Consider the following 542,976-nt stretch of genomic DNA (forward strand, 5'->3'; position numbering starts at 1 on the left):
CAGTTCCCAAATCCCCAGACTACTTGAAATAGTGGGGCATTTGCTGAAAGTGAGATATTATCAAGCTCTAATGCAGAGAGCAAGATTTTTTCCCCCAAAAAATACTTTCAAGGAGATACTTTTCAGCTTTTGGGGATGCCCATCTCCTTCTGAAGACTCTAGAAACAGGTTAGAGAGCCAATAAATGCTTTATAGCTGAAAGAGAGTCTCAGGAAGCCAAGAGAAACCTCTTTCTCCCAGGAAAGAAGCATTGCAAAATCCCATTTCATGTTACCCACATGGTGCTGCATCTTTTGGCAAGTTGTTTCTAATCAGTTCATGCCTGAAATCTTCCTTTAGATCTCAATTCTATGGCCTGCTGGAGAGAGGGCTTTAGAGCTGGAGGATATCTGCTTGCAGCAGAAAGAACTGCAAGAATATCTCTGTCCTGCTTCATGTAGAAAGCATGCACCAAGCCAGTGGCAGAAAGCAATTGCACCCAGGTGACTGTATTTGGTGACTGCAGGGCTCACAGGTGGCCTCATGAGTCAGGTTCCCCTTTTCTTTCTGTTTCTGCTCACCTATATTGTCACTGTTCTGGGGAACCTGGTGATGATCATGTACCAGCCCTCAACTCTACATCTCCATGTATTATTCCCTGGGCAATCTGGCTTTTGTAGACCTCTGCTCTTCCACCATCATCATCCCCTAGGTGTTGGTTGACTCTGTGTCAGAGAAGAAGGGCACTGCCTACGCTGGATGTGCAGGCGTTCATTTTTGACTTTTTGGGCTTCCTGCTGGCTATGATAGCTTAAGACCATTGTGCAGCCATTTGCCATCCCCTGCTGTACTCATTCATTGTATTCCCAAAATGCTGCTCCACTTGTGCCTCCCATCTGACTGTTGTGAGATTCCTCCATGGTACATCACTATTTACTTAAAGCTCCAGGGATAATAAATGGACAGCAGTGCTCTACACCATGGTGAACCCCATGCAGAACCTCTTGATCTACAGCCTGAGGAACCAGGAGGTGAAGGAGGCTTTGGGGAGACTCACAGAAATGGTAAAGATGTGGGTGATGTGCTTAGTTTTTTCATTAAATACGGGTGGTCTTCCTGGGGACTTCTGCCTGTTGCCTTACCTGAAGTCTGATTCATTGTCTTCTGTTGGCTCAGGGTACTGATAATTTCACTCGGTGCTCCAAATGTAATTGTGTTTAGCAGTTAACTCACCCCCATGAAAAGCACAAGTAGAGATCTACAGCCTCACTCTTCTCACTTAAATCCCTGCCACATTCTGCTACCTATCAAAATATTCACATAATGGGCTGGCCCTTCTGCTTAGCAAGTAGGGACAAAAGAGATATTGTCATTCCAGGGAACCAAGGAAATGTTATAAAATCATTAAATGTCATCACATGTGACCTCAGGACACGGACGCCTTTAAGCAAGAAAAGGGAAGATGACAGTAAGTAACTGATATGCTACGTGGGAACTGTTCTTCCTTGTTTATCATGAAACATCATTCAATGATTAACAGATGAAAAGTTATGGATGGCAGTTGGGCTACCTCTGTTGTAAATGAAGGCATTGCAAAGCAGTCTGAGATACAGGCAAATGCTAGATGATGTTTCCCAGCCTTATTGATTCTATGACCCATGAGGATGGTGATGAACCTAGAACCCTAGTGGTACCCCAGAGCCATGCAATAATTTGGGCTGGTGGTGAGGCAAGGAAAAAACTGGATCAAACCAAATCAGGATGACAGCGATCTGCTGATGTACTGACACATAATCAACAGGCTAGCCCTGACCTATGCATTCCAGGTCAAACTACAAAGCAGCAGAGCTGAGCACTTTTTTGTGTCCCAAGTTTCTTGCCATATCTCTGGTTACTATTTAATCCATTTTGTGGTTGTCCTTCTCATCCGATTGAAGCAAACCCTCTCAGACTGCACTGGGTGTTTCCCTCCCACACTGTTTGCTCTCCCATTCCTGCCTTATCAGCACAGCTGTCACTCTATCAAGGGAGACATCAACGGAGTTTCCTATGTGGCAAATTCATTGTGGGAAATCTCATTCATATCCAGCTACAACATGGAGCCCACAGCACCACATGGGTGGTATCAATTCCAAAAGAACAAGTGGTTATTCATCTTTTCCCATATTTCCTGTCCCTGAAATGGGTCCCAAACCTACGTGCAGCCATGGTTATTATGTATACCACCTACTGCATGAGCATAAGCTGCCTGCTCCTTCGTCTCTTCCACATGCTTGGCGATGACATCTAGAATAAGCTATTCCATCCCGTTTCCAGGGATGGATGTGAGACTGGCTGGCCTGCAGTTCCCCGCATTCTCCTTCTTGCCCTTTTTGAATACTGGTGATCCTGACTTTCTTCTGGTCTTCAGACTCATCTCCTGATTGCCACAGCCTTTCAGAGATGATCAAGAGTGGCCTAGCAGTCATGTCCACCAGCTCCCTCAGCACTCATGAGTGCATCCCATCAGGACCTATGGACTGGGTGTCAAGTTTTCCTAAATGTTCTACACTTTAATGATCTCCCCAATCAAGGGAAAGTCTTCCTTTTCCAGACTTTCTCTCTGATCCTCTGGGCCAGGGATCTCTTGAAGGCTGGCCTTGGCAATGAAGACTGAAGCATATCAATGTGAATCGCAAGGGACCTTTAAAGGCCATCTAATCCAATATGGTGAAGTTTGCTGTTAGATGGGGCTACCTTCATTTTGGTTAACTTTGATTTAAACATAGGCATGAGCAGCGCTGCTTTCTCCAGGGTAAGATTCACCTCTCCTTCATGCAGATACCTACTGATTATAGCTGAAAATCACCTCAAATGTCTTTATGAATCATAGAATGGCCTGGGTTGACAAGGATCACAGTGATCATCTAGTTTCAACTCCCTGCTGTGTGCAGGTTGCCAACCACCAGACCAGGCTGCCCAGAGCCACATCCAGCCTGGCTTTCAATATAAGGAGTATGAATATATGGAGTATGAATATATGGAAAGGACTTATCTCCTTAGCTTTAAACAATACCATGTCATCTCTTCTACGTAAGCTGCCTTTGTGGCCAAGGGAGACTTGTCCAAGTGTGTTGGTGGAACCTGAGTTACACATCAGCCAAGATCTCATTCAACTCTGTGGATCGTGTTGGTGAGAGAACTAACTCTCTCATAAGAACTTGGCTTACAAAGAAGTAACAGGAGACGTGAGCTATGGGTCTTAATGTGATCTGAATCTAAAACAGAGAGAAATGAGTCCCATTCTGGAGGACCTGACTAATGCTGGTGAGTAAACAAAGGCACAGAAAAATGCACTTGTTCTCCTTTGAATAAAAGGGAGTGGACAACTCCTGGAGAGCTGAAGAACCTGGAGACCAACCCTTTTCTTTCAGAGCTAGCTGGAAACGAAGCCAACTTCAATTTACTTTAGCATAGTAGTGTTTTAGTATTGCAACTCACAGCAAAGTCTTTATTTGAACAAGTTATTTGGGCCTGGGACTGCCCACCTTTTGAGCCTTTGTCCAAGTCCCTCTGGATGATGTCTCTCCATTCCGTTGTATCAACTATGCCACTCAGCTTGGTGCCACCTGCAAACTTTCTGAGGGTACATTCAATCCCACTGTCCATGTCACTGATCAAGATATTGAAGAGCATTGGTCCGAGGATGGAGCCCTGGGGGACCCCTTGGGGCCTCCACCTGAGCCACAACCCTCTGGCTGTGACCATCCAAACAATTCCTTATCCACCCAATATTCCAGCCTTCAACTCCATATCTCTCCAACTTAGAGATAAGGATGTGGTGTGGGACCACGTCAAAAGTCTTGCACAAGTACAAGATAGATGACACCAGTTGTCCTTCCTTTGTCCATCAATGCCATCACTTCATCATAGAAAGCCACCAGATTGGTCAGACACAATCTGCCCTTGGTGAAGCCATGCTTACTGTCTCAGATCACCTCATCTCTCCTGTGCCTTAACATCTCTTTCAGGAAGATATGTTCCTTGACCTTTCCGATATATCCTATATTGATAAAGCCATTTTAAAACTTCCTATTTAGGGTGTTCTGTTCTCTGACTGCTATCATTTAGAAACGTGAAAGTGTCACATCTCTGAAATTTGTGAAATTTAATTCCCCCCTTCTCTAAGAGCCTGACAGTGCTCATTTCCCATCATTGCATCTCTCCTGGCTTCTCTAGGGATTCCCAAAGCCCCAAGGTCCATGCTTTCTTTGTGATGGATGTCCATCTCTTTTATGCTTTATTAATTAAATCTCATTGCTGATGAGTGGGTGCTGAAGCTCTTCACTGATGGGTGTTGAAGCTCTGCACTGATTCTGTCCTCCAGGTAGAGCCCCCTGAGGAGCTGCCAGAGGAACAGAACAAAGGGAAACCCCAAAGAAATACAAAAGGGTGTAAAAGAGATGCAACATGGGATTTCAGTGGCAGAAAGTTCCAGTTAGCAAATGTTTGCCCTAAAATCTTTGTGCAGTGACTTCAGGTTGTGCTGCTCCAAAGAATCCCTGGTGGTTGTGTTCAAACCTTTCTGAGTCCATCCTTGGTGACCTGCTGATGTCCATGAGCTGTGAAAAGAGATCATTTAGAATCACAGAGTCATTTAGTTTGAAAGAGTCATCTGCGATCAAGTCCAGCCATTAATCTGGCACTTCCATATCTATCGCTAATTCATACCCACATATGCATGCCATTTTACATCACTGCACCACATCTACACATCTTTTAAGTACCTCTAGGGATGGCGATTCAACTACTTCACTGGGCAGCCAGTTCTAATGCTTCATGATCATTTTATTGAAGATCTTTTTCCTAACATACAGCCTAAACCTTCCCTGGCACTGATGTTTCAAAAGCTGATTATTTGACATTTTTGTCCGGCTATTTTTCTACTTCACCTCTACTTTAATTTCCAGATGTCCTAATAAACAACCTTCTCAAGACAGGATGTTTCTCTTCAATGATCTGAGATTGCTGTAAGTCAGGCTCCAATGTGCACCAGAGAACTTCACAAGGACTCCCTTTGCAATCCTCCAGCTGGTGAGCAGCTGTTTGGTATTCAATAGAGAGACACTGAAATTTTATGTGAAGGAATTGGTGCCTCGGTGTTGGTATTTTGGCACTTCCCTGCACACTGTTACAGCAACGACCAGAATTCAGGGAATTTGGTTAAGGTTAATTTTGATTAAGAGTGTTTTATTTCTGGTCAGTAATGTGGTTAATGTACAATCCACAGAACACAAAGCTCCCCAAACTACTGTATTCTGGGACACTGGAGCAAGTTTGGGGGACACCGCCTAAGTTGAAGAAAATTGATAATGTATTGTAATTAGTGGTGGCCAAGAAAAGTGGCCAGTAAATGGCATTCTGAATTATAATACAATTTTGCAATTAATGCTATTTTGTAGGAGGGAAAGAAAATGAGATGAAGGGCCATGTGTGGATTTGCTCTTCTGAATGAAGAAATTACTGAAAAATCCATCAGACAAGGTTAGTGTCTGAGGATGCAAATGCTCTGGCTTTGGAGAAACAGGGAAAAGTCTATGACACAACAGTGCTAATCGGTGAAGTAAGGGTGAAAGATGTGAGGAGATTGAGGAGACGTAGGAAGATAAAGATAGTAGAGTTGGGAAGGAAAGGGTGAAACTTTGGATAGACACTCGAGCAACTTATACAGTATTAAATGCTCCTGAGGGAAAACTTAGTGAACATGTAATGTCTGTAGCTGGAGCCATGGGGAGAAGGAGATAGGGCCTTCTTCTGGCCAGTCCAATGTGGAATTGGAAACTGGGTGTTTACTCATGAATTCTTGTATTTTCCTGGATGTCTGAGACCTTTATTAGGAAGAGATTTGCTGAACACACAGATAACTTTTGATAAAGGAATAATAAGGTTACAGATAATGGAAAATAAATTCTTAGAAGCTCGAGGGATGTACTTTTTTTGCTACAGGAAGAGGAACAGAAATCGAAGACCCCTATTGAAGTACCGGATACCATGAATCTGTTGGTGTGGGCTGCTGAAATCCCAAGGTGATCCAATCTAAACTAGTTTTACCATCACTCAAGGATACCAAAGTCTGGAGGTTGAATGAAAGGAGGTGGTATGCCAAATATCGGAGCTGAAGTTAAAATGGGAGCTGCAAGCTCTCTTAGGTAAGTCAAGATGGCCCAGATTGTGGATACCAATTTATGGACTGATTGCCTTCAATGGTAGCCATCACGCTGGCTGTGCAATAGTGACACCTGGTGGAGAGATAGAAGCCCAGCCACTCCCAGGAAGTAATTCTACACAAAAAAACAGAGCTGAAAGCTCTCATTAGAGCTTTGGAAGTGGCTGAAGGAAAAACAGCCAACACAAGTCCAGATTTAGCATGGTACGTACAAGAGGAGCAATTTGGAAGGAGGGCTAAGCTCCCAAGAGAATCCAATTAAATATGGGGAATTAATACTTGTAAATTGTTACAAACTATAAATTTACTAAAGTGGAATGCTGTAATAAAGTTCATTAGTATGGGGAAACTTTTGAAGTTTTAGGTAACTGCCAAGTGGACCAAGGTGCAAAAAGAACCACAGGCAGACAAATGATGGGGGTATGACCTGAAAAACATAACAGATGCAGTAAGAAAGAGGGGCACTTGGCAGAGGTATTGCAGCCAAGTAAGAGTGAGAGTGGGTGGTGAATTACTGAAAGTCATCAAGTAGTAATACCAAAAGGTGTGATGAAAAAACATAATGAATGCAAAGCATCAGGGCAATCACTGGGGAGGAGAAGTGCATGCACTTAAACCCCACATGCTAGGAAAAAGAATGGGAAAAATAAGTAAGAGCAATATATAAAAGTGTGAAATCTGTCAAAAGAATAATCCCTGTATACAGCCAAGACCCTACTATGGCAAATTAAAAGGGAAGATACTTGTAGTGATTATATGCCTTTCTAAACATCTGAAACAAAATGAGTATCAATATTTATTGGTCTTGGTCGATGCTTTTTCTGGATGGCTGGAAGCATTTCCCTTGTGAACTAAACAAACAGAAGAAGTAAGTGAAGTTTTAACCGAAGGATCCTATTGGGAATGTTGTCAGATAGAGGACCACATTTTGTGGCTGAGGTGATACTAGAGCTTTAGGAATTATGTGGAACGAGCATACTCCTTGGTGTCCATAGTCCAGTGGTAAGGTGGAAGGAATGAATCAGTCACTGAATCGGATGTTTCAGTACATTATTTTAAACCAGGAGATTGGATTTATCCGTAAACCTAGAAGGATGAATGTTTAAGGAATGGTGGAAATGATCTAATCAGATTCTTCTTATCACAAATACTGCAGTGAAATTGGAAGGAATTGGACTCTGGATCCATTATACCCAAATTAAGAAAGGACCTCCAAAGAATAAGTGGAAAATAAAAGGACTTGGGAGGTGTTCTTTGAAGTTTAAACTAACACAAGAGATATAATGAATTGTACCTAAGACCACACATTGGGCTATGCTGAATTGGAGTGTTCCTGAGGTTTATTGATTATTTTTCTCTTTAATGTGGTTTTAATTTTTCTATTGATAAAAATACAGAGGCTAGAGTTTTAATTATATTGTTTTATATGTTAAAGATTGGTGGGTTGGAAAACAACCTGGTCTTACACTGAATGCAAGGATTTGGGAAGTTACAGAATATTACCAGTATCACCACTTGCCTATAAATACCAAAGTCAAGTAAAGATACATTTCAGTGGGGGGATTTTAAGCCCCAAGAAGACCACTGAATTGAGAGCTCTTGGTGTAATAGGACGTTAACAAGAAGGCACTTCACCTCATAGAATGGGCCTTTAAGAAATGGATGGACACATTTTGGGAAAGTCCCATGGTGTTTTCATTGGGAATGAAGTTCAGAATCAGGTCCAAATCCAACATACGAAGGAACAATTACTAGTCCAGAGGAAGAGACTGTTATATATGAAGAGACTGTATAATGAAATATAATTGTACTAGCTTTGGACAAGAATGGGTCTGGAATCTTACTGAAATATGGCAAACTATAGGAGTCCACAACAGTAAATGGAACCGGAACATTAACTCGTTAACTCCATGTGATGTTCTGATGTGGAATACTGACAACAAAAAATCACGAAACCACGACACATACTGAATGTGTTTTGGGAGATTTAAGATCAACGGCAGCACAATTTGAGGAGAGATCCTGTTGTCCTATTTCCTGTTGCTTGTGAGGAGCGACCAACCTCAACCTCACCACTTTGAAATAGCTGTAGGAGCGATAAGGTCTCCCTTGAGCCTGCTTTTCACCCACTGAAGAAACCGGGCCCACTGCCTCTGTGAGCAACACATGGAGAGCTGCTTCAGCTGGAAACTGTACCATCTCATGAAGTGCTTTGCTGTTTGCCTTTCTGATCATAAAAGAATACCAAGAAGTGTTCCCATCAGCGAGGCATCTACAGCCCACCTCCTGCCTTGCGATGCAGGAGGAACTTGGATTCTGTTGATGAGTTAGGCAATGCGATTCCAAAAACATTCTCCAAATCCCCATTTCTTCCCTTCTGTCAGCCTTGCCAGGGAAATAAACACTAGGCTTTGTAACAACAATTTCGTGCAAGAATTAATTTTACCTGGACTGTTACCTGTGTGCCTTCTTCCCACCCAAGTACTTGGAGCTTGTTTTTGTTGTATGAATACAAACTGCTTTATCTCAGTGTTGTAGAATCATGTGGTTTTTCCTCTAAAAGAAGTCATATGATATGTGTCATGTGACCAACAAGCTTTGGAAGTTCTAATTCAGCTGACTCAAGCAGTAGGACAGAAAGTGTCTTGAATAGGATGAAACGTTGAGTGGGAAAACAAAGAAGTGACCCAAGCAGACCCAAGAGCAGAGTGGGAGCAAAACACCTTGACCTGGAGTTTGAGATCCAACCAGAGGGGTGGGGTGTCAGTGCTTTAATCAGGAGAACCTGAAATAGCATCCAACTCCTGTCAGCCATGCCCAAGTGATTGCCCTGAGCATTTCACGTAGCAATACAGTGACCCTCTTTGTCTTTGGACCAACTCTGACTAAGAAAGAGGCTGTAGAGGAGCTCCTTGCTGCTAACAAGGAAGAAAGTTTCTTGTTAGTCCCCACTAATGAGTCTCTCAGGGCTTGTTAGGAAAGATCAGTTCAGTTGACTCCAAGCCTGCTGAGAAGCTCTCAGGATGAGGACACTTTCTTGGTAAGCCCCAGAAGGGCTTGTTAAGCCAATGACTCCTTGAAGGGTGGTTGGTCTCCAAAGAACACTTTCTGCCCTGAGAAGGGGAGCGTCATCACTTGTGATGGAAATAGCCTTAACCAGCTGGATGACAAGAGCCTGGAGCCCAGGCCTGCTGGAAGAGCTTTCTGTCAGTCAAGCTAACACGCTTTGGTTGGATTCCACTAATCAGACAACTTGTTCCTGTCTCTTTTTGATCCATGGAACAAAATAAAACACCTGAACAAAGTACTTATTTCCAAACCCTCTTCAATATGTTGAAAAACTGGAGTTGGTTCTGATCAGAAAAGCATAGGCCAAGCTGTCACTGCAACCTTGCTCTCCAAACTCTGCTGGGCATGGCAGTGGAGTTGCAGAACCACTCTCGGAGGGAGGGAGCTGGGAGTGCTCCTCATACTTCTTCTCACCTTTGGACCTTTTCAAGGATACTTCAGGCCTCAAATTTATTGGTGTTCATTGCCTTAGCACAGATGTTCCTGTGTATTTTGTAGACTGTGAGGCAAACTGAAGCACACTGCACGCACCCTCCACACTTGGCTGGGATTCATAACTGTGTATTCTCCCATTTGGAATATGGGATTGGAGAATGTGTGCGGGATTGGGCTCACCTACTTCTTGAAATTGAAAACTTGTTGTCCAAATAAGAGCAAATCAATACACCTCTAACATATGAAGCATTTCAGGATCTGAAGAGCTTATGCTCCTTTGTTGTATCCTCCTGTAGAGGCTGTGAAAAGCAACAAGTACAAACATTAACAGAAAAGATAGGTGCTCTTCTTGTAGACATATCTTTGGGGATGTGCAATCACCCATTTTCCTCTTTTAAGAAGTATGTTGTCTATTTCCCAGCCTCCTCAGTTCATCCCCTCATCCTTCACTTCCCAGTTCCTCAGGCTGCAGTTGAAGGGGTTCAGCAGGGACATTAACACCGTGCAAAGCACACAGACACCAGAACGCCTCTCATATGACTCACGTTTATTGAAAAATATAGAGTGTCTAATCACACCCCATGGCCAATACATTCTATATGGAGTAAAGGGTGCTAAAATTCTTTTCCTGGAGTCGTCTTTCTCTGGCTGTTCTCAGTTTAGTTATGTGAAAGATCCAAATCTCTGAAACTGGTGAGTATTGCATTCTGCCCCATCTCTGAGTGCCTGCCTGTGCTCATCTCCCAGCATTGCATCTTACTTGGCTTCTCTGGGTTGTCATTCAAGGAGGGTAATCCCAAAGTCCCCAAAGCCCACACTTCCTTTGTGATGGACGTCCTCCTCTTTTAATAATTAAATCCCCACTTGGAGCAGTGCTGCTAAGTGGGTTCCAGAGTTCTGCATTGGGCTGTCCTCCATGCTGACCTCTCAGAGGTACACTCAGAGAAACATGACAAAGAGATACCCCAACAGAACTAACAAGCGTGCATGAGATGTAACATATGAGTTAGGTGACAATGAGCTCTTGTTATCAAATAATGACAACTTCCGACTGAACTTCTCTTAAGCATTCCACATGGCAGTGCTCAGGCTTCCCTGATGGTGGTCTGCTTCTGTCTACCAGAAGACAAAAACAATCCTTTCTAAAGAGTAGTCATATCCCTTTACGTTGGCTGGAATTTGTCAATAAGAGATGAGGGAATAAAGAGATGCTTTTCTTCTTTGATTCCAACCTGCAGCTAGTCACTTCAGCTTTGCCCTGTAACCCTGAAAACGACCAGGACAACTCTGTTGTGAGTCTCTCCCACCATTGGCTGCATCCCACCTTCTCTAGGACAGACCCCTCGATGCTCCAGCATCTTCCCTTTCCTCCAGGCCCTTTCCATGGAAAGCTGGCCATGCCCAGCTAAAAGCTGCCCCAATGTCTGTGGCACATGAGCAGTGCCTTCCTCCTCACCCTGCTCAGGGCAGCCCTCACCTCTTTGTTCCTTAGGCTGTAGACAAAGGGGTTGAGCATGGGAGTGACGGCAGTGTAGAAGATGGAAACCACTTTGTCCAGCTTGACTGACCTCTTGGCTCTGGGCCGCATGAACATGATGGCGATGGCCCCGTAGAAGAGGAGAGTGACCGAGGTGGGAGGTGCAGGTGGAGAAGGCCTTATGCCTGGTCCTGGGGGAGTGGGTCTGCAGCACGACAGCCAGAATGCAGCCATAGGACAGCAGGGTAGCCATGCTGGTGTTGCCCACCATGCAGCTGACAAAGATGAGCATTAAGATACCGTTGATGCTGGTGTCAGAGCACGAGAGGGCAAAGAGCAGTGGCCCTTCACAGTAGAAATGGTCCAGGCGGTGGGAGGCACAGAAGGAGAGGTGAAGCATGGCTACTGTGTGCACAGAGCAGTTGAAGGCCCCTGCAGCATAGCAGCTAGCCACCAGACGCAGGCACAATCCCTGGGACATCACCAATGTGTACTGGAGTGGGTTGCAGATGGCCATGTAGCAGTCATATGTCATGACAGTCAGGAGGAAGGCTTCTGCTGTGCCAAACATGACATAGAAGTAAAACTGAGTGAGACAACCCCTGTAGGAGATGGTTCTGCTCCCTGTCAGAACGCTGAGGGGGAATTTGGGGTAATGCTGGAGGAGAAGCTGATGTCCAGGAGGAACAGGTGGCTTAGGAAGAAGTACATGGGGGTGTGCAGCCTGGGATCACAGTTGATTAAGAGGATCATTCCCACATTTCCCATTAGATTGATGAGGTACATGATGAGGAACACCACAAGGAGCACCTCCTGCAGCTCAGGGTGATCACCGAACCCCACAAGAATAAATTCTGTCGCCATGGAGTGATTTGTCCATACCGTGGTCAGTGGAAGTAACAAGTGATGGAAATACTGCAAACTGGCGTGGCTGTGGTGGAGGTCCCTCTTGCACACAGGAAACCTGCATTGGCTCATGTCTTTCCTGAGTCACAAATAAGGACATTTGCATTATTCTTAGGAGAATGGTTGTAGAGTTGCCCCTACACATAGTAGATATCACATGCAAATAGAAAGGAAGTCTTTTCTGCTCTTCCCTGCTGCCCCTTCCAGCCAAGCAACTCTCAATCCTGCCAAAATTTGATCCTAAGCTTTCAGCATTTCCAAAGAATGTATCTGTACAAAGTCATCACCACTGGAAATGAATACTATAATAAATGTTCCACTTCTGCCATTTCTGTGCTTTCATGGAAGATATTTATTATGAAATTGAAAGGTTTCCTAGAAGCTAGCTGGAAAGCCTGCAGGATGCACAAACAAAAGGGAAATCCCTATCTACTAACAATATGCCTTCACCCACCTCTTGTCATGCTGTTCAGGACTCCTCCACCCATCCTGAGACACACAGCCACTCCTGTGTCTATATCTGGGCTCCAGCAACGGAACATCTCTCTGCTTGTTCTCAGGGCACCCAAAGCGATGCCTTGCTGGTGGAGCTCCAGGTTTTATTGTCCTCCAGTGGATATGTGCAATTGCCCATACACCTCTTACTGGGGCTGACATCACCTTTCTCAGCTCCTCAGAGATGGTACTTCTCCTGGGCATTAGAGATCTTTCCATCTTTCTCCTTGCAGTTTCAAGGCACTTGGAAGTGCCTGACTTTGCAGCTTCCACTGCTTTAGGCACAGCTTTGAGTGGGAAGCAGCTCACTGATAAGTCAGACATATATGCTTTGGGTTCTCCACAGGTTTCAGAAGCCATGTTGAATGATGAGAAGTGAAGTGCAATGAAACAAAAACAGGAGGAAACAAGCAGCATGTTGAGGTGTCACCTTTCCTCCTAGCTCCTCTGCCTTTCCCTTTGGTTTTGCTCTTTGCTGTCCAAGATGACATCCCAAGTGGGCAGATGGGAATCACCTGAACCTCCACAAGGGGCAATGCCAGGCCCTGGCCACTACGGGGGACTTCCCAGACTTCAGGGCTGGCTGTAGAGCAGCCAGCTTGTCAGAGAAGGACATGAGGGCTGTGGTGAGCACCCATCTGAAGATGAGCCATCGCCATGTCCTTGTGACCAAGATGGCCACCAGGGCTGTAAAGCCGGCGGGCTGAAGGACTCTCCACACCACTCTGCAGCCTTGGCCATAGGAAAGCTGCTTCAAGAGGACTGATGGGGAGAGCTGGAATCTTCCTGAAGAAACAACTGATCAGTGTAGAGAACTGATGGTGTGGTGGAGGATTGTAGAATGGAGGATGAGAGAAAGGTAGAAAAAATGACATTCATTTCTCAGCCAGAAGAATTTAATTTGAATACATGTAGATTTCCCTAGAATAGAATAGAGAGGGACAGAACTGACTGGAATGAAATTGAATGAAATGGAATGGGATGGAGTGAGGCGGAATGGAATGGAATGGAATGGAATGGAATGGAATGGAATGGAATGGAATGGAATGGTGTGGAGTGGAGTGGAAAGAAATGGAATTGAATAGAATGGAGTAGAAAGAAATGGAATGGAGTGGAATGGAATGGAGTGGAATGGAATGGAATGGTATGGAATGCAGCAGAGTGGAATTGAGTGGAATGGAGTGGATTCAAGTGGAGTGGAGTGGAGTGGAGTGGAGTGGTATGGAAAGAAATGGAATTGTATAGAATGGAGTAGTATGGAAATGGAATGGAATGGAATGGAATGGAATGGAATGGAATGGAATGGAATGGAGTGGAATGCAGCAGAGTGGAGCTGAGTGGAATGGAGTGGAGTCGAGTGGAATGGAATGAAGTGGAACGGAATGGAACAGAATTGAGTGGAGTGGAATGGTGTGGAGTGGAGTGGAGTGGAGTGGAGTGGAGTGGAAAGAAATGGAATTGAATAGAATAGAGTAGAAAGAAATGGAATGGAATGGAGTGGAATGCAGCAGAGTGGAGCTGAGTGGAATGGAGTGGAGTCAAATGGAATGGAATGGAGTGGAATGGAATGAAATGGAATGGTGTGGATGGAGTGGAGTGGAGTGGAGTGGAGTGGAGTGGAGTGGAGTGGAGTAGAGTAGTATGGAAAGAAATGGAATTGAATAGAATGGAGTAGAAAGAAATGGAACGGAATGGAATGGAATGGAATGGAATGGAATGGAATGGAATGGAATGGAGTGGAATGGAGTGGAATGCAGCAGAGTGGAACTGAGTGGAATGGAGTGGATTCAAGTGGAGTGGAGTGGAGTGGAGTGGAGTAGTATGGAAAGAAATGGAATTGTATAGAATGGAGTAGTATGGAAATGGAATGGAATGGAATGGAATGGAATGGAATGGAATGGAATGGAATGGAGTGGAATGGAATGGAATGGAATGGAATGGAGTGGAATGCAGCAGAGTGGAGCTGAGTGGAATGGAGTGGAGTGGAGTAGAGTAGTATGGAAAGAAATGGAACGGAATAGAACGGAATGGAATGGAATGGAATGGAATGGAATGGAATGGAATGGAGTGGAATGGAGTGGAGTGGAATGGAATGGAGTGGAACGGAACGGAACGCAATGCAATGGGATGGTGTGGAATGGAGGGTATGGAAAGGAATGGAATGGAGTGGAATGGAATGGAGTGGAATGCAGCAGAGTGGAACTGAGTGGAATGGAGTGGAATGCAGCAGAGTGGAACTGAGTGGAATGGAGTGGAGTGGAACGGAATGTAATGTAATGTAATGGAATGGAATGGAATGTAACGGAATGGAATTTAATAGAATGGAGTGGAATGGAATGGTGTGGAGTGGAGTGGAGTGGAAAGAAATGGAATTGAATAAAATGGAGTAGAAAGAAATGGAATGGAATGGAGTGGAATAGAATGGAATGGAGTGGAATGGAATGGAATGAAGTGGAATGGTGTGGAGTGGAGTGGAGTAGTATAGAAAGAAATGGAATTGAATAGAATGGAGTAGGAAGAAATGGAATGGAATGGAATGGAATGGAATGGAATGGAATGGAATGGAATGGAATGCAGCGGAGTGGAACTGAGTGGAGTGGAGTGGAACGGAATGGAATTGAGTGGAATGCAGCAGAGTGGAATTGAGTGGAATGGAGTGGAATAAAATGGAATGGAGTAAAAAGAAATGGAATGGGATGGGATGGAATGGGATGGAATGGAATGGAATGAACTAAAATAGAGTGGAGTTTAGTGTTTGAAGATAATCTCCAATGGATGACACATGAGGCTTTCTTCTTTTCTGTTCTTTGTTGTAAAAAATATTTTCTTTTTCTTTTTCTTTTTTTTTTTTTTTATCAGAAGAGCAGAAATAAGGTTTATGTAGTAAAATTACAGGGACACTGAATGGTAAGGTATGTGGCCATTGCCAAAAATAAATAATAAATGAATAACTTATATGCTGCCTAGACTTATTGCATCTGGTTTCACATGTTCACAAGAGAGCTAATTGAGTCCATGCCCACTACTCAACACTGTTTATATTGTGCTGTGTGAAATAAGAGCCCACCATGCGGCGTAGTGATGGTGCATACTGCCCTTGGATGAGCCTGCAAAGTTGTGAGTCTGTGACCACAGGAGTGCTGCTGGAAGGAGCAGCTCAGGGACTCTTCCTCTGGAAAGCAATGGTGAAAGAATGTATTAAAGAAGAAATGGAAAATTTAACTAAGCAGAGTCTTTGGGGAAAGCTGACTGCTTTTGAGGTGCTCCAGCGCACCTTTGGTAATTTGTGATGTGGGTGTGGGATAAAGCTTAAATCTGCCTGCCACACCAGGGGACGCAACAGGATTATGTTCTGGTGGCAGACAGAGCGATGGAGCCCTTACAGCAACTTCAGCCCAAGGAGCAGGGAGTGTATTTCTGAGGAGGGAGAATGCAACAGACCTGAAAGGGTGATTTTCTGAGAATGTTTGGGGCAGATGTGTGCTGGATGATGTGAAGCTGAGTGTCTTTGCCAGCAGCAGGAAAACTGTGCATATCCCTTTCCAGGATCCTCTGTCAACACCCAGCTGATGAGTTTTTGTCTATGCCTGGGTTCATGGCAATAGGAAGGAGAAGTGCAGAAGCTCCACCACATTGAGGCAAAGTATGGATATTAAACAACAGCTCTAAGCCTGGTACTGGTGTAACCTTAGGTGACTGCCATCTGGCTGAGCTCAGAAGGAGCAGAGCAGAGACAGAATTTAGATCACAGCAAACACTGATTCCTCATGCAGACCAGGGAAACCCAGATGTGAGCTCTGAAGGGCGTGGATAGAAGGCACAGGAACCATAGAATCATGGATTCATTTCGATTGGAAAAAGAGGACATGCAAGAATGCAAACAGCCAAGCAAGTGAAAGGAAGGGTTCTCCACCCTTTGTGAAAAGCTATGGATCATTTTATGAATATATGTGTTTATATATGCAATAGAGGATCTTTTTCCCTGCTGGCTACATAGTGCATTGAGGAATCTGATGCTGGGATCAGGGGAAGACAGTGATTTATGTCTATTCACTGAGATTTTGAGAGACACACCTTATCACAGATAGCCATCTTTATGAAAGTGATTAATAATTAAGATTAGAAGGGGAAGTTTTCTTTTGAAACTGTAAGTTCATGGAATGGCAACGAAGGATGCTGGCCTCACCTTAATGGATCCATTCGTGTCACCAGAGAGTTGGAAAACCACTTTAGTGTGGCGTCTTATCTATTGAATGCTACAATAAAGTGGCAAACGAAGGTGCAATACTATCATATTGACTTCTCCCCATGGAGAGGAGCTGTAATTTTTTCTCCCAGTAAGAACTGGCACCAGGAGCATGGCAGGGGGAAACCACTCTGGCGTGATAGAGTTTGTCCTCTTGGGCTTCACCACCATGCAGGAGTTGCTCTTTGTGGTTTTCTTCCTCATCTACATCACCACTCTGGTGGGGAATCTCGGAATGATAGTCCTCATCAGGACTGACCCTCATCTTCACGCACCCATGTACTTCTTCCTCAGCCACCTCTCCTTCCTGGACGTCTGCTATTCCACATCCATAACACCAAAGCTGCTGCTGGGACTCCTCACTGAACAGAAAGTCATTTCTTTTCACGGCTGCCTCACACAGCTCTTCTTCTATTTAGTATTCATCACCACAGAAGCCTTCTTTCTGGCCATCATGGCATATGACCGCTGCATGGCCATCCGCTGGCCTCTACACTACTTGGTTGTCATGTCCCGCAGGGTCTGTATGCAGCTGGTGGTTGGCTCCTACGTGGCCGGCAGCCTGAACGCCTTGGTGCACACCACAGCTCTCCTCCAACTGTCCTTCTGTGGCCCAAATGTGTTGAAACATTTCTACTGTGAAATCCCACCACTCCTACAGCTCTCGTGCTCTGACACCTGGCTCAACCAGGTCTTGATGCTCTCATGTGCTGGCTTCATCATTGCCTCCTTGGTCTTGGCCATCCTTGTCTCCTACACGTTCCTCCTGCTCACCGTCTGCACCATCCACTCTGTGGAGGGCCGGCACAAAGCCTTCTTCACCTGTACCTCCCATCTCACTGCCGTCAGCCTCTTCTGCGGCTCTGCAGCTTTCTTGTACCTCCACCCCCTTTCCAGTCGCGCGGAAGAGGAAAGGAAAACAGCCTCCATCTTCTACACGGTGGTGACTCCCATGCTCAACCCCTTCATCTACAGCCTGAGGAACACGGAGGTGAGGAGTGCTCTAAGCAGAGCCGTGAGGAAGGTCCCCTCCTGTAGCCATTGTCAGCAGTCTCCCTTCAACCAAATTCTAACAGGTGTCACACATCACAGCAGATCGCTGGACACCTGATGTAACAGGGGCATTGCACATTCCTGCATGTCCCTTGAGAGGAATGTATTTTGCCTTGGGCTGGACATTTGTGTGTGGATGATGCTTTTCCAAGGACTGAGTCCATTGAAGAATGAATAACTTGTAATTTTGTTTTTTGGTAGGATGAAGGAAAGGAATAGCAGTAGTAGAAACTCTTCCATTGTTGGTGAATCTCTCAAAGGAAGAGATATTATGAGTTCTACACATACCTGCACAGGGAACTTATAATAAATACCAACACCATGCAATAATGATAGATTCTCTATATTAATTAAAATATATATCTCAGGATAAAATGGTGATTTTCACAATTTGATTGAAAATGTTCTAAGTTGTTGACTAAGGCTATGCTTTCTTCAATAAACCTGATGTGTTGTTTTGCTTGTCTTGTCCAACAACAGCCCAAGCAGAGTGTCTTTTCCATCCCAGCTGCAGCTAAATAATAATTTGTGCTTGCAGGTTCATGAAATGAGGCTTGAGTCATCTCAGAGCAGAAGTCACCAATTCTAATTGTAGGCCTTCTTATCTGGGTTAGTCACCACTAGTTCCCCTTCTGGAGACAACCATGTGTGTGGAGGATGTGATTCATCTGACCTATGTCAAACGTCCTTACCATGGAGAAAATATTTTTTCTGGAAAAAATTTACAGCGTTCTCCACTTGCTGCTTGGCAGCCAGGGCCAATGGGCAGACGTGGAGCTGTGGCAAATGTGGAGTTTGTCCAGAGCCATCACCCGCAGGGGCAGTTCTGAAGGGCATCAAGCACAGCTGTGGCTTCCTGTGCTGATGTTCAGGTGCCCTTCACAAATGCATGCCTCGTTTTTTTTTATTTTCCCCATGTGTTTATGACACAAATCACACCTGAAAAGAAGAAGGAGGAACACTCAGCCCTTCAGTTAACATGCTGAATTAGATCATGTTTACTTCTTAGTGCAAGTCTCCTCCTAAAGGAGCTGTCTCCAAAGTTATCTGCTCCCCAGAGAAATCTCCTTCATGATCAAACCAGGGGGAGGAATCGGCCCCACTTTTGAAGGAAAGCATCATATAAACAACACCATCTCTCGGTCTGGAGTTGATGCCCTTTATGGCTCACAAATTGTTCTTGCCCTTCACATTAACAAGGGGAGACACGGGCTTATTTCTCACTTCACCTGTAGGTGTAGGTGAGAACAAGTCTCAGCTTTATGCCTCCATAAACTGGGAAGGGTCCTGAGCCAACAGGTGAGTTGGGAAGCATCGCCCAGTGTCAGCCAGAGGGCCCCATGGAGAGCTGAGCTGCCAGGAAGGGAGGATTTTGGCAGGAGCCCCTTTGCATGGCAATCGCTCGCCCAAGGTCAGGGTCTCTTGAACACAGCCCAGGAATCCAGAAGCAGCTTTTCTAACCTGAAGGCAGCTGCTAGAACTAAGGAAAAGCCCACAGTCTCAGCTAATTACAATGCCTGTCTTTGTTGTAATTGCATAATGAGCAAAAGGTAGGAGGCTTGGAGAAGCTAAAGCATTGACTATCCAAAGCCGTGCTCATCAGAGATGTTAGAGAGCCAGCAGCAGGCATCAGATGGTCAGAGCTTCACTTGGCAGGCTCCAGGGCAGCAAGCATCTGCAGCACTCCTGGACACATGGCCACATGGCCAATGGTTCTGCTGCATGTGAGGAAAACTGACTGGGAACTGCAGTTTCAAATCCTGGAAAGGAATACAAAGGTCTGTGAAGCCCCATTTTCTCTAAATCCAGACTGAAGAGACTCATGTACCAGTCAGAGAAGGGCTTATGCACTGAATTTTCCAAGAGCAGAACACTCCTTTCCTAGGGTAGAGTTTGACATTGTGTGCAATGGATTCCTCAGTGAGCAATTCCTTCCACCATCTAAATAACTTCTCTTTTGGGAAGACATAGGCTTGGTACTGTGATCATTTTTTTGAACTGCATTCTAAGTAGCTTGCTCTGTGAGTTCACCTTCCATTGCTGGGGCTTCCAGTGGTACTGATCTTTATAACCCTTTCCTTTGCCTTTCTCAATTCAGTATTTTCACAGGAATGTTATCAACACTAGACAGAAAAGGGGAGATGGTGTTAATTTTTACACTACACCTCCCATTTCAAAGACCTTTAGAGTTGTTCCCAACTTCTCCATGGGAAGGAAGGGCAGAAAGGAGAGTTTTCCTCTGACATTCCTAAATGAAAGCCTCTAAAAACGTCTCTCTCTAACTGGTGCTTTTTCTCTTGTGAGACATCTCTTCTTTAAAAAAAAATATACATATTAAAAAAAAAAATTAATTGCTTTGGTTATCTATTTGGATCTAAAGAGTGACAAACTTTAAAAAGGAGAACACAAATTCCAGTTTGCCAAGTGACATTACCAAACCAAAATATGACCAGAATAATACAAACATATTGCACCATTTACATTGCTTATTTGTGTTTTGAGACATTTAATTTGTTTTCCTTTGGTTGCAGCCTGCATGCTTTATGTTCCCCGATAAAAAGACAATTCCTTTGATCTTGGACTGTGGGGTAAAAAGGAAACATGCTGGTTTTGTGTTTATCCACATCTCTGCTTTCCAGCTGCAACTGTATTGTGATGATGGCCAAGGGAAATCACAGCCTCATCACTGAATTTGTGCTCTTGGGATTCTCTGAGAAGAGGGACGTCCAGGCTGTCCTCTTTATGGTCTTCTTGCTGATCTATGTGGTCACTCTGCTAGGCAATGCGGGCATGATCACACTGATCAGGCTGGACTCCCGGCTTCACACCCCCATGTACTTCTTCCTGAGCAGCTTGTCCTTCCTTGATATCTGCTATTCTTCCTCAATCACTCCCCGAGTGCTCTCAGACATCCCAGCATCAGAGAAAGTCATTTCCCACTCTGCATGCTTGGCACAGTTTTATTTCTATGCTGTCTTTGCCACCACAGAGTGCTACCTTTTGGCCGCAATGGCGTATGACCGCTATGTGGCCATCTGCAGCCCTCTGCTCTATGTCTTCTCCATGTCCAGCAGAGTTTGTGCCCTGCTGGTTGCTGGCTCCTACCTTGTTGGGGTTGTGAATGCCACCATTCACACAGGGTTTGCACTGCAGCTGTCCTTCTGTGGTTCATCACATCTCATCAATCACTTCTACTGTGACGGTCCCCCGCTCTACGCCATCTCGTGCACAGACCCCATCATCAATGAAATTGTGATGTTTCTTGTGGTTGGCTTCAACATGCTCATCACCAGCGTGACCATCCTTATCTCCTACATCTACATCCTGCTCACTGTCCTCAGGATGCACACAGCTGCAGGCAAACGCAAAGCCTTCTCCACGTGTGCGTCCCACCTGGCCGCTGTCACCCTCTTCTATGTGTCTGCTGCTTCCATGTACTCACAGCCCAGCTCCAGGCACTCCCAGGACCTGGACAAGGTGGCCTCTGTGTTTTACACCATGGTGACCCCCATGCTGAACCCCTTCATCTACAGCCTGAGGAACCAGGAGGTAAAGGACGCTCTAGGGAAAGTGTTGGAGAGAAAGCGTGTCCTTGACAAACAGGTGTCCTGACTGATTTGGGGGAATGGAGATGTCTTCTCAGAAATATTTATACCCCTGCATTTCTGCTGTGCTGCATCATGAAAAGAAGGAACACTCTCCAGTGATCTATGAATGAGTGAGGGGAGAAAAGAATGGAAAATCATGACTGTGTTCCTCAATGTTTGGTTGTAGGCTGCTCTTAGATCAGGCCTTTTCATGACTTGACTCGATCATCATTGCTGCAGTTACTTTTCTGTGCATTTATAGTCTGACATGTGTAATTTCAGGAACTGAAGCCCTTTTGATCCTGAGTGATGGGAATGAGGCACACACAGTTTACCTGATGTCTTGTGATGCAGGAGCAACTTGGATTCTGTTGATGAGTTAGGCAATGCGATTCCAAAAACATTCTCCAAATCCCCATTTCTTCCCTTCTGTCAGCCTTGCCAGGGAAATAAACACTAGGCTTTGTAACAACAATTTCGTGCAAGAATTAATTTTACCTGGACTGTTACCTGTGTGCCTTCTTCCCACCCAAGTACTTGGAGCTTGTTTTTGTTGTATGAATACAAACTGCTTTATCTCAGTGTTGTAGAATCATGTGGTTTTTCCTCTAAAAGAAGTCATATGATATGTGTCATGTGACCAACAAGCTTTGGAAGTTCTAATTCAGCTGACTCAAGCAGTAGGACAGAAGAGTGTCTTGAATAGGATGAAACGTTGAGTGGGAAAACAAAGAAGTGACCCAAGCAGACCCAAGAGCAGAGTGGGAGCAAAACACCTTGACCTGGAGTTTGAGATCCAACCAGAGGGGTGGGGTGTCAGTGCTTTAATCAGGAGAACCTGAAATAGCATCCAACTCCTGTCAGCCATGCCCAAGTGATTGCCCTGAGCATTTCACGTAGCAATACAGTGACCCTCTTTGTCTTTGGACCAACTCTGACTAAGAAAGAGGCTGTAGAGGAGCTCCTTGCTGCTAACAAGGAAGAAAGTTTCTTGTTAGTCCCCACTAATGAGTCTCTCAGGGCTTGTTAGGAAAGATCAGTTCAGTTGACTCCAAGCCTGCTGAGAAGCTCTCAGGATGAGGACACTTTCTTGGTAAGCCCCAGAAGGGCTTGTTAAGCCAATGACTCCTTGAAGGGTGGTTGGTCTCCAAAGAACACTTTCTGCCCTGAGAAGGGGAGCGTCATCACTTGTGATGGAAATAGCCTTAACCAGCTGGATGACAAGAGCCTGGAGCCCAGGCCTGCTGGAAGAGCTTTCTGTCAGTCAAGCTAACACGCTTTGGTTGGATTCCACTAATCAGACAACTTGTTCCTGTCTCTTTTTGATCCATGGAACAAAATAAAACACCTGAACAAAGTACTTATTTCCAAACCCTCTTCAATATGTTGAAAAACTGGAGTTGGTTCTGATCAGAAAAGCATAGGCCAAGCTGTCACTGCAACCTTGCTCTCCAAACTCTGCTGGGCATGGCAGTGGAGTTGCAGAACCACTCTCGGAGGGAGGGAGCTGGGAGTGCTCCTCATACTTCTTCTCACCTTTGGACCTTTTCAAGGATACTTCAGGCCTCAAATTTATTGGTGTTCATTGCCTTAGCACAGATGTTCCTGTGTATTTTGTAGACTGTGAGGCAAACTGAAGCACACTGCACGCACCCTCCACACTTGGCTGGGATTCATAACTGTGTATTCTCCCATTTGGAATATGGGATTGGAGAATGTGTGCGGGATTGGGCTCACCTACTTCTTGAAATTGAAAACTTGTTGTCCAAATAAGAGCAAATCAATACACCTCTAACATATGAAGCATTTCAGGATCTGAAGAGCTTATGCTCCTTTGTTGTATCCTCCTGTAGAGGCTGTGAAAAGCAACAAGTACAAACATTAACAGAAAAGATAGGTGCTCTTCTTGTAGACATATCTTTGGGGATGTGCAATCACCCATTTTCCTCTTTTAAGAAGTATGTTGTCTATTTCCCAGCCTCCTCAGTTCATCCCCTCATCCTTCACTTCCCAGTTCCTCAGGCTGCAGTTGAAGGGGTTCAGCAGGGACATTAACACCGTGCAAAGCACACAGACACCAGAACGCCTCTCATATGACTCACGTTTATTGAAAAATATAGAGTGTCTAATCACACCCCATGGCCAATACATTCTATATGGAGTAAAGGGTGCTAAAATTCTTTTCCTGGAGTCGTCTTTCTCTGGCTGTTCTCAGTTTAGTTATGTGAAAGATCCAAATCTCTGAAACTGGTGAGTATTGCATTCTGCCCCATCTCTGAGTGCCTGCCTGTGCTCATCTCCCAGCATTGCATCTTACTTGGCTTCTCTGGGTTGTCATTCAAGGAGGGTAATCCCAAAGTCCCCAAAGCCCACACTTCCTTTGTGATGGACGTCCTCCTCTTTTAATAATTAAATCCCCACTTGGAGCAGTGCTGCTAAGTGGGTTCCAGAGTTCTGCATTGGGCTGTCCTCCATGCTGACCTCTCAGAGGTACACTCAGAGAAACATGACAAAGAGATACCCCAACAGAACTAACAAGCGTGCATGAGATGTAACATATGAGTTAGGTGACAATGAGCTCTTGTTATCAAATAATGACAACTTCCGACTGAACTTCTCTTAAGCATTCCACATGGCAGTGCTCAGGCTTCCCTGATGGTGGTCTGCTTCTGTCTACCAGAAGACAAAAACAATCCTTTCTAAAGAGTAGTCATATCCCTTTACGTTGGCTGGAATTTGTCAATAAGAGATGAGGGAATAAAGAGATGCTTTTCTTCTTTGATTCCAACCTGCAGCTAGTCACTTCAGCTTTGCCCTGTAACCCTGAAAACGACCAGGACAACTCTGTTGTGAGTCTCTCCCACCATTGGCTGCATCCCACCTTCTCTAGGACAGACCCCTCGATGCTCCAGCATCTTCCCTTTCCTCCAGGCCCTTTCCATGGAAAGCTGGCCATGCCCAGCTAAAAGCTGCCCCAATGTCTGTGGCACATGAGCAGTGCCTTCCTCCTCACCCTGCTCAGGGCAGCCCTCACCTCTTTGTTCCTTAGGCTGTAGACAAAGGGGTTGAGCATGGGAGTGACGGCAGTGTAGAAGATGGAAACCACTTTGTCCAGCTTGACTGACCTCTTGGCTCTGGGCCGCATGAACATGATGGCGATGGCCCCGTAGAAGAGGAGAGTGACCGAGGTGGGAGGTGCAGGTGGAGAAGGCCTTATGCCTGGTCCTGGGGAGTGGGTCTGCAGCACGACAGCCAGAATGCAGCCATAGGACAGCAGGGTAGCCATGCTGGTGTTGCCCACCATGCAGCTGACAAAGATGAGCATTAAGATACCGTTGATGCTGGTGTCAGAGCACGAGAGGGCAAAGAGCAGTGGCCCTTCACAGTAGAAATGGTCCAGGCGGTGGGAGGCACAGAAGGAGAGGTGAAGCATGGCTACTGTGTGCACAGAGCAGTTGAAGGCCCCTGCAGCATAGCAGCTAGCCACCAGACGCAGGCACAATCCCTGGGACATCACCAATGTGTACTGGAGTGGGTTGCAGATGGCCATGTAGCAGTCATATGTCATGACAGTCAGGAGGAAGGCTTCTGCTGTGCCAAACATGACATAGAAGTAAAACTGAGTGAGACAACCCCTGTAGGAGATGGTTCTGCTCCCTGTCAGAACGCTGAGGGGGAATTTGGGGTAATGCTGGAGGAGAAGCTGATGTCCAGGAGGAACAGGTGGCTTAGGAAGAAGTACATGGGGGTGTGCAGCCTGGGATCACAGTTGATTAAGAGGATCATTCCCACATTTCCCATTAGATTGATGAGGTACATGATGAGGAACACCACAAGGAGCACCTCCTGCAGCTCAGGGTGATCACCGAACCCCACAAGAATAAATTCTGTCGCCATGGAGTGATTTGTCCATACCGTGGTCAGTGGAAGTAACAAGTGATGGAAATACTGCAAACTGGCGTGGCTGTGGTGGAGGTCCCTCTTGCACACAGGAAACCTGCATTGGCTCATGTCTTTCCTGAGTCACAAATAAGGACATTTGCATTATTCTTAGGAGAATGGTTGTAGAGTTGCCCCTACACATAGTAGATATCACATGCAAATAGAAAGGAAGTCTTTTCTGCTCTTCCCTGCTGCCCCTTCCAGCCAAGCAACTCTCAATCCTGCCAAAATTTGATCCTAAGCTTTCAGCATTTCCAAAGAATGTATCTGTACAAAGTCATCACCACTGGAAATGAATACTATAATAAATGTTCCACTTCTGCCATTTCTGTGCTTTCATGGAAGATATTTATTATGAAATTGAAAGGTTTCCTAGAAGCTAGCTGGAAAGCCTGCAGGATGCACAAACAAAAGGGAAATCCCTATCTACTAACAATATGCCTTCACCCACCTCTTGTCATGCTGTTCAGGACTCCTCCACCCATCCTGAGACACACAGCCACTCCTGTGTCTATATCTGGGCTCCAGCAACGGAACATCTCTCTGCTTGTTCTCAGGGCACCCAAAGCGATGCCTTGCTGGTGGAGCTCCAGGTTTTATTGTCCTCCAGTGGATATGTGCAATTGCCCATACACCTCTTACTGGGGCTGACATCACCTTTCTCAGCTCCTCAGAGATGGTACTTCTCCTGGGCATTAGAGATCTTTCCATCTTTCTCCTTGCAGTTTCAAGGCACTTGGAAGTGCCTGACTTTGCAGCTTCCACTGCTTTAGGCACAGCTTTGAGTGGGAAGCAGCTCACTGATAAGTCAGACATATATGCTTTGGGTTCTCCACAGGTTTCAGAAGCCATGTTGAATGATGAGAAGTGAAGTGCAATGAAACAAAAACAGGAGGAAACAAGCAGCATGTTGAGGTGTCACCTTTCCTCCTAGCTCCTCTGCCTTTCCCTTTGGTTTTGCTCTTTGCTGTCCAAGATGACATCCCAAGTGGGCAGATGGGAATCACCTGAACCTCCACAAGGGGCAATGCCAGGCCCTGGCCACTACGGGGGACTTCCCAGACTTCAGGGCTGGCTGTAGAGCAGCCAGCTTGTCAGAGAAGGACATGAGGGCTGTGGTGAGCACCCATCTGAAGATGAGCCATCGCCATGTCCTTGTGACCAAGATGGCCACCAGGGCTGTAAAGCCGGCGGGCTGAAGGACTCTCCACACCACTCTGCAGCCTTGGCCATAGGAAAGCTGCTTCAAGAGGACTGATGGGGAGAGCTGGAATCTTCCTGAAGAAACAACTGATCAGTGTAGAGAACTGATGGTGTGGTGGAGGATTGTAGAATGGAGGATGAGAGAAAGGTAGAAAAAATGACATTCATTTCTCAGCCAGAAGAATTTAATTTGAATACATGTAGATTTCCCTAGAATAGAATAGAGAGGGACAGAACTGACTGGAATGAAATTGAATGAAATGGAATGGGATGGAGTGAGGCGGAATGGAATGGAATGGAATGGAATGGAATGGAATGGAATGGAATGGTGTGGAGTGGAGTGGAAAGAAATGGAATTGAATAGAATGGAGTAGAAAGAAATGGAATGGAGTGGAATGGAATGGAATGGAGTGGAATGGAATGGAATGGTATGGAATGCAGCAGAGTGGAATTGAGTGGAATGGAGTGGATTCAAGTGGAGTGGAGTGGAGTGGAGTGGAGTGGTATGGAAAGAAATGGAATTGTATAGAATGGAGTAGTATGGAAATGGAATGGAATAGAATGGAATGGAATGGAATGGAATGGAATGGAATGGAGTGGAATGCAGCAGAGTGGAGCTGAGTGGAATGGAGTGGAGTCAAGTGGAATGGAATGAAGTGGAACGGAATGGAACAGAATTGAGTGGAGTGGAATGGTGTGGATGGAGTGGAGTGGAGTGGAGTGGAGTGGAAAGAAATGGAATTGAATAGAATAGAGTAGAAAGAAATGGAATGGAATGGAGTGGAATGCAGCAGAGTGGAGCTGAGTGGAATGGAGTGGAGTCAAATGGAATGGAATGGAGTGGAATGGAATGAAATGGAATGGTGTGGAGTGGAGTGGAGTGGAGTGGAGTGGAGTGGAGTGGAGTGGAGTAGAGTAGTATGGAAAGAAATGGAATTGAATAGAATGGAGTAGAAAGAAATGGAACGGAATGGAATGGAATGGAATGGAATGGAATGGAATGGAATGGAATGGAGTGGAATGGAGTGGAATGCAGCAGAGTGGAACTGAGTGGAATGGAGTGGATTCAAGTGGAGTGGAGTGGAGTGGAGTGGAGTGGTATGGAAAGAAATGGAATTGTATAGAATGGAGTAGTATGGAAATGGAATGGAATGGAATGGAATGGAATGGAATGGAATGGAATGGAATGGAGTGGAATGCAGCAGAGTGGAGCTGAGTGGAATGGAGTGGAGTGGAGTAGAGTAGTATGGAAAGAAATGGAACGGAATAGAACGGAATGGAATGGAATGGAATGGAATGGAATGGAATGGAATGGAGTGGAATGGAGTGGAGTGGAATGGAATGGAGTGGAACGGAACGGAACGCAATGCAATGGAATGGTGTGGAATGGAGGGTATGGAAAGGAATGGAATGGAGTGGAATGGAATGGAGTGGAATGCAGCAGAGTGGAACTGAGTGGAATGGAGTGGAATGCAGCAGAGTGGAACTGAGTGGAATGGAGTGGAGTGGAACGGAATGTAATGTAAGGGAATGGAATGGAATGGAATGTAACGGAATGGAATTTAATAGAATGGAGTGGAATGGAATGGTGTGGAGTGGAGTGGAGTGGAAAGAAATGGAATTGAATAAAATGGAGTAGAAAGAAATGGAATGGAATGGAGTGGAATAGAATGGAATGGAGTGGAATGGAATGGAATGAAGTGGAATGGTGTGGAGTGGAGTGGAGTAGTATAGAAAGAAATGGAATTGAATAGAATGGAGTAGGAAGAAATGGAATGGAATGGAATGGAATGGAATGGAATGGAATGGAATGGAATGGAATGCAGCGGAGTGGAACTGAGTGGAGTGGAGTGGAACGGAATGGAATTGAGTGGAATGCAGCAGAGTGGAATTGAGTGGAATGGAGTGGAATAAAATGGAATGGAGTAAAAAGAAATGGAATGGGATGGGATGGAATGGGATGGAATGGAATGGAATGAACTAAAATAGAGTGGAGTTTAGTGTTTGAAGATAATCTCCAATGGATGACACATGAGGCTTTCTTCTTTTCTGTTCTTTGTTGTAAAAAATATTTTCTTTTTCTTTTTCTTTTCTTTTTTTTTTATCAGAAGAGCAGAAATAAGGTTTATGTAGTAAAATTACAGGGACACTGAATGGTAAGGTATGTGGCCATTGCCAAAAATAAATAATAAATGAATAACTTATATGCTGTCCTAGACTTATTGCATCTGGTTTCACATGTTCACAAGAGAGCTAATTGAGTCCATGCCCACTACTCAACACTGTTTATATTGTGCTGTGTGAAATAAGAGCCCACCATGCGGCGTAGTGATGGTGCATACTGCCCTTGGATGAGCCTGCAAAGTTGTGAGTCTGTGACCACAGGAGTGCTGCTGGAAGGAGCAGCTCAGGGACTCTTCCTCTGGAAAGCAATGGTGAAAGAATGTATTAAAGAAGAAATGGAAAATTTAACTAAGCAGAGTCTTTGGGGAAAGCTGACTGCTTTTGAGGTGCTCCAGCGCACCTTTGGTAATTTGTGATGTGGGTGTGGGATAAAGCTTAAATCTGCCTGCCACACCAGGGGACGCAACAGGATTATGTTCTGGTGGCAGACAGAGCGATGGAGCCCTTACAGCAACTTCAGCCCAAGGAGCAGGGAGTGTATTTCTGAGGAGGGAGAATGCAACAGACCTGAAAGGGTGATTTTCTGAGAATGTTTGGGGCAGATGTGTGCTGGATGATGTGAAGCTGAGTGTCTTTGCCAGCAGCAGGAAAACTGTGCATATCCCTTTCCAGGATCCTCTGTCAACACCCAGCTGATGAGTTTTTGTCTATGCCTGGGTTCATGGCAATAGGAAGGAGAAGTGCAGAAGCTCCACCACATTGAGGCAAAGTATGGATATTAAACAACAGCTCTAAGCCTGGTACTGGTGTAACCTTAGGTGACTGCCATCTGGCTGAGCTCAGAAGGAGCAGAGCAGAGACAGAATTTAGATCACAGCAAACACTGATTCCTCATGCAGACCAGGGAAACCCAGATGTGAGCTCTGAAGGGCGTGGATAGAAGGCACAGGAACCATAGAATCATGGATTCATTTCGATTGGAAAAAGAGGACATGCAAGAATGCAAACAGCCAAGCAAGTGAAAGGAAGGATTCTCCACCCTTTGTGAAAAGCTATGGATCATTTTATGAATATATGTGTTTATATATGCAATAGAGGATCTTTTTCCCTGCTGGCTACATAGTGCATTGAGGAATCTGATGCTGGGATCAGGGGAAGACAGTGATTTATGTCTATTCACTGAGATTTTGAGAGACACACCTTATCACAGATAGCCATCTTTATGAAAGTGATTAATAATTAAGATTAGAAGGGGAAGTTTTCTTTTGAAACTGTAAGTTCATGGAATGGCAACGAAGGATGCTGGCCTCACCTTAATGGATCCATTCGTGTCACCAGAGAGTTGGAAAACCACTTTAGTGTGGCGTCTTATCTATTGAATGCTACAATAAAGTGGCAAACGAAGGTGCAATACTATCATATTGACTTCTCCCCATGGAGAGGAGCTGTAATTTTTTCTCCCAGTAAGAACTGGCACCAGGAGCATGGCAGGGGGAAACCACTCTGGCGTGATAGAGTTTGTCCTCTTGGGCTTCACCACCATGCAGGAGTTGCTCTTTGTGGTTTTCTTCCTCATCTACATCACCACTCTGGTGGGGAATCTCGGAATGATAGTCCTCATCAGGACTGACCCTCATCTTCACGCACCCATGTACTTCTTCCTCAGCCACCTCTCCTTCCTGGACGTCTGCTATTCCACATCCATAACACCAAAGCTGCTGCTGGGACTCCTCACTGAACAGAAAGTCATTTCTTTTCACGGCTGCCTCACACAGCTCTTCTTCTATTTAGTATTCATCACCACAGAAGCCTTCTTTCTGGCCATCATGGCATATGACCGCTGCATGGCCATCCGCTGGCCTCTACACTACTTGGTTGTCATGTCCCGCAGGGTCTGTATGCAGCTGGTGGTTGGCTCCTACGTGGCCGGCAGCCTGAACGCCTTGGTGCACACCACAGCTCTCCTCCAACTGTCCTTCTGTGGCCCAAATGTGTTGAAACATTTCTACTGTGAAATCCCACCACTCCTACAGCTCTCGTGCTCTGACACCTGGCTCAACCAGGTCTTGATGCTCTCATGTGCTGGCTTCATCATTGCCTCCTTGGTCTTGGCCATCCTTGTCTCCTATACGTTCCTCCTGCTCACCGTCTGCACCATCCACTCTGTGGAGGGCCGGCACAAAGCCTTCTTCACCTGTACCTCCCATCTCACTGCCGTCACCCTCTTCTGCGGCTCTGCAGCTTTCTTGTACCTCCACCCCCTTTCCAGTCGCGCGGAAGAGGAAAGGAAAACAGCCTCCATCTTCTACACGGTGGTGACTCCCATGCTCAACCCCTTCATCTACAGCCTGAGGAACACGGAGGTGAGGAGTGCTCTAAGCAGAGCCGTGAGGAAGGTCCCCTCCTGTAGCCATTGTCAGCAGTCTCCCTTCAACCAAATTCTAACAGGTGTCACACATCACAGCAGATCGCTGGACACCTGATGTAACAGGGGCATTGCACATTCCTGCATGTCCCTTGAGAGGAATGTATTTTGCCTTGGGCTGGACATTTGTGTGTGGATGATGCTTTTCCAAGGACTGAGTCCATTGAAGAATGAATAACTTGTAATTTTGTTTTTTGGTAGGATGAAGGAAAGGAATAGCAGTAGTAGAAACTCTTCCATTGTTGGTGAATCTCTCAAAGGAAGAGATATTATGAGTTCTACACATACCTGCACAGGGAACTTATAATAAATACCAACACCATGCAATAATGATAGATTCTCTATATTAATTAAAATATATATCTCAGGATAAAATGGTGATTTTCACAATTTGATTGAAAATGTTCTAAGTTGTTGACTAAGGCTATGCTTTCTTCAATAAACCTGATGTGTTGTTTTGCTTGTCTTGTCCAACAACAGCCCAAGCAGAGTGTCTTTTCCATCCCAGCTGCAGCTAAATAATAATTTGTGCTTGCAGGTTCATGAAATGAGGCTTGAGTCATCTCAGAGCAGAAGTCACCAATTCTAATTGTAGGCCTTCTTATCTGGGTTAGTCACCACTAGTTCCCCTTCTGGAGACAACCATGTGTGTGGAGGATGTGATTCATCTGACCTATGTCAAACGTCCTTACCATGGAGAAAATATTTTTTCTGGAAAAAATTTACAGCGTTCTCCACTTGCTGCTTGGCAGCCAGGGCCAATGGGCAGACGTGGAGCTGTGGCAAATGTGGAGTTTGTCCAGAGCCATCACCCGCAGGGGCAGTTCTGAAGGGCATCAAGCACAGCTGTGGCTTCCTGTGCTGATGTTCAGGTGCCCTTCACAAATGCATGCCTCGTTTTTTTTTATTTTCCCCATGTGTTTATGACACAAATCACACCTGAAAAGAAGAAGGAGGAACACTCAGCCCTTCAGTTAACATGCTGAATTAGATCATGTTTACTTCTTAGTGCAAGTCTCCTCCTAAAGGAGCTGTCTCCAAAGTTATCTGCTCCCCAGAGAAATCTCCTTCGTGATCAAACCAGGGGGAGGAATCGGCCCCACTTTTGAAGGAAAGCATCATATAAACAACACCATCTCTCGGTCTGGAGTTGATGCCCTTTATGGCTCACAAATTGTTCTTGCCCTTCACATTAACAAGGGGAGACACGGGCTTATTTCTCACTTCACCTGTAGGTGTAGGTGAGAACAAGTCTCAGCTTTATGCCTCCATAAACTGGGAAGGGTCCTGAGCCAACAGGTGAGTTGGGAAGCATCGCCCAGTGTCAGCCAGAGGGCCCCATGGAGAGCTGAGCTGCCAGGAAGGGAGGATTTTGGCAGGAGCCCCTTTGCATGGCAATCGCTCGCCCAAGGTCAGGGTCTCTTGAACACAGCCCAGGAATCCAGAAGCAGCTTTTCTAACCTGAAGGCAGCTGCTAGAACTAAGGAAAAGCCCACAGTCTCAGCTAATTACAATGCCTGTCTTTGTTGTAATTGCATAATGAGCAAAAGGTAGGAGGCTTGGAGAAGCTAAAGCATTGACTATCCAAAGCCGTGCTCATCAGAGATGTTAGAGAGCCAGCAGCAGGCATCAGATGGTCAGAGCTTCACTTGGCAGGCTCCAGGGCAGCAAGCATCTGCAGCACTCCTGGACACATGGCCACATGGCCAATGGTTCTGCTGCATGTGAGGAAAACTGACTGGGAACTGCAGTTTCAAATCCTGGAAAGGAATACAAAGGTCTGTGAAGCCCCATTTTCTCTAAATCCAGACTGAAGAGACTCATGTACCAGTCAGAGAAGGGCTTATGCACTGAATTTTCCAAGAGCAGAACACTCCTTTCCTAGGGTAGAGTTTGACATTGTGTGCAATGGATTCCTCAGTGAGCAATTCCTTCCACCATCTAAATAACTTCTCTTTTGGGAAGACATAGGCTTGGTACTGTGATCATTTTTTTGAACTGCATTCTAAGTAGCTTGCTCTGTGAGTTCACCTTCCATTGCTGGGGCTTCCAGTGGTACTGATCTTTATAACCCTTTCCTTTGCCTTTCTCAATTCAGTATTTTCACAGGAATGTTATCAACACTAGACAGAAAAGGGGAGATGGTGTTAATTTTTACACTACACCTCCCATTTCAAAGACCTTTAGAGTTGTTCCCAACTTCTCCATGGGAAGGAAGGGCAGAAAGGAGAGTTTTCCTCTGACATTCCTAAATGAAAGCCTCTAAAAACGTCTCTCTCTAACTGGTGCTTTTTCTCTTGTGAGACATCTCTTCTTTAAAAAAAAATATACATATTAAAAAAAAAAATTAATTGCTTTGGTTATCTATTTGGATCTAAAAGTGACAAACTTTAAAAAGGAGAACACAAATTCCAGTTTGCCAAGTGACATTACCAAACCAAAATATGACCAGAATAATACAAACATATTGCACCATTTACATTGCTTATTTGTGTTTTGAGACATTTAATTTGTTTTCCTTTGGTTGCAGCCTGCATGCTTTATGTTCCCCGATAAAAAGACAATTCCTTTGATCTTGGACTGTGGGGTAAAAAGGAAACATGCTGGTTTTGTGTTTATCCACATCTCTGCTTTCCAGCTGCAACTGTATTGTGATGATGGCCAAGGGAAATCACAGCCTCATCACTGAATTTGTGCTCTTGGGATTCTCTGAGAAGAGGGACGTCCAGGCTGTCCTCTTTATGGTCTTCTTGCTGATCTATGTGGTCACTCTGCTAGGCAATGCGGGCATGATCACACTGATCAGGCTGGACTCCCGGCTTCACACCCCCATGTACTTCTTCCTGAGCAGCTTGTCCTTCCTTGATATCTGCTATTCTTCCTCAATCACTCCCCGAGTGCTCTCAGACATCCCAGCATCAGAGAAAGTCATTTCCCACTCTGCATGCTTGGCACAGTTTTATTTCTATGCTGTCTTTGCCACCACAGAGTGCTACCTTTTGGCCGCAATGGCGTATGACCGCTATGTGGCCATCTGCAGCCCTCTGCTCTATGTCTTCTCCATGTCCAGCAGAGTTTGTGCCCTGCTGGTTGCTGGCTCCTACCTTGTTGGGGTTGTGAATGCCACCATTCACACAGGGTTTGCACTGCAGCTGTCCTTCTGTGGTTCATCACATCTCATCAATCACTTCTACTGTGACGGTCCCCCGCTCTACGCCATCTCGTGCACAGACCCCATCATCAATGAAATTGTGATGTTTCTTGTGGTTGGCTTCAACATGCTCATCACCAGCGTGACCATCCTTATCTCCTACATCTACATCCTGCTCACTGTCCTCAGGATGCACACAGCTGCAGGCAAACGCAAAGCCTTCTCCACGTGTGCGTCCCACCTGGCCGCTGTCACCCTCTTCTATGTGTCTGCTGCTTCCATGTACTCACAGCCCAGCTCCAGGCACTCCCAGGACCTGGACAAGGTGGCCTCTGTGTTTTACACCATGGTGACCCCCATGCTGAACCCCTTCATCTACAGCCTGAGGAACCAGGAGGTAAAGGACGCTCTAGGGAAAGTGTTGGAGAGAAAGCGTGTCCTTGACAAACAGGTGTCCTGACTGATTTGGGGGAATGGAGATGTCTTCTCAGAAATATTTATACCCCTGCATTTCTGCTGTGCTGCATCATGAAAAGAAGGAACACTCTCCAGTGATCTATGAATGAGTGAGGGGAGAAAAGAATGGAAAATCATGACTGTGTTCCTCAATGTTTGGTTGTAGGCTGCTCTTAGATCAGGCCTTTTCATGACTTGACTCGATCATCATTGCTGCAGTTACTTTTCTGTGCATTTATAGTCTGACATGTGTAATTTCAGGAACTGAAGCCCTTTTGATCCTGAGTGATGGGAATGAGGCACACACAGTTTACCTGATGTCTTGTGATGCAGGAGCAACTTGGATTCTGTTGATGAGTTAGGCAATGCGATTCCAAAAACATTCTCCAAATCCCCATTTCTTCCCTTCTGTCAGCCTTGCCAGGGAAATAAACACTAGGCTTTGTAACAACAATTTCGTGCAAGAATTAATTTTACCTGGACTGTTACCTGTGTGCCTTCTTCCCACCCAAGTACTTGGAGCTTGTTTTTGTTGTATGAATACAAACTGCTTTATCTCAGTGTTGTAGAATCATGTGGTTTTTCCTCTAAAAGAAGTCATATGATATGTGTCATGTGACCAACAAGCTTTGGAAGTTCTAATTCAGCTGACTCAAGCAGTAGGACAGAAGAGTGTCTTGAATAGGATGAAACGTTGAGTGGGAAAACAAAGAAGTGACCCAAGCAGACCCAAGAGCAGAGTGGGAGCAAAACACCTTGACCTGGAGTTTGAGATCCAACCAGAGGGGTGGGGTGTCAGTGCTTTAATCAGGAGAACCTGAAATAGCATCCAACTCCTGTCAGCCATGCCCAAGTGATTGCCCTGAGCATTTCACGTAGCAATACAGTGACCCTCTTTGTCTTTGGACCAACTCTGACTAAGAAAGAGGCTGTAGAGGAGCTCCTTGCTGCTAACAAGGAAGAAAGTTTCTTGTTAGTCCCCACTAATGAGTCTCTCAGGGCTTGTTAGGAAAGATCAGTTCAGTTGACTGCTGAGAAGCTCTCAGGATGAGGACACTTTCTTGGTAAGCCCCAGAAGGGCTTGTTAAGCCAATGACTCCTTGAAGGGTGGTTGGTCTCCAAAGAACACTTTCTGCCCTGAGAAGGGGAGCGTCATCACTTGTGATGGAAATAGCCTTAACCAGCTGGATGACAAGAGCCTGGAGCCCAGGCCTGCTGGAAGAGCTTTCTGTCAGTCAAGCTAACACGCTTTGGTTGGATTCCACTAATCAGACAACTTGTTCCTGTCTCTTTTTGATCCATGGAACAAAATAAAACACCTGAACAAAGTACTTATTTCCAAACCCTCTTCAATATGTTGAAAAACTGGAGTTGGTTCTGATCAGAAAAGCATAGGCCAAGCTGTCACTGCAACCTTGCTCTCCAAACTCTGCTGGGCATGGCAGTGGAGTTGCAGAACCACTCTCGGAGGGAGGGAGCTGGGAGTGCTCCTCATACTTCTTCTCACCTTTGGACCTTTTCAAGGATACTTCAGGCCTCAAATTTATTGGTGTTCATTGCCTTAGCACAGATGTTCCTGTGTATTTTGTAGACTGTGAGGCAAACTGAAGCACACTGCACGCACCCTCCACACTTGGCTGGGATTCATAACTGTGTATTCTCCCATTTGGAATATGGGATTGGAGAATGTGTGCGGGATTGGGCTCACCTACTTCTTGAAATTGAAAACTTGTTGTCCAAATAAGAGCAAATCAATACACCTCTAACATATGAAGCATTTCAGGATCTGAAGAGCTTATGCTCCTTTGTTGTATCCTCCTGTAGAGGCTGTGAAAAGCAACAAGTACAAACATTAACAGAAAAGATAGGTGCTCTTCTTGTAGACATATCTTTGGGGATGTGCAATCACCCATTTTCCTCTTTTAAGAAGTATGTTGTCTATTTCCCAGCCTCCTCAGTTCATCCCCTCATCCTTCACTTCCCAGTTCCTCAGGCTGCAGTTGAAGGGGTTCAGCAGGGACATTAACACCGTGCAAAGCACACAGACACCAGAACGCCTCTCATATGACTCACGTTTATTGAAAAATATAGAGTGTCTAATCACACCCCATGGCCAATACATTCTATATGGAGTAAAGGGTGCTAAAATTCTTTTCCTGGAGTCGTCTTTCTCTGGCTGTTCTCAGTTTAGTTATGTGAAAGATCCAAATCTCTGAAACTGGTGAGTATTGCATTCTGCCCCATCTCTGAGTGCCTGCCTGTGCTCATCTCCCAGCATTGCATCTTACTTGGCTTCTCTGGGTTGTCATTCAAGGAGGGTAATCCCAAAGTCCCCAAAGCCCACACTTCCTTTGTGATGGACGTCCTCCTCTTTTAATAATTAAATCCCCACTTGGAGCAGTGCTGCTAAGTGGGTTCCAGAGTTCTGCATTGGGCTGTCCTCCATGCTGACCTCTCAGAGGTACACTCAGAGAAACATGACAAAGAGATACCCCAACAGAACTAACAAGCGTGCATGAGATGTAACATATGAGTTAGGTGACAATGAGCTCTTGTTATCAAATAATGACAACTTCCGACTGAACTTCTCTTAAGCATTCCACATGGCAGTGCTCAGGCTTCCCTGATGGTGGTCTGCTTCTGTCTACCAGAAGACAAAAACAATCCTTTCTAAAGAGTAGTCATATCCCTTTACGTTGGCTGGAATTTGTCAATAAGAGATGAGGGAATAAAGAGATGCTTTTCTTCTTTGATTCCAACCTGCAGCTAGTCACTTCAGCTTTGCCCTGTAACCCTGAAAACGACCAGGACAACTCTGTTGTGAGTCTCTCCCACCATTGGCTGCATCCCACCTTCTCTAGGACAGACCCCTCGATGCTCCAGCATCTTCCCTTTCCTCCAGGAAAAGTTCTTATTTCCAAACCCTCTTCAATATGTTGAAAAACTGGAGTTGGTTCTGATCAGAAAAGCATAGGTCAAACAATCAGCACAGCCTGGAAGCTGGGAGGTCAAGGCCTTTGACGTAGTCTCCCCACCACATCTTTATCTCTAAATTGGAGAGATATGGATTTAAAGGGTGAACTATTCAGTGGATAATGAATTGCTTGAAAGGATGCAGCCAGTGGGTAGCAGTAAATGGCTCCATGTCCAGGTGGAGCCTGGTAATGAGCAGTGTCCCCCAGGGGTCTTTCTTGGGTCTGGTAATCTTTCACATCTTGATCAGTTACATAGATTATGACATCGAGTGCACTCCCAGCAAGGTTGTGGCTGACACAAAGCTGAGTGTTGCAGTTGATACTGCAGAAGGAAGGGATGTCATCCAGCAAGATTTTGATAAATCTAAAGCTGGGCCTTGTGAACCTCATGAGGTTCGACAAAGCAAAGTGTAAGCTTGGATCAAGGCATTTTTGCAAAGACTTCATGCAGATCATCTGCATAGCAGTAGTTTGCACCAAGAGACTGTTCAAGCTGGAGAAGAGAAAGCTCCGAGGTGATCTGATAGTGGCCTTTCAAATATAAAGGGAAGATACAAGAAAGAAGAGGACCTACTCTTTAGCAGGGTCTGTTATGAGAGAACAAGGGGGAATGGTTTCAAGCTTAAAGAGGGTAGAATTAGTTAGCTATAAGGAAAAAGTCTTTTATGGTGAGAGTGGTGAGGCACAGGAACAGATTTCCCAGAGATGTGATGGATGTCCTGTCCATGGAGACAGGTCCAAGGATAGGCTCGGTCAGGCTCTGGGCAACCTGATCAAGCTGTCCCATTCATTGCAGGGGAGTTGGACTAGCTGACCTTTAAAAGTTCCTTCTAACTCTGATTCTATGATTCTATCCTTGCTCTGAACTTTTTTACAAGGTATAGCAACATTCTGAGCAATGACAAGTTCTTTGCCATGTTTTACTCCATTGTAGTGCCTGAGCTATATCCATTGATCTACAGCTTCAGGAACAGGAACATGAAGAATTCCATGAAGGACTTTGCCAGGTGGAAGTGGCTCTGGCATGGTATCTAACCCAACTTGTATGATGACAGAGGTCTCCATGAACTCACATGTTGCCAAGACTTTTTCTTTCCTCATCTTATTCTTTTGACTTCCAATATTTGGCTTGGAAACATTTGCATAGAATTGGTTGCCCAGAGAGGTTGTGGGGTCTGTTCCATGGAGATCTGCAAAGGCCACCAGGACATGGTCCTGGGTACCCCCTGCTCTGGTTGGCCTGGAAAGATCAAGATTTTGACCAGAGCGACTGAGAATGGCCTATAACCTGAAATCTTCTGGGGAGTCTTGCTCTACTTCTACTCAAGCTTGTACTTGTCAGCAGAGATTGTGGACAGCCTAATTTACTTTCCATATTTTATTGCATTTAGCTTTTTTATTTCCTCCTAGCTTTTTCAGATAGACATTAGTCCTATGCTTCCCCACAGCCCTGTTCAACAGCATCCCTCAACTTATAGCTTAAATCATAGAATCCGTAAAGGTTGGAAAAGACTTCTAAGGTCATCTAGCCCAATCATCAGTCCACACCACCATGCCAGCTAATCATGTCCCTCAGTGTCACATTTCCATGTTTCTTGAACACTGCAGGATCACTGACTCCACCACTTTCCTGAGCAGCCTGTGAGCACTCTTTTGGAGAAAATTTCTTTCCTAACATTACTTTATGATCTCCTTTATTGTCAGGACCTTCATTCCCTACCCTATAGGGGTAATGAATAGTTTTTCTTTGCCACAAATACTGAGATGACTCATTCCCCCATTAGGAGTTCTGTAGAACTCATTGGAATGTTGTGCCACTGCTTTATGCAAGCAAACAAATGGGAGGGAAGGGGCACAATTAGTGTGCTGAGTCTGTGTTTCATTGCTGCTTGACAAAATCTACCTTGACTGATTCTCAGAAACTACTGGAATCACAAAGTCCTTATTCAAAATAAATATTCATTGTCACAGACACCCAAATCTCACATATGTAAAGACACTGAGGGTGCATATTTGTTTTACATCTATCTAATGTAATGTGTTGCCAAATTCAAAGTTGCACGCGTTTCAAAATTTCCTTTCATTTTGAGATGCAGACCTAAGCACAGTCACATCTAGAGGTGACTACGGTGGGTTTCACTGTTTCCTGAGTTCCTGCAGTTCTCAACTGGATTAGTCTGTTTAGAATTAAAGTGCAGTATTTCAAATCTTAAAGCCTCAAAGCCTTACCACCCTGTTATACCTTACAAATACAGAAAGAAAAGAATGCATCACTGTGTAACCCACAGTCTTCTTTCCTCCCACCACTGCATTACTGTGAGATTGGGAAAGAAAACAATAGCCTTTTGGAAAGGTAAAATCAAATTTAAACTTTATTATAAGCTCTTTCTCTGTGCAACTTGTTCATTGAAGTTTCAGACCCTTCCTCCCCATCAGAATGAAGACAAAGATGGGGAAATCTCTTTGCACATCTCCTGAAAGCCTCCTGCGCCTCCTTCTGTGATCCTCAGGCAGTAGATGAGGGGGTTCAGCAGAGGGATCACACACCATCCCTGTGTAAAACACAGGGACCACCTTGTTCAGGCTCTTGTGGCTGGAGCTGGGCAGCAGATGCATGAAGAAGCCTGTTGTGTAGAACAAGGAGAAGACTGGCAGTGGGAGGCATATGGGTTGAAGGCTCTGAACCTGCTCTCTGTGGAGTGTATCCTCAGAATACTGGGAGAGGACATACAGGCATGAGACCACCATGATTCCACTAGTGCTAATCCTGTTTATGCTAACAAAAGCAAAGATAACCCTTCCCCTGATGAGTTTATGAGAGTCTGAAAGCTTTATCAAGAGGCTGAGATCACAGAAGAAATGGTTAGTTATGTTGGACTTCCCAAAAGATCTCCAAAATGTGCAACTGGTGTATAACACTATGTAAAGAGGACATAGGCCATTGAGATCAGCTGGACACAGGCCTCCTTTGGCAGCAGGATCACACTGTACAGTGGGCTACAGATAGCAATGTAGTGGTCATATGCCACAATAGACATAAGGCAGCACTCAGCAATCCCAAAGAACGTTAAGCTCTAAAGTTATGCTGCTCAGTCAGAAGAAATGTCTTTTTTCCCTGAGGCCAAGGGCCCAGCATGTCGGGGTGTGATGGCTGTGGACTAACTAAAGTCCACAAGGGAAAAGTTGCTGAGGAAGAAGTACAGGGGATGTGCAAGCTCTGGTTGGTCCCAACCCGAGCCAATCTTCCCAGGAGCATTAGCATATATATCAGCAGAAACACCTCAAAGAGAGGGAGCTGCATGCCCAGGCTCTCATCCCCGGAGGATGAAATTGTGGACTATAAACTTTAATATCATGAACATTTCCTTCCCTAAGTTGGTTTTGCAGACTCCAAAATGTACCAATTTCAACTCAGTTCTAAGGCATCTCCTCCTGGGAAGGAGCCTCCAGGTTTCTAACAGTCTCACTGTGGTCTCAGAAAAGAATGAACTACAACTCTCAGAAGACATCAAGCTATAGATGAGTGGGTTGATTATGGGGGTGACCATAGTGTAGAAGACAGAGGCTACATTTTCCAGTCTTCTGTACATAGGTACATGAAGAAAATCATCTCATAGAACAAGGAAAGAGCCCTCAAATAGGAGGCACAGGTGTGGAAGGCTTTGGATCTACTCCATGAGGAGTGCATCCTCAGCATGGTGCAGAGGACAGAGATGCAGGAGAGCAAGATAACCATGGCTGTGCCCAACGTGTGTTTGATTACAAAGACAAAGATGACCATCTCACTGCTTCAGGTGTCAGAACACACAGGTTTCAGAACATTTGTCGCAAGAGGATGAATTTGGTCCGTGTGTGATTTTGTCCCATGATCAGGTGTTACCTTTTCTAGCAAAAGGAAGAATAACATAAAAATGATTTTTTTTAAAAATGAATTTTGGACCATATTTCAAAGCAATCGATCATCTACTCAACTATTGGTTTGTTGTTTTTTTTTCCCCTCCATATTCTGTTATATTTTCTAAACCCTAGCTGTGTATATATATTTATATATATTTTTTTCTTTTGAGGTGTTCAAAAATGAACAAGGAGAGTTGAACAAATACAAACGTCAGTTCTTATTTTTGTGGTTCGATACTTAAAATTCTGGATTTTATTTTCCTAGCACTTGCATTTTTAAGCAAACAATCAGGTCTTTATTAACTCTCATTTGGAAAGAAATTGTGAATTCCCACAGATCACAGATGAGTTGGAAAGGAACAACTCTCACATGATGGAACAGATGTCTGTAGATGGTATGATATATACTGCAAAGGATTCCAGGAAGGTTCTAAGTTAGCAAATCTCAAAATGGAAAATATGATTCAGCTTTAAAGAGGAAGCCTCAAGTCATCGTGTACTTCTAGAGCTTTTACTTGATAGTGTTCAGCTGATCATGTGATTTGTTTTATAGGATGGTTCAGAGCAGCCTCATAGATGTGCAAATAGACCTAAAGCAAGGAAAAGTCACAGATTACTGACTATAATGCTATTCAGACATTCTCCTTTGGCTTTTAATTATTATTCTGGTCTTAAAATTGTATTTATCAATTTATTATATATTACTAATAGTGGGCAGATTCATGTTGGTAGATTCATAATGCGCATCTTTAAGAGCTCTGGTACAACAAAGCATCTTAAATATACTACTATTAAGATAAGACACTTTCTCCAAAACTGAATAAATTTTAAAATGTACTGATTCCAAAGGCTGTTTTGTTACTGACTTACAGTCCTATTCTGCTGACAACTGGAAATGTTGTTTTTCTTTAAAAGAAGACACTACCTTGTTTAATACTTGCATAAATAGATTCATCTTATTATCATTGCCAAACTGAAAGAAAAATAATTTGTGTAAGTCACTGCTTCCTCTTACTGTAAAGAAAACCCACTTTCATACAGCTGAAGGAGCCTGTAAAAAAGATGTAAAATGACATGAGCAAGGAAGCCTGTTGCCTAAATGCAGGAAGGATTTTGTTTTGCCATGGTGCTCAGCCTAGGAATGCATTCCTCCTTTGAAGAACTTTGTCCCATAGTATGTCCTCCAATTACTAATTTGATGTTATAAATATTGTCTTCAGGATGTTGACAGTGTCTTTTTTCTGAATTTGGTTGAATGTTCCTATGACTTTCAAGGCTGAATTGTTTTCTTCTTTGCCATCACAGGCATATTTTCCAAAGCTTCAGTATGGTAATTACCATGTAAAATTGCAGTGTAAGTACTCTAAATATCATGACAGATAGTCATGCCTAGGCAAGTTCAAACTGATGTAGTGTTAATACATAAACTTAAGTAATAATACAGACAGAAAGGTGTAAAGAGGAAAGTAGAAGCCCTGCTTTCCCAAATTAACAAAGATGTCAGTCTTCATAGCCCATGTTAGATTCATTTGCCATGTAGATGTTCCAATTAGGTAGATACCTATAATGATTTATCACATAAACTGCACACAAATACACAGCTTTACACATACATCAGTGCTGGTTCCCTATTGCTGATTCGGAGAACTTTGGTGAATCTTTACAGCTGGGGTCTTTCCATAATTACGAGGTGTTGAGATGCTGCCTTTGAGAGAGGATGTTTCTCAATAACATCATTTGCTGATCTTGGTACGCTCCTGCTCCCAGAAGACAGCCCATCTCAAGAGTTAAGGAATTAATAGCTCCTCATCTCTGTCTCTCTTGAAATCACTAAGGGAAGCATAGAAAAAGCAATAGAGATTGACCTGCGGTGGTATGCCCAATGAGGCTGTTGGCAGCTTATCCCAACTGTCTAAGCTGGAAAGTAATAAATGGTGAAGACAAGAAATAGCCTCTGGGAGGGACATTCATGTGTGGACATCCAACACCCATGTGGAATCAAGAAAGAAAAGAAAATAAAGAATAAAGATTAAGAATAAATTTGCTTCTCTGAAGTTCTGATTTATACAGCAAGCTGGATAGTGGAAAAATGTTTGGTTTTTTTTTCAGTCAATGACTGTGAATTATAGAGAGATCAGGTTAGGGGCAATGTCAAAGGAAAATAGCAGTAAGTGACAGCAGCAAAACTTGCCACTGTATGAAAACATCCTTGCCAAGTGCTATGAGGTACACTGGGACAAACACACTTGTACAGAAGAAATCTTTAGTGTGGAGTAGGAATATTGTCAAAGTAAATGTTAATGAATATAGGCTTTCCTTTCCTTAATCTGTGAGAACTGAAGATAGAAGGAAACAATGCATGTGGTGAAGTCCAGAATGATGTCAAAGGGAAAGCTTGCTTTTTGACCTTTATTTTGATCTCATATTCGGCCCCTCTCTAACTGCTTGGATATTGCTTATTAGCATGGTCAATTAGATGTCAAATAAGTTGTATTCCAGACCTGACATGGAACCCATGAAGTTCAGATGAACATCAGTGCTGAAAAAAACTTTCACAGCAGCTGTAAACAACTGGAGAAGTCAGGGCAGGTGTTCCCTGACACACTCGGTATGAGGCTGATGTGCTGAGAAAATGCCCAAGAACGTCTACTCTAGCTAGGAATGCAATGGGCTTTACAAGTCTTTATGGTCCTTTCCATGGGACAAAGCCATGAACTTAATTGTAATGATCTCCTTTGCATTGTAGATAATGCTTCTTCAGGTTGGAGCAGTCAGCCTGGAAAAATCATGGTGTGTCTGAAATAGTCCTGGACACTCACATTTATTGAACCACAACCTTCATCCCTGCTGGCTGTGAAAAGTACAGAGGCAGTTGTCTCATCAGATTGCATAACAATTTTCTCAGCTGACAGATGAAATCACAGCTATGGAAGTCAGGGATCCAAACATGAACTTCTAGTTATATAGTGGCCATATCCATGTGTCAACGGTTTAGGGGCTGGTTCGGCCCGGTTCCGTGACTAGAAGGGCGGAGGGATCCGCGGATCCGCGCCCCCAGAAAAGGAAAATAGGGGATCCCGAAATAATTGAAAACAGCGGCAACAATCTGAGGTAAAACAAAGTAATTTACTAAATATGGTATCAGCAGAATATAAGGAGAGAGAGAGAGAGTGTGTGTCTGGAAGGTGGATCGGCCTCACCACAACGCTGAGATGAGAAGTGCAGTCCAGTTGAGCCGATGAAGAAGCGCAGGCAGAGAAGCGCAGGCGGAGAAGCGCAGACGGAGAAGCACAAGTGAAGCGCAGGCAAAGAAGAGAGCATCAGGTGACCTTGCCGGGAGTTATATCTCCTCGCTGACCGCAAAGCCCCCTGGGGAAATGTAGCTCTTCTCCTCCGGACAGGCACCCGGAACTTGAGCATCAGCAGTCAAACCCCCAGTGCATTACATGATGTTATGATGTGGAATACTGATAACCAAAAATCATGAAACCATGACACCATGCATTCTGTTTTAAAGCATGGACTCCTATTACTAAAAGGAAAAAAAATTGTATAGCAAAGGACATGTTAAGAACTGGGAACTCTTTAAAAGAGATGCCTGCAGTGAATTGCCCTTTGAATGCCCCTTTCCATCTCCTGTTTGATTTTCAGAGTGAATGGTGAAGAATATCTTGCACTCTCCAGGACCTCTACCTGTTCAATCTTTTGAGGCTACCAAGTGTTGTCGTGGGTTGTCAATATCTGTGACAATAACACTGCTGTAGACCAGCAATTAGCAAAAGATTTTGCATCATGCTGTGTGCATAGCTATATCTCTATTAGCATTTCAGGCTGTTAAGACTCACTGATTCTTATTAAGGAACCAGCAGTACGCAAGCAAGGCTCACTTCTCTTAGGAAGCCAAACTGTGGCCAAGGCAAGGTCAAACACTCCTTGGTGACTACAAGGACTTGCAGAAATCTGTGTAAAGGCAGCAAGTAGCTGCAATCAAAGAATGTCAATGGAAATGTGCACAAGGCTCTTGAAAGCTTGGGAGATAAGTTATTCTTTACCTGGGAGCAGGGAGGATGGCGTCAAATTGTGGTGTCCCAAATTTACTGTGCAAGTTTCCTGAGCCTGTTATTACACCCCAAATGGAAACGCCTTTGCAACCAGTCAAAGGAGTGGCCTCCATCCACAGGGAGATGTGAGCTGAATGGTAAGGGTGTGCTCCATTAGACCATCCCTTGGTATAAATCACTGCAGCAACACTACCTTTGGGGAGGCTGCTACTTACAGCAGCTAATGGTTCACTGCTCTGTGTTAGTTAAAGGTGAAATATTTCTGCTGAGGTGCACATCAGTATTTCGAACTCAAAAGAAATTACGGCACTAGTGGTACCTTGAAGGAGTCTGGGAAAAGAAGAGAGGAGAACACACTCAAGAGGAGATTAACTCACACACTAAGCCTGAAATAAAGTGCGTATACATTCAGCTGACGGAGAAGGATTCTGCAATGACTGCTCTGATCCCAGCATTCACCTGACGGGGTAAGACTGATCCTCAGCTTTACTCCTGTAAATTTGTAATTATTCTATTCTAAACCTCCATGTTATCAGGAACAGAAACCTATATTTTTCCTGTTCACTAAGGTGAACAGCTTGGATAGATGCCTAAATTCAGACAACTGGAAGTACATGAGCCTGGCTCAGCACAGCTCCATGGTCTCCTCCCTGCCAAGGTGAGCAGTGGGAGCTGCTGGAGAGAGATGAGCTTTGCCCTCTGAAAATGGGATGGGAGAAGTTCTGTGAGTGTTCTCATCACCAGGATGCTTTGCTGTGCCACAAAGCTTCCTCTGTGAAAGCTTTTCTCCATAGACTGCCAATTAAAGCAGTGAATTTTTATAGTGGCTCTATTTTTTCCTCCAGTTTTTCCCCACATTTTTTCCCTGCCTTCTGCCAAATCTGCGAGCCATACCTTGTTCTCCCCTGGAAATGAGGAGCAATTCAGTCAGATGCTGCTGCCTGAGCACACTGGGAAAGGCACTAGGTGTCACCCTGTGTTCCAGGACATGGTGGACCTCAGTTGTACCTGGCTGCAGTCACTACACCACAGCTGGCTCGTATTCATAAACACACACAGCTCTCAGTCCCAACACTTCAATTACATCTGCAAATCAGGTTTCATCCCCCAGCCTCTTCCTGCAAAAGTAAGGTGTGATGAATGCCGTCAGTATGTGATAGTGGTTAATGGGGAAGAGATGAGCTGGGACACAAGCGTTCATTTATTTATCATTTGTTAAATTCACATAAACTCTTTACACATGTGAACTTCACACCAAGAGTAATGCATTTGCCCACAGTGTCATGAGGCAATCAAGTCATAATTTTATGTTTAACACTTAATTTTATATCCTCTAAGTTATACTAAGGAAATGTTTGATGCCTACCTTAGTTCAGATTATCAATTTTAAATACAAATTGCTCTCATGATCTCTCTGACTTCATCTTCCCAAGGTTTCCAAGGCTGTAATGTTAAACTCATTTCTTGAGTGAGTTTCAGGATTACGATACATCCCCTTGTCCCTCCCAGAGACTCATTTTTCCACAGTGTCTTGTCCAAAACTAAGGAAGGAAAGTTATTGTATTTTTACCTTTACTCCAAACTACTACAGTTGTAGCCTGAATCTCCTCCTGAATTCCAGGCCTTCCTGTTCTGGGTGCTTTCTAGTCTGTTTAAGGTGGGAAGGAAGGGAAACAAACTCAGAGGGAGTCATAATCACAAGAAGTCAAGGACACAGTCCGTTGTCTGCTGCTCTATCCCGTGATCTCATCAATTTGGAGGTTTCAAAATAAGATCCTGAGAAAGAAACAGACCTTCCCTAAGACCTATACAATTAGAGAAGTGAGATGCCTTCAGTAGAGCCTCACTGCAGGCTGGAAGGGGTGTTTAGGAAACCTAGGATGCCTTCACTTTAGAAGGGGCTTCCTCTTCCCTTGGCCTGGAGAAGAAAGTGGAGCCCAGCTCAGCTGGCAAACTTTTTGTAGTTAACGTACAACCCAGCCTCTCCTAGCTCCCTAGAAATGATTGATCTGGGTACGCCAGCTGCATAAGGTGTGAATCATCAAGTTATCTGATTTCAGCTTAAAAAAAAATCATAATAAAAAGCATAATTTCCACTGTCCTATGTCTTTGTACTCTCCCCGTTGGTAGAGAGGAGGCTCTGAATGGCGGAAGAGAATCGATCCTTTGCAGCAGAGTTCATTCTTGAGGGCTTTAGTGATCATCCCAAGATGAAGGCAGCCCTTTTTGTGGTGTTTCTGCTCATCTACATCATCACCCTTTTGGGCAATGTGGGGATAATCGTCCTCATCCAAGCTGACCCCAGGCTTCACACTTCCATGTACTTCTTCCTCAGCAGCCTCTCGGTGGTCGACATCTGCTTCTCCTCTGTGATTGCCCCCAGGACTCTGGTGAACTTCCTATCAGAGAGGAGGACCGTTTCCTTCACTGGCTGTACAGGCCAAACTTTCTTCTACATTGTCTTTGTGACCACTGAGTGCTTCCTGTTGGCTGTCATGGCTTATGACCGATACGTTGCCATCTGTAATCCATTGCTCTACTCAACCATTATTACTCACAGGCAGTGTGTGCAGTTAGTGGTAGGGTCCTACATTGGGGGCATCCTTAATGCCATTATACAGATTGCCTTCATTGTGAAACTGCCCTTCTGTGGTTCCAACATCATAAACCACTTCTTCTGTGATGTTCCTCCCCTCCTGGCCCTGTCCTGTGCCAGCACCTACATCAACGAGATGATCCTCTTCTCCCTAGCTGGAATCATTGAACTCAGCACTGTCGCCACCATCCTGGTCTCCTACATCTTCATCTCCTGTGCCATACTGAGGATCCATTCAGCTGAAGGCAGGCAAAAAGCCCTCTCCACCTGTGCATCCCACCTGACAGCTGTCACCCTGTTGTACGGAACAACAATATTCATGTATTTGCGCCCCAGCTCTAGTTATTCCCTCAACACGGATAAGGTGGTCTCTGTCTTCTATACCGTGGTGATTCCGATGCTGAACCCGCTCATCTACAGCCTGAGGAACCAGGAGGTGAAGGGTGCGCTGAGCAGAGTAGTAGAAAGGATTACAGTTAGGGTCTGAGCAGAGTGGATGACACAGGAGCTGAAGAATGCCCTGAAAACCACAAATGCTCTGAGCATCATAGGGCAGGTGTCAGGCCACCCAGTTACAGGGATTCATCTCGGGCTGTGGAGGCTCTGACCATGGAGATGTTCAAAATATGCCTGGATGAGCCTTGAGTAACCTGGCCTGGCTGTAATGTGAGCCCTGCCTTGAGCAGGGATGGGATCATTTTGAGCAGAAAGAACTTCTTGGAGGTCTCTGGTCCTACTGGGGGCAAATGACACCCATACAAACATATGTATGCATAGAGTTACATACATACTACGTGTTTACCTACATAATAACAACATATTCCTTTGTATTCACATACACATTTGTTAGCAATGCCCTCTTCAACCCCTAGCTCAAATTAGCTGTAATATCAAGCTGTAGCCCCTGCTCAGTAAATGAAGGAATGTGGGACATGCTGTTGTTCGGTTTAGAAGACAAATGCTTATACTAGAGAAATGCCAAATTACAGCACAGAAGCTTTCAAGTTCTCACAGAGTTTCGCAGTATGCCATGGACAGTTGGATCTCCAAAGACCTTCGAGGTCTTTTGCAACCATGGCGATTCTGTGACTCTATGAGTTGGAATCAGCATTTCTCCTCCTTAGGGCTAACCTGGGCAGATGTGTTCTTGGAAAAGTGAAAATAGTTCCATTATCCATAAGGGCTGGAGAGAAGCCTGGATATCCCACCCTGCTTGGCATGCAGCTGCTGATAGATGTGTTGGTATTTGGGAGATGGCTCCTGCAAACCTCTGAGCAGGCACATGTCAAAGTTTCAATGTAGTGAGGGGGAAATTAATATGGCGAATAAGCCAAGTGAGCATTTGAAACCAGGCTGCTGGGTTACTGGAACTTTGTAGGGTTAAACTGATATTTGTTAGCTCTTCTTGGGTGGCCATAAGCCTTTCTCCCTTCCCTTCCCTTCCCTTCCCTCTTCCCTTCCCTTCCCTTCCCTTCCCTTTTCCCTTCCCTTCCCTTCCCTTCCCTCTTCCCTTCCTTCCCTTCCTTCCTTCCCTCTTCCCCTTCCCTTCCCTTCCCTTCCCTCCCTTCCATTCCCTGCCCTTACCCTACCCTTTCCCTTCCCTTCCCTGCCCTTCCTTTCTCTGCCCTAGCCCTACCCTTTCCCTTCCCTTCCCTGCTCTTCCCCTCCCTATCCTTCCCTACCCGTCATTTCCATTTTCAATTTCTGCCATTCAAAGGCTCAAAACAAAGCCCTAATTGGCTTTCTAATTTATGTCCACAGTGGCTTGTTAGATACAAGGAGAATAAAAAATATTTTCAGTAGGGGCTGCATCCAGAGATTATTCAGCTGGGCAAGAGGCATTTGGGAAAAGGAGTTTTAAAAAAAATAAAAATAAAAATAAAAATGGAGGATAATAGTAACAACAGCAAAGTCTTTATTTCTTACACAAGAAGTAAATCCTGGCAGAAATTGCAGCTCCCATCTTTCACCATTCTAGCTGGAAACTGTTGCGTACTGTGAAATCCCACCAGGGGAATGGTGGCCACATTTATTTTTTCCCCACCCCTAGAAAACTTTTCTGCGTTCCTCCAGCATTTAGCCAAGCTGTCTGAGATAGAGAAGTCTGAGACGTAGACTGGATGAGGAATTTCTAACTCAGTGTGAGATGCACTGTCCCAAACACAATCACTATTTCCTGTGCATCATCACTGTCTAACAGGCACCACTGGAAAGAGATGCTCCTTTTTCTGTTATCTGAAAATGTTATCTGAAAATGCACATCTTTATCCTGATGTAAACATTCAAGATTTTACAATAAAGGAAATGAAAATACATGGAGAGATCAGAGCTACTATCTCATGCAGGTGAATAATTCAAAAGTATTGCTGCGGTTTATGTAATTTATATACATTTCTACCTAAATTATCCCAGGTGAGCAGCTGTCCTTGAATGCTCTCAGCTGCTGAATTAAATAGGTTAGGCTGCATGGTTCCTTGGTAAGGACTTTGAGTTTATCCTGTTGACCTTCCCTGGGAAGAAATTCCCCTTTTACAATTAAATTTGGGTTAGATTCTCAACTTTTTATTCTCTGGAGCAGATGGAGAGTTGAGTAGGTTTTGTGGATAACACCCATAAGGAGAGCAGATTAATCTCTGTTGAAGCAGGACAGCCTTTAATAAGCTGCTCTGCAAGGTGCTGCTCTGCAGCTGTGATCTCACAGCTATAACTTTGGGATTGTAATGTTAGGAAACTCTAATGAAGAGTTGCTTGGTGGGTCAGGTTGGCTCACTGGAAGGTCTTGCAATGGTTTGCCCAGGAGATGCAAGGTCTTACTGATCATGAGCAGAAAAGCAGCTGCCAGAAATGCAGGTCCTTTCCCCAGGAGGAAAAGGATGAATATTGGTGAGTTTGCTGGCAGATGCTTTATCAGAACGTGGAGCTGTGAGTGTGAAGAGGGCATGACCTGAGGCTGCAGGGTATGGTTTGCAGTTCAATTTTCTCTGTTCTGGACAATGGCTTCAAGAGATGTAATTCCTGGTGGGGAGTTTCATCTGCCCATTCTGAGATGGAGTCCATGCCCCTGGGCTTTAGCTCAATACTCAGGGTCCCTGACATGAAGCAGCTGCTGGCAGGAGGATGCACAAAAGTTCATTGTGCTGCACCCCACTGCTTCCCCTCTGACAGCAGCTCTAAATCCCCATTAATAATAATGGAAAGCCATGCACATCACCTGCAGGGCATCTGAAATGAGGTGTCTGGCTGTGGAGTTGAAGTTTTCCCCAGAGCAAAGTGTTAGAAGATCACAGTGGCTTTAAGTGTGCATCCATTTGTCAGATACCAGATAAGATGTGCGCTTTCTCTGCTTTCTGGTATAACCCTGTCAAGTAATGATTAATGTTATCCAGAAAAAAAATCGATGCTTGTTTTGTTGTTTTCTTTTCATTCCATGCGTTTTAGGAGCTGCTGATTTATCTCCGGGTGAGTTGAGAGAGAGTCTGAATTAACCTCTTATCTCCAGCTCTGGCATCAATTCCAAAGAAAAGCCCAGCAGGATAAAATCTTGGTTTTATTACTGCTCCATTTTACATGAGAACAAGTTACACTGAGAGAAGTCATATTTTCTGGTCCTTTCACCTAGGGGTGGCTTTCCTGGGAGATATGCTGCCCAAATTCCTAGGATACAGATTTCCCGCCAAGGCTTTGACACTGTCCTCATCAGAAAAGACACATTTTAACATATAGCATGCTGAAAGTTAGATGTATTCAGCAGAAACAACGTTTAAGCCATCATCTTGATATGACCATGATCTATGGCCCATGTCAAGTCTGAATGAACATTGCCTACTGATGTGTGCCTTATTATATGCCAATCTTGTTACTTTTATTTTCCCCTTTTCTTAGCTTATGTGAAGGTATACAAATTATCCAACAGTTAAATCTAACTCCTTGGTGCTTTTGAGCAAACTGTGAACCCACAGAATCTCCTGGTCCATGAGCTGCACCGTCTCAATGAAGAGAGGTGAAGCAGCTCCAGGTCTCATTCAGGTAGATCCTTGGCTGAAGAGCTGCCCGGTTTCATACCTTATCAATGACTGTATTTCTTTGCTTTCCTTTGGAGAAGAATTCACCAGATGATCTTCCAAAAGCTGGCTGCCATTTGAGCACAGGGTGCTCAAACACTTGGCTGCTGCAAAGTCACAAGGCACAAGAGAGTCACAGAATCATAGACCCAGCAAGATTGGAAAAGACCACCAGAATCATACAATCCAACCATCCACCTACTGCCAGTGTTGCCCACTAACCCATATTCCTTAGTACCACATCTACGTTTCTTGAACACCTCCAGGGACATTGACTAAACCATCTCCCTGGGCAGCCCATTCCACCACCTGACCACTTTTTTGGAGAAGAATTTTTTCCTAATATCCAACCTGAACCTCCCTTGGAGCAAACTGAAGCCATTCCCTCTCATCCTATTGCTAGTTATTTGGGAGAGGAAGCCAACCTCCACCTCACCACAACCTGATTTCAGGGAATTATAGAAAGTGATGAGTTCTCCCCTGAGCCTCCTCTTCTCTTCAATAAGACCTTGGCACTTGGTCTTGTTGACATTCATACAATTGGCCTCAGTCTAGTGATCCAGTTTGTCCAGACCGCTCAGTAGGGCCTTCCTACCCTCAGGCAGATCAACACTTTCTCCTAGCTTGGTGTCACCTGCAGACTTACTGAAGGTGCAGTCCATCCCCTCGTCCAGGTCATCAATAAAGATATTAAACAGGACAGGCCCCAGTTCTGATCCCTGGGGAACAAGACTTATGACCAATCAGCATGTTCTCTTAGGATTTGCCAAAGGACAACTGTAAAATTAAAATGGCAGCACTGTGAGATTCCATTTCTAATTTGCCATGAATCCAATAAGCATTACTGTCTCATTTTAGCCAAATAGTGAATGCTTTCTCTACCTGCCTCTTCTGTTGTTTTGTTAGTTTTTGTTGGTTGGTTGGCTTGTTTAAACTCAACTCAAACCCATGTTGGGCCCTTTCTGCGATTTCAGCTATAAACATTAAAAACATTTGTATTGATCTGACCAGCAATATAAGGAGTTACTTCGTTTTCCCAGTAGCCACTCTGAAAATCACAGACTTTATGTAAATGGCTGCATTTGATCTTATTCTGATATGGTGTTTCTCACATTTACTTGTACCATTTCCTTTTGGAATAATGTGGAATGTTACTGGAAATCCTCCCTGAAAACTGGGGAACTGTGCTGGGTGGAAGCCCACCCTCCACTGACTCAAAATGAGCATTCACTTCTGGATGTTCCGCTGATGTTTCTATGTGTTCATCTATTACTGCATATGAGATGGCCTTTAGGACTTGAGGTTTTCTTCTCAGAGAATATTTATCTTATATTGACTTAAAGTACAGGAATTAACATTCTTAAAACTGTTGATGGATTTGGACCTCAACTCAACCTGAGTTAACTACTTGTTCCCTGGGGTGAAAAATGCCTTGAGGAAAAGTTGGCAAAAAGCTTTTTTAATGTTTAATCAAGACACATCCTTTGTCTTCCATGAATTCTGGTAGAACGTGTACAGCCACGATTCCATGCATAAACGCAAAGGTGAATTAATTGTATGCCTTACAATAAGCACCTTTGTAAACCAGGGTTTTTCTAAGAAAAATGCAACCAAGGAAAGGGGATGTACTGCTGAGTAACAGAGAAGAGTCAGAATGCACAGTAAGCAGCTTGAGAGAATATTTTCTCTCTTGCTCTCCTGAGTGTGTTCTTGACATCCTTATTTCTCAAGCTGTAGATCAGAGGGTTGAGCATAGGAACAAGCAAGGTGTAAAACGCTGCTGTGATCTCCATGTCCAGTAAGTACTTGGAGCCTGGCTGCATGTGGCTGAGGCCAGCAGGCACATAGAACAAGGTGACAGTCAGCAGGTGGGAGGCACAAGTGGAGGAGGCTTTGTGTCATCCCCTGGCAGACCCGATGCTCAGGATGGAGACGAGGATGTATACATATGAGGTGATGATGATCAGGAGCACAGTCAAGGAAATGGTCCCATTGAAGGTGACGAGCAGAAGCTCATTGAGGTGGCCATCAAAACAGGTGAGCATTAGCAGGGGGTTGGTGTCACAGAAGTAATGGTTGATGATATTGGGGCCACAGAATAGCAATGACAGTAAGCAGCACATCTGGATTAGTGAGTTCAGAATGCTCCCCAGGTACGAGCCAGCCATCAGCTTTATGCAGAGACTCTTGGGCATGAAAATAATGTAGAGCAAGGGGTTGCAAATAGTTACATAGCGGTCATATGCCATCACGACCAGCAAGAACACCTCTGTGGTCACAAAAACGATGAAAAAGAAATGCTGGGTGAAGCAGGCAGAGTAGGAAATGGTTTTATTACCCAGCAAGAAACCAATAAGCAGCCTTGGAGAATGTGCAGCGGGGGGCTTATCATGATCAGTGTGATCAGCCCAACATTACCCAGCAAAGTGATTAAATAAATCACTGAGAACACTATGAAGAGAGGAGTCTGGAGCTCAGGCTCACCTGTCAGTCCTAGGAGGACGAACTGACTCACCACCGTGCTGTTGCTTTCAGCCATATCACCGTATGTCAGCACAGCATGCCTGCTGGTAGGAGAGAAAACCGTGCAGAAAGAAAACAATGGCATGACTTGCATATGAAGCGGCTACCAGTGAGGATAGCATGAGCTAATGGGGACATCTATTGCATGGAAGACGTATGTTCCAACTAACAAGCTTTTTCTCTGCAGAGCTTATTTATGGCTTCGACCCTCAATAGCAAAGTCCCCAAAGTAAACGGTGGCTCAGAAGTTTCGTGCCACAGAGGGGATCGTTAGAAACTCTCTGAAGAGTTTTGGTAAGCGTGAACCTGGGTCCGGTCCCCTCCTCGTCTAACCACGTGGAAAGGGTTCATTAGTTTGCTCAGTGCTGTTGTGGACTGCGGGGGCAATTCATCTTGGCAAAGCCACAGCTAGAGAAAAAAGCATCAAATAAAGCTTAATGGGATGCCAAGGTTGGGCAGGTGTGTTCTCAAGGTGAAAATAATCACTTCTGGGCATCTGCCCATGATTTAAGATGAAGCAGTGTCCAAAGACAGATGTGCATGGGAACCTTCATCCAGTCCCCCATGCACTGTGGTTTTGAGTATGTGAGCAACAAAGCAGTGGGTCTACCAGTTGAAAGGTATAACATGAGCAGCAAGCAGACAGAGAACTGAAGCTTCAGATTAATCTCCCTAATGAACTGTGCACTGTCAGGCACCAACACTGACAACATCACTCCTCACACACATCTTGAAATCCAAACTTCTCTGCAGAAATTTCCTGGATTTCTGGGTGAAGATTCTTCCAAAATAATAATTATTATAAGTGACAGGAGCAGACTGCATTGCTTTTATCTGCGATGTTACAGAGAGCACAGCCATCGAGCTTCAAGCACACCAGCCACAGCTGTCCAGGAGCAGCGTCCCACAGTGGTATATCAGTATTTACATTTTTCTATTAAAAAGATCTTAAAATCAGAAATACTTGCTGCTCTTGGCTACAGTGTATTTATTAAAAACATCAGAGGGCTTAAAATTCAGGATTATCTTCATAATGTTAATGGAATTCCCCTGCGAAACAAGCCCAGCTTCTTTTATAACTTAGCAACCAGCTGATACAGATCAACAAAGCACCCAAAAGCCACTATTAATACCAGGATTAAAATGTGAATTTCCCACATTCAAGCCTGTTGATGAAGCCAAGCTTCATTTGTTGGCTGTTGTCACTGATTTACACTAATGGGTTTCCATTTGAAATCAGGAGTTTGTTACCTGCACACCCTTCACCAACAAGGTTTAAGCTACCGCTCCAGAGAACTTGAGAAAGGTTGTATTTGCATACACATTTTATTCTTTAAAAAACTAAAACAAAACTACAATGATAACAGAAAAGCTGATCACTCTGACAAGTAAAAGGTTATGCTTAGTACAGAACAAAATAATAATTTAAAAAGGTAATATCTTTTTTTTTTTCCTTAGCCTGGGACTTGTGTGCCTGTGTGTACAATGTGAAAGGGTGCCTCAAGAAAGTAAGGGGTGAATTTTATTGACTTCAGTTTTATTGCCATTTTTCTTGTTAAACATAACATGGAGCCTAGTAGGAAGACTGGGGCTTCAGTGCTGCAGTTTTAGCTCAGTTTGTCCTTGGTTTATACACGTTAAGAGCAAGCCAGAACTTTTGAATCCAGAATACAGTTGTTTTTTTTTTTTAAACAAAGAAAAATTACAAAAAAGGAAGGCAGCCCATGCTTGAGATTCTCACTAAAGGAAGCATCTTACCTCATTATTTCATTCTCTCTCAATTCTACCTTGCCCTGTATTCACCTCTCCCCATTTTCTACCCCTGCTGTTTGCATCTGGCCTTTTTATGGATGAACTGTGTGAGGGAGAAATCTCAAACAACTGTGCCTGATTTGCTCTCTAGCTGTCCAACTTTTTATTACTTAAATCAGAGGGATGTTTGACTAGTTGTGACATCCAGTTTCTGTGGCCTCATTGTCAAAAGTCTTCAACTAAGGAATGCTGCAGCTGAACTGCTGAAGGCATCTGCCTCATTCCTCACACACCACTTTCTGCCAGCTCCCCTCAACTGTAGTTGTCTCAGCCCCTTCCCCACCCTTATGCATTACAGCTGCTGCAGAAGCAGACTGCAATCTCACTCACTAGCCTAGCCATGTTGAAAGGACTTTGACAGCAACACACAAACAGCACCCCTCCCAGCAGTAACCTGCAGAACATTAAGATGACTATCTATTAGTAGCCTAAAGTTCCCAGCTGAGCATGAAAACTAACAGCAGAGGTTTGTGCTTGGCCAGTCCAGTTATTTCCCCTTTTTGAACTTGGCTGTGGCACTGTTGGTCTTGGCTTTCTTCTTTGCTGACCCCTTGCTTTCAGGCTCCTTGCGTTTGGCCGATGTGATGGAGCCCGTCACCTTGAAGAAGTCATCCAGCCGGCCCTGTGTGCTGCCCTGGCGGCTCTTACTCAGCCTCTTGACCCCATTGCGGATGCGCTCCTCATTAAACTGCTTCTCCCCACACATGAATTGCACGAGCTCCTCCTCATTGGGCTCTGTCCACTTCAGCTCAACGTCATCAGGGTTGACAACGTCAGGCTCTAGAAAGAGCTTCTGGGCCTCTTTATGCAACCAGTTCTCAGGCAAGGGGTACTTCTTGGTGTCGATGTGCTGGATGATCTCCTCAATGGTTTTGTGCTGCTTGATGAGCTCAACCGCCCGCTTCGGCCCGATGCCGCGGATGCTCTCACAGTAGTCACAGCCCAAGAGGATGCACAGATCCACAAACTGTTCCCAGGTCAGGCCCAGGTCCTGCAGGATCCGGTTCAGGTGGAACTCTTGGATGGGCAGCTTCTTTGTCTCACTGGCAGTGAGGTGCCTCATCAGCACAGGGCTCCCAAAGGTCAAGCAATCCATGTCCTCCGTAGCAGCTGCATACACCTTCCCTGCCTTCACCAGTGTAGCACAGCTGGCTTCCGCCTCCCCTGGCGCCTCCACATAGGGGATGCCCATCAACATCAACAGCTTCTTGCACTCGTCGGTGTGCTGCTGTGTCACTTTCACCAACCTCTTGCTGAACTTCTCAATGTTGGTCTCCTCGCCAGCCTCCTGAGCCTCCTGCAGGTGCTTCTCGGCCTCAGAGCGGCGCTCCGTCCTCCTGGCCAACTCCCCGGACTTGAGCTGTGGTGGTTTGCCATCAAACACATAGACAGGCTTGATGCCATTCTCCACCATGCGGATGGTGCGGTAGAACATGCCCATTAGGTGACTGGTGGTCTCACCCTCCTCGTTCTGCAGCACTTCGGCACCCTGCCGCACAGCTATGAGGAACTGGTAGATGCTCATGGAGGCATCAATGGCCACCTTCCGCCCAAAGTACGACTTGATGTCGTTCTCCCGGATGGCGCTGGGCGCCACATCGGCAATCAGCTTGGCCAAGCCGTGGATTCCCATCCTGCGGGCACAGAGCAAAGCACAGGGGGCTGAGAGAAACGGGAGGACGGGTCCCAAGAACGGAGGCCTCACGCACTACAGCCTCCCGTTGCCCTCCCCGACTTCCACCTCGGCCCCATTCCGGCCTCCCCTCAGCCCTCTTTCGCCGCCACTTCTCCCCTCAGCTCTCTCCGGCCGCCGTTATCCCGCACCATCCCCGCCGCGGCGCCCGGTCGCCATTACCCCTCTGCTCCGACCCTGCGCCGTTCCCGCGCTAGGCCGCGCTGCCTGCTGGGTAGCCAATGCCAAGCGGCTCCCAGTGGCCCCGCCCACCCGATCCGGAACGCGTCACTTCCGCTTCCGTCGGTGACGGGAAGCGGAAGTTGCCGAGGGGACGTGTCGGAGTGCGGCGGGAGCCGGGATCTGGGGCAATATGGTGGGGCGTGAACCCGGGGCTGGGACCGGGAGCTGGGACTGACATTGAATTGGGAACTTGGGGCTGGGAACCAGCAATGGGAACTGGGAGCTGGGGTTGGGGCCGGGACCTGAAACTGAGACCGGGAATGGGAACCGGGAGCTGAGATTGGAGTCAGTAGCAGCGATGGGAATGAGAACCTGGAGCAGGAACGGAAGTATGGAGCCTGGGACCGTAGGCTAGGACCGGTATAGGGAATGGGAATTGGGGGCTGGGACTGGGAAAGAGAAGGGGTACAATACTCGGGGACAAGGACCAGGAATGAGAACTGAGGGCTGGGGCCGGGAATGGGAGCTGGAAGCTGGGGAGCGGGAAACAGGGCTGGGACCAGAAACTGGGGAACGGGAACTGAAAGCAGGAGCCAGGAAAGGGATGATAGTTGGGGCAGGGAACCCGGGGAACTAGGACCAGGGACTGAGCATGGGGCCTGACAGCCCTGCTGCCCCATGCCATGCCCCCACAGGAGCTAGAAGCAATGAGCAGGTACACCAGCCCAGTGAACCCGGCTGTCTTCCCACACCTCACTGTGGTGCTGCTTGCCATTGGCATGTTCTTCACCGCATGGTTCTTCGTGTATCCTTGGGCACTGGGAGTGGGAGGACCCACCTTGCCATGCCCCTGTTGTCACCTTAACCCTCTGCTGGCAGTTATGAGGTGACATCCACCAAGTACACGCGAGACATCTACAAGGAGCTGCTGATCTCACTGGTGGCATCGCTCTTCATGGGGTTTGGTGTCCTGTTCCTGCTGCTGTGGGTTGGGATCTATGTGTGAGACCCAGGCAGAGTGATGTGCGGACCCCTAGTGGCTGTAAGCAGGATGAGAGCTTTGTGTTGCATGTTGTGTGTGAGCTGCCTGCAAAGAGTAACTCTATGTTATGTTTCTGCATTATGTTTCTAAGCCACCTTTCTTCAGGGGTGGATTTGGGGCACACAAAGGGCTGTACCCAGACAGGTACAGGGCCTTGTACAGAACGAGAAATAACCACATGTATCAGGTTAGGAGCAGAAGTGCTGCAGTGGAGCTCTGTGGAGAAGGACCTGAGTGTCCTGGGTGACCACTGGTTGACTGTGAGCCAGCAGTGTGACCTCATGACCAAGAAAACTAATGGAATCCTGGGGTCTGTTATAAAGAGCATGGCTAGCAGGGTGGGGGAGGTTCTTCTCTCTTTCTGCTCTGCCATATCTGGAGTACCGTGTCCAGTGCAGGGTTCCCCAGTTCTCGGCAGACAGGAAACTGCTGGAGAGAGTCCAGTAAAGGACAAAGATAATGGGGGCCTGGAGCATTTCCTTCATGAGGAAAGGCTGAGAGCCTTGGGGCTGTTCGGCCTGGACAAAAGAAGGCTGAGAGGGGATCTGATCAATCCTTATAAATATCTAATGGGTGGGAGTCAAGTGGTTGGGGCCAGACTGCTTTTGGAGATGCCCATTGACAAGATGAGGCTGCTGGCTGGTTTAGATAGAGATGACTTCTCTGCCCTTCTGTAAACTGCAAACAGAATGTGTTCATTTTAGTGTGAAGCAGTGAGGAATTGTGCTTGCTGTGTGCTCTTTTTTTGCTCAAGGTGTGGTTCCAACCTCGCAGCACTTGGTAGAAGATCTGTCCCTATGCTGTGGGGATGCTGCTCTGGGGAAATCTGTCTTACCTCCTTCCTCTCTCCTTTGGTTCCAGGTGGGAAGCTCCGGAGTTCTTTTTGTATTTGTTTTATACTTCAGCATGGGAGCTTGCTTCAGGCATGGACTGTACTCCTGTCAGGTGGCTCCTGCCAGCACAACAAACCAAACCTGAATAAAACTGGCTCTGTGATGCACCTGCCTTTGGATTTGCAGTTTGTTTCTTAGATGCTTGTATGTGACTTTCTGAACCAACTCTGATTTCTACACAAAACCCATAAGCCTTGGGATGGGCCTTTTATTGTACCCACAGCCTTTTCCTGGGCTGTTTGGAGCAGCAGAAGCAGCTGTTTTGTAAAGAGATAAGCATAATTCATATTTCCTTCTAGGCAGTTGAAAACACGAGTGGAATTTAGCTAGACATCCTACTGCAGAGAGTAACAAATGCTGTGAAACTACAGCTGGTGGTGTGTAGCACCCTGGTATTGAACTTAGATGTCTTGGCAATAGAGTTCCTGTGCTGCAGTGAGGGGTGTCTGGGTAGACCACACTCAGCACTGCAGAAAAGTTACAAAGAGCATTTTAATGTGCTAGAGCTTTATTTGAAAGAAGTTTTAACTCCAACTGGGGATTTGTTGTTGTGTGTGCCCAGAACTGTTTCAGTGCTGCCTTGTGCCCTGCTGCAGCTGGAGTCTAGAAGTCTTGGGTGACAAAAACTGTGTTTGTGGGACGTGAGATTTTGGAGGAATGCTTGAGCTGACTGTGTCCTTTGTTCAAGCATTACTGAATTAATGCTTTGAAAGCATTTATTTATGGCACGCATTGCTATACTTTTAAGGCAGTTTTGCATTTGGAGTCTCGCTTTCAAAGCAATTAGAACTTGGAGTTATAAATTCTGCAGGTACCATACAGACTTAAAGCCTTGATATACTATCCAGAGAAAGCTTTCCCTCTGCAGACTCTCTCAGATGCCTTCTGGATCTGGCCTTGACCTCTGAGATGTGAGCAGCCACAGCTCTTTTTACATCTGTTCAAAGCAGGAATCCTGCAGCTATCCTGAGCCCTCTGTGGGCACGTCTGGAAGCTCACACTGAGTAATTCGCACTGGGGTTCCTCACTCTTGTGATGAGCAGTTTGTGAACTGAAAGGGAAGAAACAGCGAGGGAGGAACACAGCCAGGAGCCATCCTTGAATACAAAGCAATATTCATATATTTATTTATATAGGCATATTTACCTCCAGCATAAAACAAAGTCTAAATAAGCCAAACATAAAAGTGGGGAATCTGAAGACTCAGCACTCCAATTTAGCAAAATATAAATATAAATCAGAAAGAAAGGAAGGGAAACCTTGTTCCCCACAAATAAAAACCTATGATCAATAATACCTGCTAAGAAGGCAACTCTACGAACTCGCTGGCAATATACAGTGATTAAAGCAGTGACAGCAACATTTAAACCAAACAAATTAGTGCTTTACTTTTTTTTTTTCTTAATTCTTGTGGTGGTGGTATAGTCTCTATTTACAGGCTTTAAGCTCTTGACAGTAGGACCAGTTTGTGAATTTGCTTTTGAAACAAACTCCGAAACAGCCAAACTTTGGCAAGTGGCCTCATTTCCATGCTTGTCTTCCTTTCTGCCAAGAATGTCTAGAGAGATGAAGCTCCTGTTTCCAGCTGAAGGGTTTCCCCAAGCTGCAGGGCTAGAGACATTGACTCAGAGCTCCCTCCGTCTCATGCAGGTAAAGGCCTGATTGTGAACTCTCTGGTTACTGATTGGGGATGGGGAACACAGCAGTGGGTATGTATGGGTAGGGCAGAGAGCCTCCCAGGGGTGGTCTGTGCAAATGGCTGTTTCCGTGGGCTGAGAAGCAATCTTGTTGACTTTTTTTTGTTACACAACCCTTTTGAGCTCATTCCTGCTTGACTGCTGGTGGAACAGATGTGTGATTTGTGATGTACATTAAGACAAATTACTGCAACATAAGATGCTGAAGATGATGTTCTGAATCTCTCCCCTGATACCATGGATTGCTCTCAGCCCCGTTTTCCTGCTGTAAAACAGCTATGCAGGGGCAGCATCACCTGTTGCACTTTCGGTATTGACTTATCTTGTTTCTCAAGCTAACAGAACTGCTGTTTTTGAGACACACAGGCGTAGGGAACCCTGTTGGCAAAACAAGGCACTAGAGATGTTCCCATAGCCATTAGGCACTTGGTTTGCTGAGGCCATCGTAACCCAATGGGTGAGCATCACAGGGACACCTGAGAGACCCCCATCTCCTCTTGGGCTGGCATGTGACCAGTGGCTGATTGCTTTCTCCCTCCCTGCCTGCAGCCGGGGAGACACATGTGTGGCTCTGGGCTCCGTTGGCAAGGGTGGATTGGTGGCAGTGATTGCAGGCAGCACTGTCGGCTCCAACCGTCACGGCACTACCTATTACCTCTGTGTGGGGGCTAAAAGAGAGCATGGGCAAGTAGGAGAAATGGCAGTAGGATCTGAGAAGACTGCCTCTCAGCTGAGCAGAGCTGGCAGAGCACAGGGCATCACTCGCCAGGATGAGGATTGGCTGAGCCAATGATTGCCAAGTGGAGAGTAAAAGCTGCCAAGAAAGTAACTTATTCAGTTTAAGGCTGAGCAAAACGCATAGGACAGGTGGAAAGAAGAGTGCTGAGCATCCTCTCTGAGAGCTCCACCAGAGGGTTTCCTTGCAGAAGCAGAAAATCTTGCTGAGCACAGAGCTGATCCGTTTGTGTGTCTGTACTCCCGTGCCTCTTGCTCTCCCTCTGAGCTCCCTCAAGATCTCCCTAAACTTCATTCCTTTGTGGCTGCCTGGCATTCCCTGCTCACCCTCTGGTTCCTGGCTGCCCAGACTTCAGTGCATCGTGCTCGCTGGAGAGCATCACCCATATCATTCACTGCTGCCCATGGGCACAGCATTGGAATAGAGATCTGACCTTGGAACTGCACTGCAAATAAAGGGAAGGGCAAGGTCCTGGAAGGGCAGCCATACAAAATCCCAGTGATGCTGCAAGGAGTTGCAAGGCTGGGGCTGCTCTGCTGGGACAGCCTCAGAAGGGAACTCTGTAACAGAAGTGGTGCATGTAGGAACCATCTATCAGGTAAAACATCTCTGCGGCTCATTTCTCCAGAGCCAGAAGAGCCTGCTGCTGGTGGTAGAGAGCTGCTCCTGCCCTGTGCTCCTCGGTGATGGAAACAGCATGGCCTGCAACTGGCAAAGGGATCACTGCATCCATCTCCACTGACAGAATGTAGTGCAGCAGCCAGATCCTGATGGTGTTTCCCAAGAGGTGTGCTCTTCTCTTAATCAGCTTTAGGGTTTCCTTCAGGACTGGAGTGTCCCCCCTCGCTGCCATTCCCCAGTGCTGCTTCCTTAGGAAAATGAGTCTCCATTTTCTGGAGCTGGTGGTTCAGCCTCCAGGAGCACAGAGGTCTCTTTTAGCTGGAGCAGGACAGGGAAGAGGGCATGGGAACACTAGGAGCTGATATCCCAGTACTGCTGCAGCAATCAGGCTTTAACATGGAGCTTAGCAGTGCCCCCCTTCGGTTTCCTATGCAAGGTGCACAGAGCTCAACCAGGACAGAATTAAGAGACCCATTTTTATGTGGCTTAAAAAAAGAAATTCAGTAGTTTAGCAAGTTAAGAACTTGTAACAGTAAAATACCCAGAGTACACTCAACATAACTGCGTTCTGAGAGCAGAGACAGTGAGAACTCACTGTTATTGCTCTTTTCCCCGCTGCTTGTGCAGTGAAACCACACCACACATCCCCAGCAGCCCAGCTTTGCTCTGCAGGGCACACTGGGCTTGGCCAGTCATCTTTTTCTTCAGAGTCAACTGGGCAGCTCTGTGTACACCACAAGTGGCCACTGGCAAGTGAAGAAAACGGGTCCTACAGTGTTTAACCAACACTTAACACAAGTGGCTTGGGGTAGTTTTCCTCCCAGGGGCTGATGGTTAAGTGTCCCCACGTGTAGTTTGGCCTGAGCACAGCCTGAGCAGCATCTTTAGTGGGTTCTTGAGTTTATCCATCCTGACCTGGATATAGTGACAGCACAGTGAGGAGGGGGGCAAATGTGGAAGCTGCACCTTCTGTGCAGAACAGGGATCCTGGGATCTCCAGTGGTCCAGTTGGGGCTGCAGGTCCAACTGGAAGGAACAGCAACTCCAGTGTACAACTTTCAGTATGTCCAGGCACAGCCTTTCCTTTCCAGGTGAAACTCCAGCTTTTCCCTCTTGGAAAGGGCTCCAGTGTTGAGCAATTCCAGTGTTGTGGAGAACTGACGTGGCACAGCTGGGCAAGTTCCATGCTCTGGGATGTGGCAGATCCATCCATGTTCCATCCAGTGTAATGCTTTCAAATCCAGTGTAGCAGGAGCAGGGGGATACAAGCATCCCCAGAAGAGAAGGAGGGCTGTCTGGGACAGTGTTGGTGCTAGGTGAGCCCAGGAGATGGCACAGGGCTGGTTGTGTTTCTGTGGCTTAGGTCCTGTGTTCTGTGTGTGCTGTACTTCGGTATCAGCACTGCCAGCCACAACCGAACCATCTCCACCCCCCAAGGAGGGTGATGGGGCTGAGGTGGGGCTGGGGGTCAGCGGAGGAGGGTGTACAGGAGGTTCCCCAGTGTCACCAGTCCCCCTCCTCTCTCCAACCAAAGGGCACTGGTGCTGCCAGGACTCACTCACAGAGCCAGTAAAACTGAAAATAATAGTCAGTAAAAAGGTGTCCCATCTGTTCAGGAGTAGTGCTGCAGTTGGCTCGGCCCTATGTGAGAAAGCAAGAAGAAGAGCTTACAGGTCGGGGTAGGATGCATGATGCCACCTTCCCGCTGCCGTCCTCCCACTTAGCTCTGGACAAGAGGAGCAAATCAGCTGCTTGTACTCACAGTCTGTGCCACCTGAAGTGGTAGGTGAACTCCCTGAAAGACAGCATCACAAGAGGCCAACGGTGCGTCGTTTCCTGGGGAAGACAACAGTATCTGCGGTGAGAGCAGGACTGAGTATCCTGGGATGTCTCCAAGGCTGTCATGGCAAGCAGAGCACATCTCTGCTCCATGGAGTGATCCTACAACAGTCTATGGAGGAACAGCACCTCCATGCTTAGCCTGTCTCCATAGCTGAGCAGGACAAAAAGCACTTAAACACTTTATCCAGCCCCATGGGCCTTGAAAGCATCAGCTCAGGGATATATAGTATCAGTGCACAAGACAGCTGTCTGAGCGCAATGGTTCACACATGTGGGTAATGTGAACTGAGCCCCTTCCTACCTGTGTGTCTGTACCATCACTGAAGCCATCTGTGCTTGCAACATCCTGGCAAGGGTCACTGGAGACAAGACCACAAAGGGAGATGGACAGCACAGAGGATGAGCTGGGGAGACAAGAGGTGGTAAGGCCCTGGAAGGTGCCAGGCACTGCTGTCTCTAACCAGGTTGAGCAGGAGACATCATGGTGACATGGCACAGTACCCAGCCCACTTGAGGGATGTAGGAACACATCCCTGTCCACTCACTCACTTCATCTCCAGGGTCAGGTTGGTGTTCACTGCTGTCAGCTGGCTGATGGGGATGCGGTAGGTGAAGTTTCCAGTCCTAGGGAGACAGAGAAAGACCTCACTGCAGCAATCCAGCTGGCTGTGAGATGGCCAGGACGGGCTCTAAAGTCTCTTCTCTGGGCTGCGACTGCAGAGGGGTGGGCTCCCCAGCCAGCTAATCACTAAATCCAGTCCCCCTGCACACTGGATGAAGGAGCAGGGCTGGGCTCAGCAGGAGCCCCAGCTCCTGTGTCCGAGGGCTGCCCTGGAGTGACGGCAAGTGAAGGCCCAGGGATCCAGGAATAGCCCATCTGCTTCTGGAGCTCCCCAAGAACTGCTGTCTTCCTCACCTGCATGCATTGCTGGCTGCACAGAACTGGGACTGGATGGCCATATCAATCTCCAGGATCCGGATGGAACGCAGGACTGGGCTTGGCCCTGTGGGTGGGAGATGGGCTATGTAGGAACAGAAAAGGGCTGGCAAGTGAGGAAGAGCCATGAGAAGGCGGCCAGGGTCCCACCTACCATCTGTGCTTGAGTCCTGTGTGTGGGGCCACTCGCTCACCAGCTGCCTGATGCTGCGCTGCGGCCGGGCCTGCCCCAGTGGGGAGTTGCTGCGGGAGAGCGAGAGGTTGGAGATGTACTTGGATTTGCCCTGGAGGTGGGTGAAGGGGGAGGAGGGGCTGGCATTGGGGCTGCCGAAGCTCTGAGACCTGTCAGGCGTCTTTGGCCACTTGGTGTAGGAGGTTGTCTTCCTGGTGATACCCCTGGATTTGGCTTTGATATTTGTCACTGGCTGCAGTGAGGTCTGACTTTGGTCTGTGAAGGAAAGGGAGAGACATTGTGCTGTGAGGCTGAGGGTCTGGGGTTGTCCTGTCCCCATGTCACTTCCGGTGTCACACCCTTGCATTTAACAGCCCTTGCATAGGGCAGAGCTAAAGGCAGGGTGAAGGCATGGCCTGGAGCACCTCTCCTTTAAGGACAGGCTGAAGGAGCTGGGCTCATTCAGCCTGGACAAGAGAAGGCTCCAGGACAACTCATTGTGGCCTTCCAAGTACTTAAAGGGAGCTGATAAACAGGAGGAGGGTGACTTTTTACGTGGGCATGGAGTAGTAGGATAAGGGGGAATGGAAAAGATAGGAAATTTAGGTTAGACAGAATTTATTTACTCAGAGGGTGGTGAGGCCCTGGCACAGCTGCTGAAGGAAGCTGTGGGTGCCCCATTCCTACAGGTGCTGAAGGCCAAGGTGGATGGGGCCCTGCACAGCCTGAGCTTGTAGGGGGCATTCAGCCCAAGGGCAGGGGATGGGGCTGGTGGGGCTTTGAGGTTTCTTCCAACCCAACCACGTGATCTTTAAGGTCACTTCGAAACCAACTTTCCTATGGTTCTATGACTCCAGGGGTGTTATGGCTGGACAGTGACTGCCTGAGATGCTGCTGCTTCTCCTGCAGTAGTGACATCATAAGTGGGCTTGTAAAGCACAGCTCCTGGCCTGCCAAAAGCAAACAGCACTGAGGCTGCACTGCAAGCTGCAGTTGCTTGGGCACACTGGCCAGCTCCCATGGTTCCATACTGGCAGAGCGAGCTCTTCTGTTGCCACTTACCCTGGAAGCAGGATCACAGATGTACAAACCACACCACACTGGCAGCCCAGCAGTCCATGGGCAGGTGCAGGGTTAGGAAACCAGGTGAGAGGGATCTGGGGCCACGAAGCGATGCAGTAGTGGGACAGAGAGCTCAGGATTGTCCCAGCATCTCCCTTCTGCTGGGATGGGACTTACCTGTCTGATTGGTGACATGAGTAGGGCTGGCCTCAGAGAGGGCAACAGATGAGGCGTTGGTGGGAGCAGCAGAGCAGCAAGTGGAGAAACACGGTGGGTTGAAGCAGGCTAGCACACTGTGACCAGGTAAAGCATCGAGTAAGTCAAGCACGTTTGATGTGACTGCAGGGCAAAGAGCAGAGAGACAGAGTAAGCCAACAGCAGGAGCAGCGAGCACCCTTTGCATCTCTTCTGAGGAGCTCCCAGCATGGAGCCTGCTCTGTGCCATGAGCCTCTGGCATGGAAGTGCAGCTGTGACCTACCGTGGTGTGTTGGGGTCCTGCTGCTGGCTCTGTCTGATGCAGCTGTAGATCGCACCATCTGTGTTTTGTCGATATTCTGGCTTGACCTGAAATGTAGGAAAGCAGGGTGAAGCTCTGCCCCGGGGAACCACTTTGTGGGTGTAGCAGTGAGTGGGGGGATGGAACAAGCAAACAGTGACGGCAGACAGGGGAAGAGGGGCAAAGCCTGCAGTGATCTGTGAAAAGCAAGACAGGAGAGAAGAACACTAGGCACAAACACAGCACGGGGAGCTTGGAGATGCCACAATGGATGGGGTGACAGTTCTGCTTCTGGCAGGAATGAGTCTAAGCTGTAGCTTTTCACTGCATAGAGATTTCTCCTGAGCTCACAGCAAAGAAATGGAAGACCTGACCCATCCATTCTCTCCTCACTTCAATTTTCTCTTTCCCATGTTTTGCTTGTCCTGAAGCTATATCCTGCTTGTCCTCTTAGCATTCCTCAAGGTTTCTCAAAGAGCCTTCATTCATTTAGAGACAGTAAAATAACACTGTCCCCTCCAAGAAGTACCTGATTACACATTTCTTTCATTAGTGAGACATGGTGTTGGACTGCTGGAGGAAAAGCAGACCCAGCCTCTGGAGCCAGCCTTTATCCCAGCTAAGATCTACCTCCATCCCTCCACTGCCTTGTCAACACACACCATGCCCAACTTTATCTTGCCTCCCATCAGCAATTACTTTTTAACAGCCTCTTGTAAATCTCGTGGCATTCTTAAAAGAACAAATTAGCCTAGCGCTGGTCTTCACACAGTATTTTCTTCAAAGAGTGCTGATAGACAAATAGGACCTGTTTCCTTCTGAAGGAAAGTATGTTGCTACAGATCACATTGACAAAGCTGCTTTACACATCTGTTCCTAATTATTAACTCAGACAGCTTTCCCTGGGTTACAGTCCTGCATTAAAGGCTATGCCTCTCAAACTGCTTTCTGCTTGCTTCTTTTTCTGAAGATGTTTTCCTGCAGTGCCAATATACAGGAGTGGTGTTCACAGACTGCCTGTTAGTGAGTCAGGCATCAGAAGTGGGTCAGTGCCTTTCCAAGTACTCTCAGTGGTGATGGCTCATAAATGGAAGTAATTAATGTAGTTTTTTTCCTGCCCTTTTTTTGCACACTAAGCTCACCTGTAATTGAGTGACCCTTCACAATAAAGCTACTCATATATAAAGAGAGAGTAGGAACTAATAGGGGTTAATACTAGGAACTAGTAGGGGCTAATTCTGTAATTTTCATCCTTTCTAAGTACTGCCTATTCTTGCTCTACCTGCAGTGTGCAACTTCTTTCTTTAGCCTTTGATTCATTAGTTCTTCAGTCTGCTGATCACAATTCCCCTTCCATACTGCCTGACATGGTTTGATGGGCATGACAGTGATTGGTGTGTGGTTGGATCTGATGATCTTACAGGTCTTTTCCAACCTTAAGGACTCTATGACATAACTCCTGGAACCCCACTTGCTGAGCCGCCACATTTTGCTCAAGATTTTGTCTTCTGTGGTGCAGATGGAAAAGAAAGAAGGGGAACTAAGAGAAGGGATGCAGCAATTAAGTAACAGTATAATGAAAGAGTAACATACCGTGGGCATAGAGCAACTGGGACCCCGGGACCCCTGTGCCGAAAGAGGGCCAGGAGACAGGCAGTGGGCACAGCAAAAGAGCTACGGGGCAGTGAACAGAGAAGGGAAGTAAAGGGAGGCAATGAAAGAGGGTGTGGGTAATGAAAATGAAAAGAAAGGGAAAATTAAAGAGAAAATGGAAACAAAATGAGTTGGATGGAAATCGTAACCAGAAAGTAAGGGAGAGAAGTAGGATGGGGAAAAGAAAGAGAGAAAGATGCTCATTATATGGTGCCATGACCTCCTGAAGGAACAAAGTGTGCTGAAACTGAATGCCCAGCACAGGCTAACTGTGCATGCGTGACATTCTTTCCACACTAAGGAAAACCTTTGCCTCCTACAGACCAGTCCAACCCCACAACTCAGTGTTGGGACTTTGCTGTTTTAGTGCAGCAGAAGAGGCACCCAAATAACATTCAGACAGACCACGAGTAATGTCAGCAGCCAACCATCACCATGTTTTCTTTTTCTTCTGCTCTTCACTTTTTGCTGCAAACAGTTTAAGGCTTGGGCACGTGATGCATTTGACTGGTTTTACAGCTGTGGTCAATAACCCCACAGCAGCTGCTCCTCTTGCCTTAGACTGCCCCAGCCACCACAATCATCCCACAGAGTCCAGAGATACCTACCCTTCAATATCCACAAGGTCCTCCTCGCTACGCAAGCTCAGCACGTAGAGCGTGGACATGGATACCACACTGCAAAGACAAAGGTCCAGGCTGAGGATGGAGCAGTGGACATGGCACGGTGCTGACCTGCTGCCAAAGGATTTCAGTCCATGAATGGATCTGGAGGCCCACTGACCACCCCGTGGATGGCAGAATAAGCTGGACCTCTTTGTTCTCAGACACTGATATGCTTCCCTACCACGGTGCTGGGAAGCCTTGAGGATGCAGTAAGGAGAGAGACCACTCCTGGGAACTGTGCTTCAAAGATCTGCCAGTTTGGTTGGCGCAGCCTAAACCAAGCTGATGAGATGGAGGGAGGGAGACCTGGATGTGTGGTCCCACCTGAAGGCCATGATGATCACCAAAGCAATGATGGTGCCTTGCAGGAAGCGCTGACTGATGCAGGCCTGCTCCGGGACAACCGACGGCGACTACAAGAGAGAAATCCCAAGCTCAGTTCAGGGCTCTGGTCCTCTCTGCTTCTGAGCATATCACATCCGAAGCTTTCCTCCTACTCCCCTGTGAGCCCCCAGCCCCCTCAGAGCAAAGCCAGAAAACACCTCCATTAGGTACAGACAAAATGGAAGGAGAGATCAGGAAAATGGGAGGAGACAGGGCTTCTCCCTCTGCAGCATGTGCAGGAAAACACTGGAGAACTATGCAGAATGTTGTTCCCAGAAAGTCCACCTTCCCCCACACAGCAAGGCTTGTTTGGGAGCAGCCCCTTACCTTGCTGGCTATTTTGTGAGGCCTCTTTTTGTGGGGCATGCTTCCTGCACGGCTGAACTGGCTTCCCGTTTGGCTGCAAGAAGAAAAGGTTCTCAGGCAAAAAGGTAACTCTGTGTGAAGTGACAGTCACAAAGTCTTGCCACCCAGCCTGCTCCAGGGGGCAGACACAGTGCTGTTACAAAGCCTGAATTCTGCTCAAACCTTCATAAGCTGGCATAGGTCAGTAAGACAATTTGGAAACTCTTTGCTCTGAGAAAGGCACTCACTAACTTTGGAAAAATGTGGTGACCATTTTAAAGTATTTTGGGGGGGAGTTGGTTTGAGAGCACAGTGTTGGTTTGTGGATGCCAGAGTTGACTCAGCTCTCTGAAACAACTCCAGACCAAAAGACAACTGCCAATACCCTTCCAATCCTCCCCTCTCATCTTTCCCAAAATGAGATGCCATTCAGGACTGCCTGGGGTCCCTGGAGGTGTTCAAGAAATGTGTGGATATGGCACTGAGGGCACGGTTAGTGGGCATGGATGGGTTGATGATGGACTTGGTGATCCTAAAAAGTCTTTTCCAGCCTTAATGGTTCTATGAAAAGAGCCCTTTGGACTCTTGCCCTCAGCATGCCCATACCTGAATGCCCCAGAGCTCACAGTTGACTTCATGCTGTCAAGGCGTTTGAGCTTGGCCAACTTGTGGCTCCATCTCTCCAGCTCATCGATGCGGGTCTCTAGGTTGTCCGTCAGCTTGCACAGCTCCTTCACAGCTCCCACGTTCTCCATGAAGATGCGCTCCTGCCATGGAACAAGTCAGTCAGCAAGAACGAGAGAGATTCTCTTAAAAACCAAAGGATCCCTGATGCACTAAGTTCAGCCCTGGCCATTCTCACTCTAGGCACTGAGAGCTGAGGAGAGCTGGCAGCTTTGGGAGAGCAGTGAGGCAGTGAGCTCCATCCCCTCAACACCCAGAGCAGCAAACAGGGCTGCCACAGGTTACAGTGAGTTCAGGCAGCCAGATGCTCTTGGTTATCTTGACATAACCACCTTATCTTATCTAGAAAGGAGATTATGACCAAGAGCCTCCCTGCAGGAGGCTGCCAACAAGAAGCCTATCCTGAGGGAGATGCTGACGACGTTCAACAACATCACACAAGCTCCTCCCTACAGATGTCTGCTGTCAACTCAGGTCAGCTCCTGACATTTGAAAGACCAGCCAAGTTTGAAACTCATATGGATGGTACTGGTTTAGGAGCACTCCCTGTTCCACGCTTTCCCTGTTCCAGCTCTACAACTCTCTTGACCCAGATTTGACAGCCTCTCCAGCTTCCCTGCCCTTCCTGTCCCTTCAGGCTGCCACTGACCTTGTTCACCACCAGGAAGTTCTCCAGGGTCTTCCCATTGGAAAAGACCAGGTTCCCAGTGTCCTTCACTGCTTCAGGGAGGATCTCCTTCACTTCTTGAGCAATGACACCTGTGTGGAAATGGCACAGTGGCTCTCAGGACTCTGGGCAGCACTCCTCCTGCCACAGCTCTTCTTCTGACAAGAGCTCTCTGTGCTGAGGACAGCACAATGCGCACACTCTATCCTGGGCAGAGCTCATCAAAGGCCCACAAACCACTGAGTCTCAGCAGAGGAACCATGGGAGGCCACAGTGAAGTGTCCCCAGAGCTTTCTACAGGCTGAACAAGCCCAGCTCCAGCACTGCAGACACAAGTAGGGTAGCACAATGAAGGGCCTATACCTGTCTCTGAGGTGTTGTCGATGCCCACCGTAGCTGCAAACTCAGGTGTGTAGTTGTAGTGCACCAGCCGCATCCGTGAGATCCTCTTCAGCTGCTCTGTGGTGTCCACCTGGGACATAACAGAGACATGCATCTCCTAAGTGGAATGTTGCTTCCTTACATCCCATTGCTCTGACCCCAGATGGCAAAACTCACTACGGTTCACCCTTATGACAGGTCCCAAGGGCAAGAGGCAGTGTGTGAGAGGGCCCTGAGGCCTGCTCTGAGCCATGTCAGTGAAGCCCAGCCTGGTTTGCTCAGCTCTTACCTCCTGAATGTCCTCCTTCACTCGGACATCTGATGGATGCATCAGGGAACCCATCACCTTCACATTGCCATGGACCACGAGGGCTTCATCAGGGCGGTCCGTGTTGATGCCCACCCGACCGTGGTGGAACACAGTATCAGGGAGCTGAGCCCGCTGCCAGAGCACATCGCTGTCACTCTCAAACTGGCCAGGGTTGGAGGCCTGGAAAGAGACAGAAGAAAAAGGCAGAGATAAGCAGATGCACCCCAATGACACAGCTGTGTCCTTGATCTGCAAATGGGAGTCAGGGATGGGGAAGATCTCAGCTGAAATGGGGGCAGATTGATTGAAGTGGCTTGAGAAGCTGGAGGGGACTTCTGAGATTAAAAGCTCATGACACAGGACCCTGGTGGAGGTGCCTTCATGCACCTCTAGGAACACCTGAAGGCTGAGCTGCAACAGCACCTGCCCTACAGCAGGGACAGCAGGGAGCTGACAGACAGCACAACAAAGGACAAGCAAGGCTGTGAAGGTGTTAGACAGAGCTTTGCAGCAACACAAAGGAAAGTGGCAGGGACAGGGATACACTGCCAGCTCTGGGAACAAATCCCAGCCTGCTTTTGCAGTCTTGCCATTCATCTGCTGGCCCTGATCAAGCCTCTTTCATCAGGAACCAAGGTTACGCCTGCTCTGCTCCTTTCCCTAAAGGAATATCCTTGCTTTCTCAAGCTAGGTTATCTCAGTTCTCAGAGCTCTTACAATTCCAACTCAACACAAGGACATCTGGAGTCCATAAGTGACACAGCTGTTGTTCCTGGCTCCACAGTCCCCCAAATCCCACTGTTCTGCAACATGCTGGGATGGAGCAGCACAGGCTGCCTGCAGTTCCCTGCAGTTCTGGGCATCCTGGAGGCTGCACAATTCCTTTTACATCAGTCTGCAGACTTCAAGGTCCTTCTCTTTGCATTTTACCTGCTACCTTCAGTCCACAGAGCTAAACACTCATTAAAAGCGCCCTGGGAGAGTCCGGGGATGATGCTTACCTCTTCCTGCCGCTCTGCATTCCCATCTGAATGCTGCTGCACGAAGTGCAGCCATGGCAGGGCACCCAGTCTTTCTGCACCTGGAGGTCTTGTCCCTGCTGTGGAATCCTAACAACACCATTCCCTCACTCCCAGCAGCTCTACCGTAAGCACCAGTGCAAGGTCAGGACAAGGAGACACCTTCCCTGTCCTGCAACAAGTTCTTGCTTGTGGAAAGGCTGGAATGAGAATGCAGGCATGGACAGGGACAGCCATGGGCAAGGATAGCTGCAAGCAAGGCAGCGTTGGAAAAGGGAAGAAACGGCTGGGAGGGGAAAGCACTGAAAAGCTAGAGAGGTGCAGGAGAACTGCCCAGTTCATCCAGCAAAGGGCTATGGGAGGAGAGGAGGACTTACTCGGACAATGATGCGCTCAGAGATGTGGGCTGCAAGTGTGTAGTTCTGGTTCTGTGCATGTGCCTGCAGGGCTACCACAAGCATGAAATACCTGTCAAGAGGGGAGAGAGGTCAGGGTGCCATCCTGCACTGCAAACAGCTGCATCTGCCTCAAGGACATGGCACCAGGCTGTCACAGAGAGCTGCACACATCCCCTCTCCCCTGTCCACAACCCCTTGTAGAATGGGGGAGACCACAGTGGCCACAGAAGACACCTCCTTTCCTCCGTGAGAAAAAGATGGCCAGCCCATCTGTTTGAGGACCTGTTGCTTCTCAAAGCAAGGGCTGGCACATCCACAGGCCCTGAGTGCACAGAACAGTTTGTAAAGGTGTCCCTACTCTTCACCTCTGGTCTGGGTTGGGTTTTCCTTTCTTCCTCATGTTGTTAGCCGTGGTCTCGCTGAAGTGCAGCCGCCCCACAGTGACCTTAGTGACCTGCTCTGGGGGAAGGTTGACCCTGTTAAAGAGGAAACAGAGGAGCAAATGAGGATGCTTCTGGAGAGGAGGCTCCTTGAGGAATGGCCATCTCCTGTCCTGCTCCACTATGGTAGGGCTACAAATTGGGCACAAAAGGGAGTGGGCAGCATAAAGAGAGAAAAACTCTGCTGTGGGCAGTATAACTGGAGGATGTGTTACCCACAGTGCTATCCTGAGCCTTCCCATGAAACCCCCTTCCCCACCCACCCCTGCTATTGCTTATTCCCCAGCCCACACTCACGTGACAGGGTTGAAGGGCCGTTTGCTGCGGTCAGACTGTGACTGCTCAATGTTGATGGACTGGTTCAGGGCCTCTAGCTGGAGAGAAAGATTTCGGGATGTGATGAAGAGTGGAAAGCCGAGACTTTCCCCTTCCCACTGTCTTCCCAACCCTTCCTGCCCAACCAACATGCAGTGCCTAACTTGGGTGCGGCCCTGGCAGAGGGTGAACAGATCTTCCCAAATGCCTCTCAGAGCGAGAGGAAACCCTGGGGATGCCCAGGGACAATTGAATCCATCTTAGAGTCCTATCTCAAGAGCTGAAGATCAAGTATCACCTTCAGCATTCTCCTGCACACACCCCTACAACTCAGCTTATGAAAGATGTGGTGTTGCCTGATCTCAGCTCCCGTTCTCCCTGCTGCATTCGCTTGGCTCCTGCTTGCCTTCACTCCGTGCAGCTTCAGGTAGAAGCACTCTAAGGGTTTCAGGCCCTCGGGGGTCTTCACATACTTGGGATCTCCAAGCATGCCAATGTAGACTGTGACCTGGAAATGATTCTTCTTCTGGCACACAAAGGCATCGTCGCCCACAGAGAAGTTGAATCCTTTGTCAGCATCCACGCGGTAAGTGAGCATGGGCCTGTGGAAAAGGCAGCAGACATTAGGCCAGAGCTCTGAGCATATCATGAGAGGCCTAAGCTCCCAGCTACAGAGGCAGTGCAGGGTCTGTGGGGCATGGCATGTGGCAACACGGAGGCCAGGGATCCCACAGGCCCATTGGTTTTACTCATCACATTGTTGATGTTGCCAACACGCCTAGTTCCTGGGGAATCAGCAAGGTCTGAGTGAGAGGAGGAGGATGCTGCTGCCTGGCCAATACACACCAGCTGGGTTGGTTTAATCTCCATCTCCTTAATGGGCTGGTTGCCATGGGAATGAGGGAAATATGTGGCCTTTAAGCAAGTCCCTTTTTCTCTCACCACTGAAGAACTCAGATCTGGTGGGTGGTGCCCTGGGATGCATCTCAGCCCATCGAGAATCTCCAGCAGAAGACCAAAATCCTTCCCCCTTTATTTTTGTGTTAAATACTCAGAAGGCAAAAAGCAGCTCAGCCTAGCCTCTGATATCAGCTTTAAAACTCACTGAGCACTTTTCTACAGGAGGGTTAATGTTGGAGAAGATATGGGGGCCCATGCCCAGTAACACTGGTTTGCAATTCCTCATCTCCTGCACCTGAGGGACTATGCAGACCCTGAACACAAGCCAGATGGTGGAAGCAGAGCACACTATCTTGGTCCAGAAGCACGAAAGGAATTCCCTTCTACCGCTGCTCACATCCCAGCCTTAGCCATAAGGTCTGGTCTCAGCAGCTAGAGCTTTACCAGGCCCTAGGACCCTGTGCTCACCCAGGGATGGACGAACCCTTTTCCCATCTGTTTTCACCCCTCTGCCACCTCAGCTGTTTCCACTTGAAGGCAGGTTGTACTTCCAAAACACATCTGCTTCCAAACCGTGCTCTGGTTAACATCATGCAAACTGATGGCTGCTAAACATATGCCAAAACACAGGAAGACTGTCAGGCTGAGTCTCATTCCCTGAGCTCCCAAAGGACTCAGGCTGTGACCAATGTTGCCCCCCAATGTGGGGTGCACTGGAGGGCATCTCCACTGCCACACATCCTAGCTTTCACCTTAACCCACGGGGAATGCAGCCAACATGGGGACCTGTGTGTCTTTGCCACCCCATCCCTGTGCTCGGAGTTTGGGGAAGGCAGGAGTAGCTCCTGGGGTCAGTGACAACAGCAGCCAATGGCTTGGGGACACAAGAGCAAGGCTAGCTCCCAATGAGCGTGAGGGCCAGAGGGCAAAGCATCAGGAAGAAAAGGTCGAGGGTCAAATGGATTATTTTGGGCAGAATGCCCCGCTGACAAAAGCAGATTAACGCAGGTCTTGGAAGGCCAGGATCAGAGGAGAGGAGGTTTCAGGTGTTACCAACTCCTCATGCTGGGATCCACACTTACAGGAGTGGGGAGTGCTCTCATCCTCTAAGGGAAAGGCAATGCAAGCAAAAATGTCTCTGATAATGAGGGGATCAGCAGTTAGATCTGTTGCAGAAAACAGGATTGTCAGAGGGAAGTTCATATGCCATCAGCTGTTTTCTTTATGGAAGGAAATTCTCCTCCACCTCTTTCCTATTCCAGATTCCCCATTAGTTCAACCATTCCTAAGCCGTCACGTCTGGAATGCCCCACAGCCAAGGTCTGCTCAGTAATTTCATGCTTTGTTCTCCTTCCAGGCTTCCAGCACCATCTCAGCCCATCTCCACCAGCACCTGAAATACACTCAGGACTGGACCACATCACACTGCTCTCTATCCCCTGTGGGATCTGCAGCTGTTGGTGCTGGCTGTAGGGTTGCTTATTCCAAACCAGGCTTCCAAAAGCTTGCTTGATGGGAAGAGACTGCAGAGCTAGCCTTCCCCTCAAACTGCCTTACCTCAAACTGTAAATACTTGGGGAGAGGGAGGAGGGAGCCTGCTGGCATTTATCAGAGTGCACTGTCAGGGAGATGGATTACTTCTGCTCCTGAGAGTAAATTAGTTAGCTGCCTGGTTCCAGGCCTCTTTGGCACCGCTGCTAGAAACCACCTAACCTTTTTGAAGGTTCAGCAAGTCTGAAATCACAAAACCAGTGCAAAAGGCCAAGGAAAAACATACTATCAATAAAACTAATCTGGAGACTTAGATCTCCTTCAACCAACACAGATTCCTCAGCCGACATAACCAAAGCCTGAGACATAAACCAAGCATGCTAAGGCACAGATTTCCAGGCACCTCCACTCCAATCCATAAAGAAGTCCTTCTTTCCTCCCTCTGTCCTCTCCTCAATTTCCTTAACTCGAACTGCTTCTAAGAAAACTACAGTCCCACAACTACACCTGCAGGCCTGGAGAGCTCAGCTCCCTTCGCTCTTCTCCTGGTTTCAGCCCCTGGGCACAAGGAATCTGTTACCATCCTATGACAAGGTTCACTGGTACCAGGCACATCTCTCAGAAGGCAGAAAAGCTACCCAGGAACTGCAGAATTTGCTCAGATTCTCCCTGAGAGAATGCTGAGCCCAGCTCAACAGCTGGGAAGGAGCCTGGCTCTGAGATACAGCCCAGATCAGTAGTAAATGAGAAGTGGCTGAAGGGCATGGTAGGATACATCTGAGGAACAAAAAATCTTTTGGTACTGGCTACCAGTGCCTTCACCAAGAGCAGTACAAGTAGGAAATGATGGAAGAAAAGGCCTCCTCACATCTCTGAGGTAGAATAAGAGGAAGATCAAGCACTACGAACCTGAGAAATCTGCCTCCATGGGAGCTGCAAGCACTTGTCTTACTCCATGGAGAAACACTCACTGTGTTTCTGGATGCAGGTTTTTCATCATATACCCAGGTGGGCCTACAGCTTTTGAGAACTCAAACTCCTGCACAGGGCACACAGCTGCTTGTTGGATGCAGCAGTCACTGCTGAAATGCTGGCAAGCTCTTGAATGACGAGAAACCACACTGGGATAAGAAACTCAACAGTTTCCTATGGGCTCGTGGTTTAGCCTCTCTCCTTAACATGCCTTTCTGTTCTTGTCTGGAGAGCAAGGGTAGGAAAAAATCAGGTGATTCAGATGATTCAGATTCCTGGGGCTGTGAATAGGTTGTGGGCACGTGGATTACAGGGGAGAAAATATGCTTCCCCTAGGGGCAGGAAACTATAACAGCACCTATAAAGTGCATGACAGCTAAAACAGGCTGGGAAGGGCTGGCTCTTGCTTAATGATCCCAGAGGAAACTAATGTGGAAGTATTCACAGATCTCAAACAGACACTCATTTATTGAGTACACCAAAAAGGAAGAAAGAGACTCCTATCTGCTAAAACATTGGTTGTCTAAAATAAAAAAAAAAAAAGAAGGAAAAAAAGCCTTTATAGGAGAAGAAAAAGTTGAGCTTGTGCAGTTCTTCCCAGCTCTATTCTGGTGCGGTGCTACACCAAGAGACCCATTTAAATGATCTCCTACCTAGAAAGAGATGTGGTCTCAGTTTGCACAAACTCTCCTGGAGCTACCTGACTGCTGAGCTGCCACAAAGAGGGAAGAGACCACTGAGGTTGTGTGCTGCAGAATATGCAGCTTATCAATCCTTCATCTTTTCTTTGGGTTGAATCCAGCACCACAGCAAACTACACATGAGTTCCTAAAATTGAGTGAAGCCATTTCGAAGGAATTCAGCCATTACGCAACTGGGCCACGACCTAAATGCAGCAAAAGTAGGTTTGCTCTGGCTTTCACCCTAAATCCTAAAAGCAGGTATTAGCAAGTGACCCCGAGCACAGAGCTGAAGAAGGTGGTAGTCTAGGCTTGGGTTTGTAGGAGTTGAAAGCTGCACTCTGCAGCACTCCAATGACTGCAGTGCAGTGTTAGCGTGCCTGTGCAATAGCAAGGCATGCAACAAACCTCTGTCACAGGAGCTGTGACGTGTTTCAGGTGAGAGACCATTTACCCAGCGTGGGTAAACAGAGAGATGGAAGGCAAAGGAGGGCTCATTGTGTCAAAGAGAAAAGTGAGGCCATGTACAGAGCTTATTGGACCCTGCTGACTACAAAAGGTGTGTTTGTGCTTCTGTCATACAGGGAAACTCCTGCTGGCACTGATAGCAGATGAGAGGCCACTCTTGGGACCAGGAAGGTGGCTTTATCAGGTGGGAAAAGCTCAGTGCCGTAGCTGCCCAGTGATGTCCAGGCCCTGGCTGAAAACCAAGCACTAAAGATGAGAAAACAGTTTGGCAAAGGGAGCCCACTGGGAAGCTGCCAGGCTACAACACACTAAAGAAAAGATTCACACCACAGAGGAAACAAAGTTGAAGCAGAGGTCTGCAGAGGACTATGGAAACAGTTTGGTAAAACAGAAGCAAACACCTCCCCAACTTAAGCCTCTCCTGCTGTGGTTAGGAAAACAGCTACAAATACGGCCTTTGCAAATGGCAGGGTGTCACCAAAGAAGTAACCGTCAGTCATGTCTCTGCAGAGCTCTCAAGCCACATGTCCTTGTCCTACCTTGAGCACCATCTGGGCAAGCTATGATGACAGCCCTGGGTTATCTGGCATCGCAAGCAGAGCACTTCATCCTCCATGCCCCTCAGGAGGACCCTACCAGCCTCTGGCTATCCAGAAAGAGAAGGAAGGGAAACAGGGCAGTCTGCTTAGCTCCTGGAAGCCTGCCTGCTGCCTGCCTGCTCTCAGTCACCTCTGAGGAATGTAGGGAGGATGCAGAGTGGGTTCCTCCTGAGCACTGTTTCCTACGAGACTTGTTCACACTCTGCCATCCTCCACCCCAGCTTTCCTCTCTGCCTGCGCTCCTGGTCTCTCCACCCCTCCTAGTTTTCCAGCTTCCCTCCAACCTTTCCCTCTTCCTTTCTCTCCTCTCCTCCATCCACCAACCACTCCTCCTCCTCAGGCTCCTCTCTGCACTGCTCTCAACATGTGCTGAAGTGGCTCTAGATTATCCCCAGTCATTCCTGCTATGCATTGTCCTGGAAATCCTAACACACCTTTTAAAACCCTGGAGCTTTAAAACCCCTGGAGCCTGGCCAGGGGGAAAGTGTGCTGCACATCCAAATGGTGCTCAGGTACAAGGTGTATTTCAAAAAGAACCCCCCAGTGGCAGCCCAAGGTCTGAGTGGCTGCCTCCAATGCTGCTGAACTGTTGAATCCTGCAGAACCGGACCTATTCCTTAATCCCCCACCGTTCACATAGAAGTACAGAGAAATGACTTTCCCAATGGCAAAGGGAGAGTGTCTTCACCACACAGCAGGCAAGAAGAGGTCAGCAGGTGTTAAAAGGCAAGGCAGGTCCAACACATTGGATCTCCCGAACCTCAGCCCTTGAATGAAAAGTCCATTGAATGAAAGGTTGGATGTGATTCTGGATGAATTACTCACAGTTCTTTATAGTTGGCATCATAAAGAGTTGCCCACTTGTTTTGCTGATGTGGCTGCCACTTTATAGACTGGTAGTTGGGGTCTAGGTAGGAGCCATTCAAGCTGTCATTATCCTGAATCAGGCCTGCAGAGGGAGAAAGATTTTTTAGACACTCCAAAAAGGCTCTGTCAAGTCCAACCTAGTAGGTGGCAACGCTGCCCATGGCAGGAGGTTGGAACTAGATGATCTTTGAGGTCCCTTCATACTATGATTCGATAACTCTATGATGCAGCATTCAGTTGGGTACAAGCATAAGGAAGCAAGTCATCTCCTGACTGTCAGGGCATGGCAGTGGCACGGCAGTGGCACAAGGTTTGGACCCTGACCTGCTCCTGGGAACTCACACGCTCTCCCCCAGCACTGCCAGGTATGCATGCCGGGGAGGGATTAAAGGGCTGAAAACTACTTACCTGGAGAGAGAGGTCCTGGCTGGTGCCAAGGAGGGGTGGGAACTCTTTCGGGGTTGAGTGGCACAGACCCCATGCCTGGCTCCTGCTTTATCAGCCCGTTGAGCATCTGTGCACTAAGGGTGCTTGGGGGTGACTCGGAGTGCTTCCTTTTCTTGGCTGGGTGCACCGGGAGGCTGTGGGACAACGGGGAGGTGACAACCCTGCAACATCACCACCTTCTGCCCACCCGCCCACAGCGAGTTCTGTGCCAGGCGTGCACTGAGCCACATCTGTTTCCCCTCTGTCCCCAGCATCCAGCTTTGAGTGTCCCCCCTGGGTCACCCCCACCTCAACACCTCCCCAGAATCCCCCCAAACCGAAATCACACCAAATCCCAATGTCCAGTAGCCTTACTCTGCTCCATGCTGCTGGAGAAGCTGGTGCAGCATCTGCGACTGCTGGGTGTGGTGGAGGTCAGCTGGTGCTATGCCCTGCCCCATGCCATAGGGTGGCATCAGGGGTTCAGTCTTCATGTACAGGTCCCGCTGCAGGCCAGGGTAATGCGGGTGGGAAGGAGGGGGCACGGCTTGCAGGTGGGGGGGAGGAGGAGGTGGTGGTGGTGGTGGCGGAGGATGCTCCAGGCGAGATGGGGGAATTACATGGCACATGTTCTCAGGGGTCATGGTCCGAAGGAGGTGAGGATCTTGAACAACAGAGAAAGAGGAACGCCTGTGAGACCACCACGAGCTCTAAGCTTCCACTCCAAGCCCAGCCACGAGGAATTCCCAGTGAGCACTCCCCTGCCATCAGAACTGAACTTCACTCAAAGAACTCAAAGGGCACACAGGTTCTCAGGCTGAGGGACAACAGGGAAGATTACAACCACTCCTGAAATTTCCTAAAGCTTAGGTATCCTCATGTTCTGTAGTGAAAACCTGGTTTTAAGGAATTCTGTCTGGTGTCAGCTCTGTAATTCCTTTCAAAGGGAAGAACCATCAGGCAGAAAGTTAGGATTAGAGGTGATGGCCTCAAGCTGTGCCAGGGGAGGGTCAGACTGGATTTTAGGAAAAAATGTCTTTGCAAAGAGTGGTGTTGCACTGGCACAGTCTGCCCAAGGGGTTGTAGAGTCACTGTCCCTGGAGGCATTCAAGAACCATGAAGATGTGACACTGAGGGACATGGTCAGTGGGCACAGTGGGAATGGGTTGAGGGTTGGATTTGATGGCCTTAAGAGGTCTCTTCCAATCTCTTCCAACCCTGATGATTTGATGAACATTCCTGCATCACTAAAGAACTACATGGATCAAGAAAGAGTGGTGGGATGACAGATCCGACAGTGGGGCCTGCCCAAAGCCTGTGCCTGGAAACACAGAGCCAGAAGGCAACTTTGACCTCTACATTTAAATAAACAAAAAGAAGCATTCAAATGATCCCACCTTCCTCCTCTTCTCTGTGGAATGGGATACTAAAGAAATGCCATCCTTGGGGTTGATTTGACTACACTGCCATCAAAATAAATGCTGGTGGAGAGGCATGCAAATCCTCTGCAGCTGCCTAGGCTCCAGCTCAACACCAGTTCAATGTGTGGCAATGTGAGTGCATAGTAGAGGGCTTCAGCTGAAACCAAAACACTTCTGGAATCTGGATTCATAAATTTACTATAGAAACCAAAGACATTGGTACGAAAGTTGATGCAAGGCAAGACTCAAGCAAGCTCCTCTCAGATGGAGCAGAAAATCACAGAATCATAGAATGGCTCCAGTTGGAAGGGACCTCAAGGATGAGTCAATGTTGGCACCATTTCAACAGCTTATTTTTATGTTTTGTAGAAACGAATGGGCATGTGCCATATGCTATGTGAGTGGAAAGCAAAGATTGGAGTCTGGTGAATTGCACTGATCTACACCATCTTCTCCATCCTCTCTGCATCCCAAAACAAACAGTGGGAAGAGGAGAAACTTTTCACCTGGGACACATTTCTCTGGCAAAATCACACCATTCTACAGTCTAAATGAATAAATGCAGTGATCAAATAAGAATCTGAAGGCGAGCTTCCCAAGCACCCTTGGACAACAAGCACAGACAGACTCAGGGCTGCCTCAGGGCTGGCAGGGCAGCCCTTGTGCCCTGCCCTGCAGAGCACTACGAGGAATGGGTTTTCTCAACATCTCCAGTACATGTGCTGCATGTAGGGCCCTGAAGAGCTCCCTGCTGCCTCCTCTCCTCCCTAGGCAGAGTGCTGGAAGCGCATTGGAGCAGCTCTCCCCTCAGTGAGCAACTCGGCCTCTTTGTTATATTTAAGGAAGGGGCAGGAGGAATTCCAGGGATTTTTTTTTAGCAAGATAAACAGAACTCTTGACCTCTTCCATCAAAAAAAAAAAAAAAAAAAAAAAAGAGTAAGCGCTGTTCCTGGTGGGGAATGGTTGGAGCTTGGGAAAGAGGGTGCTGCTGGTGAGGGGGAAGGGAGCCCAGGACAACCTTCCCTCCTCACCAAGGAGTTTCTTCCAGCAAAGCACAGCGAAGGTCACCACAACGCTGGTGGCTTCCCAGCAGGGAGCCGGGGAGCTGGCAGTGACCGTGGGGTGGGACAGGCTCTCTCTCACCCTTTGCAGGGGGAGTCCCAGCTCAGAAGGGAGAGGAGGGCATGGAAGGAACTTACTGCTGAATGGAAGGCTCATCTTGGTCTCCCCGAACTGGGTTCCATTTCAGGGATGTTCTCCTTGCCTTTGGCTCACACAGGGCACAGGGCAGGACAGGCAGGCTCCAGGTGCCACATCCCACCCTCCCAGGGACAAGCCATGCTGCCGATTTCTCCCCGTATGAGTGGGTTCACATCTCTCCTTCCCTCCCGTTCCCTCTCCTGCTCACTCTCTCCCCTTGCAAAGACCAGAAGGAGAACAATAGGCGACAGTCCAGGGATATTTACTAACTGATAATCTCCCCACGTATTGCAGCTGCCTGTTTTCTCCCGTCTGATAAAGACTGCAGAGCCAACCACTTTCACAGAACAAAGAGGGGGAGGATATTGGGCTTGGGGTTTTCCTTATTATATATATATTTTCCCCCCTTCCTCTCTTCTTTAAAGCACTTACCAGTCACCTGCTGAGGGGAGTAGGCTTCTGATCCAGAGTCAGGGGGAGAGTCGGGTAAAGTGCTGCAGAGAAAACAGAAGGGAAGCACTGTAAAGCAGCTTCCAGCAATGGGATCAACTGGTCTAGTTTGAGCAATGCATGGTCCCACAAGATGCCCATCGACCTGAGTACCTCCAGCAACCATATGGAGACTGCATTGCTCTCACCATTCCCCACAGCCCACACTTTGGCAGCAGGGATAGGTATTTTGCTAACCTGCCTATGAGGCTTCCCCACCAGCTCAGCAGCTTTGAGTTGAAGAGAAAGACATTCATTCTCCGAAGACCTTGTGCTTCACCATGGAGAAATGGGGCATTCTAGGGGAGCAGAAAGCACTACCAGGGAAGCCCATGGGCTGCACTCTGCTATGCGACCTGTACGAACCTGAGCACCACCACAGCTGCCAGCTGTATCACTCTACCTCTGCTCCAATGGCACCAGGGGAAGATTCAGTCCTAACTGCAAAATGCAACTGAACTGGGCACTCAGCTGCACAACCAGGGCTAGGGGATAGCAACCACAGAGAGAGTGTCACCTTTGCTTCCTTTCTTACTGGAAGCTGGGCTCTTCACCATTCCCAAAGCCCCTCCTTGGAAATCCATTGGAACCAACATTTCCTTCTCTTTCTCCCAGCCCCTCCTCACCAGACATATCTTCAGGCCAGGGTAAATCTTCCACTGTCCTGGTACACAAGAGAACGATTTGCTCATGTCAGATTTTGGTTCTTCTCTAGTAATATTTTGCAGGAGAATATATGCATGGAAAGAATCGAGGCTCTGCTACCAGCTAGACTGAGGCGGGGTCACTGCAAGCCAAAGCTGCAGCAGGGGTGGGCAGGGAGATTGTGCTCTAGAGAAAGCACTTGCAATGTGCTCCACTCCTGTGCAAATCACCAGCAGTGGGATATCCAGGGAGGTCTGCCTGTTTGTATCCACTGCCTTGGCAGTCCCCACCATGTTCCAGCAGCACAGCACTCTGCAAAGCCTGCTCCTGCTATAACAGAATGACCAGAGACAATTCAGGGACAACTGGAGCAGAAAGATGGGTGCTATGCAGGGAGGTCATGCAGGCACACCCAGCCCATGGACAGGGTTTGTGGGCGTTCAACACTGAGATTGCTTCTGCCATGGAATAAGTCCTTCTGGGATGCCGAAGAAATGCTGCGAGCAAAGCTAACCTAGTTCATTTCACCCAAAAAGGCCTCCATCTCCAGCAGCAAGCACTTGCTATGAACCCTGCTTCCACTATATGCAGTGACCAGCAGGTCCCAGTGGAGTCCAGCCATGAAGCCACATCCCAGGCCAAGGATCCACCACAGACAAAGCAGCACATATTCCCAGGCAAATGCCTTGATCACCGCCATGACAGCCCCAAATGATGACATGAGCTCTTCCCTCAGCTATAGCAGTTCCTGATGCCTCCTTGATGGATTTGTTGTCCTCCTGCAATTCAAGATGATGAAGCCAGCAGACAAGTAATCAGACCTGGATTATGAATGGAGGAGAGCTATGACCCTACCCATGACTTCTCACATCCTGGAGAACGCCAGAGGCACGCAGAAGAAAGGGATGCCACAGAAGAGCATCCCACCCTGCTTTAGGGCATGGCTTCCCCTAGGACACATGGCAACTTCCTAGTCTGGGAATAAAATAAGGGCAGATTTTATTTAGGTTGTCACATTCTTGAAGATCTTCTCCAGTTCATCCAAGCCGAAGTCATCCCAGTGGAGCTACATTACAGATCCAATTATTCCTCCTGCAAGCTGGTAGACTGTGAGCATGGGAAGCACCATGCCGTACTTGCTGGCGACACTAGAGGGCAGAAAGCAGAGGGAGAAAAGCCAGAGGGAGCTTTGTAAAGATGAGCAGCAGTTCTGGGGTACTCCTGGCCTCCACGTCCCTTACATCCATCATCTGCTGGAGAAGGCACACAGCTCGGCTGCGCTCTCTGTGTGGTGCTCCCTGTCAACGTTGCCACGTTGCTGTGCCCTCCCAGCCCACCAGCGCCATTTCCCTCATCATTTCTCCTCCCAGTCATCCAGTTGAGTCCATCGGCAATACTAAGACTTGATTATTGTCTTCCCCTTCACTGGGGCTGCATCCAGAGCCAGTTATGAAGGGGTATAACTCCAGCTCAGACACCACATCTTTCTTCTCTTCAGTATCTAAAACATCAGGCCAAGAGAAATGCAGTTTTTTGCCCAACTTAGCTAACATCTTCCCCTGGGGTTGCCAAGGGAACATCCTGGAAAGTAAGTTTAGTCTTACTCAGACTTATTCTGCATCTCTTCCTTCTTGAAAAGGACGATACTCCGCCCCATCATGCACTTGGAGATGTGCATCTGTCATGTGTCTCCCTGTATATGCATGGGATGTCACTGATCCTCTCCAATTCAGCACACACAGACAAGACCAAAACTGAACAACTTTTCAGAAAACTCGTGACAAAGCATCTCCCTGTGAAGCCAGGGCTTAACACTGGCTGACACGGCCAATGGTTAAGGCACTATGGGACAAGCCACCTCTACCCTCCAGGCCCTACCAGCCTGGAGGATTGCTGGTCTCACCTCATGCCCTTGTCCTGCCACCCCAGCCCCACTTACCCAGGTGCGTAGGAGGCCTTGGGCTCCGATTTGATTGGAGGGACCATGCTGTTTAGGCAGTGGCCACTGAGGTAGCCCTTGGGCACCGCCATGCCATTGTTGTTATTGCAGTTGAGGTGAGCACCATAGCTGGGTCCGCAAGGGTTGGCCAGGAGAGGACCATGATGGATCGGGATCTGGCTGCCCGGGGGAGGAAGGTGGAGGGAACCACTGGAAGCAGGGTTGTTCACATGCCCAGCAATGCCGATGGAACTGGGAAGAGGCGTGCTGATGGTGGCTGAGCTGGAGGGCTGGGGGTGTGTACAGCCAGATGAAGCAGAGATGTCAGGGAAACAGCTGAGAGAGAGAAGGTGATAACCTCAGCTGCAAGACAGGTAGGTGGAACTTTCCACCCGCTACCCAGCCCTTCAGCAACACGGACGGTGCACTGGGACACCCAGAGGAGGAGTGAAACAGCCAGCATTGTGGTGGCACCAGCAGGAGTGCATAGGTTGGTCACTTGGATCACTGGGAATGATGCAATCCCAGAGGGTGAAAAATCCACCTGTAAGGATGTAAAGGCCAGAAGTGCCCAGGAAACCAACCTCCTATAGAGGAGGACTCTAGGAGGGACAGTGGAACATACAGGGCACAGTGATTTGAAGATTCCTCACATTGCAGAGCTTCTCCACAGAAAACAACAGCAAGTACAGTTCCTGCTGTGGAGCAAGGGAACCACTTACATATCTGGTGAGTCCTCCTTGCTGATGTACTCCTCCAGGATGCTGGTGTCGATGTTAGATGGCTCCAGAGCTCCATTAATGTCATGGCCTGCGAGAATAGAGGAGATGGAAACAACAGCTGTGAGAAGGACATGAAAGGCAAAGGCGTTGCAGAGCAGAAACACCACCAAAGACCTTCGCAGAGTCAAAACCAATATAAGATCAGCAGATCCTGCAGTTTGAGAAGGACCACTGGTCCATAGCCATCTGTATCCCAGTGCAAAACCAGACAGTGCAAAACCAGGCCAGCCAAGCAGCAGGTTTCCCTCTGCCTTCTCCTGAGGCCTCCTCCTCCCCTCTCCTGCCCTGGGGAAGCTGGGCTGGGTTTTGTTGACAGAAAGTGCTTTCTTTATCTGTCTCAAGTGGGAGTCCGCAGCTCTCTGGGGTTGCTGCCAGTCCTTGGTGCCAAAGACACTGCCAAGAAAGTGGAAGAGGAGACTTGGCCCTGATAAGGAAGAGGGCCCTTCCCAAGAGGCCCAAAGCTTGTGGGCCAGCCCTCACCCCCCACAGGCTGTGTACTGGGGGAAAGGCAACCAGTGAACTGCGAAAAACCCCATATGGGGGGTTCTGGCCCACATCTGGCCAATTGCAGCACTCTCCTCTGCAAATCCCTTTCATATTAAGACAAGCAAATTGGCAGAAATAAATCCAGCTGGGAATTTTGCCAAGTGGACAGGGTATGTGCATGGACAGGGGAATCTCTTCCTTGGTAATGAGAGGGAATGATCCTGGGGATCTACTCACAGGAGGACATCCAGCCCTTTGGGCACTGTGGGCAGGAGGAGGTGACACTGTCCCCTGTAAATTCTGTGGTTGTAACCATGCCATTGTCCTGCTGCAAGCTATGGTTGGCTGGGAGAGCTCACCGTGGGTGCCTGTGTCCCCCACCCATCCCCAGTGATCCTTCACCCTGCTCCCAACCCTTCACTATCAAGGCACCTCTTCTGCACTCTCTCCATCACCTCACCATTGGCCAACAAAACCAAGCTACAAAACATCTGGCAACCACTGGCCACAAAAGCTATTGGAAGACATGTCTTTATCTCAAGTTCTGGGCTGGAGACCTATGTTTTCAAAAAAGTGGTAGTGCATTGGCACAGGATGCCCAGGGGGGTGGTGGAGTCACTGTCTCCAGAGGTGTTCAGTGAATGTGGAGACGTGGCACTGAGGGATGTGGTTAGTGGGCACGGTGAGGTAGGCTTTTAATGGGCATGGTGAGGTAGGTTGGAGTTGGACTTTGAACTTTTCCCAATCTTAATGATTCTACAATTCCAAGAAACCAAAAAGGCACTTGACCAATTTTGTTGCCTTTCCCCAAGCTACTGAGCATGTCCAGGAAAAAGCCTCAAGATACCTGACCCCAATAGGTTTCCCTTCCATCTCCAAACCCCAGCAGCTTCTCCACAGTGGAAGGGGAGCCCAGGACCTACCCAGAAAGGACAGGAAGCCCTCCAGAGACAGCAGCACTGCTGGGCTCTCCTTTTTTTCTGCTGCCTTCTCTTAAAAGTCACCTTTGGAAGTGTTCAGCAGAGACTTAGGCATGGGTTGTGATAAGAAATGTGATGCAGGAGCTGCGTCAGCTGTGCTGCTTCAATAATGGCAAGGCTGGGTCCAGCTGCGCTCGTGCAATGGGAAGTGGCTGCCCACTGAAAATGTAGGGCTGTCCTCAACTTGAGGATATAGGGACAGGGAATGTCCCACCGCCCATGGCTCCCATACATGCCAGGCTCTTACTGAAAGCCAGCTTAGGTGATTAATTAAAAGTTAATGCTTCTCCACTGAGTCACAAGCTCCTAACGACACTAATAACAGTCCCTCCTCTTCCGACGTCGGATTAGGAGGGAGCAGGAAGCAGCTCAACACCCACATGGCACTAGAGCATTTGTCACCTATCTCCTCTCTATGACATCCCCTCAGCACCAAGCAGCACGCTGACCTTCCTGAAGGGGCTCCTTGTGTCAAACAACCTTCCATTTCACCCCTCCTTCAGCTAGTGCTGCCGCAAAGGAGCTCCCAAACCTGCCAGCACCCTTTGCCCTGCCTTACCCTTAGACCCCTCCTCACAACAGCACCAAGGAGGCCCTGAAGGCAAACTCTGCCACAAGAAGCAGATGCTAAACCCACAGCACCCTCCTCACGAGCAGGGCAGAGGCCCCATATGTGCAAGAATGTCAGGAATCCCAATGTTTGGACTTGTTTTCTCTGCCTTCCCCAAATCTCCAAACACGACCGCCATCCAAGCAGAGCTACTTGCTGCCTTGCTCCGACAGCGCGGGGCTGCTGGCACAGCTCTACTGGCGATATCAATCCCTGTCCCCTTTCCAGGTGCTCCACTGCAGCCCACTTCCCATCAGAGATGGGCACTGAAAGAGTTAAAGGCATCTGGCCCCTGCAAGTCATCATATTTACAGGTCTAAGAGATTAAACCCAGAATTTACCTTGAGTGATAGGCTGATAAGTTTATGGTATTTCTATTTATAACAGTCCCTCCCCCCCCAATTCTTGCTCTGTTGCCTGTCTTCTAATCACCTATAATCCTGCCTTGGTCTCCTGGGGGTGGGAGGAAGGGAGAGAGAGGAGGAACTTCATCCTGGGATCCGCTAACGAGAACCAGATGTGGGAACCTGAAGATGATGAGGTCAACCATCTCCACAGGCTGGGGAACAAAAGTGGGGAGGAAGAAGAGATGAGGTTGTGCCAAGCCATGCATGGTTGCATGGTGCATCCCCATACCTACGCACCAGAGGCTGAATTTTTGTGCTTGGTTTCAGAAATCCATTTTAGGGGGTGCTGGTTTGAATGACAAATGAAGCATTCTGCTCCAAAAGCAGGACTGCATTGGAGATGAATAAAGAGCCACAGTGAGTATCTGCCTCATGGTAGCATGGATGGTGGCATCCCTCTGCCATCTTGGCCCTACCTGGTCCCCAGTCTGAGAGCTCTGGGCAAGAAACCTGTGATGGTGCTGGAAGCCTGACTGTTCCTTCTCAGCACCCTGCTGAGAAAGCCACCACCAAGCAGGGAGGATGTGGTAGAAGCCTCCAGGAGCCATGCAGCAAGATGGCACCCACAGGTTGCACAACCTGGCAGCCCATTGCCACACTGGCACATTCCCAGGGCCCCACGAGCTCCGCATCCCTTACAGCTTCCTCCTGTGTTTATTCTTCTGCCCCAGAGGATTGGTTGCTGGCTGGGCTGCGAGCACAAGGAATCTGGGCCACAGCATGCTAACCAAACACCATTTAAGCTCAGGAGCTGCAGGTTTGGGATCGCTTCTCCCCAGCTGGGAACAGCAGCCTCCTATGCGTTGGGATGGGATGCAGCGAGGGTGAGAGAACACAGCAGTCCTATCGCTGCTCAGAGCCTGGGGACAGCAGGATGCTTAAGGCACAGCAGGATGACCTCCGCTTTGGTCCACAGTCCCAACACTGTGGGTGCAAAGGAGGAACACATCCCCTCTGGCAGGGAGGAATGCGACCCCACAGCCCCCGCCTCCCCTCAGATCCCAGCCCAGCATTCCTCCTCAATTAATGCTCTTTATTACCTGACTGTAACGATAACCAGTCCCTCCTGGCAGAAGTGGCTCTTGTAACTTGAGTGGGACGCCAAGACAGACCTCTCCCCCATCTCCTCTGGAGCACTTTTGGGACCACCCCAGAGCAAAGCCCTGAGGCACAGAGGAGCCCTTCCTGGAGCTGTTAGGGGTTAGCCCCTCTTTTGATCCTCTTCAGCACTCCAGGACAGCCTGCTGGGGTCTGCATGAATTGCCAAAGGGAGAAACCAATGGTGCCAACTCAGCAGCTCTATAACTTCAGGATCCAACACTGATGGGAGCTAACATACATGGGGTTACTCCCTTCTCCATGCTCTCACCAGGTGGTTTCAGGTACATTAAGAGACACCTTTGTGCTCAAACACACAAGCACATGCCCCTCACAACCATGAAGGCAGGACTGTTGCAAGCAATGCAGAATTATGGCCATCTCACTTTCAAGGACATCACCTACCCTCTTGAAGCCACAGAGCAGTTCTTCCGGTACAGAAGAGGTGGGGTTTTACCAAGACACCAGATCCTGGTACTGTAGGATGAGCTGCAGAGTTCCCAGTGGTCAGAAGGTTCTTGGAGCAACAACTAGGCTCAACCAACAGCAAAATTCCATGCCAGTGCCATTCATGACACACTGCAACCAAACCATTGCCATCCTCCAGCCCAACACCAAAGTCAGCAGAATCCCCACACCTCCATCTTCCTCCCACGCCCTCTTTTCTCCTTCTGGCCTGTCCACTTTCTCCTCTCTACCTCTCCCAGCCCAACCCACATGTCCCCAGCTCCTGTCTGCCCTTGTCCCTTCCTTCCCAAGCCACTGCTCCCCAGAAGCCCTTGGGCTGCCCACCCTGGTCTCGGCCTCTCCTCTGGCCTTGCCAGCTGTGAACATCGACTTGGATAGAGCCATTGTCTTTTGGGCATCGGGGCCGAGGAGGAGGGGGGGAAGGTGTGAGAGGGGACACAGTGGAGTGTTTGTGTGCGTCCGCGCTGCCGTCAATGCCCTGCTTGTCCATTCATGCACTAAGATGGCAGAAACAGCAGCACTCACACAAGTGTCGCCATTTGGTGGGGTCCAAGGTGCCCGCCCGGGGGGCACATTGCCCTGTTTGTTTGGGGAACGGCAGAGCCACAAGATAATGCCTGTATCTCCCTGCCTGGACTGAGGGTGGCGGTGAGGATGGCAGGAGTGGAGAAGGTCCCTCTGTGAGCCCCGTGTCTGGGAATAAGGCAGCAGGGAGAGGGTTCCAGCCTTCACTGAGCACCCCAGGGTGACCACAGCGACACTGCCCCTGCTGCAGGGCCACCAGTGCTGGGGGCTTTTGGCTCCCATAGAGGCTGTAGGGCCACTGTGCACATGTGGGGCTTGGAGATGCATGCCAGCCTTGTGCAAAGCAATCCTTAGGCATGGAGCTTAATAATCAGACAGCAACAGAACACAAACCTACAGGCAGCCAAGCAGCGCCTAGAACACTACGTCCAGATCAGGCATCTTGTTCCTCCCTTCTCGTTGGAAGGCAACAAGGTCCCTCCTGTCCAGCCTGGACAGCCTCCAGAAGAGGCCAAATGCATGAAGGCTGAGCTATTTATCTAGATGGGACATTTTCCAGGGCCTGGGGAGGGCCATCACTTTCTGAGCACCCAATATCAATCTCTTGCAAATGGGAGTGTTGGGTCATCGATGCTTGGCATTGGTTCAAGATTGGCTCATGAGCTGATGCATCCTGCTTTGAGTTCTCTTTAATACTGAAGGGTATGGAGAGGCATAATAAAACTCACTGTTTGCTCATTCTGACGAGCCGTGAGCTGTCTCCTGCACTGGAACATAGCTCCTGTACCAGGGATTTAGCAAACAGTTCCCAGACAATACAGAACAGATACCGAACGTGCTGCTTGGATCCCGTCCCCCCTGCAGGGCTGGCTGTGCTCTGGGTCTCATGTCAATGCAGCAAAGGAGGAACAGTTTTAAACAAAAAGAAGAGAGATTTAGGAGGAAATTCTTTACCCAGAGACTGGTGAGGCCCTGGTGCAGGCTAACCAGAGAAGTTGTGGGTGCCCCATCTCTGGAGACGCCCAAGGCCAAGCTGGATGGTGTCCTGGGCAGCCTCAGCTAGTGGCGAACAACCAGGCCATGGCAGGAACTGGGGCTGAGGGGGCTTTGAGGTCCCTTCCAACCCAACCATTCTGTGGTTCTATGATCATTAAGGACCCTTCCAACCTAACCATTCTATGGTTCTATGATCTTTAAGGACCCTTCCAATCCAACCAGAAGCATGCTCACTTGCAGCTCCAGCTCCTGCCAGGGAATGCAGCAAACAACACAGCTTCCTGCCAGTGCTGTGAAAAACTGTCTTTATGAGGGAAGAGCAGGAAGCAAGGAAGCAACAGGAATTCTGTGAGCCATTAGATCAATGACAAAACCCCTCTGAGAGCCTTCTGAACAGGTCAGCACAAGGCCACTTGCTCCCAGCTCGCGCTGCACTCCATTTGGGAGGCAATGCTCAGCCTCGCTGCTCTCCTCAAAGCCCAACCCAACCTGAATGCTCCTTTTTTTTTTTTTTTTTTTTTTTTTTAAATCCCCATTCATATCAAGGCCTAAATAGTGTGAGGATTTCACAGCTGGGCCATTCACTAAGCTTCTAGCCATAACACCTCCAGTTCTGACTGCCATCAACCTGATGTTATCTGCCTCCTGTGACCTCCCAGTGCATTTCCCTTAACATTGAATGACCTTATTAGAAACTTCTTCCCATTTCCTTACCCCTGCTGTAGCTCACCAGTCCTCCCAAGGAAGCACTGTTGACTGAATTCACCCAAAGCAGACATTTCTGCAACTCCAACCACCACAAGCCACCTAGGGATGGGGAGCTGGCTTCATCTCTCTGCCTCCACAGCTGCAAAGGGAACACTGCTGTCCAAGGTGCCACCGCCTCCATCCCAGGGCTTCCACACTTACGAAAACCCACAGCCATCTTCACTGGGTATCCATACAGTACCCTCTCCCAGAGCTCCAAGCCTAGAGTTGGCTTCAGGCAGAGCCCATCTCCAGAAGCCTGTCTCTTAAAGCTCATGTGGTTCAAGTTAAAAAGCCCTATAAAACCTTGCTACTACTCCCTTACAAGAGCTAACTGAAAACATTCTAGCCTGCATATTACAGGCTGGATTTCTGTCAGCGAAAAGTAGAGCCCTCATGATGAGACACTGTTCTGCACCAGTGGTGGTGGTACCCTGTTTGCTAACCCTCCTGGTTCACTGGTACCATTCCCAGCTCTTCCAAAGGCAGACTTGGCTTGGACGGAACACTGCAGGTTCTGGACAGCCCAATGGTACCATCACCTACTTATCTGTGCCATGGATGAGTTAAGGAAAGCTCCTGCCCTGATGTTCCCCATTTTGCAGGTCCTCACATTGCTGTGTCTTGTGTCCCTTCAGCCCCACAACACCAACAATGAAAGAAGTTTTGAAATACCATTCATCATCTTTCTCCTCTATGTTTTCCACTCTGCACATGAAAACTCTGCCCAGTTCTCCATGCCAGCACCCTTTCCAAAGGCTGAACTGAAACAGGAGGGAATGCAGATGGACAGACCCTCCCTGTGCCCACCCAGAGCTCCTCACTGACCTCAGGGTTTGATCCGAATAGAACCTCAACATGGAAAGGGCTGCTTCTGTCCTTCTGCAGAGCCGAGCATCGATCAGATTATCAGCAAGCAGCGAACTGTGTGCAATGGCTTGATGGCTCTTACAGTGCCCTTTTGAAGCTTTTGCTTTGATTTAAGCAGGTGTTTCATTTCCAATAAAGTCAAAGCTGTGCTTTTTAGTGCTTTATTGTATCAATGTCCGTAACAATTACTTGTCATAACAGAAGAGATAAGCCAAGATCGGGCTGACTGATAAACTGTTTGGTTTCCTGTTTGTTTGGACTTCCAGCAGATAGCTGTAATCAGCACAACGGACTGAAAGTCATCAATGAGAGCTGTTTATTAATAAGTGTCATCTGGCGCACATTCTAACTGAGTTACTTTCATTACCCTCTCCCAAAAATCGGAGACACCAACAGCTAGACCATGGCATGTGAGTAATGAGAGCAGTGGAAGATGACTTGATAGATGACTTGATAGAGCAATGGGGATGAGGAAGGAGAAAGAGTGGGAAGAAAGGAAAGGTGAACACAGGTTAAGTCCAGAGAGGCTACAGAAACAACTGTGGATAGTGACAGGACAAGGGGGAATGGTCTTAAACTGAGACGGGGGAGGTTTAGGTTAGATATTAGGAGGGAGCTTTTCACACAGAGGGTGGTGATGCACTGGAACAGGTTGCCCAAGGAGGTTGTGGATGCCCCATCCCTGGTAGTATTCAAGGCCAGGCTGGATGTGGCTCTGAGCAGCCTGGTCTGGTGGTTGGTGACCCTGCATGTAGCGGGAGGGTTGAAACTACATGATCATTGTGGTCCTTTTCAACCCAGGCTATTCTATGATTCTATGAAACACAACCCACTGGCATCAAAACAGACAAAGTTCAGAAAGATAAGGAGAAGGAAGAGGGTGTACCCATGAAGCCTGATGTAGGAGCCAACAGGTAGCCAAGTGTGGTGCCACAGCCATCCGGCCTCTAAGAGCACCCTTATTCCCTCCTCTGGGCTCTGCACCTCTCCTGTATCTGACAGCTTCATCTCCCCCTGCCCACAGCTCTAAGGTCAGCCTGGAAAACTCCAGAAGGTTCTCTCTACTGTAGGATGCTGCCCTATGAGCTGGAGCCTGGAAGAGGCATTCGGCCAGCTCCATCCCAAAAGCCACCAGCCCATTCCTGTTTGTGCCTCCAGCTGCTCCCCCATCCTCTGGCGACGCACACACTGGTTAATCATTCCTCAGGCACCTTTACCTTACTGGGGTTCTTATCAGAGAGCACAAAGTCCAAGCCCCAACCAGCAGCACGGCTGCAGGGAGACAAGGGGCTTCCCAACAAGCCCTGCCACCGCAGTGCCAGGCAGGGATGCACTGCAGGGACCTGTCTCATATACCCGTGTGCCCAGCTCCCTGCAGCACTCACCATGCACACTTTGATCAATGGAGACTTTCACCACTTTACATACACTGGAGAACTTTGTTCTTCCAAGGGAGTATTTCCAGGCGACAAACCCTGCTTTGCTTCCTTATCTTGCAAGAAGTCTTGATTCCTATGAAGAAGCCAAAGCAGCCCTTAGCCCTGCTACTCAAAACCATGGATGGGCAGTTGGTGGCTTTTGGAGAAGCTGTGGTGCAGGCTGGGGACAAAAGCTTTCTCCTCTGGGCTCCTCAGCCCTTTGGACCTCTCCAGAAGGCCCACGCATTGACAAGTGATTCCCAAGCATGAGCCCAGCACCAAGTCCTGCTTTGTGTCTCAGGGAGAAGTTCAACCTCCTGGCCAGGATCCACAGCCACACACCCTACTCACACCAACAAGTCCCAAGGCCACATGACAACTCCCACCTTCACATCTTCTCTTCAGAAGATCCAAGCCACTCACTGCTGCCTTCTTACGTTTGTGTGTGTACCACACACAGAAATGTCTCCATGAGGCTCCTGGCCTCGGCCACCTTTTGGGATCACTGTACCACATCCAGGCACGATGGAGTCAGCACCACAGCTACCTCCCCTCACATCACACCATCAGCAGCACTTCTTCGGCCCAGCTGGATCCTCCATCCCACCCCAGCAGGGCACCCTCTGGGCCTGCATCTCTTTCCGATACCTGCTGCAGGCAGCAGTCTTTGTGACAGCAGGATCTCAGAGTCACCAGCAGCCTGGTCACACCTCTCCAAGGCTCCATGGCACCTTTCCCTGCCTTGTGGCTGGTCCCTGCATTGGCATCAGCTCCCCAGACACCAACATCAATCTGAGCATGGACAAAGTACCTCTCACCGTCCCCAACACAGTCTCCATGGGCGCATGTGGCTCTGAATCACAAGCGACCCCTTATCAGGTATCCTTAGAGATCCACCCTCCTATGAGTAGCTTACTCTGTCCCCACATCCCCTGTTCTTTTCCCACCCAGGAGAAAGAAGGTTTGGGGGAAGCTGAGGAAAGAAGGCAGGATGCAGAGAAGAACCAGTGTTACGAAGATAAGGATGAGTACTCTGGCTGAAGGCTCTTGGACCTCCTCCTGCTACTCCGGGATGGAGCAATTCCCTCTGCCAAGGAATGCTCCCCGGAGCTGGCAATGGAATCAGAAAAAAAAGAGGCAGAGAGGGTAGTGAGGAGGGGAAGCTGAGCTGTGGGAAGATGGAGAGGGACTTGTACTGTTACCTGCTCGGATCCAGTGCATCCTGAGCATGGTGAGAGCAGACATCAAATCCCTGCTGCGTCCCTGATCTCACCCTCTGCCATTTTGCTGCTTGTCCAGCTTGCAGGGCTGCTGATTGCCAGTTTTTCTATTCCTCTGGGGAAGAGTGGGAGGGCCAGGGAGTACACAGCTGCTACACTCTGGGATTTGGGTCTGCGAGGGGATTACCAGGAGGGATGGTCATGTGTTTGTGCTGTACCAGGTTCCCCAGGACGACTCTGTCACGGGCTCACTCTGCTCAGCAAAGAGCCCCACACAAAGCCTCTTTCCTTCCCTGCTGCACAAGCCCGCCCCACAGAGATGGTGACACCGCAAGGCCACCTCTACCCTGAGCTATGGCCCCACATGGAGAACCACAGCAATGCATGGCAAAGCCTACTGCCATAGATGCACTCAGGGCATGCACAGGCTGGGCACACAGAAGGTAGAACAGTCAATGTGAAATCCATCTGCACCTCAAAAAACGTTTTTCTGTATGCCTCAAAGGAAACCAGACACTCTGATCCTCTCTAATTGCACTGCTACCTCAAGACCAAGTGTCAAAAAAAAATCATACAATCATAGAATGGTTGGGTTGGAAGGATACTTAAAGATCACAGAATCATTGAACCATGGCTGGCTGCCCCCAAGCAGCTCAGGCTGCCCAGGGCCCCATCCAGCCTGGCCTTGGGCACCTCCAGGGATGGGGAACCCAGAGCTTCTCTGGGCAGAGCCTTACCACCCTCATAGTTAAGAATTTCCTCCTAAGCAAGAAAACAGAGCAATAACCCACATCGCCTCCCTTAGGGTAGCATTTCCTATTGACATATGGAAAGTATCCATAATACTCAATAAAACTCACCAAAAAAAGGAGCCAGTATCACTAAGACACGCCTGTGAGCACACCTCTGGCCAAAACTCTTCACTAACACCAATGTGCTCGCTGCCTTGCTGATAAACAGCGTGCTCCCTCCCAGCTCAGAGGTTCCCGTGACCCCAGCAGCAAGCACAGCCCCTGCACAGACACACGGGTCTCACATGCCTTCAATGAAAACTTGCATTTAACCCTATTTAACCACCACCTTTCCCAACCCCAAATCCTCCAACCTTTCAGCGCTTACCACTCTTTTGGGCACTCCTTGCCCAATCCCCACAGCCAAACCACCCCCTTCCCCTGCCCCTCCAGCCCGGCTCTGCGCATCCTTCCCACTATACATTCTTTAACAGCCTCTTATCTCATAAATTAGCTGGGAGAGAGAGGGATCCCAAATAGCTGAGCTCTGTCGTAACTCTTTCCCTTACGCGAGTGGTAGGCAGGGAGGAAGGTAAGGTTTCTAGCAGGATGCCAGCCAAGGGTCAGGAGCTTTCAACTCCCTCCTTTTCCTTTGATACAAAATACAAATGCTCCAGACAAACACTCCCAATGCTATGGAAAGACCAAAGCAAGCTCCTTTAGCTCTGCTGCCAGAAGCCCCAGCATCCTGCGCGCTCTCCTCCCAACCTCACACCCCTCCATCCCGGCCACGCCGTGCCCCACTGCTCTCTGCTTTTCCCCAGTCCTTCCTCAGCTGCAGAGCGAAGCCCTGTGCTTTTCACACTGCCATCCTTCTCCAAGTCTCAGATCTCACAGAGCAGGCGACCACATTCCAGGGGATGATGCTGAAATACTGAATGCCAGCTTGGATCCCGTGCAAAGCCGCACCAAGAAAACGGAAGGGAATTCCTTCCTTATTTCAGGGTTTTCAGTGCGGGGAGAAATCCATTTAGTGTGAAATCTCCATTCAAGAGAAGAAAAAGGATTCCACTATAAAAAAAGATCACTTATACACGTGGCAAGGGAAACCAGATACCTTTAAATAAGTTGTTACATAGGAACAACAAAACGTTTCTACTTTATCCCCATAAATTAATGAATTCCAACAGATCAGCATTAAACACCCAGAAACCATTTAACCCTCCAGTTCACGCAGATTCCAGGGAAAATCCATCTCTGTTCTGCAAAATCAGGCATTTACAGGCCTGTCACCTCCAAAGAGCAAAGGATGGGCTGCACTTTTGCAAACGTCTCCTCTCCAACACTGTGTTATAACAGATGCTTCTTAACAGCACCAAAGGGATGCAGATGACCAAGGGAAACAAACAGCAGCTTTAGGCTCTGCAAAAAACTCTGCTCAATGTTCTTCAAAGGAAGCAAAGAGCATAGATGGAGAAACATCCTTCAGCCCTAGTTTTCTTCACTGTTTTTACGTGGACAAGACATTTTTAAGTCAAAAAGGAAACAGAGAAAGAGAGATAGAAAGTAATAAAGAAAGAAGGAAAAAGGCAAAAAATTAAGGAGAAAGAAAGAGAAAGGGGAAAGGAAGGAGAAAAGGAAAGGAAGGAAGAAATGGAAAAGAAAGAGGAAGGGAAGGAAAGAGGAAGGAAGGAGAAAGGGAAAGGAAGGAGGAAAGGGAAAGGAAGGAAGGAAGGAAGGAAGGAAGGAAGGAAGGAAGGAAGGAAGGAAGGAAGGAAGGAAGAGAAAAGGGAAAGGAAAGAAAGGAGGTCTCCTCGCCGCTCACCGTACCTTCGAAGAAGCGCTGCAGAGCCTCCGTCTCGTCCACCACCTCCATAGCTGTGCCATGCACCGGGCTAACGGCCGAGCCCGCAGGGGGACGGACAGCCCCCGGGGCCGCTCCGCGCGGGGCCCAGAGCCGCAGCCGGCGCCGAGCGCGGCCGCCCGCTGCCCACCGGCCTCTGGCGACGGCTGCCCCGCCCCGCCCCGCGGAGCGCCCCCTGCCGGCCGCGGAGAGCAGCGCAGCGGGGCGGCCCCGCTCCCTGCGGCGGTCCGCAGCTCCGAGGCGCGCTCGGCCGATGCTCGCTGCGGCCCGGCGGGCGGAGGAGGGTCGGGTCGGTGGTGTTTTGCGGGTCGGCGGTGTTTTCTGGCCTTCCCAACCCCCGCCCCCTCATAACGGGACAGTATCTAAATGAAGTCACAGTGATCCGACCGCAGTTCACCAAAAGGCGAGCCCCTGCCAGCCCGAGACTGTGGGGCCATTCTGTGCGGGGCAGATAAAGCGCACAATGAGGTTTTGTCCGACCCCGCGCAGCAATTCAGAAGGGCAGATTCTCTGATATATATAAATATATTTTTCTCACTCGCACAGCTGTGCAGTGACCAATTCTTCTCCGGGGAGGGGAGGGGGGCTGAGGTTTGGGGACAGTAATGGGTCTATTATTTCAGGGATGGAAAGAAAGAGCTCAACAGCCCTTTTTTTCTCCTCTCTGCTTCTTTCCCTTAAGACAATTGTTATTCTCTGCTGCCCCGCAGCCCTTGTTCCTCACTCCCCCCTCACCTCCCCCACCAGCTTTGGGTACCGGCTGCGTGGGAAGGAAGCAAAATGTTTGCTCTGTGGAAATTTGCATTCAGTGTAGAGCCCAAGGCCTGCAACAGGTGATAGAGCCCAGAACTGAGGCTCCTGACCCCAACAAACAACCCCGCTGGACTCAAGTGTGTGGGGATGGCTGTTCTCATCCCAGTCTCATTCCTGGAGTTAATGAAAGGGACATCAAAGATCACAGAATGGTTGGGTTGGAAGGGACCCCAAAGCCCCTCTAGCCTCAGCCCCTGCCTTAGGGCTCAGATCAGGCTGCCCCATCCAGCCTGGCCATCTCATCCATGGATGAGGCACCTCCTGTTTCTCTGGGCAACCCTCACTCCTTCGCTGGGATACACAGAACCCCTTTCTCACTTCCCTCAGGCCATCCTGTCTGCACACTTCACTCTCTCTATGCCACGGGGCTAATTGGCAGCACGAGCCAAGGAGGGGGTGGAAGGATATTACTCATGGAAGGTGCGGCTTTAGCTCCGTCCAGCACTAAATTCCAAAGTTCAGCTGAAACCCAAAATATAACTCAGTGCCCCCCACCCTTCACCCTGTGTTCTCAAACACAGCTGGAAGAGTTTTTGGTCTCCGAAACTTCAGACTTTTCATGGTGACAAGTCAGCAGGAGCAGAGAGGATGCTGGGATATTCATCAGCATGGTACAAAGGAGAGTCATTCACTCTGGGGTCATTGGCCACTGCTGATAGGGTTATCACAGATGTGTAAGGTACATCCTAGATTGCTCGCCTGCTGGGAACAGCCTCATCTTCCTGCAGATACTGCATTCTCTCCTCCTTGTGGGTCCCCAGGCTGCCCAATAGCTTTCTGCTTTGCGTTACAACTTCTCTTTTCCTCAAACACTGCTGCAATTTTTCTCCCTTCAGCAAGCATGGTTTTTCTGGGATCCTCCTGCTGGCTGTGCCAAATGAAGGCATTTCAGAATGAAAGTGGTGCAGCCACTTGAACAAAAGTCTGCTTGCTCAGGCTGCCTCTCACTCATGCTTTATGAAACTCCTGTCAGTTTCTAGACGAAGTCGGGCTCCAAGACGCTTGAGGGATGGAAGAAATGCTTGGTGAAGAGCCTCAATTCCCAGGAGTGTCGCAAAACCAAGTGGAAAGACAACCAACCACAGTACCAATGCTTTGGGGGCAAGATGTCCCACTTAGCACGCAGCTGCAGGAGACCAACTTGGCTTATTTCAGCAACAATGGCCAGCCATACAGGAATGCATTCTACGGGCACCTTGCTCTTCCAGGTGTGGGACCAGCACACCACAAAGGCAGTGCAGGTGGATCAAGCAAGGTCCATCCTCATGGAGCCTCACTATTTTGAGAGCCCCGTGCTGAGGCTGTGTGCCTCCTCCAGTATCAGACAGCAGGCAGAGAGGCAGTAGAGATGCAGGCTCACCCCTCTTGGATGCCCCATCCACACCCAAGGCAGCTGCTGCAGGCGGAAGCAGACCACTGCGGGCTCGCTCGGTTATCTCCTCTTGGCAAGAGAACGATGCTGATAAATCTCTCCCTGGTTATCCATTAACTACAAGAGGTTTGTTCTCAAGATGGAGAGAACACCACCATTGATTAAAAGGATAAAGGAAGGTCGCCAGCGAGGGACACACATTCTGGGGGAACTTTCATGGCTGCAGCCAGCAGCAGTGGAGCCAGCAGTGCTGGGTTCAGAACAGCCATGAGCAGAAGCACAAGAAGCCTGTTGAGCAGGCTGGAAAGGAGCTCCTGCTGCACTCGCATCTCAAGCTTCACCCAACAGAGCTTGAGATCTTCAAGTAGCATGGCTGTTTGTATGGCCAGCCATGCAACGAGCCCTAGGAGCAGGCAGGCAGCACTACTCCAGCCCTGAGGATGCCTGCAGCACTGCCAGCACAAGCACAGCACCCTCTGCTGTGGCACTTTATGGCCAACAAGCTGAAAAACTTTCCTTGCTAAATCCCTCCTATAGCCACCATCATACCAATAGCCAGAGTAGTCTTGGGAACAGCAGCTCCATCCCTGCTAGGGCTTTCAACAGTGAAACAGGTCTCAAAGCGACATCCACAGTGCCTGCTGTGATCATATTCATAAGCTTTCTCCTTAGCAACTGTATTGGAACAGTCCCTCCACAGCATGGATTATTTTGTGTTTACACAAGGGTAGGATCCAGAGTTTAATGGTTTTCTCTCTCTGAGAGAGGAAGTGTTTATAGAAGTAATATCTTTTTATGAGACTAGCTGATAGTTATGGGTAGGAAAACAAAACAAAGCCAAACCAAAGCGTCAGGCAGGCATTTAAACATACCAGCACTTTTTATGGGCGTTTTTATAGGAACTCAGTAGTTCAGCCACCCCTGAGCTCTTAACTCCCTGACAGTACTCACTCTCTTCAGGAACAACCCCAAAAACTATTCCGTGCAGTGATTAATAGCATTATTTTCTTTCAGGCATTCCTTTTCCAGCCTGCGTTTCTAATGGCTGTTCAGAAAGCTCCTGCTCCTCTCCTGACCATGCTCCCCCAGCTCCCCTTATTTCTCCTTCCTCCTCAATTGCTTTCCTCCATCCAGAATATTCACGATTATGGCATTATTCATCCATAAACAGCACCAGGCATTCATATCCTGCCTGACAAACCTACACAAAACCATGTCCTTTGCTCTGCAGGGATGTTTCTCCCATTGCACTGGAGGCTGAGATCCAGAAGGGACAGAGCTGGCAAGGAGACCAACACTGGAATTGTTCCCCAGGCAGCCACAGCAATGAGAGAGCACAGTGCAGGCTTCCAAACTCATGCACAACCCTTTGGGACAAAACTTCAGGCAAATCACAGCTGTCATTCCTCAGGTCAGGCTTGGGAACAGTCACATACACCAGTCATGCTTCGACATTCATTTTATACAGTGCCATACAATATAGGGGAAAAAATTATATACATATATCTTTATATAATATGCTATATTAATCTGTATCTTTCTTTACAGCAATATTAGTTTAGAACTTTCATACATACGTACAAAAAGTCAAGTGAGAATGGCACATGAAGAGTGCTTTAGTTTCCTTGTAGTCTTCATGCTGGGGCAGCTCGGAGCAGGGATCCGGAGGCCAGCATTGCTGGGACAGGCAGTGATCTCTCAGCTGAGCATGGGAACACAGGATCCTGTGCTGTATTCCCCCTGACTGCATACATAAGTGCCCCAAGTCCTGCAGAAAGCTCCCTAGAAGGGCTATTCTACACATAAGCACAAAAGGCATTACCTCTGAAGAGGCAACTGGGATCAAAGAGCAAATTTATAGCCATCCTAGTCTGAGCTGCCCCAGCACAGGCTGTGACACAGGTGACAGAAGGGCTTTTTCCAGAGGCATTGGTGTCTGCTGACATAGAGAGGAGAGGGAGGCAAAGAAGTCACCATCTGCCAGTGCTGTGTGGAACCTCCACCAACAAACACCATGCAGCTGGACTGCAGCAACACAGCTGGTACTGGAGAGCACAGGGAGAAGGGAAACAGCTTCCTACAGCTCCTCTGGTTAAGCTGGCTCTGCAATAGAGCAGAGGCATAAGAAGTGGCCATCGTAGCATGACAGTGCAGCAACAACTGAGCTAACAGATGGGGGCTTAAGGGCAAAGAGTTCCTCTCGTACTGTCCCATGAGTGCAGGCATAATGCCTGTGCTGACATGAGTGAGAAAGTTTATCACTGAGTCAGGAACGACCTTGAGACTGTTATCTGGACATCACCTCCGCCATCCGCTGCAGTGTTTGCGGAAGAAAAGCTAGGAAGCTGCAGGTTCAGCAGCTGCCCCTGGGCCAGCAGACAGGGGCCAGTGAGCACTATGGGATGCTGATAAAGGAGAGAAAACCCTAGAAATGTGTGTGGCAGTAGCAATATACAAGCAATATACCTTGCTTTGGTACTGCCACATGCACCAGGTACCTCCGACTCTGAGCCATCAGAACTGTGCAAAGGGATGAAAAGCAAGGCAGTTGGATCCCCATTTCAAGAAAGAAAGAAGCTTGTTTCTGTGCTGCTGTGTTTAATGGTTTTGCAGGAATAAGGAGCCAGATAAAGGTTCCTTCATTGTATAGATGTGCTGGGTGGGAGGGGAGCTTCAATAAATGAAAAACAAAGCAGAGAATGAGGTGATGAGGTGGGAACTCATGCAGAGCAATGAGAGCTGCAAAAATGCCCGAATCTCCAAAGAGAAAGCACTTACCTTTGGGAGATGGCTGTTCCAGAACCAGCCTGGGAATGTCAGTAAAATCAGAACTGCACAGGGCAGCTCAGAATGTGTTATGTCCCTTTCAGCATCAGTCCTTGCAAAAACAGAATCAGATCTTGAGCAGAGGAGATCTATTCATGAATAGAGCTAAGAGGAACTTCCAAACACACTTGAGGTCACATAAATCAAAGGAAAGAAATGCTGAAATACCTTCCCCTCCTACTGCACAGAAAACACTTGTTTTGCCCAAGAGAAGGATCCAGAACTGAGGAGCCATGGATTAAGGGCAGTGTGGGGAAAAGAAAACACTCTTTGTCAGGCTTTGCTGTTGGCACCTGGCGACAATGTGAGGGTGCAGGGGACAATGGGAAGCATGACAAGTCCAGAGAGAGCGGTACCGGTAGCACAGTCCTTGGCCATGCCACATCTCCACTCATACAGCCAGAGAAGAAACCATGCAGAGCAGAAGAGGAAGCTGGCAGATGTCTGATCCCAAGCAGGACATCAGGCCAATGGAAGACAGAACGCACAAAAGGCATGGATTCAAGAAAACAAGCAAAATCAACAATGAAGATAGCTAAATGCTTGTAGACAGCAGTGTACATTTCCTGGTGCTTTTCAGGAGTGCAAAGTGCTATGAATTACAAGGAACTGTTCCTCAACTGTTTCACATATCCAGAGTGCAATGCCTGCAGCAGGCAAAGCTGAGGCTGGCAGCATCCTCCCATGCTACACGAAGAGTGCAACAGCTAGGGAAGTGCTAGGCACAGATACAGTAGGGAGACGGTGAAGAAAAGAGTAGAAATTTGGCACCCACACAAGTAAGTCAGCAGCACTGCTGCTCTGCAGAACAGACTGCAGGTTTTGACCTTCTCTGAAAAACAGTTCTGCATTCTAACAACATCTTACAAGTTAAATAGGTTTGGGTTCTGGGCTCCGCCCCCCTCTCAGGTGTAAAACTTACATACCTGGGCAGCAAAGGCCCTACTCTGAGCTGGAACTGCAGCCCCTCAGGGGCACTGACTCCCCCTGGGAGGTAACACTGCTCACTCACGAGCTAGCAAGGGGGAAAGGATATCACTTGAGCACTGGCACAACCTGATTCACGCACCTCTCACACTTCCCCTTCGACATGGAGCACAGCCTCAATGCGGCAACACCATCAGGGGGAGCTTTGGCACAAGAGATGCACTTCTTGCCTAAATCCAGCCCTGAAACTGACATCTCAGCTGCCAAGAAGCAAATCTCTCTTCTAAATGTTAGCTTATAGGTTCAAAGTGTCAGCTATTCTACCCATTTTCCTTCCACCTCTTTGTACTCCTTTAACATATTACTTCTCTAGAACTACCAAGGAAGAATTCAGCCAACAAAAATTTACCTACTCTAAGCTTTTCCAACTAGAAAGAGGATCACAGAATTCATCTATGGGCTTCCTAAAGCGCAGAGGAGTTCTGTGATAGTCTGTTGGCAGCAGAATATTTAAAAAACAGCTCAGCAAAAATCCATATTTGGTGGGGTGAACTGAAAGAGAAGAAGGGATCAGAAACAAGTGATAGCATGGAGGGGATCTCAGACTTCGACTGTCTGAGCAGAAAAAAGTGTAATGCTACAGAAGGCAGGAAAGCTGAAAGAGCTTTTAAGCTCCCCCACCAAGAAGGTTGGAACGAGATGTTCTTTAAGATCCCTTTCAACCCAATTATATCATTCTATAATTAAGCAAATGGCAAAGCTGATAGGTTTGTTGGAACTAGAAGTGATCTTAAACGTCCTTGGGAGATTTTGATATGGCCAGCACTGGTGAATGTATACAGCACTTATGTGTGCACATGACGTCCAGCAAAAGCAAGAAGCTTGTAGCTCACTAGATAAACTCAGTAGATAAAGACACCCCAACAAGTTTCTCCTGTTGGAGACACCCATTTATTTAGTTGTAAAATGCATAGAGGAACCCAGGCACTGTTTGCATAGACAGGGTAATGTGCATCCTGTTTGGATACTAGGAAAGGGGAAAGCAGCAGGGTGCCAATACAACGACAAAGGATAAAAAAATGTGGATTTTGGGCTGATTAAGACTGAGCTGTCTTATCCAGTCCTCCTATAGGGAAACAGCTGTGAAAGGAAAGCTCTAAACATACTGTCACGCACAATTTAGCAGCAATTAATAGCAGGTAAGTGCATGAAGAATATATGAAAAAGAAGTATTTTACAAATCAACAGCACAGATCTCATCAGCCACCCTGAAAACAGGCTGCAGCAAGGATTAAAAGAGGGAAGCATTATTAATCAAAAACAAGGAGAAGCTTTAGAGCGCATTAAGACTGGGATCGCTGAACCTAGAGCAGCGACAAATCAAAAAGACACCTGGTAAGGTAAAATAACCCAAGTAGTACCATATTCACCCGGTTCGGTGGGCTTCATTCACACAGAACAGCTGTGTTCTGTTTCCTCTGCTAGAGACCACGTGCCAAGAGAGATTCCCATAGCAGGAGAATCTCCAAGGAGCACACACTCCCCAAGGAACACACACCCTCAGTGCTCTTTCCCTCCAGGTGCCCTTGTCCACTGACAGCAGCACTTCAGTCCTGCTCCTGCTTGGGATCTTCAGCTAACAACATCCTAAAAGCACACAAACAGGGATCACTGGATTTAAATGTCTATGCTCACAACCAGCTTTGCTACCTCAGTCCTCTGTAGCGAGCAAAACATCTCAGAGAACTCCTGCGTAGTTTGAACAGTTCTTAAGATTGCAGAAATAATGAATGAACACTGAAAATATTGATAAATATTGATAAATATTGATCAAAAAGCCACAGATGCCTCAATGCATCTGCCGAGCCTCTTGCTGTCAAAAGTACTTTTGACCTTTCTTGATAGCTTTATCTGCCACAGAAGTGCAGCAAGACAAGAATCCAGGGACAATGCACAGCATCAGAAATCCCATTCACCTGTGTTTTGTGTCATCACAAGATCTGCAGGGACAGCTTTTTAGGTAGTGCTACCAAGGATGTGCACTAAGACACCCCATCATCCTGAGATGCTGTAACCAAGAAATGAGGTAGCTCCTGGCAACAGGAATAGGGAGCTCAGAGATGAAAGAACATCAGCTTTAAGAGAAAATGCACGTGAAGCTTTGTGGAGGAGAGGGAATAATGCGAAGTTCTAGGAAAGAGCTGCCTTTCTATTTAGTACTTCTGCATACTCACACAGCAGGATCCTGCTTTGTTGGTACTGTTGTGATTAAAACAATAAGAGCAATTGCTATTCATGCAGAAGAGCCTCCAAATTCAGCCAGCCAGCATTACGTGCAAAGGGCTTGATTATCAAAACTCACTATAATATTATCAAAGGGGCCTCCTTGAACTCGCTTCCATGGGTTGGAGGGCAGCCTGTGGCTGTAAAAACAGATGAAAATACCTTGCATCCTGTGAACACCTTCAGGACAGGAGCAGGGGATGTTGCAATGCTGGACATCGCTGGTCTTAGCTTCACACCTGTACCAGCAAATCTGACAGAAGATTTAAGGATGTGCTATTGCACTACAAACTGCTCTTCCAGTACTGCCTCCACGCACAGTAGGACATCCCACTGAAATATCAATGGAACACACAAACTCCAAAAGGCACAAAGGGCAGGAACCAGAAGCTGAGAGATTAAGAAATCAGAAGCAGCTTCAAGTTTCCAAAGACAGCTATGTGTCAGAGCAGAGTGAGGGCAGAGAAAGCAAGAACAGTATGCAGTACGAATGAGTGATGTAGCTACAGATTTAGGATGTGTCTGCAACTTTGCCAGGACAGAACAGCCTGTCAGAGGCTCCTGCAGCACAGAAGTGGTAAGAATGAAGACACTCAGACATTGAAAGCAGGAATAATGCAAAGAACATGGATTTACTCAGTGAGGACTTTTTGTGAGGATTGGGAACAGATCAGTTTGTCAACAGAGCAATGGAAAAACAGGAATCATTCATAATGCGACAGTTAGAATGTTAACCAGAAGGGCTCTTCTGCACCTTGACTTGGTCTATGACAAGGCCAGGTGACAAATATGAGGCATTTCCAGGCTTTTCAGAGAAGCCCAATAATCACAGAGCAAAAAAAATGCAGCATGCCAGGCTGTTTCCGGCTACAGCTGGTCAGGGCAAGGTCATCCCTAAGGACACAGTTCCAATGGCAAGAGAAAGAAACAGTCACACCATGATTGTTTTCCAGGACATATGGGAGATATCCAGGTCAGAAGTGACTTTCTAGTGCAATACTGTGAGCCATTCAGCATCGGGTCATTAGTGAAACAACTTGTTCTTAAGAGGGAAGTTATCCACCTTTCTCAGCTTGCATCATCTCCTCACCATCCCTCAGGTAGGGCACCAGTAGTTCCACCCAGTCTCAAAGAGTCATCTCCTAACCAGTGCACATCCAGGGACAGAGGTGATTCTTTCCTTCATGTTTGTAAAGTGCTTTGCAGATATAAAGCTCTGCCGAAGTGCTAAGTGTTTTTACTACCCACCTTCTGCCAACAACTAAAGGAAGAAGCAAAGTCCTTTCCCCCACTGTATGTGCATGGCAGCAGTCTGCATCAGGAGGTGAGCTAGCCTGCTAGCCTCAGGCTCCCTATGCTACAGCTCCCTTTCCCCTCACAACTGTGCCTATTTCTAGACATCACTCTTGTAGTGCTTCTTGACTACCTGCAGCAAATCAGCCTTCCCCTGTGGTCTGCAATGGTGGATGATCTGATGGCACTTACATAGCTGTCTGTATGAGCTTCTGAACCATCACTTCCCAGCAAGGGAAACACTTCTCTGTTCTGAAGGACTAACAAAACAAACAACTTCTTGTTTGCTTGGAACAAAGTGGGTTTTTTTTATCTTTTCCAGATTGCAGCTAATTCAGAGGTTCTTCCCTCCAAATCAAGACTGTATAGAAATCTAATGCACGGGGACAACATTTTACTGCCTGTTTGAACAAAAGCCCTGCATTTCTAAGGGCCCTGTAATTTTTAAAGAGCAGGGAGATACAGTATCCTACACGAAATTGAGCAGGAGATCAGCACTTGGACAAAGTCCAGTTCATTTCTGTGCACCTGAAGTTACTTACATCAACACGCAGCAGCTATAAAGTGCTCCTGCTCTGATGTGACAGTATTTGATATCGCTGTGCTCTCTGTGCTGCATCCAGGACAGCACAGCCCTAAGCCATGACCAGGGCTGCTGGTAAGCACAGCCAGAGCCTAAGGGAACGCAGGAGCCCAGGAACTGTTACAAACCAAGCTCCTAGGAAGCACAGCATCTTCCTACATTGGTAATACCACAGCTAAGGACCCTAGTGCTAGAAAGAAGTTAAAAGAGGAATTTCTCTTCCAGTGAGGGAGAACAGAGCTCCAATGAGACTGCATTGGTAACTCCGCTGAAAATGTTCTGTCAGTTAAAGGATTGCACAAGGTCACAGTATGTTTAACTTTCTAGATTGGCAATTTCTTTCCTGCTTCAAACCATGGAGATACCCTACTTGGATAGCTCCAGCAGGCTCCTCTGAGCATTGAGGCTCTGCAAAGCAATGCTTAGGTACTCTCACTAATGACTTGGTTGAGCTTTGTAACACATTGTGCATCAGGGAGAATGGGTGAGAGACACAGCTTCCTCCAGACTCAGAGCCAAACGGTCTCCCATCACCCCACCCTGCTTCTAAAGCAGGAGATTTGTGAGCATACCTGTTTACCCTCTCCCCCCTCAGCCTCCAGAGGGAATGGTGCAGGGAGGAGAGAATGAATATACTTTTTGCCTAGAGAGAGCCTCCCTGTTTGCTTAATAAATACCTTCCAAAAGCTCAGCAGCTTTGTAAACATACAAGAGATTCCAATACTTAGTAAAAGTTCATCTTTTCCCTGAACTCCCAATGACAGTGGCTGGCACTGATCTGTGATGACTGCATATGGGTAGCATGAGGACCTGGCAGGGTCCAGGAGGGGATCCTAGAGTGCCGAGGAAGCAACGCTGGGTGTAGACGAGCCATTTGAATCTTTAAGTTGATCCATCCATGCAGCTCTGAGATGAAAATGCTGTCAGTCCTGCAGAAGCATCGCCAGCTCAGAGCAGTCCAGGCCACCAAATGATGACGGTGATGTCCAGGAGAACTTTTTCTGGTGAAGGAGAGACATGGCAGAGGGCTTTGGGCTTTTCAGAGCAATTTCCGTTCCTCTCAGGAGCAGCCTGGCGGTCATTGAACACAGAAGTACTCAGGGGAGAGACAACACAGTGCTGCACCTGGCCAGGAAAGGGGAGACTGCATCTGGGGAGAATACAGCCCCAATGGCTTTAAAAGAGGAGAGTGTCCCAGGAAGGCAATCCCCATGGAAGTGTGACGAATTGGATCTTGGGCCAAATCTGACATGGTAATGCAACAGGCCCAAAGTCTCAATCCGTTCATTTCCAAAACCACTGAAATGGTATCAAGGGAGGGGCAGGGGGGAAATCTGGCCTGCCCCCCCACCCCCCTTGCTTCTGTCTATCCAACTCTCAAACTTCTACCTCATTGCCCTTGAGAATTCCCTGGAGCAGGGTATCTCTCTCCCAAACTCAGCAGGTGCCCTGGGGCAAGGAATCTGCCTCTTACATGGAATGAGACAGGCTCAGGTAGGGAACGTGCATCTACCTTTAGTGACTCAGACCCTCTTAGTGTAGCAGGCCTTGTGAGGCAATGCTTCTTCTCCCAGCAGTAGGCATGGTACTCGAGCACAATCCATCCTCCAGACAGCGTGCCACCACCATGTCACCCCAGAAGGAATGTTTCCAGCTGTCTCCACCAATTCCAACTGCCTGACGACCACCTCCTCTCCGAGTATTATCCCAGCACTCAGCCTATGGGATCAGCTCTCAGAGCCGCACTCCTTTACCCTGCACTAGAGGGCTGAAATCATGAGGTCCTCCTGCTTGGCAGGGCTGGTTACATGGCCAGTGGGGGTGGAAGTCCGGATTTTGTCAGTGGCCAAGCACTCCTGGCTGCTCACACCTGTGGGAGTGATGTCCATGAGCTCTCCAGATGAACTAAGGGGGAAGGAAGGTGAGACAGAGATGCCCGACGAAGGATCTGTTGAGCCTGCAAACAACCTTGGGGGCTTTGGGACTAAGTTGGGTTCATACTGTGCTCTCAACAGGATCTCCTGATCACTAACAGACTTGGGCATCTCCGCAAAGTCACTGGAGCTATCTGATACCATCATGCAGTAGATGTCCTGGAAAGAGCTACTTTTGCTATCCAAATTAAAGAGACTGTCTATGAACTCAGCAAATTCCAGCACCTGCGGACTGGGAACATCGGTGAGCCGTCCATTCTGGAGGGACAGCTCCTCACGAGGGGCTAAGGAAACACGGTCCCCCTCGCTGCTGGCCCCCTCCTCACTGCAGCGCCGCTGAGGGGTGGTGCCACCGCTGTTGAGTGCATTGTCGGGAGCCTGAGTCTCCTGGGAGTGCTTGGAGAGGCTATCAGCAGCCAGCAGCTCTGTCCGAGAGCTGAGGGAGGGGTTCTCCTCAGGGATAGCGGGGTCTATATAAAAGCAGTGCATCTCATCCTTCTCCATGACAGCGTGGAGGCTGGGGGAGCCTCGGATGCTCCGAAAACCAGAGGAGCGCCTCGAATCGAAGCTGTAGATGGATTCATTGTCAGAGAGGCTCTCCATGGTCGCGAGAGGGGCACGGCGGTCCTGCAGCTCCACAGACAGACGTTCCTTTGTGTCCAGGAGAAGAAGCTCCACAGGGTCTTTCTGCACAGGAGAAAGTGGCTTTGTCTCATAAAACCCCTCCAAGCTGATTTCAGAATGGGACTTGCTCCTGCAATGACAAACAGAGAATGTGAGGCTGCTTCACTCCTCAGAACCACAAGCTGCAGCCACAGAAACTAAACCTGAGGCACAGACTCCCTCATGCACACTGAGGTCACATGTTGCTGATCTAACCAGAGTCATGCACAATTGCAGGAGATGCATTTTTTATCTTCAGGAGCAGTTCTGAGAAGAGGTTTCAGGAACCCCAGGAGAAAGTCTGAGGCAGTAAACTAACTCTGACTTTGAGTTAACCTGGCTAGAACTCTGCCTCCCTTAACAACTGCCACAAACCTAAACCTCTCTGCCCTCTTCTTCATTCCTTTCAGAACAGTACTTTGGGATTCCCACTCTGCCTTCACTCATCTCTAAAGGAAGCAGTGGGCTTAGTCTGGCAGAAGCCATCACTCCTGTCCCTGCTGTTTGACCTACACTGTTTTCTGTCTTTCTGCCTGTCTTCATCACAAGCTGCTGCTGCCTCCTCTTTCACTCCTATCTCAGCTCTCCTTCGCTGTCTCTGACCACTCTCGGTGCAACAAAAGCCTTAACATTTTTCTATCATTTGCTATCATTTTTTATTCTTTTTTAAATTTACATTTCACTTGTGCTACTTCAAAGAGGCTCAGCCGTGCATCACTCAAAGCACTTCACCCAGGTGCACACAGCTTCTTGTTGGGTCTCTACCTGAGATCTCTGTTCTAGAAGTCCTTCCCTTGCAAAGGAAATCTTCTTATCTTGAGCTTATTCTATACCTCCACCTTCTTATGGAGACTGGGGGGGGGGGGTGGAACAAGAATGTCTACAGGAATCAACTACAAGAATACAAGCAGAACAGTTTCCACTTCATAAAATTATCAATGGTACAACAACAGCTTGCGTGTATTGCAAAAAAAGAAAAAAAGCTTTACTGGATTATGGAAGTGGTAGAAATGCCTCTTACAATGTTTTTCTGTTTTCACTGTGCCTCCCATCTTCAAGTACAAACTACCTTCCCTCTCATCTTCTCACTTCCCTGTTTGGTCTGCAGGTTTGCCTTCTATAATGCAATACTGTGGTGGAAGTCACACGTTCTATTTTGAAATAACTCTCAAACACAAAAAATGTGGGCAGAAAGAAACCAAAAAGACAAATCTCTGCTCTTCTGCAAAACCTCAGTTGCTACCTGAAAATCAGCAGGGAATCTCCCTATCATTTTTTCCTGGATAGAAAGCAGTTTATGTATTCTATAAGATGGAAGTCTTACCCAAACCCAAACTTTGTGTACCTCCTAGATGAACCTTCACCTTTTGGGCCCTTGACAAACTAACAATATCAGTATCCAGTGGCCACAATCAAAAAAGATGCTCCCTACAGGAATGCTTTCAGCACTTAGGACATGACTTTTCCCTCTGCCTGCTTTCCACCAGAGCGAACTTCCTGACAGCCAAACAGGACACCAGCTGCTCTTTCCTCACATTACATTGCTTTTATACTTGTTCTGTAACCCTGTCCAACACATATCCATATTCCCAGACTCTCCTGTTTATAGAATTATGCAAGTCATAAAGTAACTTCACATGTCTATCTATGTGCTGTAAGCTTATGGCTGTCACTGCTTCACAGCTTTTGAGAATCAGTGCCATGGGATATCTTTGGCCACATAATTCACACAGAGATTTGGCTGCAAGACTGTAAGCTTTGCTTTTCTGCTTCCAGGGAAAAGCCTACTTGTCTGGATAAGAAAAGGAACCTTCCATATTTTCAACTCCTAGGTTCTCCTGACCCCGCTGCACTCAGATTCTTGAGCAACACAAAGGATCATTTTTTTTTCTCCTGGATTCATCATGTCTTGTGTCACATTAATTAGAAGTCTCATCCAGGCAGTCCTTGGATCTATACTACTGATCACAATGCCCCAAGAGAGGATCCACACCCAGTGCCAACAGTCCTCCAAAGAAATCCAAGATGTATTCTTACTTTGTACTGCTGTTCCTTCTGTCCACTGTTAGGGCTCCAGTTCCAATCTGCACAGAGGGTCCACTAGGCAAGGGCTGACTCTGGAAGATCAACTCTGGAGTGAGATCCACTTCTGTAGGGCTCACCATCACTTTTGCTGCAGAAAGTAAGGCTGTTTTCCCCTTATTGTAATTCTCTAAGACCTATACAAGGCAAGCAGAGGAACAACAGTGCTTCAGTGAGACAGCAGCTTCACTCTTCTCAGCTCAGAACTTCCAAACTGCTGGATTTGCCATTGTTTCTTGCTGATGCCTTCCACAAGCACATGGTAAGATCATAAAAGATTAAATGAATGTATTTTGGCAGTCTGCTCTGTCAGGATGTCCTACTGGGAACCCAGGACAGGGGAGATTACCAAAGATGCTGTCAGGAACAGCTTTCAGACCAGAACAGCACAGCAGACTTGGCTAAAACTCAGAGCTGCATGGCTACAAATCATCATTTAGAGGCAGAGACCCATTCCACATTCCACAACCACTACACAAACTCAGACACTCCACAGACTAACAGGGGTTGCAGCAACACTTATGAACTACCCTGTGCAGCTGCACGCATGGACATCCAGTGCTGTCACAGCTCACAACATTTCACCTGAACTGCATGCTGTAATAGCCAGCTTTGAGAGGACGAACCACACACCACCCAACCTCCCATTACTACCTAATATAAGGGCACAGAAGTGCTCCTGCAGTGAGAATTAATAAGCCCAAATCCCACCCAGAGTATCCCTGGCTCTCCAATACACACAGTTTTGGCTTTGTAGATATTGTGCCTACAGCTCACCTCACCATGCCATGCTTTTCCTGCCCAAACCCAGGCCTCCCTTGCATTCAAGCTCAATCCATGGTATCACACTTCCCCACCCTCAGACCCCAATTCTCGGTATTACCTTGTTGAGCCCTTCCATGACCACATATGGGAGGTGTTCGTGCAACATTGCTGGTGAGATGATCACTTCATTAAATGCCTTATTGTCACCCCAGATAGCAAAGTAAGTGGGATCCTCTTGCTCACAGCAACTAAAAAAAGGAGTTGGGATCCAGAGGAGAAAACAAGGAGCAGGGAATGGAAGAGCAAGCCAGTGTATTGGCATGCAAAACAGCAGGTTACAGAGACAGAAAAAAACAACAGGAGGAAAAACAGAAGGAGGAGATATTAGGAACACATTCTTCTAAAGCACTGCACAGTGACATGAGTATCTTTCTATCCTCACAGTGCAATCACTGCCAACGTAAGGCAGTGAAGAAAGCCACTTCCCTCATAGATGGATTGCTCTCCTGGGAATTAATTTTCTGTTGGAAAAGGGCACTGTGCCCACTCACCAGCACTGCTCTGCAGGATGGTTGTGCACCACATGGATGATGCGGCCCGGTGGGTAGAGTGGTGTGCTGGCAGACAGGGCAATGGTCAGATCACTGGGGTGGGTCCAGAGGCGGTTGCTCGTTACTGAGTTCTCTTCAGTCTCTTCAGGAAGCTCTGACTTGGGTATGCACTTGGTAGCACCCACAATGATCCGCCACTGTCCAATAACACGGAAAGGTGGGAGAATATGGGAGAAGAGAAAAAGATTAGAAAAGCAGAGCTGTCTCACAATATACTGTTGATAGGTTCACTTGAACTGAACACTTAACGCTAGAAAAGAGGGGAAAAAACCCAGACTTTGTGTCCCTGCTGTTTGAATAGCAGACCTTAGGAGAGATAGCCCTGCTCTGTCTTCTTTCCTTTCCTTATTTTAACCTTAGAAGTGGCAAAACTTTGTTGTGGATGTTTTTGCAGAGTTAGGGATCTAGAACAATGTCATGGTTTTATGATTTTTGGATATCAATATTCCACATCATAACATCATGTAGTGCACTGGGAGTTTAACTGTTAATGCTCAAGTTCCTGGTACCTGTCTGGAAGAGAAGAACTACATTCCCCAGGGGACTTTGCGGTCAGAGAGGAGATTAACTCCTGGCAAGGTCACCTGCTGCGCTCTTCATCTGCTCTTGTCAGCTCTCCTCCTGTCTCTGCTGCTCAACTGGACTGCGCATCTCACCTCAGAGTATGGTGAGGCCTATCCACCTTTTGGACATTCTCTCTCATTATATTTCATTTATTAGCTTCAATTCTAATTATATTGTATTATGGCATGTTATCTTGCATTCCGATACTATATTTAGTAAATTAGTTTGTTTCTCCTCAGATTGTTGCCACTGTTTTTAATTATTTTTGGGACCCCTGTTTCCCTTTTCCAGAGGTACAGATTTTGCGAAATCCCTGCTAGTCACGGAACTGGGCCAAACCAGCCTGTAAACTGTTGACAAGCAAGCACATCTTTGTCCACCAATGGGACATCTTCCCAGGTAAAGAGAATCTGAATTTTTAATGCACAGAGAGAAGAAAAGGTACTTAAGCAAACAAAAATTCCCTTTATGCTTTTCTTTATTGCACTAAAAAAAATTGCACTAAAAAAACCCAAACCTAAAAATCAAAAGTTTACTGAAACAACAGCAAAACAGAATTCTACCAAGAAAAAACATCTGCTCAGTTTTTTACCCTACAGATATTATTAACATATTAGAATTTTAGAAACAGTTTTAAAATCTAATGTTTTTCCACCTCAGTGTAATGGTAAGGAAACCCAGGGAAGAACAATTTTGCACGTTTAACTCTAAAACATTAACAGGCCACTTACCCTAGAACAGCACCACCTGGAGAGCACAAAGCAGTGCCTACAAGCAGACAGATGCTGCCCTTCCCAGCCTGATACCAATCACTTATTACTGGCCAGGAAAAGCTACAGCTGCAACACAGACTTCCAAACAGGCTCAGATGAGAAAACTTCCTTCTCAGTTTTTTTTAGACATGTGATGATGAACTCCCAGCACATGAGCCAGAACTGCCATAGAGTTACAAGCCAGCCTGCAAGCAGAGCATTTCTCTCAGCCCTGTCCTCTCCAGCTGCTTCCATCATCCCTCTGTTTACCTAAACAGTGATGGTGGATCTGAGGAGATCTGGGAGTCAGAAGAAGCCTGCAGTATTGCTGTGTGACACTGAAACTTCATCATCACTGCTCAGACACTTGCCTTCAGGAATCTGCTCATCCTCATTCTTACCTTTGGTTTGTTACTTCTCTGAAGAACATCCAGAAGCTGCCTGCGAAATCCCTCCAGCTGAGAGAGACCGATTCTGGAAAGAAAGGAAGATGTGCTTATAACAGCTGTGTGGGGAACAGCAGACAGGGAGCAGGACAGTAGAGACATATTAGAGACATATAGTGCAGAACAATAAGAAACTATGCTACAAAAGAAACAAGAATGCAACAATAATGCAGATCACTTCAGAGGTTAGTTGTGTCATCACCTGGGACCAGCAACCAGGGCAAAACGTGACAGGAAGCCGCTGTAACAACAAACAAGTATGAAATGCAATAACAGAATCAGAGCAGTAAACATAGATATAAGCAGTCAATGAACAGATGAGGATGGTGGGGCAATCAGAGAAAACAAGGAGACAAGAAACAATTCAAATATAGAATGCCACAGAACAGATAAATCAAGAAAGACAGCACAGAGCTATATGACAACATTAAACATTATAGAATATACAAGATTCTGTTTCACAGGTTAACAGAATGCACTGAAACAGGTTGCCCAAGGAGGTTATGGATGCCCCATCCCTGGAAGCATTCAAGGCCAGGCTGGATGTGGCTCTGGGCAGCCTGGTCTGCTGGTTGGCGACCCTGCACATAACAGGGGGGTTGAAACTACATGATCACTGTGATCCTTTTCAACCCAGGCCATTTTATGATTCTACGATATAGAGAACATGATAGTACTCTTCCTCCACTAACTCTAAATGCCTAATATCATACAGACAAAAATTGTCTAAGGTCACACAACGGGGCAGAAGTTAAAATAAAACCAAGGTTGTTTGACTCCTAGCCTATTGCCCTGTTCAGCAGAATGTGTCACAGGAGATGACAAGCAGTGAGGAATGTCAAGACAAGGAATGGGGGAGCTGGTTAAGAGATGTGAGATGATAGGCAACACTACAAAATGTGATGAGAGCACATCTAGCTCAGGGCAGAGTGAAGAGGACTGAGATAACACAGGCAATCGCGAAGATGGCACTGGCATGTCAGGTACTACCATGAGCATAATCACAGCGGCTGGATATTCACCTTTTTATTTCATACAAGCAACTGAGAGATGGAGAGGGATACGCCTATAAAAAGGTATATAAAATACAAATATAGGTGTCCAGGTAAAAGGTACAGGTAACTAGGAGGACAAGCGAGAAGCATACAAGGACAGGTAAATGAGGAAACAAGACAGGTATGATCTGGGTGTTTCTGACTGGAAATAGGTGACTGGTACAGAGCAGCAGATACTCATCAAGGAATTCGGACTCTTCTCAACTTGCCTGGGCACTAGATCTTTGCCAAGCACGACTGCAGTCACAAACTCTTTTGAATATTCCATGGCATCCTCACTGGAAGAGAAACAGGACCAAGAAGAAGCAAACTAGCAGCAAACTGCAGTTCATTCCAATTTGCCACTGGTGTCTGAGAGGTTACTAGACAATGAACCTGCGTCATAAAAAACACAGTGCAAGCTGCTCAATGTCCTTAGAACGTGCACACTAAAATGAGCCTGATACACACATCTCATGCCCCAAGCAACATTACTCTGTAAGGGAGCAGCTCAAATAGAGCAACTCCTTCTTCCTTACCTGCACATGGCTCCAAATAGATAAGGAAGTACTCTATACTCGGCACCTCCTAGCACTTCTCCTATTCTTTGGGAATGGCAGGAGGCTATGGAAGAAGGTATTTCATGCCTCTGAGACTAAAGACATCACAGAACTAAGATAGCCACCTCCTGCAGTAACCTAAGCACCGAGACAAGAGGGAATTGAGGCTTCCACCTTATGACCTTGTTCTGCAACCAGTTGCCTTCTAGAGACCTCACTTACAAATCAGCCACCACTAGTGGAGGCCAGCACCTTTCACCCAGAGATGATCATGGGCACAATGCAAATCATAAATCGCAAGAAAGGTGTGGCAGTCAGAGGCACCTTGAACCTTGTGCTCAAGGCACCCTGAGCTCAGAGTCAGTTAAAGTGGTACAGCTTGGTCTATGCTCTATCAGGGGATCTTGGGAGGGGAAGCTCTAAGCAAAAAGCTATGGAAACTCTCAGGATAACAGTTCCACAAAGCAATGCCTCTACAGCCACAAATGATTAAGCAGTATTATCACAACAAGGCATGCTAATGTCCAGATTCATTAGCAGGATGATTAAAATCCCTTGGCCACTCCTGGAACATGCTGCAGTAACCACCACAGGAAGCTTCTAATCCACAGGTGCTTTCAGGCGCCAATTTCTTTGTCAGTTGCAGAAGGAGTCCTGACAACTAGATCTGATACAGACACCTGCATTTGGTCAAACACCTCCCATTCTGGACACCTATTGGCAGAAGATGGGGAGAGAACACACTGGTACTGCACAAACAATAAGGGATGAAATTTCACCCTGTCCACCCAACTTGTGTTTTCCACCTGGCAGAGTTAAATCAGAGCTACAGAAGCACACAACAAAGTCATAAACCTGAATACTTGGGAGTGACCACCTGCCATTGGAACCTAAACTTCAAATTCTAATACAGAAAAAAGCTGCCCACAAGCCTCAGCTCCCATCAACTGCTACTACACTTTTTCTTGCATGCTTCTCAGGGCACAGATTATCTTTTTCTGGTCATCAGAACATCACAACCAGAATCTGATGCCATTTCAGTTACACACCCCCTCTCTGCCACCAGACCTCCTGACCCAACACCTACCTCAGCAGTCCACCTGGGGGAGAATAAGCAAAGCACTTCAGTGATGGGTACTGTGGACGCAAGAGGAAGGACAGGATGGCAGCTGTGCCAGCCCCAAGGGAATGGCCAACCACAATCAGGCCATAGTGTTTTGTTCCTCTTCCCTGAAAATGAAAACAAAAACAAAACAAAGAAATTGAAGTCAGACTGGAAAGAAACTTCACAAACCCCCAAATCTGTCCCTTTTCCCAGCTGCTGGGTTGTTCCTATACATGAGCACTCCACACTCCAACTAACCAACTGCTCCTCCAATGGGAGTTAGTGATGTTATGTTAGATTTTGAAATGGGAGCAGTTTTCTGCCCTCTACTATTGCCTCTTCCAAAGATACACTGGAATTAATTATCTTCTGGCATTTTCTCTTACACCTCCACAAGTCAGTCCTTGACCTATTGGATCTTCCCTGAAAGAAAAATGAAACATACGCTTAAGTTGAGTTACATGAGATCTGATGAGCCTTTTGCTTCTCCTCATGTCTAATAGCCTTCTGATAATATTCAGGTCCAGGCTCACAAATCAGAGGTCTCTGATTCTGGAAATGAAGGCTTTTTCTCATTTATTTCATTGCTAGTGAATGCTGAAAAACAGAAATCCTAACGTGCAGTTTGAACAACAGTCTTCTGAAGTCTATATGTTCCCAACAGCTGGCAATTGATTGAGTAATTTATAGACAAAACTATTCTCTAACATTTCGTAGTGTTTGTTATTCAGAAGTTACAGTGCTAGGCATGCCTCAGATTTACTAGGTTAATTTTCAGAAATTTCAATCTTGTTTCAATGCAGTATCACAGAGCTCTGCCAGTACATTGTAGGGCTTACACAGGGTCAGAGAATGCAACTCCTACTCTCTAAGCTCTTGGGTAACCAGCTGCAGCTGTGCTCAGGCTTCCACATAAGATGAGAAAAAAGAGAACACAGAAAAAGCCACAGGAATGAAAGATCTATCTTTGTGTCATTTTACTTACGACCAGCACCCCTAAGTCAACACCATGTCTGCTAGCCAGTGAAGTGAATCCCACTTGTTGCATTTTTTCCCTGAAATCTGTTGCTGGCAGTTGTCAGAGAACATGCTGGGCTAGATGAACTCTTGGTACAACCTAGAATGGCATTTATGCTCTCTCACTTTTCCATATATATCCCAAAGTTCAGCTTCAACCAGCACTTCATTTCCTAACCACAAGGCAATAGTTCCATCTCATTAATCAAGTTCTCTCTCCACCTGTGTGAGTTAGGCCTAGCTAGTTACACTACATTACATTACATTACATAGAAATTAGACCCACCACACATCAAGCCAGCTTTGAACCAAACAAGATACCTAACATCACACACAGAAGCCAGCCTAAGTGTTCAGCCACCATATCCTTACCCATCAGATAGCAAGGACAGAAAAAAACACCCTTGTGAGTAACTCCTCACTGAACAAATCCAATTTTCATTTTCTAGACAGAGAGAATAAAGCATCATATAAAGAAGATCAATGCCTCCATACCTCCTACTTACACCTACCAACATCACAAGGCAGACACTTCAGCGCTAACTGGTATGGCACCAGTTCCATGAAGCATCAAGCCTTTCACTCTTCTTCTCTTTTTCACTATCACTAATTTCCCATGGGCCTGCTCAGGCCAAGGCACTCTATGGGCATGAGAAAAGGACAGCTGTCTGGCAGCAGGGAATCAGACAGTGTAGAAAATGTTCTGTGTGAGGAGGCTGACAGTGCTACTACTGACATATAAGCTAAGGTAAGCATCTTAACATCTCTCTCAAGTCCTCTTCTGATAGAGAGCTAAAGGAAATGTGTGCACACAGACAGGCAGCGTGACATCCCACTGCTGTCTCCACAGAAGATCTCCATAGAGATGGGATTTTAGTTCCTCTTGATTTGTTTTTAATGTTCCCTGTCCTGCATGGCCACCAAATAGGACTTCCTGTCTGAGAAAAAAATATCAGGAGCTCCGCAGTACTCTTGGGAAGAAGGCCTCAAAATAAAAAAAAAAAAAAAGGAGTAAGTAACAAGAGGTCTGTCTGGCAAGCCAGAGAGAATTGAGATTTGAGAAATTAGTACAATAGAAGAAAATCTCAACTTCTGTACAGTGTGTGGTGATAAAATAAAGCTAATGCTCACCAAGTCTCGTCCAAAAGCTTGAGAAAGCACCATCTCTTGCTCCAGTTTCTTCTTGATGTACTCAGCAGATAGCACCATTCCCTGAGTGCAAACAAAAAGGGAACAGAGCATGAACAGCTGCATATCAGTACTGGTGGAGGAGGAGGCAGCAAACTGCCCTCAGTGCTCGACAAGCTGAGTACTGCACAGCTTGTGTCAGGGCTGAGAAAGAACACTGCCTCTGCTTCATGAGGCACGTGTTTTGGCTCACCAGAGCCACAAAGTGTTTAGGATTAATGACAGCTCTTAAGGTCTGACAGCACGCATCAATCTGATTCTTGGGCTCATACCGTAAAGCCTGAGAAAGAAACAAACCACATCACTAACTTAAATGCAAGGCTGTGTGTCTTGTGGGTCAGCCCACACTGAGACCTACAGTGGAACAGCAGAAGTGATTTTCTGCATGTCAGTATCTTAACCCCAGAGCTGCACTCTTGCATTTAAATCTGCAAAGGAAAGCTAGCCAAAAAGGTCCACAGGGAGACAGCACAAACACCAAGGTAGGGAAAAAGTGGCAGTTCTATTTGTGTGGGAAAGCTGCTGATGACTGGAGGTGTCAGCAACTATTAACTGAATTCAGCTGTTTGAGGACGTTAATGGAATTTTATTTTTTAAAGGTTTTTATTCCCTAGAAGCTAAGGAATGCTGGGAGATGGGAAACAAATGGATGGACTGGTTCTAACCATCTATCCACTCTCCCAGCTGATGGCTACACTCAGGGTTTGTCTCACTCTGTGTAAGAGAGATGCAGTTTGATCTGTTGCATAAACTCTTGGTTATGCTTTTATTACAGTTAATATTCAGAGGCGAACAAGCCTGAACTGCAAAGGCTAATAATGGTGATGTAGCTCAGGGTAAACACAAATACAGAGATACTGCTAATTCTAATTTGGTGATTGCAGCCCTCACATAATTTGAACTGTCTGGGCTGGCCAAAAAACAGAGAAGATCATCTCCTCTGCTATTTTCCATCACACCTCTACCTCAAACAGTTTAAGTACAAAGTGAACTTTATTGAGCACTGTTTAATCACAAAGGCAGAAAGGAATGTATGGTCTCCTTCAGAAAGGAGAGAAATGGGAAATTTTCAAAGCCCTTGATATCAAACACCAATCTGCCCACTGAAGAAAAGGAACACAGGTAATTCTGCTGAACTTATAACGTCACTGTCATTATCAAACAAGCAGATGCCACGGTATTTCAGGCCTGTGTTCAGCTCCCAGCAGCTAGCCAGCTTCAGCTGCATTCAAAAGAGTCTCCATTTCTGACTCTAAATGAGGAGTGAATGGCAGGCGACTTATATAAATTTCTAACATGAATTTAGGATCCTGTTTTTAAAAAGCATATCTACCTCCATAGTGATTTTATTAATGGTCCAACAGTCATTCTTAAAGCTGTATTTTCAATGATTACTGCATGTTCTAATACAGACAGCGATGTCAATATTATGGAATGAGGCTTATCCCCACAGAGTCGTATTCAGGCTTCACGAGTTTCATAAGAATAAAATTATCTGGGCTTAACTTTCAAACCCCATGTATAAATAATCAAATGGACCAAACATCTAGGAAAAGCAAGGCAGAAATATTCTGTATTGCTTTGCAGCCTGAAGGCAAGAAACTGCTTCGCAATATGGGAAAACCCACAGAAGAGGGTGTCCCTGTAGTAGAAAAGAAAGTTCTGGCTGCTGCTGAGTGCTTTGACATACAGGTGAGGGCTGTTAGCACAGCTGAGCATTCAGGGCTTCCTCCTGCACAGGTATTCACTGTCACTTTGGCTGGCTGAACACCAATGACCAAACCTCCATAAAATCATCACCTGTGGAGTTTTGTCCTCTGCAGGCTAACAGAATTCAGCATGGATTCATGCCCCTTACTTACAATTATTTTTAAATGAAGCCCATTATAAAAATCATTGTATTTTACCTCAAGCAGTGAAGATTTTGCTGTGGTTAATTTCCACTCCAAGCTGTGACAATCTCCTATTTTCCTTTTTTTTCAGCACACCAACCCATAAACCTTACCTACCGCTGACCCAAAATAGCTCAGAAACCTCACAAACTTCAGCTGTGGCAGTACAGCAACCCAGACAATCAAACGCTTCCAGCTGTGGTCCCAGTGGAGCAACAGGAAGGCTCATGCAAACATCAAGAGTTTTCAGTTCTCAGATATCTGATAGGCACGACATGAAGCAGCATGGCTTGTGGTGGAGATAACAGGGCATCTCAGCCTGCTGGGTATGTAGCATCAGCAAGGAAAAGAACAGAAGCCATGCAATTAACAGGAAGCTCCCAAACAGCCCAGTGCTTTTCTACAAATTAAATGTGTTAGCAAGGTACTTCATCTGCTTTTGTATTAAAGTTGACTTGTGGATCAGGACCTGCATCTCAAAATTCTATTATCTCTGTTAGCTTCCCTCAGGAATCAACAGTGCATTATTGTCTGAAAATTAATATTTATGATAATTTAAAATAAAGCAGTATTTCTGTACTTGTAACAATAGAAAAAGACATAATGCAAAAGGCAATAAAAATCCAATGCAAAATACAGGGAATGATCTGATAACATTTCATATAAGTTACTGGTACGTTGATATTTCCACAGAAAAAGATCAAGAGAAGAATCCAATTCCTATAGGTATCTATTAGTAGCTTTTCTGCAGATTTGAAATAGAACAAATGCCCCTTACTTCCTTTTGGTTTATATGAACTGCTTATCACAATGGTTCTGCAAAGGCATTTTGAATCAGATGAAGAAGCACAAAACCAAGTGACATTACCTATGACAGCAAACATAACACTTCAGAAATGTTAGATGAGAAGTAAAGATTCAGATACTTCAATATTAACTAAGTGACACATCACTTCCTCATTATCTGTTTCTAAACAACGCCTTGTGTAACCACTACACTGATTCACTTCCACATTTGGGGGAAATGAAAGAAATACTCATTTGCAAAAGAAGTAGTACAAAGTACTGTTTTCAAAAAGCCCCATCCTGACAGTCTGAAATAAAATCCTTGCTGTCCCAACAGCACTTTTAGGTAACTGCTCCTTTTTCAGGCCCATACCTAGCTGAGCACCTGAGGATGCAGCTATCACCCAATAATGCCTCACTTGATAAAGCACAGCATCAAAGAGCATCACGCAGGTGATCTGGAATGACGCTGTGAACAAAGCAGGAGCTCTCAGGAGTTATGAGCTCAATGTCCTGCCCTGAAGGGATCCTGACCAGATCACACACAGCATTTTGTCTCCCTGAGCAGCAGCATTTCCCAGCAGCTACCACAATCCTTTCAACAAATGCAATCATCAGTTTGGATTTGCCTTTCCCAGTCTGGCATTACACCTTGAGAGGCTGCCAAACTCCTGCTAATCTTAAAACTCAGCATGCATGCCATTACTTTGCTGGACTGGGGCAAAGGTAAGGTCTATGCTAAATTGGTTTAGTCAGTCCAATCCTGCTCACTAACACAGACACGTGGCATCAGTCTAATTACACAGATGCAAGCCCTGCCAATGTCTGGTTATGAGGTTCAATGAATATCCCATTGCAACAGAATTTTAAAGACACTGTCAGGGTTTGATTGCAAATTCTGAAAAGATCATTCACTGGAAGAAAAAGTAATTTCAATGACACTCACAATTTTGTTCTAGGTCCCCACAGATTCTTTTTGCAGCTTGCTTTTTACTAATTGCATGCTGTTATTTATTTATTTTTTTTTTTTTAAGCAGATTGATTTTAACTGTTAAGATTTCAGGACTTAGTTTTTACATCTCATAGCCGTTTCACTGCAGTCGTAAAACACTCTTAACAATTGAAGCAGTTTAGGCTGCTTTTTTGTTGCTGTTTTGCCTATAACTAAAAGTCAAAACCTCAAAATATGTGTTTACATACCTTATGTCCCAGCCACGTTCCATGGTGACCCTCAACTGGAAGGCGCTCTGCGTCCCCAGTCAGGTCAGTCAGGGCATCCTGAAGAAAGGAGTCACTGTGCTTCAGATAAATCAAACACCAACAGCAAGCCAGGAAAATCTCAGGCTATCCTGAAAGTTTGCTAGAGTGGCAAAGGGTGTGTGAGGCCACTGCACAATGTACTTACTTTTGGAGACAGAGTTCCTCGGATACTAATGACCACCTTCTTCTTCTCATGGTCCACAGCCACGTAAAAAGGAGTTTCATAAACCTAGAAGAGATGCACTGCTGTAACACTCAGATGAGACGTTCTCCTTCACATATTCTCCTGCTCAGGGAAAGCAGAGCAGCTTAACATTTGCCTCTGATGGAGACAAATATTTCTGTCCACGGGACAGAAATTCTTGGCAGAGAGATAGGAGTGAAAGTCTAGGGTCAGAAAAAACGTCAAGTTTTCTTCTGTTGTACCATTACAGCTGGAAGCATGCGAGACCCACTTGGAGGGGCCCTGGGAGCATGCCTCAAATAGGAAGGGGGATGCAGACTTTGCATACCGCATCATGGCAAGAAGTGTAAACAATGTCCACCGAGGTCATGTTCTCATCCAAGAAGTGGCGCCGGATGGCAATGGCATTGCAGCCACAGCAATTATCCTCTTCAATGGTGACACTGGGTGCATAGCGGGGACGTGAAGGACAGAGACAGCAACACCTGCAGAAGAAAAAAATTATAGTCTTGAGGAAAGAAGATGAACATGGAAGAGGCAGATTTTAAAGTGGGATTCCTGGACATGAGGTGAGGGAAAAGAAGAGAAAACCTGTAAGCCACACTCGTGTCATCCCGACAGGAGTGATTTCCCTCATTTGCTGCAGCTCTTGCACAAAACAGCACACAACTCATATTTCCACATTAAAAGCAGCACGGGGATCAGATGTAGTTTTCCTTCTGAGCACCAGAGAGAGCTACAGTGCAGCCAGTCTCCAAGGGATCTCTCCTCAGGGGATACTATGCACAGTCCTACACCGCTTCAACACACAAGCAACTAGCATTTATTAAATCTACTTATAAAAAGTAGCAAAGCAGGTCTAGAATCATCCCAGAACCACAGTGCAAGCACAAACTCTTTCTTCCTTTCTTTCCCTTATGAGACACTTCAAAGATCGAAGTGACTCAGAAGGATATTCCTCCTAACAGGTTTGGAGAAGAAATTTACTTCTTTAAGGGCAAAAAGCTCAACTCAGGATAATCCAATGACAGCATTATAGAAGCTAAAAAGCTAACATTTAACATGCAAGCCTGAACTGAACTACAGCATTGCTGCCTTGAAGTGAGCAGTATACAGCATGGCAATCAAAAAACAATTAGTCAGAGAGAATGCAGCACAAACTCTGGCCAAGTCTAATAAGGACCCAAATGTCAATTCTCTGTCTAACTGGGCTTGCTGATAAATCTGATTTCTGCATTCTGATACAGCTATTTTGACTCAGTGTGAAAGCACTCTTGTGCCAGATGAGTTCTCTCCACTGGTTATCCAAACCAAACAAAGGACTGGCATGATCCTTAGTGCACAAGAGAGGACAGAATATGACAGTGGTTTATTTAACAGAGTAAGCAGATAACTAACTGTAAGAAAGAATGAAGAGAAGGATGTAAGAATGAAGTTACCGAGAGATGGAAAGTGTAAGAGAAGAGAAAAAAGCAGAAGAGGAAAAAAGTAAGAAGTAACTGAAAAGTGACGGAGAAAGCAAACTGATTGAAGAAAGGATTCTAAATCAGGGAAAAACAGAAAGGAAGAGGGAAGGAGAGAAGGCAGAGCGATAGGTAGGACAGCCACTCACGAGCAGGATCTGGCCAGATGACAGAGTCCACATGTGGGCTTCCTCATCAGGTATATGGGCCAGCCATAGGCAGCCAGGGCAAACAGCATGTAGTAACACACCTCTTTGTATCGCTGCATCTCTTGCTGAAAGAGACAAGAGACTCACTAAAGGCCTTATTGTCTTCATATGTCAATTTCCTTCTGTTCCCCTTTTTCCATTGTAGTTAGAGACTGCACCCTTCTCCCTGAACATCAGCATTCTCTCTACCAGCACCAGGACAGCAAACACTCAGTATTTCCAGGTAACTGCAGGAGAGCACTCTGATTATGCTCAGTAAGATCCTCTCCTTCCCTCCCCACCCAGTATGACTGTGCCCATTTATGTGATTAGAGAGGCCTTACTAGATGCTTAACAAAACTTGAAGTTAGTTCTACAGGCATTCTTCCCTATGTAACAAACACTGTGCTGCAAAGAAAGGCCATCGTCTGTGTATTTTGCCCCACCCAACCCTAACTGGACTGAGAGAAACTAGTACCAAATACCAAGAAGATGAGCTCTAAAGACACTGCTTCCAAATGGGCACAAGCCATAAGGAAGATACACAGAGAGGACCATAAAAGCCAGGCTGGGGCCACATGCCCCAGCGCTGTCTTCTATATGCCATGCAGACCTCTCTCCCCACATACCTATGCAGAAAGAGATAGCCTGAACACAAGCAGGAAGTTAGCATTAGATACAGAGCAGTACAGCTTAGCTGCAAGCAGGTTGATCACAGAATTGCTTAATCAGAGGTGCTGGGATTGGGTCAGTTTTTCCTCTCTTGCAAGAATATCATCTGATCAAGAGGGGTGAATATAGCTTGCCCAGTGAAGGGCTGCAACAGCACCATGCCAAAAGAAAAGCCAAGTTTAATTTACATAGAACAGACTGCAGCTGTCCCCATCCTGAGAACTGCTGACAGAAGCAGCCCAGGGAAGAAGGCTCCATCTCACTCAAGGCAGCTCCCTGCCCTCACCAAGATGAAGCCCAGCTGATGGTACCATTACATGGAGCTCTGCACAACATTTCTGGCTGCAGCACTCAACTCATACCTCTGACTTGTAAGAAATCTCACACTGTCTTTCAGCATCAGAGTGGAAATACTACTTCCCACAAAGTGGAGGACAGACAGATAATGCTTTAAAAGTGATCCAAAGACAACAAAGCCTCCAGAAGAACAAGTATTTTTATTCGATTGTATCATTCTTATATCTCTTTGATTATTCCAGAAAAGCAGAAAAGAAACCACTTAGAAAAAAGAAAACAGGCTACATAAAGAAGCACGTGAGTTTGCAAGATCACAGTCCAGTAACTTACCGCATTTTTCAGATCCAGATACTTTGTGTTCCTGGTCACTGGCATCCCAGACAAAAAAGCTAAAATGTCATTGTTTGCCTGTAAGTCACAAACACAAGAAAATATTCTCTGTGACACCAGGACAAAAAATCTATACATGAGAAACAAAGAACTGGGTAACCTGGGGCAGGACAGCTTGCAAACATCTTGACCAAACCCCTGAATTGGTTCCAATTCTGCTGTTCTGATTTCCACCTGGTCCCATCACTGTCTGAACCCCATCTCTGAGGAAAATAAGTACAACTTTTCTGTTCAATTAGGAATCTGCAAATCCCAATGGCAGAACAGTTTGGGAATTCAGGGCTTTTTTTTCCCTCGGTTGCTTCTGAAGTTTTGCCCAGATGCTGGAGTCTTCTCTCCACTCTTCCTATTAACTTTAAAGAAACTGCCTCCGGTTGCCTGTCTAGGGTCAAGATTTAAATCTGTGTGCATCACCTAACTAGAAAAGGCAGCAAGTTTCCACCCACCTCATCCAGCACAGCGTTGCGCTTTGCCCGCTGCCGCTGGCGCAGAAGAACCAGGCCTGCAATGATGTCAGATGGGACGATGTCAAGGTCTCGGAAGAACTCAGCGAAAAGGTAGGCGATTTCAGAGTAGGCATCCTGCAAAATCCACAGAGAAAAGGGTTTAGGAAGAGGAGTTTGAGTGTGGGGAGCCTCAAAACAGGACACAGAAGAGCCAGTGCGGCAGCAATGGCCCCATTTCTGTAGCCCCAAACATCCACAAGATTCCTTCTGGGAACACCACATCTCGTCTAATCATTATTAATACCTCTTACTGTATAAAGTGGGCAGCATGGTCTGGTGGTTGGCAACCCTGCACACAGCAGGGGGATTGAAACTAGATGATCATTGTAATCCTTTTCAACCAGGCCATTCTACGATTCTATGAATGTCACACGCATAGTCTCAGCTGAGACTGTATTTGCACTATGCAGTGTGCTGTGTGGATAAGCTGACCACTTAAGCATCAGGACACAGAATGTATATACAAAGGGAGGGAAGGACAATGTTTTAAGTGTAAATAAGACAGAGGAAGTAAGCTGAGAACCAAAAAAATCCCAATCCAGTGTCACTATTCTCCTCAAAAGCAATTCAGCAATTTCATTTGAACAAAGGCTATTCAGGAAAAATGCACCACGTATATCCTATTTAACAGCCTCTTCAGTTCCGTAACTCTGTCCTGGAGTTTCTTCCCCCATACTTAAGTCAGACCTCACCACCCTGGGCACATTACGGAGAAAGCAAGAGACTTCTGCAAGCTGTCAGTGAACAGCCTCTGTACCGCTCACTGCTCACCACTGTGCTGTTTACTACATGATTTCAAAGAGTTAAAGTACAACAAACAGGTGTTACACATCAGAGCCCCAGGTCCTGAAAGAGCTGAGCAAGTAAGCAAGCTTTTCCAAGTTCATCTTGGAGCACACTCAAGCAAAAGGGCCTGAAAAGAACAACCTGTGAAAACAGATCCGAGTCATCAAACCATAGAATCATTAAGGTTGGAAAAGACCACTAAGTTCATTAATTCCAAGTTACTGAACACAAAGTTCCCAGCAGGGAAAGTGCCCAATCCTCATTGCGGAAGAAGGGAGAAAATTGGAAACGACCTTAGAAAATCATCTAAAGCTTTAAAGCAGAGTGACAGGGACTTTGAGGAGAAATGTTATTTCCCTTTTGGCTCCGTATACCACAAAAAAAAAAAAAAAAAAAAAAAAAAAAACACATAGGGCCTGAAGTGAGAATGCTTTGAGAGGCTGAAGTGGCTGGACTGTGAGACGTGTTTGGTCACTGCTCAGAACAGAGAGCTCAAAGACTGGGGTGACCCAGAGGCTGAACCAATAAAGAGTGGGATTGAGCAAATACTATAGCACGCAAATACTATAGCACGCAATATTCCGAGTCTGCCATCGTTAACATTTCCTACCAAGATCTACCAGTCTTATCCTGAATTTTTAGCAATGTTTTCATAATCTTTACTCAACACTAACACCATGCGACTACAGTCCCATCTGTAGAAAGCCTGGGCTGTTCACTTGGGCTGGTCTTCAGGGCAGAATCTCTCCATCTCTGACAGATCAGAAAGCAAATTCCTTCTCCCCCAGCAGGCTTGCAGGAAATGACCTACATTCTTCAATTCTCTGGCAAACTCTTGGAGTGCAGGATTACCTTTTATCATTTTTCGCTTGCCTAAAGTAAATTACATCATCCTCAAGAATGGGGTTTCAGGTGCCCACTGCACGGGTTTCCATGCCAGCTGTGCACCTGAAGAACAAATGGACTTCCATCAGCCTTTCCAACTTTACAATCACACTGTCCACAAAGTGCTGACCCAATAAGTCCTTCCTACAAGTATGCAAGAAATGCAAACGGCCTCAAATCAAAAGGCAAACAATGCTAACCCAAAGTAACACTACCACCTCCTAATACTCTGTCCACAGTAAAAGCTCAGAACAAAAGTTCAATGTGTATGCTTTGCTCTGAAAGAAGAGTTGCTGCTGGTGGGATGTTGCAGTCAGTCTCTGTTACAAACCCTGGAGGCTTTGGGGCTGGCACAGCTGGCGGAGACTTAGAGCTGCAGATATTGCTCCAGACTCACAGGAACAGATTCTTGCTCTGGTGCCAGATTCACTCTGCAGAACTCTATTTTCCAGCCCAGAGGACAATCATCCCCTGCTAGAACACTTTTTTCCCCATGAAGCCTGGGAGAGGCAGCAATGGATTCATTTCTGATCCATTACATACACATTCATTCCACACAATGTCATGCCAGGACACACAAAGTCAGAGCTTATTTCTTCAAAGAAAAGAGCCTGGAAATCACTGAAGCTAATGTAAAGTGGAAATTCAACAGCACAAGGAATTTGAAGATTCTGGTATCTGCTTTTATCCTGAACTAGAAAAAGAAGTCGAATCCAACAGTCATTACAGAATTTTTCATTTTACTGCTTGAAAAATTAAAAAAAATAAAATAAAATGTTGACATGCTGTGAAAAATTTTGCATTCCTGAATACTGCTGTTTGGGAACCAAGGCACTCGATGCCTCTCAGAGCTCTGGGATCTGGTAGAGTGACATGATGGGGCAGCCAGGTGTAAACAAAGCCAGTGCACCCCAAGGTACTTCTGCTGATGGGCAGAATGCAGCCTCCAAGGAAATCCTGCTGTTTAAGCTGCCACAACACACAGCTCATCTCGTTGCCATTCTCCAGATGGATTTTACTAACGAGCTCTAGAAGACGATCTGCGAAAGTTGGCAGGACTGGGCTGTGCCCCCAGAGCAGGCCTGCAGCTTGGGGCTGCACTTCATCCAGCATGCAGCAGGGAGTGCCACAACACATGGCTGGATCTCTGCTAAAGAGCTATGACAACTGCACCCCGAGGATAACGATGTGTGCTTACCAACAAGCCTTTTCATTTAATTCATACTGGTTGCCATATGTGATGAACACATGTTCAGGTGGCCTTCACCTGTCTCTCCATTATTTTTATGCAGCTTTTCATCTCACTGCACTTTTTCCTTCTGAGGTTAAAATCCCAGCCTTATTTCTCTTCCTATACAAGTTCATAGCCCCTCCAATATGCTCCTTTTTCTCCTGCACCTTTAAGCAGACCAAATTATATTTAGTGAGGAGATCATTGATGCAGTCAGTCCCTTGATGTTTTCTGTCACTTTCTACGTCCTTCCATGTTTTTCTAAAGGTTTTTTTGGCCACTGCTGCGCGCTGATGTCTTTGTTGAGGTGTCCTTGATAACTCCTAGCTCTTTTCCTGAGAGCTTGTAACTAATTCACAGCCTATCAGTGTATGCAAGTAATTTAAATTGTTTCTTCAGATGTGCATGCACTGCTTCATCCTTCGCTATTATGACTTTAGTCTCTCATTGATAACAGCTCCCCAATTCTGCTTAGTCCTTAAGGAGTTCTCAATTACTCATAATTCTGAGCAACTTAAATATTAACACTGTCAGCACAATCCTCCACCTCCATGTTCACCTCTAACAGGTTATTAAGACTCCTGCTGAATATCACTCGAACATGAAAACCTGCTCCCACCACTTTCAATAGGAATGAATGGGCTGCTATCTTTTGGGAAGTGAAATCAACTCGTTACCCTGCACTGTTTCTGCAAAGGAACAATCCCAACTGCAGCACATGAAAATTTCAATCTTCATCTGAATCCACAGACTCAACAGCAGGCTCTCCTCGCATCTCGAATAGAGCCTGTCAGTATCCAGGAGTATTCTTGTTGCTGATTCTTGAAGGTTTATATTTTTCCATTTTCAAAGACTCTCTTCTTCTCAGGCATAAGACTGACTCAAACTAATACGATAAACTAAGTAAAGGAAAACTGAAGTTGATCACACAAAGTGCTGTTAAATGGTGAACCTAAACTGATGAAAAATATATTTTTTCCGCTAGTATCACTTAAAATTAGTCAGTTTGCTGTAATAGCGAAGTAAAGAGCAGCTTTTGGAGGCAAGCTTGAAACTGACAACACCACTCTTTAGTGCTATTATTTGTCTCAGAGAGAAGTCCATAATATTTAAAACCAGAAGGTTAAGAATAGCTGTTTTGAAAGAGTCAAGTGTCCTCCCCAGCAATGTTATATCTGCATCTAAACAAAATATCAGCTTCTTCAGAGGCTGGTGATGCACTGAAACAGGTTGTCCAAGGAGGTTGTGGATGCCCCATCCCTGGAGCATTCAAGGCCAGGCTGAATGTGGTTCTGGGCAGCCTGGTCTGGTGATTGGCGACCCTGCACATAGCAGGTGGGTTGAAACTAGATGATCATTGTGGTCCTTCTCAACCCAGGCCACTCTATGATTCTGTTTCTGCATAGGATACCTAGGTAAGCTCCTGCAGAAATACAGGCTTTAATTCACCCTACTCACGCTGAAAGGAAGGAAAAGGAACCAGCATAGAGCAAAACGTGAAGTCTGTCCATTCTGAGCGGTGGCTCAGCTTGCTGCTTCTTGGAGGACAATGTCAGTCCTTGCAAGCATTGCTGTCAAGGCTCAATGGACTCCTTGAGGCTCCACATCTCAGAACACTCGCAAGCAAAATGAGGCATGTCCAGGTTTGATAGCAGGAATCCCACACTGCTCGCTCTGCTGAGTCCTACACATCACTGGCCACACACAGAGCTTGCTCTCTGCCAGGAGCTTCTTGGTACCTACCGACTGAGAGTCCTTTGTCCGTGTGCAGCAAAGAAAAACTTTAAGGCGGCGTGTCCAGCTGCTGGCCTGCCCTTCCTCCAGGCGGTGTCTGCAGAAAAGAAATCAAGGTTTACAAAAAAACAAAGACTCTGAGCACTAGCACTAAGAGCTGTGCAATTTTTTCCAATAAATAGCTTACTCAGAAAAATATTTTTATGATATGTACCAGTTTCAGAACTGAAAAAATTTCCATTCTTTGACTATAGTGCATAACTTCAAACCAAAAGTGGGGAAGAAAGCTAAAGGTTCTCTTTCAATTTAGAAAAGGCTAAAAAAAGCCTGAATACAGAAGGTTTCACTCAACCCACATTTGGTTTATATGACATTTCAATTTCAGCTTCAAATTTAGCTAATTGGACAACTCTATTTAAAAATAAGCTATTGCTGAGTTCATTCCACTGTTGTGAACTTGCCCTAGTTACTACACTTTCAGAGTGACAGTCCATTAAGTTTAACTAGCATTCCTGCAGAACAAACCTGAGATCAAGACAGGCTCAGTGTTATGGAATTAGCTGACTTCCCTCCCCCCCCCAAGAAAGCCATGCTGCCTGCATATGGATAAGGTCCACAGCTCCTGTAATGCAGGCTCGCTGTCATGTGAACGCAGACCAACGTAACATAGGTCAGTTCAATAAAAGAAAGATAGCTTCTGTTTTTCTGCCATGAAGAGCCGAAGCACAGAGAGTTAGTTGCACCTGGAAGAAAAAGCTGCTGGTAAGCAAATATTTGCCTACAACAGAAAGAGGAGATTTTGCAGGGTTTCATGGCTGAGTATTTTAAAACAAACATCCACAACCTCCAAGGAAGATTCCAAAAGTGGAAGAGGAATATGAGGGACCTAAGATGGAGCTGGCAATGCTCTGTTTGCTCCACCAAATGCCAGAGAGCTCGTGTAGCAATGCAAAGAACTTCACAACTTCACTGCGGGGGCTGGACAAGCAAGCGTGCTCTGAGCTATTTTCTCTCTGACTTCTCCCAAATTCTTTCTTCCAAACACTGAACTTCCACATGTTTTGGATGAGTCCTACAACAAGTTCTTTTAGAAAAGTCTCAGCGCAATTAATTGAGCCATTTGTTTCAGTTTGATTTATTTTGTTCATACTGCAAGATATCAAGAAGCCACAGATAAAAGAAAACCACAGTCCAATACCTACAGAGAACCACAAAAAGGAAGCTGAAGGTTCACGTCTCCTAAATGTGACAACCAAATAGAGTTCTTTCATGAGTTGAGACAGGAAATACAGATCAGATTAAGGTGATACTAATGCCAAATTAATGCTATAGCTCAGCAGGCTCATATCACTGCAGACCAAGGGATGCAATAGGAACAACTGGCCCTCAGCATCTTGCAGAATCATAATCCAGAAGCAGGCAGAGAATTTCAAAACTCCCTGGAAAGGATTACTTCAAGCAAGTGGCTAATTTCAAAATATACTATTTGGAAGCAATAGGTTTAGTAGCAACCACATAGGATTATTTCATGTTTCCCTTCCACGTTACAGCCCACAGCATTTTGCTTGTTAACATCTGTTAACACTCCCTTCCTACAGCAGAAATCTCGAAGCAGCAGGAAAAAGCTCTCTGGAAACGTTACAGGCCTGGAGGAAAAAGCCTGACCATGGCCCAAGGGACAAATACCTTCACTCAATTTCTGGGGTTTCAAAACTTCAGGGGGAAATCATTTTTGGTGTTCCGTTGTGATTTACTTTAAGCTTCCTAGCAAAAAGAACTTTGCAACCTGTGGCTCAGCCTTCCATCAAAAAGAAAAAAAAGTGAATTAAGCCAAACAGCGCTGATTTATTGTGGGGTACCAGAGCCATCTTCCAGCTTTTCATTACCATCTGCTTGGGAATGTTTTCATCGTAATGCAGCAATTGCAGCCATTAGGCTTACAGGGCACTAATTCTGAATATTAAAGGGTAGTGTTAGCAACATACTAGAAAGGTAAAGAAAAGCTTCTTCTATTCTGCAATAAAAAGCAGGCATATGGAAACTTTTCCTCCCTCCAGAAAAAGGGGTTCTGAAGGATTCCACTTCAAGACACGGAAAGAGCATATATTCAAAACACCCCTCAAATATACGTTTCCAATGAGAAATGCAAAATTTGCAGGATATTTTCACACAGAAGGTGGTGACACATTGGAACAGGTTGCCCAAAGAGGTCGTGGATGCCCCATCCCTGGAGGCATTCAAGGCCAGGCTGGATGTGGCTCTGGGCAGCCTGGTCTGGTGGTTGGCGACCCTGCACATAGCAGGGGGGTTGAAACTAGATGATCACTGTGGTCCTTTTCAACCCAGGCCATTCTGTGATTCTATGATATTTTTTAAAAGCCTTATTTTTTAGCATTCAAAATCTAATGCCCTCTGTCCTACAGAGTTACATTCCTTACTTATGGTTACATGTGTCAAAACTGCATAAGAAAACAAAGCCTGCTTGTTCTGTCCCACTACAGGAAAAAGCTTCGGGAAAATGCCTTGCTTGGTGAAAAAAGCCTTCACATCCCCATCTGGTTAGCTCAAAGATGCAATCAATTCTTAATTAGAACATCTAGCTGCCAACCCAAAAGAATCTGGTTCTTGGCCAAGATCAAATATAAGAAATTTCAGGTCAAAAGGTCATATTTTGCAGATAAACACAAAAGAAGAAAAAGGCTTTGGACAAAGGTGCCTCAACCTAAGCAAAATTTAAACACTGCTTCCCTGTTAGCAGGTAAAACACTGCTAACAGGATGGACAAACAAGCTGCTGTGATCAGCACTGTGGCTAAAGGGGCTAGGAAGGATTGACAAAGCCAGTGACTAACACACAATCCAGCCAGGCGCTGCCTTGCTTTGTCTCCTTTAAATACAGATGCCCACACACAGCACCTGACAGTCTGAGCTGCCTTCCTCTCAAATCACCCTCACCAAAGGGAAGCAACACCTGCAAGCGAATGCTCCCTGAAGCAAGGCAGGAAGAATGCCAAGAGCCGCAGGAAGCAGGGTGCCGTTCCAGAAGTGCTTTACCGCAGGTTGTAGGTCCTTAGGTTGCGCTGTCTCCGCTTCGTAGCACGCAGTTTGACAAAGGTCCGGCCTGTCGGGTCGAAGACGCATAGGACAGTGATGCAGACACTCAGGATGACAACCCAGTTGCACACCACCATTCCTACAAAGAAAGGGAATATGTCATGTGCTCTGCCCTCAGGTCTTGGCAGTGTTGTTTCCTGCTCTTCTCTGCACACATCACACACGCCTCTCTGTTGCCACAGGGCAGACAGAAGCGGCTAACCCAAATATTCCTGCAGCCAGCTGCAGCACAAAGAAATCTTCTGCAAAGGCTTCTGACCACAGCTAGATTATGCAGCCACAGGGAGACTGCTTGTGCAGAAGACTACATTAAAGGCTCACTGAAGACCTAGTGGACTCCAGCATTCCCATCACTCCCCCCAGAAGAATGGTTGGGTTTGAAAAGCAATTTGAGAAAAACAGGAAAGCTATTTGAACAGAAGGAGAACCAGGGCTTTCAGACTCCCCATGCCAGACCCCTCCATGGGAACAGGGATTCTTGCCTCAGTGCAGGCAGCACAAGTAAATGAATAGAACAACTGTTCTGAGCACTGGATTCTTGAGGGAAACAAGCACAGCATTTACAGCTACAATTCACTACCAACAGTCAATCCCCACATGCATGAGTGAATTAGCTCTCCAAGGCAAGAGATGTCTGTGCATACACATTCCAAATACATACCCAAAGTGACACTCTTTGCTGTGATATCATTGCAGGAAGTGTAGTACTGCGTTAGCCAAATGATGCCCACAATAGCATACACAAACTCAATCACCAAGATAGCTGAAACAAAAAGAACACAATGAATAGTAGCAGCATCTCCCTAAGGATCAATGACTGCCTTTCCCCATCTTCTTGCAAGGAATCCCAAAGATGAGTTCTTTAGTAGGACAGCTGCAGAATAAAAGGCCACGAGAATGGTGGCATATTCAAGAAAGTGGGCCCAAAATGTCTCCTTATCAATAACTCCTCCTAAGTGACGCATGGACCACATACATAGAGCTAGAAGTGCTCTTGGCTGTATTAGGAGTCAATCAAATAGCTGTCCTTCCTCCACAACAGTGGAAAGACTTCCTTAGGTAAAGAGAATCACCATCACAGTAAAACTGGCCTAATTCAAAGATACGAAATAAATAGTAGTGTTTACCCAGGAATACATCTACTTACTACACTTAAGAAATGTTTCCATCACCTCTGACCTTTGCAGCTTTTGCAGCAACAATTCCCAACATGTAGCCCTTAAGGAAGCACTTACTGGCTCCTCAGCTCTGCATGTTACCCTGATAGAGAGCAAGAAATTACACCTGAATATGGCTCAAGAAAAAAGTTGGAAAACACTGCTCTGAAGTGCCCATCTTCACCTTCTCAACACAGTATGACCCTACAGTACAGATGGGGAACGAGACAGAGGGTAAACAGCCTGCATGTAGCACCTAGCAAGCATTTGGTGAAGCTGGGATTGAACCCAAGCCCAGCCTAGAAAACTGAGCAGCCACCCAGTGAGAAAGAAACCAGATTGGACCCAGCTCCTCAAGTGTTCTGAAGCTGAGCTAGGTAGCTCAGGCTTTGCCTACCTTAGCTAACCTCCCCTCTGAGGCTACCAGATGTGGAACAGGAGTAGCAATACCATCAAGAAGACCTTTGTGGGCTACTATTGCAACTATGACCTTAGATTCATAAGCGCTAAATGTGGTCTGTTGAAATCAGGTTATCACATGGACCTTGCCCACAAAAAGGTCACACCCCTAATTCAATCACCAGAGCCATTAAGAGTGAAGAAAACAAACAAACAAACAAAAAAACAAAAAAACAACCATGAAATAAACATGTACAAGACTCAAGTTACAGTTTAAATACAAATCTTAAACACAGGGAAGAAAACAGGATGATTCCTCAGACTCTCTCTACCTCCCCTGTCTCATTTAGTCTGTTTTTAACAGTGCTACTGAAGCTGTCAGGCTCTGCATGCTTCCTCAGGGAGATCACATTGTGCCTGGGAAACTGGAGAGAAAGACTTGTTTGCTATTCATGTTAATGATTTGCTCTTAGCACTCCAAGGTGGAAATGTCTCCTAGATAGAGTTTTCAAGCAAAGTTACCCATCTTTTAGCAAATTTTGCATGAAAACAATCCAGCAAAAACAGAAATGCAAAAACATAATATGCTTTGTTGGAATGGAATTGTTGACTCTGTATCTCCAAAAGATTCTCTTAAAGTCTTCACCCAGCATAGAAAAATCTGATCAAGTTTCTGTATCTGGAAGAGAACGGACCAGGGGAGGGATGAGAACGTAAAATGGAATCCCTGGTTGATGGACTGAGAAACAGTCTCTTTTTCCACCTAGTTTTTGGGTGGATGAGAAAAACAGGAAATGTTTTTAGCAAGAAAAGACATAGGCACTTTCAGAGAGAAAATGCAACCAGCGAGCAGGTGGCAAATCTATTTACCTCCCAACTCCTGGAGGCAGAGTATCAGAATGCGCATTGCAGGATGGAGAGATGCATTATGTGTGAGTCAAAAGGTCAAGTACACTTCAAGGTAAGTGGATGCAGATTTAAATATATATATGTCAGGAAAAGGACATGCACATGGCCTCAGGGTGAGAACAGCCATGATTTACAAAGGCATATGTCTGTATCTTAGGAAAACTTGTTGAAAAAAAAGAGTGGGAGAGAGGTGTAGATGCATCTCACTGTGGCAAATCTGAGCTGCAAGACAGAAGGAGAGCATATTTTGTTACATGAAAAGGATGTACCTGCATCACAACGAGAATGACAAGTTAAAAGTTTGCTAGAAAGATATTTGGGGCGCTGCATGAGAGTCTTACAGCAATGGCAGGGTGCAGTATATGTGATGTATTCAGATGCATATCACATACAAGTGGCCATCTGGATGTCTTTGAGAATCTGTGTTTGTCAGGGTGTGGGGAGAGAAGTCTTCTGCGCTAGCAGATGGCAGTGTGGAGGCTGAGTCATTAGGAGGCCTCAGGCCACTGCATCTTACCCAGTCTGACATAGAGCACATACTGCATGGAGTCTCGGGGCTCAGTGTACAGGATGCTGCCTCGCATGCTGAGCCAGATGATTGCCATCTCTGCGATCATACAGCTGAGCAGGATGCCTAGGTAGCCTCTGCCATGGTCCACCAGGTTCAGCGAGCAGGTTTCATTGGGGTTGTACACCAGCCCAAAGAGCACCACGGAGAGAATCACAAACCTGACATGCACAGAGATGCCAAGTCACATATCCCATGGGATCATACACTCATAGAATGGTTTGGGTTAGAAGGGATCTCATAGCCCATCCAGTCTCAACCCCCTGCCATGGGCTGATTGCCACCCACATTCTGGATGCCCAGAATCTTTTACTTCAACTGCTTTTTCCTGAGCCCTGTACAGTAACACAGCCCAAATTCCAGCCCTGGGTAGCACAGAAGGATATAACGAGATTGGGCTGGGCTTACTCTTTGGAAACTGAGCTTAGAATAGCACTTATGCAAACAACCAGAAGCTGGAAATATGCTAGTGGCTGTCAAAAATGCCCATACAAGCCTTTTAGCTGCATATGTAAGCACAAGAATTACAGCTGCAAGGAGCAGAATCATGGAGGAATTCAAACCATCACCCTGCCTTTCTCACTTACCAGGTGGTATGCAGGAGGAAGAGGAAGACTGCTGGCAAAACGAGGTCATCGCTGCCCACAGACCAGCGACGGCGGAACACAACAATCCCTGGCATGGCTAGTGGGTCTAAGAAAGGTCAGCAGGCACGATGCTCACCTCCTAGAACAAAAAAGAAGCGAAGACACTGTTGACCTTCCTCACCCCTGCAACAGAGCCCCACAGCCACAGGCCAGCAGAAGGTCTACATCTGAGCTAACCTACTTGACACCCAAGATGGCAGAGCTTCCTCCTCCCAGCACTAGGAGGCATGGCACGCTCAAAAAGGAGAGTGCAGAAGAGGAAGGTGCTGTCTGAAGAGTGACAAGTGTTGGATGAAGCAAGTACGTAACTCACCGCACACAACTGCCACTCACTCAGCTCCACTTCTCGTGTTTAACAGGAATCCTGTTAGGGCCACGTGTCAGTAACAGGTCAGCTGCTTTGGACAGCTTACACCAGTCTCAGTCCCCAAAAAAGTCCTATTACCACATCCTTCCAAAGGCTTGCCTGCTGCCATCCCCTTCCCTTGTCCAGAACTGACAGTCCTCACGAGGCTCAGCAAGCCAAATTCCCATTAGCAGTTAGCAGCATCATCTGGGGAAGCTACTGACTAGCTCCCAGCAGAAAATACTTACAGCCGAGGGAGCAAACCCTTAGGTGATCTCTCACTCAGCCACAAGTTGCACAGAAGAATCCTGCCAGCTCCACATCTCCTTTGCGCTCACACTGGCCCTGACAGGCAATAACAATTAAAAAAGGTTGAAGATTGAGGGGCTGGCTATTCTTCCCCACGTTTTGTTTGTACTCCTGTTTCTAAAGCTACACAAACCCTTTTTAAAGGGTTTTAGCAGTTATAGAAGTCTCAAGACTCTGTAGGGCTACCCAGCTACCTCCTCCAGCACAGCTTTTCCACACTGTTTCAGAGCTGCTGTGCATGCTCCAATCTGCTCCAGTCCAAGTCCCTGGGTCAGACCAGCTCTGTGCATCCCTGCAGTGCACCTTATCTCCCTTCTGCATTTCTGGCACAACGTACTTCAACCCTCACCTGCAGTCTGTGAGGTTTTATCAATCTCTGATTTCCTTTATCTTATCTACAGCCTGTTTGCCCACAGCCACCACTGATCATCTGCCATGCCTCACAAACCACACCAAAAACTCAACTTGCACACGTCTCTAGGTGTAAAAACCAGGATGAATCACAAGATCACACTTAGGTCATTCGAACCGTCAAAGTAACACAGGTGCTGGGTTTGTGATGGAGCCCAGTCTGTCACAGCACCAAGTGCTGCAGTTCTGAAGCTTCCCCATCCTACCAAATCATTCACCAGTCACATGCAGTAACCCTCCCCTTATCTGCTGTGCTGGCTACCCTAAAACCTGCTGTGCTACATATCTGTTCCTATACCAAGCACTGAAAACCTGCATGAGTCCTGCAAACAGCAGTCCTTTGCACAGCAAACAGGCTGACACTTCAGCATGTACTTCACTTGGGTGAAGGAAACACTCCATTCCACACACAGCACATGTGAAATTACAACATTATTTGGATTAGCATTTCCTTAGCACAAAATAATCAAAGCACTTGGTACACTACAGCTTTGTTTTCAAACTCCTCGCTCTTCTGGCCATCTGGTGATTCCCAGTCTCGCCACCAACAACCCTGCCACACCAACGGGCACAGGGCTGCCACTCATCACTGTGTGCTAACTGGGCAACCCATGCACTGCAAAAAGAGTCATGATTCACTTCCAAAGACTTCCTATGCAAAAACTAAACACTGAGGTCTGAAGTCTTGTCACCCATTTGAACAGAAAGGAGATGACAGAAGGCCTCAGATTGTAAAGCCTACAAAATTAAACAACTAAAAAACTACAATGATGTCACTGTAAGAATTCTGGCTTCATTCTAGGGAAACAGATCACAGAGTCACAGAACCATACAATAGTTGGGTTGGAAAGAACCTTCAAGATCACAGAACCATGGAATGGTTGGGTTGGAAAGGACCTTAAAGATCAAGGAACCATAGAATGGGTTGGGCTGGAAGGGACCTTAAAGATCATAGAACCACAGAATGATAGGGCTGGAAGAGACCTCAAAGTCCACCCATCCCCAACCTCTGCTCTGGGCTGGTTGCCCCCACCAGATCAGGCTGCCCAGGGCACCATTCAGCCTGGCCTTGAGTACCTGCAGAGACAGGACACACTCAACTTCTTCAGGCATCCTATGTTAGGGCCTCAACATTGTCTGGGTAAAGAATTTCCTCCTCAAACCCAACCTAAATCTCCCTTCTTTTAACTAAAAAACATTTATCCTTTTCCTATCTACATCCCTACATCACTACATGCCCACGTAAAAAGTCACCCTCCTTCCTGCACATAAACTCAAGAGTTACATTTCCAGAAGATGAAGATCAGACTCTAGCAGGGAGGGGGGAAGAAAAGTGCAAGGCTAGAGTGCAGCCAGCCCTGAGAACAATGATCCTACTTTTGTAATACCAAGAATCCCTTGTGGTGCTCCCAAAATTGCTCCGAAGGGTGAAAAATTCCCCAGACCTTGAAATCTACACCCTGCTGTGAGGAGCCCCAATGCTGAAAGTAGGAGGGAAATGCATGCAGGCACAAGCCCTGCACGCAAAGAGCCCAGAGCCTCGGCTCTCAGCTCAGAGGGAGATGGGCGGAAGCAGAAATCTTACATGGCCTGCAGTCTAGCCGTTTGGTATTCTTCTCTCCCGTAAGGATGTTGCAGGAAAAGTGCAGATCCACAGAGACAGGCATCATGAATGAAGGAGGGAACAGCAAATTCTTCTTGCAGTCACTGAAAATCCCAGCCAGCAAAGGGGAGCACAGCACAGTGCCTGCCTGCACACAGTGCTGGGCACCGTCCTCAGAGCAAGTCCTCCCTCCCTCTTGGGAAGCCATCTCATTTATCTTGCCAGAGCCACCAAGCCCAGGGGGGTCGTGACTCCCCATTCCACACCCCGGCACCCTCTGGAAGGAAGTGACATCATCTCTATTCTAAGGAAATTGTATGTGAATTGTGGGAAGGAGCTGAAGTGAAAGCGGGAGACACCGCCAGTGGCACGGAGATGGGAGGGAAGGTTCATCTCCTCCCGTGGCACATCTCTGACTCTGCAGGAAGCCCTTGGGCTCCGAAAGATGGCACAGGACAGCAGTGCTGGGAAGGTGCCGGGCCCAGCCTCAGCTCTGGCATGCATTGAATGGCCAGGGGGAGGGGAGCTGGCCCGGACACAAAGCAGGCACACAGAGGGGCCAGCCCGGGCTCAGAAAGGAGAGCCTGTTCCAGAGAAGCAGCCTCTGCTGGCCTTTTCAGCCGCTAATTCCTTGTGACATGCTCTGGGGTCCGACAGGATGTGGGGGAAGGGGAGAAGTAGCTGTCTGTAGGGGAAGCCTTGGAGAAAAGAGCAAGGGAGAAAAATGCTACAGCGAGATAACGTTCCAGCTAAACCTCAGAGATTTAGCCTAATCCAAGATCCCATCACATCTGACATTCGCCTTAGATGAAGGTACATAAGAACAAGCTGAATGCAGCCAAAGGAAAAGGGCTATGTGCACATCTTGTACCACAAGAGCCCACCCACACTGACCCCCAGCAGCAGGGTTGGCTCCAGGCTCACACAGCCACCCAAGACACAGCCATGCCCACATGGGTTTTCTGTGAGCCCTCTGGATGCACAGTGTTGCATCCCCTCCTCCACCATCCCACACTGTCCTCCTGGTGCTGCTCAGCCTCCCATGGGTCACTTGCTAGTCCTGCAGAGCAGAGGATGTGATGCCTCTGGGCACATTACCTGGAATGCCACCATTTAGGATTGAAGTTGTGAGTGCTTCCCACACTGCCATACAACTTTCCATGTCTCCTCACATCAGCAGAACCGCATACTGTCCCTTGTAACCATGCCAGCACTTCTTCACCTTCTCCAGTTGTTTATTAGAGCTCTTGAAGCTCTCTGTATTTCTTGCAGATGCCAAATCATACTTTTTATTGTACAGTAGCAATTTCTGTCAAGTTCAGGTGACCAAAAGTGACATTCAGCATGATGAACCACACAGCTCCTGATCCTTTAATGAGTGCTGTTTCATAAAATGCAAACCATTCCCCTTGAAATGCAGCACCTCCAGCACCAGCAGCTCACCCCAACCTGAAGCTCAAACAAGCACACCCCATAAGCAACACAGGCTTGTGTCATCACCTCTGCAGCTTGCAGAAACCTCTTGTTCCCACTGAGCATGCCTTTCCATAAGCACTTACTGTACTTGACGGAAATCATCAATCAGAACTTGGAACAAATTTTACTGGTCCTTGGCCAGCCCTTTTCAAAGGCCTCAAGGGAGCTCTTCCAGTTCCTGAGCTTGGATACTCGCAATCTGGGAATTGTTCTTTGCTTGCTGGTTGAAGTGGACAGTGTTTCATCCTTGCAAAGTGTTTCAAAATTGGCCAGAAGGTGTTGGCTGTCTGCACACATGGGAGCATATCTCTTCTTCAGTACCTCCTGAAGGATCCAGCATGAATAAGATCTGTTGCCATACAACTCCCCAGCGCAACTTACCCCTAACAACCATTAGCAAAGAACAGCAGGAATAAGCCATGGACAATTGGAAGAAAAACATCTGCACCTTCAACATCTTCCCTGGATGGGAAGATCTCAGAGCATCTCACAACAAGGCACAGAAGAGGTAGTTCCTGTTGGAACAGGAAGACAAACTACACGGTGCATCAAAGGAGAATGAGCACTATCAAGCAGCAGCAGATTTCAATTTTCCTTTGTGCTCTATTTTCCAAGGAGAAGGAAATAAAGTGAGAAGTAGTGCTAGAGCCAGGAGACCAAGCCACAAGGTCAGAGAAAGGAAAGGTTCGGAGATCCTCCTGGGGCTTGGCACACTTCAGACACAGCTCCCTCACCACCGGGCCACTACACTACAATGACACTGGTACAGAACTGACATGATTAGGTTAGATCAGGACACAAACACTCAAAATGTGTAAGATGATCTCTCAGATCCATCCACAGGACAAGCACCTACCTGCACAGCCCACCAGTTTACATCATAAATGCTGCCATGACTGCATCCTTGGAAATGCAGCGGTGTTGGTCACAGCATTTTGAGAAAAAGAACAGAGCAGCCATCTGGCCCAACACAGTGGCTTTTTCCTCCCTAATGTTTCTTCAGAGCCCCTTTCCTCAGGCAGGAAAAGCATCAAGATGTTTCCCAGCTGCACATGTTCCTTGCTTACATCATTCCTTTTAGCCTCTTACTCCATACACATCTCGCTCAGGTAGAAACTGCTCTCAGCAGTCCTGCACCATCTTCTACCTCACAGCCTGGCAATTTACACCTTGGAATTTCAAAAGCTTCGTATCAGAGGGTTGTTCTGTTTCATTTAAGAAACAGTCCCTCTTTTCTCATGAGGAGACCAATCTTCCTACTAGAGCAGAGGATTTGTTATCTTATTTGTGGTTTGCTTCAGAACGGTCATTTTCCTGTAGGGTGATTTCACACACAGCACACCACGAAGGGTGTATGGTCCACAATTCTGAAATACCACCAACTGATAATCCAAGGCACTAAGAGCCATTGACTGAGATCTAAAAACATACGTGTATTTTCAAAAGGGATGCTACTTTTAACATATCTCGGTTATATTTTAGGGCTCAGCACATAAAGGGTTCAAGTTTTCAAGCATGTGAATAGGATGGCCTCAAACTGGGCCACAGAGATTCAGGCTGGGTATGAGGAAAAAATTCTTCTCAGAAAAAGTGGTACTGCATTGGCACAGGCTGCCCAGGCAGGTGCTGGAATCACCATCCCTGGAAGTGTTCAAGGAATGTGGAGATGTGACACTTAGAAACGTGGTCAGTGGGCACGGTGGGGACTTGATGATCTTACAGATATCTTCTCTAACCTTAATGATTCTATGATCCTATGAACTACAAGGCTCTTTTTTTCCCCCCCAACACAAGAGAGAAACATTTAAGAAAAACAATAACTACTGAAAAATGGCAGCACCCATCCACCTCCTTTCCATGGAGCCACACACAACCATGGAGTAATGCAAGGGTAAAACCAGGTAGAACTCTCCCCATTAGCCTGTGGCAGTGCCCCACCAGCCTGTCTTGAGGAACAAAGCTACCCTTGGCCAACCTGAACACATATTCCTAATGATTTTTTTTTTACTGAGAAACAGATATAGAGACAATGGAACAAGTACTCAGTGTTTTCTTGCCCACTGTGTGGATGCTTTTCTATAGAAACAAAGAATTTTCTCAACTCTCACCATTTTCAGTTTAAAAGCCAACAAAACACTACTTTTCACAGTAGTGTTCAAAGCTTTACAACCAGCAGTTAAAAGCAGGATGAGAAATCCTCAAATTCAAGATAAAGCAAAGAAAGCCTCTACTTGTGAAGACACACCCTCCAGTCTTCTGATTCAGAGTCCGTTCCTGGGACCATAGCTCCCTGGCTCCCCTAAGGGAGGACAAGGCGAAAACAACCTCACCATATGGCCCCAGTATCATCAGGGTTCTTCCTCTTCACATCAGTAGGAACAAAGTTTATCTCCAAACTTCAGACCTGTCAGAAAATTAAGTCTTCATAACAGGTCAAGAAACGGCATAAGTCAACAGATAGCCTTACCTAAAAATGAGCCACTCTACTGAAAGCCTAGGAGTGGAGAAAGAGCACAATCTGAGACTGCTGACATTAATTTAGTTAAAAACAACACCCAATTGGTGTATCAATGGCGACATATCTGCAACCACCTACATTCTGTGCTAGCAAAGCCCACAATCTGAGCTTTCTGCAATTTCAAGCTTGAGCAAAAATAATGACCAAGTTGCTAGGGGGAAAAAAAAAAAGTATTGAAAAGTGAAACTAATTTTGTATTTCAAATAGAACTCACTGTTCTACAGAGTAATAAAGCCTACTAATGTTTAATAGCAAGCAACCAGTGATGAGAAAAGCTTGGCTTCAATGGGGAAGAAAAGGATGCTGGAAGTTATTGCTAGGAAGAGCCAACACAGGTCTGCTGAACAGCCAGGCATCCCAATCTGGCATCTGCAGGCAAAGCAAGCACAACTATGGCCAAACCATGCTTGCATATAAGTTACAATAGTTAATTTTTCCTAGAGCCAACCAACATTGGGGATTTAAGTTCTTTGGATTCTGTTGCCATTGCTGTATTCAGAATTAATTCATGGCTGCAAAGGACACAACTATTAATTTGCACATTGGAAAAACAACCAGAGCTGGGTTAATTCAGCCAGGGTGAGGTGAAGTGGTGAATGGTGAAGGAATATATCAGGTGCAATTGAGTGATGTCTATCTGCCAGCCTTGTTTCTTTAAGCAACCTGTTTTTCACTAAAATCCTGACAAATATCTGTCAGCTTTCCTCCATTCATCTAGAATGATTATCAGATCAGCCACCTTCAAAAATAGGAGGAAAAATCAGGAGCAGCATGTTTCAAGGTGAAAATAAATAAATTCAGTGATGTTTCCCTGCTGCAGCTCATCTTGAAGTGACTGTCTTTGGGAAGGAAGGACAACTCCAGCCACACTGAAAAGGATTGCCTTTCTACCATACCACAGGCTCTCTGGATTCCTATTTCACGCTAGTGGGCAAAGTTTTCCCAATAACTTGACTCACTGCTTCAGGAATTCCCTAGAGGATGACTCACATTCCAGGGAAAGACACCAGTCATTCTACAGGAGCTGAATGGACCACCACTGCCAAAATAAGAGAAAAGTGAAAGAAGTGGGAGAAAGGAAGACCAGTGCCAAACTCAAAAACAGCGTGGTGAGCACCACCTCCTGCTCCCCTCCCCAGAAGCAGCAGGGCAGCACCAGGCCCCTGAGCAAAGGACTGACTGCTAAGCATCCTAAAGGTGTGAGTGTTCCATCCAGTCCTTAAGTCACCCAGGGTGAGATCTGAACTTAGGAGTTCTCCTTTGATTGTTGGAACTGACTCAAACAATTAAGCTCTCACTGCTCCTCCCTGTCATTCATCACTAAGGTTTGCTTCTTACAACTCTCAGCACATTGCCCTTCCGCAGGCTTTTTCCTCTACTCTCATTAATGGCCCCAGGAAAGCTGTTAGCCTATCTCACTGTGCTTTCACAAATGACTCCAAAACCATGCTATCCCTTCCACCAGTCTCTCAAGGTACCCAATCCTTTTTATCCCAGAGCTTGGATAAAATTCCCAGGAAATAGACCCCAACACGCTATTCAAGGGAGCCATTATTCCGTAGTGTTTTAAAAAGGGAGAAATCTCATGTGCTATGACAAGTTCTTTGAAAAACACCCTCTGTATTTCATTGCAAATGCATGTCTGACTGCTCCTGTTCTGCCCCAAACTGTCCCAGGATTCATCCTTCCCAGGTTCCCACCTTCTAATAGCTTGTTCCTACACAGAGCGTGTCTTGTACCCTTATCAATTTGATCTCTTCTCTTTCTTGCCCACAATTCTGGATTTCTCAGAGCCTTCACTGAGCATTAATCTACACTTGGGATATGTTGTGAGCAGAAACATCAGTTATTCTTGCAAGCACATTCAATAAAAGTCTTGCATAGAAAGCTAGCTCTCTATTGCTATCATTCCCCCACCTCAATATTACTCCGGCTTCACACAAATAATATCAAAAGCTACCAAAACGGTGAGTCCATTTTTTTCCAACAGGATCTCGTGAAATGTAATCCATTCCTAACACCCAGAGGACCAGAGGCAGGCTCCCCTTGGTGCCAAGCCAGGCCATGTGCTCATATCACAAACAGATTCAATTTCCTTTGAATGCTCACACTGGAACTTTAACAAACTAATGATCAGACACCAAATAAACGAGCTCTCTCTGGCAAGACTTCATCTGTGCTGCTGAGCATTGTTACCAACATAAGGGCCAGCACAGCACTGACTACCTTTAATGTACATCCTGCAAAGCAGAAATGCATCATATTTCCTAAAATCCCATACCAGAATTGTGAATTTCAGCTTGTAAATCTCCTTCCCTTGAATTATGGCAGCCATATCACATCATAGATATGCTGAAACACAGCAACTGACTGTCCATGTTCAAATACTGACCCTCTGCTCTTCTCAGTCCATTGCTGGGTGTGCTCAAAAGGAAGCTTTTCAGATGCTAAAGGAAAGAGGCTTTTGAGGTAAGTGACAGCAGAACAGCTTTACACTGACTAACAGGCTGTTCTCATCCCCAACCAGCCCCTATCAGTATGGATGAGAATCCCTAGAAGATTTTTCTATTGCATAAAAGCTCAAAGGGAACCTTGAAAGCCTGACTGCATTTTCAGACACAGGCTTCTGTCGCTGCAACTTCAGAGGGGATCCGTGCTTCTCCCTCCACATGGCCACCATCTCAGTGCATGAGAACAATCTTGAAATAAAACAAAGGATCGGGTTAAGTATTCCCAGAAGAAAAAAATATTTCCTTATTTCTGCTTGGAGAACACAGGCTTCTAAAGAAAGCTGCCAGCCCTGACCTGGCTCATGTAAGGCGTGCTAATTACAGTGAAAATCTGAAGAAAGCAAGAGCAGGAGGGAGAGAGAGCTAGACTGCAGCTCACACAAATGACAGCTTGAGCAAACTTTTCCTGCTGCTATAAATAATGCCCTGCAGGGCTCAGCATGCAGGATCCCAGCTCCCAGCACCTCACAGACCCCACAGGTTGGCCCCCAGCTCCAGAGGCAGCAGCTGACCTGTTCAATACATATCCACACTGCCTGCTGAAAGCCTCTCTTGCTTGCAGATTTTATGCATTTCTCTCTTCTGGCAACCCACTCCCCCATTATGCTGTCATTCTCTTACTCCTTTTCCTTTTTCAGACTCCACATTTACTGTGGTTTCCCTTAATTGCACTGCTTTGCAGCTCTCCATCTCTTTCTCCATGTTTTTGTTGCTAACATGCCCTGGAGTACCCCAACAGGGCTCCTCCTTCCAGCTGCTTACAGCTGTTCTCTAGCCCCAGGGCTTTGTCCATCAGGAACCTGAAGGAAATCACTGTGGAGTGCTGCACAGCTCACTGGACACAGCTCCAGCCCTCTTCTGGTTTAGGAAGTGATGCCCCACTTTCAGGCTCAGGGGAAATGAAAGCAAGGCAGTTTCTCTCCTGCCACTTCCTCCAGCTGGTAATGCAGATAAAGATGTCAAAGTCACATGCATGCAAGAGGCAGGAGAAAGCAATGACAGTGTGAGTCCCACACCTCTGTGCCCAAGCAGATCGACAGCTTCCTTTTTGTCTTAAAAACTTGGCTTCCCAGTGTTGCCCCAGTGACACAGGAAGACAGAACAAAGCTGGCATGGAATTCTGCCGTGCTCAAGTAGCTTAACTCCTCTTGAATCTCAGCTTTGGATGTGTGTGAGAAGGCAATAAGTCTATTTCCATTTTGCTTATGTAAGCAAGGGCGAATCAAGCCCAGGTTTCTCTGATCTTGCATTACATTTAAGTCATAACCAAGTCACATTTAACAGATGCATGTACATATCTTTATAAGTACTTTCCATAACCCAGAGCTAAAAGCCCTTTTCTCTTCAGATAGAGTCTCCAACAGATCTGCTCCTAAAGCCCAGCCCTGGTGACTGGGCCCTTCTGGCAGCTCCACAGTGCAGACACTCTGGCCTCATGAGTACCCCCTTCCCAGTGACAGTCAGAGGAGAAGCAAAGAAATCATTCCTGCTATTTAATGAGATAACTCAGTTCCATATGGGCCCATGGGAATTTAACAAGGTTCAACAAGGCCAAGTGCAAAATGCTGCATTTGGGTTGAGGCAATCCCAGATGTGTGTGCAGACTGGGAGAAGAACGTGAGAGCAGCCCTGCAGAGAAGGACATGGGGGTCCTAGTGGACAGAACAGTGGATGTGAGCCAGCAGTGCCCATCTGCAGCCCAGAAGACCAACTGTAGAAGCTGTGGGTGCTCCATTCCCAGAGATGCCCAAGGCCAGGCTGGATGGGGCCCTGGGCAGCATGGGACAACTAGCCCACAGCAGGGGCTATGGCAGGATGGGTTTTAAGGCCCCTTCCAACCCAACCATTCTGTGATTCTTGGTTCCTGTTGCCACAGAGCTTATGTAGACTTCTTCCGTCCCTTCTTATCTGCAGGTTACAAACAAACAAACAAAAAGTGGTAAGGTCATTCTAGCCTATATATACTGATATTTCTAATCCAAAGGAAAGAGCCAAACAATTTGGGAATAGTAGAACGTGACTGGTTCATTTGACAATTAATTTATCACTACAGACCCTGGATTTGGAACAGCTCACTACCATCTCGTCCTCTGCTCCCCAAACCTGACAGCTCAGTGCTGCAGGCAGCACAGCCACATAGTCTTGTCTTCAGGGAGGGTATCTCATATTTGCTCAGAATGTGCCAAATTAGTGCTCCCATGTTTTTCAGATGCCTGTCTCCTTCACATATCACCCATCTGCACCTCTCTGTTCTACTTCATGCAGCTCTTGCATAAATCCACTGTCAGAGCACTTCCCAATTGACTCTCCTTGCACCTGGAAGAACATCATGCCATGAGCTATTTCATTTGAGGACTGGAGGAGAGGGGAGCTACAGCAGGAATTCTCTGACAGAACATTCTTTGGCTTCAAGCAGTTGTACAGACATGAACCGCTCAACAAGGACTACAACTGTGGCTAACAACAAGCTGTATGTACAAAAGGAAATCAGAAATAATTCTTCCCCATGCTAATACAGCACAGGAAGCATGGGAGTGCACCAACCCTGGTGGTGCAGACTTAGGACTACTGTGGGAGGTACATAAAAGCAGCAGGACACTCGTCAGAACATAAATCAAAAGCAAGGTTACTAAAATATAGAGAAGCATGGAAATAAAATGAAAGGGATCAGAGATCACAAAAGAGGGACTGGGACAGAAGCTAGGTTATCTTCTCCCTGCCAGAGAGAAGCAGATAGAATTTAGTTACAAGCTTCATCTAAATGTCATCAGACTGAGGCAGTGAACTCCAAAAGAGAAAGGAACGAGATTGGCCACCTTATCTGTGAGCAAATAATACGAAGAGATATGTCAGACTACACAGCTCAGCTGCACAGCTTGCCTGGCACGCAACTACACAGCCTACTGAAAAGACACCTCCCAAGGCCACAGTTGGCTCTGTTGTATTGTTCTTTTCCAATAATGTGCTCATCCTAAAGCTGTCACTGGAGTCCAGGTCACAATTCAACGAGGAAAATGTCATCTTCCCTGAAGGAAATCAGCAAGGTCATCCTCAAAACATCAGTAAATCAGCAGTTTTAGCAAAACAAAGGAAAGCAGCAACTTCACTTCTCTATCAGTGATAAAGGACAGAAATTGATCCCTAATCTTCCTGCAGAACTTACCAGAGGAGAAGGGTTTATCCCCACAGAATGGGCAGGGCCATGATTTTAGCAGCTCTCTGAAAAAGGACGCATTCACAAATTATTTCTGCAAGAAAACCCTTTCTTGTAGCCTAGCAGATGATAATTCCAAATGCTAAATGAGTCTTCACACTCCAATTTATAACCCAAACAGGATTATAAGGGGGAAGAAAAAAAAGCTGTTTATTCAGATATATTCCAGGACAAGTGATTGGCTCTGAGCCAAGACAGAAAAAAACAGATTTAGACCATTAGACAAGAAAGTACTTTTTCCTCTCCTGCTGTAGGCAATATATCATTATCCCTGTAATTAAATTTTAGTGCCTTTGTGGCAATGTCTTCTGCAGAATTTATTTAAGTGTGGACTTTCTTTCCGTCTCCTTTAACTACAGTACAATTAACCATGAAGTGTTCACTCATTTCAAGCTTTTCAGTTGGGCATCAGAATTAAGTGCCTTGGTGGGAATGCTGCAATCATCTTAAAATAGAACATGAACACAAGACCTGTAGTTTGGCAACTTTCACCTTTGTTGAAAGTGAATTTTCAAAGCTTAAAAAGTTTTAGTTCACCTTTTCCAGTTACAGCACGATTCAGATCCTCATCCTTGATGAGAGCTCAAAGGCCTCAAAACAGTATTATATGGCAGTTAACCCAAGTGATTAATGCATAATCAAGCACCTAAGTATCAGGCAAAAGCCTAGCTCAGGTCTGTAACCTCCTGCATCACATAATCCTGTGTTACTTCGTTCTTCAATTTCTGGCACTTAAATTCTGAAAGCAGGCAAACAATCAAGCCAAGTTCTTTTCTGGGCAACGTGGGAAAGCATTTCCAGTACTGTACTTTCTGCACAGTAATTACAGGAGTTATGTCTGCATTCTTGCAGAAACATTTTGCTCAATTTAAACTCTGCACAGATCTCAGAGACCACCAAGCCTAGCCCACAGCACCGGCGAACCACAACAGCTTTGACTCAAAATGAGATCTGTGTGTATGACATCACAACAACTGCAGAAGATCATCATCTTGTCAGATGGCTCCAATTCTTTTCCCAAAATAGGACTGTAATCACAAACTCTGAACAGGGGATCTCCTCAGCACTCACCAACAGATCACAGGACAACTGCAGCTGGATGCCAGGTATGTTCTCACAGCTCTTCATGTTCCTTCCTCTAGTCAAATACCTGGGCTTCTGGCATCGGACTGCCAAATTGTGGTGACCTTAGGAGAACATGCTTGCTTCTCTTCAGTCTCTTCCCTCTGTTTAGCTGCAGGGAGCTATCAGGCAGCTCAGTTTTCCACTCCTTTCTTTCTTTGAAACTTGCAGTAGCACTGAGGTGCAAAATACTGTAGTAACTTCACTGCATGGGGAAATCATCATCAGAACCAGTTAGTGATCAGTTTATGGTTGGAAGCAAGAGAATTAACAACTCATTTCTACATATTAGCGTCACTATTCATATGAACACCCAATTATTTTGTACATCTTAGGATGCACAACATTCAAAACATTCAGTTGAGAGAGTCACACCAGTAGGCCAAAATGATCACTCTCGAACAAAACTACTGGTAGAATGATGCCATAAATAATTCACTGACAGCTCAATGATCTCTCCTGGCACCACTGAAACTTTAAGGATGCTCCAGCCGCCAGAGTGAAGTTAATCTGGAGAAGGAAAAAAGTATATAAAGGACACCAGAATGACCCCAGCACATTTCCACATACACACATCAGTTTGCAACATGGACAGCTACACATGCCTTCTCCCCTCTCCTTCCTCACCCCTCGTACTCCCATTCTTTCCCCTAACTACCCAGGAAGAGAACAAACAGAAGAAAATAGGAAGTGTATGCATTTCCATATAGGAAAGAAGCAGAAGATTTGGTTTCTAAGACGTGTTAGGTTATAGGGTAAACCTTCCAATACCGTTGGTTGGATAAGAGTTAGAAAACAGTAATTTTCTCAGGACAGAAGTCAAAGAATCCAGAAATAAAACATCAGGAGGAGGGAAGGAAAGAAGTCAATGATTGAGTCAGCAGCAGCCAGCCACCTTAACACAGCACCCAGGCATCAAGTTCTGCTCACGCTGCCAGCAGGGCTGTGGTGACCCCGTGCCATCTACCCCTGCCAGACACCAGAGCAGGTGCCACAAGCACACAGCCACCTCCAATTTTCCTTCAAGTGCCTACAGCTTCAGGACATGTCAGCTTCAGTGCAATCTGACAAGATTTGCTGCTGATTGTCGCAGTTAAGAACAGTATTTTTAGGATGGGTTTTTCCTCCCTCCACACGGAAGCTGAAGTCACGTTCTTTAAATAGCTCCAAGTCTTCAGTAGGTGCCCTTAGCATAAGGTTGCAGAGAAGGCAGAGCTATCCTTTAAATGAACCACTCAAAACCTTTTCTGTACACATAACTTAACTCAAATTGCTTTTTATTGTGCAAATAAAACATAAAGCATAAGGACTAAAAGGAAATGATATCGTTCCCATTGAGCACAGAGGAGTGAACACCCCTGCACTCCCCTGCAGCTCAGAGCCAGGTGTGAGCCACGCCACTGCCTTTGGTCACGGGCCAAATTGTGTTGACTTTGCTACAGGTCAAAGAACCAGGATGTGCAGCTCAAAAATTACGCATGTGTGAAAGCAACATCAAAGTGCACTTTGTAAGTGCAAAATGATGGGTTTTACTCACATAAAAGGATCCATTTTAATATCCAAACGCCTTCTTTCCCTGAGCCTTCAGCTACTGTGACAAACTGCAAAAGCCACCAAATTCTCTCTCTAAAAGAGCCATTGGTGCTGAGCAGAAGCCAGGAAGGCATTGCCCCCAAGCAGGTGCAAGCCTTGCACTGAACTGAGCTGAAAAACAGCATGAGAAAGGACAGGAGCATGGCAAGTCCTGCATTTTGAACAATAGGCAGCAGCTCACTACAGTGGACACCAAACAGCCATCTCTGCCCTGAACATGAGCTCTGCTTTAAGTGTAGAGGTAGAAGTTGAATCAGAAGTATTTCATGTGGAACATTCATTCAGACCAGGTTGCTAACCTTGCTTCCCAAGCACCACTCCTTCGTGGGGTGCCTGAGTTCTCACCCAGCAGAAATATGCAGCCTTTCTGCTGCCCCCCACACGCTAAGGGCACTGAGCTGCTGACTTAGGAAACAGCAGCAGGGCAGGCTCATGCATCTCCTTGTCCAGCTTGTAATTAACTCTGCGGCCATGAGCCAGCGAGGCAGCCTTGAGGACACTGCACAAAATCCCATCTCTTCAGCAAAGAAATACTATGGCTAGGGGAGGATGCATTATGCTTGTTTCCCACTCCAATCAAAGATGCAATCTTTTCCCCACCTTTCTTGACAAATCCCCTTAGATTTGAGAACTCAAGCCCTTGCATATCCTCTCTGTTCCCATAGGAACCTAACAGCCACAACTGCTTCCAACCTCATCTCTTCTCCCAATAGCAGAAATATCAGATGAAGTCTTGGTAGCCTTGCTTCTCTGCAGCAGGAACATTATGCATATTTGAAGAAGAGCTAAAGATAACACATCTCTTCCACTCTTGTTCCCTCCAGAAAGGGAGGGTCACTGAGTCAAAGACCTTTCTCTTATCCTCCTTGATTATTTGGCACCTGCCATTTTTACCTCTCCAAAGAGGTAGAATTTAAACAAAAACTTCATTATCAAGCACCCGCTTCAGGAAAACTCCTGTAGAGAGGTAGTTGGGTGGGTGCAAGGCTGCTAAGCAACCATCACAACCTTCACCTAAAGCACAAGGAAGCCAGCAGGCACGTTGTTGCAATGCAGGATCTCCTGGTTCTCTGGGCTGTGATGAGCAAGAGTCCCAGCATGGTGCCCTCCGGCACTGCCCAGTGGGAGTCTGGCACTTCCAGCAGCAGGAGACCAATCTGCAGCTCCTCCTGTCAAAGCAAAAGCTGTGAGCACATTGGCATGACCAAGTAGTCCACACCAGGAAAAGGATCAGGGGGTTCGCTCACACTCTCCACCCAAAAGGTTTAATATTTGAGGAAGGAAATCAAGTGTGTTAGACAAATGAAGCCTGTTGAAAGTACTGAAAGTTCAACTTGCTCTTTCTTCAGGAGTGTTTAGCCCTCATGGTTTAGACCAGAGGCTGAAGAGCTGTATTTTCTCACGCTCGCCAAAGGGAGTGTTCTGGCATAACACCAGGTAACTTCCAGTTGAACAGTTTGCAAAACAAATCTACGTGAACATGGCAGTTTTCATGTCATAAATCAGATAATTTGAAGTGAAAAGGTTCCTGATTCCTTTAGCCACATCCTTTTCTGCATTTGCACTCAAAAGAAATTCATTTCATGACCACGATATACAGAGCAGCTACATAAAATGCAAGCAAAAGCAACAAGTACCATTTCTCCCCATTCTGCTTAACTCTGTTATGTTCCAAAAAGCATGCCTTCCCACCTATTGCTGTGATCACACAGGTGAGGTCTCATTCCTTGCACACACAGTTAGGTGGGAAGCAAGACAAGAGCCTTCTGTCTTTTGCCATCTTCTGTTCAATTAAAAACCCATCCATTACACTGATGTCAAGTCGTCTTCTGTCTATAACAAATTAGTTAGCTAGAGTTAGCTAGAGAAGCAACTGGAAAAGCAAAAGTTTTCAGAGGATAAATATTATGGCATCTTGGGACATAAAGGCCATTGGCTTGTTAATTGAACATCATTAGTGTCTTAGAGGATAATGAGCTCAGAGAACAAGATACGCAGTGCCGCCAACTTCCACATTCCCTTAAGCAACTCCATCTTCTCCCCTGCTCACCCATGCAACCTGCCTCAGTCTGGGGAGCTAACAGAAGCACCCATGCACCCAGGAGATGTCATACATCTTACTTTATATGAATGTGCACGCTCTCATTTCAGAGGATACAGTGAATTTCCTTCTACCCTCTTAACACAAGAAATATTTCTGAGAGACCAGTCATTAATAGCATTAATACCTCAGAACAGATCTGTTATTTCACCTCCCCGGTTCTGCAGCACAGCCTCAAAATACAGAACAACTTCTTAACAGACTTTCATTAAGCGTCATGCCAGAAGTTAAAGTCCCACAAAGCCTCATTTCCTCTTCTTGCCCTCGATACTGAACACTTTGTTCATTAATCTCTGTCCCCACAAACGTCTGCTGTCTGAGACTTGCATTTAACGTCGCCCAACCACCCCAAGCTCCTCCATACCCACAGGCACAAAGGGTACAGGAGAATAAAGAACCAGACAAGCTCTGGGTCAGATGAACGGCACACAGCAGCACGCTCAATTTACCGCTCTTTACTGCTTCCACTAGAAGGAAAAACACTATTGCTGAAGTAATACCATCTTCTTGGGTCCCGGTCAGAGTAGTTCATCACAAAATACACATGGTGCGTCCCAAAGAATAAAGATTTCACCAACCTCAGAGTTCCTAACAGGAGGCTTTCACGACATTCCAAGCAGCAAATAGTTGAGGAATCAGGATAATCAGGGACATGAATGTTTCCCACACTGTGAAGAGCATGGTTTGTGTTGTTTTTTCCCTTCAGTGCAAGTCCAGCCACTCAGGGCCGGCACAAATGCACGTCCAGCAAACCTGCACACTTGGTTACAGAACTGCAAAAGCGCGCCTAGCCATCTCTCATCTCTCCTTTCTCCAAATACCTGCTGCCCACCTCACAGAGGATTTTCAGGCTTCCCACCCACCCCTCCCTCAACGAGCTCACACACCTCCCTTCACTGGCACTAATTAAACACAGCTGACACTTCCAGCATTTGCACAGAGCTCATATGCCACACACTCCCAATTCACCAACTCTGTAAATAGGAGCAGCAGGAAGCCGCTGTGAGGCACTTGAGATACAACACCTTCTCAGCCACCCCTTCATAGGAGAATGAGCCCTTTCTGCAGCACCCTGTATGGTTCCCACCCCAAAAACGGCCTGCACTAACTCCTCCACCTTTATCCAAAGTGAGAGCAAGGCCTCAAAGAATTGATAAATCCCCTTTTCCACCAGCAGAGAGCTGGAGTCCTATAAAAAAGAAGATAAACAATTAACTAATCAACTACATGCACCCAGCTAAGAGCTTTCTCTCAGCCTCTTCTAAGCTAGGACAATCTGGAGGCATCCAGGGCAGCTCTCCATTTGCGAATGTCCCAGTTTCCCACTGAGTTAAAACTGATGGTGGCTCCTGAGGTACTCCGAAAGGTTTGCTCTTAGAGAGCTGGAAAGAAGACATCTTCCTTTTTCTTCTGTCCCCAAAAACCAACAGGGAAATAGACTTGTTTCCAAAAGCACAGTACTGAACCAGGGAAAAGTAGGAAATTCAGAGGGGAAAGGGATTCTGGTGAAAGAATAACAGGGCTTCCTGCAGAGTGGAGTTCTACCGGCACAGTTCTGTGAGGGCATTCTGCCCTGCACCCCACTCATGTCACTGAGGTTCGAGGAAAGCTGGACTCTTTCCCATTTTAGAACACAGACATCTCAGGAAAAGCAGCTCTCTCTCCCTGTGCTCTTCATTGTTCGTGTGCCAAGTGGTTTTTGCCTCATATTAACCTCGGATGGAGGACTTGAAAGAGCAAGTAGCCTCTTTCTACTGGAAAATAAGTGAAAATGGCAAAGGTGAGTAGAAGAGCAATCGCGTAGCATTCATATAGAGAATCTGTCATTGAAGAAATCTGTCACTTCTTTCCATACATTCTGCGCAGGGAAGAGCATCCACCACAGTGTAACAGAAGTCACAAATTGCTGCTTCTTTGCTTTCTTTTGAGGAATAAGCCAACCCACCATTCAATAGAGCAAATTGGAACTTTCATTTCCGCTGACCAGGGACCACAGCCACGCCATCCCTCTAAGTACAGAGGCTGAGGTTCATAGTTGAATGCTCTCATTTACTGAAGCGGTTGTCACTAGCAGACGCTTGAATGCCATGGAGATGGTGACAAACAACAGAATGAGACAGCACAGTAACAAGAGGAGAACTATAGTGTAAAAGGTTCGGTCTGGCAGAGAGGTGATGCACTTGCACCTTTTAAAAGACAGATCATCTCAGCAGGGAAGAGCCTGGAACACAACATACAGACTGCTGGGCTAGAAAAACTTCTCCACTTCACAGAATCATAGAATGGCTGAGGTTGGAAGGGACCTTAAAAGCTCCCCCAGCCCTATGCCTGCCCATGGGCTGGCTGCCTCCCATCAGCTCAGGCTGCACAGGGCATCATTCAGCCTGGCTTTGGGCACCTCCATGGAGAGAAGAAGAGCTGAGGCAGACATTCTTCAGCCAATGCGCTTCCAAAAGAGGTCTTGTTTTGCGTCCTGCTGCAAGCAAGCAGCAAAGCTGTCCACTTACTGCTCCTGAGTCAGTTAGCAATGGAGAGCTGCACTGAGTTCATTGACTGCTCCGAATTTCAAAGAGTGACATCTGAGCTAAATTTCAGCAAGGAAAGAATATCCATTTTGGATGTGCCAAAGAGAAGTGTGCATAAAGAGAAGTTACAAGATAGAATCAAAATGGCCTGGGTTGAAAAGGACCACAATGATCACTTAGTTTCAACTCCCCGGCTATGTGCAGGGTCACCAACCACCAGACCAGGCTGCCCAGAGTCACATCCAGCCTGGGTTGAATTTGGATGAAAAACACTTCTGATACAATCCAGTAATACAGTATGCGAGGTAACAGAAGATAGGAATTTCTTTATTTAGGACGGTCGTAGGCTGACTGAGATACTGCAAACTCAAAAAAAGCATGTGACTTGCTCCTGTGTTAAGGGAAGCGAAATAGTTAATTTCCCACGAGAGAAAATAGCAGAGCTTTGCAAGATCATTTGGCAGATCACATGGGGAAAAAGCAAGCCTCCAGAGGCTCAGACTTCTGAGCTGGCATCTATATTCTAAAACCACATTGAGGCTTTACCTACAGCTGTAAACACAGCAAGCATGTTACAGAAACTGTGCCAAATAATTTTTATTTTTCTTCGTGAAAGATGCAGAGCTGTGTGAATTCCAACTTTATACATAAGAAATCTGAGAAAAACGTTCTGGGGAGAAACGTGCTTCAAGTTTTTATCCATAGCAACCTGCCCTTTTTATGGCACTTACTGCAAGAACACCATGCAAGATACTGAATTTTGCCACTTCTTCCTATTATCCAGTACAGGATTCAGTCTGCCTGCATCTGAGCTCAGGATACCCCGCAGGTCTGTGCTATGCACCATCCCTCTAGGCCAATAAACCAAACAGAAGGTACACAAGAAAGACACAGCAAAGGCTTAGAGCACCTACACATTTATGGTACTATTGACTAGTTAATTACTCCTATACCTACATCCTGCATCTATAAGCACTGGATAAAATCATCTCACCGCATCGCTACAAGAGGAAGAAAATCTCACAGCAACAAACTCAGCATAAGCAAGTCTCTCGCTCTGCAAGTGTAGTTCTAAGCTCTTCAGTAACACAACAGCCTCACTGTTTAGGTGCTTCAAGCAAACCTTCCCATCTCACATGTCAACAAACTGCACCAAGTCAGGCATCGCAGCAGTAAGGGCAGCAAACAAGAATCCTGCAGGGGGCCATCAGTGCCCTCCCACCCCTACGGGCAAACTGGAAGCTTGGGGGTTAAAAACACACAGCAAAACTCCCTACACTCTGCTTGCAATGCAGATTTTCTACTCTTGCTGCAAGGAAGGTGAAGATAATCTGCTTTCTTTTTTTTTTTTTTTTAATTTAATCTTTTATCTTGTCATCTTTTCAAGTGCATCAGGTGTAAGAGGTAAGGGACCTGGACTCCTCTCACTGGATGGGGCAGAAGAAAAGGTAACAAGGAAGAAGGAAAAGAATGGAAATGAAGAAATAAATGGTTGAAAATAGGGGGCACATTTTTTCCTCCCCAATGCTCAGTAGGAATTTCATTCAAAATCATCAAGGTACAGCAGTATTCTGTTCTGCATTCAAACTCAAATTTTGTGTATGTTTTATGCTAGGACATTCTACTTCACTGTATGTGGCTCCTTCAAAGCCTGCAATAGCACTGCAAACAGTTAATTGCCTTCTCCAGCAGACCAGTTAAGGGTATGTTAGTTTCATAATGCATTTGGATCCATATGCCAGGCACCACATGACAAACTCAGGCACTCAAACAAGCCAGCAGGATTAGAAGAGTGCTTAGCATCTTGTACTACAGAATCATACGTAGAGCAATTGCACTCAGAGGAGACAGGATGCATGTTGTACTATCAGAGAGCAGAGTGAGATTTAGGTGTTCAGGTTTCCACTGGACAAACTTTTCCCATTTTTTCCTTAACTCCCATTTCTTCACATTTAAAAGCTCACAGCTAGATAGATAGATTCTGCTCCAGGGAGGTTTTTAAGGTTTTTCCCTCAGATTTCTCTTCAGAAAAAGTAAAGCCACCAAGTGTTAGCTTGAAGCTGAAGGAATGTAGTTCTAACTCAAGTATTATAGACATTCCCACCACCATGAAAAACATGCCCTGCATGTTTGTTTTGGCAGACATGGACTTGAATGCCATTATCATGTATGTACAGTGCAGAATAAAGAAGATACCCACACAAAGCTTCAAATTAAAAGTTTGATTTACTCGAGAAGAATCTGTTCCAGCATGAATAAACATCCCAAAGCTATCCACATATCTCACAAGTCCCGTTGTCAGAGTACAGATAACGCAAAGAGGGTGGTGACACACTGGAACAGGTTGCCCAAGGAGGTTGTGGATGCCCCATCCCTGGAGGCATTCAAGGCCAGGCTGGATGTGGCTCTGGGCAGCCTGGTCTGGTGGCTGGCGATCCTGCACATAGCAGGGGAGTTGAAACTAACTGATTGTTGTCCTTTTCAACCCAGGCCATTCTATGATTCTATGATAAAGGGCACTTTCATAAACCCCTAAGTCTTCCTTCTAAGAATCAACCAGCCCTAAAGCTCTCTAAAAGCAGATGAAAATAACGTCACTGCTTAAAGCATCTCAATGGCCGCCTTACTGAACATAACTTCCTCAAAAACTGCTGCTGAATACCGCTCAGGAGGTACTTATCCATCTGGATCGTTGTCAGAATCTGATCATCAGCTGTAAGCAGGGGCTACTAATTGCCACCTGGGTGGCAAGTTGAAAAGTGAAGCTTTCACAGACAACAATAAGGGCACAGGCAGATTCCCCATCACAGAAACTACCAGAGCAGTTTCTTGAATTACTAGAGTAGCTGTAAAAACTTTCGCTGTGCGAGGAAAAAGTCCCAAGCATCCTTCCCCCAGCAGCAGAGAGAACAGAATCCCCTCCAAATTAATGTAAAAAAGATCATGACACTGCAGGCAAGGCCGTAAGTGATTCAAAGTCCCCCCTCACCTCCCAAAGTCAAGTAGCCTACCAAGCATATTGGGGTTTATGTTCTTGAATGTTAGCAGTCCTGCAATTCTGCAGGCCTCCAGCTTGCCTGAAAGGCATCTGCAAAAGCAAAAAGTCTGATGTTTGCATTGCTTTTGGAGAGTTTTCTAAGTCATGGAGGCTGGAAGGAGCATGTGAATCCTATTTGAAAATTCATACAATTCTACTGTAACACAGAAACCAAAGTGACCTAGTTTTGAGACTCCGTCTCAAGATTAATTCACTTCTATGATGAGGCTGCACCTGAAATACCCCGTGCCCATTTTTGTCTTTGGTACTGTAAAAAGCCATTAAAACATCTGCATCTTCAACACCCTAAGACTAAAGCTCACATCTCAAGGATGCAAGCTCCATTCCCACCGAATAAATATTTCTGGCCTTCTCACTTTTCTTAATTGTAATCACTCACAGTGTTGCACAACTGTTCCTTCCTAGGGCTCAAAAAGAGGAACAGGCAGACACAGCAGAGGGAAGTTTGCCCTTTTAATTGCACATTTCCAGTGACGACTAAGCTATCAGAAGCCACAGACATCCCAGTTTCTAAGAACTCTGATATGATTCTGCAGACAGCGATCAAAAGGATCTAGTCCAGTGCCTTAAAATGGAACTCTCATCAAACTTCATTTTATAGAACAGCGCTAACAAGGTTGGTGCACCAGTACATAGTTCACAACACCAAGCCCAGAACTTTGCAGCATACTACAAAGGGAGCAAAGTTTTACAAACACAGCATTGTTTGGTGAGCCCCAAATAGTGATCAAAAGGGGGAATCTGTCCTGCTCCTTTCTGAATTTTAGTTACAGAAGTTCCATACTACATCCCTCACCTACAGTGGTGTTTCTTTCTGGATCTTGCCCATTAACCATCACAGGGCTGCTTGCCTGCACATTCACCAGGCTGAGCAGTAATCTGATCAGCAGCTTTAGGAACCCAATGCAATTTTTATGACACAGAAAGCTAACACCTAGGACCACAAATAGCTTCACTTAGATAACGTTCTCTATTTTAAAGCCTTTCCAGCGGTGACCAATTCCTCTCCAATCTCACACAAACCCCCTGAATGGTTTAGACAATTCCCCACACACCACCCATTCCACTAAAGCAGATGTCATAAAAGCCAGAGATTAAAGAATTTGGCTTTGCAGAAGACACTTTCTACAGTTTCATTGTCTCCCAACCAGGGCTATTTTTAAAACACTTTGCCCGACCACAGGATCTCTGAAGCTTCTCCTCACTCAACCAGAAAGCAGCAGGATGCAGCCACACACCTCCAGGTAATGCAGGCTTTTATCCTGTAATCTCACCTTGGCAGAGGTTGCACTTTCACACAGAACCATTTTCTTCCAACAGATCATCAAGGATCAGCTTCCAAGACACGACACTTACACCAGTGTATAGTCTACCTTCCCGCTCAGATCTGGCTCTGTGCACCAGGACCTGCAGAGCCAGCAACCACCAGCTCCATGCTCCCCACGTCCCAAGCACACAGGCAGGCAGGCGGCAATCCCCACAACGCTCACAGCATGGATCCTGGAAGCCCGGCAACGCCCCGGCTACAACACCTCGGTGACGCATCCCTTCAGAAGCAGGCACATCTCTGACCTTAACTACAGACGGGGCTGGTCGCCCGCTGTGGCAGACACATGGCACAGGAGCACTCGTGGTGCTGGGGAACTTCTCCAGACGCCGGTCCCTGTGGAGATATGACGAAGGCTGAGAGACGGAACCCGCGTGTCACACCCACAGCACTCAGCCCACCTCCCTCCAGGCGGGCAGCGACAGCACGGCCAGCGCGGTGCCCCCGAAACTGCCTGCGGGAAGAGACCGGCTCCTCCCATAGAGCCACATCGCAGCAGTGTCCCCGCTGGAAGCCAAAGGGCGGCAGCGACAGCCGGTGGGACGCGGCAACGCGGGGGCGAGCAAAGAGCAGGGAGCAGCCGCAGCCCCAGCCCCAGTCACCTCAGTGCTAAGGGCTGGAGGCCGCCCAGGCCGGCACCTGCCGCAGGGCCTCCTCCCTTCCCCTCCGGGCCCTGCCCTGCCCTGCTCTCTCCCCTCCTCCCCTCCCCTCCCCTCCCCTCCCCTCCCCACCCGCCGTGAGGCCCTGCCGCTGCCTGCCTGCCTGCCTGCCCCTCCCGGGGCCGCCCCCGCCGGCCCGTTACTCTCTGCCGGTCCGTTACTCTCTGCCGGCCCGTTACTCTTCGCCGCCCGCCCTCACCTCCGCGCCGCCTCCCCCGCCGCAGGTCCAGAGCCGCCGCCGCCGCCTCCACCTCCACCTCCATGCCGGGGGCCTCCCGGCCCCCCGATTCTCTAACACCGCCTCCGCCCGTGCCGGGCCGCCCACTGCGTCAGCTTCGTAAGGGCCGCTACGCAGCCAGCGGTCGTCATGGAGACTGCCGAGGGGAGCGCGGAGGTAGGGGAGGTGGCGGCGCCCCCTGGCGGGAATAAAGCCTTCCTGCAGCGCTGGGGGAGCGGCCACGCCTGGGCCAGGAGGCTGGTTATTATTATTATTATTATTATTATCATTATCATTATCATCATCATTATCATCATTATCATTATTATTACATTTGTTTAAATTACCACTACCCCCAGATATAGCACATCCAATTGCACTGCTCTTAAATTGGGCTTATGCTCACCTCAGCTCCCCAAACTCCTCCAGGAGAATTGCAATAAAGTCATCAGTGGAAAAACAAAACAATATCAACAGGAATCCTAGTTAGCATCCTCTGAGAGCACAGAGGACTCCGTGACAGCGTCTGCCTCCTTTTCAGTCCCTGGGCTAAATCCCATAACCCAGCCTTGTGCCTGGTGCACCTCCATGTATAGGTTGGACCTGCCCTGAGATCACTTCAGGGGTCTGAACAAACTCCATCACCAGGTGATCATCCCAGCTGTGTGGATGGCACAGGATGTCTGAGCCAAATGCAGAGAGAAACCAGCCCAGAGCTCTGCTGGGCACAGCTAAATTCAAAGGGAAGGGCAAGAAGGTGGACCATCACCAGCAAATGATCAATAGCCTCGCTTCAGTGTTCATAGAGTCAGAGAATGGTTTGGGTTGGAAGGGACCTTAAAGATCATCCAGTTCCAACCCTCTGCTGTGGACAGGATTGCTACCCAGCAGATCAGGGGCCCATCTAACCTGGCCTTGAGCACTTCCAAGGCAGGGCATCCACAATGTTCTACAATGTCCCTCTCGGGGGATGTATCCCAGCACTCACCAGCTGTGTGTCTCACTCTGGGGAATTAACTGCATTTCCATCGAGAACGACTTGCAAATCAGAGAAACACCACACTGATGCCAATGCCAGAGACAATCACAACATCACAATTTTGAGAATGGAAGCAATAGGATCTCCTGGCTACCGTTTCCATTGCATCAAGTGCCTGTCTGTGCTTTCCCCAGCCTGCTGGCTCTCCACCACCATGTCAGCTCCATCATCTGCCACCAAAGTGCTTCAAAACCAGCACCTTTAGGCTGGCTCTGCCCAGCTCAGGAGCTCCTCCTCCGCTGTGAGCACCAGGTCCTTCACTATCCACCTCCAGAGCTCCCTGGAAAGCTGCTCAGCCTCCATGCACACAGAAGGAGCTGTAATCCCAGCCACCACCTCTCTGGAGAGGTGTTGAGGGTCAAAAACAGCAGCTTCCACCTGATGGGGCACTGGAAACAGACATTTTGGAGATGCTGGAAGCACACAGTCAGGCTCCTAACATGTCATGTCATACTGGAGGGCTGCAGGCTGCTCTGGAGCTCAGATGCCTCCCAAAATCGGGTAGGGCAGACCAGGATCTCTTTGCACACAGTGAGGAGCATCTGTCACATACGCGTGTGCTCAGTTATTGCACTGGCCTTGACAAAAGCCTTGAAGCTGTTTCTCCCGCAGGTTGCATTCAGCAATTCAGTGCAACACTTACTGCTAATGATTCCAAGCACAAACTCATCCTCCAGCTGCTTTTCTAAATCTGTGCCAGATCTAACTATGGAAGCCAAGCCCCAAAGACTTGCTATAAATCCTGCCAGCACTTCCCTCTTCCAAGGACATTATCCAGCATTACCCAAGCTGTGACTCTTCAGCCCCAAAATTTCTCACTGGTAAATAGCCATCTCCACTGAAGAGGAACATTAAATAATGTTTAAGTGGTGTTTTCCTCACTGTTGAGGCTGGCCTGCAATACTCAGGGCCTTCTCCAGGCCACAGCTTTTGGTGGGCTCTCCCTCCTGGGAGCTTTGGGTGGGGAAAGCAGTGCTGGTGGCTGATGGTAACTTACCTTTCTCCTCTTGGAGGAACCCTCAATCTCAGCAGTTTTTTTCTGCCCTGCTTTTGTTCCTCCTCACTGCTCAACTCTTAAATGCCCTTGGCTCCATCCTCCTTGTTAAAGCCTCTCTCAGAAAGGTAGCTCCAGAAATGAATCAGAATTTTTATCAGGAGCCTTAGGGGCATGGGATGGACTCACCCCCCAAGCAGAGAGCCAGTGTCTTCCCAGGGCTCTGCAGGGGGAACACCAGCTAAGATACAAAATGTGGGAAGGTAGCCTATGGGCTTACCAGGAAGAAGCTGCTGCTGGCTTGCAAGCTTCCTGCAATGGCAATCAGAGCAGCAAGAGAGAAAAGTCTGCAGTTCAGCTGTGTTGTGCCTATCAGTGGTGGAGAGAAGCAGTGGCAAGAGAGTACAGAGCCTGCTGTGTGCTCAGCCAGCAGCCCCACAGCCTCCTAGGCTCTCCAGAAGGGACCACAGGTACCACTGAGGGATGCAGGCACTGCAAAGAGGGTGCAGGTGCTGTGTGGAGGATGCCACTGCTCCTCTGTTGCCTCATGTGGACATCAGTCAAAATGCAATTCAAATCAGCAGATGGAGCCAGGGCACCAGGGTAATTCCATTAAGCCAAATGCACTCTCATCTCTGCTAGCTTGGGAACCTGTGCTGGCTCTGGAGGTGGTCATCAGGAGGGCTAGTGTGGCTGCATTGAGCCAAGAGGTTTCACATCAGGGATTCCTCTCTGCCTCTCTCCTGGCTCCTTTCCCACTCTTCACACCAGGCCACCCCTCCATAATCAAGGACCTCAAAGACTTTTCCAACACACTTGGCTTCAGCCCAGCTCCACTCAGATGGAGGGGGAATCTCTGCTCTTGCCCGTAGAGTACTTCCCAGCTCATGCCACTTCCTCCCAGCTGCACCAGTCTGTGTGAGCAGCCCAGCATGCAGGTGGAAGGGGGGCCTTGGGGTAACACAAGTGGTGCTACAGAGATCTATGTCCCAGAATAATTATCTCACAGAGAAGTTCCCAGTTTTCTCTTGCCGCTCCAGTGGTATGGGTAACAGAGCATCACTCCTTCCAACACAGATTGCTCCATACTTCTAGCAGCAGCAATATCAGAGCTGTGTTCAAAGCCTCAGGTGGCCTTGGTTTTGATGAGGGGCTTCCAGGAACTGCCCTCACTGCCCACAACCCATTTCTGATGGCAGAAAAGCAGCTGCTCCTTCCTTGGTCTCCTCTGGGACATGGCACAGCCAGCCAGCTGGAAGAGCCAACAAGCACCAAGAAGCCTGGATAAGCAGCAGGGCTCCTGGGTGGATGTGCACTTCTAGAGTGCCACATTCCTCTGCCTGGTTCTGCTGGGAAGAAAATGCAGCATGAGAAGCAAGAGTGAGGAGGTGTGGAGGTAGTGTGGAGGTGCTGGGTGTGTGAGTGCTGAGAGACGGGGACCTGCGAGCAGCCTGAGCCCCAGCTGTGCCCACGCACCTCCACTGCTGCAATTTTGTTCTGCAAGTTACCAGCTCAATATACACATCATTAGCCAAAGCAGCAGCTGTCAGATTAACACATCACAGCTCCAGCTCTGCTTCTCCAAAGCCGCATCCCTACAAATGAGGTTTTGAATTCCCTGAATGCTCCCGGAATGTGAGCAAGTGGAGCTGCGTGAGCAGGGTATGTCCCCTGCATAGGACACTGCACTTTGAAGTGAGGACAGTGACAAATCAGGGATGATCTGGAGAGCAAAGGGAACCAAGAGAAAGGGTCTGGTGGTTAGAATCTGCTTTGGATTCCCAATGAAGGAGAAAAGGACAAGTGGTTACTAAGGGAAATGGGACAGAAGGCTGGCATGGGAACTCACTGACACCTGGAGACTCTTTTTAGGAGAGTGGCAGAGGAGAGCAAGCAAATACACATCAGAAAGAGGATAGCTACTACATTCCTCCACCTCTGAGTGCCAGTGCAGATTGGTTATTAATGGGAAAGGTCAGATGAGCCACAGGAGACACGCATCAGCTTATCAGGATCTCTGGCCCTTGCAGCCCAGCATCACACTGAGGGCAGGGACACAGCACAGTCCTCTGACGTGCCTGTCACCACCATGCCACAAGGCAGGGTAAAGTCATGGCCCAAAGAGGCAGTGCTGGCTCTGGGAAAGTGGCTGTCTGCAAAACACCATCACTCCTGGCCATGCTGTCTCCGAGATGCATTCGCACCTCTCATTGACATTTAAAACCATCTGAGCCTCTTGGCTTCTCACTGCTGTCATGCTAGTGCCAGGTCTTTTCTGGCTCTTGGAGTTTTCCAGCCCATCTCCCTGCAGAGGCAGCCATGCCAACATGTCCCCAAACTGCAGCAGTGGGGCGAGGAGGAGTGGGGCGAGGGCGAGCGGCTTTGCTGCAGTGTCATCTGCTGGGGTGGGAGAGGTGCCAGGAGCCAGTCAGCACCTGAGGGCCGTAAACAAGTCTCTGAAGGGAAGAGCTGAGGAGCAAAAAAAAAGCTTTGGCAGCACAGGCAGCAGAGCTCAGGCTGAGCCATGCAGTGCTGTGGGGCTGAGAACAGCTCTGTGTGGTTGGGAATTGGAAAGGAGAGGTGCTGCAGGCAGAGCTGTGGGGCTGAGGGCGTGAACTGAAGTCCCACCACCCAGTAACACAACAGACTGAAAAACACAGTAGGGCTCTGCCACACCATGGGCACTGGGAGGACTGAGAGCCACCCCAAAGGTCCTTGAGGAGCTGCAGAGCTCAGCAAGCAGGTACCCAAAAAGGGCACCAACCAGGCATCTGGTGGCAATCCCAGCAGCTGGAGACAGAAGCAAGGGGATAGCTGAGCTCAGAAGGATGAAGAACATGCCACCATTGCTCCGCATCTGGTGTGAAACTGCCACAGGTCTCCAGGGAGGAGGAAGATGGTGGGGATGGGCACCAGCTTGCCTGTTCTGTTGCCTGTGTAGGCAGCCCCACCACAAAGCCACCGCTCAGAGTAGCTACACATGTCAGCAGCTAGCATACTGCGTGCCAAACTGCCGCTGCTGCTGTTGAGATAAACCCACACAAACAAACAAATTTTTTGGCAAGCCAAGGAGATATATTATCTCACACTGCTCACATGCCATGGGCTAACCATACTCCAGTTTGTCCCCTCCTGGTGCTTCTGTTGGGGTGGAGGAGCCACAGACACATCTTGTCCCCTTGCAGCAAGGGGGGTGCAATGGGCACAGCCCCCACTGTGCCACATGCCATCAGCTCAGGCATGCAGCAAGCAGCATGAGCTGGGAGGCTGACACAGAGCTGCCTTAACAGCAAGGGAATAAGTCTTGCAGAAGACCCTGTGGGAGTTCCTGCACACTGGCTGAGCTTGCAAGCACATCTGGAGCTCAAGTGCAGAAAGGCTCAAATATTTTTTTCCTAAGTTCTCTCTCCTTGCTCCATTACCACAATACCAAAGATGATAGAGGAAAAAAATGAAGGTGTCCCAAGCACCTCTGGCACCTCTCCTCCCACACAGGGCACCGCCAGCCATGGCAAGGGAAGCCCCTCAGATGGGACAGACATGCTCTTTCTGTCACTGGTGGCCTCAGGGCTGGGCACAAGCAAGCACTGCAACACCAAGGCTGACAGCTGGGCACAATGAGTCCAGCTGTGACAGGGCTGTCCTGTAAATAAGCCTGGTGAGAGGTTAAGAGCTTGCTTTTCAACATTAGGCTGATGTAATTACTCACATCCTAAAAGCCTTGGCCTCAGCTGCTCATGGTGACACCAATTACACACCCATAGCCACACAGTGCCAGACAGCTGCTGCCAGTGGGTCACCCAGCATCCTACTGCTGCTCACAGAGCACAACACGGCACAGCCTCAACATCTCCCAGCATCGGGGCAGCTCATGCCACCAGCACAAGGTGGTACCACAAGAAGGGCTGTGTGAGGGGGGCAGGCTAGGGAGGGGACAAGGGCTGGAGGCTCACACAGCCTGGCAACCCTGAAAGCTTTAGCACAGACTGATACAGGTTTTGCCGATGGGAGGGACACAGCCCATGCATCGTGGTGACACTATGGCAGGGCTGAAGCTGGCTCAGGGCCATAGCTTAGAGATTTAGCCACAAAAAGCAGCAAGACAAGGTTTGAGGACAATACAGCCAGGACTAACAGCTTACCTGACTCCAACATGCCACCTCCAAGCATCACTGGGCACACAGCCAGCCCTTCAGCCCTAGCGCAGAGCCAGAGGCGCAGCACCTCTCCTGACCATGATTTTACTGAGGCAACCTCACCCAGCACTCAGCCCCTCCAGCAGCAAGGCCAATGCACCACATCTCCATCCATCCATCCATCCATCCATCCATCCATCCATCCATCCATCCATCCATCTCTCATGGATGCTGCCATGCATCCCACTTCCCAGCGTTAGCCCGCATGTTTTCCTCCTGATCTCCTTGCAATACCATCCCCTGCCTTTCTCGGCCCCCCAGAGGTCCCCGCCTCATCCAATTTCCACATCCTCATGTAGGTGTGCTGCGGAGGCAGCACCAGATAACGAGGAAGCTCATTTGGTCTCTCGCACTGCTGACCTAGATATGCCACCATGCCTGCTCCCCTGCCTCAGCACCTCTATAATACCAGCGGGAGAGGGGCCAGCTCTCTCCATCCCCACATGAATTCCTTTTATCCTCTAGAGCTGCTGCTGTTTACTGCCCTGCTGCTGCCCCTCTTCCACATGTGATCCCAGGGAAAATGGGGACCTCAGTGCAAAGAACATGGTCTGGGATGGCATAGGATGCAGTGGAATATTCCAGCACAACCACAGCCTCACCTCCTCGTCTTTGGATGCTGCTGCTTTTTAAAGCCCTCTTCCCCGTGGGATGAGGCAGCTCATTTAGACAGAGGTCGGTCTCTCTGGGTCAGGATTGAGGAAGGCTGCAAATGGGACAGATTGCTATTAAAAGCGGCTTGCCACTGCCTTCCCGCACAGCAAGGTATTGATTTTTTCCTTGCATATCTATAGCTGGAGGCTACGGCATAGCAGGGACAGCTCTGCTCTGCCTGCATGCCAACAGCCGCCCCTTCCCACCCAGCATCCAATCGCTGGGCGCAGCAAGTAGCCCCATCCCTCCTCTTCCCTCTCTGCCAGCAGTGCCCACTGGCAAAGAGGGATTCCTGGAGTGGGCACATTGGGTTCTCCTTGGATACCACTGCATCTCTGTCCCAGGCTCCCATGGAGCAGCAGCAGCCTGACACCCGCATCCACTCGGGCTTTCCCACTGCACCACATGGGAAAGGGGGTGCCCTGGTTCTCTCCAGGGGTCTGGGAGTCCCGATGCCCACCCTCCCGGCCACGCAGGGTGTTGGTGTGCGGTAGTTCTCAGCGGGAGCCGCCAGGAGGAGCTTTTAGACCGCGCCGAGCCCCCCCAGGCGTATCCGAGTGCCGGTGATGCTCTTAAGAGCATTCCTGTGCACCCAGGGCATCCTGGTGCTGCTGGAGCATTCCTGCACACCTGGTGCTCCCCAATTTCCTCATGCTCCTGGCACATCCATCTGCTCCACACGGCGTTTCCAGTGTTCCCACTGCTCCCAGCACAGCCCAGTGCTTCTTGTGCTCCCAGGGCGCCCAAGCTCTCGCAGCATGCTGATGTTCCCAGGGTTCCCAAGATTCCCAGTGTTCCTGCTTCTGCTGGTACTCCCAGTGCATTTTGCTGCTCCTGGGTTTCTTTGTGTTCCTGCCACACCCCTGTTCCCCCAGAGCTCGTGATATTCCTGTTGCTCCCAACACAGCCCAGAGCTCCTGGTTCTAGAGTGCTCCCAGGATTCACAAATTGCCAGTGTTCCTGGAGCATTCCAGGGTTCCCAAAATTCCTGGTTCATCACGGTGCTCCTAAGAGCATCCTGGTGCTTGCAGGGCTGACAGTGCTCCTGATTTGCCCCATTCCTTCACAATGATCTCCGTCCCTGCCCTCCCAGGAGTGCTGGAGGGGTCTCCACTCATGGGCAGGACATGTGGCACTGCCCTACTGGAGAGCAGCCTGCTTAGAGGTGCGGCTCTAGAAGAGGATGGGGCACCCCAGCATGGCATGGAGTGACCTCAGCGTCCCATAGCTGCCCTACAGTTGGAGGTTCCCTCTCCCCCCCACCATGGCACTCCATATATGGGGCTTTGCATGCCTGTCTCCTCTGCACTGGGGCTGGGGGGGACTGGTTCCTCCTGCCACCTTCCCCAAAATCCTTCTAAATCTGGAGCTGGTGTTGAGGGTGGGAGGATTTTGCGTCAGCGAGTGACACTCAGCCGTGGAGGGGGATTCCGTCAGGGAAAGCAGCTACAGTTGAATCACAAAGTGAGAAGCTCCCCTGGTTGGGATGGAGCCCACGACAGACCTGGGATATGCAGAGAGGGTGAGGATGAAGAAGCAGGGAGTGGAGCTTCTGGCTGTACTTCCTGTGCCACAGATCCAGGCCACTTTCCAGCTCTGGGTCTGCACCAAGCCCCTGGCCGCTCCTGCCCACTGGGACCTGATCAGTTCCCCACTTCACTTAGTTTGGCTGAGCCCTGCCCCACTTCTCCCTCTGCACTCCCTGCAGGAATTGCCTGCTTTGGGGTGTGTTTCCACTGGCTGAGAAGGAACATGGTCTCACCCACACTTTGAACCCAAAAATATTGCAAATAGGGCCAGAGGCACTTCGCTCAGATACTCCTCAGAGGACGTGTTAGCCATTCCACCCCACCCCATCCCATCCCACCCCACCCCTTCCCACCCCATCCAATTCCACCCCACCCCACCCCACCCCACCCCATCCCATCCCATCCCATCTCACCCATCCCATCCATCCCATCCCATCTCACCCATCCTATCCCATCCCATCCATCCCATCCCATCCCATCCCATCCCATCCATCCTATCCCATCCCATCCCATCCCTATGCCATTTCCATTCATCTCCACCCATCTCCATCCTATCTAAACCCTGTCCCATCCCGCTATGTCCCATCTCATCCTGCTTGATCCCCTCCCATTGCATTTCCTCCCCTTCCATCCCATCCCAGTCCCACCCCATAGCCCATAGCCTATCTCACCCCACATCCCACCTCATCCTCTGCCTACTCTGGTGACTTTCCCCCCAGTGAGTAGAACAGTCTGACTCCAACGTCCCAAAGGGCAGAACCCTGCTTTGTCCCCAGGCCAGAGGGGTCATTCTGCTCTTCCCATTGGGGACAGGCTGCCTCCAACAAGGGTATGGTATATGAGAGCCCAATTAAGCACTGGCACTGCCCCATCCTGAAGTGTCTCCCATGCTGGCACAGAGAGCCCATTGGTGGAGCAGGAATGGCAAATCCTTGTGCTGCCCCAAATTGCACACTGCTATTGTCCCCATAAGATGCCCCAGGGCTCGTGACTGTCTGGGTCTTCCTGTTCCCTGCAGGTAGCACAGAATGCATCCGCTCCTGGTGAGAATGTGGGACCAAGGGGCTCTGCCCCAAGTGCCACTGCCAAATGTCCTCAGATGCCACAGCCCTGCAGGGGTGGGGCTGCATGGGTGCACCAACAGCATCATCTCCATCTGCCTGGGAAGGGTCCAGTTCCTTAATGAGTGTGCCGTGGTACTGCTTGAAAGGCGCAGCGCTGCTCTGCCCTCTGCTCTCTTATCTTCTCCATCAGCGATTGCATTTAAGGACGCTATTAGAGGGGTTTGGCACAACCTGTTCTTAATAACCACGGCCATTAGGAACTTTTTCTGCTAAGCACATTACCCACTGCGCTCCCTGCAGGGGCTGCTCCTTACTGGAGCAGGATAACCAAGACCCTTCCTCATTTTCCCAGTGACTGGCTGCACCCCCACTCCCATTCCCCTATAGTGGGGCCAGGCTCCTGCCTCTACCCCAATGCTGGAGGTGCCAAGGAATCCAGACTTGTGCCCATTGCCTGGTGTACAATGCCTAATTTGTGCCTGCTGCTTGGTGAAACACTAGTGGTAGTGAGCAGGATCCATCGCTAATGGCATACCCTGGCTGCCTTCTGCCCACCCTGCAATGTGCTGTGGGAACTCCTGATGGGACTAAGGGCGTACCTAATTGAGGGCATCGTTCATTGTGGTGCACCTATTACTAATGGCACAAGTGCGGAACGTGGAATGCTTTAGTTGGGAGGGCAGAGCAGTATGGGCAGCCATTCCCAGTACTCCAGGGCCAGCATCACCCCCAAACCCTTTGCCAGGGGACCCTATTTCCAGCCCTGTGGTCACACCCCAAGGGCACACCATCCCATCCACAGGTGCTCCCATGGTTACTGGTGCTCAAGACCTACTCATGGCACCCAGCTCCTATGGACCTGCTGAGTCAGTGTGGAGTGAGCGCTACCTAATTGATGGCAATCTGATTCCTGAACCACAAAAGCTGTCCTCTAGCGACTGCTGCCCTGCCCTGGGCCCCTTGCCCAGGCATTAGAGATGCATCAGGCCAGGTGCTGGAGCAATCATCCATCCCTTTATTTCATGGCAAATCAAACAAGGGGGGGAACCACCTGGCATGGGATGGCACAGCGTCAGCACTGGGGGAAGGAGGGGAGGAACACTGGCTTGTGGCTTGGTGCTGTCAGAAGGACAAAGGTGGATATGAGATCCATGAGGCACTGCTTACCAAAATACACCTTGGGGCTCCTGGGGTGCCCTTCATTGCATGGCTGCTACGGAGTAGCGGAGTCTCAGTGCTGTCTTGCCATCCACCAGCTGCCAGGCACGGGCAAAGTCTGAAGTGCGACCTTCAGCCCCCACCTGCTGCCTTTCCCAGTTGGTGGCAGTTGCTACACAAGGTCCCAGCAGTGCACAGCATTGGTCCCACGGCACCCAGCACTGTCCCCAAGGAGGGTCTCATGCTGAAGATGCACAGGGCGAGGTCAGCCAGGAGCAGGCAGGAACTGAGGATGCCCAAGCACTACTGCTGCTCTTGTGCTCATCCTCTCTTGCATCACATTTACCATCCTTGCCATGGGGTGCAGCCTCAGGGAAAGGAGCTTCAGGGCGGCTCAGGTCCTCGTGGTGATGTTTCCACCACTCATTGCTCAGCAGGGAAGGGATGTCCAGACCCATCCAGATGCAGAGGAGGAGACGGAGGCTGCAGCTCATCCCCGAACTGGGCAGGAGGGTTACATCCTATGCCCACTGCCCCCAGCACCTGCACTGGGTAGTATGTTTGCACTGGCATGCTTCATGCCAGCTCACCCCACAGATTTCACTCTGAAATCCCCACTGTGCTTTCCTGGAGAAACAACATACCTTGGGTATCGAAGACACACTGTCTCTTTGCACTGGTGTGGCATGACGCAGCACAGCGTGGCACCCTGAAGGGCTGGTCCCCATCACATAAAGCAAACAGCATTGCCATGCCCATGGCAAACTGCACTGGTACTCGGAAATCTCCACCTGATTGGCAGCTTTTGGAGTCCCCCATCCTCATCACCCCTGGGGAAACCTGCAGCGGGCCAAAGTGCCCAGAGAAGAAGGAAAGAGATGGAGAGCTGCCTCGTTGCTGTGGTTCATTACCATTTATATTAGCTGTAACAAGTGCCAGGTCACAGCCTGGTCTTGTCAAAGCTGCAAAATAGTTTGCTTCCTAACCCCCTGTAATTACTCCTGTTAGGCTCAGAAAATTTCATCATTTCACATGAAATTTTCACGGGCTTGGCCTCCACCCAAAGATTGATTTGTAAAAAGGCTTTGAACAATGGAAAAGTTCTTTTTTTTTTTTTTCAGTAGGGAGAGAGGGGAAGAAATACCCATTTTCTCTCCATCAACAAAACAAAAGAGGAGGCAAGAATAAAGGCGTAGAACAACCCTCTTCTGAGCTGTGCTAGAGCTGAAGTGGCTGGGAACTGAAAACTGCAGTTTGGTGGTGAAAGCCCCATGCCTGCACCTCCCCCAGAAATGCGGCATTGGGGTGGAGGAGCCTTGGCCAGGTAGGTCTGAGGGTAGGCAGACTGAGGCTGCAGTGTCCTCATGCTGCCAGCATTAAAATGATTGAGCATGTTGGGCTGTGGTGAGGGGACCAAAGGTTTGAGGTGCAGGGTCAGGCTGGCTAGGGGTTGGGGTGGATGGGGTTTGGGATGCCCAGGGGTTCTGGTAGCCCAGTGTGGCAGAGCTCTGATTGTCAAAGAGTTTGGAATGGCCAGAAGGTTGGGATATCCAAGGATTTCAATGGCAGAGCTCTGGTTGGCCAAGTTGGTTGTGATGCCCAAGGATTCAGGGTGGCAGATCTCTGGCTGTCCAGCGGTTTGGGATGCTCAGGGATTTGGTCTGGAAGAGCTTTGGTGGTCTGAAATGCTCAGGAGCTTGGGCTGCCCTCGAGATAGGGGATGGTATAGCACTGGTTATCTGGGAATCTGGGGTGACCAGGGCTTTGAGGTGCCCAAGGATTCAGGGTGGCAGAGCTCTGACTGTCCACAGGTATGGAATAAACAGAAATTTAAGATGCCCAAGGTAGCAGAGCTGTGATTGTCCAGGGCTCTGTGATGCCCAGGGGTTGGGGATGCCCAGGGATTCAGGATAGCAGAGGTCCAATTGTCCAGAGGTTTCAGACACACATGGATTTGGGTTGTCCAGAGACTGGGGATGCCAAGGGCTTTGGGCTGCCCAGAGATATGGAATGGCAGAGTTCTGCTTGTCTGGGGATTTGGGGTGGCTAGGGCTGAGATTCGGGATGATCAGGGCTGAGATTTGGGGTATCAGAACTTCTATTGTCCAGCAATTTAGGAGAGCTTTGGGGTGCCCAGTGATTCGAGGTGGTAGAGCTCTGATTGTCCAGGGCTTTGGGATACACAGAGATTTGGGATGTCCAGGGATTCAAGGTGGCAGAGCTCTAATGGTCCAGAGATTTGGGATACCCAGGGCGTTGGTGTGGCCGAGTTGCATGGGCCATATACATGGAAAAAGATGGAGCTGGGGCACATATATCCACCGTGAGGAGGCAGGGAGCGATGGGACTCCCAGGCACAAATCGAGGTCCACCTCCACCACCTTGGGAAAGCCCAGGACCGGATGGGAAGGGGAGCGCTCCCGGCGCTGTTAGTCAGCAGTGCAGCACACCCACCCAGCCCCGATGGAAGCAGCGGAGACAGCGGCTGTGTGGGTGTGGGAGGTTACGGAGCTGCCGGGACGTCTGAGCGCAGGGACGGGGATTTCAGCGCTCAGTGCGTGAGTGCGTGGGAAGAGAACGGAGAAAAGCAGAGCGAAAGCAGGGGGTTGTGCCAAGGGTTTAATGAGAAGGTTCCCATACGGGGAGGGAGAGAGAAAAAAAATCAAAATAAAGCTACACTTCCCCTAGTTGGCATGGCAGGAGTTGGGCGCACGGCGCCTCCTTGGCTCCAAAGCCATCTCCCCCCTGCTCAGCAGCCACCCCTGGTTTAAAGCGAGCTCTGTTTCCAGAGGTGCTTGCAGACTCACAGCCATTCTGCATGGGTTTAGCCCCAAGAACTCCCGAACTACTGCAGGTTCCCGGCTCGGAATGGCTCCCACTGAGCCCCCCTCCCCGCGAGGCCGTACCCGTGGCTCCCATCAGACGCTGGGATGCGATCCCATCCAACTGCCTTCACCTTGTGCGCGCAAGAACAAACCCCCAGCAGTCCTCCAGCCCCTCCACCTCCACCGGGGAGGCTGCCTCAGGCCCACGGCCGCGGCCCCGCTCCGGGGCTGGGGATGCAGGAAGGTGCCGGCCCCACTGTTGGCACACTGCCAGCAGCCTCTCTCCCGTTTGTTTGCTCTTCGCCTGCATCTCTGTAGCAAATGTTAACGAGGCAATAAAAGCCGGGCACAAATTGCCCAAGGGCGGGGCTGGGAAGGGGAGGGAGAAGAGGGATGCCCCGCTCCGCGGCTCCGAAGCTCCGCTCCGCGTTTTTCACCGCCCTCCACCGCCGCTCTGCCCACAGAGCCCCGACACCGGGAAAAGCGGGCGTGGAGCGGTGCGGAGTGGGGTTGCTCTGGGAGCCCGAGGGCTGGGAGCGGTGCGGAGCGGGCACCTGACGCGTATCCCCGCGGGATAGCAGGCAGGGTGCGGCACCCCGAGCGTGTCACCGCGCATTAACGCGTCCGTGCGCTGTCCACGCGTGTCCGCTCCCACCCCGCGCTTATCCCCGCCACATCCCGGGTGGGTCCCCAGAACTGGAGCCTCTCCGCCCTTCTCCCCCACTCCTCCCTCTCTCCCTCCCTCCCTCCCTGCCGGCTGCAGTTTCCTCTCCCGCCAGCAGCGAGCAGCAAGTGGATGCGCGACCGTGGCACACACCCGCACAAGCACACGCACACACACGCACACGCACACGCACAGCCGGCAGCAGGCAGCGGGCGGGCAGCACACCGCGAGGCTTCCGGGCCCTCCCCGCCGCCGCATGCCGGCCCCGGCCGCTCCGCCGCACCCCGCGGCACCCGCGGCACCCACGCCCCTCGCCTCGCCGCCTCCTGCAGCCGCCGCCGTCTGATGAGCCCCGCCGAGCCCCGCCGCCATGTACCTCGACCCGGAGGCTGCGAGCGCAGGTGAGGCCGCTCCGCACCGGCACCGCGCCCCGCGGGTCTCCCCTTTTCTCCCGCACCGAGCACTGTTCCGCGGAGAAAGTCACCGCTGCCGCTTTCAAATGAGTCACGCTCCTGCGGAGCATCCCCTCCTTTCCCCCCGCTCACCCTTCCGCGGTGCAGCCCCCGACCTCGCAGCCCCCTCCCTGGTGGGATTCCGCAGCCCCTTCCTCGCCCCTCGCCCGTGCTGGGCTGCGTGCTTTGGGGAGGGGGCTTCATGCCGCCGTTTTGCTGAGCTCACGCTCTCCGGGCGCCGCTCGGCCCCGTCGTCAAGAATGTGGGGCGCTGGCGGGGAGGAGGTGGCGGGGGTGCGGCCACCGCTGTGCCCGAGTGGCGATGGCACGGCATGGCTCAGTGATAGGCGCCGGCAGAAGGACATGGGGACATCACGGGGACGCGTGGCAGAGCACCGTGAACTGCAGGCCTGCGGGATGCGGCCGCGCCGAGGGGCACCACCACGCATTGTCGCCCGTGGCGGGCGGCAGCGCTGACAGCCTTCGAGGGGACGCTGTCGCCCGCTCGGTGCCACTGCCCAGCTGGGATGCCCTGTGGGATCAGCCGGTGGCCCAAGGTCACCCGGCAATGTGATGACAGTGAAGAGGTGGGACAGGTCCCCAGCAGCCCCTTGCTCACCCTTTCTGCAGCCCAGGCTCTGCGCCTGGATTCATTCCCCCTCCAGTGCACCCCCAGTTTGCTCCCAGAGTCACATCCTCCTTGCCCCCTGTGACTGCTGTGCCTTTACAAGGTTGGCATTGGGACGGAGCACACACCCCTTCTGTCCCTTGGTCCCACTCCTGGCTCTTCCACTACGTGGGGCATCCCTATGAAACTGGCCCTATAGCATCAGGGTGCCGCAGTGGCTGACACCAAGGCACCATCTGCTCTGCTCGCTGCTCTCCTGCCTGCCCCTCTGCTGCTCCATGGTTCTGTTCCCCCTCTGAGTTTGGCATCCATGGCCAAGCCACTGGATATAGGTGGCCTTGGGGACAGCTGGGGTGCCAAGAGGAGGACCCATAGGGACCAGGTGCCAGTAGCACTCTCTCCCCAGTGCTGCACATGGGCACAGCCAGCACTGTTGTTGTTGTTGGGAGGAGATGCACGGGGTGATGGGGGTAACTTCAGTGTCACCAGCTATGTGCACAGTGGGTGAGACCTCCTCTTCCCCTCTCCCGCAGCAACTGCACCCAAATGCTCCATTCCTATGCCCCAGACAGGTGCTGGGAGCTGTGGTCACCGCTCCCCACCTGCATCCTTGTTCTCACTCCCCACCTGCATCCTTGTCCCTGTGGGTGCAGATAAATAACCCAGTGTGCCTTGCCAGGAGCCAGGCACCTGCTGTGTCCTGCACATTCCCTGCCTATGCCCATGTTCCCATGCAGCTCTGTCCTGTCCCCATGGAAGTGGGGTGCCTATGGGAGTGCCTGGGATAGGGATGGGGACAGAGATAGTGACAGGGATCAGGATAGGGATAAGGATAGGAATGAATGGGGATGGGCCAGTTGATGGGGACACAGGGACATGGGGATGGGGAGCTGTGGTTGATCCTCCAGTGCCAAGGAGCAAAGCGGAACCAGAGGTGGCTTTCCCCCGCCTGATCTCCCGGCTTTTCAGCCTGCTGGGGAAGGGCGGGGAGAGAGAGGGGAATGAAGACAGATGCAGATAATATCACTTCCACCCCCCAGCCCCTGGGGGCTCAGCTCCAATATCTATTATAGATGAATTCAGCAGGGGAAGGGTTTTGAAGAGCAGACAGTGGGTCTGGTGCGCGGTGGCTGTGTACAAAGGCAGAGCGCCAGCCTGAGTGTTGAGCAGGAACAGCAGGGACCTGGGGAGAAGGCTGAGGGCACACCATGGGGCATGGTGTGCTGGAGGCACAGCAGCTTGGTCCTGTGCCCCATGCTGCCATCGTGCCATCATGTAGTGCCATGCAACCAGCTGTGAGCTTGGGGTGCCCCGGGTGCGTGCAGGGTCCCCCTGTCCCTGGGTATCATCCCTGGGCAGCTCTGTTCCTGGCCCTGCTGCAGGAGGGAGTGGGTCACCTTGGGGGGAGTTAATGAGGTTTGAAAGGGAAGCGGCTGATGGCGCTGCTGGAGACAGAGCCGAGGCATTGAAGGAGGGAGGAGGGCACAGCATGTGGCACAGTTCTCTCTGCCCAAGCCAGAGTACCCCTATAGTGGGATGCATGAAGATGGACAGGGAGATGGGGACCCACCCTGCTGCCCCATAGGTGACCATTCTCACAGTCCTGGGGTCTGAGTGCATCACTGAGGGTGCAGCTCAGGGTCCCCTCCCTCATGGAGATGGGGGTGAGGAGGAGGAGAAGTCTGTACAGATGGGGCCGTTCCCAAAAGGGAAGACAGCTGGGGCTGAGCCAGAGCTATCTGTGATGGAGGGCATGGGATGTCACAAGGATGTCAGAAGCTGGGATGCTGACAAGGGAGGTAGTGCTTGGTTTAATGGCTGGACATCTGTGGGTATGCAAAGTTCTGGGGGGCTTAGGTGCTCATCAGAAGCGAGAAGCACAAAGAAGAGAAACCACGCATGTCTCCGGAAATCCTGAGCTGAAAATAACCTGACTGCAGGAGAGCACTGGGGGAAGAGTGCATCCATGTGCTGCCCTCTGTGTGTGGATGCACCCAGCCAACATGGGCATGAGGACATGGTGCCCTGCAGGTCCCCACTGCCCCTCCTTGTGCCACGCTGCAGGAGAGTTTTTGGCACCAGGAGGGCACAGTGCTGGTATTTTGGAAAGGTGCCCATGGGTGCTGCTGTCACCTTTTGCACCTGAAGTGTTGGCATTCCCAGCGGATGCCAGCAGAGAGGGACTGGGGAGGTGTTGGGTGTCCCTGGGGCAAGCAGCTTGGTGTGGTTGTAGGCAGGGATGGACAGACTGGCAGCTCCGGGGGGTGGCCAGATGGCTGGATATAGAGACAGCTGTGTACGAGGGATGGACGGGTGTGTTGGAGAGATGGATGGGTGTGTTGGAGAGGGGGGCATGCAGATAGACAGACAAATGCACAGATGGAAAGCAGACGCCTGTTCCCAACCCTCTCGCTCTGGGCGCTCCTAGCATGATGAGCAGCAGTGCTCGGTGGAGACAGATGCTGAAAGTGTGGCCAGCAGCTTGCTGGGGTGGCCACCAGCAGCACTGGGCTGGGTGGGTGGCCATGCCCGCTCTGCACTCCTGGGGGCTTCCATCCCAGCTCCCCCTCCATCCTGCACAGGAACACAAAGCTGCAAATTCGCAGCTTCTCTTAGCTGCAACCTAAAAATAAGAGCTTCGGAAAATATCTAGCAAATGGGTAGGAGGATGAGCAAGGGAGGAACGAACAGCGTGGCACCAGGCAAGCGGCATCTAGGAAGCCCCGCTGTGGCACCACGGCCACTTCACTCCTGTCCCTTTGCTCAGCACTGCGCAGAGCGGTGCTCCTATAGCGCACAGCGATGCTCTGAACCCACACCCATCAGGACCAGGCGCCCTATTTCCATCCCTGGGCTCACCATCTCAACCCTTGGTGGCTGCGGGTGCTCTTGGCACCCTCGCCCGCTTCCCCTTCCGCTGCCGGCGCTTGGCACGCGACAGAGCCTTGGCACGGAGCCGTGCATGCTGGCTACAGGGAGCGGCTGCGATCGCGCTTCCCGGGAGCACAGCAGGTGGGGGTTATTTTGGGAGCTTCAAGAGGAGGCTCCGTGCTTTGATGCGCCCCGCAGAACATTTGGGGAATTGGCTGTTTTCAGGCTTTGTGCCCTTTTTAAGTGCTGTGAGCATGACACGGTCATAGGGGTGCCCACCCTTCCCAGCCAGGGGCCATGTCTCCCCCCGTGCCACCTCTCTGCGTGCCAGGCAGCACCTGCAGCTGGGGATAAGCTGGAAGCTCTGCGCTCACTTTTTCTGCTTAATTAAGTGATGCTAATTGACTGGAAAACAACTCATTGTGAGTGCTGCTGCAGCACTGCCCAGCAGTGCCAGGGGCGTGTGACCCTGCAATGTCACCGGGGCAGGAGCCAAAGTCCCGTTGGTGACAGCATCCTCTGCTTTCTCCTTCACTCTATCAGGGATAATCCTCAGCATCATGCCTGCAGCACGCTGTCCTTCTCCCTTTTAATTTCCCTTTATGGGATTATACTAGACATGAACTTGACCCTGTGAGAAGTGGCAGCCACTGGCACAGGACACAGTCCCTGTGTCCATGCACTTGCATCGCTGGAGCTGCATTTTCCAGCTGGCACCTTCCCATCCGTCCTTCCTTTGGGGATACAGTGGATACCAGAAGGGCAGAAGCATGGTGGATTCTCAGCACTTGGAGCACTGGGATGCAATGCCAGGATGGTGTCCCATGTGTCACCATGTCCCCAAATGGGGCAGCTGCAAGCTGGGCTCAGCTGCATTGCCTCCAGCACTGTGCTAAGCGGCACAATCCTCCATGACTCTTTCTAAATGTTAGAAATTACGGGCTGGTCCCAAATTCCCTCCTAGGCAACAGTTGCTAAGCAGGTTCTATACACAGGGCCTCGTGACCAAGTGCCGGATCCCCCCCCTCCTTCCCCGCCCAGTTCTGTAGCACATGTGTATCCCAGGTCTCCATCCCACAGTGCCACCCATCCCTGGTGGCACCATCAGCTGCTGGCCCCTCTGGGCACCCAGCTTCAGGGGCACTCATCCAATTCTTATTGCCACTGTGCCCCCCCTGCCTCGCCCCCCAAGGATGGGGGATGCCAGTGCTTTGTCACCTGTTGTCCCCCTGTGGGCTTCAGGCGTGGGAGCAGGGCGTGGGGTCCGGCTGCCGTGACTCATGCAAGCACCAGAGCCACTGGCAAATTTCATTACAATAACAAGGGCTGCGGGTGAATTAATTATTAACCATTATTGTTTAATATTTATACTGCAGCATGGCTCAGGGTGGGCTTGCTCCAGCCTCTCTGTCCACGTTGGTGGTGGGGATGTCTGGGCATGGATGGCACTGTGGCCAGGTTTTAACATTATTAGGAATCCATTCAACAAAGTAACTGCTATTTTTGTTCTGAACATTTAGCATTTGCTCATCTACCTCTTTCATGGACATATGGCCTCTGAAAACAGCAGCTACAGTCAGGTAGCAGCCATGCCATGGATGCCAGGGATGGGGTCCCACCGACCCCCTGCAGTGCAATGGGGCAGAGTGCTGGCCGTGCCATGTGTCCCTAGCAATCCTCTCCCCATTTGTGCCCACACCACAGGTGCTGTGGAGTGGCCGTGGGTCCCCAGAAGGGCTGTCCATCCACCCTTAGGTCCCTCAGGCTCAGCTCTGCTCTGCTCCTCCCCAGGGGCCCCCTCCCGCGATGTCGTCCTCGTCTCGGCCATCATCACCATCAGCTTTAGCGTCACCATCATCCTGTGTGGCATCTGCCAGTGGTGCCAGCGCAGACTGGTAAGTGTCCGTTGGGCAGGGTGCAGGTGGTGAGCACACCTAGGGACAGCTGGGCGGCCATGCTCCATAGCAGGACAGTTAGCCCATCCCCGTCCCTATGCCTGTGTCCCACTATAACCTCCTAGCTCACTAATTGTGCTCCTCACTGCTGAGCATCCATTGAAAATCACAGCACAGCACTGCCCCGATTCCGAGCCCCAGTTCCTCCATGTGTGCCACCACATCCCTTATGCTGGCAATGGCAAATCAATTAACCCAGGGTCAATTAAGTCTGAAATTACCTCCTCCAACTTGGGGGCAGCACCTGGCTCTGACCCCTCTGCTGTCCCCACAGGGAAAACGGTACAAGACATCCCTGGAGACTGTGGGCACACCAGATTCCAGCCGAGGCCGCAGTGAGAAGAAAACCATCAAGTAGGTGCCAAGGCAGGAGGAGAGGGGCTGGGATGGCACTGCCACAGTGCCCTGCCTGCTGTCATCCATGGACGTGTGGGGACACCAGGATCAGGGCATCCATGGGAGGACGCACCATGGGGACAGAGGTGGCTGTCCCAGTGATTTTTAGGCTGGAGATACCAAGCAGTGCATGGTCTGCAATTATGCCAAAGCATCCCTGGTCTTGCAGTGCCCCATGGAGAGCTGCTGTTCCCTTGGTTGGGGTGGAGGTGTCACCATGGCCCCCAGCAGCAGAATGAGGTGTCGCTGTGGCACTGGAGTTGGGGCATACGTGGGGGACACTCACACACCATGGGGATGGAGCACGCTTCGTCTGTGAGGATAATGGCAGGGCACAGGATGGGGTCCCTATGTGTCCAGACATGATGTGCCAAAAGGAGCACACAGGGGGGACAGTTCTGGCAATGGGATTCCCTCTACTCACTGCTGCATCCCTCTCTGGATCCAGCTGCCAGAATGCTAGGAAGCAGCCCTGCACTGCATTTCTCTAACCCTCTGCACCCTTCTCTCCCCTCAGCCTGCTCCCATCTTTCTGCAGCCATCCGTCCGTCCATCCGTCTTGTCTGTTTCTCTCCACAGGGCCCAGCCGGGGCGGGGGGCTGCGCTCCCCCTGGCAGGAATTCAGCTTTCTCTCTTGTATTTCCCTCTTCTTTCTCCCTCCCCACGGTCTGCTGTAGCGATCTAGACAGAGACTTTTGGAATAACAATGACAACACAGTGCAGCAGAAATGGAGCTCGTACCCTCCCAAGGAGTTTATTCTAAACATTTCACCTTACGCCCCATATGGTGACCCGCGCCTTTCCCTCAAGTGAGTCTCTCCTTACCGGGCTATGACTACATGGGCATCACCCACGCACCTTCCTCCTCCTCCTCCTCCTTGTCCCCCCCGGCCCCATGGGCAGCCCCATGGAGACGAGCAACCCCGGGGACCCCGGCAGCACGGGGTGGTGTTGCACGTTTTGGACAGGACTCCTTTCTCCTTTATCTTTTGTTTTTTGTTTTTTTTTTTTCCCTTTTGGATTTGTACCATTCTGCCCCGCACGCCTTCCAGGCCCCCCCTCCTTCCCCAGCCCATTTATTTTGATTTTTTTTTTTTTTTTGGCAGTGCTGATGTATCTCTCTCTCTCTCTCTCTCTGTCCGTCCCTTGTCTGTCTGTCCACCTCTGGCTCTGTGCCCTCCTCCTTGTCCCTCTGCACACCATGATTCCCTGACATGTCCGTCTGTCTATCCGGCCCCTTTCCATGTCTGTCCTGGGGGGTCCGTCTGCCGGCCCGGCCCAGTGGCTCTCTGTTATCAGGGGCTAAGCTGACGGCATCGGCCACCACAGGCTTGGCCGGGGACCGCGACGGCCGCCCCGGGGACAAGCAGCAGTGCGCCGAGGATGGCATGAGGAGCAGCATCTCTGCGCACAGCGAGCCCGGCGCAGGGAAGGCAGCGAGGGGCCGCTGGCACACGGTGCAGAGCCACTTGGCCGCAGGGAAGCTCAGCCTGTCCAAGTGAGTGAGCACACACAGCCTTCCCGGATGGATGCCCCCCTCATCCCCCTCCCAAGGGGGCCAGGAGCCACTCGCCCACAACCCTGTGGTGCTGGGACATCACGGGGACGCGCTGCTCTGCCATCTGTGTGCCATCCCCAGTGCAACCCCGTGCACTGGGGCATGATCTGAGCTTTAGGGGAAAAAGTGGTGGCAGCAGGGTCTTGAAGTCTCTGTATTCTCCACCTCCTCAAACTGGGGCTGCAGCAGCCCCTGCTCCATTGGTCGCTGAATTCAGATCCCAAAAAAGCGCCAGCAAAGGACATGGGAATGCTGGGGTTGGGCCCAGGGCAGCATGGCTGTGCTGGATACTGCTGAACTCTGCGGGATGTGTGGTGCACTGAGCCAGGTGCAGGGGATGGACAGAGTTAAGGGGAGTTGAGGGGCAATGCCACCCTCAAAGCCATTGGGATTTTTTGGCATTTATGCACACAGCCTACTTGTTCAGGTGTTGCTGTGGGACAGGGTTCCTCTTGTGCAAGGCATCCTGGGCAGGAGCCACGTGGGTAGCACTTTGGTGTCATCACACTATGGCCATTCCGTGCCGTCCTGGTGCCACCATCCCATGGCCACTCAGTGCCGTCCTTTCGTCACCATCTTACAGCCACTCAGTGCCCTCTGGTGGCATTATCCCTCGGCCACTCAGTGCCCTCCCGGTGCCACTGCCTCCCAGCCCCTCAGTGCCCCCCAGAACCCCATGGGGACAGGTTTGGGGGGTGCAATGCCCTGTCCCGGTGCACCTCCCATGTGGCGCGGTGTTTGCAGATCCAGAGCCTCCAGCTGGCTTCGGGCTGAGCAGAGCCAGATTTAGTTTCCCATGATGGAGAGGTTGTAAATGGAACTAATTTCAGATTTGATAGGAAACTGAAAGGAGGTCGGCGGCGGGTGCGGAGGAGGCGCAGTGCCCCACGTGCCTTTGGGCCCCGGGGGCCACAGGGCCAGATTTGTCCCAGCTCTCCGCTCCCTTTCCTCTTCTCTCTCTTTTTCCCACCTCTCACTCTTTCTTTATTCTCCCTCCCCCTCTCCCCCCTTTTTTAATTTATATATATATATATATATAAATATAAATATAAATATAAATATATATATATTAAAAAAATTTACACTGCCTGCAGCTCTGCCTCCCCACTGCTGCAGTGCACAGTGGCATAGCTTTATCCCCTGGCCCCTGGGCAATAAAGGAGCCATGGTGCTGGGGAGGGAGGCTGCTTCTGAAGAAGGACCCCCTCAAGGCTTTAGCCAGACTGGCTGGGCTGCATGCCCTTATTCAACGCAACAGCACCATGCCACACACCTGCTGCTATGCATGTGGGCAGCACCTGGCATCACAATTTGTCCCCATCCATGAGAGTCATGGGCATCCCAAAGGTGCCCAACAGCAATGCGCATCCCCATCTGTGCCAACCCAATGGGATCCATCTGCTCTCCCTGTTGCTGTGTGCCCGTTGTGCTCTGTTCATGCCTGGCTTCACCCTTGGGAATGTGAGGTGCGTTGTGCCATCCCAGCATGCTGCGGTGCTCCGGGGACGGTGGTGCCACGCATCCTGGGTGCTGCTATGCTGGGAGGGATGGGGTAATGGGGACAGGGCGGGCTGGCTGCAGCACGTGAGCGGCGCCATGCGGCACCAAGGGACCCGCCTTCCCACAGCAGCAGCCTCATTACGCAGCTGGCAGACGAGGTCAGACGGGCGCTGCGAACACACCGGGCAGGCGGCAGTGGTGAGATGGCAGCGCGGGAGCGCAGACAGGCTGTGCTGCAGCCGGGAGGCAGAGAAACCGCTGGCTGTAGCCTCTGGCCCCTGCCAGAGTGCTCCCTGCACTGGGGCATCTTCTCGCTAACTCTCTTCTTTTCCTTCCTCCAATTTTGCCCCTTCACCTTCTTCTCCTTTCTCTCCTCTCCTCTGCCCTTCCTCTCCCTAAGTTTCGAGGACTCCACCCTGTCCACAGCCACTACCCTTGAGTATATCCCCACCTCAGCAGGCGACCCTAAATGCCAGAGGCCCCGCACGCTCATGCGCCAGCAAAGCCTGCAGCAGCCCCTCAGCCAGCATCAGCGCAACAACCACAGCCAGCCGACCACCAGCCAGAGCCTGGGCCACCTCCAGGCCCACAGCAGCTCCTCCGGCAGCGCCAGCAACCCCCGGGGCTCCCGCAGTGGCCAAGTGCGCCAGGGCATCGCTGCTGGCTCCAAGCAGCGCACGAGCCGCTCCAACCCCGGCAGCTGGGACCACGTGGTGGGGCAAATACGCAACCGTGGCTTGGACATGAAGTCCTTCCTGTAAGTTCGCTCGCGGGCTTCTCCTCTCCCCGGCGGTTCCTCCAGGCTTGGGTAAAGCCCACGGCAGGGGTTCAGGGAGGGCTCCCATCTGCCCAACCTGGCTCGGTGCCCATGGGTCCCATCAGCTCCATGGGATGAGGGGAGGCAATGGTGACAGTACCTCTATGTGGGGTGCCCAGCTGCATGGCCCCGAATTCAGTGCCCGCTCAGGCTGCAGGGTGTTCCACGCCATCCCTGTATCTCACCGTGTGCTCTCCCCGTATCTTGTTGCACACTGTCCCCTTATTTTGCCATGGGATGCCGTCACTGCTTGGTATATCCCATCCTCTGCATCCTCCCTGGAGTCACCTCCCCTGATGCCAGAGTCCCCTCAGCTGCAGGCATCCCGTCATCCCTCCCCAGCTCACTGCCAGTGGGGACCCCTCTGTGCTCCACTATGTCTCACAGGTTCTGCCCTCTCCCTCCAGCTCTACTGGCCAGCCTCCTAATTTATAGCTGAGGCTCATCAGCTGTCCCCAGGATCATGTTGCTCTCTGTTTCCATGGGTTCCAGCCCCAATTTGTGTGGGACCCCCCACCTAGAGCTGGGGCGCACCAAGCAAGCTACGACCATTCTGTGGAGCCATTAACGCTGCTTTTGCTTTTTGCTCTCTTTACTTGGCACCGTGGTGCCATTGTGGCCCCAGGATGCCACTGACACCTGTCACCCCATGGCCCTCACCCACCCCCAGATGCCATTTCCTCTGCAGGGGGTGTGTTCCTGGTCCATCCCCACCTGTAGTCTCCATTCTGATGCTGTGTTCTCCTCTCTCTTTCTCTCCCCCCGTCTTGCTCCCTCCCCGCCGGGCAGGGAAGGCCGGATGGTGGTGTTATCCCTGGTTTTGGGACTCTCAGAGCAAGATGACTTTGCCAATATCCCCGATCTGCAACCCGCTGGGACGCAGCCGATCCAGCCGAACGCTCAGGGGGACAAGAGGTAGGAGGAAGGAAGAGGGCAGTCCTGCAGGAGGACGAGACGCAGGGTGGAGGAGGAGGAGGAGGAGGCGGCCGGCCTCGCGGAGCGCCCAGGTTGGAGCGACCAGGCAGCGGGCACGGCGACGGCTGCAGCTCTCCCCGCTAGAGCGGCAACGCCGAGCACACCCTGACCCCTTCCTCCCCATCCTTCCCTCCTTCCCTCCGTCCATCCCCATCCCCATCACTGATGGCCGCATGCTGGGGGGGTTCAGGGCACCGTGCCAGGAGAGGATGCACTGCTGGGGTAAGAGGATCCCCAAAATGCTGCACCACACCAGGGTGCACACAAGGGATGGCTCCGTGGGAGCTGTGCCTTCACTCTGGGGCTTCTTTTGGGGCCACCTCAAGCTCCCAGGTGGCACCAGGAGTCCTCATGTTGGTGGCACTGCCACCTTAGAGGAGGGTGGCTGTGCCTCCCGGCACGATCGCCATGTGAAGGCAGTGGCCCCACTCTCTCCCACCAGCTATTTTTACCCCGCTTGCTTTGGTTTTGCTCCATGTTTTAGCAAGTTCCCCAGTGCCGCCGTCACATGACCAACACTTCCATCTCCTTCCTCCATCTCGTGGCCCCACAGCAGGGACAGCTCTGCGCCTTATGACGTCTCCGTCCATCTGTCCCCATCTCTCAGCTTCTTCCTTTCCTTGCAGCCCATCCTGGAGGAGCACCACAGCACATCTCCCGTGCCAGCAGCCGACCTCTCCGTGCGTCCCCTCCTCTCTCTCCCTTCCCTCCCACCAGGCCCACTGCAGAAGTCGCTCCTCCTCTCTCTCGCTCTTCTTCCCTTTTTCTTGCTGGCTCAGCGCGCACCACCAGGCAGCTCCAGGCACCTTGGCTCTGTTCTTAACCTGACTTTGCTTCCCCAGCTCTCTCTGTCCTCCCTGTCTGCCTGTGCGAGGGGGCTGTCCCTGTGCCGCCTCCATCCCCCCCCACCCCAGGTCTCCAACCTTTCCATCAGTGCTTCGTGTGCTTGCCGTGCCAATGGGTGTCTGCATGCCTGTGCCTTTTTTGCCCCAGGGTTGGCACCGCCTTATGCCATCTGTCAATGTGTCCCCATACCGTGTGCTATCCCCACAGCTGGGGTGCACATCCCCTCCTTCCTTGGATCTGTCCCTGCCACTCCGTGCCCATGTCCCCATTATGCATCATGGCAGCGTGGTCCTGGCGTGTGCCCATTGCTGCTGTGTCCATTCACAACTCCATGCCCAGCTCCTGGGATCCACACAGGAACAGATGGGGCTGAAGGACCCTGGGTCAATGGTGACAGCAAAGGGGACACTTATCAACCAGGCACTGTGGCACAAAGCAACTGGCCTTGGCCACACTAAGGGGACCAGTGGATGTGCCATACCACACTGGTGGCATGCCAGGTTTGAGAGACCCACGTGCTGGCACAGACTGTGGGCATCCAGGGCACCAGGCTGCTGCAGGCTGGCAGCATCTTGCAGCCTGGATCAGGCACACCCCATGCTGCAGGCACTCCTGTTCCCTTCTGGCCCCACTCTAGGGCACTCCTTCTCTCTCTGCAGGTTGCCAGCTGGTGGCAAGGCAGTGAACACGGCACCTGTGCCCGGGCAGACACAGCAGGATGAGTCTGATCGCAAGACGGAGCCACGCTCCTCTGTCTCTGACCTGGTGAACTCCCTGACCAGTGAGATGCTTATGGTGGGTCCTGTGGTGGGAAGGGGCTCTGCTGTGGGGTTGGCTGCCCCTTCTCTGGTCATGGCTTGCTGGCTGTGCCCCCCTCATGGGAACACGATGGCTGCACTGTCAGGAGGGATTTGGCTAATTGGTGCTCCTCATTCCGCTGGAGTGGAGCCAGGGGTCAGATGAGGAGATGCCCGCGGGTGGGAGATGGGAGATGGGCTGATGCCTGCTGACAGCCACCGAACTGCAGGAGCCAGCACTTGGAGCTCTGTGCAGTGTGGTCAGAGCAACTGGGATGGGAACAACAGCCCCACCCACTGCTCCTTGTCCCTTTCTCACAGCTTTCACCAGGCTCCGAGGATGATGAAGGTCATGATGGCTCCAACCGGGAGAACCTGGGCCGCATCCAGTTCAGCGTGGGCTACAACTTCCAGGAGTCCACCCTGACTGTCAAGATCATGAAGGCACAGGAGCTGCCAGCCAAGGACTTCAGCGGCACCAGTGACCCCTTTGTCAAGATCTACCTGCTACCTGACAAAAAGCACAAGCTGGAGACCAAGGTGAAGCGGAAGAACCTCAACCCACACTGGAACGAGACTTTCCTCTTTGAAGGTATGGGCTGGGAGAGAAAGGGATGGACGCCAACATCCGTGGGTGTCACCTCACAGCCTCCATCTCTGGTGCAGGGTTCCCCTACGAGAAGGTGGTACAGCGGGTGCTGTACCTTCAGGTCCTGGACTATGATCGCTTCAGCCGTAACGACCCCATTGGGGAGGTGTCCATCCCCCTCAACAAGGTGGACCTTACCCAGATGCAGACCTTCTGGAAGGACCTGAAGCCCTGCAGTGATGGCAGTGTAAGGCCCATGGGGAAGAGCCACTGGGGCTGTGACTGTCCTTCTGATGTCCCAATAGGGTTAAGTCCTCCTTTGGGGTCAAAATGAGATATTTCAGGCAGACCTAAAATGAAAGATTTCTTTTCCTTCTGCAGGAAATGTCCCCCTTGGGGCTGGCCCCAAAAGGGACACACTGGGGACTGCACTGAAATGTGCCTCTAAGGTTAGCTCAGCGTGTGCCACCAGAGCTGACCTCAGCAATCCCATTAGGAGTGATCCCAAAAAGGTTCCACTGGGGATTTTGCAGAAGCATCCTACTGGGGATGGCCCCAAGATCATCCCACTGGCTATGGCCCCCAAAAATGTCCCACTGGTGGTGACCCCAGAACATTCCCCTGGTGATGGCCGCTTTTCCTTCTGCCCAGCCCCAAAGCACAGTCTTGGGGCAGCTCTTCATGCCCCAATTCCACAACCCTGGCTGCCTGGTGGGACCCTGAGGACTTCGGGTGCCCTGCAGGACTGGGGCTATCCCAGGGAGCCCCTCCTGGGGCTGGAGAGTCCCTTACAGCCTCTATGTGCTCCACAGGGCAGCCGAGGAGAGCTCCTGCTGTCACTGTGCTACAACCCCTCCGCCAACTCCATCGTGGTGAACATCATCAAGGCACGGAATCTCAAAGCCATGGACATCGGGGGCACATCAGGTATGAGCATGTTGGGCATCACCCCTAGTGTTCAGTTTTTGGGGCCGGAATGGTACTGCTTGCCTGACTGGAGCTGAGCACCACACTGTACCCCCAGATCCCTACGTGAAGGTGTGGTTGATGTACAAGGACAAGCGGGTGGAGAAGAAGAAGACGGTCGTGATGAAGAGGTGCTTGAACCCTGTCTTCAACGAGTCCTTCTCCTTTGACATCCCCACGGAGCGACTGCGTGAGACCACCATTGTCATCACCGTCATGGACAAGGACAGGCTGAGCCGCAACGACGTCATCGGCAAGGTGGGTCACCGCTGTGTCCCCACCATGGTGGAGGCAAAATGAAGACAACCAAGGTTTAACTTGTTTGAAGCTAAAGATGACAAACGAGCACAACCACTATTGCCACAGAGAGGCACTACTTTGAGTCTATGGGGGTTTCACGGGGGAAGTACAGAGGCACTGTTGTCCCCAAGGGGGTTGGATGGATAGGCGGATGGACCGCTGCGTTGCGTTGATGTCTTGTGTCCCCTGCAGATCTACCTGTCCTGGAAGAGTGGCCCTGGTGAGGTGAAGCACTGGAAGGACATGATTGCGCGGCCCCGGCAGGCAGTGGCACAGTGGCACCAGCTGAAAGCCTGAGCCTCCAGTGTTGGGGACAGCACTGGGGATGGTGCTGGGGACATCCCCTGTCCTCGTGTCCCCACTGCAAGGCAAGACTTGTGCGAGTGCTTCCAGCCACAATCTCCAGAGCCCTCACCCCAGCATCACCTCACATTTTGGGAGGCTGCTGGTGTAAGGGGGGGAGGATCCAAGCCAAGCTCCCCTCCCTTCCCACTCAACACAACCTCTCCTAGCCGCCAGTGTCACCCTAGCGGAATGATGTCCCCACATCCTGCCCCGTCCCCACCCCGGGGACACCCAAGGGATTGGAAGCCATGCCGCAGTTCATTTGCCAAAGCAGGAGCATTCATCACTGCCTCTGGTGGGGTTTGCTGCTTTACCTCCCTCCTGGCTTATCCCCTGCCCCCTCGCACCATGCCATCAAGTTGTCACCCCTGGTAGGAACACCTGGCAATGTGTCCCCTCCTGGGCTGATATGCACCACCTTCCTCGTGGGCACTGCATAAGGATGGAGCAGTGCCACCATCACCATCCCTGTTGTCATTGTCCCCATTGGTGGCTTTGGGGGTTAGCATCTGGCCAGCACAGTGTCAGCAGTGTCCCTAAGGTCCCTTGGCACCTCCCCAGTGCCACCGTGATGGGCATCCCCGATGCCAGGTACCGATGGTGTGGGTGCCACAGGTGCACAGATGACACTGCTTGGCATCCCTCCAAGGGCTCCCTGCTCTGCTGGGTGTCAGGGATGAAGTGGTCTGCAGGTGTCCCCAGAGTCCCTTGGGTACATCACAAAGCTCTCTGCCAGGACACAGGCCACTCCTGCCCGTCTGGGGACACCATGGGGACTCTGCACTCCAGTCTTCCTGCTGCCACTTGGCACATGTTCCCTTGGTCAGAACATCCCCAGGATGGGACATCCTCATGGTTGGGACGTTCCTGTAAGCATCAGTGGCTGTGCCCCAGCTGCTGGGGTTCATTCATCACATGGGGAACCTTGTGACAAAGCCAAGGAGCAGCCATCACAGGGGTGCTACCCTTCCAAGTGGCCCTGGGTCACAGTAGCACTGTCCCTGTCCAACCACCAGTGAGTCCACCACAGAGCCCCATTAGACCACTATGGACAATTTGGAGTGAAGTCATAATTCTGCTACGACAATAATAATAACGATGATGCTTTTAGGGACATTTGTATTTTTAACCACATCCTCTCTTTTTTTAACATAACAGAGGAGAGCCATGCACCTGGGGAAGGGCCGCACAGAGCTGAGGGGTGAGGGGTCCCCAATGAAGGGAGTGGGGTAGGGTGCTCACGTCCTCCCCCCGCCCCCCATCACCTTGGGGCTGTGTGTTCATTTTTAACTCTAGAGCTCTTAGCCGTGATCTTGTTCAGGTCTCTCTCTCTTCTTCATGTGATGGTAACATCCAATTGGTGTGTAAAATACAGAGAAAAAAACAGAAACAAACAAACAAACAAACAAAAAGAGATGAAGAATGGGGGGGGGAGGGGGCAGCCTGGTGGAGGCCTCTTTGCAGAATCCTATTTTTAGGGAGCGGGGACCCTCATTTTCTGGAGGCAGCTCCCACTCTCGGTAATAAAGGACTGTGTGAATCTGCCTGTGTTCCTTATCCTTATGGGGTGGGGGGCAAGGGGAGGTCCCAGTGTCACCTGCATGTGTTGTGCATGCCCTCAAGCACACAGCAAATCCCCAAGCACTGAGTGTCACTCCCAAAATTGATAATCCCCCCAAAACGCTGAACATTCCCTGTTGGGATAGGATGGGGATGGGTTTGGAATGGTTTGGGGATGGGATTGGGGATGGTTTCGGGAATGGGTTTTGGGGATGGATTGGGGCCAGGGATTGGGGTTGGGTGGGGGATGGGATTGGTTATGGAGTATGGGGATGGGGTATGGGGCAGGATTTGAGGATGGGGTTTGGGAATGGGTTAGGGGATGGGCCTGGAAATAGGGTTAGGGAATAGATTTAAAGATGATGGGTTTAGGGAATGGGGTTTTGGGAATGGATTTAGGGAATAGATTTTAAGACGGGTTTGCGGATGAGGCTTGGGAATGGAGTTTTGGGAATGGGTTTAGGGAATAGATTTTAAGATGAGTTTGCTGATGGGTTTTGGATGATGCTTGGGATGGGCTAGGGGGTAAGATTTGGGCTTGTTTCCCCCAGGAGGTTCTGTACACCCAGGGCACAAAGCCACCATTGCCCAGCACAGTGCCTGTCCCCAGCACAGGGGAAACACGGCAGCCTGGGTTGCTGGCAGCATGGTCGAGGCTCAAGTTGCTGTGATAAATAATTGTGTGGATGCTGCTCTTGAATAAATAAAAGAAATTCCAGATGCAGGGCTGGTGGAGAGCTATGCAGTCGGCACCTTGGGAACGCGGCTCCTCTTGAGTGCCAAAACAGGGGACAAAGCAGTTCCCTGGTGCCACTGGCTTAGGGCTGCACCCTGCTGAGCCACAGCTCAAAGTTTTGGCAGCGTAGAGCCCTTGATAGCAGCAGGGCTATGGCAGAGCCTGGGTTCCTGTGGCATCACCACAGTGATCCCCAATGCCTGCAGTCAGCAGGAGCAGATGGAAATAGCAGCACGTTCCCAGCTGCAAAACATGTATGGGGATCTGTGAGGCAGGCGGAGAGGGATATATATAGAGACAGACGTATGGATGATGCACTGCAACAGGGCCAGCACCCAAAACACTTCCAACGCCTGCAGCAGGTCCTGGATCCCAACCCCATGCTAGCACATATCCCAAAGCTCAGAAGGATGGGGAATCAGAATGCAGGGGGGAAAAGGCATTGGAAAGGCAGGGAGATCTCTGCAAGCATCACAAGCTGTAGGCACAGGCTGGTGACACTCAGGGCCACCTGCATTCTGTGCCCTGCCACTGTTCCCCAGGGGCAGACCCAGACTCCAAAAAGGTGACCAAAGCCCCACGTTAGGTTTCTTTAACCCCCGTTGTGGCAGTGGCTCCAGCACTCCCACTGCTTCCTTGTAGCCCTGAAAATAGCTGTAAAGGAAAAAGGATGTGGAAGGCACACGGGTCGGCTGCCAGCCTCCAACCCCAACCCCTGCAATTAGCAGTGGATGTGCAGTTGGTGAGCCCAAAAGCTTGGGGATGGGATTGCATCCAGACATAGAAATCAGAATAAGGCCACACACTGCACTCATAGCCCTTCCCCAACAACCCCCCTGCCCTGAGAACTGACCCCACTGCTTTTCTTACACCAGAGTTGTGCTTTTTATTGCCAAATACAGCTGTGGACCGTGAGCCTGCAGCCTCAGTACTTCTTCTAAGGCACAGCATGGAGGTCCTCTGCATGGTGAAGGCTGGAGGTGAGATTTTCCTTTGCCTTCTTCCAAAATCTGGAGAACGGAAGCTTAGCACGCAGAAGAACTTTGTGTGTCCATCCCAAAACTCAATGGGCAGTGGGACCAGTGCCTCTTTCTCCCTCCTCAGCCAAGGAGCCAGGAGCAGAGAGAATCCACAGAGGTAGTACCATAGGAAGCACCCAGAGCTGCACTGCCCATTCTTGGGGCAGAGGTATTGCACAGTCAGAGTGGAGTGATGCTTCCTCTATCCAAAAACTGAGCCCTGTCTATTTGGGATGCTCCAAGACAGCCTGTGCTCCTCAGATTTGGTGCTCAGTGTGTCCAAAATCCCTCACGGTGTGTCATCCAGCAGTGGGGATCCATCATCCTGGGGGATCCTCCCAGTGCCTTCTGCCTCCTCTTCCTCAAGATGCTGTTGGTCCCGCAGCCACTCCTCCCGCGCCTCCATGTACTCCACGGCCCCGCTGCCCACCAGCTGCACTGTGTCAGCCACGCAGGGCGGCTGCCGCACGGGATTGTGGTCATAGGAGAGCAGGCAGAGGCCGACCAGGCACCGCAGGTCAGGGAAGCAGGCAATGTGGTTGCGATCGAGGTCAAGGATGCGGAGCTGAGCCATGCGCAGCAGCACTGGGGGAAAGTGCTGGAAACGGTTGCCATAGAGCCAGAGGCCCTGCAGGCCGACCATGCGGGGCAGGCAGGAGGGCAGGCGTGCCAGACGGTTGTCTCCCATTTGCAGGCTGCGCAGGCCGGGCAGAGCCAGCAAGGCGTGGGGGAAGCGACCCATGAAGTTGCCCTCCAGCCAGAGGCAGCGGAGGCTCTGCAGGTGGCTGAAGGCAGGCGGCAGCCCCTGCAGCCCGTTGCGGCCCAGGTAGAGGTACGCCAGGCAGGGTAGTTGGCAAAGGGACTCGGGGACCTCCATCAGTTCGTTGCCATCCAGCGCCAGCGTACGGAGGTGCCGTAGGGACGCCAGCTCGGCCGGGACGTCACGCAGCCCGGCACCGCTCAGGTACAACTTGCGAAGCCCACGCTGTGCCCACAGCGTCGAGGGCAGCCGCCCACCCCGTGCCTCCAGGTGCTGCTCCACACCCGCTGGGCCCTCGGCCGATATCGGACACGTCGAACCGCCGCTGCCCATTGCCTCCAACTGCAGACTGTCGCTTGAGCAACGCAGTACAGTTGGGGGCGGAACCGAGGTCCACACCCTGCACTCCTAGGCCACGCCTCTGCACTCTTAGGCCACGCCCTCTCACCGCAGAATCAATCCACCATGTCTCAAAAAGCCACGCACCCACTTCATAGGCCATGCCCACATCTGATGCCACGCCCCTTCTACTTCATGCCCCTCCCCTCAGCTGTAAGGCTGAGCCCTCCAACACAACCATTTTCAGCACAGCTTCCTGTATTTCAGGGAGCCCACCATCCTGGGCCATGTGGGGGTCGTGCAGCCCCTGTGAAATGGCATAGAAATCCATGAGGTCCCCACAGTGCCATGCCATGGTGATGCCTGGTCCCAGGTATCACAGTGGTGAGCAGCGGGGCAGAGACCACAGCTTGGTATGGGGACAGACAAACAGACAGGGGAATGGCAAGCTGTGGGGTGACCCACTGTGCCTAAGTACCTGCCTAAGGCAGCGGACACTTGTACCAGGAACTAGCAGCCACAGCTTTATTTGTCGTGCCTGAGGGAGGAGCTGTCAGTTGTGGACTCAAAGAGGTACTCCAGGTCCGGCTGCCGTAGCCTTTGCTCTTTCTTCTTGTTCTTAGCAAGCTCCTTCAGCATGGCCATAACCTCATTGTCGAACACAGCTGGTGTGGGCTTGGCTTCTGCAAATAAGAGGCAGAGCATAGGAGAGCAGCTCAGCGCTGCCCCAAGTCGCCCACATGTCCCATGGCATGATGCAGTGCACACGTACCTGTTGCCCAGTAGTAGATGTCCCAGTCATTGCTGGGCTCGTTGATGAGCCGGTCATAGAGGTTCAGCTGCCGCTCATCCATACGGCTCAGGTTCTCCTTGGCAAAAAGGCTGCAGGAGAACACATGGGGGTAAGCGGGACACAACCTCCAGCCTGAGAAAAAGCTCCTTCCTGCCTTTGCCCTGTCACGGTCTGTGCGAGGCCCCACCTGAGCAAGATGCAGTTCTCAAGCATGCCCCTCTTCCTGCTCTCATACAGCAGACGTGCTCTCTTGGTGGGCAGTGGCTCATTGGGGCGCTCCTTCCAGGGCGGCAGCGGGATCTCCAGCATGTCCTTCCCTGAGTCACCCAGCGAGGCCCCACTGTAGCCACGTGGCACGCACAGCACTGCCAGCACTGGGCGGCATAGGGTGCAGTGGGGCAGCGAGCACAGCTGCCAAGGATATGGGAAAAGATGAGGAGAGCCCTAGCAGAGCCCCACAACGCCCAGTCACTCCCATTCCACGTACAGCCCCCCACACTCCCCAACTCAAGCCCCATCCCAGGCCCCGCTAAGCCCTCGATCCCACACATTGCCCCTCGTTCCCCCTCCAGGCTCCAATCCCTCCCACCCTGCTGATGGCTCCCTCCCCTCATGCTCCCCTTAAGTCCACACTCACCTTCACATTCCACCCCCAGATCTCGCTGCCCCACTCCACACAGGACCCCCCCAGACTCCTCATCCCCTTCCAGTCCCTAGAAACCCCAGTCCACTCTCATGCCACACAGCCCCACTGCCTCCAAACCCCCTCATTCCACAGGCCCTGATGTTCCCAATCCCTCCCACCCTACATACAGACTCCATTCCCCTCCAAGTACCAATCCCCTTGTGTTCTCCCCCAGGCAGCAATGCCCTCCAAGCCCTGCTCTGTCCCCATTTCCTCTGCAGGTCCCAATGCCCCCATCCCTCATAGGACCCCCCAGACCCCTCATTCCCCTCTGGTCATCAGAAACCACAATTCCACAGTGAGTCTTCAGGCTCCCCCATTCCCAATCTCTTCCATCCCACATACAGATCCCATTTCTTCCCAGGCAGCAATTACCCCACATTTCCCACCAGGCCCTACTCCTGCCCATTTCCCCGCCAGGCCTCAATCCCACTTCCCACTCCCCCTCTAGGCCCCATTCTCTTACTATTCTCCCCTTCTAGGCCCTAATCCCCCTTCTCTTCCCCGTTTCTCTCTAGCCCCAATCCCCTCTAGGCCCCAACTTTCCCCCATTTCCTCCAAGCCCCAATTCCACCCTATTTCCCTTCAAGCCCTAGTCCTCAAACATAGTGCCAAAGCAGAAGCCCACTCCCACGTTCCTCCCTGCCCCCCAGTCCCTCGCCCCAGTTCGCTCCCCCAAAAATCCTTCCTACAGCCTCCATCACCCCGCAGCGCCTTCTCACCCTGCTCATCGCCATGATTCCTCCCAAGCCAACCAACCACCACCAGGGGGCGTTCTGCGCACCCAGCCCTCTCGACTCTATGGCAGGCAGGGAGGGACGGAAGAGGCGTGACGAAAGCAGGAGGAAGCCGGAGGGGGCGTGGCAAATGCGGACGGAAGCCGGAAGGGGCGTGGCAAAGGTGGGAGGAGGAAGCAGGAAGGGGCGTGGCGTGGCGGCCCTGGAGGTGGCGGTGAGCGCTGTTGGCGCGCGAGCGCGGGAGTCTGGGGCCTATAACGGGCGGGGCCTTACCGGGGGGGGGACGTGGGACCCCCGTTCCCTTCCTCATCCCTAAATCCCAAGCGAGGGGAGATGAGGTGGGGGAGACTCGTGCTTTGGTCGAGGGGCCTGTTGTGCTCGCAGGGCCCGTTTCGGGGTAGGCAGGGCCCTGAGGGGATGTGATGGGGGCAGTAAGGGTGCTGTGGTGACTCATTCCTCGCCGCAGAGCCCCTTCGGTGTGCTATTCGCCTTGGAACATGTCGGAGGGAGTGGACCTGATTGATATCTACGCTGACGAAGAGTTTAACCAGGTGTGGAGCTTGGGACGGGGATGCAAACAGAGGGGGTCTGGGCAAAAAAAAAGTGGGTTTGGGGGCACACGTGTGGGGCTGGGATCGGCCCCGTGGGTCGGGGAATTCCCCTGGGACAGCTCTCACTGTAAGGAGTGGGCCCTGGAGGTCTAGGAGCCCCACTGGGGCAGCTCTCAGAGTGAGGAAGTGAGCTCCTCCTGGAATAGTTTCCACTGCTGTTCTCTGCTCAGTTTAGGGGTTTTTGGGCAATTTGGTGGTAGTGAGTATCCCTGGAGCCTGGGAGAGGTGACTGGGGGAGGAATAAGCAGGCACACAGAGGTTGTAGGACTCCAGAATATTATTTTCTATTATTTTCTATTCTATTCCAGAATAGAAAATAATGGAGAAACTATATAGCAGTTCTGTGGAATGCGAAAGTGAGAGCTGAAGAAAAAGAAGGGCTGCTCTGGACTGGGAGTTTTAGGGGCAAAACTGAGAGGACAGTGTGAGCCCAACCCGTGGAAGGCATTTTGGAAAAGGTCATAGATAGTTTGAGACGTGGGGCACAAAGGGTGCTGTAGCACAGCTGGATAGATGGAAAATTCAGGAACTGGAGGTGGTTGTGGTTGGAGGAAAGATGGTGGCAGTGGGCAGCGCTGCGGGTTCAATGTTGCCTTCCCAGGATCTTTGTAAAGGGAAACATGGAAACGCAAGCAAACCTGGAGAAGCTCTGAGAGTTCCCATGTCACAGCAGCTCCCAAGCGATCCCTGCCCCAGCACCTATTCCTATTCTCCAGAGCTCCCCCAAGCTGACCTCACAAGCAGAAAGCTTCCAGGCCTTGGGGCAGGAGCGTGGGAGGCAGAGGAACTGGGGCTGTTTAGAGAATGAGGACAAAAATAACTCCCTGTTGGAATTTCTGTAACCTTTTTATCATCTAAAGGAGCCTAATGCCAAAAGTTACGGCTTGCTTTAGGAACAGTTGTCAAGGAGAGAGCATCAGAGGGGATATAGTTTCGTACTTGGTTTCTCTGAACCCCTAGGGCTGCCTGCTGATGAAGAGTGGCATCTTTTGCATGGGGAGATGGAGCTGCTGTGGTCTCAGGAGTCAGAGAGTGGCTTTCAGGAGGGTTTGGAGAGGGGAGGGATCAGCCCTTGCAGTACTGAGGTAGATCTTTGGGTTTGTGCTGCCCAGGAGCTGGTGAGCTTCCTCAGTCACAGCTTCATCCTGCCAAAGGCTGAACTACTGCAGAGAGCGCAAGGAGAAAGTTGGTGGCCTGAAAGAGAGGGCAGTTGTGCTGGTGTAGCCAGGTGATGGAACAGCCTGCAGACAAGGCAGGAGGGATCTGGTACCTGCTGAAGGGAGTAGGAGGCTCAGCCCTTAGGTGTTTGGTTTCTGCTTGTGCACTGATGAGACTGGAGCATAGAACAAGCTGGATCTTGCCCAGTTGCTGAGATCACAGCCAGCAAGCCAGCTGTGGAGAAAGTGGAGGATATGGCCCTGGGGACAGCAGAAGCCTTTGGGATGTGACATTCCACAGGGCTGAGAATTGGCTTCTACTGGGAGGTGCTGGGAGTGTTTCAGTAGAACAGGGCAGTTCACATAGCCCCCTGTGTGCCCTAACAACCCAAAGAGCCCTTCCTGAGCCAAAGTATCAACCCCAGCTTCCCCTTAACCATCTCTCCCCTCACAGGACTCCGAGTTCAGTAATGCTGACCAGATGGACCTGTATGATGATGTGCTGACTGCCAGCTCACAGCCCCCCGAAAGCCGCACCAGCAGCTTGGAGCCAACCCCTGAGATCCGCCAGGAGCCTCCCCCCAAACTCAACAGCAAAGCCCCTGCCATCCTGTATACCTACAGCGGGCTGCGCAACAAGAGGGCAGCTGTCTATGTGGGCAGCTTCTCCTGGGTGAGTTCTTTGGAGATGTAGGGCTGCTTGGGGCAGTGGTTCTCCTTCCTCTGTTCTGAGCCAATACTCCAAGCTGGGCTTGGCCTAAGGGAAAAGGGACTTTTGTAGCCGTGAGAGCCGAGTCTGAGCCAGCGGGAGGGCTGCCTTTGGGCGTGGGGTGCTGGGGAGGCTGCGGGAGCTGAACACAATCCCAACTTCTGCCTTGCTGCCCCACAGTGGACAACCGACCAGCAGCTGATCCAGACCATCCGTTCAGTAGGTGTATATGATGTGGTGGAGCTGAAGTTTGCGGAGAACCGAGCCAATGGCCAGTCGAAAGGGTGAGAGCTGAGGGGTAAGGGAACATGGGAGAATGGGGTAGCCAGGCCCCCCATAGCCATGTCCTGGGGGCAGTGAGGGGGCAGAGCTTTCCCCAGTTGGCACAGAGCAAGGAAGGCTGTCAACAGCACAAGCATTGGGAAAGGGTGGGGGATTGATGGAGGCACACAACTACATGCTGCTTGGTGTGGGTTCTCAACCTGTGAGTGGGTAAAAGGCAGGGAGCCTGCTGACCACCAGCCCTCCTTGCAGGTACGCGGAGGTGGTGGTGGCCTCTGAGAACTCAGTCCACAAGCTGCTGGAGCTCCTGCCTGGCAAAGTGCTCAATGGGGACAAGGTGGAGGTGAGGCTGGCCACCCGGCAGAACCTGTCCCAGTTCGAGGCTCAGGCTCGCAAACGTGAGTGGGGTGCAGGCACACCGCGGGCAGCTCCCTGGGCCCCATTGAGCTGTCAGGACAAGACCTCGGGGTGTGGGGGTAAACCACCAGCAGCCTCTGGGGTTATGTCCGATTGCTTCTGAGTCTACTTAGATCCTGACCCGAGTCTTTATGATCCCCTTTTAGGTGCTCACTCACTGCGAAGATCCCTCGTAGCCTCCTCTTCCTCCTCTCCAAACTGAATGGGCTTAAGCTCTTCAGCCTATCAACATAGCTAAGACCCTCCATATCTATTAGTAGCTCTTCTCTGGATCTTCTCCAGAATTTGTCCATCCCTGCGGAGGTAAGGTGCCCATCACTGGACACAGTATTCCAGCTGGGGCCTGGCCGTGGGCTTTCTACAATGGCCATAGATGGTCCTAGCCTCATTCCGCAGTGATGTGACGCCCTGGCCCCACACTGGGGCGCTCCGCAGAGCCCGCAGGGACGGACTTCGCAGGAGCACGGACAAGGAGGTCTTGGCCAGCTGTGTTCATTGTAGACCCCATGACCCATTTCATGCAAGGAAAGCCTATCTTTCTAAAGGCTTTGGCCAAGGTTCAGGGGGGGTAGCTGCAACTATTGCACTCTTCCTTTGGCCCTGTTGCTGCTCAGCAGTACTGTTCAGCTGCATCCCTGCCCACCTTCATGGTTCAGTGGCCAAGGTTCGTGCACTTTCAGCTTCCTTGAGGGGTCTCGTAATGGCTCAGCAGCTTTCCCAGAGCTCTGTCCCCTCTTCTCTCCTGGCTCATCCTGAAAGCCTCATCCTCAATTCCTGCCCTTTTCTTCCAGGGCAGTTTTTCCTTCATATAGCTGTTGCCACTTGGGTTCTGCCCCTGCATCCATGCTCGTGCTGCCTGCTTGAGCAGACTGCAGGCGCTTGGGGCTGTTTAATATCTTCAGGAAGCTGGGCTCTGGCCATCTCTTCCCCATTTCTTTTCACCTCTGTCCGCGTCCCCACTCTGTGGCCACTGAAAGCAAGCGTCCCCAGGACGCTGTGCAGGTGGCCACAGGTGACCCTTTTGGAGAGGCATGTGTAAGTGGAGGCTACGTTTGGCTGGCTGGATCTGTCCCTGGGCACCTTGAACTTTCCTGAGGCTGAACCTCGCGCGCGTGTAGGGAAGAGGAGGAGGTCACTGACGGGCAGGCAGGACCTCTGGCCGCAGCTCACTGCCCTTCCCATGCCACTTGCAGGCGTGCCGCCGAGGGCCCACTCACGGGACTCCTCTGACTCGCTGGATGGCCATGCCACACCAACGGAGAATGCACTGCCGCCCAGCCGCCTGGAGAAGCCCCCTTCCATCCTGCCCTTCTTCAACCGCCCCCCCGCTGCACTGCCCCTCATGGGGCTGCCTCCACCACCCATGCCCCCTCTGCCACCCCTCTCCTCCAGCTTTGGTGTCCCCCCCCCACCGCCCGGCATCCACTACCAGCACCTCATGCCCCCGCCACCCCGACTGCCCCCGCACCTGGCTGTGCCCCCCCGGGAGCCGTCCCTCCGGCCCTGCACCTCAACCCAGCCTTCTTCCCCCCACCCAGCGCGGCCCTGGGGCCTCCACCAGATGCTTACGGCAAAGCTTTGACCTCCTACAACCACAGCAGGTGAGCGGAGGGTGGAGAGGGGCTCGGTGCCACTGGAGGGAGCTGCACTGAGCCTTCCACCCTATATCTGCACAGCCGGGAGCTCGGTCCACCACCTGCCCCCGTGAGCGAGGTGGAGTTCGAGGAGATCATGAACAGGAATCGGGCCATCTCCAGCAGTGCCATTTCCAAAGCAGTGTCAGGTGCCAGTGCAGGTAATGGTGACTGTGCCCCGTTGTCCCCTCAGCCCTGAGCCTGCAGCTTGCTGCATCCCTCACTGTTCCTCTGCTCCTCACAGGTGATTACAGCGATGCCATCGAGACCCTCCTGACAGCCATTGCAGTCATCAAACAATCCCGCGTTGCCAGCGACGAGCGGTGCCGCGTCCTCCTCTCCTCCCTCAAAGACTGCCTGCATGGGATTGAAGCCAAGTCCTACAGCACAGGCTCCAGCAGCAGCTCTGCCAGGTACCCTGCTTCAGGGGGCTACATGGCTCCTTGAGTCTCTGGAGGTGACCAAATGCTCTTCTTCCCCCCAGGAAAAGACACCGGTCTCGGGAGCGCTCTCCCAGCCGATCCCGTGAAAGCAGTCGGCGGCACCGGGACCTCCTGCACAATGAGGATCGGCACGAGGATTATTTCCAGGAGCGGAACCGGGAGCATGAACGGCATCGGGACAGGGACAGAGAGAGGGACCGGCACCACTGAGACAGGTGAGTCCAGGAGCAGGGTGTCACTGTGCCGATGGCTGGGGACACATAGTGCTGCAGTGCTGACCTTGCTTCTCTTCTCTCTCATGCAGAAGTTTGTCAGTAAGTCATTTTTAATGGACTCGTATCTCCTCACCTTGACCAGGACTACGCCACTGACGCTGCTTCACCCCTTGTCCACCACCCACGGCTCTTTTGGGGCACCCAAGGGACTCCCTGACACCTCGTGGCCTTGGGGCCTGAGCCCTTGCTCTCACCCACTGCTACTGCTGTTTCCAGGGGAGAGGCTGAAAGCCAGGGGGCCCTGCTCTGTGAATACTTGGACCCAAAGAGAAATGGTGCTTTATTTTCATGGAAGGAAGCTCGTGAGCCCTTTCCTTTCACAGCCTTCCAGGAGTGGCTGTAAGTGGATGGATCCTTGGGGGCACAGGGGCTCGGAGGCATGCAGCTTTCCATTTCAGCTGGAAGAGAGCTGGGCTGGGGTCACCCCCTTCACCCCAACTTTCACAGCAGGATTACAGCCTCTGTGTTCATCTCACAGAGCAGCAGCTCTGTCTGCCAGGAGTTGGTGGGGCCTCACATGAAGCCAGCCTCTCCCACAGAGCCTTCCTTGTTTTAGAGGAAGCAGAGAAGGCAGAGCTGCAAACCCAGGGACTGTGTCCCCATCCCAGCAGCATTTCTGTGCTTGGTAGTGCACTTGCAAGCTGGGACAGGTGGTAGGGACAAGGCCACGAAGTCTCTATGCCCAGCGGGGCTGCACAGTGCTGTGCACAGCTGTTTCAAGGCCCAGGAGGAGCTCATACAAGTCCCTCCAACTAAGGTTGTGCACTGGAGGAGCCCAATGGGTTCAGGCAAACTAAGGAGCCCCAAACCACTAGCCAGCCCCAGGGGATGCCAGTTGGGTGGCATTGCCTTCGGAACTTTTGCTGGACAGGAGAAACTCAGCTCCACAGGTCTTTTTTTAGGCTAAAATCACATGAAAGAAAAATTCTGTCAATTACCATGAGGTGCCTGCTGGCTTAGCAGGTGAACACTGGGGGGAAGCATTTGGTGAGTGAGTTCTGGTTTTTGTTTTTTTTTCTACTTAATGACACAAATTTATAGTTTTTTTCCAATTAGTGGGGGGAAAGCGCAGAGCGAACCCCTAGTAACCACCCCACGAGGCGCTGCCCCTCCTGCCCGCAGTGACTAGGTTTGTTTGTCTTTCTGATAGGTTGGAAATTGTGTAATAAACTTGATGACATTGTCAGTCTTTTATATGGCATTTTTAAAGAGATTCTGTTGGGGGCGTTTCGGGGATGAAGGTCTGTGCGTTGTAGGGGAGTGCAGCCACATTTGAGGGATGGGCAGCAGAAGCCAAGCACCTACATGATCTCCCCACCCCCAGTCTTCCAGTGCTTCCCAAGAGCTTCTGTGGCCCCCCACTCCCCGGTTAGCTCAGGGCAGGGGTTGGCACTGGTAATGAGGTGCCTGAAGCCTCTAAGCACCCTATGCCCAAGCCTGCTGCCTTAGGGGATGCCACAGGCCGATGCACCAGGTAAAAATACATATTTATTGGAAAATAGTGATTTCTTCGAACAGTGCTGTAAAAAAGAAAAAAAAAAATTCTCTGTATCTTGAACTGACCTGTGTGTCACAAGCCTCGGGGTCAGGTGGCAGCGGGGCCAGTGCTGCCTGGGAAGGCAGGAAGAAGCACCTCCCTGGCACTGCCCACAGGTGCTGGCATGGTTCTGGCTCACTGCCACAGGCTGGGAGATGTAACCAGTACCACCTGCTTGCTGCCATCTTGTGTACCTGTGGTCCTCTGTTGCAGGGTCTCAATACACATCCATGCTGTAAAGGACAGAGGAGGATATGTGAGGAGAGGCTCAACCACCAGAAGGCTGTGCTGCTGTTCAGTGAGACCTGGACAGGCTAAGATTTGGGTGGGGGTGAACCTGATGAGGTTCAACAAGGGCAAGCGTAGGGTCCTATGCATGGGGAAGAATAACTACGTACATCAGTGCAGGTTGAGGGCTGAACTGCTGGAAAGGATTTGCAGAGAAGGATTTAGGTGTCCTGGTGGATAATGGGTTGGCCATGAACCAGCAGCGTGCCTTTGTGGCCAAGAATGCCAATAGTGTCCCAGTTGACCAACAGTTGTCCATACACTAGCAGTGTGCTCTCATGGCCAAAAAGCTCAACGGGACCCTGGGGCACACTGTGCAGAGTGTGGCCAGCAGAGCAAGCAAGGTTCTCATCCTCTGCTCTGCCCTAAGGAGGCCACATCTGGAGCAATGGGACCAGTTCTGGTTTCCCTGGCTCTTAGCTGAGGCCTGGAGCACCTCCCTTACAAGGAAAGGCTGAGAGCCCTGGGACCGTTCTGCCTGGAGAAGGGAAGACTGAAAGGGGATCTGATCAATGCTTATCAATATCTGAAGGATAGGGGTCAAGAGGATGGGGGCAAGCTCTTTTCAGAGGCGCCTGGTGGCAGGAACAAGGGGCAATAGGAAACCAACTGGAACACGGTAATTTCATTTGAACATGAGGAAGAACTTCTTGACTTTGAGGGTAATAGAATAGTAGAACAAGCTGCCCAGAGAGGTGGTGGGGCCACCCACCTGGATGCTTTCCTTTGTAATGTACTCTAGAGAACTTCTTGAGCAGGGAGTTCAACAGGAGAACCTCCAGAGCTCCCTCCCCTCCTGTGCCACCTACCTAGAGAAGGAGGTGAGCGCCAGGCCACCCAGCAGCAGCTCCACGGTGTAGAAGAGCAGGAGGATGGTGCTGAGGATGGCCTCCAGGCGCAGGGCATAGGTCTGCAGCAGCAAGCAGTAGGTCGCCATGACAGCCGCTGGCACAGTGAGGGCCAGGCAGACGGCCAGAGACATCTTGTGCTGGCACAGGTTGCCCTTGGAACCTGCAGAGCACAGGGTGAGCAGTGCAGGGCCCCGCAGCGTGACAAAAGGCATGGGGGAAGGGGGAAAGGGACAAGGCCTCACCGAAGAAGATGCGCGTGGTCTCAATGCCGAGGTAGAGCAGCAGCAGCAGCACGTCCAGCAGCAGGTTGGTGAGCGGGTACGGCAGCAGCAGCACTGCGGGCACGGCCACGCTCAGGGCTGGGCTCGGGGGTTGGAGAAGCGGGAGGGCGGGAGCTCACCCTTGTAGGCGAAGATGAACGCCTCCAGCAGGAAATAGGTCGCGCTGTACCACCCGTTGAGGAAGAGCAGGACCTGCAGCGGGGCCGAGGAGAGCTGGCGGCCTGTGGGGGTCGTGGGATGGGATGGGCGAGGCCCCGCTGTCCGCCGCCCGGCTCACGTTTCGCCCACGGCCCCGCCGCCTCCCGCTCCCGGCCCCACACTCACTCTTCGCCGCCATCTTCCATTTCCATGGGAACCGCCGCTGCCGGCGAGAAGCCGCCCGGCCGTTCTTTCCTGCCCTCTCTATGGCCCTGGAGGACCGAAGCCCAGGTTCGAATTCTCAGTCCGCCCGCTTTGTTTCTCCCCCTTGTTGTTGCATCTGCAGAACTCCAGGGGGTGCTGCCCAGTGGGAATAACCCTGAATTCTGGAACACCGAGCAGGCCAAGGCTGCGTGACAAGCAAAGAGCAGGAGAGACCCCAGGACACGCAGACTGGAAAATGTAGACAATTTATTTCCTTACTACTCACAAAAACGCCCAAATCCCACCAGGGGCTGTGACACCGGGATGGATCCTCCCTCCACGCAGCCACAAGCACCCTGCCAGCTCCCAGTGCAGAAGGTCTGATCACCACAAGGAAGAGGAGGAATACAGCTGGGCTGGATCTGGGGGGCTGGGACCCTCCAGCCTCTGGGCTCCATTCCCCCAGGGCGAAGAGCTGCAGAGGGAGCAGCAAGCTGGAGTGGGGCTATCAACCACGGAAGTCAGCAAACTCCTTGCGCAGCCAGAGCGAATCCTGGTAGAAGAGTGGGTCACCCAGGTGCACCGCAGTCCTCTTGTAGAAGTAGCAGTAGAGCACAGCCGCTGTGAGAATAAGGAAGGTGAGGGCACAGGGACTAAGCTGTGGGGTGTCCCCCAGGCAGGTGACAGAGCTGTTCCTGCTGCCTCAGCAAGTGTGAGCCCTTACCCAGCCGCTGGAAAACAAATAGTGTCTGCAGGCCTTCTGTCCAGATGAAACGACTGGAATCCCTCCAGCGCAGGTTCTGACATAGGAACAAGAAAGAACCCATGGGCTAATTTGGGGGCACTGATGATCCCAGTGGAATGGAGCTAGCCGCACAAGGGCTGTTGTGCTCTTGGTGCCAGCTCCAAAGGTTAAGCAGCTCAGGGGATTTGGCCAGCAAGTCAGAACCTATTCTTGCTTCAGATTTTAGATCCCTGCAAATCCCCACCAATCTCCTGTCCAGACAGTGTGGCGGTGTGGGTACAACATCCCTGAGTCAGCTTCAGCCACAAACCTGGCCCTGGGGCAGTGGGATGGACCCTTTCCCCAAGCCCTGTTGAAGAGCATACTGGAAGCACCTGTTGGCTGCTTTGTTGACAAATGGTGACTGTGGCACAGGATGGGGAGCTGAAATGGGGAAGAAGGGGGCACGAAGCTGCTTGGACACAGCAGGGACCCTTGGGGCTTGTTTTCAGCAGAGAAGGGGCTGCATCCAGCCTCTAAGTGCTGGTGTTTGCTGGGGATTAATCCCAGGTAAATAAAGCAGGAGCTGCTGTCCCCTGGCCTTCAGCAGGGACTACTCCGGTGTGGTGAGTTTCTGTGCAAGGCTTTCCCTGCGGATTTTCAAGCAGGTCACAGTGCTGAGGCTGGGGCTGAGATGAGGTAGCCCAATAGCTATAACAAGTGGGAGATTATGGCCTTCCTCTCACAGGAGAGGGACAAAAGAGATTAGGGAGCTGTGAAGCTGGCAGCCCTGAGCCTACCATGATCCAGACGTGGAAGGAGATGCTGAGCGCCAGGTAGGCTGCCGACAGTAGGATGGTCCCCTTGAACTTGTGAAAGAGAAGGTTGACCAGTCCAGCTTGGAAGACAAAGGTATTGAAGAACATGAGGAAGATGATGATGACATTGAAGAGAATGGCAATGTCCTGGATGCTGCAGGAGAAGAGAGATGCAGTAAGAGAGAGGAGAGAGTGGTGTGGGAGAGCCCAGACCTCCTACCCTGGTGCTCACATGAAGAGGACAAGCTGGACAGCAGGAGCTGTGCGGAGCAGCTCCGAGAAGGAATTGACAAACAGGTCGTAGAAAAGCAGCAGAAACTGCAGGAACAGCACCAAGCTGTAGTTGCTGGTCTGGAGCATCTTCCTTTGGTGGAGGCTTGAGCCTTCAGCCCCAGCATCCCTAGTGCTGCGGGCAACTCATGGTACAGGGCTAGGAGCTCAGCATCGCTGCTCCCTGCAGCTGGCACCTGAAGTAAGCAGAGTTTGGCTTGGTAGGGCTGGGCCAGCCAGCAAACCCAAAACAGAGTCAAAGCCATGACAAATCCCAACAGCATTTGGCACACTGCTCCCTCTGGCTTCCCCAGGCCATGCCATAGGAATGGGCTGGAGCACGCCATTACCCAGCATTGCTGTCTATTGCCCCACCCCGGCAGCGTGCTCCCGGCTTGGGGCGGCTCACACTGGAGGAAACAGGTGTGGGGACGAGAAGGGAGCCAGAGCCTTCCTTCCCATCTCTCAAGGTAAGGCACTTGCCCAGAGCTCACGGGGGCCAGGAGAACGGGAAGTGCCCGTATCGCTGCCATGAAGAGTAGCGAAGCTGAGAATCGCCCCCAAAACTCCACACCGCGCCTAGCCCGGCTCGCGGCCTGCGCTCCCCATGGAAATCCACAGGGGCGCTCCCCCCGGGCCTTTTCCCGGCCACGGAGCCCCACAATCTCGTCTCCATGCCACTCTCGGTACCGCTTTCCCCGCTTCGTCCACCTCCGGCCCTGACCGCGGCCCAATGCTTACCCACGGCTGCCATTCTCTATCTCCATGGGAACTGCAGACGGAAGCGGGGGCGGAAGCCCGAGGGGGCCGCTCTACCCACAGCTCTCGTTGGTCGCGTTGGCCTCCACCCCGGGAGCGACCACACCACCACCGAGGCGGGTAGCTAGAGCGGCGCCGTCCAACATGGCGGTGCTCGCTGAAGGCGAAGGGGAGGTGGGGCCCAACGGGTCTCAGAAGGGGTTGAGGTGCGGTTTCCTACGACACGGAAATATCTATTTCTGGGGACAGATGCAAATCCCCAGGCAAATAAGCGCGGCCCCGTGCCTGTCCGTCACCTCTTGGGGCTGTGGGGCTGCAGGTTTGGGACGCTGGGGGCAGCTTTGTCAACGCAGGAAACAGCTTTGGAGGTGCTGGGCCCAGATTTGGGGATGCTGGGGGCACGTTCGGGGTTGTGAGGACAGGTTTGGAGTGGGAGTGGGATTTGAAGGTGCTAGGCTCCAGTTTGAGGGTGCTGGGCGCCGGTTTGATGGTGCTGAGGGCAGGTTGAGTGGTGCTGGAGGTGGTTTTTGAGGTGCTGAGGGCGGATTTAGAGGTACTGGGGACAGTTTTGGGCTGCTGTCACAGGCGCTGGGGATCTGCAGAGAACGTTTCTTCCTGCCTGCCTGCCCCCACTGGATGGGGCCACCCTCCCCACCGCAGCTGCTTCCCCTTTCGGGTGGCTCCTCCCCAGTGTGTCTGCATCCAACTGAGCAGATGCAGCAGGGAGCCTCCAGGGAGGCTGACAGCTCCTCTTTCTCCCACAGGTCCCTGCACCTTGCTGCAGTGATGCCGGATCTGCCTTTCCTGCCTTTCTGCGCCTTCCTGGGGAGCCTGGGGCTGGGCTGCATGGCCTTTGTCAGTGTGTGGTGCCAGCACTGGCGCGGTGGCTTCGCTTGGGATGGCAGCGCCCGCATGTTCAATTGGCACCCGGTGCTGATGGTGACGGGCATGGTGGTGCTGTATGGAGCAGGTGAGTGGCACATGCAGGGTGGGGCAACGTCCCATTGTCCCTCCCTGACACTGTCACCCACCAGCGGCTCTGGTGTACCGCCTACCCCCGACCTGGCGTGGCCCCAAGCTGCCCTGGAAGATGCTGCACAGCACACTAGCATTGATAGCCTTCATCCTTGCTGTGCTGGGACTGGTGGCTGTCTTCAACTTCCACAATGCAAGCGGAACGCCCAACATGTACTCGCTGCATAGCTGGCTAGGGACTGGGCACCATACTGCTCTTCTCCTGCCAGGTGAGTGCACGCCCTGACCCCCCAATCCCTGCCCCTGTGCCACCCCTCCTCATCTCCCATCCCCACAGTGGGTGGCTGGCTTCAGTGCTTTCCTGCTGCCCTATGCACCGATCTGGCTCCGCGCCCTCTACAAGCCCATCCACATCTTCTTCGGCTCCACCATCCTTATGCTCTCTATGGCCTCCTGTGTGTCAGGCATCAACGAGAAGCTCTTCTTTAGCCTGTGAGTGCTGGGGATTCGGGCTGTGTGTTGGCTCTGTGATTACACTGGCATTGAGTGAAACTAAGTGTGGGCTCAGCTAAGGGAAGTGTGTGATTTCCCCCCATACCAGGTGCACAGTTCCTGGGTGATAGGTTACGTGGGCTGAGAGGAAGGCTGGGCAGTTCAATAAGGCTTTCTGGGAGGGTTTAATTCCACAGATGTTACCTCTAGCCATGCTGCCATATACATTGGCCACTTGTAGCTGGTGCAGCATTCATCTTGGGTCAGGGGATTGAGACAGCACCCTTGGGACAAGTGACCATGGGAGCAGTGTTATGGAGCCACCAGGGCCAGAGGGAACCAGCCCACAGCCACAGGGCATCATATGAGATGTGCACTGTGATTCTCCTCCAAAGGAAGAATGGGACAGCGTCGGTACCATACAAACTCCTTCCCCCTGAGGCCGTATTTGCAAACATTTTGGGGCTCCTCATCATCCTCTTTGGGGTGCTGGTGCTGTGTGCCCTGGCCAAGCCCAGCTGGAAGCGCCCTGGGGCCGACTCCCTTGACACTCACCAGGTACTTGCCTTGCTGTGGGGCTGCTCCCAGTATGGCTTTGAGAAGCTGAGCTGGGGGTCTGCCCCTGCCCCCCACATCCCCAGCTGGCTTATCTTCAGGGTGGGTGTGGCAGGCACCACGGGCTGAAGGTTCACGCATATCTCCCTACAGCCTCTGCTTGGTGCTGAGCACTGACACTTCTGAGGTCTCTCCTATTGCTGCCAGGCCCAGGCTATCTGATCCTGGCTCTGATCCCCCATGCCTGGACTGCAATCTGTGTCAAAGCCCTGCAGTGCCATCCTGAGAGCTCTGTCAGGTCAAGAGCTGATAGAGAAGCTCTCTGTGCCAAGGGACCTGGCCCAGGACAGACTGCCCTGGCTTCATCTCCTCTGTTGGAACAGCAAGAGCCTTTGCACCATGCCTTGCCTGTTGTAGGGATGCTTGTGTGGAGGTAGAACCAACCCAGCAGTAAATGGACACCTAATAAACTGCTGGCTTCCTTTCTCAGTGCTCCTGTGCATCCTTTGGGGCTGTCCTGCCAGTTCCTCAGCCCTTAGGGCCACCATGCGTTCCCCACCTCGTGCTGCAGACCTGGTTCCTGTTTTGTCTCTTGACTGGAGCCTCTAGACCCCGTGCCTGCAGCCACATGAACCCCGTGGTTTCCCCACCCAGCACCCAGCCACGGGTCAGTGGCAAAGGCACGCGGATAGCCCAGCTGTTTCCTTCCGCCATGGCTCCGTTTTGAATGGGGATGCATCCCTGAAGGGCCAGTTGCCTCCCACACCCCAGATCCCACCATCCTGTCCCTCTCTGAGAATAGATGCTCTAGTGGGACCACAAAGGTTTATTGGGGGCATGAAGTGTGTGCCAACACCTTTCCCATCACCACCATGGCCTTGGGGACCTGCAGAGGGATATAGCTCAGCCCTGTAATCCCTCCAGCACAGCTCGTAGCACAGCTGCTGCCGCCACAGCCCCAGGATCAGGCTGCAGCAGCTGGGCTGAGCTGATGTAGCTGGCTCTGCCTGCACCTGCTTCCATGTGCCGAGTAGACTCTGCTGCTGCCTCTGCGCTCTGCTTGGAAACACAGGTGTGCTCAGCACATGGCTGGGACACACAAGGTAGCCCCAGATGTCACCTGGGTGCCACCCATCCTAGGACTCCATACCCGTACCTCCACGGCAGAGGCCAGCACTGTAAGCAGGTTGGCTCCAGGGCTGTGTAGGGCACGCAGTGCCTGTGCTGCGGCATACAGTGCATCCAGCTGGGAGACACAGTGGGGGGATGAGCACTGGGACCCCCACCAGAGGCTCTGTCCCTCAGCATCGCAGCACTCACCATTGTCCTGTCGCCTGGGGCCGCTCCTCCGTACCTGCACAAGGAGCAGAGGGCTTGACAAGGTCTCAATCAGGGGGTTGCAGGGGGTCCTGCTGCACTCACCGCTGCATGGCTTCAATGCCAGCATCCACAGCATCGGCCCACACTGGAAGGTCGCTGCGGTTGTGCAGTGGGTGGGCTGCTGCTGTCAGGAACAGTCCATATAGCTGGAAGAACACATCAGTGCACGTGATGGGATGGTGGGGGTCCTGAGACATACCCCCTCCCTTCACTGGGGCTCACCACACCAGAGGAGCCACCCATCTTGTCCAGCAGGAGGTCAGCCAGAGCAGAGAAGAGATGGGCTGGGGATGGAGGCAGGGGCTGGGCACGCATCCATTCCTGGATGGCTGTGGGGTGGAGAGAAAGCGCTGGGGTACTCCCCACAGAGACCCCAACTGCCCTGGGGGGCTCTGCCCCTCTTGGCGGACAGCTGGTCTTCCCCCATGCCTGGAGTGGGGATAGTTGTGGGGACCCAGCAAGGAGCAAATGGGGGGAACTGTGTCCTTGGAAGGGGTGCCCCAGCAGATGGCACTTCCCAGGGCACCAGCACCCACCTCGGGCAGCTCGGGCGTGCGTGTGGCCACAGTCCCCATCACCTGCTGCACGGTCCAGCTCATTGAGCTTGTCCTGCAGGCCCAGCAGAGTGCTGCACACTTGTGCCAGCACCTTCTGCACTCGTTCCATGCCAGGCCCTGAGAAGAGGAGATATCACCCCCCCATCCTCAAAGTAGCTAGGGAAACTGAAGCACGAGGAGGTGACAGCGTCCTCTCTCACTCTACTGCTGCCCATACCTGTGCTGGGCACTTGCTTTGCTGTCTCCATTCTCTCCTTTGGTGCTTCCACCTCTGGTCTCTGGCTGATGGCAGGTCCTGTGACCACATTAGGCCATGCCATGGCAGTGGTCTCAGCATCTGGAGCAGCAGGAGAGGAGAGTGAGTCCAATAGACCCACTTCACCACAGCTAGCAGCCAGGTACTGGTGCTGCATGCCCACAGGGGCCAGTGTCTTGGGCCACCCCACACATTCCCATGGTCCCATGCCACCTCCCTCCCCCATGTTTCAGGCGCTCACCAATCAGCCTCAGCAGCTCCTCGTCCACCAGTAGAAGGGTGAGGGAGATCCCAGCCATCTCCAGCGCTGTCATGAAGGAGCCCACCAGTGCCCGAGCAATACAGACGCCACGCCTCTCTGCAGGAATGAGAATGATGTGAGGAAGTCCCCAGAAGGTCCCCATGAGGTCCCCAGTGACTCACCCAGACTGCTCACAGCCACACCAGCCACAATGCTCAGCTCCAGGCAGGAGAGACCGCCCAGGTTGTTCACCACCAGCACCACGGAGGCTCCTACAGAGCAGTGAGCAGAGTAAGAGCCCCACTTGTGGCACAAGATGTGCATAGGGGCCAGGGGGACTCACCAGGGCTCAGGGGCAGGTGAGAGGCATTGGAGGGGTCAGTCATGTGCGCCAGCATTGTCTCCACTGCCTCATCCACTAGCATCACCTGGGGGACACGGGGAGCATGAGGGCAGGGGGGAGACACAGGGGGAGGATAGGTAGGATGGGGAGAAAGAACGATGCTCACTTTCATTCTGCGCACGCCAGCCTCGCCATGGATCCCTGCAGAAGGGTGGCAGTATCAGCCCATGCTGATGTCTGGGGTTGTGGCAAGGGTCACGTGGACCCATGCCCCCCAGCAGCTTGGCACAGGGAGGGGGCAGTTCCTCACCCAGCCCCAGCTCCATCTCATCATTAGCCAGCTGGAAGGTGGGCTTGGAGCCAGGCACGCTGCATGGTGACAGGCTGAGCCCCAGAGTGCCTGCAGAAAGGTGAAGGCAGGAAGGTATGCGTGCCAGATTTCAGGGCAGGCGTTGGGCACGTGGTTGGTTGGATGGGGAGGCAGAAGGGTGACTGTGTCTCAGACACGCTGCAGTTGCGTGGGGTGCTGAAGTTCACCCTGTGCTGGTGCCTCTTATCAGGCACTGTGGAGGAACAGAGATGGGGTTGGGGATAGGGATTGGGCCCATGTACATACCCATGGCTTTAGTGAGTGCTGACACCCTTGTGACAATCTCATCCAAGCTTGCCCCCGCCTCAGCCATGGCTCCAGCCACCTGCAAACAGGCATCGATGGGTGAGGGACGCCCACATATCACCACCGAGGGGCATTGCATCCTCACACACCTTGTGCACGAGGACAGTGCCACACAACCCACGGCGCCCAGCTTTCTTCTGGCTGGCAAAGGCGCAGTCATCGCCCACCACCACCATCCGCACATCGGCGCCCTCTGCCCGTGCCCGCTCCAGTGCCAGCCCAAAGTTCAAGCGGTCCCCGGTATAGTTCTTCACGATCAGGAGTGTCCCCACTGCGAGCAAGAAGTCATACCACAGCCCCATGGTGTCCCCATGCCCCACAGTGTCACCATACCTGCACCAGCCTCTGTCACTGCCCGGATGGCTGCCAGGATGCTGCCCACAGCGGGAGAGGTGAAGATGGCACCGGCCACCACGCCGCTCAGCATGCCCTTCCCAATGTAGCCTGCGACAGGCACGGGTGGCTCAGGGATCAAGGGGCATCAAGGCCATGGGTGGGCCCTTACCTGCGTGGGCACTCACCTGCATGAGCGGGCTCATGTCCGGAGCCCCCTCCGGAGAGCAGTGCCACACGTCCCTGCAGGGCAGCCAGGTCGGAACGTAGGGCCACTCGGTGTCCCTGCAGCAGTTGCAGCCCAGGGTTGCATGCCACCAGTCCTGCCAGCGCATCCTCAGCACAGCTGGCCACCGAGCACACCAGCTTCTTTGGGACCTGGAGGTGCAGAGGGGTGGCTGGGTGGGGGGCTGGGGAGCTGGGTGTATGGGTGTATGGGTGGGGAGCAGGGTGGGGAGCTAGGGGGCTGGTTGGGGGCTGCGTGCTGCCCCAGACTCACCTCCATGATTGGGGTGTGGGTGGCACCAAGAGGACACGGGGTACTGTCCACTGTCACTGTGCTGCAGCTCCCACACAGCCTTCAGACCTAGGTTCAAACTCTGGAAGTGAGGGAGGGCAAGGTCCAGACTCCCTCGGTGGGGTGGGTGGGTCCCGCCGGGGCTGGGTGCAGCCCACATTTGGGGGCACTGCTGGGATGGCGGGCCACAGCCCCACACACGAGGGGTAGTGCTGAGATGGGGGGGTACAATCCTACACAACGCGGGGCGCTGCTGGGATGGAGGCCCATCAGGAAGTGTCCCCCCCCGAAGATGAGGCCCCTCCCCGAGGTACCAGGGCCGCGCCCACACCGGCCCTCTCGTCTGCCCCTCCGCGGTCCTCCCCGGCGGGCGGCGCGCTAACTTCCGGTGACGTCACCACGGCGGACGGAAGGGGTGGTGGAGTGGCCACGCTAGGCCGCGGCTCCCGGTGCGCGCCGCGTTCTGGCCGGTTACGGGACTCGCTGCCGTCTCCGCCATGTCGTACAATTACGTTGTGACGGCGCAGAAGCCGACGGCCGTGAATGGCTGTGTCACCGGTACCGGCGGGACGGGGCGGGGCTCAACGTTCACGGCGGGATCTGCGCGGCCTTGCGTTTTGGGGGGGACTGAAGGCCTTCAGAGGCAAACGGAGGAGTTGCCGGGGGAGTTGTAGGGAGATCGGGTCAGTGAGTGATTGGGATATTGTGAGGAGGTGAGATCAATGAAGAACTGGGAATGTGGTGGATAGATAGTTGCAGTGAGGTGGGAGGGGCATTATGGAGGTCTGGAGGTGAAATGAGGCTCCTGGATAGTGTTTGTGGGGAGCCCAGGAGTGCTGAGGGACATCGTGGTTTGTGGGTGCAAGGAGAGTTCTGGGAATGTCTCAGATATCCAGTGGTGTGCATTGGGGTTGATGTGGTGGAGTGAGTGGCACCAGGGTGTGTCTTGGGTTGCCTTGAGGTTCTAGGGGGGTGTGAAGGGCTAGGGGGGATATTGGGGTGCTTTTTTTTTTTGAGGAGAGGGATAGTAGGGAGCTTGGAGAGGGGCAGGATGTTTCCCTGGAAGCTGCTGGTCTCCAAAGGTGGGGGATAGAGTTGAGTAGAGCAGTGGGGTTTTGTTCTTCAAGGGTGCAGTGGGAAGAGATCTCTGTCCAGATCTCTGGAGCTTGTGAAACTGGTCGCAGTGGGGCTGGCAGGACCTTGAGTGCTGGAAGCTGAGTTTGGGCTAGGGGGAGCATCATCAGGGCCCCAGGGTTGGAAGCTGAGGACCCATCTCTTTCCTTCCCCCAGGACACTTCACCTCCGCGGAGGACCTGAACCTGCTGATCGCCAAGAACACACGCCTGGAGATCTATGTGGTGACAGCTGAGGGGCTGCGGCCTGTCAAGGAGGTGGGCATGTATGGCAAGACTGCCGTCATGGAGCTCTTCCGCCCCAAAGTGAGTGTGCTGGGGGTGGGGGGTGGCTCTTTGTAACCCTTCAGAGCCCCTGTGACCCTCCCTTCTTCCCTCCCTTCCTGCAGGGGGAGAGCAAGGATCTACTTTTCATCCTGACAGCCAAGTACAACGCGTGCATCCTGGAGTACAAGCAGAATGGTGACAATATTGACATTATCACCCGTGCCCATGGAAATGTGCAGGTGAGCCTTGCTACCACACCTACTCAAGTTAAAATCTTTCTGAGAGGTTTAGAGATCCATCTGTTTTTTGTTGCTCATTAGTCAAATGATTTAAATGATTTCCATCAGCTGTCAAACCAAGCTATTTTCTGTCTTTTTCCAGGCTTGCTGTTAGCGAAGCTGAGCAGGGGATTATTGTCAGGTGTAAGTGGGCACATCCTGTCAGTGTGTTTGGAAATAAGCACTTAATCCTTGTGCTTTGTGGTTCTGCCTCGTGACATATAGAGGGGTTGATATCAGCTACTTCCAGCTGCGGCCATGCGTGATAACAGCACTGGATTTCCATTGGGTGGGCTCTGATCGAGTGTATCAAAGCATTTCACAGCTCACTACTTTTTCTCTTGTCCACCTCCATGGATCTCCCCTTCAGGATCGCATCGGTCGTCCCTCAGAGACTGGTATTATCGGCATCATTGACCCAGAGTGCCGGATGATTGGCCTGAGGCTCTATGATGGCCTCTTCAAGGTCATCCCCCTGGACCGTGAGAACAAGGAGCTGAAGGCTTTTAACATCCGCCTGGAGGAGCTCCAAGTCATCGACGTGAAGTTCCTCTATGGCTGTCAGGCCCCAACCATCTGCTTCGTCTATCAGGTACCTTGTTCTCGATCCTGAAATCAGTGTTTCTAAGGGTCTTCCAAAGGGGCTCAAGCATTAGCAGTGTCCTGAAGCTTGCTCAAAGCAGTGCTGTAAGAATGGGTGGGCAGAGCTAGAGATGGTTCTGGTTCCTGCAAGCTTGTTTTGTAGCTGAAGGAAGTCTTCCTGGGCCAGCACAGGATGGTGGGTGAATTCAGTTCATCTTCACTGCAGTTCTTAGTTCTCACAGAATCAAACAATGGCTTGGGTTGGAAGGAACCTCAAGGATCATCAAGCTCCAACCCCCCCCACCACAGGCAGGGCCACCAGCCTCCACGTATAATACCAGACCAGGCCCCATCCAACCTGCCTTTGAACTCCTCCACGGACAGGGCATCCATAGCCTTTCTGGGCAGCCTGTTCCAGCACCTCACCACTCTCATAGTAAAGAACTTTCCCCTGACATCCAACCTAAATCTTCCCTTTTTCAACTTAAAACCATTTCCCCTTGTCATGCTGTTATCTACCTTTTCAAAGAGTTGACTCTCCTCCTGTTTATAGGCTTCTTTTACCATGTGGCAGCAGCATTCTCCTTTCTCAGAATCATAGAATGCTTAGGTTGGAAGAAACTTAAAAGCCCACTCAGCCCAACCACTGCTCTGGACAGGGTTGCCCAAGGTCCCATCCAGCCTGGCCTTGAGCACCTCCAGTGGTGGGGCATAAGTACAAGCCGCAGCTTTCCCTTGTCATCTGAACCAGCTTTCAGAACACGTGGTGGTGCTGTTTCTGTCTGAATGAGGAATGTATGTGGAGTCTTTATCCCCCATACCCACATTGACTTTGAAGCCTGTGTTTGAAATAAAACTCAGCCCATCCTCGCTCCAGGTCTATGCAGCGAGGGTAACTGATGATGCTTTCTGGCTTTGAATTGCTTAATGGGTGAGTTCCTCAGAGCCAAGAAACCTGACGGTGGTGTGCAGCTCTGAGAAGATCTGCATATCTGCCTGGATTTGATTGGTGCTGCTGCTGTCTGGGGAAACTGAGGCAGAGCACAACTGTGACTTGGCCAAAATCTTAAACTCAGAGTTTAGGCAGAAGCATAAATTTCCACGTAGTCTTCAGAGATGTCTTAAAGGAAGAACTCGATCTCTACACGTAGTCAGCAAGTGGAAAAGGTCTTGTCTCACGGGATCTGATATTTCCATGCTACAAACTGATCTGGAAGGAAATATGTTAGTGATCTATTCATTTTAAGTAGGTATTGTACAAATAAAGAGTAAATGACTGCCTCTGTGTCTATCAACTGCATTTCATCCTTGCAGCAGGATGAGATGTGAGTTCTGTCTGACTCATGACGTGTTACGTAAAGCACTGGGGTTAGGCTGTCCCTGGGAGCCTGACTGTGTATGTGGAGGCGGAATGTATCCAAGCTGCTGCTTTGTCTAATTCCTTCTCAGTTTGTTAATCATTATCACGGGATTTGGATCAAGGAGAATAGCGGTGAGTGTCTGAGATAATCTTTGTGTAGGTTTGAAACCAGAGGAGGATACCCCAGAGATGAGCAAGTTTTTTAAAAAAAAAAACAAACACAACACAAGAGGCTTGAGAACTGCTGTTGTAAGGAATAAAAAGGTCCAGAAATGCCAAAGTGGTGTTAACCATTCCTTTGCCATTTAATGGTCCCACTTCAGCTGTAAAATGGACAGGATATGCTCCAGCTGTGCTAGTTCCTCCTGTCCTGCAGATCTGTTTTTCCTGCTGGCTTCCCCTTTTCACTCAGCTGGTGCTGCCCTTTACTTCTTGCAGCACTGGACTGAGGCGTTCTTTGCAGGCTGTTCCTCACCTGTGCTTCAGGAGCCTCTGCTGCAGTGCACATGAGATTGTTACCTGTTGATGTGATATTTGTGCCTCCTCTTTCAGGACCCTCAGGGTCGCCACGTCAAAACGTACGAGGTGTCCCTGCGTGAGAAGGAGTTTAACAAAGGTCCTTGGAAGCAGGAGAATGTCGAGGCTGAAGCATCCATGGTCATTGCAGGTTAGTCCTGCTGCATGTGGTATCTTTCCTTCCTTTTCATGCTCAGTTATGCTGCACAGGTTCACTGATAAGACTTCTCCCCTGTGCAGTGCCAGAGCCTTTTGGAGGCGCAATCATCATTGGACAGGAGTCCATTACCTATCACAATGGAGATAAATACCTGGCTATAGCTCCACCCATCATCAAGGTAACACCTTAACTGTGCATTTCCTACCCTATTCCTGCTATAGACACTACTGAAATTCCCAGCTGAGAATGTCCTCTCTGAATCCAGCAGATTTTCAGTTGCCTGCTGATTGAATTATTTTTGCTAAAAATCCTTGCTGTGTGTAATAAATGGTGCAAGTAAGAAAACTTTCTCATTTGAAGGCTTTTGGTGACTTTGGACCTAATGATAGTAGGTGGTTGTCAGTCTCCTTATCTCTCCAGAACAGCTTGTGGCTTCCCAGGAGTCTAAGCTGGAACCTTCTACTGTGTTTGTGATGCTCTGTGTTTGTGATGGTGGGTCTCTGTACAGCAATAATCATTGTTGTGCTGTGCCCAGAAATCCTAACCTGGGAGGGTGCTGAGCTACTCGGATTCAGGAATTTCATTTGTTCTTAAACTTTAGCTGTAGCCTAGTAGAGCCCCTTGCAGAGATTTGGTCAGTGTTCTTCCCCATGCCCAGTCTGCATTTTGGTGTCTGAGGGATATTTGTCGTCCTTGTAGTGATGGCATTGTGTGCTTGCACTGGAGTACGTGGCTTTGTGGAGCTCTTGGAAATGGTGCAAGAAAGCTGAAATCTTATTAGGGTCCCAGAGAAAAAGATTAATTAGCAAGTGGTTTGGGCATTGATCCAGACCAGAGCCTGATTTCAGTTCAGGCAGTGAGAGATATGAATGAGCCCCTTGGAGACTCGAGTCCACGTGAGTATGGCTGGGGCACTTGTTCAAGGGGAAGAAGAGTTGGTGACAGAGCTTGAACTTGTGGTTTTGTCAGAGGGATGGGCCAGTTCCCATTCAAATGGTGCAGGAAGCACAAATGGCACAGCTGAGGTGCTGCTCAGGGCTGAAAGAGGGCCTTAGCTGTGACCAAAAGGTCCTTTCTGGGCAAATCCATGCAGAGGAGTGCCCTGTGTGGGATTTAGCTGTGGATTCGTGCCTCTCTGGAGTTGTTTCAGTGGCTTCCTAACAATTCCTTTGCATGCAGCAAAGCACAATTGTGTGCCACAACCGTGTGGATCCCAATGGGTCCCGTTACTTGCTGGGGGACATGGAAGGACGTCTCTTCATGCTGCTTCTGGAAAAGGAGGAGCAAATGGATGGCACAGTCACCCTGAAGGACTTGCGTGTGGAACTGCTTGGTGAGGTAGGACACTGCTGCACCACCTACAGTGTCCCTGACACTTCTCTTCCTCCCTGCCAGAGTGCTCTGCAGGATGCAAGTGCTCTGGAGATGCCAAATAATGGAAGTAGCTTCTCTGTGGAGCACAGATTGGTGATGTTTTTCTCTCCACAGCTCTCAGCTCTGAAATATCAGTTGCCAGATGTGGGGAATTCCCTGTCTGGCCACCTGATTTTTCATTTTGCACACTGTCCCTCAGAGATGTTTGGATTCTCTGTGGGTTCTGGAAAAGGATCAAATTTCCCTTCCCATGCTTTTCTGTTACACTGCATTCAGATGTGATCCCTGGGGAGCATGGCAGGGCCCTTTTCATCTTCTCATGGTGGTTCATCTGCACCTTCTCAATTCCCAGACATCCATTGCAGAGTGCTTGACCTACCTGGACAATGGCGTGGTGTTTGTTGGCTCTCGGCTTGGGGATTCCCAGCTTGTGAAGGTGAGTGGTGGCATTCCCCTGGCTTAGTCCTCCATTCAAACAGTGCTTGCTTTCATCCTGACCTCAAGAGTGATCAAACATTGAAATGGACAGCCGAAGGATGTTGTGAATCACCTCACTGGAGCTGTTAAAGAAATGTGGAGATATGGCACTGTGGGATGTGCTTCATGGATACGGTGGGGATGGGTTGGAGTTGGACTCGATGATCTTAGAGGTCTTTTCCAGCCTTTATGATTCTATGAGATATGCAAATATGTGGGGAGAAATTTTCTTTTCCCTACATTCTTTATGCTTGCTGGGCCGTTCTTGTTGGAAACTGATGGTTGTGTTTGTTCATAGCTCAATGTGGACAGTAATGAACAAGGCTCCTATGTAGTGGCTATGGAGACCTTCACCAACCTCGGTCCTATCGTTGATATGTGTGTGGTAGACCTGGAGAGACAAGGCCAAGGGCAGGTAATGTTGATTCTGCCTTGCCTTTCTCTGTGCTAGGGATGTCTGGTTCTGGCAGATGTGTGTGGTGTGTCCACTGAAGGAAAGGACTGTGATTCATTTATTAGGGATTTAAGTCTTGTCCTGGTGTAGGGAAGGTTTTGAGGTCTTGCTCTGGGTGGGAAGACTCCAGTTTTCACGAGGAGGGGTTTTCTTTCCTGCCCTGGGGAATGGTCAACAGCCAAAGAACTTCCTTTGAGAAGCATAGATGATAGGGATCCCAACTTCCCCTGAGCCTGTCTCTGCAAGGAAGCGTGGGGAGGCTTCCCCAGTTGGTAAATACCTGCTTTTTCTCCAGTTGGTCACGTGCTCAGGTGCCTTTAAAGAGGGTTCACTACGGATCATCCGGAACGGCATTGGGATTCATGAGCATGCCAGCATTGATCTGCCAGGAATTAAAGGTGTGTGAGTTGGTTCATTCTTTCATATACAACCCACAAAGTGGGGACATATCTCATGGCTGGGCTATGGGCAGGGAACTTGCCACCCCCTTTTGGATTATTCACTGTGAGCATGTGGTCTTTCTGTTGCAGGCTTGTGGCCCCTGAGGTCAGATTCTCATCATGAGATGGATAATATGCTGGTGCTGTCCTTTGTTGGCCAGACCAGGTGAGGTGGGGTTAAGGCCATGCCAGGCTCTCAGCCTGATATAACAGGATTGGAGCATGATACAAGAGATTCTCTTTTTCCCTTCTAGGGTTCTTATGTTAAATGGAGAGGAGGTAGAAGAAACAGAGCTCACAGGGTTTGTGGATGATCAGCAGACTTTCTTCTGTGGCAACGTGGCACATCAGCAATTGATCCAGGTAATGCTCGTTCTAGAGATGCTTTTCTCGTTGTGATTCCATAGCTCTTCTTGGCTGTGGGTTATTTAGATCTCTGCTGCTCATCAGGGTAGGGTCTGCAGTGCTCCCCTGGGCTGATCTCAGACAGGAGATGTTCATGCTCTGAGCAGAGGTATTTTATCTCCTCAGATCACCTCTGCCTCTGTGAGACTGGTCAGTCAGGAGCCCAAAGCCCTCGTGAGTGAGTGGAAAGAGCCCAATGGGAAGAACATTAGCGTGGCTTCCTGTAACAGCAACCAGGTGGTGGTGGCTGTGGGACGAGCCCTCTACTACCTAGAGATCCGACCCCAGGAGCTCAGGCAGATCAAGTAGGTGTCCATCTCTCTTCCTGGCCAAAGGAAGCCTTGTTGTCTTCAGGCTTCCTGGTTGACACTTCTGTCTGGTTTTTGCTTCCTGCCAGCTGCACCGAAATGGAGCATGAAGTTGCCTGCCTGGACATCACTCCTTTGGGGGACACTAATGGCATGTCCCCTTTGTGTGCGATTGGACTCTGGACTGATATCTCTGCCCGCATCCTAAAGCTTCCTTCCTTTGAAATGCTGCACAAAGAGATGCTAGGAGGAGGTAGGGCTATCCTGGGACTGCTGGCAGCAGAGACTGACCTGGTGGAGCCACAAGTGACATCAGCCTTCTCTTCTGCTCCCTGCAGAAATTATCCCTCGCTCCATCCTGATGACAACCTTTGAGAGCAGCCATTACCTTCTGTGTGCACTGGGGGACGGTGCTCTCTTCTACTTTGGGCTCAGCCTTGAGACAGGTGACTACAGGGCCTAGCACCTAATGGGCTGCTTGGGAGGGTGTTTGGATTTGTGCTCACTTGCTTGTGGTACCTTTTTTTTTTTTTTTTTTTTTTTTTTTTTTCTTTCCCCATCCTTCTGGAGAAGATCTATCTCTTTCCCAAGTTTTTTCAGTAGTTCCTTCTTCCTCACTATGACAGGGTGGGGATTGGCTGTGGGCACTCTAAGTGGATTTCTAAGTGGACTGTGAAGAAAGGAACCTAATGCTTACATCCACTTCTTTGCTGACAGAAGGATGTATTATTCACGCTCATTTTCTGCCAGCATGTCACAGCCACGTAGCTCTGTGCTGCTCTGCTTCCAACCTGCTGCTTCTTTCCTGCAGGCTTGCTGAGTGACCGTAAGAAGGTGACCCTTGGCACTCAGCCCACAGTCCTGAGGACTTTCCGCTCCCTGTCCACCACCAATGTGTTCGCCTGCTCTGACCGCCCCACTGTCATCTACAGCAGTAACCACAAGCTGGTCTTCTCCAATGTCAACCTGAAGGAGGTGAACTACATGTGTCCCCTCAACTCAGATGGGTATCCTGACAGGTGAGCCCGCCCCACAGCACGGCTTGAGGGAACTTGGGGTTCTGTGTTGGCACAGACTGTATGGAGAATGTCCTGCTCAGGCCTGGTGGTACATCCACCTTGTCCAGGGGATGTGCCTGCCTGGCACTGACTGATCATGGGAGAGCCTTCTTCGTAGATACTACATAGATGCAGTGTACAACAGTCCTGGCCTGGGTTCTCTCAGGGCACTCATTAGTCCTTTGTTGGTGGATCTCATGTGAGCTGTTTGAGATCATAGCATTTATCTCTCTCTGTGCATCAATAGCTGTAGAAACTGCCCTAATCTGACTGCTGTACAGTGTGGGAAAGGAACCTTGATCAGAAGTTTGGGGGTGAGGGGAAGGAGGAGATTCTTGGCTGCACCACTGGCCTTACAAGCCTGTTGCTCACAGTTTTCCTCCTTTACAGCTTAGCATTGGCTAATAACAGCACGCTGACGATTGGCACCATTGATGAGATCCAGAAGCTGCATATCCGCACAGTTCCCCTCTATGAATCACCCAGGTGAGCTGAGAGTTAGTTTTGGGGCCCATGCTCTGCTAGGGGGAGACTGCCATGGGGAGACCCTACTCTGTTGTGGGCTTGGTTAGCATGCAGGCCGAATCAATGGCTTCTTGCTGAGAGTGGTCAGTGCAAGAGAGCAGTTCTGTTATTGTTGCCACACCATGGAGCAGCCCGTCCAGGTATTTCTGCTCATACAGCTCTTTGTCCTGCAGGAAAATCTGCTACCAAGAGGTATCACAGTGTTTTGGTGTGCTCTCAAGTCGTATCGAGGTGCAAGACGCCAGTGGGGGCACCACTGCACTCAGACCCAGTGCCAGCACCCAGGTGAGGGGGCAGCTGCCAGCTGATGCCTGAGCTCTATTTACTGTAGCTACTGAGCCAAACCACTGTGCAGGTTTTCCTGTTGCTCAGGCCTAGGGAGCTCCTTCCCCACTCATCCCCCTGGTCCCCAGTTTTTTCAGCCTGCGTGTACATGCCAAGTAGCACAAGGATGTGACATATCTTTCTATGTCCCAGGCCCTCTCTAGCAGTGTGAGTACCAGCAAGCTGTTCTCCAGCAGCACAGCACCACACGAGACGTCCTTTGGAGAGGAGGTTGAGGTGCACAACCTGCTCATCATCGATCAGCACACTTTTGAAGGTACCAGCCCCATGTGCTTTCCGAATTCTGCTTGAATGTCCACCAGCATGTGGCTAAGAGCTCCACAGTCCTGTGATCTCACACGTTCCCTTAGTTGAAGTGTTTTTCCTCCATCATCAGCCATCCAGCATCAGCCAAAGGGTGTAGGTTTGAGGTGTAATGATTGGTGGCACAGGGTAGTGAGGTGATCACCAGATTCTGCACTTAGTTCAGTTTTAGAGCTTTTAGCTGCTCTTCCCGTGCGTAGAGGTGCTGCCTGCTGGCCCCCAAGGGTCCCAGCTGTTTCTCTCTTTCCCTCTTTGCAACAGTGCTTCATGCTCACCAGTTTCTACAAAATGAATACGCCCTTAGCCTGGTCTCCTGCAAGCTTGGCAAAGACCCAAACACCTACTTCATCGTGGGTACCGCCATGGTGTATCCTGAGGAGGCAGAGCCAAAGCAGGGCCGCATCGTCGTCTTCCACTACTCTGATGGTAAGATCAAAGGCTTCTTGTCTGGCCAAGTCCAACTGTTTGAGGGCAATCAGAGAGATCCAGGCAGGTTCTGCAGTGCTTTGTCACTCTGCTGTGGGCTGTCACAGCATGTCCTCTCCTCCCCAGCTGCCAGAGAAGCCCAGGACTCCCTCACCAGAACACATTCTGGGATTTGCTTTCTGTTGTCCTCCCATTCCTGCATTGCTTGCCCACAGATATCCTCTGAGGCAGTGAGCAGTGTTGCTTAGAGCAGCTTGCGCGAACCCTCCATGGTTTGTTGGCCCTGGGAGCACAGTGCAAATAACTGGGTGTGCTGTGGATTGATTGCAGGCAAGCTGCAGAGCCTGGCTGAGAAGGAGGTGAAGGGAGCTGTGTATTCCATGGTGGAGTTCAACGGGAAGCTGTTAGCCAGCATCAACAGCACGGTAGGGCCCTCGTGAGACTCCAGCTTCCTTCCCGAGCATATGTCAGAACTGGGAGCTGTTCCAGCTGTGTGGCTGTCAGCTGGGTCTGTTGGCGAGTGTGTCTTGGCTGGCATAGGTGTGAGTCCCAGCTCAGAGTCTCGTCCCTTCCTTCCTCCAGGTGCGCCTGTATGAGTGGACAGCTGAGAAGGAGCTACGCACAGAGTGCAACCATTACAATAACATCATGGCTCTCTACCTGAAGACCAAGGGAGACTTCATCCTTGTGGGAGATCTGATGCGGTCTGTCTTGCTCCTTGCCTACAAGCCCATGGAAGGAAACTTTGAAGAGGTATCAGTGCTGTTGGGTATTAGGTTCACAGTTGTTTAGATCAAAAAAGACCTTCATATCAAGTCCAACTGTCAACTTGTCTGCTGAGTCCCATCACTAAACCATGTCCCTTAGTGTCATTTAGAATCATAGAGTCATTTAGGATGAAAAAGACCTTCAAGAAACAAAAGAACTCCACTTCTCCCATCACTTCACATGCATAGAAAGATGCTGTGATTTATCAGACAGTTCCAGAGATACTGTGTGTTTTCTGACAGCCATCAACACAAGGGGTTTTGACTGAACTGCATTTGTGTTAGTTTCTGTAATGATATAAAGCTGTTAAATGTTAGAATTAGACGACTTAGTGTTGCAAATGTTGGGGCTTCAATAGGTATATCCTTCAGGAAGTATGTTCACTTGGTCAGAGGTGCTGGGAGTCCATGCTAATTGTTCCATTAGGCTTCAGGCAAGGGGAGCAGTGTTGAAGATGGAAAATGGAGGAACCTGGCTCAGCCCACTTCACCAGCCCTTTGAAGACAAGAGAGTAGGGTTGTGTGCACAGAGAACAGGATTACCTGGTGACATTCTTCCAGACAGATCCCTGTCTTCTTGGAGGAACAGATCCCAGGCTTTTGGGAGGCTGGACTATGTGTCAACTGCAGTGCATGCCAGGAGAGGGGAGCTGCCCAACACTGTGCATTTGAGGCTGCTTATTGAGACTGTGGCTGCATCTGTCAGCAAATGCAGCATAGCTGGGGGTCGGACCATCTGCGCACCTGCGCACCATCTGCGCAGCCTGAGAATGGCTTTAGCATGGTCTGGCCTCATTTGCCCTGGCATCATCCAAGTGCAGCTTGGATCGCCATCTTCACAGAGGCGGTTTGTGCTGTTTGCTCAGTAGAGAAGTCAGACTGCATCGTGCCTCACTCGCAAATGGAGCTGCTGAGTGGATGAAGATGTGCTTCACTGCCCCTCCTCTTGTCCTTTTCCAGATTGCCCGGGACTTCAATCCAAACTGGATGAGTGCCGTAGAGATCCTGGACGACGACAACTTCTTGGGAGCAGAAAATGCTTTCAACCTGTTTGTGTGCCAGAAGGACAGGTGGGCTGGCAGGAAGCGAGTTGTAGCAGTACATGGCAGGAGGGATGGGGTGTGTGTTGGGCAAGAAAATGGAGAGAAGCATGCCCAGCTCTGAGATGGGATTCGGGGGAGCTCTCCTGTGCCCCCAGCACAGACTGAGTGGAGTGCTTTGGCTTTCAGTGCTGCCACGACTGATGAGGAGCGCCAGCACTTGCAGGAGGTGGGGCTGTCCCACTTGGGAGAGTTTGTCAATGTCTTCTGTCACGGCTCCCTGGTCATGCAGAACCTGGGCGAGACATCCACACCAACACAGGGCTCCGTTCTCTTTGGCACAGTCAACGGCATGATAGGTGAGGGGCAGGGAGCACCCTGGCCTGAGATTCCTTGTGTCTCTTCTTCTCCCCAGCCTTGTCTCAGCCCTGTCAGGCAGCAGCCTCCAGCTGCAGTCCTGCCATTTCCTGCCTGCTGGCAGCTGCAGCAGTGTGGTCTTAAGGTCTGCAAGATGCTGAACTTGCATCACCATGTTTTCCTTTATAGGGCTGGTAACTTCGCTGTCAGAGAGCTGGTACAACCTCCTGCTGGACATGCAGAACAGGCTGAATAAAGTCATCAAGAGCGTGGGCAAGATCGAGCACTCCTTATATCCTTCTGTGGTCCAACTGGGAGCCCATGCCAGGGGGTGCTGGGGGCTGTCTTGTGAATTAAAACACATCTTGCAGGGCTTGAGGACAAACTGGGCTTTTCAGTGGTGCAAATGTTGGTTTCTCTTTGATCCAGGAGATAGCTGTGCTTGAGGAACTGCATGCAATAATGTCAAGTTCCCAAGATCTTCCTTGCCACACTTTCAGGGCTATTTTCTAGACCAGTTCTGTGAGGCAGCATGGTCAGTCTGCCTCAGACTACCCAGCAGAGGGGTTTTTTGTCTGGACAGGATGGGATTGATGTCACTCCGTGTGGATTTGGCTCCTTGACAGTGCCACCTGGAGATCATTTCACACTGAGCGCAAGACAGAGCCAGCTACAGGCTTCATTGATGGTGACCTGATTGAAAGCTTCCTGGACATCAGCAGGCCCAAGATGCAGGAGGTGGTGGCAAACCTGCAGGTGAGAGGGGTGACTCCACAGATGGCGACACTGCTCAGAACAGGAGGCTGTACTAAACCCTAAACACATGTCCTGCTGTTTCTCCATCACCTATAGGTGTTTTCATGCTTTTCCCTCTCTGCAGATTGACGATGGCAGTGGGATGAAGAGGGAGGCCACTGTGGATGACCTGATCAAGATTGTGGAGGAACTGACCCGCATCCACTAGCAGGATTTGGGGCTTTTTCCTGACACCTTCCTCCATGTAGAGCAAGGGGCTTTCTTCCCCTGCCTGCCTGCACTCAGCACCAGCAGTGGCCCTTGCCTGAGGGGAGGTGTCTGAGGGAGAGCTGTTTGTTAGGGATCTGGGGGGCACCATGCTGTTGCCAGCTTGGATTCACCAATCCTACGGACTCGACCAGTGCTGGGCTTTGCTGGTTGCTCTTGCTGGGCAACGCACAGCATTGCCCTTGCCTGGGTTCATGCTTTGCTATTGTTTTGGTTTGGTTTGGTTTGGTTTTTTTTTTCTGCTTTTGTTTTTGATTCTTTTTGATCCATGGAGGGTTTGGTTGGGGTTTTTTGTTTGTTTTTGGAAGAGGAAGCAAAGCTGCCTCAAGCGTGAGGGCTGTAGGAGGCATCTGGGGCAGGTGAGATCTGTGGGCCCAGAGCATTTCTCTGCACCTGGTGAAGGAAGTGGAGGGGGACAGCATGACAGCATGCTCCTCTCCCTCCACAGCACCTCTGGCTCGCTCAGGGAGGGAATTTCTGGGAAGCTCAATCATTTGTGAAGTTTTACCAAATAAAGTAGTCCTAACAGAATGGTGTGCCTGCTGGCGCTGACATGCTCCACTAAGCATCACAGTTGCATGAGATTCACAGAATCATACAGAATGGCCTGGGTTGGAAGGGACCTCAAGGATCATGAAGCTCCCACCCCCCTGCCAGAGGCAGGGCCAAAAACTTCCCCATTTAATACTAGACCAGTCTATCCAGGGCCACATCCAACCTGGCCTTGAACATTTCCAGGGGCAGAGGGGCCATCTCCAGGGACAGGGTCTCTGGGCAGCCTGTTCCAGTACCTCACCACTCTGATAGTAAAGAACTTAAGGATTCCTTCAACTTAAGGATTCCTGCCTTCCCTGGTGCAGCAGGGGCAGGGATTACAGAGCTAGGAGCTGGAAGGGCACAATTAAGTCGGTCTCCACCCAGGATGGGGTCCTGTCCCTCATTCGCTGTGTGTAAAATAGATTAATCATTATCCTCCTGGCCTCTATTTGACTCTGAGCGGTCCTGGCTTGCTGTTGTCCTGATTACTGAGCAGTTGCCAAAATGCACGCGAGGGGGCTGAGGAGTCCCCAGCTGCCCTCTTCCCCATTGGAACCCATGGGGGTAACAGAGCCCCCACAGATCCTATCCCACACTTAGGAGGCTCTGGGCCACCAGAAGAGGGGAGAATGGCACAGGATCCCAGATTGGATCCTTTCTCCTCACTATGCAACTCAGGTTTTGCTCCAAAAGCTGCATGTGCGCATGAACACCATGGCCCCATGCTAGCACAAGTTTTTTTTCCCCTATATTCTTCCTTTCCTGCAGCAGCTAAGAGGTGGGCAGCATCCTAAAGTCAAGCGTGTATTTCCAGCAGCCCTGAGCTGCTGGGCAAGCCTTAGGTGTGGGAAGAATCCGATCCACCTGGAGCAGGTTGTTTGGGATGGGAAAAGTAAATTGACCCTCCACAGGCACCTTGCCTTTGCTGGAGGGCTCAGGATCTATGCTTAGTCCTTCTCCCTCCCTAAAAGCAAACCCGGGGTGGCAGGTGCCATGCTCTCAGCTTCCCTCCAGGCAGATTTGATGATGCCGTGGGGTCATGCTGCAGGGGAAGCCTGGGGCTGCAGTCAGAATGTCACCCCATTGCTGTGCTGCAGGCAATGCCCTTTGCTCTGTGCCATCAATCATTTATCTGCCCTTCACCTTTGTTTCAGCCCCCGGCCGGGCGCAGGGAGGTTCGGGCTGGAGGGGTTTCAGCCCCCACGGAGCCCCTCGCCGCGCCCTTCCCCACTGCACTTTGGCTCCTCTATCTGCTGCGTGCTCCTCTTTGGTGGGTCCCCGTGCAGGGCTGGGAAGGCAGCCCAGTGCCGCCAGGAGGAGGAGGAGGGGTGGGGAGAGGCCAGTCCGGAGCTCTGCCAGATGTGGGAAAGGAGAAAGCAAGGGGGACGCTGAGCTCCGTTCTCCCCCTCCAAAGAGTGGGGACCCCCTCCCTCGGGGAGGAGGAGAAGGTCGGTGGCGTTGAGGCCGAAGTGCGGCAAGGGCGCAAGGCTCGGCTCGAGCATCCCCACGCTCTTTCTCCCGCGCTGGGGCAAAGGAGGATCGGGGCCCCCCGGCGCGCCCCGCTCTGCCTCCCTCCACCCCCCGCATTGTTCCCGGCCCAGCGGGCGGGAGGAGGAGCAGGGCCAAGGGCCAGCATGCGGTAGGCGCCCCGTGCTGCAAGGCAGGCAGGAAGGCAGCACTGGGAGCGTGCCGCCGGAACCGCTGGCATGTTGGTCGTGCTGCTCGTCCGGGCTGCCTGTGTGTCCCTGCTCCTCCCGGGCGGGCAGGGCAGGGTGTACTCCGGGAGGAAGAAGCCGGCCAGCTTTGCCGTGGAGAGGTAGCCTGCCCCCCTTTTCCTTATCCCTACCCCAACTGCACCTGGGGATGGCGGCGTGCAGTGTCGTGCCCACGTGCGCCCTATCCACTACCCTCGCGGGCTGCCTCTCCCCACGTCTCCATCCTGCCCAGAGATGCGTCTCCACCACCCCTCCGTCCCACCACATCCCGCAGTCATCCCGTGCCCGTTGTACCCCGAGACCCCTTCCTCAGATCCGTGCTGCTGCATCGTCGGCACTCCAGCTCCCTCACGTCCCCAACCCCGGTCCCCATCGCCTCCTCACGTCCGTGGGGCTCGGCAAAGGGTGACCTCCTCCTTCGCCGCCCGCTCCCAGGCGCCACGTGGGGCCCCACATCTGCTTCTCGGCTTTCGGCAGCGGATGTTGCCCCGGCTGGATGCTGGCTCCGGGCAGCGGGCAGTGCATCCTGCGTGAGTACGGGCGCCGGGGATGGCACCGGGTGGGAGTCCCCGCGCCCTCACGTTCCCGCGCCCCGCAGCGCTCTGCTCCTTTGGCTGCGGCAGCGGCTTCTGCATTGCACCCAACCTCTGCTCGTGCCCCGATGGAGAGCGGGGCGTCACTTGCCCAGGTAGGGCCCCATCCCTTCCACGTGCCACGGAGCCGAGGGCGCACATTTGGCTTCTGGGGTGCCCCCGGTGCCCCGCAGAGCCACTCTTTGCCTTCCAGAGCCGCTGGGGAGCTGCGGGGAGTATGGCTGCGACCTCTCCTGTAACCACGGTGGGTGCCAGGAGGTGGCCCGCGTCTGTCCCCTTGGCTTCTCCATGGTGGAGACAGACGCCGGTGTCCGCTGCAACGGTGAGCTGGGGGGAGCGCGGTGTGGCCAGAGGGAAGTTCCCAGCTTTCCCCAGCCCCCAGCTCCATCCTTTCTCGCCCACAGACATCAATGAGTGCCTGAGTGCTGCCTGCGAGGGGCTGTGTGTCAACACCGAGGGTGGCTTCGTCTGCGAGTGCGGCCCCGGCATGCAGCTCGCCGCCAACCGCCACAGCTGCCAGGGTGCGCAGGGCCAGGGGCTGGGGAGGGCCGCTCAGCTGGAGCGCTGAGCCTCAGCCTCTGCCTGGCAGATACTGATGAGTGCCTGGCCACGCCATGCCAGCACCGCTGCAAGAACAGCATGGGCAGCTACCGCTGCTCCTGCCGTCCCGGCTACCATCTCCATGGGAACCAGCACACCTGCATGGGTGAGTGCTGCATGCGGGCTTGGCAGCCCGTTGCCACGGGCTGCATCACAACAGCTCCTCATGCACCATCACCCCTCCCCTATGTGCCCGTGCTGTGCCCAGTGCCACGGGTGACACGGCTGGGGACACCAACATGTTCCACATTCCCCAGATGTCAACGAGTGCCGGCAGGCAGGTGAGCGCCGTGCCTGCCAGCATGCCTGCCACAACACACTGGGCAGCTTCCTCTGCTCCTGCTGGCCTGGCTACCGGCTCAGCAGGGACAGGGTATCCTGTGAAGGTAACCGCCTGTTCCTCCACATGGGAACCCCCAAACTCCCCATGCTGACGCCTTTGCCTTTCCCTCCCAGTCTTCCCCAAGGCCATCCTGGCACCCTCGCCCATCCTGCAGTCCCTGCAGCACCCCCCCACACACATCCTACTCCCTCCCGGAGCTGGGGGACCCCTCCTGCTCCCTTCTCCTCACCTCCCTGCCGCGGCACCAGGCCCATCCATTCCTCCCTCCCCTCACAATGCCATCAAGCCGCCCCCTGGGACTCCCACATCAGCTCCTCTCTGCTGGCATCGTGGGGCTCCCCAGGAGCCGGGCGCTCGCTGGAACGAGCCAGGGTGCCAGAGCTGCAGCTGCCAGGTGAGTGCTCCACGTACCTGCATCCACACATCCCCATATCCCCACATCCCCACGTTGTGCCTGAGCTGTGCCCACCCCAGCAGGGAGGCCAAGTGCTGTGCGAAGCCATCACCTGCCTCATACCGTGCTCCCACCCTCTGCCCGCCCCAGCAGGAGGCTGCTGTCCCAGCTGCACAGGTGAGCCCTGGCCCCTTCATTCCCATGCCCCCCTGTGGCCTGCTCTGACTCCCGGCTTTGCAGGCTGCCTGAACAATGGGGTGGCCCACACTGAGGGCGAAGTCTTCACTCCATCAGATGGAAATTGCACCATCTGCATGTGTCTGGTGAGTGCTATGCAGTGGGACAGGGCTGGGGGCAGTCCTCCAGTCCTGTCCCAGATGCTCATGACATTGATGGGACACACTGGAAATATGGGATCCAAATGATGCACTGCCATGTGCCAGGGCTGACGTCCATTGCTCATCCCATGACCACCCACATTCTTCTCTGCAGGCTGGCAATATCTCCTGCATCTCCCCCGAGTGCCCCCCAGGATCCTGCCCCAGCGCCTCACCCCCCAACTGCTGCTCCTGCCAGCCAGGTGGGGTCCTACCAGAGGAGATTGAGTGGCTGTGGGTGGCTCTGCCACACAGATGGGGTCCTGGGGGGGCTCAGCTCCCCATCTCAGCCTTCGTTGCCTCCCTCCTGCCCAGCAAAATGTAGCTTCCGTGGCCAGACCTACGCGCATGGAGCCCACTTCAGCTTGGATGGGGATGAGTGCACTACCTGTGTCTGCCGGGTGGGTCCGGGGCACTTCTTATGGTCCCATGAGTGGCACAGAGCTGCTGGGTGATGCTCCCTTCTCCCCACAGAACGGAGAGGTAGAGTGCTCTTTTGCCCCATGCCCAGTGCTGGACTGTCCCCAGCACCAGCGGCAGCTGCATCCTGGGCAGTGCTGCTTCAGCTGCAAGGACCCTCCGCGCCCCTCGGGTGAGCTGGGCTGTGGGGCACCAGTTGGGAGAAAGGGGATTGGGGATGCATTGCCACAGGTTTCAGGTGGTGTTTGTGTACCCACATGTGGCAGAGAGTGACAGGATGAGGTGCCCTCTCCCCAGCCATGTCCATGTCCCCACCAGGCTGCTTCGTGGATGACAATGGGATAGAGTTTCCCATTGGACAGATTTGGTCTCCAGGTGATCCCTGTGAGTTATGCATCTGCCAGGTGAATGAGAATCTACTCTGTTTCACTCCTCCTACCTGTCCCCATCTCTGTCTCCATCCCCATCCCTGTCTCCATCCCCATCCCTTCCACGTTCCCATCCCCTGTCCTCACGCCTTGCCTTGCGTCTCTGGGATTGGCTTGGGGAAAGATAGGGAGTTGCAAAGCAGGGTCTCTCTCCAGCTGCCTCCTGCCTTGGCCATGCTTCAGCCTCTGCTCTTCCGCCATCCCCAGCTCCACAGGCTTTCTACCCCCTCCATATTGTGTTTAAGCTCCCCCGCTTTGGGTTCAACCTGTATGGCTTCAAGGTCTGTGCCACTTATTCCCCCTCGCAGGCTGATGGCTCGGTGAGCTGCAAGCGGACAGATTGCGTGGAGACATGCCCCTACCCCATCCACATCCCGGGGCAGTGCTGCCCCGACTGCTCAGCAGGTGATGGGGACAGCAGGGGACAGGGTGACAACATGGGACTCCAGGCACTGCAACCCCTCTCTCAACCCATAGGATGCACCTACATGGGGCGGATCTTCTACAACAATGAGACCTTCCTGTCACTCCTGGACCCCTGCCTCAGCTGCATCTGCCTGGTGAGGCATGTGGACTTTGGGGTGTGGACATTTGGGCACCCCTGACCCACTAATGCCCAGCCCTCACCTCTCCCCAGCTGGGCTCAGTGGCCTGTTCGCCCGTGGACTGCACCATCTTCTGCACCTACCCCTTCCATCCTGAGGGCGAGTGTTGCCCTGTCTGTAAAGGTGAAATCCGGGGGCATGGGGACTTGGGGGCATGGGGACATGGGGACACAGGGATATGAGGACAGAAAGACATGGGGACACGAGAACACAGGGACGTGAGTACATGGGGGTGTGGGGATGCAGGGACATAGGGGACATGGGGACAGGAGGACACAAAGATGTGTTCCCCACCCCTGCTTTGAGCACTGTCCCCCTAGACTGCAACTATGAGGGCAGGAAAGTGGTGAATGGGCAAAGCTTCAGCCCTGAGGGCCGGCCCTGCATCCGCTGTACCTGCCAGGTGAGCTCACGCCTCCTTCTTCCTTGCACTCCTCATCCCCATCATCCTCCTCATCATCCTCTTCCTGCTGTGCTACAGCTCGGGGAGGTGAACTGCGAGGAGAGGCCATGTCCCTGGTCCTGCACTGAGCCCACTGCCTGCTGCCCCCATTGCCAAGGTACCACCTCTATATGTGGGTGCCCCAACCTGGCTTTTGTCCCCAGTGTGGAATGCAGGAATTTTAGGGGGGATGAAGCTAAATGTGGGCATCTCTCTCTCTCTGCAGCAGACAACCAGTTGCAGAGCAGTGACACATCCCCATTTCTGTCCCCATCCCCAAACCCACAGCCATCATCCCTATCCTCTTCTCCATCCCCATCTCCATCCCCATCCTTGTCCCCATCACCATCCCAGGAGGGCACACCCCAGTCCCCCCGCCACCGCCTGGCCCAGGTCCTGCTCCACACCAACCCCCTCAGCCCCTCTCTGGGGGGGGAGCCCCCTCCCAACACCCCGAGCCCCCCATTGGGCTGCCCTGGTAAGGCCACAGGATCCCCAGCCCTTAGCAGCAGCCCCAGCTCAAGGCAGGATGCTCAGGAACAGCCTGGGGATGTGGACATGGACACATAGAATCACCCACACCTGGAGGAGGAGGAAGAGGAGGAGGAGGAGGAGGAGCAGGAAGGCTGCTGGATTAGCGGGCCTGGCCGGCCAGGCACAGCTGAAGATGAGGCACTGAGGTGTGCAGTGGATGCACTGAGCAACCAGAAGTGGTGACACATCCTTGGGCAGTGGGCACGGGGACGCCCGGCCCTTCACTACTCCATGGTGCCAGAGGCTGTGGGGCTGGGGTGTCAGTGCTCTTCCACCCCCCAATAAAGCTACCCCAGTATTTACGCTCCAGGCTCCTCCTTGTACCCACCCAGCCCAGCCTCACTTGGTTTTGGGGACATGAGGAACTGTGCAGCTCTTAGGGATCTTATCGCTCTCTACAGCTAACTCTTTCAAAGGAGGTAATTAGCAAAAGGACAAGAGATGATGGCCTCAAGCTGTGCCAGGGAGGGTCAGGCTGGATATTAGGAAAAAATTCCTATCAAAGAGTGGTGCTGCATTGGCACAGGGTGCCCAGGGATTGGTGGAGTCACCATCCCTGGAGGCGTTTGAAAACCATGGAGATGTGGCACTGAGGGACGTGGTCAGTGGGCATGGGTCAGCAGTTCAACTGGATGGTTTTAAAGGTCTTTTCCAACCTTTATGGTTCTGTGATTCTGTGTCTGTGGTGTACCTTAGGCAGCGGGGTGCCAGCCCCACCATGCTGTTGGCTCTGTCGAAGATGCTGTAGTAGCAACGCAGGAAGATGTTGCAGGATCCAGAGCTCATCAGTGGCCATGGGGAGGGCATAGGCTTCAAAGCCACTCATGCAGGAGCCATCTGGAGGGGATGGGGATGTGGTGAGTGGTGGGCACCCTGTGTGTACGGTGTGCTAGGGCTTGGGGCTCACCTGGAGGATGTAGAACTGGGTTGGCAGCGGGAATTGCATGCCAGCAATGACAAAGACAATGTCGGACAGAATGGAGCTGCATCTCACTGTGTGCTGCCAGGGATGGGACAGCCTGGCCTCAGCCCCCGTAGGATGCCACCACTGTTCTGTCCCTGCCTTCATCCCCATGTGCTTACCAGATCAGTGGGGCTGTGTGTGGCTCCCATCTTATAGTGGATGTGGCGCATGCTGAGACCAGGGCCTGCCAGCATCGAGGTGCCGCTGTCCAGGATGGCCTTGCAGCCATGGATGCAGGTGATGGGGAGGCCATGCATGGCAATTCTGGAGGCACGGCATGTCCCTTAGGCAGGCTGTCATCCTGGTGACAAGTACCCCTACTCATGCCATGTCCCAGCACTACCTGTCCACCTTGATTTGCCAGTAGGTTTGGGCAGTCAGTGGGATCAAGCTCAGGTTCCCGGTGAAGTGGGAACTGTCAATGCCACCAAAGAACACGAAGCTGCCATTCCGCTCATCACTGTGAGGGGAAGCAGAAGTGGGGTGCCCATGGGGATGCCAATGCCCTTCTGGAACAGAATTCTGCTCCCAGGTCGGAGCTGTGCATGCCTTGGGGTCACCCTAATGTGATGCTTTCATCATTGGTAATGCTTTGGCCCCAAGTGTGTCAGAGTTTGCCTACATGCTGCTGGTACTTATGGGGTGAGGTAGATGGAGAAGAGGTCCTGAGCCTCCAGACCTTTACTCATCATGTTGTCAAACAGCAGAGTAGCACCGGAGGAGGCAATGCGGGGGAAAGCCAGCCCCAGGAAGCCATTAAAGGGCATGTGGATGAGGAAGGAGCCAGACTCCCACTGGCTCAGCCCAACCATCTGGTTCTGCACCTGGATGCTCCCAACCTGATGGGGAAAGCAGGGAGACTTGGGGTGCACCACATCTCCCCCCACCCTGTGCCCCCCTCACCGTGATGGTGTCGTAGGCCAGCACGCCAACCATGCTGCCAGTACCATACCGGGTGACCATACTGATAGTTGTGCTGCAGTAGGTGGAGGAACGAGCCAGGTTGAAGCGTTGGCGGTTTGGCTGCTGCAGGGGAGTGGGGAGAGGGGGGAGGAGAGAGCGCTGCAGGGCAGGAGGGCTGCAGCCCTCCCTAGCTTCCCAATGATCAGCGATACTCACCACAAGCCGGGCTGGAGCAGTACACGGAGGGCACCCACAGGTTGGCTGAGCCGGTGTCAAAGATGACAGAGAACTGCTGTGCTGGCGTGCTGATGGAGATGGTGGTCACGTAGCTCAGATCCAGGTCTATAAATATCTAAGGTGTGGAGGGCAGAGTGATGAGGCCAGACTGTTTTCAGCAGTGTGTGGAGACAGGACAAGGGGAAATGGCCAGAAACTGCAGCATAGGAAGTTCCACATGAATGTGCGTAAGAACTTCTTTACGGTGAGGGTGACGGAGCACTGAACAGGCTGCCCAGGGAGGTTGTGGAGTCTCCTTCTCTGGAGATATTCAAGACCCACCTGGACACCCACTTGTGTGACCTAGTGTAGGGAACCTGCTTTGGAAGGGGGGTTGATTTCAATGATCTCTGGAGGTTCCTTCCAACCCCTACAATTCTGTGATTCTGTGATTCTGTGGAGGCTTCCACTGCCCCCTGCCCAACCCCACAGAATCCCCCAGTCACTGGGGATCCTGCCAAGCCCCTCATGCTCACATCCATGTAGTTTTCCAAGAGCTCCATGGTGGTGGTGCAGCGATGCTTAACTGCTGGGGAGAGGGCTTGCTGCAGCAGGAGTTCCCCCAGCACCCCACTGTCCTGCAGCATTCTCTGCTTTATCTTCCTCTGCCGCAAGATGACCCTGTGGGAGGGACTGCAGCTGAGCACAGCGACAACCACAGGGCTTGGATCCCACCATGACCCCTACTTTGTCATCAGGACATGGGTGGCTACTGCCAGCCCCATCAGCCACAACCACCTCATGGCAGAGGGATGCAGTGCTGCACTGTGGGGTGCCTGCCCTTAAATCACAGCATGCAGAGGCTCTCCCAGATGAGGCGTGCCGGCACCCCAATAAGCCACCACTTTCATCCCACTTGGGGACACTTACTGGCCACCTGCTACCTTGGCATTGGGCCCCTGGCACCTATCAGCTTCCTGCTGTCATGCCACTGCCCTTCTGGCACTTACAGGCTGCCCGCTGCCTTGCTTGGAGAAGTGGGGTGTTTGCACAGCTGGGAGAACCACAGGGAGCTGGGGGATGCAGTGACACCCAGGTGGCAGCAAGCAGCATCACCAGCACCATCCTTAGATGAATCCCATCCCTGGGATGAATCTTCTGATTGTCCCTTCTGTGCACAGGAGACATGTGTGGCTTGCTGGAGGCTGGGGATGAGCCAACTAGGAGCTGCCAGGGGCTCAGTGCTGGTGCTGCCAACAGGAGCCAGTGAGCCATGTGCCAGGTACAATCACAGCTTAGGTGAGCCCTGCCAGCATGTCGATGGTTTTGTCCCAGACCCTGGGTACTTGTGGCCAGCAAGCATCATGGTGGGAGGAAACAAAGGGCCCCACCAGCAGGAGGAGCTCAGCCTGACATCATCAACACCATGGAGATGCGGCAGCCTGATCTGACCCTTCCCAGAGAAACTCAACACATGAATGCATTTCCAAGGCTTTATTATGCTCAGTGACAGCAGCAGTGGGGGCCTGAAAGAAAAAGTGGGGCCTCACCCAGCCAGGAGCCAAAGGTGCTCAGGACAGGGAGGAGAACCCCACCTTGTTGTTGCCCCTGTCGAAGATCACGTAGTACTCGCGGATGAAGACGTCACCGAGGATCCATTGCTCACCCAACTCAGTGGGGGTGCCCATGTTTTCGAAGCCGAGGCTGCAGGACCCATCCTCCTGTGGGCAAGGATGGAGACCATCGCCAACTGCCCAGGACACCCAGAAGAGTCCATCCCCACCCCTGTCTCCATTTCCATCCCATCTCCATCCTCATTTTCATCTCCATCTCCATCCCATTTCCATTCCCATCCCCATCTCCATCCCCATTCCCATTTCCATCCCCATCCAACTCCATCTCCATCCCATCCCCACCCCTATCTCCATCACCACCCCCATGGAGTGCTCACGTTCAGCACGTAGGCGCTGGGTGGCAGGGTGAAGGCATGGCCATTGATATGGAAGGTGACATCAGGTAGTTTGCTGATGTCATCGCAGCTGATCTGTTGGGTACATGGGTCAGTGGCCTTTCTGCCATGTGTCCCATGGCAGGACCTTGGCCTTCAGGGAGGATTCTGAGTCCTGTGGGTCCCCAGGACCTCCTGCCTCACCTCGCCATCAGAGTTGACACCCAGGTCACGGATGATGCGATTGTAGGCACCTTGGGGCATGACTAGCAGCGAGGTGCCAGTATCCACGATGGCTTGGCAGGTAAAGAAGCAGGCGACATACTTCTTGCCAACGGTGACCCTGCATGGAGCCCAGAGGTGAGATATGGAATGTCACCACCCTCACCCTGTCCCATCACTGTCAACAATACCTGTCCATGGTGATTTGCCAGTAGGTTTCAGCAGAGAGTGGGACCCAGTGGATGCCTTTGGTGGTGTAATTTGGGTCAATGCCACCAAAGAGGACAAAGCTGCCTGATTCCCCATCCCTGTAGGAGCAGCCATTAGGTACAGTGGTCCCATGGCCCAGGATCCCCACAGCACTGAGAGGATGTGATGCTGAAGCCTCCAAGGGACCCTCAAGCAGAGAACCTTCTCTGTGGAACCTACTTGCTCAGGTAGACGGAGAAGAGGTCCTGGGCCACCAGGTCCTGGCTCATCATGTTGTCAAAGACAGGGGTGGCCCCAGAGGAGGAAATGCTGGGGAAGGCCAGGCCCAGGATGCCATCGAAGTTGCAGTAGTAGAAGAACGAGCCAGGCTCAGTCTCAGACAGCCCAAAGATCTGATTTTTGACATCGATGCTCGAGACCTGGTAGGAGAGATGGGGAGAGCAGGATGGGCTGGGTTGGGGCATGTGGCATCCCCATGTCCCCACGTCCCATGACACAAGCAGCTGGATCGCTGCTGCCTTACGGCCACAGTGTCATAGCCCAGGATGCCACTCATGCTGCCAGTGCCATAGGCGATGTAGACGGTTTCGTTGGTGCTCACGTAGGTGGAAGACTTGGAGGGGTTGAAGAGTTTGTGGTTACCTGCAGGTATGAGAGAGGGATGATCACAGCCCATCCCACCCTTGGGCACTGAAGGCAAGGTGACAACACATGGCAAAAGGGGACACCATCCACCAGCCCTCAGGGACAGGGATACTCACTGCAGGCTGAGCTTTTGCAATACACAGAGGGCACCCACAGGTTGGAGGAGCCAGTGTCAAAGATGACAGTGAAGTCCTGCTGCGGGGTGCCGATGGAGATGGTGCCATAGTATGAAGCCTGTGGAAGGAGGTTAGGGGGATAGGAAGATGAGAGAGTTGGTGAGGAGCTGGTAGCCCTTGAATTGTGGCCACCCCCTGCTCACATCCATGTAGTTCGTCATGGGCTCATAGGATTCAGTGGCAGTAAGGACAGGGTTGTATTTTGAGGCTGGGTTGTAGGGATGCTTCTTCAGAAAATCCTCCAGCAAGCCATGCTCCTTCAGCTGCTTCCGCAGGGACTTCCCCTTCTGCAGCGGGATCCTGAGGTGTGGGAGAGATCAGGCTCAGGGCAGGGATGGAGATCAGGGCATTTGGGGATACCTATCCTGTGCCTTGGCTGTGGCTATAGCTGGGCACTGTGAGCTGTCCCCTGTCCTTGATGAGCCCATCACATACCCACCACCACACTGCTTACCTGTGGATGCCGCATTGGGCCAGGGCCACCAAGCTGAGGAGCAGGAGCAGCTTCATCATGGTTCTTTGTGGCAAGTTGTCGATACCAACAGTGAAGTGCCGAATGTGCTGGGTGCCCCAGTTGAGCTCCTTATATACAGCCCCATGGTTGTTTGGCCAGCAGCCCCGATAAGAAAGGCAAACGGCTAGGTGGGAGTTATCACAATGTCCACAGAGGACACCAGGGGAATGTCAAGGTAATGGCTTGCCATCTCCTCCACTGGGGCATGGCGTGCTTAGGGAAGGCTCAGGCTCCGGGAGAAACACATCCCAGCATCCTGCAGTGCCATGGGGAGGCCCTGGTAGATGCTGGTCTGATTGCGGACATGGAGGATGAAACTGGGACCAGTTAGGGGATGAAAGTGGGACCCAGTGGGGATGCTGCTGGCCAGGTCAACACAGAGGTCACCCACATATGGTTGCATCAGAGGGGCTCAGCTCTGGTTCAGGCATTGTGGTGCCATGCGCGTGAGCTGACACGGTCACCTTGTCCTGTGCACAAAGCACTGGAGGAAAACAGAGAGAGCCTGCAGCAGTGAGCGCCAGCCTCAGCCCCACTTCTTGCAAGGAGAGACAGGAAAATGGATGCTAACTTCACCAGGGAGAGGAAGGGAGAGCAGCTTAGTAGGGTCTAGCAGGTGATGATAAGGGCAGAAGGGCTGAAATGCCCAATATCCCTAGGCAGGGGACAACAGTGTGCCCATATGGCAGTCTTCCTGCTGGGAAAAGAAGTTTTGGGCAAATGCTCTTGTTGCATTTAAAATACAAACTGGGGAAAGCCTCATAATCAGGACTGGTGTTGTGAAACTACAGTATTCTGTAACTTGGCCACCCTCATGGTCACCTATTTTAGCAAGAAAAGTTCCAGAGCAGCAATAAATGGGCTCAAAGATGAAAAGTAGCTCTGTGAGAAGGTTTTCCTGCACCAAAAAAAAAAATACATTCCACATTTGTGTTCTGATAGATGTGCCTCTGGGTAAGAAGGCCACTTCTCAACACCCTAAATCATAGAGACACAAAATGGTTGGGTTGGATGGGACCTTAAAGCCCATGCAGTTTCAACCCCTCTGCCAAGGATAGAGTTGCTCATCATGGGACAGGCCCTCTGACAGCATCTGTAAACAAGATGTACCAGGGGCAAACCCATGTAAGGACCCCCTGAGCTGCCTCGATCATCAGAGGGTGGTGAGGCCCTCTGCACATTCAAGCTGCCCATTGAAGCTGTGGTTGCCCCATTCCTGGAGGTGCCCAACACCAAGCTGGATGGGGTCCTGGGCATCTTGATCCGGTAAGGGTCAACCAGCCAATGGCAGGGAGTAGGGCTGGGAGGGCTTTAAGGTCTCTTCCAACTCAGCCATTATATTTTTCTATGATCAACAAGGGCAGGCAGGTGGCTCCAGGGGTTGAGCAGCTCTGAGATTGGCCAGAAGCAGATTTTCCTCTTTCTTAGGGCTGTTGCTGAGACTTCTCCCAAATGAACAGGCCTGCAGACATCAACAGCCCACTCACATCCACGATGTCCCCCCAGGATAGAAGGGCTCAGAGCCTGAAGTCAACTCATTGGCAAGGAGCAGGACCAGACTGGTGGCCAATACAGAGAGGTGAGGCCCTGGGGCTGCTGCCTGTTTGTTCATACGTCAAGCTTCTGCATGTGCCTGATAAGAAATGCAGGTTTTTTCCACTGAGAGGCCTAAAGGAAGTTTTTGGAAAACTGTTTGTTTCCAAGGGCTAATGATTTCATAATCTTCTCCCGATGGGAAGCAGGCTATGAAGGGGGAGGACAGAGTGTTTCTGGTCATTTTAATGAACAGTGGAGACAAGGAGGAAATGGGGACAATGGGGACCTCACTTCACAGTCATGGATTGACCAAGAGCTGGGCAATGACAGGGAGATGTGGCTGCTCTGGATATGTCTTTTGGCAGCTGCTGTATTCAAGCCAGGAAAGACACAATCAAGAAATATGCACATCCTAAGGTGTCATAATTGCTGGGAAACCAGGGTAAAAGATGCCTTACTTTTGGACATGAAAGAAGCTTAGGTGACTTGGATTTGAGTGGCAAATAGCTCTGTCTGGATACCTGTGTGGCTTTGTCAGCAACAAAAAAGACAAGGTGGGAATCAGTTGCACCAGACCATCCCTGGTGGCCAGATGCACAAAAAAGTCTGGATGGGAATGGTACAAGATTGGGCACCAACATTGATGTTGCACTGAACTATCATATGGCTCATCCCAGGGGCCAAATCATGTGGTGAGGAACTTTGCTGATGAAGCTCCAGAAAAGCCCTATCAAACAGACCTGGTGATAGGCAGAACTATCCTTGTTCTGTTGAGGAAAAGATATCCATTCCTAGAGCTTTACTTGTGCCAGTTCAAAAGGCTCAGCCTGAAAAGATAACCTTCCTGAGATATAGTTTATCCTGGTAACAGCAAATCAAGGAAACAAACTTGTTTTCCTCTCCCTGTTCCATCTTTCCTGACCCTTCTGTAAGGGCAGACTGAGAGGACAGGAGTCTGGTTTGATGCTCCTGAAGTGTCAAATTCCTAGAACTTGATGTAGCAAGGTTTGATTAATATCAATAAATGAAGAGAGATGTTGGCTCCTTACTAGGCAGGACCTCCGGATGGTGAGGCCAGCTCTTCCCATCTGCTGTGGGAGACCCAGCCAGTGACTGAGGCCACCTGCAGTATTGGTCTGTGGCTGAACCATATGGTTTGTGAAGCCCTTGGGTTACATAAGAACAGGTACAGGAAGGGAGCTGGCTGGGCTGCAGCTCCCTCGTGAACCACATCTGTGATGTGATGCTGAGAAAGTTGAGTGACTGTTAGGCTCAAAGGGACATTAAACCAAAACCACAAGTGAATGTGGCCAGACAAAAAAAACAAAGGTGATATGTGAGACAGAATCAGGACTGCTGAGCTGAATTCTGTACAAGATTTTTTAACCCCACACTGATTTTGTGTTTCTTTGCTCCAGCTTTGTACTGCCACCTCCCATTTCAGTGCCCAATTAGTTGTGAACAACATCAGGTCCACTCATCAAGTCTCCCCTCAGTGGTATCATTCACATACAATATTGCTTATCCCATTACAGTTTCACAAATGGTGAACTGGATGTGCTCCAACCCTTCTACGTCCCTGGAGGCTGTTCCTCACACTATCTTCCTCACACTATCGATCCTCCTTGAAAATATCAATCTCCCTTTGAAATATCATATCCCTTTCTTGCAATAACATTGGGTTCTGCCAAGGTTATCATCCCTACTATGCACCGACTGGACCATTGGGTACTGAACCAGATCTGTATGACTCATGTTTGTCATACAGAAGCCAACAGAACTTCACGTGGCACACAGGAACCAGAGGTGCCTTTCTGGAGCCATGTGCCTGGATGGCAGCACCTCTGAAATATTGCCATGACCTTGCTGTGGTCGCCTTTGTATTCCATGCTTCCTCATGACTGTCTGCGCAGAGCTTTAAGCTAAAAGATGAGACATTCAGGTCAGTTATGAGGAGGAAATTCTGTACTCAGAAAGTGATGAGGCCCTGACGGAAGGGAGCTATGGATTCCCCATCCCTGGAGGTGCTTGTTCAAAGCCAGGCTGGATGGGGCTCTGGGCAGCCTGATCAGGTGGCAAGCAGCCCACAAGGGATTGGGGCTCGGGAGGCTTTGAGGCCCCTTTCAACCCAACCATTCTGTGGTTCTGTGATCTTAGAGGACCCTTTCAATCCAACCATTTTGTGGTTCTGTGATCTTAGAGGACTCTTTCAATCCAACCATTTTGTGGTTCTGTGATACTTAAGGACCCTCCCAACCCAATAATTCTATAATTCTGTTATCTTAGGCATCTGTTTCAATCCAGCCATCCTGTGGTTCTTTGATCTTTAAGGACCTTTTCAACCCAACCATTCTGTGGTCCTATGGGTTCAAGAAATGTGGAGGCAGCATTCTGCAGACCACAAGTGTGGTGGACAGCAGGTGTGTTTGCCTTGCTGCTCACATTGGTGTGCTTTATGCAAGGCAGGCTCTTCACAAAGACTTGCTTTTCTTTCACCTCTTGCAGGGCTCACCGGGCTTACAGCCAGCAGCACTCTGAGCCACTTGAGCCAGCAGTCATTGGAACACCGTGAGAAGCAGCTGCTGCTCAGCGTGAGGTGCTTTACAACACAAAGGAGCGCCCTGCATGGAACCCCTGCACTGTGGCCGCGAGAAGCCAGGCCCCGCTTCAGCTACAGCCACAAACCCAGCCCACGCTGAGTCCAGGCCACAAGATGGCGGCGGCATCACGCACCCCTCGCCGCCAGGGGGTGCCACATCCCTTAGCGCGCAGCGGCCTCTCTCTTCCGGTGAGGCGCCGGAAGTCGGTGGCGGCGCAGTCCGGCGGCCCGAAGCCGGGCGGAGCGGGGTTGTGCTTTACGCCCGCCGGTGTTTGCGGCCTTTCGGTGCTGTCGTGGGCATCGTCGCATTGGTGGAGGGGCTACGCGCTGAGTCCTGAGCGGGGTTGGAGCTGGGAAGAAGCGGGCCGAAGGGTAGGCGAGCCTTGATAGGTGCGCCTGGTGCAAGCAAGCGGGCCTTCCGGGAGCTCTGTGAGTAAGAACTGAAGCTGTTTCTATATCCTTAATCGAATCGTTGCCTGATTGCACTGGGCTTGGCTTGGCTTTGGGGAGGTTCAGGCTGAATGTGAGGAAAGATTTCTTCTCGGAAAGAGTGGTGAGGCACAGGCTGCCCGGGGGGCATAGTGGAGTCACCATCCCTGGGTGTGCTCAGGAACCACGGAGATGTGGCACTGAGGGATGTGGCCCAGTGGGCGTGGGTTGGGCTGGATGATCTTAGTGGTGTTTTCCAGCCTTACTGCCTTTCTGAATTCCTTTCCCTGTTCTAGGAGTCCGTGGCTGTCTGAGCATGGACACCCTGAAGAACCGTACCGTGGAGGAGCTGCAGGCACTGCAGGAGGATGCTGCGGAGATCGAGCGCTTGGCCCTGGAGTCCAGAGAGGTAAGCAGTGAGGCAGGCAGGTGAGGGCTGGCTGCATGGCACTGTGCTGACCGTGGGCTCTGTTCCTCAGGTGCAGGAGCTGCAGCTGGAGAGGGAGATGGCACTCGCTGCCAATCGCAGCCTTGCTGAGCAGAACCTGAAGTTCCAGGTCCCTCTGGAGACAGGACGTTCTGAGCTCTCCAGCAAGTATGAGGAGCTGCAAAACCTTGCTGAACACTGTAAGGAGCAGAAGGCAAAGCTGGGTGAGTGACTTCAGTCTCACTTCCTTTCGTATAATTGCAGAACCACATAATGGTTGGGTTGGAAGGGACCTTAAAACCCCCCAGCCCTAAATTCTACTTTGGGCTGGTTGTTGCCACCAGATCGGGCTGCCCAGGGTCCCATCCAGCCTGGCCTTGGGCAACTGCAGGGATGGGACACACAAGGCTTCCTTGAAAAGCTGTGCCAGGGCCTCACTGTCCTCTGAGTGAGGAATCTCATCCTCACAGATAAGCTAAATTTCCTCTTTCTTAGTTTTAAACCCATCTCCCTTCATTCTCTCACTCTCTGCCTGTGTAAAAGATCTTTCTCCTCTGTTTATAAGCTGCCTTTAGGTACCAATCAGGTGTGGCAGTGGTTAAGACTGTTTCCTCTTCAGACTTTTTCCTTACACCAACATTTTCCAAGGGGAAGGCACTGTTGGAAAAGCACACAGAGCTCAGGAATGAGGACAGTGAACTTTTTGCTTTAGGTTTTCCTTGTGTCTCAGTAGAAAGCTGTGGAATAGGTGACAAGCTCTGTTAGACAGGTCAGTGTGCTAACGTTTTTGCCCTGTTCTGTGTTTATTTCTCTGCTGCCCAGAGAAATTTTCAGCTGCAATGCATCCTCAAATGTTGCTGGATCTCCTGCAGGTGGAAAGCCAAAAAATTGAAGAGGAGTCTGAGGTGAGCTTAAGGTTTGAAACAATTAGCAGTTCAAGTGATTCGTTCTAAGAGATTTGCAGTTATTCTACCAAACCTAATCCCTTAAATCAAGGATTATCTTTTTGTAGCTTAAAATTGTTGCTCCAAAAAAGGTTGGATTATTTCTTCTTTGATTCTATGTGGTGCAATGGTCCTCTGAGGGAGATACCAATCCCAAAGTGGATTTGGGGAGGCAGCACTGAGGGATGTTGTACTGTCTTCTCTTCCAGAAAATGGCTGAGAAGTTCCTGGAGGGTGAGGTGGTCCTGGAGACCTTCCTTGAGCAGTTCTTGGTGATGAGGAGGTTGTCACATTTGCGCCGGGTCAGGGTGGAAAAGCTGCAGGAGGTGCTGCGGAAGTTACGAGCACCACAGGAGCCTGTCAGGGACGCACAGCAGAAGCAGCCTCCTTGTGCAAACATGGACCCACCGCAGCTATTGCCCGTCCCATCAGGGGCTCCTTCTTTTCCGCTGCCCTACAGCCCGACCCCAGCCATGCCACTCGGCCCCACAGCACACGGAGCTCTCCCACCTGCTTCTTTTGCAGGTGCCCCACTCACCACAGGACACATTGCTGCCTCTCAGCACAGCACCCAGCCCGCCCTTCCCTACCAGCCTCCTCCGGGTGCCACGTACCCACCCTTGCAAGCTGCTGACTCCACACCAGGCTTCTCCAAACCTCCCCCAAGCGCCTCATTTGCACCAGCCTACTCCTGGTCTCCATCCAGGGGCCCACCACATGTTCCCTCCTTTCCCTCCACTCCACCATCCAGACCTGGCTACCCACCTTACACACCCCCTGGGGCTGGGCAGCCACAGTGTCCCTACCCCACACAGCCTCCCCTCTCCAGTTTCCCGATTCCCCCTCAGCCTCCCTATCCACCAGGGCCACCCTGTGGGTACCACCCCCCACTTGGGAACCCCCCGCACCCTGCTTGGCCTGGCAACTAAACCAGACAGTGTCCTCTGCTGCTCCCTCCTCTTTGTGGACTGAGGAAGAGGAGCAAGCCCAGAGCTTTGCTCTTCAGCCGCTCTACACCAGAGTGTTGCATAGGATGCAGTAGCAGCCACACATCTTTAGGATCATTGTGAAGTGGTTGCTGGTGGCTGAAGTGGCTGCTTCCCAACAGGTTCATCCAGGCTCTGATATAGCACCCAGGCAGCCAGCTGTGTGTTATACATGGGATGTGCACTGATAAGGCCTGCTGGGAGCCTGACCACTCTGTGTGCAAGCAAGCAATCCTCTGGGTCTGTCTGTCATTTATAACACATGTAGAGTAGGAATTCCCAGCTTCTTCATAGATATCCCAAAGGTACAGTGGGAATCTCAGTATGTCAGCCACAAAATGTTTGCTGTCTGCAAGGGGCCCTCCTGAAATAGGAGGTGGGAATAGCTGGGCTCACAGGTGTGTTGTAGCTCAGAGATGCTGCCATGCCCTAAAGCAGAAGCACATCCCAACGCTGCCCCTTTCAGGTGACAAAACCCATCTCCACACTGCTCAGGAGCCTCCACATCCCACACAGGCTCTGACTGAGAGAATGAAGGCTCCAAGCACAGGATGTGGGTGCTTTTACACTGAAGAGGGGTTCACGCTGCCCTAGGGGGTGTGTCCAGGTCGCACAGAGGAGTTAGTGTTGCACACTCAGCTGCTCCTGTGGTGCCCAGGGGTGGATTTGGGATTCCCCTTCTTGGGAAACGAGGTGATGGGGAGCCAGGGCTGCTAGCAGAAATGGCGCTTGCATTGCTCAGCACTTCTTCCTACCAATACCGCTTCTTTGTAAGTTATTTATAAGGGGAGATTACTAATGGACTAGAACAAGAGGAATGCTTTAGGGAGTCGATGGAAGCAGTCTCACATGGTGGTTAATTACAGTAATAAAATGGTGAATCGTATGTGGAGTCCCAGCGCTGGTACCTTCAGAAATGACAGAGCTCTATTGATCTTTCTGTGCCATCTTCGCAGCCACACACTGATTTCCTCTCCATTTTCTTAACACAACCTTTCACCCTCCTGCAGTACTGTCTTCCAGTGCATCCTTCCTGCTCTCCGGCTCTTTCTTTCCCAAGGGGCCCATTGCTGCCTCTCTGCACCACTTCTTGCTCATTCCTTGTGCTGGTGGTGCCTTTTGGTTGGCCATCCGAGGAGTGGTATGGTAGCGGAAGGTAGAGAACAAGACATCATTACCGGAAAGAACCATTTTATTACCAGTTAAATGGATTGCTTCTTGATGTTTCTGTTCTTCCTGTGCTGCCTATCCGTGCTTTGCTTTTTGCACAGCCTTTGTGCTGTCCTGCGCACGCGCAGCCAACTTCATTTCTCTGCTTACAGCCCCAAGGCACGTGGTTGCATCACAGCAGCCCTTGGCCCCATGGTGCAAACTTTCAGATGCATGCAGAGCTCAGAAAGTCCCCATCTTGTGCTTTCCCAGGCAGGAAGGAGGCCCAGAAGTGAGAGAATGAGCAGGAAGAAGAAAAAGGTTGCTCAGAGGCTGAGGCACATCAGCACCCTGAGGCCACCGTAGGGTCAGAGGTGAGCGCAGCAAAGGATGCGAGTGGGCTAATCTCCAGCAGAGAGATCCCCAAGTGAGGCGGGTGGGCTCCAGCACCATGGGGATGGGGATATGTGGGCGTACATCCATCTGTTCCATCAGCTCTATGCAGCTGAATTAACCGATCCCATCAGTGGGGCGGCCCTACCTCTGCATCTCACAGCCTGCGGGCAGAGTGCAGGTCATAGTCACTGTCAGAGGAGTTGTCCAGGGCACTGGAAGCTCGTGCTGTGCCTTCCAGGGCTGTGGATTGAACCACACACAGCTCCTTACCCAGTGCCACCAGATGGTGCCCGCATTACAGAGCCCCACATTCATCCTTCCCCATGGGAAGGGAGCGCACGTTCCCAGTGTCCTCACCTGGGTACGCTAACAGGCTCTTCTGGGGGGGCTGAGCATAATCATTGTCCCTCCCCTGCGCCCTCTGCTCCTCCACTCTTGCCCTCGGGGTGACAGTGCTGTTGCGGTGGAAGGAGACTGCAAGGCAGGGTGGCTTGGGGAGAATGCTTGGTGCCGCCAAGCCAGCACTGCACTGGCAATTCAATGTGGTGGCAAGAAGCAAGAGCTGCTTACACCCCACACCAAAACCCCGCTCCCTGCTCACCGCTCTGGTGTAGTCCCGTGGGGCCAATCCACTGCCGCTGCTTCTTCTTGGAGACTGTGAGGAAGGGATGGAGAGAGGGAGGGAGAGGATGAGGTCAGGTTGCATCCCTCCAGGAGCCCACTGTGGCCCCATCTGCCATGTCCAGTAATCCTCCTGGTAATCCCCTGTCTCATGCTGAGCACTCATTTATGCACTAATCCTTGTGCCGCAGGCAGCACAGGGACAGTAGGGACAGAGTGGTGGCAACGATGTAGGGAAAATGGGGATGAAATGGTAGCACTAGTATAGGGACAGTGAGGATGGAGTGGTAGCATCAGCGTGGGATCCAGGGGAAGCCACGTGGAGTGCACACGTGTCACCCTAAAAACTTCAGGGAGATGGGGGATGTGGTTGACACAAAGAGGGGGGTGTGGGGACAGGTTGGGGGTCAGGCCACCTACTCTTCTTCATCAGCCTCCTGTAGGCAGGGGGGCCACAGATGAGCAGCAGGACTCCCAGCAGGAGCAGGGCCAGGCAGATGCTGGCCACTGTGCCAGGGGCGGTGCCAGCAGGAGGTGGCTTCGACTTCTGGCCTGGGAGAGGATGGCGTCACCATGCAGGTGGCACCCCCAAGGGAGTGGCACTGTGAGGAGTGGGCACACAGCTGCTTACAGACCACATGGGTGCGAGAGCAGCCTTGGACTTCCTTGGAGCTCTCGGGACAGAGATGCAGGTAACGCTCCTTGCAGATGATCCCACTGGCATGAGAGTCCCGCAGCTCAGTGCTAAAGGAGAGGTCCCCACAGCGCAGCTCCCTGCAGAGCTGGCGGCTTCTCTCGACACGGTGTACCTGCTCGTCACATAGCATGTGCCAGTGGCCCCTCTGGAACACCTCGATGTGCCCCTCGCATGGCGTGGGGCCGCCTGCCAGCCTGCGCCCGGCACGTGGCTGGGAACCTGCAGGGAGAGGACTGGTGGCATGGTGGCACAGACAGTGCATCCCCATGGCAAGCACAGCCATGAAAACCCATAACAGCAATATGTCATCTCTTTAAACCCCACACGCCCCACAAAACAGCTTCAAAGCCTGAGCAGATGGAGGTGAGGGCCAAGGGCTTGGCAATCCCATGGCACAAGCAGGATGCTGGGTACATCTTCCAGTAACCAAGTGTGTGCAGTTTTGTCTTTGTATGTGAGTGCAAGGGGTACCACTGCCACCCATCCTTTGCCCCCGTCACACGCTCACCTGGGCAGATGAGGAAGGTGGACGCTTTCCTGTGCCCATGGCTGGTCCAACTGAAGCAGTCGAGCAATTCAGGGCTGGTGCATGGCACCACTGCCTCCCACCTCACAGGCAGGCGGCTCTGTGGTGGCAGAGACATGGGACCACGCGCTGGGTCACCAATGGGAACACCAATGGGGATGTCAGTGGTGTCACCCACAGCGACACCAATGGGGATACCACTGGGGTTGTTGCAGCCAAGTGCATGGCAGATGCGAGTGGGTAACTCTGGCCAAACGTCTGGGCTGAGTGCCACGGCCCCCCATCGGCCCCGCAGGTGCAGCTCCACAAAGCCTGAGCAGCTGAAGTTGCCATCCACCAACCGCAGCCATGGGGCGCCTGGTGAGGAAACAGAGACAGTGCAGCCATCACACACGTGGACCTCAGCCCCAAAGCCCCCCATGTTCGCATTGGTGGGGAATGAAGTCCTCGCTATGCATATCCTATCCTGCTACCCAGCTGAGTATCCCTGGGGTGGCTGTGAGCAGGGAGCTCTCACCGGTGGGCTCGGGGCTGGTGGTGGGAGGTACGGGTGGGGGCTCGGTTCTGGTGGGCTCTGGCTCTGAAATGAGAAGAGAGGAAGCAGGTGGGGGCAGTGGGGCACAGATGGCCTTAGGGGGCCATGCTCACCACTGCAGGCGACAATGGCTTGCTGGCTGCAGTTGACAGCCACCCAATGGCACGTCTCCAACCCCTTGCACCGCATAGCCCATGCCTGCTGATCCTCGAGGTCGGGAGGCATGAAGCTCAGCTTGGTAGGAGGGCCACAGTCCAGCTGCTGGCACACACTGTCCTGGCTCACACCATCCCAGCACACAGGGCTCCATCTGCTCCACATTTGCACCTCCAGCAGCCCAGTACAGCGGCAGCCACCACCAGAGAGCCGCAAGGTGGGCTCTTCTGGAACAGTGAGCATTGGTGGTCAGCATTCCTCACCTGGCACTGGGCATCCCATGCCATCATGAAACCATACAGGTTCCACAACCCCAAAGCTGGAGCCCCAAAGCACACTTACCTCCAGGGCCCAGGGCTGCTCCTCTGTGCCTGCAGCTGGCTGCAAGAGAAGGGGACAGTATCAGCCTGCACCCTGCACCATGGGCAAAGTCCCCCAGGAGAAGCACCACATACTCACCCCACATCCCCACCATGAGCAGAAGGAACAGGGCAGGCTTCTGGGCTGCCATGGAGCCGTACTGCCTCCTCCGCCCCGGTGCTGGTGGCTGAGCAAGATATGTGGAGCAGCAACACCTCTGTACCCAGCCTGGGGAAGGGAGGCCAGGGCGGGGGGAGAGGGGAGGCGGGCAGGCAGCAGCAGGCTGTTTTTCTTCCCTCTGTGGTTTTTGCGTCACATCTTCCTCATTTGAAGTTGCATCCTGGTAGCTGCCTCGCCAGAGGCACAACCAGAGAGAAAGAGGGGGACTGTACCTCATTTTTCATCCCATGCTCATCCCCAACCCATCTACAACCCCGTGACATCCTATCTCCTTCCCTATTTCCATCCAATCCCCACTCCATCCTCATCTCAATTTCCATCCCCATGTCATCCCCTTCCTGTCCCCATTCCTGTTCCCATTCCCCATCCCATCTCCAATCTCATCACATCCCATCCCTGTCTACATCTCATCTCTATATTCATCCCATACCCACTGTCTCCCCATCCCATCTCCAACCCCATCCCATCCCTATCTCCACTCCTTCCCATCCATCCTATCCCCATTCCCTCCCCACCAAGGGATCCCCATCAGCCCCTAACCCCACAGAAGGAGGGAGCCCAAGGAGAAGTGAACGTGCCCAGCACTGGGGGCCACGGGGACCTTCCTCTTCCTTGGAGTCCTCGCAGGGCTGCAGGCAGTGTGGAGAAGCCGAGCTGAGCACTAGAGCTTGTACCCAAAGCTGGGTGAGCACCACATTTCTTGTGCCTGAAGCATTGCTACTCTTCCCCCAGTTACAGGCATTCTGGGGACACAGCGTGTCCCTATGAAACACATGGGTGCTGGGGAGGCACTGATTGATTGCACCCTAATTAATTTCCCCAAATCCAGGTCAGGCATGCAAAGGAAGCAGCTTGCCATCGACTTGGTGGCAGTGCTGCTGAATGGTGGCTCTACAGGGCCACCAAGCTCTCCACATGGCAACAGCACAGCCCTGTACACAGCCCAGAGGTTCCCCCACCCCACAGCCTTACTCTGGCCCCACATCTCCATTCCCAATGAGTTTCCTGCCTCAACACTTTCTCGGGGATGAAGATTTTCTATGACTCAAATAGAGGTCTCTAAGAGATGCTCAGGGTGGGCAGCACTGATCCTGCTGGCTGTAGCGGTCCATTGGTAGGACCCAATGTGTTCACCCCATTTCTCACCGAAACCCAACCCATAGGCTGTGGCACGCAGTTCACCACCAAATAGTGGGGACGTGGTATTTGGCACACCCTAAACCTGGGCGGATAGCATCATGCACACAGAGTAGCTTGGCCCCACGCAGGCTCCGCTTGCAGCCCTGCTCCGTCTCCTCTCTCTCTCCTTTGTCTGGGGTTTTGTTGCTATTTCAGTGCTTCCTCTGTTGTTGCGGTGTGGCCTCTTTGTTCTGGGCTGCCAGAGATACTCAGCTCAGTAAACAGCTGGAGGATGTGACAGGGGGCAAATTTTCCACTGTGGTTCAGAGCCCGGAGGCGATGAGAGCTCAACTTTCCCTGGACCCCACTGGGTTCCATGCTAGGCTGAGAATGGCAGCCAGAGCACCGTCGGGATGGGCCAGGGTGTTGGGAATGGCATCCTTTGGGTACACCCAGGAAGAGATGAGGGCTTGCCAGGCAGATGGGGCTAAAAGCTTTTAATGGCCCACAGCTGTGTTATGGATAAGAGTCCCCTCCCCGCTGCCTGTTCCCACTCTCAGCAGCCAGAACACCGTCGGGATGGGCCAGGGTGTTGGGAATGGCATCCCTTGGGTACACCCAGGAAGAGATGAGGGCTTGCCAGGCAGATGAGGCTAAAAGCTTTTAATGGCCCACAGCTGTGTTATGGATAAGAGTCCCCTCCCCGCTGCCTGTTCCCACTCTCAGCAGCCAGAACCCTGGATGTCATCGTAATCACTCCCCTCAGAGAAGCTGGGGTCCTGTGTGTGTTCCTCTAGGGATGGGTCCCCACATGTCTCAGCACCCTGCACGTTCTCGTACCACTCCCCTGAGGAGGTGCTGGAGCTGTCAGCATGGTCGGGGTCTGTTGGGGGTGGTGGTACCCACGGCATGTTGAGCACTGGGATGGCCACACAGGGCATGGCTGGGGGTGCTGTGGAAGGCAGGAGATGTATGAGCACCTCTCAGCCCTCCTGCCACTCCCTGGGGTCCCCATATCTATCTGGGACTGTCCCCATCCCTGGGGGTCTCATCAACCCCATTGCCGTCTCCAGAGCTTTTCCCAACCAGGAGGTCACACCAACACCATCCCCATCCCCAGGGCCATCTTCATCCCTGGGTGCTCTCACCATCCCCAGGGCCGTCCCCATCCCTATAGCTGTTTCAGTCCCCTTACTGGTGGGTGCTGTGTGCTGATGGGTGCTGCTGGATGGGGGCTGCGGGCAGTGCCAGGCACATGTGGAGGCTGCGCTCTCACTGCAGTAGGGCTCCGGGGAGGAGGAAGAGGAGGAAGAGGATGAGCTCCTCACCCTGCCCCATGGGTGGGCACACTGCATGGTTGGCACTGCGGGGACACAGAGTGCATGTCATTAGGGAAGCACAGGGCCACCATTTACCCACACATGGATGGGCAGACAGATATCTGTGGGACAGGAGGATGGAGGATGGAGCTGGCGCACCCTCTGTGGGAAATGGCTCCATCCCATCCTGGGTGGGCACCAGCAGCTGCTCACCCGGCTGTCGGCGCTGTGAGTCTGTGGGGTGGGAGGAACAGGGTCAATGGGGGAACCCATTATAGTGGAGAGGTGCCAGGGTGGGGGGTGGGGTCTCACTGTGAAAGGTGGAGAGGGCCACAGGTGGCTTGCTGCTGAAATCATAGTGTTCATAGTCAGAGTCAGAGGAGTCGGAGCCCTTGGTGGTGGGAAGAGTTGCAGGTGTGGAGTCTGCAGGGAGAGAGAGAGCTGGGGCTGCAGTCACCAGCAGGTTGCAGGGGCTGGTGGTCTCAGGGAGCATGTAGGGCTGATGGGGATGGTGGGCTGCTGGAGTGGATGGAGCTAATGGGGCTGCTGAGGACTCATAGAGCTGATGGTGCTAACACAGTGAGTGACCTACTAGACCCACCTGGCCCCTTGGGGAAGTCTGCAGGTGCCTCCCTGTAGTTGTTGCAAGTCTCTAAGGGCATGTCGTGACCCTGGCTGCTATGGGTCACCAGGAGTGGCACTGGGGTCCCCAGGGTGAGAGCTGCAAGAGTGGAGAGGATCAGTGAGAGTATGTCTGGGAGCAGTGCCCCATGCACCCCTTAAGCCCAGAGGGACCCTTACCGCTCCTCTTCCTCAAGTACAGCAAGGCAGTGGTGAAGACCACCAGTGTGAGCAGGAGCAGTGCTGCCAGCACCACACATGGGATGAAGAGAGGCATATGCAGAGGGGACAGGGCCCCCAAGCCCTTTGTGGCTGCAGCAGAGAATGGACAAAGTTCATGACACTCTCCCACCCACACCCCTTGGTTCCCCCCATCTGTACCAAAGCACACTTACTGCTTGGGGATGTACCACCACTTGGCATCACTGTTACCTCCAGGGTTGGTGTCTGCAAGCCCTGGGAGCCTGCAGGAGGGCAGAGGGGAGGCTGCAGCTCCACGACCCAGAGGGGCTGCTGGCCCAAACCTTTTCCCATGGGGCCAAAGAGTGCCGTACCATTGCAGATGACACCGGCAGCACGGGACTCGTGGCAGGGAGCTGACTTGTTGTAGGTCCAGTGGCAGTATGCCAGTGAGGGCTGCCAGTCCGGGCACTCATAAAGCATCTTGGTGGGCAGTGTGTGGTGGAAGGAAGGACGCAGCAGTGGCTCCCCACAGCCCAGCATGTGGCACAGAACTGCAGCCTCCAGCATGTACCAGGTACTGTCGCACACAGTGCTCCATGTCCCACGGTAATGCACCTCCACACGACCCGCGCAGCCATCCTTGCCTCCAGACAGCCGCCACTCGTGATGTTCTGCAAGGGCACTGTGTAGGGTCAAGATGGCGCCACAGCACAGGGGGCAGCCATTTCCACAACACAAGGACCAGACAGCACCACGGCACTGCTTTTGGATGGTGCTGCAGCACGAGTACAGTGCCAGAGGCATCACCCCCGAACGCACACGTCACCCACCCGAGCACACCACGCTGGCGTCCTCTTTGTGGCTGCAGTCGTGCTGTAGGGCAGCAGGGCATTCCCCCAGCTGTTCCTCGTGCCCGCTGCAGTTCACCTCGTCCAGCAGCACGGGGCCATGCCCCCGGCCGAAGGCAGCCTCTCGTGGCGCACGCAGTGCCCAGCCGCAGCCCAGCTGCCGGCACACCACGGCAGCATCTGCCAGGTCCCAGCCATCGTCACACACCGTGCCCCAGCTGCCCGCCTGCCGCAGCTCCACCCGGCCCTCGCAGCGGCTGTGCCCACCAGCCAGACGCAGCACTGGGGCACCTGGGTGAGATGGAGAGGTGCTGGCACCCGGCACTGTTCCAGGGAGGGCATGCACCCACTGTGCCCTTACCTGTGCAGGTGACATTTGCTGGCCCTGCTGCACAGCAGCTGGGCTCAGTGGCCAGCTGCAGCTGGCAGAGCTGTGGCTCCCACCCACTGCAGTTGGCCACTGCAGTTGGGCATCCCTTGGAGAAATCTCTGTCACTGTCCAGGCTTGCCATCACTGCATCACCCTCAGCATCCCCGCAGTGCAGGTGGTGGCACAGCTCCCGAGAGGCAGCAGCACTCCAGGACCCCCGACACACAGGCATCCAGTGGCCACGGTGCTGCACCTGCACTGTGCCCTCACAGGGGTGGCTGCCACCAGCCAGGCGCAGCAGGGCTGTGCTCCAGGGACCTGCAGGCAGCTCGGGATGAGGATGGCAGGGGGGTCCCCACACCCGCTGCCCCATGGATGGATGCCCATTCTCACCTGGCTCTGCTGTGGTGTTCCTCGGCACCGCGGTGAGAACTCCTGTTGCCTCCACTGGAGCTATAAAGAGGGGGCAGGGAGGTGTAGGATGGCAGTGGGATGCCAGTCCCCAGCATGGCACCAGAGGTACAAAATGGCGACCAGAGTTTGCCTGCTCTTAAGCCAAAACCTCAAATTCATCCCATGTGGCCACACATTGACCCTCCTGATGCAGGGGACTGCTCTGGGAAAGCCTCCAGGCTTAGCAGTGGGGTTTAGGACAGGCCTGTGCCCAGGTGGTTAGTGCTAAGGGGAGATTTTAGGACACCATGTGTGTGCTGGGGGCAAAATGGTGTCTGGGTCTGTTGGGAACAGAGGGCTGCGAGCTTAGCGCCTCACTGCTCAGCTTGGGAGGAGGAGAAAAGCAGGGGCGCTCTGCACAGCCTGCAGCATGGGCAAAGCATTTGCTTTCTCTCAGCAATGTTCCACATGAAGCAGCATTCTTTGAAGAACAATGTTCTGGTGCAAAAAGCAGGGTGGGATGGGGTAGGGTGAGATGCTCCTGGGGAACAACAGCAAAGCACTTCACCTCCCTGGTGGCAGCAAGGGGACACGGAATGGGAGACCTCATGCTGGGTCAGACCTGACAATGGTGCCAAGCATCCTCACCGTGTATCGAACCCAATGTGTTGGCAACGTCCCACCAGAGCTGGGGATGATGGCATACCTGGTTTGGGCACAGCAGCAGCGCAGAGAGCAGCCAGCAGCAGGCACAGCACCTCCATCCTCACCTCCTGCCCATTGCGTCAGGTGCTGCTCAGTGTCGGGATGTGGCCCCGTGCTGCTGCATGCCGCACCTCCGGCCCCAGTATGCAGGAAGCCAGGGGTGTCGGTGTGGGGGTGGTTCCATCCTGTCCCACTGCAGCACCACATGGCCATGGGAAGCGGTACACTGAGGGGTAATGGAGGTAGCTTGGGGACCGTGTCGTGCACCCGTGGTGTCCTTATAGTGCATCAGTGGTGTGGGAGAAGCTCAGAGCACTGTGGGATCACACTGTGCCACATCCTGATTTAGGATGAGAGGGGTTGGGAGAACCCACCCCCACTGCAGGGTTGAACTCTGCCACCAGCAGTGGGGACAGGGGGACCCTGGGATAACCAGGATGGATTGAATGCAGTTGATCACTTTGGCATCTGTGGATAAAGGGGTGGGCATGGATATGTGGTCTACCACCGGTAACCACAGCAGTGGGATGGGAAATGGATTTGGAAGCCTTCATGAAACTGAGGAAGCCCAGCACAGCAGCCACATCACTGCCTCCATCCATCCCCATTTCCTGTCACATTCTATCCCCATCCCATCCTATTCCATCCCCATCCCATCCCATCCCCATCTCCACTCCCCATCCCTATCTCCATCCCATTCCATCCCCACTCCCATCCCCACTCCCATCCCATCCCCACTCCATTCCATCCTATCCTATCCCACCCCATCCCCATCTCATCCCATCTCATCTCATCACATCCCATCCCCATCCCTAGTGCCATCCCATTCCATCCCCATCCTATCCCATCTCCATCTAATTTTCATCCCATCCCTATCTCATCCCTGTCCCATCCTATCCCATTCTATCCCCATCTCATCTCATCTCATCTCATCTCATCTCATCTCATCTCATCTCATCTCATATCCCATCCCATCCCATCCCATCCCATGCCCATTCCATCCCCACCTAATCTCCATCTCATCCCCATCCCATCCCATCCCATCCCGTGCCCATGCTCATTCCATCCCCGCCTAATCTCCATCTCATCCCCATCCCATCCCATCCCATCCCGTGCCCATGCTCAGTCCATCCCCGCCTAATCTCCATCTCATCCCCATCCCATCCCCATCCCATTCCCATCCCATCCCCATCCTCATGCCACCCACTCCCTGCCCAAAGTCACAGCAGCTGGGCCACAGCCAGGACGTTCCCACATGCACCCACACCTGGAGCCAAAGCAAACAGCCTGTGCTTGTCCCCAGCAATGCAAAGTGACCCAGTTCTGTGCCGCCACCACACCAGGCACCACTCCTTTGTTTTAAATATTTAATTTTGGTAACAACAATCAGACTTAAAAATCTTCCATAAATAAGGGTCCCCACCCCACAGCGCAATGGGTACAAAATGTTGTACAAAACAGACAAGAGGCCAGTCAAGGGGGGGCCACAGAACTCGGCATCAGCACTATGAACACAATGTGGCAATGAGAACCTCAGAAAGGAAGGGGACCCCGTGCCCCCAGCACCGCAGTGGAAACCCCAGGGCAAGGTGACAGCGGGATGTCACTGATTCCCAATGGGGCTTAAGAATGGTCCCTCCAGTGTCTCCTCGAAGGAGAATAGGAATAGGGACAAAGTAGACGGTCCTGGTGGGGGTCAGGAGCTGCCACGGATCCTCTCCATGTAGCAGCGCAGCTCCTCAGGGTCACGCAGCCCCATGTCCTCACACACCCAGCGGATGTCGTCCTCACCAGCCACCAGGATGGATTGCACATTGGGGGTGGGCTGGGGGGGATCCTCAGGGGCACGCTGGGGTGCAAAGGTGACGAACTCCACGCGTTTCCGCCGGTTGCCCCCTGGCACAGACCTTTCTTTGCGGGACTCCACTGAGGTGCCACTGGGGGACCCCATGTCGGGTGCCAGAGGGTCTGCACAGCAGCAGCGCTCAGGCTGGGGGCCTGGCAGGGTGTCAGGCTCAGGCTGCCGGCGATCCAGCTGCCGGCTCAGCTCCTCCTGGTCAGTGCCCAGCCAGACCCAGTTGTGGGGCTGGGAAGCCGCAGGAGCGGTGCTGGTGTCAGGGGGCTCCTTCTGCTGGTAGCGCAGCACAAAGAAGACGCAGTTAACGAGGAAGATGAAGATGGCCAGGCAGAAGACACCCAGCAGCACATACATGCCGATCTCCAGGTCGCTCACACGTGCAGGGGCCTTCACCATTTCTTCCTTCTCCTCCTCCTGCATGCCATGGCCATAGCCTTCCTCTCTTTCCTCCTCCTCCTCTTCGGAGGAAGACCCCATGCCCTGCAGCTTTGTGTTGACCAGTCCCACATCACCATGCTCACCCTGGCCTGCCATCACTGCCTCACCTGACAGGGCCCCCTCTGCCCTTGGGAATGGCATGGGAGACTGGGGGCTGCTTGGGGGGGTGCTGTGCCCTCCAGCCACCTCTAACAAGGCAGTGCCAGCAGCCAACACAGCAGCACGGTGACGGCCACGGCGGCACACATCCAGGGGGTGCAGGCTGAGCTGCAGCAGGGCCCCTCGGCCCAGCCCCTCCACCACCACCCGCGGATGCCAGGACGAAGTCCCCACCACATTGACCACTGTGGGATCCAGTGAAGTGACAGCCAGCACGGCATCCTGCCCACCATACAGCTCCATCGGTGCCAGCGTGCCATCAGAGAAGGACAGCCAGACAGATAGCGTCGCCTCCTGCCAGGACACCGAGTGGCACCAGGGTGGCACTGGGGCACAGAGCTCCTCCTTGGCCACCCACAGATCCTCACCTGCTTGGAGCCCTGCAGCGTAGCTGTGGCCTGGCACACGGCAGTGAGCATGCCAGGGTGGCTAGGCTCCAGGTGCAACGCCAGCGCCAGTCCTGCCACCACTGCAGCACGCAGTTCTGTCACTGCCACCTTCTCCTCCGACACCACCAGCATCTGCTCACCGAGGATGGCATCCGACAGCGGGGAGCGCACCTGCAGGAAGCTGGTCAGCATCCTTCCACTACCGCATCTCCCTGCGTTGCCCCAAACCTACCTCCACTGAGGTGACGCCGGGCTCCCGGCCCACCAGCACAGTGCCGCCTTCCAGTGATGCCACACGGGGGTCCTGCACGCGTGCCCAGCTGGCCACCAGGTGCGTGACATCCAGCAGCCACTCAGGGCCTGGCAAGTAGGATAGGTGGCGGCCACCATCCTGTGGATGTGCCACGAAGTATGCCAGGAACCGCACTGCTGTGCGCTGGTACTGCAACCGGCAGCTCCGTGCCCGCCGCTCAGCATCCTCCCCAGGGTCCTCCACGTCACTGCTAGAGCTGTGGGCACGAGGACACATGCATCACCCACAGGCAGAGGGGCGAGTGTCATGAGTGCCAGGGAGGCTTGGTGGGGTACTGGGTCACGGGATAGGGGGCAGGGTACACCATGAGCACCATTTGGACTCAGAAAGACATGCGGCACAAGCACGATGGGGCTCAGAGGGACAGGGACACACATCACAAGTGCCAGCTCCCTTCCATCCTATGCCAAAGCAGCAGTAGCACAGAGTGTTCCTCTCACCTGTCAGTGTTCCCAGGCAGACGCCAGCCACGCACCTGCTCCAGGGCAGTGTCTCCCAGCTGGACACGCAATGGCAGCAGAGGTGCCCAGACAGTGAAGAGCAGCGAGGCATGCAGGCGGTGTGCCCAAAAGTCCACCCGCACCCCACGGGCACCACGGCTCTCCTTGCCCCCCACGAACACCGCATCACAGCCCTCCGATACCTGTTGGGGCACACTGAGGGGCAGAGGGTGCCCAGGGAGTGGTGCTGGCGGGCTGGGACCCTGCTCACCTGCAGCACTTGTGTATCTGCTGACTCACAGCCTGGTGGCTCACTGAGCTCGGACACGGCACCACCCACCTCCACTGTCACCAATGTCACTGGCACAGTACGGGGGACACCGGTCAGCGGGGACGTATTGAGAAGCTCCAGCTCCTGTAGACACAGTGGGGCTGAGCACCATGGGGAGGTGGGGTGGGATGCGGGATGGGGGCACCCACCTGCACCAGGGGGACGAGGACGCGCATATCACGCTCCGACACCTGCACCTCCCACACCAGCTTGTCCTTCTGAGCCTCAGGGTCCTGGCCTGGGTATTCCACCTGCCAGGTGAGGGGTCGTGCCAGTGCCTGACCCCCCGTGCCATTCTCCACCGCCAGCTCTAGGTGGAGAAGCTCAGCTGCCTCCAGTGCCCTGTGGGAACAGAGCTCTGGATGGGACCCACTGGGATGGGGACCCAACAGAATGGGGATGTCCACCAACAGGGACCCACTGCTTCAGGGCTGCCCCATATCCCAAACTAGGACCTACTGGGATGGGACCACCCTGCATCCCCAACTGGGACCTATTGTTGAAATGGAGCTCTCCCACACCATCAGCCATCCAATTAGAATTTGCTGGGACAGGGACAGTGCAACATGCACGGGTTCCCATGCCCAAGTGGGCCATACTGGGCTGGATATGCTGCCATGCACAGGCCCTAATGCCAATTGGGCCATTGTGGGATGGATTCGGTGCCACGCACAGGTCATTGCGCCCAGTGGGGCCATACTGGGATGAGAGCAGTGTTATATACAGGTCCTTGTGACCAACTGGACCACAGTGGGATGGTAGCGGTGCCATGCACAGATCCCCATGCTCAACTGGGGCCATACTGAAATGCATGCAGTGCCACGCACAGGTCCCCATGCCCAAGTGGGCCCCACCAGGTGCCACGCTGAAAATCTCTCCCATGTCACTGCCCATACCTGGTGCTCCTAAGGATGTCCCTGCTGCGCCGACATGTCACCACAGCCGACCAGTGCTTGGGGCCACGGCTGCGTTCCAAATGGACAGTCCACGCAGGGTCCGCAGACCTGGCGGCCACCACCTGCAGCCCCTTCTTGGCCTTGACTCTACGTAATGAGGAAGGGCCGTCATACTGTGCCCCCATCACAACCCCCCCTCCTCACACGTGCTCTCACCGCAGGGTCAGCAACATGGCAGTGAAGTTGTGTCGCAGCGCCAGGCTGGCAGTGAAGTGCTGCCCAGGCCGCAAGGCTCTGTCAGGGACGCGCAGCAGCACTCTCTCATCCAACTGCACCTCTTGCCGTTGTGCCACTGCCGGCACTGCCTGCATCTCCAGCATCCCCACGTACCGCAGAGGCTCCACTGTGGCACTGGGATGGCTGCAGGTTCCCGGCCCAGCCACGCCGTACCACAGCTCGACTGACTCCAGGGATGACACCGGGGAGAACCAGCGTGCTGGGATCTCCAGTTCCACCAAGCAGATGCCCAGTGGGGCCTGGGGGGGACAGCAGCCTTAGGGCTGGGGGCTGAGTGGGGCCAGCAGCACTACGGCGACAGCACCTTGGGGCTGCAGGGCTGTGGGCTGTGACCCACCTGCACATGGCAGGAACCTTGCACCGTCTGGCTGCGCTGCTGGGCCTGCAGGACAATGCAGGGCAGCGAGTGGTCCCCAGGGGGGTCCCGCCGGCCACGCCAGTCAGGGCCATGCAGGTGGAAGAGGACACGGGCATTGGGTTCATCTGGACTCACAGTGCTGTGCAGGGGCACGGCACGGATGGCCCAGGTGGGACTCTTGGTGGGCACCTCCTGGAAGAGATGGGGATGGCGGTGTGGTGTCCCCGTGGGCTCAGCACGGCTTTGTGGTGGTTGGCATTACCTGGTGGGTGCTGAAGGGTGGGTAGGAGGCTCGCAGAAGAGGTGAGGGGCCAGCGGTGGGGTGGCGGGGCAGCAGCAGGAAGGTGTCAGAACGGGCATGCAGAGAGGTGTTAGCAGGCAGGACTCCATCCGCACGCTGCAGGCGGTAGTGCTCGGGCACTTCCTGCAGCTCCATCTCCACAGGCAGGAACACGGGCTCCGGGGGGGACCACTCGCTGCTGGCTGAGGAGATGGAGACAAGGCAAGGGTGGGCACTGAAACAAGGGAATGGCTTTCCCATGGGCTTTGGGCACTGCTGCTCCTGGAGAATCCAACCCCCAACCTGCCCAGGAAGGAGTCTGCTGGGGGGAGCAGTGCTGAGTGATTGCTGGGGGTGGGAGCCAGGCACTGGGCACCTGGGGGTACAGGGGTTGTGTGGGACAGATCCCCACCAGATCCAGGGAGCACATGGGGCAGATTCCAAATGGATCGTAGGGACTGGATGATTCCCAAGGTCCCTTCCAACCCAACCATTCCATGGTTTTGTGATCTTCAAGGACCCTTTCCAACCCAACCACTCCGCGGTTCCACGGCCGCCCAGGGCAGATCCCGGTAGACTCCGGGGAGCACATAGGGCAGATCCCAGCTCATCCCATGTCCACCTCCCGGCTCTCCCCGGGATAGCCGTGTGGAGCAGTTTCCGGCCTGGGGGGTTCGGTGCCCGCGGTGCTCACCTGAAGCCCCGAGCAGTGCGGCGGCCAGCAGCAACAGGTACGGCACCTTGTCCAGGGCCATGGCCGGACCGGTTCCGGAGCCGGGGCCGTGCGGGCTCCGCGGAGCGTCCGTGCGAGCGGAGCCTCTGCTACCGTCCCTCCGCCTCCGCGCGCAGACAATGGGGCCGGGGCGGGACCGGCACCGGCGCCGCCTCACCCCGGCGGGTCCTAAACGCCCCGCGCCGGGCACTGCGGGACCCCGAGGGAGCAGACACGGAGCGACATTCTCGTCCCGAGCCGGGCACCGGGAGAGATTGGGAGACAATGGGGAGAAGGGGAACAGCGGGGTGAGCTGGGCGGACTGGAAGGATGAGGGATATTGGACGTGCTGGGGGAAATGGGAAGAACGAGGGGCACTGGGAGACCTGGGGAGGTAAGGGGCATAGGCGTCATGGGAGAACTGGAGGGTTTGGGAGGCATGAGGACAGGCGGTGCTGTGAGGACTGGAGACATTAGGGAGAGTTGAAGGCATTGGGGACACTGGGGCACTGAGGGACTGGGAGGAATGAGGGGTAATAAGGGCACGGGGAAGGGTGGGGGACACTGGGAGAGCTGGAGGGATTGAGAAGGATGGGAGACACTGGGGGCACAGGGAAGGGTGGCGGTGTTGGTAGGAATGCAGTATGCTGGGGAGAACGTGGGAGGAATTGCTGGTGGGACTGGGAAGAATGAGGGACACTTGTGGGACTGGGGACTCTGAGCAGGACTGGGAGGGATGGGAGGCATGGGGGGCACAGGGAAGGGTGGGTGTGGTTGAAGGACTTGGGCACTGGGGCAGACCTGGGGCACTGGGATCACTGGAGGGACTTGGAGGGTAATTGAAAGGACTGGGGGCACTGGGGGTACAAGGAAGGGAGTGTGACATTGTGGATGCTGAGTGCAGTGGGACAAAGTAGGAAGACTGAAGGGACTGGGAAGGCTGGGGGCCATAGGAACAGTGGGGACACTGGAAGGGATGGGGACACAGCGTCAGAGTCGAGGGCACTGGGGACACTGGTGGCAATGGGGGAACACTGGAAGGACGGGAGTGCCGCAAAGCCAGAGGGCACCAGGGACAGAGCCAGACATTGGCACTGATAACCTCACCCTCAGCAAACAGGCGACAGAGACAGCACTCACAGGGACAGTATGTCCTGCCCCCACCCTGAGTGTCCTCTGTGCCCCCCCCGGAACTGAGCGCCTTCCCTGCAGGCACAGCGTGGACAGCAGTCAAACTTTATTTGGTGGCCAAACCATTCCACAACAGCAAACTAAGCACGTAGCCCTCATCCTATGGCTGGGGGGGTTACCTAGTTTGGGACCCCCAGGCACTTTGGTGTGAGGGGGTTCAGGGCTTGGGTTTGGTGTTAGTGAAGGCACTGATGTGGGGCACTGGAGGGGGCCATACACACACACAAACAGAGGGCCCCCCCACACCCCTCACTCCTCCGCACGGCCTCGTGCTGCCCCATAGTGCTGCTGCCTCCTCCGCAGCTCCTCCACCTTCCACTCCAGGCTGCGCACAGCAGCCTCCAGGTGTGCACCAGGGCTGGGCGGGGGGGCCCTGCCACCCCCCAGCAGCACATAGAGCCCCCAGAGCCCCAGCAGCATGGCCGCCCGCACCATGAGGCCGCTGCCCTCTGCTGCCACCACATGCAGGAAGGCTCCCAGGAAGGCACAGAGCCGGAGCCAGTGCAGCACGGGCCGCAGCAGTGCCACGACCAGGCCCAACAGCCATGGCAGGAAGTGGACCCCCACCAGAGCTAGCAGCCCCCACAGCAAGACCCGCTGCACCGCACCGGGGCTCAGTGCCACACTGCCCGCCAGCCAGGTCCCTGTGGTTCAAAACATGGGAGAATATTTGAGACCAAGCAGTTGGGGCTGCACCCGGGCGAGCCCACATTGCACCGTGCTCACCGTGCAAACCGCAGGCATCCAGCAGATCCCCCACTGTGCTGCTCAGCACAGCCAGGCCTGATGAGATGGCTGAGGCGGTGAGCCAGAGTGCAGTCAGCAGGCTCTGCAAAGAGAAAGGGCCTCATGGGGCCATGTCATGCTCACTACACCTCCCCCCCACCTCCAACTCCCCCTGCTCACCTCGGCCAGCAGGCGCAGCGGCTCGGCTCCCAGGCAGCCCTCCAGGCTGGCCCAGGTGGTGTGGCCCAGCTGCCACAGGGCCTCATCCAAGGCAGCCATGGCACTGCCAAAAGCCCCCATCCTTGGCACTGCCAACGGGGTCTGTGGGCAACGGAGGGGTTTGAGCTGCCCCCCTAATCAGCCCCCCACAACTTGGTGCCCTCTCCAAGCCCCCCAAACATATCCCCAGGGTGCCCTCTCAATGTGCCCGCCCAGCATGCCACCCCATATTCCTCCATGACCCTCCTACATCTCCCCATATATCCCCCAATAGAGGCTCCACAAATATGAACCCCCAATATTTTCCTATGTGCCCCCCATACCACCCCATCTATCTGCCTGCCCATACACCCCCACAACACAGTACTTCCTGCAATATACCCCAATATCCCCCCATCTGCCTCCCCCATAAGGCTCACCCATACAACACCCCAGAATAGCCTCCCCAACACCCCATTGTACCCCCATTGCCCCCCACTCCCCTCTCAACCTCCCTCAATATGTTCCCCACCGATATACACAAATGTACCCCCATTACTCCCCAGTGTGCCCACCCATGCCATCTCCCAATATAACCCCCATCTCCCTACATGCCCTCCCATGCTCATGCCCCCCATATGCCCCCTATGTACCCATAACACAGTCCCCCAATATTCCCCCATATGAACACTCCCTCTATACTCTTCAGTATCCCCCCATATGCCCCCAACCCCCAATTTCCCCCCCCATTACCCCTCATTACAGCCCTCCCTCTAATCCCTCAATATAGCCCCTCCCCATATGCCCCCCCCATATATTTCCTCCAAGCATTCCCCCCCAATATCCCCCTTAATATTACCCTAGGTGCCCCAGTCAGTACACTCCTATACACCCCCCATTTACCCTCCCAGCACCCCCTGCCCACTCCAGGCCCTCTGCTCTTCTCCACCTCCCCCGCACCCTCCCAATCCCCACTCCCATATTCCCTCCCACAACCCCCCATTTTCCCCCTGCGCTGTCCCTCCCCTCCCCTCATCCGCCTTGTCCCCCCTCATCCTCTTCCCCTTCCTCCCGGGGTTCTCCCGCACCCCCGCACAGGGCAGGACCGCCCACTGCCGCACGGGGGCGCTGCGGGCAGGTCGGCCACAACGCACGAACGGTCGTGCCGCGAGCCCGCCGCCGCGGGGCGCCATGGGAGCTGTAGTCCTGCTCGGGGTGCGCCGGGAGGCGGGGGGGAAAGGGGGAATGCACTGGCGCGGGGCACGCCGGGAGCACTTCCGTTTCCGGCGGCCGCCTGAGCGGAGCCCGCGTAAGCGCTCCGAGCGTCGGTGAGGCCGCGCAGAGCCGGAAGCGGAACCAGGAGCAGCCGGAAGCGGAGCGCGCAGGGCCCGCCATGGCCCTCATCTGCTCCAGTGAGCGGGGGCGGCCCGGGGGGGGGCGGCGGCGGCGGCGGCGGGCGGGGGGGGGGATGGGGGCAAGTCGAGAACACGCCGTGACCTGCGCCGCCCCCTACGCTGTCCCCGCAGTCTCCAACGAGGTTCCCGAGCACCCGTGCGTGTCGCCGGTGTCCAACCACGTGTACGAGCGGCGGCTGATCGAGAAATACATTGCAGAGAACGGCACCGACCCCGTCAACAACCAGCCCTTATCCGAGGAGCAGCTCATCGACATCAAAGGTGGGAGGGCACGAGGGGACACCGGGAGCCCGGTCCCGAGCTGCCGGGGGGGACACGAGGGGCTGTGGTGAAGGGCAAGGAGCTGAGGGTGCATCTGTGTTGGCAGTTGCCCATCCCATCCGGCCCAAGCCACCATCGGCCACCAGCATCCCGGCCATCCTGAAGGCACTGCAGGATGAGTGGGTAAGTTGCAGAGAGCTGAGGTGTGGGGCTGAGTGCCTCCCCCTGACTCCCCTTCTGGTGCCCTTGTAGGATGCTGTCATGCTGCACAGCTTCACGCTGCGCCAGCAGCTGCAGACCACACGCCAGGAGTTGTCCCACGCGCTGTACCAGCATGATGCTGCCTGCCGTGTCATCGCACGGCTTACCAAGGAGGTCACTGCTGCCAGAGAAGGTGAGCTTGGATGAAGGGGGCTGTAAAACTCAAGGAAAAGAGAACCACAGAGCCATAGAATGGCCTGGGTTGAAAAGGTCCATAATGATCATCTAGTTTCAACCCCGTGCTACATGCAGGGTCACCAGCCACTAGATTAGCCTGCCCAGAGCCGTGTGCAGCCTGGTCTATGAATGCCTCCAGGATGGAGGGTGGAATTCATAATGTTTTTCTCCTTTTGCAGCTCTGGCCACGCTGAAACCACAGGCCGGCCTCATCGTGCCACAGGCAGTGCCATCCTCCCAGCCTAATGTGTCGGTGAGTTTCTTCTACCTTACTATGTGTGTCTCTTCTGTTTCCTACCTGCATATAACTGAGCCCTTTCTGCCCCACGCAGGGAGCTGGAGAGTCCATGGACCTGGGTGAGCTTGCAGGCATGACTCCTGAGATTATCCAGAAGGTAAGGACTTGTGCTACCTGTGCTGCTCCAGCTCTCAGCTGCTCCCTGTCCTGCTGCTGGGAGAGCCCAGGTTGGCTGTAACCACTGTCGTCGTGTTTCATAGCTTCAAGACAAGGCCACTGTGCTGACCACGGAGCGCAAGAAGGTGAGCGGCCACATATCATGCTTACATTTCACATTCAAGATACCACAGTGATCAGGACATGGAGTGTTCCAAGAGGTACAGATGTTTATCCCCACACCATCTTCTGTTTGCAGAGGGGCAAGACAGTGCCAGAGGAGCTAGTGAAGCCAGAAGAGCTCAGCAAGTACCGGCAGGTTGCCTCGCATGTGGTGAGTTCCACAGCGCTGTCAAAAACTCACTCTCTGTTGCTGGGCATTGTCCAAAACCACAGTTCTGTTGCTGGTCAGTGCCAGGGGGGGTCATGACTCTCCACGGAGACCAGTGCTGCAGTGGAGGTGTCTTCCAGCAAAACCCCTTGCAAGACCTTTGGGTTCTCTTTGGGGTATTTTCCTGCTTGTGGCACCAACCTGGCCTCTTTCTGCCTTGCACAGGGGCTGCACAGTGCCAGCATTCCAGGAATCCTGGCCTTGGACCTTTGTCCTTCCGACACCAACAAGATCCTCACCGGTAAGGGAGCCACCTCCACGCTCTGGGGTCTTTGTTGTCAGCACAGACCCTTCAACTTCCTGGGAATGGGGTCCTTTCTCTGACCTTTTGTGAGGTTGGAGTGAGCAAAGGGGTGTAAGGAATTCTCTTTGCTCACATCCTGAGAGCTTCCCAGGACAGAGATCTCAAAGAGCAGCAGTTGTGTCCTAAGTTCAACATACAAGTCCCATCTCTGATAGTTCCCTGCTTTGATTGCTAGGTGGAGCTGATAAAAATGTCATCGTCTTTGATAAGACCTCGGAGCAGATCCTGGCAACACTCAAGGGCCACTCTAAGAAGGTCACCAGTGTTGTGTTCCACCCCTCACAGGTGCGCTGCTGCCCACTTCAAGCTTTCCCTTCCTGCCTGTAAAGGAGCTTGCAAACAGAGACATGGCACTGTTTTGATGTTAAATTTCCTGCTTTATCCCTTTATTTCTAGGATTTGGTGTTCTCAGCTTCTCCTGATGCCACCATTCGGATCTGGTCTGTGCCCAACGCTTCCTGTGTGCAGGTTGTTCGCGCCCATGAGGGCTCTGTGACAGGGCTCAGCCTGCATGCCACGGGTGATTACCTTCTGAGCTCTTCAGATGACCAGGTGAGAGCCAGGCTGGGCTCAGGGCACATGGACACCCTGCTTGGTGGCTGCGTGCTCAATGGCATGAATGTCTTTTCCAGTACTGGGCCTTTTCAGACATCCAGACCGGCCGTGTTCTCACCAAAGTGACAGATGAGAGCTCTGGCTGTGGTAAGACCGAAAGTACCCATGCTGTGGGGTTCTTGTGGCTTTGCAGAGGGGGAATTTTCTTCCCCGGGAGTTGCTGGTAGCAGGATTCTCACAGGACAGAGCCTCCCCAACTCTCATATATCTTTCTGTCTCTGCAGCTCTCACCTGTGCCCAATTCCACCCAGATGGGCTCATCTTTGGAACAGGAACAATGGATTCTCAGATCAAGATCTGGGATCTGAAGGTAGGACTGGCCCTGGGCAGACAGGGATTGGGCAGTGGGTGCTGTGTTCTGCACAGAGCTTTGGGTGCCCCCTGGAGTGACAGCCCTATGGCTTTCCTCATCCTTGCTTCTCTGGGCACGTGCAAATTCTGTTGTCTTTGCGCGCTGTCTCCCTCCTCGCCACGCTGCTGCCCTTGGGAGGCAGAGGATGCTTGAGGCCCATGTTTGACTCTCCTGTCCCCAGGAACGCACCAACGTGGCCAACTTCCCAGGGCACTCCGGCCCCATCACCAGCATTGCCTTCTCTGAGAACGGCTACTACCTGGCCACAGCTGCAGACGACTCTTCTGTCAAGCTCTGGGACTTGCGTAAACTGAAGAACTTCAAGACATTGCAGCTGGACAATAACTTCGAGGTGTGGTGGCTCCCTTGTCCCAGTGTTGGCCACCCTAGCCCTGCTGCTTTGCTCTGCTCAGGGTGCTGGAGGGTAGAAAGGGTGCTGCAACTCTGGCACATGTCTGGGGCTTCCTGGGCCTGGCCTGAAGCTTTGTTCCTCTGCTCCTTCCCAGGTGAAGTCTCTCATCTTTGACCAGAGCGGCACCTACCTGGCACTGGGCGGCACAGACGTCCAGATCTACATCTGCAAGCAGTGGACAGAAATCCTCCACTTCACTGGTGCGGGGCTGTGGGAGGGAGCATGGGGCTGAGAGTGGCCGAGAAGTCTCTCCTACCTCTTCATGACATAACCATATGCTGTCTTCCCTCTGCAGAACACAGTGGCCTCACCACAGGGGTGGCTTTTGGCCACCATGCCAAGTTCATCGCCTCGACAGGCATGGACCGCAGCCTGAAGTTCTACAGCCTGTAGCCTCGGGTATGGGGCTGGCAGCGCTCACTGCAGTGCTTCGATTTGGGATGGGGGGGGTGGGAGGGGTTTCCTTTCTCCTTTAGATTTCCTTGCTGTAACTGTTGGTGGGGGGGGGGCTTAGTTGGATGTCACCCTCCCCATGCTTCACGGATTTGTTGTTTTAGTTTTCCAGTTTCGTGTTGGTCTTTCTGGCTTTAGACTCTCTTCTGTGGCTGTAAGTGATACACTTGAAAGGCTCCAACCTGTACCCCGGTGGATAGTTGTGATGGAGGGATGGGGGACTGTGCAGTTTTGTAAGCAGTTATCTGGTTTCAGTACATAAATAAAGAACTATTCACCATAGCCCTGGTCAGCATGGTGGGGGCCAGGGTGCAAGGGGAGCCAGAACAGACCTGGTTCTGGGGTTCCATCCCTCCCTCCCCACCTTCAGCCCACGTTACTCCCATCCCATAAATGCCACCACTAGTCTTTGCCAATTGCTGATTTATTGTTCCTGCTTGCCCCCACCAGGACCAGAGCATTGGGGCTCTGTCCTGACCAGGAGGAGGAACAAGGAGGCAGCAACACGTGCTTAAGGTCTCCCCACTGCAGGACCCTTTGGCAAGACAATGCATCCCCAGGAGGTGACTGTGCCCAAGATGTCTGCTGTCTTCCTGTCCCCTGCAGCTCGTCGGGCCCCTGGGGAGAGAGCACGGGGGTTGGTTTGAAAAAGGCAAGGGCAGAGAGGGCCCCCTACTGCAGCCCCACTTACGGGAAGGCATGGCCACTTGACAGGAGGGCCGGCAGGGCTCGGGCTGGGACAGGTGGCACACTGAGGCACTGCACAGGATGTACACCTGTGGGACATGGTGCCATGTCACACCCGGTGTCATGGTGGGGTCCCACTGAGCGGGAGGACCCCCCTGCCTTACCTCTCCCTCCAGCACCACCATAGAAGGGTTGTCCACAAAGGCAAAGGTGGAGATAGCAAAGCGCTGGTAGTGGCTGGGGAAGGGCAGCTGCAGTGTGGCAGGTCCCACTGGCACCAGCTGTGTCCTGTAGTTGTCCCCAGCAAAGGGGCACCTGAGGGATGACCAAAGACCCTGTGTCAGCATAAACGAGCCCTGCCAGCGCCCCCCCCATCCCCCCCCATCTGCTCACCCGTCCACCAGGATGGGCCACTGGGGCTCAGCTGCCGGGCTGGTGCTGGGGGCTGCCCAGCACTGGTGCAGCACCAGCACCAGATTTGGGTCAGTCTTCTGCAGCAGCCGCACCTCCACATAGATGGGGTCCCGCAGCACCTTCACCAGCGGGTAGTCGGTGTCAGGATGGTAGGAGCTGTAGCTCTCATCTACGGGAGGGTTTGAGGCTGAGCAGGGCATAGGGCTGTGGGAAGGCGTGGAGGTGGAAAGTATGGGGATGGGAAGCGCAGGGGTGGAGGACAGTGTGGTGAGGGTGTGGGAATGGGGATGGGGGATGTGAGGATGGAAGTAATCAGGAGTGGGGGGCACAGGGATGGGGTTGGAGAGCAGGGGATGGAGAACCGGGGTGGGCTCACCAGTGGCGATGCGCAGCTGCAGCTGGAGTGGCCCCGGCTGTGCCAGAGGAGCAGCAGTGGGGGGCACAGCCACCTCCAGGCTCAGCGGCAGCAGCTCAGTGGCATTGTAAATGCAGCGGGCATGGAGGCTGTAGGGGGACAATGGGGTGAGCAGCACTGTGAGCATCCCCATGCCCTCCACCCATCATCCCCTTACATGTAGACACTGTCACGGGTGACAGAGCCATGGGGCCCTGGCTGGACATCAATGGTGGAGATGAGCTGGTTCTCGTACACCAACCGGTCCTCGATCACCTGGAGGGGGGAGCACATGGTGGTCAGGCTCCCACTTGGCAATCAGGAAGGGGAGGAGTCTCAGGGCTGTACCCCCACCTGCACAGTGGTGCCACACTGCGTGACAGGGAAGTGGAAGAGGACGAAGGTGTCAGAGGTCTGGGCAGGCTGGCAGCCAGGCTGGGTGCTGGCCAGGCGCACGCTGTCCAGGTTGTAGGGCTGCGCCGACAGCCCCCGCGGCACCACCAGCACGAACTGGCCCTCAGGCAGGCACTGTACAGTGGCTGTGGCACACAGAGGTGCAGTCATGTGCTGCAGTTGGCCATAGCAAGCAGTGGGTTGCCCACTGCTGAGTCCTACCTGTGTTGCCGTAATAGCAGGGCATCACACGGTCTGTGTCATCAAAGCAGCAGCCTGCCTGCAGGCAGGCATCACGGCCCGGCGGGGACACACAGGACAGCCTCCCCACTGCTACCTGGCACTGCTCCCGTGTCAGAGGCTCACCTGGGGCAATGAGCACTCAGCAGCACACATGCCCACAGCGAGCGGCCCCCTGCTTGACCTCAGCAACCTCCTGCCCACCCTTCTGCCCAAGTACCCTGTCAACCCACAGCATCCTCTTCCCCAGGCATCTTCCTTCCAGCCTTAAGCGTCCCTCTGCCCACACCAAGCATCCTCTGCTCACTCTCCTGTCCAAGCATCCCCATAGCGTTCCCTGGGGAGGGGGATTCCCCTGCCAACCCAAACCATCCTGCCCACTCCAAGCATCACCCAGCCCAACATGACTATCCACCTACCCAACCCAAACGTATCCTTCTGCCCAAGCATCTTCCTGTCTGAACATAGCATTCTCCTGCTCAAGCATCTATAGCTTACCCAAAGTATCCCTGTGCCTATCCTGAGCATCCCCCTGCCCAAATATCTGTAGCCCACCCCAAGCATCCTTGTGCCCACCTTCCTCAGTTACCCTCCACCCACTCCCAGCACCCTCAAGTCTCTATGCACAGTTACACCCCCATCCCATTCTATCCACTTACCTGCCCCCGCTGAGGAGTAGAAGAGAGCCGTGGGATGCAGCAGCCCAGGCTGGGCTTGGGACTGCAGCCCTGGGCTCACCAGCCCTGGTCGTGGTGGCAGCCCTGGGCGGAGCAGCCCTGGTCGGGGCTGGCTGGGTTGCAGCAGCCCTGCTTGGCTCTGGAGGCTGGGGCGCAGGAGGCTGCCCTGGGCGTGGGACTGGAGGCTGGGGAGAAGCAAGCCCAGCTGGCTTTGGGGCTGGAGGCCTGGGCGGACAAACCCTGCCTGTGTATGAGTGCTGGTGTGCATCAAGCCAGGCTGCAGCCCGGGTTGCACTAAGCTAGGCTGGTTTGGGGGCTGGAGGCCTGAGTGAAAAAGACCTGCTTGAGTTTGACTGCCAGCACGCACCAGCCCAGGCTGGTGCTGGAGCTGAGGACCTGGACGAAGGACACCCGGCCGGGTTTGACCCCCTGGGTGCACTAATCCATGCTGGTTTGAGGACTGAAGACCTGGGCGAAGGATACCTGGTTGGGTTTCACTCCCTGGGTGCACTAATCCATGCTGGTTTGAGGATTGAAGACCTGGGCGAAGGATACCTGGTTGGGTTTGATACCCTGGATGCACTAATCCATGCTGATTTTGGGACTGAAGACCTGGGCGAAGGATACCCAGTTGGGTTTGACCCCCTGAGTGTGCTAATCCATGCTGGTTTGAAGACTGAAAACCTGGACGAAGGACACCTGGTTGGGTTTCACTCCCTTCACGCACTAATCCTTGCTGGTTTTGGGACTGAAGACCTGGGCGAAGGACCCCTGTTTGGATCTGACTTCCAGCATGCGCAAACCCAGGCTGGTTTTGGGACTGAAGACCGGGATGAAGGAGACCCATCTGGGTTTCACCACTAGCATGGATCATCCTAGGTTGGTTGTGGGGCTGGGGTCTTGGTTGCTCCATGCTGGGCTGAGGCTGGTGCTGCAGCTCTGGGTGCTCCAGGATGGGCTGTGCGTGTGCCACAGGTTGACTCTGCTCCATGGGGGCTCTGGGGGGCAGCTGGGGGCGGGGGATGGCCAGGGCAGAATGGGCTAAGTGCTGCAGGAGGCCGGGCCGTGGCCGGGGGATGAGGACATTGACACCGTTACTTGGCAGGGCACTGTTGCCCCGGTCAGGCTGGTGGTGGCCATGCATGTTTTCATCTCTGAGGACCTCATAGCCAGCTGGCCGTGGGCACGTCATGTTCACCTCGTAGGAGGCAGCCACCACCCCACTGAGCAGCATCTCCTCCAGCTGCACCCGCAGCACGTAGCGGCCACCCTATGGCAGGGAAAGCAGGAGGTCTAACCCCATCCCACCTCACCGGTGCCCCACAAGCAAGCACAGCCTCACCTTCAGCAACACGTGGCAACCCTTGTAGCCAGCTGAGAAGACAAGCCCACCATCCTCCAAAGTGTTGAGCCAGTGCAGGCAGATGGAGCAGTTGGCCACTTCAAAGCGGGTGCCAAACTCATCTGTGAGGACACGGGGGCAGTGAAGCTGACCCCATCCCACTCCCCTCATACTGCCATTGGATGCCCATCACTCACCCAGGACCTTGAAGCGCATGGTGCGGCCACGTGTGGGGAATGCCAGCAGCTGCATGCCAAAGTCCCCACAGTCGTAATGGTACCGTAGCAGTGCCAAGCAAGAAGGCAGCCATGCAGGCAGCAGCAGTAGCAACGGCAGCAGAAGGGAGCAGCTCCAGCCCATCTCAGTGCCGAGCACAACACGGATCTTCTCGTGGGTCTCCTCCATTTATACCTGGGCAACAATCAGATGACCGAGGCGTCAGCGAAGTGAGGGGGGGAAGTGAAAGCTGTTTGAAGGCCGGCATGCCCTGTGTCCTGCAAATGGGGAATTGAGATCTGGTGCTAGACCAAGAAATGGGACTGAAGCAGCACTGTGCTGGCATAAGACCCCACAGCTCCATGGTGTATGCCATCCGGCTCCCTGTTGGCCATGGGAGCATGCCAAGGAGTCCATAGAGCAGTCCTACAGCAGGGACATCTTCCACCAGGTTGGGCTGCCCCAAGCCCTGTCCAAGTGCTCTCACGGTCAGGGGTGCCCCCATACACAGACCCAGGTCACTTTGCCCCACTCATGGTGCCACAAGGGAACCGAAAGTCATTTGGAGATCACGGTGCCTCATGGTTGACATGGGCTTGGGGAAATGCTCCTGCAAATGGGGAATTGAGACTGCTGCTCCCAGCAGGGCACAGGGGTCCCTGGACACCCCTTGGCTCAGTCGTCACCCCACATTGCACCGGTGCCGTTGCCAGCAGTGCTCCAAGGTGCTCAGTGCAACAGCTGTGGAGTGCCCACTATCACTGAGTAGAGGGGGCACAAAAACCTGGAAGTGAATTGTGCCCAGGCTGGAGGTGTGGGGATGCTCCATCAGGCTGGGAAGGACCTTGCTCCCCTCAGGTTGCTGCTGACAGCAGCATTTCATGTTTCTCCTGTACACTCCTCTCCCCTCCAGTCCCAGTTTCTCTTCTGGGTCCTGCTCTTAGTGAAGCTTAAATTCTCTCACCCTGACCCCAGTCCTCTTTTGGGGGTCACAGCCAGCTCCAGACCTGCTCCAAGCCTACACAGACCCAAGGAGCCCTGGAGCTCAGCCATCAAGCCCCAACCGTTGGAGCCAGGCACCCATGGGGCAACATTCCCCTTCCATGGGAGGATAAAGGATGATTTCTGAGCTAGGACTGCATGGAGACACTCAGCTCAGCAGGAAGAGAACATGGCTCAACGGGACTTGGACTCAGTTTTCCCTTTTCTTGGAGAGCAATTCCAGATGTAAAATCCCACACCAGGGCTGAGCACAGGAAACATGACTGCTGCCGTTCCTTGCCCAGCACACTCACACCCAGGTCAAAGGGCCTCATTAATCTCCACCAAGACTCATTAACTCCCAACGTGCCCCGAGTGCAACCATTGCCTTTATTGTGCAGCTCACAGCTTGATAGCAGGAGCAGGGCTCAAGTGCAGCTCCAAGAACTGCACAATCTCCTGCCATGAATGCTGCTGCGCCCTGGCATGGGGCTGGGGCTCTCCACCCCACACCACAGGCAGAGGGCTGCCACGCAGGCTGGAGATGCTGCAGAGGGGTGAGCCAGGAGGCTCGATGAGGTGGCCAGCCCCAGGGTAGGACAGCAGGCGGTAGGCATCCTGTGGCAGGCGTTCTGTGGCCAGCTGGGCAAAGAGCTTGCTGTTGAAGCTGCGATCGGCCTCACCCACAACAAAGAGGACCTTGCCTTGGATCTTCTCCACTGGGATGGCTGAGGAGCTGCAGGCTGGACTGCGCGGGTCAGCAAAGATGGCCGAATTGTCCATGGCACCCAGCTCGGTGAAGAGCATGCGCTCGGTCTGGTAGGGGATGGAAGGGATGCGGAGGCCCTTGTAGAGCAGCGGGTTGCCATACAGGAAGGTCGTGCCATTGATCCACACTGTGGCCACCACTTGTGGGAGGAAGGCAGCCATGGCCAGAGCCACCTCAGCCCCTTTGGACACACCAATGACACCCAGCCCTGGGCCTCGCACCTGCAGGGAGAGAGAAGATGGAAGGGGTGGTGGCACCGATGGGATGGTACTGGGACAGCCATGATCACTGGGGAAGCCTGCTGATGAGGAGGCATCTCAGGACCTCCTTGCACACTGTGGCATCATGTCTGGTCATCAAGACATCCCTGGTCAGCAGGATGTCCCCAAATTCAGGATGGCCCTGGCCATGGGGACATTGCTCTCAGACATACAGAGTAGTTCTTGGATGGTTTGCACGAAGCCAGGAATTTGATTCAACGACACTTAGTGGGTCACTTCCAACTTGGGATATTCTGTGATTCTATGATCTGTGCATGTCTCCAGTCACTACAACACTCCCAAGTCACCAGGATGCCCCTGGCCATCAGGACACCTCTCCTCACTACAACCTCCATGATCACCAGAACAGACCCAGGATGATCCCAGCCCTTCATACATCCTCATTCATCAGTGTGTCCCCATTTGCTGAGGCTGCCCACCACACCACAGCACTCACCTTGGGGTGCTGCAGGAGCAGCTCAGCAGCCTCCTCGAAATAATCCAGGTCAAGCTGGGTTAGGCCTTTGGGGAGGTCCTCGTAGGCGAAGAAAGCCAAAGCCAGCACTGCAAAGCCCCGGCTGGCCAGCAGCCCAGCCCGGAACTCAATGAGACCACCCGCACCCCCAAACAGGTCGATCACTGCTGGAAAGGGCCCTGGGCCTGCAGGTAGCAAGGAACCCAACACCATGAAGGGTGCCACCAGCCTTGCCACCACACTGCAGTACAAACCCAGACTGGGGGTCTTTCCATGCAGGATCCATCACCAGAGGGTGCCACCAGCCCATTACCATCCCACACCAAGGAGGTGCCACCGGCCCCACAGCCACCATCCTACAGCCCAAACCCAGCCTTGGGATCTTCCCACAAAGGAACACCCCTATCACACCTCCAACCACTAGGGCAGCGACCCAAAGACCCTTTGGGGCTGCTCTTGCCCCCAACACTCACCTGGTGGCAGCAGCAGGGCCCCCCGCACCCTCCCCTCACGGATGGGCACCCGCTGCACACCAGGGCCCACATACCACCGTTCAGTGGTGCAGGTGGCCAGAGGCTCATCCTGCTGCCCTGACACCAGGCGGAGGCCATCAAACACCTCCAGGTGGACGAGGAAGGGGCTGCCCATCACATCGCGCTTCACCAGGCGCTTGAAGAGGCTGTCAGGCTGCAGGAACCAGAAGAGCCCCATGGGCCAGACGCCGGTGTAGTTGCCCCCCAGGGCAGCGTGCCGCCCAACATCCACTGTGCCCTCCTCATCAGAGCGGTAGAATGCACGTGCTTGGAAGCGCTCGCCATGCTCATCCATCAGCCAGGCACGCAGAGTCACCAACTGTGAGGGAGCCAGCCCAGAAACCACCACCTGCACCGTCTGGTCAGCCAGCGAGGAGCTCGGTGTCACCATCACCTCCACCATGGTGCACCTGGGGACGGCATGGCACCAACACATCTCCTCCAGGATCTACCCCCAGGATCCCCCTCCCTGCTCACCTCCACCTCTCCGGCACTGGCTACAGAAAACTCTAGATCCACTGCCCTGCACTCACCCCCTTCCCAGAGAACTACAAGTCCTGCATGGCCCCACCCAGGGAGGTCTGCACCCACACACCACACTGGAAAACCTTCTACGTGTCCCAAAAAACCACTTGGAGAGGACCCAAGCCCCTCTTACCCCGCAGCGCAGGCAAAGGTGAGGTCAACTGCTGTGTGCTGGAGACTGGCAGCACTTCACCACCCCAGCAATCATTAACCCAGGAAGCAACAAGAATGCAGCCGTGAGGCTGATGACCCACAGTTCTGCCACACCCCATGTCAGGCTCTCAGCCCTTCCCCTGTTGGGGGGTGGGGATGCAGCAGTGGGGAGCTCCGCCTGCCCCAGTGGAGAACTCACAAATGTTGCGTCCAGTTAATTCCCCATGCTTCCCTCTGCCCAGAGTGCATGGGGATGGCTCCCTCCAGCAACTGCTCATTCAGCACAGCACAGGGAAACACAACCAGCAGGAAAAACACAGAAATAGGCATTCATAGGGCAAGAAATCTAACCACAAACGTGAAGAGGTGCACATGGGCTTCCAGCTCAAGCTCCTTCATTCTCCCCACCTCTTTACTGTCTCCCAGCCTAAGAGAGGAGGCAGGAGGCTGCAGTGTGCTCACTTGCTCTGCAACACAGTGGAGGTGCCCCCACCCCAGCGCTCATTCTTAGGAGCAAGGCCTCTCCTAGAGGAAATGAAGCCCCAGGGGCAGGGGCCATGGTGCCCTGTGACCCCAGAGGTACAGAAGTCTCTCTGAAGCCGAGGTTGGAGCAATTCCTCTTTGCTTTTAATGAAGAAAAGGTAGATTTGGGCAGTTCTCAGTCCAGTCCCACGCACTGACAACAACCTGCTTTCATAAGACAGGGCACATAGCAGCTGGATCCTTTTCCATCCTGCTGTCCATTCAGAGCTGAGGCCCCAGAGAGCAGTAGGACCTGCAGAACTTCAGCCTCACTCTGCAGCTGCTTTGCACCTCATGGGTGCCTTCTGAAACATGCCCAGCGTGTCCCGCTTCTCCACCCTGCGCAGCTGCTTCTTCTTTGCCCACTTGAGTTTCATTGGGTTGCGGATCTGGAGGGGCAGAAGGAAGCAGCTTTCAGGCAGGGGGAAAGGCAGCATTTTATCCTAAAACTCCCAGGAATGTCTTCGGGCTCCCCAAGCTCTTGCATGGGAGGGAAGGAACAGGAGATAATCATCCTCCTTTACTCCACCACTCCCAGGTCTCTCCAAGGTAGAGAAGCCCTATGAAAGCCTCACATGCTTGGAGTGCTGCTGCTGCCCCATATCCCATGTTCTGTTACCTCATGGGTCACCCCCCGGAGTGATCTCATGAGGAGCTGCAACTGTCCTGCCCCAGCCCCTCCAGAGCTGGGGTGGAGGTAGGGGGAGGAACTGGAGTAGAAGTCAAACTAGAGCCCAGCATTCAATTCTGGACTCACCACTTGAACAATCTCTGCCTTCCGCTCATTCTCCAGCCGCCTTCTGAGGTTCTCCTCCCGCCGCCGCTTCTTCTCCTACAGGAGCAGCACCAAAATGTCCCTGCAGCTCCCTCCAGCCTTAAACTTAGGCCACTGGGAGCAGAGGGGCCAGACAAGAAACTGCAGGGCTATAGTAATGCCCTTGCATGCAGAAACCTGCCACACAGAGTCAAGCCATCAACACTTTCCTTCCCAACCCTCCATGAGGCCTGAGTTTGAATTTATCCCAAAACAGCAACTTGCAGCAAGTGACTATCACAGCATAGAGCTGGCAGGGCAATAGGGGATCTAATACGAGAATCTCATCTGGCCATGGGTAGGCTTTGTGCTCACTGCAGGGCAGCAGCCCGCAAGACTGGGATGTAGGCAAAGATGTGGAACTGTGCCAACGGGAGGGTGAGAGCTCCCCCAGAGGTGATGCAGAAGGACCAGGCCCAGCTCCCAAATGCAGCATCCTGTTACCTCTCTCTCCCTCTGCTTCACCTCCTGAAGCTGCTGCACCAGATCCCTCACAAGTTTCTTCTCCTGCCGCTCCTTCAGTTTTCGCTCCCATGAAGTGTGAAGAGGTTTGTCCTGCACCATGAGGGAGAACCTGGGTGGGAAGTTGGGGCTGTAATGGGGAGTGGCAGTCCTAACACCCTCCAGGCCCTCCCCAAACTTCCCGGAGCTGGGACCCCTGCAAGTCCTGTCACAGCTCCCCCTCCTCTCACTCGCAGCTCAGGGCTCCCAATAGCACCTCGGCCACCCCCAAAGCCCCCACATCGCTCATGAACCACGATCTAAGCCCTCCTGGGGAGCGCCCCCACTGCAGCCCTATACCCCTCTCTATAACTCCGTACCCCTCGGCCCTCACTGACACCGGACCACCACACAGAATCCCCCCATAGCCTGGAAGCCCTCCTCCTCATTCCCACCTCTTCCTGCCCGAGTCCTTCCACACCCGCCCCGATTTGGGCCTGCCCCGGGGAATGGCCGCCACGACCGCTTCTTTCCGCTTTTTGGCGGCCTTGCGGCGGGCTGGAGCCTGGGGAACTTCAGAGACCGGACCCACGGCTGAGGTCTGGGCGAGATCGGAGACGGAGCCCTCCCCGCTGGGCCCCGCAGGGCCCGGAGCCGCTGCTATATTGCACCCCTTCATCCTCCACGCGGCGCTTTTCTCGAGGCGCCGAGCGATGACATCACAACGCACTGTGCGCATGCTCAGTTCCGACTTACATCCGCCTCCACAGCCGACATGTTGGTGTCGGGCAGCGCTGCCAGGCCTAGTGGGGGCCGCCATGTTGCAGCCAACGTGCTGCCCGACCTGCAGAGAAACGCAAAGGCTTGGCTGGGGGAGAGGCAGTTTATTGGGATTTTTTGGTTCGTTTTTAGGATTTTTTAGGAGTGCGTGGGGCTGCTGCTTAAGGGTGGGCGTGGTCCGGCTCTGGGGAGCAGCAGGGATAATGTGGGCTTCACTACAGCACCTAGAGGCGGAGAAGAAGAAACTGTAGGGCCAGCATCAGGGCCTGCTGAGGAGGAAGACAGTACAGCAGAGCCCTTTACCATGCGTGTGTAACTGTACTGCTTGATGGCAGTGCAGCCAAAGGCCAGGGCCGCCACAGCTGTGCAGAACTCTAGCAGGCCGAAGAGGATGAGGATGGAGTCAAAGCCGTTACTCAGGGCCTGATGGCAGGAAGGCAGTTAGCATCCTGCTGCCCCACAGTGTCCACTGCTCCCGGCCATGGGCAGTACCTTGGTCTCAGCGCTGAAGCACCATTCCTGCCTCACCAGGAGCGGCATGCTGGCGCTGCTGCTGCAGCCGGGGATGCTGTGGGTGATGGCCACTGTGTGTATGAGCATGGCCACCAGCGTGCTGAGGATGACGGCAGCATTGGCCACGCAACACACCTTCACCTGCATGGTTCACATCAGGAAGGGTCACCGTACAGGGAAGTGTCTCCCATCCAACCCTCTTAGCACCTCATGGAGGCTGTATGCAGCAGCAGCACAAAGCGCTTACCAGCAGGATGTTCTCTCTTTTCTCACTTTCCACCAGGAGAGAGCCTGAAACCAGGAGCTGCTTGGAAAACACAGGAGGAAGAGAGGCAGCAGCTGGGCACAGCTTCCCATCACCCATCCCAGAGCCCCTCCAGGTCTGCCCTCACCAACTCTCCAGCCACAGAAAGAATAGTGGATATGAGGTATACAAGGACCCCCCATGCCAAGGGGATCCAGCCCCATATTTCTGGGCAGTAAGAGGTTGAAGCCCAAGCGTGCCCTTGCATACCAGGACCCCAAGCCAAAAGAAGACTCCGCTGGCCACAGGAAGGGAGAGGACACTATTGTTCTCTGCACAGGTCAGGATGACACCAAAGCACAAGTGGATGATGCCGGTGACGATGTGAATGGTCTGGGAAAGGACAGAAGAGAGGGGGTCCCCTGTGTGCTGACAAGTATTAGCACCGCCATTTCGTGCGTCCCACCCCGATCCCAGCATCAGCAGCAGCACAATGCCAAGGAGATGTGCCCTACCATGCCGCAGACTCACCCCCAGCACTTTGGGCTGTGCTCTCCTGAAGCCGCTGACTTGGAAAGAAGACACGGTGGGCTGGATGGAACCGGAGGCTAGCTGGGCTGCCCGTGGGTCTGTGGCGGGGATGACCTCTGTGATGATCCGCACGCCGCCAGATTCTGTCACCGTGGTTGCCATTACCTGCAGAGGTCCAGGGATGGGAGTGGGCCTGTGCTTGGTCCATGTATGGAGTGCTGTCACCCTGATGGGGACATCTCATACCCCATCCTGCACCCCATGCCCCATCCTGCGCCCTGTACCTCACTTAGCCTGGATTGTGCTGCTGCTCCTGGTCCCTTGGAAAGTTTAGGTGGAGTACAAGGGTTGCAGTGCTGCTGCCCTTTGATCTGCAGAGGAAGTTTGTTTGCGGAAGTCCTGTCAGGCCCCTCTTGCTCAATGAGGCAGCTTTGCCAACAGAAGGAAGAGAGGCTGCAAAAATAAATTAATCTGCCTTGAGTGCCCGCTTTGAGCGTCAGTGATCAGAGGAAGAGACCACTGGTCTGGCTGGTGCTTTTCTTATAGGACAAATGGGAATGAAATGACACACAGCCTAAACCATGTCAGTCCTAGGGAACCTCGTTTGCTACCTTTCTGTGTTTTTCAGGGCTCTCTCTCCCTTCCAGATACTTTGACTCCCTGTGCCTGTTCCTGCTGATGACAGTCCACCTACAATCATGAGCTGGGAGGCTTGCTCCCCTGTTGAAAGGAAGGGGGATGCAATCGTTTCTGATAGGAAATGAGAGCTCAGACTGGGAACGGAGCCACAGCACATGGTTAGAGCTCCCGAAGAGCACCCAAGGGGCCCCTTCCTCCCTCCTCAGGCCACCGTGCTCTGGCTTTGCCAGAAAAACAGTCACTTCCTCCCCACATAGAAAAACAGCCAGGATGGTGGGAATTCTGACCCAGGAAATCGGTGTCCCCTGCGACAGGGGCAGACCAAAAGTAGCTTTTGGAAGCACCTCTTGCTTTGCTTTGGCCCTAGAGCTGGGACACCTGCTCTGGCCTCACTGTGAGCCCATGGGGGCCACCTCTTGGCATCCCCACGTGCACAGGGGACCAGCAACTTCTCCACTCTCTGCTTTAGTTCACTGAGAGTCTGGGACAAGGCTGCTTTGTCACACATCCCCAGGATGCATTGTTTTCTGCTAGGCATGTTTCTGAAGGGGGTGATGACCACAGATCAGTATGCAGGATGGAGAGTGGCTTCTGTGTGGAAATGAGCCTAGAAAATGTCCCCATAGCAATATCCTCTGGGGAAGACACCTGGGGTCTGGAGAAGGAGCAGCTCCCCGCTGCAGGCTGGGTTATGTCTCATCTAGGGATGCAGCTTTCCAGGAAAAGCTGGGAGGTGGAAGAGTTCTGCCTATGAGCTACGCTCCTGGTGGCTATTGGTGTTTGGTTACCCAGGAATGCTTCAGCACCTGTGGAAATGCCTAGATCCCATATTTATCTTTTGTACACACGTGATGTCCCCTGTCAAGAGCAGCAGCAGCTTGCATTCCCAGCTGAAATCATTCACTGTGGTGAATTTCATCCCAAATCCATGCTTTCAGGCTCTGAAAGCGTTCCTGGAGTTTCAGCCTTTCAGCTGGAAGCAACTGTGACAGCTCTCATCCAGCAGTGGGGCCTCACTGAAGTGCCTTAAAATCCATTTCTGAAAGAGGGATTCGTGGAGAAAGCATTCTTCTCTTTCTAAATAAAGCCAGGCCCAGCTGGGGATGGCAGGAGCCCAAGGTAGGATGTTACAATATATTTTAGAAGCAGAAGCCAGAGGAGGTGAAGCTCACAGGCTGAGCAGATGCCGGGAAGCAGCAAACCCTGCATGCTGCAGGCTCTTTCCGATCCAAATCCCTGCTTTTTCCAAGGAAAACAAGTCATGATGGGTAAATGCTTTTCACAGCAAGTTTCTGCTTCCTGTGAAAAACTTTATATCCCCATAAAAATACCAAAAGACAGATTTCAGCTTTTTCTCCAGATCACTGATTACTTAAAGAGGAAGTCATGTTTTCTGGGGCAGCCTTCAACAAACGAAAAAAGGAAGAGCTGGCTTTCATCTTCGCACCCATTGCTCTGCAGAGAGTTGCTGCAGTGCTGCTCCTAAAGCCCATCCCAGCTGTTTCCTGGTCTACTTTGACCCAGGGATGCAGCCTGACCAGGAGTGAAGGTTGAGTGCAGGTCCCCAGCTCTTTGTGGGGTGTGCATGGACCCCACAAGAGCGCTGGCCACAGGGTGGCCAAAACACCAGCACGGAGCTGGGTGAGCACAGGGGGACCCTTGGGAGTTAGAACTTACTGTGCTGTGAGCACGAGCAGTATGATCCTTTCCCCCTGCACTCTCCCCACCTCCAGGGCTTCTCCTCCCAAACCGGCTCATTATTTTTTCAGCACCAGGCCCAGAAATAACAGAGCGAGTGAATAATCCATGAGGTTTTGGCTGAATGATATAAGCACTGGGAGGGGGATGGTGAAATGAGCAAGGAAACATGGAACTTGACCCAAAACTCCTCCTGGAGGAAGGTGCAAAATACTCTCCAATGAATCCTTCTCTGCTGGGGCTCATCCCCACAGTCCTTAGTGCAAGCCCCCACAGCAGGCAATAGAGTATTGAAATCTATAAGGAGCTGTAACCTCCCCTGGCAAGCCCCTGAGCAAAGGAGCAGAGCTCGGTGTGGCCACAGCATTTAATTTTTTTATTTTCAAGAGAAAATGAAGCCAGCAGGGGCTGAGCTGACAATGAAATGAGTCCAGCTGCTGTGTGATGCCCAGCACCTGGCTGGGGTAATGGGACAGGGCCACCTCCAGGCCCTTCCCAGAGCAGCCAGGATGTGAGAGCTGGGCAGGGTATGGGGGTCAGGAAGGGCGGGATGAGGGGGTGATGACAGAGGCTAAGTTCAGGGGCTACAAAGCATGCCCCAGCCTGCAGTGCAGCAAGAGAAGGTGCTGATGCCCTGGAGCTGCAGGTGGCTTCTGTGACATCCTTTCTGCCCAGCTATACTTCAGGAGCTGCCAGCTGTGAAAGAGAAGAGGTCAGAGATGGCTGTTGCACAAAGAGCCGGGGGCTCAATGCGGTCCTCCCGGAGCCCCCTCACCTCCGAGTAGCTGGGCGGCTGTGGCAGCTCTGCTTGCACCACAGCCAGGTCCACTCTGGTGGTGCTGGGCACAATGAGCATGGCCTGGAGAGGGAAAATAGCATCCCATGCTTATCCCCAGCCAGGGGAATGAGGACCCTGTGCTCTACCTGCTGCTCCCTGTTACCTCGTTGGGGCTGAGTCGTGTTGCTCGGCACCAGAAGTTGGCAGTGGCAACAGCAATGCAGAACTCCAGGATAGTGAAGATGAGCAGCACGATGGAGATGCCATTCCCTGCGAGCTCCAAAGTGGGGAAGGTTCCATCAACAGTGCCCAGTTCTTGACATCCCCTGTGCACTGAGACTTTTTCCCATCTCCCACCAGCCCTGGGTCTTGCTCTGTATCTTTTGCCTCTCTGCTTTCCCAAAGCTCAAGCAGAACCAGGCACATGCAGGGCATGAGTCATTTCCCACAGCACCAGCCCAGTATAGGTCAGGCAATGGCACTGTGCCCAAGGGACGATGGGAGCCCCGATAGAGCCAAGATCCCAACAGGGCTAGAGAAGTGCTCCAAAGTGCAGAGGATCACAAAGGGCTCCCCCACCTACCAGGACAAGGTAGCTGTAGTAGTCATCGCTGGAGCGGTACAGCCCATTGAAGTTGAGGTCAATGATGAAAGCGACGATGCCCAGGAGTGCAAAGATGGCGCTGATGATGTTCATGGCTTGGCTGCCCTTCACCTGCAGGCATGGAGAAAAAGGGCTTTTTCCTGACCCCCCACAGCTGTGGGTAACATCTCAGCACCACACCCAGCACCACCCCTGATGTAGGGATCCCAGCACTCCCTCAGCACTGCTGCTGACACAGCAGAATTAACAGTTTTGTTAATTCCCCTCTTCCCATTGCTCATTTACAGAAATAACCTCAGTACAAGCTTCAAACAGGGACACAGCTTTGCCCCAGCGGGTTCCACCTGTGCATGTGCTGCTCCCCATATCCCACTTCAGATTTGGGGGCCAGGATGGGGGTGAAGGGGAGACAGACACTCACCGCACACTCCGTGGGACTCTTCTCTGCTCCAATGGACAGGCAACCTGAGATGATGAACTGCACCAGGAGAGGGGAGGGGGGCACTCAGTTCCGTGAACCCAGACCCATAGAACACCCCCCAGCTTCCCCATCTCCAGAGGAAGTGGGGGGTCGGCAGGCAGTCCCGAGCCCCCATGCTACGCACAGACACACCGCCCAGGAAGGGGATCTCGCCGGTGATGAAGATGGAGGAGTAGACATTGGTGAGCGTGGTCAGGACGATACCAAAGCCAATGTGCATGAAGCCAGTCATGATCTGGATAGTCTGAGGGGACAGCGGATCAGGCCTGGGCCCCCCCCAGGGCAGCCTCTGAGCTTTAGGGGCCAAACCCGAAGTGTTCCAACCCTCTAGTTTACAAAGGGGTTCCCACATCTATGGAATCCATGCATGGGGGACACATCCCTGCTGTGTGCTATGTTGGGGGAGGCACACAGCCCCTATGCTCCTCATCCCTCCACCTGCAAGCATGGGGTGCCCCCAGCCCCCCCATGCCCAGGTTTAACCCCTCCGTTCCCCCAGATCCAGTGGGAGGTTCCCTCACCACGGAGCATGGGGAGGGAGAGAGAGGAAGGTCTCTGTGCCCCCCAACAACACTAAGGTCTGGGGGCACCCACAGGGATGAGGAACCTCTCAGGGATGCTAAGGGTGGGGGCATTTTGAAGAGGTACAGGAGGGGTACGAGGAGTTATAATGGAAGTGTAGGGGTGTCATAGGGATGGGAACCCCTTCCTCCCCTCCCTTTCCCCCCCCTCTCCCTCCCCCCACTCCCCAACTCACCCCCATTACTCGGTTCTTGCCCTTGGGCAGTGTCTCAGCCGTGTACATGACAGCACGACTCCCCAGCCGCAGCGTCCCCATCCCCTGCATGGAGCCGCCACCGGAGCCCCCCCCCCCGTCTCCATCTACATCCTCCCCCCCCCTAGCCCGCCCCCGCTCGCTCTCGGTCCCGAGCACCGGGGGCCGCCCCGGTTCCTGCGATTGGAGCCTCCGCCGTGATGTCAGGGGGCAACCACGTGTGTCCGTCGGGAGGGTCCGAGGTGTGCGTACTGCTGGAGAAACGGGGGACAACGGGGCAGGGGGGAGCAGGAGCTGAGTGCTCAGAATCTCCACACAACCTCCTCCTCCCCCCCCCCCCCCCAGAAAAAACAAAACAACAACAACAAAAAAAAACAACAACCCATCTTTGTCTCTTTGTTCTGTTTGCAGCGGCTCAAATTTTGTTCCTGGAAGAAGCTCCATCAAAGCCATTAGGCACAGGAACATCTCCTCCCTGCGGGGTAGGCTGCGGAGAAAAGAGCCCCCTGGCCCCCCCCACCCCCCCCCGGAGATCTATGCAGCTGAAGGGGCTGCTAGGACAGGGGAGGGCACCTCTGTATTGAGGGAAAGGAGGACAAGTGGGTGCCAGCATTGCCCCCCGCCTCAATTTGGGAAAGCTCCCGAGTCTTCAGCCCTGCTCCTTGGGAAGGGAGGTGGGATAACAGTGCTGCTGCCCCTCTGTACCTTCCAACCTGGGGGATATCCACACCCCCACCATGGGGGATATTCCACCAACTCATCCCAAAGCATAGTCCCCAGAAGGCTCTCCCCCTTAACACCCCTACACAGCAACACAGCTACAAGTATCGGGCATTTTTCCCAAGGTTTTCCTGAAGTTAAACATTACCATGGGCACAGAGCTCTGCCCTTCTACTAGCAACACACTCCGAGCCCCATATTCCCCCCAGCAGGTAATGGCCACCCAGCTGGCCGCCAGTCCCAAGTCACTGAGAGCAGACCAGCTATGCCACAGTGCAGCACAATTCCCCAGCCCCAAGCCCCCACATGCATGGGATTCACTACTCTGCAGCCATCCACCTCCATTCCACATCTGTTGCCAAAACACTCAGTCTTCAGAGCAGTGGGATCTGCAGGAATAGGAAAATCTCAGCCCTGTAGGCCACGTTGGGGGCCAAGGCTCTCCTGGTGCCACCTTCCTGTGCTGGCAGCAGTAGCACCACACAGAGCAGTGGCAGTCCAGCGTGCCCACAGAGGTGAAGTTAGAGCCCATGGCCACCATGGCCAACATGGTGGCATGAATGGGGAGCACTGGCCCTGTGGGAAGAGGCAAGGGAGAGAATAAGGGGCACAGGGAACACCCACACCCCCCAGTGGGCACCCTGCATTCACCTGAGTCCCTCTGGCTGCCACACAGCACCAGGGCCGTGGAGCAGTGTTGGGATGCTGTAGGAAGCATTTAAAGTAGCTTCAGGCAGAGTCTGGCTTCTCCCTGCAGCCCTGCAAGGAGACTCTACCCATTCATCCCTCCATCCCCACAACCCCAGCTTTTAACCACACAACTGTCCCACTGGCGCCAGGCGCTGCAAGCCCCCCCAGGGAGTGCTGCAGCAGGAGCAGTCAACACCATCTGGAGAAAGCCACGTAGTGGTCACAAGGAGATATTAGCAGGCCCTACTGCCAGCAGTCCCCACTGCCTGTAGGAGACAAGAGAGGAAGACCTACAGGGACAGGTATCCTGCTGAAAGTGCTCCCTGGGGACACCAAAGTCCTCATGCCTCCATACACACCTGGCTGTGGGGCTGCCTTGCCCCAGCTCCAATCCCCATCTCCCCCCTGTCCCCATCCCCACCCAAACCCCATTGGTGATGAAGCAGTAGGAGAGTCCCTTGCTCTGCCTGTGATCTGTGGCATCCAGGTGGAACAAATCACCACTGTGCCATTCCCTATGCCAACATTACTGCAGCACAGGCCAGACCCCTGCCTAGAAACACACAGCACCCGGGAGGGCTCGGTGACACCACTGTATCCTTAGCAGTTCCTTGATGACACAGGGCTGAGTCACAGCTTCCAGAGGGTGATCAGCACGATCCAGAGAGGGACATCTCAGGGCTGCTTTGCCGGCAGAGGGGTGATGCGTGGGCATGGACCGTGAGAACAGAGCCAGGCACCAGACTTGTTGGTCAGGTCCTGGCCCCATTCTGCTGGTCCCAGTGCCAAGGGAGAGGGCCTTGCTGTACCACAACCCCATTGGTCAGCGAGCACCACCCCTGGGTGCCAAGGCCAGGCACGCAGATAAGCCCCTAGGAGCAGAAGGTTAGCGCAGCACTGCTGGAGACAGCTGAGAGCAGAGAGGATACGGCGTCAGAGGGACACCGCTGGCACTGAGATTCTGAGGATGCTTGGCGTGGCTCTCAGCATTGTGGTGCTTCTGGCACTTGCAGGTTGTGGGGCAGAAGGCATGGTCCCCCAGGACTGCAGTGAGTAACATAGGGATGTTGGGGAGGAGAATGGGTACAAAACCCAATAGGGGACACATGGGGTGCCCAGCACGTGCTGGCCCACTCTCTCTCACCACAGTCATCAATGCTGAGGAGCGTGCCCGCATGCTGGGGATACTGCAGCTCTCAGCTATGGACAGCAGACTGCCCAACCCCAGTGTGCTGCTGGCCCTCAACCTGGCTCGGGACAGCAGCAAGGCCCAGCAGGAGTTGCTCGAGCGAATCAAGGAGACAGCAGTGAAGCAAGCAAAAGGTAGAAGGGTGCCTAAGGGGGCATCCCAGAACCCTGTGGCATCAATGACTTGGATTGGCTGTCCCATAGTCTGGGGACAGTGGGTTTGGGTCCCAGCCCCTGTTTGCCCTGGCCACTCTCTGTCCCCACAGACATGTCCTCGGGCCAGGTGGCCCTATACACGCTGGCCCTGCTCTCCTCCTGCTGTGACCTGAGACATGTGGAGGCACATGGGCAGAGTGTTGACCTGCTCAGTATCCTTCGGGAGAAGATGGACAAGGAGGTGGCACACTGGGGTATGGGGCTCAGAGTGACACATGGCAACACAGGGATGTTGCTTTGGTCTGTGCTGACTGATGGAACCCTGTACTTCCACAGAGGAGGAGGGCATCCTGCTGAGCACACTGTTCAGTGTGGGGCTGGATGCACAAGCGCTGTGTGTGATGGGAGCAGGTGGCTACCAGAGCGCTGTCACCATCCTGACCAAGCAGCTGCGGAGTTCCCAGGACAAGCTCTCTGTGGGTAAGAGTTCCCCCACTCCAACACCATACTTTAGCTGGCTCTGTCCATGCCAAGCAGGCTGTGACAGTGTTACCATGCAGATGAGCAGGCCATGATGGCACTGCCGCTGGTGTGTGCCTATAACCGGAATGAGCTCCAGGATATGCAGGACCTGCTGAGCACAACACTGTCAAACGTGACCAACAAATTCCTTGAAAATCAGGATAAGGGAAATGGCTTAATTGGGAACATCTACAGCACAGGTCTGGCCATGCAGCTGCTGCTGGCTGCAGGCAAGTTCTATGCCCCACGGAAGTGGGACTGCACCCAGCCTGTGGCTGCCATCACCAAACACCACCTGCAGCAGCCTATGGCCATTGCTCAGGCACTGCCAGCCCTGATGGGCAGAACCTACCTGGATTCTGCCAGCCTGGACTGCAGCCCTGAAGAACCCACAGCAACTAGCCTGCAGCTGGACCCAACCCCGAGCCAGGGCACGGCAGCTCAGGAAGGTATTGGCTGCCTTCATCCCCAAGGGGCAACCACCCTGTTCTCCTTATAGTTTGTAATGGATTATTCCAATTGAGTATGCACCTTATGGGGCTGGAAGAGTTCAGACTGGGAGGGTGTGGTTGCTGTTGCATTATACTCTCATGTCATGCTGACAGATGTGGATTTTGGTATGTCATTAGCCCTTAATGAGACTAAAAGTCCCTTGCAGGAAAACATTACCTTCCCATTTTGTTGACACCAGCCATTGCCAAGCATTTGACCTACCACTGGTCATGTTGTCACATTTCCACTTGTTCTTTGCATATTTGCCATAATCTATTTCTACTAACTTCCTTGTTGGACAACAATTTCCCCTTTAAGACAACTCTCAGCTCCTGACCTATTTTCTCAGTGGGATCCAACATCACAGTGAAATACACCATCACCAACAACTTGAGTGGACAATTCTTCACCTATACCACCATGGTGGATGTCCCAGATGGCTCCGTGCTCCTGGTCATGCTGGAGCAGGCAGAGAAGTCCAACAAAACCATCTTTGGGTGAGTAGTGGGGGGTGTAACAGGGTCAGTGTCATCACCTGGGCCCCAACCCACTGCTCGTCGGACCCCAGTCCTACCACCCATCTGCCCCATAGCTTTAAGACAGAATCAACATTCTGGGGCCCAATGGTGGTGTCCATCCACGGGCTGGCTGCCAATGAGACTGAGAGGACCTACTGGCAGTTCTTCAGTGGCAGTGACGCACTGCAGGAAGGTGGGCAGTGCTGGGGGGCTGGCAGGGGCTGTAGTGGAGAGCCACAGCCTCACGCCTGTTCCCCACTGCAGGGGTTGGCACATACAAGCCGCACGACAGGGAGCACATCCGGGCTGTCTTCAGCACCTACTGATAGTACCGGGGGAGAAACAGCCCTGCTGGGCCCTACAACGTGGCAATAAAGAGTGATTTGCAGCATGTCCTTCCTTGTGTGCTCCCACAGCCCCCTGACCAACACAGGCACACTGTGGTTCTGTGATCTTCGAGGTCCCTCCCAACACAACTGCTCTGCTGTTATGTGATCCTTGTGGGTCCCTCCCAAGGTGCGACATTTTGTGGTTCCATGTTCCTACATACGGCCTGGGAGCGGCCGGGGCAGCACGGGGTGAAGGAGGTCGGGCTGAGGGTTCTGCCCAGCAGAGAGGTCCTGGAGAGCCGGAACCCGCATTCCCTTCCCCTCAGCCGAGGGGGAAAAGGAGCTGTGCGAGCGGAAGTGCTTCCCGCCGGGCGGCTGATGGGAAGGACCCGATAGCGGCGCCCGGCAGACACTTCCGGCTATGGGGTGGTGGCGGCTGGGGCGGCCCGTGGCGGCCTGCGGAGGTCGAGGGGGCCCGGGAGTGACCCGAGGGAGACTCTGGGGTAGGCAGAAGGGGTCTACAGGGCGGGGAAGGAGGCGAGGTGTGCGGGGGGCTGTCCGGGGAGGCCTTCCTGGTGCCCCCGGCTCAGCCCTGAGCACTCACTGTGCTCTTAGGCCTCGGCGGCAGCGCCGTCCCCCGAGCAGGCCTTAAGAAGTTCGTGCTGCCCCCTGACTACAGTGGTAAGTGCGGGACCCCCTGTCTGGCGGCGGTGCCTGAGGGAGTTGTCTGTTCCCTCCCCACCCATCTCCACGATGATCATCATGTTTCCCCTCCCTGCAGGCATCACGATCCCGGAGAGGCCGAAGCTGAAATTCATGGAGAAGATGCCGGCAGTGCCGAAGGCCAGACGGGAACCACGGCAGCTGCGGGACATCCGCGGGCCTTCCCAGGTGGCCACTGACTTCACGCAGGGGCAGTACGGCATCCTGGTGAGCACTGGGCTGTGGTGGGTTGCACTAGGCTTGAGCACCACCAGTGCCCAGCAGTCAGCCTTTGCCATCATCTCACAGGCGCTGGGGGGTGGCTATCTGCACTGGGGGCACATGGAGATGATCCGCTTGACCATCGGGCGCTGCATGGACCCCAAGAACATGTTTGCAATCTGGCGTGTATCACCCCCCTACAAACCACTGACAAAGAAGAGCCTTGGACACCGCATGGGGGGTGGCAAAGGCCCCATCGACCGCTATGTGACCGCAGTGAAGAGTGGACAGCTCGTGGTGGAGCTTGGTGGGCACTGCGAGTTCGAGGAGGTGAAACCCTTCCTCACACAGGTGGCCCACAAGCTGCCCTTCCTTGCTGTTGCTGTCAGCCGGCAGAGCCTGCAGCAGATGCGGCAAGAGGAGGAGGAGAAGAGGCGCAACAACCAGAATCCTTGGACCTTCGAGCGTGTCATCACCGCCAACATGCTGGGCATGCGAAGGTACCTCAGCCCCTACGACCTGAAGCTGAAGGGTCGCTACTGGGGGAAATTCTTCCTCAAGCACAGGGTGTAGCCTACAGGCAGGGATGGAACCACCGGAATAAAGCCTTCTGTGAAAGCATGGAATCTTTGATGTTGGAAAAGACCTCTAATATCATTGAGTCCATCTGTCCGCTTACCACCAAGAAACATTTAGATGTGGCACTGGGGGACCTGCTTGAGTGGGGAAATATTGATGTAGGTGGACGGTTGGGCTCAATGATCTTGGAGTTTTCTTCCAGCCTTGGTGATTCTGTGATTCAGTATTGCCCACTACTGAATGGCATGATCCCTTATGCCACCTATCTACACTTCTTCAATACCTCCAGGGATGGTTACTCCACCACCTGCCTGAGCATCCCATTCCAATGTCTGACCATTCTTCTAGAGAAGAGGTTTTTCCTAATATTCAGCCTGAACCTCCCCTGGCACAGCTTAAGGTCATTACCTCTCATCCTTTCACTGCTTACGTGGTAGGAGGCCAACTTTACCTCACTATAATCTCATTTCAGGGAGTGGCAGAGAACAATAATACTTTCCCTCAGCCTCCTCTTCTCCAGACTGAACAATCCCAGCTCCCTCAGCCACTATCCATAAGACTTGTGCTCCAGACCCCCCACCAGCTTCATTACCTTTCTTTGGGTGTGATTACTGTGGGTTGTGGAGGCCCAGATGTCGGGATGGGATGCAGAGGTGAGTGATACAACTCCCTGACACAGCACCATGGGGCAGAGTGTGAGTCATCTCTTTATTGGGGAGGAGGGCTGTGGTGCAGGTGTCGGCACATCTGGAGAGCAGCTCTGTGGAGGAGTGGCTGCACACAAGCTCTGAGTGAGGGGTGAGCTTCTTTCACCACCAGGCAAGGCAGAGCCCTGGCTGTGGCTGGCTCCGTGCTGGTGAGTAGGGAGCTGTGGGACCCTGGTGTGAGGACAGTGGGTGAGAGGGGACCTCGGGGTGACATCCTCAAGGCTTGGCAGGTAGGTCCCAGTGTCACAGGTAGGATCACCAAACAGGATGGGGAAAGGCCACCTGTAAGCGGGAAGCATCAGATGTGGCTGGCACTGCTACCCTCATCTGTCAGTGCAGAGTGAGTGCTGCTGGCCCGAACCCCATGGGCACCCCATCACCTGTGGGGAGTGGCTAGGATGTCAGGCAAAGATGCTACCGATGCTGGAAGCCAAGATGATGACAAGGATAATGCAGCAAATCATGATCATGATCTTCTTCTGCACGGGAGAGAGGGGCTGTGAGGCTGGGACATGGGCAGGGCGGGGAAGGGGAACAGGGGACAAGAAGACAGAGGTTCAGGGGGTGACTCAGAGCAATGGGGGATCCTGTTGGTCCCTCTCACCCTCCTGGCTTCGCTTTGGTACTTGACGGCCTTTTTCGTGTCAGCCACAGCTCGCTCCACGAAGCCAACAGACTGGTCCATGTTGTTTTCTATGCGGTCGATCATGGCTCCCTATGGGGGCAACAAGGAGAGACAAGGGGCACAGCGCGACTTCTCATATTGCATGGGGCACTGGGGGTGCTCAGAGGGGATGGGGAGGAAACCCCTCCCAGGGGTTCAGTGCCATGGCTCTGTGGTGCTCCATGGCCAGGTCTCAGCCCCCAGGATCCCTCCTTGTTCCCTTGCTGTCCCATGCATGAGTCCCTGTCCATCTCTATCCTGTCCCTACTTGTCCCTTTGCTGTCCTATGTCCAGACCCCTGTTTGTCCCTTCCCCTCCCCTGCCTCAGTCTCTCTCTCTCCCCTGCCCCATGCTGGCTTGCTGCTCGCCCCGCGGCCATGCCTGGTTCTCCACCAGCATGGCGATGTCGACAAACATGTCGTGCAGCTCCTTGATGCTGCTCTCCAGCCGCACGATGTCCTTATGCCGCCCCTCGATTTCACTCAGTGCCTGCTTTGAGATCTGCGAGTCCATGATCTGCAGGGGGGACAAAGCAAGAGGTGTCACTGGGGCACCTCCAGACCCCCAAACCTGGCCCAATGGGGCTCACCCCTGAGGTGAAGATGGCGGGGTTCCCACTCTCCAGCATCTCCTCCAGCTCCTCATCTGTCGTGTTCTTGCCAGCTGTGGGGAGTCAGCACTGCCATAGGCTCTGCCCACCTCACTGAATGAGTGGGGCATAAGGTAGGGAAGGGGACACGCACTGATCTCTAGCTGCCGCTGGATCCGGCCTTTGCTGCGCTCCCGGAAGTCAACCTGCGCCTCATTGTACTTGGTCATCACGTCAACGAACTTGCGGGACAGGACTGAGTGCTGGGGATGGGGACATTGGGGTTGAGAACATGGGGCAGCTCAGCCCCAGAGGCTGGATTGAGTGCTGGATTTGGGCATGGGGACAATGAGAATTGGACATTGGGATGGGATGTCCCAGGCATGGCATCTAACAGCTTCCAGAACCAAGTACTGGGGATATGAACATTGGGCTGGAGTCACCCGAGGCGTGATGTATCCCAGTCCTAGAGGACAGGACTGAGTGCAGGGGACAGGGATATTGGGATGGGGTTACCCTGATATGTCCCACCACAGGATACATGACTGAGTGTGGAGGACAGGGACAGAGATATTGGGATGGTGACATTGGGTTGGGAACGCTGAGTATGGCATGTTCAAGCTCCTGGTATTATGATCAAGCTCTGGAGTTATGTATGAGAGACACTGGGATATGGACACCCCAGTCTCCCAGCCCTGGGAATGAGAACATTCTGATGTGCCTGACCACAGGATACATGACTGAGTGCTGATGACAGAGACAGAGACATTGGGATGGCAACATTGGAAAGCAGATATCTCAGGCATGGCATGTTCCAGCTCCCAGGGACAGGGCCAAGAACTGGAGATGGGGGTACAGGGATGGGGACATTGGGATGATGATATCCTGAGCATGTTGTGTTCCAGCCCTTGGGGTCAGGATCAAGTGCTGGGGTTGGGGATGGGGAGATTGGGCTGGAGATACCTCAGGCATGGTGAGCCTCAGCCCTATAGGATAGGACTGAGTGCTGGGGATGGGGACACTGCAGGCATGGCATGTACCAGACCGTGAGGACAGGACCAAGTGCTGGAGTTGTGGATGGGGGCCCCCCAAGCATGGTGTGTCCCACATCAGGGTACGTGACTGAGCGCTAAGGATGGCAACAGGGATATGGGAACAGGGACACCATAGATAAAGCATGCCTTAGCCCCAGGGGACAAGCCTGAGTGTGGGAGCAGCCGTGATGCATTCCACCCCTAGGAGGGGATGGCAGGGTGCAGTCACTTCACCTGGGACTTGCGTATGCGCAGGTCAGCAGAGGAGCGGGCCTCATCCTGCTCAATGTTCCTCTCCATGCCTGCCAGCAGTGAGAACCCCACCTGTCAGGTGCATTTCTCCCCCACCATGGTGATCCCAGGGCCAGGGACACAGCCACTCACTCTTCAGCTTGTTGCGCACACTGTTGGCCGTCTTCTTGATGTCAGCTGTGAGCTGCTCCAATTCATCTTTGGTCTCTGCAGAGGATGGGATACTGAGATGGGGATGCCATCACAGGTGTGTATCCAAGGAGGGAACCTACGGCTCTGATGGGGGGAGGGACAACGACACACAGCCATGCTCACTCTGCTCAGGGATGGGGGCCGAGAGGATGACACTGTAGAGTTTCTTGGCCTCCTCCACGTTCTCTGAAATTTTGTCGATGTTCTGCCTTGTCTCCTCAATCTAGAGGGGCCATGAGGACATGTCACCTGTGTCCCCCACGTGCCCCACATCCCCTGTGTCCACCTGCTCCACACCTCAGCAAAGAATTCGTCCATGAAGGCTGTGTTGTCAATGGCGATTTCCATCTCATCGGTGTCATCCTCAGCATCCTGCTTCTGTGGGAAGTAGTGAGGGGATGCTCAGGGGACACCTAGGAACATTCTGTGGGTGTGGAACGAGGACAGGGAGGGGACGCAGTGGCCCCCAAGCAGTGAGGGGGGGTCCAGCTGGGTGCCATCTGCTCACATCTGACCAGCGGGAATTAACGGATTGCAGGGCTGGGCCGTGGGAGGAGCAGGGACAGAGATGGGGCACTCCATTATGGGGCTTTGTGGCCCCAAACTTCACCCCACAGCAACTCCGCATGAACTCCCCTCTGCCTCACAGCCACCCTTGCCATTACTATGGTGTCGTGCCCCAGCCCCCTATTTCTGGGGTAAAAATAATGCTTAATCCCCTGCTCCCCCCGCAGGGCTTGATCATGGGCAGTGCCTCCCTTAATCCCTACTAAATCCCCCACGGGGCAGCATGGAGGCTGCAGGGTTGCACAGCGTGGGGAGCACCCCAAGAACCCAAAAGCAGGGCATGAGGCCCTGTGTGTTCCGCATCCCTTCCTGTGTGTCGCAGTGAGGTTGCATCCACCCCCAATCCTCCCAGGGCTAAGACCCGTGGTACGCTCCAGCAGTAGGACACGACGTATCCCTGGATAACCCCACGTGTGCCCCCCATGGTGCCCTGCACCCCTCACCGCCCGAAGCTGCTCCAGCCGGTCCCGCATGGTGCTGGGCTGCCAGGACTCGCTGCCCGCCTGCTGCCGTCCTACATCAGCGCCGCTAATCCCCACTGATGGGCACTCAATGAGAGCAAGGCTGAGGCGGGGCTGCCCGCACCCGCCACGTGTGCTCCAGACACCCGAGGGGGGGTGGCGAAGGTGCCAGTGAAAGGGGTGTCTCCACAGCTTACAGATGACCCTGGCACCGGATGGGGGACGGGAGGTGGTGGTGGACAGGTGGACACGGCCACGGATAGGGGATATGAGTGGTGTGATATGAGTTGGAGGGCCATGGATAGGAGATAGGGGTGGTGGGATATGAAATAGGGACATGACCATGGGTAGAGGACACAGGTAGTGGGACACAAGTTGGGGATGTGGGTTAGGGTAGGGGACATAGCCATGGATGGGAGGCACAAATGGGACACAGGTTGGAGATGTGGCTAATAGGGGACACGGACTGGGGTTGTGGCCATGGTTAGGGCACATGGGTTGAGGGACGTGAGCTGGGGGACATGTCCATGGGCAGGGGACCCTGGTGGTGGGACACAGGTAGGAGAACACGACTAGAGGAAAACACCCAGGGGACTTAGCGGAGGACTGAGACACAGCTGGCGTGGGGGGCACGGTTGGGACTGCAGCGCGGAGCTGGGGCAGGACGGGGCACAGGTGCCCGGAGGCAGACAGAAAAAGGCGGCCTGCCCCTTTAAGAGTCGCCCGCAGTGGGGTGCGGCGTACTTAAAGCCTTCGAGTGGGCGGTGCTTCCTCTTTGCGCATGCGCACCCCACGGACGGGCGGAGAGGGTGACGTCATGCGCGTGCGCCCGCGGCGGCGCATGCTCGGCGGGGCCGGAGCGGGCCGCGCGGAGCCTGCGGGCGGGGGGCGCAGCCGCCGCCGCCGCCGCCGCCGCCATGTTCCGGTACCCGGTGAGTGGAGGGCGGGGCGGGGGCGGAGGGGGGCGGGGTCAGGTCGCAGGGATCGGAGTTGGGGCTCGAGCTCTGGCCTCGGAGTTGGGTTTGGGGCTGTGGCTGCGAGCTCAAAGCTGAGGGCCGGGGCTGTGGGCCCGTAGGCCCGTGGGTTGCGGCTGTGGGCCCAAGGCCGAGGGTTGCGGCTGTACGTTCAAGGCCCAGGGTCAGCTCTGGGTGCTGAGGGTTGGGGCCTGTAGCTTGGGGCCAGGGCTCTGGGCTCGGGACTGAGGCTGCTGGGCAGGGCTGGGCCTTGGGCTTGATGGCAGTGCCGGCAGTGGTGGTGGTACAAACGTGCTGTCTGCCACCACAGTCCCTGGAGGAGTGCCCGCTGGACGAGGAGGAAGACGGCTTTCAGGCACTGGGTGAGGAGGATGAGGACATTGATCAGTTCAACGATGACACCTTTGGAGCCGGGGCTGTTGGTGAGCTCTTGGTCCCTATCTCACCCTCACTGCCCACCCGGTGCCTGGTGCTCTCTGCTGCCACGCTCACCCCACTGTTCCTATGCAGATGATGACTGGCAAGAGGCCCACGAGCGATTGGCTGAGCTGGAGGAGAAACCCGTGGGCTCTGGGCAGCACGCCACGCCGAGCAGTGAAGATGCAGAGTTGCTGGGTGAACCTGAGGATGCACTGGCAGAGCGGCTGACGCGGCTGGTGATCGAGAGTGAGCTGGAGGACCCTGCCATCATGCGAGCTGTGCACACCCGTGGGCCTGGTGCACAGACCATGGCACTCAACACCAGCATCTGGGATGGCCCCTCTGTGCTGCAGCGCATCTGCACGCCACTGCTCACCCAGGTAGGGGCATAATGCTGTCAGCACTCAACAAAAGGCTTCAGGAATGGGGAAAGAAGTGTTAGGAAATGGTTCTTTACCAGAGGGTTGTAGGCATGGAGCAGGCTTCCCAGAGAAGCAGGCACTGCCCCACATTACCAGAGCTTGAGGAATGTTGGAGCAGTGCTCTCAGACATAGGTTTGAGTTTTGGGTATTCCTGTGTGGGGCCAGGGGTTGGACTCAGTGGTCCCTGTGGGTCCCTCCCAACTTGGGATATTCTGTGGCTGCTGGGTGAGCTGCTCTTGGACATCACTTCTTGACCCTGCATGTGCTTTCTCTGGGCTGGGTGGTGCCATGCAATCCCTGATGGTGTCAGCACTCAAGATTTGGGACCGTCAGTGCCTTGAGCCGTAACTGTTTTCATTGCTGGGTGACAGAGAGTCAGGCTTAATTAAGAGTCAGACGCAGGATCCTTGAGGCTCCCTGAGAATCCTGGGTGGGGCGTGGGGATCTCCAGCACTGGGAAAGCACTATGCGGCAGCTCCTCTGCACTATACCACGTCAGTGTCAACGTCCTTGCCACCGTGTCTAGCCCTGAGACTTCTTTCCAGGGCTTTTCTCCCCACTTCTACTTGCAGGAGATGCCATCAGTGTCTGTGCTGGACTACGCTCTGCCCCAGAGACCCCTGCAGACTCAGGAGGAGGAGCGGGACCCCTCGGAGCGGGCACTGCCACGTCGCTCATCCTCCCCCATCATTGGGAGCCCCCCTGTACGAGCAGTCCCCATCGGTACCCCTCCTAAGCAGGTCGCTATGCCCAATTTTAACCAGCAGGTATGGCTCCCAGCTCCCTACAGCAGGTGCACACCCCTTGGTGAGGAGCCAGTGGTCAGACCCCCCACTGCTTTCCTTCTCTTAGATCCTGTGTCCAAAGCCTATCCACATCAGGGCTACCATGCAGCAGCGCTACTCTGCTCCCTACAGCGAGAGGATGTCTCCCAACCAGCTCTGCAACGTACCAGTACTCCCTGCTCCCACCCCCAAGCCCCTCTGATGCCCCAACTTCATCATCATCCCACCTGGGAGGACCATGACTGGGGGCTCTGCTCCTTTATTTTCTCGCAGAACTCTTCGTTGCTGGGCCACCCATTCTCCACCAGTGTCTCTCCTGTTTTCACCCACCTGCAGCGGGCTCAGCTGCTGGGAGGAGCGCAGGTAAAGCCCTGGACTCTGTGCCCCCCAGCCCCATTCTGATGGACCCTGCCTGACCCATACTCCCTCTGCCCCACAGGCTGGCCGAATTTCTCCCAGCCAGTTTGCTCGAGTCTCAGGCCTTGTTGGGAACCCACTACCCTCCGTCAATCCCAAGCTGCTACAGGGCAGAGTGGGACAGATGATAGCTCCCACTGGCGGCTTTCGTGCCTTCTTTGGGGCTGGCCCCACTCCATCCTCACAACTGCAGCCTCCGCCGGGCCCCGTGCCTCACCTGCAGGGCCTGAGGTAGGCACTGACCCCCTTGAGGTCGTGCGCCTGCTGTACAGCCTTGTAATCCCATGTGCTCCCCACAGGCCACAGCCCTTCCGACCAGACACCACCCACCTGCACCCCCAGCATCGCCGGCTCCTGCACCAGAGGCAGCAGCAGAACCGAAAGTGAGCACCGGGCGGGAGGGAGCATGAGGAGGTGCCCCGGTGCCAGGTGTTCTGGGGGGCCCGTGCAGCCGGGGCTAGCCTGTGCGCCACTCTGTCCCTTCCTGTAGCTCCTTTGTGCTCATGGGTGCTCTTCTTGCCTCCTGCCAGCCAGCACCGTGGCCTCAACGGCTCAATGGGGGAACGAGGGGGCCACCGTGGCAGCCACCAGGAGCAGGCACGCAAGGACCCCTACGCAAACCTCATGCTGCAGCGGGAGAAGGACTGGGTGTCCAAGATCCAGATGATGCAGCTGCAGAGCACCGATCCCTACTTGGATGACTACTACTATCAGGTACTGGGAGAGGGGATGGGGCCAGCAGGAGGGAAGAGATGTCACCCTCTGCTTTGAGAAAGGGAGGGTATCAGAGAAGACGTCACTGTCTCTGCATGTACCGGGAAGGAGTGTTGTGAAGCACTGCTGCATGAAGGAGAAGCAGTGGGGAGAGAGCTTTGCTCCTGGGATACTGACCTTTCCTGTCCCTGTTCCAGAACTACTTCCAGAAGCTGGAGAAGCTGTCAGCAGCTGAGGAGGATGGTCCCAAGAAGGAGCGTACGAAACTCATCACCCCTCAGGTAGCAAAGCTGGAGCACACCTACAAGCCAGGTTAGCACTTCCTTCCCCAGGTCTGTAGGCAGGGAGAACAGTCCTGCCCTGGAAGCTGGCTCCCTGCATCCCCTTTCCTGTCCTGCAGTGCAGTTCGAGGGCTCACTCGGGAAGCTGACGGTCTCCAGTGTGAATAACCCCCGGAAGATGATTGATGCAGTAGTGACCTCCCGTGGAGAGGATGACGTGAGTGCTGCCCCTTCCTCCCAGCCCCATGACCTACACCTGCACCCTGATCTCCTCTCTCCCCTGGGCAGGAGACAAAGGAGAAGCAGGTCCGGGACAAGCGGCGCCAGACACTTGTCACCATTGAGAAGGTGAGTGCTGTGTCCCCACTCTGTATGGGGCACGCCCATGGGTCTCCTGACTGTGGGTCTCTGCCCTGTGCGATGGCTGCCTGTCCTGCAGACGTACAGCCTCCTCCTGGATGTGGAGGACTATGAGAGACGCTACCTCCTGAGCTTGGAGGGAGAGCGGTCTGCCCTGATAGGTGAGAGGAAGCAGAAGATCTGCAACATGTATGACAATCTGCGTGGGAAAGCACCGGGGCAGGAAAGGTGAGCAGGGAGGGGCTGGGGGCTGAAATGACCTCACTTTTGCACCTTGATGTTGCTGTGGGGTGCACCTTCTATTACTGTGCTGGCTTAGTCATTTCCTTCACAGGCCGAGTGACGACCACTTCATGCAGATCATGTGCATCCGGAAAGGAAAGCGCCTGGTGGCCCGCATCCTCCCCTTCCTGTCCCCTGAGCAAGCGGCCGACGTGCTGTTGGCGACTGCCCGGAACCTGCCCTTCCTCATCAAGAAGGATGCTCAGGATGAGGTGACTTCTGCAGCTCAGAGCGTTCCTGCCATGCCCCACAATACAGGCCCCCACCTCTTCCCTTGGGAGAGTAGGGATGGTTCTGGGGCAGCCCTGCATCCCAGCTCTCTGCGCTCCCCCCAGGTGCTGCCCTGCCTGCTGCGGCCCTTTTCACACGTCCTATACCACCTCCCCCTGGGGACAGTCACTAGCCTGGTGCAGCAGCTCACCAACCTACCTCAGAGTGCTGCCGCACCTGCCTCCACCAACCTGCACCTCACCACAGTGCTCCAAAACAAGGTGGGCACCCATCGGGCTGGCATTGCTCCATTGCGTCCCCGCAGGTCCCCAACACCTCATCTCCATCCCTGCAGTTCGGCCTGTCCCTGCTGTACCTGGTTCTGAGCCGTGGGGAGGAGCTGCAGAGCACAGACGGCGGCACGGAGCTGATGCAGGACAACCAGTGGTGAGAGATGGAGAGGCAGAGCTGTCATCCGGGGGGAAGAGCCAGTGCTGTCCCCATGCCTGCTGACACATCCTCTGTCTACAGGACGGAGCTGATGCTGCTGGCCACCCAAGAGCTGCTGCGTGTACCACCCGCTGCCCTGCCCAAGCCGGTGCCCCCCCCCTCCAACCTTCTCTCTTTCTTCTCCCGCTACGTCGACCAACAGAAGCTCAACCTCCTGCAGACCAAGCTGCAGTGAGTGTTGTGCTCAGCCCCCCCGCCCCGGTAGGATGGTGCCCTGGGGCAGGCACAGATCTGGTAGTTCTGTGGCTGAGTCCTGGTGCCCAGTGGTGGTACTCAGTCCTACCACTGAGTCTCAGTGCTGGTGCCTCGTTCTGGCTCCCAGCCTTGATCGCAGCACCTGGGGCTAGTTCTGTTGCTGGGTTCTGGTGTCTTCTTCTGGTTCTAGTGCCCGGTTCCAGCCCCAGCCCCCATCCATGCTGTTTGCACACCCCCTGCCGCCTCACCTGAACCCCACCGTGGTTGCTGTTCACACACACACACACACACACACCCCCGTAGGCCCACACCATCCCGTGGAGATCCCTTATTATTATATATATTTTTTATTTTAATTTTTTTGTGCTTTTTTTTTTCTTTTCGGTTTTGCCCGGTTTTCGGCTCTGGATCAGGATAATAAAGTTTCTAACTTTACATTTTTATAGGATGTAAATAAAGACGGATTCTGTACGGTCTCGCCTGGCCTCTGCTTGCCCCGCCCGGAGTAACGTCACGGCCGTAGCCACGCCCCCAAGCGGTGACGTCAGGTCTACGTGGCCGCGCCGCGCCCTGGGTAAAGACCATAGGTTAGCGCCCCGTGGCAGCGCCTTCGAGGCCAATCAGCGTGCGCACTGCGGGAGGTCTCGCCCTCCGGCCAATAGGCAACACGATGAGTCACGGCTTCTCGGTGTCAGCCCCGCGTGGCTCCTCTCCCCGTTTCCCATTGGCCCGGCGCGGCGACGGGCGTGTCGTCGAGCCAACGGGAGCTCGGGATGGGACTCCCGGCATCAACCAACCAGAGGGACGGCGCTGCGCCGTGCTCGCCTCTCCGCCAATCGGCTACGCGGGGCAGGACGAGCGGCGCTCCTCTCGGCCAATGGGTGGCGGGGCGTGGCGGCTGACGGCGGCGGCCATGGCAGAGGTGCGTGGGGCGGGCGCGGGCCCCGGCGCGGCGCTGCCCGTGCCCATGGCGGCGCCCGGCGCGGCCCCGACGCTGCCCTCCCCGGCGGCGGGAGGCGGAGGAGGTGGCGGCCAAGGGGCGGCTCCGGGCCCGACGGCGGCGGCAGCAGGGAGCGGCGGGGCGGCGCGGGAGGGCTGGCTCTTCAAGTGGACCAACTACATCAAGGGCTACCAGCGGCGGTGGTTCGTGCTCAGCAACGGTCTGCTCAGCTACTACCGGTATGGAGCTCCGCCCCGCCCCGCCCCGCCCCGCTCGCTCCGTAGGTGTGGGGGCCGCGGTCCCCGCCGTGGGTCCCACCCGCCGCCCCCGAGCCGCTCTCTGTTTCCCCCTTCACTTCCCGGTATTCTCCGCCGCCCCCTCGGTGTCTCTGGGTGTCTCCGGTACACTCCCGTACTTCCTCGGTACCTGCTCAGTGCCCTCCCGTTGCTTGACAGGTTCCCCACCGGTCCTCCCTGGTGCTGCCCGGTGCCTCCTGGTGACTCCTATTGCCCTTGAGTGCCGCCCTGTTGCACACTGGTGCCCTCTCAGTATCTTTTTGGCCCTCCCAGTACCTTTGGCGCACCCTCCTGGTCCCTTCTGCTGCCCTTTCAATGTCTTCTGTTGCCCAGTTGCCCCCCTCCTAGTTCCCCAAGTGCCCCTTGGTATCACCTAATATTCCTTTGGTATCTGCCCGGTGCCACCTTGGTGCCCTCAGTGTCACACCACTGTCCCCAGTGCCTTCTTGGTTGCTCTTCTGCTGCCCACCAGTGCTCCTCAATGGCCCCTGGTACCCAACTGGTCCCCCCGTGGTCTGATCCCCCCACTTTTCCAAGGTGGCCACTGGTATCCTCCAGTATTCTCTTGGTGCCTTTGCAGCAGTACCTGCCTACTGATCCCTAGGTTCCCCCTTCTGCTATCTGGTGCATTCCGGTGCTGCTTGGTCCCTCCTGGTACCACCCTGGTGCACTCTTACCTCCTCCCCCTGCCCAGTTGCCTGACTGCTCCCTTATACTGCTTCACTTTACCTTCGGTACTTACCCAGTGCCTGCCCTGTGCCCCCTTTGGTCTTCCCTTTGCTCAGTGCCCCTCAGTGACCCGTGGCACCCTCTGGTGCCTACCTGATTCCCTCTAGTTGCTCAGCTGTCTCCAGGTACTCCCTCAGTGCCACCCTATACTCTCCCTAGTGATCTCCGGTGCTCCTCAGTGCCACCGTGGTGCCCTCCCAGTGTTTCTCTGTCTCCCCCCATTGCCTCCTAGCACTCACCAATTCTTCCTTATTGCCCTCTTGGTTCCCTTTTGTTTCTGCTTGATGCTTGTTGCTGCCCAACATTTTCCCCGGTGGCCCCCTGCTGCCCACCTGCTTCTTTCCAGTGCTCACTTGTGCCCTCTTGGTGTCCCCTAGTAACCACCCAGTCCCTCTCTGGCACCCCCCAGTCTTCCCCCAGTACTCCGTTAGTGCCCACGCTGTGCAGGGGGTGGCAGCTGGCTGTCCCTGCAGCTCCAAGGCGGAGATGCGCCACACGTGCCGTGGCACCATCAACCTGGCCACAGCCAACATCACAGTGGAGGACTCGTGCAACTTCATCATTTCCAACGGCGGGGCGCAGACCTACCACCTGAAGGCCAGCTCTGAGGTGGAGCGTCAGCGCTGGGTCACGGCACTGGAGCTGGCCAAGGCCAAGGCTGTCAAGATGCTGGAGGAGTCAGGTAGTGCCTAAACATTGAATCATAGAATCATAGAATGGCCTGGGTTGAAAAGGACCACAACGATCATTTAGTTCCAACCCCCCTGCTATGTGCAACCACCAGACCAGGCTGCCCGGAGTCACATCCAGCCTGGCCTTGAATGCCTCCACGGATGGGGCATCCACAACCTCCTTGGCAACCTGTTCCAGTGGGTCACCACCCTCTGTGTGAAAAACTTCCTCCTGATATCTAACCTAAACCTCCCCTGTCTCAGTTTAAAACCATTCCCCCTTGTCTTATCACTATCCACCCTCATAAACAGCCGTTCCCCCTCCTGTTTACATGCTCCCTTCAAGTATTGGAAGACCGCAATGAGGTCTTCCCAAAGCCTTTTCTTCTCCAAGCCAAACAAGCCCAGTTCCCTCAACCTTTCCTCATAGGAGAGGTGCTCCAGCCCTCTGATCATCTTAGTGCCCTCCTCTGGACCCGCTCCAAGATCTCCACGTCCTTCTTGTACTGGGTGCCCCAGGGCTGGACACAGTACTTCAGATGGGGCCTCATAAGAGCCGAGTAGAGGGGGACGATCACCTCCCTCTCCCTGCTGGCCACACCTTTTTTAATATAGCCCAGAACACAGTTGGCCTTCCGGGTCATTGCTGCAGGTATGGTCTGCTACCTTCCTCCTTAACACCCCATCTTGCCACCAGATGACTCCGGCGACGAGTCGGTGTCCCAGACTGACAAGACGGAGCTGCAGAGCACACTGCGCACACTGTCCAGCAAGGTGGAGGACCTGAGCACCTGCAACGACCTGATTGCCAAGCACGGCACGGCCCTGCAGCGCTCTCTCAGTGAGCTGGAAAGCCTGCGCCTGCCGGCCGACAGCACCGAGAAGATCAAGCAGGTCAATGAACGTGCCACGCTCTTCCGTATCACCTCAAACGCCATGATCAATGTGAGTGACACCAGGGGACAGTCCCGCTCTGCTTCCTGCCACCACAGAGCTGATCCCATCCCACCTCCATGCAGGCATGCCGGGATTTCCTGCTGCTGGCCCAGACCCACAGCAAGAAGTGGCAGAAGTCGCTGCAGCATGAGCGGGATCAGCGGATCCGCCTGGAGGAGACGCTGGAGCAGCTGGCCAAGCAGCACAACCACCTGGAAAGGGCTTTCCGTGGTGCCACTGTTCTGCCTGCCATTGCTGCTGGCAGTGGTGGCTCTGCCAAAGGTACCTGAGCACAGCCTGGGGCCAACTGGGGGGGAGGGGGGTGAGGCTGCTGTGGGGCAGGAGTAGCAGGGAAGCCAAGAGTGCTGCTGGGCATCCCGGTATCACTGTCCCCTATCTTCTGTTCCACGCCGTGCCCAAACTCTGCCCATCCACTACCCCACAGGGAGGCAGCAGGCACCCTTAAGAGTGCAGGCATACAGTCTCCTCTGTCCTTGTCATGTCCAGATCCCTGCTGCTCTGCAAAAGGAGACCTGAGTGATGAGGACGATGATAATGAGTTCTTTGATGCCCCGGAGATCATCACTATGCCAGAGAGCATGGGCCACAAGTGAGTACAGGAGTTGCCCCCAGGGTGGACAGAGGCAGAGCTGGGCCTAATGCCAACCCCTGCCCCCCCCCCAGGCGCACTGGCAGCAACATCAGCGGCACCAGCAGTGACATCAGCCTGGATGAGCAGGTAACGATTGGTTCTCCAGAGCTGAGCTAGCTCTGAGGATGTGGGGGTGAGTGTGGGGGAGTCACAGTGATGCTCGTCTTATCCCCTCAGTATAAGCACCAGGTGGAGGACACCAAGAAGGAGAAGAGAACCCGCATTCCCTACAAGCCCAACTATAGCCTCAATCTCTGGAGCATCATGAAGAACTGCATTGGGAAGGAGCTGTCCAAGATCCCTATGCCAGTGAGCAGGGACACAGCCAGGGCCTGGCTGGTGGGGGCTGTGTGCCCTGTTCCCTCCTTTGACCTTTCATTCCCCCCCAGGTGAACTTCAACGAACCTCTGTCCATGCTGCAGCGTCTGACGGAGGACCTGGAGTACCACGAGCTGCTCGACCATGCAGCCAAATGTGAGAGCTCATTGGAGCAGCTCTGCTATGTGGCTGCCTTCACTGTTTCCTCCTACTCCACCACCGTCTTCCGCACCAGCAAACCCTTCAACCCACTCCTGGGGGAGACCTTTGAGCTGGACCGCCTGGAGGAGAACGGTTACCGTTCCCTCTGTGAGCAGGTACCACTGCCCCGCACCGCCAGCACCGGAGCCAAGTGCTGCAACTGGGCTGAGCGTCCTCTCTGTCTTCACAGGTGAGCCACCACCCACCGGCTGCTGCACACCATGCTGACTCCAAGCATGGCTGGACACTGCGCCAGGAGATCAAGATCACCAGCAAGTTCCGGGGGAAGTACCTCTCCATCATGCCTCTGGGTGAGCTATAGGGGGCTGAGGTGCAGCTGGGGGCTGCGCCCTGTCCAGAAAGTGATGATCCGATGCCCCTCTGCCCTTTCAGGCACCATCCACTGCGTCTTCCATGCATCTGGCAACCACTACACGTGGAAAAAGGTCACCACCACTGTGCACAACATCATCGTGGGAAAGCTGTGGATTGACCAGGTGGGGCGCTGGGCTGTCCCTCGCACCTCAGTTTCCCTGTAGTGGGGGGAAGAGGTGCAGGGTGGAGCTGAGCGCATCTCTGCGGTCTCTTGTAGTCGGGTGAAATTGAAATTGTCAACCACAAGACAGGTGATAAGTGCAACCTCAAGTTTGTCCCCTACAGCTACTTCTCCCGGGATGTGGCTAGGAAGGTAGGGACTGGTGCGCCTTTTGGGGTAGCAGCAGGGGAGTGCATGGGTCACTGGGGGGGTCTCTGTCCCATCAGGTCACGGGGGAGGTGATGGACCCTGCGGGGAAGGTGCACTTTCTCCTGCTGGGCACCTGGGATGAGAAGATGGACTGCTTCAAGGTGGCAGCGGGCAGTGGAGACAACGGGGCTGAGGGCCGGCAGCGGCTGCACGAAGCAGAGGAGAGCCGTGTGCCGCTGTGGAAGAGGAACCAGTTGCCGTGAGTTTTGGGCATGGAGGGGGCCAGGATAGGGGCTGTGAGCCCCCCCAGAGAGGGGCTGAGCTCTGTGTGTGTGTAGGAAGTACGCAGAGAACATGTACTACTTCTCGGAGCTGGCACTGACACTCAATGCACCCGAAAGTGGCACGGCACCTACCGACAGCCGCCGGCGCCCTGACCAGCGCCTCATGGAGAATGGCCGCTGGGATGAGGCCAACGCTGAGAAGCAGCGACTGGAGGAGAAACAGCGCCTGGCCCGCAAGCGTCGTGAGGCCGAAGCTGCCCGTGCAACTGAGGATGGTAAGGAGGGACTGGGGGACCCCAAGCCCCCCTGTTCCCACTGCACTGAGCCCTGGCTGTGCCCGCAGGCACCCTGTATGACCCCTACAAGCCGCTGTGGTTCGAGCGCAAGAAGGATCCGGTCACCCAGGAGCTGGCGCACGTCTACCGGGGGGGTTATTGGGAGAGCAAGGAGAAGCAGGACTGGAGCGGGTGCCCGGACATTTTCTGAGCACCACCGTGCTGTTGGCACCCACCCACCCACCGGGGTTGCCTTAGCCCATAGCCACACTGACCTTGATGCCAGGGTGGGGAGTGGGAGCCAGCCTGGCTCCCCCTGACCCTGGGAGTTCCTCCCTTTGCCCTCATACGTGCACTCAGCCCCGGTGCCCTGGAGCAGGAGCAGCTCCCAGGGAGTGCATCGGGGTGAGCCCGAGGCTGGCCTTGGTCTCTCTCCCCCCACCCTGTTATTTTAGCCCTCTGCTGGGCATTCGGCTTCTGTCGGGGGGAGGGTGCTAGGCTCACTCGCCTCACAACGGTTATGATGTAGAGAGCTATGGGGGAGGGGGGGGGCAGCCTCTCCATGTTTGCCCCAGTGCCCCCAACATGGTGGCCTTCCTCCTGAGGCATTTGGGGTAGTGGGGGCACTGCAGTGGGGCAGGGACTCCTCCCCCCTTCCCCCACACCTAAACATTACAGCAGCCTGAGGATGGTGGGGGGGACTCTGCAGGGCTGAGCTGACCCTGTGGGGGGAGGGGGGGAGGGGGGCCTGGAGGCAGTGAGTGGGGGCATATGATGCCTTTTTTTTTTTTTCCTTTTTTTTTTTTTTCCCCATCCCCCTCTTTATCTCTAGGAAAACAACTAAATTAAAATCTGTGGATTCCCCAATCACCATGTGTGTGTGCTGGTTTTGAAGGGTTCCCTCCTGTGGGGTTTGGGAGAGCAGGCACTGTGCTTTGGAGGCCCTCTGGGATCTGTCACTGCTGGGACACAGGACTCCTCCAGCCCCAAGAGAGGGGGCAGCCTCTGAGCAGGTACTTGAACTCTGGACCATCAGATTAAGAGGTCTAATTCTCTATTGACTGAGCCGCCCAGTTCAGTTTCTGGATGAAAGTATCACCATGGGGGAGGTCCCCTCTTTTTCTTCCTCCTCATCACCTGCTGCAGGGTCCCATCTCCTCTTCTGCCCACCACTGACCCCTGCAAGAGCTCTGTGTCCTCCCCCAGTGCAGTACCCAGGGCACCTGGGGTTTCATTGTCCCTTTTTGGGGTGGCAGTCCCTTGGGTCCCCTTATAGCAGCAACCCCCTTCCCCACCGTACATCCCACCTCTCCCCTCCCCCAAGGACCACCACCATCCTTCCGGTCCGAGCAAGTAGCTTTATTGGGGGGCCCCCTGCCGCACTGTGTTTCCCAACATTTGCTCTGAACCCTACTGATGGCTGGAGCAGTGCTAGGGAAAGGCGGCAGTCCTGGGCCCCCTCCTCCCCCACAGCTTCATTACCGGGAAGACAGCATCATGACGAACTCTGTGGGGCAATGTGGCAGGCGTCGGGCACAGGAACACCTGTCCCACACCATGCCCAATGGGGATGAGGGGAAATAGGGCTGGACCTCACCATCGAAGTCCACATGGCCATCCCCATTGAGGTCCACATCCTGCAGGATCTCATCAACCTCCTGTGCCTTCAGCTGCTCGCCCAGCAGCGCCGTGATGGCCTGCCGCATCTCTGCACTGCTGATCTCTCCATCCCCATTCACATCAAACTGCAGCATATACGTCATGCCTCTTCCCCACCTCCATTCATCCCTCAACCCCTGCTTTTCCTGTGTTCATTGTCCCTGGCACACCAGTGGTGCCTCTCATGGCCATCGTCCCTCATGGTCTTCCCATGTCTGTGGTGTCCCTGTGGTCATCATTCCCTAGTGGCCATTGTCCCCTTCCAGTCTTTCCATGGTTGCTGTCCCTTCCACACCTGTGCTCATCCCCATGGCTGTGGTGTCCCTGTGTCTGTGCCACTTGTGTCTCCATGCCCACAGTGTCCTAATGCCTGTCCCTGAGGCCCTTGTGTCCCCATGCCCACAGTGTCCCCATGGCTGTAGTATCACTGTAGCCATACCTCACGGAAGGCGATCTTCAGCTCCCTCACACCCACCATATGAGCCGTCTCCTCCCGCAGCTTTGGCCCCATCATCTGCACAAAGTCCTCAAAGTCCACACGGCCACCCACTGTACCAGGGGAAGGAACAGCCTCAGTGCCCCAGCGCCCCAGCCCTGTCCCCATATCCCCATGCCACTGCCCTGGCCCTGCAGAAGCCATCCCTGCACTCACTCCTCATTTTGATGTGCTGGGAGATCTCTATGAGCTCCATCTCAGTGGGCATATATCCCAGCGTGCGCATACAGGCACCCAAATCCTTGTAGCTGATGAAACCATCCTGGTCGGTGTCAAACTCCTTGAAGGCATCCAGCAGCTCTGTTCCATGGACACAGGGACCCATCAGGAATGAACCATGGCAGCCCACCCCAAGGCACGTTGTCCCACAGGACCCCTTCCCATAGCATATTTTTCTGTGGCGTGAGTCCCCATATGGCACCACTTCTCATGGCACCATGACCCACAGCAACATGTTCCACAGTGGCACCTTGTCCCTTGACAGGTTCCTCCGTGATGCATCCCAACATAATCTATGGCACTACAACCCATAGATACTCTGTCCTATAGCACCATGCCCAATGGCAAATCCCTCCATGGCATATGTCCCCATGGTGCAACATTCCATGGCACAAGCCTCCATGACACAAGCCTCCATGGCACCACGTCCCATGGTGACTCCTTTCACATCTACGTGTTCCATGGCATCATAACAGCACCATATCCCATGGAAGGTCCCTCCATGGCACATGTCCCCATGGTACACTGACCCATGGCCCATGTCCCACGGCACTCCATTCTATGGCAGATCCTTCCATGGCATTTATCCCATGGCACCACACACCCATGTCCCCCCATGCCCTGACCCCACTGCTCACCATCCAGTTCTTCCGGTGACAGCTCCCGCTCCTGGGACAGGGCACAGAGGGGTAATGGTGGTAGAATCAGACTTGGCTCAGCCCCCCACCCCACCCAAGCAAACCACAGTTTCACCTTTGTTAAGCATGGGACAAAATTAACTCCCACAGAAGGGATTAGAGGGATTGAAGACAAAGCCCTGCCTGGCCCCCCTGCCCGCCGATCCCATCAGCCCCTCTCTATATCAGCCCTCTCCCTGCACACACCCTGATGCCCCCAGCCCGGGACCTCTGACCTCCAACGAAGTTCTTCCCCATTGTTGGAGGTTAAGTGTTTCCTGGAGTGACAGGGCGGAGATTCCCAAGCCCAACCCCTCTGCTCCCCCTTCCCAGTGAACCCCAATCCCTCCTCAGTCCCACACTGGGGATGGGCCCCCAGACCTCCCCACTCTGCCCAATGGTACCCACTTGGCACCACGTCCCCTCCATCCCTGTTGAACCCAGCCCCATCCATCTCCAGCTTCCCACATTCCCTCCATCCACTGTCCCCCCATGCCCCCACCTTTCCAAACACCATGTTGAGGAATGGTGAATATGCCTTGGTGCTGGCAGTGTGGGGGTCCCCGGCTCCTTTCTTGCTGTTCTTCTGCCCATGGCATCCATGCTGGGTTTCAGTGTTGGGGCTGCCTGGGGGGCCACCCGCCTCAGCGGCTTTGGGGGGCCTCTCATCCACCTCCCCCCGCTTCCCTTTGCTTGAGGCTTCAGTGTTCTTGGGGGCCCCCTTGTCCCCCCTCGAGCGTGGCATGGGGCCGAGGTCTGGTGATGGCAGCAGGAGCAGGGCTGGGGATCAGCCAGCCCTTAAGAAGGAGGCCAGGAAATCTTCTTACCTGCCCCCTCCTTCCCCCCCAGGAGGGCAAAGCCAATTAGCAGTGATTACCATGGCAGGAAATGAGCCACCCACTGTGCCCTCATACACGGGCTGCCCACCTCTCCACACTCACACTGAGACAACTCCAGCACCTCAATGCTACCACCTGTGTCTCCATCCCAGACACCTGTTGGTCCCCACAGCCAGCCCCCCAGGTATCTCCTGGCTGCAGCAGGGACAGTGAGCAGCACCTGACCCCTCCCCTGTCCTTGTGTCCCCATGATAGCATTGCCCCAGCTCAGCATATGTGGGCAGGAAGACAGTGCCTGGCAGGGAGATGCCATCATGGGGACACCATGGCACTGTTCCCAACATGGCCATTCCAGAAGGGTCCATCTGCCCAGAGAGACTCAACCTTAGTGCTGGGAGCCCACAGGGGCCATCCTATAGTACCAGCACACAGGGAATGAGAATCCTGGTGGGGAGATGGGCATCTGAGAAAAGGGAATTGCTTCCTCCCTGCATCGCAGCAGCTTCCTGTCCCCCCTCCAGGAAAATAGATTGGGGGTGTTGCTGCCAGGGAGGAGCACCTCCCACCCATCCCCACATAGAGGGCAGCCCAGGAGCTCCCCAGTGCAAGCCCACACCCACACGGATGTTACAGTAGGTCAGATGCTATTTATTGGCCTGGACAGGAATGAGATGGGGTACATGAGCGGGATGCCGCATGGCATAAAGGAGAGGGAATGCTGTGGGGTAGAGTGGGAAGGGGAGGCAAGAGGGGGGCCAGGTGTGATGGAGGGGGAGAGTGGGACAGTGAGATGGGGATGGCGAGCAATGGGAGAGCTCCAAAGGGATGGGAACTATGGGGTAGGGAACTATGGAGGACATGCAAAGGGGTGGGGAGCCATTTTTGAGATTCAAATAATGGGGAGCAATGGCAGGGATGCAATGGGATGGTGAACAATAGGGAGAGGGGGCAATGAGAGAAGGGGTGATGTGAGGGGATCCAAAGGAATGAGAATCTATGGGAGCAATCCAGATGATGGGGAGCAATGGGGGGTTGCAATGGGATGGGAGTCTACGGAATGGAAAGCAATGTGGCAGAGATAACACTACGGGGAGTTATATCCAAAGGGATAAATACAGTGAAGAGGATAAAACGAGATGGGGACTGATGGGGTGCAATGGAAGGTATCTGGAGGAATAGGGACCTATGGGATGGGAAGCTATGGGGGAGAATGCATTGTGACAGGGAGCTATGGAGGAGATGTAATGGGAGGGGAGCTATGGGCAGCGGGCCGTCTGCGGGGTTCCAGCGGCTGGTGGTGGCCACGCTGGGCACCTACATGGCCGCTAACGTGCCCTTCCAGCTGGCCCGGCTGCTGAGCCGCGCCTTCCCGCGGCACGGCGCCCGCTGGCTGTAAGCTCTGGGATTGGCCTTCCACATGAGCAGCTGTGTCAACTCCTACCTCTACCTGCTGCTGGGCACCAGCGTGGGGCACCGCGCCGCCAGCGCCGTGTGCGCACGGCTGCGTCGCAGAGCGAACGGGGATGGGAAAGCTGCCGACACCGGGACGCCCACCGCCACGGCCGCCGCGCCCCCGTGACCACGCCCCCAACACGACCACGCCTATAATTGACCACACCCCTCGTGTAACCACGCCCCCCCACCGTCCGGCCCCGCCCCTTCCTGTGGCCCTGCCCCCGAGCTCTCCGTGCCGCAGTGCGCAGGCGCGGCGCCCCGCTCACTTCCTGTCCCGCCGTCCGTTCCCGGCTCAGCACCGCTCTGTACCGCCGCCCCGCCTCCTGCCCGCCGGCCCCGGCCCCGGCCCCGGTCCCGGTCCCGGTCCGGTACCAGCACCGGATCCGGCCCGGCCGCCGGTGAGTGCGGGGCGGGCGGCTCCCGGGGCTCTCCCGCGCTGTATCCATTCCCGCGCCGCTCCCCCGGCCCTTCTTCCGTCGGTGTCGCTGTTGGGCCGGTCTCTGTCCGCATCCCCATAACGGAAAGGCGATCCCGGCCCCATCTGTGTCCCCATTGGGGCGATCCCCGTCCCTGTGAAGACCATCCGCGTCCCCATCCCAGTCCCCACCGGAGCAATCCCTGTCCCCATCCTGGGAAGGACAGTCCTATCCCCATCCCTGTCTGCAGTGGGGCTTTCCCTGTCTCAGTAACCGTTTCTATCCCCATAGCAGCCATCCCTGTCCTAATCCACAAAGGACAATGCTGTCCATATAGGGTCCATCCCTGTCCCCATCCCTATTATGGAAGAACCATCCTGGTGCTACAGGAGCAATCCCTGTCCCCATCCCTGTTCCCACAGAGCTGATCCTTATTCCCATCTCTGTCTTAATCCACAAAGGACAATCCTGTCTCTATAAAGCTATCCCTTTTTCCCATCCTTGTCCTCAAAGTAGCCATTTCTGTCCTCATCTCCATCCTTGTCCCTATCCCCATCCTGGGAAAAATAGCCCTGTCCCCATAGGAAACTCACTGTCCCCATCCCTCTCCAGGGAGGAATGATCCTGTCCTCATAGAGGCTATCCTTGTTCACATCTCTATCTCCATAGGATGACACCCACCTGGGAAGAACAATCCTGTCTGTGAAGGAGTACTTCCGATCCCAATCCCTGTCCCCATTCCTCCCTGTCCCCCCAGAGGCAATCCCTGCCCCCCATCCACGCCCCACACCCGCAGGGCAGGGTTTGTTTGCCCAGCACTGGTTTCCTGCTTGTGCAGGGAGGGGCACCGTTGCCCTTTACCCAGGGCGGGTGATGGGGCCAAGCCCCCTGCTCAGTGCCACCCACCGGGAGACCCATCCTGGGGCCGCTCCTTTGGAGAGCTGTTTTGGGGTCCCCCCAGTGATGTGGGGCCGGGGTACGCCCCAGCCATGTCATTCCGTAAGGTGGTGCGGCAGAGCAAATTCCGGCACGTCTTTGGGCAGCCAGTGAAGACAGAGCAATGCTACGATGACATCCGTGTATCCCGCGTCACCTGGGACAGCACCTTCTGTGCTGTCAACCCCTCCTTTGTGGCCATCATTGTGGAGGCCAGTGGCGGTGGAGCCTTCCTGGTACTGCCCCTGCACAAGGTGGGCTGGGGGTGAGGATGGCGCTGGGGATGGCTTGGGATGGGGACACAATGGGAATGGAAGTGGCTTGGGATCAGGATGGGGATGTGCTGGGGAGAGGGACGGGATGGGATAGGATAGAATGGGGATGGCTTGGGATGATGAAGGCTTGGGATGGGGATAGGGATGGGGATGGGGATGGGGATGGAGATGGGGATGGGGATGGAATAGACAGGAATGGATGGGGATGGCTTGGGATGGGGATGGCTAGGGGATGGATGGGGATGGGATAGGGATAGGGATGGGCTGGGGCTGGGAATAGCTTGGGATGGGGATGGGACAGGGATGGGATGAGGATGGGATGGGGATAGGGATGGGTTGGGGATGGGGATGGGGAAGGCTTGGGATGGGGTTTGGATGGGGACAGGATTGGAGTGGGGATGGGATGGGCTTGTTTGAAATGGAGATGGGGCTGCATTGAAATGGGGCTGGGGCTATGTTGAGGTTGATGGAGATGGGGATGTGGAGCTCAGATGGAACAAGGATTAACCACCCCTCACACTGTCCCTGCATCCCCAGACTGGCCGCATTGATAAGTCGTACCCCACTGTGTGTGGGCACACAGGCCCTGTGCTAGACATCGAGTGGTGCCCACACAACGACCACATCATTGCCAGTGGTTCCGAGGACTGCACTGTCATGGTGAGGGATGAATGGGAAAGGGGTTACTGAGGTGGTGTGGCACAGAGGACACCTTCTCGCTGTTCACTGCCCATAGGTGTGGCAGGTGCCTGAGGGGGGCCTCGTGCAGCCACTCACAGAGCCAGTGGTGGTGCTGGAGGGACACTCGAAGCGTGTAGGCATCATTGCCTGGCACCCCAGCACCCGCAACGTGCTGCTCAGTGCAGGTATGGGGACAGTGCAGGTATGGGCACGGGGTGCTGGGTGACACTTGGACAGGTGGTTGAGCTGCATCCATACCATGCAGGCTGTGACAACGTGGTGCTGATCTGGAATGTGGGTACGGGAGAGGAGCTGTACCGTCTGGAGGGGCTGCACCCTGACCTCATCTACAGCGTGAACTGGAGCCGTGATGGGAGCCGTTTCTGCACTGCCTGTAAGGACAAGAGTGTGCGTGTCATTGACCCCCGCCGCGGCACTGTGCTGCTGGTAAGTGAGACAGCAGAGTGGCAGTGTCCCCGTGTCCCCAGGGTGCTTCCCATCCTTTGTCCCCTGGTGCTCCCTGCTGCCCTTGGATGCTTGCAATTCCTTGTCCCCAGATGTTCACTGATACTCCCCATCATAGAATCAGAATCACAGAATGGCCTGGGTTGAAAAGGACCACAACAATCATCTAGTTCCAACCCCTTGCTATGTGCAGGGTTGCCAATCACCAGACCAGGCTGTCCGGAGCCACATCCAGCCTGGCCTTGAATGCCTCCAGGGATGGTGCATCCATAACCTCCTTGGGCAATCTGTTCCAGTGTGTCATCATCCTTTGAATGTCCCCATCCCTTATCCCTAATGTACTTCTCCTATCTCCCTGACACCCTGCATTTCTTAGATGTCCCCATCCCTTGTCCCCACCGTGTTTTCCCTATTTCCTCCATGCCCTGCATCCCTGGGATGTCCCTGCCCCTTGTCCCTCAGGCATACCACGTCCTTCCCTGTATCCTTTGTGTGCCTCCAGTTCCTTGTCCTCACTTGCTCCCTGGTGCTCCCCATTGCCTTGTATTCCTCAGGTGCCCCATCCCTTGTCCCCAGGGTGCTTCCCATTCCTCCTTGCTGTCCTGGATTCCTTGAATATCCCTGCCCCTTGTCACCAGGGCACATCAGATCCTTCTCTGATTCCCTGTGTCTCTTTGTCCCCAGGTGCTCCCTGCACCTCTTGAGTGTCCTCCACATCCCTTTGTCCCCAGGGCACTTTCCATCCCTCCCCAGTATCCCACATCCATGGGGTGTCCCCATCCCTTGTTTGTGGGGCACTTTTCCTGACCCCTGTGTGCCCCCATGCTGCACCCCACCTGTCTCACATCGCTGCCCTCATGCTGTACTTCCACCCTGCAGGAGAAAGAGCGGGCACATGAGGGTGCACGCCCCATGCGTGCCATCTTCCTAGCTGATGGCAAGATCTTCACCACTGGCTTCAGCCGCATGAGCGAGCGGCAGCTAGCACTGTGGGACACGGTGAGGGGCTGCAGGGGTCCCTTGGGGGACCGTATGGGGGTGCAGCATGGGGCTGACGCTCTACTCTCCAGGAGAACCTGGAGGAGCCCATGGGTCTGCAGGAGCTGGACTCAAGCAATGGGGCCTTGCTGCCCTTCTACGACCCTGACACCAATGTGGTCTACGTCTGTGGCAAAGTATGACCCCACACCTCTCTCCCGTGCCCCCTCCTCACCCGCCTCATACTCATCAGCTGCCTGTAGGGCGACTCGAGCATCCGCTACTTCGAGATCACAGAGGAGCCACCCTACATCCACTTCCTCAATACATTCACCAGCAAGGAGCCGCAGCGAGGCATGGGCTGGATGCCCAAGCGTGGGCTGGACGTCAGCAAGTGTGAGATTGCCAGGTGAGGCTGAGTGTGCCAGGGTGTTCCTGTGTCCTCCCCCATGTCCCCATGTTTCCTCCTCTAACGACCCTTTCCCTCTGCCTCATCAGGTTCTACAAGCTGCATGAGCGTAAGTGTGAGCCTATCATCATGACAGTGCCAAGGAAGGTAAGTGGGGACTGGTGGGGGGAGGTTGGTTTGAGGGAGACCCTGGAAATGGTGATGCCAAGGGGTGATAGGTGGGAGCCCCTGGGTAAGTGGGGGGGGGGGAGGGCTTGGGGAGCGCTTAGTAGCTGGGTGGGGGTCCCTGGGCAGCATGATTGAGGAGGGATCTCTACGTGGACTGGGTGGGGGTCCTAGGGCAAGGCAGAGCAACGGGGAGCAATTGGGAATCCATAGGGGAATTGGGGGGGGGTCTATGTACAGGGGTTTCTGCATTGTGGCTGGGTGGGGGACCCAGATCAGGTGGGTGGGGGTTCCAGAACAGGGCACATAACTTGGGACGGGTCTCTTGGTGGGCTGCGGGGACGGTCCCTGGGCAAAGCAGGCCAAAAACAGGGATTGGTTGGGGGCCCCTGTTCAGGCTGGGTGGGGAGTCTCCACTCACACTGCAGCAGATGGGGAGGTCCCTGGATGGAAGCCCCTGCACACTTAGCTGGGCAGAGCTCCCTGGGGAGGACAGGTACTCATGCAGGGGTCCCCTGGGTGACACTGCTTGTGGGGCGCAGTCGGACCTATTCCAGGACGACCTGTACCCCGACACGGCGGGCCCCGACCCGGCGCTGGAGGCAGAGGAATGGGTGGCGGGGCAGACAGCGGGGCCGTTGCTGGTGTCCCTGCGCCAGGCCTACGTCCCCAGCAAGCAGCGGGAGCTGAAGGTGAACCGCCACTCCCTGCTGCACGACGGCCGTTCTGCCGCCACCGCCAGCACTGCGCCGGTGCCCATCGCCCCCAGCTCCCGTCTCAGCGCACCCCCGGCCCTGGGCACCGGGACCGCCGCCCCAGCGGTGAGTGCAGGGGGCGTGACCTTTTGGTAGCGTGGCCGATTTTTTAGTGACTTGTTTGCTGAAGGGGGCGTGGACTTGGGTATGGTGGGCGTGACTGTGAGGCACGTGACCTACACGGGGGGCCGTGGTCTTGAGTGGGGTGGGCGGGACCCCGGTTGTCTCGCTGATTGCGTTCCCGGATCGCAGGTGGGCGGGCGGCTGGACGAGGTGCTACAGGAGATGGCGGCACTGCGGACGCTCGTGACGGAGCAGGGCCAGCGCATCGCCCGCCTGGAGGAGCAGCTCAGCCGCCTGGAGAACGGACACGTCTAGGGGCAAACCGGACCACCCACCCAGTGACTGCGTGGGGGCTGCCCCCCGCAGCCGGGGACCAAGCCTGTATCTCCTGAGCCCTCCTCGTGTCCTCCCCTGGGGTTATATTCTGTCCCTCAGGGATCGCGTCTCCCCCTCCACTCAGGGTCCTGTCCCCACCCCGCTTGTTGCCCCTCGTTCCATCTACCCAGCCGTCCCCCCTGCAGCTCCCCCATCACCCTTACTGCCTTACTGGGCGCTGCCCACCTGTGGATCGTGGACCACTTTGCCCCCTGCTGCCTCGCTGTAGCCCTCAAGGGTTAGTGGGGAGGTTCTTGGGATCAAACACTAAAGCATCTCGCACCCCCCGTGCCCGCAGGGTTGGGTAGTGTCATCTCCCTTTACCATCTGGCACAGCCACGGGATCCCCTTCTCCTTTTCCCTCCCTCTAGGGCAGGGTCCAAATCTATATTTTCACTCCAAATAAAGCTCTTTATAATAAAGGTGCTGGGTGAGGCTGGGGGCGTGAGGGCAAAGGGGGCTTTGCTGTAGTATCGTGGGGTGTGTGTGCGGGGGGCTGGGGGGCTGTGCATGTCCCCAGCCCACGGTGGGGATGTAGGGGATAGGAAGAGGCAGCAGCTATAGCTGGAGGCTCAGGCACAAACTGTCACAGCAGTAGTAGTAGTCAGTGTTCGCAGGGCCGCACTCTCTCTCACTCTTCACCCAGGCTATTGCGTTGCTGTGGGTTTCTCAGCAGCTGGGTGCATTTCGGGTGTGGGGGGGTGGCAGGTGCAGCCTCTGTCACCCTCCCTCCCCTCCCCCCCGCATTGATACATCCGCTGCCGGGGGGGGCAGGAAGTGCTGGGGGGCCCCCTGCACCACTCACACCGCAGCAGCAGGACCTGCTCCAGCAGCGCTCGGTGATGGTGAGCACCCCAAAAACAGAGTGGGGGGGGGAGAAGGGGTCACAGAGCAGGGTGGGGGCATCCCCGAGAATATCCCAGAGAATACCAGGAGGGGGGATTCTGGAGTGCCCACGGTCCCATGCATCCTCTCTGTCACAGTTATCCTGTTATAGATTTGGGGGTGAGGAGTGAAGCAGAGGGCTGTACTTAGTTCCCATGCGACTCCCCATCTCCAGACGCTGCGTTTGGGGGGAGGGGAAAAGCCCACGGGTCAATCGGACAGACCAATGGTTTGGCGGTCAGGACCTGGGTGCCCACGGGGCCGAGTGCTGCGGGTACTGAGGAAGACCCATCCCGTCCCACAGGACACCGCCCGGCGCCCCGCAGCCACGCTGCTGCTGGCGGGTCTGGCGGCAGCGGGGGAGCCCGCAGTGAGCCGCAGCGACCGGGCGGTGGGAGCCCTACTGGGGCTGCTGCTGTGCCTGGCCGTGGGGCTGGCCTTGGCCTGGCGGCACCTCTGCCGCCTCTCGGACGGCCGCTACCACCCCCGGCCCGCGGGGCGCCGCGCCCTGGCCGTGCTGCGGGGCCGATGGCGGCGGCTGCTGGGCCGGGAGAGCACCGCCGAACCCAGCGGGGAAGGGGACGAAGCCCCGGAAGCGGAGGAGCTGATGCCGTGGGGCGCGGAGCGGCAGCAGCGCGAGGAGGGACGGAGAGGAAGAGGCCCCGCAGGAGGAGGAGCAGCGCCCGGCGGAGCAGCCCCACGCACTGCCCGGCGACGCGCACAGCCTCGCGGGGACGGCGGCGTGGGGCGACGCGCGGCCGTCGGACAGCACCGCGCTTTGACGGCACCACCCCAATAAAGCGCTCAGCGCTCCTCCGGGCAGACACGGCGTGGTGGGGAGGGCGGGGCGCGTCCCCCTACCCCACCCCTCCAGCTCAGTACGTGCAGCCGCACTGATTCATGCTTTAATGGGCACACGCAGACTGGCCGGGTCGCACCCTGCAGCACCGGCCCCTCTCGCCCCAAGGCACCGTTTCACCGAATCCCCCCCCCCCCACACACACCCCTACCTGGGCGGCCGCCCCCGACCCCCCCGCATCTTCTTGGCGGAGGCGATAGGCAGCGGGGCCGTGGCCTCGGGCGGGGTGCCGCCCCCCAGCCCCAGCTCCATGGGCTCTGCAGACCTGAAGGGCTCGAACGGGGAGAACTTGACCGGGCTGCAGAAGGCAGACGGCGGGGTGAGGAGGGGCAGCTTTCCCGTAGTGCCCCCCAAACCTGGCACGGGTACCTGACTGGGGTGTGGGGGCTGCTGTTGAGGCGGCGGGGGGAGCGCACCTTAGGCTGGAAGGAGAAGCCCTCCTTGATACTCTCCAGCACTGAGGGGGCCACATAGGTGAAGCCCTGGAGGAGGGGAATGGCAGAGGGCGGGGCGAGGGGGCAGCGGGACACCTCTCCCTGTGCATCCACCCCGTACCAGGAAGGCCTGGTTGGCACTCTCACTGATGATGGCATCATCGGGGCTGTCCACGGGGGTCTGGCGTGTGAAGCGGACGTCGAACTGGCTGACATCCTCCTCCGACTGCTGTGTGGGGGAAGGAACGTGGCTGCTGTCCTCTGAGCCCCCCCTTCAACCATTGCCCCCCAGAGCCTCCCCAGTACCAAACAGGGTTTGAAGGGAGGGTCCAGGTGGCGTGCCAGCAGCTCCTCCCAGTTGATGTGCCGGAAGAAGGGATGCTTCTGGAGTGGAACTAATGTTATATTAAGAGGTGGGGGGGGAGGAACATCATTATACCCTTCCCCAACCCCTACCTGCACATCGGCTGCATCTCCCGGTCCCCCACCAATGCGCTGGCTGGGGTTGCGCTTGAGGAACTGCGAGAGAAAGGACATGGGGGTCCCGGCTGTCCCCCTCCACACACACAGGGGGTGATGGGATTGGGGGTGGATGGAGGCACCTTCTTGAGCAGGTCACGTGCATCGGGTGTCAGGTAGGGTGGCAACACCAACTTCCCCTTCAGGATCTTGTCAATGGTTTTCTTGCGGTTCTCTGCTGTGAATGGGGGCTGCCAGGTGGGGGTTGGCCACAATGAGCCCTCCATGCTGTCCATGTGCCTCCCTCAACCCCCTCTGGGTGACTTGCCGATCCGGTGAGCATGTCATACATCAGGGCACCCAGGCTCCACCAGTCCACTGCGCGGTTGTGCCCTCTGTGCACCAGAATCTCCGGGGCCCTTTGGGCAATGGGAGGGATGCCCTGAGTGCATGGTCCCTCCAGGCTCCCCTGGCACCCCTCCCCCTGCTCACATGTACTCGATAGTGCCGCAGAAGGTGTGGGTGACTGCTCCATCATGGATGGACTCCTTGCAGAGACCGAAGTCTGTAAGCTTGATGTGACCTGGGAGGGTTCCAGAGGGGGTCAGCCCCCAGAATGGCACTGCACGGTGGCCCCCCAGCACTGTACCCACCCTGGCTGTTGAGCATGATGTTTTCTGGCTTGAGATCACGGTAGATGATGCCGTTAGAGTGCAGGTGGCCCAGCGCCAGTGTGATCTCACTGAGATAAAAGCTGTGCCACGGTGGAAGGGGGTGAGCAGCAGTCAGGGCCCCCAGTGCCCTCCTCCAGGCTGAGGACACGTGGGGACACATGGGGATACATAGGGATGTTACTGGCCCTACCAGGCGGTGTCTTCCAGGAAGATGCCCTCACGCTCCAGCTGCATGAAGAGCTCCCCACCTGCAACAAACAGCCAGGGGGCCGTGAGCTGTCCCCGCTTCATGCTTGCCCCCCCGTTCCCCCATACCACTGAGGCACTCCAGGATGAGGTAGAGCTTGCCGCCCGTCTGGAAGGCATAGATGAGGTCAACGATGAAGGGGTGTTTGATGGCCTCCAGGATGTTTCTCTCAGCCCGCGTGTGCGCTGTGTCCTTGGCACTGCAGGCAATCTTGGCCTGGGACAGGGGGTTACATGGTGAGGGGAAGGCAACACACAATGATGGGGGGAGGTCCCACAGTGATGCAGCGCTCCATGGCACCTTCCTACCTTCTTCAGCACCTTCATGGCGAAGATCTTCCCTGTGTTGGTGCCCTGTACCTTGCGCACCTGGAAGACCTGCAGGACGGGGGGGGGGCAAACTTCCTGACACCCCCACCACATGAGCAGCCCCCCTTCCCAAAGCCCTCCCACCTTGCCATAGCCGCCCTTGCCCAGGACGCGCAGCAGCTCGAAGCAGTGGGGCCCGATTTGCTCCGGGCCGTTGTTGACGCTGTTCTCTGAGATTTCTATCTCCTCGTAGTGCCCCACAGGCCTGTGGGGTGGCGGTGGGGGGGTGGTGAGTAGGGATGGGGCCCCCTCAGAGCCGCCCCTCAGTGCCACCCCGGTGCCATCCTACACTCACTCCAGGCCGTTCCCCCGGGGCTCCACCTCCATCTCCTGTGGGGACGTGGCATCAGTGCCACACGGCACGGTGGCGTTAGCCCTGTCCTTCATCCTTGGAACAGGTTCTGCCCTTTCACCCATCCCTCGCCCAGGTTCCTTGCCCCCATCCACATCGCGTCCCAGCCCTCCCATCACCACCTCTGATCCCCACCAGGACCTGAGGCCCCGTCCCACGCCCAGACAGCCCCACTCACCTCTGCTCCATCCCTACCCTGTCCTTATCCCACATCCCTCTCTCCACCAGGTCCAATTCCCCACGTCCCCACTCCTGTGCCCCCATCCCCAGCCAGTCCTGGTATTCCTATTTCTATCTGTATCCCTCCCCTATCCCCCTCCCCACCAGGTCGTAGTCACCTCCGTCAGGGTCCCCGACTGCCGTCCTCGTGTCCCCAGTCCCACCACGTCCCAGCCCCCTATCCCCACTCTCGATCAGCTCCCCACGCTGTCCCCGCGCCGTCTCCCCCCAAGGTCCCGACGTCCCCGGTGGACTCACGGCGCCCAGCTCGGACTCTTCCCCGTCGCTTCCCTCCTCGGTCTCCAGGTCGATGTCGAACACCCCCGCCATTGCGGCGCCGCAGCGAACCCGCGGGCCCCGCCCGGTCACGTCTGCGTCGCGTCACAGGAGGGACTCGGGATCCCCGCCGCGGGGCACCCCGGGACGTGGAGTCCGAGCACGTGGCCCCGCCCCTAGATTTACCCCCGCCCCCAGGGTTAGGCACGCCCACCAACGTTAGCAACTCCAGTCTTGGCTACGCCCCCTAGGCTAGGCTACGCCCCCTCCGGCTCGGGTGTCTCCCAAAGGGCAGGGGTCGGCCCCAAATGTCAGCGCTGGCGCATGGAGTCCTGCGGGGGGGTTGCTGGGAGGGGAACCTCCCCGAAATAAACACGGACCTTGACGCACTGAGTTGGCGCTCCGCAGCCTTTATTGGTGCACATGGCCCTGGGGTGCTCCCCCAGCCCGGGTTGGGATTGTGCCTCTTCCACAGGTCATGAGGTGCTAGGGAGTCGGACTGGAGGTGACCCCTGGAAGAACCTCCAATTGGGTCTCGGGCTGCTACTGCACTCCTGTGTTATTGTGGGGTCTGTGTTGTTATTGCAGGGTCTCAGGCACTATGTGGGCTGTGTTATTGTAGGGTCACTGCTGTTACTGCAGGGTCTCAGGCAGTACGTGGTCTATTGTTATAAGGCTTCAGACACTACACAGGCTGCTGTGAACACTGCTATTACTGTAGGGTTTCGGCCACATGGGCCATATATCATTGTAGGGTTGCTGTTATTGTAGGGTCTCTTGCTGCCACTTGCAGATGCCGTTTCCCCACTGACGGTGGCAGAGGCTGTGACACACTGTGTTTTCACATGGCATCATCCTGGGATTGTGAGACATAGGGAGATTCTCCCCACACTGCTTTGCCACTGTCAGGCTTGTTATTGTAGGGTCTCCCCAGCAATGGGGTGTTCCCACAGGATCTTCCCATGCACAGCTCTCACTGCAGGTGCCTCCCGCTCCTGTTACTGTAGGGTCTCCTGCTTCTGCAGTGGATCTGCTGTACACCTGTTGCTGCGGGATCTCTCTGTGCTATTCTATCACTGTGGGGTCTCCCCTCACCCAGGTGTTCTTGTAGGGTCTCCCAATATTTGTCCTCTATCACAGGGTCTCACGATGCTCATCTCTTATTGTGTGCTCCCCTCATACTGCACTGTTTCCTCATGTTTGCCTGTTACAATGGGATCTCCCCACACTCTGGTTATAGGAGGGGCATTTGCCTGTTATTATGGGCTGCTCTGTTATTGTAGGCTCTCCCCACTGCTGCAGCCCCCGTGCTGCAGTTGAGAACCACGCTGGGTGTTGTAGGGCCGCCATGTTGCTACAGGCCCACAACCCACAGCCCAATCCCAAGAGAGCGGGGGGTTGAGATTGGGATGTGGGCCCCTGGGGGATGATCTGGGGGATGCAAAGCCCGGCCCTGGCCCCACATCCCCACCCCCCGCCGTAGCTATTTGAAGTGGGAGAGGAAATGACTGACAGGGTACTGGGGCGAGTCGATGCCCAGCGCCTGGCACAGCCCCAGCAGCCGCCCGCAGGCTTCAGCAGGGCCATCCCCAGCGCAGGCCACACTCAGGCAGGGCTCCTCGTAGTGCCCGCCTGCCTCCTCAAATAGCGGGTTGAGGCGCACTAGGCCACGCTGCTGCAGGCCCTGCAGGGCTGCCATGACGCCACCGCGCAGGGCCTGGCCATGCTCCGACGCCAGGCACATGATGCCCGCCAGCTGCTGCCGGGGTGAAGGCCGGGAGGGCAGCACGGGCGGCAGACCCAGTGCTAGCAGCACGGCAGCCAGCAGCAGGTCGGGCCCATAGACGGCGCGGATCCAGTCGCGCAAGTAGAAGCCGCCCATGCGAGGGTTGATCTCCAGCAGGCGCGGCCCGGAAGGGCCCAGCTTCAGCTCCACGTTGAAGACGCCATGCCGTAGCCCACAGGCCCGGCAGCAGCGCAGGGCTGCCCGCACCAGCTGGGCCTGCCGGTCAGCGGGCAGGCAGGAGGGCAGTATGGCCGCCGTCTCCAGGAAGGTGGGGAGGCGTGTGGGGCCGTTGTCCGACACCCAGGCGCCCAGCAGTCGGCCCTCGAACAGCACCAGGTCAACATCGTGCTCAGTGCCCGGCACATACTCCATCAGCAGCATGGCGTTGCCCCAGCCCAGCCCTATGCCTGGGTGGTCGGCATCGGCCCGCAGGTCGTACCACAGCTGGGCTGCGTGCGCGTGACACTGCCCGGCACTCTCCACCAGCCGCACACCCACTGCCCCTGCCCCGAACTCCAGCTTGGCCACGGCGGGGAAGGGCACAGCGCCCGCCGCCCGCTCCACATCGCCATGGCTGCGCAGCCGGCGGCAGGGCACGGCAAAGGCAGCGGGAGGCGGGCGGCCGTGGCGGCAGCGCTGCAGGTGCTGGTGGGTACGGCTCTTCTGCTTGGCCAGGCGCACGGCAGCGGGAGGGCAGCCAGGCAAGCCCAGCCGCTGGCACAGCAGCGCTGTCAGCACCACGCAGTCATCCCAGTAGGAGAGGCAGGCGTCGGGCTGCAGCCCGCGGGCGCGCAGCATCTCCAGCACATGCTCAGCGTGCTCCTCGTCCCGACGGTGCTCCCGGCTGTCATAAGGCAGGAAGGTCTCCACCAACCCAGCTGCAAAGTGCTCGGGGTCCGACTCTACCAGGTGGATCTGCAGCACCAAGCTGGTGGCACCACGGAGCGGTAGGACACAGTGTACCCACTCCATGGCAACACTACCTAGCGTTCACTCTGTAGCCTACAGATGGCTCCATCATCTCTGTCCTTGGTCCTGGTGTCCTGCCCCCATTCCCAGCCTATCCTCATCCCCACCAAGTCCTGGTCTCCCCATACCCATCTGTAATTCCCAGTCTCCAGCCAGTACCAGTGCCCCTGTACCCAGCCTGTTCCTGTCCTTCCAGTTCCTGATTGTCCGTGTCCTCATCCCTGGCCCTAAGACCCCTGTCCCCAGTGCAGTTCCCACATACATAGGCTGTCTTCAGCCCTATCCTTCATCTCTGTCCCCATTCCCACCACAACAAGATCCCCCCAGTCCCTATCCTAGCTTCCCTGATCCCAGCCACTACAGGTCCTCTTTTTTCATTCCTGATGTCATTCCCTAGGTTCGCTTTCACTCTGAAGCCTACTGTTGGCCCTATCTGCTCACCCGCAGGCCGTACTCGCGTGCTGCCTCCCAGACGAAGCTCTTGCTGACTCCTCCAGCCCCGATCAGCAGGATGTCCTTGCCTTCAACTAGGTGGCACTGCGCCCGGTGCAGCAGGCACTCGGCCAGCAGTCGCGGCATGTCTCCAGCAGACTGCCCCACATCATGCCCCATGCCCTCAAACAGCAGGCAAGTCTCCAGGCAGCGCAGGCAGTTGGTAGAGAGGGCCACCAACTCCAGGGTGTCGTCCACGCACGCCAACAGGAAATCCACACCTTGGGGACACAGAGTGCTCAGTGCCACAAGGCCACCAGCACCACTTGCCTCCAAGGGAGCAGGCCTGAGGTCAGAGCTCACCAAGGATGTCGGTGTGGGCACGAGCACCACCACGCTGAGTGGGGCTCAGCTCACCCTCTGCAGCTAGGAGGGCAGCCATGGTGGCCTCAGCGGCCTCCCGCAGCCGCCCTGCCAGTGCCTGCCGCTGTGCCGCATCTGCCAGGCCCCACTGCCGCAGGCTGGAGTCCAGGCCCAAGGGCAGCACCGAACCGTGCCGCACTGGCGCCTCTGCCCGCCCCGCAGTACAGGCCACCTGTGGGGACATGCCACCAAGGGGACACAGGATGACACTGGGATGCAGGTGGGTGTCCCCAAGGCAGGGATGTGGGCTGCCAGCTCCCAGGGCACGGGGACTCATGTGCTGGCACCCAGAGCCCGGGGCAGGGGATGCTCACAGCCACACCCAGCCACACCTGGCCCAAGGAGAGGGGCTGCAGGAAAGGGGGTGGGGGCTTCCGACCCCACCCACGGATGTACCCGCCAGCCCCGCCCCCCAGACCATACCTGGCAGAGCTGGGGCCGGTCTCCCCAGGACCGGCAGACGACGGTGCAGATGCGCAGGGCCATGGGCAGCTGCGGGGCTGCGCTGCCTGAGGGGCGAGGGACAGGGCAGGGACAGCAGCATCCCACCCACAACCCCCAGCTCACCCTGCGGTGTCCCAGCCCCAGGGAATGGCCAAGGACAGTCCCCCCCAGTGCCATGCTCACCCCAGCCCAGGGGACAGTAGGGGCAGGAGGTTACCTTCCCCCTAACCCTTAGGGACTGAGTCCAAGGTGGCCACCCCCCCACCCATGGGTGGACACGAGGGAGCCCCCAGAAGCCCTTCCTGGGTGGTGGGTACCCGAGGGGGGTCTTACGTGGGGGCAGAGTGGGTAGGCGCGCGGTGGGCACCAGGGCTTCCAGCAGGATGCTCTCCTCCTCCCGTAGCCCCTTCAGCAGGGCTGCCACTGCCTGTACCACTGCCTCGCCCTCCACCTTCCTGTGGGTGCTGCGGGGGTCCGTTCCACGCCACCGCCACCCTGACAGCCGCACTGCCACCTGTGTACAGGGCAATGTCACCCCATACCACCCTTTCACAGCACCACATGCCACCCTGTCCGTGTTACCACACGCCACCAGACTGCACCACCCTGCCGCCCCTGTCCCAGGCAGCACCATGTCACCTTGTCCCACGTCATCCCGTCCCACTCCACCCAAGCATCGTGCCACCCTGTCCCCCCCCCTGCCATCCCTCCTCCCCCACATTTTGCCAAGTCCCTCCTGCTGTCCCCACCTGATCATAGGGCTGCATGGTGCTGCCCTCCAAGAAGGCGTCCACCTCATCCTGCACCAGGCTCTCCTGGCCCTGGGGGTCCTGTAGCCTCACCAGGCGTATTCCGGGGGGGTTGGGCTCCTCAGGCAGGGTCTCCCACAGCCCCGTGATGAAGGCCAGGGTGGGGGGCACAGGCAGGCCAGCACGGGCAGACAGCAACCAGCGAGAGAGCAGGGGGTCCTCCAGCCAGCGTGCCAGTGGTGCTGAGCCTCCAGTGGGGCAATCGAGGTCACGGGCCAGCTCACCCTCCCAACTGCCCTCGGACCCAAAGGTGCCAGTGACATAGGTAGCACGCCGGGGAGGCACAAATTCTTCCAGGGCAGTGCAGCCCCCTGCCTCGAAGGAGACCCCCCTGGAGAGCAGCAAGGACCACGTGCCTGGTGATGTCTCTGAGGGTATGCGGCTGGCCCAGGCAGGTGCCAGGCACAGCACCATGGCACCTGTGGGTGGCACAGGATGAGCAGTGGCTGTGTCCCCACACACCACGGGGGCTGCTGAGTGCCGGGCCTGGGGGACAGGGCCATACTCACCTGGGCAGCGGGTGCCACCCTCCAGCAAGATGGGCAGGAAGGCAGTGGGGGAGCCCAGTATGCACACAGTCATATCCAGCTGGCCAAATCCTGCAGCAAGGCAGTGGTAGGGTGCATGGGACCTGTTGCCACCCCATGCGAGTAGCCCATGTCCTCAGCCTGGCACTGTGACCCCAGCCCAGCACCACAACCCCAAGCTGACACCACAGTCCCCAGCCCAGCTGTGAAACACAAAACTGTTTTTTTTTTGTCAGAAAGCTCGCTTCGTGAAGCCTTTTTGGTGATAAGACTCTGACAACTGCTAATTATCTAGAGGGGCAAGTGGTGGGTGCCACTGTGCTCCAGGACTGCTGCTCATGATTGTAAACATAAGCAGATAGGGGACAAGCAGTTTTTTTCAGGGTGCAGCTTGAAGGACCTGACCACTGCCAAAGGTGATAATGCTTTGCATATGGCAATGAAGGCACCACCCACTGCTGGCTTAACTGCTGGGCCAAGTGTGCCACAGTAACAGAGCGAAAAGAAGAAGTCCTGTAAACTGGAGCAAGACACCAGCACTGTGCCCTGCTGCCAACCCACCTCTTAGCAGCCTGGTGTCCCCAGCTTGGCACCACAGTGCTGTACCACAACCCCAGCCTGCCACTGCATCCCCAAGCCACACCAAGCCCCTGTACTGTCCTATCCCACCATCCCACCACCCTGTGCCACCCATATCCATACCAGTGCGTGGCTGGCCGGTGCGGTCTACGGTAAGGGGCATCCCCTCCAGGCGCAGGGTGCGCTGTAGCACCTCATAGGCATGGGCAGTGGGGTCGGGGTGCTCGCTGTCCTCAGGTCCCTCGCCGTCGGACACTTCCTCCTCCTGCCAGCCCGGACACAGCGCCTCGGGGCCGGTCCATTCCTGCTCCTTCATGCTCAGAGCCTGCTCCGCGCTCAGCTGGTCCACTGAGAGCTGTCACAGGGCACGGTCGAGCTGGCACCGCAACAGGCACCACAACGGGCACGAGGGCCGTAGGTTCAGGGGGAGCATCGGGCAGTCAAGGGACGTCGCTGGGGCGGTGGTGTCGGGGTGCCCGGGAGCAGTGCCAGCCCCCGGACAAAGCGTCCCCTTGTCCCCGCAGGGTCACGCGGAGGCGGTGGGCACGGCGCTGCCACACGGAGCGCCGGCACCACCCAGCCCCGCCGAGAAGGGGAAGGGGCCCCCTGCCCTCACGCCCCGTGTCACCACTCACCATGCTGCGGGCGTCGGAGGGCTGCAAGAGACGGGAGGGGGGTTACAGTGAACAGGACACAGCCGGAGCGGTCAGCCGCCCCGTGATGCCACGATGCGCTCGGAGGGAAACTGAGGCACGCGCGGCCACGCGGCCCCACGGGGACGAGCCGTGCCCGCAGTCACGCGTGGTCGCTGGCAGTGGAGTAGCCCCGTGCCCCGGCTTAGCGGCACAGAGAGCTATTGTCCCCGGCTTCCACCCGCCCGTCCCCGGCGCCGCGCGGTGCCGCCCCGCACGTCCCTCGGCTTAGCACGACGGCTGCCCGCGATTTCACCGCCGGACACGCGTGGCACAGCGCACCCGAACACCCACTGACACGCGTGGCGCCGCCACCGCCCGCACCCACCGGCGGTCGCTGTCGCTGTCGGGCGGCTGTGGCGGTGGTGCCCGTGAAGCTGTGCCCGTTCTGCACCGGCGGCGACGACGCCTCCAGCGGCAGAGGGGCGTCCCCGGGGGAGGGCGCAGGGCGGAGCGGGGAGGCGGGGGAGAGGAATCGGAGGATGTGCGGAGTGTGCGGGCACCTGGATTCAGGGGTGTGGGGTATGGGGTGTGAGGGAACTATAGGGGCGTGGAAGTGACGATGCGGGGGCACGAGTATATGGGGCATAGAAGTATGGTGGAATGGAGATGGGGGACATGGAGGCCTGGGGAGAAAGGTTTATGAGAATGTGGGGACACGGGGATTTGGGAATATGAGGATACGTGGAGACAAGGGTATGGGGATGTGGCAACAGGTGTATAGGAGGATATGGAGGTAAGGGAACGCAAGGATATGGGAAACAGGGGATTTGAGAATAGGGGGACATGGCGGCTGAGGAATGTCGGAATAGGGACGGCTGGATTCGAGGACACGGGACACGGAGACATGGGGATATGACAACAGTGGGATGTGAGGCTGCACGGATTTGGGGACACAGAACACGAGCAGCGGGGCACGCAGCTGGCATCGGAGCCAGGGACAGTTGCTGGGGTCGGTCGGGGACAGCAGCGCAGCTGACACCGCGGGGCTGAAATGTCACCACGGGCGCCGAGCCAGGGTCTGGCTGCACCGCACGGCTCGCATGGCACGTGGGGGGTTGCAGCAGCGGCATGGCGGCACAAGCGGCACTGATGGCACAAATGGCACAAGTGACGCAGGTGGAGCCCGTGGCACAAGTGGCACCGCTGGTACACGTCTCCATGGAGCTCCCCACGCGCGTCCCCGCGCCGCGAGAGTAGCAACAGCCTCCGGGCAACGAACAGCACGGCGCGGCCGCCCCAGCAGCGCCCCGTGGGAACGGGGAGCCACGATGCGCCTCCGCGGCCTCCGATCCGGCAGGGGGCACCCTCCCCACCTGCCGCTCGTCCTGGCCGCTCTCTATGGCTGCGGGGCCGGGGCCGGGGCCGGGGCGGGGGGGGAAGCAGCGTCCGGCGGCCATGGCAGACACCGAGAAGCTCAACCTTGATTCCATCATCGGCCGCCTCCTGGAGGGTGAGCGGTGGGCTTCGGGCTCCGAGACGACCTTGGGCGCGGCTAGGGGCGGGAAGGGCTGGGGCTGTGCCGCGAGGGCTGTGCCTCCAGCCGCTGAGCTGGAGGACGGGGATGCGAGCCGGGGCCTGCGGGAAAACGTGGGGCCGTGGGGAGCACTGGGAGTATGGGGGCTGCGGGGCACCGGGGAGCTGCGGGGGACTGGGGGACCGTGGGGCCTCGGGGAACTGTGGGGAGCCGGGGGGTGGGAGCCGCTGGGGGTTGTGGGGGACCCGGGGGGCTGTTGAGGGATCCGGGCGGCTGTGGGAAAAAGGGGCTGCGAGTGACCGGGGGGCTGTAGAGGGCCGGGGGCCCTGGGGGCTATGCGGGACTGCTGGGACACAGCCGTCTCTGGCAGCTCTGGGGGTGGAGTGGGTTTCACTGAAGGCCACCCCTGCACAGTACAAGGCTCACGGCCGGGGAAGAACGTACAGCTGACAGAGAACGAGATACGGGGGCTGTGCCTGAAGTCACGGGAGATATTCCTGAGCCAGCCCATTCTGCTGGAGCTGGAAGCCCCCCTCAAGATCTGTGGTGAGCAGCAGGCCAGGGGAATGGGTGGGGGGTGGGCTGGGTGCCAGCATCACTGTGTGTCCCCTGTGATCCTCTTACAGGTGACATCCACGGGCAGTACTACGACTTGCTGCGGCTCTTTGAGTATGGGGGCTTTCCCCCCGAGAGCAACTACCTGTTTCTGGGTGACTACGTGGACCGGGGCAAACAGTCGCTGGAGACCATCTGCCTGCTGCTGGCCTACAAGATCAAGTACCCTGAGAACTTCTTCCTGCTGCGTGGCAACCATGAATGTGCTAGCATCAACCGCATCTATGGCTTCTATGACGAGTGTGAGTGCCACACCAACCCCACTGCTGACAAACAGGACTGCCCCCACCTTCTCACCCCAGTACCAACCCCATACATACAGCCAGCCTAAAGTCCCCACTGCCATCCCCGTCTGCAGCTCTTCCATTTCATGCAGACCTCATGCCCTCATCCCAGCCACCTCCATGATCTCCCACCCCCCTGGAGGGTTCAGTGCTACTCTGTGTACAGTGTGGGACACCGGGGAGTGGGGAGGGTGGAGCACAGCCCGCAGGAAGGGCTCCTGTGAGCAGCCACCCCGCTGCCTCACAGGCAAGCGGCGATACAACATCAAGCTGTGGAAGACCTTCACCGACTGCTTCAACTGCTTGCCCATTGCTGCCATTGTGGATGAGAAGATCTTCTGCTGCCATGGAGGTGGGCACAGGACTGGGGGCTGCTGCCTGGGTCCAGAGGCTGCCCTACAGCATAACCTGAGTCTCCTATCCCATGCAGGGCTGTCCCCTGACCTGCAGTCGATGGAGCAGATCCGGCGCATCATGCGACCCACAGACGTGCCCGACCAGGGCCTGCTGTGTGATCTGCTCTGGTCTGACCCTGACAAGGATGTGCAGGGCTGGGGTGAGAACGACCGCGGTGTCTCCTTCACCTTTGGGGCTGAGGTGGTGGCCAAGTTTCTGCACAAGCATGACCTGGACCTCATCTGCCGGGCACACCAGGTACTGGGCTCAGGCCCCACCCTGGCTCCATACCACTGGAGTTTTTCCCAGGAGCGGACATTTACTCTTGAGGATTGTGATCGGGCTCTTTTGAAGGGGATGCTGTCCCCTGGGGGGGTTTATGGGCCCCGTGGACAGGGCACAAGGAGATCTGAGTGCTGCCGCCCCGCAGGTGGTGGAGGATGGCTACGAGTTCTTTGCCAAGCGCCAGCTCGTCACCCTCTTCTCTGCACCCAACTACTGCGGGGAGTTCGACAACGCAGGTGCCATGATGAGCGTGGATGAGACCCTCATGTGCTCCTTCCAGGTGAGTCGGGGCTTTGCTGGGGAGGGGGCAGCACACAGGGCTCTGCCCGCAGCCCCCCCACTCACCTTCTTCCCCACAGATTCTGAAACCGGCAGACAAGAACAAGGGCAAGTATGGGCAGTTCAGTGGGCTGAACCCCGCTGGCCGCCCTGTCACCCCGCCGCGCAACTCTGCAAAAGCCAAGAAGTGAGTGCCCATCACCAGCAGCCCCAGCACCACGTTGCTCTTCTCTCCATTTGTTTTTTTATTTGTAAGATCCTGTCTCTCCTGCCACTTTCTACTGTACCAAATGCACTCTCTGGGGCAGAACATGCCTCTCGGATGGCAGTGAAGGCGAGGCAGGAGGCTTTTTTGGGGAATAAACTTGTAATGGGTCTTAAGATGTGGGTTTGGGATTATCCTGCATGCCCAGACAGTGCCAGCTGCTGTGCTGTGGCATCAGAATGGGGGCTCTCAGCACTCAGCATCACTGTCCTCTGCCAACACTTCCTGGCTGGGGGCTGGACCAGGCCCCTTTGGCGTCAGCACAGAACCGAAAAACAGCGAGCGGAACTTGGGGAGTGAAAAGACAAAGGGTCAGAAGTCCATGCCAGTCCTCTACCCCTTCCCCCCATGTCAGTGCCCATCCCCACCTTCTTGTGAGGGGGTGTCCCTGGCACAACTCCATCCTCCTCCTCCTCAGGGTCACTTTTTGCAGGGCAAGGTGTGTGCAGGGAGAAGGTGGGGCTGAGGGATGCCCCTGCTTCCCCCTCACAGGCACTACTTTCCAAGGCCACCACGTAGGACTCGAGGTTATCAGCAAAGTCATCGGAGGGGGCAGGTGGGTGGGAGATGCTGCTGGAGGGAGCAGTAAGTGAGTAAATGCTGGGCAGCATTAGGACTGTACACTAGTCCCTACTGCTGGCAGCATGGGGCCATTCACTCTGATCCTGATTGATGGCAACGGGCTGTTACCCATTGGTAGCAGGGGGTGGCTGTGAGTCGCTCTCTGGGTCCAGGAGGGTGGCCAGGACAAGGTGTGCCTCCATCAGGGAGTCATCCAGGGTGAAGATGGCTGGCCTGGGGGCACACATGGACTGTGGGAGAGTCCTGGAGGATGGGTCTGGGTGAATGAGGGACACTGTGGTGTTGTCTCCTACCTGCCAGGCTCATCGTAGTGGATAGTAAGAGGCAGACTGGAGGCCTCGGCAAAGCTCAGGAGCCCCTGGGGGGAGATGGGGCTTAGTGGGTCTGAGGGGCCACTGGGATGTGGGGCACAGGGTCATAGTCACACTCACCCTGAACTCCTTGAGACAGAAAGTGATGCAGGAGCCAGGCACCACTGCCACCTCCTGGAACTCATCTGGCGCCAACCACAGCTCTGTCACCATGGCCTTGCCAGGCTCTGCAGTGCAGCAGTCAGCGCCAGCTCCAGCAGACCCCTTCCTGTCCCCGTGCCCCATCCCCACTCACCACTGCCCTCCTCCAGATGGCTGCGCAGCCCGATTCGGCCCCCAGCAGCAGCTCCCAGCGTCACCTCTGCCAGCGTCTGTGGGAAGTGCACCACTGCCTCCGCCAACACCCTGCAGTGAGGGCACTCAGCACCATAACCCCCCCAGTAGTCCCCATCCCACATCCCCCAGCACTCACTGTGCAGGAGCACACAGCTGGCTGGCGCAGCACTGCGTGTTGAAGATGGCCTGCAGCTGCTCACACTCCTGGAAGGCCAGCTGGTGGGTGCGGGTGACACCTGCAGGACAGCCCCATTAACCCCCACTGTAGCCCTGTGACCCCCTCCCAGTGCTGTTACCTCCCCCTCACCATGCTTGCAGTGTAGCTGTAACACCAGGTGCCCAGCGCAGGGCTGCAGCAGCACCAGGCAGCGCTCCACCGACTTGTCCAAAGTTGGCAGCGAGCGGAACACGCCCAGGAAGGACTGGGGATAAGGACAGCATCACTGCCTGTCCCTCCTGGAGGGACAGACATAGGGAGGTTTTGAGGGAGTCTGCACCTTCATCAGCACCTTACAGCGGGTGCCGGGGGGGCCTGGCTCGTAGCACTGGAAGAATAGCGGCACGAAGAAAAAAGAGGCGAAGGCGGAGCGGGAGGCACTGGCGGCACGCAGGGACAGCTGAGGGCGGACAGGGGGTGGCACCGGGCACCGGGGGGCCGGGGCCACAGCCACGTCCCGGCATCCCCCTGTGCCCATACCCCAGTGTCAGAGGGCTCCAGGTAGAGGTGGTCGCCGACACGGGACAGCGCGTGCACAGCATGGCCGAGGGCTGTGTGTGGAGGGGGGATCAGAGGGAGCAGACGGCAGACGGCACCCCCCGACCCCCCTCCGCCTCCCCATCCCACCTTTCACGTTGCCGCCTTCGATGACGCACTTCATGGCGACGGGGATGCGGGAAAAGCACGTGGAGAGCCGGCCCACCAGCCGCGCCCCCCAACCCCCGGGGGCCGGATGGTGGCCCCGCCTTTCCCCCTCCCCCTCGCCCGGTGGTCGCGTCCGCCGCCCGCAGCGCCCTCCCGGCAGCGCCCTGCGCGGCCCCGCCCGCCCCTGCGCCCCCACCGGCCCCGCAGAGCCCCCGCCCGCCTCACTGCCGCGCCGTGCCGCCACCTTCCCCACTCCCGCGCCCGCCGCACTCCCATTGGGCGGAAGCTCGCCTTCTTCCCGCCCCCGCCGGCGGCCCATTGGTGGCCCCGACCTCGTGACGGCGTCCAAGCCGCGGGCATCGCCTCACGTGATACCGGGGGCAGGGCCTCGCTCCCAGTCCTGCCCCCTCCGCCCCTCGGCGCGCTCGGGGGCGGGCCCTCTCCGGCCGGCCCGCTCGCTATTGGGTGGTGTAACACAGGCGCCACCGCGGATTGGAGAGTGGCCGGAGCGACGTGCCGTGTAGCCAATGGGGCCTCGAGGAGCAGAGGCGGGGAGAGGCCGAGTACGCTCCCCTCAGGTGATGGGGACTCGTGGGCTGGGTGGGATGCCGTGCAGCTCCGGCCTGGGCGCGGTTTTCCTTTCAGGCCCTCCGCCTCAGGCGGGACTTCTCTGGGCCTCTCTGGTTTCCCATAGCCCAACTTCGATGCTGCGCCTTTCCTACTACCCCAGCGCGGAAGGGCTCTCAGCTGTCTGGTGTGCCTATAGGTGAGTGCCGAGGGCTGGCTCTGCTGCCGTGGGTCACGTGTGTGAGCCGTGCTGTGCCGTGGGCCGCAGCTGCTCTTCTTCCTCCTGCTCTGCCCACGGGGCCCTGAGGCCTTTGGGCCCTCAGCAGCTCTCCACCAGTTGCCCCCAGTGCAGGGGGGGAGCTGGGGCACCGCTGGGGCACCGCTGGGCACCAGTTGAAGCTGGCTGCCTTCTTCAGTGAACAATGGAGAGCCTCCCAGCATCTGGGGCTGTGGGTGTTTGGGGTCAGAACCCTTCCTGGTACTGCAAAAGGTCATTGGTGGGAGGCGAGGGCGAAGTGGCTGCCGGTGCTGTGGCTGTGGGCAGGGGCACGGCCTTCCTGAACCTGCATTCCAGGGGTTTGAAGGCTGAGGGGGAAACCACACAGCCAGAGCACAGCGTGTCAGCAGGCTGCTCTGTCCTGGTGGCCAGGGGGAGGCGAGGAGCTCCCCAATGCTGTAGGGTGAGTCCCTGGGATCCCCTGGCACGTGGGCAGGGGCAGTGGTATCATGCTCGTGCCTGCAGCTGCAGCCCTGCCGGGCACTCCCCAACGCTTTGGGGCAGCTGGCAGAGGTGGGGACATTCCCCTTAGTACAGGGGCTGCCATAGCTTTGCCCTGCTGCAGAGGGTTCACAAGGGTCTTGTCTTCTGGCTGTCCATCCTGGCCGTGCGTCTCCAGCTGGCACCCAGTGCTTTGTGTGCACACCGGGGTGCTGGCTCTGCATCCCCGGTATAAAATTCCCCCTTGTTTGCTGCACCCCACCAGAGTGGGGCTGCACCTTCCTGGGGCTGCTCCATCACGCTGACTGCTGCCAGCAGCCCCACGGGGAAGATGCTGGGTGGGGGGAGAGAGCAGTGGGAAGGCGTCTGGTGCACGGGGCAATGCCGGGCTGTGTGTGCTGCCCTTGGCTGCAGTCACCTGCTGGCCCCACTGCTTAGTGCTTCCTGAAGGGCTCCGCCCTGGGGCTCACTCACCTGCCTCTGCCCCTGAGCTGCCGTCAGAAGAAAGCAGAGGAGTTATGCCGGTGGTCCGCATAGCCGTGCCTGTCCAGCTGTGCCCTTTCCCCCTATTGCCCGCCCTCCCTGCCGCCTTTCCACCCCTCCGCCGCCTCTCTCCGCCTCCCCCCTCCCTTGCCTGGCACCCCCCCCCCCCCCAGCCATCCCCTCTTCGAGGCGGTGAGAGCACTCAGGCAGCCTGCAGCCTCTGGCCTGCCAACCCCAGGTCCCCGTGGGGAGCAGGGCCGACAAATGGGAGTGTGGAGCTTGGACCCGGCGCAAGCAGCCCCATAGCACACCAGTACGGAGGGCGGGATCCCCCCCAACCCCGTGCTGCTGCCACCCCCTGGGTTGCCCCCATGGATTTCCGAGCAGGTAGGAAGCAGCCCCCTGCCCACCACCCTGTCCTGCTCCCCATCGCGGCCACTAACAAAAGGCAAGAGGCAGCCAGCACCTGGGAGGTGATGTGGAGAGGGAGTTGTTTCCCCCCCCCACCTCAGCCCCCAGTACTTGGGCTTTGCTCCCTGCCTTGGGGGAGCCTGCTGTGGCCACAGCCTCCCCAGCATGCCTGGGGACCCCTGAGGGAGTCCTGGGGAGAGGGAGGGGAATGAATGGAGCCTGTTCTTGTGTCCAATTGCATCAAATACATTCTTGAAAGCAACCTGGTTCTGCTTAACACTTGAATTTCAAGGGGGGGCGGGGGGGGGGGGAAAGAGGGAAGGAAAAAAAAAAGAAAAAAAAAGAGGCAGCAGCTTGGAGAGAGGGTGTATGCAAGCTCGCGTTTTTTTTATTCTTGCATTCCTGGACACCAATCAAAAGAGCAAATCAAGGGAGGTGGAAGGGGGAAAGGCAGCAAGCAAGGGAGCCGGAGCGTGGTGCGAACCGTGCACACACTCGCACACCAAAAGCACGCAGCCCAGACTGCTTCTGCCACTTAACACTCAAGCAAACACAAACCAAAACAAATAGGGAGAGAGGAAAAAAAAAGCCAAAGGAGAGCCGGGGCAGAGCGGAGCAGCAACATCGGCTGTGTGTCCATCGGTGCGGGGCTGAGCACTGCAGCAACACATTGCTGGGCTCCCCACGCCTGCAGACCCGCGCCCTGACTCTACTATGCTAAATGTGGCTGGGGAGCCCCCAGGTAAGAGTGGGGCCATGGGGTGGGGGTCCGCCGCGCCAACTGCTGCTGACTGTAACTCCATTTGATTCAAACGTCTGTCTGGCTTTGGGATTGATTTAAGGCTTTTCCCCCCTCTGCTCTCGGGTTTTTTTTTTTCCTCCTTTCTCTTGTTGCCTCTTTTCCATGCATGTTTGTGATTACCGGGCAGGGAAACGCTGCTTAGCATGGAGAATTAAAACCTGAGACTGACAGAGGGGAGGAAAACGGAAAGTACCCAAGCTTGGGTTTTACTCGTGGGGCAGGCAGGCACCGCAGAGGGCAATACCTAGTGGGACATGGTGGTCGCTTCCAGGGTGCCAGGAAATCCCCCCCCTCTGTGGAGCTCTCTCCGGCCACCAGAAGGCTTTGTTACCCTGGGGCCATGGGGAGCCAAGGGCAGCGGGGTTGCCGGGCACGGAAAGGACAGGGAAAAAGTTGGGAAACAACCCTTAAAAGGTCAGACTGTGGGCGCTGGTGGCCCTGGGGCTGGGGACATGAGGCCGAGGCCACGTTTTGTTCTGGCTCCCATGGAGCTGGAGCCATTCGGTGGAAGCTGGAAAAGCGGGGCTGGTAGCCGGGGTCTCTTGCTGCTCCCTGATCCTGGCCTGACATGGGAGGTGGTGGCAAACCAGTGGCCCCGGGAGGCTGTCGGCTGTGGCCTGTGCTCACAGCACAGCTAGCAGCACCAAGAGCTGCTGCCTCGGTCAAGGCCGAGAGCAGCCCAGTGACAGCCTGGAGACACAGCTCAGGGCTGTCGTGCTGCTGCTGGGAAGCAGTGTCCCTGTGCCTTGTTAGCAGGCGGCGTGAGGGCATGGTCCTGCACACATCTGGGCTGCATTAGCCCCAGCCCGCCAGCAGCCTCCGAAGGGAAATACAGAGGACTCTGCTTACAGGGTTGCGCCGGGGAAGATTTATGCCCTGCTAAGTGGCACGGTGCACCATAAATCACCTCCTGCCCTGTGCCCACCTGCCTTGAGCCACAAGAGTGAGTCCAACTCCGCAGCCCCTTGGGTGCCCACAGAGTGCCAATGGACGCATCCCAGTGGGGATATGGGGGTGTGCCTGTGCTGGCACATCTAGGATGTCCAGCATGCCAGCCCTGCTGGCTCCAGGTACCCCTGGTGATGGGTACGCACCCATACCTGGCACTGCTGGGGAACGCGTGGCTGGCACAGATCACGGGGCTCCTGCTGGAGCCACTGGCCCTGCCTCTGCAAGTGTCCCCTTGGCACAGGGTGCTGGAGGAACTGGCAGCGATGGCAGCATGTCCAGAGGTGGCAGGGGATGGGGGGTGGCATGGGGCTCTCTGTTGCCACACAGGCTGGCACCGGGACTATCCACCTGCGTCCTTAATGGTGACACCATGCACCTCCTGCTGCCCGCAGGGGAGCCCCCAGTCCCCCTGCTCTTGGCCCCGCAAGCTGTTTCCGCTGCAGGCCGGAGAGGGGCCAGGCTGCCTTTGGCGCTGTGCTGTCCCTGGCTCTGCTGCCGCTCCCAGCACAGCTCCACAGCCCTCGGCGCTGCTGGGGACACGGGAGGGGTTTGGGCGTCTGCAGTGCCAGCAGGGACACTGAGTGCCTGTGTGGGTACAGGGTGCCGGTAGGCCGCATAGGGCTCTGCCACCATTGGTCCCATTGCTGCTGGGATCCAGGTGGGCGACAGCCGAGGTGTGGGATCTGGTCAGGATTAGGGACTGAGCCCCCATCTCCGGCAGGAGGGGGGTAACACAGTGCCGCGGGCTGGGGCCAGATGGGAAATCCAGGCCCCGCTAATTACAGCCTTGCTGGAGTCTCCCATGCACGGATGCATTTATAAACACACGGAGGAGACAGGATGTAAACATTCAGTGTGAGCTATGAGTACGTGCATGGCCAGGGGGGTGTGGAGCCAGTCTCCCCCTGCACCCCTGTGCTCCTCTACACTTCTTGGCCACCATCAGGGATGTGGCTTCGCTCTCAGTAAGGCAGCGGGGTGGGGGCATGGCACAGAGCCCTGTTGCTGGGGCTGCAGTTTGTCTGGGGGCCCCCCCTGCTCCCCACTTGCATCGAGGGGTGTCAAAGCACAGTAAGGGCAGGATGCGTGCCTCTCTCCTGCCAGCACTTGGGGACTGCAGGGATGCAGGGTGCAGGTGTTGCTGTCAGTGCCATCCTCACGAAGGCACATGGGGAGAGCCACATTGGGGGTAGCCAAGGCCACTGCCATTGTCTGCTTCGTTCCTGCTCCTCAGCGCCGTGCTCACACTGGGACATCCCAGATCCATTCCACCTCACAGTGCAGGGCTCTGTTGTCCCTTGGCCGCTAGCCCATCAGATAGAGCTGCTCCCTGGGTTCAGGGGGCAGGGGTCCCCTTTCCCCAGCCCACACTCTGCTTTGCTCAGTGCTTTTCAGAAAGCGGCGCCTGCGGCTTGCAGTCATGCCTGACCCCAGCAGCTCACTGCCCACTGCGTGCCCAGGGAACAGCTCAGCACGCACAATGGCAGCAGTCGCTCATGGGGGGTCTGCTTGGTGGGGGGGGTGCTCACAGCTCTGCACTGTTCCGCACCTCCAAGGCCACCCACGGGTGACGTTCCCTGCTGTGACGCATAGGGGTACTGTTGGATGAGCTGTCCTGCTGACGCTGTTGTTGGCCTCCTCAGTGTCCAGCACGTGTGCGCGGGGTGACGTGCACTGCCAGAGGGCCACCTCAGCTCTCCACCTGCCCCGGAGCTGCCCTGTCCTTTGCTTACGTGGGCTGGGAGCATCCTGGCCCTGCTCCAGGGACGGTTTTGAAACCTTGGGCTCTTTCTCTTGACATCACTGGGATCCAGCTGTGCTGGTCTCCTCCTTCCCTCGGGCCACTGCCTTATGCTGGTGCTGAGTCATTTTCCACCCGAGACAGGCAGGGGAGTGTGACTGTGCCACTATGGGAACCATTTGGGCCCGTGAGGCCACCGCTGAGTGAGCAGGACTGCGCCACAGTCAAGTCATTGCCACCACCACAGTTGCAGATTCTTACCGTTGCCCAGCTCTGCACGCCCCATCCTCATCAATGCCTGGGAGCTACCAGCTCTGTCTCCTTCCCTGTCCCAGCTCCCCCAGCTCTGTTTGCCTTGGCCCCACGGTGCCTGGGGCCGGGTGTAAATCCCACTCTGGAAACCTGAGCTGGTGGTGGGTGAGGGTCCAGCCAGCCCTGCTGCGCCACACGGGGCTGTGAGTGCCTGTGCCGGGCTTGGACGCGCCGGGGCTGAGCCAAAGCAAACACCCGGGGGCGGGTGAGTCAGCGCCACGCGGCCCCCCTGCCGCCCGTAGCCCACGCTCACACACTCACTCGCTCGCACACAGCAGTGCACACCACACTCACCATACTGGGACCCACGGATTGGTCATGCACTGGCAGCTTCGCATGGCACAGCCACAGGCACGGAGTGGCACCTGTGTGGTCACCATTGTGCATGCTGCCATGCGCACAGTGCGGCACATCATGACTGGGACGTCCTGCATGGTGTGCACTGCTCCATGGTCTTTCCATACACACTGTGCCACGTGTGTGTGACGCACATTACACTGTGTGCATTGCGTGCTCGCAGGGCATCATGCACCACTGTGAGCCTGGTGCTGGGTGGGCAAAGTTGGGATGTGTGCCATGCACTGGAGCTGGTGCTGCCGCAGCTGGGATGTCCCCATGGGCCCACGTGCGTCACCAGGGCTTGGCTGCTCCTCATTTCCCAAGCCTCCCAGCAGCAATTGACGGGGAGTGGTGACGCACGAGGGCACTGCAGGGCTCCCAGCCGCCCTCGACTCCCTGGGGAGCCCACTGCAGGCTGTGCCGTGCTGAGCTGAGGTCTTCCCAGCAGAGGCCTCAGTAAAGGTTGCTCCATGCCCAGCTGCCTTGAGCCCTGCCTGGCCCCTGGCTCCCAGCAGGGCAGGGATGGGGATAGGGACGAGGATGGGATGTGCTGCTGCAGCCCTGCAGGGCGCCCGGCATGCTGTGCTTAGGAAGGCAACCAAGCCTGCTTCGGCATTGGTGGTAGGTGACTCGGCGTTCCCAAATATAACCCGGGCATCCCGGCGGGAGCACAGCAAGCAGCACTCACTTGAGACCATATAAAGGATTGTTTCTGCAGCCCATGGTCGGCAGTGCAGAGAGTAGAGGCCATGCCAGATGGGCATGGTGGCACTGGTGGGGACGACATGGTGTACCTGAGGCTCCTGTTGCACTGCTCCTTGTTCTCTGTGCCAGGTGCTGAGCACTGCCACTCCATGCCCAGCCCTTCCCTGCCTCAGTTTCCCCATATGCAGGGTGGTGATGAGCACACTGGCAGCATAAAGTCCTGAGGTCCAGGAGTGCTGTGCCGGAGCCCAAGGGCAGAGCAGTCCCAGTCATGGGTCCCTGTCACCACACAGGTGGAGGAGGTGCTGTGGGCAAACCCTGGGTCTCCACCCCTTGGGGGGCCAGGGGATGTGGGGTGGGCAGTGGAGTGCTACTGGAGCACTGCTGCATCCTCAGCACCCTTGGTGCCATCATACCGCACGGGGGTGCCCAAGTCCCCTTGTCGGGAGGATCCTCTCTGAGGTGCCGTGTCTCCACAGGAGACTCTTGGGGGATCTTTGCCTTTTTGTGTGCCGCGCTCTGCAATCTGCCAACGGTGCCCGCGCTGAACGGCACGGAGGAGCTGGGTGCTGGCCAGTCCATCCAGAAGACCTACGACCTGACCCGCTACCTGGAACACCAGCTCCGCACCCTTGCCGGCACTTATGTGAGTAGCTCACCATTGCCCCTTCCCTTAAACTGCTCATCCCCCCAGCCTGGGGAGACTCCATCATCCCCAGGGCATGGCACTGGGATGTAGGTGGGAGTACCCTTATGCACGAGATATATGCGTGTTTCCACCCATGCTGGAGGCCAAGGAAATGCCTCATCAGACAAGGGCAGTGGCCAGGGGAGCCTCCCTGTGCTGAGGCCTTGGACTCTGGTCCTGGCACAGTATGTGAAGATCTTCACATCTCTGGCTCCTCCCCCCCCCCTCCCCTCCCCTCCCCTCCCCTCCCCTCCCCTCCCCTCCCCTCCCCTCCCTCCCCTCCCCTCCCCTCTCCTTGCCTGCCGGTGGCACCAGCCCAGGTGGAGGTTTCACTGTCTCTGCCCTGATCTGCTGCCCCCCCTTGCTGCTGCTGATCATGCTGTGGGAATGGTGAGGGTGAAATTGCTGTCTCCACATTGCTGGTGAGCTCTTGCTGAGCTCCCCTGGGTGCCTCATCTGCCTGGAGGAGGAGGGCAGGTGGAAGATGTGGATGCAGACACCTGGAATACGGGTGCATGGAAGACTGGGGACCTTCATGGTGCTCAGAGACATGATGAACTTGGGGACATAGAAACCGGGGGCACAATGGGGAAAAAGTGACATGATGGGTGTGTCCAGGGGATGTGGATATGGAAACCTGGGATGTGGGGACACATGGAGAACGTGGGGACATGGTGGGCATGGCGCTGAGGGACATGATGGGCAGGGGAATGTGGAAACCAGGGGTAAGATGGGGACAGGGAGACACGGTGGGCATATCCAGGTAGAGGACACAAAGGTCTGGGATGTGGGGTATATTGTGTGCAGGGAGACATGGGAACCGGGGGCATGAAGGTTGTGGAGATCTGGAATGTTCTGTAAAGGAGAATGTGGTGTGCAGGGGAATATGGAGACTGGAGAGGTTATTGGTCACCTGTAGCTGGGGGATACAGAGACCTGGGTTGTGGATACCTGTGGTTGCGCACACGGAGAACCTAGGACATGGAGGGCATGGAGACCTGGGACGTGATGGGCAGTGGGATCTGAGACTGGAGACACGGTGGCATGGAGACTTGAGACGTGGTGTGCAGGGGGATGCAGAGACCTGGGATGTATTGGGAATTGGGCGCAGAGACTTGTGGTGTGTGGGACATGGGTGCCAGAGACACGTCGGCTCCCTGTCAACTCCTCCCCTCCTTGCAGCTGAATTACCTGGGCCCGCCCTTCAATGAGCCCGACTTCAACCCCCCGCGGCTAGCACGGGCTGAGCGGCTGCCCAGCGCCACGGTGGACTTGGACCTGTGGCGGGGCCTGACGGACAATGCACGTCTGGCAGCCAACTACCGGGCCTACAGCCGCCTGCTGAAATATCTGCGTGGCCTGGACAGCCAGGTGGGCACAGTGGAGCTGCGCCATCGCCTCGGCCACTTCTGCTCCAGCCTGCAGGGCCTGGTGCTCAGCATCGCCGGCGTCATGTCTTCCCTGGGCTATCCACTGCCTGCTGGCCCTGCCGGACCCCCGCCCTCCTCTGGCACCCCTGCAGCCCCCAACGACTTTCTGAAGAAGATGGATGACTTCTGGCTGCTGAAGGAGCTGCAGACGTGGCTGTGGCGCTCAGCCAAGGACTTCAACCGCCTCAAGAAGAAGGTGCCACCAGCTGTGGTCACACTACGCATCGAGGCCAGGGGCTTCTGAGGGCCCCCACCCTACTGAGGGGATCCCCACAGCAGTGGCCACATCATGTCACCACTTGGCCTTCATGGATGGGGATCACTTTAGTGCCACTGAAGCCACCATCACCGCTTGGCCTTAACAGATGGGGATCCTGACCCCAGAATGCTACCAAAGTCACCCCACATATTCCTCACCACCTCACTGTGCCTTGAGAGATGGAGTTCCCGATCCCAAAATGCCAGCAAAGCCACTCCAAGTCCCCCCCGTCACCACTGTGTGTTAAGGGACAGGTCTCCTCATCGTAAAGTGACACCAAAGCCACTCCACATTCCCACTATCGCCACTGATTTAACAAATGGGGCTCCAGACTCTGAAATGCTGCCAAAGCCACCGCATGCCCTTTCTATCCCTGGAGTGTCATCAAAGCCACCCCACATCCCCAGCATCACCACTGTTCATTAAGGGACAGGTCTTCTGATCCCAAAGTGCCATCGAAGCCTTCCCACATCACCACTGTGCCTTAACAGATGGTCTTTCTGTCCCAAAGGGCCATCAAAACCACCCCAAATATGCACCATCATATTGCCGTGCCTTGACAGATGGGATTCCCGATACCAAAGTGCCACTGAAGCCATTCCATGTCCCCACCATCACTTCTAGGTCTTAAGGGATAGGGATCTTGATCCCAAAGTGCCACCAAAGCCACCCGGCATCCCCCCATCACCACTGTGCCTTAATGGATGGGTCTCCTGACCACAAAATCCTAAGGGACAGGGCTCCTAGACCCCACAGACCTCCCCACATCACCCGCAGTACCTTAAGAGACAGGCACTCAGCCCCAAAGGGTTCCCATGGTGTCCCATTACCTTGCCATGCCTTGGGGGACAGCCTCCTGCCCCCAAGTGCAGCCAATGCCACCCTGCCATCATTTGCAGTGCATTGACACAAGGGGTGGTGACACTGTGGTGTCCCCGTGGCCATGCTGTGCCACCCATTACCCTGTAGGGCTGGGAGCCACGGTCTCCTGCCCTGCCCCACGGCAGCAGTAAGCCCCGCTTAGCCATGAACGGACCAACCCTCCCTTGCATAGGAATAGGCCCAGCTCCCAGTGCAGTAAGCCCCGCCCACCCACAGGAGCACAGCTGGGTGCCCAAGGCTCCGCCCCTGTCACCACCGTTGCATAGCAACCTGCAAGTCCTGCCCACTGGCCCTGGGGGCGTGGCTTGTTCTGGGGGCGGGGGCGGGGCAGAGCCCCAGGGCCACCGTCTCGGTGCGTCTATGAGTGTTTATTTATTGGAGATGTTATTTATTAGGGTATTTATTACAGAAGATCTATTCTTGTATTAACAAATAAAAGCCTTTCTCCAGTGCCTCTGCCCCCTGGCCCATGCCCCCCAGCAGAGGGACCCCGAAGAGCTGCCCACAGGGGCCAGCTGAGTCTGGTGACAGGCCCTGCCATGCCTTGAGGGGCCCGTCAGCACCGCTACCTCTGTGCCTCCACAGCCCCATTGAGGATGGGGGATGGTGGCAGCACCCCATAGCAGCTTGCCACATGCCAGGGTGGAGGTAGTGGGTTCTTAATGCCCTCAGTAGGGGCAGAGACACCCAGGGTAGGACTGGGCATCAATGTGCCATGTAGATAGGGATGAGATTGGGGGCCACTGTGCCAGGCCAGGGATGGCACTGTGGACCAACATGCCACCATGGCATGGGACTTGGACCCCTATACCACCTGGTGGTGATGGGACTGGTGACCCCCATGGCAACCAGGGCTCAGTTCATGGCCAACCCCCCATGTCCCTGTCACCATGAGAGCAGGGCTATGGGTGTCCCCATCAACATCACAGTGAGGGCATGGGGACCCCAGGTCCCTGTCACCATTGAGGTGACACTGAGGATACGTGAGGCATTGGGGTGCCACGTGCTCTGCGCCTGGCAGGATGGACTCTGCCCATCACCACCCCCAGAGACACTCTGGCCAAGGGGCACTCACCCACCCATGACGGCCACTGGCAGCCTTGGGACACATCACCATCACTGCCTGCCCACAACCCACAAGGACCCACAGACACAAGGTGAGTAACAGCAATGGGGACAGGGATGGGGTGCTCGGGGGTCCCCTCACCATTGACTCTCTGGCAGGGCCATGCAAATCCTGACGTGCCCGGCCCATTTGCAGCGCCTGGAGGCTGCCCTGCGCAGCAGCCTGCCTCGTGCCCTGCCGGTGAGCCACCCACAGCTGCCCCTCCACTATGGGGCTTGTGGGCTACCCCATTCCCTCCCTGACACCCCTGGAGCACACATCTGCTGGGCCATTCTCAAGCACCATGAGCCTGCCCCAGCCAACCCCAACCTGCCTGAGCTCTGCCACCTGCTCAAGGGCAGCCCATCTTTGCCACAGTGGTCTGCATGATGCCGGACTTTGCAGGTGTATGGGGCTGTGCTGAACATCAACCGTGGCAACCCTGGAGACTTCGAGGTGGCAGTGGATGCCTGGCCCAACTTTAGTGCTGTGCTAGCACGGCACAGAGGAGAGGTGGCCAGAGGGGATCTGGGGAGGGGGGGGCCTGTGCCCATGCTGGGGGGCTCAGCACCCCACCCCACAGGCACCACTGAATGACAGCTACAGGAACCTGTGCAGTGCCTTCTACTGGGATGTGGGTGCCTACCGAGCCCTGCTGGAGAGCCCGGGCTGCCTGCGCTGGGACTCTGCTTTCTACATCTTCGGTGGCTGTGGGACAATCATGGGGACATGGGAGGAACGAGGAGTAATGGGAGCGGGGGTGGTTGTGTCAGGAATGGGTGGTGCTGGGAATGTGCGGGGCATGGAGGGCAATGTGGGAACACGGGGGAGTGGAGCCCTTGCTGCTGCCGTCCCCAGGGCTGCAGGATGGCGTGCTGACAGTGTCCCAGGACATTGCATTGGCCAAGGGCATGGAGCTGGAGGTGACTGAGTACTACACCTACCTGCACCCTGACCCCAGCACTCTACCAGAGCCACAGTGAGCCTCAGCCCCATCTCCTTCTGTGTCTCCATCCCTGTTCCCATCCCCTTCTGTGTCCTTGTCTTGTTTCCATTCCAGTCCCTGTCCTATACCCCATCCCATTCCTGTCCACAACCCTCTCCCCAACTCATTCTTGCTCCATCCCATATATGTCCCTGAACTCATCCAGCAGCCATTCAAGCCCTGTCCCCATCTCATACCCATCCGTGGTCATGTACTCATTCTAATGCCAATCCTAAATGTAACTAATGGTAAGTCTAGCCCATCCCTGCTCCATCCCATACATGTCCCCAGTCCCATCCCATCTCCAGCCATGGTCTGGCCCCAGTCCCATTCCAATCCATGGCCACGTCCCCATCGTAACCTTAACCCTAACTGTAACCATAACCTTAATGCTAACCCCTTCCATCCATGTCCCCAACCCCACCCCCACTCACACCCTTGCTCCTGTCCCATCCCTCTCCATGACCACCTTGCAGGCTGGACCCTGACCTGCAGCTGGGCACACTGAGCCCGGCGCACGTGGAGCTGCTGGACTCAACGTGGCCGTACGGGGGGAACGCGTGGAGCCGGCGCTACCTGGGGGAACTGCTGCGCCGATTCCCCTATCTATGCCTGCAGGACCCGGCCGGGGATCTCCTGTGCTGGGTGCTGAGCGACGGCTTCGCAGCGGGAGCGCACGGCTACACAGTGCCGGCTCAGCGGCGCCGCGGACTGATGCGAGCGCTGACGATCATGGCTGCCCGGCGGGCGCACGGCCGCGGCTTCCCGGTGTACGGCCACACGGCCACGGGGAACCGGGGGATGCAGCGGCTGCAGGAGGATTTGGGGCACCGCCGGCTGCCGGGGCTGTGCCGCTTCGTGCTGCACAACCCTGCCCTGGCGCGGGCGGCGCCCTGAGTGCCCCCGGGGAGAAATGTGTGAATAAAAGCAAACGAACCGAAAAAAGTCGTAGCGAATGAACCGACTGCAAAATAAAAAAGGAACGACCGAAAAACAGCAACAAACAAAGAAACACTGAGGGGAAAAAAACAAAACAAAACAAACAAACAAAAAAAACCAACAAACCAACCGACCAACCGTGAACGACGTAAACAACCGAAAAGGTGCAAAAAGAGAAGCGCCAATGAATGACCGGACCGAACAACCGAGACAGAACGGCCCGAGCGGCCAAAAAAATACAGGAGAAAAAAAAAAAAAAAAAGACCTAGAAAAAAGATTAAAGAGAAACCACACCCCCCAAAGGAAAGAGAAAAACACTCGAACCAAAACCGAAACCGAACCGCCCCGCCCGCTGCCCACAGGACGACAGCTGCGGGAGGACGGCCGGGCCGCGCTGCCGGAGGGGGACGGAAGAGCGGCGCGGGGTGAGCGAGGGGGCGGCGGGCGGGAGGTGAACACGGGGCCGGGGGGAGCCGTGCGGGGCTGAAGCCGCCGCCGCCGCCCCGCAGGGTATGGGGCGCGCCGGGCGGATCACCGACAGCTTCCCGCGGCGGCACCGCGCGCAGACACGCGCCGACGGCAAAGAGCGGAGCGGAGCGCGGCGGGAGCGCGGTGGAGAGGGGAGCCACCGGGAGGTTCCGCCGGCCCCCCCCCCTCCGCCTACCCCCTCTCGCCCCGCGCTGGAGGACGCCCGGGGCCCCTCTGCTTCGACACGCGAGGCCCCGCGAGAGCTGCTGGAGATGTTGCGGCGCTTCGACCTGGCTTGGGAATACGGGCCGTGCACCGGTGAGCCGCCGTGCACCGACCCCCAACCCACCCCTCATCCTTTCCCCGCCGCTCACGGCCATTCCCCCGGCAGGCATCACCCGGCTGCAGCGCTGGGAGCGGGCGCGGGCGCTGGGGCTCAGCCCGCCGGCCACGATCCGCGACGCCCTCCTGGAGCACCGCGATGACCCCGCGGTCACATACAGGTGCGGGACGGGAACGATGCGGGACGGGAACGGGGCGGCGGGCCGGGGCGGCGGGCTGACCGTGCTCTGTGCCCGCAGCCTGTGGCACGAGTACGGTCTGTGAGCGGACGGCAAGACGGCGGCTCTGGTACGGCGCCGCAGTCCTGGCACGCAGCGCCGCAGCCCGGGTGGCCGCTGTTGGGTGAATAAAGTGGTGAGTGCGTTAATTGCGTTAATTGCTCGGGACGAGGCCGGCGCCTGGTTCCCACGGCAACCGGGAAGGCTACCTTCTGCGTCGCTCGTAAGATGGCGCCGCGGCGCCGCGACTACATTTCCTGTCGTGCTCCGCGAGCGACAGAGCGGGGCGGGCCCGGTAGTGGCGTGCACAGCCTGCTGGGAAATGTAGTGTGCGGCGGCGGGGCTGGGGTGGAGTCACGTGCTCATTCTGAGTTCTCCTGACGTTGCCGTCCCACCGCGCCCAGGCAGACACAGCTCTCCACATCGCCGCCAACCCGTCTCAAGGTTTATTCTCTGGCCGGTGAGTGCTGGTGATAGCAGCAGTGCCGTGCGATGCGGCCCTGCGGTTACACAAAGTGCGTACAGAGCGGCGTGGTTTCCCTAGGCCCCGCCCCCACCGGGGCCAGGACACGCCTCGCAGAACTGTCGCGTGGAAGCTCTGCCCGATGACCCCCGCTGCGCTATGGAGCGTCGGGTGGGCCGGGCTCCCGGATGGGGGCAGAGCTTTTGGTAGGGCTGTGCGCCTCTGCAGCTACGCGGTCCCCATCCACACTGGCCTGGCGAACCACGCGGCACGGCCGGGACCTGGGCCGTGGTCCTAGGGGGGCCGCCTTCAAGCCCCCCGCCTCCCCCAGCATCTGGCCGCATTCAGATACCTGTGGGAGCGAGAGTCTCCAGAAGGAGCCGTGCGCTCCATGGTCCCCCCCGCACCCACCGTCACCCACCTGCAGCCCCACTGTCCCCCGCCCCTAGCGCTCACCTCCCCACCCAGGGGCTCCCCGGGGTTCTCGGGGGTTTCCATCTGACTGATGCTCCGCATGACGGCACACAGGGAGATGCGGGGACGCCGGGCGGCCCCCACCAGCCCCGGCCCGCCGTACTCCTCGGGGGGCGGTGAGGACGCGGGTGGCGACGGAGGCAGAGCCCCGTCGTCCCACGGCACGGCTTCCTCCGGCTCCGGCGCCCGTTCCGCCGCCTGTGGCTCCCAGAAGCTGCTATGCCGGCTGCACACGAGCACCGCGGTTACCCGCAGCCCCGCCCGCACGGAGTCCCGGTTCCTGTTGTCCGAGCGGGTGGGACCCCGCGGGCTTCGCCTCTGCCCCCCAGGTACGCCGTCCTACAGCCCACTGCCCCCGAGAGGGGCGTGACCGCAGCGTGCCCGGCCCGCTGTACCCACCTGGCGTTCAGGATACCCTGGTAGAAGTCGAGCTGGCGCATGAAGCCGGGGTTGGGCTGCACGCCGGGCCGGCAGCGCTGGACGTGGCGCAGCGCCCGCTCCAGGGACCACCCGAACTCCTTCATGGCGTAGGCCAGCACTGTGGCTGCCGAGCGGCTCAGCCCCATGCGGCAGTGCACCAACGCCCGGCCCCCACGGGCCCTGCCATGTAACCTCACTGCGATGCAGCTCCTGGGGACCCAACGGCTTCCCAGTGCCACCTGTGTCCCCAGCGCTCCAAAGATACTGCCCCACACTGCTCCTAAGGCCTCCAGTTCTCCCAGTGCCTCCCCCTGCTTCTAGTTCTCACAGTGTTCTCAGAGCTGCCAGTGTCCCCCGTGCCCCACAGTTGTGTCATTCTCAGTGCCCCAGGATCCCTCTCCCGCCCACTGTCCCCAAAGCTCCCAGCCACCAAGATGCCCCCCTGGCACCCCACAGCACCCCCGCTCCCACTAACTTGATGTCAGAGAGGAAAAGGAAGGTGTCATTCCAGTGGGGCAGCAGTTGGGCCGTCTCTTCGTCATATACCCGCACATTCATGTAGTTGAACAGTGCTGGGAAGAAGTTGTCAATCTCCCGTGCCACGTTCAGGATGTGAGTCACACTGCGGGGCAGTGAGCACTGAGGCCATACCCATGTTCCATTGCCCACCATCACTGCCATCTCATACCCACGCTCACCAGTTCTGCTGCAGCTCCTCCAGGTTGGCTGCATTCCACTCAGAGCCCTATGACGGTGGTGATGCTGTAGGATGGTCGGGAATAGTGGTACCCAACAGCCCATCCCATGCCCACCAGGTAGATGTGTGGGAAGACATGTGAAGGCCGGTCCATTTGCGCCAGCACCAGCAGCATCTCATTGTCAATGAAGTCCTTGTGCTGTTCCAAGCTGTGCCCCATGCGCCGCTCCAGCTCTGTCCTCACCTGGCACCCACCAAGGGGTGAGGGACGGTGATGGGACCCCTGTGCCCTCCCTTGTCCCCCCCGGCACTCACTTCCTTAGAAGTGATGCTCTCCAGGTCAGCAGATGTTAGCACATCCCGCAGCAGTGCCCGCACCGCACGCTCTGTTGGCTCTGTGGGCAGCAGCAAGCCAGGCCGCACGGACTCCAAGTCGGCCATGGCCAGCCATTCATTGAGGCAGCTCTGCTCCGAGTCCAGTGCTGCTGCGTATTCCTGCACCCAGGCCAGTGCTGGGCCCCCTGGGATGTACCCACCCTGGGCTGCCAGCTTGCAGGCACGGTGCAGCTCCTGCAGCACGGCCCTGGGCATAAACACTGGTACATTGAGTCTGTTCCATGGCTGCAGCCATGCCAGCCTCTCCCAGCACCACATCCCCCCGAGCCCAGCATGACTTGTCTCTGGTCATGGTGCTCATGATGCTGCCCCACACCCTTGCATCCTGAGCCCTTGTCCAAAACAGTAATGTACACATCCCCATCCCCATGGCAATGCCCATGTCCCCATGCCCACAGCCGGCTCACCACATGGTCTGGATGGAGATGGGCTTGAAGATGCGTGTCTGCCCCCCAGATGTCACACTAAACCCCCTGGGCACCGCAGGGACACACGTGGCTCAGGGTGGGCATTCTTGCTGCACCCCTTTCAGCAGACCCCATCCACCCCACCCATTCCTTACCCATCACCATCGAGGAAGACCTGGGTGTTGCTCCAGAGGGGCAGCACCATGCCCAGGGTGCAGCAGTTGGCCCTGAGGCAGGCAGGGGTCAGAGTGTGACCATCACCCATCCCCCCTAGCCTCCCAGCCCCACTCACCCTTCGTGTGGGAAGTCCACGCCCAGCAGTGCTGTCTGTCCCTCAGCGCCCACCTCCTCTGGCCGCACCACCAGCAGGTATCGCACCCGCTGTGGCCACGCTGACTCCAGCTGCACTGCCTGAGGTTGGGACCTGAGTGGGGGTCCCCAGGCGGACAAGGGGCTGGGCCAGGCTGGATCCCAGCACACCCCCATCGCTATTGCCATCCCATTGTATTTCCATATATCCCATCCCAGTCTTGTCCCTGTCCCGAATTCATCCGCATCCCATCATCATCTGCATACCTTTCCCAACACATTCCAACCCCACTGCCATCACTATCTATATCCTGTCCCCCACCTCCACTCCCGTCCCATCTCCATCCTGTTCCCATTTCCATCCTCATTTGGTCCCCATTCCCATCACCATCAGCACACATATCCTCATCCCATCCTGTCCCTTTTGCCATCTCCATCCCATTTGTATTCCCATCTGCATCCTCCTTACACAGTGACCCTATCCCTGCCACCGTCCCCATCCCATCCCCAACCCATTCTGCATCCTGTCTCATCACCCTCCCCACCCCACACCATCGCGGTGGAGGTCCCACCAGCTGGATGGCGTCCTGTGATCTCAGCAGCTGCATCATGAGCTGGAGGTGCCGCTCCTGCCGCCCGGGCTGCACGGCGGGGGACGGTCCGGAGGCTGGCGGCTCCTCGGCAGGCAGCAGCAATGCGGCCCCCCGGACCAGCGCGAAGCTCTGCCTGGGGCAGGAGGGCCGTGAGCGGGACGGGATCACCCCCCAGTACCCCTTAACCCCCGGTGCCCCCATCTCACCGCCGCTGCAGGTGGCCGCGCCTGGGCGCATCGTCTTCCTGTAAAGCACGACAGGGAGAGTGAGCACAGCCATCCTGGCGGCGGCGTGGGCACGACGCGACTCCCCCGCCGTTTGCGGCACAGGCACGGTAAGAAGAGTTCCGCTGCCGGCCGAGAGCTCCAGGCAGCTCGGGAAGGTCTCGACCTGTTTCCCCTGGGTGAAGCGCTCGCGAGTGGGGGGTGGGGGGGACAACAGGGACTGCCCCAGTCCGACCTGACGGCACCTCCCGACCCTTCCCGTTCGAACTGTGCTCCGACAGCGCTCCCCGCCCGCTCCCGGCCGCACTCACCACGGGGGGAACCCCTGCGGAGCCCGCCGCCCACCCCACAGTGACCAACGCCATGCCCCGTTCAGGAAGCGCCGTCACAGCCCCGCCCGCAGACAGGCACGGAATGGCCCAGGAAGGGCAGCGGGCACAGCCCCGCCCCCCCGGCGTCGGGACTTCCCTGCGGGCGGCAGGGGCATGGGGCAGAACTTTGGGGAATGAGAGGGAGGGAACCCGGGACGCCCCTTCCTGCAAGACACGCCCCGAACCGCAGACCCCGCCCCCTCCTGCAGCCCACGCCCCTTCCTGCAGGCCCCGCCCCCCGCCCGCCCCAGGCAGAGGCCACACGCGGCTGTCGATAGAGCTCTGTATATGTCCATATACATCCGACGGGAGCCGCACCCCGCAGCAGCGCTCGGGGCCTCCTCTGGAGCGAGGAGATGGGGGGGCAGCTCAGCTCCGGGAGCCGCTCCCCCGTTCCGGGCTGCCCTCGGCACCGGGCTGCTACTTGTCGGTGAGCGAGAGGCGCAGGATGCGCTGCAGCTCTTCATCCTCCTCCCGCCGCCGCCGCTCGCGCTCCTCCTGCTCGCGCTCCGACAGAGCCATGGCCAAGCGCAGCTGCTCCGCGAAGCCGCCGTAGCCGGGGTTGGCGGGGGCGGCCTCGCTATCCGCCGGGCCGGGCCCCGCTTGCAGCAGCAGGCTCTCCTGTAGCGCCCTGCGGGACAGTGCTGTGGCCGCGCCCCCCTCGGACCCCGCGCCGCTCCTGCCGTCGTTCCGCCCCCCCGAGCCCCGGGAGCGGAGCCTCACGCACCGCTCCAGCTGCAGCTCCTCGTCGTAGGGCGGCAGACGCGGCCCCGGGCGGGTGTTGGTCAGCGCCTCCCACACGGTCACCTGCGAGGAGCGGGGCTGGGGCGTGGCCTCGCGGTCGCCGCGGCCTCGCGGTGGGCGTGGCCTCGCGGGGAGCGCTCCCACCTGCTCGGTCTCAGTGCCGGCGTCCAGCAGGCTCTGCTGGATGGCGAACTGCAGGAGGTCGTCGTCTTCATCCCGCAGCGGTTCGTTGCGCCCCGCGCCTAGCACCGTGTATCCCGGCGGCACCTCGAACACCGCCGGCTCCACCTCGCACGGGAACGGCCATCCTACAGCAGCACACCACTGGGCACCCCCGGCACCGATCCGAAGGGATTCCCGTCTCTGTTCCCACCTACAACCCATCACTGCCCCTCTGATGGGCTCACCCCATCCCCATTCCTACCTCCAACCCCATTCGTACCATCTAATCCCCCACCCCACCCTACCCCACCCCATCCCATGCCATCCCATCCCCATCCTACCCTCAGTTCATCTCATCCTATCTCCATCCTCATTCTATCTGCACTGTGGCCCCACATCATCATCCCCCAACCCCATCCCATCCCCTCCCCCCCCCCCACCTCCAGGCCCAGCTGCCCTGGCACCGGGGGGCTGAGTGGGGTTGCAGACCCGTACGGAGCCTAACGGTTGGTCACAGCCACAGAGGTTGCTGAAGGTGATGCGGGCGTTGAGGACATGGAACAGGGGGATCTCTGGGGGGAATGGCGGGTCAGCAGCCCCACTCACTACAGCCCCATCCCCCCCACCCCTTCCCTCACCAATCTTGACAGGGAAGCCAGGGGGCAGCTTGAGGGTGATGAAGTCACGCAGCTTGGCAAAGTGCGCATTGGAGATGGCCATCAGGTCGATGATGGGTGTCACCTGCTCAGCCAGTGACAGTGGGTGCTGCTCACAGAGCCACAGCGTTGCCTTGAACCTGTGTGGGCAGTGGTATGGGCACAGGCACGATGCCACTCCCCTGCTTCCCTCCAGTGCAGCGCTCACCTCTGCACCTTGCTGGACACCTCGATGGGGCGCCCGATGTTGCGTGCCTCTAGGTCGAAGTGTGGGTCAAAGTACTCCTCGAGGGTGATGGCCGTAGGATTGGTGGGGCTGGCGGCTGGGGGTGCGGGTGCCTGGGGGGAGGCACGGCCACATGCAGCTCAGCACGGCCCCATGCCGTCCTCCAGCCCTCCTGCCCACCACTCACCCCATTGTGGGTGCTGTGCTGCTGTGCCAGGCCCAGGAAGGAGTGGAAGGGGGTGCGGGAGCCTGTGGGGAAAGACCCAGTGTGGGTGGGCATGGGACAACAGTGCCAGCCTGGTACCTGCCCTGGGTGGGTAGCGCAGTGACACCTCTAGTACGGGACTTGTCCTGGTCTGAGAGGTGCTCTGTCCTCGTCTTGGTGACCAGCTCCACATTGCTTGCACTGTACACCTGCAGGAAAGGACGAGACGGTCTGGGACGGGATGGAGATAGGGATTGGATGGGATGGGGATGGGATAGCAATAGGATGGGGGTGGAATATGGATGGGGATTGGGATGGATACAGGATGGGTGTGGGATGGGGATAAGGTTGAGGAAGGAATGGGATGGGATGAGTTGGGATGGGGATGAGAATGGAGCGGGATGGAGGTGGGAATGGGATTGATGGGGATGAGAGAGGGAATAGGATGGAATGGGGATGGAATTTGGATGGAATGGGGTCAACCCCACCCTGCCAATGGCACCTTGGCTTCATAGCCGCTGACCACCTCCATCTTCTCCGAGCGCCATCCCCAGATCCCTGACTTATTCCTGGGTGCGCAGCCAGAGGGTGGCATCAGCCCTGTGTCCAGCAGCCCTCCAGCCCCACCTGTCCCATGGCACACACCGCTCAAAGGCAATGTTCCTGGTGTCCAGGTGCGTGGAGACGATGGGCGACGTCAGCCGCCCAGCCACATGCTCTTCTGAGGGCTGCATGGCCGCCAACAGCAGGTCAGGCTCGTGCAGGGCCAGAGCCAGCGTCTCAGTGTACACCACCTGCTTGTCATGGTCCACCTCCATCACCACCGCTCCCTCCTCTGCATGAGGGGATGGAGTCAGCACTTGACACCCTGCAGCACACAGGCAACCCCTGGCCTTGGGGAATGCTGCATTCCAGGGGTACCCGGGGCTTTTATGGGTTATCTAGGATTTGTGTGGGTCCTTTGTGGGTTTTTCTGGGGTGCCAGAGCCGAACCTTCTCCCTTGAAGATGTAGCTGCGGCGGCCCCGCTGCCACGTCATGTGCTCAAAGCCCAGCAGTGTGGTGTCGACCCGCAGGCTCTCACCCCGTTTCCAGACACGGTACACGTCACTGGGGCACACCTTGGACACCAGAGGCACTGCAGGCAGCAGCACCCATCAGTGGCGTGACATCCAGACCTCATCCCTATCCCCCATCCTCACCCCAATCCTTGTTCCTGCTCACCCCAGCTGGTAAATTCCCACTTCATCTCCACGTAGAAGTCAGAGGCCTGAAGGAGACGAAGGGGTCACGAGGGCTATGGTGCGGAGGTCCCTGCTGGCAGTCGGGGAGGCCTGTGGGGCCCTTTGGGGAGCTTGGGAAGGGGACTGAGGGGAAAAAACAGGGAGTCCTGGGGCAGATGGGGTACCCAGGGTCTCTCCAGCTGCCTCTGCACCCCCTAATTCCCATGGAGGGACTCCAGTTCTGGATGTGTCCAGCGATGGGGGTGCTCATGCTGGGTGCATGCCTGGTACTAGGGATACTCTGTGCCACAGGAGCTCGGTGATGGAGGTGCCTGGTGCCAGGTGTGCCCATCCTGGGGTATACAGTGCCACAGGTGCCCGGTGCCAGGGGTGCCCACCCACTGCCTCAACACCCGGCCATACCCGGCGCAGCTTGCTGAGCAGCTCGGGGATGCCAGCAAGTCGCCGCGTTGCCCGCTGGTAGTCACGGTATTGGAGCACCAGCTGCACTATCTCGGGGTCCCCCGTGCTCACTGCCTCTTGCAGCACTGTGGGGCAGGGAGCTGCCATCAGCCAGGCGCCGCCACCATCCCTGCACCCCAAATCCTCCCCACACACCTGTCCAGCCATTGGCGTTCTCCCGGCCCACATTGGCGTTGTGCCGCAGCAGCACCCGCACCGACTCCAGGTGGCCCAGGGATACGGCCAGCTCCAGCGGGGTCCGCCCACGGGGGTCCGTCAACTCCACGTCGTGCTGGGGCACGCACACCGTCACCCCGGCCACCCCCAGTCCGGTGCCAGCCGCGTGCCCATGCTCTCCTACGCCCTCGCAGACCCCGACTACAGGTCCTCCTGTCCCTCAGCGCCCCTACTTTTTCCCAACCCCTAACCCCCCCGCACCACGTCCCAGTGCCCCCAGTTCCTCCCTCCGGTCTCCACGTCCCCTGTTCTCCCCCTCGCTCTCTCCTTTCCCTGCACCCACTGCGCTGCCGCGCCAGCGCTCCAGAGACCCTATTTCCCTACCTCCCCAGTATCACCCGTACTGCCGGCGCCCCCATTTCCTCCCGGTCCCTGTACCGCTGCTGCCCGCATCCCCCGCCGTGCCATGCCCGTACCCCCCCCGCACCCGGCGCGCACCGTGCCGGAGCGCAGCGCACTGTCCAGCGCCTGGTGCCGGTTGTGCCATACGAGGCGGTGCAGCAGGAAGGTGTCGGCGGCGCGGGCCATTCCCGCACCATGTCCCCGGGGCCCGGGCCGGACCGGGCCGGACCGGACAGAGCACGGGGGCCGACTGGCAGCTCCGCGCCTGCCCGCAATGGCTGCGCGCGGGGGCGGTGGTGGCGCGGCGCAGCGCAGCGCGGCGGCGCGGGGCGGGGCCGGCACCGGGTAACCCCCCCCCCCCCACCCATGGCACCGGCGATGCCCTCCCCGCTCCCCTGGCGGGTCCCGGTGCCCCCCCCGCGGACTTCAGAGCCTGGCTGTGGTTTTCCACATTTTTATTATTAAAAAAAAAACACTTTTTTTTCCTTTTTTTTTTTTTTTTTTTTTTTTTTAAGCATTCTCACGTTTCTGCTCATTCAACCCTCACTCGCAGCCCTGCCCGCTGCTCCTCCCCACGCTAATATTTACAGATGCTAGCGGGCACAGCAGGGAGAGCCGGGGGGCACAGCGCTTGGTGCCATGCGCTGGGGTCGCGAGGACAGACTCTATGTCCCTGCTTCTCCCCACCAGCTGCCTCCTCCCTGCTCACCCGCTGGCTCAGGGGGTGCAGGGGGCCTATGGCACAGTATTTACAGGGTGCCCCCTGGGCACATATGCACACTGCCATTCACACCGAGGACTTGGCACCCACAGACAGGCACAGCCGGGCTGCGGCACATGAGGCACAGGGAGTCAGTGGTGCCCCATTTGGCACACACAGGTGGCGAAGGCGGCACTGGACTAGGAGCAGGACAGCAAATGGGAGGGGGGCACAGGACTGCCTTCATCTGAGCCAGATCAGGGAGCAGTGCTGCATGTCCAGCGCCAGCTCTGCTTCAGGACAGTGATGCCATGGCTGTGCCCTACCGTGGGCATGGGGATGGCACTGGCACCAGGTGTCCTCGTAGAGCTCTGCTCAGGGAACACTGCGAAGGAGCGGGACCCAACCCAATAAATTAGAAGTAGGGTGGGAAGGAAGGGCAGGGCACAGGGTCAGAGCCCATTGGCAGAGCGCTGCAAGAAGGGTACTTTGCTGAGCTCCACCACCGGTGAGCGTGGCTTATTCTGCATGCGTGGCACCCGCTGCAGCAGCTGCTGGGCCTGACGCTGGGCATCCCGCAATTCCTTCTGCCACTGCACCAGCTCGGGATCACTCTGTGGGGAAGCACATGGCTCAGAGCAGAGCTCCCCTGAGTCACCCTTGTGCCACACAGTGGCTTGGGGTGGCCCTCCCAGGAGGGCTCACGGCACACTCACATCGCACTGCAGCACAAACTGCTTGCCGCCACGGATGCGGAGTAAGATGCACTTGCGCTCCTTCACTTGAGTCTCCTCCACTGAGTCAATCTCCTCCATGGTGAGCAGGGACTGCTGGGGGACAGACTCAGCCCAAGCCCCAACAGCTGAACCCCACACCCCCCCCCGCCCGCCTTACCGGCGACTCGCCCTCCCCACGCCACTCCAGCCGGTTGGGGAAGAGGTAGAAGTAGCGGCGCTGCCACTGTGTCAGAAAGGGGTTGCCCAGCTTGGACATGTACCCGTGTACGATGCAGTCCTTGCCCATGGCGTAGTCTGGGGCCCCAGCAACGCAGGAGAAAGGCTCAGTGCTGAGCACTGCCACCACTGTGCGGTGCCAGCGGAGACGCCAGGGACAGCACGGGGGGCACCCAGGCCCACTCACCCTCCTCATGGCCCAGCTGTTTGTTCTTGGCTTTCTTGCGTGCCTCCTGCTTGTCTGTGTCTGCATTGACAGTGTCGAAGACAGTCTCGGTCACTTCCTGCTGCCAGCGCTCCGAGATAGTGAGCGGGAAGTTGCGGTACAGCTCCTGATCACTCTCCAGCAGCTGGTGAGGAGGTGGGGGTCAGCGCCTGCCCCATGCCAATCCCCTGCTGCATGCCAGCCCCCCAGCCTGCTACCTTGATGCCCTTTGTGTCCTCCTCATCAAATGAGCCGATGTCAAAGGCATCAGCTGCATTCACCTCACCTCGGGGTGGGATGAGAGGTGGGGAGTACTGTGGGCAGAAGAGAGGCAAGTGAGGGGGTGCCTGCCTGTGCCCTACAGCTGTGCCCTGTGCCCCTCTCACCTTCTGCAGGAACACCATCTGCCAGTCCAGGCCTTTGAAGAAGGGTTCCTCCTTCACCTCCTGAGCACTGTGGGGCAATGCAGGGTGAATATGGCAGTGCTGCCCACGGTGATGCCACCCGTGGCCCCTTCCCCACAACTGCTGGGACTCACCCACGCCCCATGCAGCCCAGCCGCTGGTTGACGTCACGCTGAAGCAGCCCCTCAAGCAATGAGCGCAACTCAGGGGAGAAGGAGTCGGGCAGCTCAACAGCCTGCAGGCAAAGGTTCAGTTGGCTCACAGTTGCACAAGCCTGCAAGTGCTGCAGTGCAGTGTCCCAAGGACCCTCAGCTCACCATGGTGAGGGTCATGCGATCGATCTCATGCTTGTCCTTTGTCTTGTGCTGCCGGAAAGGGCTGTGCCTGCAGCCACACGGAGTGGGGCTTAGCCATGTCCCTGGTGCCCAGCCCCACCCAGTGCCCTCTGTGCATGCACTCACCCGCGGAGCAGCTTGAAGAGCATGCAGCCCAGTGAAAACCAGTCAGCACTGCTGTCGTATGCTACCCCCTTCTGCAGCACCTCTGGGGCCATGTAGCCATGGGTGCCCCTGGGGTTACAGAGCTGGGTCAGGGCTGTGCCCAGGAGTCATAGGGGGCACTGGGGGAGCAAGCACACTCACACACTGGCGTGGGGTTTCTTCTTGGAGAAGTCACAGGCCAGGCCCAGGTCCGAGATACGGACGTGTCCAAACTCATCCAGGAGGATGTTTGCTGGCTGCCGGAACATGGAGCCACCCCTGAGCCCCAGCCTGGCCCATGGGCATGGGTGGCACCTGGGCTGGGAGTGCATGGTGGGATGGGTGCAACATAGGATGCAGGGATGCCTGCAGGGTCCCAGAGGTGCCCATGGTGCCAGGGGGCTTCCTGCTGGGTGTGGGGTGCCCAAAGGACCTGGAGGACCCACACAGAGAGTGGGTGCTCATGGGGGACGGTCACCTTAAGGTCACGGTACACCACGAAACGACTGTGCATGTGCTCCAGGCCCAGGATGATCTCTGATGCATAGAAGCGCATCTCTGCCTCCGAGAAGACGCCATGCTGGGACAGGTGATAGTGCAGGTCCCCCCCTGCAGCAACAGGCACCAGCAGTCACCCTGAGGATGCCATGGCAAGGTCCCAGGGGGCTGCAGTGCTGGGGACGGGGAACAGCTAGTGGACTCTCACCATTCATTAGGTCAAGGATGAAGCTGAGCTTGTCAGGTGTGTGGAAAGCATACGACATGCACACGATGAATGGGCAATCCTGGCCAGGGAGAAGATGTCATGCTGAGCCAGCAGTGCCTCAGCACCCCACATCACCCCCTGCCCTGTGCCCTTATCCCCTCACCCCAGTGCTGACAAGGGACAACATGATGCGCTCGTTGAGGGCCAGCGTCTCACCCTGCTTCATCTTGATGCGCTTCTTGTCCAAGCACTTCATGGCATACCTGGGGGCAGAGAGTCCCTGTGGGGTCCTGCTGTTACCTGTACCCATCATGCCTTTCCTGCAGTACCTGTGGCCAGACAGCTCCTTCCCCAGCCATCACAATGTATCCCACGGGAAGGTGGAACCATGACGACACTTTGGCATTCCTGCATGCCTATCATCATAGCAACACTGCTCATCCCCCTGCCCACAGAACCAGTCTCACAACCAGACCTCCCTGGCCCCATTACATTTTGCCTGTGTCCGCTTTCCGGCAGCCGTAGACCTCCCCAAAGCCACCGCGGCCGATGATGCGATGAACACTGAAGTCGTTCATGGTGAGCTAAAGTGGATCAGAAAGAGGGGATCACCCCATCGTAGCTACCCCCTGTGTGTCCTGGAGGGGTCCCATACCCAGCCTCAGTCCCCTGGAACTCCCTTGGGACCAGGACCCATATTCCCTCCCTGGCTGTATCCCAAGAAGGAAGGTCTCACATGGATGTTCAGCTCCACGTTTTTCCACTGGCAGAACCGTGTGAACTTGTCACTGCAAGGAAGCACAGAGAAGGTGAGAGTGAGGGACCCTTGAGGAGACCTTTAACATGCATGGCGGGGCAGAGGAGATCCAAATGTGGACAGGACCCTCACATGAGAACAGAGACCCCAGGCCGGAGCTGGGTATGACATCAGCCCAAGTCTCTGGTGTGGAGACAGACAGCATTGGAACTTCTCAGCAGGAGCCCTGCAGCACCCTGAGAGACAGGTCTCCCCGGGCTGTGCTCTTGTCTCACCTCTCAATGAACTTCTGGAAGATGCGCCCACGCAGGTTCTGGCAGATCTCCTCGATGTAGGGCTAGAGATAACATGGGGGTTAGCATTACATCCCCAGTACCACCCAGGTCTGCCCCATTCCTTGCAGAAATTAGGTGGCATTTCTCACATCTCCACTGCCACCATCTGCCATCCAAGGCCATCTGTCTCTGGTGACCCCAGTGCCACCATCCCCTCCATGTCATGGATAGCACTTACCTGGAAGAGGTCTGGGGGCACCTCCTTCTTGCTCAGGCGGCTCTGCACATGCTCTGTAGCACTTTTGGAGAATGGCTGCGGGGCAGAACACCACCACATCACCATGAGAAGGTGGGATGGGGACATGGTGGTGGAATCCCCTGTGGTGTGGCATGATGAGGCACAGCACTCACGTGGGAGCAGGCCAGCAGCTCCTTCATGATGTAATGGTCAAAGATGTGGTGGCTCCGAGTGGCTCGCTCCTCCTCCGAGTCCAGCTTCTCATACTTCTTGATCTGCCAAGGGCATAGATTGCATGGTAAAGGGGCACAGCTCCACAAAGGGCACACACAGTGCACAGTGAGGGACCACATCTCGTGGGCACTTGTGGATATCAGGACCATGGGCACTGAGGGCATCACCTCCAGGCATCTGGGGCATCATCTCCCCCAGGCACATCACAGGACACCCCAGCCCCAGCATCCCATTGTACCTCTTCGTAGAACTCCATCAGGGGCTTGGCCTCCTCAGCGTGGTTGAGGGCAAAGTCCCGGAACAGCAGGTACCCTGGGGTAGAGGCAGTGCTGCGAGTGTGCCTGGGTGCTGCACAGTGTGACACCCAGGCCGAGGGATGCAGTGCCACACAGCAAGGGCGTGGCAGACTGAGGAGGACTATAGGGTTGCCATGAGGCGGAGGTGCCGGAAACCACCAGTACCACGGGAAGGAAACAAGAGGCGCTTCCTGCCCAGGACATTTAGCGCTAGGAGAAGCAACAGGGCGGGGAAGACTGGAGGAGGACACCATCCAGCACCTTTGCAGCCCCACAGCCGCCCCCACAGCCCCCACTCACCGATCTTCTGCGCAAAGATCTTGTCGAATGTCACCTCGCCCCGGTCCTCCAGATACTTCTGCATGACGCTGCGGATGCTAGGGGGCAGCCCAGGGTCAGCGTTGGCCCATATTCCCTCACCGTATCCCTGTGCGCCCCGACAGTATCTGGGGCGCCAGTGCGTCCGAGATAGGGGCACGGTGGGGCTGAGGGCGGCAGGGACAGCAGGGCCCGGCCAGGCGGCCCCGGCCCGACACCGCTCACCTGGGCTCTGGCAGCAGGATCCGTTTGCTGGCGCGGGCGGCGGGCGCGGCCCGGCTCTTCTCCATGGCCATCAGGTAGCTCACGTCAGCCAGCACAGCTTCTAGGTCCGCCATCTTGCGCGGGGCCGAGGCCGGCACCGGCCCGACCCCAGCAGCGACCCGGAAGCGGAAGTAGCAGCAGCCGGAAGTACGTTGGGCTGGGCCCGAGGCGTGCGGGAAGGGAGGGGGTGAGGGTCCGCGCAGCCCAGAGGGGGATGTGCCCACTCCCCCGTCCCCAGCCGCGAGGCAGAGCTCAGACGCTGCGTTTTGTGTTTTTGTTTTCCTCAACTTTTTTAATTCCAAAAGTCCACCCTGAGGAACAAAACAGTTCCGGGAGGCCCGCCCAGCCCCTCTCGCTTATCACCGTAGTAATGCTGTAGGAGCAAAGATCTCCAAAACCACCTCTGGAGAACATCGATGAAATAATAAACAAAAAACAACCAAGCAAAAAGAAACAAACAGCCCCACCGTGTGCAGCCCCCCCCACCCCCCAAGCCCCAACGCAGAGAGCGCACGCTATGGTTTGCTTTAACCCTTAATGCTTACATTTAATTTTAAAGCACAAACATCAGAGATGGACTCTAAATTGCCAACAAAAAATATATATTTACAATATTTCTCCGAGGGGGAGAAGGGAGGGGAGATCGAAACAGAACAAAAACACAACCAAACCCTTAAACAATTGGAACTGTTCTTGCGGGAGGTGGCCGGGAGCAGTCCGGGTGCTTTAAATCACTGAGTGATTTCACATATAGAACTCTCTCTTTGCTTACTGGTAGATCGCCTGTCCCTGCGGGGCTGTGCGTGGGAGGGGGCAAGGGAGGGGGGAGGAGGGAGGTCCCGCACCACTCCCCGTGCCTCTGTCCTTCCGGTGGCAAAACTCAAATAAAAAATAACAAATGAACCCAAGGAGAAAGAAAAAACGTTGATTCTTCCACTGCCTTACGCAGCGACCACCATCAGGACAGAGGCGGGGGGCTCTGCTCCCCCCACTTACAGCACCCCCGCAGCCTCCTCTCCTCCCTTATTGCTTCTGGGGCCCCAGGGGCACACGGGGCTGCGCTGTGCCATGCACCGGGGAGAGGAGCAGCAGCCGGGCACGGGCAGGGAGGAAAACAAAAGAGTGACCCAAAAGATACCAACTTTTTTTTTTTTTTTCCCTCACATCTTGATTTTTTTTTTCCGATTTTTTTTTTGTTAATTTTTTTTGCCTTTTTTTTTTTTTCTTAAAGTGCAAAAAGCTCTCTGCTGCCCTAGAGAGAGGTTCTTTGGACCAACCGCTCATTGCAAAGGAAAAACGGCAGCTAAAATGGGGTGGGGGGGGAGGAGAGGACAAGGCAGCAGGACAATCCTGCCACACAAATCTCAGCACTTGGCAGTGCTGGGCCTTGGCAGGCAGCTGGGGAGGGAGAAGCAGCAGTTCCTGCTCCCCCTGTGCTCACTCACCCTTAGCTGATTATTCAAATCCTCCCTGAGCTCTGGGGGCTGCTCCCCTAGCCTAGCCTTGCACAGGGCTCTGAGGAAGCCCCAGGGTGGAAGCTCCATCCCCAACCTTGCTCCCATGCCCAGGCTGTACAGCTCCTGCCCTCACCCTCATTGCAGGGGAAGAAGGGCCAGGTGAGGGGGCTTAGAGCAGGGCTCAAGCTGGTGGTGGCACCGAGAGAGAGGGTCCGTCCCAGCTCTGCTCCCTCCTCCTTGGAGAGGCCTCAAGCTTTGTGCTAATGGGGAAGTGACAAGTGTTTCAAGGCAAGGAGCTGAGGAAAAGCAGGGGGAAGAGGGTGCGCCCCGTTTCTCCACCCAGGGATGTCTGCAACAACCTCCGCCTTGGGAGCTCGCTGCTGCGGGCACGGTCCTCCTCTCGTACTGGCCAGCTGGGGAAATACCTACATCGGCACAAGTCCCAGCGGTAGGAGGAGAAAGGGCAGCTGAGCAAGGCCAGTACCGGCCCTGCCCACGAGGAGGCAGGGGCAGGACATCGAGGGCAAGGTGGGGAGGCAGAAGAGTGGCTCTCTGAGAGGGGTGGGCTTTTTTTCCTTCTCCTCAGCCTGCCCGGGGGAGGGTCTCTAGCTGATCTTTTGGATCAGCTTCTCATCGGACAGGCAATAGAGGCTGTTGATGGACAGATCTGAGATGAAGTGCTCACAGGCTTTGCGAGTGATCTGCTTGCAACCTCGCAGGTCAATGAGAGTGACATTGGAGATGCGGCGCAGATACAACAAGGCCTGGTCTGTCAGCTTATTGCAGCCTGCAGAGAGAGGAGAGAAAGGTTGAGCTGCAGCGCCAGCGCTGAGCAGAGGAGCAAATCACTATGTGCCAGTAAGCCCAGCAGCACCCACCTGCCATGTTGAGCTCAGTGAGGGAGTTGCGTGTGGAAGAGCCCACAGCCGTGAGGAGGTTGGCAGACTGGTCTGTAAGGTGGTTGCAGTGACTGAGGTCAAGGCGGGAGAGCAGGGGCATGTGGCGGATGATAAGCCGCAGCGTGGCATCAGTGATGTCCAGGCCAGCAAGCCGGAAATCAATCATGTTGCGGAGTTTGCTGCGATTGTCCTGACCTGCAGAGGAAGGGGAAAAGCTGAGGTCAGCCAGTTCAGATCCAGTGACACCTCCTGCCCTGTGCTTGGCTCAGTCATCTTGGCCACACGGTAGCAGCTTACTGGGTTTATCTGTTGGAGGTGTGAGCAAGTCCCGGATCTGAGGGTCCTTGATTCCTACTGCCCACCGAAGATCAAGGGTCCTGAGAAGGGGGCAGCTGGAGGTACTGAGAGCGCAGACTGCAGACCAGGAACAGCCTGCTAAGATGAGGTCTTTCAGGCCTACCAGGAAAAAAAAAAGAGAGATGTAACGTGCCAGCTGGGCTTGGCCAGCTCTGAGGCATGTCAGGTCTCAGCCAGGTGCAGGAGGAAACAGCTTCTCTCCCTGCCTAAGGTGGGACATAGAGCAAGGCTCCGTGCTAAGAAGAGCTGCAAGAAACCATGACAGCAGCTCCCCAAGCAAAGGGACACAGGCACTCATGAGTCTTACTGCAGGCAGGTACCCCTCTTGCTATGCTTCAGCTGCTGGGGAGCTGTGGAGCAAGCTGGCAGCAGAAGACCAGTGCCCAGCCCACACTCACCTGGCAGTCTGTTGACAAGCCATGTGAGCTGCTTTTTGGAGATGTTGGTCCAGCTGAGGTCAAGGCTGACAGGCTGTCTTCTGATGATACCACTCAGTGCCTGGGGGGTGATGGACTTGCACCTGCTCAAATCTATCTTTGTCCACAGTCTTTTGTCACAGCACCTGGGGGACGAGGACAAGGGTGAAAGCTGAGTGCTGAGGGTGTCAGGAACAAGAGGCAGTCATTCTGGGAGGATGCCAGCGCTGGCGCAGCTCCAGCCATAGAACAAAGCCACTCCTTCTAGTTGGTTGGGGTTTCCCATGGATGGGAGGATGCTGGAGGTATCTAACCACTTAGGATACCCAGAAGAGCCCCAGCAGAATTTTGCTGCCATGTAACAGAACTGCATGGCAACTGCCAGCCTGCTTGCTCCCCAGATATGGCAAAGATTTTCAGCATCCCTGCTCCCAGCGGGCAAAATGTTCCACTTAGTCCCATCCCACAGCCATAGCAGTGCTCTCCACATCACCAGGAGCTGCTATGGAGCCCAGAGGTGGAGTGAATCCCCCCTGCTGCAGAAGCCAGGGATCTGATGCTGCCCTGCCCCCAGAGCAGTCATGCCAGGGTCCCCTACAGCCTGCCAAGCCTAATGCCTGCTGATCAAAGCATGCCAGCCCTTCCCTGCTGTGCCATTCCCACTGCTTGTTATCTAGAAACCCAATTCCCCATCCTTGTCTGTTCCCGGCTCTCCATCCACAGCTGTCCTGCTGCCAGCATTGTCTTCAGCCAGTGCCCCCTAAGGCATTCCCAGGCAGCAAACCCATCCTCACTCAACTCTTGCCAGGAAGGGCAAGGGCTGCACAGGATACTGGGTGAGGAAAGGGCGCCAACACCTCACAGGGACACGGTGTGGCATTTGAGTTACACTGCGTGATCATCTCCTAACAGAGGGGACAGTCAAGCACAGATTGAAGAGGCAGTGGGGTGATGCTGCCTGAAAAATGCCAGTGCTGGGGAAAGGAGGAAGGCATGGATAAGATTAGGGGGGTGAATGATCCTTTGCTCCTTCCTCTCTTAGCTGCCTATCAGGCTCCAGGCTCTGCAGATCAGGATATAAGTGGTCCTGGCAGCACTGCCTGTTCCCATACTCACCACTTGTACCAGGTCTTGCACACCCGCATGCACTCGCAGAGCTCCCTGCGGGTGAGGTAGCGGAAGACAGACATCCACACCTCGCGCTGCATCCAGCTCTCCTCACCCTCCTGCACCCGGCCCCCTCTGCCGTTGAGGCGGGCAGCCCCTCCCTCCTCCATGTTCTCATCATCTTCATCCTCCTCCTCCTCGTCCTCCTCAGCAGCCGCCTCGTCCTCCCCCCCACCCCGTGGGTGCATCCGGGCAGGTGTATGGCGCATCACCACACGGGGAGAGTGCTGCAAGTTGGCAGAGGAGGCAGTGATGGCTTGCAGCTTGGGGACAATGGAAGTGCCATGAACATCTTTGGTGGGGCGCTGGAGCGTCACGGTGAGGTAGGAGCCATGCAGCTTAGCCTTCTCTACTTCTGACAACTCCTTCTTGCCACTGGGGTTGTTCTCTTTCTCCCGCACAATGGTTCGCTCAGTGGCCTGGAGCCGCAGAAGCTGGCGCCTCTTGAACCGCTCATCCCTGCTGGCACTGTGGTGCTCGCTGGGACCAGCGCCTGGGGACGAGCGCGTTACCACACCTCGCGGTGACACTGGGTCGTGGATCAGCTGTAGCATGGGGGTGGGCGAGTTGGGTGGTGCGGTCAGGGGCTCCTCACAGCTCCGCAGAGGCCGCAGCACCTTGGCTTGTGCCATGTCATCATCACTCTCTTCTACCTTGCGCTTCTGCAGGGAGGCAGGATGGCAGGTTAGCAGGGGTGGGGGAACATGCTCCTCTTATCCCTCGTGGCTGTCATGCACACCCACAACAAAAAAATTGGCATTTCCTTCTCCTCTTGCAGAAATAGTGTCCCCTGAGGCTGGGGCTGTCTTCCACTCTGTGCGCAAAGGCCCCCTGCCTCTCACAACTCCCAAGATCACAGCTCAGTACAAGGCACCGAGGGGGCAAAAGGGTGCTCATTCTGGCTGCTTGCAGTGCTGGGGGACCCAAGAGCCAGCCATACGTGCACCCCAAGCATGCACATCACCCAGGAGGAAGTGAGAATGCTGCTGGATGCTGTCTGGTGCCCAGCTTGCCTTGGCTGCCCTGCTTCCATCCACGGCAGTGGACATAGTCCTACAGGCAGTGTTGTGATAGGGCAGCATTCTAGGTACTGTCAGCAGCTGCCAGTGGGCTGAATACTGCCATGTGTGCTCTGTTCGCTGCCTGGCAGAAGGACCTGGTAGCACTTGCTGTTTCTGCAGGAACCTGGCTCTGGCATGCCAGCGGGCTCCCTGGGAGCCAGAGATAGAACAGGAGATGTCAGTTGTCAGCCCTGAGGCCAGGCTGCAGCAGGGTCTACAGGCTCCTTCACCCCAGCATTGCACCGTGGTCGCTGCCTGCTGGGGTACCCCAGTCTCCAGCCCACCCTACAACCCTGCCCATGCACTTCCAGAGTCACTACCATGCCCTGGCTGGCCCAAATCCTGCTTTACCCAGAGCAGGACACACAGGACAAATGCCTTCCCCTGCCTCAGTGTAGCTTGCCTCCTACCTGGCCCTTCTCTGTGTCGTCACCCTGGTAGCATTTGGGACATTCCCAGCAGTTGGGGAGCTCATCATTGAGCAGCCCTTCCCCATCCATCTGCAAAGAACAAAGGGCAGTCAGCAGCACCCTTCCCCACAGTCCAGCCCTGCTGGTCCTAGCGCTCACTAGTACTGCTGCTCACCTGCAGGCAGCCAGGGTGAACAATCTCATTGCAGATGCAGCACTCCATGAGCTTCTTCTCAAAGTCTTGTGAGTCCTCATTCTGATCCACCTCCCCACAAAGCGCACATGTGACCGAGTGAGGCAGCCTGGGCTACAAAGGAAAGCAGGGGTGAAACCAGGGCAGAGTGGGACAACTTTTCCATCTCCTCCTCATCTTGCCACCCAAACAATGGAAAAGAACCCAATCCTTCCTGCAGACACCAACCTTGACCAATCCCTCCTCTCCCTGACCATGGTCAGCCACACAGAACTGTTGCTGGACTGCAGCAGTCTTGGGTGAATGGGATTATACCACAACTCACCGCTAAGCACTGCCGGAGGATGCAGGACTGCTTCATACGACCAGGTCCGCCAAACTTCTTCATGTCCCTGCAGTAGTGGCACATGCCACACTCGCCCTGCATGCAGGCCTTGCATTTCCGGCAGCGCACACGCCTCCGCCGGGCACCTGACACAATGGGGGACATTGTGGGCCTGATGGGCGTTGGGCGAGGGGTTGGCTTCATCGTGTGAGGCTTGGTGATGGGTATGGTGGGCAGGCGCACTCTCAGCCGGGCCTGCAGCTTTAGCTAAGGATAGAAGAGGGAAGGAGTTGAAGTGGGCAGATGGCAGTACCCCCCATGGGACAGCAGACATCTACCCCACTGCATCCTTCTGGGACCAGCCGCGATGCTGCATATGCTAAAAAAGCCAGCATGAGAACAGAGCTGTGGATGCACCAAGCATGCGAATGCCATACCCACAGCATGCAAATACCTCTTCTATCCCAGAGGAGTGGCCTATGCCCTTGAGCAGTACAAGTATCCTGTGAAGTCGCAACAGATCCCCCCCAGACAAGGCATACACCAGCACACTGGGGGCTGCCCATGGAGCCCTGTGCTGTGCCCCTGCAGCACTCCCCGGTCAGCATGGAGGTAGTGCTGCCAAGCCCCAGAAGCATGGCAGAGAACTGGACAAACCACACACGGTTCCCCCAGGAATAGCCACCCACTGTCCTCTTTACAGCTCCTACCTTGTCTCTTTTGGGCCACTGGACAATGGGGATGCCTGTAAGTGCCAGTTTGGGGTCACTGTTTGCGTATTCTTCTAGCAGCAGCTAATAGAAAGGGAGAGGAAGAGAAGCACAAAAGACAAAAAGGACAAGTGTGAGGAGAGTGGAATGATGCCCCTGCCAGCCAGGTGGGCTCTGAGCAGATGCCAGGGCCAGGATGCCTCAGGAAAGACTGGCAAGATCTCTGCTCTCCCCATGCCCACCAGCAGCGAGCCCTCCCCACATTCCAGACAAGCTCTGTCAAGCTGACTGCATGAGCACTTTCATTGACTGCATTTCAGCCCCAAGGCCCTGCACAGGGGCAGGGAGAGAGCAGCAAGCTCCAGAGATGCTATGGGATTTGCAGGGGTGTGGATAGATACAGGCCCATCCCCATCCCACAGCCTTAGGACATGCACCCCAGTGCCCCACTGTGAGTTATCCCCTGAGCACCCTGTGTTCTCCAAGGAGGTTGAGCCTTCTGCCTACCAGACATGCCTGCTGCAAAGGTGCTTTATTTATGTAGTGTTGCCATGGCCACGCCAGCAGGAGCCTCTAGCCAGGTTCCCGTGGCCAGGTAGGGGTAGCAACCCTATCCCTATCCTCAGGGACTGGCTCCAACACTGCAACCCCGCACTGATTCAGACAGGAAGCCGTGCACTGCCTGCAGCCCTTCTGCCTCCCAGCCCCCCGTCCCTGGACACAGGTCGAAAGAGAAGGTCAGGGACCAAGGGTGCATGCTCACACACGTGGGTACGCGCAGGAAACTGTGGCGGGGGGTGGCAGTAGGTCCAACCCAGGGGGTTCAAGGGTGCAGTGAGGACGGGACCCCCAGCTGCACGTCTCAAGGACAGGAAGCGGAGAGGCAAGCCCAAGCGCCTGTGGGAGGAAAGCAGGGACCCCCAGCTTCCAGAGCCCCCGGTCCCCCCGCAGTCCCAGAGCGTCCCCGTGTCCCCTCCCTGTTCCGCATGCACCGCCAATCGCCTGACCTTGCGCTTCTGGAGCGGCTGCTACTCCGAGGCGAAGTTTGACGAGCCCTCTTTGTTTCGGTGCCCAAACGGCAAGGGCTGTCCCCCCCTCCCCTTTTTGCCTGGGCCGGCTCAGCTTATGCGGCCCCGCGCCGGATCCACAGCTCTCAGGGACATGACCAGAAGTGCGCCCGCGCCCCCCGCCCCGAGCGTCCCCGGCTCCTCCCCAGCTCCATCCAGCAGCCACGCCGGCAGCCGCGTGCTCCTCTCGAGCCCTTGGGCAGTAGCGGCAGTTTCCTGAGCCTGAAACAATGCTGCTGCGTCACCCACATGCGGTTCCCAGCAATGCTTTGCAACGGGAAGATGGCAGAAGAGAAAAAGAGAGCGAGCGAGCAGAGGGCAGAGCCATTCTGCTGCAGAGCCGGGAGGGGCGACACGGCGGTTACGCCGCGCCAATTGGTGCAGAGGGGCCCGGCGACGTGGCCCACCGCCCGCCCGCCGCAGCACAGCAACTGGAGGAACGCGGCCATGTCCCCAGGTCAAGGGAGAGCCACCCCAAAGCTTCCTTTTGTCTCCTGCATAGCAGATTCCGGGTTCTTGCTGGACGTGAGCAGGGAGAGAGGGCTCGAATCAAGGTGAGGGGAGGAGTGCCCCAGAATGCGGGGAATGCACCCATGCCCTCCCAGTTGGAGGCACGAACATATCACCATCAAGTTTGGGAGCAGCTCTGGCCCCAAAGGCACCAGTGACCTCAGCACTAGAGGAGGACAGACCCGCAGCAAGGTCACCCCAGTTCTCCAAGACCCTTGTGCCCCGCCATTAACAAGTCCCCGAAAGTAGCACTAGGGGAAAGCAGTCGCTCCCATGCCTGACCTGTGGCTTCCTGCAGGCAACTGCAGCTTTTATCTGCTCTGCCTAGCTCTGTTGTCTGACTCAGTGCTAGGACTACCACCACCTCCATCACCACCCTATGCCCTCTAGGGTCAGCTGCAGTGCAATGGGGAGCTCAGACCAGCAGCACAGCTTGGGGGCTTTTCCAGCACATCATCAATGCTAAGCCTGTTGGACCATACGTGGAGGTCACCTCTGCTCAGAAAGGACAGCAAAGGGGTCTTCAGCTCAGTCTACTGTGTGAGAAGCATCAGATGTGCTGTGAAAGCCATAATACCAGCACAGGGAGCCTCACAGCCTGATCTTCACTGTCCAGATCTGGTGGGAGCAGCCCATTCCTCACCCCTGCACCAGACTACCCATGGAGTGACTCCTCTAAGGGCTTCAGCAGGATGCCACAATTGCCACTTCTCTTCAACATGAGCACCAACTGCCTTGGGAACGTAGATTCCACCTGGCAGATCTCCAGAGACAGGGATGGAAGAGCATGGGGAACATTCTGGGCAGATGTAACCCATGGGAGAAACAGAGCAGACGGGAGAGTACAACGCTGGCAGAAGAGCAAGGTGATGGCTCTGATGTGGGCAGACCTTGCACCAGGTACATGCCTGGTGCTCCAACACCTCCAGGCAGAGTCCAAATGCAACTAGTTTGTGACTGTTCCTCTACTGGTTTAGAGGAATGGGGATCCAAAGTGATAGGCAGGAGCAGACCATAAGTGATAGGATTTCTCACATGCCCGTCTTTGCCAATGATCCTTCTCACCAGACCATGGACAGTGATACACTTGGAGGTGCTCAAGGCCAGTCTGGATAGGCCCTAGACAGCCTGATCTGGTTGGTGGCAGGCAACCAACCCATAGCAGGGGTGAGGCTGGTGGGGCTTTTATGTACCTTCCAACCCAACCATTCTACAGTATTACTGAATTCATGGAGATTTTTTCAGCAAGACAACAGTGCCAGATGTGTCAACCTTATTTCTCATGCTAGCAGTCACTTGGATTCCTTCAGGCCCTCTCATTTAAGCTACGGTAGAGCAAATAGCAGCAATGTAGTGTTGCCAGGAACTGTCCAAAGGATGCAGGCAAAGCTAAGAGGTCAAGGTGAAGACAGAGGCAGCTCTTCCTGCTCACAGTCTTGATGCAGCCCTTTCAGGAATGGCTTTGCAGAGTCTCAGTGGACAGACAGGACCTCTTAGCACAGAGCAGGAAGCAGGTCTTTGTCATATCCAAAGTGTCAGGTGCCACCATGTGACAGCTCTGGGCTCAACTCATGACAGGATGCAAAAACACATTTCTCCACATGACCCAGCACACGGGCACCCTGAGACTCATCATCACCACACAAGAGACAGTGAGGAAAGGCAGTTTGCCAGATCTGTGCCTAGGGACACAGGCTATTAGAATACAGCTGAAAGTGTGCTGGGACATTCCGTCTGGTCAGGACCACTATGATTCCCAAGGGAGAAACCTGCTCACAGCTGATATTTCTCTAGAGCATTGTACAATCCAGGCAGGGGCATGGTGGCTCGGACATGCATGCTGCAAACTTGAAAAACCCAGGGGAAAGAAGACCTGCAGTCCCTAATAGGGAGTGCTACCAGGCTCCTGTGGCCAAGTGTCTCCGACATCTACAAGCCATGGGGTCAGTTAGGACCACAGGCTGCATGCTGTTGCCCCCAGCACAGAACAGATTACCAAATGCCCCACAAAGTCTGGAGACTGCCCCTGGAAAAGGAACAACAAGGAGCAGGGTGCTCCTATGGCTGCATTTGGCTGTCAGCTTTGGTACAGGCAACTGAGCAGGTCACTGCCAGGAAGAGAAGGAACGGGAAGTAACTGTGGATTAAGGAACTAAGATGGATTTTGCACAGAATACAGGCTGAAATTCTCACTTCAAAACTGAAAAGGCTAAAACACCAAGGAGGTGGACTCCACGACCTCTGTGATTCACCTCCAATTTTGAATATTCTATGATTTTATGATACACAGAGGCAGCAAAATCAATCAGATATAGCATAGGGTGTAAAGCTGGACAAAGACTCCCATATAAACCAGGATCAACATCTTGTGTGAACAACCCAAAGAATCACAGACAATTCTACCCAAGACAAGGCACTCCAACTATCACAGCATCCAACAGCCCAAGGAAGCCAGAGTCAGAACATGACACAAACCACACTGCAAATGAGCTCTGGCACCCATAAGGGACCCACACAGGGCCCAGCCAAAATCCAAGTCAGGGCTGTCCTGAAGCATCAGCTGGTGCAACATTATTAGCGCATTAGCCTTACCTAATGGAAAGAAGAAACCTGCAGATGCAATACCCCATGACTAGTTTAAGACCATGAATGCAAATGGATTCCTCATTGGGGAAGGGGGGGGAGGGTGTGGAGTTTTCATCTGATACACCAGCAAACAAACTCATCCAGAGAGCAGTGTCACAAGTGGTGCTCCCAAGCCTACGTACCTTGACATCAGCAATGAGAGCATCCTCGTCCTCAATGCCGGTGGGAACACACTTCTTGTGTAGAGGGAGTGACTCTAGCTTGTCTACCAGGCAGCGCAGCCCCTCCAGCTCGAACTGTGTCAGGTGCACCCTCCTGCTCTTGCGTGGACTGCCACCATGTAGCTCCCAGGCCTGGCCATTCTGGGAGCCCCGGCTAGAGTCAGAGGAGTCTACAGATGGGCTCTTTTTCAGAGCTGGCAGGCTGCTCCGGCAGCTCCTGCCCAGTTCGTCATAGTCCATGTTGGCACCATTGGCTACAGGGCTGGTAAGAACAGACCGTCTTGTGATTGGTCTCCTTGGTTCCTTTCCTGCTGCATCCTCCTCTTCCTCCTCCTCTTCCTCCATGTTTACTGAGTCTGAGGAGCTCAGCTCCATGTCTGCCATGAAAGAGAAAGCATGAGACAAGATCCCAGTGGCCAACTGGTCACAGGAAACATTCAATCTTTAAAGGAATCCCCTCAGGATTTATCCAGATTTAATTAGCTATTTCTTAAAGTCTTGTTCAGAAGTTCCTTAAATGAATTCCAAACTTTGGGGGATCTACACGAACTGTCCTTACCTGTAATGAAAATAACTGAAAAGCAATTGTTTTTAACAAACTTAAGATGGACGTTCATAATTCCTATACCTTTAGTATGGTGAGACAGATCACCAGTGAAGCGTATTACTGTCACAACAGATATAAATGGGACAAGATCAGAAAAAGGATGGTGCACATGGCTGCTAGAAAGGAAAAGCAAAACCCCTTCCTACTCCCAGTCACTCTGTGGATGACCAGGCACAGGATGTGGGAAACCTCTTCCAGGAGAGGACAGCAGAGCTGAAGTGCCGATTTATTTTGAGAGGGCTTGGAATCTCCTGCCATCTGGTCTTGGGTGGGACCTGGAACCTCAATCCTGCCCTCCTGATGGGAGGCAGGGGATGTGGGCTTTCCAGATGACCACAAGGTCTCTGAGCCTGACTGTACATGAAAAAGCACCCTCCTCTGAGCCTAAAAATAGCTGGAAGTGATTCTCCAATATCCCCAGAAGGCTTTGGCCATGAGAAAAGTATCCAGTCATGGGCATCTAGATCCTGTCCGAGGAGTGAGGACAGATTTTTTCAGGGCCCTTAGGCAGAGGCTATCCAGCTCTTTCCAAGTCTCAAGAAAGGTATCCATAACAAATAACCTCCTAAACTGCTGCAGAAGCCTTAAGGAGGCCAATCATCTCTTTTGTGAGAGACTCTCTTAAAGACCATCTGACAAAGCTCTTCAAACTCTGCATGCAGGAAGGCCCTGATCAGCAAGAAAGCATTACAGCCCCACAGCAAGGTGCGGCTACCACAGCATCCCTCCCCTCTTCTGTAACAGGTTTTGCATGTATGAGCAAGGCCAGGAACTGGTCTGCTGGTTCTGCAGCTGCAAGGAGCCTGGCCTGACACAGGAGCAAAGGAGGAAGCAGTCTACCCTCTGATTGCTCAGTACGGCAGACAGGGAAATGAGAGGAAACACACAGAGAAACCACTTTGTAAAATGGAGGAATTGAGGGTCCTGAGTTCTATCCCGCACAGCCCTCCCTACCTGCCACACAGACCTGCAGCAGCATGTGAGAAGGAACAGGGGCTGGAGAGGAGCTCACCCATGCTGAGTGATTCCTTCTGGAAGTCCTTGGTGAGATGTGAGCGGCTGGTGATGCAGTAGACATAGCGCTCCAGCACGTACCAACACATCTCATAATAGAAGGGATAACGAAACTTGTTTGGGACCTGCAGAAAAGGGAAGAGGATCAGTTCAGACTGCCTTCTGCACAGGGCTGCAGACTGCTGTGCTGCCTTGAGCAAGCCCAATCCCCTCCTGAAAGGCAGGAAATGCATGTACATGTGTAATAGCAGCATCCATGCCAGATGTCATTCTCCATGTGGAAGGAGAGCAAAGGCCAGGTGGAGCAGACACCAGGTAGTTTTCACTTGCAAGTCATTAACATTTCCTTTGTTTTTGTTAGGATTGCAGCTCTCCACTGTGCTTCCCTCACAGGCCTCCCTCTCCTTAGCACAGGAGAGCAGCAGATGCCACAGCCCATGGTTGTCCCAAGGCTTCTCTGCAGGAGCCACATCTCCACAAGAAACAAGGGAGAGCACCCACTTGTCAACAGCATTCTTGGCTTGAGTTTTCTGGGAGGCTTCTTTTTTTTTCAGCCATCTTTATCACATTAAAGTCTAGGATCAACATCAAACAAGAGCAATGGCTAAGGGCAAAGGCATCGTGCTTGGATGCATTCCTGAAGACCTGCTGCAGCCTTCCTCCTTCCTGTCTGCTTTACCAGGGGAGATCTCCACCACACTCTCTGCAATACTTCCAACCCCTTGGGATGCCTGACATCAGACTTGAGGTAGCATAAAGGAACACAGCAAGCCCTAACGTGCTACAGTCTGTCCCTCACCCAAGCTCCTTCCTGCATATCTAGCAGGGGAGTTCCAGCAATCTGTCACAGGGTGAGATGCAGCTTGCCTGCTTGCACACCACTGCTCCTGTACCCTCCCTGCCACCCTAGGAGGCTGCTTCCTCCCAGCTCTCCTCACCCGTGTGCGGTCTTCAATGCTGTAGATCCGGAGCTGCATAGGGATGTTGAAGCTGTGCAAGAAGTTGCCTCCAAAAACCAGTGTGTCCATGGGAGTGTACACAGCATGGATCCAACCTTTGGGATAAAGAGTTTGAAGAGTTCTACTGAGTGAATAAGGACTCAGTTTCACAACTACTTAAATCCCTACCAATTCCTTTGAAATTGCTTACCAACTGCATTTTTTGGAGAAGGGCTCTCAAAACTGCATAACTTCCACACTGCTCAGCTAGGCTTACTCTGATTGTTAGGCTTTAAACCATACCTAGGTCAGCTGTTAACAGATTAGCTATCGACCTGTCACATCAGCCAGAGCTAGCAGCAGAGGAAGGAGGAGTGGACCATCCACATCCCAACTCTTTGATGAAGGCTGACCCTTGCATTAGCACAGCAATGTCTAATCCTCACAAAACATCACTACTGAATCACTCAATACTCAGCTCATTTTACCCATCTAAGAGCTAGAGGCAGAGACACACCTAAATTCATCTTCCCAAGGTAGCGAGCGTGCCAGTATCTACCTCCCCTCCACAACTTTTTGTAATTCCAGTTTCTCTGTCAGTTTCTTCCTAGTTGCATTATACTTAAAAACATCAGCAGCATCAAGAACAGTCTTTCACAGTTTATTTAACAATGGAAAAAAACCTCAAAGTAAATCAAGTCCCAGTTCCATTGTCTCAGAGGTTAATCCAGACAAGTCCAACATTTTGTAGATCCCAGCATTCCCTTAGGGCAAAAAGTCAAGACACCATGACTTGAGTCACTTGTGCAACCTCTGCTGTTTTCTGTTCCTGTAGCTTACAGCAGAAGCAGGAACATGTGTATACAACACAGCTAATTCCTGCACTACTGTTACAGGAAACAGCAGGTTACAACAGTTTTTGCCATCTGAGACAGCCTGATGGACCTAACTTTTATGTGGCAGTTCTATTAGAAGCCTTGAAAGGGATTCCTTGCAAGGGGTCCAATCATCTTCTCCTTACAAGAGAGTATTCTCTACTGCTAGGGCATTTTACAGACATCCCAGGTCTAAATCACAGCCCTAAAAGGCTGTGAGCCAGCTCCTGCCAACAATTAACTCAGACTGCTGTTTTACCCAACTCTGCACTCCGTCTTTTCCACCTTTGCTGTTTTCTAGCACAGCACTGCACTGGTCGTGCATGCAAGACACTGCTCATGCACTCCCATTCGTTCTGCTTGCTTAACCAAGTCAGGCTTAGGATGTCACTGTGATGGGCTTTGGGAAAGCCTCCTTTTGTGATGAAAGACAGACAGAGCCTTTTGGACACCTGTGTTGAATCTGCAGTACCATGAAAGTCATGTTTTGAGAGCCACAAGCAAGAGAACAGAGCCACATAACATTGCCCTCTCTTCTGCTCATGAAGGAGAAAGAGAAATTTTGTCTGTCCTGATTCTGCTCATCTCTCAGGAGTTCCTTTGCCACAAACCTGGCAGAAGAAAAGATGCAACTGCCCAACCTGCAGTACCTGAGGGGATGACAAACGTATAGCCCTGCTTCAGCTCGATGCGCTGACACTCTGACACTCTATCCCCAAGAAATATGTCTCCCTGCTTCCCTGAGAGAAGCCAGTTTTCATAGAGCTCCAGATTCTGGGGTGTAGGAGGGATCAACCAGAAGATCTGCAAGTAAAGAAAACACATAAGTCACTGTACTGTTAGTAGCTACTGACCATCCTTTGCTTCTTCAAAACTTGTCTTGCTCCCTCCCCAAATATCCAGACATCCTCCTCTTCCTACCCACAGAGGATGCAGACCTGCAGAAAACTCCAGTCAAGTGATCAAAGCAGCTGCCCCATCTGAGAGAGCAAGCCACTGAACAAGGGTCTTCCTCCCCAATGCACCAAGCATCATTCCTAGACCGAGCCTGGGATGCAATGTAAGGCATTATTTACAAAGTCATTGTAAACAGACATAAAGCCAACTAAAGACGAGAGCACTGAAACAAGAGATATTTACTTGTCTCTTTCTGAATGATATGTTATTCAGAGCCACAGATGAACTAGAGATTTGCATTTCTCAGCCTTTGCACAGTACAGGTTGGCCAGTAAATATCAACCCCTCTACTAGGGTCTTCAGACACTGTAGCTTGTCTTATGAGAAATCAGTGGAGCCACAAATCAGAATTATGGGGGAGTCTGGCAGCTACAACTCCTTTGCAAGGAGAAGTACGTTGAAAGCCCAGATTCTTCAGGAGGGACAGTTTGTTGCTATCACTTAACCCAGCTCAAGTCAGTAGAGAAAGATGGGATAGTATAGTTTCCCAGTAGCTGTCCATTTAACCAGTTTCTTCCCACTGCAGAAGATCCTTAATGAATTCAGCCCTAGATGATCGATGGCTTTAACCAGAAGCTCCAGGAATATCCAGTTGCTCTCAAGGGCTAAGTTTAGCAGCTGGGTGCATTTCACTGGGCAACAGAGGTGAGGCCTGCCTTTGATAAATTCTGCACTATATGATATTTGTTTTGCTTATATGGCATGCTGAGCTACCATCAGATTTCTCTGCTCTGACTGCACCAATTCACTCATACAATGTTGAGTCTGCTGTGTTGTTCCCCTGAGGAGCAGTGCAAAGTTTCCTTAACTATAGTACAGTTGACAACAGCAGCTAGCAAAAATTTAAACACAAGCTTTTCCATGCTTTATAGCAGTACCGCTGAAGCACAGACTGTATCAGTGACAATGGGCACATCCAGCCAATGGCTACTGAAGGGGATTTGCTCCCAGCAAGGACTTGGTGTCATTTAAGTTTAACTTGCTGAACATAACTCTCTATGGTAGATGAAGAGCCAGCTAGGGCATTTGACTTCGCATTAGCTAGCTCCTTCAGTGTTACAGCATCTGAATTTCTACAGATCTCTTCTCTGAAAGTGAAAAGAAGAGACACAACACATCCAACTATAAGCAGAGCTTAAGGTACAATTCACCCTGCTGAGGACAGGAGAGAGAACTGGCACCTTTCCACTTTCCCCTCCAGACGGGCTTCCTTCAAACCAGGCCCACATACAATGTCAAACTGGAGTAAGGGATACCTGGCATAGAGAAATCCCTGCTTGACTCTGATTGGAAACAACCAACCAGGAAGCAAACTGTGCACAAAATTTGTAACCTAGTGAACTTTATCTCAACAGAACTGGGGTTCAGTTTTCAAGTCTTGGACTGATTCAGCTACAGAAAATGATTACAGACAAGCAGCTCACACCTGCTTGACACTGTCAGAATCACAGAATCATAGAATCACTCAGGTTGAAAAAGACCTTCAAAATCATCAAGTCCAACCATAACCTAACCATACTGTCCTAACTAACAACCCTCTGCTAAGTCACGTCCCTGAGCGCCACATCCAAATGGTTTTTAAACACTATTTAAATGGTGACTCAACCACCTCCCTAGGAAGCACTATTCCAGTGCTTAACAACCTTTTCTGTAAAGTTTTTCCCTGATATCCAACCTAAATCTCCCTGGTGCAACCTGAGGCCATTTCTCCTCATCCTGTCACCAGTGAGAAGAGACCAGCCCCGCTCTTGCTGCAGTGACCTTTCAGGTATTTGAAGAAAGTAATAAGGTCTTCCCTCAGCCTCCTCTTCCCCAGACTGAAGAGTCCCAGTTCAGAACTACTCACAAAAAAAAAAAAAAAAAAGCCTGTCCCTCACTTTCAGTTTGAAAGCTTCTACTTTTGAAATCACTTAATGTTTTAAGGTGACACCCTCACACATCTGTTGGCTATTCAAAAAATCTATGGACAGTTAAGCTTTAGGAGGCTCTCATTCATCTTCAGGTATTTTTCTTTTGGTTGTTGCTCCTTCCAGAGTTATTGTTTGCACCACACCAAGAGTTGCTCAGTCATGTAGCCAAATGATCCCTCAGAAACCTAAGGCACTGGATGAATGGGGTCATTATACTCTATACCATCCAGCCTTTTGTAAAGTTTCTCAGCATCATCTCTACAGCATGGGTTTTCAGCTTGTGCCTGGTGGACCTCTGAGTGCCTGAGCTACTCCTAAGAGCCATACATAAACAAGTTTAGGGTGAAAAGACCTAAATTCACTGTATGGGACCTGCATCTTCAAGGATCAATAAAAGACGACACTAAAAGTCACTCTTCTATAGCGCCTTCACCTTTCCCAACAGGGACTGTCCTCCTACCTTTCCTCCTCTGTGGATGTGATACCACACAGAAGTACCACCAAAGTCCACATGGAAATCAGTGTAGCAGCCCTTGACACTCATCAGACAGTACCTGGTGGAAACCAAGATGAGAAGGTGAAAACAGGTGGCGATCCACATTTTTAAATAAATACAGTGTATTCAAAGTGAACACGCTGCCAAAACCCCAACCAATAGCTCAGTGCATTGCCTGAAACCAATGGCTGCAGTGTTAAGCACTTCAGCTGCACGAATGTGATCTGTGGGAGAGCTCACTTCACATTTGTTACATCCCCGCAAGAAGATCTAGTCCAGGCAAGAGGAGATCTTTCATTCTCACTCACTTAGCAGCTCTAGAAACCCTCAAGCCACAGGTTTGTCCTACAGGGAAGGATGGGCAGCACTTCACAACTCGGGACTCCAGTTGCCTCAAAGCAGCAAGCACCAAGAGCTTCCTCAAAGTGCAGCAAGTTCCTCAAGGTGACATGACCACCCTTCCACACAGCACGTGGCACAGGCTTTAATAACTAATTACACAGTTATTAATAGAGTTATTACTTGCTAAAATAAATGGGGTAGAAGGGGCGCAGGGCGGCACAGCTGTACCTCCCCCCGCCCCTTGGAACAAACTGCTTCTCCCTTGGGCTGATTTCTTGCAAGAGATCCTGAGCTATGCCAATGGTGGTAGGCAACAAAACAAGTCACTTACTTCTGCACTTTCGGATACTGCATCTCTAGAATAGCATTTGTGGACTCTGTCTGACTCTCCTTCAGGTGCCTGGGCCACATATTATCAACCCAGTCAATCAAATCCACCTGCAGCAGAAAAGTGAGAGACATGAGTATAAATGAAAGTGGCACGACACTCCTGCACTGGACTATCAAAACTACTGTGGTGCTGTACACAGGCTATCAGCAAGCTTAGTTCAGAGCATAACCACAACAAACTCTGGGACCTAGGAAGGAAAGGAGGGCCTCTGCTTTTAGCTGAATGGCCACAACGCTCCCATTTTGGCTCCTGCACACCTCAGCAACTTTTCTTGTGCCCCCACTGCAATCCTACATGTAAAGCATTTGACATCAGCTGTTCTCATGCTAGTGAGCCTCTGAATGAATTTCATCAGCAAACACCATGGCAAGATCACAAGAACAGCATGGAATGTTGCTCTTCCACTTAGGGAGTCAACCAGAAACTGCTATACACTGGGCTTACATAAAACATCTGCTGGGCAGTATCTGCAGGGATGGGCTACCACTTGCTCAGATTCAGCAGAGTCAGAGCAAGCACAAATATCCAGGCTCCCTCTGCAGTTTGCAGAGAGAAACAAGTGGCCCTCAGAGCTGCCTGTTTCTCTTTGCTGAGTGTAGATGGAGTTCAGGACATTCACCTCACATACCCCCCACTTGTAACACTTCAGTAGGGTCAGCTGGTTCTTCACCTGCCAGACAGACAGAATGCTGTGCCCTATCCCAGGGCACTCTCTGCCCTCAGAGACTTCAGCACTTCACATCAGCTACACTTCCCGCCACCTTCTGCAGTCAGACACCAGGGTGTTATCCTAACAGAACTGTTGTTTCCAAGCAAGCCATGAAGCTTCACCCCAGATTTTGCTGTTCTTTCAAAATGCAGCAAACATTGCTGAGCTGTTGTCTGATTCTAGACCTCGTTGGCATTGAAGGCTCTGCACCCAGTATCAAAGAGACAACTGGATCAGCCAACTCTGAGAGGCTCAGAGATAGCAACCCCATTCTGCCTCAGCACACTGCACCTCTCTATCCAAATTCAGATGCTTGTTTGACCTCTGTGTCTGTTCTTGACATCCAGCCAGCAGGAACAGTTTACTTTACTCCAATTATTCCTTTGCAAATCACTTCCATTTCTCTAATTACAGACAGCAAACAAGGTAGTCCTCTGCAGAATCATGCACCATGGTCACTACAGCTGAGGCCTAACAGTCCCAGTGTACTGTGAGATCAGTTTCTGGATCCAAGTCAAGCACAGAACCAGCTCCAACAGCTTCCAGAGCACAGGCCTGGCTGAGCCCATGCATGCTCTGAACAGCTCCTCTCCTGTACCTAGTACTCATGCACTAGACTGCACTTTGAGAGTGACTGCAAGCACAAGGGAAGGGACATCCCTGCAGAAAGAACTGCACTGACCGTAGCAGGTCTCTGCACCAGGTTCTCCAGTTTGGTGTGGCTGAACTCCAGGCTGATGACATTGTAAAGTTTCTCCCGTTCAGCTTCAGGTGTTTCATAGTAGCGTGCCCACTGTGCCATGGACATCTCTATGTCCCTCTGTGTGTTTACATCCATAACATCCACCATCCGCCGGCTCCCTGCCAGAGTGGACAAATGTTACTGGAGCTGTTCCTATGCACAATAGGCCTCCCAGAAGAGATGCTCTAGATGCACTTCCTCAAAGAACCCACCCACACATGCCTGCAATGTCTCTGCCTGTCCCATAACTTTATCTTCTTCCATGCCCAGATCAAAACAGATGTTTTCAGGACAAACTAGATTGCTCAAACAGGTAAATGCTGTGATCCACTGGCAAAGTATGGCTCAGGTTCAACCAGCTGCGCACTAGGGGTGCCACAAAACCAGGCTTCTAGCTTTGATACACCCAGTGACTCTCAGTTTCTCCCTATCATTCCAGGGTGCAAGTGATGTTCATTGTGGCTCCTGGACAATGAGAGACACTCACCAACACACAGTCGCACATCGTTCACGCTGAAGTCCGGATCTGGCATCCTGCAGGACAAACACCTTGCTAAAAAAAAATTCATGAAGCACTTCTGTTTGCATACTCTTCCCACCTGTAACCTCTTCTCAGCCCCACTGTGCTTTTTTGTCTGACGGGTGTAGGTGAGGATATAGACAAGGACCACGCGTATAGGTCTCTAGCGGCACAAGGCTGGGTAAGCAAGAGTGATTTGTGAACAGGATATGGCAAATGAACTAAGCAATCCCAACTCTCATTTTAAAGACTCTTTGCATGGGTTGTCCCAATACAAGGGAGACAATTAGACTAGTAGAAGCAGTATACTCAGTAACACAACAGAACTACTCTGACTGTATCTACACAAATGCTTCTGTCACAAGCACAATGGGCAGGCAGGCAGTCATTCAAGCAGCTCCAGACCCAGAGAAATAACTGGAAGCTCAAGGGAATCCTGTTTCACCCACACTGTAACCCTCAGTACCAAATATGTGCCCTCCCAAGTCAGCCAGCTATTAAAACTAAGCCTGGCACCATTTCTTCACATATTCATCACAGCACAGTGTACCATGCACTCCATTATCTATTGTCCATTCTCATATAGCTAGTTGAGGAATTTAAGAACAGTGTTGCTGACGGTGGTTCTGACAAAGTTTGCTAAATCTAATTTATTCTTCCAACTTGACAGCAGTAAGGTTTTGAGGTAGTGTTACTTGCTGTACAATTAATGAATATACTGATGTTATGGTATAGCAGTGTATAATTAACGAATATGCAGATGTTAAGGTATAACAGAGAGCTTGGCTTTGATGTTATTACACCAAAGCAGGAAACAGAAATGATAGGTACACTCACCCGTAACCTGGGCTTACGTGGGAAACTCCGGTGGAGTGGATCTCCAGAAGAGATCCTTCCTCACTGGTAGTCAGCTCTTAAATGGGTCTAGAAGAGGTGCAGCCAGGTTCCACCCCTTCCTGCAGCACAGGTGAATTGCCTTCACCTGTGCTTCCGTGGCTGACTCATTGCTCACCTCAGGTGATTAATCAGAGGTTCAGGCCGTGGTTCAGTAGTCTCCATAAACTTGCTCTAAAACTACATATCCTACCCGTGCTGTATATACATACCAACAGTAGGTACACCACCAAACAGTACAAAGTCTTCAATCAGTACAGCTTTATACTCAAAATAGTAAACCTTAACTGACTTACTGTAGCAAGAGAGGGATGGCAGCTTAGCAGTAAACATGTTGGGCAGACCAGGTTTGTCTTCTGGAAAATGCCAGATAGTCAAGCATTTTGTAGAATATCTGGCAACATTTGCCTGTATTATTAGGCAAAAAAAAAAAAAAAAAAACACCAAACAAAAGAGATGTTGCCTCAGAGCAGTAGTAACATTTGCCAGATACTTGCTTGAACTGTGATCACGTACAGCAAATTCAATCCTCTCATTTTAAGCCCAGACTAGTAACAATAGGATATGTGAGATGGAAGATGCTTTTCTGTTTTCTCAACAGTGTGGACAGGGCATAGTCCCATCAGCTTGGCAGAGCACAGATCCAGTGACCAGCATCAGATTGCCCATGACATGGAGTCAGGCAAGAAATTAGACCAGAGCCACCCGCTCTGTGCTCCAACACTTACTTTATACCCAGGCCATCAGAGCTCCTGAAGATGAGGGGGTCTCTCAGGCCACCTCGCTGGATGTATTCAACAGTGAAGTCTGGTGTGGGGAGAAAAGGAAGAAGGTGTAAGGAGAGACTCCTACAGAGGATTATATAAAGACAGAGGTTACACAAGATCTCTAGTTCAACGTTGTCCCCTGCAAACTAGCTTCAGACTCTACTCAGGCTGCTCAGAACCTCCTCAAATCTCTGCGGCACAGTTGTCTGTTGAGGGAGTGTTGCCCTTCCCACACTCCTTCAGAAATCCTGGAACTCCTTTGTGGCAGTTCTGTAAGCAGCATGGTGTGTACTGGCGACAGCTCTCAGACAACCGCTTGGGAGGGAGGGAGAATTGCTCCAGAGGCTGGGCTAGACAGAGAAACAGCATGGGCTTCTGGTCCTCGCTTTCCTAAGAAACTCAGCCAAGCAGGACCTCCTCCCCCACAGTAAATCCTCACCAGGGCTTGCACTGGTTGTGTGATGAAAGGACATCCCACTGAGCTGCGCACATGGTAAAAGACAGCAGGGAGATCTCATGTACTCTCAGCTGAGCATCTAGCAGACATGTGGCTGCAATTTCAGGTGCTGTCCCAGGCAAATCCTCTTGCTCCTGGCTGCCATGTGTACTAGAGAGCTTGCAGAGCTGCAGGCCAGAACATTTCTCTCCAAAATGAGCTTACTTCATGCCATTTCCCACACATGCTCCCTGTTACTAGTTTCCTGGCTTAAGGACTTGGGAAACTTGAACCAAACCTCTACTGATAAGCCCCACTTTGCTGGCAAGGTGCTTGCAGGGGAGCAGGCATAACCATTCCTGCCTCATCTGCTCCATAGGGGTTACAAAAGCAGTTTACAAGAGAGGAAAGCACAGAACTAGTGTGAACAGCAATCAGTTTCCTCAGCTCTAGTGGAAAACAAAAATCAGCCAAGTGTAGGACATTGGAAAGGGATTTGATTATCACTACACCTGCCCTTCATGCTGGCAGTCAGGAAGGCTCAGTGTGTAGTCAGATGCAGAGAACACATCCAACTGTGATCACTGCCAGCTTTCTCCTAAAAACTTGGGGGAAAGGTCATCTCACACATCACACTGCAGTGAAGAGGAAAACCACAGCAGCTGTATGGTTACAGACAGCAACAGCTCAAGCCACAGCTGCAGCACAAACCTTTGCCCTCCATGAAGATGACGAAGGTAGAATTAAACTTGTTGGTGGAGAGCTTTTCCTCAAGGTCAAATGTCCTCTTCCCTTCAATTTCATCATCAGAGATGCCATCATCCTCATAACGCCGCCGCATTGTGCCACGCTGCGGAGAAAACAGGCCAGGAAGTGAGAGCTACATCCCAGGAGGAAAGCACAGCTCCCAGCTGTCCCCCCTCCACCCAGCAGCAAGCAGTCTCTGTGAGCCCACACAGCTTTGTTCCCAGAGAGGAGACTGCATGCTACTGTGCTTTATACTATCCCTTAGGCCTCCTGCCCAGCAAACACAGCTGGTATCAGTTTTCAGCAGATACGCTGAAATCTAATCAGGCAACCTGGGTCCTGGATCCCAAACACACCATCAGATTTGCTCCTCCTACAACTGACACATTTGTGTACATTGGACTGTACAGCAGACAGGCTATCTGCTCCCATTAAGCACTAACACCAGCAAGCAAAGGATAAGGAGAGACAGCTTGGTGTAATTAGGACAAAGGAAGAAGAATCAGTTTCCCTCTTTTTTTTTTTTAAAGAGGTACATCAGTATTTTTCTGCACAGCATTTGTGAACTTAAATTCCTGTTAGAATGCCAAAGTGATAAAGAAAGGGGTTTATGCTACAGAATGTTCTCAAGTTTTCATCTTTGGTTACGCCTGGGCGCATAAGTTTGATTTACTCACTCATTCGTGAGGAGCAACCCTCTTCTTAGAGGGTCTCCTAAGTACATCTGTACTGTATTCCTGACAGACATCCTTTTCTAGCACGGCTGGATCTGGAAGAAATTACTGTTCCCAGCTGCTAGCCACTCCTCCAGAGACTGGCTGTGTTCTGGCAGAGTCATTGTGGGAATGCTCCCCATTCCCCTCAGATAACAGCCAGCCTGCTCTGCATTTGCCAGGCTGGCTTCCCCCAGTTAGAGATGCTCTCAGCAGCAGCCAGCTAGGGACAGGATGGGAGGTGACCCCAGCCCTCACCTTGGGGTAAGCCATGGGGCCACAGGCCCAGCAGCTCACTGTCCCAGCTGGGGACCTCTCTGATGCTGAGGGGCAGCAGTGCACCGCTGGTGTCCCAATCCCTGTGTGCTTCCTGTCACAGTTCCATCTCTTTCTTCTACAGTCTCTTGGAGAAGGGCAGAGCACCCCTCTGGCTCTGTTCTTCTACCATCCCACGGGGTGCCTTATATGCCACAGAACCTGAGTGAGCACCTGATGGGAGCTTTCTCTCTTCCCTGCAGTATCTGAGTCCCATCTTGCCATTTCCAGAACCAATCCATTCCAAGCTGCTTGCTCTCACCAAGGCAGAGCAGCTCACCTCTTCTTATTAATTTTGCTGTGTTCCCCAAATTCCTCCCATAGACCCAAGCCTATGGAACAAGCTTCAGACACCAGGGCCGCAAGGCTCATTAGAGGATGTGTGGAATGAAGTGGAGTGGTTGTGTCTTAAGGTCCCTGGCTCCCAGCTGTTTAGGATCAGGTGAGCAGAGGACTAGGCTGCGCCACCCACACTTACTGCAGGCTGCTTTTGGGGAAAACAGCAGTAGATACATCCAATCTTGTCCTTTAACTTGTGTACATGCTCCCATGCAGGAAACATAACACCTAAGAAATGGGACTGTCTCCTCCAGCCTCACTATTTCCAAAGTCTAACTCTCAAGCTGATACCAGCAGCATCAGCTGCATGATCCGCTCAACTTGGGCTGTTCCTGTGGGCATGGAAGAGCCCAGTTTCCCTGATGAGCAGCCTACAGAAAGAACAGGATCCTAGGCACTGTGGAGAACCCAGAAGCACCACCACAATAAAAATGGCTCCCAGCAGTTATACAATGCCACTCAAGTGCAAGATGCTTCAGTGCTTTCATGCCATTGTTGCCTTGGCAGGGTGGGGAAAAACAACATTTCAGTGCATGCAGAGAGGATGGGAAGAAAAAGCTTCTGCACTCCCAAGCACACATTTTGGGAGAGAGAGCATCTACCAGGACTGTGGGCAGATCTCTGCAGCTGAGTACTGCCCTGCTGGAGCTTGCAGCTTCTCCACAGCTCTCCCTTATGGCCAATGCCAACCGGCAGCTGTGTCAGCAATGTGGCACTTCCACAACAGCCACCTGAAAACTGCCTCTATGAGAATCTCCAGCGTCCCAGAGGAAGCTTAGCTGAGGTAGAGCATGCGAGTCAGGCACATCATGCATCCCTATGGGACAACCACAGTGCTCAGAACCGAGCAGTAATACTCAAATACTGCTTTTTTAGCTCTGTGATCTGTGTTAGGATGCGGCCATTTTTCATCCTGAGTTTTCCTAAGGAAGAACTGAAAAGCAGTCCAGGGCAGGATGCAGACAGGGTCAAAAGAAAGGCAGTTTTTGTTCACCCTCCAAAAGCAGCCAGCCAGTAATTCTCACCACGCTAGCTGTCTTTCACCACTGCTTTCTGACCCTCCTGGGTACCATTTGCTTAATGTAGGAAATGAGAAGCATGAATATGAATACTGTAATGACACCCCTTCTGTTCTGACCCTTCTGCTCCAAGGGACACTGAGAACTGCCTCCACAGCACTGCTCCTCAGGACGTTCCTTAGATATCTCCCACCACCACAGCAGCCAGTGAGGGAACCAGAGGACTGCTCTCCCATGAGTTTGATTTTTTTTTTTTTTTTTGAGAGAGAGAGAGAAAAATGAGTACAAGGTCACATTTGAAAACAGAACAAGCCATTCTTAAGCAGAAAGAGCCTCCCGTACTTACAAAGTGAAACCAACAGCACTTTAGTAACTTCCTGTCTCATGTGCTGCCATACTCTCCTTGATGCCCCAGCATCTCCTGTCCCCAGGACATGCCTCCTGCTCCATCAGACCTGACCACCTCTTGCTCTCTCTTGCTGTATTTCCAGGGCAGCTTGCCTCCTGGGAGCCTCCCTCGCACCTCTGGAGTAGGGATGTGGACAAGAAGATGGGCAGGTTTCACACTTGTGTCCAAGTCCCTCCTGCCAAACACTGCTTGGACACTCCACTAAGCTCCATGGATACATGGAGAGCAACCCCAAAGCCATGTGGGGATCTTTCACATCAGGGAGAACAGGGAGAAAGGCACTGCATGCCTTGTCCAGTTCATCATTTTGGTGGCTAAGAGCCATACTGAATTCACTCAATTGCTGCCTGCTTTCACAAGAGGAACAGGGACTAAACCAGCAGGCTTATGTCCGACCTTCCCCCCCCCCCCATGACCTCTCACATTTCTCAAGACCTGCACAGGTGATCTGGTGCATCCCAGACTGCACATTTCTTCTCCCAGCAGCAGGCTTAGGATCAGACAGAAGTCCAGGAAGAGCTGGAGCCCTTCCAGACTTCTGCATCTCCAGGAGGGATCCCCACCACAAGCAGGGCTGGCAGCCTTTCAGCATGAGCGGGGAGAGCGCTTTGGTTTGCACTTTTGGGTTACAAAAGTGGATGTACACAAGGAGTAACCGAGAAATTGGAATAAGGCTTTGAGGTAGATGAGGGGCACAGGGAACAGAGAACTCTGGCCACCACACATTTGACAGCCACATTTAGCCAATATGCTAAATCAGATCACAGATGGGCGTGTCTGGCAACAGTCCCAAGGAGTTACCATTGCTTTTGTAAGGGATGCTGCTTCTCCAGCCACCACTTTATGTGCACCAACTTCCCAAGTGGCTTTTATGGATGACCACAAAACCCCAGTACCCACACAGACCCTACCTCTGTGCCATAAGTGAGGAAGCTCAGAAAAGATCATCAGATCATCTTCCATGTCACCTTCCAGGAAGGAAAACAACCTTTCAAGCATTGCAGACTCTTAAAAATCACTTTACTTTGCTATTTCTCAAATAAACTGAGCAAATCTATTTTGGTTACCTCTCACCCTTTCCACATCAGACAAAATTCAAGAAAAAAAAAAAAACAATATATACAGCTCCTTCCCCATCTGGACTTCCCCAGCACACATGCTACACAGTCAGGTAGGTGAGCATTAACAGCCTCATGACCCATTTTGCATTGTCCAGGAAGGCAAAAAACAGAACAAAATAGGACAAACATCTCCAAAAAGGCAGGCTTGAAAGTGACACATGCTTTACCAATATCCTCCAGACCCACACAGCACCTGACTACTGAGCTTTGTATCAGGCAGCTCAGGTTTCCCAGTAGGGAAGAGCTGACCCTGCAGGATTCTCATGGCCCTGGCCCAGCTCTGTAACAGCCCACTGCCAGTTCTGACCAACCACACCCATAAAACAAGGCTGGACTGCAGGAACACTTGGGCACAGGGTTAGTAGCACAGCTCCTGCTACTCTGATGTGGTCTTCTAAACAGACAAGCCAAGGTCCAAAGATGCCTGCAAAGAAGAAAAACAACCCATGGCCACTGGGATGAACACAACCAGCGTGACCATCTACCAAAAAGGAAATGTCCTCCTTCCTCCACATGGTCATAACAGCATCGCGTGCTCCCTCCCTCTGCCCCACAAGAAGTCTAGTGCTCGCCCCTTCCTTATTCCAGATGTGGCTCAGTGACACATGGAAATAGCATTCTACAGCAAGTTAGAGACACACAGATAGCTTAACCCTACAGGATAGCACACTGCCAGTCTGCTCCCTTCCCTTCTTGCTGCCCCAGCTATATTCCAAAACCACAGCTGCAGCATGCAAGAGAGCAAGGGGTAAGCAAGACTCCCTTAGATTGCAACAGCACAGGTCAGACTCTTCAATTTAAAAACAAACAAAAAACAACAACAAAAAAAACAGGCATCTCTGCCTTCCCATCCTTCTCCAGCACTCTCTTATCTTCCTCTCTGAGTTTTGCAGTGCTGTCCCATTCCTTCCTCACTCTGCAGGCTTTTATCATCAATGGCAAAGAAGGAAGCAACAGCAGAAGGAACCATCCCCATGGGTATCTCTCTCAAAGGGAGAACACACCTTATCAGTTGGCATCTCCTCCAGATAACAGCCCTAGCAAGCAATGACCTGATCCTTCCGCTGATCTCTCCTACTGCACAGCTCCTCCTCTCCTAAAGCCCTCAGGACCTTAAGACGCAGCCGCACAGTGCTGTCCCCAGAGCTCACACTGCTCACCACCAGCACTGTTTCTACAGCAACAGAGACGCATAAACACAGACCTGCTGAACAGAGCAGAGTGAAAGCCAGCTCCTCTCTCCCATAACTACGCGTGCTTCCCAGACCTATGGGAACCGTCTCAAGTGCTGGCAGAAGTGCAGCAAGACACGCTCAGATACAGCTACCTTGTTACTCCACCTTCTGAGCAGACCACCCAGCCCCAAGTGAATCAGTGCTCCCCAGAAATCAACCAGCACCGGACAGCCCCCAGTCTGGGTGGCTCACGATGTTATTGACCAGCAATAAAGATACTCTGGGGACATGGGGAGGTCTCTCTCTTGTTAGCACCATTTCCAGTTAGGATAACCTTGAGAAAACCTGCTGCTTGTCAACAGGAGACATCAGTGCAATTTGCTTCCAGAATGCTCACAAGGCATGCTCAAACTCAGGACAGCAAGAAGTCAGCAGAGCTGCTCACCTTCTGCATCCCCCCCTGTCAACAGAGAGCAACACTCCATTGGTTTCAGGGCCATGTTCTCCCTGGGACTGTGAGGCTCTTCCAGTACCTAAACACTTACTGGAATTTCCAAAGCTTCCCAGCAACAGCCTTTGCTTGCTGCCTGCTTCTGCCTAAGAGCAAAACTCCCCCTTCTCAGCCCCTACATCTGGCCCAGAACAAATCTGAACAGAGTTCCTAAATTATTCAGTGCTCAATTATTCTACCTGGGTCATTGGGAAAGACTCACTGTCTTCAGCTTGAGGCAGAGGCATGCTGGAGATTAATCATCTGATCAGCCTAGGCTCAGTCCAGACTGGGAAACAGAGGTGTGCCCAGCAGCGAGCAATGTTTGGCCAAGACAAGCTTTTGCACCAGGCTCTAGCTGACCAACCTTTCAGGCAATGGGAAGGTTGCCATGCTTCAGCACTTGCAGCTCTTGCACTCACCCAGGATACATACTCTTCCTTGCCATCTCACCTGACAAAAGCAGCAAGCCCATGTCCCATGCCCTCCCAACCTTCCTCTCACCGCCCTGGGGTAATCTGTCCCCTTGGCCACATGAGAAGGGCTTCACCCCTCCCTTCTCCCATTGGTACCACCAATACAGACAACTTGGAAACCACAGAATGAGAACCAGCCTCACTGCCACCATATATAGACACTGTCCATCCCGGCATGCTCACAGCACACTGCTGCAGCAGTGCCCCAAGCCCCATCCCTACCATCCATCAACTGATGATTCCACATATTGTCCATGTGAACTATCGTCCAGGGCAGCACAGACACTGACACTTATAGGAGAGGCCTCAGGTTCTGGCTGCTAGGGACAGGCCTTCTCTCTAATCTCACAAAAAGCTCCAATCAGTGGGCAGAGCAATGCAGGACACGGGCTGCACCAAGTGATGGGCAGTGTGTTCCACACAACCCTGGCATGCTCCAGTACCTACAGCAAGTAGCTTATGTCTCATCCTCCAGCAGCCCATTCCCCTTCATCTGTCACCAGTCTTCAGTAGCTGTCATGAAGTGCCACCAAGCAGCCACGGACAGGCACCAGGGCCCAGACAGCACATAGCTTCACGCCAGAGCCCAGTGAACACTGGTGGAGGGTGTGGCTGCACTGCAGGCTCTCTCCAGCAGCAAAGCTGGTTGAGGAGGTTCTACCCCACCCAGTCTCCCTGCTGTGGCCTGACACCTCTCCAGTCTCACCAGGATTGCTGGAGATGGGGGCAAGCTAGCCATTTGGATGAGATGTCCTCCTGATGACTTTTATCTAGGATGCGATCCTGCATCCCCTGAAGCAGCATTCAGCTCGGGGACATCAGCCTCTGAGGCAAATGCAGATGGAGGCTTTGCCAGGCCACTGTCCTACCTTGAACCGTGCCTGAGAAAACAACTGCTGACCTGGCAGCATTACAGACCCCAGCAGGCAGGACTGGCCCCTTGAGGTGGTGGCCATCCTCCACTCCTGCCTTCAACAAGCTCTGGCTCCAGCATGTGCCCAGTTTCGCCATGCACAGGCTGCACTCTCAGGTCTCACAGAGGGACTCTGGCATTATCAGTGACAAGGCTGTACTATCATCCCTGCCTCAAAACACAACACAGTGTTTCAGCCCCTTTTTGAAGCATTATAAACATCCATCTCCAGCTTACAGAGCCAGCACCTCAAGCCTGTCCCACCATACTGCCTCATTACAGTACTGTGGAGCAGTGACAAACAGACAAATTTCGTATCTTCCACCAACAAATCTGTTCAAAAAAGAATCAACATACATCAGACTTCAGTTGAATAAGAGCACAGTAATTAAAAACAAGAGCATGGTTCACTAAAAACAAACTGCTTGAAACTCTCTCTACACTCCAAAGGAAACCAGTCAAGTTTTAAGACTGGGGTGATGCACTGAGAGGTGCAGTCGGTGCAGCTCGTGGCACACTGGGCAACAACCTCCTGTTGACAGACCACATGCAGCATTGTCCCAATGCAATTAACCCAGCCTCTTCACCACTACCAACTATTCTGATCCAGGATGCTTGCTTGGTGGGACTGCTATCACACTTGGATGTAGTTTTAAAAGTATATTTATTCCTTTGTTTCTGCCAGTCACACACAAGACAAACACCATTCACAGCAGCACAGATGTGTACTGTACCACCAACTACCTGTTTCCCCACCTAAGAGTTTTAATGCAGATACATGGAAACCAACTCCCAAGATCAATGCATATGTTAATAATACAATATTCAAATAAACCATAAACAGAGTTGGATAAAGAGTTGAGAGAATGGATCTAGGAAAAGAAAAATCAAGGACATCTCCAAGGTCCTCCAACATGGAAGCTTCTCCGAAGCACAGCAAGCAGGAGGCTTCCACAAAGAGCAAAGCACAAACTAAACCTTACTGGGGCCATGCCTCCTCTGGGCTGCAGGCCAGCAGGGACAGCACGAGGCCACAGAAACTGAGGTGACCCTCATCCTCTGCTTGCTGCTCATGTGCTTTCCCAAGCCCCTTAAAGATGCAGCTCATCAGCGTGCAGCCACTGATCCAGCTTAGTGTGTTCTGCCAGAGTTTGGGCTGTGTACACCTCTTCTTGCAGTTTTTATTTGTGAGCTCACAAGCTTTTTTTTTTTTTTTTTTTTTTTTTTTTTAAGTGGTACTCCTGACTGCTAGTACCATTCAACAGCCTTGTTTTTGTCCTGCTGTTTTGAGTTACTTCAGCAGAGCCAATGCACAGCTACAATCATAGTTTAACCAAGATCCAAAGCCCTTCCACAAAGGAAGCTATGATGCTGGCTACAAGTGGTTGCCTTCAGCACCTTGAGCTGCCTGCCACAGTCATGGAAAGAAACAAGAGCATCAGGATAAGGTAGGACCACAGCTTTTGGCAACATTACCAAATTAAAGCCACCCAAGGGACTGGAAAGAACCAACTCCAAAAGGAGTAAACCTCAAGCAAAGCAGGGTTGCAGACAAGCCACAGGTGCCTGTGCACCATTCTCCTCCCACGTGGGCTGAAACAATTGCTTCTGTCCTCTAAGGACTTCCATCTCAACACCTGTGGTCAGGCACACAGCAGCAGAAGAGCGACAATGACTCGTGTCCGAAGGCAGAGCTTAACACAGAGTGCTGCACTGCCTCATACTGAGTAGTGTCAGAGCATTAAAGGATAAGGATTTAACTTCACAGACAGCACCTTGAAGGAGAGGATGCATGTACTGTGGTGACTCACAGACAAACCCTATCACAGTCTCAGTTATCACAGAGAGCTGGTGCTTGCACTTCCCATAGGGCTTAAAACTGCCTCAAAACAACAGGAGATCAACTTGCTGGTGATGGAGCAACAGCCCCTTGCACTGCAACCAGAACCTAAGTCTTAGAACAACTCTGTATGACTGCAAGCACCACAAGATGCATGCATGAGCACAAGCAAATCAGAGCTTGAAGCCAAAGCTGATTTTCTCTAATTTTGCAAAACACTCAAATCAAGTCCAGGCCGACATATACATCACTGCAGATTCCCTGGTTGTTATGAACACATGGAAGAAACCTGCTGTGCCAGAAGTTACAAAGACACTCATGCTTTATCTTCTTCTAGCCCCTTCCAGGAGCATCACTCCCCAGTGCCATCCCCCAGCTGCCCTGTCCCAGAGCTCAGCAGAGAAGTGCCTTCCACCAGTACAAAACCCACAAAGTGGACCTCCAGTACCCGGAGCCATCCATTGCAACGCTTGTTTGGTTGTTTAAATATACTGCCAGTAAGAACCGTTTTATCCTTCAGCTGAGTAGAACCAAGAATTTGATTGGTAAGGGCCAATACTGACTAATCTTTGGCTGTAACGGATCCTTTCTTCCTCAGGCTCCATCTCTGACTCTTCTGAAGAAAGTGAGAAGGACACTCCAGGGCTGCTGTCGTCGTCCTCTTCCTCCTTGGAAATCAGAGAGAAGCAGTGAGGCAGGGCCATGCAGCACCCACCTCTCTCCTTCCTGAACATGAGCACAGCAACCACCCCAACCCAAACACTCTAACTTTAAGTATGACTTGCAGGCTGCTCTGTAAGGCAGCAGATGTGTAACACGGAGTGTCTCTTCCTGGCACTGTCACCACGGACCAGACCAGGTGCCTGCTGCTAATGACCTATAGGCACTGAGGAAGCAGCTGGGTGCCCCCAGAACAGGGCTCTGTGTTATAGAAGCAGTTCCTCCCCAAGACACGGCCACCGTCCCGGGGGGCATCCCAGGCCAGCAGCAGAGCACCGAGCCCCCTGCACAGCCCCTACAGCGCAGCTCCTGCCCGGAGGAGTCCCACACTCAGCCCCCGACTAGTGTGACGCAGCGGTGTCAGGCAGTGCCTCCACCTCCGCTTCTAAAGCGGCAGAAAGCCCACAGCCCCCTGCAGCTCCCCGGGAAGGGATGAGCGGACCGCCGAGCCGTCCTCGCTCCGTTCCCGCTCCCCACAGCCCGCGGCTGTCACCCCCCGGAGCTGTCACCGCCGCCCGCCGCCCCCCAAACTTTTGGCCCCCGGACCCCCCGCCCCGCCGCCGGTGGCTCACCAGGTCCCTCCTGCGCCTTTGTCCTCTCCTGCCGCCGGCACAGCACGAACACAGCAGACGGAGGAGAAGCCCCGGGTCAGGCTCCGAGCGCCGCGGGCCCCCCGCCACTGCCGCCGCCGCCGCCCCCAGCCCCGTCGCCCCCCGCGCCCCCACTGACAGCCCCGGCCCGCAGCCGCTCCGCGGGCCCCGCGCCCGGCCCGCTCCGGCCCGGCGCCTCCTCGTCCTCCTCCGCCCCCTCCTCGTCCCCCGTACAGACCGCCGAGCTCTCTTCCCACTCCCCGCCGCCCGCTCCCTCCCGTCAGCCGCCAGCCCGCTCCCCGCCCGGGACGCGCTTCCCCTCCTCACACAGGAGCCGCTGCCGCCATTTTGAACCCGTCAGAGCCTCACATACACACTGCCTCGGCCGCCGCACTGCGCCTGCGCCGCCCCGCGCACCCCTCCCACCCTGCCCCCTCCATCGGCGGACGCCGTGCGCATGCGCAACCCTGTGCCCCATTCCTCCAGCCCCGCCTCGCCGGAGAGAAGGGGTGAGAGTGCACATGCGCGCGTCCGCGGGCGCCTTACTGGCCGGACTCCCGGACGGCGCTCTGGCCACGCCTCCTCGTGGGCACGGCTCCGCGCATGTGCGCGGGGAACCTCCTACGGGTGAGGGCGCCCCCGCGGCCAGCTTGTATGCGCGTCGCCTTGCGTGCGTGCGGGAGTGCACACACGTGTAGTGTAATCCGTGCACGGGTGGGCGCGTGTTCTGATGCTGTGCGTGCGCGCAAACACGTGTGAACACACACGGCCATAGCGTGGTTGTGTAGGAAATGTTCTTAGAGATCGTAGAACCATAGAATGGTCTGGTGGGAAGAGAGCTCAAAGAGCATCTATCTCCAACTGCCTGGCTGCAGTTGGCTGCCCCCTGCATCAGGCACCAGACCCTGCGTCAATGTCACGTTCACTGACCAGGGACATCACTTTTAGAGCAGCCCTCGTGAAAGTGGAAAATAAATCACTGCTTGAAATTTTGACATGCTAAAATTTCATTTAAAAATGTTAGAACAGGAGGTTGGTTTCCTCTAAGTTGATTTTCACCTAACTCACACCATCCCTATCCCATCTTGTCTCAGCCTCCATCTCCACCTCCATCCCATTCCCATCCCATTCCCAGCCTATCCCCATCCCTTCCCGTCCATGCACCAGGGCTGCCCACAAACACCACATCACACTGATCTTTGAATTTTAATACCATACCACAACGGTGCTGCATGGGGATGCATCCGTTCCTGTCCAGCAGGGCTCAGGGATCCCCAAGTCAGTTCCCAGCCCCTGGGGGGTGCCAGTGGCCAGCCTCATAGTGCTGGGACTCAGCAGATCACACAGCCATTGCGGGGCCACCTCTTGCGGCGGGGTCGACGGGCACCACGGAGCGCGATGGTGCAGGTCTCAACAAAGACATCCCTGACATTGTCCTGGTGCAGCGCTGAGCACTCCAAGTAGGCTGCAGCCTGCACCTGCTGGGCCATGGCTTCCCCCTGCAGGCAGCAGTGCTGAGCCTTGGGGGAGGACATGGAATGCATCCCTCCCACAGCAGGCAGTGGCACTGACCTCCTGGAAGGTGACAGGCTCGTGGTGGCCCTGCCGCAAGTCAGTCTTGCAGCCTACCAGCAGCACCGGGACACCCTTGCAAAAGTGGTTGACCTCCGGGTACCACTGTGAGGAGAAGATGGGGAGTGGGATAGGCAGAGGGATGTGCAGGACAGAAAGAGAGAGAGACAGACTGACAGTGGGATGGGACAGGCAGATGGACAAGAATAAGGACAGACAGTGGGACAGACAGTGGGGTGGGCAGCAGCCCTGGCTCCATGTCCCCTTTGTGGGGTTGGAGCAGCTGCAGGGCTACGTTACCTTCGTTAGGATGTTGTCATAGCTGCTGCGGCTGGTGACATCAAAGCATATGAGGACAACGTTGGTGTCTGAGTAGGACAGTGGGCGCAGCCTGTCGTAGTCTTCCTGCCCTGCGGTGCCCCAGCAGACATCACCCGTCACACACAAGTTCCCGCAGAGGAACCCCACCTGTCCCCAGCCCAAGGGGTGCCGGCTGGGGACACCCTGAGTGTGGGGCTGTCCCTCTGGTCCCACCTGCTGTGTCCCACAGGTGGATCTTGGCAGGCTTGCCGCTGATCCGGAAGGAGGCTGTGTACTTCTCGAACACTGTGGGGACGTAGACCTGGCGAAGACAGGAGGTGGCACGGGCAGGTCCTTGGGGCTGGAGTCCCCATCCAGGTGCCGCTGGGGGGGTTTAGGCCCCTCACCTTGGGGAAGTCCCCTCTAGCAAAGACCATCAGCATAGATGTCTTCCCACAGCCCCCGTCCCCGACCACAACGGCTTTGATCTCAGTGACCATGGGCTCAGGGGGCCCCGGGGCCGAGCTCTGACTCCCAAGCAGCGGCTGCATGGGACGCTGTGGGCCAGGATGTGGGGACAGGCACGGGGCCACCCTGAAAACTGTGCCCGGCCCTCACCCCTGTCCCACTCCCTCCCTGCTCCCAGTTTTACTGCTCCGAGCATCCGCAAGAGGCAAAGTCCAGGGTGGAGGGAGGGAGTGACTCACGGCCCTGCGAGTGTCACCCTGTGTCACAGCCAGTGATGCACTGGGGAGCTATGTCCCTCCTCAGGACCTGCCCCAGTGCTCCCCAGTGCCACCCATGGCTCTGTCCTACTGCTGAGGGGTTTGGGGCCAGCAGGTTCTCAGCACCTGGGCACCCCCTGGGGAAGGAGATGCTTCCCATAGTGTCCCTGTGTCCCTATTCTGGACCCAAAACAAGGTTCCCCGTTGCTGTGTGACAATGTGGATGAACGATGGTGCCATGCCTGCAAGCTGCAGGCAAATGCAGACAGTAATGAACAATCTCAGAAGGATGCCAACACTGGGGAAGAGTAGGGGAGGAGATGGCAGTGCAATAAAACAATTAGGAAGATGGTAATTGCCACTTTAATGAGATATCAGGTTGAATCCTAAAAGCACAGAGATTCTTTCACAGCAAGATGAAGCTGCTGCAGTATTTGTCCTCAGGGGTATTCTCTCAGACAAAACATTTCTGTCAAGACCAACAGAAATTTTTTGAGTGCAGAGGCTTGATGCTGCAGCTGCTGTTGCTGGGTTGCCCAGCACTCCTTATAACCTGACTTGGTCCTGCAGCGGTACCCAGAGAGCAGCTATCATCCAGAGGGAGCCTTCTGGGGACCTGGGATCTCCTCATCTAGACGAAAAAGCCCTGCCAGGACCGGCCCCAGGCTGCTGGCTGGAAAGGTAGGGATTGGGCAAACCCACACCTTGCCTTGTGCCCACACACTGCCTGCAGCCCCGCCGCTCCCCACTGTCCTCCTCAGTGCCCCCACCCTGCTTGCTGCCCCATCCCACTGTTGCCCTGCTCTGCCCACAGCCGGGACCACCTCATGCCATGGAACCCAGCCACACCACCCCATCCCCTGCACTGCCAATAGCTGCTGGAGAGAACATGTGTGAGATGGATGTCTTTGATGCGGCTGTGGATGGGGCCACGCTGCTCATCAGCCTGTGTGGGCTGGTGGGTAACGGGGCCGTCTTCTGGTTGCTCAGCTGCCGCATCCGCAGGAACCCCGTCACCGTCTATGTCCTCAACCTGGCCATGGCTGACTTCACCTTCCTGCTCTTCATGCTCACCTACACCCTCCTCAACCTTCTGAAAGACCTCTCCTGCTCCACGCTGCCCATCTTAGTGAAGCACCTCGTATCACTTCTCCTGCTCTCACTATTTGCCCACAACATGGGCATGTATCTGCTGGCAGCCATCAGCATTGAGAGGTGTGTGTCCATCCTGTGCCCGCTCTGGTACCGCTGCCGCCGTCCCCAGCACCTGTCAGCCGTGGTGTGTGCCCTGCTCTGGGTCCTCTCCATCGCTGTCATTGCCATGGTGACATCCCTGTGCCTATCCCACCAGCAAGAGCAGTGCCGCCTGGCACTCATTGCCATGTACATCCTCAACTTCCTCCTTTTTGCCCCATCCATGGTCATTTCCAACGCAATCCTGCTCATTAAGGTGCTGTGCAGCTCCAGGCAGCACCAGCACAGGAGGCTCTACATCGTCATCTTTCTCACAGTCCTCTTCTTCCTCCTCTTTGGAGTCCCTCTCAGCGTCTGGAATTTCATGCAGCATTTCAGCTCTGACCCACTTGGGCATCACCAGGTGGTTTTCCTGCTCGCCTGCATCAACAGCAGCATCAATCCCTTCATCTATGTGCTGGTGGGTGGCGGCAGGAGGCACTGCTCTTTGGCATCCCTCCAGGTTGCTTTCCAGAGGGTCTTCGAGGAGACTGCGGTCACTGTGATCTCCGCCTGAGAGCCTACTGCGATTGTGCTGGCCACAGTCCCCATCTTAGCTGCGTGCCCACACTCACATGGGCAGGCCTGCAGTCACCCTCCCATGGCTGCATATCAGGATGTGTCTTTGCATGGTCATTATTTTACCCCTACCCTGTCTCATTCCACTCCTTTTTTGTCTCCATTCTACCCCCAAATGTTCCACCCTTCCCATCCCTGTCTCATCCCATTCCTATCCCTGTCTCAGTCCCTGTCCTTGACCTGCCCCCATGTCTGTCCCCATTTTCATCCTCATCTCCACCCCATTCTTGTCCCCATTCTGTCATGTACTGTCCCATTCCCTCTTCTCCCAATTCCCATTCCCATCCCAATAGCTGTTCCTTCCTTGCTATCCCAATTCCTGTCCTACTCGGTCCCATCCTGGTCCACGTTCCATCCCATCCCATCCTCATCCCCATACCCATCCCGATCTAATTCCCATCCCATCCCCACCCTCACTCTCATCGCCGTCTCATCCCCACCCCTTCCACAACCCCACTCCGGTCCCGTTCCGTTCCCTCGTTCTCCAGCCCCGGCCGATGCGGAGCGCGGTGCTCTGCTGCCCTCCAGCGTGGAAAGTGTAGAACGCTGCTGCCCTTCAGTTGCTGCTGCCGTCCCGAGGAATACCGACCGCTTTGCAGCACTTTGCGGAGGATCTGCCGTCCCCGGGCTCCACTCCGCTGCGGGCATCTCCAGGTCTGCCCCCCAATAAAGCTGCTGCTCTGCCACTGACTCTCATTCTTCTGCATGGCTGGGGGTGGAGGGCGCGTTGGGATTCTCTGGTCACGAGAGTGGGGACAGGCACGCGGGTGGCTGGCACCACAATTGGGCTGGGATGTGCACATGGTGTCTGCTGTCAGCAGGAGGAAGCACGGCTGGGGAAGGGCTGACCAGGGGTTGGGGGACGGGGGCTTAGGACACTGAATGTGTTTCATCCTCTTGCATGTGGGTCAGTCCTTCCCAAAAGGCATAGAAGTTGGGAGTAGCACCTCAGGGACATCACAGCTGCACCATCACACACCCAAGGACGCAGCGAGAGAGTGATATACCAGGATACAAGGCAGATATTTATTGATCATGCTCCCCAGGAACTCCCCCTTACTCCCCCACCCCCCAGGGTTCTCCTAACGTAAAGCAGTGGAAAGGCTTCAAGGGCCTGAGCTCAAAGTGTGCATTATGGAGTTGTTGCTGCCCACGCCATCATCACCCAGCTCCTCGAAGACCCTCTGGAAAGCAACCTGGAGGGATGCCAAAGAGTAGTGCCTCCTGCCGCCACCCACCAGCACATAGATGAAGGGGTTGATGCTGCTGTTGATGCAGGCGAGCAGGAAAACCACCTGGTGATGCCCAAGTGGGTCAGAGCTGAAATGCTGCATGAAATTCCAGACGCTGAGAGGGACTCCAAAGAGGAGGAAGAAGAGGACTGTGAGAAAGATGACGATGTAGAGCCTCCTGTGCTGGTGCTGCCTGGAGCTGCACAGCACCTTAATGAGCAGGATTGCGTTGGAAATGACCATGGATGGGGCAAAAAGGAGGAAGTTGAGGATGTACATGGCAATGAGTGCCAGGCGGCACTGCTCTTGCTGGTGGGATAGGCACAGGGATGTCACCATGGCAATGACAGCGATGGAGAGGACCCAGAGCAGGGCACACACCACGGCTGACAGGTACTGGGGACGGTGGCAGTGGATCCTGCCAGAGCAGAAGGCAGACACACACCTCTCAATGCTGATGGCCGCCAGCAGATACATGCCCATGTTGTGGGCAAATAGTGAGAGCAGGAGAAGTGATACGAGGTGCTTCACTAAGATGGGCAGCGTGGAGCAGGAGAGGTCTTTCAGAAGGTTGAGGAGGGTGTAGGTGAGCATGAAGAGCAGGAAGGTGAAGTCGGACATGGCCAGGTTGAGGACATAGACGGTGACGGGGTTCCTGCGGATGCGGCAGCTGAGCAACCAGAAGACGGCCCCGTTACCCACCAGCCCACACAGGCTGATGAGCAGCGTGGCCCCATCCACAGCCACATCAAAGACATCCATCTCACACATGTTCTCTCCAGCAGCTATTGGCAGTGCAGGGGATGGGGTGGTGTGGCTGGGTTCCATGGCATGAGGTGGTCCCGGCTGTGGGCAGAGCGGGGCAACAGTGAGACTCTGAGAGATAGCAGGATGGGGTGGGGAGAAGAGCAGAGGCACAGGGAAGAGAGAGGGCAGGGCACTTCCTGGGGCTGCAGCAACGCAGAGGTAGAGCCCCGAAGTGCTTGTGGACCCTGGGAGAGCAGGGAGGGAGTGAGAAAAGGAGAATGGGAAAGGACGAGGGAAAACATCACACTTAACTGTAAGTTTTATGAAGCTGCTGCGTTGCACTGCCCTTCCATCCATGCTTGGGCAGACTGGTGTCAGTTTCAGCATCTCATGCTCCCTTTGGATCCATATCCTGAAGCGGATCCCCTCAGGCCACTCGTACAATGAAGAATGCTCCCCAGTCTCTTGAATGTCTCTGGTCTCCCCTTGTCTCTTCACCTTGGCTCCCCTGTGCCGTGCACACCAGCTCCCCCAGGCACGGCAGAGTCTCGACAGTATCAAGAAATGTTTTGTAACCACCAATGCGTCAGAGCTCTGCTTCCTTGTTTTTATTTATCTTGGCTTTTTTTTTTTTTTTTTTTTTTGGTCTTCCCACAAAGGAAGTGGCTTTTGCCAGAAACCATGAAAGCAGACATTTGTGAATTGCTCCTCAGGAATTTCTGATTAAACACACTTCTTCCTGTACAGTGACTGACACCTGTGAGACCCTTCGTTCTGCTTCACATTTCACCGTTCCTCATAAGGCTGTTACTGCTGTGATGCTTTGGGCGCAGTGATGATGATGCCTGTGAGTGTGGCAGGGTGGTGGAGTACTTCTTAGAAACTCTTCTGGGAAGAGAAGGATTGTTGCAAAAAATTTCTGCAGAAATACACCACCAGAGGGGAACCAAGAATGACCGTTTGTTGTCAGTCTAATTCAGGCACTAACAATCAATAGCAACCAAGCAGCACTTCACAGATCCCATTGGTTATTGATAGTGCCCCTTAATGACACAGGTACTCAGAAGAATGCCTTCTCTGATGCTGTGCTCTGTTGGAATTCTCTGCATAGACTTTTCTTGAAAAAAAACAAAAAGGGACAGGATTTCTGGAGCTTAATTTCAGACAGCTGGAGGCACAAGAAGTTTTGTTGTAGGCTGGAGGAAGTGCATTTTATCTTGTAGGCATTTAGCTTTTCCCTTTTGGAAAAGGGGAATTCTCAAATTGCTTGGTAAGGTTTTGCAGCCAACATGGAGCTTTCCTCCAGATGTCCATTTTTGCCCTCATAAAGTAAAAGAATCAGGCAACGTCCTCCTGTGTCACACGGAAAAGCCTCCACCTCTTGCTGGCACCGCTGTGTTCTGTGTGCTCCTCCACGGCCAAGATGGGGCTGGGAACATGCCGAGGGGAATTTGGAGTGGATGGGGCGGAGGGGCTTGTGGTCAAGGGAGGGACATCTGGGTAGGGATATGAGAGATTCAGAGACAGCAACAGCGACTGCTGCGAGATTTGGCAGCACAGTTGCTCACATAGCCAAATCAGAGCTCTGCATGAAGATCCTTGATCTTCACTTGGGCTACCTAAGAAGCCCGAGGGGAAAGGATCTCTGCTTGCTACAACTCTGCTGAAATTCTTCAAAACTTTGTCCCAGGTTCTCACAGTGAGATGGGTCTCAACCAGGTGCTGCTGCAGGTGGAGGAGTGCAAGTGATGGCAGTCCTGCAGAAACCACTCCCACGGTGCGTTGGGTATTGCAGCAAGAGGAATTTGGATTAATTAAATTCAGTTCATTCATAAGTTCATGTGATTTGGAGGTTAGTCCAGCTGGCTCTGGATGTGGAAGGGCCAGTAAAAGTCATACTCCAGCTTTGCTTTCTGCTCTTCATTTCTCCCTGGGCTTGCTGTTAGCCTCCTGGCAGAGGAGTCAAGGTGGGGTTGTCCAGAGAAAGGTGCTCGATGGTACTGCTGGGATGGGAGCCTTTCTAATGCAGGGACGTGTTGCTACAAACAAGGAAGCAAAGCAAACCTGGAGTCCTACAGGGTAGACATATAATCATGGAATCATAGAACCATTAATGCTGGAAAGGACCTCTAAGGTCATCATATCCAGTTGTTAACCCATCCCCACAACTCATAGAATCATGGAATTATTATGGCCACAAAAGACCACTGCCATCCCCAGGTCCAACCTCAACCCATCCCCACCATACAAATAATCCATGTCCCTCTGTGCCACATCTCCACACTTCTTGAAGACCTCCAGGGACAGTGACTCCACCAAGCCTTTCCCACCAGCCCTGCAGGGGAGCAGGTGCCTCATGCTTGGTCCTTCTCTTGGGATGTTCATAGGGAAGGGATCCTCAGTCCACCTTGGGGATGTGGAGCAGTGAGGAGAAGGATCACAGAATCTCCAACTGAGGCTGGAGACACCTCTAGGTCACCTGCCCCAACTCCTATCCCAGCAGGGCCAGCCAGGGCAGGGGGCTCAGGCCCAGGTTTTGGTGGCTTTTGAAGACCCCACGACCCCACGGACTGAATAACCAGAGGAGCACAGCACTGAGAGTCACTGCTTTCCCTTTCCCTAGATGAGCAGGAGACTGCAAGGAGGAGGAGAGACCCACATCCTTACACCACGGCCTCACCACCTGTGGAGATTATGGGGATGGATACAATGGGATCAGATGCTTTCCAGCCCATTTTTCCCAAATGTCACTGGTAATATCATGCTGCTTTTCTGCCTGTGTGGGCCATCCTCTGGCTTCTCAGCTTTCACATGCAGAGGAACTCCTTTTCTGCCTACACCCTGAATCTGGCTGTTGTGGATGCCTGCTTTCTCTTCTGCATGTCAGTGTTCCTTGCCTCTATGTGCAACCTGCTCTGGGCCCTCACCTGTGTGCTCTCCATGCTTGTGTACTTTATGTGAGATTTGGGTCACTCCAAAGGCTGCTGAGTTGTTCTTGCAACTTTGTGCTTTCTCAGTTTCTGCTTTTTTGGCCTCTTTATGGTGGAACAGAGTGATCCTGTCATTAAGTTTATGTTTAGTTCATGGCAGAACCGCTCAGGGAGGCTGTATGCTGTCATCTTGGTGACCCTGACCTATCATGGAAGTTAGAACAAGATGATCTTTGAGGTCCCTTGTAACCCAAGCTATTCTATGGTTCTATTCTATGATTTTATGATCTTCATCACTGTTTTCTTCTTCCTACTCTTTACCATCCACTTAGTGTACACTTTCTCAACTTCTTTGTCTACACTAGTTTCATATTTGACATCTGCCTGCTGCTGGCCTCCATCAACAGCAGCATCAATTCAGCTATTTACGTGCTGGTTGGGAACTACAGAAGCAGAGCATCCTCTGCCTTCATCCTCACAATACCAGAGGAAAGGATGGAGAGGGACATAAGGGACATTTTCAGCTCCATCTGGCTTGGTGTCCGCTTGCACCACTGGCAGAGGACACCCACCTCTTTCAGGCTGACCAGAGCTGGCAACATCATTCAGCAACCAAATCTTTACACTGTCACAGGGTTTATCCGGGGAGGCAGGAGGGGACAGGCAAAGAAACAAACTGCTGCAAAGGCAGCACCCACGAGGGAGAGAGGGAGAGATCTCAGCAGAAAGCCATGCACGCTCTTCAGTGCAGCAGGAGCTCTCTGAATTTCACAGGCATTGCGGCCACCCTCAGCAGGGCTCATCTCACTGAACTTTGCTGTCCTGGGAAGGCTTGGTTAGCTCCTGTGCACACAGCAGAATGCTGTTGGAAAGTGCCAAATGTCACCGTGAAGTTGTGGCACATCAGTGTCGAACCTAGTTTGGAATCAGACAGAAGTTCTGCAGCAATGCCAAGATGGTAGCACAGGATCCTAAAGATCACCTCCTGGACAGGCTCCTCCAGTTCAAAGATATGGCCATTTTAGGAACGGGGTTGCTTCAAAGTAAAATGAAAGAGGAACCTGATGGAGAGACAATCCGCTTCTCCCATAGGTCTGGCTTCTGAGATTTGTTAGTCATTTCCTGTATGACGATTATAACCAGAACCCTAATACCATCAAATGCAATGAAATAGTTTTCTTTTTTATCCTTTTTTTCGAGAATCCCTGAGAACATGACAAACATGCTTTGTGGAAGGACCCAAGAAAGATGCTGATGGGTGCTGCACAGGCTCTCGAGGACGTGCTTGTGTCCAGTTTCCAAATGGGAGTTTGGGGAAACCTTGTGTGAAGATCCCATTGTGAGTGTAACAGCTGGCAAGATGATCTGAGCCTGCAGCACATCTGCTCCCGTGAAGCTCTCCAGGCTGCGACAAGAAAGGTCAGACTTTTCTGGGTTATTTTTTCCAGCCTAATCAGTGTCTCCCTTTGTTGGTTTTGAATATGTTGATCAATTTGCATCATATCTGAATGGAGAAGGATATTGGGAGCTACAAATCTGGTGGTAAAAGGTGGTAGGGGAATACAGACGTGGGTGACTTACTGAAGGAACCCAGCAGCTGAGTATTATCAATTGTAACATTATGCACCTGAGAGTCCATATCAGATCCATTCCCAAGGCGCTTCTCTCTTTGACATCTCCAGGGACAATCCCATCATCTTGTTATTGCCCTCCTTCAGACCTGTCTCATCCAGAGCCAGGAAGAAGGCATCTCCCTTGCTTTCAGTCTTCACCTCATATGCACTCCTGTGCAAGGCATGTCATATCCACCTCCTCTCAACCCCCTTCCGTCCCTTCTGTCTCTCATTTCTCTTTGTGCTTCTCCATGTGAAAGATAGGTCACAGTTACAACAATCTGAAAATCCTTCTACAAGAGGTCATCAGATTTTCTAACACACCTCTGTCTCTCTTCCCTCCAGCTGTGTGAGAGGAAGCTGGAGCAGCAGCGGTTTCACAATGAGCATGCCGTTCCCCACCACAGGAAGAGCCAGCCCTGCTTGCTGGAGCCAGCCCAGCATGATAGCTTACAGCAGAGCTTGGCACCATGGGCTGCTGAGGCAAGCTGGCTCCTATGAGGATGACTATGACCAGACCTTCTGTGAAGCCAGTGCTTTGAGCAAAGTCCCTCTCACAGTGCTCATCTGCATTTGTGGGCTGGTGGGCAATGGGGTCATCCTCTGGCTACTCAGAACCGCATCTGCAGAAACTTCATCACCGTCTACATCTTCAACCTGGCCATGGCTGACTTCACCTTCTTGTTCTCCATCGTCATTGCCCTCATAATATTTTATGGCCCACAGAGCTTTTGTCACAGTCTGGGCTCACAGGATATAATCACAGTGTTGAACATGGCCATCACCTTTGCTTTCATCTCTGGTGTCTACCTCATGGCAGCCCTGGGTGCCAGGACCTGCCTATCTGCCCTCCCACAGCCCCTCTGCCCTTGCCAGAGCTCCTGGAGCTTGCCAGCACTCCTGTGTGCCCTGCTCTGGGCCCTTGCCCTCTTGCTCACTGTGACCCTCTATTTCTCCCCACTGATGCTAGTTGCCTTTGTCTTCAGCTACCTCTTGTCGGTGCTTATCCTAATTTTTTCTGGTTTAGCCCTCTTTGCCAAGCTCTTCTGCTGCTCATGGCAATATCCGCCAAGGAAGCTCTGCATTGCGGTCTTGCTTGCTGTCATCTCCTTCCCCTTCTTCACTGCTGACTTCACTTACTGGCTCTTGTTAAGGCTGTTTGATTTTTCAGTTCTTGCTTTTGACACCTCCCTCCTATTCGCATGTATGAACAGCAGTATTAAACCTGTCCTTTACTTTCTTGCTGGCTGCTGTATGAAGAAGTTCACAGTCTCTGTCAGGGTTGCTTGCCAGAGAGCTTTTGAAGAGGTAATGGAGCCAGAAAATGTAGGTGAAACTTCCCAAGAAAGCACAGTGGAAATGGATGTTTAATCCATTTGAACCTTTTGCTTGGAATCTTTTGCTTTGAATCTGGCCTATCCAGCAGGGCTGAGCTGTCTATGTTTCAAAAGGAGCTTGTGCTACTCTGTGTGCTACTAAAGCAGAGCCACGGAGGCTCTCAGTTCCTCATGGTGCTTTGCCTTGGGGCATCTGCTGAAGGGTTGAGTGCTGCTGGGTATGAGGGTCTGGGCAAAAACCTTCTGCTTGCATCTCCATCGTGTGTGCAAAGACTGTGTGGAGACCTCCCATTCAGCTCTTGAACAGACAAGTGAGGCCAAAGAACCTCTGCACCAGCAGCATGAAGCCTCTTTTAGGATGTTTCCAGCTCTTTGGACAAAGTTTTTGTGGACATATTGAAAAGAGAAACATGTCTTAAAATCCTTGGAGCTGTTTTCCTGCAAAGACACTCTCCTCGCAGTTAAGAGCGTGAAAAGAATGGATCATACTTACATTACCTACTCCACACTACTGAATTATATTAAATTACTTATGGGACATACTTGCACAGATTTGCTGTTTGTAAAATGTCATTGGTTTGCTGGGGTGCGTTGCACATGCCTGGGGCTGCCTGGTCCGTCAGAGCAGATCCTCTGTCTTCTCCAGGCAGAGGCTCGGTAGCAAAGTAAAGCTTTCTTTATGCAGCCACCAGCTGTGCAGTTCTCTGCATGTGAATAAGCCCTATAGACCCCAAGCTATGCAGGTTATGAGTGAGGACACAGCTTGTCTCATCCAAAGACAGGCCAAGTGAAACAGGTGCCCCCCTGCTGCAGAGCCATCTCCCTGTCACAGGGACATAATCTCTGCTGCCAGCCTCGAGGGACCCTGCCGGGCAGGTAACCACTCCTGGAGCACAATGCCTTATCTCCACACCTGACTGCCTGAAAATATCTGGAAACACCAGGGCTTTTTTGAGCAATTCGTACAGAAATCATGATTTTAAAAATGTTATCCATGCAAAACAACTCTGGGAAAGGCCAGCAGGATTTTTGATTTGCAAATCAAACCTGTTTAGCTGCATTCAAATCTTTCTGATCGATGTTTCCCGTTTTTACTTGTTCTTTTTCCCACTAATATGCACCTTAGGCAAGAAGCTACATATATATATATATATATATATATTTCTGACTGATTACTGTCACCTTGTTCTCTGTTTTGGTAAAGATACACAGCCTCTTTTGCTGTCAGGGCAAGGAGCTGTGCCTACAATTGATGGAGGTTTATTTGTAATGACAGAGGCAGGGGAGGAGAAGCAGGCACTGTGTCACAGCAGGAATGCTGACACTTCTCTTGCCTCTGGGAATGGCATCCAGCAGCACTCTTCCTAATGCTTAAGAGGGACACAGCTCTGCCCAGCCTGGGGCATGAAGGCTGCTAAAGTGACTTCTCCATGGGATCTTTTAATGTTGCACTGAAATCATGGCTGAGTTACTTGTGTATTGTCCTTACTTTAGGAACAAAACACCACGGGAATTATGAGGTGTACTAAAAGAACATTACTTTAATGCTACAAAACAAAGACTGTTAAAGATGCCAGAAAGAAAGCAGATAGACAAAGTTCTGGTAGAAGTTTATTTCAAGTCAGATAATAATTTAGGTTGCTTCTTATGAAATATACCTGGTTATCAACAGAGAAAACTCTGCGACAAGCTGCCCCCCCAGCCCCAACTCCTGCCATGCACTGGTTACCCCCCACTAGCTCAGGCTGCCCAGGACCCCATCCAGCCTGGCCTTGGGCACCTCCAGCAATCCCATTATGTCCTCCATCTTCATCTTCCTGTGGGATTCAGTGTTCTGATATGCACAGCTTGTGATGGAAGAATTCCCCAGCTCTCTACTTTGCTAGCTTTACAGCCTGTTTCACGAGGAGATGGTGGGGATGAGGCCTGGCAAGAGGAAGGCAGAATGGTGAAAGTGAGATGAGCAAGGAATCATTAACAGCAGGGGCAAAATAGCAGAAACCCCTTAGAAGTCTCTAGCATCCTGTGGCTGTAATGCTCCTTCTACTCATCATTCCACAGATGTGGAACCACTCCCAGCCATGCCAACCCTTTTCCTGGCCCCCAGGTTCCATCAGACCCACGCCCTGCACCTGGGTTGCCAGCAGAACCTCCTCAGCAGCAGCCAAGAAGGCAGAGGCCTGCTCTTGTCTCAGCTTGCTTTGAGAAATCACCAGTGTTCAAATATATAACAGCACAAGGGCTTTGCCCATGCCTCTAATTGTGCTCTTAACATGTATGAGATTCTATTTTGTTGGGTATATCGTGCTGCAAGTGTGCTTTTATCTACAAATGGTTCCTGTCTCGCATTGCATCCTTTCGCATTGCAGGGGCTGTCGTCTTCATGGCTTATATTCTCTCTCATGTGTTTTCCATCTTCTGAATCCTTTTTTTGAGAGTTATTGCCTGTTTTTAATCCCCAATAACGAGATCCTCCAAGGATATCTTCTGATTTTGCATACTGAACACACAATAAGGAACCTGGTCCAGAGTCACTTCGAGGAGAGCCAGTCCTGAGACCACAGGTAGACTTGAAACAAGGCTAGAGCAAGACAGTGAATGGTGGTGGAGGTGGGGATTCAAGCAGGTACAGCTCCTTCACAGCTCAGGCAAAGCCTGGGTGCTCTGACCTAACACTAGCTGTCGCTCATGGCCCTGTGGTCGGGGTGAATGGAAGCGGTCAGAGAATAAAGGCCAGCTGTTGCCATCAGGACCGTGGAAGGGGGAATCAGAGGGCCTCAAACTGGACAAGTTAATGTGCTGTGATGTTCACCATAGTCTATTGTTCTGGCATGTAATGTATTGATCTGCAAATCCGGCCCTAGATCTTCCTGGCCTGGGACATGTCTTTCACAGACCTCTTACTCTCTGCTCAAACAGCCCAGCCTGCATTGTCTGTCCTTGGCATTATGCTCCTCTTCCTTAACCTCCAAACAGAAGACTCTGCTTGCCCGTGGTTCAGAAAATTCTGTTGTTTTGTCACTATACCTAACTTAGCTGCAGTACACGCCAGAAAGTATGCCAAAACTCTGCCCCCATGAAAGCAGGAGAAAGTCTTCCACCAGTGGGTGCACACACCAACAACCAGCAACCCCCACATGGCAAGTCAAAGCTGTGGATGGGAAGAGGAAAAGGAAGGGGGTGGGTGACAGCAGTGTGATGAGTTTGTGAGGTGAGCCTCCTGACACAGCCTCTTGGCACAGGTCTGCTCTGCAGGATGAAGTAAAATGGGGTGTTCTGGCAGCTCTTGTCACCTGACAGACCTGGCCCTGTGATGAGCCGTGAGGGAGGTAGGAGGCTGGGGTCGGGCAAGTGGGAGATGCTGCCCGGCCAGGGATGGAGCTGGAGCCTGTCCAAGGCACAGCACGGGTTGAGGTCCTGCCCTGCCTGGCTGGGGCTGATGAGGGAGTGTGGGTAGAGATGGCGAGTGTTGGGAGCTCCGATGCTCCTCACTTGCCTCCCCTTTCTTGTCTCCTCTGGTGGGAGAGGGATGAGGCACACCCCAGCTTCACCACGGCAGAGACCACTTCAGCAGGCTTCATGCTGAACTACACCATTTCTGGGTACACAGACTCTTTTGAAAATACCACGTCAGAATGCTTCACACTGAATTATGAATATAAGCAATTTAGGTGTCTGTATGGAGATTTCTTTCTATGGACTTGTGGATAACGTGACAGTCATGCGACTCCTGTTCTTTCATGTGAAGAAGAAGCCATTCACTGTTTACACTCTAAACCTGGCCGTTGCTGACTTCTCTCTGCTCCTCCTCTTTTCTCTGCTCATGTTGTTAACTTTGAGCTTAACCATCTGTTCTCTCTTTAACAACATTTTTTTTCCTATATGAAAATTTACATTACAGTTGGATTAATCCAACCTGTCCTTGTTCATCAAACTCCAGTGCAATTTTCGGAGATGGCACCCAGGGAAACTTTACATTGCTGTCCTGATCAACTTGATCTTTTTTTCGTTTTCATTATTCCTTTCAGCGTGGAACCTTGCAGATAGACTGCAATTGTTTCCCAAATGCATCTCTCTGCTGCTGGCAATGCTAAACAGCAGCATCAATCCTGTCATTTACTTCCTGGTGCAGTGCTGCTGGCAGCGTTGCTCCCTGTGCTCAGTGACCGCTGCCCTGTGCAGAGTGAAGAGAAAGCAACCACTGAGGAGGGGAGCCCTGCACCTGAGGACAAAGTGGCTTAGATACAGTGTGAAACACTGCTGGTGAGGAGGCCTGGAGACGCAGAGCCAAATTGGCAGTCTGTGGGCTGTTGGGGAGACACAGCTGGAGCTCAATGGGAGGTTGTGTGGCACGGTGCTGCTGGTGCTGCCCAGCCAGGCTCTGTCCATATGAATGGGCTGTATTCCCCATCGAAATGACCCTCCTTGCCCTGTGAATAAACTTTGACTCCTTGTGGTCAGCAGGTGAGTTTCATGGTCTTTGCGATGATCTGCTGAGGGAGAATATACATGTAATCCCTGGGGGATCGCAGGACATCTCTGCTATTCAAGCAAGGAAGGGTTCTTCAAAAAGGATTGCACAAATGGGCAAATCAATGGATCAGAGTGGGAAACAAGAGTAGAGAAGCGGGGTAGAGAAGAAGACATGGGGTAATATTACAATTTAGGGGATGGAAAGGAGGGAGAGAGAAGGAGAGAGAAAGAGAGAGAAGAGGCAGAAAGAGAGGGAGAAAGAGAGCATGTGAAAGGAGAAAAAACAGAAACAGTGAATTGTCCCCATGGTGCAGATGAATAAGATTTGGTGAGACAAGAATCTCTAATAGATAAAACTCCATTTTCAGCCCTTTCCAATCTTCATATGCAATCTGTGAAGTGACCTGCCTGGGCCATTCGACGAGAGGCAGTGGGTGAAGTCCTGATGCTGTCATACATCCACATGCTGCTGATTTCTCAGTGTGGAGGGTCTCCTGGTCCAGCACGAGGTACAGGAAGTGGAACTCAGCAAGGCAGAGCTGGTGGGTAGGGGAAAGAAAACGGAAGGAGTGATAGTGAGGAGATGTGGGCAGAGATGGCAAGTGTTGGGAGCACCAATATCCCTCATCTGTTTTTTCTTCCTTGTTTCTCATGGGAAGTGGTGGGAGTGGGATGAAAGAGCCAACCAGAGCAGCAGCTTCACCATAGCAGAGATCACTTCAACAGACTCCTCTCTTTTCAATGATTCCTTGAATGCTGTGGGGACAGGGGTATGGAGCAGCTCTTCTGATGAATGACAAGCTTTGCTGGTTGACTTATCTCTGTTTAGGTGGGGTGCTTGGCTCTGTGGCTTGATGATGCATTTGGTGGCTGTATGGCTCCTGGTCTTTCATGCAAAGAACAGCCCCTTCGCTGTCTGTATCCTGACTCTGGCCATCACTACCTTTGATCCGATCCTCTTTTGTTTTGCTTACCATTTGCAGTGTGAGATTTTTGTTTGATTGAAGTTCCCAGATTTGATTTTCACTGTAGTTCATCTCATGCTTCTCTTTTGTCCCTTTAACAGCGTGTACCTCCTGAAAGCAGGGTGGAGTGATGTTTTTCTGTGCTCTTCTAAGTCTGTACTGATGCCACCACCACAATCACTTGTGAGGCATCATGTGGGGGTGCTCAGGGCTTTTCCACCTGCTTAACTTCTATTTGCAGTAATTTTTACCTAACGTCTGTCTATGGTGACACACAGCTTTGTGGCCACCATCTCAGGCTCCTGCAAAGACTTCTAGTGATGCAGATGCCATGTACTGGGGAGCAGAAATGTCCAGGCAGGGGTCAGATGGGAGCAGCAGGGCCTAGAGATGCTGAACCCTTGCAGGCAGCTCAGGCAGAGGGAGGGTCCCCATGCCCTCATCCCAGTATAATAAATTCTTGTTCCCTTTGGTCAATAAATAAGTCTTTGTGGTTCTCTGGGGGCATCTATATCTCCCTAATTGAATCTAGGTATAAAGAGAAAGTATCTCTGGACCTTGTATTATTCACCTCCAGAGAGCAAGAACAGCTATTAAATACTAGACTAACACAGCTGGAATCAGCTGCTATAAAAGAAAATTCACTTTTCTGACATTTTTCACCCCACAGTGACTTGAAGGTTTTTCCTGTGTCTAATATAAAAAATTATTCACCTGGCTCAGACTCCATTTCTTGTTTTCATTCTTCCCTTTGTGTCTTTTCATTACGATTTGCCTTATCCTTAGTGCTGCCTTTGACAGTCATTTACATGTTATTTTCTCTCCCTCACATTGTGCAAAGAGCATTCCTGGTGCCACATACGCCATTTGGTTATACCAGAGTTCTTATGATGGCACCAGCCACGAAGCCAGGTATTTAAAGATCCTTCGATTGGTTTCCATTTCCTTACCCAATACAGGAGGCAGAGAAGAAAAGATGATCTATGCATTAAACTCCTTCAGCTGTCATTCCAAGGCCATGAAGTCCCTTTTTATAGCCCTTGATCCACATCTCTCCCTATATGGAAAAGCAGTAAGGGGACGTGGTCTGCTGGCTTTACTAGGCTAGGTAGTTTCCTGGTGATGTTCCTCACTTGAGCCCCAGGAAGGCAGCAGACTCATCTAAGAAGAGGGTCTGCTTGGCATGTTGGTCATTCCCAGGCTTTGTGGCCTTGGACAGCTGGCTTTTGAGGAGCATATACTTAAAGCTAGCATGATGTAAGATGCTGAGGAGGGGACAAAATCATGCAAGAATTTGGAGAGATGGGAATCAGCCAAGTGTAGAATAAGTGCAGAGGAAAAAGAATAAGACTACCTAACAGAAAAGAACGAAAAGTAAGTGGAATATTGCTACTTAGAATAATAGGAGATGGGCAGGCGTGGCTGTACAGTGACTGTGCATGCATGTATGCCTATGAGAGGGGCCAGAAAATGGTACAACAGAGAGACAGAGCACCAGAAACCATGTAGATGGTGAGGAATTGGTCAACTTAGTCCTCAAATGCTTATCTGTGCAGCTGAATTGAGCTCTCAAAGAATCTGGCATCTATAATTTGCTTCAGGCTGTCTTTCTCTTAGTTTCTAATTTATCCCATTGGATTTTTGGGAAGGTGAAGATGTTTCTATCTTTGGGTTTCATTGTGTGTTCTTTAGTGCAAGCACAGCAGAGCAGGTTCTGACAGGAAGGAATGCGTTTACTGCATGGAATAGGATAGAGTGAAGTCAGCAGCAACTGAAAAAGGGGTTCTTCTATGTTGTGAGGCAAAGCCATGTTTCTGCTCTGGTTGCTCTTAGATCAGGTGGGGAGCAAATCACCTCCCAGAAATTCCATCACTAGCACTGTGCTGGTATACATCTTGAATCTTTGGAAGGCTTTTTATGCATTTGTACTAGGGCCAAATGCTCTTAAGGTAGGGATGTATAAACAAGCAGCCAAAAAGAGATAGAAGAAATTCTCAGAGGAATGGAATTTGTTTCATTTTGTCTTTCCTGTGAAATCAGATTTGACTGGGATTAGATTAGTCTAAGAGAAAGTATACATTTTACCAACTTTTCCTTCAAAATGCACTTCCTCTGCAGTGCCCCACCCCAACATACTGTCACTGACACCATGTACAGCAAAAGAAGGTGATGACAATGCCTTCAAATGAGATACAGGCAACACAGAGCAATAACAGGTAACAAAGAAGGAAGATTGGCTCATCCTTTCCAACGACCAGTGATAGCTCAAGAGAAATACAATCTCTATGCAGAGAGATGCTACTCCCTCCACTGCCAGCCCTTAGATGAAGGTGAGAAGGGGTGGATCCAGGGCTCCATTTCTTCCAGTCACTCAGGTGCATTGTTTGCACCCGAGCTCCCTGGGTTAGCCAGGCCTTCTCACCTGGTGCTCAACCACTGGTTCAGGCTTTGACCTAGTAATTCCACTGCACCCCACAAAAAACAATGGCTCATCCCAATGGGGTGAGGAAGAGAGAGTTCTAACAATGTATTTGTGCAAGTTGTGGGATGGATAGGTGTTGGCTCCAGAGGGACAAGTCACCCTCAGGCTCCAGGGGCCATACTACAAGGAAGCAATGGCCTTCCTCTGCTTTCACATTCAAGAGTCGCCTTTGAGCAGATCTGACCCACATTTTGTGATGCAATTACTTGACTTTGTCATCTCTATTAGCTAAAACCAAGCAGAGTTTGGTGTCAAGCTGTGTCTTTTATACACAACTTCTTGCCTGCAGACACTTACTTTGAAATGCTGTCTCTATTCTGGGTAGGGCTGAGTGACTATGTTAAGCTTTTAAAGCATACAACTTGTAGGGCCTGAGGTGGGGTTTTTGAAACGTTCTCACCAGCAAGCCTGTTTGCACTGTTTTACCACCCCTGCTCTCCTTTTCACCTGATCCCAAGTTGCTCTGTGGGTTGTGAGACACTACTTGGCTGTGAGCTTATGAAACCCTAAATAGCGCAAAAGAAAACTGTCTAGAGGTATTGCCTCTCCTCCTGCCCCCAGTTAGCTGATTCTGACTCTCCTCCTTCAAACAGGACCACATAGCCTTCTCCCTACTTGCTTCTCCTTCCTTCCTGTGGCATTGTTATGCTTTCCATTGTGTTAGTTCAGGGTGGAAAATCCTGCGAAGGATGTCCATTTCCTTGCTGATTCTATCACTGACTTCTGGACCAAAGAGAAGCACTGCAAATATCTGCAGATGCCACCTCTGAGAATGCCTGTCTCATACCATGCACTCATACCATGCATGGTGGAGGGTGCCTCCAGTTGTCATTTACATACAAGCATCACCTTTTAAACATCCAAGGGAAAAGTTAGAAAGTGTGTTTGCTCTGAATGGCACTTGTATTCATGATGGGTACGTGTAGGGATGGAAAGTTTTTCACAGTGTACATTCCATAAGTTTTCATCAGTTCCATAAGTTTCATTCAGTTGATGACTTCTTCTGAGAAGATAAATATTTAGTTTTTAACAGAGCTTGTTTTCCATTTAAAAAAAAAAAAAAAAAGGCTTGGAATATTTTTAATAATAAAGGAAAGGAAATGAGCTGAGCATCTTCTCTTGAGCATCTTCTCTCCCAATGATAAAATCATTACAGATATTGAAAAGAATACATTTTAACATGCTTTCAGATAAATGGACGGTCTCTTCCCCCCATCAGTAGAAGTCAGAAGAAAAGAAAATATCACTAAAAACAACTGATGACATAGGTCTGGTCTGAATCAACTATATATATGATGCAGAAAAAAGGCATTAAAAATTTAAGAATAGTAGAAATGAGACTCAATTTTCAGCTTTCAGAAACTGTAAACAGGAAGTAAAAAGCAACCATAGACGCTGGGGTGACCACTATTTTTAAGTGGTATTTTTCAGTATTTAAAAAAAAGGCAAATGAACAGAGAAAAGGGAATAGATAGTAGAAGAATGCAGCTTCCCTTAAGAACTATTTGCAGATGAGCGTACAAAGAGGAAATCAGCAAGCTTTCTCATAGAAAATGTCTTGTATTATCTTATTCTATTGATTTAGGTTAAAAGAGCAAATATTATGTGGAGTGATAGTCTAACATTTCAAACAATCACATCTTACGTGTCCAGTCATTGGGTCTGAAAAGAACTGGTTGCAAATTTCTGATATGCACTTATCTTCTATTTTCTGTTTTATTATTTTTTTCCCTTTCTTTGAACTTATTTCTTCCAGTAGGTTAAGACGTGTTGGATGCCATGTTCTTATCATCTGTGAAGGGAAGAAATAACAACACAATTCTTGCTGCAGTTAAATGCAGTAACTTTTGTGCTATGTTGGAGAAAGCTAAAATGATACACAACTCTGACTCTGTATTTACTTGAAATGCAAGAAAACAGTGCATGCAATACAGTGCATGAAGTTGCAAGGCAAGTTGGAAGGGGATGGAGCTCTTTTCTACTACATTACATCCATAGTGTGGAACGCTTCTAATAAGTAATAACTATTAACTAATTAACAGAGACTTCCAGAACATGAAGCATTTCACTATTTGAAATGCTCACATTAGAAAGCAAAGAATCATTCACCCTATGAACCACAAAAATTGCATATGTTGCTGATGTACAAAAAATTAAGGGAGTTGGACTCTCTTCAGGGAATTTCTTATCTGATTTCAACAGGAAGATCATAGATTCGCCCTCATCTTCAGAGATCTGTGTAAAAAAAGTGACTAAATATTAATGCTCTGAAAAACAGAACTTAATATTGAGTGGTAAACTGAGCAGGATTCCTGTGATGAAATGCAGCCATCAAGACATTTTGCCTTATCATTCAATGGCTGCTAAAAAGAAGTGCAGTCCTAATGTGGGTAGAGCTTCAAATAATTAATGAGAGGGCAAGTGTTCAGAATGGAGACTGTTAAGGTTGGGTGGGAGGGACCTCCAGCAGTACCTCAGATTTCTTCAGCTCAGTGAACAATCACCTCTCATATCCAGAGCACTACTACTGAGTGGGCACAGAAAGATATTAGGAGGACATAGTTATTGTGTCTCGGGTATCCCGTTCTTCTTTGTCATCTGCTGAATCTTCAAAGGCCCTTTGGAATGCCAGCCTGAGGGTGAACTTGATTCTCCGGTCCCTGTAGCTCCCCACAAGGAAGTAAATGACAGGGTTGAGACTGCTGTTCACACAGGACAGCACAAAGCCGATCTCGGGTGAATAGAGGAATTTGTAGCCCAAGAAGTCAAAGAGGATGAGGACGCTGAGAGGCACAGCAAAAATGAGGAAGAAGAGCACGGTGAGCATGATGACAGTGAAGAGCCGTCCTGTTCGGAAGTTCTGGGAGCTGCACTTGACTCTGAGGAAGAGGGTCAGGCTGAAGAACAGCATGAGGGGTGTGCAGACCAGGAAATCCAAGACACCTATGGCAATGAGCAGCATCCAGCAGCTGCCAGAGGGGTGCATGGAGCACAGAATATAGCCAACCATGTTCAGTAGCAGAGAAAGGCCCCAGAGCAAGCCAGAGATGATGGCAGACAAGTGCTTTGGGCGGTGGCTTCGGCACCAGACTGGGCAGAGGACAGAGAGGCACCTTTCAATGCTGATGGCTGTTAGGAGATACAAGCCAGTCCCATACATGAAAAGATCCAGGAAGAGGAATATCCCAAACTGTACCCCTACATTGAACTGCATCAGATACTGGACAGTCTCAATGGCGATGCAGAGGAGATAGCCAAAGTCAGCGGCAGCCAGGTTTAGGATGTAGAGAGTGAAATGGTTTCTGCGGATGCGGAAGCCAAGGTACCATAGAACCATGCCATTTCCCACCATCCCACAGATGGCACTGATGAGGCAGAAGCTCTCCATGAACTTGAGGACGGCATATGATAGCTCTGACTTTCCTGCAGCACTGCTGTGATTAGCTCCTTGAGCCTGGTTGTCTGTGTCTGGGAGGAAGAATGGTGTAGTTGATGCACTCATGTTGGGTGACTTTGCACACACCTGTGGGCAGAGATGAGAGAGGTGGTAACTCGTGAGTTTCTCTCATGATAACCCGATGGTGTTTCTGGATTCATCCCAGTTCTCTGTAGCCAGAGCTAGATGCCAGAGGGATAGAGGGCAGAGTTTTAAGGTACTTCTCAAAATGTCGTATTTCAGGCCAAATTCCATACAGCATGTAGGGAAATTTAAACCACATGTTTGTCACTCCTTTGTTTTAATTCACTTCTGAGGACTTTTTCCAGTGGAAAATATGTGTTTTTAAAAAAGAGCATCTCAGGTTAATCGTGCTGTAATGTGCCTCTTTTTGTTGCCTGAGTAAAAGAAGAACCCAGTGTTAACAAATATGTCACAAGTGTCATAGCATCATGCTGCTAGGATTAGGTGAGATAAGTTTTATCAGAAGTATGTAAAATTTGCAGGCAGTCTATGTACAACTTTAAGCAGTGTTACAGCTCATTGAGGTTTGCCCTATGCATAATGCACAGAAAACATGATAGAGACTACTACCATCTATATTGTAGATGACTGATTTTGATTTTAATAAGGTGTAGTTCATTGTAACAGATTTGTTCCCTTGGGCTGTGGATATCAACAATAAGCAGTTCATCCTGACAGTCAGCCTTTAATTTTCTTAGAGAAATTATAAGAACCATACATGGGACTAAGCATCTGACCCTCACAGGACACTGTGACACTCACAGGAATTTGTAGAATCACAGAACCACAGAATGGTTGGGTTGGAAGGGACCTCAGAGCCCCTCCAGACATAACCCCTGCCCATGGGCTAGCTGCACCCCACCAGCTTAGGCTGTGCAGGGCACCATCCAGCTTGGCCTTGGGCACCTCCAGGGATGGGGCATACACAACCTCCCTGTGCATTCTGTGCCTCACAACCTTCTGTGTAAAGGATTTCTTCCTCACATCTAACCTAAATTTCCTATATTTTAGTTTAAAACAAATCCCATTTGTTCTATCACCATCTGCCCCTGTGAAAGGTCGGTCCTTCTCCTGCTTATAAGCTACTCTGAAGTACTGGAAGGCAGCAGCAAGGTCTCCCCAAAGTCTTCTATTCAGGTTGAACAAGCCTGGCTCTTCCTCAGTCTGTCTCCATAGGATAGCTGCTCCAGCACTCTGAGCATCCTCGTGGCCCTCCTCTGGACTTGGTCCAAGACCTTGGTCCAGTGAGGGCCCAGTGCTGAACACAGTACACTGGAAGCAGAGCAGAGAGGGAGAATCAGCTCCCTCACCCTGCAGGGCATTCTGCTTTTGATACATCCCAGGATGTTGTTGGCTTTCTGTGCCAGCTCACACTGAAATTATGGCTTAACAATTTAGTTCACCCCATTCTTTGGGGCTGTTCACCCTACTCCTTCCCCTGTGATATTGGGATCTAAATGAAAATTTTACAAAACACCAAAAACACCAAAACAAATCAACCAACCCCCAACCCAAATACTGCAGCTTTTTTTCTTTATCTCCACCAGCTCTTAAATCAGACACAGGAAGGTGGAGAAGTGCATTGAAAGACAGCTGCAAAGAGAGGAACAAGTCAAAGTGGGGAGGTCCGGGAAAAGGTGAATCATTGGACTTTCACAAACGGTCTCTTCCCTCTTTGTAAAATGCCATGATGTACTTGCAGATTACTTATGCAGGCAAAGTGTGATGAACAAAATCATTTTTGCTTCATCTTACCACTCCAGACATATTGCCTTCAGTACTGTGTGGACAGAGGCAAGATAAATGCATGCTGCAGAAGGATTCTTCACCCAGCTGATGGCCTGGATAGAGGACACAATCTTGCTTCATTATTCTGTAGCAGGTACAAATACCAGCAATGCTTGGTTGGGATTTCTGCTGGGGCCTTTACACCTAGCATTCTCTATTAGAAATACAAGTATCTCACTTAATGCAACCCCTAAATTTTCCATTTGAATTAATGGAGGTTGATAAGCACCTCCGGGAGTCATGTATGTAGTCTCAAGATAGGTGTCTCGGGGAGTCATGCAGTCAGCTGCCTATCTTTGCTGACAGCAAACGTAGAGAGCCACCTTCAATGAGAGGATGAATGTGTGGACAAGACAGCCAAAGGGAGCTGATCTTTGCCACAGCTTGCAGGATTTGAAATCTTTAGTGCTTTCTGAAAGCAGAGAACTTCACACACTGCACAGTATTCTTCTGCAGGACGCTGGATATTGCCATCCTCATCTATGTGTATGACAACCTGTGCTTCTAGTGGGAGATCCATGGTCTCTAAAGAAAGAGTTTAAATACATACTGACAGGGGTTGTGGAAAACAAAAAGCATAATCTAAAGCACAGAACCTCTGTTTTAGCACAGTGCGTTTTGCAGCAGGTCTGTAAGCCCTGTGTGGAACACCCCTGAGAAAAAAAATCTACTTTCCTTACCTGGAGAGGGCAGCAAACTGCCTGACCAGCAGCACTACCAAAGCTGCCTCCTCCCTGAACATCCATAGCATGCAAATGGAAAAGACATGGCCTCCTAACATCGTGAATTTCCTTTCTATCTGTCTCAAAGGAAAAATCATCAGACCTTGACTCACAGCAGAAAGCAGCTGAAACAGCCTCTAATTCTGTGAACCGAGTCTGTTATAAGGAGAAAGGAAGACCCATTGTTAACTGTGTTCCTGGTCTTTATATGACCCAAAGCAGCACCCTCGTCTTCCGCAATCTATCTCATGTGACCTGAAGCAAATTTCTAACTGATTTGTAGAGGACCTAAACATTTAAGTTTCATTGGGCTCTGTTTGATCCCAGTCCCAACTTCGGACCTGGTGCCCCCATTAGGAAAGCAGTCATTCAACCTCCCTCCGTAGTCACCTCCGGAAGGTAGTACATCCCCTCCTGCAGAGCTGTGTCTGTCTGTGCTGTGGGCAGGTGACCTACTAAATTAATATATTGGTACTTAAGCTAATATATTGACCCCTACTGTTAAGCCAGCCTATATCATCTCCTACCATTAGCATAAAGACTGTCAGGTACAGGTACTAGATGCAATTAATGCCCTGTGAACAGATGAAAAAACATCAGTAATTTTGCACTCTGCTGTTATGGAAATTAAGACATCCTTCTTTGACTGTGGGAAAGAACATCCAAAAATTCACTTAGAGTTCTCACATCTCTATTCTATTCTATGAAATTTGTTCATGGAAGCCTGAATCAAACAACAGCTAAGCAGAGTCTAGCTGAACATTTTCTTTCCTGGGATTAAGCATCCTGCCTGTGGTTTATGTGCTGAGCAGCATGCAGTTCTTGTGGCAGATGTCAGTTAGGAAAGATACTGCAAAAACCATTAACACAAAGTTATGCACTTGTGTTTTCTTGGCTAACCTTAAGAGATCATCTAAGATGAAATCTGCTAATGTCTTTGAATAGAGCCTCCAATTTAAAGAGATGCATTTATAGTAATATGATAGCACTTGTTCATGGAAAGGTGTTCCTAGAATGAGGCCTTTCCCTATTGTGAAAATAATGAGGACAATCACACACCTGTAGTCAGTTTCTAACCAGCAGGAGAGGGGAAATATTTGATTTCCTCTCTGCCATTTTTTTCTCCTCCCTTCTCATTAACCATCTCTCCAAAAGCATGATAAAAAGCATTAGACAGACAGAGTGCAATGGCAAAGACAACCATTTAGGAATTTCTCACCTTTTTATGGATTCTTTGGAACTTCAGTGACTGATTTGCAACAGCCACCTGGTGTGGGAAAATTCCCTGGTGCCAGGGAAAATTACAACCTGAATTCTGTGATGTGTGGTCCAGATACAACACTCATGTTACTGCTCATGTCTGCACTGTAGTACTGGGCTATTTAAACACTGCCTAAAAAGCTGTGGTCTGTTCAATTTGCTAAGAACCAGCCAATCACTCTTGGGGAAATATCTTGTTAGTTGTGTGTGGTCACTTAGATTTGAACTTCTTCCCCTTTCCCTCTGCACGGAACCTGTTACTGTCATGGATTTGGAAATGATTTTATTACCACTTCTCCCTTCTCCTTCGAGTCTAACAAATTATGAAAGCAAGAACTGTCTGTCCAAAATTATACTTAGCCTTATGCACCGATGCTTCATTTTCCATTTGAATCTTCAAAATACTGCACTTTCAGTCCATGCAAAAAATGCCTTACTACTGCTCTGGGGAACACAGGTTGAGAAATTTTCAGTCCTCTTCTATAATGCCTGCTACTCATTTCACAACTTCCCCCTGCACAGCTTGTCATTCTCCAAGGGCACATTGTCAAACATATCAAATTTTCTTTAACACACCCTTCTGACCCCCAGCCTCTAGTTTAGTCCCTACTGCTTCACACAGCCTCTCCAGGAGGAGGGTCCATCCAACCTCCATAGCCTCACCACACCTTCAGAGCCACAGTGGCAGACTCTCTAGAGTGATGCCTTTAGTATTCAAAACCTGCTTCCGATGTCACCAACTCTTCAAATGCAGCTTCAAACTCCACGGTATTACCTGCCACTTCTGTCTTTTGGTTCAGTCCTTCACCGCTCCTCAGGCACTTCTGATTGCACAGACTCCAACCTCATGCCTTTTGTTTCTAGTTTCAGTTTCCCCCTGCTCACCATCATGATCACATCTCTTCCTCACCTTGTGCTTCTCAGTGCTCAAGACATTTCAACAAAACACAGTGTTTTCCTCGTTAGTTTTTCTTTCGCTCACTCTCTTCTGAATCATTAATTGCTTTGCCAGTGGGACTGGTGGTGTTTGTTTCCAGTTCTGCTCTAGCTTGGAAGGATTCCATTTGTTTCTTTTCCACTGTGTACAGCACAGCCTGTTGCACTGTTTTTGTCCTGTTTGCTGTAGAAAACCTGTGTGAGTGATAAGTTAAAAGGAGAGAAAAGGAGAGAGGAAGGAAGGGAGAGATAACAATTTGATTAGAAATCAATATCATGTTGTTCTTAGTGATCTTTTTTTTCCCCTAGATATATGCTAGAAAAAGAAGTATCCATGCAAATTTTACTCCTCTTGAATATTTTTCACCTATTCTTAGTACAAATGTAAGCACAAGAAAAGTCCCTTACTTTCCCCACTTCCTCTCGAGTTTGTGGGTTTGAGAGTAATCTTGGGCTTTCTCCATTTCAGTGTTTCCTGAGGATGCTTGATCTATGATGGTGGTTTGTTTCTTTTTTTTGGCCTGCACAGGAGTTTCTGGTTATGCTGTAACTTTAAGATGCACTACAGAATTTGAATAAACTGAATAATTTCATATCATTCTCTGCTCAGAGATCACCTGCACAGTATCAGGGAGAATTGATGTTGGTTTCATTGGTCAAGATTTGCAAAGGTGAATATTAATAGCAGTTGACCTGAGAACGTCATCAAACTAAAATGCATCCTATATAACTGATAATTTACTTTTAAGAGTGTCTATTTTTGGTTAAATACTGTGAAGATGTACTGCTTTCTGGGCAGTGGGAAAAAAAGGGTGCTGTGAAGGACTCCAATTTAGCCTTTCTGCTCATAGAGCAGACAACCATCTAGATAAGTTTCATCCAGCAGATGTGAACACGTGGCAATATCCCCCATAAGAAAGGAATAATGATTCATACTGTGCTGGAACAGACTATTTGAACTGATCCTTTCATTCTTCCTTCCTCACCAGGTAGCACTGCTGAGATTTAACACAAGATAAATACTGAAGTCATATATGACTAAACAAATTGTTTGCTGTTTTCTCCATGGGATACAGCTTCCCTGACATCATTTATTAGCCCATGGCATCGCAATTTTTTTCAAGATGTATACATATAAGAGAGACTTTTTTTTCCTGGAATAGTTTCATTTCCCCTCTAAACATCAATTCAAAGATTATTTGTAACTATAAAATAAATCAGCATTCCAAGTAATATTTCTAAGTACTCTTGAAGATACTATTTTTGCAAGTACTGTATTCACTTGGTCTAAAGTGAGAGAAGGTATCCAGCATGACCCATTCTGTATCCTGGTTGTGACTGAGATGAACACACTAGCCTTGCTTTAGCACAACAACCATAGAGCCAGTCCTTCAAAATTCTAGAGGGCCAGGATGGAGAAAGGGAGGACAGAGCACTACTGTCTCAATACACTTACAGTTACTCTAATTGAAGTTTCCTTCAAGGAGGATTAAATACCTAGGGAAAAAAGAAATTGGAAAGCAATCACTTTGTAGCTTAATAGCAATCCTATATATTTCATATCCTGCATGCACTTCTGGTGTAGAATTCATTATTAATAATGACATCAGTGATGAATCATGTATCTTTATTATTCCATGCACATAGGCTGTGTTTTTCATATGGCTACCCAACTGATAAGCATGGGGAATGCAAGCAGTGCAAAGGAATTCATTACTAAGGGCCTCTCAGAAAGTCAAGGTGTGCAGAAAGTACACTCTGTGATTTTCCTTTTCCTCTATACAGCTAGAATGGCAGGAAATATTATCACTGTGATTAGCAGTCAACATCTGAACTCCCTCATGTATTTCTTCCCCTGCTGCTTATCTTTTCCCAGAATGATTTCCAATTTCCTTGTTGAAAATAAAACTAACCCTTCTGTGGGCTGCAGAGCATAGATGTTTGGGGTTATCCTTCTTTGCACGGAGATCTTTATCCTCGCAATGATGGCTTATGATTGCTAAATGGCCAACTGAAGATCTTTCCACCACCCTCATGACTGGGAATGCATGTGGCCAAGAGGTGATTGTCTCAAAGGTAGGAGGCTTTATACACTCCAGCATGCAGACTCTTATTACCACTCAGCTCACCCTTCTGTGGCCCCAACAAATCTGACCACTACTTATGTGATGTCCACCCCCCTACTACAACTGGCCTGTGCTGGCGTCTACCCTCTGAGCACCACTGTTCTTGTCAACAGCAGAGTGATAGCTCTGCACCATTTCTTCATCCTCTTTGTGCCTTACAGTGCCATCCTGGCTTCCTTGAGTAATCAAACACCCAAAGAGGGGCACAAGACACTTTCCACCTATAGGTCCCACATCACTGTGGTGATTCTGTTCTTTGGGCCATGCACATTCACACATGCAACCAGTAGTCTTCCAGAGGACAAGGTCATGGCACTGTTTGATGCTTTCATCACACCTATGCTGAACCCTCCCATCTATGCACTGATAAAGAATGAGTAAGAAGTGCCATGGGAAAGCTGTGGAGTAGAAAAGTGGGAAGTGAAAAGGGAAGGGTATAGAACTGTGGTTTCCAAAGGATCAGAGAAAATCAAGCAACTCTCACCATAATTTATTTTCTGAGAATTACCCCCCCAAAATGACTTTCATATAAAAGCTTCCTGTTAGCTCTCACTGATGGTTCATCTTTTGATTTGAAGGACATTGTAAATTCTATGACAAGTTGAAATTTCCTTTCTGTTCTCTTGTCAATGAGCAGAGGCCTACGCCCGGGCTCCTGAGCACCAAATGAAAGACCAGCAAATAAATAAATACTATCAAAAATACCGAAAAGGCTGTCCAGCTTGAACATCCCATTTGTTAGAGCTCTCCCAGGTAGACATTCCACCTCCTCTGTCAGTCATTCAGCTGGGGAATAGAGAACTGAGGTCACTGACAGCATTGGAACATGCTGCCCAAAGGGGCTATGGAGTCTCTGCCTCTGGACATAGTCCAGATCCATACGGTCCTAAGTGTGACCTACTTAGGAACTTGCTTTAGTAGGGCAGTTGGACTCTGTGATCGACAGAGCTCCCTTCCAATCCCTACAATTCTGCAACTCTGTGATCTGCTGCTAGGAGGAGTCTACACTGAAGAAGGCCCCTTTCTGCTCGCAGTAAATGCCTTCTTATAAGAATCACACTGCGGAATCTTGAATCCATGAGTTATCAATTAATACCCTGATACTGGGTGCCAGCTGGATAGTTTACTGAGGCAGGTAATTAGAAGGAAGGCTTTTTCTCTTCCTCTCAGTGCAACAAGTCTTTTCTGCTGTACCTCGTCTATCACTGATGCCATCCTTCCAACCAACACTTCTGCCCTTCAGCTCTCGGTCAGATTCTTTGTATTAATGTATAGATAGATACAGAGCCACAGAGCCTGGGAAAGACATGTTGTTGACTGTAGAAAATGAAGAAGCCTCCGAGGCTACTTCCATTGGAGACACAACTTAATGTGGCAGTGGAAAATGGAGTTTGGAAGCTATTCCCATAAACAAGATACTTCTTACCCCAGCAGAGCCATGTTTGCAGACCTATGCAAGGAAAGAAGCATATCGTGCAGAGGAACAGCTGGCATATCTGCTACTACAGGTGGGGAAAGAAGAAAGGTCAGGATGAAAGACCAAACCAGCGCAGGACCAGTCAAGGCTGTCACAAAATGATGAGCTATAGCAACTTGACACCTTAACATGACATAAGTAAAATTTAAGGTTACAAAGTGTTCCTAGCCCAAACTAGGGCTTTTAACTTTATTTATTTATTAATTTATTTATTTATTCTTGAATGCTTTGGATGAACACCAGGATTTCTCTGGATATTTCACTTTTGGATCCTGTTGGACAGAAGTTCACACCTTGCAGAAATGGCACTGAAAATAGATCTAGACTCCTCTATACACTGATAAGGTTCTTATAAGACTCTACTGGGCTAAACAGCAGCTCTGTGTTTTGCATTGTCGGAGTAAAAATACCTGCTAAGCAGAGAGGACTAACCGCAAACCTTTCTCAAATTTTGAAATGATTTCCCACTTTGCTTCTTTTCTTTTCTTTCCAAACTCGTAAAGACCAGATGTCTAAAGGACAATGGCCCACAGCACAGTTGTGACATTTATTTGTACTGTCAACATGCAATGGTAAGTTAATAAGAAATAAGAAATTTTAACTCATGTCCTGAAGAAGATACCACTTTACTTCAGGAGCATTTGATGGAAAGGCTGGGGTGAATAAAATTCTTGTAAATGGCCGACTGTGATGTTTATTTGAATCAGAAATGCTTCCAGAAAAATTCAGTAAATAAAGCCTTTCTACCCGAACAGCATTAAAAGCCCACCCAATAAACAAGCCAGGAGGCCAATGCATGCGCAGTGCAACATAGTCTGGATGATCAGTCCAATATCATCCACCAGAGACTGCTCTAATAGCATTTCACTGTACAGTTTTTAGCTCCTTGTCCTCTGATGACTTCTGAAAATTGTATGCCTCTGGGATCTCATTTCTCCTGCTAGTCTTGTTCTCCTTTGTGATTTACTTATTTCTGCTACGATTTCACAATCTTGAGATAGAAAGTAGTTCTCGCAGATGCTCCTCCAAGTTGGTTCTTGCACAAAGAGAAATACAGATAGAGTCAGGTTGTTCATTTCAGCCACCACAGTCTTTAAAGTTGGCAGAGAAGTGGACTGCTCTCATGACATTTGAGCAGTAACTTGCAGCTGGGCTATTCCGATGAAACCACCTAAAGTGGTCAGAGGAGTTCATTGGAGGAGCAGCAGCGGGTGAACTCTAAAAATCTGATAGATATAAACTGTTAAGTTTCCTGATGTTGTCATTTTGTTCTGTTCCACCTTTAAGAACAGGTAATTGTGTCACTTGACTTTTGTGTGGCCCATTTTATTAACTGGAAAAAGGCCTTGTAGGGGAACTGTTAGACACAGCTGGAAGTGGTGATGGAGCAACTCACATGAGGCCAGCTACTGAAGGGAGAGCATCTGCTGGGCCTGTGCTGCTTCAAGGAGTGCTGCACAGCCAGAGAGCCCCTTCACCAGTTGAGTGAGTTCCATTCCTCTTTCTGTATATGTGAATGTTTGGCCTGGCATTGCCAAGAATCTGAGCTTTTTATTGAACACATTTTGAGTTGGATAGCTGCTGCTGCTCCTTAAGTGAAGTATTGATTTAAAAGGGAAAATGCCCTTCCCTTCCCCCCACCCTCCCCTCCCCCCTCCCAAAAAAGGAAATGTGATTAATATTTAGAATACTAGTGATGAGTATTAATGGGTACAGATAACATTCCATACCTAGTGCCGTAGCTGGCAGCTCTTTTCATTGCTTCAGGTCCTGTCTGCTTGGTATCTGTGGAGAATGAAAACGACAACAGAGTGCTGACTCACACAAAAAGAGACAGTAACAAAAGTGTACTTCTTGTTCTTCCTAGCCTTCTATTCCACTACCATTCTGGAAACCTGCTTATCATCACTATAAAGACTAGTGAACAGCTGGATTCTCCCTTGTACTTCTGAAACTACTTGTCTTTTAGAGACATAAATTATTCTACTGTAATAACTCTCAAACTCATTTATGACCATCTTCTTGATAGGAAGACCATATCTTATGGGTTGCATTGCTCAATTGCAACTCAATTTATTGGCCATTTCTTTGGCTGCACTGAGTTCTTCCTTGTCCCAGTGATGGCTTACGACTGTTCCATTGCTATAGACAATTCACTTCACCAGTGTTAGGAATAAACATGGCTGTGGCTGGCTGCTGACAGCTTCCTGGATGGGAGGCTTTGCGCATTCACTGATACAGGTCTTGCCAACCTTTTGGCTTGTCTGAGCCACACTGAGTGAATAAGAATCGTCTTGGGCTGCATATACATTTGCTGCAGCAAAAGTAATGCCTTCTATTTATTTCCATGGAAACGACAACAGATACAAGGAGCACAGTAGCCCTGTTTAGTAGAACATGTTCTCAGCTACAAAACGCTATTTTTCATCAACTCCCCATCATTACATATGCATTTTTGCCAGGAATTTTTTTTTTTTTTTTTTGCTTCAGGTCACACTCCTTAAACTCTGCACCAAAATCTATCAGCATCTCCACTGCTGAAATGCTGATATGCCATCCACTGCCTTACTGTGCTGATATCTACAGTTTGGTCTCCAGAAACATCTAGCAACTGTTGATAAGTGTCAGTAGGTGCCATTTGTTCTCCATGGAGGAACTCAACGACACACGTTCGCTTCGTCTGCACTTCAGTGTCTCCCAGGATTTGCTCCTCTGCCGCCATCTGTCACGTGGCAACAAAACACAATGGAATGTTGCTGGAAAAGTTCAACATCTACTATCGTGTCACCAACATCTGAGGTCGTGGGCCGGCATAATAAATTTGCAGGCATTACTTTCGGAGAGGCCGTCATAAAATATTTTAAATAGTTCATGTACACACGTAACAAAACTTTTTTCATTCAAACAAAAAGAGAGAGCAACAAAACCAAAAGAATAGAATCACAGAATGGCCTGGGTTGAAAAGGACCACAATGATCATCTAGGTTCAACCCTCCCGCTACGTGCAGGGACACCCACCACCAGACCAGGCTGTCCGGAGCCACATCCAGCCTGGCCTTGAATGCCTCCACGGATGGGATATCCACAGCCTCCTTGGGCAAATAGTGGGATATTTGACCTTTTGTGAAAATAATGCATCACTTTGGTTCAGGGGAAGTTGGCTCATTTGTAGTGAGTTCTCAAGGTGCTTGTCAGAGATTTTTGTGGAAATTTTACCCTCCGTGTAACTTCGTCCTTGACAGCAGGTGCTCACAAATGTACATACTGCCTTGGAATGATGACTTGAATGAGGTGTGGTTGTGCGGCAAAGGATATTTCTCCCTGGTAAGAGAAGTAGAAGAGTCTAGTAAGGAGACATGAGCAGATACTTTTTCTGAGTTGAATAACCTGATCGTAGCTCAGTACTACATCTGAGAATTCACAGGTGATTTACTTATGTCAACTGAACAGAAAATCACAAATATACCTCTAAAATGTGTTTTTTTTTTGTTTGTTTTTGTTTTTGTTTTATTTTTACAGCAATCTTGAAACCCCTTCTCAAATTACTCCAACAGAATGGAAAGCATGGCTGTATATTTCCAGCTATTCACAAGACTGTGGGGACAGTGCCGGCTCATGTCCAGCTTCCCAACCTTCCCCTTCTCTTGCTTCTCCTCCAACCAGCATGTTTGTGCGGCCTGCATTGTCTTCATTGTCTTCTGCCCAGTCATGAATACACTCATCTACACTCTGAGGAACAAAGAGGGGAAGGAATCCATGTGGAAGCTGTGGCAGGGCCGCAGATTCTTCTGAGACGAGCTGTGTTTGCAGGACACATGGCGTTGCCTTCCTCCAGACTGCTGGCAGGCCAGGGCATGGAAACAGGACTGGAATCCAACATGCTGGGCAATACCTCAAACGCAGATGATGTTTAGAGCCAGTTCACTAGTTTACCTAACCTTGATTTCTTCAGAGCGGTAGATTTCATTGGTACTCCTGTCTGCATTACGTGCTTTAGGTCCACTTAGTCTGCAAGACAGATGAGATATTTTTAAGTATGTAGCTATTCACAACGCTTTCCAATTATAGTTGTGGTTTCTGATGCCACTTAGATCATCCTTCTTTGCACGCCCAAAGAGGAGGCAGGAGGACCAGGCTCATAAGTATAGAGATGTGACGGGATTATTTATTGAGCCTTGTGAAGCGCTGAGTGAATTACAAGTTTTACAGGGACAGATCTCAGATGATTGGGATGGAACTCCAAGGGAAAAGGAATTGCGTCGTAGGATATAGTAGGGTCCAAATAACAACCACGTAAGCTGAAGTGGGAAACGTTCAGCAGCCTTGGAACACTGCTTGAAAAAAGTGATCCGCCATTACGCAGTGGTGCCACTGCTCATTAAGAAACACGCAGGGCTTCTGAAGGCATGCAGCATTCTGCTCCTTGAGCTGCAAAGCAGAAAGACGTTAACAACTGTGGTCTTTGTCGGAGTCTTTTCCTTCCTTGTTGTCTTGCCTTTGCTTTTCCGTGCACGGATCTGTAATGTTCATCTATTTCTCGTAAAAATGGTTGCTCGTCACCTCGTATTCTCAGCACTGATTAAAAACCAACAACAACAGAACTCCAAAAAGGCTTGCATCAGGCTAACAGCGCAACTTCTAAGTGTACGTACACGGACACCAGGAGGCCAAAGGGCTTTAAAGGAAACCCGGAATAACCCAGTCCTTGTTAGAAATGTCTATGGGCAGTTACGCAGCAACTCTGCTTGTGTCACACTGGAATTTCTGAACTGAACATCGAGGTTATTTCCCCATTTGGAAAACAAGCAACTCTGCCCGTGTTGAAACCCAGCGCTACGGCAGAATTAAGGATTGCATGTTGAGGGAGTATCTCTGAGGGAGACTTTCCATCCTAAGGAAGAAGTAGGAAACAGGTCTTTCACCTAGTGAAAGTTTAAGGCCTAGAAAAATAAGTTCCCTCTGACGAGAAGCAAGAGCAGTTTCTTTTTAATGTTAGATGTCAAAGACCAGCGGAGCAGCAGAGTAGCATGGCCGTAGCTGACACACTCAGCATTTCGGGACACACGAGAAAGCAGAAGGGTGTGTTTGCTTTTATTCTGTCTCCTGGATCCGCCAGTTTGAAGGACATTTTTGTTCTCCATCCATGCTGGTGATGTAAGGTATCCGAGCTCACAAATAAGTTAACTTCACTGGTGTTGTACATCTGATTCTAGGGAATGAGTGTGTCTACTCTAAAAGAGGATCAGTGCCCGAGAAGTGTTTCTTTTTGGCCACCAAGGAAATTCAGAACGGTAGGATCAGATGGACTCACTTCTGGTGTATTTTGGGGTGAGAAATCAACACATTTATCCATAATTAGAGTAACCTAGGGCAGCCTGTTGCTGAGGCTTATAGGAAGATTCACTCTCAGCTATTGGAACAGAATATGCCTGATAGCTTTTTTCCACCACGTGAAGATACAGCGGAGTGCAATGATATAACATTGTCTAACACAATATAAGATTATCAACAATAAATTTCATGTCAGGTATTTACACGTTATGTATAACTGATAATATTAAAAATAGATGCTGAAATACAGAAACTGTTTAAACAGCTTCACCTGTGTGAAATCACCCTAAATTGGTGCCATGCGCAAGTGTTGTCTGAGTGCAACCTACGAAGCAAGCTCCCTCTGCACTGTTGGAGACAGGCAGCTCCTGTATCTTCACAGTGAAATCAGCTTGAAAATGTTGTTTGGCTGGCATAAAGGCATAGAAACTTGGCATACCTGCCCCAAATTATATTTTAGTGCTGGCACTGCTTTGTGCTGAACTTGCCACTGGATGCTACAGCACAGTAAGTCCATGTTTTTTTAAAAAGGAAGAATGATGCCAAATGCAAAATGGGAGGAACTTAACCAGGTGATCTATAATTTTGCACTTATGTCCATCACACCGAACTTGAAGTACGCAAGATTTGTCAGCTGAAAATAATAGGGAAAGTAATTATCCCCCAGTATTAGCCTGTGGGAAGGATGTCCACATATCTGCATGGAACTCAGGGTAAGCCTTAGGGTAAAACCAAAGGACTCTCAGGAAGTCTTGGGGTGGGGATGACAATACGCCCAGGAGGGAAATTGTCCCCTTGCAAACTTGTACGAGTCTGCCAAGGCCAGGTGGTGACATTCTCTTTGCAGCTTCTGAACGCCTCACTGTGTTACTGCCTGGAACAAACCAGCATTAGCCTCAGGTTTCTGTAGCACATTCTGCTGTTGCTACCGTTATCTGTGTTGCTGCTCATGGCATCCAGGCCAAGAGCCAGTCCACACTGTTCAGACTGAATAATCACAGCCACTCCTCGGAAACTGTGTGCTCCAGACCCTTCACAGCTTTGCTGCCCTTCTCTGGACACACTCCTGGGCAATCAATCAACTTTGGCTGACCCTGTTTGAATAGGTACAGCCAGAATAGGAGTGTGTGGTCTCAAGAGGTCCTTTCCCATCTCAAAGCTCAAGATTTTGTGATTCCGTATCTTGTATCAAGAGGCTACCCTGAGGAGCTGGGACTTAGTACTCATATCAAAGAGACAGGAGAACCAGGGCACAATTGCCAGGTTGGGGAGGCAGGTCTTCCTTCCCCAGCCCACTTCAGTAACCACCTTCCTTTGCCGCCCACAGCATACGCCAGCATCCTCCTGTTTTGAAGTCATGGACGTTTTGGTGCCGCTGTTAATCTGCTGCTTAAGGCAAGTGGTCTGCTCTAACGGCATTACTGCAGGGAGACCAAAGTGGGCAGATTAACACGCTGGACACAGTGAGAGACACTTGGGCTGGTAAACAGGTGGATTTTTGAAAGATGTGTGCCCAGGTTGAGTGAATTTCCTTGTCAACAGTGCTTTCAGTCTGAATTTTTGTTTGACTTTCTGAAGCCATTGAGAAAATCCAAGTCTTGGTCTTCCGTTACACCTTATGTCCTGGGGCTGCGGAGCAAACCCCATGAATTTTAAAACTATTTGACCTCCTTGTTTGTGGAAACTGTGGGGCCCGGACTTGCTCCAAAACGCATACTGTCACATTTCAACTATTTTACTGTGGAAGTTCTTTTTAAATGTAAGTCCACCTGTTCAGGGATGGACAACAAAGTTCAGCGTGGGATTTCTCAGTTGTCAAGTTTTGTCTGCAGGAGTTTAATGTATTTCTCATGTAGAAGAATGGTTTCTACTGGGAGGCAGAAGTGAAGAACTGTGCAAAACAGGCACGTGAAGCTGGCAACTGTAAGGGAATGACTAAAAATTCCTGAATGATGATAATGATGCCAAGAGAACCAGTGCTGAATTTTAGTTGTGTCTTTGAACTGTAATTTTGAAACTGTCATTTCCTACTTAAAAAAAGAAACAAACAAACCAAGAAAACCTCCACATTTCTTCCAGAGGAAATGTCTGCTACATCTCATTGTTAAGAGAAGACACAAAACAAGTTACTACATCTATAAGAAATAATCACTCTGATTTTTCTCAAGTCAAATGTAAATTCCATTCAGATTTTTGCAGCCTGTGACACAAGGCAAACTACTGCATATAATTGGTTTGTCTCTCTGGGAAACCACTTGGGATGATTTTAATAAGACCTCAGTAGATGCAGTTATAAAGTCGGTGTCTGACAAATAGCTGTGATGCAGCTTAGCACATGAGTTTAAATGTGCTTAAATCGGCTCCGCTGCACATTAGAGTCTCAAGCTTTCTCTCCTTGAAATTAGCAGCTAATACTGCCTAGCTGTATGCTCCTAACATAGGGGACAGCGAGACACTGCCTCAAAGGAAAAATGTCCTGTGAAAACTAGAAAGATCTCTACAATGCTTAAGTTAAATCCCAAGAAATGTGAAGAGGTTTTCATCTAATCGATTTTATGGAAGGACTGTAGGTCAAGCAGCCGCTAGCTTCATGTCACTGTTCAGAGCTGGTTTAAAAGTTGTTTAAACTTTATTATTATTTAGACAAATAGCTCTCCACTTTCCTAATCTGGGAGATGTTTTCTGGGGATAAGAAGGCCAATTCAGAACTGTCCCAGGGCTCCTGTTCTGCAGAGCCCTGGTGGCCGTTCCTTATTCCCAGATCCTGGCAAATACAGGCCAATAATGGAATTGCTAATTCTGAATTTTATAAGAGAAGACATTGTTGGAGAGTGTAACATTGCGCATGAATAAGATTCGGAATAACGAGTTTCTACTGTAGCATGTATAACCAGCAGCTTGGATGTACGAGATCATGACATCTGAGGGGTTTGCACCACCCACATATTTGCAGACTGCTTCGAGGCATTACAAGGTGAGGAAAACTACTTGGGAAACTGGAATTTTACCTTGAGGCTGAGTTATACCTTTTCTACAAGCAAGAGATCAAGTACAAGCACGGGGACTTGGGTCCTATTTTTTTTTATTGCCTGAGCAACGTTTCAGAATTGCTGCAATTACTGTAAAATATTTCATTCTCTAGTGTATGCAGACTCTTATAAAGCACTGTTGTATAATTCCCTGATTCAGTAATTTCATTACTGAAACTGATTAAAATAATAGCATGCCAAACACACAGCTGAGGAAGCTTTTAGTAAGCAGTGATGTTCAGAAGAGTTTAAAGACAGCATTTCCACATGGTACATGAGACATGTACATGTCACAGGCATTACTTGTTGGGAGTTGCTAGTACCATATTTGCACACAGAGATATCTGTGGTCTTGTGCCAACGGCATCACAAGTCAGCTCGGCTCTAGGATTCCTACACTATATCGTGTCTTGGTTAAGCATTCATTTACAGCTCCCTGCAAAAGGAATTCGGCATGCAGCATCATCCTCCAATGGCTCTTCAGCGGCAGGAGGGGTGACTGTTGAGCTTTCAGTCAGAGAAAGGGCGTTGCATCAGTTTAGGAGGCTGCACTTGTAGCTCCTCCCATAGATGTGAATGCAAAAGATCTGTTGTATGGTGGGGTCCTGGCAGCGGTGCACCGAGGAAAAACTAGTCCGACTGAATTTATTCCTGCTGAAGATCTGTACAACCATTGCAGAACAGACCGGTAGCTTGCAAATCTTGTTCAGCAGAGGAGCTGCTGCCAAATTTCTTCTCGCCGTATTACACATAGGTGACATTTCAGGCACCAGAACAAGACAAGAGACATTCCCCACAGATGTACCCCCAGCACATATTTGTAAAGCCTAATTGACCAAGAGACAGTCTTGCACCCAGCCTAGCAATTTTTGCCAGTGCTAGAACAGTGCTTTTTATTTCTGCTTAAGTGTTTCCTATTGCATTTTAAGGTCCGGTTCAGGTCCCTTTCAAGAAGGAAGGAATGAAGCTTGTGTACAATTGAAAACAGATGAGCCAATGAGCCTGGAACCGTGATTTTGGCGAGAACACAAGGAGAAGTCAAAATCACTGCATTCCGGGCTGCCGAGAGATACCCCCATTCTCAGAGGGAAGATGCCGGCTGAAGACGCGCGTTCTCGGCTGCAAGCGAACGGTTGGAATTGCAGTCTTCCGCCGCTTTGATCTTCTGCGGATTCTAGCGTGGCTATTTTCCCAATGGGAATTGAATTGAAGTATATCCAAGTTTTGTTGGTTTGTTTGTTCCCTCTAAGTTCTATGCGGACACCAAATCCTTAGAGACTTGGAGAGATATTTTAGTGCCATAAAATTCTTCAGCTAAGGTCAGCTCTTGAAAGAATAGCAACAAGCAATTAATTTATGACCCTAAGCGCTCGATTTAGGGAAAAACTAAAGACTAATGGAGATAAGGCATCACTTGACTGTTTCTTTTCGTAACCTAGTTGTTCATTTCACAATGGCTGTAGGCAATGTGATTAATAGAAGCTGCGAGAGCAATCAAGCTGAAAGATGGTAATGGACTACAGGAGGGTATTCTTGTTCTCCATCCACTTCTTTTGCTGGTGTTTGGAAAAACTCTTCAACTGAGCTCCGATAGGAACTGAAATTGCTTTAGTATCCAGCAGTAGACCTCAAGGTCAATTTATCAGCAGGCATATTGCTACTGCTGGTATTGTTTAAGGCAAGAAGTCATCTCAACAGATTTTGCTTTTTTGCTTGTTTTTGGCTTCTTATCCCATATCATCCTGTTTCAACTTCAAACTGAAACAGTATACAGATGCTTGCTTACCATTTGCAGGTCAGGGCACAACTTTCAAGCAGGGAGGCTCCGTCCCAAAAGACATTTTTTCTTGCTTATTATTTCAGCACTGTAAGGTATCGACCAAGACGGTCACGATCCATTCCTGCTCCGTTTTCCTTTTTTCAAAAGACATAAAAGCCCTTGGTTTTTCGCTTTATTTCCTGTATCTTTTGAAAGCAATGTGACGCTCTTCTGTATATGAGCAAGGAGAAGTTGATTGAAGGAGGAATTCTTTCATGTACTTTCCTGCATTAGACTTTGAAATTCTGGGACAGAATTAAAGCAGATATGCAGTGATGCTCTTATACGATAGTTCAAGTGCAGTTCTGCTGGCAGCTGGCCTAGGTAGTCATGGTAGTCGATTGCTTCAGCAAACTGGAAAAGCATCACCTTGACATCTTTGCTTCCGTTCCTTTGAAATAAAGGTCTCAGTTTCCTTAGAAATACTTCTCACAGGTCTCTGGCATCTTCTCCCAGACAGACCAGTTTGCTCCCAAAGATGTGCCATAGACCCCCGGAAATACCAGCTGATTTTTCAAAAGATGGCATTTTTTGTCCCAAAAGACCAGCTTTCTCGCAAATACATCATCTCTTCCGCCCATTTGCTCCAAGAAACACACTTCTCTCACACATACGTGAACCCTTCCCCCCAAAAAATTACTACTTGAAACACCCCAAGAGCACATTTCCTCCCATACACACCCTACTTGCTCCCCAAAGGCCCATTTCTCACCCCAAAAAGGAAACATTTGCTCCCCAAAACAAGACACTTTTTCCCCACAATGGCCCACATTTCCCCCAAACACATCCCCTTTTCCCCCGGGAATACCCCCTTACACTTGGAAAATTGGCCCTTTTCTTCCAAAAAAATTACATAACAAAAAAAAATCGCACACTTGAAACCAAGAAAAGGACATTTTCCCCCCGAAATACCACTTTTTTCCCATCCATAGGACATTTTCTCCACACCGGATGACATTTCTGGCAAGAAGTACTAGATTTCTTCTCCACATGGGGCTTTTTCTGCCCTCAATGGAAAATTTCCCCCCAGAAATCCGGGCACTTTTAAAAATACCTCACATTTCCTGCCCAATAGACGGCACTACACTCCTTTTTATTTTACAAACCCCCCGATTTTGGGGCATTTGTTTTAAAAACCCCCATTTGTACCCCAAAGAGATGGCTTTTCCCCTCAGAAACACCACTCCCCTCACCAAAAAGTGGCACTTTCAACCAGAAATACTATTTCTGTCCCCAAAAATGGCATTTTCTCCCAAAAAAACCATAAGCTCTCAGATAGATGACCTTTTCCCCCCAAAAGTAAGAGTTTTTTTCCCACAAAAGCCCGTTTGCTTTGAAAAACCTCCCTTTTCCCCCCTAAGAGACTACATTAAACCCCGCAGGATGACATTTTCTCCGGAAAATGGGGAAAGGAAACTCTCAGAAACCCTTTCCATCCCAAAAACAGGCCATTTGCTCCCCCAAAAACCCCCCCTCTCGCAAACCCGTGACATTTTTATCCACCAACCCTACTTGAGGCCCACAAAGAAATCATCTTCCACCAAAAACCAAAACATTTTCTCCCACATTTACCACATTGCTAAAAACTAGGCCACTCATTCGCCCGCAAAAACCTTTTTTTTCCTAAAAAGATGGCATTTGCTCCCAGAAACACCAGCTTTCTCGCAAATACATGACCCTTTCCCCCCATTGGGTCCAAAAAACACAATTTTCTCACACATACGTGAATTTTTTCCCCCAAAACAAGACATGGCACTGTTTGATTTTTTCATCACACCAATGCTGAACCCCCCCAAACCTGCTTTAAGAAAGAGTAAAAAGGGCCAAGGAAAGGCTGTGGGGTAGAAAATTGGGGGGTGAAAAGGGGGGGGAAAAGAACTGTGGTTTCCAAAGGAACAGAGAAAATCAAGCAACTCTCCCCAAAATTTATTTTTTGAGAATTACCCCCCAAAAAGACTTTCATATAAAAGCTTCCCGTTTGCTCTCACTGATGGTTCCTCTTTTGATTTGAAGGGCATTGTAAATTCTATGACAATTTTAAATTTCCTTTTTGTTCCCTTTTCAAAGAGCAGAGGCCAAAGCCCCGGGCTCCTCAGCACCAAATGAAAGACCAGCAAAAAAATAAATACTATCAAAAAAACCGAAAAGGCTGTCCCGCTTGAACTTCCCATTTGTTTGAGCTCTCCCAGGGAGACATTCCACCAAACAAATACTCTTTACCCCAGCAGAGCCATGTGTGCAGACCTATGCAAGGAAAGAAGCATATCGTTCAGAGGAACAGCTGGCATATCTTCTACTACAGGTGGGAAAAGATGAAAGTTCAGGATGAAAGAACAAACCAGCGCAGGACCCATCAAGGCTGTCACAAAATGATGAGCTATAGCAACTGGACACCTTATCATGACATAAGTAAAATTTAAGGTTAAAAAGTGTTCCTAGCCCAAACTAGGGCTTTTAACTTTATTTATTTATTAATTTATTTATTTATTCGTGAATGCTTTGGATGAACACCATGAATTCTCCTGATATTTCACTTTCTGATCCTGTTGTACAGAAGTTCACACCTTGCAGAAATGGCACTGAACATAGATCTAGACTCCTCTATCCACTGATAAGGTTCTAATAAGACTTCACTTGTCTAAACAGCAGCTCTATGTTTTGCATTGTCGGAGTAAAAATACCTGCTAAGCAGAGAGGACAAACCGCAAACCTTTCACAACTTCCATACCTAGTGCCGTAGCTGGCAGCTCTTTTCATTGCTTCAGGTCCTGTCTGCTTGGTATCTGTGGAGAATGAAAACGACAACAGAGTGCTGACTCACACAAAAAGAGACAGTAACAAAAGTGTACTTCTTGTTCTTCCTAGCCTTCTATTCCACTACCATTCTGGAAACCTGCTTATCATCACTATAAAGACTAGTGAACAGCTGGATTCTCCCTTGTACTTCTGAAACTACTTGTCTTTTAGAGACATAAATTATTCTACTGTAATAACTCTCAAACTCATTTATGACCATCTTCTTGATAGGAAGACCATATCTTATGGGTTGCATTGCTCAATTGCAACTCAATTTATTGGCCATTTCTTTGGCTGCACTGAGTTCTTCCTTGTCCCAGTGATGGCTTACGACTGTTCCATTGCTATAGACAATTCACTTCACCAGTGTTAGGAATAAACATGGCTGTGGCTGGCTGCTGACAGCTTCCTGGATGGGAGGCTTTGCGCATTCACTGATACAGGTCTTGCCAACCTTTTGGCTTGTCTGAGCCACACTGAGTGAATAAGAATCGTCTTGGGCTGCATATACATTTGCTGCAGCAAAAGTAATGCCTTCTATTTATTTCCATGGAAACGACAACAGATACAAGGAGCACAGTAGCCCTGTTTAGTAGAACATGTTCTCAGCTACAAAACGCTATTTTTCATCAACTCCCCATCATTACATATGCATTTTTGCCAGGAATTTTTTTTTTTTTTTTTTGCTTCAGGTCACACTCCTTAAACTCTGCACCAAAATCTATCAGCATCTCCACTGCTGAAATGCTGATATGCCATCCACTGCCTTACTGTGCTGATATCTACAGTTTGGTCTCCAGAAACATCTAGCAACTGTTGATAAGTGTCAGTAGGTGCCATTTGTTCTCCATGGAGGAACTCAACGACACACGTTCGCTTCGTCTGCACTTCAGTGTCTCCCAGGATTTGCTCCTCTGCCGCCATCTGTCACGTGGCAACAAAACACAATGGAATGTTGCTGGAAAAGTTCAACATCTACTATCGTGTCACCAACATCTGAGGTCGTGGGCCGGCATAATAAATTTGCAGGCATTACTTTCGGAGAGGCCGTCATAAAATATTTTAAATAGTTCATGTACACACGTAACAAAACTTTTTTCATTCAAACAAAAAGAGAGAGCAACAAAACCAAAAGAATAGAATCACAGAATGGCCTGGGTTGAAAAGGACCACAATGATCATCTAGGTTCAACCCTCCCGCTACGTGCAGGGACACCCACCACCAGACCAGGCTGTCCGGAGCCACATCCAGCCTGGCCTTGAATGCCTCCACGGATGGGATATCCACAGCCTCCTTGGGCAAATAGTGGGATATTTGACCTTTTGTGAAAATAATGCATCACTTTGGTTCAGGGGAAGTTGGCTCATTTGTAGTGAGTTCTCAAGGTGCTTGTCAGAGATTTTTGTGGAAATTTTACCCTCCGTGTAACTTCGTCCTTGACAGCAGGTGCTCACAAATGTACATACTGCCTTGGAATGATGACTTGAATGAGGTGTGGTTGTGCGGCAAAGGATATTTCTCCCTGGTAAGAGAAGTAGAAGAGTCTAGTAAGGAGACATGAGCAGATACTTTTTCTGAGTTGAATAACCTGATCGTAGCTCAGTACTACATCTGAGAATTCACAGGTGATTTACTTATGTCAACTGAACAGAAAATCACAAATATACCTCTAAAATGTGTTTTTTTTTGTTTGTTTTTGTTTTTGTTTTATTTTTACAGCAATCTTGAAACCCCTTCTCAAATTACTCCAACAGAATGGAAAGCATGGCTGTATATTTCCAGCTATTCACAAGACTGTGGGGACAGTGCCGGCTCATGTCCAGCTTCCCAACCTTCCCCTTCTCTTGCTTCTCCTCCAACCAGCATGTTTGTGCGGCCTGCATTGTCTTCATTGTCTTCTGCCCAGTCATGAATACACTCATCTACACCCTGAGGAACAAAGAGGGGAAGGAATCCATGTGGAAGCTGTGGCAGGGCCGCAGATTCTTCTGAGACGAGCTGTGTTTGCAGGACACATGGCGTTGCCTTCCTCCAGACTGCTGGCAGGCCAGGGCATGGAAACAGGACTGGAATCCAACATGCTGGGCAATACCTCAAACGCAGATGATGTTTAGAGCCAGTTCACTAGTTTACCTAACCTTGATTTCTTCAGAGCGGTAGATTTCATTGGTACTCCTGTCTGCATTACGTGCTTTAGGTCCACTTAGTCTGCAAGACAGATGAGATATTTTTAAGTATGTAGCTATTCACAACGCTTTCCAATTATAGTTGTGGTTTCTGATGCCACTTAGATCATCCTTCTTTGCACGCCCAAAGAGGAGGCAGGAGGACCAGGCTCATAAGTATAGAGATGTGACGGGATTATTTATTGAGCCTTGTGAAGCGCTGAGTGAATTACAAGTTTTACAGGGACAGATCTCTGATGATTGGGATGAAACTCCAAGGGAAAAGGAATTGCGTCGTAGGATATAGTAGGGTCCAAATAACAACCACGTAAGCTGAAGTGGGAAACGTTCAGCAGCCTTGGAACACTGCTTGAAAAAAGTGATCCGCCATTACGCAGTGGTGCCACTGCTCATTAAGAAACACGCAGGGCTTCTGAAGGCATGCAGCATTCTGCTCCTTGAGCTGCAAAGCAGAAAGACGTTAACAACTGTGGTCTTTGTCGGAGTCTTTTCCTTCCTTGTTGTCTTGCCTTTGCTTTTCCGTGCACGGATCTGTAATGTTCATCTATTTCTCGTAAAAATGGTTGCTCGTCACCTCGTATTCTCAGCACTGATTAAAAACCAACAACAACAGAACTCCAAAAAGGCTTGCATCAGGCTAACAGCGCAACTTCTAAGTGTACGTACACGGACACCAGGAGGCCAAAGGGCTTTAAAGGAAACCCGGAATAACCCAGTCCTTGTTAGAAATGTCTATGGGCAGTTACGCAGCAACTCTGCTTGTGTCACACTGGAATTTCTGAACTGAACATCGAGGTTATTTCCCCATTTGGAAAACAAGCAACTCTGCCCGTGTTGAAACCCAGCGCTACGGCAGAATTAAGGATTGCATGTTGAGGGAGTATCTCTGAGGGAGACTTTCCATCCTAAGGAAGAAGTAGGAAACAGGTCTTTCACCTAGTGAAAGTTTAAGGCCTAGAAAAATAAGTTCCCTCTGACGAGAAGCAAGAGCAGTTTCTTTTTAATGTTAGATGTCAAAGACCAGCGGAGCAGCAGAGTAGCATGGCCGTAGCTGACACACTCAGCATTTCGGGACACACGAGAAAGCAGAAGGGTGTGTTTGCTTTTATTCTGTCTCCTGGATCCGCCAGTTTGAAGGACATTTTTGTTCTCCATCCATGCTGGTGATGTAAGGTATCCGAGCTCACAAATAAGTTAACTTCACTGGTGTTGTACATCTGATTCTAGGGAATGAGTGTGTCTACTCTAAAAGAGGATCAGTGCCCGAGAAGTGTTTCTTTTTGGCCACCAAGGAAATTCAGAACGGTAGGATCAGATGGACTCACTTCTGGTGTATTTTGGGGTGAGAAATCAACACATTTATCCATAATTAGAGTAACCTAGGGCAGCCTGTTGCTGAGGCTTATAGGAAGATTCACTCTCAGCTATTGGAACAGAATATGCCTGATAGCTTTTTTCCACCACGTGAAGATACAGCGGAGTGCAATGATATAACATTGTCTAACACAATATAAGATTATCAACAATAAATTTCATGTCAGGTATTTACACGTTATGTATAACTGATAATATTAAAAATAGATGCTGAAATACAGAAACTGTTTAAACAGCTTCACCTGTGTGAAATCACCCTAAATTGGTGCCATGCGCAAGTGTTGTCTGAGTGCAACCTACGAAGCAAGCTCCCTCTGCACTGTTGGAGACAGGCAGCTCCTGTATCTTCACAGTGAAATCAGCTTGAAAATGTTGGTTGGCTGGCATAAAGGCATAGAAACTTGGCATACCTGCCCCAAATTATATTTTAGTGCTGGCACTGCTTTGTGCTGAACTTGCCACTGGATGCTACAGCACAGTAAGTCCATGTTTTTTTAAAAAGGAAGAATGATGCCAAATGCAAAATGGGAGGAACTTAACCAGGTGATCTATAATTTTGCACTTATGTCCATCACACCGAACTTGAAGTACGCAAGATTTGTCAGCTGAAAATAATAGGGAAAGTAATTATCCCCCAGTATTAGCCTGTGGGAAGGATGTCCACATATCTGCATGGAACTCAGGGTAAGCCTTAGGGTAAAACCAAAGGACTCTCAGGAAGTCTTGGGGTGGGGATGACAATAAGCTCAGGAGGGAAATTGTCCCCTTGCAAACTTGTACGAGTCTGCCAAGGCCAGGTGGTGACATTCTCTTTGCAGCTTCTGAACGCCTCACTGTGTTACTGCCTGGAACAAACCAGTATTAGCCTCAGGTTTCTGTAGCACATTCTGCTGTTGCTACCGTTATCTGTGTTGCTGCTCATGGCATCCAGGCCAAGAGCCAGTCCACACTGTTCAGACTGAATAATCACAGCCACTCCTCGGAAACTGTGTGCTCCAGACCCTTCACAGCTTTGCTGCCCTTCTCTGGACACACTCCTGGGCAATCAATCAACTCTGGCTGACCCTGTTTGAATAGGTACAGCCAGAATAGGAGTGTGTGGTCTCAAGAGGTCCTTTCCCATCTCAAAGCTCAAGATTTTGTGATTCCGTATCTTGTATCAAGAGGCTACCCTGAGGAGCTGGGACTTAGTACTCATATCAAAGAGACAGGAGAACCAGGGCACAATTGCCAGGTTGGGGAGGCAGGTCTTCCTTCCCCAGCCCACTTCAGTAACCACCTTCCTTTGCCGCCCACAGCATACGCCAGCATCCTCCTGTTTTGAAGTCATGGACGTTTTGGTGCCGCTGTTAATCTGCTGCTTAAGGCAAGTGGTCTGCTCTAACGGCATTACTGCAGGGAGACCAAAGTGGGCAGATTAACACGCTGGACACAGTGAGAGACACTTGGGCTGGTAAACAGGTGGATTTTTGAAAGATGTGTGCCCAGGTTGAGTGAATTTCCTTGTGAACAGTGCTTTCAGTCTGAATTTTTGTTTGACTTTCTGAAGCCATTGAGAAAATCCAAGTCTTGGTCTTCCGTTACACCTTATGTCCTGGGGCTGCGGAGCAAACCCCATGAATTTTAAAACTATTTGACCTCCTTGTTTGTGGAAACTGTGGGGCCCGGACCTGCTCCAAAACGCATACTGTCACATTTCAACTATTTTACTGTGGAAGTTCTTTTTAAATGTAAGTCCACCTGTTCAGGGATGGACAACAAAGATCAGCGTGGGATTTCTCAGTTGTCAAGTTTTGTCTGCAGGAGTTTAATGTATTTCTCATGTAGAAGAATGGTTTCTACTGGGAGGCAGAAGTGAAGAACTGTGCAAAACAGGCACGTGAAGCTGGCAACTGTAAGGGAATGACTAAAAATTCCTGAATGATGATAATGATGCCAAGAGAACCAGTGCTGAATTTTAGTTGTGTCTTTGAACTGTAATTTTGAAACTGTCATTTCCTACTTAAAAAAAGAAACAAACAAACCAAGAAAACCTCCACATTTCTTCCAGAGGAAATGTCTGCTACATCTCATTGTTAAGAGAAGACACAAAACAAGTTACTACATCTATAAGAAATAATCACTCTGATTTTTCTCAAGTCAAATGTAAATTCCATTCAGATTTTTGCAGCCTGTGACACAAGGCAAACTACTGCATATAATTGGTTTGTCTCTCTGGGAAACCACTTGGGATGATTTTAATAAGACCTCAGTAGATGCAGTTATAAAGTCGGTGTCTGACAAATAGCTGTGATGCAGCTTAGCACATGAGTTTAAATGTGCTTAAATCGGCTCCGCTGCACATTAGAGTCTCAAGCTTTCTCTCCTTGAAATTAGCAGCTAATACTGCCTAGCTGTATGCTCCTAACATAGGGGACAGCGAGACACTGCCTCAAAGGAAAAATGTCCTGTGAAAACTAGAAAGATCTCTACAATGCTTAAGTTAAATCCCAAGAAATGTGAAGAGGTTTTCATCTAATCGATTTTATGGAAGGACTGTAGGTCAAGCAGCCGCTAGCTTCATGTCACTGTTCAGAGCTGGTTTAAAAGTTGTTTAAACTTTATTATTATTTAGACAAATAGCTCTCCACTTTCCTAATCTGGGAGATGTTTTCTGGGGATAAGAAGGCCAATTCAGAACTGTCCCAGGGCTCCTGTTCTGCAGACCCCTGGTGGCCGTTCCTTATTCCCAGATCCTGGCAAATACAGGCCAATAATGGAATTGCTAATTCTGAATTTTATAAGAGAAGACATTGTTGGAGAGTGTAACATTGCGCATGAATAAGATTCGGAATAACGAGTTTCTACTGTAGCATGTATAACCAGCAGCTTGGATGTACGAGATCATGACATCTGAGGGGTTTGCACCACCCACATATTTGCAGACTGCTTCGAGGCATTACAAGGTGAGGAAAACTACTTGGGAAACTGGAATTTTACCTTGAGGCTGAGTTATACCTTTTCTACAAGCAAGAGATCAAGTACAAGCACTGGGACTTGGGTCCTATTTTTTTTTATTGCCTGAGCAACGTTTCAGAATTGCTGCAATTACTGTAAAATATTTCATTCTCTAGTGTATGCAGACTCTTATAAAGCACTGTTGTATAATTCCCTGATTCAGTAATTTCATTACTGAAACTGATTAAAATAATAGCATGCCAAACACACAGCTGAGGAAGCTTTTAGTAAGCAGTGATGTTCAGAAGAGTTTAAAGACAGCATTTCCACATGGTACATGAGACATGTACATGTCACAGGCATTACTTGTTGGGAGTTGCTAGTACCATATTTGCACACAGAGATATCTGTGGTCTTGTGCCAACGGCATCACAAGTGAGCTTGGCTCTAGGATTCCTACACTATATCGTGTCTTGGTTAAGCATTCATTTACAGCTCCCTGCAAAAGGAATTCGGCATGCAGCATCATCCTCCAATGGCTCTTCAGCGGCAGGAGGGGTGACTGTTGAGCTTTCAGTCAGAGAAAGGGCGTTGCATCAGTTTAGGAGGCTGCACTTGTAGCTCCTCCCATAGATGTGAATGCAAAAGATCTGTTGTATGGTGGGGTCCTGGCAGCGGTGCACCGAGGAAAAACTAGTCCGACTGAATTTATTCCTGCTGAAGATCTGTACAACCATTGCAGAACAGACCGGTAGCTTGCAAATCTTGTTCAGCAGAGGAGCTGCTGCCAAATTTCTTCTCGCCGTATTACACATAGGTGACATTTCAGGCACCAGAACAAGACAAGAGACATTCCCCACAGATGTACCCCCAGCACATATTTGTAAAGCCTAATTGACCAAGAGACAGTCTTGCACCCAGCCTAGCAATTTTTGCCAGTGCTAGAACAGTGCTTTTTATTTCTGCTTAAGTGTTTCCTATTGCATTTTAAGGTCCGGTTCAGGTCCCTTTCAAGAAGGAAGGAATGAAGCTTGTGTACAATTGAAAACAGATGAGCCAATGAGCCTGGAACCGTGATTTTGGCGAGAACACAAGGAGAAGTCAAAATCACTGCATTCCGGGCTGCCGAGAGATACCCCCATTCTCAGAGGGAAGATGCCGGCTGAAGACGCGCGTTCTCGGCTGCAAGCGAACGGTTGGAATTGCAGTCTTCCGCCGCTTTGATCTTCTGCGGATTCTAGCGTGGCTATTTTCCCAATGGGAATTGAATTGAAGTATATCCAAGTTTTGTTGGTTTGTTTGTTCCCTCTAAGTTCTATGCGGACACCAAATCCTTAGAGACTTGGAGAGATATTTTAGTGCCATAAAATTCTTCAGCTAAGGTCAGCTCTTGAAAGAATAGCAACAAGCAATTAATTTATGACCCTAAGCGCTCGATTTAGGGAAAAACTAAAGACTAATGGAGATAAGGCATCACTTGACTGTTTCTTTTCGTAACCTAGTTGTTCATTTCACAATGGCTGTAGGCAATGTGATTAATAGAAGCTGCGAGAGCAATCAAGCTGAAAGATGGTAATGGACTACAGGAGGGTATTCTTGTTCTCCATCCACTTCTTTTGCTGGTGTTTGGAAAAACTCTTCAACTGAGCTCCGATAGGAACTGAAATTGCTTTAGTATCCAGCAGTAGACCTCAAGGTCAATTTATCAGCAGGCATATTGCTACTGCTGGTATTGTTTAAGGCAAGAAGTCATCTCAACAGATTTTGCTTTTTTGCTTGTTTTTGGCTTCTTATCCCATATCATCCTGTTTCAACTTCAAACTGAAACAGTATACAGATGCTTGCTTACCATTTGCAGGTCAGGGCACAACTTTCAAGCAGGGAGGCTCCGTCCCAAAAGACATTTTTTCTTGCTTATTATTTCAGCACTGTAAGGTATCGACCAAGACGGTCACGATCCATTCCTGCTCCGTTTTCCTTTTTTCAAAAGACATAAAAGCCCTTGGTTGTTCGCTTTATTTCCTGTATCTTTTGAAAGCAATGTGACGCTCTTCTGTATATGAGCAAGGAGAAGTTGATTGAAGGAGGAATTCTTTCATGTACTTTCCTGCATTAGACTTTGAAATTCTGGGACAGAATTAAAGCAGATATGCAGTGATGCTCTTATACGATAGTTCAAGTGCAGTTCTGCTGGCAGCTGGCCTAGGTAGTCATGGTAGTCGATTGCTTCAGCAAACTGGAAAAGCATCACCTTGACATCTTTGCTTCCGTTCCTTTGAAATAAAGGTCTCAGTTTCCTTAGAAATACTTCTCACAGGTCTCTGGCATCTTCTCCCAGACAGACCAGTTTGCCCCCAAAGATGTGCCATAGACCCCCGGAAATACCAGCTGATTTTTCAAAAGATGGCATTTTTTGTCCCAAAAGACCAGCTTTCTCGCAAATACATCATCTCTTCCGCCCATTTGCTCCAAGAAACACACTTCTCTCACACATACGTGAACCCTTCCCCCCAAAACAAGACATTTGCTCTCCGAAATACCAGCACTCTTACACATACCTCCCATTTGCTAACACAAACACTACTTGACACTCCTCAATACCACACTTACTCCAGCAACAGGCAACAGGACATTTTCTCTCCAAAACAAGACATTTTCTTCCAGAAATACCAGCACTCTTACCAATACCTCACATTTCATCCCAATCAGACTACTTGACGCTACTCAGTGTTACGCTTGCTCCAGTGAAGATGGCATCTTCTCCCGGATAGACCAGTTGGCTCCCAAAGATGTGCCAGAGACCCCCGGAAATACCAGCTGATTTTTCAAAAGATGGCATTTTTTTCCCCAAAAGACCAGCTTTCTCACCAACAGATGTCATTTTCCAACCAAGGGTGCTACTATCTCCCAGAAAGAGCAGGTTTCTGGCAAGTACCTCCCATTTTCTCTCCAAAATACTACTTGACACTCCTCAAGAGCACATTTTCTCCCATACACACCCTACTTGCTCCCCAAAGGACCAGTTCTCACACCAAAAATGCCACATTTGCTCTCCAAGACAAGACACTCTTTCCCCACAATGGCCCACTTTTCCCCCACACACATGTCCTTTTCTCCCAGGAATACCACCTTACACTTGGACAATTGGACCTTTTCTTCCAAAAATACTACATGACAATACCAAATCGCACACTTGCAACCAAGAAGAGGACATTTTCTCCCCGAAATACCACTTTTCTCCCATCCATAGGACATTTTCTCCACACTGGATGACAGTTCTGGCAAGAAGTACTAGATTTCTTCTCCACATAGGGCATTTTCTGCCCTCAATAGGACATTTGCTCCCAGAAATGCCGGCACTCTTAGAAATACCTCACATTTCCTGCCCAATAGACTGCACTACACTCCTCTTTATGATACTTACTCCCAGACTTTGGGGCATTTGATTTCAGAAATACCATTTGTATCCCAAAGAGATGGCGTTTTCCCTCAGAAACACCACTCTCCTCACCAATATGTGGCACTTTCAACCAGAAATACTATTTCTGTCCCCAAAAGTGGCATTTTCTCCCAGAAACACCATCTGCTCTCAGATAGATGACCTTTTTCCCCCCACAGTAAGACGTTTTCTCCCACAAATGCCCGTTTGCTTCGGAATACCTCCCATTTCCTCCCTAAGAGACTACATTACACTCCGCAGGATGACATTTTCTCCCGGAAATAGGGCATTGGATCTCTCAGAGACCATTTCTATCCCAAATACAGGCCATTTGCTCCCACAAATACCACTCCTCTCGCAAACGCGTGACATTTTCATCCACCAACACTACTTGAGTCCCACAAATATCTGATCTTCCACCCAAAACCTATCACTTTTGCTCCCAGATTTACCACTTTGCTAAGAACTAGGCCACTCATTCGCCCGCAAATACCTTTTCTTTCCTAACAAGATGGCATTTGCTCCCAGAAACACCAGCTTTCTCGCAAATACATGACCTTTTCCGCCCATTTGCTCCAAGAAACACACTTCTCTCACACATACGTGAATTGTTCCCCCCAAAACAAGACATGGCACTGTTTGATGCTTTCATCACACCTATGCTGAACCTTCCCATCTATGCATTAAGAATGAGTAAAAAGTGCCACGGAAAGGCTGTGGAGTAGAAAAGTGGGAAGTGAAAAGGGAAGGGTATAGAACTGTGGTTTCCAACGGATCAGAGAAAATCAAGCAACTCTCACCATAATTTATTTTCTGAGAATTACCCCCCAAAATGACTTTCATATAAAAGCTTCCTGTTAGCTCTCACTGATGGTTCATCTTTTGATTTGAAGGACATTGTAAATTCTATGACAAGTTGAAATTTCCTTTCTGTTCTCTTGTCAATGAGCAGAGGCCTACGCCCGGGGCTCCTGAGCACCAACTGAAAGACCAGCAAATAAATAAATACTATCAAAAATACCGAAAAGGCTGTCCAGCTTGAACATCCCATTTGTTAGAGCTCTCCCAGGTAGACATTCCACCTCCTCTGTCAGTCATTCAGCTGGGGAATAGAGAACTGAGGTCACTGACAGCATTGGAACATGCTGCCCAAAGGGGCTATGGAGTCTCTGCCTCTGGACATAGTCCAAATCCATACGGTCCTAAGTGTGACCTACTTAGGAACTTGCTTTAGTAGGGCAGTTGGACTCTGTGATCGACAGAGCTCCCTTCCAATCCCTACAATTCTGCAACTCTGTGATCTGCTGCTAGGAGGAGTCTACACTGAAGAAGGCCCCTTTCTGCTCGCAGTAAATGCCTTCTTATAAGAATCACACTGCGGAATCTTGAATCCATGAGTTATCAATTAATACCCTGATACTGGGTGCCAGCTGGATAGTTTACTGAGGCAGGTAATTAGAAGGAAGGCTTTTTCTCTTCCTCTGCAGTGCAACAAGTCTTTTCTGCTGTACCTCGTCTATCACTGATGCCATCCTTCCAACCAACACTTCTGCCCTTCAGCTCTCGGTCAGATTCTTTGTATTAATGTATAGATAGATACAGAGCCACAGAGCCTGGGAAAGACATGTTGTTGACTGTAGAAAATGAAGAAGCCTCCGAGGCTACTTCCATTGGAGACACAACTTAATGTGGCAGTGGAAAATGGAGTTTGGAAGCTATTCCCATAAACAAGATACTTCTTACCCCAGCAGAGCCATGTTTGCAGACCTATGCAAGGAAAGAAGCATATCGTGCAGAGGAACAGCTGGCATATCTGCTACTACAGGTGGGGAAAGAAGAAAGGTCAGGATGAAAGACCAAACCAGCGCAGGACCAGTCAAGGCTGTCACAAAATGATGAGCTATAGCAACTTGACACCTTAACATGACATAAGTAAAATTTAAGGTTACAAAGTGTTCCTAGCCCAAACTAGGGCTTTTAACTTTATTTATTTATTAATTTATTTATTTATTCTTGAATGCTTTGGATGAACACCAGGATTTCTCTGGATATTTCACTTTTGGATCCTGTTGGACAGAAGTTCACACCTTGCAGAAATGGCACTGAAAATAGATCTAGACTCCTCTATACACTGATAAGGTTCTTATAAGACTCTACTGGGCTAAACAGCAGCTCTGTGTTTTGCATTGTCGGAGTAAAAATACCTGCTAAGCAGAGAGGACTAACCGCAAACCTTTCTCAAATTTTGAAATGATTTCCCACTTTGCTTCTTTTCTTTTCTTTCCAAACTCGTAAAGACCAGATGTCTAAAGGACAATGGCCCACAGCACAGTTGTGACATTTATTTGTACTGTCAACATGCAATGGTAAGTTAATAAGAAATAAGAAATTTTAACTCATGTCCTGAAGAAGATACCACTTTACTTCAGGAGCATTTGATGGAAAGGCTGGGGTGAATAAAATTCTTGTAAATGGCCGACTGTGATGTTTATTTGAATCAGAAATGCTTCCAGAAAAATTCAGTAAATAAAGCCTTTCTACCCGAACAGCATTAAAAGCCCACCCAATAAACAAGCCAGGAGGCCAATGCATGCGCAGTGCAACATAGTCTGGATGATCAGTCCAATATCATCCACCAGAGACTGCTCTAATAGCATTTCACTGTACAGTTTTTAGCTCCTTGTCCTCTGATGACTTCTGAAAATTGTATGCCTCTGGGATCTCATTTCTCCTGCTAGTCTTGTTCTCCTTTGTGATTTACTTATTTCTGCTACGATTTCACAATCTTGAGATAGAAAGTAGTTCTCGCAGATGCTCCTCCAAGTTGGTTCTTGCACAAAGAGAAATACAGATAGAGTCAGGTTGTTCATTTCAGCCACCACAGTCTTTAAAGTTGGCAGAGAAGTGGACTGCTCTCATGACATTTGAGCAGTAACTTGCAGCTGGGCTATTCCGATGAAACCACCTAAAGTGGTCAGAGGAGTTCATTGGAGGAGCAGCAGCGGGTGAACTCTAAAAATCTGATAGATATAAACTGTTAAGTTTCCTGATGTTGTCATTTTGTTCTGTTCCACCTTTAAGAACAGGTAATTGTGTCACTTGACTTTTGTGTGGCCCATTTTATTAACTGGAAAAAGGCCTTGTAGGGGAACTGTTAGACACAGCTGGAAGTGGTGATGGAGCAACTCACATGAGGCCAGCTACTGAAGGGAGAGCATCTGCTGGGCCTGTGCTGCTTCAAGGAGTGCTGCACAGCCAGAGAGCCCCTTCACCAGTTGAGTGAGTTCCATTCCTCTTTCTGTATATGTGAATGTTTGGCCTGGCATTGCCAAGAATCTGAGCTTTTTATTGAACACATTTTGAGTTGGATAGCTGCTGCTGCTCCTTAAGTGAAGTATTGATTTAAAAGGGAAAATGCCCTTCCCTTCCCCCACCCTCCCCCCCCCCTCCCAAAAAAGGAAATGTGATTAATATTTAGAATACTAGTGATGAGTATTAATGGGTACAGATAACATTCCATACCTAGTGCCGTAGCTGGCAGCTCTTTTCATTGCTTCAGGTCCTGTCTGCTTGGTATCTGTGGAGAATGAAAACGACAACAGAGTGCTGACTCACACAAAAAGAGACAGTAACAAAAGTGTACTTCTTGTTCTTCCTAGCCTTCTATTCCACTACCATTCTGGAAACCTGCTTATCATCACTATAAAGACTAGTGAACAGCTGGATTCTCCCTTGTACTTCTGAAACTACTTGTCTTTTAGAGACATAAATTATTCTACTGTAATAACTCTCAAACTCATTTATGACCATCTTCTTGATAGGAAGACCATATCTTATGGGTTGCATTGCTCAATTGCAACTCAATTTATTGGCCATTTCTTTGGCTGCACTGAGTTCTTCCTTGTCCCAGTGATGGCTTACGACTGTTCCATTGCTATAGACAATTCACTTCACCAGTGTTAGGAATAAACATGGCTGTGGCTGGCTGCTGACAGCTTCCTGGATGGGAGGCTTTGCGCATTCACTGATACAGGTCTTGCCAACCTTTTGGCTTGTCTGAGCCACACTGAGTGAATAAGAATCGTCTTGGGCTGCATATACATTTGCTGCAGCAAAAGTAATGCCTTCTATTTATTTCCATGGAAACGACAACAGATACAAGGAGCACAGTAGCCCTGTTTAGTAGAACATGTTCTCAGCTACAAAACGCTATTTTTCATCAACTCCCCATCATTACATATGCATTTTTGCCAGGAATTTTTTTTTTTTTTTTTTGCTTCAGGTCACACTCCTTAAACTCTGCACCAAAATCTATCAGCATCTCCACTGCTGAAATGCTGATATGCCATCCACTGCCTTACTGTGCTGATATCTACAGTTTGGTCTCCAGAAACATCTAGCAACTGTTGATAAGTGTCAGTAGGTGCCATTTGTTCTCCATGGAGGAACTCAACGACACACGTTCGCTTCGTCTGCACTTCAGTGTCTCCCAGGATTTGCTCCTCTGCCGCCATCTGTCACGTGGCAACAAAACACAATGGAATGTTGCTGGAAAAGTTCAACATCTACTATCGTGTCACCAACATCTGAGGTCGTGGGCCGGCATAATAAATTTGCAGGCATTACTTTCGGAGAGGCCGTCATAAAATATTTTAAATAGTTCATGTACACACGTAACAAAACTTTTTTCATTCAAACAAAAAGAGAGAGCAACAAAACCAAAAGAATAGAATCACAGAATGGCCTGGGTTGAAAAGGACCACAATGATCATCTAGGTTCAACCCTCCCGCTACGTGCAGGGACACCCACCACCAGACCAGGCTGTCCGGAGCCACATCCAGCCTGGCCTTGAATGCCTCCACGGATGGGATATCCACAGCCTCCTTGGGCAAATAGTGGGATATTTGACCTTTTGTGAAAATAATGCATCACTTTGGTTCAGGGGAAGTTGGCTCATTTGTAGTGAGTTCTCAAGGTGCTTGTCAGAGATTTTTGTGGAAATTTTACCCTCCGTGTAACTTCGTCCTTGACAGCAGGTGCTCACAAATGTACATACTGCCTTGGAATGATGACTTGAATGAGGTGTGGTTGTGCGGCAAAGGATATTTCTCCCTGGTAAGAGAAGTAGAAGAGTCTAGTAAGGAGACATGAGCAGATACTTTTTCTGAGTTGAATAACCTGATCGTAGCTCAGTACTACATCTGAGAATTCACAGGTGATTTACTTATGTCAACTGAACAGAAAATCACAAATATACCTCTAAAATGTGTTTTTTTTTGTTTGTTTTTGTTTTTGTTTTATTTTTACAGCAATCTTGAAACCCCTTCTCAAATTACTCCAACAGAATGGAAAGCATGGCTGTATATTTCCAGCTATTCACAAGACTGTGGGGACAGTGCCGGCTCATGTCCAGCTTCCCAACCTTCCCCTTCTCTTGCTTCTCCTCCAACCAGCATGTTTGTGCGGCCTGCATTGTCTTCATTGTCTTCTGCCCAGTCATGAATACACTCATCTACACCCTGAGGAACAAAGAGGGGAAGGAATCCATGTGGAAGCTGTGGCAGGGCCGCAGATTCTTCTGAGACGAGCTGTGTTTGCAGGACACATGGCGTTGCCTTCCTCCAGACTGCTGGCAGGCCAGGGCATGGAAACAGGACTGGAATCCAACATGCTGGGCAATACCTCAAACGCAGATGATGTTTAGAGCCAGTTCACTAGTTTACCTAACCTTGATTTCTTCAGAGCGGTAGATTTCATTGGTACTCCTGTCTGCATTACGTGCTTTAGGTCCACTTAGTCTGCAAGACAGATGAGATATTTTTAAGTATGTAGCTATTCACAACGCTTTCCAATTATAGTTGTGGTTTCTGATGCCACTTAGATCATCCTTCTTTGCACGCCCAAAGAGGAGGCAGGAGGACCAGGCTCATAAGTATAGAGATGTGACGGGATTATTTATTGAGCCTTGTGAAGCGCTGAGTGAATTACAAGTTTTACAGGGACAGATCTCTGATGATTGGGATGAAACTCCAAGGGAAAAGGAATTGCGTCGTAGGATATAGTAGGGTCCAAATAACAACCACGTAAGCTGAAGTGGGAAACGTTCAGCAGCCTTGGAACACTGCTTGAAAAAAGTGATCCGCCATTACGCAGTGGTGCCACTGCTCATTAAGAAACACGCAGGGCTTCTGAAGGCATGCAGCATTCTGCTCCTTGAGCTGCAAAGCAGAAAGACGTTAACAACTGTGGTCTTTGTCGGAGTCTTTTCCTTCCTTGTTGTCTTGCCTTTGCTTTTCCGTGCACGGATCTGTAATGTTCATCTATTTCTCGTAAAAATGGTTGCTCGTCACCTCGTATTCTCAGCACTGATTAAAAACCAACAACAACAGAACTCCAAAAAGGCTTGCATCAGGCTAACAGCGCAACTTCTAAGTGTACGTACACGGACACCAGGAGGCCAAAGGGCTTTAAAGGAAACCCGGAATAACCCAGTCCTTGTTAGAAATGTCTATGGGCAGTTACGCAGCAACTCTGCTTGTGTCACACTGGAATTTCTGAACTGAACATCGAGGTTATTTCCCCATTTGGAAAACAAGCAACTCTGCCCGTGTTGAAACCCAGCGCTACGGCAGAATTAAGGATTGCATGTTGAGGGAGTATCTCTGAGGGAGACTTTCCATCCTAAGGAAGAAGTAGGAAACAGGTCTTTCACCTAGTGAAAGTTTAAGGCCTAGAAAAATAAGTTCCCTCTGACGAGAAGCAAGAGCAGTTTCTTTTTAATGTTAGATGTCAAAGACCAGCGGAGCAGCAGAGTAGCATGGCCGTAGCTGACACACTCAGCATTTCGGGACACACGAGAAAGCAGAAGGGTGTGTTTGCTTTTATTCTGTCTCCTGGATCCGCCAGTTTGAAGGACATTTTTGTTCTCCATCCATGCTGGTGATGTAAGGTATCCGAGCTCACAAATAAGTTAACTTCACTGGTGTTGTACATCTGATTCTAGGGAATGAGTGTGTCTACTCTAAAAGAGGATCAGTGCCCGAGAAGTGTTTCTTTTTGGCCACCAAGGAAATTCAGAACGGTAGGATCAGATGGACTCACTTCTGGTGTATTTTGGGGTGAGAAATCAACACATTTATCCATAATTAGAGTAACCTAGGGCAGCCTGTTGCTGAGGCTTATAGGAAGATTCACTCTCAGCTATTGGAACAGAATATGCCTGATAGCTTTTTTCCACCACGTGAAGATACAGCGGAGTGCAATGATATAACATTGTCTAACACAATATAAGATTATCAACAATAAATTTCATGTCAGGTATTTACACGTTATGTATAACTGATAATATTAAAAATAGATGCTGAAATACAGAAACTGTTTAAACAGCTTCACCTGTGTGAAATCACCCTAAATTGGTGCCATGCGCAAGTGTTGTCTGAGTGCAACCTACGAAGCAAGCTCCCTCTGCACTGTTGGAGACAGGCAGCTCCTGTATCTTCACAGTGAAATCAGCTTGAAAATGTTGGTTGGCTGGCATAAAGGCATAGAAACTTGGCATACCTGCCCCAAATTATATTTTAGTGCTGGCACTGCTTTGTGCTGAACTTGCCACTGGATGCTACAGCACAGTAAGTCCATGTTTTTTTAAAAAGGAAGAATGATGCCAAATGCAAAATGGGAGGAACTTAACCAGGTGATCTATAATTTTGCACTTATGTCCATCACACCGAACTTGAAGTACGCAAGATTTGTCAGCTGAAAATAATAGGGAAAGTAATTATCCCCCAGTATTAGCCTGTGGGAAGGATGTCCACATATCTGCATGGAACTCAGGGTAAGCCTTAGGGTAAAACCAAAGGACTCTCAGGAAGTCTTGGGGTGGGGATGACAATACGCCCAGGAGGGAAATTGTCCCCTTGCAAACTTGTACGAGTCTGCCAAGGCCAGGTGGTGACATTCTCTTTGCAGCTTCTGAACGCCTCACTGTGTTACTGCCTGGAACAAACCAGTATTAGCCTCAGGTTTCTGTAGCACATTCTGCTGTTGCTACCGTTATCTGTGTTGCTGCTCATGGCATCCAGGCCAAGAGCCAGTCCACACTGTTCAGACTGAATAATCACAGCCACTCCTCGGAAACTGTGTGCTCCAGACCCTTCACAGCTTTGCTGCCCTTCTCTGGACACACTCCTGGGCAATCAATCAACTCTGGCTGACCCTGTTTGAATAGGTACAGCCAGAATAGGAGTGTGTGGTCTCAAGAGGTCCTTTCCCATCTCAAAGCTCAAGATTTTGTGATTCCGTATCTTGTATCAAGAGGCTACCCTGAGGAGCTGGGACTTAGTACTCATATCAAAGAGACAGGAGAACCAGGGCACAATTGCCAGGTTGGGGAGGCAGGTCTTCCTTCCCCAGCCCACTTCAGTAACCACCTTCCTTTGCCGCCCACAGCATACGCCAGCATCCTCCTGTTTTGAAGTCATGGACGTTTTGGTGCCGCTGTTAATCTGCTGCTTAAGGCAAGTGGTCTGCTCTAACGGCATTACTGCAGGGAGACCAAAGTGGGCAGATTAACACGCTGGACACAGTGAGAGACACTTGGGCTGGTAAACAGGTGGATTTTTGAAAGATGTGTGCCCAGGTTGAGTGAATTTCCTTGTGAACAGTGCTTTCAGTCTGAATTTTTGTTTGACTTTCTGAAGCCATTGAGAAAATCCAAGTCTTGGTCTTCCGTTACACCTTATGTCCTGGGGCTGCGGAGCAAACCCCATGAATTTTAAAACTATTTGACCTCCTTGTTTGTGGAAACTGTGGGGCCCGGACCTGCTCCAAAACGCATACTGTCACATTTCAACTATTTTACTGTGGAAGTTCTTTTTAAATGTAAGTCCACCTGTTCAGGGATGGACAACAAAGATCAGCGTGGGATTTCTCAGTTGTCAAGTTTTGTCTGCAGGAGTTTAATGTATTTCTCATGTAGAAGAATGGTTTCTACTGGGAGGCAGAAGTGAAGAACTGTGCAAAACAGGCACGTGAAGCTGGCAACTGTAAGGGAATGACTAAAAATTCCTGAATGATGATAATGATGCCAAGAGAACCAGTGCTGAATTTTAGTTGTGTCTTTGAACTGTAATTTTGAAACTGTCATTTCCTACTTAAAAAAAGAAACAAACAAACCAAGAAAACCTCCACATTTCTTCCAGAGGAAATGTCTGCTACATCTCATTGTTAAGAGAAGACACAAAACAAGTTACTACATCTATAAGAAATAATCACTCTGATTTTTCTCAAGTCAAATGTAAATTCCATTCAGATTTTTGCAGCCTGTGACACAAGGCAAACTACTGCATATAATTGGTTTGTCTCTCTGGGAAACCACTTGGGATGATTTTAATAAGACCTCAGTAGATGCAGTTATAAAGTCGGTGTCTGACAAATAGCTGTGATGCAGCTTAGCACATGAGTTTAAATGTGCTTAAATCTGCTCCGCTGCACATTAGAGTCTCAAGCTTTCTCTCCTTGAAATTAGCAGCTAATACTGCCTAGCTGTATGCTCCTAACATAGGGGACAGCGAGACACTGCCTCAAAGGAAAAATGTCCTGTGAAAACTAGAAAGATCTCTACAATGCTTAAGTTAAATCCCAAGAAATGTGAAGAGGTTTTCATCTAATCGATTTTATGGAAGGACTGTAGGTCAAGCAGCCGCTAGCTTCATGTCACTGTTCAGAGCTGGTTTAAAAGTTGTTTAAACTTTATTATTATTTAGACAAATAGCTCTCCACTTTCCTAATCTGGGAGATGTTTTCTGGGGATAAGAAGGCCAATTCAGAACTGTCCCAGGGCTCCTGTTCTGCAGAGCCCTGGTGGCCGTTCCTTATTCCCAGATCCTGGCAAATACAGGCCAATAATGGAATTGCTAATTCTGAATTTTATAAGAGAAGACATTGTTGGAGAGTGTAACATTGCGCATGAATAAGATTCGGAATAACGAGTTTCTACTGTAGCATGTATAACCAGCAGCTTGGATGTACGAGATCATGACATCTGAGGGGTTTGCACCACCCACATATTTGCAGACTGCTTCGAGGCATTACAAGGTGAGGAAAACTACTTGGGAAACTGGAATTTTACCTTGAGGCTGAGTTATACCTTTTCTACAAGCAAGAGATCAAGTACAAGCACTGGGACTTGGGTCCTATTTTTTTTTATTGCCTGAGCAACGTTTCAGAATTGCTGCAATTACTGTAAAATATTTCATTCTCTAGTGTATGCAGACTCTTATAAAGCACTGTTGTATAATTCCCTGATTCAGTAATTTCATTACTGAAACTGATTAAAATAATAGCATGCCAAACACACAGCTGAGGAAGCTTTTAGTAAGCAGTGATGTTCAGAAGAGTTTAAAGACAGCATTTCCACATGGTACATGAGACATGTACATGTCACAGGCATTACTTGTTGGGAGTTGCTAGTACCATATTTGCACACAGAGATATCTGTGGTCTTGTGCCAACGGCATCACAAATGAGTTCGGCTCTAGGATTCCTACACTATATCGTGTCTTGGTTAAGCATTCATTTACAGCTCCCTGCAAAAGGAATTCGGCATGCAGCATCATCCTCCAATGGCTCTTCAGCGGCAGGAGGGGTGACTGTTGAGCTTTCAGTCAGAGAAAGGGCGTTGCATCAGTTTAGGAGGCTGCACTTGTAGCTCCTCCCATAGATGTGAATGCAAAAGATCTGTTGTATGGTGGGGTCCTGGCAGCGGTGCACCGAGGAAAAACTAGTCCGACTGAATTTATTCCTGCTGAAGATCTGTACAACCATTGCAGAACAGACCGGTAGCTTGCAAATCTTGTTCAGCAGAGGAGCTGCTGCCAAATTTCTTCTCGCCGTATTACACATAGGTGACATTTCAGGCACCAGAACAAGACAAGAGACATTCCCCACAGATGTACCCCCAGCACATATTTGTAAAGCCTAATTGACCAAGAGACAGTCTTGCACCCAGCCTAGCAATTTTTGCCAGTGCTAGAACAGTGCTTTTTATTTCTGCTTAAGTGTTTCCTATTGCATTTTAAGGTCCGGTTCAGGTCCCTTTCAAGAAGGAAGGAATGAAGCTTGTGTACAATTGAAAACAGATGAGCCAATGAGCCTGGAACCGTGATTTTGGCGAGAACACAAGGAGAAGTCAAAATCACTGCATTCCGGGCTGCCGAGAGATACCCCTGTTCTTGGAGGGAAGATGCCGGCTGAAGACGCGCGTTCTCGGCTGCAAGCGAACGGTTGGAATTGCAGTCTTCCGCCGCTTTGATCTTCTGCGGATTCTAGCGTGGCTATTTTCCCAATGGGAATTGAATTGAAGTATATCCAAGTTTTGTTGGTTTGTTTGTTCCCTCTAAGTTCTATGCGGACACCAAATCCTTAGAGACTTGGAGAGATATTTTAGTGCCATAAAATTCTTCAGCTAAGGTCAGCTCTTGAAAGAATAGCAACAAGCAATTAATTTATGACCCTAAGCGCTCGATTTAGGGAAAAACTAAAGACTAATGGAGATAAGGCATCACTTGACTGTTTCTTTTCGTAACCTAGTTGTTCATTTCACAATGGCTGTAGGCAATGTGATTAATAGAAGCTGCGAGAGCAATCAAGCTGAAAGATGGTAATGGACTACAGGAGGGTATTCTTGTTCTCCATCCACTTCTTTTGCTGGTGTTTGGAAAAACTCTTCAACTGAGCTCCGATAGGAACTGAAATTGCTTTAGTATCCAGCAGTAGACCTCAAGGTCAATTTATCAGCAGGCATATTGCTACTGCTGGTATTGTTTAAGGCAAGAAGTCATCTCAACAGATTTTGCTTTTTTGCTTGTTTTTGGCTTCTTATCCCATATACTCCTGTTTCAACTTCAAACTGAAACAGTATACAGATGCTTGCTTACCATTTGCAGGTCAGGGCACAACTTTCAAGCAGGGAGGCTCCGTCCCAAAAGACATTTTTTCTTGCTTATTATTTCAGCACTGTAAGGTATCGACCAAGACGGTCACGATCCATTCCTGCTCCGTTTTCCTTTTTTCAAAAGACATAAAAGCCCTTGGTTGTTCGCTTTATTTCCTGTATCTTTTGAAAGCAATGTGACGCTCTTCTGTATATGAGCAAGGAGAAGTTGATTGAAGGAGGAATTCTTTCATGTACTTTCCTGCATTAGACTTTGAAATTCTGGGACAGAATTAAAGCAGATATGCAGTGATGCTCTTATACGATAGTTCAAGTGCAGTTCTGCTGGCAGCTGGCCTAGGTAGTCATGGTAGTCGATTGCTTCAGCAAACTGGAAAAGCATCACCTTGACATCTTTGCTTCCGTTCCTTTGAAATAAAGGTCTCAGTTTCCTTAGAAATACTTCTCACAGGTCTCTGGCATCTTCTCCCAGACAGACCAGTTTGCTCCCAAAGATGTGCCATAGACCCCCGGAAATACCAGCTGATTTTTCAAAAGATGGCATTTTTTGTCCCAAAAGACCAGCTTTCTCGCAAATACATCATCTCTTCCGCCCATTTGCTCCAAGAAACACACTTCTCTCACACATACGTGAACCCTTCCCCCCAAAACAAGACATTTGCTCTCCGAAATACCAGCACTCTTACACATACCTCCCATTTGCTAACACAAACACTACTTGACACTCCTCAATACCACACTTACTCCCAGCAACAGGGCATTTTCTCCCCGAAATACCCGTTTCTGCCCCCACAACAGGACATTTTCTCTCCAAAACAAGACATTTTCTTCCAGAAATACCAGCACTCTTACCAATACCTCACATTTCATCCCAATCAGACTACTTGACGCTACTCAGTGTTACGCTTGCTCCAGTGAAGATGGCATCTTCTCCCGGATAGACCAGTTGGCTCCCAAAGATGTGCCAGAGACCCCCGGAAATACCAGCTGATTTTTCAAAAGATGGCATTTTTTTCCCCAAAAGACCAGCTTTCTCACCAACAGATGTCATTTTCCAACCAAGGGTGCTACTATCTCCCAGAAAGAGCAGGTTTCTGGCAAGTACCTCCCATTTTCTCTCCAAAATACTACTTGACACTCCTCAAGAGCACATTTTCTCCCATACACACCCTACTTGCTCCCCAAAGGACCAGTTCTCACACCAAAAATGCCACATTTGCTCTCCAAGACAAGACACTCTTTCCCCACAATGGCCCACTTTTCCCCCACACACATGTCCTTTTCTCCCAGGAATACCACCTTACACTTGGACAATTGGACCTTTTCTTCCAAAAATACTACATGACAATACCAAATCGCACACTTGCAACCAAGAAGAGGACATTTTCTCCCCGAAATACCACTTTTCTCCCATCCATAGGACATTTTCTCCACACTGGATGACAGTTCTGGCAAGAAGTACTAGATTTCTTCTCCACATAGGGCATTTTCTGCCCTCAATAGGACATTTGCTCCCAGAAATGCCGGCACTCTTAGAAATACCTCACATTTCCTGCCCAATAGACTGCACTACACTCCTCTTTATGATACTTACTCCCAGACTTTGGGGCATTTGATTTCAGAAATACCATTTGTATCCCAAAGAGATGGCGTTTTCCCTCAGAAACACCACTCTCCTCACCAATATGTGGCACTTTCAACCAGAAATACTATTTCTGTCCCCAAAAGTGGCATTTTCTCCCAGAAACACCATCTGCTCTCAGATAGATGACCTTTTTCCCCCCACAGTAAGACGTTTTCTCCCACAAATGCCCGTTTGCTTCGGAATACCTCCCATTTCCTCCCTAAGAGACTACATTACACTCCGCAGGATGACATTTTCTCCCGGAAATAGGGCATTGGATCTCTCAGAGACCATTTCTATCCCAAATACAGGCCATTTGCTCCCACAAATACCACTCCTCTCGCAAACGCGTGACATTTTCATCCACCAACACTACTTGAGTCCCACAAAGATCTCATCTTCCACCAAAAACCTATCACTTTTGCTCCCAGATTTACCACTTTGCTAAGAACTAGGCCACTCATTCGCCCGCAAATACCTTTTCTTTCCTAACAAGATGGCATTTGCTCCCAGAAACACCAGCTTTCTCGCAAATACATGACCTTTTCCGCCCATTTGCTCCAAGAAACACACTTCTCTCACACATACGTGAATTGTTCCCCCCAAAACAAGACATGGCACTGTTTGATGCTTTCATCACACCTATGCTGAACCTTCCCATCTATGCATTAAGAATGAGTAAAAAGTGCCACGGAAAGGCTGTGGAGTAGAAAAGTGGGAAGTGAAAAGGGAAGGGTATAGAACTGTGGTTTCCAACGGATCAGAGAAAATCAAGCAACTCTCACCATAATTTATTTTCTGAGAATTACCCCCCAAAATGACTTTCATATAAAAGCTTCCTGTTAGCTCTCACTGATGGTTCATCTTTTGATTTGAAGGACATTGTAAATTCTATGACAAGTTGAAATTTCCTTTCTGTTCTCTTGTCAATGAGCAGAGGCCTACGCCCGGGGCTCCTGAGCACCAAATGAAAGACCAGCAAATAAATAAATACTATCAAAAATACCGAAAAGGCTGTCCAGCTTGAACATCCCATTTGTTAGAGCTCTCCCAGGTAGACATTCCACCTCCTCTGTCAGTCATTCAGCTGGGGAATAGAGAACTGAGGTCACTGACAGCATTGGAACATGCTGCCCAAAGGGGCTATGGAGTCTCTGCCTCTGGACATAGTCCAAATCCATACGGTCCTAAGTGTGACCTACTTAGGAACTTGCTTCAGTAGGGCAGTTGGACTCTGTGATCGACAGAGCTCCCTTCCAATCCCTACAATTCTGCAACTCTGTGATCTGCTGCTAGGAGGAGTCTACACTGAAGAAGGCCCCTTTCTGCTCGCAGTAAATGCCTTCTTATAAGAATCACACTGCGGAATCTTGAATCCATGAGTTATCAATTAATACCCTGATACTGGGTGCCAGCTGGATAGTTTACTGAGGCAGGTAATTAGAAGGAAGGCTTTTTCTCTTCCTCTGCAGTGCAACAAGTCTTTTCTGCTGTACCTCGTCTATCACTGATGCCATCCTTCCAACCAACACTTCTGCCCTTCAGCTCTCGGTCAGATTCTTTGTATTAATGTATAGATAGATACAGAGCCACAGAGCCTGGGAAAGACATGTTGTTGACTGTAGAAAATGAAGAAGCCTCCGAGGCTACTTCCATTGGAGACACAACTTAATGTGGCAGTGGAAAATGGAGTTTGGAAGCTATTCCCATAAACAAGATACTTCTTACCCCAGCAGAGCCATGTTTGCAGACCTATGCAAGGAAAGAAGCATATCGTGCAGAGGAACAGCTGGCATATCTGCTACTACAGGTGGGGAAAGAAGAAAGGTCAGGATGAAAGACCAAACCAGCGCAGGACCAGTCAAGGCTGTCACAAAATGATGAGCTATAGCAACTTGACACCTTAACATGACATAAGTAAAATTTAAGGTTACAAAGTGTTCCTAGCCCAAACTAGGGCTTTTAACTTTATTTATTTATTAATTTATTTATTTATTCTTGAATGCTTTGGATGAACACCAGGATTTCTCTGGATATTTCACTTTTGGATCCTGTTGGACAGAAGTTCACACCTTGCAGAAATGGCACTGAAAATAGATCTAGACTCCTCTATACACTGATAAGGTTCTTATAAGACTCTACTGGGCTAAACAGCAGCTCTGTGTTTTGCATTGTCGGAGTAAAAATACCTGCTAAGCAGAGAGGACTAACCGCAAACCTTTCTCAAATTTTGAAATGATTTCCCACTTTGCTTCTTTTCTTTTCTTTCCAAACTCGTACAGACCAGATGTCTAAAGGACAATGGCCCACAGCACAGTTGTGACATTTATTTGTACTGTCAACATGCAATGGTAAGTTAATAAGAAATAAGAAATTTTAACTCATGTCCTGAAGAAGATACCACTTTACTTCAGGAGCATTTGATGGAAAGGCTGGGGTGAATAAAATTCTTGTAAATGGCCGACTGTGATGTTTATTTGAATCAGAAATGCTTCCAGAAAAATTCAGTAAATAAAGCCTTTCTACCCGAACAGCATTAAAAGCCCACCCAATAAACAAGCCAGGAGGCCAATGCATGCGCAGTGCAACATAGTCTGGATGATCAGTCCAATATCATCCACCAGAGACTGCTCTAATAGCATTTCACTGTACAGTTTTTAGCTCCTTGTCCTCTGATGACTTCTGAAAATTGTATGCCTCTGGGATCTCATTTCTCCTGCTAGTCTTGTTCTCCTTTGTGATTTACTTATTTCTGCTACGATTTCCCCATCTTGAGATAGAAAGTAGTTCTCGCAGATGCTCCTCCAAGTTGGTTCTTGCACAAAGAGAAATACAGATAGAGTCAGGTTGTTCATTTCAGCCACCACAGTCTTTAAAGTTGGCAGAGAAGTGGACTGCTCTCATGACATTTGAGCAGTAACTTGCAGCTGGGCTATTCCGATGAAACCACCTAAAGTGGTCAGAGGAGTTCATTGGAGGAGCAGCAGCGGGTGAACTCTAAAAATCTGATAGATATAAACTGTTAAGTTTCCTGATGTTGTCATTTTGTTCTGTTCCACCTTTAAGAACAGGTAATTGTGTCACTTGACTTTTGTGTGGCCCATTTTATTAACTGGAAAAAGGCCTTGTAGGGGAACTGTTAGACACAGCTGGAAGTGGTGATGGAGCAACTCACATGAGGCCAGCTACTGAAGGGAGAGCATCTGCTGGGCCTGTGCTGCTTCAAGGAGTGCTGCACAGCCAGAGAGCCCCTTCACCAGTTGAGTGAGTTCCATTCCTCTTTCTGTATATGTGAATGTTTGGCCTGGCATTGCCAAGAATCTGAGCTTTTTATTGAACACATTTTGAGTTGGATAGCTGCTGCTGCTCCTTAAGTGAAGTATTGATTTAAAAGGGAAAATGCCCTTCCCTTCCCCCCACCCTCCCCTCCCCCCTCCCAAAAAAGGAAATGTGATTAATATTTAGAATACTAGTGATGAGTATTAATGGGTACAGATAACATTCCATACCTAGTGCCGTAGCTGGCAGCTCTTTTCATTGCTTCAGGTCCTGTCTGCTTGGTATCTGTGGAGAATGAAAACGACAACAGAGTGCTGACTCACACAAAAAGAGACAGTAACAAAAGTGTACTTCTTGTTCTTCCTAGCCTTCTATTCCACTACCATTCTGGAAACCTGCTTATCATCACTATAAAGACTAGTGAACAGCTGGATTCTCCCTTGTACTTCTGAAACTACTTGTCTTTTAGAGACATAAATTATTCTACTGTAATAACTCTCAAACTCATTTATGACCATCTTCTTGATAGGAAGACCATATCTTATGGGTTGCATTGCTCAATTGCAACTCAATTTATTGGCCATTTCTTTGGCTGCACTGAGTTCTTCCTTGTCCCAGTGATGGCTTACGACTGTTCCATTGCTATAGACAATTCACTTCACCAGTGTTAGGAATAAACATGGCTGTGGCTGGCTGCTGACAGCTTCCTGGATGGGAGGCTTTGCGCATTCACTGATACAGGTCTTGCCAACCTTTTGGCTTGTCTGAGCCACACTGAGTGAATAAGAATCGTCTTGGGCTGCATATACATTTGCTGCAGCAAAAGTAATGCCTTCTATTTATTTCCATGGAAACGACAACAGATACAAGGAGCACAGTAGCCCTGTTTAGTAGAACATGTTCTCAGCTACAAAACGCTATTTTTCATCAACTCCCCATCATTACATATGCATTTTTGCCAGGAATTTTTTTTTTTTTTTTTTGCTTCAGGTCACACTCCTTAAACTCTGCACCAAAATCTATCAGCATCTCCACTGCTGAAATGCTGATATGCCATCCACTGCCTTACTGTGCTGATATCTACAGTTTGGTCTCCAGAAACATCTAGCAACTGTTGATAAGTGTCAGTAGGTGCCATTTGTTCTCCATGGAGGAACTCAACGACACACGTTCGCTTCGTCTGCACTTCAGTGTCTCCCAGGATTTGCTCCTCTGCCGCCATCTGTCACGTGGCAACAAAACACAATGGAATGTTGCTGGAAAAGTTCAACATCTACTATCGTGTCACCAACATCTGAGGTCGTGGGCCGGCATAATAAATTTGCAGGCATTACTTTCGGAGAGGCCGTCATAAAATATTTTAAATAGTTCATGTACACACGTAACAAAACTTTTTTTCATTCAAACAAAAAGAGAGAGCAACAAAACCAAAAGAATAGAATCACAGAATGGCCTGGGTTGAAAAGGACCACAATGATCATCTAGGTTCAACCCTCCCGCTACGTGCAGGGTCACCCACCACCAGACCAGGCTGTCCGGAGCCACATCCAGCCTGGCCTTGAATGCCTCCACGGACGGGATATCCACAGCCTCCTTGGGCAAATAGTGGGATATTTGACCTTTTGTGAAAATAATGCATCACTTTGGTTCAGGGGAAGTTGGCTCATTTGTAGTGAGTTCTCAAGGTGCTTGTCAGAGATTTTTGTGGAAATTTTACCCTCCGTGTAACTTCGTCCTTGACAGCAGGTGCTCACAAATGTACATACTGCCTTGGAATGATGACTTGAATGAGGTGTGGTTGTGCGGCAAAGGATATTTCTCCCTGGTAAGAGAAGTAGAAGAGTCTAGTAAGGAGACATGAGCAGATACTTTTTCTGAGTTGAATAACCTGATCGTAGCTCAGTACTACATCTGAGAATTCACAGGTGATTTACTTATGTCAACTGAACAGAAAACCACAAATATACCTCTAAAATGTGTTTTTTTTTGTTTGTTTTTGTTTTTGTTTTATTTTTACAGCAATCTTGAAACCCCTTCTCAAATTACTCCAACAGAATGGAAAGCATGGCTGTATATTTCCAGCTATTCACAAGACTGTGGGGACAGTGCCGGCTCATGTCCAGCTTCCCAACCTTCCCCTTCTCTTGCTTCTCCTCCAACCAGCATGTTTGTGCGGCCTGCATTGTCTTCATTGTCTTCTGCCCAGTCATGAATACACTCATCTACACTCTGAGGAACAAAGAGGGGAAGGAATCCATGTGGAAGCTGTGGCAGGGCCGCAGATTCTTCTGAGACGAGCTGTGTTTGCAGGACACATGGCGTTGCCTTCCTCCAGACTGCTGGCAGGCCAGGGCATGGAAACAGGACTGGAATCCAACATGCTGGGCAATACCTCAAACGCAGATGATGTTTAGAGCCAGTTCACTAGTTTACCTAACCTTGATTTCTTCAGAGCGGTAGATTTCATTGGTACTCCTGTCTGCATTACGTGCTTTAGGTCCACTTAGTCTGCAAGACAGATGAGATATTTTTAAGTATGTAGCTATTCACAACGCTTTCCAATTATAGTTGTGGTTTCTGATGCCACTTAGATCATCCTTCTTTGCACGCCCAAAGAGGAGGCAGGAGGACCAGGCTCATAAGTATAGAGATGTGACGGGATTATTTATTGAGCCTTGTGAAGCGCTGAGTGAATTACAAGTTTTACAGGGACAGATCTCTGATGATTGGGATGAAACTCCAAGGGAAAAGGAATTGCGTCGTAGGATATAGTAGGGTCCAAATAACAACCACGTAAGCTGAAGTGGGAAACGTTCAGCAGCCTTGGAACACTGCTTGAAAAAAGTGATCCGCCATTACGCAGTGGTGCCACTGCTCATTAAGAAACACGCAGGGCTTCTGAAGGCATGCAGCATTCTGCTCCTTGAGCTGCAAAGCAGAAAGACGTTAACAACTGTGGTCTTTGTCGGAGTCTTTTCCTTCCTTGTTGTCTTGCCTTTGCTTTTCCGTGCACGGATCTGTAATGTTCATCTATTTCTCGTAAAAATGGTTGCTCGTCACCTCGTATTCTCAGCACTGATTAAAAACCAACAACAACAGAACTCCAAAAAGGCTTGCATCAGGCTAACAGCGCAACTTCTAAGTGTACGTACACGGACACCAGGAGGCCAAAGGGCTTTAAAGGAAACCCGGAATAACCCAGTCCTTGTTAGAAATGTCTATGGGCAGTTACGCAGCAACTCTGCTTGTGTCACACTGGAATTTCTGAACTGAACATCGAGGTTATTTCCCCATTTGGAAAACAAGCAACTCTGCCCGTGTTGAAACCCAGCGCTACGGCAGAATTAAGGATTGCATATTGAGGGAGTATCTCTGAGGGAGACTTTCCATCCTAAGGAAGAAGTAGGAAACAGGTCTTTCACCTAGTGAAAGTTTAAGGCCTAGAAAAATAAGTTCCCTCTGACGAGAAGCAAGAGCAGTTTCTTTTTAATGTTAGATGTCAAAGACCAGCGGAGCAGCAGAGTAGCATGACCGTAGCTGACACACTCAGCATTTCGGGACACACGAGAAAGCAGAAGGGTGTGTTTGCTTTTATTCTGTCTCCTGGATCCGCCAGTTTGAAGGACATTTTTGTTCTCCATCCATGCTGGTGATGTAAGGTATCCGAGCTCACAAATAAGTTAACTTCACTGGTGTTGTACATCTGATTCTAGGGAATGAGTGTGTCTACTCTAAAAGAGGATCAGTGCCCGAGAAGTGTTTCTTTTTGGCCACCAAGGAAATTCAGAACGGTAGGATCAGATGGACTCACTTCTGGTGTATTTTGGGGTGAGAAATCAACACATTTATCCATAATTAGAGTAACCTAGGGCAGCCTGTTGCTGAGGCTTATAGGAAGATTCACTCTCAGCTATTGGAACAGAATATGCCTGATAGCTTTTTTCCACCACGTGAAGATACAGCGGAGTGCAATGATATAACATTGTCTAACACAATATAAGATTATCAACAATAAATTTCATGTCAGGTATTTACACGTTATGTATAACTGATAATATTAAAAATAGATGCTGAAATACAGAAACTGTTTAAACAGCTTCACCTGTGTGAAATCACCCTAAATTGGTGCCATGCGCAAGTGTTGTCTGAGTGCAACCTACGAAGCAAGCTCCCTCTGCACTGTTGGAGACAGGCAGCTCCTGTATCTTCACAGTGAAATCAGCTTGAAAATGTTGTTTGGCTGGCATAAAGGCATAGAAACTTGGCATACCTGCCCCAAATTATATTTTAGTGCTGGCACTGCTTTGTGCTGAACTTGCCACTGGATGCTACAGCACAGTAAGTCCATGTTTTTTTAAAAAGGAAGAATGATGCCAAATGCAAAATGGGAGGAACTTAACCAGGTGATCTATAATTTTGCACTTATGTCCATCACACCGAACTTGAAGTACGCAAGATTTGTCAGCTGAAAATAATAGGGAAAGTAATTATCCCCCAGTATTAGCCTGTGGGAAGGATGTCCACATATCTGCATGGAACTCAGGGTAAGTCTTAGGGTAAAACCAAAGGACTCTCAGGAAGTCTTGGGGTGGGGATGACAATACGCCCAGGAGGGAAATTGTCCCCTTGCAAACTTGTACGAGTCTGCCAAGGCCAGGTGGTGACATTCTCTTTGCAGCTTCTGAACGCCTCACTGTGTTACTGCCTGGAACAAACCAGCATTAGCCTCAGGTTTCTGTAGCACATTCTGCTGTTGCTACCGTTATCTGTGTTGCTGCTCATGGCATCCAGGCCAAGAGCCAGTCCACACTGTTCAGACTGAATAATCACAGCCACTCCTCGGAAACTGTGTGCTCCAGACCCTTCACAGCTTTGCTGCCCTTCTCTGGACACACTCCTGGGCAATCAATCAACTTTGGCTGACCCTGTTTGAATAGGTACAGCCAGAATAGGAGTGTGTGGTCTCAAGAGGTCCTTTCCCATCTCAAAGCTCAAGATTTTGTGATTCCGTATCTTGTATCAAGAGGCTACCCTGAGGAGCTGGGACTTAGTACTCATATCAAAGAGACAGGAGAACCAGGGCACAATTGCCAGGTTGGGGAGGCAGGTCTTCCTTCCCCAGCCCACTTCAGTAACCACCTTCCTTTGCCGCCCACAGCATACGCCAGCATCCTCCTGTTTTGAAGTCATGGACGTTTTGGTGCCGCTGTTAATCTGCTGCTTAAGGCAAGTGGTCTGCTCTAACGGCATTACTGCAGGGAGACCAAAGTGGGCAGATTAACACGCTGGACACAGTGAGAGACACTTGGGCTGGTAAACAGGTGGATTTTTGAAAGATGTGTGCCCAGGTTGAGTGAATTTCCTTGTCAACAGTGCTTTCAGTCTGAATTTTTGTTTGACTTTCTGAAGCCATTGAGAAAATCCAAGTCTTGGTCTTCCGTTACACCTTATGTCCTGGGGCTGCGGAGCAAACCCCATGAATTTTAAAACTATTTGACCTCCTTGTTTGTGGAAACTGTGGGGCCCGGACTTGCTCCAAAACGCATACTGTCACATTTCAACTATTTTACTGTGGAAGTTCTTTTTAAATGTAAGTCCACCTGTTCAGGGATGGACAACAAAGTTCAGCGTGGGATTTCTCAGTTGTCAAGTTTTGTCTGCAGGAGTTTAATGTATTTCTCATGTAGAAGAATGGTTTCTACTGGGAGGCAGAAGTGAAGAACTGTGCAAAACAGGCACGTGAAGCTGGCAACTGTAAGGGAATGACTAAAAATTCCTGAATGATGATAATGATGCCAAGAGAACCAGTGCTGAATTTTAGTTGTGTCTTTGAACTGTAATTTTGAAACTGTCATTTCCTACTTAAAAAAAGAAACAAACAAACCAAGAAAACCTCCACATTTCTTCCAGAGGAAATGTCTGCTACATCTCATTGTTAAGAGAAGACACAAAACAAGTTACTACATCTATAAGAAATAATCACTCTGATTTTTCTCAAGTCAAATGTAAATTCCATTCAGATTTTTGCAGCCTGTGACACAAGGCAAACTACTGCATATAATTGGTTTGTCTCTCTGGGAAACCACTTGGGATGATTTTAATAAGACCTCAGTAGATGCAGTTATAAAGTCGGTGTCTGACAAATAGCTGTGATGCAGCTTAGCACATGAGTTTAAATGTGCTTAAATCGGCTCCGCTGCACATTAGAGTCTCAAGCTTTCTCTCCTTGAAATTAGCAGCTAATACTGCCTAGCTGTATGCTCCTAACATAGGGGACAGCGAGACACTGCCTCAAAGGAAAAATGTCCTGTGAAAACTAGAAAGATCTCTACAATGCTTAAGTTAAATCCCAAGAAATGTGAAGAGGTTTTCATCTAATCGATTTTATGGAAGGACTGTAGGTCAAGCAGCCGCTAGCTTCATGTCACTGTTCAGAGCTGGTTTAAAAGTTGTTTAAACTTTATTATTATTTAGACAAATAGCTCTCCACTTTCCTAATCTGGGAGATGTTTTCTGGGGATAAGAAGGCCAATTCAGAACTGTCCCAGGGCTCCTGTTCTGCAGAGCCCTGGTGGCCGTTCCTTATTCCCAGATCCTGGCAAATACAGGCCAATAATGGAATTGCTAATTCTGAATTTTATAAGAGAAGACATTGTTGGAGAGTGTAACATTGCGCATGAATAAGATTCGGAATAACGAGTTTCTACTGTAGCATGTATAACCAGCAGCTTGGATGTACGAGATCATGACATCTGAGGGGTTTGCACCACCCACATATTTGCAGACTGCTTCGAGGCATTACAAGGTGAGGAAAACTACTTGGGAAACTGGAATTTTACCTTGAGGCTGAGTTATACCTTTTCTACAAGCAAGAGATCAAGTACAAGCACTGGGACTTGGGTCCTATTTTTTTTTATTGCCTGAGCAACGTTTCAGAATTGCTGCAATTACTGTAAAATATTTCATTCTCTAGTGTATGCAGACTCTTATAAAGCACTGTTGTATAATTCCCTGATTCAGTAATTTCATTACTGAAACTGATTAAAATAATAGCATGCCAAACACACAGCTGAGGAAGCTTTTAGTAAGCAGTGATGTTCAGAAGAGTTTAAAGACAGCATTTCCACATGGTACATGAGACATGTACATGTCACAGGCATTACTTGTTGGGAGTTGCTAGTACCATATTTGCACACAGAGATATCTGTGGTCTTGTGCCAACGGCATCACAAGTCAGCTCGGCTCTAGGATTCCTACACTATATCGTGTCTTGGTTAAGCATTCATTTACAGCTCCCTGCAAAAGGAATTCGGCATGCAGCATCATCCTCCAATGGCTCTTCAGCGGCAGGAGGGGTGGCTGTTGAGCTTTCAGACAGAGAAAGGGCGTTGCATCAGTTTAGGAGGCTGCACTTGTAGCTCCCCCCATATATGTGAATGCAATAGATCTGTTGTATGGTGGGGTCCTGGCAGCGGTGCACCGAGGAAAAACTAGTCCGACTGAATTTATTCCTGCTGAAGATCTGTACAACCATTGCAGAACAGACCTGTAGCTTGCAAATCTTGTTCAGCAGAGGAGCTGCTGCCAAATTTCTTCTCGCCGTATTACACATAGGTGACATTTCAGGCACCAGAACAAGACATGAGACATTCCCCACAGATGTATCCCCAGCACATATTTGTAAAGCCTAATTGACCAAGAGACAGTCTTGCATCCAGCCTAGAATTTTGCCAGTGCTAGAACAGTGCTTTTTATTTCTGCTTAAGTGTTTCCTATTGCATTTTAAGGTCTGGTTCAGGTCCCTTTCAAGAAGGAAGGAATGAAGCTTGTGTACAATTGAAAACAGATGAGCCAATGAGCCTGGAACCGTGATTTTGGCGAGAACACAAGGAGAAGTCAAAATCGCTGCATTCCGGGCTGCCGAGAGATACCCCTGTTCTTGGAGGGAAGATGCCGGCTGAAGACGCGCGTTCTCGGCTGCAAGCGAACGGTTGGAATCGCGGTCCTCCACCGCTTTGACCCGATGGGAGCGAACTGGGTTAACCTCGTACCCGGGAAGGAGAGACTTCAGTCGGCTGTTTTAATCTGAGACCTGCGGGCTGTTTATCCAAAGCCAGGAAAAGAGCGGTTTTGACTTCTGCCTGCGATCTCCCTGAGAGGGCAGCTCCTAACGCAACTCAACGTGCCAGACTCACTCATTACAGAGAGTCCACGTTTCTCCTCTGCCACAAAACGTGAGAGCGTAGCATAGCAGAGGGATTAAAATCCGAACTGCCTGAAAATACAGTGGAAAGCGCTTTGAGTAGTGTCTGGAGTCGTGACAGCGGAGTGACAGCTCTGCACCATTTCTTCATCCTATTTGTGCCTTACATTGCCATCCTGGCTTCCTTGAGTAATCAAACACCCAAAGAGGGTCACAAGACTCTCTCCACCTATAGGTCCCACATCACTGTGGTGATTCTGTTCTTTGGGCCATGCACATTCACACATGCAACCAGTAGTCTTCCAGAGGACAAGGTGCTCTCATCACACCTATGCTGTACCCTCCTATCTATTATCAGTTATATATAACCGTGTTATATTTTGTAAATACCTGACATGAAATTTATTGTTGATAATCTTATATTGTGTTAGACAATGTTATATCATTGCACTCCGCTGTGTCTTCACGTGGTGGAAAAAAGCTATCAGGCATATTCTGTTCCAATAGCTGAGAGTGAATCTTCCTATAAGCCTCAGCAACAGGCTGCCCTAGGTTACTCTAATTATGGATAAATGTGTTGATTTCTCACCCCAAAATACACCAGAAGTGAGTCCATCTGATCCTACCGTTCTGAATTTCCTTGGTGGCCAAAAAGAAACACTTCTCGGGCACTGATCCTCTTTTAGAGTAGACACACTCATTCCCTAGAATCAGATGTACAACACCAGTGAAGTTAACTTATTCGTGATCTCAGATACCTTACATCACCAGCATGGATGGAGAACAAAAATGCACACCTTGTCCTTCAAACTGGCGGATCCAGGAGACAGAATAAAAGTAAACATACCCTACTGCTTTCTCATGTGCACTGTGATCATCATCAGCAGAGCTTCAGCACTGTGGCAAGTCTCTGCACTCTCAGGACGCGCTAGAGACATAACAGCATGCCAATGTGGTTAAAAGCTATTAGTCTGCTATATTGTTATGCACTACTCTATTTATACATGTTAACAGAGCATTGTGCAAAACATTCTTCAACCGTTCACACAGGCGCTTAGCCAATCAGAGCAGAGAGATGTTCTTTCTTCTTCTAAAGGTGCCCTTGGTTCTCATGCTGTTTATCGTGCTCCACGGATTCTGCTCTGAACAGTTTTTTTCTTACGTTCCCACACAGCATTACTTGCCATCGGGACTAAATTGAAGGCATCTCACTGAAGATACAACCTTTTCTTCTTCATCCAGAGCCTAATGTCTATTCAAAAAGCCAGGTGCCACAAAACTTCCATAAGGATGGAATCAAGGCTGCAAATGTTTGCTTTGTGATCTAGTAATGTACAAAGAATTTTGGCAACTTCCTGGTCCCAGACTCGAATGGACCCTGACTGGGACCCTGCAACAATGAACTCCTCATTGGCACTGATCTGTACGTTCTCAATGGGTGTTGTGTGACCTATCAAGCTCATGACGCAGTTGGGCTTGTTAACTGATATTATGGTTTTATGATTTTTGGTTATTGGTATTCCACATCATAACATCATGTAGTGCTTCCTTCTCCCACATGAACAAATGAGGTATTTTTTGCCTTACCTCGACGAGACAAACTTTCTGAGATCTTTACTTGAGGGGTATTTGCAGGCTTAAATATCAGGTTTTCCCAGAGATCCTCCAAGCTTTCTGCTTTGACAGGAGTAGTGTTAAACATCATATTCTTCTGATGCCTGATAAGAAAAAATACATACATGTATATTCTTATCCACGTGTATGAGTAACTGAACACAACGCACTTAGATATTGTGGGAATGGAATGTTGTTTCTGCATTTGATATTAAAAAGGGCAATTGGTTTGAAGAAGTAGAACATAATGTATTTGTATTCTGCAACTTACCCTTAGAAATAGTTGATCAAAGATGTAGAAATACTGTATATGTTAGCAGCATGTTTTAGAAACATTATTACTGAATTATGTGGTTTATTCTTTCTTGCAAAACTGTAGTAGTTGTTAAATGTTCCAAACAATGTGAGTATAGTGTTAGGGATTAGAAAACATATTGTAGAGTTGTTCTGTTAGGATAAGAAACTCCCAGCTAAAGAAAAACAGATGTAGCAAACATCAAAGAAGCTCGGACCTCTACACAAGGCCGAACTGTCTCACTCCGTGAAAAGACTGGGATGTGACAGGCAGGCATCAAGATACTCCCCTCTGTCCTTCTTCCGAGCTTATCTTTGTGGAAGGGAGGACAACAGATATCCACAAAACAATGATCAAATGTGAAATAAATTAATTAATTAATTACAGATTATGCTTAGGCAACAAAGATTTATGTTTGCATGTTTAGTGAAGCGTTGAGAAGATTGTGAACTTAAAGTATTCAGACAATGAGGAACTAGGGGAGAAAGAGATAAGCGTTGGGCAGTAGGGAATAAAAGATGTAACGCTGTTTTCTGGGTGCTCTTCTGCTTGCAGGAGGCCCGCCATTGCAATTGCGAATAAAATCTGCTTTATCAGAGATACCGTCCTGATAAATTATTTGAATATTTCCAACAATATGAATAACCATCTGAGATTAAGATTTAAGACTCTCACAGACACTTTCCCTGTTCAAGCAAGCAATATCTTAAAAAACACTATGTGCAACAGTTGCAAACAGGTATATATATTTCCTCTCTTTGAGCTTGTCTAATCTACATGTGAGAAAGGAGACAAGGCAAACATAGCATAACAAGAAATGCTGTTAACCTACTAAAAAGAACAAACACATGTTTGGCCTGCAGATCAAGTTTCTGCAGCCTGAAAATAAATCCCTGAGTTCTGTGTTAGTATGTAGCTGGTTAGGAAAGAGTCTTCAACTTTCGTATATTCTGATATATTGATTTTGAATCATCACTAAAATTCGTACAACAAATGCTTTTAGAGTGCTCACGACCATGCCTTTGGACTAATAGAAAATTAATGATCATACTACTTTATGAAGTTGCATGTCAGATAGAATCAATATTAGCGGCCAAATGTGCTAGACTATCACTAGGGACATTATTACTTATTGACCCTTGAGAAACAACAAATGGAAAAGGAGAGAGAAAGAACATGTTGGCGGTGGATGTGATAGGCAGTACCAGATGGGCGTCCTCTGCTTCAAAGTGCATTTTTTCTCTCTCACCTATCACAGATTCTCTCTTGCTTTTATTCTTCTCAGGATCTGAAGGGTATTTTCCATTTGTACATCGCATCTGCATGGCCGGTGTGTGATACAGAGCCCAAGTGGAGCATCTGCTTGCAAAACAGAATAAACTATCAAGGTTAGCTCTCTTAGAGTACACCTTTGCCTCAAGTGATGCATGGTCATATTTTAAAAATCCTGATTAGTGGGATGAAAGAGAGTTAATCATTCTATAATACAGAGTCATTCCTTTGCCTGGGATTCCTTTCCAGGTTTTGTCTTCGCAAATCAAGAAAAGGCTAATTTGATAGGCTGATAGCATCATAACCGAGCGTTACTAATACATTAAAAGAACTATTCCCGTAAATTCCAGCATTGGTAACATCAAATCCTGTTTAATTCACATTTGATCTACTACAAAATAGAAGAAGCACACAACAACCTAGGTAATGCATAATAATTCTAATTCTTCAGACTGCATTGCTAACACCGGAAAATCATCCACTACAACATACCATTACTAATATTGTTATTTGCCATACAACAAGTTACAAAGCAATACCAATAAGTAAAAGGCACACACAGTCCCACTCATTATAAGGGCTGGATGCTATTTTCTGCCTTGAGATGAGGCTGAACATATCGTGCTGGAACCCACTTAGGGCCAGTCCCTGTGGAAACACAAGCATATCCACGACCCCAAGTTATCGGTGGTAAGGGACCTTTCCAATGCCCTGTGGTCATTATATTAAGCTTTTGTTCTGAAAAAATTTGAAAAGCTCAAGCTACCACAGCGAGTTCTACAATTTGAGGTGATCCATCGACAACATGTACGTCTGACTGCCATCATGTAGCAGTTGCACGCCAGAGAACCACTGCTCAGTGTGTCTTGCCGGAGCCATCTGTAAATACAATAACAGCATTAGGTATTGGAACATGTGAAAGTAAAATATTAGTAGTAAGGGACAGATCACTCAAACTATGTAGTAACGGATGTTTGGGGAAATGGGTGGAGATTTGTCCGGTATAGTCTGCCATAGCGGTTTGTAGAGCGAGTGACTATGCAAGCATTCGATCTAAATCTTTTTTAGTAGCAGCTATGTAGATGCAATCAGGGTCAAGAGCTCGTAAAATGTGTAGACGATGTCAACCTAGCTATATTAGCATTGTAAACATCTCCGATCTCATGATGCAGTGGTGTTTGAAAATGTATGCAGTAAGAATATCCATTCGAGGATAACGAGAGGATCTTTTCTTGAGGTGTCCCATTGACATAACAAGCTATGTGACTGATACGAGTCTGATATTATTATAACAGATACTGGAATTGATAAACAAACACGATGGCCATATCGATGTTGCAATAGTGTTATTACAGAGTCTAAGCATTGCAGCGCTTCTGGTGTTAACTGTCTTTTAGAGGTTAGATCTGGGTCTCCTTTGAGTACCTGGAATAGAGGGTGCAGCTCTTGAGTAGTAATACCCAAAAGCAGTCACAGCCAATTGATGATTCCTAATAATTTTTGCAGATCATTTGCAGTCTGTATGTGAGGTACTGTTTTGAGGATTTGGGGCTGAATGGTAGGAGATTTAATTTTCCATACTAAGTATTTCCATAGAGAACCTTTTCTTCTGCTATTTGTAAACTGACAGATTGGACTGCCTGCCCCAAAGCTCTCCATCAAGAAAGAACACGGTTTTCAGAAATTCAGGGACATTTTTGCTTATCCATTTAAGAAAAGTAACTAATGCTGAGGAAGATACAGGCTGATTCTGAAACTTTAAAACTAACCGTAACACTTCAAGATTTACTTGTTGCTCCTTTGTTAGTGAATTCAGGATCTGATTCACTCACTCGTATCAGCTTGCTTGAGGATAAAGGAGACGGGTAACGTGTGCTGTCACACACATTGAGGCTAATTATGGAGAGAGACAAAACAGAATAAAAGCTTTCATCAAAAAGTGAGAAGCTGTCCAATGTGAGGTGCTGCCTAGCTTTTTCCATCAGCTTGCAATCTGGACGGCGAGCCAGGGCATTTGGATGAATTACACCTGTAATTTCCAGGTGTTCTAGGGGGATAAGGGATAGAATTGAATACGAGGCCTCGTGGAACAAGAAATGGCTGTATGATGGAGTTCTTCAATATCAATATTGAAAAGACAGAAGTTGGAGCATATGTTGTGTAAGAAGATGTAGGTGTATTAAGACAACAGAGAGTGCTTTTGCTGTACCAATAGGTGCTTCTTTAGTGATCTGGAAATGTTGGGTCTTCTTGAAAGAAACAGAGGGAAAAAAAATTCAATTTCTTAAAATCCCAAATGTGAAAAGGAAAAAAAAAAAAAAAAAGACAAGTTCAATATCCAAAATACTTCTTGTATTTTAAGTGTCAAAGATTAGAAAAGATTGACTTGTCACTGAAAATTGATAGACTGAGAGACATGCATTCTTGCAGAAGAATACTTCTTGCTGCATTGCTCATTTTCAAAAGAATTTAGACACTTCACATGCTAATCTGTCATCTCACAAAGTCAGACTACGGAAGGCTCTGTCTTCTGCTTATTTCCTTAGATTTCAAGTGTCTTCCTGTAACAATACAAACTTTTAAGCACATATCAACTGTTTAAATTTATACAGAAAATCATATTGCCATAATAGCATGGACCTGTTGGACTCAATCTTCATGGTTTTGTTTCTGAAAGAGCATATCAAATAATGCTTAACATAAAAGTTCATATGAATATTCCAGTTATTTAGAATACTCACTTTTTCCCCCCACTTAAATGTAGACAATTCATTGCAGTGCTGAATTGATTGAAATGATGAAAGAAGAACATTTTGAACAGTGACTCCTAAAATGGTGCTCCACTCCAGTGATGAGATACATTTTGACATATGTTTCGTAGTCTCACAGATGTAAATGAAATCCACAGCTTTGATTACAGAACTTCTACTTTTTAAAGTCAGAATTATCATAATATTATCAAATCTCTCCAATTGTTTTGCATGAAGATATAAAGCCTGGTATTTATTTTTCTTAATACTGAAACTGTCCTATAAAATTCACCAAATGCTCTCTCCCACTTTTATTAATCTCAAATTTAAATAAATGAATAGCTGTTCATATTAGATTGCAAAAGGCTATTGGATATGCCAGGATGCTAAAAGAACTTGTGCAGTATATGTCTTATAATTGAATTATGTGTTCTGCTAGTTATACATGAGAGGTTTGCTTGCGACTGAACTCCATGGGTTAGAGAACTGACTCTCCATCAGGATGCAGAGCAGATTATTCGCAAATTCACTCTTAGTTTCAATTTCTTTAATTGAATTCTTTAATTGAATTCTTTTCAATTTCATTAGAATTTAAAAAGATGACATAGCTTTAGGTTCTTTGGGATACAGCGATGCCATCCTGCAACATGCACACCATGATGCCAATGCCAACCACATCTGCTCCACTGTGGAGAAGCTGTTCAGTTGCACAGCTTGGGTAAAGGTACGATCTACTCTTGAAGCACAAACTTCAGTATTTTATAGCAAAGAAATTTGCAAGGATTCCGCCCTTGCATTCTTGAAGAGTCTAAAACAATAAACAAGTTCCCCAGACAGAAGCTTCTAGATGACTGTTTTGAATCAACATGCATGCATTGTTCATGAGTGCATTCCTTCCATTCCTGGGCTGGAATACCAATGTGGCTGTGAGACAAAGTCAAGCAGTGCAATAGCAAATGAGGCAATATGCTGAGACTGCACTGGTGCACACTGACCTCCAGGGGAACACGTTGCACTCTGTGAGTAACTATCCATGCACAGGTACTGGAAAAAGAAGAGGAGCCAGAATTACTCAAGAATTACTCTGAGGAAGCATGAGGGAGCAAAGACTATTAGCAATGTGACGAAAAACACAGCAGTATGTCTCTGCTTCCCAATTTTAATAAGCAGTACCAATTGTTGTCTTAAATGGACTTTTCAAGTCTTGCAGAAGTCTTCTGAGACGTTCGATTACACATTACAAGCAGAGATTGAATACAGTATGCCTAAATGTGCTCAGCATAGCATGGTCCTAGCAGTACTGTCTGGATAAAAGCTCCTCACAGAACAGTAAAGATTCACTGTTGTCTGCACTCCAGAAACCTTATCAACCAGTCTCAAGCACCATTAGACACAAAGAATTGATATGCTAGAAGGTTCTGTCTGGTCTGCCCTGTTGGGAGTTACTGTTTCACAGGTGAGCTAAAGTACCTAACTGAACATTACAACACAAACCCAAATACATTAACTGAACTGAACTGAACTGAAAGTGGGTTTAGGTAAATTCACAAAATGATTGAAGAGCTGGTCTCACAAATTTACACAGCTGTGGAGGACCTGAACTCAAGCCAAATAAGCAGTGGTGATTTCAGCCTGAAACACAGGGTGGTGATAACTTAAACTTGCAGGGACAAGTTTCATGGCCCTTCTTCTTGGAGTAAGCAGCCAGGAATGGCACCTGCTTAACTGGACAGTAGCAGCAGATTAAAAAAAAAAAAAAAAAAGAGGAGGAAAGAGTGAGAGCTCTGAGTGGATTTTATCAATTTTTGCATTAATCCATAATTCACTTTTTATGTTACTGTACTATGTGCTGGAGTCAAAACCTCTGTCATGTTTTGCCAGGCCCCTCGTTTAGGATGGGAAAGGGACCTTGTCACACAACTAAAGCTAACTTGCAGAATTAAAAAATAATTCTTGGCCAAGTACCTTTTCTTTTCTCTTCTTCTTTGACCAGCTGATTCCAGAATTGCAGCACTTGGATTCTCACACGTAAGCTTTATCGTCAGCTTCTTTTGTGCAAAGTCCATTTAGTGTAGTCAAACTATCTCTGGCTGTTTAACGACTGTTGGTCCTTGCACTGAAGCAAATAAAAAGCATTCTCTTATTCGTTCTTCTGTTACCAAAGTTATAAGAAATAATTTTTATATGCTGGCCAACAGCAAAAAGTTGGAAAGTTTCAGAATCCACCAAAGCTGCTTTACTCAGTGAAATCCTCATTTCCCACAGCTTTGAATAAGTTACTAGTGTGACCTAACCACATGACAAAACATTGGTGCTTTAGCTTTTATTCAGTGATCACAGCATTTGCTTTGTTGCTGCTGTAAAAATGTGATACATAAGTAATGCATGGAGAAATCATATTAGCAGGCACCACAGATAGAAAGGAGGATGATGCAAAGTAACATAAAACAATTATACTGAAAGGTCTTGCTATCGCAAGCCCTCCAAGGCTCCAAATGCTGTGGCATATGCTCCCAATTATATAGTTAAAGATTTTAAGTAATACATGTAGAATAAAAAGAAGTCAACAGAGACTCAATCTGATAATAATCAGAACTGGAAACACTTATGGAAAAATAAGCACAGCAACATTTTGAATTGAATTTTGGTTTGGGAAGCAGCTCTTATACAGAGGAACATTATAAAAATATTTTAGCTCTTCACATTCACTTTTTCCTTTAAGTAAGTGGCTCAGAGAACTCCTACCATGTATCTTATGGCCAACAGTGAAATTATATGGGATTTCAGCCCTCTGTGTGCAGCAAAAATATTCACAAGAAAGCATCTGGAGCAGTTCCCTTTAAGTGAAGGGGGCAAGAGGAAAGAGAAAAACCCTCTAGCACCATTTTTCCCCATATGTACACACAGACAGTGTTCTAGTTAACAAAAAAGAACACAAAGAAAACAGGATAGCAATAAAGCAATTGAATCACAGAAGTAATCTCTCTTTTATCCCAAGGCTGCAGATGTTTGCTTTGTGACCAAGTAATGTACTGATAAACAGTAGAGGAAAGGAATTAGCACATGAAGAACTAATCGGACAGTTTTTGGAAAACCTGTTACTGCCTGAAGAGATTTCTGTGGTACATATAAAGGGACATCAAAGAGATTTCCTGGAAGCACAGATAAACTGAACTGCAGATGAAAAAGCAAGGGAGCCTGCTTTACAGTCAGAAAGGGTAATGAAACTGTCACAGGTGCCTGAGATAAAGCATTCTCCTGAAAATCAAATCTTTAGTGAGAAAGAGAAAGCAAGTTTTAGAGATTAGAAGTAAGGGATTCATGAGAATGGTGGATTCTCCCTGATGGTAGGGAAATGGTAAACAAACGATGAGAAATTTTAACTCTTTTTCATCAGGGTAGTCATTGGGGAGTTCAAGCAATGTGTGATGCTGTATTGAGGAACTATGTGTGTGTAGGATTGTATACAATATCCAAGCAGATATGCAATAGCTGTGTAACATGTCAGCAAATAAACAGGAAAACCATGAGAAAACAATCCCTGGCTAGAAGGGAACCAGGACTTAGACCTTTCCAAAGTATACAAGTAGATTTTACTGATCTACCTAAGGTAGGAAGATTCAAGTATCTTTTAGGATCACTTGTTGGGTTGGGTGGAAGCTTACCCCTCAATGTCAGCAACCACAGGTGTAGTGACAAGGACAGTTTTGGAGCAAATAGTCCCTAAATATGGGATTGCGCAGAATATAGACTCAGATAAGGGAAGCCACTTTACTGTACACATCCTACAGGAGCTAATGAGAACTTTAGGAATAAAGTGAGAATTCCATAGTCTGTGGCTCTGCCCCTTCTTCAGGAAAAGCATTACAAATGAAAATTGAAGTTGAGTCACCCATACCTATTCAACACCCTATTAAATTAATTCCTCATATTTTTAATACAGATCCTTATATAATTAAAAATGTAGGACAGCAAAAGATGCTTTTCAATTCTTTATGGTCTCTTAAGTGGATAGAGATATGGGTGAGAGGCAACGTTTCTGCCACTCCAGCTGCTTGTGCACCATACCTGAGGATCTTTTCAGTAGGATGGACAGCCTGGATACATAAACGCACCTTCTCCTCAGGAAATCGGGAGAAGAGGGATGTTGCTGGTTTTCTAGGAACAGGACTGGGTGTCCTAAACAGCATGGACTCAGAATTGTTAATGAGTAAAATGGCTATTATCCATAGCAATAACTATGGACCTGAACCAATTAGAACATCCCATACACTCCTCTCTTTTGGCATTGGGAAATAATCAGTGGTCAGATATATTGCCTCAATGGGAAGAATTTAATGCCCAAGATCATCGGTTGACAGCTGGTACACTTCAGACAAACATCTCTATGGCTTTGAGTTGCATACAGGCTCAATTATGGATACAGACAATGGTGTCCGCATTGATAAGGGAAGGAGAAGCAGTATACACTATATATCCCATAATTGCCTTTGGTATAAATCACAATGAGTCTGTTCTTTACCCTACTGGGCCTATCTGAAACTAAGAAATGGCAGTCAGTTGATGTCAGCACCTGTACAGTAAGAACTCAGAAAGGATTTATTTGTGAAAGCAACACCAATACTAACTTTTGGAAACATTGTCCTCCTACCTCCATCGAAAAGTAAAAAACATAAAAAAAACATTAAACAAAAACAAAAACAGGTTGGTAATGGACCTCATATGGAAATGTATCATAGCAACAGTGTCAGGGAGATTGTGAGTCTTGAGACGCTCAACCAATGAGTGAACACCAGGAGAGTATTACCTGCATTGGGTTTAGGGGCAAATTAACAATGAATTTTGCTGACCGGTGCACAATTCCTCGATTGCCAATAGGGGGCGTGCGCCTGTTATTGCAATAGTGAATAAACTTTGCTGCTATCACTAGGATCTTTCCCTAATCTGAATTTTTTGACTTTGAGCGTTTCTCACAGATGTGGGATTGGGATGTGAGATTTGGGATTGGGATGTAGGGTGTGGGGATATCGAAATGGAATGGATACACGATGGGATATTGGGAAATGGGATATGTATGGGATGGGCTGTGGATATGGGATGAACTTAGAATGGTTATGGGATCATAGAATCATAGAATTGCTCAGGTCAGAAAAGATGTTCAAGATCATCAAATCCAACCGCAACCCAACTATACTACCTTACTTCTAACAGCCCTCTGCTAAATCATGTCCCTGAGCACCACATCCAGATGGTTTTTAAACATATTCAGGGATGGTGATTCAACAATATCCCTGGGGAGCCTATTCCAGTGCTCAACAACCCTTTCTGTAAAGAAGTTCTTCTGATATCCAACCTAAATCTGCCCTGGCACAACTTGAGGCTATTTCCCCTCATCCTTCACCTGTCCCCACTGAGAATAGACCAACTCCGCTCTGCTGTGATTTCAGGTACTGGAAAACAGCAATAAGGTCTCCCCTCAGTCTCCTCCAGGCTAAACAGCCCCAGTTCCTTCAGTCACTCCTTGTGGGGCACATTCTCCAAGTCCTTCCCCAGCCTGGTTGCCCTTCTTTGGATCTGCTCCAGCACCTCAATGTCCTTTCTGTACTGTGGTTGCCCGAAACTGAACACAGTACTTGAAGTGAGGCCTCACAAGTGCTGAGTACAGGGGCAGGATGACTTCCCTAGTCCTGCTCACCACCATTACTGATACAAACCAGGATGTCATTGGCCTTCTTGGCCACCTGGGCTTCCTGGTCACATTTACACTCTGTCTCAGAAATTTACATTGAACAAAAAGACAAACTTTTGTCATACAGTCTACTTCTGCTTTACTTATATATAACTTGCATTAAGCCCTAATTTGTATCTACCTTCAATGCCAGAAATGAGCATAAACAGTCTTGGATGGGTGTGTAAGTCAGTGTAAATCGGAAAGCAATACTGATAGATTTGTGTGGATAGAGGATTGCAGTCTCTTTCCGCAAACATTACATGCCCGGATAAATAAACCTGGAGTCCACCAGATGGCACTCTAGGCCAGCAAAGACGGTTTTTCTTAAATACAAAATAACCAGAGCCAGCCCAGTAGCAGAGCCTACATGCCCAGTGCCACTGACTGCCTTAAGCACTGAGCGGAAGTGCAGATTTAGGAATATTTTCACTGCAGTTTAAAGATATAATAAAGATTTAATTTTCCGTGAGCTCTTCAAAAGCATCTTTTTCTCCTTTCTCACACCGTGATACATTCTACAATTAAAGAAGTTTGACAGGTAATAAAGAAGCAAACTGCCTGTTTTGATGCATTAGGAAAAAAAATGCATTTTAGTGTGATTCGCCTTAGTGAAGCTGAACATTTCACTTTCTTATCAAAAAAGGAGATGTTACAACATTGTTTATTTTTGTTTTCGCCAATTAGAATAAAAATCTAAATGTCAGCTATCATTGAGGGTGTGAAAAAGACATACTATTACAAGTAACATTTACCAAACTAACTCCCACCTACAAAAGGTATTGCTCTACTAATTAAAGTATGAATGTTGCATTTTCAATTAGAATGCACAAAGAATGCAATATACATCATTAAGCAGTGACACATTTTTGTGAGCTTGTTTACTCATTTTGTGAGTATAGATACATGACATACAACTGCCAGCCATGGTAATATTCCTTCCAAATGCTCCATTTTCCACTGAGGTTTACATTTTGGACATAACAGGACAGGTGGGCAATACAAGCTTGTCCCTTTCTATTTTGCGACCAGCTGAGGCCTAGCAGTTGTTCTAAGGCAGCAGAAGAAGTGTGCCTGGAGCTTTGCACTCCTATCTTCTACTAACATGATGTGCTTAACTGCATGCACAATCCTTCATTTGCTTTCTTGAATCCTGCTTACTCCCAGATGCATGCATTAGGGCTCCTCACTTCTATAATAACCAAAACCAGACACACTTCTCTAACTGAGGACAACTCAGCCATTTTTATCCCACTGCAGTGATCTTTCTTTGTTTTCTAATTATAGCTAAAATAACAATTACAAGAAATCAACAACAGAAAGAGAGCTGACAGTACAGAACTTCTCTCTAGTTAAAACAGATTGCTTATTTTTGTGTTTCACTATTTCCTGGAAAATTCATTTAAATTAATTCATTATTTTCCTTGAATTATCCCCTGGAAGCTTCTTCCAAAAGCATATTAGACCCTGCCCGGATTTCAGAGGCTGCTTGCTATGGGACAGGGCGCTCATGTCAGATCACAGCAGGTCACAGTGCTCTTACTGCTGTGAAGGGCTGCCAGGCTCCCAGCTATCTCTCAAGTTGGGCTGCAGAGCAGAAATCACTGTGAGCACCATCCCTCTCTGCCTCTGTGCCTCGTTTGGAAAGGACGCATCATTTCTCCTCCAGCTTTTCATTTAGGGGAGCAGGTTGCATTAGGCAGTGTCTACAGCATGTTGGTTAGTGCAATGGGTCTTTACACCTTTCCTGTTCTCCAGGTAATGCTTCAGTAACAATAATAATGTCTGAAAATATCATCTCCCCCAAAATTATTTCCCTCTGTAGAAAAGAGGATTGACAACGCAAACTGATGATACTTTATTCCCAAAAGAGGGCCAAGGTTGTGCATGTTTTGAATCCTTTTAGTAAATTGCATTACAAGGCCAATATCTCTATCTGCTACAGTGAAATTGCAAATTAACCCCCTTTAAAAGTAGGTCAGCTCACATCACTTATAAGAGCAGCTCTATGAAATCAGTCTTAATATCATTATCAAGTAATCCGTAGAAGCCTGTTTGGCAGACAGCGCACTTTAACTCCATGCCCAGGGCCTTGCAATTAATGATCATGCTACTCCCCATTTGTTCCTACGTATGTTACAAATGTCCACCACTTAAACAGACTTCATCTGAAATTTATGGAAGCATTAAAAATCACCAAAAGGGAAAGAAGAACAAAAGATAGAAAATGTTCTCAGTATTTAAGAGAAAAGTTGCTGCAAGTTCACTTGTAAGACTTGCCCTCTGACAGTCACACCCTCAGAGTGGTTTAATGCTTTACGAGTATGTACAATGCTATTTACTTTTAAGAATCCACACACATACTTGCCGTTTTATTTTCTGCTAAACAGATTGAATAGCCCAATTATGATTTTTGGAAATTGTCGTTTATTAAAGCAAGCAAGTAAGCAAAACAGCGCTGGGCAGCCGGGGAGTCTCTGCTCCACCAACGGCACGCACTTTCCCCCTCCAGCTGACAGTCTTTATACAGTTCACTATCCGGTGTTCATGGCTTCATAATGTCTCTTGCACAGGCATGGTCCTGTTGTTAGGCAGCCGTCTTTTGTCTTGTCAGATGGGGGGGAGCTGGGATCTTTGCAATACATCCGTTTGTAATCCTTATGCAGCATCTTTAAAGCTGTATAAATCCTGGGGTCCATATTTTAAAGTGTTATGTTTGTTGGTGTTTCTGGATGTCTGTAGTAGGAAACTGGCCTCTGCTGTTATCTCAGTTTTAATAGTGATAAGCTTACAAATGATTTGATTAACAAACAACAGATTGCTCCTATTACAATTCCCCCCTTTTCTTTTTCCCATTTTGTTCATCAAATCGGTTAACCGCTTCCCAAGCCAACTCAAGGATAAGGGTCTCATTGACCTCCTCCTCCTCTAATTGTTCATACTGTTTTCTTAGCAACATTAAATGTGCCGCTTCAAGTCTGCTTTTTACTAGGGCGATCATTTTATTAAAAAGACAGGGTCCAAAGATTAGTACTAATATCAATAAAATCAAAGGACCAGCTATTGTTGATAATAATGTAGTCAGCCATGGAGAATTGTTGAACCATGATTCATACCAATTCTGCTGTTGTTCTCTCTCTTTTTCGCTTCTCCAATCCTTCCCTTAATTTGGTCATGGTATCTCTTACAACCCCAATAGGCACAATAATAATGCCCTGGCCAATTGCAATATCCTTTTCCTGGGTTAGAACTCGGGCAGAAATAAAATCCTAAAAGGTTCGGGCATGGTTTAATTGGTACATGCTCGCACAAAGTAGGTGTGAAACTGGGTGGACCTCCAGTCTCTTTAATTTGAATCACTTGCTGATCCTCCCACCTGATTAGAGACCATTTAAAGGGCTGGTGTGGGTTACTTTCTGCCTGGATTGGTACCAACACCCACCCCACAATATATACAATACCATATAAGAATAGGATAACTGGTGGATTCTTATGGTGTTTAAACGGATTCCTCCTTTCCTCCAAAGTTTTAAGTGCCCGATGGATCTGGGTGTCATATTCACGCTTTAAGAGGCATTGGTCCTGGGAGTGGGAGTCTGGGGTTTTACCTCTGAGGGGGCCTCTTGGCCTACATCCCCACCGTTTTACGCCTCTGCCTCCTTTGCCTACTCTTTTGCTTAGAGCAGCGAGGTATTTCATCTTCTCAGCAGCAGTCGTATTCTTTAGGGGTCCCTCTTTTTGCCCCGTATAGGTTTACTCGACTCTCGATCAACCACTTCCAGGCTCTCAAGGTTTTACCCCCGTGAAGTGCACCAACCCCTCCTTTGGGCCAATTCCCATTTCAAAAGTGTCCCATCATAGGGCTCTAAATAATCTCTGTAGAAACTTGACCGATCAGTTACAGGTCCCGGATATCTCAGAAGAGATATCCGTAGGTATAACAGATCCACCAGTTATCCTTACAGAAGTCGGTTAGTACTCACAAGGTTGAGCTACAGACAGTCTCATTTGTGCTTATTAGATCTTTCTTCTCAGTTTGAATTTCAGTCCCCCAGGGTTTTCAGATACTTCCCACTGATCCTCCAGAATGGGTCCTTTTACACGACTTATATGTGTCCATCCCCGTTCGGCTGTCCAGACGGCAGCTTCCGTGGTAAGCAGAACAATAAAAGGCCCTTCCCATCGAGGGGTGAGGGATACTTCTCTCCAAGTCTTGATCAATACTCGGTCTCCTGGTTTCAACTGATGGATTGCCATATTTAGGGGTGGCCTCTGTACAATCAGGCCTCTCTTTCTGAGCTCGTTCCTCCTTTTCATTAACTCCACTATTTATTCCCGTAAGGAGTATTCCTCAATCTTTGGATGTTCTACTGCTAATTCTAAGTCATATGGCATCCCATATAACATTTCAAAAGGAGAAATGCCTGTATCTGTCCTAGGTTGGGTCCTTAAATTTAATAGTGCCAGTGGTAAACATTTAATCCATGACATCTTAGTTTCTATCATTAATTTAGTAAGTTGTTTCTTGACTTCTCTGTTCATCCTCTCTACTTTCCCCTAGCTTTGGGGGTGCCACGGAGTGTGGAATTCCCACTTAACTCCGAGTGGTTCTAAAGCCTCCTTCACTGTTCTGGAAATAAAATGAGGTCCTCTGTCTGAATCTATTACCTCAATGTTCCCATATCTGGGAATGATGTTTTCAAATAATATTTTTACCACTGTTTGGGCAGTGGCTCTGGCTACTGGGAAAGCTTCTACATAATACGTCAGATGGTCTATTATCACCAATAAATATTGATATCTCCCAGTTTTAGGCAATTCTGTAAAATCTATCTGGATTTTGGCAAATGGTCTTAAGGCTAATTCCCTCCCACCCGGCATTCTTTCTCTTAGATGCTGCTTATTAACTTTCTTACAGGTCAAGCATCCTCTCAAAACAGCCTTTGCTATATTGTATACCCCAATGCACATATATTTTGTGCTAAATTGGTCCACTAGTGCCTGGATTCCCCAGTGCGTTTTTCTATGGAATTCTCTCATTACCCTCCGGGCGAGTCCTTTTGGTAGTACTTCCCGACCATCAGGAAGTAACCAGTTCCCATCTTTTTCTTCAATACCCATTTGGAACAACCTTTCCTTTTCCTTAGTAGTAAAACTTTTTTCGTATTGTTTTTGTTCTTTAGACTCCCCGATCCCTAACTCTTTAACTATCAACAGAGCTGCTTTCTTGGCTTCCTCATCAGCCAAGTTGTTTCCTCTTATGTCATTGGACTTTCCCTTTTGGTGACCTCTTATATGTACAATTGCAATTTGCTTTGGTTTTCTCAAAGCTTGTAGTGTCTGCTTGATTAGGTATTCATGAACCAACCCTTTTCCTTGTGAATTTATTAGCCCCCTCTCTTCCCATATGTTCCCAAAGGTGTGGACTATCCCATAGGCATATTTAGAGTCAGTATATATAGTCCCTTTCCTATCCTTAAGTAATATTAGTGCTCTCAATAGGGCGTATAATTCACAAGCCTGAGCAGACCAGGATTTATCTAACGCCCCTGATTCAGCTACTGCTGATGTTTTCCCATCAACTATTGCATATCCTGACCTATGCTTCCCATCTACCACCCTAGAGGACCCGTCTACATATAATTTTTCTCCTTCCTGTAACTCTTCTTCCTCCAGGTCTTCCCGAATTTTGGATTGATGTTCTATACATTGTATACAATCATGGGTTAGATTTCCATTCGGTTCTCCATAAAGAAATTGAGCAGGGTTCTGTAAGCCCGTAGTTTCAATCTCCAATCTGGGGGAGTCTACTAATATCCCCTCATATTTTAACAACCTGGCATCAGTTATCCACTTATCTGCCTTTTGTTGTAATACTCCCCTAATGTTGTAGGCGGGTATAACTTTTAGTTCTCCACCAAAGGTTATTTTTCCAGCTTCTTCTACTAAAAGGGCTACCGCCACTATGGCTTGTAAACAAGTTGGCCACCCTCTACTCACAGGATGAAGTAACTTAGAAAAGTACCCTACAGGTTTCTTTCTTCCTGCCCATTCCTGTGTCAGGACCCCAAATGCTGTTCCTCCATCTATATTCACAAACAGGTAAAATGGTCTCTTAGTATCAGGCAGGCTTAATACTGGGGCATTAACTAAGTCCGTTTTTAAATCTTCTAGTTTCTGATCTTCCGCTTGGCCCCATTTCAGATGTCCGTCTTTGGTTAATTTCTCATACAAAAACTTTAACTTACTGCTGTAGTTCTCAATCCATTGTCTGCAATATCCTAGTAATCCCAGGATTTGCCTTATTTGTCTTTTATTTTTCGGAGCCTGGAGGGATAGGATTCTAGTCACCCTTTCTGGGTCTAATTTCTTGCTTCCTTTTGTTAACCAATGTCCCAAATACTTCACTTCCTCTTCTGTAAACTGTAATTTTGACTTTGATACTTTTAGTCCTTTTAGGCCTAAAAAGTTTAATAACTTAATACTTTATTTTCGGACTGCTCCTCATCTGCCCCTGCCAGGAGCAAATCGTCTACATATTGCACTAAGGTTACCTGGGGATCTGGTTGATAAGTGCCCAGTACCTGTTCTAGTGCTTGACCAAACAGATTAGGTGATTCGGTGAATCCCTGGGGTAGCACTGTCCACCTTAATTGTTGTTTCCCAGAATGCGTCTTTTAAGTCTATGACTGTATACCACTTCAGTTCTGGTGTTAACTGGCTTACTAGAGTATAAGCGTTGGCGACTACTGGGAACCGGGTGATCGTTCACTTGATTATTTCCCTTAAGTCATACACTAGCCTATATGAGCCATCAGGTTTCTTCACAGGTAGTATAGGTGTGTTGAATGGTGACATGCAGGGTTCTAACGAGCCTCTTGCTATTAATCACTCAATCTCTGGTTGGAGTCCCTGTTGGCCTTCCTGTGAAATAGGGTACTGTTTTATCCTTACACGGATCTCTGGGTTCTTAATGGTTACTTCAAAAGGGGCAATATCCAATTTCCCCACTGAATCCGAGGTATACCACACCTCAGGATTTATCTGTTCTTCATCCTTTACTGTCAGGGCACATAATTTTACATCAGCTCCTTGTTTCTGACTTCCAAATTAACTCCTAATTCAATAATCAGATCCCTTCCCAACAAATTATACTCTGCTTCAGGCACTAACAAAAAGGATCCGAAGCCATGCCTACAGGGTGCTTCTATCTCTACTCCTTTGATTATTGATGCTTTAAATCGTTCACCCTTGGCTCTGACTACTTGAAGTTTTTCTGAGGAAACTGAGCATCCCCAGGGCAGCTTTTGGACAGTCGATCTTTCTGCCACAGAGTCCACAAGGAACTCCATTTCCTGGCGCTGAGGACCCACTTTCAATTTTATCAAGGGCTCTGTTCCTTTAAGGGTCCCTAGCACATAGAGCCCCTGACCCCACTAATCTTGCTGGAACATCTTTTCATCTTGTATTTGCTTTCTGCAATCTTTTTTTCTTATGTCCGTTTTTTTCTGGCAGTAAAAACATTTGATTTGCCTCATATCCTTAGTCACTCTGTTTTCCATCTCCCTGTTTCCTTGATTGAGAGCCTCTTCTCCCTCCGGAGAATTCCTGCTTTAATTGTTGCCCTTCCCTTACTGCTGCTACTAAGATTCTAGCTTGCTTCTTGTGGATCTCTTCTTCTCGTCTTACATATACCCTCTGTGCTTCCCTCAGTAATTCATCTAGTCCCTTATCCTGCCAGTCTTCTAACTTTTCTAACTTCTTCCTGATGTCAGTCCAAGATTTTGCCACAAACTGTGTTTTTAGTAGTGCCTGCCCTACGGGAGTAGCAGGATCTACTCCCGAATACAGCTGCAGGCTTTTACGCAGCCTTTCCAGCCATTCAGTAGGGGTTTCATCCTTCTTTTGCTGCTCACTAAAGGCTTTATTAATATTCTGTCCCTGAGGAACTGACTCCCTGATTCCTTGAATGATAATCGTCGGAGGTCTGACATATTAGCTCAGTGCTCTGCATTTTGGTTATTCCAGGGGGGCTTTTGGAGAGGCCACTTCTCATCTGCTCCTGGGCCAGCCTGATGCTGATAATCCCAGATTCTCATTCCTGCCCTCCGGATCATATCTCTCTCTTCTGCAGTAAATAAGATCCCTAATATAGATTGTAACTCTTCCCATGTGTAAAGACTTGGTCCTAAAAACTGGTCCAGCCTTTCAGAAACTCCCAATGGGTCTTCCAGTAAATTCCCCATTTCCCTTTTAAATTCTCTAACATCTCCTGAATTCAAAGGAGTAGAGACGTACCCTACTCCTAGCTGCTGTCCAGGTCCCATTACTGGGACTTCTCTAAGGGGGAACAACTTTTCCTCCCTGGAACTTTTTAGTTTGGTCTGGCTCCTGGTTCTCCTTCGGAGTCCAGGTGAGTCAAGATAATCTGACTCCTCTGTATCATCGGACTCTATCCCCTTATCTTCTACTGGAGCCTCTACTGGAGCCTGGGGTGCAGAGGCAGGCTGGGGAGCCGCAGGAAGCTCAGGGGGTACATAAGGAGGAGGGGACCAGGAGATTTCTTCTTCCTTTCTAATCTTTTCTTTTTGTCTCTTTTCTTTAAGGTTAAATAGAAAAGTTCGGGTTCCTGGCACAGTCCATAGACTAGCGTATTCCCTTTCCTCATGGCTAAATGGCTTTTTAGAATTAACATAAATATTTAAGGCCTGGCATATCCAGTCCTCAAAGGATCCAAATATTGGCCAGAATAAACTATCTGCCCTAATTTGTTTTTCCCCCCAAACCTCCATACAATAATGGACCATTTTCTCTTTGCTCTTTCCTTTCCTTGAGGGAAAGTTTCCCCAGTACTTAATCATAAGTCCTAGTGGGCTATCTGGTGGTATATCTGGTAGTCTCCCCTTGGGACCACCCATGGGATCAGAAGGCTTGCTTTTCTTCTGTCCCATCTTCTGGAGTGCTCTCCTTTCACTCTTACACTTGCTCCCCCTATTCGTGACGCACGCCCTCGCGGGCTATGTGAACTGCGTTACTAAAGGGTCCACACTCACTTGGTCTCTCGCAGAGACCTCTCAGTCACTCACACTCCAGGATTCCCAACCCCGACCGAACGGATTTCCTTGCAACACTGCAATACTTACTCAACCCCCTTGAGTCGTCGTTCGGGTCTTCGTGCACAAAAATTATGGGGTTCTGCAGTTTCTTTTGCTTACTTTCCTGATCTTTTTAGGGTTCGGAATTACAGGTCTCTGTACAGAGATCACCCATTCCAGGCCGTCCAAGGACAGGGCGCCTCCCGGGGTTGAGGATCCCGTATCAGAGTTACCTGTCTCCGAGTCACGGCACCAAATTGTTTTATTTTCTGCTAAACAGATTGAATAGCCCAATTATGTATTTTGGAAATTATCGTTTATTAAAGCAAACAAGTAAGCAAAACAGCGCTGGGTGGCCGGGGAGTCTCTGCTCCACCAACGGCACGCACTTTCCCCTCCAGCTGACAGTCTTTATACAGTTCATTATCCGGTGTTCATGGCTTCATAATGTCTCTTGCACAGGCATGGTCCTGTTGTTAGGCAGCCGTCTTTTGTCTTGTCAGATGGGGGGGAGCTGGGATCTTTGCAATACATCCGTTTGTAATCCTTATGCAGCATCTTTAAAGCTGTATAAATCCTGGGGTCCATATTTTAAAGTGTTATGTTTGTTGGTGTTTCCGGATGTCTGTAGTAGGAAACTGGCCTCTGCTGTTATCTCAGTTTTATAGTGATAAGCTTACAAATGATTTGATTAACAAACAACAGATTGCTCCTATTACACTTGCCATTACAGATTTTTTCCCTCTGTATCATCCAGTGCACTAGAAGAAAGAGTTCGGCATGTACAGGTCAGAACAAATTTGGCTGCAGTCCTCCAAGTACTGGTTTGTAAACATGCACTTATACTTCTGTGATTTCATTTTCTGAAACTATATCTTTTTGTCCCGTTGTGTTTTCTCAGACGACTGAATCACTGATTTACTGAAACCAAGTCTTCTGGCTTTTGGGTACTTCCAGTGTTGAGTTCCTGCAGATATGTTTGGTGGTTTGGTGACTTTTTTGTTGTCAGTATTCCACATCAGAACATCATGTGGACCAGTGGGAGTTTAAAGCATTAATGTTCTGCTCCCATTTACTGCCTTTTATGAGCATTTCGAGTATCCTGACGGGAGGGGAGGGGCGGCATCCCCGGAGGATATGGCGGGAAGAGGAAGTGAGGTGCAGCTCCGGAGGACCCTTGGGTCTGCCTCTTCTTCTGGCCCCGGCTTAGCTGTGTCAGCTTGGTGCGGATAGTGCTTCTCTCACAGTATCGTGGTTTGACTAGTACTTTGGGTACTCTTGTCTCTTTCATTTTGTTTGATTGGGTTAAATGTAGTAAATTACCTTTTCTCCTTAGATCGTTGCCTTTGTGTTTTCTCTTTGTTAAAACTATCTGCTAGCTCTCTGCCCTTCCCCCTCTTCTGGAGCGCACGCGGTCCAGGACCGGCCGGGTCACATGGTAAACCGTTAGAACCCCTTTCTTTTTCTTTTCTTTATCCTGGGGCCTGTGCCCCCCTGTCACGGACTTATATCTAGGGACAAGATATCAAAGTCAGCAGAAATCTTTTAGCTACTCAAGATCAGGTCTGATTTTTACACAGCAGGAAGGATTTATACACAGCATGGACTTCGTTTTGGAAGAGATGCAACTGTTAAGGTAATCAATGATCAACATAACTAGCTGTTAAATAGCTCCCCACAGGTTTTAGTTTAATACCATAGATTGGCCAAAAGATTGTGCCTTCCACAGCTTGTTTTTGGCCCAGTTTTGCTGGTGCAACTATTTGTTTGATGCAGCTGTGCTCAGCGTACCACTCTGGCTTCAAATGAAAGGAGTTCAGGGGCTGAATGCTACTACATGGTGACAGAAACAAAGGTGGGCAGCACAAATAGGCTAAAACTGAGCTTGTCACAGTACAATTTATTATGGCTCCATCAGACACGTGGCAGACAGTGTCCAACATACAGAACAGTTATATAAAAGTCAAATGTATCTCGCATACTAACAAACACCCTGTCTGATAGCTGTCTGATTCAGCTACTCCAGCATCTCTAACAACAATGGCATTTGAACAGGAATGTGAACGATTTTGTTGAGCATTTCAATTCTGAGGCATTGTAATGCTATGCACAGCTGCATTTTATTTTGTTTTTCCTGACAGAGAATATTCCCTGTTAATTCAGTGCAAACAGATTACTGGCAGAAGATTGCTGTACTTTTAAACTACAGCTAGCTCAGCCAGGCAGAGAGCAGAAGAACATACTCCAACCCTCCCTCCAAAAAACCTTAAAGAACACTACTGTTCAGAACTGGAAAAATACATGTTGTCAGTCTTACCAAGAAATAAAGTGTGCTTTCAAGGTAGTTTTTGTGTTTTCTCTAGAAAAAAACCTTGGGATTCTTCTCATAAAATAGTTCCGTAACCTAAGTCAGAACAATCTGCGTGACTCTATGATGAAGTCACATCACCAATTGATTTTGAGAAAAACATTTCAGTCTGACAAAGAGAAGAAATAAGCATTCCTTGAAGCTTCTTTTCTGTCTTGGAAACTCATCAGTACTCTCTTAAATTCTTTTATTTAAATCCTTAGAGAAACATTAATTGATCTAGAAGCCCTGGGAATCTGAGGGGACCTCTGGCTCCAAGAAAGTAGGCAGAAAGCACATAATGATATAACACACATGTGGCTCATTGTAACTCAACTTTCTTGGTGTTAACTGAGGACAGCTGGCAGAATCACAGCAAAAAAGCAAACATGCTTCCTCCTTTATTCAATAAGACTCTATTTCACTAAATAAACAAATCTCACAGTAGCAAAAACATGATGAATCCCAATTTTAAATTAAAGTATGTGAGGGCATTATCTTTTTCCAAATCTACATCATAAAACACAAATGTTTTTTTAGGAAATATCAGCATCTTGTGTCAACTTCTCCTTGCAGCTTTGAATGCACAATGCCCTGAATGTACAATAAAAGGTTGTATCTAAATTCACAGCCACCTTCACCTGCCAGAGGGCCAAACCTGCACGAGCATTTAATAGGAAGTATTACAAAAGTACAATCTCTGCCTCTTCTCCTGACATTAAGAGGTTCTCCTCATCAGAACCACTTAAATTGGCTTGTATAAGGATGGGAAGGACACTAAATTGTGCATCTGTAAATGAAAAGACTGCATGTCCAAGGAGGGAAAAACATAGCTGAGGCATGGCTCCCTGTCCAGCTCTATCCAGTGCCCAGGAAAAGGGTTGTGACTACATAAGGTTGGGTGGAGGAAGGCGTTTCCCTGGAGGTGCTCAGCAGTCTTTTGTCTGAGATCAAGCCTTCCTGCTCTCCACTCCCCATACATGCCCTGCAGCCAGGATTTAGACAGTCTGTGCTAGATCTCCACAGCCATAATCTAATGTTTTAGTTGGCCATAAACTTAGAAAGAAACAATAAAAGGGATTAAATTTAATGGAAGACAAGGAAGTGACAAAACAAACAGTGGGAAAAAAAAAAGAGGAAATAATAAATGTAATTATTAATATCCTCCATGTGCCAGTAATTTGATAGGCAAAAACGAAGATGACTCAGATATTTTCAAAGGTTTCTAAAAGCAGAGCTGTTAACCACAAATCTGACTGCACGTTTCTAGAAATTCTTTGTTTTATTATGTTGGGTACATAATTCATACTGTAATGGTTTAATTTTGCAAGCAAACAGAAAACCAAGTGATGCCAAGACTCACTGATCTCAAATATATCTAACAGTTCCAAAGGCAGCAATATAATCTCCTGTAATCTACTTCTACACTGGAGTTAGTTTTGGGGGCTATGAAAGAGAAAAGGGGGAGAAATTAAGTCAAATTCTAGTTTTATTTTGAATACCACTTCTTCCTTACTGCTGAAATGCTGTTAATATGCACCTGGAAATTGCTTTAACAATAGAAAGTTACAGACATGAATACTGATTATATTATATCCAAATACTAGAAGGGGTAGTCCAGTCCTCTTTCCATCCTAGAGTTGATTAATATTTTTGTCAGCATTATTAATGCTACCTGATTTTATTAGGCTGATTATTTTATTTATTAGCAGCTCTGCTATTTCAGTGTGAGATCCAGGCCCAACTATACAATGTTTCATTATTACAATACTAGTGCTCCCAAGAATGATGAATACTTTGAAATGAAGCTGATGATAATGATGGCTGAGAGTGTGCTGAACAATGTATGTTGTATGCACTTAATGATGTAGGCCACCCACTGTAAGAAGTCACGGTCACACAAACCATGAAGAATGGGCATTCTTTAGCAAGCACTGGTAGAAATTGCTTTTGTTGGTTTTGATTGCCTGCTTTTGTGCACTGCATTCCCATGCCTCCACAACTATCCATGCAGCAATGTCATCCATGCATTCCCAGCCCAGTGCTATTTGCTCCCTTCCATCTGTTTAGGCATGGATATGGAGGTCTCTAAAAATAAACCTGGTCCTAGAAGGATTGGCAATAAAATTAAGTCTCTGCTTTAAACAAATATTCAGATTCTAATCCAGTCAATTCTATGAACAGCTAGTAGTAAGAAGACTTTTCATGATATATACTTTAATTTATAGGTCCTCAGGTGTTTGTGTTGTTGTTTGCTTGTTCGTTTATTTTTGTGCAGGAAGTGCTTCTCTGTGCTTTTCAGAGAGAGAATAGGCCAGGTGGGAATATTGCTCTGATAGTACATTCTCTTCCAGAGGATGTTTGACTGTCAATGTTGCTCATGACTTTAGGTTTGCGTGATAGTTTAGTTTAAAAGCTTCTTACTGCCCCAGTATTCCAGTAAGCTAAGAGAAAATTTTGGCTTTGGTTAATCATAGAATGGTTTGGGTTGGAATGGACCCCAAGGATCATCAGGTTCTAACTCTCTGTCCTCCCCTGTGGCAGGGCCAACCAACCTCCAGATCTGGTACTAGACCAGACTGCCCAGGACTCCATCCAACCTGGCCCTGAACACCTCCAGGGATGGGGCATCCACAGTCTCTCTCTCTCTGGGCAGCCTGTTCCAGCACCTCACCACTGTCTCTGTGAAGAACCTCCCCCTGACATCTAATCTAAACCTTTCTTCCTTGAGCTTAAAACCATTCCCTCTTGTCCTAATCAATGTCATAGCTCTCCTAACCAGAGGAAAAACAGCAAAGATCAACTTATTCCACAGTGTCATTTGATAAAAATATTAAAAAATCACATAACTTTTTCACAAGTTCTAAGTCCAAAGCTCCTGTAAACAAATCATAACAGGAAACCTTTTATGACTCCTGACACAGGTTCTAATTCCTAAGTGGATTAAGCACAGCATTTTTTTCTGCCAAGTCATGCAGGCAATTTTTATTTGGGTTACTCCAAGAAAACAAATATCTCCTCTGCTCAAACTGTTTATCCTTGCTTCACTTCCCATGAAGGACAGGACAGAAAACATATTCTCAAAAACAAACGGGAATTTCCCGCAACAACATTCTGCTTTTCCAGCAAAATAAAACCAGCAAAGGCTCACTGCATTCTGTTAGATGAGACTAAGAAGCAGAGGCTTCCTCTGAGCCTCGACCTCTCCCTTTCCCCACCCAACATATTTCTGTTCTGACTCTCCCCATCTTTTGCCAAGCTCTAGTTCAGACTGTACCTTAGTCTTACATATATTATATTCATGAGCAAACAATAATCTAAAGGTAAAATACTAAAAAACCAATAATGCCAGAGAAAACACTCAGTGTGAGCTGGAATGAAGGAGGTGATTTTGCTTTCAGACAATGGAACTGTGACAAAAAGATGTCTCAAGCATGACACCTCTCCTCAGATCTGATCTGGCATGTCTAAGATCAGAATAAATCTACATTACATATAATTTTTGTGTGATTTCATGCAACAAACTGCTTTAAATGTGGTTCTTGTCATTATCAATTAAACAAAACTAGCTTTCATACAAAACAAGAGCTTTTACCCCAGCAGTGATGTGATCAGAGGGGAAAGGAGAGAATAATCCCGTAGTCTTCAAATGTAACACATGCGTAAATGGAAAGATTAAGTGCCTTAAAAGCAGAACCACAATTTATGCTTCTCTTAAAAAAGAGTAGGCAGAAGAGAGAGTTGCTTTCATAGAACAGTATCAGTAAGGAAAGAATATAATTCTGAATACCTAGGAATTGCTGAAGAAAAAGGTGAGTTCTCTGCAATAAAAGAACATGATCTAGTGGTAGGTAAAATATTATGCTGATGCCTTAAATCCCAGATAAAATATGGCTTTATACATATGACTTGTAGCATATTAATGCAGAATTACACTCATCTACTTTGCTTTCCATTGGCAATGGTAAAATTGTCTACTGTTGCAAAGAAGTCAGATGCTGCAGAGGCAAGGAAGGAGGAGGAAGGTGTTGTGATAAAGAGTATATGAACCTGTAAAATTTTTTACTTTCATAGCATATATACGACTATATAAAAATCCTGGTAAATAGCAGAACTTTCTTTATCTAATTCTGATCCTGTTACCCATATAATAGTGGTCCTTCTCCTCCTGTTGTATTCGTAATCCTATTCTACAGATAATTTTAATCCAAGACTGCATTAATAGACTTCAGGTAGCCAAATCTATAGACTTTATATGCAGTCTTTGCTGAAGTGTCTCTATAACGTAACATACACTCCTATACATTTTGTTCGCTCTGCTGTTCAGTTAATCTAACATGACACTACCACTGCTAATGGCTTGCTTTAATAACCTGTATCCATCACTATGCAGGCATATACAGGTGGATAGGCTGAGCTCGTCTGTGGGCACCTTCACCCTGCCCTCCTATGCAGCTCACATTTATTATCCGTTGTCACTAGTTAATATCTTGTATTTATCAGTAATGGGAGACAGATGCTAGCAGTGCTAGACCAATGCACTGACTTGCCAGATTTAGTACAAAAATAATTAAAGGAGTTTCACGTTTGCTAAAACCAAAGAGCAGATTCTGTAGCTTCCATAAAGTGTTCAAGTATCCATCCTGTTTTCCCAACTGCTCAAAGAAGATGTAGCAGAAATGACCTTGACTGAGCAACAGAAAGCATGTTTGTTAGATTATTTTAATAAATATGTTCAAGCGGACAGTAATTCCCGCTTTCTACTCATTTCCAATTATTTCCAGCTATCCTTATTTTCAGTGCAGCTTGACCTTGGTAAGTGGATCATATAGTAGTAGCTTCAGCTTAACCCTTTTGAGTGCATCCATCATTCTGGTCAAGATCACAAGTAACAATGCCTCTAAAAACTAAATACTTGACCGAAATATTCTGTTGTGTACATATTCCCACACAAATAATTTCACCTAGCAAATCATGAAAGCCTTTAGTTTATGGAAATGATGAGATTAAACACTATGCCTCTCAATTTACTTGTTCTCTTCCATCTCAGAAGAGCAGTATTAGCTAAAGTCATTCATTTTACCTAAAGAGATCTCTAATGCTTCATCCGCTAAACAATTTCATTAAATTCTTCATCCCTAATAGAATCAAAGAATTACTCAGGTTGGAAGGGACCTCAAGGATCATCAAGTCCAACCACAGCCTAACCATAGTACCCTCTGCTAAATCCGAGCACCACATCCAAATGGCTCTTAACCACATCCAGGGACGGTGACTCAACTACCTCCCTGGGGAGCCTATTCCAATGTTTAACCACCCTTTCTGTAAAGAAGTGTTTCCTAACGTCCGATCTAAACTTACCTTGGCGCAACTTAAGGCCATTTCCCCTCGTCTTGTCACCTGTTACCAGTGAGAAGAGACCTACCCCGCTCTCACTGTAAGCACCTTTCAGGTACTGGAAGAGAGTAATAAGGTCTCCCCTCAGCCACCTCTTCCCCAGACTAAACAGCCCCAGCTCCCTCAGCCTCTCCTCATAGGGCTGATTTTCCAAGCTCTTTGCTAGCCTCGTTGCCCTTCTCTGGACTTGCTCCAGTACCTCCACATCCTTTCTGTACTGAGGTGCCCAAATCTGAACATATTACTCAAGGTGAGGCCTCACCAATGCCGAGTACAGGGGCAGGATGACTTCCCTAGTCCTGCTCACCACACCATTCCTGATACAAACAAGGATACTATTGGCCTTCTTGGCCACCTGAGCACACTGCTGGCTCATGTTCAGCCAACTGTCCATCAGAACACCAAGGTCCCTTTCCATCAGGCAGCTTTCCAGCCACACCTCCCCAAGCCTGTAGGATTGCCTGGGGTTGTTGTGACCAAAATGCAGGAAATAAGGTACAATTTCAAACAGTTGCAGATTTTGGCTGCCTTTGTCACTACTGAGATGCAGGGAATTGACATTTATTCAGTCTAATCTAAATTAGACGATCTCTATGTTGAAAGACCTCCCAGGGTATGGCTAGCAGCAGATGAAGTCAGAGTCATGAAGAAAAAAATGGCTTTATCTCATCACTGCTGTTTGTCACACTGTGAAATACTAAGTAACAAATAAATACAGTAATTAAAGTTGCATAATTGAAAATAATTTCAGGGGAACAGGTCCACCTAATCATTGAATCACAAGCCCTAGAAGCTTTGCAGTGTTTAAAAGCCATTAGTTTCAGAAGACTGAAGAAAAGATGAGGCAACTTTCATAGAACCAAACAAACATGGGAATACTTCTGCCAAAATGGGGAAGAGGAGGTGAAAGTCACTCTCGGCTGTGATAGGAATGTCTATAATTCTCCTACATTTTCAGAGGTTGATTGGCTTTGAAAACATATGCTGCAGTGTTTTGTAAGAAGAGCTTAGGAGTTACTAGCAGATGCTATTGAAGATAGATGGTGTTAAACATTGTGCCTTCAATGGAAAACACAGGATCCAGAATTAAACATAACTGTTCTCCAGCGTTTCATCATATGCTGTGCAAGTCTCAGAAGTAAAGTTTTATTTCACTCTGAAGATACAGCATCCTTCAACTCATAAAGCAGTCAGTAAGAAATAATGTATTCTGGAAAAAATATCTGATAGAAATCCAACTGCTCATTTTTTCACAAAGTGGGTTCTGCATGCATAAAAACTTAAAATTACCAAAAGCAAAATGTAACACAGCTCTTGAGAGCTGAGAAAGACAGTTAACAGTCTGTGGTCCCTTGCAGCACACGGTCCCTCATCCAAGCCTTTTACCAAGCTTATTCTCATGGTGCTTCATGAGCTCAATTCAGAAAGCAGGCATGGGCTGGAGGAACAGCTCTCGATTCCCACAGAGGAGGTTATCCAGGAAGGAAGCCTGGTGCATTCAGAGCAGCTATCTGATCAGAAAAGGAATTCTAGTTAGAATTCCCTGCAGTGCCTACCACTGTTAAATATTCTCAAATCATCTCCTCAGGGCTTCGGTTGTTTTTTTCTTTTTTTATTTTAAATCAAACACACACTTGTTTCTGCTACCACTCTGAGGTACACAGGAAGCTTTCCTGATGCCCATACAGATGTACTCACACCAAATGCTTAAGTGTAGTAACAGTATTCACATCAGCTGTTGCAGCAAATCCTGCCCTCGAGAGGTGACAACACTTTCAAGGAGAGTTTCAGTCAAGTGAAGTTTTGTAAGGAATGAAAATACCACCTTCAGAACAAGGTGTGGTTTCATTCTAATGAGTGCATCTGGCAGGAGGATGTAGTTAACTTGTGTGACAAATGTGCTGTCTTCAAGGAAAGATCTGCATATTCAACAGCACTCTGACCGAGGCAACTCTTTTCCCACCCACCTGCAGACAAAGAGCCCATTGTGATAACAATGCGTATACAAAGACTGAAAAATATTTGTGACAACTGAGTTCAAGGAAATTAAATCAGCAAGAAGTAGTACTATTCATTTGCTCACAACATTACTTTTTGAAACCCTGAACGCAGAGGGAAAAAATCTAGTTTTGAAGAATTCACCGTGGCTTCTGGGCTCGTTTTAAAACACTGGCTGAAGGTCTGTACTGTGCATGACACACTAGCACCCAGAGCTCAGGCCAAAAGACAGTACTGCTACAACTTGAAGAAAAATAGTAAATTTTATGCAACATATGCTCGATTTTTAACTTAATATTTAATAACATATATAATTTTCTGGAAAAAAAATCACAGATTCACAGAATCACAGTATGGCCCAGGTTGGAAGGGACGTCAAGGATCATGAATCTCCAACCCCGCCACCACAGGCAGGGCCACCAACCTCTACATTTGATACTAGACCAAGCTGCCCAGGGCCCCATCCAACCTGGTTTTGAACACCTCCAGGGACGGGGTATCCACAGCCTCTCTGGGCAGCCTGTTCCAGTACCTTACCACTCTTACCTTACCACTGTAAAGAACTTCCCCCTGACATCCAACCTAAATCTTCCCTCCTTCAACTTAAAACCATTTCCCCTTGTCCTGCTGTTAACTACTCTTTCAAAGAGTTAACTCCCCTCCTGTTTATAGGCTCCCTTTAGGTACCCTAACCCTAACCCTAAACCTAACTCTAACCCTAACCCTAACCCTTACCCTAACTCTAACCCTAACCCTAACCCTAACCGCATCCCTGGAGGCATTCAAGGCCAGGCTGGATGTGGCTCTGGGCAGCCTGATCTAGAGGTTGGCGACCCTGCATATAGCAGGGGGGTTGAAACTAGATGATCATTATGGCCCTTTTCAACCCAGGCCATTCTATAATATATTGTTTTGACATTATTCTCGTGCATTTATTATATGTCTAGGATCACTCTTTCCTCATACACACCACCTTGCATAATGAGTTTAAGAATCAAACTCCATTCTCAATACACTATTAGTCTCTACAGAACAAAGATGTTTGAGATTAAAAAGGATAGGCTAATGCAATAGCTGTACAAGGTCTTCTATTTCTGTGCTTTTCAACCACAAAACTAAAAGATGCTCTTCAGCTGTTTATAAATCCCGAACAACATGTGAATAAGACATGTATTGCCTTCAGACTCTCTGAGAAGAACCTGTACCAGGGGTACTTTACCCTATATGCATCCTGAAAACTGGCACTGCAAATTAGGACAATCCTTGTTTGTCAGTCTTCCAAGATGCCTGACATATTTTTCTGTGTAAGATTTAGCTCCAGGTACAATAATACATTATCAGATATGTTTATATTTATGCAGAAATAAACTCCTGTCTCCTACCTGAATGCCCCTTTCACTCATTTAATTCCTCTAGCTTTGCTTCATACCCTGCATTCCATCTAGGGGGAGGAAAGAAACTTTTCTTCTGCTTGAGGAAGTACAGATATCCACTTCTATAATGTTACATGCCATATTTTGACAGATATTTCAGACAGCTGAATTTAGCTTAACCAAATTACATTGTAATTCAAACTTTCGTATGTGAAAGAATGCCATTTAAACAGAAGCCCATTGCATTAACCTTCAGTGCAGCATGATTCACATATTTTAAACACTGAATATTTTCTGATGGTGAGAAAGCTTTCTTCTTCATGATCCATGCTGTGGATGAGCTCCACAGCAATTGTTGAGCCTACATCGATGAAGCACAGAGCCACAAAAGCACTTAATTATGCCTTTAGAGTACTGCTCTAATACCAGTGTTTACCTCTGAGGCTACAACTAAATTGCATGTTTCTGGTTTAGCAGAAAAAGCTTTCCAGAGTCAGTATTCATACTGCTGTAGGGAAATGATCTAGTCTTTACATAATCTCTATATAGTTATTATTATTATTATTTATAAGACAGTATAGGGAGTAAACAAACAACAGCAGCTCCATCTTCATGTGCTGTTAATCAGAACCTGATTTCAGAGAGCAGAGCCTCCTAAAAATGATTAAATGAACACAACAGCTTCCCATCATTTTAAATAGACCTGAGGAGTATGTGAAAAGTACTCTATGAAAACCTTTTCTAGGTTAAATACGTGCCTGTTGGCTTAGCACCAAGTTGTTCCTTCGCTCTAGTTCATATTCATCAACTCTACTGAATAAAATATGATCCCCAAACAAGATCAGGAGCTTTTTTTACTTTAGGCACCCATAAATGGAAGGAAAAATCACTCCTCCAAAAGCGTAGTATGCAAATCAACAAGCTGGAAAAAGAACCACAGGAAAGAGCAGAGCAGTGCAGTGCTGTACGCACAAATGTACATATGAAAAGCAAATTATCAGCTTTAAATAGATAACTCTTAATGAAAAACAATAATTAATGTTCCTGTAGCTTTAGTAACATTAACAATTATTATAATGATTTCTCATTAAAGAAAAATTTGACCTTGAGTGAATACACTCATGTAAAATATTTCATTAGGCCAACAAGGTAATAGACTACAGAAATATTTATGATATTGTAAAGCCAGAGAGATTTATTAAATTTTTAAATACATTCTAGCATTCCTTCTGAAAAACAGTTAAGGAACTGCACAGATATGTTTCTGGCAGCCATTTTCTTGCATGCCCTGGACCACCAGATTGGAGCTCCAAGAGGTGAAACACTAACTTAGGAATTGCACACTGGAATCTTTATGGCTTTTTTTGTGGATCAGGACAAAAAAATAATGCCATATAAAGTATGTACAGAACAGAACTTTTGCTTTTGTTTGTTTCTGATGAGGTGAACAATCTCTGTGGATTCAGCTTGCTTTATGATCACTAGGAAAACCATGCTTCCACCCCAGCTAGTGAAGACAAAAGATAAAGTTGACTTTCCTACTTCACATAAAAACACTTGAGGGTCAGAAATATTAGGATTATAACATCTCAAAAATTAATTCATTTGCAGTGACTTATCAGCTGCACTTTGCCTGTTGTCTAAACAGTTTGATAAATGATATTGTGCATACACATCTGACTTCACAGATGTGGGACTTGCTACTTAGCAAGGATCCAGGCAGCACATACAACAGGAAACCTGCTTTCAGTAGCATTCCCCAAAAAACAATCTTGTTCAAAAAAAAACCAAAAAAACAGTGCCTCACCCCACGTTTGACTCCAACCCCTAATCCTATGACACATCCTGATGTTGGCATTATATTATATATTTCAATAACATTGCAATCATTGGTTGCCTTTTTTTTTTTTTTTTTTTTCAGATAAGATGGATAGTATATTAAGGTCAGCCTGTTTGAAATGTAAATGAGGCTAAGCATTCATTATAGTCATTTTGTATAAGGGGGATTACTGATATGGCAATACAGTTGCTTAAAGGTGATGATATTACTAATCAGGTGATTTTTATAAAACAACTGCTCTTTTCTCAGTTCTTTATATCAACATATATATATCACCACCCTGCAGTGAGAAAATAAAATTATGATGTTTGAAACTTCCCAAATTTCTGTTATAGTCAGTCTACAGAAACAGACTAAGTTTCTGTTTAATTTCTTCATTTATATCTGTGCCATATGCACTTGTTCTCTTCTTGCTATTACGACTAGAATTGTTATACAGAGAGGATAGATGGGAAATAAAGCCAGCACATTTGATGCAAATATGAATGATATAGGGAAAGAAAAGTATCTTATTCTCTTGGAAATTATATCTTCCAAATTAAACTGGTGGTGGTCTGACACTGTTTTGCCTTAGAAGAATAAAAACGCACAGTAGACATATCAGCTTAAGTATCACAGTTTGAAAAACATGTACACACTTAATTTAGAGTTGGAGTACTTGAGCAGCTTTATCCTCAGTACTTAGAGGCATGTAAGGGATTATATTTCAGGTTTAGAGTTGCATAGAGTAATCCCATTTTGAGGGCATTTTTTTTACATATACACACAAGTATATGTGATACAGAGTAACAGGCTAAATGTGACTACAGCACCTAGCTATTATAGCAATGCTAGTATTAAATCAGAATACCTTGCCCTCAGTGAAACCCACGCTGGGTGATGTTAAGCTCTAGCCCTTTTGTAAAGCAAAACAAAAAGGACTGTGACTTTTATTACCCTGGTAATTTAGGGAAAGATCTCCCAGCATATGGCCTGGTACTCAAATCACTGCTAGGATATATATGTATTTAATTTATTATTATTTTATTATTATTATTTCATAAATCTGTGATGGACAGAGACTTGGAATGGACTCAGCATTAGTAGCTTTGAATGACCCACTATTTTATAAGCCATTTTCCTGATTCCAGCCCTTAAGTACTCTTACTATTTTTGTTAATATATACATATAATACTAATGTATTAATATATTTGTAAATATATTTATGTAAATAATTTGTATTGTAGAGTCCTTTGGTTTTGTTCAGATATACAACGAATTCTGTTTACTCCATTTCAAGACATTACTTTAAGAACGGAGTGTTCCCTTTATTGCTGTTTGGGCAGTTTTTTGTTGCACAGATCCAACTCTTGTAACTCTGACTGTCATTTCAGGAAGAAGTTTCCCAGGATTTGCAGGCAATCACTGTACCTGGCACAAACAAATCAAATAACAGATTCATGGAAACCTTAACTGTCCCTAAGAGAGAGTTTTCTGCCATAAGTCCTATCTCCAGGAAAAACCCTCATTAAAATAACAGCAAAACTTGTCCCAAATGAGTCTTAGCAAAAAGCAATGACTGGATGCAGAAGACACGTGGACAAAGAGACAGAGCTGGCTAGGCATGGGTATAGCTTCACAGATCTCTCCTTACCACCTCAGACACACGAAACTGTTATAGGGACTCCAATTGTCTGCAGGACACAAAATCTCATTTTTTTCAGTAGCAGATCAGCAGATCATTATATCAGTCCGCTGCTTTACACCAGGCACAACAAGCACACAGTGCAATAGAAAACGAGAACTCTCTAAGCTATTTTGAAATATGATATTATTTGTCAATGAGAATATTACATAATATAATTGCTGTCAAAATGATTACATAAAAATTAAGCATACAATTTAAAAAATCCTTACGGTAAGATTTAGAATGAAATTGAGTGTAAAAAGTAAAAATATTTATTGTCATAAGAAGTAGAGTTCATTGTTCATTTACATACACTATCTTATGCACAGGTTTGAAGGTACTCAAATACTCCAGTGGAACATCTGTGAGTTACAGCTTTAAAAAAATAATTTGCTTATCCACTTATGACAACATTAAATCATAAAAATAAATTTTATACAATACTTTTCACTATTAAAAATGCAGCTGAAAATTATTACTGTCTGCTTTTTTATCCTTATGGAAAAGGGAAGTATACATTTTACAAATGGGAAACTTTAGAGAAAAATATTTTGTGACTGAAGAGTAGAGCTCATGAATTCTTGACTCTTAGTTGAGCCAATCTGTACTAAGGAAGGGAAGAAATAGAATGTCTCTTTGATAAAATGTCTCTTTGATAAAATGTCTCTTTGATAAAATATCAATGTTGCTGTCAAGCAGTAACCACTTTGGGGTGTGATTACTTCTCTTTATGAATAAATAAAGCATAAATGGCCTAGCAATTGAATAGTTTGTCAAAAATGAAACTTCTATACATGTAAAAAGGACTGATTTTACTTCCAAGAGTTTTGGAGAATGGTAAATGAAGCAGTACCTGCAGCTGGAACAAGCAATATATAACCTGTCTGTCACTGAGGAAATGGAAGCTCAACTCAGATCACTTCCATTTTCTGAAGGGTTTCAGCAAAGGTTACACAGGATTTCAAACACAGAATGTAAACAGGACAAGAACCGGTGTTATTGCTGGCATTTTTACTGTTTAGTAATTTGCCAAAATACTAAAAATGTCTGCATAATTTCACTATTTAAATCCAACAATGGAAAGTGCATTGACATTTTAGGTCAGTCAACTTGCTTTTAGTTTAGAAATGTTTTCTTTAAATTCTGCTAAGAGAACCATGGAAACAGAATTGCATGAAGAGTATCTGACTTGGGATTCTGCTTTCTGTTCAAGTAGTTTTTTCATATTCCATAGAGGAAAAAGGGAAGATAATGATTAGAGAACATGGCAGTGACAGGGTGCTCTTTGCCGTTCTGCAGGTCACCATTTTAATATATGTCTGATTGGCTTTCTTCCCACTTGAGATCTGAGAGAATGTACATAGGCCACTCAAGTCCAAGGCAGCTCTTGGAATGATTGCTCAAAAAAAAAAAAAAAAAAAAAAAAGAAAATATCTTCCCATTATTGAAGAGATGATAGCTCACAATACATGAAAACATAACTAAATTAGGGAGGAAAAAATGGAATATTCTATTCATTTATTAAAAAAATAAAATTTTTTTCTTGTATAGCATGAGTAAAATTTTGCAAAACTGGGAGATGAGTGCTGTCAGTTGTGTGGCACATATGGGCCACACAATATCATCATATCAATATTGATATGATTCTCTTTGATCTATGTGGATTGTCAGTCTTTTTATAAAAGTTTATTGGAAATATTGCTGATAATTGGAAAAGTAATGGACTGAACATAAAAGTTGATTAAGAGCAGCCTATTTGATTTCAAGGAACACACAATGAATACCTGACTGTCTGGCTGAAACTGGTGCAATCTTTCGGGAATAATTTGTATGAACAGGGTACCACCTGGAACCACGAAATTCTGTTAGGTTCCTCCTAATGAACCCACAAAGGACTGGTGCTGAAAAGCACCTCTAAGACAGGCCATCTGGGAAAATATCTGCAATGTTTTTGCTGCTTGTATTTTGCTCCATTTTGTTATGGAGAAGCAATTCATTTTTCTCCTAGACATCACTCTTAAAATAAACTGGTTCAGACAGAGAAATCTGTTCCCATTGCACACAAAGGGACACCCATGTCATAATGAGGACATAAGGATCTGGCCTTAGGAACTCTGGGGTTGTGAACCCCACTTGTGAGTATCCAGGTAGGAGCCTGGTTCCATGAGGTCTCCCACTCATAGGTCTGCTCAAGGTCTCTGCAACAGGAGTACATCCACCATGCTCCTTCTCCTGACTTACAGGTGTTGGATGCCTGCTGGCTGAAGGCTTCTGTCCAATTGCACTACATAAACTTTTCCCTTCAACTAAGAGTTTAGCAGTAGGAGTCCTAATGCAAGTGGGAATCATATTGTGAACAGTCTGACTGCTGTCTTTCTACATGTCTATATATAAAATACAAATTAGCATGTGCTTATTCTATATAATAGAAGCCAGTTGCCTGGAAGAAATCCTGCAGTTACCCACAATTCACTGTAACAGTTTACTTAAGGCAAACATTTAACTTCAGTCACAAACAGCACAGTATTTTTTTGGCAAAGGCAACTGTGAAGTGTCTATAAAAGGAAAGGGTTTTGTTTTGGGTAGCAAATAAAATAAGAACTTTTTACAGAACAGACTTCAGGCACTGCTATGTTGCGAGTTAGTCACACGACACAGGGTTCTCTTGCCAGGAAGATTTCTTTATTGCCACAATGATCATGATCATGATGTATGTCTCTCTCTCTCTCTACTTTCTAAAGCAAGCCTTTTATATTCTAACATGCATATTCAGTACTTTTCCACTACCAATCCATTGGCTAGAAAGCAAGCAAATTCCATAACAAGTCTTCATAATCAGCAGAGAGTTTATCTTATGGCTAGGTAAACTACTACATAAAATATGGGGTCCCTCTATTTATTTTTAATTTCCCAATGTAATCTGCGTCAGTAACACCAGGGAAAACAAAAAGACCCATCCGTGTAGCAGAAGACAGTGATTAAGAGTGCTACCATGCCGTTTCCCAGGGGTCCATAAATACTCTTGGGAACTAAGTCAATGTTGGTATCATTTAGGATTGTGTCTGAGGAGGTGGCCAAGTCCATGCCAGTGCTACCCCAGGTTCTGGCATACAAGCTGCGGCAGCTGCTTGAGGGGAATTTACTGTCATTGTGTGCACTCCCTTACGCTCCTCTGCGAGTTTCCCACCAGAGGAAGCGGTCGGCCATTGATTTTGACCAATAATCTCCTGCTCTGTGGTTACCCTTCTTGCATCTTGGGCATAATTGTTGTGATTTCCTACCCTTCCATGGACACTTTGCACAAACTGACCAAATTGGTTACAGCCAAAACGTCTGCGCTGCTGGTTGAGATAAAGCGGCAAATGTCTGGGCCACTAGAGCGTTGGTGCGTGCCAACATTCATACAGGTATTAATCATATCCTCAATAGTGGGATTTTTTAAACATGTAACACCTTCTGGCAATCAGGAAGTTCAATTGTTAGCTGTTGAAATACAAAAGCTCTCGCCTGTGCATTATCGACCTGCTTTTCTAGCGAATTCTTAAGCCTATCCAGAAACGTCATATATGGTTCTTGGGGCTGCTGTTTGATGCTCACAAAAGACTGTCTCTGCTCCCCCCGCCTCAGGCACAGCTCAAGGGCACGCATTGTCAGCTGCTTAACTTGCTGTAACCTTTCTGCAGGAATTTGCATCTGCTGAGCTGGGGTGGAGAAATTCTCCTCCCTCGTCAAAGCATTCAGACCTACAGCCCTGAGTGGATTTCTCTGCAGCAGCACTTGATTTTCAGTCACCGCAGTGGTGGTAATGAGGGGGTTGCTGGCAGAGCAGGTGAATCTGAGGAGCTCCTTCATCCTCAGGCAGACTGGGGGTGACCAATGATAGGCCTGCATGACTTCTTAAGGCTTCAAAAATTTTTCTCCAGCTTTCATGCAACATGGACACCATCTTATCACCTTTAGTGGATGGGTCCCACAATTTCACCCTGATCCCTTCCCAAGTCTCTGGCCTGTAAACTGTCTGACTGGTGATGGAGGGATCCTTTCTGGTGGCCCACGCAAGCATTTGCTGTAGATCAGGGGAAGACACTCACACCCCCCATTGTTTGAGTATATATTGAAAGGTAACTAGGATGTTTTTCTGTTCCAAGGTCATTTTGTTCTCCATAGTGCGCATGCTTACCTTCATCCAGCCAGAGGCAATAGAATCGAAGGGATGATGAATCCTCGATCTGCTGTGTTTACCTCAATGCTTCCCTGTACGGGCTTTCCACATTTTTTCTCAACGCCTGCCACATATTTTTCAACGTGTTCTGGACTGGTCAGTCTTCAAGTTAGGCTAAGTCTCTGGTCAGGTCCCTGTTTGGGCACCAGTTAGTGCGAGTTAGTCACACGACACAGGGTTCTCTTGCCAGGAAGATTTCTTTATTGCCACAATGATCATGATCATGATGTATGTCTCTCTCTCTCTCTACTTTCTAAAGCAAGCCTTTTATATTCTAACATGCATATTTAGTACATTTCCACTACCAATCCATTGGCTAGAAAGCAAGCAAATTCCATAACAAGTCTTCATAATCAGCAGAGAGTTTATCTTATGGCTAGGTACACTACTACATAAATTATGGGGTCTCTCTATTTACGTTCCCCACTGTAATCCTTGAATGTCCTCCTTAATTAAGTACTCAAATATTTTTCAGGCCCAGAGACAAATAAGATTATCTGATTCCAAGCAATGTTTACTTTCAACAAGGAGCACAAAGGATTCCATAAACCCCCTCAAAGAGTTTACTTCTGCCAATTATTTGTGTGAAAGGCCCCAGGTGCATCATTCAGCCACAGTCAGTGTGAAAGCAAAACAAAGACCAAGAAGATACTGCTGGAAGACCCACAGCATTCACAGGATGCAGTATACACACACCTCATACACATTGTTTTTCCTGAACTAAAATTACCGTAAGTTTAGTCTGTTTGAGCCACACTGATAAAATAAAGCAGAAAGTAAATCTACAGGTGAAGAAAAACAAAAGTAAAACCAATCTACTCAAACCTATTTTATATATCAAAACATTAAAAAGTTATGAATGAGCACATTGTTAATGGTACAAATTAAGTAAATACTACAAACATTAAGCTCTATACAGACTAATGTATATATTCCATTTTTTTTACAGTTAATTTCAGCTTTTTACAGTTAATATACAGCTATAATGGAAAATTAGAAATGAACATGATTCATTATGCAGTAATGAAGAACAGAAAGGAATTACTCTTTTCTGTCACATATGCAATCACACGAGTACAAGTGCACTATGATAACAGTTCTCCATTAGATCTTAAATCCATCTACCCCTGTCTTTGGCATCACCCAGTGCCAACAGCAGGTAATCAAGGACAGGGAGCAATGTGCAGGCCAGCAAGCTGTGCTACTTTCTCCAGAATACTCAAGCAGCCTTCCCTATGCAACAAGAAAATAACATGAGGACTGGGTTCTCTCCTCACTGAGAAGTGGCATCTTGGGTTTTAAGATGCTGTATAGTATTATCCCCAGGCTATATCACTCAGTGCTTCTTATGTTTGACACATCTTAGCTTCCCATGCATATATTTAGAGCAGTGACCCAAAGAGATGCAAAATGTGTGTTGATAAAACAGAATCCAAATGTATCCAAATCAGAATCTAATTTCTGGATGAGGGTCAACAACTACAAAAGGTTATATTTCAGCTAAAGATGCAAAGTAATTTCAAGTGAAAGGTGTAATTAATAAAGACTTTACACGTGAGTATCTGTATCTGGTGAGCCCACTGTAGCACATCAGAAATTATAATGAAGGTGCTACCTCTTATCTGGAGTTGGCCATGTTCACTTGCCACTGCAAGTGCAGGAGCCAACATGACCAAAACAAAACAGCAAATTGAAACAAACAACACTTATCCTTGTGACATCAGTAGAGTAAAGCCAGCCAGTAGTGACAATGGAGGAGCATGCACACCTTCCCACTGGTCTCTCAGATGGTACATTCAGAGACTAAGTAACAAGCACTGTTAAGCAACATTTGTCTGAAATTCAACTCAGGAGATGGAAGAAGGGGAAAAATCTTTTCCTATATTGATCGCATCTGTAATATACTCAAAGTTTTGTGGAACCCCCTTTGGAGCATGCTTGTCATGTAAAATTGCCAACTGGAAGTCCATGCCAAGCTTCTTCAAATCACTGTGCATGACCCTGCAGAGCAGCACAGTGAGCAGCTTGTATCCACCCACTGTCACACAAATCAGCAGATGCAGCAGTATGAGGCATGTTAAAGAAGCAAGCTGCTCAGCATTACCCCACCAGACTCAGACCCAGCAGTTTCAGGTGGGATCTACGTGAAGTGCCATGTATTAACAAGGGCCAATATATTGCAGTAAAGCTTAAATAGCACTTCAAGCAAAACAACATCAGATAATTAAACCAATGAAAAAACTTGTCTTTCCCATTTGCTGAATTCTTTTGGCTTTCCTTTAAGACACGGGTTGAAGTGCACATGCATTGTATAAGGGAAGCTGATAGGAAGAATTGTGAATATTAGGCAATGTATTCATCTACTCGTCTACCTGCAAAAGGCTGGATACAGATGGACTGGAACAAGTGATAAACCTCAAAAATTGATGTGAAACGGCTCCTTCCAAACATGCATGGTAAATACCAACAAACACCTGTATGGTCCAGTTTCAAGCCTGCGTCCTTCATTACCCTGGCCCTGAGCAGGCACAGACCCTGAAAGGTTTCTGCCTGCTAAAAGAACCAAAAGGCTCTCCAGGGCTACTGCTGACAAATCTCAGCATTAAAGGTAGCTGTTAAATCTTGAATTATTTGAAGTCAGGCTCATTAAACTCAGAAATTAGACACAAAGATGTTTTCAAAAAGGATGAGTTAGTCAATTTTTAATTACTTGTCAAGAAGAGGTTTTCAGAAAAGTTCTTCACAACTATGGAAAGCAATAAACATAATGTATTTATAGTTGTTTTCATTTTCATTCCCTTCAGAATTTGAAGTGAATACAGAGACTGAAAAAAGCATCCTTCAATCAATATTTATGTAACATTCAGTATACAAGCACAGAGATAGAAAAAGAGTGCAAATATGGAGTATTTCCCTTAAGAACAGAATGGCTAAATATTTACAGATAAGAAAAAATAATGAGACCTTTTGTTCTAGTCATTCCCAAACTGCATTATACTCTAATCACACAAATCTAGCATTCGCACAGCAAGTTCAACTGCTCTGTGATTCCACAGGTTATTACTTGTAGCTTTCTGCATTCATTCTCACATTAAATCTGGCTGTATTTATCCAATGACAAAAAAAAATAATAGTGATAAAATGTTTTACTAATATTATCAGTCATGCCAGTGTATTTTATGGTATGAAATGCATTAGGTTTGGCTTGCTTTGGACCTGGAATTCACCCCTGGGTGGGCTGCTGGCAGCCTGCAGAGACTGCTCTTGCTGACCTGAGTGGCTCATCTGAGTACATTGTGCTGCTGCTTGATGAGGCCACAGCAGCAGTGCCAGAGGAGCATGAGCCCACACCAACTGCAGTAAACTTTCAGGAAATTAACTTCTTTCCCCCACCTGCTTTTAGCAAGTCCTTCCTTTTCTGCCATTGGTAATCCAGAAATCCTTTTAACAGTGTTTACCACCAATTCTAACATATGCAGAAGCTATTTCTTTTTTGTTTCTTATTTTTCTTTTCCTCAGTTAAATGTCTGTCAAAATATTGTGCCATAAAAAAAGTATTACCTTATGCCTCATATCATAACAGGGGTGTGTTCCCTCATCCCACCTGCCTCTGTGAGCAGGGGACCTTAATACACACTGAGATGTATATAAGGAATACATATATAACACAAGCATTTTATCTCCAAAAGTTGGGTTTGGCTTTATCAAGGATTCCCTCTACTACAAATCACTTGCTGCATTTCAATCTGATCAGAGGCCATCCTTACATTAACCAAGACCTTTATAAAGTCATAATCCTAGTGCTAGATGGCTCTTGAACTCCACCACTGCAATATTACCAAGCCTGTAACACCATGACCCATGAGGACCAGCCTTTGCTGTAGGGATAGGCAAGCCTTCACAAGAGACAGCATCTCCTGCAAGGTACAGCAGCCAAATCTATCCCAGTGCTCAGTAGGGAAGAGATGGAGACAAGTGAAGAGGAAGACTAAGATCAGCTTCTCAGAACATTCTCTCATTTGTGGCAATATAACATTTTCACAAGGGATGCTGAAGAAAACTGCAGTAGACTGATACATTTCTGTCTGCTGGGAAAATCTCTTAAGCCATGAGGCAAGATTATTTTCCTCTCTTCCCCTAGATATGTCACTATCCTTGCCCTTTATTACTCAAGGAGGAACCATACCCATCTGTGCTCACATATTATGCCTGCCACATACAAGATCACAAAGGAGGTAGTAAGAAAAGAAAATTAAAGAAAAACTTTCATGAAAATAAAGAAAAATAGCATGTTACAACTGAACAAAAATACTATATAAGTTGTCAAAGATGATTTCTGTAATTTACGAAAGGTTTGATTAAGGTTGCAAGAAGGTAAAATGTCATCTCATATCCAAATGTAATCCAGTAGCTAAATTACAGATCTTCACATTATATTACATGTCCTGAAAAGTAGGTCTTGGGCAAATTTTTTTTTTTGGAAGAATTTATAAAAAATCTGTCTCATGGGAATCTCTGGAAAACTAGATTATTAGCTAGATATTACAAGAGCAATTCCAAATACAATTTTCTGCTTGAGAGAAACAGCCTTGTGCCTTTAGGCTTATCATTATGAGTAGTATCAGTATTTATTATTTTCTTAAGCAGAACTTTAGCCTTAGACATAGTTCCCAATATCTTGACAATGTGCAACACTACTGTAGTTTTGTAAATGCAATCTATTGATAATCTATCAATAAAAAAAAAATACAGTTTAATGCAAAACTGACCATACTGCTTCCTACTAGAAACTCTGAAGAAGCAGACAGAAATCAAATATTCTTTAAAGTTTAAGGTATGCTCAGCTACAAAGAAATTTAATCAAGAGCAATATTTTTAATTTCACTCTGTCACCACTGCTGAAACACACCACCCATCACCTCATTGTGCTCACATCCACTGTTTGGTTTCCATAAATGTTCAGCAAGAGTTGACAAATGTCAATGGATGCAATTCTTTCCATTTGGAAGAATTCAGTGACACCCCACTGCTTCATCCACACTTGCATACCAGACACCATTCTGTCAGAATGCCCCTCTGCTGCCATCTGTCACACAGCAACAAAATGGAACGGAACATTGTTGGGAAGGTTCAAGCTCTATTGCCATCCATCAACATCTGCCTCTGACAGCATAGGCCAACATCATAAAATAGGAAGCATTACTTTCAGAGCAGCCCTTGTATTTTTCCCATGTGGTCTTTTGAATTTGTCTTGGCATCAACAATAGCAATAGAGAATGCCTTCCCCAATCTCCCTCCCTCACTGCACACACTCCTCCAACAGGTGGTAAGTGTAGGCTTCAAACATCTCAGGGTGAAACTGGTGCTATTTCACTTCCTAAGGTAAAGATCAAATCACTGAGCTGATATTTCAAAGGGATTCCACTGCCTCTACCTCTAGTCAATTTTTGAAAAGCACACTCTGAGCAGTTCTTTAAAAGCCATACCAAAGGTACCTATCTTCAGCAGATGGCACAGAAATTCACTCTTCAATTGCACTTCTCATTGTAGCAGAGAGTTGGATCTCTGAAATTTTTCTGACCTTTGAACACTTTAAAGTCACTCTGTTGATAGTGATTTGTTATGTTCAGTAAATTCTTAGCATACCCATAAACAGCTTATACACATATGTGCTAGGTATGTAAGGCACAGTAGGCGCTTCACAACCACTGTAGTCCAGTGATACAGAGCACTTTGGATATAATAGCACTTGTGCAAGATGCATTTATTAAGTTTTGGCTCAGAAGTCTCACCACAGGGAAAAGCAAAGTCATGCCAGAATGTGGTTGGTTTGATAAATAATGGAAGGAGATTTTGTAATACAGAATCCTATTACCCCTTCAGCATAAATGCAAGGGAGGACAAAAGCTAATAACAAAGCAGTATAAATTTCTCCTAATGGAGAGAGTGACAGATTCTTCCCTCGAGGGGAGAGAGATTAGGGTTTGTGCAAAATGAGGCAGTGATAAGAGCTACTGGCTATCCCAGACCTATCTGTTGGTGGAAGGCTCTGCACAGCCTATACTCTCTTCAAATGGTGAAGTAATGAACAAGAGGGCAGCAAGTGGAGACGACCAAATCCTGCCTGAATTAATGAGCTGTCTGGACACCAGAAACTCTCCAACCATGCAGCAATCCACTGACCAACTGTCAGTCTGTCCTTCTGTTTTCTTAACCCCCTGGTGAAGCAGCTAAATGTCTAGTTAATTATACCTCTGCAAATTATACATCTCTGCCACCAAGTTCACTTCTGACAGACTGTGATGGAAGCCAGCAGCCCAATCACTTGAATAATTCAATGTTACCTGGGAATCACTTGGAGACAAAAATCGAGAATTTTCCCCTGCTTTCCAAGCCACTCAGAGGAACTAAAGCTCGTCAGGACATAATTTCTTCTCCTACCATTTCTTTTTCTGAAACAAAATATAAAATAAATTCAATCTGTTGGCAGTGAAAATCTAAGTAGTATTAAGGAAAGAACAAAACAAAACAAAATCAACCAAAAAAATCTAACAAAAACAGTCTAGGCAAAACCAAACAGTTTTCTGCAGAAGAAATATATCAATATCTGCAGCATGTGACACATTTTGTGGAGAGTATTTGAATCATCGCTACTGTACACTGATGAGAGATAGGTAAATTTAATCACTACCATTCACTTTCCAAACACATAGCTCTCCAGGAACAATAAGAATTGCATGTATGGCAGCCAGCAGGGGCTCAAAACAGCTGTATTTGAACATTGCAATGTATTATGGCCTTTTTATGTAAATGACAAACTCATCGATTATGCTTAAATGGTACATACAGAGTCATAGTCAAACAGCTGCACATATCTGACTCCATGTATCCTCATTTTCTTTCTTGAAATCAGGAGCAGTTGTTGAATGAACTCTGCAGGTTGAAACTAAGCCTCGTCTCAGCCAAAGCAAATATCATTTCCTCCTGATGCTATACAATATGATCTACATCTCTGGGAAACAAAAGTTTTGCATCAGGGCAAACAGAAGAGCTGCCCAAGGAGCAGAGAACCAGCTTACACAGAACTCAGTGTACCCATGTTATAAGATGGAGAATGTTGGAAATATCCAAATAATTTTGTCTGGACGGTATCTCTGATAAAAGCAGATTTTATTCGCGATTGCAATGGCGGGCGTCCCGCAAGCAGGAGCGCACTTATGGACACAACATGACAGCCTTTATACCCTATTTTCTCCCCCTTGCCTCCCCCCTCTCCCCTGTTTCCCCACTGGCTGGGTACTCCAGGTTCACAATTTTATCAGAGGATTTACATTTGTTATTTACTTGTTAATTTGTTTTGTTATCTGGTGTCAGTCAGTCGCCATCCTGTTGTTTCCAAGATGTCTCAGTGCTCTTCTTGTCGTATTGATATGGTGATTTGCTTCCAAGTCTTCGTTAAACAAGGATCACCGTGGTGGGGGATGATGTCAGGCCTTCCCATGTCTCTTCAGGTGCTTCCTCGGGCATGCCATGACTTGTTCTCTGGTTTGATCTGGTGCTGGATATTCTTGCAGTGTGTATGACAAAATATACATATATACACCTATATACACCTATATACAGAGCGTGCGTCCCTGAGAAGGGTTATCTAGACGATAAGTGATGTAAACTATCAGAGATCTTCCCCAAGTTAAGCAGAAAGACTCCCAGAAAGAACTATGACAGTGGAGATCATGAAATAAAAATATATATATTATCCAATTCTAATGCAGAAACAACATTTGATTCCCACAGAGAACAACTGCAGAAATCAGTTGGAAGTGTAATTGCATTTTAGCATTGCTCAGTGTACAATTGAAGAAGACCACTTTGCACTGAAAATTACTTCCCTTAGGAGGCTTTTGGGGAATGCTGCTGACGCTTCTCCTCTCAGCGTGCTAAAGGAGGTTAAGTATGCACATACACTGAGCAGATATTTTCAGATTCAGTTCTAAATTTTTGCCTCTCACTGAAAGCAAAGTCCTTGAAATGTTACTGCTCTCACAGTCTCCCCCAGGAGAATCTAGTAACGAATGAAAGGATCTAGAGGACTAAACACTGGAAGCAGCCTATCTACTGTAATGTGAACCACTCAGACTGCCAGCTCCTGCCACCAGCTCAGTGGCAGCTCACACTGCCACTTCTGCCTCCATCACTGTCACAGGCTTCCCCTGAGACATGCGGTCTGTCTTGCTCTGATTTATAGGAGGGAGATGAGGTTCTTTTAATATTATATACCCGGTGTGAGATTAAGAAACAACGGTTCAAATGTTGGTCCGACCAGTTTATTACAGATTTTAATTAGGGAGATGGGGAAGGGGAGGACGGACATTATTATGAATTAGGGTAATGGGGAAGGGAAGAAGGGTGATAGAAAAGGTAGGAAGAAAGAAGTAAAGAGTCTTTATAGGAAGAGGGAGATAGTCACAAGCATGGATCCAGCGTGGTTCATAGTTCAGTCATTGATCTTCAGTAGTGGTAGATCGTCGGGCATTGTTGTTCTGTTGACAGCAACGGCGACAACAACGACAGTGACCATGGCGATGATGGCCCCTTTTCAATGCTTTCAAAGTGGTCGAGTCAGTTCTCCTTGGAGTGGCAGCTTCTGGCTTTGGGATCTCAGCAGAAACTCCTTTATTCCCACCGGGCCTTGCCAGCAGATAAGAGGGACAAGAGGGAGCAGGGATGCCCATCTGCATCCTGTTTTTCACAGGACACGATGGTATCATTCCCCAATTTTCCCATACCAAGCTGGAGCTATTTAGTCACAGGCCAGATCTTCTGCCAGTAAACACTCCTGAGCACTCTCTTCTGGAGGCAAGCAGCTCTGGAGGAAGGGGCTTTCAAATGCTCCCAAAGTGATGTCGATTGTCACACGGTAGCATCCATCATTTGGCTCCTCAACAAAACAATCAGTCTCTTATCACAAGAAATACCTTAGGAAGCAAGCTTTGAGTCAAAAAACAAAGAAGGATTCTCACAAACAGCTCCTTCAGAAACACCAACCTTTTCTCTACTAGTTCCAGCTGCAGCATAGGTGCCCTCCTACTTATGCATGTTTGCAAGGAAAATCAGGCACACTGCTCTGGTCAATACCATTGCAATTCTCGGACTACTGTTTTGATCTGTGCTTTCAGGAACTGCTAGTTCCTCCACCACTGAGCACATTGCCCGCATTTTTTGCAGCATGTTTAGTTTAATACTACTCCCTCCAGAGTATTTAACTTCGAGCTCATTTCCCATTTTAAAAGTGTCTGCAACTGTCTACTTGTTTATTTCTTAATATCTGAATAGACAAATACACCACAGTTCACCTGGATTGACCTTTAAGTCCCCGGTTCTTTAACTAGCACCTCCCTATTCTGGGAATCAAATGCATTAGAATTGGATAATATATTTTTTGTATTTCATGATCTCCACTGTCATAGTTCTTTTTGGGAGTCTTTCTGCTTAACTTGGGGAAGATCTCTGATAGTTTACATCACTTATCCTCTAGATGACCCTTCCCAGGAACACACGCTCTGTATATAGGTCTATATATGTATATTTTGTCATACACATTGCAAGAATATCCTGCACGAGATCAAACCAGAGAACAAGTCATGGCATGCCTGAGGAAGCACCTGAAGAGACATTGGAAGGCCTGGCATCATCCCCCCCCCCCCCCGTGCTCCTTGTTTAACGAAGACTTGGAATACAACAAGAAGAGTGCTGAGACATCTTGGAAACAACAGGATGGCGACTGACTGACACCAGATAACAAACAAATTAACAAGTAAATAACAAATGTAAATCCTCTGATAAGATTGTGAACCTGGAGTACCCAGCCAGTGGGGAAACAGGGGAGAGGGGGGAGGCAAGGGGGAGAAAATAGGGTATAAAGGCTGTCATGTTGTGTCCATAAGTGCGCTCCTGCTTGCGGGACGCCCGCCATTGCAATCGTGAATAAAATCTGCTTTTATCAGAGATACCGTCCTGACAAAATTATTTGGATATTTCCAACACTATGATTTGCAAATTTAAACCTCAATAACCGTCACTGTTTTCATAGTTTCTAAAACAATCTAATATTAAAGGGAACCATTAAGTAAAAAAACTCTTTCCTATAAATAATGAACAAGGCTATTCGAAGTTATATAAGCTCACACCTGGAGGAGGCACAAAAATAATTGCACAGTTAACCTAAGCTGCAGGACGACAATTTGCACTTGTATGAAATTGGATACTTGCCCATTGTTTCTGTTCCTCCCGCTGCCTGCTGATCACCCTTGCAGCTGGTGACACTGTATCCATGGCAGCCATGCATCCTGTTGGGGTCTGCCAAGACACCTCCAAGTAGGGACACTCAACAAGAAAGTATGGCAGGCAGGGGAAAAATAACAACTTCAACCATTTGAAGTCAAAATGTTATGATATTTCATTAGAAAAGTGAATTAGAGATTATCAGAAATGAAATAGGTCAGAAGACAGGGATATAAGTGATAATTAATGTACTGCTACAATATATGTTAAAAGATACCCTCTCCCATAGTAGTTTTCTCAATAATGAGCAAACAGTGAATTGTGCAGGGTTTTTTTTGCCTTTTTTCCCAGTATCTTCCCCCCACACAGGCAACTCCATTTTAAAATGCTAGTGGAGAAGATGTTTTAACATAGGAACCCACGGTGCATGGAAGCAGTGAGGATCTCTAAGGGGATTCTTTTCCAGAGACTCCTTCCTTAAAGTCAGCCACCAGCAGCTTCCCCAAATGTGATTCAGTCAGTCATACAAAGGGAACAAAGAATCTTGGAAAAATGTCACATTAAGATTCTGAAAGTGAAGAAAAAGATTTAAAACTCAACATCTCAGTGAGCAGTAACAAAACAATGCAGTGGTCAGAGGTGGCTGGTAGCACAGGGAAGAAACTCGGTCTGCCTCCACAGAAAACTGCCAGACTTTGAGCATCACAAGCCTGAGAATTTGTTTGGACTGTGAGCAGGCAGGGAGACTGCCGGAATGTGCAACCAAACATTTACAAATAATGTGTCTCCTCCCTGAGCAGGCAACACAGCTAGGCCTGTAAATCTCTCAGTGGCATTTCTAATACAACACAGATAAGACAATACACCTCATCCCAGCAGCATCTGAATTCTCATGCTATCTGTGCTTAATACTAATCTTCCCTCAGGGCTTGGTTGCTAAACTCAAATGCTTTGCTTCTGAAACTCCTGTAGCTGTAAAACCTAGTGGAAGATGTGAACATAAATGTCTGACAAACAGCCACCTTATAAGAACTCATTTTAACCCCTGACAGTAGTCAATAGAGACTCACATATTACAGCTTGTGATGGATCACAACTTAAAACAGTGCTTTGTATGGCTATCTCTGTCAGACAGACTTATTTTTACATCTTCTATTAGAATAGACTTCAACAGGTACATATTCATATATGATGTATTCATGCTCTGTATTTCAGGTGTGTGGAACTGCTTAACTATGACATTTAATTGACAAAATACTTGAGAACCACTGAGAATTTGTCATTCACTGCAAGCCTTTGAGATACTAGAAGTGAGTATGGTGATTACTGCTAGCACTACTAGGAGAAAAAACAGGAATTTCACTGAGAGGATGTTTTAAATGGGAAGTCACCCTTTGGATACAACACCCTGTGGACAATTTTTGTGTGTGTGTGTGTGTGTGAGTGTGAGAGTTGTTTTCAATTGATAATCTATAAAATTAAGTTCAGCATTTAGTTTTCATATTTTTCATTCTTTTAATTAATTCAGAATCTGAAGTTATCAAGTGTATCTTTTATCTAAAGCTCTTCCTTCAGTATTTAATTTAGAAAAAAAAATCATAGAAACTATACAAATCTATATGGTTTTTTTCTGCACTTGCATATGGACTATAAAAAGTTTGGGTCTCTTAGCTATTTTTAATATTGCATATTTAATCCATATAAACTAGGATTTCAACTTCGGATGGAGTACATTTAGGAAGCTGCTCCTACTCCTGCTCCTCAAGACATCCATGTCTTTTTGTCATGTGTTTGTGTTGTGCAAGCCCTCTGCTAATCCCTTAACTGCATCAGCTGATCTACTAAAAGACACAGCTTCCCAACAGCCTTCCCTCCCATCATTGAAACAAAACATGAAGCCCTTATGACAATCTCACTTTTCTTACTTATGCTCTGAAAAATATAGAAAATCCAAGACTAAAAGCTGTAACAAGTACTGGAGGATAACAGCTGTGGTTTTAGTTTCAGAACCTTTCCTGCTTCATTTCCTAATCCTGGCCTTCAATTTTTTTGCCTCTTCCTGCGTGAAGGAAAAGCAGTTCTTCCCATGTCTATAAGAAGCTTAATCAATTAAGCTCAAGTAATGCATGCCTTTAATGAACTTTGAGATCGTAATATGACAAGCAGCAGAGAGCTACATCAATGGGTCATTTGAATGAAGTTTACCTGAGACAAACATAAAGGATACCAAGAATTTGCACAGAAAATGTGTGAAAGTATTAAATAAACAAGCCTGTGCTTAAGTACTGGAAAGAATTACAGTTAGAAGTTATAGCAGCCCAAAGTAACTGATAAACAACCAGAATTTCTCCAGAACAAAATATTCTGTGGCATAGTAACTGAAATTACAATGCCCTACATTATTCTTTACAGAAAAACCAAATGATATAGAAAGCTCATTTTCACATCAGCATTAGCTTCCTGTAAAGTTAGTATAAACATGCTGCTCAAGCACATAACCAATTATTTTAATCAGATTTACTCAAGCCCCACAGCCATGTCCAATACCAGCACTGATGATAAGTACTCATCACAAAATGTTGATTGCATTCCTTTAAAAACAGTCATACAGCATATTTGATTTCAAATATTATGTGTGATTTCTCTCTAATTACTCCAAAAATATATTTTCCTTTACCTTTTCTTTGCACGTGAAGATCAAAACTATTCTGGAACCAGAAGACAAACTTTGATGTTTCTTTGCCTTACAAAAATTTTTACCCAATCAATTACAATTATTAGCCCCCTGGGGTGTAAGTGCCTCTTTGAGACGTAAGATGATTAGAGCAGAAAAATTACTCGATTTGTCCATGACCGTGCTGTGCTATTCTTCCTCAGGAAATTCTGTTATCAAAGATTTTAGTCCTATTCCCATTGAAGCAAGTAAATTTGGATGCTGAGCTGTATGGAAAGAGAATTCATTGCACTCATCTACACAGCACCCTAAAAGCCTCAGATGCTAGCAATATCCGGGGTAAGAAGATTTACAGTTACAGTTTTTCATACTGTCCTTCCGTAATTGTTACTGATTTTATTATTAATGTTCCATTTCTACTAATGTGAAATCTCAAGCGTTTACAAACAACTGGAAAGTATTATTTGATTCAAACAGCAGCTGGGCAGCAAGAACATAGGTCCATAATCACATTCTGTGATCAGCATTATGTGATCATCCACTGATGAAGCAGCATACAATTACATTGCTTTTGATATTAATGCTTAGTGACTAACAGCTTGATATTATATTTGAAATTCTATGGCAGTGATTACAGGATTTGTATTAGATGGGCAGCTGCAGCTATATAGGAAGAATGCACATGAAGGAAAGCCTTGATAACATCATCAAGACCTTTCCATCACCCTCACAAATGGCACCATTTTTACTTTGTTCTTAACATTTTTCAAATTTGGGCTTGGCAATCTGTTTGAGGTACTAAGAAGCAAATATCTTCCTCTGTTCCATCCTTTGCTTGTATGATCATAAAAGTCTCCAAAGAGCTTAACCTACTTTCTGTAGGACAGACCAGTCATTCTGTGATTTGATGTAGCCATTTCCTTACAGGCTTTCTTCTTATTGAAGAATACTAAGCATACTAAATTTCCAAGGAATGCAAAGAAGTGACACAGGACAGACTTGGGCATGTTTGTAGACATAAAAGGTTTTAATGAGGAATGGGTGAAATCAACATTACCACAAGATTAAGGCTTTATCCTTAGCTGAGTTTGTAATAGATTCTATAAGGCATCTTAAACAGCCAGCACAGAAATAGAACAAAATACCAGATCTCAAATGGGTTGTGAAACACTGAAATTTTGAACTGTATTTCAGAAGAGAGACTACAACTACATACATATGAAGTTTTGTCATATGCTTTCAGCCAATAACTTATGCTCTAAAGTTTCACAATATACGTACACTAGCATGAAGATAACTGTAGCAGCAACCTACATTACCCTGCAGGCTAAACCGACCCCTGCCCATCTGATCTCCCCAGTCAGGGACACATGCTGTCACACACGTGTGAGTGCCAATTTAATGCTGTGCAAGAAGGCGTTTTATACTCATCCACGCAACCGCCCCACTGCCCCATGACCTCCCCAAATGCCTATCGCACCCCCGTTGATAACCTTTGTGCTTAAACCAGATATTTCTGCCTTGCCCCATTACATCTGGCTGCAGCCCACAATAACACTTTTATTTGGAAGTGAAACAATAATTATCAAGAATATGGGGCAGTGTCTTCATAGTTGTAGACACAACTCTGCATGTCCCTTAGGGATTGAAAGTTAACATGTAGCAGATGAACAATAGAAAAGGCTCTGAAGGCTCAAGGAAATATTTGGCAGAAGCTTTAGTTGCTTTACCGTCCTAAAAATAAACTGTGCAAGGCGCATGTGATGACTCACATCCTGAATCCATGAGGCAGTGTGTCTAAATTGAATGTGAAGATAGGAAAAATCTACACCTTGAAGTATGCACTCTTCTCAAGGTTCTGTTGGGATAGTGGCTCCCTCCTGACAAAAGGCCCACAAAACAAGAAGTTATTTTTAAGGAGCATGGAACTGAACAGTGTCTCCTCTTGCTGAGATGCTTTATTGCTGTAGATCACTCATATCTCTGTTGGAGCATCAAGGTCAGCAGTGCCCCTGCTACTCTTGGACTTGCACCAAATTGAATGGACTGAGAAAATCATACAATGTTAAGAGGATATTTTATGTTCATATCAGTAAGAGAAGACTCCTGCCAGGCTGTGAAGCATAAGTTTCTCTTATGACTGTGTTAGATACATGTATACATGTAAGTTTGTTATGTTACACAATATAGGTGTGTGGCAGGAGAGTCACGGACTCCATTGCTGGTGCAGAATGAAGACCTTTTTTGTAGGTACTCACAACCTTTTATACCCGAGCAACAACCTCTTGGTCGCATGTACTAGCCAGGCACCTCATGCATGTTTACGTCTGGTGCAAGTAGCTGTCAAGCTCGTTTACTTATTTGAAAGGTCTTTTGTTCATAATGTCTGTGATTGTCCCACATAGGTGAGTCTTCATTTCCTCTGCTTAGTACTCTTATTTCATACAGAGTTGGTATATACGAAGGTAACTTTTCTAGAGTTCCCCACTACCCAGATGAAAAGATTAAGGCGATGGTGTCTGCTAATTTTAGAAGGAATTTCTTGTCATCTGAAACTAGAACTTACCATTTTAACTAATTACAAAATATTACCTAAGTATCTGCTACAGAAAGTCTTGAAGCAGCAAGAGACATGAACTCCAACATGCTGCCGAAGAGCAAAAGTACTGAGCAGTGTTCTGCAAATCAGGATCCTTAGGTGTGGCTTTGACACTGCCTACAAGCCTATAGCAGCACCTGTTGAAACAACCATAAGTGTGACTACAAAGGAGATTAAATTATCTTTCTAGTCTACTGAAGATGACTCAGTTGTTAAGT

General features: G+C 50.7%; 57 protein-coding genes and 4 pseudogenes across 156 annotated transcripts; 27 read left to right on the forward strand and 34 right to left on the reverse strand.

Moving 5' to 3' along the window:
- Positions 1–11,093: 11,093 nt before the first annotated feature.
- LOC146544218 (olfactory receptor 5AP2-like) lies at positions 11,094–12,035 on the reverse strand (annotated as a pseudogene).
- Positions 12,036–16,924: 4,889 nt separating this feature from the next.
- Positions 16,925–17,923, forward strand: LOC100544552 (olfactory receptor 5AR1-like). Its single transcript, XM_019616046.2, has one exon. It carries the CDS (start codon positions 16,925–16,927, stop codon positions 17,921–17,923), a length of 999 nt encoding a protein of 332 aa, XP_019471591.2.
- A 2,543-nt stretch (positions 17,924–20,466) lies between these two features.
- Positions 20,467–21,477, forward strand: LOC146544219 (olfactory receptor 5B21-like). Its single transcript, XM_085223822.1, has one exon. The coding sequence runs from the start codon at positions 20,467–20,469 to the stop codon at positions 21,475–21,477; it is 1,011 nt and encodes a 336-aa protein (XP_085079948.1).
- Positions 21,478–24,414: 2,937 nt separating this feature from the next.
- LOC100549568 (olfactory receptor 5AP2-like) lies at positions 24,415–25,463 on the reverse strand (annotated as a pseudogene).
- A 4,742-nt stretch (positions 25,464–30,205) lies between these two features.
- On the forward strand, positions 30,206–31,204 carry LOC146544220 (olfactory receptor 5AR1-like). Its single transcript, XM_085223823.1, has one exon. It carries the CDS (start codon positions 30,206–30,208, stop codon positions 31,202–31,204), a length of 999 nt encoding a protein of 332 aa, XP_085079949.1.
- Positions 31,205–33,746: 2,542 nt separating this feature from the next.
- Positions 33,747–34,757, forward strand: LOC109367974 (olfactory receptor 5B21-like). The gene has a single exon (XM_019616047.2). It carries the CDS (start codon positions 33,747–33,749, stop codon positions 34,755–34,757), a length of 1,011 nt encoding a protein of 336 aa, XP_019471592.2.
- Positions 34,758–47,830: 13,073 nt separating this feature from the next.
- On the forward strand, positions 47,831–53,806 carry LOC100549877 (olfactory receptor 5AR1-like). 2 transcript variants are annotated; one of them, XM_085226067.1, is made up of 2 exons: positions 47,831–48,734; positions 53,781–53,806. In XM_085226067.1, the coding sequence occupies exons 1-2, from the start codon at positions 47,831–47,833 to the stop codon at positions 53,804–53,806; spliced, it is 930 nt and encodes a 309-aa protein (XP_085082193.1). The 2 variants fall into 2 exon arrangements, with proteins under 2 accessions (XP_085082193.1, XP_010709090.1); XM_010710788.3 differs by lacking the exon at positions 53,781–53,806 and having other exon boundaries at positions 47,831–48,769.
- Positions 53,807–53,847: 41 nt separating this feature from the next.
- Positions 53,848–55,527, reverse strand: LOC100550029 (olfactory receptor 5J3-like; annotated as a pseudogene).
- A 646-nt stretch (positions 55,528–56,173) lies between these two features.
- On the reverse strand, positions 56,174–58,658 carry FEN1 (flap structure-specific endonuclease 1). Its single transcript, XM_003206151.5, has 2 exons — positions 58,534–58,658; positions 56,174–58,312 (listed from the first exon to the last, which is right to left on the reverse strand). Exon 2 carries the CDS (start codon positions 58,309–58,311, stop codon positions 57,166–57,168), a length of 1,146 nt encoding a protein of 381 aa, XP_003206199.1. The 5' UTR covers position 58,312; positions 58,534–58,658; the 3' UTR covers positions 56,174–57,165.
- Positions 58,609–60,580, forward strand: TMEM258 (transmembrane protein 258). The gene is made up of 4 exons (XM_003206152.5): positions 58,609–58,726; positions 59,229–59,338; positions 59,413–59,575; positions 60,437–60,580. Exons 1-3 carry the CDS (start codon positions 58,724–58,726, stop codon positions 59,537–59,539), a joined length of 240 nt encoding a protein of 79 aa, XP_003206200.1. The 5' UTR covers positions 58,609–58,723; the 3' UTR covers positions 59,540–59,575; positions 60,437–60,580.
- Positions 60,581–61,566: 986 nt separating this feature from the next.
- Positions 61,567–104,144, reverse strand: MYRF (myelin regulatory factor). Of its 8 annotated transcripts, XM_085226001.1 has the most exons (26): positions 90,681–90,834; positions 88,113–88,200; positions 87,391–87,726; positions 84,750–84,811; positions 82,072–82,360; positions 81,679–81,851; positions 81,229–81,352; positions 75,700–75,895; positions 75,276–75,352; positions 74,904–75,014; positions 74,518–74,608; positions 73,101–73,301; positions 72,794–72,902; positions 72,413–72,522; positions 71,686–71,846; positions 71,062–71,134; positions 70,675–70,763; positions 70,294–70,362; positions 68,015–68,100; positions 67,713–67,874; positions 66,644–66,749; positions 66,456–66,544; positions 66,281–66,368; positions 65,914–65,988; positions 65,666–65,768; positions 61,567–65,358 (listed from the first exon to the last, which is right to left on the reverse strand). In XM_085226001.1, exons 1-26 carry the CDS (start codon positions 90,796–90,798, stop codon positions 65,281–65,283), a joined length of 3,264 nt encoding a protein of 1,087 aa, XP_085082127.1. In that variant the 5' UTR covers positions 90,799–90,834; the 3' UTR covers positions 61,567–65,280. The 8 variants fall into 8 exon arrangements, 7 of the variants coding, with proteins under 7 accessions (XP_085082127.1, XP_085082128.1, XP_085082130.1 ...); XM_085226002.1 differs by lacking the exon at positions 90,681–90,834 and adding an exon at positions 100,559–104,144 and having other exon boundaries at positions 66,456–66,749; XM_085226004.1 differs by lacking the exon at positions 67,713–67,874 and having other exon boundaries at positions 90,681–90,846.
- Positions 104,145–107,458: 3,314 nt separating this feature from the next.
- On the reverse strand, positions 107,459–167,596 carry DAGLA (diacylglycerol lipase alpha). Of its 17 annotated transcripts, none has more exons than XM_085226019.1 (24): positions 167,449–167,596; positions 166,836–166,926; positions 159,272–159,412; positions 155,936–156,191; positions 154,814–154,869; positions 142,418–142,556; positions 141,780–141,991; positions 139,459–139,560; positions 138,738–138,876; positions 135,694–135,781; positions 130,989–131,123; positions 130,483–130,560; positions 129,145–129,269; positions 127,861–128,017; positions 127,494–127,577; positions 127,289–127,366; positions 123,354–123,434; positions 121,188–121,330; positions 119,771–119,839; positions 118,462–118,534; positions 116,685–116,881; positions 116,252–116,381; positions 115,324–115,505; positions 107,459–113,377 (listed from the first exon to the last, which is right to left on the reverse strand). In XM_085226019.1, the coding sequence occupies exons 6-24, from the start codon at positions 142,510–142,512 to the stop codon at positions 112,450–112,452; spliced, it is 3,096 nt and encodes a 1,031-aa protein (XP_085082145.1). In that variant the 5' UTR covers positions 142,513–142,556; positions 154,814–154,869; positions 155,936–156,191; positions 159,272–159,412; positions 166,836–166,926; positions 167,449–167,596; the 3' UTR covers positions 107,459–112,449. The 17 variants fall into 17 exon arrangements, with proteins under 17 accessions (XP_085082145.1, XP_085082144.1, XP_085082139.1 ...); XM_085226018.1 differs by lacking the exon at positions 167,449–167,596 and adding an exon at positions 167,193–167,331; XM_085226013.1 differs by lacking the exon at positions 159,272–159,412.
- Positions 167,597–181,442: 13,846 nt separating this feature from the next.
- SYT7 (synaptotagmin 7) lies at positions 181,443–198,123 on the forward strand. 8 transcript variants are annotated; one of them, XM_085226041.1, is made up of 14 exons: positions 181,443–181,990; positions 187,331–187,434; positions 187,769–187,848; positions 188,568–188,699; positions 189,173–189,388; positions 191,349–191,705; positions 192,555–192,680; positions 193,367–193,420; positions 194,246–194,381; positions 194,705–194,975; positions 195,050–195,219; positions 195,785–195,899; positions 195,997–196,196; positions 196,431–198,123. In XM_085226041.1, exons 1-14 carry the CDS (start codon positions 181,960–181,962, stop codon positions 196,533–196,535), a joined length of 2,097 nt encoding a protein of 698 aa, XP_085082167.1. In that variant the 5' UTR covers positions 181,443–181,959; the 3' UTR covers positions 196,536–198,123. The 8 variants fall into 8 exon arrangements, with proteins under 8 accessions (XP_085082167.1, XP_085082168.1, XP_085082169.1 ...); XM_085226042.1 differs by lacking the exon at positions 193,367–193,420 and having other exon boundaries at positions 181,447–181,990; XM_085226043.1 differs by lacking the exon at positions 189,173–189,388 and having other exon boundaries at positions 181,448–181,990.
- A 1,617-nt stretch (positions 198,124–199,740) lies between these two features.
- LRRC10B (leucine rich repeat containing 10B) lies at positions 199,741–201,504 on the reverse strand. The gene has a single exon (XM_003206183.5). It carries the CDS (start codon positions 200,989–200,991, stop codon positions 200,188–200,190), a length of 804 nt encoding a protein of 267 aa, XP_003206231.1. The 5' UTR covers positions 200,992–201,504; the 3' UTR covers positions 199,741–200,187.
- Positions 201,505–201,508: 4 nt separating this feature from the next.
- SDHAF2 (succinate dehydrogenase complex assembly factor 2) lies at positions 201,509–203,353 on the reverse strand. 2 transcript variants are annotated; one of them, XM_003206184.5, is made up of 4 exons: positions 203,198–203,353; positions 201,978–202,201; positions 201,770–201,879; positions 201,509–201,680 (listed from the first exon to the last, which is right to left on the reverse strand). In XM_003206184.5, exons 1-4 carry the CDS (start codon positions 203,210–203,212, stop codon positions 201,523–201,525), a joined length of 507 nt encoding a protein of 168 aa, XP_003206232.1. In that variant the 5' UTR covers positions 203,213–203,353; the 3' UTR covers positions 201,509–201,522. The 2 variants fall into 2 exon arrangements, with proteins under 2 accessions (XP_003206232.1, XP_085082218.1); XM_085226092.1 differs by lacking the exon at positions 203,198–203,353 and adding an exon at positions 202,428–202,505.
- On the forward strand, positions 203,342–209,934 carry CPSF7 (cleavage and polyadenylation specific factor 7). Its single transcript, XM_010710899.4, is given in 11 exon segments — positions 203,342–203,426; positions 203,679–203,763; positions 205,435–205,653; positions 205,870–205,973; positions 206,224–206,369; positions 207,582–207,863; positions 207,866–207,989; positions 208,065–208,183; positions 208,267–208,435; positions 208,507–208,680; positions 208,770–209,934. Coding segments are annotated over 9 exon segments (1,386 nt in total). The 5' UTR covers positions 203,342–203,426; positions 203,679–203,709; the 3' UTR covers positions 208,676–208,680; positions 208,770–209,934.
- A 274-nt stretch (positions 209,935–210,208) lies between these two features.
- TMEM216 (transmembrane protein 216) lies at positions 210,209–212,162 on the reverse strand. Of its 2 annotated transcripts, XM_085226095.1 has the most exons (6): positions 212,022–212,162; positions 211,817–211,918; positions 211,659–211,751; positions 211,375–211,576; positions 210,472–210,510; positions 210,209–210,260 (listed from the first exon to the last, which is right to left on the reverse strand). In XM_085226095.1, the coding sequence occupies exons 1-5, from the start codon at positions 212,032–212,034 to the stop codon at positions 210,495–210,497; spliced, it is 426 nt and encodes a 141-aa protein (XP_085082221.1). In that variant the 5' UTR covers positions 212,035–212,162; the 3' UTR covers positions 210,209–210,260; positions 210,472–210,494. The 2 variants fall into 2 exon arrangements, with proteins under 2 accessions (XP_085082221.1, XP_085082220.1); XM_085226094.1 differs by having other exon boundaries at positions 210,209–210,510.
- Positions 212,163–212,289: 127 nt separating this feature from the next.
- TMEM138 (transmembrane protein 138) lies at positions 212,290–214,731 on the reverse strand. Its single transcript, XM_010710758.3, has 5 exons — positions 214,593–214,731; positions 213,814–214,048; positions 213,564–213,735; positions 212,764–212,839; positions 212,290–212,660 (listed from the first exon to the last, which is right to left on the reverse strand). Exons 2-5 carry the CDS (start codon positions 213,939–213,941, stop codon positions 212,548–212,550), a joined length of 489 nt encoding a protein of 162 aa, XP_010709060.1. The 5' UTR covers positions 213,942–214,048; positions 214,593–214,731; the 3' UTR covers positions 212,290–212,547.
- CYB561A3 (cytochrome b561 family member A3) lies at positions 214,687–217,121 on the forward strand. Its single transcript, XM_010710757.4, is given in 7 exon segments — positions 214,687–214,816; positions 215,375–215,580; positions 215,645–215,820; positions 215,822–215,854; positions 215,923–216,077; positions 216,473–216,635; positions 216,786–217,121. Coding segments are annotated over 7 exon segments (819 nt in total). The 5' UTR covers positions 214,687–214,754; the 3' UTR covers positions 216,810–217,121.
- A 319-nt stretch (positions 217,122–217,440) lies between these two features.
- Positions 217,441–221,292, reverse strand: TKFC (triokinase and FMN cyclase). The gene is made up of 18 exons (XM_010710762.3): positions 221,173–221,292; positions 220,918–221,004; positions 220,607–220,796; positions 220,419–220,529; positions 220,175–220,356; positions 220,026–220,104; positions 219,720–219,809; positions 219,576–219,610; positions 219,410–219,494; positions 219,249–219,338; positions 219,067–219,183; positions 218,787–218,906; positions 218,549–218,686; positions 218,235–218,341; positions 218,055–218,158; positions 217,953–217,986; positions 217,789–217,878; positions 217,441–217,688 (listed from the first exon to the last, which is right to left on the reverse strand). Exons 2-18 carry the CDS (start codon positions 220,921–220,923, stop codon positions 217,536–217,538), a joined length of 1,731 nt encoding a protein of 576 aa, XP_010709064.1. The 5' UTR covers positions 220,924–221,004; positions 221,173–221,292; the 3' UTR covers positions 217,441–217,535.
- An 8-nt stretch (positions 221,293–221,300) lies between these two features.
- Positions 221,301–235,064, forward strand: DDB1 (damage specific DNA binding protein 1). Its single transcript, XM_010710763.3, has 27 exons — positions 221,301–221,493; positions 222,226–222,374; positions 222,458–222,574; positions 222,984–223,205; positions 225,108–225,222; positions 225,312–225,409; positions 226,411–226,569; positions 226,958–227,041; positions 227,381–227,497; positions 227,832–227,934; positions 228,067–228,142; positions 228,231–228,339; positions 228,508–228,686; positions 228,779–228,942; positions 229,028–229,135; positions 229,501–229,708; positions 230,138–230,233; positions 230,446–230,557; positions 230,750–230,873; positions 231,182–231,346; positions 231,677–231,771; positions 231,929–232,099; positions 233,074–233,183; positions 233,343–233,512; positions 233,700–233,802; positions 234,143–234,266; positions 234,391–235,064. The coding sequence occupies exons 1-27, from the start codon at positions 221,433–221,435 to the stop codon at positions 234,472–234,474; spliced, it is 3,423 nt and encodes a 1,140-aa protein (XP_010709065.1). The 5' UTR covers positions 221,301–221,432; the 3' UTR covers positions 234,475–235,064.
- Positions 235,065–236,470: 1,406 nt separating this feature from the next.
- On the forward strand, positions 236,471–241,823 carry VWCE (von Willebrand factor C and EGF domains). Of its 3 annotated transcripts, none has more exons than XM_085226037.1 (20): positions 236,471–236,886; positions 237,221–237,315; positions 237,384–237,473; positions 237,572–237,700; positions 237,783–237,899; positions 237,968–238,084; positions 238,236–238,364; positions 238,435–238,715; positions 238,799–238,892; positions 238,956–239,038; positions 239,208–239,295; positions 239,408–239,493; positions 239,567–239,684; positions 239,831–239,916; positions 240,249–240,345; positions 240,418–240,500; positions 240,578–240,668; positions 240,866–240,948; positions 241,027–241,105; positions 241,214–241,823. In XM_085226037.1, the coding sequence occupies exons 1-20, from the start codon at positions 236,777–236,779 to the stop codon at positions 241,555–241,557; spliced, it is 2,400 nt and encodes a 799-aa protein (XP_085082163.1). In that variant the 5' UTR covers positions 236,471–236,776; the 3' UTR covers positions 241,558–241,823. The 3 variants fall into 3 exon arrangements, with proteins under 3 accessions (XP_085082163.1, XP_085082165.1, XP_085082164.1); XM_085226039.1 differs by having other exon boundaries at positions 236,473–236,886; positions 238,570–238,715; XM_085226038.1 differs by having other exon boundaries at positions 236,473–236,886; positions 237,263–237,315.
- LOC100538887 (pepsin A-like) lies at positions 241,560–244,556 on the reverse strand. Its single transcript, XM_085223825.1, is given in 11 exon segments — positions 241,560–241,569; positions 242,213–242,290; positions 242,292–242,358; positions 242,425–242,521; positions 242,605–242,749; positions 242,829–242,949; positions 243,129–243,324; positions 243,389–243,507; positions 243,605–243,740; positions 244,141–244,285; positions 244,549–244,556. Coding segments are annotated over 11 exon segments (1,122 nt in total).
- A 619-nt stretch (positions 244,557–245,175) lies between these two features.
- Positions 245,176–247,439, reverse strand: LOC100539041 (pepsin A). The gene is made up of 9 exons (XM_010710765.3): positions 247,260–247,439; positions 246,949–247,105; positions 246,746–246,863; positions 246,508–246,626; positions 246,204–246,403; positions 245,966–246,082; positions 245,757–245,895; positions 245,556–245,648; positions 245,176–245,325 (listed from the first exon to the last, which is right to left on the reverse strand). Exons 1-9 carry the CDS (start codon positions 247,316–247,318, stop codon positions 245,176–245,178), a joined length of 1,152 nt encoding a protein of 383 aa, XP_010709067.1. The 5' UTR covers positions 247,319–247,439.
- A 4,177-nt stretch (positions 247,440–251,616) lies between these two features.
- Positions 251,617–255,126, forward strand: VPS37C (VPS37C subunit of ESCRT-I). Of its 2 annotated transcripts, none has more exons than XM_010710767.4 (5): positions 251,617–251,887; positions 252,180–252,292; positions 252,363–252,534; positions 253,133–253,215; positions 253,464–255,126. In XM_010710767.4, exons 2-5 carry the CDS (start codon positions 252,200–252,202, stop codon positions 254,181–254,183), a joined length of 1,068 nt encoding a protein of 355 aa, XP_010709069.2. In that variant the 5' UTR covers positions 251,617–251,887; positions 252,180–252,199; the 3' UTR covers positions 254,184–255,126. The 2 variants fall into 2 exon arrangements, with proteins under 2 accessions (XP_010709069.2, XP_003206241.2); XM_003206193.5 differs by having other exon boundaries at positions 251,617–251,883.
- Positions 255,127–255,414: 288 nt separating this feature from the next.
- CD5 (CD5 molecule) lies at positions 255,415–259,275 on the reverse strand. Of its 5 annotated transcripts, none has more exons than XM_010710771.4 (10): positions 258,780–259,275; positions 258,663–258,701; positions 258,278–258,547; positions 258,147–258,209; positions 257,612–257,986; positions 257,038–257,322; positions 256,827–256,958; positions 256,387–256,440; positions 256,143–256,259; positions 255,415–255,946 (listed from the first exon to the last, which is right to left on the reverse strand). In XM_010710771.4, the coding sequence occupies exons 1-10, from the start codon at positions 259,075–259,077 to the stop codon at positions 255,927–255,929; spliced, it is 1,653 nt and encodes a 550-aa protein (XP_010709073.1). In that variant the 5' UTR covers positions 259,078–259,275; the 3' UTR covers positions 255,415–255,926. The 5 variants fall into 5 exon arrangements, with proteins under 5 accessions (XP_010709073.1, XP_010709071.1, XP_010709072.1 ...); XM_010710769.4 differs by having other exon boundaries at positions 255,415–256,025; positions 258,278–258,544; positions 258,780–259,272; XM_010710770.4 differs by having other exon boundaries at positions 255,415–256,025; positions 258,147–258,203; positions 258,780–259,272.
- A 1,352-nt stretch (positions 259,276–260,627) lies between these two features.
- On the reverse strand, positions 260,628–264,560 carry CD6 (CD6 molecule). 3 transcript variants are annotated; one of them, XM_085226051.1, is made up of 12 exons: positions 264,420–264,560; positions 263,714–263,773; positions 263,312–263,638; positions 262,933–263,130; positions 262,474–262,773; positions 262,315–262,383; positions 262,100–262,231; positions 261,900–262,019; positions 261,611–261,721; positions 261,458–261,532; positions 261,175–261,342; positions 260,628–260,931 (listed from the first exon to the last, which is right to left on the reverse strand). In XM_085226051.1, exons 1-12 carry the CDS (start codon positions 264,475–264,477, stop codon positions 260,702–260,704), a joined length of 1,848 nt encoding a protein of 615 aa, XP_085082177.1. In that variant the 5' UTR covers positions 264,478–264,560; the 3' UTR covers positions 260,628–260,701. The 3 variants fall into 3 exon arrangements, with proteins under 3 accessions (XP_085082177.1, XP_085082176.1, XP_010709075.1); XM_085226050.1 differs by having other exon boundaries at positions 261,512–261,532; positions 262,933–263,241; XM_010710773.4 differs by having other exon boundaries at positions 262,933–263,241.
- Positions 264,561–265,771: 1,211 nt separating this feature from the next.
- On the reverse strand, positions 265,772–272,030 carry TMEM132A (transmembrane protein 132A). 2 transcript variants are annotated; one of them, XM_010710774.4, is made up of 11 exons: positions 270,872–272,030; positions 270,160–270,380; positions 269,877–270,089; positions 269,459–269,778; positions 269,243–269,389; positions 268,496–268,688; positions 268,287–268,430; positions 268,016–268,218; positions 267,495–267,771; positions 267,242–267,433; positions 265,772–267,167 (listed from the first exon to the last, which is right to left on the reverse strand). In XM_010710774.4, exons 1-11 carry the CDS (start codon positions 271,773–271,775, stop codon positions 266,115–266,117), a joined length of 3,867 nt encoding a protein of 1,288 aa, XP_010709076.2. In that variant the 5' UTR covers positions 271,776–272,030; the 3' UTR covers positions 265,772–266,114. The 2 variants fall into 2 exon arrangements, with proteins under 2 accessions (XP_010709076.2, XP_085082119.1); XM_085225993.1 differs by lacking the exons at positions 268,016–268,218; positions 268,287–268,430; positions 268,496–268,688.
- A 79-nt stretch (positions 272,031–272,109) lies between these two features.
- On the reverse strand, positions 272,110–274,257 carry TMEM109 (transmembrane protein 109). The gene is made up of 4 exons (XM_010710775.4): positions 274,093–274,257; positions 272,987–273,127; positions 272,807–272,909; positions 272,110–272,724 (listed from the first exon to the last, which is right to left on the reverse strand). The coding sequence occupies exons 1-4, from the start codon at positions 274,195–274,197 to the stop codon at positions 272,330–272,332; spliced, it is 744 nt and encodes a 247-aa protein (XP_010709077.3). The 5' UTR covers positions 274,198–274,257; the 3' UTR covers positions 272,110–272,329.
- PRPF19 (pre-mRNA processing factor 19) lies at positions 274,258–278,321 on the forward strand. The gene is made up of 17 exons (XM_085226057.1): positions 274,258–274,416; positions 274,531–274,680; positions 274,787–274,863; positions 274,933–275,074; positions 275,298–275,371; positions 275,451–275,513; positions 275,617–275,658; positions 275,772–275,846; positions 276,069–276,144; positions 276,383–276,492; positions 276,604–276,759; positions 276,840–276,909; positions 277,047–277,132; positions 277,356–277,526; positions 277,681–277,786; positions 277,882–277,985; positions 278,144–278,321. Exons 1-16 carry the CDS (start codon positions 274,398–274,400, stop codon positions 277,977–277,979), a joined length of 1,515 nt encoding a protein of 504 aa, XP_085082183.1. The 5' UTR covers positions 274,258–274,397; the 3' UTR covers positions 277,980–277,985; positions 278,144–278,321.
- Positions 278,322–278,447: 126 nt separating this feature from the next.
- On the reverse strand, positions 278,448–283,446 carry ZP1 (zona pellucida glycoprotein 1). 2 transcript variants are annotated; one of them, XM_003206153.5, is made up of 11 exons: positions 282,384–283,389; positions 282,187–282,308; positions 280,827–282,114; positions 280,150–280,293; positions 279,889–280,073; positions 279,713–279,810; positions 279,517–279,644; positions 279,120–279,309; positions 278,891–279,041; positions 278,731–278,815; positions 278,448–278,657 (listed from the first exon to the last, which is right to left on the reverse strand). In XM_003206153.5, exons 1-11 carry the CDS (start codon positions 282,589–282,591, stop codon positions 278,551–278,553), a joined length of 2,706 nt encoding a protein of 901 aa, XP_003206201.3. In that variant the 5' UTR covers positions 282,592–283,389; the 3' UTR covers positions 278,448–278,550. The 2 variants fall into 2 exon arrangements, 1 of the variants encoding a protein (XP_003206201.3); XR_014883842.1 differs by lacking the exons at positions 278,448–278,657; positions 278,731–278,815 and having other exon boundaries at positions 278,895–279,041; positions 279,120–279,259; positions 282,384–283,446.
- A 308-nt stretch (positions 283,447–283,754) lies between these two features.
- Positions 283,755–286,558, reverse strand: LOC100539658 (acyl-coenzyme A amino acid N-acyltransferase 2). 3 transcript variants are annotated; one of them, XM_085226060.1, is made up of 5 exons: positions 286,079–286,558; positions 285,689–285,830; positions 285,361–285,574; positions 284,870–285,072; positions 283,755–284,373 (listed from the first exon to the last, which is right to left on the reverse strand). In XM_085226060.1, exons 2-5 carry the CDS (start codon positions 285,821–285,823, stop codon positions 283,786–283,788), a joined length of 1,140 nt encoding a protein of 379 aa, XP_085082186.1. In that variant the 5' UTR covers positions 285,824–285,830; positions 286,079–286,558; the 3' UTR covers positions 283,755–283,785. The 3 variants fall into 3 exon arrangements, with proteins under 3 accessions (XP_085082186.1, XP_085082187.1, XP_003206244.1); XM_085226061.1 differs by having other exon boundaries at positions 283,755–284,199; positions 285,361–285,830; XM_003206196.5 differs by having other exon boundaries at positions 285,361–285,830.
- A 145-nt stretch (positions 286,559–286,703) lies between these two features.
- On the reverse strand, positions 286,704–288,613 carry CCDC86 (coiled-coil domain containing 86). The gene is made up of 4 exons (XM_010710752.3): positions 288,331–288,613; positions 287,879–288,008; positions 287,378–287,452; positions 286,704–287,009 (listed from the first exon to the last, which is right to left on the reverse strand). The coding sequence occupies exons 1-4, from the start codon at positions 288,552–288,554 to the stop codon at positions 286,890–286,892; spliced, it is 549 nt and encodes a 182-aa protein (XP_010709054.3). The 5' UTR covers positions 288,555–288,613; the 3' UTR covers positions 286,704–286,889.
- A 131-nt stretch (positions 288,614–288,744) lies between these two features.
- Positions 288,745–290,380, reverse strand: LOC104910940 (membrane-spanning 4-domains subfamily A member 15-like). 3 transcript variants are annotated; one of them, XM_031553400.2, is made up of 7 exons: positions 290,228–290,380; positions 289,944–290,108; positions 289,683–289,805; positions 289,416–289,472; positions 289,148–289,309; positions 288,959–289,078; positions 288,745–288,879 (listed from the first exon to the last, which is right to left on the reverse strand). In XM_031553400.2, the coding sequence occupies exons 2-7, from the start codon at positions 290,103–290,105 to the stop codon at positions 288,871–288,873; spliced, it is 633 nt and encodes a 210-aa protein (XP_031409260.1). In that variant the 5' UTR covers positions 290,106–290,108; positions 290,228–290,380; the 3' UTR covers positions 288,745–288,870. The 3 variants fall into 3 exon arrangements, with proteins under 3 accessions (XP_031409260.1, XP_085082191.1, XP_085082192.1); XM_085226065.1 differs by having other exon boundaries at positions 289,416–289,475; XM_085226066.1 differs by lacking the exon at positions 289,683–289,805.
- A 2,255-nt stretch (positions 290,381–292,635) lies between these two features.
- On the reverse strand, positions 292,636–295,034 carry LOC104910942 (membrane-spanning 4-domains subfamily A member 12-like). 3 transcript variants are annotated; one of them, XM_085223985.1, is made up of 7 exons: positions 294,901–295,034; positions 294,268–294,387; positions 294,084–294,140; positions 293,642–293,773; positions 293,222–293,328; positions 293,056–293,139; positions 292,636–292,976 (listed from the first exon to the last, which is right to left on the reverse strand). In XM_085223985.1, the coding sequence occupies exons 1-7, from the start codon at positions 294,988–294,990 to the stop codon at positions 292,865–292,867; spliced, it is 702 nt and encodes a 233-aa protein (XP_085080111.1). In that variant the 5' UTR covers positions 294,991–295,034; the 3' UTR covers positions 292,636–292,864. The 3 variants fall into 3 exon arrangements, with proteins under 3 accessions (XP_085080111.1, XP_085080113.1, XP_085080114.1); XM_085223987.1 differs by having other exon boundaries at positions 293,222–293,335; XM_085223988.1 differs by lacking the exon at positions 294,268–294,387 and having other exon boundaries at positions 294,901–295,026.
- A 1,953-nt stretch (positions 295,035–296,987) lies between these two features.
- CBLIF (cobalamin binding intrinsic factor) lies at positions 296,988–299,595 on the forward strand. 2 transcript variants are annotated; one of them, XM_085226100.1, is made up of 8 exons: positions 296,988–297,377; positions 297,478–297,651; positions 297,783–297,926; positions 298,009–298,152; positions 298,233–298,643; positions 299,036–299,183; positions 299,279–299,397; positions 299,469–299,595. In XM_085226100.1, the coding sequence occupies exons 1-8, from the start codon at positions 297,296–297,298 to the stop codon at positions 299,528–299,530; spliced, it is 1,284 nt and encodes a 427-aa protein (XP_085082226.1). In that variant the 5' UTR covers positions 296,988–297,295; the 3' UTR covers positions 299,531–299,595. The 2 variants fall into 2 exon arrangements, with proteins under 2 accessions (XP_085082226.1, XP_085082228.1); XM_085226102.1 differs by lacking the exon at positions 298,233–298,643.
- A 289-nt stretch (positions 299,596–299,884) lies between these two features.
- Positions 299,885–301,502, forward strand: MRPL16 (mitochondrial ribosomal protein L16). 2 transcript variants are annotated; one of them, XM_085224012.1, is made up of 5 exons: positions 299,885–300,036; positions 300,149–300,214; positions 300,315–300,463; positions 300,545–300,957; positions 301,326–301,502. In XM_085224012.1, the coding sequence occupies exons 1-5, from the start codon at positions 299,955–299,957 to the stop codon at positions 301,471–301,473; spliced, it is 858 nt and encodes a 285-aa protein (XP_085080138.1). In that variant the 5' UTR covers positions 299,885–299,954; the 3' UTR covers positions 301,474–301,502. The 2 variants fall into 2 exon arrangements, with proteins under 2 accessions (XP_085080138.1, XP_003206245.3); XM_003206197.5 differs by lacking the exon at positions 301,326–301,502 and having other exon boundaries at positions 300,545–301,083.
- A 40-nt stretch (positions 301,503–301,542) lies between these two features.
- On the forward strand, positions 301,543–311,549 carry PATL1 (PAT1 homolog 1, processing body mRNA decay factor). Of its 6 annotated transcripts, none has more exons than XM_085223991.1 (17): positions 301,546–301,689; positions 306,787–306,898; positions 306,987–307,276; positions 307,892–308,086; positions 308,172–308,273; positions 308,378–308,467; positions 308,544–308,752; positions 308,821–308,904; positions 309,052–309,235; positions 309,433–309,547; positions 309,636–309,733; positions 309,805–309,864; positions 309,956–310,104; positions 310,196–310,370; positions 310,494–310,649; positions 310,724–310,815; positions 310,900–311,549. In XM_085223991.1, the coding sequence occupies exons 1-17, from the start codon at positions 301,669–301,671 to the stop codon at positions 311,051–311,053; spliced, it is 2,286 nt and encodes a 761-aa protein (XP_085080117.1). In that variant the 5' UTR covers positions 301,546–301,668; the 3' UTR covers positions 311,054–311,549. The 6 variants fall into 6 exon arrangements, with proteins under 6 accessions (XP_085080123.1, XP_085080117.1, XP_085080119.1 ...); XM_085223993.1 differs by having other exon boundaries at positions 301,547–301,689; positions 308,172–308,267; XM_085223994.1 differs by having other exon boundaries at positions 301,549–301,689; positions 310,211–310,370.
- Positions 301,728–305,997, reverse strand: LOC100545263 (syntaxin-3). Of its 3 annotated transcripts, XM_010710747.4 has the most exons (11): positions 305,485–305,997; positions 304,772–304,852; positions 304,598–304,697; positions 304,415–304,489; positions 304,265–304,332; positions 303,151–303,259; positions 302,997–303,070; positions 302,789–302,923; positions 302,348–302,458; positions 302,124–302,222; positions 301,728–302,025 (listed from the first exon to the last, which is right to left on the reverse strand). In XM_010710747.4, the coding sequence occupies exons 1-10, from the start codon at positions 305,995–305,997 to the stop codon at positions 302,145–302,147; spliced, it is 1,344 nt and encodes a 447-aa protein (XP_010709049.4). In that variant the 3' UTR covers positions 301,728–302,025; positions 302,124–302,144. The 3 variants fall into 3 exon arrangements, 2 of the variants coding, with proteins under 2 accessions (XP_010709049.4, XP_085080134.1); XR_014883351.1 differs by having other exon boundaries at positions 302,124–302,458; XM_085224008.1 differs by having other exon boundaries at positions 301,728–302,458.
- Positions 311,550–311,926: 377 nt separating the features above from the next.
- OSBP (oxysterol binding protein) lies at positions 311,927–317,930 on the forward strand. Of its 2 annotated transcripts, XM_010727971.3 has the most exons (14): positions 311,929–312,252; positions 313,512–313,720; positions 314,407–314,654; positions 314,729–314,927; positions 315,153–315,255; positions 315,330–315,384; positions 315,475–315,606; positions 315,687–315,932; positions 316,007–316,127; positions 316,210–316,313; positions 316,409–316,504; positions 316,579–316,760; positions 316,840–317,060; positions 317,129–317,930. In XM_010727971.3, the coding sequence occupies exons 1-14, from the start codon at positions 311,951–311,953 to the stop codon at positions 317,269–317,271; spliced, it is 2,361 nt and encodes a 786-aa protein (XP_010726273.2). In that variant the 5' UTR covers positions 311,929–311,950; the 3' UTR covers positions 317,272–317,930. The 2 variants fall into 2 exon arrangements, with proteins under 2 accessions (XP_085080116.1, XP_010726273.2); XM_085223990.1 differs by lacking the exon at positions 316,409–316,504 and having other exon boundaries at positions 311,927–312,252.
- Positions 317,931–318,474: 544 nt separating this feature from the next.
- Positions 318,475–322,309, reverse strand: CABP4 (calcium binding protein 4). 2 transcript variants are annotated; one of them, XM_019611627.3, is made up of 6 exons: positions 320,614–322,309; positions 320,073–320,103; positions 319,372–319,515; positions 319,159–319,268; positions 318,658–318,805; positions 318,475–318,567 (listed from the first exon to the last, which is right to left on the reverse strand). In XM_019611627.3, exons 1-6 carry the CDS (start codon positions 320,854–320,856, stop codon positions 318,539–318,541), a joined length of 705 nt encoding a protein of 234 aa, XP_019467172.1. In that variant the 5' UTR covers positions 320,857–322,309; the 3' UTR covers positions 318,475–318,538. The 2 variants fall into 2 exon arrangements, with proteins under 2 accessions (XP_019467172.1, XP_085080140.1); XM_085224014.1 differs by having other exon boundaries at positions 318,529–318,805.
- Positions 322,310–322,458: 149 nt separating this feature from the next.
- On the forward strand, positions 322,459–328,345 carry CORO1B (coronin 1B). 2 transcript variants are annotated; one of them, XM_085223998.1, is made up of 11 exons: positions 322,459–322,803; positions 323,826–324,011; positions 324,570–324,692; positions 324,769–324,898; positions 324,979–325,160; positions 326,058–326,177; positions 326,249–326,353; positions 326,420–326,565; positions 326,655–326,712; positions 327,273–327,551; positions 327,738–328,345. In XM_085223998.1, exons 1-11 carry the CDS (start codon positions 322,474–322,476, stop codon positions 327,861–327,863), a joined length of 1,785 nt encoding a protein of 594 aa, XP_085080124.1. In that variant the 5' UTR covers positions 322,459–322,473; the 3' UTR covers positions 327,864–328,345. The 2 variants fall into 2 exon arrangements, with proteins under 2 accessions (XP_085080124.1, XP_010726275.1); XM_010727973.4 differs by lacking the exon at positions 322,459–322,803 and having other exon boundaries at positions 323,811–324,011.
- A 282-nt stretch (positions 328,346–328,627) lies between these two features.
- Positions 328,628–329,630, forward strand: PTPRCAP (protein tyrosine phosphatase receptor type C associated protein). Its single transcript, XM_085224015.1, is given in 3 exon segments — positions 328,628–328,768; positions 329,113–329,457; positions 329,459–329,630. Coding segments are annotated over 3 exon segments (480 nt in total). The 5' UTR covers positions 328,628–328,765; the 3' UTR covers positions 329,591–329,630.
- A 69-nt stretch (positions 329,631–329,699) lies between these two features.
- RPS6KB2 (ribosomal protein S6 kinase B2) lies at positions 329,700–333,024 on the reverse strand. 9 transcript variants are annotated; one of them, XM_085224003.1, is made up of 15 exons: positions 332,679–333,024; positions 332,145–332,179; positions 331,934–332,054; positions 331,790–331,858; positions 331,550–331,697; positions 331,425–331,482; positions 331,214–331,314; positions 331,053–331,143; positions 330,889–330,979; positions 330,704–330,811; positions 330,558–330,620; positions 330,408–330,485; positions 330,223–330,330; positions 330,037–330,149; positions 329,700–329,965 (listed from the first exon to the last, which is right to left on the reverse strand). In XM_085224003.1, exons 1-15 carry the CDS (start codon positions 332,748–332,750, stop codon positions 329,815–329,817), a joined length of 1,407 nt encoding a protein of 468 aa, XP_085080129.1. In that variant the 5' UTR covers positions 332,751–333,024; the 3' UTR covers positions 329,700–329,814. The 9 variants fall into 9 exon arrangements, with proteins under 9 accessions (XP_085080129.1, XP_085080131.1, XP_085080128.1 ...); XM_085224005.1 differs by having other exon boundaries at positions 330,037–330,089; positions 330,223–330,327; positions 331,790–331,885; XM_085224002.1 differs by having other exon boundaries at positions 330,037–330,124; positions 330,223–330,327; positions 331,790–331,885.
- A 66-nt stretch (positions 333,025–333,090) lies between these two features.
- On the reverse strand, positions 333,091–339,961 carry CARNS1 (carnosine synthase 1). The gene is made up of 10 exons (XM_085223989.1): positions 339,686–339,961; positions 339,301–339,321; positions 338,789–339,020; positions 338,069–338,158; positions 337,500–337,978; positions 337,084–337,264; positions 336,730–336,815; positions 336,247–336,478; positions 335,893–336,164; positions 333,091–335,397 (listed from the first exon to the last, which is right to left on the reverse strand). Exons 1-10 carry the CDS (start codon positions 339,944–339,946, stop codon positions 334,180–334,182), a joined length of 3,072 nt encoding a protein of 1,023 aa, XP_085080115.1. The 5' UTR covers positions 339,947–339,961; the 3' UTR covers positions 333,091–334,179.
- Positions 339,962–340,651: 690 nt separating this feature from the next.
- On the forward strand, positions 340,652–343,074 carry PPP1CA (protein phosphatase 1 catalytic subunit alpha). The gene is made up of 7 exons (XM_010727979.2): positions 340,652–340,810; positions 341,249–341,380; positions 341,461–341,691; positions 341,981–342,085; positions 342,164–342,387; positions 342,560–342,694; positions 342,774–343,074. The coding sequence occupies exons 1-7, from the start codon at positions 340,699–340,701 to the stop codon at positions 342,882–342,884; spliced, it is 1,050 nt and encodes a 349-aa protein (XP_010726281.2). The 5' UTR covers positions 340,652–340,698; the 3' UTR covers positions 342,885–343,074.
- On the reverse strand, positions 342,919–345,191 carry RAD9A (RAD9 checkpoint clamp component A). 3 transcript variants are annotated; one of them, XM_085224011.1, is made up of 11 exons: positions 345,032–345,191; positions 344,885–344,955; positions 344,697–344,804; positions 344,495–344,609; positions 344,324–344,423; positions 344,147–344,256; positions 343,972–344,078; positions 343,834–343,898; positions 343,649–343,753; positions 343,327–343,531; positions 342,919–343,246 (listed from the first exon to the last, which is right to left on the reverse strand). In XM_085224011.1, the coding sequence occupies exons 1-11, from the start codon at positions 345,063–345,065 to the stop codon at positions 343,148–343,150; spliced, it is 1,119 nt and encodes a 372-aa protein (XP_085080137.1). In that variant the 5' UTR covers positions 345,066–345,191; the 3' UTR covers positions 342,919–343,147. The 3 variants fall into 3 exon arrangements, with proteins under 3 accessions (XP_085080137.1, XP_085080136.1, XP_085080135.1); XM_085224010.1 differs by having other exon boundaries at positions 343,327–343,528; positions 344,685–344,804; XM_085224009.1 differs by having other exon boundaries at positions 344,685–344,804.
- Positions 345,192–346,998: 1,807 nt separating this feature from the next.
- CLCF1 (cardiotrophin like cytokine factor 1) lies at positions 346,999–355,789 on the forward strand. Of its 2 annotated transcripts, none has more exons than XM_085224043.1 (3): positions 346,999–347,204; positions 352,558–352,724; positions 353,949–355,789. In XM_085224043.1, exons 1-3 carry the CDS (start codon positions 347,189–347,191, stop codon positions 354,438–354,440), a joined length of 675 nt encoding a protein of 224 aa, XP_085080169.1. In that variant the 5' UTR covers positions 346,999–347,188; the 3' UTR covers positions 354,441–355,789. The 2 variants fall into 2 exon arrangements, with proteins under 2 accessions (XP_085080169.1, XP_010726278.1); XM_010727976.4 differs by lacking the exon at positions 346,999–347,204 and adding an exon at positions 347,623–347,970.
- A 94-nt stretch (positions 355,790–355,883) lies between these two features.
- GLYATL3 (glycine-N-acyltransferase like 3) lies at positions 355,884–358,491 on the forward strand. Of its 2 annotated transcripts, XM_031557717.2 has the most exons (6): positions 355,884–356,494; positions 356,562–356,643; positions 356,848–356,955; positions 357,026–357,146; positions 357,301–357,421; positions 357,904–358,491. In XM_031557717.2, the coding sequence occupies exons 2-6, from the start codon at positions 356,566–356,568 to the stop codon at positions 358,322–358,324; spliced, it is 849 nt and encodes a 282-aa protein (XP_031413577.1). In that variant the 5' UTR covers positions 355,884–356,494; positions 356,562–356,565; the 3' UTR covers positions 358,325–358,491. The 2 variants fall into 2 exon arrangements, with proteins under 2 accessions (XP_031413577.1, XP_085080168.1); XM_085224042.1 differs by lacking the exons at positions 356,562–356,643; positions 356,848–356,955; positions 357,026–357,146.
- A 146-nt stretch (positions 358,492–358,637) lies between these two features.
- Positions 358,638–359,543, forward strand: POLD4 (DNA polymerase delta 4, accessory subunit). Its single transcript, XM_085224044.1, has 4 exons — positions 358,638–358,791; positions 358,876–359,152; positions 359,226–359,337; positions 359,416–359,543. Exons 2-4 carry the CDS (start codon positions 358,879–358,881, stop codon positions 359,438–359,440), a joined length of 411 nt encoding a protein of 136 aa, XP_085080170.1. The 5' UTR covers positions 358,638–358,791; positions 358,876–358,878; the 3' UTR covers positions 359,441–359,543.
- A 274-nt stretch (positions 359,544–359,817) lies between these two features.
- Positions 359,818–363,902, reverse strand: SSH3 (slingshot protein phosphatase 3). 5 transcript variants are annotated; one of them, XM_085224036.1, is made up of 13 exons: positions 363,613–363,895; positions 363,360–363,397; positions 363,133–363,282; positions 362,544–362,662; positions 362,407–362,478; positions 362,252–362,317; positions 361,764–362,031; positions 361,564–361,692; positions 361,450–361,496; positions 361,227–361,373; positions 360,731–360,931; positions 360,314–360,557; positions 359,818–360,209 (listed from the first exon to the last, which is right to left on the reverse strand). In XM_085224036.1, the coding sequence occupies exons 1-13, from the start codon at positions 363,740–363,742 to the stop codon at positions 360,015–360,017; spliced, it is 1,806 nt and encodes a 601-aa protein (XP_085080162.1). In that variant the 5' UTR covers positions 363,743–363,895; the 3' UTR covers positions 359,818–360,014. The 5 variants fall into 5 exon arrangements, with proteins under 5 accessions (XP_085080162.1, XP_085080165.1, XP_085080167.1 ...); XM_085224039.1 differs by having other exon boundaries at positions 363,133–363,286; positions 363,689–363,890; XM_085224041.1 differs by lacking the exon at positions 360,731–360,931 and having other exon boundaries at positions 363,613–363,902.
- A 115-nt stretch (positions 363,903–364,017) lies between these two features.
- On the reverse strand, positions 364,018–368,387 carry ANKRD13D (ankyrin repeat domain 13D). 16 transcript variants are annotated; one of them, XM_085224027.1, is made up of 15 exons: positions 368,079–368,387; positions 367,582–367,717; positions 367,387–367,526; positions 366,965–367,010; positions 366,735–366,878; positions 366,387–366,576; positions 366,244–366,310; positions 365,869–365,950; positions 365,724–365,785; positions 365,519–365,649; positions 365,293–365,450; positions 365,095–365,226; positions 364,637–364,800; positions 364,476–364,555; positions 364,018–364,379 (listed from the first exon to the last, which is right to left on the reverse strand). In XM_085224027.1, exons 1-15 carry the CDS (start codon positions 368,370–368,372, stop codon positions 364,169–364,171), a joined length of 2,037 nt encoding a protein of 678 aa, XP_085080153.1. In that variant the 5' UTR covers positions 368,373–368,387; the 3' UTR covers positions 364,018–364,168. The 16 variants fall into 16 exon arrangements, 15 of the variants coding, with proteins under 15 accessions (XP_085080153.1, XP_085080151.1, XP_085080158.1 ...); XM_085224025.1 differs by having other exon boundaries at positions 366,387–366,609; XM_085224032.1 differs by having other exon boundaries at positions 367,387–367,511; positions 368,101–368,325.
- A 57-nt stretch (positions 368,388–368,444) lies between these two features.
- On the reverse strand, positions 368,445–373,971 carry GRK2 (G protein-coupled receptor kinase 2). 3 transcript variants are annotated; one of them, XM_019611109.3, is made up of 21 exons: positions 373,795–373,970; positions 373,552–373,628; positions 373,194–373,267; positions 372,895–372,996; positions 372,722–372,796; positions 372,484–372,545; positions 372,188–372,239; positions 371,944–372,035; positions 371,615–371,714; positions 371,452–371,530; positions 371,224–371,354; positions 370,908–371,002; positions 370,728–370,835; positions 370,584–370,650; positions 370,401–370,501; positions 370,249–370,315; positions 370,081–370,176; positions 369,845–370,007; positions 369,599–369,735; positions 369,421–369,531; positions 368,445–369,318 (listed from the first exon to the last, which is right to left on the reverse strand). In XM_019611109.3, the coding sequence occupies exons 1-21, from the start codon at positions 373,905–373,907 to the stop codon at positions 369,157–369,159; spliced, it is 2,064 nt and encodes a 687-aa protein (XP_019466654.1). In that variant the 5' UTR covers positions 373,908–373,970; the 3' UTR covers positions 368,445–369,156. The 3 variants fall into 3 exon arrangements, with proteins under 3 accessions (XP_019466654.1, XP_003209789.2, XP_019466655.1); XM_003209741.5 differs by having other exon boundaries at positions 369,421–369,534; positions 373,795–373,969; XM_019611110.3 differs by lacking the exons at positions 370,401–370,501; positions 370,584–370,650; positions 370,728–370,835 and having other exon boundaries at positions 369,421–369,534; positions 373,795–373,971.
- A 447-nt stretch (positions 373,972–374,418) lies between these two features.
- On the reverse strand, positions 374,419–408,105 carry KDM2A (lysine demethylase 2A). Of its 5 annotated transcripts, XM_085224016.1 has the most exons (22): positions 408,005–408,105; positions 407,660–407,687; positions 406,931–407,035; positions 397,522–397,660; positions 396,336–396,414; positions 394,681–394,727; positions 394,134–394,312; positions 392,683–392,789; positions 391,974–392,067; positions 389,297–389,450; positions 387,772–387,887; positions 386,832–386,958; positions 385,174–385,589; positions 380,829–380,912; positions 380,119–380,385; positions 379,776–379,907; positions 379,601–379,690; positions 378,079–378,791; positions 376,945–377,108; positions 376,487–376,645; positions 376,169–376,384; positions 374,419–376,077 (listed from the first exon to the last, which is right to left on the reverse strand). In XM_085224016.1, exons 1-22 carry the CDS (start codon positions 408,022–408,024, stop codon positions 375,896–375,898), a joined length of 3,618 nt encoding a protein of 1,205 aa, XP_085080142.1. In that variant the 5' UTR covers positions 408,025–408,105; the 3' UTR covers positions 374,419–375,895. The 5 variants fall into 5 exon arrangements, with proteins under 5 accessions (XP_085080142.1, XP_085080146.1, XP_085080143.1 ...); XM_085224020.1 differs by lacking the exons at positions 406,931–407,035; positions 407,660–407,687; positions 408,005–408,105 and adding exons at positions 401,264–401,897; positions 402,478–405,732; XM_085224017.1 differs by lacking the exons at positions 406,931–407,035; positions 407,660–407,687; positions 408,005–408,105 and adding an exon at positions 402,478–405,732.
- A 764-nt stretch (positions 408,106–408,869) lies between these two features.
- RHOD (ras homolog family member D) lies at positions 408,870–410,206 on the reverse strand. The gene is made up of 5 exons (XM_010726900.4): positions 409,957–410,206; positions 409,784–409,871; positions 409,550–409,659; positions 409,250–409,354; positions 408,870–409,176 (listed from the first exon to the last, which is right to left on the reverse strand). Exons 1-5 carry the CDS (start codon positions 410,098–410,100, stop codon positions 409,009–409,011), a joined length of 615 nt encoding a protein of 204 aa, XP_010725202.1. The 5' UTR covers positions 410,101–410,206; the 3' UTR covers positions 408,870–409,008.
- A 636-nt stretch (positions 410,207–410,842) lies between these two features.
- Positions 410,843–412,176, forward strand: LOC104915937 (proto-oncogene Mas-like). The gene is made up of 2 exons (XM_031557569.2): positions 410,843–410,955; positions 411,089–412,176. Exon 2 carries the CDS (start codon positions 411,107–411,109, stop codon positions 412,022–412,024), a length of 918 nt encoding a protein of 305 aa, XP_031413429.2. The 5' UTR covers positions 410,843–410,955; positions 411,089–411,106; the 3' UTR covers positions 412,025–412,176.
- On the reverse strand, positions 412,095–414,663 carry LOC104915938 (proto-oncogene Mas-like). Its single transcript, XM_010726902.3, has 2 exons — positions 414,378–414,663; positions 412,095–414,164 (listed from the first exon to the last, which is right to left on the reverse strand). Exons 1-2 carry the CDS (start codon positions 414,450–414,452, stop codon positions 413,193–413,195), a joined length of 1,047 nt encoding a protein of 348 aa, XP_010725204.1. The 5' UTR covers positions 414,453–414,663; the 3' UTR covers positions 412,095–413,192.
- Positions 414,664–416,846: 2,183 nt separating this feature from the next.
- On the forward strand, positions 416,847–417,760 carry LOC146544222 (proto-oncogene Mas-like; annotated as a pseudogene).
- Positions 417,761–418,142: 382 nt separating this feature from the next.
- On the forward strand, positions 418,143–420,483 carry LOC104915939 (mas-related G-protein coupled receptor member B4-like). Its single transcript, XM_010726903.4, is given in 3 exon segments — positions 418,143–418,414; positions 418,954–419,219; positions 419,222–420,483. Coding segments are annotated over 2 exon segments (987 nt in total). The 5' UTR covers positions 418,143–418,414; positions 418,954–418,990; the 3' UTR covers positions 419,980–420,483.
- Positions 420,484–428,483: 8,000 nt separating this feature from the next.
- Positions 428,484–431,399, reverse strand: LOC100538436 (proto-oncogene Mas-like). Its single transcript, XM_085226103.1, has one exon. It carries the CDS (start codon positions 431,365–431,367, stop codon positions 430,414–430,416), a length of 954 nt encoding a protein of 317 aa, XP_085082229.1. The 5' UTR covers positions 431,368–431,399; the 3' UTR covers positions 428,484–430,413.
- A 6,624-nt stretch (positions 431,400–438,023) lies between these two features.
- Positions 438,024–443,681, forward strand: LOC146544223 (olfactory receptor 4S2-like). Its single transcript, XM_085223827.1, is given in 4 exon segments — positions 438,024–438,158; positions 438,160–438,207; positions 438,209–438,506; positions 443,350–443,681. Coding segments are annotated over 4 exon segments (558 nt in total). The 3' UTR covers positions 443,427–443,681.
- The last annotated feature ends 99,295 nt before the right edge of the window (positions 443,682–542,976 follow it).

This window comes from Meleagris gallopavo, chromosome 5 (genome assembly GCF_905368555.1).
Source record: "Meleagris gallopavo chromosome 5, MGAL_WU_HG_1.1, whole genome shotgun sequence".
Classification (NCBI taxonomy): Eukaryota; Metazoa; Chordata; class Aves; order Galliformes; family Phasianidae; genus Meleagris; species Meleagris gallopavo.

Excerpts from the sequence above, each read along its gene's own strand:
- ZP1 (XM_003206153.5), bottom strand. The coding sequence starts at position 282,591 with ATGGAGGAGACCCACGAGAAGATCCGTGTTGTGCTCGGCACTGAGATG. Across the intron at positions 280,294-280,826 it reads CTACTCCTCAGCGGGGGCAG|GTGAGCCTCTGACACGGGAG; the intron begins GTAAGTGGATAG and ends TCATTGCCCCAG. Across the intron at positions 279,042-279,119 it reads TGGCCCATCCTGGTGGACGG|GTGCCCCTTTGCTGGGGACA; the intron begins GTGAGCAGATGG and ends GTCATCCCTCAG.
- LOC104910942 (XM_085223985.1), bottom strand. The coding sequence starts at position 294,990 with ATGCAGGGGATGGGGACGCTGCGGCTGGGGAGTCGTGCTGTCATGTAC. Across the intron at positions 294,141-294,267 it reads CCTTCCTGGGCGGTGTGTCT|TTCATCATCTCAGGTTGCCT; the intron begins GTGCGTAGCATG and ends CTCCTGGTGCAG. Across the intron at positions 293,774-294,083 it reads AGAGTCCCACGGAGTGTGCG|GTGAAGGGCAGCCAAGCCAT; the intron begins GTGAGTGTCTGT and ends CCATGCCTGCAG.
- LOC104910940 (XM_085226065.1), bottom strand. The coding sequence starts at position 290,105 with ATGGCAACCACGGTGACAGAATCTGGCGGCGTGCGGATCATCACAGAG. Across the intron at positions 289,476-289,682 it reads TCTTTTGGCTTGGGGTCCTG|CAGCTCCTGGTTTCAGGCTC; the intron begins GTATGCAAGGGC and ends GTGTTTTCCAAG. Across the intron at positions 289,310-289,415 it reads AAAGAGAGAACATCCTGCTG|GTGAAGGTGTGTTGCGTGGC; the intron begins GTAAGCGCTTTG and ends TGAACCATGCAG.
- CD5 (XM_010710768.4), bottom strand. The coding sequence starts at position 259,077 with ATGAGGTACAGTCCCCCTCTTTCTCTCTGGTTGTGCCTCTGGCGAGGC. Across the intron at positions 258,702-258,779 it reads GCTCATGGTGGGGATGTGGG|CCAGCTGCAGGCACAGAGGA; the intron begins GTGAGTATGTGG and ends CTTCTCTTGCAG. Across the intron at positions 256,959-257,037 it reads CTCTCGCACCCATGTGGTCT|GCCAGAAGTCGAAGCCACCT; the intron begins GTAAGCAGCTGT and ends ATCCTCTCCCAG.
- CBLIF (XM_085226100.1), top strand. The coding sequence starts at position 297,296 with ATGCTTGGCGTGGCTCTCAGCATTGTGGTGCTTCTGGCACTTGCAGGT. Across the intron at positions 298,153-298,232 it reads CCAGGACAAGCTCTCTGTGG|ATGAGCAGGCCATGATGGCA; the intron begins GTAAGAGTTCCC and ends GTTACCATGCAG. Across the intron at positions 298,644-299,035 it reads GGGCACGGCAGCTCAGGAAG|TGGGATCCAACATCACAGTG; the intron begins GTATTGGCTGCC and ends CTATTTTCTCAG.
- KDM2A (XM_085224016.1), bottom strand. The coding sequence starts at position 408,024 with ATGGCGGCAGCGGCTCCTGT. Across the intron at positions 377,109-378,078 it reads TGCAAGACCTGGTACAAGTG|GTGCTGTGACAAAAGACTGT; the intron begins GTGAGTATGGGA and ends CTCGTCCCCCAG. Across the intron at positions 376,385-376,486 it reads ACCTCCAACAGATAAACCCA|GTCAGGACAATCGCAGCAAA; the intron begins GTAAGCTGCTAC and ends CTTCCTCTGCAG.
- CLCF1 (XM_010727976.4), top strand. The coding sequence starts at position 347,943 with ATGCTAAATGTGGCTGGGGAGCCCCCAG. Across the intron at positions 347,971-352,557 it reads TGTGGCTGGGGAGCCCCCAG|GAGACTCTTGGGGGATCTTT; the intron begins GTAAGAGTGGGG and ends GTGTCTCCACAG. Across the intron at positions 352,725-353,948 it reads GCACCCTTGCCGGCACTTAT|CTGAATTACCTGGGCCCGCC; the intron begins GTGAGTAGCTCA and ends CCCTCCTTGCAG.
- TMEM109 (XM_010710775.4), bottom strand. The coding sequence starts at position 274,197 with ATGGCGCCCCGCGGCGGCGGGCTCGCGGCACGACCGTTCGTGCGTTGT. Across the intron at positions 273,128-274,092 it reads CGGTCCTGCCCTGTGCGGGG|ACCCCGTTGGCAGTGCCAAG; the intron begins GTGCGGGAGAAC and ends CGTTGCCCACAG. Across the intron at positions 272,910-272,986 it reads CGCTGCGCCTGCTGGCCGAG|AGCCTGCTGACTGCACTCTG; the intron begins GTGAGCAGGGGG and ends TTCTCTTTGCAG.
- TMEM138 (XM_010710758.3), bottom strand. The coding sequence starts at position 213,941 with ATGCTCCAGACCAGCAACTACAGCTTGGTGCTGTTCCTGCAGTTTCTG. Across the intron at positions 212,840-213,563 it reads CCTTCCACGTCTGGATCATG|AACCTGCGCTGGAGGGATTC; the intron begins GTAGGCTCAGGG and ends TTCCTATGTCAG. Across the intron at positions 212,661-212,763 it reads ATTTGTTTTCCAGCGGCTGG|CGGCTGTGCTCTACTGCTAC; the intron begins GTAAGGGCTCAC and ends TTATTCTCACAG.
- LOC100545263 (XM_085224008.1), bottom strand. The coding sequence starts at position 305,997 with ATGTGCCCTAACCATGGCCACAACCCCAGTCCGTGTCCCCTATTAGCC. Across the intron at positions 303,071-303,150 it reads CCAGCGGCAGCTAGAGATCA|CTGGCAAGAACACGACAGAT; the intron begins GTGCGTGTCCCC and ends GACTCCCCACAG. Across the intron at positions 302,459-302,788 it reads CCATGCTGGTGGAGAACCAG|GGAGCCATGATCGACCGCAT; the intron begins GCATGGCCGCGG and ends TTGCCCCCATAG.
- PATL1 (XM_085223991.1), top strand. The coding sequence starts at position 301,669 with ATGTCGGGATGGGATGCAGAG. Across the intron at positions 308,087-308,171 it reads TGCCCAATTTTAACCAGCAG|ATCCTGTGTCCAAAGCCTAT; the intron begins GTATGGCTCCCA and ends TCCTTCTCTTAG. Across the intron at positions 308,274-308,377 it reads ACCAGCTCTGCAACGTACCA|AACTCTTCGTTGCTGGGCCA; the intron begins GTACTCCCTGCT and ends ATTTTCTCGCAG.
- LOC104915938 (XM_010726902.3), bottom strand. The coding sequence starts at position 414,452 with ATGCTGAAACTGACACCAGTCTGCCCAAGCATGGATGGAAGGGCAGTG. Across the intron at positions 414,165-414,377 it reads GCAGCTTCATAAAACTTACA|CCGGGACCACCTCATGCCAT; the intron begins GTTAAGTGTGAT and ends CTCTGCCCACAG.
- OSBP (XM_010727971.3), top strand. The coding sequence starts at position 311,951 with ATGGGTGGCGGGGCGTGGCGGCTGACGGCGGCGGCCATGGCAGAGGTG. Across the intron at positions 314,928-315,152 it reads CAGTGGTGGCTCTGCCAAAG|ATCCCTGCTGCTCTGCAAAA; the intron begins GTACCTGAGCAC and ends TGTCATGTCCAG. Across the intron at positions 315,607-315,686 it reads TGTCCAAGATCCCTATGCCA|GTGAACTTCAACGAACCTCT; the intron begins GTGAGCAGGGAC and ends ATTCCCCCCCAG.
- GRK2 (XM_003209741.5), bottom strand. The coding sequence starts at position 373,907 with ATGGCGGACCTAGAAGCTGTGCTGGCTGACGTGAGCTACCTGATGGCC. Across the intron at positions 373,629-373,794 it reads ATCCTGCTGCCAGAGCCCAG|CATCCGCAGCGTCATGCAGA; the intron begins GTGAGCGGTGTC and ends GCTGCCCCCTAG. Across the intron at positions 371,715-371,943 it reads AAAGCGGACACAGGCAAAAT|GTATGCCATGAAGTGCTTGG; the intron begins GTAATGGGGCCA and ends CTCTGCCCCCAG.
- PRPF19 (XM_085226057.1), top strand. Across the intron at positions 275,075-275,297 it reads GGTCACTGCTGCCAGAGAAG|CTCTGGCCACGCTGAAACCA; the intron begins GTGAGCTTGGAT and ends CTCCTTTTGCAG. Across the intron at positions 277,527-277,680 it reads AGCTGGACAATAACTTCGAG|GTGAAGTCTCTCATCTTTGA; the intron begins GTGTGGTGGCTC and ends GCTCCTTCCCAG.
- CD6 (XM_010710773.4), bottom strand. The coding sequence starts at position 264,477 with ATGGAGGTGCTGTGCCTGCTGCTGGCTGCTCTCTGCGCTGCTGCTGTG. Across the intron at positions 262,020-262,099 it reads GTACTTGAGGAAGAGGAGCG|CTCTCACCCTGGGGACCCCA; the intron begins GTAAGGGTCCCT and ends CCACTCTTGCAG. Across the intron at positions 261,722-261,899 it reads AGACTTCCCCAAGGGGCCAG|ACTCCACACCTGCAACTCTT; the intron begins GTGGGTCTAGTA and ends CTCTCCCTGCAG.
- LRRC10B (XM_003206183.5), bottom strand. The coding sequence starts at position 200,991 with ATGGGCAGCGGCGGTTCGACGTGTCCGATATCGGCCGAGGGCCCAGCG.
- LOC146544220 (XM_085223823.1), top strand. The coding sequence starts at position 30,206 with ATGGCAGGGGGAAACCACTCTGGCGTGATAGAGTTTGTCCTCTTGGGC.
- RHOD (XM_010726900.4), bottom strand. The coding sequence starts at position 410,100 with ATGCAGCCGCTGCTTGGGAGTCAGAGCTCGGCCCCGGGGCCCCCTGAG. Across the intron at positions 409,872-409,956 it reads CTAGAGGGGACTTCCCCAAG|GTCTACGTCCCCACAGTGTT; the intron begins GTGAGGGGCCTA and ends TGTCTTCGCCAG. Across the intron at positions 409,355-409,549 it reads ATGACAACATCCTAACGAAG|TGGTACCCGGAGGTCAACCA; the intron begins GTAACGTAGCCC and ends TTCTCCTCACAG.
- RAD9A (XM_085224009.1), bottom strand. The coding sequence starts at position 345,065 with ATGAAGTGCGTCATCGAAGGCGGCAACGTGAAAG. Across the intron at positions 344,805-344,884 it reads TGGAGCCCTCTGACACTGGG|CTGTCCCTGCGTGCCGCCAG; the intron begins GTATGGGCACAG and ends GTCCGCCCTCAG. Across the intron at positions 343,247-343,326 it reads GGACACCCCCTCACAAGAAG|TTCCGCTCGCTGTTTTTCGG; the intron begins GTGGGGATGGGC and ends TCACTCCCCAAG.
- CORO1B (XM_085223998.1), top strand. The coding sequence starts at position 322,474 with ATGGGAAAGCTGCCGACACCGGGACGCCCACCGCCACGGCCGCCGCGC. Across the intron at positions 324,012-324,569 it reads TGGTACTGCCCCTGCACAAG|ACTGGCCGCATTGATAAGTC; the intron begins GTGGGCTGGGGG and ends CTGCATCCCCAG. Across the intron at positions 325,161-326,057 it reads GCCGCGGCACTGTGCTGCTG|GAGAAAGAGCGGGCACATGA; the intron begins GTAAGTGAGACA and ends TCCACCCTGCAG.
- LOC100544552 (XM_019616046.2), top strand. The coding sequence starts at position 16,925 with ATGGCAGGGGGAAACCACTCTGGCGTGATAGAGTTTGTCCTCTTGGGC.
- LOC104915937 (XM_031557569.2), top strand. The coding sequence starts at position 411,107 with ATGGAACCCAGCCACACCACCCCATCCCCTGCACTGCCAATAGCTGCT.
- TMEM216 (XM_085226095.1), bottom strand. Across the intron at positions 211,752-211,816 it reads GTTCATCTTCGCCTACAAGG|TGCTGCTGCTGCCGTACCCG; the intron begins GTGAGCTCCCGC and ends CCGTGCCCGCAG. Across the intron at positions 211,577-211,658 it reads GACCACGCGCATCTTCTTCG|GTTCCAAGGGCAACCTGTGC; the intron begins GTGAGGCCTTGT and ends TGTGCTCTGCAG.
- CABP4 (XM_085224014.1), bottom strand. The coding sequence starts at position 320,856 with ATGCCACGCTCGAGGGGGGACAAGGGGGCCCCCAAGAACACTGAAGCC. Across the intron at positions 319,516-320,072 it reads GTCACCGGAAGAACTGGATG|AGCTGCTGGATGCCTTCAAG; the intron begins GTGAGCAGTGGG and ends TCCATGGAACAG. Across the intron at positions 318,806-319,158 it reads TGAAGATCGCCTTCCGTGAG|TTTGATGTGAATGGGGATGG; the intron begins GTATGGCTACAG and ends TATATGCTGCAG.
- ANKRD13D (XM_085224021.1), bottom strand. The coding sequence starts at position 368,372 with ATGGGTGGGGGGGGGGGGGTTACCCGGTGCCGGCCCCGCCCCGCGCCG. Across the intron at positions 366,610-366,734 it reads CTACATCTTCAAGGGAGAAG|GGTGTCAAGTGCTGACTCCA; the intron begins GTTCGGCTCTGG and ends TGTGTGCTGCAG. Across the intron at positions 365,451-365,518 it reads GTGTCCAGCAAGGTGCAGAG|GTTCAAGGCAACGCTGTGGC; the intron begins GTGAGCGCTGCA and ends CTGCCCACACAG.
- FEN1 (XM_003206151.5), bottom strand. The coding sequence starts at position 58,311 with ATGGGAATCCACGGCTTGGCCAAGCTGATTGCCGATGTGGCGCCCAGC.
- DDB1 (XM_010710763.3), top strand. The coding sequence starts at position 221,433 with ATGTCGTACAATTACGTTGTGACGGCGCAGAAGCCGACGGCCGTGAAT. Across the intron at positions 222,375-222,457 it reads TGGAGCTCTTCCGCCCCAAA|GGGGAGAGCAAGGATCTACT; the intron begins GTGAGTGTGCTG and ends CCCTTCCTGCAG. Across the intron at positions 230,558-230,749 it reads GACCCAGTGCCAGCACCCAG|GCCCTCTCTAGCAGTGTGAG; the intron begins GTGAGGGGGCAG and ends TCTATGTCCCAG.
- VWCE (XM_085226037.1), top strand. The coding sequence starts at position 236,777 with ATGTTGGTCGTGCTGCTCGTCCGGGCTGCCTGTGTGTCCCTGCTCCTC. Across the intron at positions 238,365-238,434 it reads GGACAGGGTATCCTGTGAAG|TCTTCCCCAAGGCCATCCTG; the intron begins GTAACCGCCTGT and ends TTTCCCTCCCAG. Across the intron at positions 238,716-238,798 it reads GCCAGAGCTGCAGCTGCCAG|GGAGGCCAAGTGCTGTGCGA; the intron begins GTGAGTGCTCCA and ends CCACCCCAGCAG.
- SYT7 (XM_085226041.1), top strand. The coding sequence starts at position 181,960 with ATGTACCTCGACCCGGAGGCTGCGAGCGCAG. Across the intron at positions 189,389-191,348 it reads GGGAAGCTCAGCCTGTCCAA|TTTCGAGGACTCCACCCTGT; the intron begins GTGAGTGAGCAC and ends CCTCTCCCTAAG. Across the intron at positions 193,421-194,245 it reads TGCCAGCAGCCGACCTCTCC|GTTGCCAGCTGGTGGCAAGG; the intron begins GTGCGTCCCCTC and ends CTCTCTCTGCAG.
- LOC109367974 (XM_019616047.2), top strand. The coding sequence starts at position 33,747 with ATGCTGGTTTTGTGTTTATCCACATCTCTGCTTTCCAGCTGCAACTGT.
- DAGLA (XM_085226025.1), bottom strand. The coding sequence starts at position 142,512 with ATGCCAGGGATTGTTGTGTTCCGCCGTCGCTGGTCTGTGGGCAGCGAT. Across the intron at positions 123,435-127,288 it reads GAACGTGGCTGGGACATAAG|GGAATGGTGCTATCTGCTGA; the intron begins GTATGTAAACAC and ends GTTTGCACTCAG. Across the intron at positions 121,331-123,353 it reads AAGCTTTTGGACGAGACTTG|GGAAGAGGAACAAAACACTA; the intron begins GTGAGCATTAGC and ends TTTCATTTTCAG.
- SDHAF2 (XM_085226092.1), bottom strand. The coding sequence starts at position 202,490 with ATGAGGAGTCTGGGGGGGTCCTGTGTGGAGTGGGGCAGCGAGATCTGG. Across the intron at positions 202,202-202,427 it reads TCTGGGGGTGGAATGTGAAG|CTGTGCTCGCTGCCCCACTG; the intron begins GTGAGTGTGGAC and ends TATCCTTGGCAG. Across the intron at positions 201,681-201,769 it reads CATCTACTACTGGGCAACAG|AAGCCAAGCCCACACCAGCT; the intron begins GTACGTGTGCAC and ends TCTTATTTGCAG.
- LOC100538436 (XM_085226103.1), bottom strand. The coding sequence starts at position 431,367 with ATGAGTGCATCAACTACACCATTCTTCCTCCCAGACACAGACAACCAG.
- TMEM132A (XM_010710774.4), bottom strand. The coding sequence starts at position 271,775 with ATGTCACACTCCCTTCCTTGTACCCCCAGTGCCCCCAGTCCTTTCAAT. Across the intron at positions 269,779-269,876 it reads AAGGTTCCTGCCATGTGCAG|GCCCCACTGGGCATCTGCTT; the intron begins GTGGGTCACAGC and ends TGTCCCCCCCAG. Across the intron at positions 268,689-269,242 it reads GACATCCTTAGGAGCACCAG|GGCACTGGAGGCAGCTGAGC; the intron begins GTATGGGCAGTG and ends CTGTTCCCACAG.
- RPS6KB2 (XM_085223999.1), bottom strand. The coding sequence starts at position 332,750 with ATGGCGGGGGTGTTCGACATCGACCTGGAGACCGAGGAGGGAAGCGAC. Across the intron at positions 331,886-331,933 it reads GCAAGGGCGGCTATGGCAAG|GAAGTTTGCCCCCCCCCCGT; the intron begins GTGGGAGGGCTT and ends TGGGGGTGTCAG. Across the intron at positions 330,150-330,222 it reads GTGCCAACCAGGCCTTCCTG|GGCTTCACCTATGTGGCCCC; the intron begins GTACGGGGTGGA and ends CCCCTCCTCCAG.
- CARNS1 (XM_085223989.1), bottom strand. The coding sequence starts at position 339,946 with ATGCCCCATATACTCGTGCCCCCGCATCGTCACTTCCACGCCCCTATA. Across the intron at positions 337,265-337,499 it reads CCATGCAGCCCTATGATCAG|GTGGCAGTGCGGCTGTCAGG; the intron begins GTGGGGACAGCA and ends CCCTGTACACAG. Across the intron at positions 336,816-337,083 it reads CCTACCCACTCTGCCCCCAC|GCAGCGCAGCCCCGCAGCTG; the intron begins GTAAGACCCCCC and ends CTCGCCCCTCAG.
- POLD4 (XM_085224044.1), top strand. The coding sequence starts at position 358,879 with ATGGGGCGCGCCGGGCGGATCACCGACAGCTTCCCGCGGCGGCACCGC. Across the intron at positions 359,153-359,225 it reads GGAATACGGGCCGTGCACCG|GCATCACCCGGCTGCAGCGC; the intron begins GTGAGCCGCCGT and ends TTCCCCCGGCAG. Across the intron at positions 359,338-359,415 it reads GACCCCGCGGTCACATACAG|CCTGTGGCACGAGTACGGTC; the intron begins GTGCGGGACGGG and ends CTGTGCCCGCAG.
- VPS37C (XM_010710767.4), top strand. The coding sequence starts at position 252,200 with ATGGACACCCTGAAGAACCGTACCGTGGAGGAGCTGCAGGCACTGCAG. Across the intron at positions 252,293-252,362 it reads TGGCCCTGGAGTCCAGAGAG|GTGCAGGAGCTGCAGCTGGA; the intron begins GTAAGCAGTGAG and ends TCTGTTCCTCAG. Across the intron at positions 253,216-253,463 it reads AAATTGAAGAGGAGTCTGAG|AAAATGGCTGAGAAGTTCCT; the intron begins GTGAGCTTAAGG and ends CTTCTCTTCCAG.
- LOC146544219 (XM_085223822.1), top strand. The coding sequence starts at position 20,467 with ATGCTGGTTTTGTGTTTATCCACATCTCTGCTTTCCAGCTGCAACTGT.
- SSH3 (XM_085224036.1), bottom strand. The coding sequence starts at position 363,742 with ATGGCGTTGGTCACTGTGGGGTGGGCGGCGGGCTCCGCAGGGGTTCCC. Across the intron at positions 363,283-363,359 it reads CGCGGCCACCTGCAGCGGCG|AGCTTCGCGCTGGTCCGGGG; the intron begins GTGAGATGGGGG and ends TGCCCCAGGCAG. Across the intron at positions 361,693-361,763 it reads AGAGCATCACTTCTAAGGAA|GTGAGGACAGAGCTGGAGCG; the intron begins GTGAGTGCCGGG and ends GGTGGGTGCCAG.
- LOC100539658 (XM_003206196.5), bottom strand. The coding sequence starts at position 285,823 with ATGGTGGAGGTGATGGTGACACCGAGCTCCTCGCTGGCTGACCAGACG. Across the intron at positions 285,073-285,360 it reads GGCCCTGCTGCTGCCACCAG|GCCCAGGGCCCTTTCCAGCA; the intron begins GTGAGTGTTGGG and ends TGCTACCTGCAG. Across the intron at positions 284,374-284,869 it reads TGCTCCTGCAGCACCCCAAG|GTGCGAGGCCCAGGGCTGGG; the intron begins GTGAGTGCTGTG and ends CTCTCCCTGCAG.
- MRPL16 (XM_085224012.1), top strand. The coding sequence starts at position 299,955 with ATGGGGTGGTGGCGGCTGGGGCGGCCCGTGGCGGCCTGCGGAGGTCGA. Across the intron at positions 300,215-300,314 it reads GCTGCCCCCTGACTACAGTG|GCATCACGATCCCGGAGAGG; the intron begins GTAAGTGCGGGA and ends CCCTCCCTGCAG. Across the intron at positions 300,464-300,544 it reads AGGGGCAGTACGGCATCCTG|GCGCTGGGGGGTGGCTATCT; the intron begins GTGAGCACTGGG and ends ATCATCTCACAG.
- TKFC (XM_010710762.3), bottom strand. Across the intron at positions 219,611-219,719 it reads TGAGATGGAGCTGGGGCTGG|GGATCCATGGCGAGGCTGGC; the intron begins GTGAGGAACTGC and ends ACCCTTCTGCAG. Across the intron at positions 219,339-219,409 it reads TCACCTGCCCCTGAGCCCTG|GAGCCTCCGTGGTGCTGGTG; the intron begins GTGAGTCCCCCT and ends ACTGCTCTGTAG.
- GLYATL3 (XM_085224042.1), top strand. The coding sequence starts at position 356,065 with ATGAGATTGGGGGCCACTGTGCCAGGCCAGGGATGGCACTGTGGACCA. Across the intron at positions 356,495-357,300 it reads CAAGGACCCACAGACACAAG|GGCTGCAGGATGGCGTGCTG; the intron begins GTGAGTAACAGC and ends TGCCGTCCCCAG. Across the intron at positions 357,422-357,903 it reads AGCACTCTACCAGAGCCACA|GCTGGACCCTGACCTGCAGC; the intron begins GTGAGCCTCAGC and ends ACCACCTTGCAG.
- PPP1CA (XM_010727979.2), top strand. The coding sequence starts at position 340,699 with ATGGCTGCGGGGCCGGGGCCGGGGCCGGGGCGGGGGGGGAAGCAGCGT. Across the intron at positions 342,086-342,163 it reads GATCTTCTGCTGCCATGGAG|GGCTGTCCCCTGACCTGCAG; the intron begins GTGGGCACAGGA and ends TATCCCATGCAG. Across the intron at positions 342,695-342,773 it reads CCCTCATGTGCTCCTTCCAG|ATTCTGAAACCGGCAGACAA; the intron begins GTGAGTCGGGGC and ends TCTTCCCCACAG.
- LOC100539041 (XM_010710765.3), bottom strand. The coding sequence starts at position 247,318 with ATGATGAAGCTGCTCCTGCTCCTCAGCTTGGTGGCCCTGGCCCAATGC. Across the intron at positions 246,627-246,745 it reads TTGCAAAAGCTCAGCCTGCA|GTAACCACAAACTCTTCAAC; the intron begins GTGAGTATCCCT and ends TCATACCTGCAG. Across the intron at positions 245,649-245,756 it reads GTGTCAACTCTGATGGCGAG|ATCAGCTGCGATGACATCAG; the intron begins GTGAGGCAGGAG and ends TGTACCCAACAG.
- MYRF (XM_085226000.1), bottom strand. The coding sequence starts at position 90,798 with ATGGTTGACCTCATCATCTTCAGGTTCCCACATCTGGTTCTCGTTAGC. Across the intron at positions 72,903-73,100 it reads TGAAGGAGGACATTCAGGAG|GTGGACACCACAGAGCAGCT; the intron begins GTAAGAGCTGAG and ends GTTATGTCCCAG. Across the intron at positions 65,769-65,913 it reads AACCTGACCCTGGAGATGAA|CTCATCCTCTGTGCTGTCCA; the intron begins GTGAGTGAGTGG and ends TTGTCTCCCCAG.
- TMEM258 (XM_003206152.5), top strand. Across the intron at positions 59,339-59,412 it reads TTCACCGCATGGTTCTTCGT|TTATGAGGTGACATCCACCA; the intron begins GTATCCTTGGGC and ends CTCTGCTGGCAG.
- LOC100549877 (XM_010710788.3), top strand. The coding sequence starts at position 47,831 with ATGGCGGAAGAGAATCGATCCTTTGCAGCAGAGTTCATTCTTGAGGGC.
- CCDC86 (XM_010710752.3), bottom strand. The coding sequence starts at position 288,554 with ATGAAGGGGTGCAATATAGCAGCGGCTCCGGGCCCTGCGGGGCCCAGC. Across the intron at positions 287,453-287,878 it reads TGAAGCAGAGGGAGAGAGAG|GAGAAGAAGCGGCGGCGGGA; the intron begins GTAACAGGATGC and ends CTGCTCCTGTAG. Across the intron at positions 287,010-287,377 it reads AGGCAGAGATTGTTCAAGTG|ATCCGCAACCCAATGAAACT; the intron begins GTGAGTCCAGAA and ends CTGCCCCTCCAG.